General features: G+C 38.0%; 2 protein-coding genes and 4 pseudogenes across 2 annotated transcripts; 3 read left to right on the top strand and 3 right to left on the bottom strand.

Annotated features, from left to right (window-relative positions):
• Positions 1 to 87770: 87770 nt before the first annotated feature.
• Positions 87771 to 89012, bottom strand: LOC123817521 (annotated as a pseudogene).
• An 83492-nt stretch (positions 89013 to 172504) lies between these two features.
• LOC123819677 lies at positions 172505 to 173290 on the bottom strand (annotated as a pseudogene).
• A 53827-nt stretch (positions 173291 to 227117) lies between these two features.
• On the top strand, positions 227118 to 228083 carry LOC123819668 (annotated as a pseudogene).
• An 83623-nt stretch (positions 228084 to 311706) lies between these two features.
• DDX10 (DEAD-box helicase 10) lies at positions 311707 to 574069 on the bottom strand. Its single transcript, XM_045840101.1, has 18 exons — positions 573797 to 574069; positions 565609 to 565669; positions 564041 to 564171; positions 562880 to 563038; positions 561351 to 561471; positions 560389 to 560578; positions 549276 to 549402; positions 544940 to 545102; positions 541296 to 541380; positions 521339 to 521440; positions 520072 to 520159; positions 516964 to 517052; positions 511998 to 512478; positions 409915 to 410034; positions 406571 to 406732; positions 396025 to 396081; positions 335003 to 335145; positions 311707 to 312348 (listed from the first exon to the last, which is right to left on the bottom strand). Exons 1-18 carry the CDS (start codon positions 573980 to 573982, stop codon positions 312171 to 312173), a joined length of 2643 nt encoding a protein of 880 aa, XP_045696057.1. The 5' UTR covers positions 573983 to 574069; the 3' UTR covers positions 311707 to 312170.
• On the top strand, positions 533476 to 534011 carry LOC123817369 (annotated as a pseudogene).
• On the top strand, positions 565196 to 565456 carry LOC123817363 (cytochrome c oxidase subunit 7B, mitochondrial-like). Its single transcript, XM_045837033.1, has one exon. The coding sequence runs from the start codon at positions 565205 to 565207 to the stop codon at positions 565454 to 565456; it is 252 nt and encodes an 83-aa protein (XP_045692989.1). The 5' UTR covers positions 565196 to 565204.
• Positions 574070 to 576716: the final 2647 nt, after the last annotated feature.

Below are 576716 nucleotides of genomic sequence, written 5' to 3'. Positions count from 1 at the left end.
ATTATCCCCCTCCCCCTGATAACTCTCCATGTGATCTCTATTTCTGTGAATCTGTTCCTGCTCTAGTTGCTCGCTTAATTTGTTTCTGCTTTTGTTTTTGTTTTTTAGGTTCAGTTGTTGATAGTCATGAGTTTGTTGTCATTTTACTGTTTGCATTTTTTATCTTCTTTTTCTTACAGAAGTCCATTTAACATTTCATATAATAAGGGCTTGGTGATGATAAACTCCTTTAACATTACCTTATCTGGGAAGCACTTTATGTGCCCTTCTACTGTAAATGATAGCTTTGCTGGGTAGAGTACTCTTGGATATAGGTCCTTGCCTTTTATGACTTTGAATACTTCTTTCCAGTCCCTTCTTGACCATAAGATTTCTTTTGAGAAATCAGCTGATAGTTTTATGGGCACTCCTTTGCAGGTAACTGTCTCCTTTTCTCTTGCTGCTTTTAAGATTCTCTCCTTATCTTTAATCTTGAATAATGTAGTTATGATGTGCCTTGGGTGCTGCTTCCTTGGGACTCTCTGAGCTTCCTGGACTTCCTGGAAGTCTATTTCCTTTGCTAGATTGGGGAAGTTTTACTTAATTATGTTTTCAAATAAGTTTTCAATTTCCTGCTCTTTCTCTTTTCCTTCTGGCACCACTATGATTTGGATGTTGGAATGTCTAAAGTTGTACTGGAGGTTTCTAAGCCTCTCCTCGTTTTTTAAAATTCTTGTTAATTCATTCTGTTCTGATTGAATGTTTATTTCTTCCTTCTGTTCCAAACTGTTGATTTGAGTCCCAGTTTCCCTCCCATCACTGCTGGTTCCCTGTACATTTTCCTTTATTTCAGCTTTCACAGCCTTCATTTTTCTCTATTTTGTAACCATATTCAACCAATTCTGTGAGCTTCCTGATTACCAGTGTTTTGAATTGTGCATCTGATATGTTGGCTATCTCTTCATCACTTAGTTGAATTTTTTCTGGAGGTTTACTCTGTTCTTTCACTTGGGCCACATTGTTTTGTCTTGGTGTACCTGTTATACTGCAAGGGGCAGAGACTTAGGCATTCACCAGGGTAGAGCAACCCATGTTGCTGTGTTGTGGGGCAATATGGGTTGCTGTATGTGGGAGAGAGGTCTGAGAGAAAACAATGCCAGTTGTTCGGCTGTTGGCTGGCTTCCAGTAACTTTTCCTGCTACCCAGAAGCAAATTGGGCCCTTCTGGTACTGATTCCTGGGCGGGTGAGTTTGTGTACAATCTAGGATCAGGTGGGTCTCTCCACTAAAATCTCCCATGAGGCTGGGAGTTTCTCCCACCACCACAACCCTCACAGATTTTTACAGTCAGAGGTTTTGAGGCTTTATTTTCCTGCACTGGAACCCTGGGTTGTGCAGTGTGTCTTGCTTCCCACCTCCTCCCAATTTATCTGTGCACAAATGTGGGACTGCCCACTTCACCAGCCCTGGCCTCATCTTGTCCTCTAGTCACCTTGCTGTGAGTCCTCCCAGGCCAAGCAGCCAGTCTCTGCCCCTCCCACTGGTGTGGATGAATGTTTCTTCTTTAACTCCTTGGTTGTTGGACTTCATACAATTTGATTTTCTAGAAGTTCTGGTTATTTTTTGTTTTTAAATGTGTTATTGTCCTTCTTTTGGTTCTTTGAGGAAGCAAAATATATCTACCTATGCCTCCATCTTGCCTGGGAAGAATAGGATATTTTTAAATTGAGAAAATCTTTAACAGGTGAGGCTATTGTACAATACACATCAAATACACAGTTTTTAGAACACAAGCAGGTTTAACATTACAGAAAATTGTTTTGCATTGCATTATATAGAAGAAGCTTTAAGTTATAACAATTTTTAACCCAGTAAATTTCAGATTAATGGAATTTATATGAAAGTAAAAAATAAAACACAAAGATTAATGTGACAGATATTAGCCACCATTACATTCATAGTAATAAAACACCAGAAAAACAGATCTGGCTCTCAACAATATAGATACACAAGTAGTTTGAAATATTATGCAGCCTTCAAAACTGATTTTTAAAAGAAAGTTTAGTGACATTAAAAATTCTAAGAAAAGTATAAAAATTATATGTATAATCTAACCACATCTGGATAAAATAATGCTTGTGGGAGAAGAAAATTATAAAATGTTAACAATGATTAACTCTGAATGAAATATCATGGGTGATTATTTTATTCTTTTACTATATACTGTAAGGTTTTTTTCTAGTTTGTATAATAAGCCAGTATTTCTTTCATGATATTTCATACTTTTTACAGAGATACTGTGTTTTATCATGCAATTATACACCATTACTCAGGTAACTTACTCAGAAATTTCTCCCTATGACAGCACATAGGATGCCAGGTAGAGCCTCCCGAAGGAGCCCCTGCAGAAGTCTACAACAACAAGAGGCTGGTGATGTCTTGAGAGGACCAGTTGTTCCCTCTCTCTGGACTGCCTACTGGCAAATTCTACTGCACATTTGAACACTCCCTGACCTTTTGCACACCTGCCTGAGAAGGATTAGGTGCCCCTCTTCCTGCAACCCCATCATGCAATGCATAACCTGTTCATTCATGCCACATTCTCACCAATAACTAGACACTCTCATAAAAGTGTTTTCTCTTCCCTTAAATATTAACCCATTGTAGAAGCTCAGGAAATATTTTCTGAATGTTTGAGAACTTGAAGAAAGCAACAGGGTTTAAAACAAATCTGCTCTTCAAGCTATGTTTTTGTAAATTCATTTATTAATTTAATAAACCAGTATTAATACTTTATTGTGAAGTGGTTTAAAGATTAATAGAGTCTAACCTTTGTCCTAGAGGGGCTGATAGTCTGTGAGAATTCAGATTTGTAAAACATTAATTATGTCAGGCATGTGTAAGATTCTCCTAATCTGTGAAATGCTCTCTTTTGGGGTTGCAAATATCTTTTTCTACAAATGATCCCAGGAAATATATTTGAAAAAAACACATGAATTAGTCTAAAACCACCTTCTTTTTCCAGACAGAATGTTTAAGGGCACAGACATGAAAACAAAAAGTAGCACCTTTTTTTTTTTTAGTTCCTCTTGGTTAGTCAAGAAATACTTTGAAGATAAAAGGGATCTAAATGCAGTGAATTTTTGCAATGTGTTTGGATTTTCTGGGAAAAGAAAACCTATAATTTGATCTATTCACTGAAAAGTACCATTTTTGTCACTATCCTTAAAGTAGCATTTTTCCCTAGGAAGGAGAGAATACATTGCAGCAATTCATGTCAATGGAGCCAGGGAGAGGGGGGCCTTATAACAATAATAAAAGTACTTTAATTACCAAGCCTTATCCTCTATACAATCCCACAAGAAAAGCAGGTGGACAATATTAGAGCATTATCCCCCCTGCAGATGTGAAACCAAAGGGTTAAGTGGTTTGCCCAAGGCTCTGAGTGAGTGAGAAGAAGAAAGAGGGTGGAGAAGGTCTGTGACTCCAAACCCAGCCTTTTCTCAACTTTGAGGTGCTGCTGCTCTTTGAAGTTGCTGCTATAGTGATGTAATGACAAGTACATACAGCAACAAAAAAAAAAAAAAACAAAACATTATGAGCACAAACCCTTAACAGCCACAATACAACCTCAGTAAAGTGGCATCATCAGATTCAAAATTCCTAAATACTCAGAAGCCTATGAGAAAAATAAAGCATGATGAAAGGAAAAGAAAGGGTGGTGGTAATTACTAGGAGTTGGGAGTTCATTGAGATCCTCACAAGGTTTGCTCCAGCCACACTGACAGCATAGACAAGGATAACTATTTCTCCATCCAGCCTCCCTCAGAGACTCTGCTTTGTCTCATCATGCTTGACAGGTCGTCATCACCCTGATCAATGAGGTCAGCGATAGACACTTTAAGTGAATATTTGTAGACTTCAACATGCTCTGCACATTCTTTCAAAGTTTACACACTCTCAAGCTGTAGGTGTTTGGATGGCTCTTTGCAGCAAGAGGAGAGGGGTATCCAAAGTATCTGCTGTACTGGCAGACTTTCCTCATAAAGCCATCCTTAGGAGAATCTCCTCTGCCTCACATCCTAAACCCTGTGGGTCTATTTCTTCACGGAAGGGCTGAATGACTGTCCTGGGTTGACTACAAGGATAACCTGTGGAAGGGAATGGGGTAGATGCACTGTGTCTGCTAATGACTTGTACCCATGTCTTCACAGATTTGCACTGTGAAAGATGGATAAACATTTCTCTAAGAAATCTTAGCCATTATTGGCCATTACTAATTTTTAGCTAATTACTACTGGCAGGTTTGACTATCATAGAGAACTTTCATTTATATTTCTCTCTCTCTCTCTCTCTCTCTCTCTCTCTCTCTCTCTCTCTCTCTCTCTCTCTCTCTCTCTCTTCCCCCCTCCCTCCCTCCCTCTTACACACACATACAACAGATACATACCCACACACCTCCATCATTGATAGTCACAAATCTTTGGGCACAAATGACAGTAAAGTTCTGTACAAAAGTCCATCCTAGGAGAACCCTTTGAATGAATGAGACATGTAACAGGAATTTAGACTCATAAAGTACTAAAGCATCAACATTTATAACCATCTGGCAACTCTCCTGAGAGCTCTGGGGCCAAGGATTCATTCATTCTTTGGTCCTATTCACCCTGAGAATCTGCCATAGGTCAGGCACTATGCCAGGTGCTGAAAAGACAGATGAAAGATGATGTCTGATCTGAAAAAGATCTCAGTCTGGGAGTAGAGATGTGAGGATATCATAGAAGTTAGCCAATGGTCACAAAGCTAAGAGCTTTGAAAATAATATCATAAATGTATGCATTTACTAAGTTACTATTATGTTCCAAACTGTATTAAGTTCTCTGTATATACTATCTTACTGAACCTTTAGGAAATTACTTACTTGTTTTATAGAAGACATTGAGGCACAGAGAGGTTAAGTAATTTGCCCATAGTTACACAGTCTGTTCCTAATGGAGCCTAGTTTTGAATCTGAGTAATGTGGCTCTGTAGCCTGAGCTTCTTACCTCTTAGCTACAATATAGAACTACAAGCTGAGAAGGATGCACCTGTACAAGCACACACAGATTAGAAGGTCAAAGAAAGTTTCCCAGAGCAGTGTGAAAGATATGGAATTAGTCAGAACAGGAAGAAAAGGAATTTCAGGAAGAAAGAAGCATGGGCAAAGACCCAGAGATATGAGCCAGTGGGGAGCTTCCAGTGTGAAGCTACTATCTGAACCATTTTCAAATTTAAGAGGATCCACACCCAAAAGCATACTCTTGTCCTTGAAAATTTAAGTAGGTAGAAACAAAAACAAAATTTAGGATCAAGCAGCTGAAAAATTCATTAGAACTTTCAGTCAAGCAACAGAGTCAAAATAAGAGGTTCTATCAATAGAGGCTTCAGAATCAAATCTAAGAAGTCCTTTTGTATGTGTAATCCTCCATTATGTCTCTTTGTATGAATCACTACTGGGGATGAATTTACTGCTTCATCCAGAACAGCATCCACTGGTTACCTTCAATTACAAGAGCTTTACCCTCCAAAACAAAGCAAACATGCATAGTGACATAATAGATATATGCATGTGTAAATATAAAATATAAAATATAAAATGAACACTGAGCAGAAAAAGGCTTTTTAAACCCTAAATTAAGCCACAAAGTATCCCAAGTGCCAGAGAGATAAGTCAAGAACAATCTGCTTGTAAGCTCCTGGATGAGCACAGTCCAAGTACAGATAAAAGGCCATGAAAAGACTGCTCAGCCCAGGACTGAGAAAGCCGCCTGGCTGCATTCCTTTCAATATCCACCTGAAATCATGTCTGACTGTGCTCATTTTCATCCCAATCCCTTTTATGGTTACACTTTGGAGATAAATTGTATGTAGTACAAAAATGACCTTAATCATATTAATATTAACCAGAGAGCTGGGCAGGCTAGTGTTAGCCTAAGGGCCTAAAGTATGAAAGGAAGTCTTAAAATCCCCATACATTTTGTCAAAAAGAGCACTAAAGGAGTGAACTGATAACCAAACCAAGTTCCTCACAGTGTTCCAAGAGGTTCACTTATACTTTTAAATAATAGTATTTATAGTAAATAGGGGGATCCTCCCATTTAATTTTCCTAAAAACCTTCTGCTATAAAACAACAAAAATGTTAAATGAATCATTAAAAACATATTGTAAATATATTCTGTTTCTGGTAATAGATTAGTGACATCAATGATTCTGCTGAAAACAAGGCAATATTGAACAGATGGATAGATAGATATATTCCTAAATCACCTTAAAAGTGTTAAAGATTGCCAGACCCTGTTGGGAGAAAATTGGGACCCTGAGATGAAAAATGAATACCTACAAATCACTAAGGGACTTAACTAGACAAAGGTGACAGAAGTCAAGGGCAGGCCCAAATAGAGGTGAGGAATCTTATAAGAGCTTCTTCTGTTTTAAGTTGGGCCCCAGATGGTTATAAATTCTGGGTAATTGTGAACCAGAATTAAACCCATAGCACCTTCTTCCAAATCCTATCCCAGAGAACTGTAGGGAAGGTTGCATTGGAGCCAATCAGAGCTCAGAAAGAAAGAAGAAAGAAAGAAAGAGAGAAGAGAAGAAGAAAGGAAAAGAAGGAATGAAGGAGGCAGTGGAAGAGAGGAAAAGGAAAGAGAATGGAAGAAAGGAAAGAGGCAAAAGAAAAACAAAGAATGAAAGGAAGAAAACTGAGGGAAAAAAACACATCTGACAAATTGCACACAACTTGATAAAAATTTTAAATAAAATATCAGCAAACCAAAGACCCCAAAATATGATAATGATATGCCATAATCAATTTAGATTTAAAATAAAAATTTTGATTTAATGTTAGCTTCACATTAGAAAATTAATTAACACAAATCACCATATTAACATATAAAAGGAGATAAATCCTTTTAAATAAAAAACATCCTGGTTGTAAGTATTACATCTTTTAGCCTCCAAAATATTTATTTTAAATCCAGAGAAAAGCTCTAATGCTATAACATGTAAAATGATATCTCCATCATTACCTGTTCTAAAAAGTATATCCTACCAAATGTTTTCATTTGGAATTTGGAACTATATGGTCACTAGACTGATAAAGTCCTAAAATAACAAAATCAAAAACAGAATAACCCTAAGATACACCCAAATTTCAAAAACAAAATTAAAGAAATACATTTAAACATTTTCCAGATATACTCAAACCATTAAGGGGAAAAAGAATCCTCATTCAGAAATAATGCAATTTCACCTCTGAGGCCTATTTTAGATACATTCCCTTGGGATGAGTTGCCACATAATTATCAGTCCTATAAATTAAAAAGAAAATTCTGGACAAGCATCATCCCCAGAGCTCCAGACTCCACAGAGCTTGGAAGGAAACATTGGCACACGTGACAAGGAATGTTTTCCTTCTCCAACAGCTCTGTCTGACCTCAGACATAATTAAATTTGTTCAACTCTTATTTTTATGACTTTATCTACATTGGTAATAAGACACAACCTCAAATGCTGTTTCTGTGACCCACAGGACATGAGGAGCAGTAAGTACACTGATGAGGCATTATTTTCTTTATCTCACATACTGAACAGTGTTTTTGAGAGCAAAGACTACAAAAAGCTATGTATCCCCAATGGCATCATTGTGAACAGCTCCTTTGCTACCGCAAAGGATTCTTGCAGAGAATCTTATAGAACCAGGATGACCCACCAGGGAAAGTTCCTTTCCTAATCAACCATAAAAAGTGAATACCATCAAAGCCTACACTCAGACCATAATGGTGATGAGGGGGAGCTGTGTGACTAGCCATGAAACATGAGAAATAGTGGTGACTGGGAGTGGTTTTTAATGGCCACTCACAATCTAGCTACATCCACTAACTTACCTCATTTATTCAGACTACTGCAAGAGGTGTGAAAAAGGAAGTCATCTATTATCCCTACTCTTCTCATTTTAATTTTTATCCTTCTTTGAGGTCCTGGTTGTTCCAAGAAAATCTTTTTCCTGGCTGTCAGATAAAATGTTCTGAGTTTTCATCAGCATAAAAAGCCTCTTAAAAATGTCAGGACTTTCTATCAATTTATAAATGAGGATAAATTGACTTTTGTTAAATTTTGAGTACTATATGCTAAACAGGGCACTTCACATGTTTGATTGAACTTCCCAATAACCAATGGATGGATCAAAATTATACACAACTCTTCATATATGCAGAAAAAAAATAAATGCTGCTCTTTGTGTAATTTAAATATTCTCCCCTTGCTCTTAAGCACCCAGTTCCAGTGATGGCAGAAATTGTAGGGCAGGGGAGCTTTATCTTGACAAGTCAATGTTTTGAGTAATTACTCAGTTGTTCTTCCTTTTGCTCCATTGTCAAGTGTCCTCCAACTTCTCCTCCTCAAGATGGTAGAAAGTTTCAGAGAAACGTCTGTCCATTCTACTGGCCTTCAGAGAAGCACCTGTTCTTCCTGCAGTTGGTGGTGTCTGACATAGGCCTCTGTTATGTACACGGGTGAGAGGGCAAGGTGAGAGGGGACTGCAGGTGCAGTGTTAGGGATCTCCAAGCATTGGAACCAACAGAGGCTTATCTGGAAGGCTCTGAGGAGGAATTGTAGCATTTCTAAGCTAAATGGGAGGTTGATAGGGAATCATAAGTGAAGGTTTTCAAGAGTGGGAAAATAGTTTAGCAATAAAGGCAAGGGAGAAAATTCCAGGTTAGGAGCAGGTTAGGAGCAGAGCAACATTAACAGTGGCCTAAACATGCGAGAGGAGCATATGCAAGAGACATGAAATACTCTGCCTGCCTGAAGCACAGGGCTGGGACCCATGGCATGAGGACAATGAGAAACACAGGTTAAGAGGTGGCTTTGATTTGAACCATATCTTAAAGTCCATATTGAGTTAAGCCAAAGATTTAGCATCAATGAAAGATGGTGAGAAGGTAAAGGGTATAGTTCAAGTGAAATATAAGGTAAATGGGTATAAATGTGATCAAGTACTGTGTCCTAACAATTATTCTCATCAACACAAAGAGACAGCTCAGGACCTTCACAGGCTGGAGGTAAACTAAAGGCTGGAGAGAAAAAGTTTGCTGGTAGTACACAGGCATTGTCAAAAGAGGATCATGAATGGGATGAGTGTGCCTTCCTGGAGTAATTGAGGAAACCCACTCTGACTGGAGAAACCCTGAGGAAGTCAAGTTCAGACCATGGTACCACATTTTCTTTTGTGGAATTTAGTTCAATTTGGTAGAGGACTGAGAGCTGGAACTTTTTCCTTAACAGGCAGTGAGGGAGGAAACATGAATACTATGTTGGAAATAAGCTTTGGTGCTACTTATCAGAAACAAATGGAAAAAATCATGCCTTTCCTCTGATGGGCCTGGAAAACATTAAGTGCTTGCTCTCTCTGGAAGAATGAGTATAGGCAACTTCCGAGGTTTCTGCTTTTAAGAAGAGAAAGTCAGGCTAAGTTTGAAACTATAAGAGGAAACTTGATGACAGGTGCCTCTTACATTGAGAAAAGGAACTTGCCTGGACTTAGGTGTATATAACTTATAACTAGTACTTTTACCTTAACTATAGCTATTATTGACAGAAGTGTGTCTCTGTGATTATCTTATTTAGAGATATACATAGATTCAAAGTTTGGTAAGCTTATCTTGTATTTGGAAGGAATTCAATTTTGTAGGAGAAAAAAAGAATTCTGATCAAGAGTTTGGTCTCTGTAGTTTAGATTTTAGTGCTAGCTCTCCATTTAGCTCCTGTGTAGGTCACTGAAACTACCGAAACTTTAACTTCTGTCACCTAGAAAGTAAAATCATTTGCATATAGTACTTGATTAACTGTAATGAAAATGAATTCTCCTGTTTATTATGTCTGCCAATTTTCTGTCATAGTTGTTTTCATATGTTCTTTGTCATTTTCAGCTTAAATCATCACTAGCAAGTTCTTTCTTGTGGGAATTCCATGCAATCTAAGATGTGGAAGAGACCCCATGAGCCAGTTTTGCATTTCTCTTTCCACTAAACCAGTTTTTCTCAGAAAATCATTATAAGGATTAAATAAGTTAATATTTTTAAAGAACTTAGAACACTGTATACATGGTTGTTCTTAATAACATAAATACTCAACAAATGAGTATTTGTTGAAAAAATATTTTGTTTGTTCAACTTCCTCAACTCCAGAGAAACTTGAGTTTCCATTTCCTCACAAATAACATTTTCTACTTATTACCTAAGGTACCCGTTGTGTTCCTGGGCCAATGGACAGAATTGTTCAAGGTGCTGATTAAGTCTGTCCCAGCTTGGAGCACAGGCAGGGGACTCACTTCTAGGTACACAAGATCCCTGGCCTTGACATCCACCCATCCTTTCCCTAATTTATAAACTTGTAGTCCCCTAGACTTGTATCAAGTTTTAATAGCTCTGTGCACTTTCAGATTTAACCTGCTCTCATGCTCTGGCTTTATTTCCTCTTAATTTATATAAAGTTTCTCAGAATTTCTCTTTTTTGCTTTTGAGCTGGACTTTCTAACTTAATTAAATTGTAACAACTCCATGAGTTAGAAACGTGCTCTCCACATTTGCCACATCAGTTCACTCTACCATGTTGATAGGCTGGACCAGTGGTAAGAATCATCAATACCCATGGTAAAAATACAGTAGCATGCACTGCACAATATAAACAGCTCATCAGCTAGGAAATGCCCCAAACTCTTTGATGAGCAATAGTTTTCAATGCCTACATTCAAACTGTTGTCTTAACATTCATCAGCATTAAGTCATTTCATATAAGATATCTAATCGGGTTTGTATAAATTATCTGAAACCCAAATTTATTCACTTTTGTAACATATTTCCATGGTTATTTTAAAATTTGGGATATAACTGTATATTCCTGGGGATGAAATTACATTTCTTTGGAGGCATTTGCTGGATATCTAAAATTATCTTCATTTAGTTTTTAAAATTAGACTATTGTATTCCTCATTAAGACCAAAATGGAGACAACTGTACTTGAACAACAATAAAAAAGTAAAAAAAAAGACTTCATTCTGTTATAAATGAAGACCTAATATGCATGTTACAAATAATGTGTGCAAGAGCTAATTCGCCCAACCTATTTTTATCTTTTTGAAGTAACCAGAGATCATATTTTAAATTGGTTTAATAATTCTAATAAGCATAGTATTAATTTTTGAAGTTTTAAATAAACATTAGCAAGTGGAATTTTTATTTAATTATTTCACATACTATAGAAAATTGAATTAACTCTAACTAAAATGAGAGTCACCCCAAACTTTGCCCAAATCTGTCGTACTACTGCAACAGGAAGAGAATATTAAGGAAACAAAAGACCTGGTATTTTACTCCTACTCCTGGAAAGAATCCTGTGAATAGCAATACTCTAAAACTCATGACCAGAGAATGTTAGGTAATATGTCCCTTTCTAGTAAGAGATCAACAGCATGAATTTAATGAGTATCAAATACTAGTAGCAAAAAGACCTGTTCAGCCTCAATAGCTAAAAAATGGTCATTTAACTATGGTATAATCATATGATAAAAGACAACATCCCATGAAATATAATTACAGACTATTCAACACCATGGAAATATATGGAAAATATTTTTTTAAGATTTTTGTTTTGATGCCAGTGGTTCTTTTTTTTAAAGATTTTATTTTTATTTATTTTTAGAGAGGGAGGGGAGGGAGATAGAGAGAGAGAGAGAGAGAGAGAGAGAAACATCAATGTGCGGTTGCTGGGGGTCATGGCCTGCAACCCAGGCATGTGCCCTGACTGGGAATTGAACCTGCAACACTGGAAAATATTTTAGAAAATAAAATCTAGTGGAGTATGACCCTATTTTTCATAAAATGAAATTTACTTATAAATAAATAATCTTGAAATAGGGCTGGATTCTGGCGTTGTACAGCATAAAGTTTATAAAATAAGAGGAAATACTATTTTAGGAAAAGAATACAAAATGATGATTACAAAATTACCTGGTATTTGTCAAGGCCTGAAAAGGGACCTGTGGAAGTTTAATTAGCTCCATGTAAATCTGTCTCTATGTAAAATATACCTTTGTAACAGGTATACACCTAAGTCAATGATTTTCAACCTTTTCCATCTCTTGGCACACATAAACTAATTACTAAAACTCTGTGTCACACCAAAAATACATTTTTGCCAATCTGACCAAAAAAACAGGTATAATTTTGATTCATTCACACTGGGCGGCTATTGTTTTGTTGGCTATTAAAAGTATCATTTTAAATTTAACATTCTAAGGGAAAAGAGGTCAGTGCCCCTAGCCAAATATTCAGGATCCCATGTTTGAAAAATTCTTGTGGAACACCATTTGAAAATTGCTGATTTAGGTAATAGGAATAGCAATGACCTTTTTAATGTTTTCTCTGTCTACCATTTTTTAAACTTTTTACAACAAAGGAAATAATTACTCATTTTATAGGAAAAGATACTCCTTTCAAAAGTTTTGATAAAGTCATCTTCAAAGGACGATTTATACAGCCTGAGCAAAAAGAATATAGATTTCAAATCTCAGATGGGGTCCACATAAGCCAAATGCTCGTGTATACTTACAGCAACATCTGGAGAGATGTGTTGTTTCAATATTTTTATAAGACATAAAACAGTAAAGAATGACTTAATCTACACTCTGTGATAAGAGCTATAGGGATTTTACTTTCCAGTAACTAGTAAATATGAAAATAACAGATAAAATTATTTTTTATATAAAATGGTCAGTTATCCTTTATTTCACATTTTCATCACTCCCTTCATAAATTAACAAAGTCCTATTAGCTCTATCTTTGTTTTTATAGAGACCAAATTTTTCCTCCCTTTTCCACCACTCTAATCCAGACCAGGACCACTCTGTTAGCCTGTCATTAAGGCTCTGCTTCCACTGGGCCCCACACTCCACCTCCATCCAGTACCTACATGACAGTCAGAGACATCTACCAGAATAATAAACCAGAGCATCTTGCTTTTGCTTTAAAAACCTTTCAGTGGTTCCCCAATGTACTAGGAATTAAGTGCAAACTTGGTCTATGTGGCCTCCACGGCTCTGCATGTGTGGTCTCCTGCCTTCCTCATCATCCTCACTTACAGTTCTCCCATTGCTCACATATTCCAACCACACACATTTCCTTCCTGCTCCTTTAGCAACAAATTTCTTGCTCAACTGCCTTTTGCACTTACTATCTCCATCTGGGAACTTTAACACCAGTTTTTCAATTGCCTGACCACTCCTTATGCTGCAGGTTTCTACTTATTTATCATTGATTTTTTTCACACTTTTTATTGTTTATCATTAATTCTTAAAGGTCTTCCCCAAATATCCTGCTAAAGCTGCAATTTCACCCCTCCCCAAACCTTACTTTCTAAAGCTGCTCCCAAAATATTAATAGGAGTTCTCTCTCAGGGGCAGAATTACAGCTTCTTTCTTTTCTACTCTATACACTTTTTATTTGATAAATTTTCTAAGATTAACCAGTATTTCTTTTATAAGAAGAATAGGTAATTTTTAAAATATCTCAAGAATTGATTTCCTCACCACATACAAATTCTTGGGTCTACCAAAAATAATTCACTCAAGGGTCCAGAACTTATGGACCTTCCATGCTGCTAGCAAGTGCCAATCCATTCAAGGCCCTGTTCAAATGTCACTCCACTGTGGAGCCTTCCCTAAACCACTCAGGAAAAGATATATGCTGTCCCTCTATATTCCCATGGAATAAGTACTTCTATAGATTTCATCATGCTGTATTATAATTATTAGTTTATATGCATTTCCTCCAGCAGTCAAAACTCTATGTTATCATTGTAAGTTGTCTCCTTTTCTGATTCCCAAAGGCCTCCTGTACCTTTAGTAAATGTGATCTCTCATCTGAGAGGTAGCTATCATGACCTCACTCCATGTGAAACATGTCTAGTTACTTATATAGGCCATGATTGATTGGTTTCCAAATTCTTCAAAATTCTTGTCCTTCTCCATTTAACATGCCCCAGTGTTTCTCTAGCTCTTTAAATATAAATAGTTAAGCCTAAGGAGAGGAGAATTACCACCTTCTTCATCCTAGAGTCTGTTACTATCAAAACATTCATAATCTAAGATCAAGATCGCTTTATAATTTTAATAGCCACATCATTTTTCCCTACTAATCAACTGTCAATGAAGACTCTAAGTTTTACTAACCTCCATGCTTCCCATCCTATAACTGTACAGCTGATTTTAAGACCTTTGTATATAAAGCACATTTTTCTTTAATTTCATCCTGTTAGATTTGGTCCGTTTTTCTTGCCTATAAAGCCTTCTTGAATACTAAGGCACTGGCTCCTCTCCAAGCTTCATGTGATCCACAGGTGTAATAAACATACTTTCTATGTACTCCCCCTATTTTTTTAGTAAAATGGGGCCAAAGAGAATCAGCATAAAACATCAATTGCTAGTTTCAACTAAGGTTGGTTGTGTGCACATATTGAAAATATGATGCCATTATGTGTTAAGTAACATAAAGGGGCATCAAAGCAACCAGAAGGAGGAGGAAAAGAACACACTAAGTTGGGGAAGTGGAGAAAAGGAACACAAGCAGGATGGGAAGTGAAAGAGATTAGGAAGTATAGAAGTTATAATATTTGAATGAGTATTGATGCATGGAAAGTATTACAATAGTCAGAGCTGTACAAATAAGATAGTTCAGGCATGAGAAGTGCATACAGAAAGTTCTGTAAAAACAAATCACATAATATATTCATTCATTTAAAATTCACCTACTGTGCTGTGTGCCAAGTTCTATATTAGGTAAGAAAATACAATGATAATTGAAAACAGACACAGTGACTGCCCCTGGAACTTACAGTCTAGTGAGTAAGACAGGTAAACCAACACTCAAATTAAAAATTGCTTATTTGATATAGAAATATTTTTTGATATAAGCAAATTTTTCAGATACAAAAACACCTTGAATAATTTGGGGTAGTATCAGGGAATAAGTTTGGAAGATGTAATAAATAAAAAATGGTTGGTTGTGAATATTTGACTAACAAGCAATGGAGAGCTATTGTACATTCTTGAATAAAGAGGTGGTCTAATCAGAGATATGCTTTAAGACAAATAATTTGGCAGCAACTTGCATAATAGGCTGGAAAAAGAAGAGGCTAATGGTTGGGAAGTTTGGTTGTTAAAATGGGGAAAATGTTGAATGAGAGATAGTGAGGGTCTACATAATGATGGCCATATTAACTGGGAATGGAATGTAAGAATTACTGTAGAATTAAAATCAATAATGTATGAATAGTAGTTTGGGGAGGTGAAAGAAGAGAAATTAATCACAAATGATAGCAAGGTATAAGCCCAATTGACTGAGAAAATGGGGGTAGTTCCTTTAGCAACACTAACGATGCCGGAGGACTGACCTGGTTTTTGAGGAAAGGTGCACACAAGGTATCTAGGAGGCCATGGTCAGGAGGAAGCTGGAGAGGAGATAAGTGAAGGCTGAAGGCTGCAGAGGGATGGGAGTTGAAGCTTTCAGAATGGGTCCTGGCAATAAGTGAGAAATCACAGAGAAAAAAAAGTGGATAACTTCCTGACCTAGGACTTGGACAGAGCCCTCTAGAAAGAAACCAGGTTAAATGTGGCAGCAAAGGAGATTGAAGGAAAATCTCTAGAGAGGAACAATCTACCAAGGAAGGAAAGCACACTCAACAATGGGTTCTTGTGTTCATTACTCTTTTCTCTTTATATTTATGAGGTATCTCTCATTATAACACAGCTTTATATGGCATCTGGTCTCCATTATCTTGGCAGCAGAAATGACCACCGTCCTGTAGTCATTCAACAATGGATTCATGTTCAGCATCCCAGTCAGTGTGCACAGGCACTATGGGTTTGATCTAGAGTGTGCTAGAAATTATTTATGCCACACTGTATTAAATATTGCTTCTACAAAATCATAGGCAGTATGCCATTACTTTTCTTTGGTTTTGTATTTTTACTGAGACCCAGTTTCAGCCTGAAATACAGGCTCCTACTCATTCAAAGGAATATCTAATTTAGTAATGCTGGGGCACTGTATGTATGGTTTGTGTCTTAGTATTTTGAGATGTAAGTGAAAAATAACAGAGCCCAGTCCATCATGTGTTTGCTCCACTAGATCAAGAAAAAATAAAAAGAACTGTAATGTTCACCACACCAAAGAACATGTTTCTTTGTATAACTTGAGTCACATGAATTACAAATGGAGATAAATAATCTGACATACACACATCTTCCTCTTCTATCTTCTTACGTACACACACACACACACACACACATACACAAACATGCAAGTGTTAATTGAAAGAGATCATAAGGGGTTGCAGTGTCAGCAAAGAGCCTCACTGAGAAACCCACAGACCAGCAAACATTTCTGAAGCAGCAGAGTTACCCTAGATTTGGTTTCCATGGCAATAAATACTGAATAGAAATCTGCTACTACCTTTCCTGAAAACAAGGGTCAGAATCAGTAAAATACTTCATCTAATATTAAAAAAATAGTTATCAAAAGCAATCACAATAACTCCCATCACTGTCAAGAGTAACTATTTTTATGAAATTGTGGCTTTTTACACTGATTAAAAACAGAATAGGGGAATTCATAATGTCACCAAATAGTATAGTGATTTTGTGCTGGACCCCAATACATCTACATAAATAACAAACAAATGATTTAGAATTTCTCTCAAGCCAGTGCGCCTGAATTTGGACACCTCAGAGAATAGTTAGCCAGCACAGTGCTTAACCAGAAGGGGCTGCAACGATGAGATCACTATGGATGTGGTCTTCAGAATGTCAACATTTCCCTGTAAAACATGACCCCAAAGGCTGCATGGCTTTTATCTAGAAAGGCTTTAAACAGGAAGCACCTCTGATTTCTTATTAAACTGTTATAAGGAGCAAACTACGAAAACATCAAGCACTCATAGCTGGCAGACATGTTACCCAATAACCTATTAACATAAGCCAACTATAACTTCTTATACTTTTCTCTTAAGGGTATAGTGAAGAAGAGTATATACTATGAACACAGTTCTAGAACATCTCAGAAATTCACCCACCCTACTCTACAAAAGTAATTTATTCTAACATCACCACATGTTGCAAAGTAAGCCTGCAGTTCTCAGAGGCTGGAGCCAGGGAGAGTGGTGGTAATTATTTATTATTAACTGTATTATTCTTTCAGCCTTTAATGATTCACTGCACACTTGGTCTGTGTCAGGCATGCTTCTGGACAGACAGTATACAAACATGGAAAAGATATCACTTTTCTCTCAAGGACTGCAGAGTCTAATAGGGAGGCAACCTATAAATCATGAGTATAGTTTAAGATAAGTACCACAAATGGGGATATTAATCTTTACTGGCTTAATTTGCATTAGGATAAAGTCAGAACTTAATCACATGGCCTTCAAGACTCTCTAATAGAACCTTGAAATCATGGCTTTCTGCCAACTCCTGAGTCTAATCTCCCCTAAATCTCCCAAATATATAAGTTCCAACCATTGCTGTTCTCTCTTCTTTTCTGGAAAACCCCTTCTTTCTCCTTCAATTTTCAATGATAGCCTTGCTGGATAAAGAAACCTTGGTTGTAGGTCCTTACTTTTCATCACCTTGAATATTTCATGCCAATTCCTTCTGGCCAGAAATGTTTCTGTTGAGAAATCAGAGGACAATCTAATTGAAGCTCCCTTGTAGGTAACTAACTGTTTTTTTCTTGTGGTTTTTAAGATTCTCTCCTCATCTTTAAGTGTTGCCATTTTAATTATAATGTGTATTAGTGTGGGTCTCTTTGGGTCCAACTTGTTTGGGACTCTCTGCTTTCTGGACTTGTGTGTCTTTTTCTTTCACCAGGTTAGGGATGTTATCAGTCATTACTTCTTTAAATAGTAGAAGTAATGACTGGGTTTCTTTTTTTAATTATTTATTTATTTTTAGAGGGACAATGCAGGGAGATAGATGGAGAGAGATAGAGAGAGAGAAACATCAATGTGCAGTTGTTGGGGGTTATGGCCTGCAACCCAGGCATGTACCCTGGCTGGGAATCGAACCTGCGACACTTTGGTTCACAGCCTGTGCTCAATCCACTGAGCTATGCCAGCCAGGGCTCAAATAGTTTCTTGATCCCTTGCTCACTCTCTTCTCTTTCTGGTATTCTCATGATATGAATGTTGATGTGCTTCATATTGTCCCAAAGGTTTCTTAAACTTTCCTTATTTTTTTAAAATTCCTTTTTCTTTTTTGCTGCTCTGATTTGGTGGGGGTTTTTCTACCTTGTCTTCCAAATCACTGATTCAATGCTCTGCTCCATCTAACCTACTATTTATTCCTTCCAGTGTATTATTTATTTCAGATATTGCATTCTTTAATCTTTTTTAAGGTTTCTATGTCTTTTTTCATGTTGTGGAGCATCCTTATAATCATTACTCTAACCTATCTGATAAATTGCTTGCTTCCATTATTTAGTTCTTCTTCTGGAGAATTCTCTTGCTCTTTTATTTGGTGCCTGTTTCTTTGTCTTCCCATTTTGCCTGCTTCTTTGTGTTCATTTCTAAGTTTTAGGTAGACCTGCAAAGACTCTGGTGCAAACCTATGTCTTGTGCTGCCTGTGACTATCCCTGGACAACATGTTTGGAATTATCAGTAATCCACAGCTTGTGGCTCCCTCTGTTGGGTCTGTGTGTTCAGAAAAAAACAGGCTGTGCACCAAGGCTGGTTTTACTAGCACCAGGCCCAGGGTGGGTCAGCTAAAGTCTTAGGTCTTCCAGAGATCAACCCTCACCTGCAGGCTTTCTTTTAAGCTTAAACACTGAAATTGCCTCCAGGTTTACTCCTCTGCAGCCTGGCTTAAGCTCCAGAGGGCAGAATGAGATGAATTTCTACAGGTGGGGCTATTACTTCCCCTCAGGTTGATGCCACTTGTAGGGGAGTGCTCCAACTGAAAAAGATGTCTCCTGTAGTATGCAGAATTACTCAGCACATGGATCCTGGCATCTGACCCTTCAGCTCTCTCCCCAGAGCCACCAACCCCAAACTCTCCTCTTGAAACTCTGTCCACTCTGTCCTCCCTCTGCTGTAGCCCAGGGTACATGGCTGCAAATGAAATTTTGTGTTTTGGCCCTTTAAGAGGCTCTCTGCATCTCTAGCAACCTCTCTCTGGTGGACAGAAATCCTGCTTCTTTTCACAGATGGATATTATTTGCGTTCCTTCCCCAGTTCTGGAGCTGTAGGCTGGGGAGCCCAGCTTGGGGTTTAGACCCTATATTTCTCAGAGGGAACCCCCCACCCACTTAAATAGTCCTCCAGAACTTCATCTGCCACCCATGGGAGCCCAGCCAGCCCTCTTGTACCTCCACATTTCCTCCCAGATTTGTTGTGGTGATGTGGTTTCTTCCATATGTCTTTAGTTATAAGGCTTGTCTCCAGTTAGTGTTCAGTTGATTATTTATGATGATTTTTCTACAATTTAATTGTAATTCCAGTTTGGTCCAGGGAGATGGTTAATGTAGCTTCCATCTACTCTACTGCCATGTTGGATCTCTGCTGTTCTCTCTTGCTTTCAGTTTCTTACCTTTGCTTAAAATGTCTTTTCTCTGTCCTTTCATCTGACTGCTCCTACTGGTCTTTCAGATCAAAACTTAAGCACCACTTCTCAGAATTGTTAGGTTCTCCTGCCCTATGTTCTCATAGTTCCATATTCTTCCTCTGTCATAATTTTTCATATTTGTCTATCCCTCAGTGAGGGGTGTGATTAATTCCTATAAAGTTGCCTCATATCACCAGTCATGAGCACAGGAAATAGCACATAATAAATCTCAAATATTTATTGAATGAATGAAATTGCTGGAGGATAGGTGAGCACTAAAGAGCTAATTAGCATAGCATGGCCTGATATTCAGCATGGAGAAAATGTTATTGTTCATACCAAGTTTATTGTGATGTAGCATGGTAACTAAATAGATTACAGATTAATATGAAGGACTTTAGAGAATGCAGAAATTTCTATAGAGTTAGTTTTGTATTTGGTTAATCCATTTTCCACCCAGCAAAACACTGCCTGAATTTTCTGATGGCTTAGTAAGACCTACATTAAAAACATACAAATCAGACTTCAGACATTTTAATTCAGGGTAATGCTCATAGTGGGCTGAAGTTTCCATGCTTTCTCTAATTATAAAGGTTTACTAAGTGTGTTCTGAGGTATAGTAGACAGAACATTCAACTCAGAATCAGAAGAGCAGGTTCTTTCACCAACTTTGCTACTAACTAGCTCTCATTAACTACTCTGGGTCCCAACTCTTTTCCTGTAAGATGAGCAGGTCTGACTGAGTGACCTGCATAGTTACACCCAGCCCAGTCCTTTGTGGAGTTATCAAAAAACACACCCAGTTTTACACAAATGATTAATAGGTCAATTATTTTAGCAAATCAAGTCTTTAAGAGCCTTTAACACAATTAATGTGTTCTGAAGAGTTATTGTTACAATACTACTGTAATAAAATAAAATTTTCATTATATAAATATTTTCTGATACTCACTAGATCAGGTTGGGGAGTTTTGCTGAATTTTAGAACTTGAGTAGAGCCAGGCACCCTATAGAAGTGGGGGATGAGGCAAAGGAGTCATGCCCACAAACATACTTCATCTCACCTCTGCATATTCAGCAGACAAGAAGAAATGGGTATGACAGGATCAGTTCGAGCAACAACATTAAGGGTTAAGGCTTCTCTTATTTACTTCCTAAAAATAAATATGTTCACCACCATAAAACTTGATAGTAAGATCATCAATAACTTTTAAAATCATTTAGTCTATCCAAGAAATGAATTTTAATAAAAACAAAGATAATCTTAACCAAAACAAATAATAAAAATATCAACTACCTCATCTCAAAAATAAACACCTGTTAACACCTGCTAAAAGGTAATAATGGAAAAAAAACTGCCTCAAATTCTGAATGAAACGAATAAATCAACTGGTCATTTGGGTAACTGAGATCATCAAGTGTTCACTGATGAGGTGGCTGACCTTTTGTCTTTATTTTTTTCCTCTGTCACCAGTATAGGGACACACAATTTCACCACTTTCACCTCCTAATCTAATTACCCTAGAATGTTTATCTCCAATCAACCTATAAATTGAAAAGTGTATTGATTACAGTGCCCTTGTAATACAGTTTGATATCAGGCATTGTGATCCCTCCTACTTTGTAATTCTTTCTCAAAATTGCTGTGGCTATTCAGGGTCATTTATGGTTTTATATAAATTTTGAAGTGTTTATTCTATATCTGTGAAATATGTCATCGGTAGTTTAATAAGGATTGTGCTGAATCTATAAATTGCTTTGGGTAATATAGGCATTTTGATGATGTTAATTCTTCCAATCCATAAACATGGTACCTGTTTCCATTAGTTTGTGTCTTCCTTAATTTCTTTTTTCAGTGTTGTGTAGTTTTCTGAGTACATGTCTTTTACCTCCGTGGTTAGGTTTATTCCTAGGTACTTTATTTTTCTTGTCACTATATCAAATGAATTTTTTTTTCTGATTTCTGTTTCTGATATTTCATTGTTGGTATACAAAAATGCCTTTGATTTCTGAAAATTGACTTTGTATCCTGCTGTTTTGACAAATTCACTTTTTAGGCTGAGTAGTTTTTTGGTGGAGCCTATAGGATTTTCTAGGTACACTATTCATGTCATCTGCAAACAATGTCAGTTTTGCTTCCTCCTTTCCAATTTGGATGCCTTTTACTTATTTATTCCTTTTTTTGACTGATTTTTGTGGTTAGGACTTCCAGTACTATGTTGACTAGGAGTGGTGAAGGCAGACATCCTTGTCTTGTTACTGATTTTAGTGGGAAAGCTTTTAGTTTTTGCCCATTGAGTATGATGTTGGCTGTAGGTCTCAAATATGACCTTTATTATGTTGAAGGAATGCTCCCTCTATTCCCACTTTGTTGAGTGTTTTTATCATAAATGGGTGCTGTACCTTATTAAATGCTCTTTCCCCATCTATTGATATGATCATGTAGTTTTTGTCTTTCCTTCTGTTTATGTGATTTATTATGTTTGATTTGCGAATGCTGTACCATCCTTGCATCTCTGGGATAAATCTCACTTGATTATGGTGTATGATCTTTTTAACATATTGCTTGATGTGGTTTGCCAATATTTTGTTGAGGATTTTAGCGTCTATGTTCATCAGCGATATTGGCCTGTAGTTTTCTTTCTTTGCTGTGTTTTTATCTGATTTTGAGATTAGGGTAATTCTGGCTTTATAAAAAGAGTTTGAGAGTCTCCCATCTTCTTTGATTCCAAGTCTCTATGATCGATTAAGATTTGATAAAGGGGCAGCAACATAAAATGGACTAAAAATAGTCTCTTCAACAAATGGTGTCGGGAGATTATTTTATGATACATGCAAAAAAATGAAACTCGATTGCCAACTCACACCATACATGAAAATAAATTCCAGGTGGATAAAAACTTAAATATAAACCATGACACAATAAAAGTCCTAGAGGAGAACATAGGCAAGAAAGTCTCAGATATCCCATGCAGAAATATCTTCACCAATATATTCCCTAGAGCAAGGAACATAAAACAAAGAATAAATGAATGGGATCTCATCAAAATAAGAAGTTTCTGCATGGCTAAAGAAAACAGCATTAAAATGAAAAGAGAACCAACTACATGGGAAAACATATTTGCCAAGGATTTGATCTTCAAAATATATAAAGAACTCACATGACTCTACTCCAGGAAGACAAACAACCCAACTAAAAAATGGGCAAAAGATTTGAACATACACTTATCCAAGGAGGACATACAAAGGGCCCAGAGACATATAAAATGTGCCCAGCATCACTAGTGACCAGAGAGATGCAAATTAAAACCACAATGAGATACTACTTCACACTAGTAAGAATAGCCATCATAAACAAATCAACAAAAAACAAGTGTTGAAGAGGATGTGGAGAAAAGGCAAACCTAGTACACGCTTGGTGGGAATGCAGACTGGTGCAGCCACTGTGGAAGACAGTACAGAATTTCCTCAGAAAACTAAAAATGGAACTGCCTTAAGACTGACAATTCCACTGCTGGGATTATGCCCTAAGAACACTGAAACACCAACTCAGAAGAACATATGTACCCCAATGTTCATAGCAGCACAATTTACAATAGCCAAGTACTGGAAGCAACCTAAGTGCCCATCATTAAATGAATGGATCAAAAAACTATGGTACATTTACATGATGGAATACTATACAACAGAAAGAAGGAAGGAGCTCCTACCCAAGCCACAGCATGGATGGAGCTGGAGAGCATTATGCTAAGGGAAATAAGCCAGGCGGTGAAAGACAGATACTGTATGATCTCACCTATAAGTGAAACCTAATCAACAAAACAAACAAGTGAGCAAAATATAACCAGAGACAGTGAAATTAAGAATAAACTGACAGTAACCAGAGGGGAGGTGGGAGGGGAAAAAGGGTGGAAATGGGGGAGGGGTTTTCAGGAACATGTATAAAGGACACATGGACAAAAACAAAGGGGGGTAGGATTGAGAGTGGGAGGTGGGGATGGCTGGGGTGGGGGGGTGGAGAGGAAATGGAGACAATTGTACTTGAACAACAATAAAAAATGTAAAAATAAATAAATTAAAAAATAGAAAAATATAAAATAGGAACACTTTTCTAAAAACAAATTTCTTTCTTTTCTTCCTTCCTTCATTTTTTCATTCATAAAATCAGCATTATGAGGCATCTTTTATGTAACTAAATAAGGTTCAAAGGGAGATCTTATTTTTTGGGTAGAAAAGATAGATCCTAATCTTAAAGTACAATCTATTGAAGAGATAAATCAAATATTAAAGAAAACTAGAAATTGCTTCTAAGGATAAGCAAGAATAAGAGAATTCAGCATAATATGTACATCAATGTTTTGAAAAATAAAACCATCTCTGAGTCAGAGTTAGTCATGGAGGTTGCCCTGCAAAAGATGACATTTGAACTAGATCTTAAATAGGTTAGATTTGTTACACCAAAAAGTACTGATGTGCTTGAAAAAAGGGGGAGAAATGTTTGGTTATCACAAGGATATACAAAGATACTGCAGTCAGCTTGAAGGGACTTCCGCTGCACAAACCTGGAACAATTTCAGCCTAAAAAGTTAAGTTCAGTAATAAATTATAAACAATTAAAAATAATAAGAATTGATGAGTCTATACAGATAATTAGATACTTATTAACTTATCTAATAAATAACAGAAATTATTTATGTATTAGATAATAATTGCTTACAGTATAATGGTAAGAAATTCTGGTGCTGGTGATGGAAATTATCACTTTCCAGTCATTGTGGTTAAGATTGGATCAAGCAAGTCTTACCAATGGATACTAATTTAAGGGGAAACTTCATAAGAAACAGTATATTTACATGTCTCTCTGTGCAAAATGCTTACTAGTTACAAAGGGAAGAAATGAACAGTAATGTACAGTGGAGAAATCAGGCAATGCTTGGCTGGGTGATCAAAATTAACATGACCAATGAAGAACAGATGGACATTATGAGCCTCCAGGTGTGATATCCTGAGGACACAACATCACCTGGGCAGTATTCTAGCCAAGAAAACATGATCTTAATCTATCCATGATTAAAAGAAACATCAGACAAACACAATGTAAGGAATATTCTTTTTAAAGATGGGGGAAAGACTATATATATTGATGTCATAAAAGACAAAGAAAAGCTATGGAAATATTTCAGATTAAAAGAAGCCTCTAAATAAATATGACCACTAAATGTAATCTCTGACCGTAGATTGGATCCTTTGCTGGAGGGGGAAATTCCTATAAAAGACATTATCAGATCAATGGACAAAACTGGAATAGTAATGATAAATTAAAATATTGCATCAATGCAAATATACACATATACACATATATACATATATAAATATATGAATATATACACAGTAATAAATGAGGGACACACAGGCAGGATAGAGGGGACCTTCTGTAATCTGGTAATGCTCTATTTCTTGCTGGTGGTTACAAGTACACACATATATATGTATGTATGTATATGTATGTATATGTATGTAGTATACATATATAGGATACATTTTCCCCATATCTCATCATTTTAAAAGCTTAAAGTGAAATGAGAATATATGCACACATACATACACAAAATGACAATGACTTATCTATACAAGTTCCAATGAGATTTATCTATGTTGTTAGCGCTAGAGGATAGAAAAGAAAAGCAGGTGGGCTTCTGTTGGGAATTCTAAATAAAGGAAAGTTGAAAACTTTCCCCTTCTCTCTATGGAATTCATCTTTGGACACTACAGTGTCTGCTACTGACCTAATTAGCCCCACACAACTGGCAGCAATAGCAGAAAGACTCAGGAATATCAGGTTGATATTTTCTACATCACCTCCCTGTGAGCATCATCATCCCCCCTTATCTTACTATAGAAAATTGCAGTTAAAAGAAAACTTTAATGCACACTGAATTTTAATCTTGAACTTCTCAACAAAACTATTATATGGATTAGCCAGTATTGTCCCTTCTGCAAATATGTAGGAATGGGCCAGAAAGGCTAAGTGTTTCATTAAGGCTCACAGGTTAATAAATAAGTGAGCCAGGACTGAAACACAGATAATCTGATTCTAAATTCAGTTCTCACTTCACTTCATTATATTCCTTAATCCCTGTCAAAATAGGAGACAGAATTAGAAACAAGTTTTATCCAACAATTTTTAAGAATGCTAAAATTTATTTTAACATAATTATCTACACCCTGGCCAGTGTGGCTCAGTTGATTGGAGCACCATGCCATGCACCAAAAGGTTGGGGGTACGATTCCTAGTCAGGTACATACCTAGGTTGCAGATTCAATCTCTGATCAGAGCACATATGGGAGGCAACCAATCGCTGTTTCTCTCACATATCAATGTTCTCTCTTTCTCTCCCCCTCTCTCCCTCCTTCCTTCCCTCCCCCCTCTCTAAAACCAATGAATATATTTTAAAAACTATAAAAATAATAATGATTATTTTCTACTTTCTACTGTATACATTTCTAAGGGCCAGAAAATATATTAAGCATTTTAGTTCTATTATATCTTTTTTTTTTCAACAATTCCATAGGGCAGAAATTGTCCTCACTTTACAGGCCAGGACTCTGCAGCTTATGGGGGCACAGAAACTGTCTCAAGGTCACACATTTAACACATGGAAAGTAGTAGGCTCCACTTCACCAGACTTCCTAAATAGAACAATACCTTGACCTATGTTCTAGAATCATGTTGGAACATGAAACTATTACTATATTCTGAAGAATTTGTTTTCTCACATTCAAGTCTCAAATATCTAAAGGACTGTCAAGGAAAAGAGAAACCACGTTGAATGTGTATGTTCCAGAGGACAGAAATGTGACTAGCATGAAGATGTTCCAGTCAGACTATGCTTCAACATAAGGAATAATCTTCTAATAATCACATGTTTAAAAAATAAGAAGAAAATGTTCTACGTTTTGTTTAGAATGTTGATTACACAGGCACACACACTTATTAAAACTCATCAAATGGTGACTTCAGATCTGTGTATTTCAGTATATAAAACAAACAAGCAAGCAAAATACAACCAGAAATATTGAAATAAAAAACAAACTGAAAAGGGGCTAAAGGATAATAGGGGATAATAGGGAAAGGGCCACCAAGGAACATGTGTAAAGGACCTGTGGGCAAAGTCAAAAGGGGTAGGTTTGAAGGTGGGAGGTGGGGATGGGTGGAGTGGGGGTGTGTGTTGGGGTGAAAATGGAGACAACTGTACCTAAACAATAATAAAAAAATTAACATAAATGTTTTTAAATAAAGAGGCTGCTGCATGAGCTAATGAGCTTCCATCAGAGGCTTAATGATAACCTGCTAGAGGTAAAGAGGCTTCCTGAATTCAGGAAGGGAGGTAATACTAGACTATATCTTGAATTCTTGAATTCTTCCAAACTGAAGACTTTATAGTATTTTCATTGGCATATATAAAGGAGAATTTAAGATCATTTTCAGATCTGAAATGTGTAGTTATTTTAATTGGTTACATTTTTAAACTCATATTGTGTCCTCAAATATGTATGAGTTTCTAGGTAAGTCACCTTGTGAACATGTTTCAAATAGGAAGAGAAGAGTCAGTGATGAGCTTAGAATGTCACTTGCCAAGCTAGCATGTCACCTCACTAGTGTGGACTTCCCAAATGAATTTCATTGGTCAATAACTTAATCCCTAATCTTAAAGAACCAGAAATCTAATAATTTTGCCTGTATGCATAAGGATATCAGACCCATTGGATCTTCCAGGTAGGGTATTGTTCTTATAGCATGCCACAAACAGTAATAAACTATAATCAAAGTGTTGATTCATAATCATGTAGTCAAAATAAAGGACGCTATATGACTTAAAATTTTAATGACATCTTTGGACAGCTTGACCTTCAATCAATCAGGTTATGATTCCTAAGAGCAATCTCGACTTTAATAAAGAATTACATATATTTGTCTTGATTCATTATGGATCAATATGCTGAAAAGCATTGCCTTTTCCTGAAAAGTACTGTGGTCCTTATGCTGTTCTACAAAAGAACACAAGTGAAAATGTTACCTATAAAATAGTCAATTGAAACTTTGCATGGTCTAGGAAATTGTGAAACTGTAGATATAATACAGACCTTCTTCTAGGGGTATTTGAAATCTGATAATGAAAACTGAATGGATAACATGTAAATCAGCAGTCACAGTTATGAGATTATATCCTACTTGTAATAGAAAAATGGAAATGAGGGTAGTGTACTACTTTTGAATTCTATCTATTCTTCTTTTAGAGGGATATATATTCACATTTAGTTTGTTCCTTTCATTTCCCTGGTTTGTTCATTCTCATCAGGAGTGTTTGAATATCCATTAATTGTTGTCTATGGCAGATACTCTATCCCATGATATGTTTGCTTATGAATAATGCCTAAGTATAACATGGATGCAGGGGATAAATGTTCTTGAAGATGAGAGAGTTCTTCATTTTCACACATCAAAAATAGAGAGGGAATAAAAAAATATTTATTGAGTCCATAATTTATGTCAGGCTCCATTTTAGACAGTTTAATCTCATTCAATCCCTATGTAATACAACATTTTGAATAATTACCCCCACTTCATAGAGGCAGGAATTGAGCTGACAAAGATTACCTTCCTAGTGATTGCATAACTAATTGTTGGCAGGGATGGAATTTGAGCCCAATCTGTCTTATTGGAATGTCTGATAAATATATCTGCATACTGGTCTTTCCTGCCATCCTAACATTCTTACCATCTTAAAACAGTAAAATTTTTTGTTACAAGGGAAAAATCCATTACTCCTTCAACTCCCTTAAAGCTTTATCTGGCACACTAAAGAGTTATACAGACCCAAAAGTGACCAGAATCATCCTCCACAACAATTCACCCCCAGCCACCCAAACCTCTGGATAATGAGATGACAAAACTCTAAAATATAATCACACAATATTGAACAAAATTCTAAAATTAGACAAGATTGGGCAAAATTCTGTGAACATCCTAGCTGTGCCAGAAAACTTTACAAAACAAAGGAAGAAACAGATCTGAAGAGCAATATGCTGCCTTTTGGAGAAGCTGCCTGCCATGGTCCCTCTCCAAAGAGCTTTCTAAGCAAGGATGCCAACCTTGCAGGGGCCAAATCAAAGGGGGGGGGGTCAGTTTAAGAAATAATACATCTCATAGGCCTCCCAGTGTCTGGGAGCAAATCATGCAAGAAATGCATCTGTTCATCCTAGATATTACCAAACACCTGCCCAAAACTACTGTTCTAGGCCCTAAGCCCAAGATAAATGAGAGACATTCCCTCAAGCAAACATGCAGTAAGTTTTCATTCACTCTTACTGTAGTCAAGAACACTGGATCTAGCACACTGCCTGTTAAATGATACAGAAGTGAATGAAATAAACACAAATGCCTGCTCTCATGAAGCTGACATTCTAGAGGGGCAGAACAGATGAATAAATAAAGAAGCAAAATGTATATTTATTATATGGAAATTAGGGATTTTACATATCACTTTCAGCAAATGACAGAACTACTAGATATAAAATCATTTCACCCAAGTATTCAAATTTCTTGGAATATAGTTGTTCATAGTAATTTCTTACAATCCTTTGTATTTCTGTGGTATTAGTTGTAACTTCTCCTCTTTCATTTCTGATTTTATTGATTTGGGTCCTCTCTCTTTTTTTCTTGATGAGTCTGGTTAAAGGCTTGTCAATTTTATTTATCTTTTCAAAGAACCAGCTCCTGGATTTATTGATCCTTAGAATTGTTCTTTTAGTCTCTATGTCATTTAATTCTACTCTGATCTTGATGATTCCTTCCTTCTGCTCACTCTGGGCTTTCTTTGTTGTTGTTCCTCCAGTTCTTGCATGGTTAGGTTGTTTATTTGAAATGTTTCTATCTTTTTTAGGTGGGCCTGTACTGCTATAAACTTCCCTCTTAGGACTGCCTTCATTGTGCCCCATAGGTTTTGGATTGTTGGGTGTTCATTTTCATTTGCTTCCAGAAATGTTTTTATTCCTTCCTTGATCTCATTTTTACCCTATTCATTGTTTAATAGCATGCTTTTCAGTCTCTATGAGTTTGAATGCTCTATAACCAAAGAACCCTGATACACCAGTTCAAAAGGACCTATGTACCCCAATGTTCATAGGAGCACAATGTACAATAGCCAAGTGCTAGAAACAACCTAAGTGCTCATTAGTAAATGAGTGGACCAAAAACTCTGGTACATTTACACGATGGAATACTATGCAGCAGAAAGAAAGAAGGAGCTCCTACCCTTTACAACAGCATTGATGGAACTGGAGAACATTATGCTAAGTGAAATAAGCCAGGCAGTGAAAGAAAAATACTGTATGATCTTACCTATAAGTGGAACCTAATCAACAAAACAAATAAGCAAGCAAAATACAACCAGAGACATTGAAATAAAGAACAAACTGAGTAACCAGAAGGGAGGGGGAATGGGATTATGGGGGAAAAGTGGGAAGGGCTGTCAAGGAATATTTTTAAAAAACACATGGGGGAAGGAAAATGGCGTTGGTGTAGGAAGGAGCAGATTTGGCTTCCCTCTGCACATGGGAGAGAATCCTGGCTGATCTATGGAGTGGAGGAGCAAGTAACCAACACACCTCAGTATATGTGAAAATAGGGGACCAAGGATTGTGGCAGAACCAAAAAACCAGTGAGTGAGAGGAGTGCTGAAACATTAGGTAGAGTCCCAGGGGCCAGCTTGTGGTCAGGGGCTGCAGCCCCAGGCCCAGCGCCTGTTGCCAGGTTTGCCACAGAGTCCTTGGGAGAGAGCTGGGACAACTGTTCCCTCCCCAGCCAAACAGGGTCTGAGTGGCACTAAGAGGAACCCAGTTGCTAGCAAACACACAAGGGCTGTGAGCACCCTCAGAGTCTGTGGAAACTGGCGGGGTTGGGTCGCACAATGGGCCCTGACCCCCATGGTCACCAGTCTGGCTGGAGAGTTTGGCTACAGGAGAAGCCAGGCTTCGGTGTGTAGTGGCAGGCTTGAATAGGAGGAATTTCTCAAGAGGAAGGAGTGAAAAGACAGACACTGTTTGGGGAATTCTCCTACAGCAATTGCTGGCCTCTCTGCCACCCAGCCGGGCAGCGATCCCGAGTTTGCACAGAGGGCTGTGCTGTGTGGAGGACCCTGCACACCTCCATAGTGCTGGGAGGGGTGAGGCGGTTGGCCAAGGGTGTGCACACACTCACTAGCACATGAGATTGCATCGCCACACCCCAGTCCACAACAGTAACCCTGCAGAAAGACCTGATTCCCACACCCAGGGCACAGGGCCCAGGAGCCACAATAGCTCCCCAGACAGTGCACACTGCTGACCCAGTGCAGATTCCAAAGGAAGAAAAGCCATACCAATCACCCCTCAGCCTGCCACAGCCAGGAAGACCAGAAAAACCAGTTTGACCACTTTGAAACCAAAAGACTTTTTAAATTTTATTCTATTTTTTTAACAATTCTTAATTTCTTAATTTTTATTATTTTTATTCTCTTAATTTCTTTTTCCTCTCTTTCCTACTTTTGTTTTTTATTCCTTCTTCCTTTCTTTCCTCCAATTTTATCTCTTCTTCCTTCCTTCATCGGACTTTTTTATTTTTATTTTTTAAATATCTACAAGTGAGACAAAAACCTGGATCTGTGAAAAGATCAGAGTTGAACCCAAAGAAGGGAAATCACAATAGCTGTGACAGTGAGAAATATTTCACTCTGCTATTAGAGAACCTGCAAGTTATTGCATATTTGTATTATTATTATTTTTCTATTATTCTTACATTTTTAATAGTATTTCTGTATTCCTCTTTTTCTTGTATAGTAGGCTTTGCTAGACTTGTATATTGTATCACCTGACAGGTTTCCACTGATATCTCTTTTATAGTGTATTGCTAATGTACTGTCCTTCACCTCACCTGTGTTCCATTAGCATACTACTCAAGGTTTTATACTCCCTATTCTTGTTATCTAGATCTCATATATTCTGTCATATGATTGTTGCTCTAATATTATTGTAAATAATTGCTGTTCCATGCAATTGTAAATACTTCACAACACCCCTCCCAAATCTCAGCCCACTTCAAAATTTCCTGAACTCTATTACTGTAGTGGTTAACTCTATTCTCTCACACACTACATCTATTTACTATCCTTTACTCTCACCTTACCTCAGAATCTGACCTTCCACAACCTCACTGCTTTCTAGATCCAACTCAAAATCCTTTATTCCACAAGAGTTTTGTCTTCTTTCCATCCTTTCCAAAATTCATCCAGCTGGGTGGAAAATCATGGTTAATACTATACATAGCCAAAGGATCTCCTATCTCTTCTCTTCTGGCTGTTACTATAAATATCATAGAATACTCTCTTGCTGTCTTAAAACATTTTGCCTTCCCCTTTCAATGGATCACAAAAAAGTGTAGGTTGAAGTGGTGAATACCAGGATACCCACTAGAAGAGGAAACCCAACAACAAAGGAACCACTAACAGATAACAACAGAAGAAGGTGAAGGAGGGAGTGGTAACCACACAAACCTCATTCTAGGACCTATCTGGAAATACAACTAAACAGTAGAGACAGTACCCAGTACAAACAACTGAACAAGAGCAAGAGAGAATCTTCAAAACCTTATACATATGGAAGAACCAGCTTCAACACAACCTGCCCTCACCAGCACAACAAAATACAAGAGGTGGTGGACACAGTGACCCTCACTTAACCAGCTAGTGGGAAGGAACCAAAAAAGAAAGACCCAACAACAATCAAAACCCAAAGACAAACACAGAGCCAACTTAAATGACAGACCAAGACCAGGGACCTCAGGAGATCAAGGAAACTGCACCACTGAAACTCACTGGTATTCTACCAGAGAAGTGCACACCACAAACCCAGGGAGCCAGAAAAGATCAATTTAAGAAGCTGAGGCTAACAAGAAGAGTCTCACAAACAATGGGAAGACAAATAAACAATCCCCAAATAAAAGGAAAGGAGGAAGCCTCAGAAAGAATGCTAAATGAAATAGAGGCAATTCAACTATCAGATATTGAGTTCAAAGTAATGATCATCAGGAACCTCAATGAGCTACCAGAAACTACAGGGAAGATACAATGAACTCACTGAAAACTACATCAACATAAAAAAGAAAATACAAACTATCAACAAGGGTCAAGAGGAAATGAAGAATACAATTTCTGAACTGAAGAACAGTAGAAGGAATCAAAAGCAGGATCTATAAAGCCGAAAATCGGATCAGTGAGCTGTAAGACAAGGTAGAAAAAAACACCCAGAAAGAGCAAGAAAAAAGAAAAGAGGCTCAGAAAGAATGAAGAGGGATTAAAAGAAATGCAAGACAATATGACATGTAATAATATCCATATAATAGGGATACCAGAAGGAGAAGAAGAAAAGCAAGGGCTAGAATAATTTGAGAAAGTAATGATGGAAAACTTCCCTAATTTGATGAGAGAAAAAGTCACACAAATCCAGGAAGCACAGAGTTCCAATCAAGAGGAACCCAAAGAGTGTCACTTCAAGACATATCATAATTAAAATGGCAAAATTTCAAGACAAAGAGAGAATCTTAAAAGCAGCAAGGGAGAAACAGGAAGTAACATACAAGGGAGCCCCAATAAGGTTAGCAGCTGACTTCTCAATGAAAACACTCCAAGCCAGAAGAGATTGGAAAGAAATATTCCAAGTAATGAGAACCAGAGGTCTGCAACCAAGGCTACTTTACCCAGCAAAGCTCTCAATCAAGAGAGAAGGCCAAATAAGAAGCTTCCCAGATTTAAAAAAAAAAAGTCTGAAAGAATATACCTCCACCAAACCAATTCTGCAAGAGATGCTAAAGGGCCTTCTTTAAGAAAAAGAAGCAAAGAGAAAGAGAGAGAGAGAGAGAGAGAGAGAGAGAGAGAGAGAGAGAGAGAGAGAGAGAGAGAGAGAGTATGGTACAATATTCGCAAATCAGTAAATGTAATACATCACATAAACAAAAGCAAAGACAAAAATCACATGATCATATCAATGGATGTGGAAAAAGCATTTGATAAGGTACAACACCAATTTATGATAAAAACACTCAGCAAAGTGGGAATAGAGGGAGCATTCCTCAACATAATAAAGGCCATATATGAGAGACCTACAGCCAACATAATACTCAATGGGCAAAAACTAAAATCGCTTCCACTAAGATCAGAAACAAGACAAGGTTGTCCACTTTCACCACTTTTATTCAATATAGTATTGGAAGTTTTAGCCACAGTGATCAGACAAAAAAAGGAAATAAAAGGCATCCAAATAGGAAAGGAGGAAACAAAACTGTCATTGTTTGCAGATGACATGAATAGTGTATGTAGAAAATCCTATAGACTCTATCAAAAAACTGCTTGACCTAATAAACGAATTTGGCAAAACTGTGGGATACAAAGTCAATATCCAGAAATCAAAGGCATTTTTGTATACCAACAATGAAACAACAAAAGCAGAAATCAAGAAAAAAATTCCATTTGATATAGCAAAAAGAAAAAGAAAATACCTAGGAATAAATCTAACCAAGGCAGTAAAACTCCCTGTATACAGAAAACTATACAACACTGAAGAAAGAAATTAAGGAAAACACAAACAAATGGAAACATATACTATGTTCATGGATTGAAGAATTAACATCATGAAAATGTCCATACTACCCAAAGCAATTTATACATTCAATGCAATACCTATTAAAGTACCAATGGCATATTTCACAGACATAGAACAAACACTTCAAAAATTTATATGGAACCATAAATGACCCCAAATAGCTGCTGCAATTTTGAGAAAGAAAAGAAAAGTAGGAGGGATCACAATACCTGATACCAAACTGCATTACAAGGCCACTGTAATCAAAACAGCCTGGTACTGGCATAAAAACAGACATATGGACCAATGGAACAGAACAGAGAGCCAGAAATAAGCCCAAGTCTCTACAGACAATTAATATTTGACAAAGGTGGCAGCAACATAAAATGGAGTAAAAACAATCTCTCCAACAAATGGTGTTGGGAGAACTGGAAGATACATGCAAAAAAAAATGAAACTCCAGCACCAACTTACATCATACACAAAAATAAATTCAAGGTGGATAAAAGACTTAAATATAAACTATGACACCTTTAAAGTCCTAGAGGTGAACATAGGCAGGAAAACCTCAGGTATTACACACAACAACATTTTTACTGATATGTCCCCCAGAGCAAGGGACATAATGGAAAGAATAAACAAATGGGGCTTCATCAAAATAAACGCTTCTGCACAGCTAAAGAAAACAGTATTAAAATAAAAAAAGAACCAACAGTATGGGAAAACATATTTCCCAATGATACCTCAGACAAGGGTTTAATCTGCAAAATACATAAAGAACTTGTATGTTTCCACTTTAAGAAGACAAGCAACCCAATTAAAAAGTGGGCAAAGGACTTGAACAGACACTTCTCCAAGGAGGACATACAGAGGATACAGAAACACATGAAAAGATGCTCAATATCACTAGCTATCAGAGAGACGCAAATTAAAACCACAATGAGATACCACTTTACACCAGTCAGAATGGTCATCATAAACAAAGCAACCAACAACAAGTGTTGGAGAGGTTGTGGTGAAAAGGGGACCCTAGTGCACTGTTGGTGGGACTGCAGACTGGTATAACCACTATGGAAAGCAGTATGGAATTTTCTCAGAACACTAAAAATGGATCTGCCTTTTGACCCGGCAATTCCACTGCTAGGATTATATCCCAAGAATCCTGAAACACCAATCCAAAAGAACCTATGCACCCAATGTTCATAGCAGCACAATTTACAATAGCCAAGTATTGGAAGCAACCTGGATGCCCATCAGTAAATGAATGGATCAAAAACCATGGTACATTTACACAATGGAATTCTATGCAGCAGAAAGAAAGAAAGAAGGAGCTCCTACCCTTTGCCATAGCATGGATGGAACTGGAAAGCATTATGCTAAGTGAAATAAGCCAGGCAGTGAAAGACAAATACTGTATGATCTTACCTATAAGTGGAACCTAATCAACAAAACAAATAAGCAAGCAAATTATAACCAAAGACTCAGAAATAGAGAACAGGGTGACAGTGACCAGAGGGGAGAAGGTAGGGAATTTCAGGGGAACAGAGGAAGGGTTTACAGGAACAAGTATAAAAGACACATGGAAAATAACAAGGCAGGGGTGGAAATAGGGGAGGAAGGAGGGGAGGGTTAGGTGGGTGCGTTGGGTTGGGAGTAAAAGATAGAAAATTGTACTGCAACAACAATTAAAATAAAAAATATTTAAAAAAGAACACATGGACAAAGACAATTTGGGGGAGGATTGAATGTGGGAGGTGAGGATGGGTAGGACCAGGGAGAGTAATGGGGGAGAAATGGGGACAACTGTAATTGAACAACAATAAAAAAATTTTTTTAAAGAAAATCATCAATGACATGGATCTGAACAAAATGAACCAGTAGGCTCTAATGACAAATAGAGAACACTTTACTTAACAATACATATTTTTACCAAACACTTATGCAACATTCACCAAGATAGACCATGTCCTCATCCATAAAATAAACATCAACAAATTTAAAAATATTTAAAAATATTGAATTTATATAAGGTTCTCTGATCATAGAATTAACATAAAAATCAATAGTAGAAACACATCAGGAAAATCTCTGAATGCTTGGAAATTAACCCATTTCTAAATAATCCCCAGGTGAAGTAAGAAATCTCAGAGAAAAAAATTTTAAAGTACACATAAAACTGAATAAAAATAAAAACAAAGCATATTGAAATATATGAGATGCAGCTAAAACAGTGCTGAAAGGGAAATTTGTTACACTAAATGCTTACATTAGAAAAGGAAAAAGGTTTCAAATCAATATAAATTCCTACTTCAAGAAACCAGGAAAAGAAGAGCAAAGTAAACCCAAGCCAAACAGAACAAATGAAAGAATAAAGATAAAAACAAATATTAATGAAATCAAAATCAGGAAAAAGTATAGAATATCAATTATGCAAAGTAAAGCAGATACAAATCACCAATCATACCTATCTGAATGGCTAAAATAAAAAAAATAGTAGCAATATCAAATATTGACAAAACTCGGAAAAATTAGATCACTCACACATCACTGATGAAAGTGAAAAATGTTACAGCTTCTCTGGCAAATATAATAGTTTGGTAATTTCTCATAAAACTAACCGTTCAATTACCATGCAACCCAGCTGTTGTGTTCTTGGGCATTTATCACAAAGAAAATTATATTGACATAAAAACTTGTACACAAATGTTCATAGTAGCTTTGTTGTAAGAGTACCAAACTGGAAACAAGTTTTGTATTTTTCAATCAGTGAATGGGTGAACAATCTGTGGTATGTCTTACCATAAAATATTACTCAACAATAAAAAGGAAAGAACTATTGACATACACAGCAATCTCCATAAGTCTCTAGGGAATTGGGATGAGTGAAAAAAGCCAATTACACACTGTATGATTCCACTTATACAAAATTTTGGAAATCACAAATTTTTCAAAATGATACCAGATTACTGGTTACTGGTTATTAGTGGTTGAGGGTATGGGACAGAAGGGGGAGAGGTATCACTATAAGAGGGTACACAAAGGATCTCTGTGGGGACAGAAGCAGTTTGTATCTCAGCTATAGTGCCAGCTCAAGAATCGACACATGCAATGAAATTGTGGAACTAAAAGATACTCACATATACCACAAGTGAATATGTGTAAAACCAGTAAAATCTGAAAAAGATTTGTGGATTATATCAATGTCAATATCCTGATTGTGGTATTGTACTATAATTTATCACTAGGGGATGTTATCATTGGAGGAAAATGGAGTAAATGTACTTGAAATCTTCCTGTATTACTTCTGACAACTGCATGTAAATCTCTAATTATCTTAAATTTTTTTAAGTTTTTTTAAGCAATGTACCCACAAAAATTTAATTGGAGAAATGACATTAAAAATGAAAAAGGAAGTTTGCTTTAATGCTGCTGTCTAGTATAAAATCAGCTTTAGACATCTTTAGCCATGTAGTTTGGCATAAATATCTTGAGCGCACATTCTTTTTCTGGAGTATGCCTCACTTCCCTGCACATTAGCCTAAGAATGCTGGAAGTTTCAAAGAAAATAAAACAGTAGACATATGGTGTTATAAAAAAAATTCATAGACCTAAATATGAGAAACCTGGCAAGAAAAAAAAATGTCACCAAACAAAATCAGAATTGTTTTAGTGAAATTCAAGATTTATTTTGCCTAGCACACATGAAGGATAACCTAAGAATTATGTAAATGTGCTATGGAAAGTAAACATTTAGTGTGAAGAATCCTCAAAAAAAGCTACACTTGGCAAAAATAATAATAATACATTAAGAAATGCTGGCCTAGTAGGTAATTAGTAATTCTCTAAATTCAAGACCTTTGAAGAATTTTAAAAATGTATAAAATTATAAATGAAATTACAAGTATACTAATAAATTCATGTAATTTCAAAATAGGTAAAGCACATACAGTTACGTTAAAAATAAACACTAAAAGAAAACATTCTACATATTTTTTAACATGAGATTTTTTTTTTAAAGACTTGTTGCCATCTAAGTGTCATGAACTTGAGAATTTTTACATTGGTATAATTTTAGCACTATAAGTTGTTTTTAATATTTCAGTTACCACATTTTGGGTTAATTCTATGCAAATGTGAATTTTTAAAGATAAGAAGATCAGAAATAGAAAGTGAGAAGCAATTTATTCTCCCCTTATCCTTGTATAGATGCTTTTGAACCTAGTGATAAGCAAATAGATAAAAACATCTCAAATTGTTTAATCTTTTAGTCAAGTCCAGGGAGTCTTCACAGGCAAATTTTCCTGTACCTTAAAAACTTGCTTCACTAAAATTTATAAATACTAAATTATCATTCAGGCAGGTGTCCTAAATTACCTTAGACAAATATCTTTCTGAAATGTCAATTACTGTTATACCGAGTGGTTAGACTTATGATTCATAATTATTTTTTAATTTTTATTTATTGACTTTAGAGACAGAGAGAAAGATTGGAAAGAGGGCGATAAACATCCATTTGTTGTTCTGCTCATTGATGCATTTATTGGTTGATTCTTTTTTTTGTTTGTTTTTGTTTTATTTATTATTGTTGTTCAAGTACAGTTGTCTCCATTTGCCCACCACCAATTTCCCCTGCCCCACCCACCCCCACCTCCCACCCTCAATCCTACCCACCTTTGGCTTTGTCCATGGGTCCTTTATACATGTTCCTTTGCAACCCTTCACCTATAAGTGGAACCTAACCAACAAAACAAACAAGCAAGCAGAATATAACCAGAGACACTGAAATAAAGAACAAACTAATAGTAACCAGAGGGGTGGGGGGAGGGTGATAATGAAGGAAAGAAGGGGAAGGGTCATTGGTTGATTCTTGTATGTACCTTGAACAAGGGTCAAACCCTCAACCTTGGCATATTGAGTCAATGCTCTAACCAACTGAACTACCCAGCCAGAGCTGACTTATAACTATTCATTTCCTGTAGGAACAATAGCAGCCTGTAGTATAAAGTGTGAAAAGATACTAACAGAAAAGATAAGGCATTTTATAATGGCAACTCTGGCACCTGTTTCTAAATTCTAAACAAACTATAAATAAACTATCCATTAGAAATCATGCTTATTCAATTCTGCTTGGGAGTAAATAACAAAAATTTGTGAACAGAGGCATCACATTCATTAAAGTAAGATATTACAATAACTTGAAAAAATGTTTTTCAATAAAAAACAAACCAAATCTATACATTCTAATTTTAATTTTGCCTAAAGGGCAAGAGAAAAGACAAAAAAACTCATATAAATTGATCATTTATGGTGGAAAGTCCCAATATCAACTAGAGATGTCATCAGGCATTTTCCCCTAGCTTTTAGATAAGCAACCATCTAATTGATGAATACTGATCAAATTTAAATGTTTTCAGTCTGATAGATCAGAATGTGGACAAAACCTGCTGTCTCCTGTACACCTGCCCAAGCAGATGGTACCACTGTCCATCTACACTGAGAGCCTGGCACACACCCTCAACCCCTTCTTTCTTGTATGCTTCACATCTAACCAGTAACAAAGGTTTAATGATCTACTACATTAATGGTCTCTCCTCTCAACCCCACCCTCCTGTCCAGCACCCGTCTAATCCATTCTCTGGATCTCTCTCAGAGTGATTTGATTAACACCACACACTTTAGGTGAAAATATGACTTTATTGTTACACTTGACACACTAGCCCAGACTCATATCATCTGGTCCTTGCCCACCTCACTAGCTTCATGTCTCAACACACTACCCCATCACCACTCACAAAGTGTATTGGGTTGGGCAAAAAGTTCATTTATTTTTTTTATACAATGGCTCTAGTAGTGCTTAGTTGTCTTTAACTTCATTTGAAAAAATGTATCAGGTTGTATTGTGACAGCTGTTATATCAGCATGCATTTAAAAAAAACAGCAAAATTGGTGGATTTTTGTGCAGCCATTTTAATATTGAAGATGGAAGAAAACATGCAACATTTTCAGTGTATTATGCTTTATTATTTCAAGAAATGTTAAAACACAACTGAAATGCAAACAAAGATTTGTGCAGTGTATGGAGAAGGTGCTGTGACTAATTGAATGCGTCAAAAGTGTTTTGCAAAGTTTCTTGGGACTGTTGACATTTTGTCCAAATAAGTCTTTGCTGTGGGGCTGTCTTATGCATTGGCCTCTACCCACTAGAAGCCAATGGCAGGAGATAGCCAATATACTCAAAATATCCCAAGCAATAAAGTTATTGGTGTAAATGAAAAATGTGTCTTTTGTTTTCCAGAAAACCTAAACAGACATTTTGGCCAACCCAATGCATTCTGATCACACCAATCTACATGCTCTCTCCCAAATGTTGCATACAGTTTACACTCCTGGGTTTTAATCATGCTATTTTTTTCTGCCTGCATTTTCCTTCTCTTCACATCATGTCCCTTCAATTTCAATGCAAGCTTCAAGAGAGCAGGAGGATGCTCTTTCTAGACTGACTACCTTATCCCAAGTTTCCAGAATAGTGCCTGGTTCACAGTGTGTGGGGAGGTTTTAAAAGCCAACCCCAATATTGGTACGTATCAGTTCCATTCATATTCTTCTGTCTAGAACTCAGCCAGCCTTATCATCACATCTAACTTTAAGGCAGGCTAGGATATGTAGTAAAGGGTGTACTCAAGAAGAAATAATAGACTTGGATGCAGTCAGCAGTCTCTGGCATACCAGATAATTGTCCTATAAATATACTGTCAGTAGAGAAAAATCCAAATGTGCAAAAGTCAAAGAAGAAAAGCAACTTATTCTTGAAATGAAACCTACTAGAAGCTGAATGTAAGCCAACCAGGAGATAAATGCAAAAATAAATTAATAAAGAACCTTAAATTTTAGAATCATTAGGTATCTAGATGTTTCAGGAATGATTGTATCAATCTTTTATATGTGTAATTATAGTACTCTTTAAATTATTTCATAACATTGTTCTTAAGGAGTTAATACAATATTGATACCAAAAGATAGCACACACAAAAATCCATAGACTGATGTTACTTATGAAACAATCAATGCAATAGTATTAAATAAAATATCAATAAATGAATACACAAGACATTGAAAGAACTAATTACCATATCAAAGCAGCATTAACTCAAAGAATGTAAGAATGTTCAATATTAGAAATCTCTTGATATAAATCACCATAATAAGTCAAAAAGAAAAATTACATTATTATCTATATAGACAAAGAGGTATTTCATATAATCCCAAATTCATTCTTCATACCTAAATACTTTCTGCTCTGCTAATCCCTACATGTGATAAATCATAAAAATTATGTGGTTATATAACTCAAATTTAGGAAAATCTATTGAAAATTTATAACAATAGCATAGTTCAGCTAACTTAATATAAAATTAATATATAAAAATTAATGCTCATTCTATGTACAAAAAAACAAGAAAAGATCCTATTTGTATAGCAGCTAAAAGAATTAAAGATCTAATAAACTTAACAACAAATGTGCAAGATTATATTATATGAAGTTGTTATATTCTGTAAGGTACCAAATAGATGTGAATAAATTAAAGATCATGACTTGTTCTTATCCAGGAAGACTCAATATCAAAACAAAATTAATTCACTAGAGATTAATTATAGACCTCATGATTTTTTTAAATCAGATGTTTTAAAATAACTAAACAAAAGGGTTACTATAGTGCAACTGAAAAAGTAAACACGTAGGGAAAAAAGGAAGTATTGAGTGAGAATAGTTGTACCTAACAGTAAAGCTTATTATCAAGTTACAGTAATTAGAAGAACATGATATTAAGGCATAAATAAGCAAACAGATAATAAACAGGATAGTGAGTCCAGAAGCAGACACAAATACACACTAAATTTAGTACAGCCATATCTTGTGGTATAACCATTCAAATGGCAGTTCAATTTACAAAGATTTCATTTAGTACACCTGCTTTGGCTTATAAAACTTTATTTATGTTTAAGAAAATCAAGATTACCTCTGAGCAAGAGTGCTGAGAAATTTGGAGCCAACAGGAAGACTCTTCGAACAGTTGGAATATTGTATTGGGTTTTTCTCTAAAATATTCTAATACAGAGTGGTGATAAGCTCTTCATTTACATTGACTTCATTAAGTAACTAAAAATTCAGTTATTTAAATATTAAAAATCATATAAATGCTTTATGAGGATTATTTTAAGATTGCAACAGTATCTAACAGCTATAAAATAGATGAATGAGTACAGATATATAGCCATATTACAGAGAAATTAATTAATGAAACTTGCCTTTATTATGTCATTATAATAGCTAAATATTAATTATTGAAGTTGTATAGATTTCAATGGGGTATGAAATTGTTTTAAGATAAACTGTTTTTCTTTTGAGACACAAAATTTTGCCATTGAAATAATAGTAAGAGGATCTACTTAGAATAAATTACCATCCTAATACAAGGACTAAGCTCTGCCATAATAAAGGAAGTCATGGAGGGAGAGGGTATGGCTTATTTAAAAATTAAACAATTAAACTGAGCCACCATCTAGAAAATGATAAACATCCTATCATTATCTCATTCCTTATCAATCAAAATTAATTCCAGATCAGTTAATAATTTAAATGTAAAAATATAATTTCAAGCCCTGGCTGGCATAGCTCAGAGGATTGAGCGCGGGCTGGGAACCAAAGTGTCCCAGGTTTGATTCCCAGCCAGGGTACATTCCTGGGTTGCAGGCCAGGACCCCCAGTAACCACACATTGATGTCTCTCTCTCTCTCTCTTTCTCTCTCTCTCTATCTCTATCTCTATCTCCCTCCCTCCCTTCCCTCTTTATAAATAAATAAATAAATAAATAAATAAATAAATAATCTTAAAAAAATATATAATTTCAAATTCTCTAGGACATGTGAGAGAAATTTTCATTATAATCTGAAAACATATGGCATGTCTATTTTCTTCATAGTTGTTATCCCAGAAACCCTGCCTCTTAAGAAATATTTGTTGAATTAGAATGAATTGAATTGAATACCAGATCTTAAAAAAGTAAGAGTTACATTTTATAAGTGTTTATGGAAGGTACAAATAGGGAGGGAGGTAATGGAGAAAAGAAGGGGAAGAGTTGTCAAGGAACATGTATAAAAGACCCATGGACAAAGCCAAAAGGTAGTAGGATTGAGGGTGGGAGTTGGGGGTGGGTGGTTGGGAGAAAGTGGTGGCGGGAAAATGGAGACAACTATAGTTGAACAACAATAAAAAAGGAAAAATAATAAAATAAATAAATCAAAAAAAGAAAAGAACCTCCTGCCTTCTGAAACTTTTCCCAAAGGGTCTTTGTGAAAACATGGCAGTACATCTAGTAGTAACTGCTGAAATAAATGTGGGGAAGAGACACACTCAGAGTGTCATCTGAGAGAAGTCATGGGTTTCCTGACAGTGGAATAAGCCCTCAGCAAAAATCCATAGGATAATGCCTGTCAGCTCCTTCAACAGGGAGCTGCTGGACTCAGCACATCTGTCATTCTCAGCACCTGCCCAGGTGAGTAATAGCCAATGTACTTCCCATTCTAGCTCCCCAGCAGGCCTCCAAAAGTGTTTGGTGATTCCATCTGCCAGTAGGTGTAGAGTGTGTCACACAGGCAGGCTTGCCCATGACTCTGCAAAGGAGAGCAGGAAAGTGTTTAAAGGATGACCTGGAATGAAGCTTCAAGTGGTGTGGCAAAGCTGTGCACTGCTGAGAAACAGCACCAGCAGTCAGACCATCTCAGCAGGAAGATATTAGGGTTGGGGCAGCTGGTTTTGAGCAAGGGAATCTGTCCAATTGAGGCCAAGGCAGCTTTAATGACAGTGATTGGCTTTGTCCCAGAGACACTATACCCAATAAGCAAAGATGAGCTTTGAGTGGTTTCAAGGGAGAAGGATCACAGGTCCCAAACTGATCTTTTCCAATCCTTCCTGGGCAAGTGATTTTCATCAATCAGTGCTAACAACCTGAAAATGAAAAACTGTGCAGAGTGTCAGTGGCAGATTTCAGACTCACAGCAAAGGTCTTACACTTGTTTCAAAACTCAAATGTTCTCTAAGAGGAAGCTCTGCAGGAAATTTTCCCATAGCACCAGCAGTGCTTGCTCAATGTTCACCTTTTCTACTATTGGCACAATAGGCATCATATTCTTGCAGGAATTAGCCTGCAAAAATTTTATAAGAACCCACTATGAGCTCCACATAGTACTAGTTCCTGATAAGAACTTGAAGATTTTAAAGGCACATACCTCAGTCTTCTGTGAGTTTAGAAAACTTCATCATAAAAGTAAATTTAAGTCACATTAAATTTTTGTGGGAAAATTAAATATTGAAATGTGTAATGATCATAATTCTAGTGAACAGAAGCACAGAGAAAGGAGAAATACAAATAGGTAAGTAGGATGTGATCTGGGCCTTAGAGGGAAGAAGGGAGAGAGAGGTTGGCAGAGGGGAAAGAAAGAACATAGTAAATGGGAGGAACAGAATGAGTGGGGACTCAAAAGTGGAGGAGAGCTGGTATGAAATGAAGGTCATACCATCTGGTGGGAATTCATGAAGCTGTGTCTAGAGGGCAGATATTTGGTGCTAAGATCTTGTCTTAGGTTTTCTTTAAGTTTTCAGTTCATTGCACCAAGCTAGCTCCAAACTATCCAATATTATTTGAAATAGTTTTTTTTTTTAAATAACAAACTCAATCATTATTTTTGAATCAAATTTTAGAGCTGTCAGGGATTATAGTACTTACCCAGGCCATCACTTTATTTCACAGATTCTGGAAGGTTGTCCTACAAGGTCATAGCTAGTTAGTAAGAGCTACCAGGTCTCCAGAGAACCCATTTGTGGACCTTTCCCTCTAACACATATTTCCTCTTCACATTTTAACCCTGTGGTATCACGATTTCACTGAAAATTGTGCTCCTTAAGAGCAGGGACATCCATCTACTTTAGCACAGAATAATTATGCAGCACAAACTCTATGCAAGGCATTTGGGCTAATATAATAAATTATATAAAAATGGGGGGGGAGTAACAACCATGTTCTTGCTTGCATCTATAGCAGTGAATCCCAATGGGTAGTTTTGTTGAATAGCATATATATTAAGTGATTTCTGGGCAGAATGTGGGAATCTAAAGAAAGACAGAAGAGGAAGCAAAAACACATACATTTTTTTGATCCACTCATTTACCAATGAACACTTAGGTTGCTTCCAGCATTTGGCTACTGTAAATTGTGCTGCTGTGAACACTGGGGTGCATAGGTTCTTTTGAACTGGTGTTTCAGGATTCTTAGTGTATAGTTCCAGCATTGGAATTGCTGAGTCAAAAGGCAGTTCCATTTTTAGTTTTCTGAGGAAATTCCATACTGTTTTCCACAGTGGATGCACCAGCCTGCATTCCCACCAAGAGTGTACTAGGGTTTTCTTTTCTTCACAACCTCATCAGCACTTGTTGTTTGTTGATTTTGGTGTGAGGTGATATCTCATTGTGGTTTTAATTTGCATCTCCCTGATGGCTAATGATGCTGAGCATCCTTTCATATGTCTGTGGGCCCTTTTTAAGTCCTTCTTGGAGAAGTGTCTATTCAGGTACTTTGCCCATTTTTAATTGAATTGTTTGTCTTCCTAGAGTACAGTTGTGTGAGTTCTTTATATATTTTGGAGATCAAACCCTTGTCTGAGGTATCATTTGCAAATATAGTTTCCCATATGGTTGGTTCTCTATTCATTTGTTGATGTTTTCCTTAGCCATGCAGAAGCTTTTTATTTTGATGAAGTCCCATTTGTTTATTCTTTCCTTTATATGCCTTGCTCTAGGGGACATGTCAGTGAAAATATTGTGATGCGGATATCTGAGATTTTTCCTGTTTATGTTCTCCTCTAGGACTTTTATAGTGTCATGACTTATATTTAAGTTTTTTATCCATCTTGAGTTTATTTTTGTGTATGGTATAAGTTGGTGGTAAATGAGTGGATCAAAATACTACAGTACATTTACACAGTGGAACACTATGCAGCAGAATGAAAGAAGGAGCTCCTACCTTTTGTGACAGCTTGGAGATCTGGAGAGCATTGTGCTAAGTGAAATAAACCAGGCAGTGAAAGACAAATACCATATGATCTCACCTATAAGTGGAACCTATTCAACAAAACAAATGAGCAAGCAAAATATAACCAGAGACATTGAAATTAAGGACAAACAGACAGTTACCAGAGGAGAAGTGGGAGAAAGTAATGGGGGGAAAGGGGAAAGAGTTTCCAAGGAACATGTATAAAGGACACATGGTTCTCCATGCCAAAGGGGGTAGGATCAAGGGTGGGAGGTTGGGATGGCTGGGGTGAGGGGAAGTAGGAGGGAGAAAATGGAGACAACTGTACTTGAACCACAATAAAAAAAAAATTAAAAATAATAAAATAAAATTTAAAAACCACATACAGTTTATTGCAATATTGTATGTTAAGTGAAATGACATCAGTGAACTGTGAGTTCTGAGAAGCACTTAGAAGGGGTAATTGATCCAGCTTAGTTTTGGGGAAAGGGATGGCCAGATGTTAGGGAGTTGTCAAGAAAGAGTTATTATCTGAATTTGGTCCTAAAAAATAAATAGAATTTACCCAATTGAAGAAAGGGGAATGAAGGAAATACCAAGAGCAAAGGCACTGAAAAGCAAGACAACATGTGTTCAGAGAGCTAAAGCAGGTCAGTGTTGGTGAAAAGTGTTGCTAGATCCCAGCAGTAGTAAAAGAAGAAACTGTTGAAAAAGCCACAGGCCAGACTATCAGGGTCTTTGCATATCAGGTCACAGAACTCAATTTTATTACAAAGGCTATAGGGACCCTGAGAAAATGTAAAGTAGAACAGTGAAGTGATTAGATAGATCATGTGGGTAACTGGGAGACAAGACTGGAAGCAAAGAGTCTAGTTAGTATCATACCAGAAGAGAGATGATAATAGAATAATGGAAGGATTTGAAAAAAAAAGAGGGACCAATTTAAAGAGTACTTTGGGGGTAAGTTTTATGGGATTTGGTATGTGAATAACTGGAGATGACTGAAAGAGAAAGATAATCAAGGACGATTTTGGGTTTTTAATTTGTGTAACTGACGCCACCAAGATAGAGAATTTTAGAAAAGGAAGACAAGTTCATTTTGAAGTATACTGAGTTTGAGATATCTGCTTGAGGATGCCTAGTCCTCAGATAAACAAATTTGAGAGGAGAAATTGAGAGGAGAGAACTGGGCAAAAGATACAGCTTTAGATGTCAGCAGCCTATGAGTAGTAGTTAAAGTTATGAATGTAGATGAGTGAAGACAATCTAGAATGAGAAGACAGCTGGGCTTGGAGTAGAAAATAGCAATATTCTGTCATAGGGAAAGGAGGAGGAACTAGTGAGGAAATGGACAAGGGATGGTCAGAGAGAATTTGCAGGGGCACACAGAAGAATACAGGAAGGCATTATCTACAGTTTCAATATAACAGTGGGGTCAAGTAAAATAACTAAAGAGGTTTCCATTGGTTTTGCAAGTAGGAACTTATTGGTGACTATAACAAGATCTATTTCAAAACAAGTGGTGGAAATGAGAGGCAGTCTGTAGTTATGAGTTATAGTAATTAGGAGGAGAGAAAATAAAGGCTATGAATCATCAATTTTGGGGTAAAAGGAGAATTGGATGGTATTATGAAGAAAATAGTGTCAAAGAAGAATTTATTTTTTTAAAGATTTTATTTATTTATTTTTTTAGAGAGGGGAAGGGAGGGAGAAAGAGAGGGAGAGAAACATCAATGTGTGATTGCCTCTCACATGCCCCCTACTGGGGATCTGGCCCACAACCCAGGCATGTACCCTGACTAGGAATCAAACTAGTGAGCATTTAGTTCATAGGCTAGCACTCAGTCCACTGAGTCACACCAGCCAGGGATAATGTTCATAGTTTTGATCTTCTTGTTTTCCTTGTATAATTCCCTTTAACATTTCATATAATAATGACTTGGTGATGATGAACTCCTTTAGCTTTACCTTGTCTGGGAAGAACTTTATCTGCTCTTCTATTCTGAAATACAGCTTTGCTGAATAGAGTAATCTAGGTTGTACATGCTAGCTTTTCATCACTTTGAATTCTTGCCTGCAAGGTTTCTTTGAGAAATCAGCTAACAGTCTTATGGGAACTCCTTTGTAGGAAACTCTCTGCTTTTCTCTTGCTACTTTTAAGATTCTCTATCTTTAACCTTTGACATTTTAATTATGATCTGTAATCTCAGTGTGGTCCTCTTTATGTCCATCTTCTTTGGGAGAATTTCTTTTTTTAAGATGATCATGTTTCTGGAATAATGAGGAATCAGGAATGACAGAAGCTAAAAATAATGGAGGGGGGGGAACAACTAATAGAATTAGTTCCCAGAAGTAGTAAGAGGACAGAGAACCAAAGCTACAGGTAGAGTTGTCAAGACTGCCCTTAGATTATACTTAGAACATATTTTCTGAGTTTAAAAAAAGATGACAAGGATAGATCTGGATACAGATATATTTGCACATGAGGCAAGTAGGCAGGGAGTTTACAGATGAAATACTTAATGATTTTTTAAACTTTATTATTGAAAGAAGAAGCTCATCTAATAAGGGGCAGGGAGGACAATATGATATGGTGACACTATAGTTTCTGAGAGACCTTATAATATCTGCTGCTATAAACCAAACAGATGAGAAAGGAAGAGCAAAAGAAAAGTAAAATAAATTTGCAAAGTATTGTTTGGGAATTAACTTAGATATGTGTATGTGTGTTTTGAAATTGGAAAATTGAGTAGTAAAGGTCAAGTATATTTAAAACTATAAAAATAACATTAATATAATACTAATGTCTAAAATGGAAGCATAGAGTAGAGACAGTGGAGGAAATAAGAAATGGTTTCTAGTTAACCTCAGTACTGGTCATAGTAGAAAATCAATGTGTTATATCTTTCAAAGAAGAGGTGACTAAAATTATTCAACAGAGATAGATATGTGTCTATCTTAACAAAAATTAAAAAATTTCAAATAACAAAAGAAACACAAATAGAAGGCACAAAAATCACATGAGTTTAAAGTAAAAACAACATGAAACAACACCCAATGTACCTATCCTGTCAATAAATACAAGTGGGCTTAACTCATCTAATAAAAAGAAATTATTGTCGTATTGATGTCTTTTATATCCAGATAGATTGAGTGAATATAGAAGATCTTGAACCCTGTTTTCCAATAATAGAGATGACACCTTCTTTAAGAGAATACATGGAACATTTATGAAAATTGAAAAAATACTAAGCCACAAATAAAGTTGTAGTAAATTTTTTAAAAATATAGTGATTTAATTTTAAAAAACACTAAAAAAATGCAGAGTATATTCCAACCAAAAGGCAATAAAACTAAAAATGAATAAGATCTTTTAATCAACAAAACACATAAGCAAGCAAAATACAACCAGAGACATTGAAATAAAGAACAAACTAACAGTAACCAGAGAGAAAGGGGGAAGGGGATAATAGGAGATAATAGGGACAAAGCCTCCAAGGAACACATATGAAGGACACATGGACAAAACCAAAAGGAGTAGGTTCCAGGGTGGGAGATGGGGCTGGGTGGTAAAGGTGGGTGTGGTGGGGTGAAAATGGAGACAACTGTATTTGAACAAGAATAATTTTTTTTTAATTTAAAAAAAAGACCTTTTAAAAGTCCTTCCACTTGCAATGGCATAGATAGACCTGGAGTTTTCTTTTCTTTTCTTTTCTTTTTTTTTTTTTTTAGGTTTACAGTTTTTAGTACATGGAACAGTGTTAATTCTTTTTTAAGTATATATTATTGATTATTACAGTTGTCCCAGTTTTTTTCTCCCCTTCATTTCCCTCTTTCCTGCAACCCCCACCCTCCAGCATTCCCCCAGTCTTAGTTCATGTCCATAGGTTGTACATATAAATTTTTTGGCTTCTCCATTTCCTACACTATTCTTAACCTCCCCCATCTATTTTGTGTCTACCATTTATGTTTCTTATTCCCTGTACCTTTTTCCCCAATTCTCCCAATCTCCCACCCCTTCTCCACTGATAACCCTCAATGTGATCTCCATTTCTGTGGTTCTGTTCCTGTTCTAGTTGTGTGCTTAGTTTTTTAGGTTCAGTAGTTGATAGCTGTGAGTTTGTTGTCATTTTACTCTCCATAGTTTTTGATCTTCTATTTCTTAGATAAGTCCCTTTAATATTTCATATAATTAGGGCTTGGTGATGATGAACTCCTTTAACTTTACCTTATCTGGGAAGCACTTTATGGGCCCTTCCATTTTAAATGATAGCTTTGCTGGATAGAGTAATCTTGACCTGGAGATTATTGTGCTAAGTGAAATAAGCCAGTAAGAGAAAGACAAATACCATGTGATCTCACTCATCTGTTGAATCTAATAAACAAACTAACAAACAAAATAAAAACACAGGCATGGATATATGAAACAGACCTCAGTGGGCAAAGGGGGACTGGAAGAGATTAGCCAAAGAACATGAATGTGTGTGTGTGTGTGTATATATATATATATATATATATATATATATATATATATGTGTGTGTGTGTGTGTGTATATATATATATATATATGTATATATATGTGTGTGTGTGTGTGTGTGTGTGTGTATATATATATATATACACACACACATACAACAATATGGGGAAGGTCAAAGAAGAGGGTAGGGGATGAGGGGAGGAAGGCAAAGAGAGGAGGGAATGGAGGACATCTATAATAGTGTCAAAAATAAGTAAGTAAGTAAATAAATAAATAAATAAAGTCCTTCTACTTGGAAATGTAAACAAATACACAGAAAGACCTCACTAAAATACTGTTTCAAGGAGAAAATATAAAACATAATTGCAGAATTTCCAGAAGGCAACAATAAGTAAACTGCAATATATTATATCTACAAAATACAGGTAAAGTAAGTAAATGCTCAAATAAAAATTCATAACTTTATCAATTTACCAATAAAAATGAAAAAATGGGTTAAACACTCAACTTCAAAAGTGAAGAAGAGAGCAACAAAAAATATCAAACAAAAGCAAAATAAAAGATTACTAAAGCTAGAAGCAGAAATAAATTAGAGAAAAAATAGCATTAATTAAGAAATAATCTTATACCATGAAAATCATGACTAAAATGAGCAAATCTATAGTTAATTTTTTTAGTAATGAGTAGGAAGCACATATATACAAAGAAACATAAAAAAGAAAAAATAACCCCCAAATAAGTGATTTTTAAAGAAATCTATGTAATTATAATGGCAACATTCTTTGCAAATAAAGGGGTTGGCAAAAGTAGGTATATAGTTGGGAGTTCATGAAACACAGAATTTATTCTTTATTAATTGTTGTATCATATATTCACACAACTGTAAACCTACTTTGTCCACCCTTGTATTTGAAAACCTAGATGAAATGGATAACTTTGGTCAAAATAAAAAGTTGAAGTAGAAAGTCTAACAGACCAATTATCATTTACAAGTAATAGAGAGTTTTCAAAATGCTACTCTTCAAACTATCACAGAAACTAGATGGTTTTACAGTGGAATAATACCAAATAATAAAAACCAGACAGTCTAGTTGCTATTTAAATTGCTCTAGCTCATAGAAAAAGAATAAATATTATTCCATTTTTCTGTTAAATATTAAATATTCATAGACATAAAAGCCATATAAAGATGATACAAAAAAATAGCTCTAGCCCTGGCTGGCAGAGCTCAGTGGATTGAGCTTGGGCTGCGAACCAAAGTGTCGCAGGTTCAATTCCCAGCCAGGGTACATGCCTGGGTTGCAGGCCATAACCCCCAGCAACCGCACACTGATGTTTCTCTCTCTCTCTCTCTCTCTCTCTCTCTCTCTCTCTCTCATCTCCCTCCCTTCCCTTTCTAAAAATAAATAAATAAAATCTTTTTTAAAAAAAGCTCTATATTACTTTTACAAAAATTAATGTAAAAGTTATAAGTAAAATGCCAGGAATAGAATATTATCTCATACTGAAATAAAATATTTCATGATCAGAGAGAGTTTATTCTGGTAATTCAAGATGACTCCATGTGAAAAAATCCATCCATTAACATAATTAAGCATAGCAGTAGGTCAAGGGAGAAATTATATTACCATTTCTAACAATGCCATAGCATTTGAAAAAATTTAACATTTATTTTTTATCAGACATACAAACTCACACATACACATTCATTCACTAAAATACAAATCAATTAAAGACACATCTTCATAGGGAAACACTTAAGGTATTCCCATTAATGTAAGAAATAATGCAAAGTTGCCCACCATATCCATTACTATTTAACACAATACAAGAAGAATTAGTCAATGAAATTAGATAAAGCAATTGAGAAGGAACACTAGATCTATATTTAGATAATAAGTGTTTGTATTGAGAAAACTCAAGACAATTGAAAATAACTACTACAAAAATCATAGCATGTGGTAAATTAACAGGATATAAAATTAGTATGTGGAAACCAATAGCTTACATATAGTTTACAAATACTAACATGCTATATCAAGGAATAGAAGGTTCCAGCTTAAAAACATAAATTACAGCCCTGGCTGGCATAGCTCAGTGGATTGAGTGCGGGCTGGGAACCAAAGTGTCCCAGGTTTGATTCCCAGCCAGGGTACATTCCTGGGTTGCAGGCCATAACCCCCAGCAACCACACATTGATGTTTCTCTCTCTCTATCTCCCTCCCTTCCCTCTCTAAAAAAATAAATATAAATAAATAAATAAATAAATAAAATCTTAAAAAACATAAATTACCTACACATATTGGTAGTGAAAAATATCCAAAATCTATATAATGAACAATTTTAAACACTACTGAAAGATAAAAAAATGTTCACTTAAAAAAATAGATATTCTGGACTTCTGGCCAAGATGGAGGTGTAGGTATATACACTGTGCCTCCTCGCACAACCAAAAGGAGGACAACAAATTTAAAAACAAAAAACAACCAGACCTGACAGAGAATTGAACTATATGGAAGTCCAACAACCAAGGAGTTAAAGAAGAAACATCCATCCAGACCAGTAAGAGGGGCAGACACTGGCAGCCAGGGGGAGAGAACTTGTGGCAAAGCAGAGGTAGAAGACTTGGCAGACAAGGTGGTGACTGGTGGACCCAGTGAAGTGGTGAAATGTGGAGCCAGGCAGGCAAGGCAGCAGTTGGCAGACCAAGCAGTCCCACATTCATGTGCAGATAAACTGGGAGGAACAACTGGGAAGCGAGACAGACCACACAACCCAGGGCCCCTTTATTTGCAGGGAAATGAAGCCTCAAACTTCTGACTGAAAACACCTGTTGGGATGGTGGTGGTGGAAGAAACTCCCAGACTCACAGGAGAGTTTTTTGGACACACCCACAGGGTCCTAGAATGTACACAAACCCACCCACCCGTGAATCAGCACCAAAAGGGCTCAATTTCCTTGTGGGTAGTGGGGGAAGTGACTGAAATGGCAGAGAACAGAGCAAGTATCATGGTTACCTCTCGGACCCCTCCCCCACACACAGCATCACAACACAGCAACGTGGGTCGTCCCGCCCTGGTGAACACCTAAGGCTCCGCCCCTTATATGTAGCAGGCATGCAGAGACAAAAAAAAAAAAAGGCACAAATCAAAGAACAGATCAAAGCTCCAGAAAAAATACAACTAAATAACAAAGAAACCTATCAGGTGCACAGTTCAAAACACTAGTAATCAGGATGCTCGCAGGATCAATTCAATTTGATCACAAATTAGATGAAAAAATGAAGGTGATGCTAAGTGAAATAAAGGAAAATGTACAGGGAACCAATAGTGATGGGAAGGAAACTGGGACTCCAATCAATGGTGTGGACCAGAAAGAAGAAAGAAACATTCAACCAGAACAGAATAAGAAACAAGAATTCAAAAATATAAGGAGGGGCTTAGTTCCTAACATCTTTAAACATTCCAACATCTGAATCATAGGGGTGCCAGAAGGGGAAGAGGAAGACCAAGAAATTGAAACCTTATTTGAACACATAATGAAGGAAAACTTCCCCAACTGGCAAAGGAAACAGCCTTTCAGGAAGTCCAGGAAGCTCAGAGAATCCCAAAGAAGTTGGGCCCAAGGAGGAACACACCAAGACACATCGTTATTACATTACCCAAGATTAAAATTAAGAAGAGAATCCTAGAAGCAGCAAGAGAAAAGGAGATAGTTACCTACAAAGGACTTCCCATTAGACTATCAGTTGACTTCTCAAAAGAGACCTTACAGGGAAGAAGGGGCTGGAAAGAAGTATTCCAAGTCATGAAAGGCAAGGACCTACATCCCAGATTGCTCTACCCAGCAAAGCTTTCATTTAGAATGGAAGGGCAGATAAAGTGCTTCCCAGCTAAGGTCAAATTAAAGGAGTTTATCATCACCAAGCCTTTATTATATGAAATGTTACATAGATTTATCTATGAAAAAGAAGATAAAAATATGAACAGTAAAATGATAGCAAACTCACAGTTATTAGTGACCACACCTAAAACAAAAACAAAAGTAAACTAAGCAAACAACTAGGACAGGAACAGAACCACAAAAATGGAGATCACATGGAGGGTTATCAACAGGGGAATGGAATGGGGAGAGGGGGGAAAAGGTACAGAGAATAAGTATCATAGATGGTATGTAGAAACTAGACAGGGGTGGGGTGGGGTAAGAATGGTGTAGAAAATGTAGAAGCCAAAGAACTTATATGTATGACCCATGGACATGAACTAAAGGGGGGGAATTTGGGTGGGAAGGGGTGTGCAAGGTAGAGGGGAATAAAAGGGGGGTAATGAGACAACTGTAATAGCATAATCAATAAAATATATTTTAAAATTTTTTTAATTAATCAATTTAAAAAATTGATATTCTGTTCTTTTTTATTTTTACTTAATCTTTATTGTAGTTTGTCCATTACCATTTAGTCCTCTTATAGCCCCATCTCCCCAACAATCACCACACTGTTGTCCAAATCTATGAGTCCTTTTTCCTTTTTGCTCAATCCCTCAACTCCTTCAACACTACCTGTCATCCTGCTCTCCATCTGTGAGTTTGTCCCCATTTTCCTTGTTAGTTCAGTTCATTCATTAGATCCTACATATGAGTGAAACTGTATGTCATTTGTCTTTCTCTAAGTGGCTTATTTCATTTAGTATTCCCTAGGTTCATCCCAACTGTCACAAAGAGTAAAACTTTCTTCTTTTTTACACCTGAGTAGTATTCCATTGTGAAAATGTCACCTACCTGTTTTATCCACTTATCTACTGATGGCCACATGGGCTGCTTCCATAACTTGGAGATTGTACATAACTCAAAAATGAACATGGGGGTGTTTATATTCTTTTGAATTAGTGTTTTGGGCTACTTCAGAAATATTGCCAGTAGTGGGACTGTTGGGTAAAACTGCAGATCCATTTTTAATTATTTGAGGTATCTCCATACTGCTTTTCAAAGTGGTTGCACCAATCTGCATTTCCACCAACAGTGCAAAAGTGTTCCCCTTTCTCCACATCATCACCAGCACTTAATTTATTGATGATACCCATTTTTTAAATTACATTTTATTGATTATGCTATTAGTTTTCCCAATTTTCCCCCTTTATTCCCCTTCCACCCTGTACTGCCCAACCCTCCATCATACCCCTCTTAGTTCATGTCCATGGGTTGTATATATAAGTTTTTTGAGTTCTCTATTTCTTATACCATTTTTGACCTCTCCCCATCTATTTAATGCCTACCAATTATGCTTCTTTTTCTTCCCTGTACATTTCCCCACATTCCTCCCTTCCCCCTTCCCACTGAAAACCCTCTATGTGATCTCCATTTCTGTGATTCTGTTCCTATTCTAGTTGTTTGCTTAGTTTTGGTTTTTATTGTTTTTCTTTCTTTTATTTTTTAGGTTCATTTGTTGATAGTTGTGAGTTTGTTGTCATTTTACTGTTCATATTTTTTATCTTCCTTTTCTTGGATAAGTTCCTTTAACATTTAATATAATAAGGGCTGAGTGATGATGAACTTTTTTAACTTTACCTTATCAGGGAAACATTTTATCGGCCCTTCTCTTATAAAAAATAGCTTTGCTGGGTAGAGTAATCTTGGATGTAGGTCCTTGCCTTTTATGACTTCAAATACTTCTTTCCAGCCTCTTCTTGCCTTCAAGATTTCTTTGGAGAAATCAGCTGAGAGTCTTATGGGAACTCCTTTGTAGGTAACTGTCTCCCTTCTCTCTTGCTTCTTTTAAGATTCTCTCTTTATATTTAATCTTGGGTAACTTAATGATGATATGCCTTGGTGTATTCCTCTTTGGGTCCAAATTCTTTGGGACTCTCTGGGCTTCTTGGACTTCCTGGAAGTCTATTTCCTTTGCCAGATTGGGGAAGTTTTCCTTCATTATTTGTTCAAATAAGGTTTCAATTTCTTGGTCTTCCTCTTCTCCGTCTGGCACCCCTATAATTAAGATATTGGAACATTTCAGGTTGTCCCAGAGATTCCTTAGCCCCTCTTCATTTTTTTGGATTCTTGGTTCTTCATTTTGTTCTGGTTGGATATTTATTTCTTCCTTTTGTTCCAAATTATTGCTTTGAGTCTTGGTTTCTTTCCTGTCACTGTTGGTTCCCTTCATATTTTGCTTTATTTCATTTTGAGTATCTTTCATTTGTTCTTTCATTTTTCAACCAAGCTCAATTTGTTCTGTGAGCACTTTGATTACCAGGGCTTTAAATTCTCCATCAGATAAGTTGACCATATCCCCTTTGCTTAGTGCTCTTTCTCAAAGGTTTTGCACTGTTTTTTCATTTTGGTCCTATTTCTTTGCTCAGGGCCCCTGATAAGTTGTAAGAGGGTGGGGCCTTAGATATTCATCCAGGTGGGGCAAACCTCCTTGCAGCACTGCAGCACTGCCTGTGGGGAGGGGCCAGAGAGGGAACAATGAAGCTCCCGTGCTCTTCTCTAGTGCACCTTTCAGTGAACTCTTGTCTGAGACTCAGAGTTTCTCCCACCGGGGCAACTGCCATAGTCCACAGCCACCTCCGAGTCTCAGTTTCCCCTTAAATCAGCCTTTCCCACAACCTGCCACCACACCACAGCCAGCTCCGCCCCCACAGTCTGCCACCTCACCACCGTTTCTCTCCATTCACAGCCCTTACTGGTCTGGTTGCTCTGTTTGACCATTTCTTTAATTCCATGGTTGTTGGAGTTGCATGCAGTTTGATTTTCTGGCACTTCTGGTTGTTTATTGATTTTAGATTGGTTGTTTTTCTCCTTGTGGTTTTTCAAGGAAGCCAAGGGTTTCTACCTATGCCTCCATCTTGGCTGGAACTCCTGATGATACCCATTCTGACAGGTGTGAGATGATATCTCTTGTGGTTTTAATTTTCATTTCTCTGATGATTAGTGACATTGAGCACCTTTTCATATGTCTATTGGCCATCTGTAGGACCTCTTTGGAGATGTGTCTATTCAGGTCCTGTGCCCATTTTATAATTTGATTTTTTATTTTTTGGTGTTGAGTTTTGTAAGTTCTTTATAAATTTTGGATATTAACCCCCTATCAGATGTATTGGTGAATATGTTTTCCCATTCTGTGGGTTGATAAATTCAACTATCTTTTTATTTTGTTCATAATTTCCTTTGCTGTGCAGATTTTTTTTTCCTCCATATAGTCCCATTTGTTTACTTTTTCTTTTGTTTCCCTTATGTGGGGAGATATATCTGATAAAATATTGCTACAAGCAATGTCTAATATTTTGCTGCCTGTGTTATCTTCTACAATTTTTATGGTCTTGGATCTAACACTTAAGTCTTTGAACCATTTTAAATATATTTTCTGTGTGCTGTAAAAGGTGGTCTAGTTTCATTTTCCTGGATGTATCTGTCCAATTTTCCCAACTACATTTATTTAATAAACTATCTTTAGCCCATTGTAAGTGCTTTCTTCCTCAGTCAATTATTAATTGATTATAAAGGTGTTACATTGATCTGTGTGTGAGTTTTTGTGCAAATACCATGCTGTTTTGATTACTATGGCCTTATAGTATATTTTCATATTAGGTTGTATGATTCCTCCAACTTCATTCTTCTTTTTCAGGATTGCTGTTGCTTTGCAGAGCCTTTTGTCGTTCCATATAAGTTTTTGAAACATTTATTCTACTTCTGTGAAATACATCATTGGAACCTTACTAGGAATTGTGATGAATCTACAGATGGCTTTGGGTAGTATGGACATTTTAATGATGTTAATTCTTCCTATCCATGAATACAGTATGTGCTTCCACTTATTTGTATCTTCCTCTCTTTCTTCCTTTAGTGTCTTATAATTTTCCAAGTATAAGTCTTTTACATCCTTGGTTAAGTTTATTCCATTATTTTATTTTTTTTCAAGCAATTGGGATTGGGATTGTTTTCTTAAATTCCCTTTCTGTTAGTTTGTTATTGGCATATAAAAATGAAACTGATTTCTTATTATTAATTTTGTATCCTGCTACTTTGCTGAATTGATTTATCAGTTCTAATAGTTTATTGCTGGGATCTTTGGGGTTCTCTATGTACAGTACCATGTCTTCTGCAAATAATGACAGTTTCATTTCTTCCTGCTCAATTTGGATGCCCTTTATTTCCTCTTCTTGTCTGATTGCTGTGGCTAGGATTTTTCAGTACAATGTTGAATAAGAGAGGCAAAAGCAGACATCCCTGTCTTGTTCCTGATCTTAAGGGGAAAACTTGTAGCTTTTGCTCACTGAGTATGATGCTGGCAACGGGTTTACAATATATGGCCTTTATTACGTTTATGTATGTTCCCTCTAATCCCACTTTGCTGGAAGTTTTTACCATTAATAGGTACTGCATTTTATCAAATGCTTTTTATGCATCTATTGATATAATCATGTGGTTTTTATCCTTCATTTTGTATATGTGGGAAGTCAAGTTATGTATTGGTTTGTGAATATTATAGCAATCTTGTATTCCTGGAATATATCACACTTGATCATAGTGTAGGATCTTTTTGATGCATTGCTGTATTCAGTTTGCTAATATTTTGTTGAGGATTTCAGCATCTATGTTCCTCAGGGATATTGGCCTATAATTTTCTTTCTTTGTAGTATCTTTGTTTGCTTTGAGAATTATTATAATGCTGGCCTCACAAAATGAGTTTGGGAAGCTTCCCTCCTCTTCAATTTTATGAAATAGTTTGAGAAGGAAAGATGTTAGTTCTTGGAATGTTCAGTAAAATTCAACTGTGAAGTCATCCAGTTCAGAGCTTTTTTGGTTGGGAGTTTTTTGATTACTGCTTCAATTTTATTAAGTGTAATCTGTCTACTAAGGTGCTCTGATTATTCCTAATTAAGTTTTGGAAGGCTGTATGTTTCTAGGAATTTATCCATTTCATCTAGTTTATCCAGTTTGTGGGCACATAGTTGTTCATAATATTTTCTTACAATCCTTTGCATTTCTTTGGCATCAGTTGTTATTTCTCCCCTTTCATTTACAATTTTATTTATTTAGGCCCTTTCACTTTTTTCTTGATGAGTCTGGTTAAAGATATGTCAATCTTATTTATCTTTTCAAAGAACAGTTCTTGGATTCATTGATCTATTGTATTATTATTTAGACTCTATTTTATTTATTTCTGCTCTGATCTTTATTTTTTCCTTTCTTCTATGCACTTTGGGCTTTCTTTTTTCTTTTTCATTTTCCTTTAAGTGTGAAGTTAGATTGTTTATTTGAGCTTTTTCTTGTTTCTGAGATAGACCTGTAATGCTATGAATTTCCTTCTTAGGATTGCTTCCCCAGCATCCCACAGATTGTGGATTGTTGTGTCATCATTTTCATTTGTTTCAAGTTATCTTTTGATTTCTTCCTTGATCTCATTGTTGATCCATTCATTGTTTCATCACATGTTATTTAGTTTCCATGTCTTTGTGTATTTTGCAGTGTTCTTCTTTTGATTGACTTATAGTTTTACAGCATTGTGGTCAGAGAAGATGTTTGATATGATTTTAATCTTCTTAAATTTATTGAGACTTGTTTGGTGTCCTAACCTGTGGTCTATCCTAGAAAACATCTCATCTGCACTTGAAAAGTATGTATATTCTGCTATTTTGTGAAATGCTCTGAGAATATCAATTAAATCCATTTGACCTAGTGTTATCATTTAAGGCCACTGTCTCCTTATTGATTTTCAGTCTGGAAGCTCTATCCATTGTAGTCAATGGAGTGTTAAAATCCCCGACTATGACTGTATTTTTGTTGACCTCTTCTTTTATGTTCATCAAGATTTCCTTCGCATATTTAGGTGCTCTTATATTGAGCTCATTAATGTTTACTAGGGTTATATCCTCTTGTTGGACTATTCCCTTTATCACTATGCAGTGTTCTTCTTTGTCCCTTACTATATAACCCTGGTTTTAAAGTCTATTTTGTCAGATGTAAGTACCGCTACCCCAGCTTTTTCTCCTTTCCATTTGCATGAAATATATTTTTCCAACCCTTTAGTTTCAGTCTGAGTGTATCTTTTGATCTGAGATGCGTCTCTTGGAGGAAGCATGTATGTGAATCTTTTTTTTCTTATTTTTTCAGTTACCCTCTGTGTTTTAGTTGGAGCATTTAAGTCATTTCCATTTAAGGTACTTTTGGATTGATACATAGTGCAATTTTATTGATAAACTCTTTTCTTCTGTCTTTTTTTCTTCTTTCTCTTCTTAAAGCAAGCTCTAATATTTGTTGAAATACTAATTTGGTGGTAACAAACGCCCTTAGCTTTTTCTTGTCTGGGAAGCTTAGTATTTCTCCTTTGATTTTAAATGTTAGCTTTTCTGGGTAAAGTAGCCTTGATTGAAGGTCCTTGCTTTTCATCACCCTGAATATTTCACACCACTCCCTACTGGCCTGAAATGTTTCTGTAGAGAATTCAGATGCTAGTCTAATTGGTGCACCCTTGTAGGTAACTACCTGCTTTTCTCTTGCAGCTTTTAGTATTCTCTCCTTGTCTTTAAACCTTGTCTCGTAATTAGGTCTTTTAACTATAAATTAGGTCTTTAAACCTAATTATGACGTGTCTCATTGTAGGCTTCTTTGGGTCCAATTTGTTTGGGACTCTCTGAACTTCCTGAGCTTGTATCTTTTTCCTTCACTAGATTAAGAAAGTTTTCAATCATTTCTTCAAATAGATTCTCAATTCCTTGCACGCTCTCTTCTCCTGGTATTCCCATGATATGAATATTGTTATGCTTCATGTTGTCCAAAATATTTATTAAGTTCTCTCCATTTTTTATATTCTGGTTTTGCTGCTCTGCTTGGGTATTTTTGGCAACCTTGTCTTCCAGATCACTGATTTGATTCTCTGCTTCATCTAACCTACTGTTTTTCTTTCCATTGTATTATCTATTTTAGATATTGAATTCTTTATTTCTGATTGGTCCTTTTTTATGGTTTCTATGTCTTTTTTCATGCTGTTGAGTATCCTTATAATCATTACTCTAACCTTTCTATCTGATAAATTGCTTGCCTTTATTTATGTAGTTCTTCTGAAGAATTCACTTGCTGTTTCATTTGGGGCATAGTTATCTGTTTTCCCATTTTGGCTGCTTCTTCATATTTTCCCCTTTAGTTGTTAAACTAATCAATGATATATTCTTAACCTGTAATCAGCTTACACACCACAGGGAAGGGCATAGGAATTCCTGTGGGCAGGGCTTTGCTTCCCCTCAAGCTGATGATACATGGAGGGGAGTGCTCTGCCTGAGAAATATGGCTTCTGTAGTATGCGGAATGACTCAGCACAGGCATCCTGGCAGCTGTCCTGTCAGTTCTCTACCCAGGTCCACTATCACCAGACTCTCCTCTTGCAGCTCTGGTCCACTCTGCTCTTCCTCTGCTAAAGTCCAGAGTAAGTGCCTCAAATAAAACATTGTGTGTTGGCCCTCTAATAGGCTCTCTGAGTCTCCAGCCATCTCTCCCTGGTGGACAGAAATCCTGCTGCTTTTCATATCTGGATGTTATCTAGGTTTCTTTTCGGCCCTGGTGCCGTAGGCTAGGGAGCCCAACTTGGGATTTAGACCCTATACTTCTCAGGGGAACCCCCTGGCCACCCGGCCACTGAAATATCTCTCTGGAACTGAGGTGCTGCCTGTGGGAGCCCAGTCAGCTCTCTCACGCCTCCTGTGCACTCCCTACCAGTTTCATTGTGGTGAAATGGTTTCTTCTGTCTGTCCTTGGTTATAAGGCTTCTCTAAAGCTGATGTTCAATTGGTTATTCAGGATGATTTCTCTATAATTTAATTGTAATTCCAGATTGGTCCTGGGAGGTTAGTGTAGTTTCAGCTTATTCCTCTGCTCAACATTCTCTGCTTTTATATGAAGACTCAATATCAACAGAGTGGTCAAGGTTTCACAAAGAAGCAAACAGACAAATACAAAATGTAGGATATTCCTAAGGATGATTGCTTTCTTCTCTTCAGTAAGTTAATGTAATGAGTTGAAAAGAAAGGGAAGAAAAAAGAAAGGGAGAAAGAATGAGGGGCAGGAAAGGAGCAGAGTGAGAAGGGGACTGATATAGATCAAAGGAAATTTATGACACTACTCAACCATTTATGTAGGTCCTAAATCAAACACCACCTCTAAAAATAATTTCAATAATTGGGGTAGTTGCTAAAACCAAAGAATTGCTTTTTCATTTTTTTAGTTGTGATAATAGCATTGTGATTGTTTAAAAAAATGTCCATAATTTTTAGAGTTGCATTCTTAAGTACATAATCATAAAATGACAAATTTGAAATTTGCTTTAAAATAATTCACAAAAGAAAAAGCCAAAAATAATGGAGATAAAGCAAATGCAGGAAAATATTTTAAATTATTGAATAGAAAATAAATTTGTAGAATTTTATCATTACTTTTCACTTTTATGTCATTTTAAAATATTTATAATACAATATTTTAATTACCAAAACCAGGTAGACACAATAAAGAAAGAAAATTATAGGCCAATATACCTGATGAATGTAGATGCTAAAATTCTCAACAAAATATTAGCAAACAAGATCCAGCAATACAGTAAAAATCATACACCAGGATCAAGTGGGATTTATCCCAGGGATGCAAATTTGGCACAATATTCACAAATCAATAAATACAATACATCTAAACAAAATGAAAAACAAAAATCACATGACTATATCAACAGATGTGGAAAAAGCATTTGATCAAATCCAGCACCAATTTATGATAAAAACACTCAGCAAAGTGGGAACAAAGGAAGCATACTTCAACATATTAAAGGCCATATACAAGAAACCTACTGCCAACATCATAGTCAATGGGAAAAAACAAAAAGTTTTTCCCTTAAGATCAGGAATAAGACAAGGGTATCTGCTTTCACTACTCTTAATCACCATTGTACCAGAAGTCTTAGTCACAGTGATCTGACAAGAAGAAAAAGAAATAAAAGATATTTAAAGTGGAAAAAAGAAAGTAAAACTGTCATTATTTGCATACAAAATGATATTGTACACAGAAAACTCTACAGGATCCACCCCAAAACTATTTGACCTAATAAATGAATTCTGCAAAGTAGCAGGTTACAAAGCCAATATTCAGAAATCAATGGCATTTTCATATACCAGAAAGAATGAAACACCAGAAAGACATTTTTTTAAAGATTCCATTTAGTGTTACAATGGTAGGGGAGGGGAGGGGAGGGGAAGGGAGGGGAGAAAACAGAGAACATAGGAATAAATTTAACCAATGAGGTAAAAGACCTTTACTCAGAAAATTATAGGACACTGAAGAAAGAAATTGAAGAAGACACAAGTAAGTATAATCAAATACCATGTTCATGTATTGGAAGAATTACAATAATTTTAATGTACATACTACCCAAAGCAATCTATAAATTCAACACAATTCCTATTAAAAGACCAATGGCATATTTCACAGATCTAAAACAAGTATTTCAAAAATTTACATGGAACCAAAAAAGACCCTGAATAGCCTCAGTAATCTTGTGGCTAGAACAAGATTACTTGTTCTAGAAAAAGAACAAAGTTGGAGGGATCACAATACTTAATATCAAAGTATAGTATAAGGCCACTATAATAAAAACAGTCTGGTACTAACATAAGAACAGACACATAGATCAATGGAACAGAATAGAGAGCCCAGAAATAAACTCATGTCTTTATGGTCCATTAATATTTCACAAAGGAGGCAACAGCATACATTATAATAATGATAACCTTTTCAATAAATGGTGTTGGGAGAACTGGACTGGTACATGCAAAAACAATGAAAGTAGACCTCCATCTTACACCATATACCAGAATAACTCAAAATGGATAAAAGACTTAAAAAATAAGTCATGATATCATAAAAATCCTAGAGCAAAACATATGCATTAAAATTTCAAATTATTACATAGCAATATTGTTGCTGATATATCTCCTAGAGCAAGGCAAATAAAGGAAAAAAATAAATAAATGGGACTACATCAAATTAAAAAAACTTCTACAAAGCTGAAGAAACCATCACCAAAATTAAAAGAGAATTCACTGTATGGGACAATATATTTGCTAATGATACATTGGGCAAGGGTTTAATACCAAAATATATAAAAAAACTTATAGAACCCAATACCAGGAAGACAAACAATCCAATAAAAAAAAAAATAGGCAAAGGAACTGAACAGATACTTTTCCAAGGAGGATGTATAGATGGCCAAGGACATATGAAAACATGCTCAACATCACTAGCTATCAGAGAAATGCAAATTAAAACCACAATGAGATATCACCTCATACCTGCCAAAATGGCAATCATTAATAAATCAATAAACAACAAGTGCTGGCAAGAATGTGGAGAAAAGGGAACCCTAGTGCACTCTTGGTGGGAATGTAGACTGGTGCAGCCATTGTAGAAAACAGTATGGAATTTCCTCAAAAAATTGAAATGGAACTGTCTTTTGACCCAGCAATTCCACTGTTGGGAATATATTATAAGAATTCTGAAATACCAACTCAAAAGAATGCATGTACCCCTATATTCATTGCAGTGCTATTCACAATAGCCAAGATTTAGAAACAGCGTAAGTGACCACCATTAGATGAGTGGATCAAAAAACTGTGGTACATTTACACAACGGATTATGATGCAGCAGTAAAAAAGAAGGAATTCTTACCTTTTGTGACAGCATGGATGGAACTGGATATTATACTAAATGAAATAAGCCAGTCAGTGAAAGGCAAATACCATACAATCTCACTTATAAGTGGAATCTAATGAACAAAATAAACTAATGAGCAAAATAGAACCAGAATCATGGAAACATGGAACAGACTGACAGCTATAAGAGGGGAGTGGGGAGATGGGGACTGGTTGAAAGAAGGTGAAGGGATTAGTCAAAGAACATATATAAATGACCCATGGATGTGGATGATGGTATGGGGCTTGAATGATAGTCAGTGAGTGGGCAGAGTGGAGGGGCACATAAGGGAAAATTTGGGACAATTGTAATAGCCTAAACAATAAAATATTTAAATTTTTAAAAAACAATTATTTTAAAAACTAAGGGAGGTGATGATTTGGAGGAGTTAACAAGAAAAATAGGAGTGGAGTTGACCAAGAACAAACACAAAGTTTGAAGATAACACAGAGTTTACCTCAGGGTGAAGGTCCTGACTTGGGTGGGGCCAGTCTTCATTAATATGGGAATAGAAAAGATAGGGGTCAAGAATAAGGTTTTTGCCTTGAGTGTGAGAAAATGAGGGAAATCAGGCCCTGGCCAGGCTCAGGCCTTAACCAGTTGGTTAAAACATTGTCCTGAAATGCCAAGGTTACAGGTTCTATCTCTAGTCAGGGTACATACAAGAATCAATCAATGACTGCATTAATAAGTGTAACAACAAATCGATGTTATCTCTCTCTCTTCCCCTTCCTCTCTCTCTTTCTCTTGTTCCTTTCCTTTCTCTCTAAAATCAATAAATAACAAAGAGAGAAAGAGGGAGGGAGAAAGGGAAAAAGAGGAAGGAAGGAAGGAAGGAAGGAAGGAAGGAAGGAAGGAAGGAAGGGAGGGAGGGAGGGAGGGAGGGAGGAAGGAAGGAAGGGAGAGAGGGAGGGAGGGAGGGACGGAGGGAGCGAGGCCAATCAGAGCATAACACACCTTCCCAAAATCAAACAATGCAATCACATGGAGATCAAGCCAAACTCCAAGGACACCTAGAAAAGGCTAAGGCGTATCAGTAACAAAGAAATGTTGAATAGGAAGTGAAGCCAGTATGGGAGGCAGCATAAGGAGCAACTGGGGCACAGGTAGCCAAAAGTAGAATAAACCTGCCTTCCAACCTTGCAACTTTCTCTGCACTGATCCTATTCTTAGCCCTTCCTTCTTCACAGAAGCCACCATTATCTGTTTCCTGTTCTGGTCTCTGAGAACAATAGGCGAGTATCCAGCACGGTATGTAATTAATAATGACACTGGCTGACATTTATTCTAGTAGTTGCCTCATGGCAAGGTAAGACTGACCTCACAGAGATTATCTCCTTGAATCCTCATAGCAAACGGAAGAGTCTCAGTGACTTGAGGTCAGAACAAGGAAACTAGGATTTCAGCTGGGATGACCTGACTCCAGGGTCCAACCCCCTAAACAGGAAGCAGTCCTATAATTACAGTTTGTTAGCTTCAACCTCTCTGATTTTCTCTCCTTCAAGAAAGCATTTCAGCATACAAACAAGTTGTGTTTAGGGATTACACTGAATCCACCCTTATTTACATGAAAAATAATTCACAAATTTTAGTTATTATAATTTCAATTATAATAACTAATTATAATTTCAATTATTATTATTAATAAATTACCCGTAACAAATCCCACAACTGATTGTGCTACACATGCATAATAATACTGTGGTTGAGAACTGTACCACCAATATGTTTACTCTCCAAACCACTTCTTAAAATTTTTTCCACATTTAATTAAAGCCCTTAAGTTTTCTCATTTATTCCATTCATGAATGCCAGAGATCACAGAAAATTATAATCTCCTTGAGGGAAATAATTTTTCTTAAAACTTGTCTTAAAAATTTTTTAATTAAAAAACTCCTTAAAAGGATTTTTAAATCTTTAAAACATGGAGAACATCTAGACACAAAGGAATCACTTAAACATTTTCTGAGAGAATCAAATTACTACTGAAGTAAAAATAATAAGAACAGGTAATATCAGGGTGGGGCTTTCCTGCTTATATACCCTTCCCTCAAGTCATCAGGTTTCTTTAGAAAGTACACAGAAAAGAATCAGGGACCCAGTCCAAGAGAGGTATATTGGCTATGACTGAGCTGGGTTTTTTGTCCTGTCTCCTGAAAGAGGACATGACTAGAGAAGTTTTCTAAAATCATGATTATATAATTAGAAGAACCTAATGACATAGCTGGATCTATATGCTTTTAGCTCTGCACCCCAGTGCATTCCAGCAGAGCCTCACAAGACTGTGCCTGCCTAAATAAGACCTTACCATAAGTCACAGACCTAACTCTATTAACATGTAAATGAAATTGATTCTGCACACAATCATGTAAGCTTACCTGGCAATGTAACTCAATGCTTTAAAAAAAGAGGGGTGGGATAACTGATGCAAATTTCTCAGTAAGGATTTCTGAGATAGATAAAAGTAAAGTAATTTATCTACCAAGCTGATCAAAATTTAAAAGCTTAGAGCAGAGCAAACACTTGGCATTAAGCATGATATGATTTAAAATATTCTGCAAGCTTAAAAGAAGAAAATTCCTCCTTATTCTAGAAGTTGCATATACTATGCAATACATATAGTTGAAATACTATACTATTTTCATAAACAAAGGCTCATGCTCTTATCTTTAACATCTAAGGAGGTGCAACTTCTTCCTTTGCGTATTTCCAGGAGGGATATTAAAGACATGAGATCTAGAGCCAGAGAGACCTGCTTGGGAGCACTCAGTAAATGTTAGCTACCATTCTCACTGTGGTGGGAGAAAACACTTTCAGTCCCCTTCCCTGACCCTTTTCCTCCAGAGTTGAAGGAGCAACAGGGCCATGTCTTCCTAATGGGTAGGAATCCCTCTGTGTCCTGTGACCACTCTTCCCTGGCACACACCTGGCTGGGTGAATACACTGCCCCAAGAGTTGACCCTGTCATCTCTCTGATGCTTTTGTACTGCCCTCTGGCATACAGCCGGATGTTGAATTACATCTCAGGCTTGTTCCTAGATCAACTAGCTAGCTCTCCCACGTCCTCCATATTGCTAATAAGTTTCAGATCCCAAGACTTAGAAGAAAGTCAGCACTAATTATGCTTTCAGTTCAGGGCCCAAGGAGGAGAAATGGATATCAGATAGCATTTGGACATTGCTGATTCAGTCATATCATTAATAACACCAGAATTCTACTATAACCCAAATTGTTGTTATTATATATATATAGTTGTTTTCATTGCTATTATAATTGATTCTGAAGCAAATAAGATCAGCTGTGTGGTTTGTCCTAGAAGTCACCTGCTTCAGTCCTATCTTTACATATCTCACCTACTGGTTAATATTTCTATTATTTTAGGTATCCTTTATTATGAGGCAATATAGGAGCCACTCCTGTATACCCCTCTTTTATCTCAATTAATTAGTCTTTAACATATATCCTGAAAATAATTATCTCCATGTTATATAAGAGAAAATGAACACATTAAGTAATGTCTAAAATGACACAGTTCATGAGTAGAATACCCAGATCTGAAATCCAGATCTGTTTTGATACTTCATGCTAATGTCAGTACTTTACCATTCCCACCTCCAACCCCTTGAGAACTTCAGTTGCTTGAGTTTGATAGGAATGGGATCAAAGTCAATCACTACATATGTTCACAGTTCCCTTATCTGTTGATTCAGTTCCCTTTTCCAAACTACTACAGTGCATATCATCCTCTACCCCTAACCCATTAAAAAGCTTTCTCAACATATGTCAGATGTCTTTGCTTCAAAATCAGGACTTCTGAATTTTCAGAGCAGGCCCCAATTAGGGAAAATCACCCAACTGTTCCCTCTTGTCACTCTGTGTTTACCACCAAAGCTCACAGACACAAGTTTCAGCTGTAGGAGGAATATAGCTCTCTCATCACTGAGATCCTAGACAGACTGGATACGAGGTAGAAGAGTTTAAATCTCAGGCCTCCTTTTTTTATGTCAGAAGAGAGGGGGAAATTATCCAGATATTTTCACGTGATATTGAGAAAGGCCCCTTTACCTTTGGCAATTTCTCTGACAGTCAGAAAGAACATCTACTCTTTGTAGTATAAGCAATACCTCCAGGCCTTTTAGTCATTTTGAGATAGCCAGAAGTGAAAATACAAGGTTGCAAATAAGCAAAAGGAAGAATGGTATACTTAGGGAGCAAGATAAATGATAAGACACTATATGTCGTGAAACATAGTTCAGTCTGAAAGGATCAAAGATAAGCCTTTGCTTCAAAAATAATGCTGTGCCAGGAATTTCACTCCATTTTGTTAGAATATTTTACTAACAATTCCCTTCCAACTACCTTTATGAACAGTCATCTTCCGATCTCAGATCTCTGTTGAATACAAATTTTAGTAGGAAATCCCAAAGATTATTCAAGTTTTTTATCAGTTAACAGGGATTATTTTAACCAGAGTGATTCTATTATACTGTTTGTTGTGATTTTCTTAAAAAGAAAAGCAGAATCTCCAGAAAGCTGTCAGATAGCACACACATTTCAGTCTTCTCTGAAATCAATTGAGCAAGGGTTTCTATGTACTTTCCTGAGAATTGAATAATCACCAAAGCAAAAAAGACTCAAAATTGTCAGGTGAATTCAGTGAACATGCCAGAAACTTGACCCCAGACAATACCAGGCTGCATGCAGTCACTCTGAAGACAGAGAAAAGATGTTTGAAAAAGCATATTCAACTTGATGATGAGACACTGTCCCCCTGACCAGAAGGCCATTTGCCTCCTTTTTCATGAGGCTAACTCTTCATCATCCACTGAGACTGAAGTGAGGCCTCATTTCCAAGCCTGTGTAGGATGCAACTCTTCTGTCTCCCCAAAGAACACTGAATTTATCTTCACCACAGTACCATGGATACTGTAATCACTTGTCTGTATCCTCTGTCTCTCCTATTAGGATATGAGGGGAGGGGAAAACTGTGGCTTTTTTCTCTCTATCAAAAGTACTCAGCTCAAGCTCTTGGGCATAGGTTGGATAAATGTTTCTTGAATGAATGGATCCATAAATGGAATGGATGGGATGATATAACAACAAATAAATGAGCAAGTGAATGGAGGACTAGCACAGCCTCAGATGCAGGTTTGGAATTCTGCTCTAGTCCAGATCAGCTCCATGGCAGGGATCCTTTCTGTAGCAGGAACAGTAGACCAAGGTGATAACTTCCACTGACTAGTTTCACTATGTAAGCACATAAATTTCACCCTTCCTCCAAAAATACCAATATATCAGCCCAAGTCTTGCAAACCCTTGTGTAACCTCTTCCTCTTCCCTCATTGAGATGTTTCTAGACATAGGCTGTACATCTAAGACACCAGATCTGACCAAAGAATCCCACTTCCCTCTGGACAGAACTCATCAGATATCACAAGTTTCCAAACTTTACCCAGCAGGACCCAAAAGACCATACTGTCCATAAAACCTTCAACTTCAGAAACAAGGAGATAGAGGGCAAGAGGAATAAGGAATAGAAATATCTCCACCAAAAACCTAGGGGCACTCCTTATGCCCCCAGGGCAGAAAGAACCACTGGACTGATGCCAAAAGTGGTAACAAGTGTGTTTCAGGACAAATTGCAATCCCTTGGCTTTGGAACTCAAACCCAAAATCTCATTTGAAACTATTGCATTACACTCTGTGCTATTTGTCTACTGCACTGAAAACTCTCACACTTTTCATTTCTTCTAAAGTTCCTTATCTATGTTTTTGTCCATGCCATATAGACTGGCCTGGCCTGCAGGGGAGATATTGGGAGAAGGGAGAACAAAATGAAGATCACCACCCCCATTGATTGAGAGCATTTGTAGGGCACAAGTCTCTCTTGAAAGATGTAAAGATACTGTTTTTTGAAACCCAAAGATCAGCAATAAACAATTTAAACCTACAACATAAATCCTGCAACCAATAAGCCAACTATCAAATCGCTCACCTACAGCTGGCCCAAAAAAGAAAGGATACATTAGAAGAAGGAGCACAGAATGAGTCTCACTAATCATCCAGAAGACAAGGGGATTTTATATCTATACTGTCTGCCCTTGCCAATATGCTAGGAGATCCTAAAATTCCTTCATAATAATCTGAGTCTTTGTGTATCATCCATATATCCCATTAAACATCTAAATATATAATAAAAACAAGAGAGTCTTTTCAACCTGACCAAATAAAGTTAAGAGTACTGGGTTGACCTATATCCACCAAAAGAGACTGCATTCAGTTAAATTTTGTTAACCCTACAACTTACATTTTAAGTTCCTCTGAGAAGTTCTTAGGGGTACAATTTGGAAGTAAAAGAAAGCAAGATTCATAACTGCATCATTCCACTTTGAAGTTATTACATTTTAGTGGAAGTTGTATGTGTGTGTATGTTTAACTGCAGTACTTAAGGCAAATCCATATATAGCATAGTAATATTCTCAAATCACACAGCAGAGATTTCAGAAAATGTCCCTTATGCTCAAATAGAGTCATCACCATACTCTACTGCAATGTAACAATACACAGTACACTCATGTACATGATATTAAAACAAAGTGGGTCATTGCAATCACTCACCCAATGCTCAGATGAAAAGACCATTATCATGAAGGAGCTGGGGAAGAAACAGATTGATTTCCCAGGATCAAGTCCATGAGCAGAATATATGTTGAACAGAGAGTGAAACTGTCCAGTACTTGCAGGACTGGCTAATATACACTGAAGAGGTTTTCTCTCCTATCTCCAATCTGAAAGGTGAAAAGCATAGTAATCGACATTATAGGCCCTCATTATGCACTGTGCCCAGAAACGCTCTAGTTGCCTGCTTTCTGCTTTGATTTCAGGAATGTGAGCACTGCCTCTGCTCCACTGATTGTCCACAAACTGGTTAGCTTCATTGAGTGATGGATAATTTCAAAGGAGAACTCAGTTTCATAACATAAACATAAGAATTTCTTCTTCTTTCCAAAAAAATAAAGAACAGCTTACATCAATAATAGTATTTTAGATCTGACACCAAAAGCAACAAAAGCAAAAATAAGCAAGTGGGATTGCATCAAACTAAAAAGCTTGTGCACAGCAAGGGAAACAACCAAGAGAGTGAAAAGGCAATATATGGAATGGGAGAGAATATTTTCAAACTGTATATCCAATAAGAGATTAATATCTAAAATATATACAATAAAGAACTCATAGAATTTAATAGCAACAACAACAACAACAAATAACAACAATAACAACAACAACAAAACCTAAAAGCCTAATTTTAAAATGGGCAAAGGACCCAAACAGACATTTGTCAAAAGAAGACATGCTAATGGCTAACGGGTATAAGAAAAGGTATTCTCCTTTTCTAATCATCATGGAAATGTAAATCAAAACCACAATGAGATACCACCTCATACTTGTGAGAATGTTTTCATCAGAAAGACAAGATAACAAGCATTGATGAGGATATGAAGAAAAGGGAACTTTTGTATAATGTTGGGTTATAATTTGGTGCAGGCATCATGGAAAACAGTATAGCATTCCTCAAAAAATTAAAAATAGAACTACCTTATGATCCAGAAATCCCACCTCTGGGTCTTTATTAAAAAAGAAATAAAATCAGGACCTGAAAAAGATATCTTTACTTCCATGTTCATTTTATAATTATTCATAGTAGCCAAGATACAAAAACAACCTGTGTCCATCTATGGATGAATAAAGAAAATGTGATTTTATGTGGGTGTATGTAAACTTGAAATTTGCTAAGAGGGTAGATCTTAACTCTTCTATTCACAAAAAATAAATTTGGTAACTCTGTGAGGTAAGGTGTGTGTGTTAATTATCTTGATTGTGGTGATTATTTCACAATGAATATGTACATCAAATCATCAAGTTGTACACCTTAAATATACACAAGTTTAATTATTAATTATACCTTAATAAAGCTGAAAAAACAGCTCATACATTATGCCTTTCTTGTTTACTTTCATTTTAGTTTTCTGAAGATATTTTCTATGAATAAGTAAAGGATAGTAGAACAAGTTTGGGTGATACAGTAAGAATGAGATAAGTTGGTAAGAACTATAAAATTGGGGTTCGAATACAACCTGTACAACCATATGATTTTTAAACAATTCATATTTTTATTCATTAAGTCTTCCTTATCAATGATTCCAGTTAATAGAGATGCAAATCATCCCATTCTCCCAAACAGATGTGTTCCTGGTCAAAACAGATTGAAAGATGGAAGATGTACAGTGTTAAGCAACATCAGCAGGAGTTGAACAGAACCTTAAAACATCCTAATCATAACTTAATCTCCACATATTATACTTGGTCTCACTCAGGCCTAAAAATCTCTCATTAACTGAAACACATATGAGACTGAGTTGTATGCCCAAATGACAGTTTGTCAATTTACAATTTGAAATACTAACCAAATACAGACCAGAACATTCATGTTAGCTGTAACTGCTTAGGAGTTACCTTACCATATGCCCTATGTACTGACAAGAACTCTGCTTCTTAGGATGAGGGACTTAGTCCTCACCACCTGCTTCTTTTTCCTTTCCCTCTTCCTGTAGGGTTATCATTAAAGTATCACTGTAAGGGTATTCAAAGCTACCTGAAAGCACATAACAGTGCCAAATACTTGTTGCAAGAGCACTTTGTGAATCAGAAGGGGTGCAATTGGTTACCTAACTCCCCAAATGTAGTATTTTTTTAGAAGAAAACAAAGGATGATGAGAAATGTTTCTTACTCTTACCACAGAATCACAATATGTTAATGTAGAAGAGAGAATGGAAGAATCTTGGCCAACTTCCTTATTCATTCATTTAAAAAAAATTATTGAGCACCTATTTAAGCTAAGCATGAGTTTAGACACTTTGTATATAGTAGTTAGTCACACTGACAAGGATCCCTATCCTCATAAGCTTACATTCTGTCAGGGAAAGTTATAAAATTAACATAATAAATAAGTGAACCACAGAGAACACTCAAATATGTTTTTTAAAAAAGAAAATGTAGAACCAAGTAAAGGGGAGTAGCAAGTGTATGTGGTAGAGGGTAGGAACAATTTTGGAGAGAGTAGTCAGGGAAGACTTTATTAAGAAAATATTATTTGAGCTAAAGCTTAAAGGAGATGAATAAATTAACCTGGTGGACATCTGTGGGAAGAACATTTCAAGCAGGACGAACAAACAGTGCCAAGACCCTAAAACAGGTATGAGTCCAGAATGTTCAGGGAACAGCAATGAGACCAGTATAGCTAGAGAGAATAGAAGACGAGTTCGGAGAAATAATGAAGAATTAGATCAAGCAGAGAGGCCCTATAGGCTATTATGGAGACCTTTTACTATGGGCAAAATGGGATTTTAAGCTGAGAAGTACAATGACCCACATTTCTCCCACTTTAATAGAATCACTCTGTCTTCTCTACTAAGAATAGATAGTGGAAGTGAGGTGCAAGTCTCAAAACTATTGCAGGAATTCAGAGGAAAAGGAGACTGAGACCAGAGTGGTAATAGGGAAAAGGAAAGAAATAATGGAATTCTGAATCCATACTGAGGATAGATCCAATAAAACTTGCTAATGGATTGGATGTGAGATGTGAGAATCAAGGGAGATTTCAAGATTTATAGCCAGAGGAACTGTGAAAATGGATCCAATCTCAATCTCTCTTCCTTAGGAGCTCCACCAGACCTCAAATATGTGAGGCAATTGAAAAAACTATGCTGTTACTTGGGAATTGAAAATTTGGAGACTTGGGGGACCAGGAGGTATAACAAAAAGTCAGGATATATAGTTCCTAAGCTCTCATATATATTCATTTCTGAATCATTAATTACAGGTTTTTCTAGGAATGGTCATCTTCTGTCCAACAATAACATAATGGTGAATTTTCTGCCTCAGAAGTCTCTGGCCCTTGTTTTGGAAAGAGTGACACTTCAGAGTTAGATGAAGCTCCCTACAGTCTTGGTGACATTTGCACTTTATGTAAACAATGATCTGATATATGAAGTCATTGATTGTACTGTCTCCTCAGCCCTAGCAAAGGTCTTACTGACTGACTATTCCAATTGATTTGGAGTTCTTTTGCTTCTCTTGAAGCCCATGAGAAATCCAGGGAACTAGAAAGCTATTCATGTGATCATTCAGCCTGAGACCTGCACTAGTGTTTTCTTTCCTAGCAATGAGTTTGTGAGGCACTTGTGAACTAACTACTTCCTTATAGCCACAATTTCTGTCAGTGGCCATGGTTCAGCCAAGGAGTGCCACATTTAAACAAAGCCATAAGCAGTGGCCCAATACTCAAAGCAGAGTTGCTCTGATTGAAGTTTAGGTCTGAATTCCATCCCCTAGTCCTCCCTCCTCCACCATCACCATTTCCTGCTCTCTAGTTCCACTGAATGGGCACTGAGTGGGCACTGACAAAAATTTGGGGTTCTGGGGAACACACTTTGAAAACTAATGGAACATGGCTTTCTACAAGAACAATGACACATGTAAGTAGAGAGTGTTCATTCCTTACCAGCTGACTGGACTTAAGAAACATAACCTGCCCTGTCCTACATTTTTCCATATTTCTGAGTAACTGTTAAATACACTCAAGCTCTCCACCACAGCAATTCTAGCACTGTCTGCCAGAACACATAAAGACACTCCAGGGAAAAGCCATGTAAACTGTCAACATTCATTTCTATTTCCTCCCAGAGCATACCTCTCTGGAGGCATGTTTCAGCCAAAGTTCAAAGGTTTTTGTTAAGGCTGAAAAAGAACTCTCTAAGAAAACCTTTTGGTTTCTGACCTTATTCTTTTTGTAGGAAGCTGATGAAATTTCCTCACCATATTACCCACAATAAAAATGTATTTCTCTGATTGCTTGCCAAAGTTTGGGACTATAGGAGTGATACTTTATAGCCAAGAAATCTAGCCCCAGCTGGAATAGTCTAATCTTTTTCCCTAGAAAGTGTGTCTTTTTGGATATTTGGTGCCCAAACAGAGCTGGAGATCCCTACCTGGCACCGCATTTCCTGGTAACTCTCTTACAGAGTAGTTAACCTCATCAAACCTAGAAAGGCTTTTGTTGTATTCTCCACACTTCTGAATTATGTGTGTGATGGATAGAAGAGAGTATCTCTTTACATCTGGGCCTGAATTGTGCCACCTGAGCCTTGAACTGGCTTTTCCCATGCTTAGAGACTCACCGAGACTCTCATAAAAAAAAATAGTTTGTTCAGGTTCTGATTCTAACTTTTCTTGTTATAGAGGTTCAGAATGAATCCAAATTATCTGCCCCATTCACTGTCTTAATCTTTTCTTGGGCCACCCTTGTACCTTCACAGAATGTCCTTCCTTTTTCTCTTGACTGCGAAGGTGGGAGAGATTCTCATGAATGTCATTTTACAAAAATAGGACCAGTGGAAGGTGGGTTTGGGCTACCAGGACCTCCAGCCCAATCTATGCTTAGTTTAAGTTCAGCCAAGAGACATCCCAGTAGCTACATAAAATAAGGAAGCTGACCTCCACTTATCACTAAGGAGGCTTACCCAAAACTTTTGTCACTGAGATCATTAGTAACAAAGCTTGTATTTGAACTGATGTCCATTAATTCTCTAAAGGGCATCAACTCTCTGATTAAAGGTGACAGAGATTTTTCAAAGGTCAAAATATTTTATTATTTAAAAAATGTAAGTAAAATCCATGACTGGTGATGTATTTATCACAAGAGGGAGAAAAAAAAAAACCAAAAACCTGTTCTAGAGAGATTCTTTTTCAGCCTGCTAGAGATTAACTTTCGTCCTTTATTATGAATTAGTTAAATGATCTATCCCTACACCTAAAGTGCATTAGCCATAAAAGTAGGAGGGGAGTGGGCTCTCTGAGGGGATACTCCCCAAATCCTAAACCACACAGGCAAAGGAATGGATGCATTCCATGTATCTGTACAACAAAAAGGAAAACAATGGGAAATAGCACATTGACAAAGCTTTTGCAACAGTTTCTCAAATGTTAAAAACTATCCTAGTGTCATTTTCTGACCACAAGCTGCCCTGGCTATGACTTTTACTTAAGGGGTCCTCAAGAAAGGACTTGGTTATTACTGTCTGTATTTCAGAGCTAAGTTATCTTGCAGTGCACACAAGTTAGCAAGGCTATTTTCCACCAAATTGTTAACAATCACTTCCCACAGCAATTGTTCCGCTAATTCCCCTGTCTGCATAGACAATGGGTTCCAGCTTCAATTTTTATGCATAAATATGGCAGTTACTGTTACAAAAGAGCAGCCCTTGTGCTGGAAGTCAGGAAGGCACTGACGTAAAGGGTATTGTGCTGGTCAAATTCAGGGAAGAAAAGTGACAGCTTCAAGAGCAGAATAAAGAGTGGAGAATCTGAATGGGTACAACAACAATAATAATAATAAGATAGTGCCATATTATTGACATTGTCAGTGACTCCACTCACTCTAATCCCTTAGGGCCTTTTCTCTGTCCAAAAGCACCAGCCACTCTCCTCCCACCTTTTTTTGTTTCTAGAAAGTTCAGCCTTTCAACCCTTCATTATCTAAAACTTAAATAATAGACTTATATATGTACAGAACCCAAAAGAGCATCTATCAGGATATAGTACCAGTCAGTGTTCTGTTCACCACTCTATCCCCTGCACCTAGTAGACGCTTAACAAAAATCTATGGGAAGGATCAGTGAACCACACCTCCCTTTTGGTCTGCCCTGTGTAAAGGAATGGGTACTGCCTTCTTGGACTCTGCTTTGTCAGTTTCTAACCTTTTCTCTATCTCACTAAAGCCATTTGAATTTGATACTTGTTCTTCAGAGTGGCAAACACATTAACCATTCCCATAGTCACTTTAATATTCTACATGAACTTCAGATCCAGCTTACATTCTGCCTCATTCATGAAGCCTTAACTGAGCACACAAGCTCAAAGTGACCTTTCTCCTCTAATCTCATTTTATGCACACCACTCATTTGTCACATATTTGGTTTCATTTTGTTGTGTAGATTTTCAGACATGGTTGTCAATTATATTATAAATACACTGCAGAAAGAAGCTGAATTTATATTTCCCTTGCCTGCTAATGAATGCACAAGCTGTAGCAGGAAGTCAGTAACTATGTGTTGATGTGAATCAATGAGAGTGCTTCTATTTCAGTATTTCTGTTAGAGTTTTTAACTGCTAAATGGGTCTGACTGTTCTTCTGTTCAACCTAACAGTTGTATGATCTAGCTAAAATGATATTTGTGAAAATCTCTCTGGTCAGTATATCAACAAAACCCAGGGTTTAAGAGAAATCAGGTTCCAGACCAAAAAAAAAAAAAAAAGACACACACACACAAATATCAGAGACACAGTTTGTATTTCTACCCAACCATCTGACCTACCTGGTATTAGGCACTGATTTACAGAGCAAGGAGTGGTCTCTCACTGTTTATGTATTGCCTGGAGAATTTATGGGTCTTCAATCAAAGGCTCCTAAAGGAAATCACCATCTGCCAATAAAAATAACACAAAATTGCTCATTGTTCTTGGTATAAGCATGGGAGACTAAAAAAAAAAAAAGACAGACCTGATTCTTGTCCCCTTCAGAGGCCACCAAAACAGGCATACTGATGGGAGCACTCCTTACAAGGATGCACAAATAACCAAATCTCAACCAAAACCTATCTCGTGACTCAAACACAGGGACACAGAGTCAGGAAGTAAATGGGAATAGTGCTGATAAGAAATGTGGGTTCTCAGTGCAACTATCCCTACACAACTGAGGGATATTAAACAGGTCACTTAGAAGAGTTGGCCTCAGATTCTTAACTTTCAAAATGTAAGAATTTGTGCTAGATAATCATTAAGATCCCTCAAAGCTCTGAAGTTTAAACAGAGGAAGGCTCTTTGCCAAACGTCACTCTAGGGCTACCCTTAACAAAATAATGTAATGATGACAGTTCCCAAAGTGGAGGTAGATGGACATGGGTTCAACTTCTGGCTCTACCACTCACTAACTTTGGGAAAATCATTACCTCAATGAGCCTCACTTTACTAAAATGTAGAATGCAACCAATGATTTTTTATAGGGATATTATAAGGATTAAAAAAATAATAAGATCCCTAGCACATACTTAGCATTCAATAAGCATAAGCTTTATTGAGCTTATTTTCCTTGCTTATTTATCCTGTAATGCTTAATACATAAAATAGACTATCAGTATCCTTTGACAGTAGACATACAAAAATCTGTTAGACTCAGAGGAGATCTGAATTATTCTCAGACTCCTGGACATCAGAGGACCCTTCAGTCACAGCACCAATAATCCACCATGATGGTAGCTTGTGGCATAAGTACTGGGACAATTTGTCACTACATTTGGCCCTCCTTATATTTCTTCTGAAATATTCAACATCCACCAAGATGAAGACATGACTTACCTTTTATCAGTTTTTCATGTGATATGAACCAAGGGCCAAGAGAAAGTTCCCAGTTAGAATATCTCCCCAACTGTCTTCATAATGTTTGAAATTTCACTATTGAAGACTTGCTTCTTGCTTCTCAAAAAATGTCCCTGCCATATTTTTTCTTTTAAACTCCATATTTTTTAGACAATAAGAAGTAAGATGTTAGGTATTGAGTAGACAGGGGCATTATAGGAATAAGAAGGTAATCAGAGCCCTGGCTGGCATAGCTCAGTGGATTGAGCACGGGCTGGGAACCAAAGTGTCCCAGGTTCGATTCTCAGCCAGGGTACATTCCTGGGTTGCAGGCCATAACCCCCAGCAACCGCACATTGATGTTTCTCTCTCTCTCTCTATCTCCCTCCTTTCCCTCTCTAAAAATAAATAAATAAAATATTTTTAAAAAGATATAATACATGTTTAAAAAAAAAGAAGGTAATCAGGAGAAACTAATAAACTCTAATGATAAACTTTTATTAACTTCACAGTTCTGACAATGCTATACCTGGATGGAGGTGTTGTATGTAGAAAGCATATCCCATGGGTGATATCCGTGGGAGGCGATGTGTTGCCAAAGGACCTTCCATGCACAATACTCTCCAATTTCCACCTGACTGGTTCCCAATGTCCAGGCTACATAGCTGTGGGCACCTGTACCTCCAAGTGCCTACCTGGCCTGCAGCTTCACAGAACTCGCATGGTTTTTTGTATGCCTGGTCTGGGCTCTGTGCTATGTTGACACAATGTATCCAACATCATTTACCTGGCCTCTCCAAATAAAGTGAGAGATGTCCAGGATGGCAGAGACTGGAGGCTGATGGCCCAGCAGAGAAGGCTAGGTACTCATCACAGGATTCTGAATGCCACCACTCATTAGCAAAGGCCAAGAGTTTCTCCACTGAAAGAGCATAGTTTACAACTCTAATCATTTATACATGGGCTCACTTTCCTTGAATAATTATAGATTATTATCCAGCTAATTACAGTACATGGTATTAAAAGACCTAGGATTCATTACTCCAATCTAGGAAATTACTTTTGCACGTGTTTAGAAAAGAAAAAGTGCTAAAAAAGAAGCTCAATTCTTGCCAGGGTGGTAGGCTGCAGTGGAGTCAAGCTCTCTTTTCAGCAAGAGACTGGCTTATATTGCTCATCCCCTACAGATGTTCTGATGCATGGATTTCAGACCGAGTCCCAAGTGACTTTTCTCATCAAGTAAGATTGCCAGATTTAGCAAATAAAACATAGGATGTCCAGTTAAATTTGAATTTTAGAGAAATGATAAATCATTTAGTGCAAGTATGTCCCAAATGTTGCATGGGGACATACTGATACTAAAAAATTATTCATTGTTTATGTGTCCTATATTTTATCTGACAACTCTAACCCCAGGGAGATTTAAAATAGCAAGTAATTCTGAGGAGAGACAGTAAAAGTGTAGGTTCAATGAATAGTATTCCAAAGTCAAAAACTGAGGAACCAAGTTTCATACAAAAATATGAATCTTTGATAGGAAAATGTTTCCTATGAGGAAAATGGCCATGGGAATTCTCAAATATGAGAATGTCAAAATGTCAAAATGACATTCAACTTGTAAAAATGGTGAGCTGTTCCATCCCTATGAGGATCTGATCTTTGTGGAGCGTCCATAAGTGTCTCCAGCTATCAAGAACCTTTTCAATAAATGTGAGACAAGAGGGAGAGGCAAAGGGAATATGGACAGCACTCTCCTGACATGGCCTACCCAACACATCCATCCCACCAGTTGACACACAATTCTCTTCAGGATGACACCCTGACTTACTTAAATAAATTAACCATTTCCAACTCCTTCACTGTCTTGGTTGAAACATAAATGTACATGCTGATGCTGATATAGATATACTGAGAGGGGTTAAGAAATAGAGAGGGGTAGAAAGGGCACTTTCTAATAATAAAGATAAAAGTATCAGTGCCTTATTTTTTACTACAATCACTTAAAACCACAAGTATAAAAAATAATGCTAACACATTTGAAGAGAAATATAGCATAAATACAGGCAAAACTGTATGACACTATCCATAAGCAGCAAAAAATTTCAAACAACACCAGTGTGAGCTATATGTAATCCAGCTAGTTCAAAGATCCCTTGATTCAACAAATTCTCATGGAGTGCCTACTAATGTACTAGACACTGTGCCAGGCACTCATATGTCAAATGTCTTCTTAAAGATATCTGTAAGCTCAAGGTTCAAGATAGGGGCATGCCAAATTCTTAGTCCCCTCTATCTCAGTTTTGCAGAATTCATTCAGTTTAGAGATTAGGTCACCTGTTAGCCTTGTCCCTTTTCCACCCTGAGTTTCAGCACAGACATAAAATGTCGCCGTTTTCCATTATTCTGTCTCTTTCTCTCTCACTCTCGCTCTACCTCCCACTCTCTCCCACTTCCCTCCTACCTACATACACATGCAATCCTAAAGAGAGACAGAGCTTTTATGTGTAGTGGAACTTTTTTTTTTATTGTTGTTCAAGTACACTTGTCTCCATTTGCACCCACCACAGCCCCCTGCCCCACCCATCCTTACCTCCCACCCTCAAACCTACCCTCTTTGGCTTTGTCCACATGTCCTTTATACATGTTCCTTGATGGGCCTTCCCCCATTTTCCCCCATTTGTAGCAGAACTTACTGAAGGTTTGTGAGAGTAACATAAAGGGCGTTTACCCCACCAAAACTCACAAACTGAAAATTGAATGTTACATATCCCTGTTCTGAACCACCAGGGCCTGCTATCACATTGCTCCTACCTTCTTGGCCTCCTCACTTCAACAATGTTCTCTTCATATCTAACAATAGGCTTTTTAAACCTTTTGTTACCTCCTACTAAACCATCACAACAGTGCCTTACTTTTGTTTAAGCACCTTATCAAAATATTTCCCTAACCAAACAGCCTTCTCTTTCAGAGAAATTCTGTTAGCAACCATTAAGATAATAATTTGTTTCAACTAGTTATATGTAATCATCAGAAATCTCTATTTTTCTCTGTTATTCTGGATGTATGAGTTGTCAGAATTCTATGACTTTCTAATAAAAGAAAATTTAAATGAAACCAACACTTTTTTTAGCAAGAAAAAAGGGTATATTTTATTTAGTTAAAGAAAATCTGAGAATCTTGATACTAAGTGTTGCTAATATATGTAATAGCTTAGAATAGTTTTATTTCATACTCTGACCAATAATAGATTAGCTACTTTATAGGGAGAAAATGCCAGTATAGGTAGCTAAAGTCTGGAGAGAATTACTATAAGCTAGATTTTTTTTAAGATTTTATTTATTTATTTCTATAGAGAGGGGAAGGGAGGGAGAAAGAGAGGGAGAGAAACAACAATATGTGGTTGCCTCTCAAGTGCCCCGCACTGGGGACCTGGCCTGCAACCTAGGCATGTGCCCTGACTGGGAATCGAACTGGCGACTCTTTGGTCCACAGTCCTGCGCTCAATCCACTGAACCACACCAGCCAGGGTATATAAGCTAGAATTTTTTAAGTATATTTTATTGATTATGTTATTACAGTTGTCCCATTTTTTCTTCCCTTTATTCTCCTCCACCCTATACCTCCTCACCATCATTCGCCCACTTTAATTCATGTTCATGGGTCATACATATAAGTTCTTTGACTTCTCCATTTCCCATACTATTTTTAATCTCACCCTATTTTGTACCTACCATTTGTGATCTTTATTCCCTGTAACTTTACCCCCATTATCTCCCCTCCCACTGATAACCCTCCATGTGCTATTTCTGTGAAGCTGTTCCTGTTCTAGCTGTTTGCCTAGTTCATTTTGTTTTTTAGGTTCAGTTGTTGATAATTGTGAGTTTGTTGTCATTTTACTGCTTCTATTTCTGATCTTCTTTTTCTTAGATAAATCCCTTTGACATTTCATATAATAAGGGCTTGGTGATGACGAACTCCTTTAACTTGACCTTATCTGGGAAGCACTTTATCTGCCCTTCCATTCTAAATGATAGCTTTGCTGGATAAAGTAATCTCCAATGCCTAACCCTACTGATTCCTCAGGTACCACATGAAGTTTAATCATGCTACCATTGCTACCAGTGCAGGTAAACCACACTTTTCTTGAAGTCAATTTTCCAGATCTATTCTGTATCCCATAGACTATATGTCTGGTTCACAATAGACACTCAATAAGTGTCTGACGAATTTAATTTAATGTAATACAACTTACATATGCGCCCTGAAGAGTGCAGAACAGATACGACAATCAGCCAACACTCAAGAAAAGCAGCTAGTTTATTAACAATTATTTGCCACCAGCTGTACTTAGTAGATTACTTTTCATGTTGTTTCTTATTTTTATCATTAAAATATAAAGTATAGAAGCAAAGTTGGGTAGGACATGTCTATACTCTAAGATTTCACATTTAAAGATGTGTCACTTAGACTGTCTCAAAAGGAAATAGAAAATAGAGGAGATCAAGCCAGTATTGGTTAGTTTTTTTTAATTGTCCATGCCTTATCAATGTATCAAAATTATTTCTATCTAATCATAATTGTCCTGGAATTTTTCCATCTTTCTTTATGGTTCTTTCTTGCCTTCATAGTATTAATTTGGCCTCTGAAACAATTTTTTTAAATGATGTTCTCATCAGAAGATTGTTTTACTAGTCTATACTGATGCTAAGAAATGGTCCTCCTAGAACCTTGCTATGGTCTGAAAATTTGTGTCCTCCAAAATTTGTTGAGATCCTAATCCCCAATGTGATGGTATTGGGAGGTGGGGCCTTTGGGAGGTGAGTAGGTCACAACCATAGAAGCCTCATAAATGGGATTACTACCTTTGTAAAAGAGAACCCAGAGAGCTCCCTTCCCCCTTCCCCCATGTGGGAAGGCAGAAGATGACCATCTATATGAACTAGGACAAGGTCCCTCTCTAGACACCGAATCCACTGGTGCCCTTATTTTGGACTCCCCAGCATCCAGAACTGCAAGAAATAATTTTCTGCTGTTTATGAACCACCTAGTCTATGGTACTTTTGTATAGCAGCCAAAAGACTATGACAAACCTTTAACTCCAACCAAGTCTCTAACCTATTAATTATTGTGAATCCACTTGACTTTATGCCAACCACTCCCACCCTCAGAGGTGGTCATTCCCCTCCCTTTGATCCCCAAATCTTTATGTATACTTTCATCCTAGCAGAATGAAATTATATTGTAACTGCTCATACTTAGTTTCTCTCACTGGGTTATAACCTTTCTGGGGGTAAACACAAAATCTTATTCATCTTTTAGCTCTAGCACCTGACACAATGCTTGAGAAAGGTGGTTTTAATTGACAAGTGCTTACTGATTAAGTCCCTTTCTTTCCCAGAAACTTTTGCAGAGATGTGAACTGTGGGATTACATTAGAAAGAATTAAATAAAACTTTTTAATCTCTGTTTAATGTCCATTGCATAAAAAAAACAACTTCTAGTACTCTGTAAATCTATTCAATTCTTACTTTCAAGTTAAAATTCATGATACTCAGTTCAGCATATGAATTGCTCAGTTTATGAGAATAAAGTAATTTTTTAACTTTTAGAATTTATCATGGTAAAATAAATGATTCAATGATAAGTATTCACCTAATCTATTCTTGGTCTGAGTTCTAAAATGAACAGTTCTCTCTAATAGATGAGTAGAGTTAGAGACATGAAAACAAAAAGGCTGACAGGGATCGGTCCCTGATCTACCCATTCATCATCATTATGGCAAAGCTAAACAGCCAAACGAGGAGCTCTTAATAAAGAATCTCATTAGGAACCCACCCTCTTCCAGAACCCAAAATATTTTGGAGGGGGATGAAATTCTTCATTGGGTGGGATGTTTTCCAGCATGTAGGATGCTATCACTTTTGGCACTGAACAGTAAATACACCCCTAGTCTCCATGACAAACAAAAATATGCCTCAGCATTTCCAAACACTAGTTGATGACAGCACTACCCCAGTAGAGAACTACTAGTAAGGTGTCATCAAATTCTACATAATCAACTGGCTACTGAGCAGAGTGGGAGCAGCACTGACCACCAGTACTGGGAGAGGGCAGGGGCAGCAACTCAGGGTTGAAAGAACTGCAACCCCATACTTCCACTGGAGAGAGGAGTTAACACCAAACCTACATAAATTCTTTTTTTCTTTTTTTAAGTATATTTTATTGATTATGCTATTACACTTTTTCCAACTTCCCCCTTTATCCCCCTCTTTCCTGCACCCCCCCAACCCTCCAGCATTCCTCCTTTTAGTTCATGCCCATGGGTTGCACATATAAGTTCTTTGATTTCTCTGTTTCCTATACTATTCTTAACCTCCCCACCTATTTTGTACCTACCAATTATACTTCTTATTCCCTGTACCTTCCCCCAAATTCTTCCCCTCCCCCTCCCCACTGAAAACCCTCCATGTGATGTCCATTTCTCTTCTCCTGTTCCTGTTCTAGTTGTTTGCTTAGTTTTTGTTTTGTTGTTTTTTTTTTCATAGATTCAGTTGTTGATAGTTGTGAGTTTGTTGTCATTTTACTGTTCACAGTTTTTTATCTTATTCTATTTCTTGGATAAATCCCTTTAACATCTTATATAATAAAGGCTTGGTGATGATGAACTCCTTTAACTTTATCTGGGAAGCACTTTATCTGCCTTTCCATTCTAAATGATAGCTTTGCTGGATAGAATAATCTTGGATATAGGTCCTTGCCTTTCAGGACTTTGAGTCAGCTTTCCAGCCACTTCTTAGTTCAAGTGAAGTTTATTTAGTACTGAAATTTTCTTTTGAGAAATCAGCTAGTAGCCTTATTCGAAATACTTTGTAGGTAACTCTCTCCTTTCCTCTTGCTGCTTTCAAGATTCTCTCCTTATCTTTGATCTTAAGTAATGTAATTATGATATGCCTTGGTGTGTTCCTCCTTGGGTCCAACTTCTTTGGGACTCTCTGAGCTTCCCGAACTTCTTGGAAGTCTATTTCCTTTGTCAGATTGGGAAACATCTCCTTCATTATTTTCAAATAAGTTTTCTATTTCTTGCTCTTCCTCTTCTTCTGGCACCCTTATTATTTTAATGTTGGAACATTAAAAGTTGTCCTGGAGGTTCCTAAGCCTCTCCTAATTTTTTTAAAATTCTTATTTCTTCATTCTGTTCTGGTTAAATGTTTCTTTCTTCCTTCTGCTCCATACTGTTGATATGAGTCCCAGTTTCCTTCCCATCACTCTTGGTTCCCTGTACATTTGGCTTTATTTCACTTTGGGTAGTCTTCATTTGTTCCTTCATTTTGTGACTGAGCTCAATCAGTTCTGTGAGCATCCTGATTACCAGTGTTTTGAACTGTGCATCTGATAGGTAGGCTATCTCTTCATCACTTAGTTGTATTTTTTCTGGAGCTTTAATCTGTTCTTTCATTTGGGCCATTTTTTTCTCTTTTGAACCTATGTAAATTCTTAAGCTTATTTTACATAATTTGTTTTTTATCAGGTCTCAGTGAAATATAATCATCATAAATGATATTTCATCACTGAAAAAGGCACAGTGAGGTTCATTTAGTTCAAGTATTGGAAATAAGATATTATAGCACATCGTTTCCTTTGAAATGTTCAACTTTGCTCTTGTAGTCATCACAGTTTTGACAAGAAGTTCATGGCTACATTTATGCATTTGACAGCCACCTTCCCTGGAGGACACCACTTTCTTCAGTATTAACAGCTTATAGGTTCTCTTTCTCCATATTTCTGATGACCTGTATTGAAATTCTCATGGCATATGGGGAACTTTGAATATGCGTTCAGCCCCATCCAAACTTCTTTCTTAAAACTACTACCATGAAAAACTTCAGTAACAAGTCCTTGGGCACATGTTTCTCCTGCTAACTTCTTTCCAAAATAAGCACCTCTGTTGCCTTGGCCAGGCCCATTATCTTCAGAAAAGTGTAAGAGGCACATCCTCCTGGACTTCAGCCTGGGTGACTAAAAGGAATATGGAATGTTGCCCTGTTGGAGGCATACACAGCATCTAATAGCCCAAGGACGGTGACAGAGAGCCCCACAGCTGGACCATTTACCACTGCAATCAGAAGCTTAGGAAAAATCTATTAAAACTGCCTAAAAAATCCCTCAGCAAAGTAGCACTTGTTTAGTTTTCTCCTCTACTCTACCAGGAGGAACATCAGTGAAGTTAGATCATTCCCACTCCAGTAATAATCACCATTTCCTGTTATAACAGTTATGGTTGAGTCATCCTTTCTTGCAGCTTTAGGTGCAAGCATGATTTCTTGCTACATCTGAGTGTTGATCACATTCTTTTTGGTGGGCCAATTTCCTTGGGCAGACTACCAACAGCATTCCATGCATCCCATTTGACCTTATTAATCAAGCCAAACACACCTGGGCATATTACAAGGACCTTCAGTGGACCCTGGAAAGCACTCAGACACCAGCGCTGACCAGAACCCAAAATATTTTATAGTAAGAGGAAGACTTACGCCAGGGCTATCAGGTAGAGGGGGACAGGAGAGTAGGACAATCTGCACTGTTTAAATACACCAATATTATCTCAAGCCATTTCTTAGTGGAGGAGAAAAATATTTAAGAATCTGGGAATAAATCCAGCAAAAGGTAGATATTAATTTAGCAGTTGGATTTGAAGATGGTTGGGAGAGAAATTTCTTTAAAGAGATACCCATATTCAAGGAAAAATTATAGTAGAAGATGAGTGAGAATTCTCAAAGTCATCAAGAGACCATTAAGAACTTAGTCTACTTTCAACATGATACATCCCTACCACTTCTTTGCCCATTTGAATCCTACCCACTCACCCAGGTCTAATCTTGCTTCCTCCATCTGATCCCCCACAAAATTCATCGGGTGTAATACAAAGAACAATAGTTTTAGATTCAGACAGTCCTGGGTTATTATCCCAGCTCTCCCACTCCACTTTAAAGTTATACTTTCTGAATCTGTGCATGTCACCCTGTATTTTTACACACCCCAATACAGTGCCAAGTATTCTTTTTATCAAATTTAGTGTTTGAACTTGATGCTCTTAGGACGCTCATCTACCTGTAAGTAAGGCTGACAAGTTTGTGTCTTTGAGTCCCCTACCTAAGTCTTAGTTTCCTCACCTGTTAATGGGAATAAGTATATCAAAGTTGTTTTGCTTATGTTTAAATGGGATAGCACATAAAAAATGCATAGCATATAGTAACTGCTTGGGAAAAACATACTAATTTGAAAAAATTATTTTTAGATTTCTTTTTTAAAAGATTTTATTTATTTATTTTTAGAGAGGGGAAGGGAGGGAGAAAGAGAGGGAGAGAAACCTCAATGTGTGGTTACCTCTCAAGTGGCCCCTACTGGGGACTTGGCCCGCAACCCAGGCATGTGCCCTGACTGGGAATCAAACCAGCAACCCTTTGGTTTGCAGGCTGGTGCTCATTCCACTGAACCACACCAGCCAGGGTGATTTCTAGATTTCTTGATTAGAAAACTGTGTTTCTCCTAGGAAGGATCTGTGAAACTTTCTATCTTGGTGATTTTGCTCTTTCTCAGATCCAAAGTTCCTCACAGATTTCATAGTCAAAATATTCTCTGGAAATTCTTTATCTGCTTGCCTCTGAGATTCCCCCATAGAATACAATGTGGGAGTAAAATTATTAACACAAAACAACTCTAGCTTATGCTCAAGAATTAAATTCTTCCATAAAGAATAAAAAAAAAGCATTTACATTGTTAAAGATATTAAACTGCTCTTTTTCTAAGTGGCTACCCAATAGCTGGAGGAACCTACCCTCTGCTTTGACTAAAGAGTGAGACAACAATATGAAAAACAGTGAAACTGCTTCATTACTAGTGTCTGAAGTTCATACATACCTGAGACCTTTGTGTTTCCTCCAGGTCATCCACCCAATGGTACCCATGTCAACCTTGTTTCCACTTCAATCATCAAACAGCAATTTTGTAAGTGTAGAGTTATTTCCAAAGGAACAAACTTAATTGCACGGTTCCTAATTTTTCTTAACACTTTACTTTGAAATGGGTTTAGGCTAATATATGAGTTGAAAATATAGTAGAGAATTTCAATATGTCCTTCACCCTGCTTCCCCTAATGTGGTAATCTCACATAACCACAGTACAATTATCAAAACTAAAAATTAACACTGGTATAATATTATAAACTGAACCATAGGCTTTGTTTAGATTTTTCACTAATTCCCCTTTTCTATCCTAGGATCCAATTCAGGATCTCATGATACATTTAGTTGTTATATCTCCTTAGTCTTCTTCAATTGGTGACTGTTCTTCAGTCTTTCATGACCTTGACATCTTGAAGAGTACTGTAACTGGTCAGGTATTTTGTAGAATGTCTCTGAATTTAGGTTTGTCTGATGGCCTCTCATGATAAAACTGTGTTTATCAATATTTGAGAATTGCATCATAGAGGGAATGGGTCTTTTTCATCCTAAAATAGAGTACATGATGCCCATATGGGTTTTTACTGGTGATATTAACTTTGATCATTTTGTTAAAATGGAGCATGCCCAGATTTCCTACTTGTGTAGAAAATGTATTCGTAATTAGTAAATATTTTCCATTTGTACTGAGTAAATATTATGCAAAAATATCTTTTTTTCTACTGATTTTAGTATTCATAAGTGGATTATCTCCAGCAATTATTAATATGGTATAAGTAGTAATTTTTATGTCCCTCATTCTTTCTACATCTATTAATTGGGGTTCACTTGTAAGTAAGAATGTCCCTTTATTTTTCACTCAATTATTTATATCAGTATATACTTATGAATATTTATTCTATTCTTTCAGCTTTAGTTCAACATTATTGTTACTTATTTTGCTGCCCAAATTGTTCCAGTTGTGACCATTACTAGTTCTATTAGACCAGCTCTTGTGTTCCTTTTAACATTTCCTCTTTTTTTTTTCTTTTTTTTTTCAGCATTTAATTTCTGGCACCACAAGATACTTCAGGCTCAATCACTTCTCTAAAAACACAGGCCACAATTTTTTCCTAATTTATTCAAATTAGTGGGTGAGCTGAATATTCTTACATTAACGGTCCTTGAAGAATGATCGCATTAGAGAAACCACTTACCCCTTCCAAACCTAATTGTTCCTTCCAGCTCAATCACATAGCAGTTTGTATCTACTTCTATCAGAATACATCTCAAATTGTATCAAAAAAGTTCATCTACCTTCACCTAGATTCCTCAAGGGCTGGGACTTTCATTATTTTATTCAAAAGATACTTCTGGGGAATTTGATATCCAGTAGAGATACAATGGTAAAAAAGATAGGCCCAGTCTCTGTTCACAACTCCCTGATACAACAACACCTGAAATATTGGTATACAATTTGAGTAAATGTTGAAAGAACTGTCAGCAAAGATGAGTACAGTGAGATGACTACTTACCCATATTTTAGCAAAAATGAAATCACTCCAGTGTATGGCTCAGATCCTTATTAACCACATTCAGAAAATAATATATTATCATCCATGAAAAACTACTATCTCCATCCCTTTTTCTATTACCATCTCTTAAGGATTTATTATCCATTGAGAAAATTGTTTGCTTAGTAAATAAGTGCTAAGTACAAAAAGACTATAATTCAAGGACTCCCTAAAGATGGCATTATTTTATGAGCTCTATTTAATGTTTCCTTGAGCCACCCTGACTTTCATTATTCAAGGAAACTAGAAAATGTCATGAGGAAGGTCAGTAATGTGCTATATCTATTCATGTTTCTGTATAATCTCTATGCTAGGTACAGACAAACTCAGTTTTTATACATTACAAACAGGACAGATTCAAAATTAAATAAGTAATGGTGAAGACTAACTTCCCCTCAACAGTACAACAAAACTTGTCTACTTCAGAAGAAAAATTTGGCACAGAAGTTACACAAAAAGCAAACAAGCAATTTTATGGATTTTTTCTGACAACCAAGTTACATAGATCACATCAGAGCAAACTACACCTTGTGGAAAGCAATATGCAAACTTTAAATATCACAGACTTCCAAACCCCTAATATTTTAGTCTTTATCACAAGACGGAATCTGACTTATAATGTCACCTTTCAATACTTCCAGGGTTCCTATATTTTAAAATCAGTCTTAAATTACATGTAGTTCTCCTAAGTCTAGTAGGGAAGAATAATATGCTAATTTATTAAATAAAATCCTAATTATACCTCAGTTCTCATGGATAAGTAAGTTTGTAAGGAACATGCTGCACCATCACCACAAAGTGATTATTTTGTTCTCCAGAAATAACATGTGTCAATTTTTATGAGGTTTCTCTACCTGTGATACAGATTTGCTTAAGGTAAAACTTCACACGGACAAATAAGCTATTCTCCAAGATAATGTAGAAGGTATTCAAAAAGTGTAGACCTAAGGTCAAAGGTACCAAAAATCTCCTTATGCACATGTTGAAAATCCATAATTCTAGGCTCTATTTCATATCTCAATGAATTCATATTTTATAAAAGGTGATTTCTTAGCATAAAAAATTTGACAACCACTGGAATATAAGCAAAGGTGAAAATCTAAGGACTTTCACCTTTATCTAAAATTTGTGTGAGGGTAGAGAGGAAAATAAATGATGTTTGTTGACAAATGGTTCAAAAAACTGAAGAACTTATTACTCATTTGTAAATGTAATAACAGCTTCTTCTGTGCATGATGGAATAACCAGATTCAGACTTATTCTTCTCCCATAAACAACTATAAACAGGACAAAATATATAGGACAATTGTCACACATTAGACAATGAGAAGAGCAGGATCACAGGCCTTGAGAGAAGGAAAACTCAGGTAAAACCCATATTCACCTTGGATTTCTTGCTGGGGCCACTTAGAAACAGAATCAGGTAGAGACGAAGTACTTAGCAGCTGTCTCACTGAATTAAGGAAGGAGACATCAGAGTGTTTCTGCTGAGGTGATTAGGTTTTGTGGACAAGGTACTAAAATTTAGAAGCTGTGCAAAGTAGGGGCCTCAGAACATTATGTAGAGGTCACCCTCAAGCCCTCAGCTAAACACTAGGCTGTATGTATGCAGAATGAAATTCCATAATGCTTAGCAGAGAGAGGCTCTTGGAAGTGTGAAGACTTAATGGAGACACCAAAGGTTTAAAAATGCCTGGATACACTGACTGAGCCCACACAGTGAAACTTGAGTACCTCAAACATTTATTTGGGCCCAAGAAAAGCCTTTCCTTGGATATAAAGACCAAACGCAAGAATAAGGGTACAGCCTAGGACTAAGGACAAAACAAAGATTAAACCCACCCTAAAGACAAAACCTAAAACCAAGCCTAACAGAATCAAGTTCTTCCAACAATTTGTCTGACAAAACAAAACTCAATATCCTTTTAAAAAAGATGATATAATCCAGAACCTTTTCAATAGATTATGTATGATGAACAGCATATAATTAAAAATACTACACATATAAAGTGACCCAGAACCAAGAGAAGTAGAAGTCAAAAGAAAATGACCCCAAGATAACAAAGATACTAGAATTAACAGACAAGAAGTATAAAACAGCCATGAAAAATATATGCAAGAATTTAAAGAAAGAGGCAAATAAGTTACAGATGGGGAATTTTAACAAAAAAATGTAGAAACTATTTTTCCACTTTTAGAAATAGAAAACAATATCTAACCAGCAAATGTAAAATAAACATTATTTTCACACATACATAGAATATTAACCATAATAAACTATATTGTATACTGTAAAGTGTCTCAGTAAATTTCAAAAGATTGTAATCTTACAGGATATACTCTCTTGTAGAGTGTACATTCACAACACAAATAAATTAGAAATCAATAACAAAAATATCAAATATTTATAAATTAAGCAACATATTTGTAAATAACACTTAAGTCAAAGAAGTAATCACAAGGAAAATTTTAAAATATTGTGAACCAAATGAATATCAAAATACAATATAACAAAATTTGCAGGATGCACCTAAATAATATTTATCAGGAGGAATATGTATGTAGGCTGAAATTCTTGTAGTAGTAAAAGAGAGAGCTTTAAAATTGATGACTTAAATTTAAACATTAAGTAAGTAGTTGGAATAATAAAGAGTAGAAATCAATGAAATGTGGGGGAGTTTTGCCTACAGAGACCCCATCTGCCACGGATGAGAATAAGTCTACCAAGACACAATCTGGGGAGGAAAGGTGGCCAATCTCTCAAAGGAGAAGTACCAGAAGCTTTTTCCTCAATGGACTTTTATTGGGTTCAGTTTACACAGGAATACAGGGTGTATACATAAAGCTCATCAATCATTGTCAGGCAATAATGACCAAACAATAGATAACATACAAATAATTATAAGGGCTTATTCTGAGTCAGGGTCAGTTAGCTGAAGGACTATAAAACCTTGGGAAACAAACTCATTTCCTGCTCAGACCCTTATCAGAAAGTTGAGGGCATTCTTAGCAAAGCAGGTTTCACAGGAGTTTACATATTCTTTCTTAGGCCTGATCACTCCAGGGAACCACTCATTCCTGCCCAGGGCTACACCACCCTTTGTCATTGTTTCAAGCTTAGGTGGAGCAAGGGAAGTAAGGCAGCCAAGAGATTAGGAGACTTCTTGCAGAATGAGGACTCAGGCTATGTCAAAGCTGAGGGTTGAGGGCCCATCACCTCCTTTCTCTATAGGCCCCCAAGTCCTTCCCTGAGAGCCTCCTCATGACCATGCCTCTCTTAGGTCGTCCCTCCCTTGAGGAATCTTAACCATCATTGGCTAACCAGTCAGGCTAAGGGCCAAGCAGGGTAAGGTAAAGGGGGCAGAGGCAGCACCCTTGCCAGGGAGGTAAGCTTTGTCTCCTTAGTGGCTTATGGTCCCAAGGTCTCTCACTTAGTCTTAGCCATGGGCGTTACAGCTTCTGAAACCAGGCAGGTGGTTCCCAACAATGAAATACATAAAAGGAAAACTGTAGAGAAAAATGTCAAAGCCAAAAATTCCTTTTTAAAAAGATTAATAAAATTGAAAATCTCCAGCAAGACTAATCAAGAGAAAAAAAAAAGGAAAGCACAAGTCATCAATTTGAGAATGAAAGAGAAACAGGAGCTGAAGATGCTCTGATCTGGGCCAGCAAGCTGTGGCCCCTGGGCCACGTCAGGCTCTACCTGTTTCTATACAGTTTGCAAGTTATGAATGGTTTTTACATTTTTAAATGGTTGTGTACCAGGGTGCAGCCAAGAGGGGGGGCCCAAATAGGAATTTGGAATGGGGTTCAGAACTCAAGGTGTTCAGGAAATATTAGGATGTCCTCACCACTTCCCCCATAGGTGCAGGTTGGGAAAACAGACAAATGGAGCAAGGGCATTGAGGGCTGTTTTGCATAGCAACAGCTTTGCAGCTAACCTCTGGCATGGTCATTTAACATATCTATAACCTTTAACTGGTTTCATAGATATGTTGAATAGCTATGGCCATGCTCTGAGCCAGGGAAATGGAAATAACTTCCCGCCCCCCAAGACATAACTGGGGTCCAGGTCCCCTGAATTACAATGCCTGCGTGAGAGCTTGGAGAAGATTGGCTCCATGACATGGTGCCACACCTGCCCAGACTCACTATGGCAGCCCAGTAAAGCTGGAAGGATATGAGAGTGCTGGCACGTGTAGCCAATTGTGGGAGGAGTCGGAAATGGGGCTGCAGAGGAAGATTGGGGTGGGGATTTAAACCCAGATGTGGCAGCCATGAGGAAGAGAACCACACACTTTTGGCAGAGAGAGGACGGCAGCCATGTGAGGGAGAGAACCACTCAGTCTTTAGCAGAGTGGGGACTCATGTGGCCATTGTACAGAGAGGACCACGCAGCTGTGGCAGTGCAGAGAATCATGTGGCTGTGGCAATAGAAAGAGCCACACGGCTGTGGCCATGTGAGAGAGCCACTTGGTCTTTAGCAGAGTGGGGACTCCCGCAGCCCTGTGAGAGAGAAGCACCATGCAGCTTTAGCAGAGAACCACCACTTGGTTTTAGCTGGAGATCCCGGAGACACAGCTGATGGTGCTGGGAACTGAGGGAGGCCTACCAACTGAGCACGGATTACTTGGAAGAACTTGGGCTGCCTGAGCCACGGACTTCTATTTTCCTGAGATACGGTACCCAAGACTGGGCAAAGGGGAGAAGGAAGGACTGTGTGTGTTTGTGGGTGTTTCAAGGGACTTTGGGATTTTGATGAGGACATTGGGTCACTACTTTAAGTCTGTATAGCATTAAATAAATATTTCCTTTCTTTTTCATGAATCTCTTACATTGAAAGATGTCCTTCCTATAAGGCGGTGGACATAAGGAACCTGGAGGGTTCCTTTCAATAATTGTATATTGGTATATCGACCTTGGCCTCCTTTGTGTGGGTATGTTCTGTAACAGTTGGAAAAATCAAAAATAAATAGTATTTCACGGTCCATAGAAATTATATGAAATTTAAATTTTAGTGCCCACAAATAGTTTTGAGCCATGGCCATTTATTGGTACATTTTCTATGGCTGCTTGCACATACAAGGGCAGATAAGAGTTCTTGTAACAGAGACTACATGGCTCTGAAAGTCTAAAACCATTTACCCTCCCACATATTTTATTTCTTCTTGCATCAGTTTTGGTGAGCTGTGTTTTTTAGGGATGTGTTTATTTCACCTAAATTGTTGAATTTATTGGCATAAAGTTTCCAGTAATATTTTGTTCTTATTCTTTTAATGTTTATAGTAGGGCTTGAAAACTTTTTCTGTAATGGGCCAGATAGCATATCTTTTATGCTTTCGGAGCCATGTAGTCCCTGTTACAAGAACTCAGCTCTGCAAGAGGGAAAAATGGAGACAACTGTACTTGAACAACAATAAAAAAAAAGAAAGAAAAAAGAAATTTGAGGCATAAAAGGAAGTAAATACATGTATTTGGTCTTTCATATCTATTCATTCTCTGGCTTTGATGTTCAAATGTAAAATATCAAGACCAGAAGTAAAGGATTTCTTGCTAAAAAAAAAGGTTAATTAGCATGTTTTTATTTCTCATAAAGTAAAAGTACATAAATTAAAAATGAAAAAAGAAATAAAATATGTGAATATCCATTAGACATTGAATTTGTGATTAAAACTTTCCACCAAAAGACTCCAAGTTAACTGGTTTCGTATACTAAACTTAATTTCAGATAGATTGCAGACCTAAATGTGGATGGTAAAATAAATAATAAAGATAACATAAGAGGATAATTGGGGTTAGAAAAGAGTTTTTAACCAGGATATTAAAAGTACCAATCATAAGAAATTATGCTAATAAACTGGGCTATATTCAAATTATGAAATTCTGTTCATATGAAGATTCCTTTAAGAGAATAAAAATGCAAGCCACAGATGGGAGAAAATATTTACAACACATATCACTGGCAAGATATTCACATCTAAAATGCAAAAAGAACTCATACAAATCAATAATAAAAAGGCAACACGAATTTTTTAAATGAGCAAAAGAATGGAACCATCACTTCACAAAACAGGAAAAGCCAGTAAGCATAGTAAAATTGCTTACCATTATTATTTATCAGGGAAATGCAAATTATTTTCTTCATTTTGCTTTAGTTTAAAGTATATTTTATTAATTATGCTATTACAGTTGTCCTATTTTTTTCTTTCCTCTGCCCTGCATTCCCTTCCCACCAGTGTTCCCCCACCTTAGTCCATGTCCCTAAATTCTTTGACTTCTCCATTTCCCATACTATTCTTAACCTCCCCCTGTCTATTTTCTACCTACCATTTATGCTTCTTATTCCCTGCACCTTTTCCCCCATTCTTCCACCTTCCCCTCTCTGCTGATAAGCCTGCATGTGATCTCCATTTCTATGATTCTGTTCCTGTTCTAGTTGTTTGCTTAGTTTTTGTTTTTGCTGGTTTGTTTTTTTTTTAGGTTCACTTGTTGATAGTTGTGAGTTTTTGTCATTTTAATGTTCATAGTTTTGATCTTAGTCTATTTCTTAGATAAGTCCCTTTAACATTTTATATAATGAGGGGTTGGTGATAATGAATTCCTTAATTTGACCTTAGCTGGGAAGCACTTTATCTGCCCTTCCATTCTAAATGATAGCTTTGCTGGATAGAGTAATCTTGGATGTAGGTCCTTGCCTTTCAGGACTTCAAATATTTCTTTCCAGCCCCTTCTTCCCTGTAAGATTTCTTATGAGAAATCAACTGTTAGTCTTATGGGAAATACTTTGTAATTCTCTCCTTTTCTCTTGCTGCTTTTAAGATTCTCTCCTTGTCTTTCATCTTGGCGAATGTAATTATGATGTGCCTTGGTGTGTGCTTCCTTGGATCAAACTTCTTTGGAAGCCTCTGAGCTTCCTGGACTTCCTGGAAGTCTATTTCCTTTGCCAAATTGGGGAAATTCTCCTTCATTATGTTTTCAAATAAGTTTTCAATTTGTTGCTATTCCTCTTCTTCCCCTGGCACCCTTATGATTTGAATGTTGGAACATTAGAAGTTGTCCTGGAGGTTCCTAAGCCTCTCCTCATTTTTTTGAATTCTTGTGTCTTCATTCTGTTCTAGTCAAATGTTTATTTCTTCCTTCTGCTTCCAATCATTGATTTGAGTCCCAGTTTCCTTCCCTTCACTGTTGGTTCCCTGTATATTTTTCTTTATTTTATTTTGCATACTTTTCACTTTTCCCTCTAGTTTGTGAGCATTTCTGTGAGCATCCTGATTACCAGTGTTTTGAACTCTGCATCTGATAGATTGGTTATCTGTTGCTTATTTCTTTTTCTGGAATTTTGATCTGTTCTTTCATTAGGGCCGTATTTCTTTGTCTCAGCACACCTGTTATGTGCTAAGGGGCAGAGCCTTAGGTATTCTCCAGAGTGGGGCAACCCAGTCACTGTACTGTGGCACTATATGTGAGGGATGGGTCAGAGAGGGAACAATGCCACTTGCTGGGCTGTCCGCCAGCTTTCAGTCACTTCTCCTTGCTACCCACAAGCAAATTGGGCCCTTCTGGTGCTGATTTCTGGGTGGGTGGGTTTGCGTATGTTCTAGAACCCCATGGACCTCTCAACAACCTCTTATGTGAGACTGAGAGTTTCTCCCATTGCTGCACCCCCATAGGATTTTTCAGCCAGAGGTTTTAAGGTTTTCTTTGACCACACTTGAACCCTGGGTTGTGCAGTCTATCTCACTCCCATTTTCCCTCCCAGTTTATTCACACACAAGTATGGGACCACCAGCTGCTGACTCACCCACTTGGTCCTCCAGTGGCAGCCTTGCCACAAGTTCTCTTCACCCTGCCTGCTCATCTCTGCCCCTCCTGCCAGTATGGATGAAAGTTTCTTCTCAAACTCCTTGGTTGTCAGACTTCCATACAGTTTGATTTTATGGCAGTTTTGATTGTGTTTTTTGTTGTTGTTGTTTTTACATATGTTGTTGTCTTTCTTTTGGCTGTGAGAGGAATCAAAGTGTATCTCACTACATCTTCAACCTGGCCAGAAGACGGAAATGAAAATTATAACCACAATAATAAACACCTGTTGTTTGCTGTTGTCTTTCTGGGAATAACAAGTATTCCTTATAATCAAATTTCCTTTATAAAACTATCTCTTCTCCATTCTCACCTATGTAGTTTAGGTGGGACTCAATTCAACCTTAACTCATGGGATAGAACTTGACTGACCCCAGACAATAACATACCTCATTTCCCCCCACCATGTTTAATATGAACATGAAACTGAATCAGAGCCAGAGAAACACGACACTGCAACTTGAAGCTGCAACTTCATAAAGGAACCTTTTTTCTTCAACTAGAACAGAAAGTGAAAATCTGAGATTTTGACTCTAGTCAAAAGAGGAGAGTCTAGAGCATCAAGGGAGAAGAGGGCTGATGTTGAAGGTGGCTAGGATGGGAGGGAGAAACAAATTCTCCTTGGTGCCACTAATAAGAAGGTGGATTGAATCTCACCTGAAGTTACATCTACCCATAATCTTTTCAAATAGTGTCAGCCAACAAATTTCCTTTACGACATAAGCCATTTTGAGTTGAATTTTCCATGACTGCAACATATAATCCTAATTGACTATTGTTATCATATTTTAGTACTTGCTAATACACCAGAGAATATCCTCAGTGTTTTACATGCATGATATCTCAACTTCAAAATTTTGAAATAGATATTATTACTTCCATTTTACAGATAAGTAAATCAAGATACAGAAATGCTGAGTGGTCAGAAAAGTGACACACAAACATACAGCTGGCTCTCCCTCCATAAACCCTCTGATTTAGGAAAACCCTGCCAAGCACTGAGCAGAAACTGCATCAGCATTTGAGTTACTTAAGCATGGGCTTGGAGAGCTAAGACTCACATAATTTCCTCCAACATAATGGTTAGGAGGAATCTACTAGCTTTTTATTATTATTTCAAAGGATAAAGTAATATCTTTAAAAAAATGAAATAAGGAGGGGGAAAAAAGCATTTGACATATTCTGAGGGAGTTCATTTTTTTCTGTCCTTTTAAACTCTTTAAGATAAAGTTAAAATTGCCCAGGGTACGAAGTCAACTAAAGTTGTTGTCCTGCTTTAGTATTTCAAGGACAGGCATGATCAACTCTGTGATCCACTTAATGTAAAGGACACAGACAGCAGAGATATAAATCACAGGTTTCTACTGGCTGCCTAACTGCAGTATAGGGAGGAAGAAGACCCCAGTGGGTGCACCATGTCCCAGCTTTGCCTCACTTCATTTGTTTACTTTTATCTGCAGTTTCTTCCAACCCTCCTCTTGGCCTTGCCCCTCTAAAACCCCCAAGTTACTTCCCAAGTGCTGATGTTCTGATAGCAGCAGGACAAACTATGCAAAAGCTGGTTCTATTATGAAGCAGAAAAAAAAAAAAGGTTGGTCAACTATCCTCTCTGATTCTGACAATAGCAAAGGAGATAGGATCTGATTGATTAATTAAAATAGGAAGCCTGGCAGCTTTTCAAAACAGATTGACATCATTGGAATTTTTAAAAAATATTTAATTATTTTTTACACATGGTAAAAATACTTTTACTGTAGAAAAATTTGAAAATATAAACAAAAAATAAGTAAAAACTGTAGACTCTTTTAATATCACTATTCAGAGATGAGTACTGTTATCGCCAAACATTTTCATATATGTATGATTTTCCTTACTTTTTAAAAACAATAACCAAAAAAAAAAACAATGGGAAAAATACAGTTTTGTAAGCTCCTTGTATTACTTGGTACCTTTCATATCAATGAATAGTCTTTACAATATGATAATAATGGCTAGGTGGTCTGTTATATAAGTACTATAATAATCCATTTAACTAACCCTGTTCTAATATTCAGATCATTTCCAAACTTTAAACCTGCCATGTTGAATATTTTATAGTATAATACCTTTACCCATGCCATATTATTCCCATTGGATAAATGTGTAGAAGTTAAATTTCTGTGTCAAAAATAAATCTTTCTAAGGGATACAGCATGTATTATTATTTATTTTCCTAAAAATTATATGAATTCACATTTACAGACTCAATCTTAAAGTCTTACCTCATAGTTCACCTAGTCACTTGATGCCTAAATATCTCTGGATATTTACATCAAGGGTCTTGTTCAATTGCCTTAATTCTTAATAAAGAGGAATTACTGTCTATAAACCTTTTCTTACTTAATTAATAAGCTTGATGATTAGAACCCACACACCAGGGACTTTATATTTCTTCTCCAGAAAATGGAAACCCACATTCATTGAATATATACATATTAGACACAATAGATTCTCAATAAATATTTTTTGGTGTTTGTTTTTTATTTATTTTTATTGTATCTTTTTCTGTTACCATTTATCCCCCTATACACACCCCTTTACTGGAAATGACATACATGATATTCCTTCTGGAAATGATATACAAGGGGAGACCTACATCTAAGTGGATGAATCAAATTCTCTCCTGGGAATTTGAAATTTATATGGGAGAAATCTAGGTCTCAGACTTGCACTGCATTAATTTCAGGGCTCCAGAGACATCCATCACATCCTGCCCTCCTACTGCTTGAGATCTCCAGAGTTGTCCTAATTTTTCAACTTCCTTCAGTCTCATGAAATACACCAGGAATCTTCTTCCAATCTCTCTCTCTCTCTCTCTCCCTCTCTCCCTCTCTCCCTCTCTCCCTCTCTCCCTCTCTCCCTCTCTCCCTCTCTCCCTCTCCCTCTCCCTCTCCCTCTCCCTCTCTCTCCCTCTCTCCCTCTCCCTCTCTCTCCCTCCCTCTCTCCCTCTCTCCCTCTCTCCCTCTCTCCCTCTCTCTCTCTCTCCCTCCCTCTCTCCCTCTCTCCCTCTCTCCCTCTCTCCCTCTCTCCCTCTCTCCCTCTCTCCCTCTCTCCCTCTCTCCCTCTCTCCCTCTCTCCCTCTCTCCCTCTCTCCCTCTCTCCCTCTCTCCCTCTCTCCCTCTCTCCCTCTCTCTCTCTCTCTCTCTCTCTCTCTCTCTCTCTCTCTCTCTCTCTCTCGGCTTAAGCAAGCCAGCATCTGTGTTTACTGCTTGTAGCCAACAAACCTGACATATTACCCAGAATCTGGACTTCTATATCATCACCAATGTATCTGTAGGTGATGGCAAGTCCTCAGGAAGAGAAAATTGACTCTACACAAAATATTTAGACCCCTGATATGCAGACTTGCTTCAGAAATAGGACCAGTTGCTGGTGGCAGACTGCTGATAGCAAGCTTACAGATGTCCTGTTACCAGAAATTCCATGAAAACGTGGGCATACAGTTACATAAATTTCAGACCTCTCAGAGGACTGTGCTTTCATTGTTCTTTCCCCATATGTCACAAAAGAACATTCTGTGTAGTTCTGGATATGTGGCAAGCTACAACAGTGGCTAAGGGAATTTTCCTACCAAAAAGCCTGGAAAAATGTTAAAATGTTTCTTTGAAACACCTGGAAAAAAGTTAAAATGTTTCTTTGAAACACTGCAGGTAGAGCTCCTACTTTCTGGAAGCTGATTATGAGAACTAGATATCCTTGAATAAACCTGAAAAAAGTGGAAAGCCTTGGGCTATTACTTTTTTATTAATGTTTTGTGATTTTTTAAAAATAGCTTCAGGTTTATGGAGAATGCAGTTGAAACCATTGGAAAGTGAAGATGGAAATCACATTTTTTTAAAATTTGCCTCATCTAACAGATCCATCTTATGCAACTTTAGCCTTCAAGTCATTTCTTGAATATATCCTTCCTTATCAGCATCCCCCAAGTCTGGAAATTAAGGCTTCAGCTTCTGCTCTCTAGCTTCTTCCCTTTCCAATCCACCACTCACAATTATGCCAAATCATCTTTCAAAAATGCTAATTTTACAAGCCTCTCCCTCTGGCCCTTAGAAAGCACTCAATAAACATGGCTTCTGTTTCTCCTCTCTATGAAGGCTGAGATCTTATAACCCTAATCAGCCCCATCTCTTCCTGACACACCAAGGTTTTTTGTAATCTGATGCCATCCTCCATGTCCAACCATCTGTCTTCCATGAAAGAATTCTGTGCCCCAATGAGGCACCCACCCCTCTGTGCCCCCCATTTATGCCTCTCTTTCTTTGTTTATGCTCCCTATTCATTTCTGCTTCCCCTCCACCCACTGTCCTGTCCTGCAAATCCTTTCAAATTCAGCTCAAGTTCATCAATCTCCAGCCTTCTTAATCACAACAATTTCACCATTTTCAGGAGTTTTCAGTGGGTACAAGTTTCCCAGGCCCCAAGCTTATACCTCTAGGAATGTAATTCTTTTTATTTTTCCATAATTAAATGTTATTTCTAGCTCAAGCCACTGTTTCAACTAGAGGTAGTAATTTAACCAGTCACATTTGGTTTTTCTTGCTCACATCAGAATTTTCTCAGACATTTCCAGATCTTCAGCTTTCTCTGTCTCTCAGGATTGCATCTAAATTTCAGGAAGGCTTACATAATGCTGAAGTTGAGGTATGAGTGAGGACAATCTGATCACCTTGGCATTGTCCACTTGTTCTTCCAGCACCTGCTACTGTATGCTCCCCCACTGACCCATGATCAGTCTTTCCCTACTTACTTCTACTGTGGGGTGTGAGTTCCCATGTGGTCCCTAGTTCTACAGACAAACCCAGCATCTTGTCTTTCTCTCTACAAAGCCTGCTCAGGCCTGCTGGTTTATACTCACAGCATCACCAAGATGGTAGAAAATCAAAGGAAGTTATCTCAGGTTTCTTTGTCTAGACATACCTCACAGCCATTTCTTGACAAATGCCCTCTTGCCCTGGAGGCAAGGGAACTCTGATAAGCTGAATGGCTTCCCAAGACTCCAAATGGGGAAGCAGGACCCAGATCCCCTCTGCTCTCAGACCCTGCAATTTGTATGGTGATTCTATCATCCTCACCCAGACAGAGGACAGACCAAGTACAAGGTACATTTCCCCTTACAGGTGCCCACAGCAGCTTCTCACTCTACTGCTCTTCTCCTTAATTTTCTTCTTCTCCCAGGGAGAATTTATCCCCTCTCATTTGGATAAACTGTCTTTGACAAAGTCTCAGTCTTCTAATTCAAAACTCTATGTCTGAGTCCTTCAGGGTTTTGACTTTTTAGATGGAAAAAACTTTTGTGTTTTGTCTTCTGGCTCTACCATGAGTTTTAGGTCTGCTACAGAACACAAAATCTGAATATTGACTCATCCCTTTCCTGAAGCTCTAAGCTCAGCCTGCCTTAGATAATATCCAAAATAAATAGAAGGGTTATGGTGTAGAGGGAAATATCAAAAACAAAAACATGAAATAAATTAAAGATTTCAGGGTAGAAAAGAAATGTCTGAAGCAAAATGAACATTGGTTGATATTAATTATCACCCCTACCACATTATTCAGGAACCCCCTTTTCACATTTTCACTTCTGTCCTTCTTTACCTGGCTAATTTCTATAAACCCTTTAGTTATCTGCCTAAATATCACTTCCTTTGAAAAGCTTTCTCCTGTTCCACCTACCCCCATTCTAATCCCAAAATCAGGTGAAGTGTTCATCCTATGTGTCCACAGGCAGAATTCAAGATGTCCCCCAGTAACCTTCTCCCACATATAATTCCCTCCCTGTGACTATGACAGGATGTTACTACTGTGACTGTGTTACACTGCATGGCAAGAGAGATATTGCCAATGTCACTAAAGTTAGTAATCAGTTGACTGTGACTTAACTAGAAGAGAGATATCCATGTGGGACTGAGCTAACCACGGGAGTCCTTTAAAGGCAGAGTTTCTTCTGGTTGGTTACAGAAAAGGAAGTAAGAAATTTGAATCATGAAGGAATTTTGATGTGCCATTGCTGGCTTGAAGACAGAAAGAATCTTAGAAAAGCTTCTAGAAGATGAAAGAGAACTACAGTTGACAACCAGCAAGAAAATAGAGACCTCAGTCCTACACCCTTAAGGAAATAAATTCTGCCAATAACAGTGATCTTGAACAAGAACCTCGAGCCCCAGATGAGATGCAACCTGATGCTTTGACTTCAGGTCAACAAGACCATGAGAAAAGAATACAGAAATGCCATGCCTATACTTTTGACATACAAAAATTATGAGATAATGAAGTGCTGCTTTAAACCACTAAATTGTGATCATTTATTACACAGTAATATAAAACCAATACCATACCATATGTAAACCCATAGCAGCATGTGATTAACTGTGTTACCAAACCATATCATGATTGCCTTTAACTTTCTGTTTCCCCCAGTAGGACGGTGTGTCTCACAAGAGCACACTGTATCTGGTTCACATTTACATTAAAGTAATATTATTTGATTTAAATTAATTATGTGAATTAAGTGAGTAATTATATGTAATACAGAATAGTGCCTAGTACATATGTTTTAGCTATTATTATTATTGCTGCCTAAGAGTACCTCAAACAGTGGATAACACATTGTATAAGATCAATAAATGTTGGTTGAGTGACTGAATGACTGGATTTACCTCAAGTGGGCTCTCACTGCATTTATAGTCAATACCACAAGACATCATTAATGTGTACTGGTTTTAAAAGGAAAATTTAAGCAGAAGGAAGAGGTTGCTATTCCAAGCAAAAGAAACATGAAATATGAAATATGAAATATGAAATAAGGGTGATAAAGTCCAAGGCAGGAACAAAATATAGTCAGTAGATCAATTTTGCTAGAAAGGTAGGTTCTCATAAAGAAGAAATGAAAGATTGAGTTGGGAAGACATTGGTCATTATCATGGGAGACACTGAATGGCACATTCTGCACTCCAGATGTTTGAGTTTGTGCTATCATGAGGTTGGAGACAGCAAAATCAGAAGAGAAGGGCCTGTTGAAAGAGGCATTATTACAGAAGAAACACTTGTCCAATCCTACCAAGAAGTGGTAAACTACTTGCTATTAGCTCTAAAAACATTTATTGAATACCTCTTCTAAACCAGCCTTCAAGAGCTCACCATTTAGTGAGAGAGACTGACTCTGCTCTGTCTGAAATAACTATGAAACCTCCAAAACGAGAGTAAAGTCAATAGAATGCCCCCTCTAGAGATGACATTTTTCTAACTTTTAGACTTTTGAACTAAATTGAAATAAAATATACCTGATGTAGAATTTCCAAGAAACCATATCTTTTCAATAGGGGGAATTTCATATTTAACACATAACACATTTAGATAGCTGATGGCTGATGATGATGCTGCATGAGCACAAGATCCTGGGAACGCCCAAATGCCACTGTCTGCTCACTTGGGCTGGAATCCCCTCTATAGAGCAGAATCCACCCAGACATCAGCTGACTTCTCCCAGAAATATGAGCTCTCCAAATTGAGGTAAGGATTCTTGGAACACAGCAAAGCTATCTTTTGTTCAGCCAGTCAAGAATATATAAGAAGACACACTGACACTCTCTCCCACGTCCACTTTGGAACCTGAGACAAAAGCACATTTTCTGACATGTGTTCTGAGTTCCTGACTCCATTTGGGACCTCAGCCCCTGCCGCACTGAAACAATCTCAATGAGTATTTCATTTGGAAATTATGCTAGTGCTATCTCCTTCCCATCCTCAACTCCTGCCCAAAATGCCAGCCAGGCATCATTTATCCATTCACACCTGCATTCCCTGTGCTTTATTTCCTCCAGTTGCAACCCAATACTCCAATCCTCCTACAAGCTCCCTCCTCTGAATTCTTACTTCCAAATCACACAATATTCTCAACCTCTTCACAGAACACTCCCTTCTCCATCAAGCTTTGACTGAAGCCTGGCTTGTCCACAAAATGCTGCTGCTTCTTTAGTCGACCACACCTCAAGTTTCTCACACAGTCACTCCTTGGACCTTTTTTTTCTATTTCACTCCTGAACATTTGTCACTTCTGTTCCTAAACTTTTACTTTATTAAGACATCCAGGCAATGGGACCTCCACTTTTTCCCAAACTGTCAGCCTCACATCCTTCCATTACCTAGATGATGTGATCCATCATTTGAACCACTTTCGGGCTAATACATGTGATAGTCACCCTTTTTCCTCCCTCCATATCCATCTAGTAATACCTGAACCTGGTTCAACCCACAGTTGGCTTCTTCTGCTAAAAAAAAAAAAAAGGAGGATTATTCTAACCATGGAAAGTGCTTAGGCTGCTTGGCAAAATGTTTTTACTTCCATACTCAGCTCTCTCTTCCAATTCCCATAAAAGCTATGTTAGAGTGTATACTTACATCTTTCTACTGGTCTCTGTGTCAGTTAGCCTTTGAATTCAATATGAGTAGAAACTGATTTTTAGTTCTTTATGCTCAGAGTCTCTCATAGCCTAGTTCATAGTTACCACTTAAAACATTTTGACTGATGATTTAGGACATTTCTAAAGCCTTTTCAGCTCTGATACTCAGTAACTATGAAGCCCTGTAGGTAGGCACTTCCTTTGCCCAGATTTGAAACTCCTTCTCCCAGTCTTGAACTCTACATTTAGAATAGGCCCTGCTTAAAGCAGCGATGGTGCTACAAATGCTCAGAAATTTCAGGGACAATCCTGCCAGAGGAGGTTGTGCTCACAGAGTGGTGAGAAGATCAAATGAGACATGCTTGAGAATAGAGGCATACTCCTTACAGAGAGTGTGCTACTTCCCACCATGGTAAATGCCCCACAAATTCCAAGAATATCACAACCAAAGTGTTTGCAGCTGATGTTTCCCATATTTGCTTCTGTTTGGTAAAAGCATTAAAATTTTAACCAATCAGGCTGGAAGTATTTATTAAATTATTTGTTGAGAAATAAGCCATATAAAGTTTTAAATTTTGTTTATAGAGAAAAATGTAAAGCCTGTAGACCTAATATTTCCAATTCCATTCACTGCAATGTAGGGTAGCATTGTGAAACAAACAAAAAAGACACAACTTAGAGTCGAAAGACTTGGATTTCGATCTTTTCTGCTGAAAAACAAGAGGATTATTCCTAGAACTCTGGACAACCCACTTAAACTTTTTGAAGTTTAATTTCCCTTCTGTCCGGGAATGATATTCAAATACTTACTGGCCAGGATGGTAGGGGCACTGACCAGTTAGAATCAACACTGGCTGTCATGCTGGAGCAAGGTCCTGGCAGCTCCCTGGTGTGCTAAGTGCTGACCAGTTAGTTATTAAATGATGGGAAGGACTCAGGGGAAACAGACCAGGGAAAGGGGATGGGCATGCTTCAGGAGCTCCAGACACTATTTATCAAAGATTTGGAAACATTTTAATGTTTAACAAAAAGTATACTGACTTTGGTATACACTTGCTGAATATCAGCCCTGCTTTGATCCTTCCTACGATAAGCCTGTCTCAGATGGAAATGGGAACTCTGAGGACTCCTTTCAAGTTACCTTGAGAATTGAATGATGTAATATATATGAAAGAAAACATCTATTCCTGCTTGAAACACAGTAGGTGTTTTATAAATGATAACTGATGAATGAATGAATGAATGAATAGATGAGAAGAGAAGAGAAAAGAAAATATCTGTTCTACTTTTCTCACAAAGATTGTTTTGGTAGTTGGTAGGTTTAATAACCAGCTATCATATGAGATTTGCCTTGGGTGGCCTCAAGACAAGTATATCTCTGCACCAGAATCTTAAAAGGTCTTAACTGGGTTCAGTCATATACTTAGTCCAGGTCATTTTTATAACACATTACTTTCTCAAGACTGCATTCTTTAAAATGGCTCCCACTGCAGGAACAGTGGGTAGAAAGTACCTTTCCAGTACAGGGGTGGGATTTAGGAGTCACCAGTGGCCCAATTATACATGCTCTCCTTTTCTGCAATGTGCCCTGAGCAGTCCACAAAGGGTTTTACTAGCATGGAGGTGGCTTGTTTGGCAGCTATCTGGCTGCATTGCAGGCAGATACCACAGCAACAATACAGGCACATGAAACCCAATTTAAAAATGAGTGAAGGACTTGAACAGACACTCCTCCAAGGAGGACATACGAAAGGCCGAGAGACATACAAAAAGATGATTAGCATCACTAGACATCAGAAAGGTGCAAATTAAAACCGCAATGAGATACCACCTCACACTGGTCAGAATGGACAACATAAACAAACCAACAGACAAGTGTTGGAGAGGATGTGGAGAAAAGGGAACCATAGTACACTGTTGGTGGGAAAGCAGACTGGTACAGCCACTGTGGAAAACAGTATGGAATTTCCTCAGAAAACTAAAAATGGAACTGCCTTTTGGTCTGGCAATTCCACTGCTGGGATTATATATACCCTAAAAGCCCTGAAACACCAATCCAAAAGAACCTAAGACCCCAATGTTCGTAGCAACACAATTTACAATAGCCAAGTGCTGGAAGCAACCTAAGCACCCATCAGTAAATGAGTGGATCAAAAAACTATGGTACATTTATATGATGGAATACTACACAACAGAAAGAATGAAGGAGCTCCTACCCTTTGCAACAACATGGATGGAACTGGAGAGCATTATGCTAAGTGAAATAAGCCAGGTGGTGAAAGACAAATACCATATGATCTCACCTATAAGTGGAACCTAATCAATAAAACAAACAAGCAAGCAAAATATAATCAGAGATATTGAAATTAAGAACAGACTAATAGTAACCAGAGAGGAGGTGGAGGGTAGTGGGGGGAAAGGGAGGGAAAGGTTTTCAGGAACATTTATAAAGGACACATGGAGAAAACCAAAAGGGAGTGGGATCAGGGGTGGGAGGTGGGGATGACTGGAGTTGGGGGAGTGGTGAGGGGGAATAGAGACAACTGTACTTGAACAATTTTTTTAAAAGATATAATCCAAGTGGATATATTATAAATAAAAATTAAATGTTTAAAATTAAAAAATAACAATGTAGGCACATGCAAGAAAAAACACAGATTAAGATGAGAATATCCAAAATAAGTGATAATTTTTTCTACCAAGAGCCCTACCATCCAAACCACTCATTTGTTAAGTCCCTAGACTAGAGAGTCAGATCACTGAGGGATTTCACTTGTGTCCTCATTTAATTTAGTAAGGATGGTACATCAGTAGGCTCATCACAGCATTCTGTTTGAATAACAGCACAGATACCCCCTTGTGAGTCAGTAATTGTGTTCCCAGCCATCCATTCTGAAGGATGGCTTTTCTCATTAGAGACATTTCAGTGTTCAGTGAAGACAGGATTTACTGGCTATTGTTTATGGCTTGTTGGCTCACAAAGGTTTTAGGAAAAGTGAAATATTAGATGTGAAAACTTTTTAAATGTCAATCCCACAAGTCTGTGGACCCTGTGTATTATTTGCTGTCTCCTGGAAATACAGTGCTTCCTAGGAGCTGTCCACATTTATTCATTGAGACTGTCACCACATGAACACTAAACCTCAAACTTTAGAAAAATCAGACAAAGCCTCTAAGCCAGGTATCTAAGCCTCTGAGTGCCTTCAGATCCACCCATATAATATTGCTTAATGAGCAGTGTTTGAGAGCCATTTGTTAGAAGCCTGCTCAATCTGTGTCTTCTCGCAGCCTCTGTACCCAGTAACAAGATTGATGACTTTCTCAAGAGCAAGTAAGCAGTATCTGCCTGCCAAGAGGACAACTGAGTGAGTGATCTTGGAAATCAGTGTGTCTGCCACCAGAGTGCCACCCTCTAGGGAGCAAGCTTACTGTGCATATAAACATCTCTTACCCTATCTTTCAGGCCAGTTAAGGTAATATAATATTACCATATTCAGGAGTTGATGAGACCTGGCATCAAGAAGGACCTATAGCCATTTGATAGAGGGGTAAGCTGAGACCTAGAGAGGCATCATTTGCCTGAGGCCATATTGCTATTAAGTGGTAGATGAGTTTGACCTCAGAGAACTCATACTTTTTCCAGAATTCCCAAACTGTCTCACACTACACATCTCAGCGAACAGATGCAGTAAATAGGCAATTAAACAGAACAGAAACTATCTGTTCCTCGGGTCAGTGATCCATAAAAATAAAACCTATGTGTGCAAGTAAATAGTAACATTGATAAAAAGTAAGACTCTAGCAACAAGTGGGGCTGAGGTTCAGCACAGCAAGGAACTCAGCAACCTATTTAGAGACAAAAACTGGCCCCTGTGTTACAAAGAACTTCAGAGGAGTAGCGCCTTGGAGCAATGGTCCTGATATATGTGCGTGAGTTGAATGATGAAAACTCCCAGGACCCACTGTCAATCTCTGTTTCATAGTAGGCAGATCTGTAGCTTCCTTTGGGAAGTTGACTCTTCAGTTGGCAGATGGTCATAATGAAGCAGCTACACCCAGATCCCCTCCTTAAAGCATTTAATGCAACCTTTGCTTGGGGAGAATGGTAATGCATGAAATACTTTAGGGCCTTTACCCTTGTTCTTTTTGTCTGGAACACTGTTCCCCTAGATATTTTCATGGTTTTCTTATTATTCGATTGTCTCCTAGCAGCAGTGATATGAAATGATCCTACTTAAAAGAACCCTATCACATTCTGCCCCCTTACTTTGCTTTATCTTTTTGTATAACATCCATATCATATAACATTATTTTATATATGGGTGTGTATATTTATGTCCTTCTACTGTTGTATAAGCTATATGCAAGCAGAGACTTTTGGTTTTATTCATGGCTGTGTCACCTGTGCCTGGAACGGTGCCTGACAAGTCTTCAATAAATACTTGTTGAATAAGTAAAAGCAAAGCTGGCAGCACCTGCATCTGTGACTACACTCATAAGAAAGTAAAGATGTCATACAGACCAAAGGAGAGCAAATGCCTAAAAACAGAAACCACAAAATTGTACTTTGATTAATGTGACTGTGTATGAAGGAAATTTTTGCTCTGTTTAGTGTCACCATGTAAAAATACTTGAGGAGCTAACCACCTTTTACCCTTCCACCCACTTTTCAGTGGGCAGAATGTCAACATCATATTATAAGAAAAGCTTGCAGGCAGGATGAGAGAGCCTATTGTGGTCATCTTGGAGAATACAATCTGCTACAACAGTTTCTTCTCACAGCAGTTTCTAAGGGTTAGAGAGCTGAAGAAACACCAATTTTGAAACAAATGAGCAGCTGTTACAGTGTGGCAGGAGAACCACTGGAGAAAAATGACAAATTCCTGTGAATTCCAGCATCTGCCACAAACTCACAACTCTGCAATCCTGCCCTGCACTCAGGTCTCAACCTCATGCTGTTTCCCACTTCAAAGGTCTCTGCTGCCTCTTCTCTATCAAATGCAGTTGGAAAAGCTTCCCTGGTGTCACCTTGCCCACATTTAAGCCCCACAGGATGTTTTCAGAGTTTTGTTACGACACTGAGCTCTTCGTATCTTCACTCATTCATTCATCACACAATTTATACAGTTTTAGGCACTATTCTAGGCACCAGGTACCTAGGTTTATCGTAAAGCTAACGAAGTTGGGCTTTACAGCCCCTCACATGTATCCCTCCTAAAATTCTGGGAGGGGTTGTAACAACTTATGGTCATATGTTGCGGCCAGATTTGTACCAGTAAGATACTTTAACCTTACTCAGTGAAAATCACTCTCTCTCTCTCTCCACTCTCACCTCCTCTCAGAAGACATTGGAGTCACAGTAGGCATTCAAGAAGCCAAAGTGGGATATGTTTAGTTAGGTATAGGGGGGTATTTTTATGTGATTCATGATCATTTCTTTACACAGTTAAGCTACTGTTAGCCTTCCTGAAGTAGGAATGGCTTCCAGGAGTACTCTTGTCAGGTACTGTGCCAACTCCCCAGTCACTGTGACAGAGTGGTGTGGAGCCAGATGTGGTCCAACAACATGCACATATCCTGCAGTGCCCAGCACCAGAAGAATGCATGTGGAAGCAATACATGGTTTAAACATACTAACTGGAAACTAGTCTGTACAAAATCAAATGTGGATATTGTAACCAGGTAATTTGGTCTTCATCAACCCCAAGTCAAAACAAAAACCTCCTCCTATCCAAAATATATCCAATAATGCAACACTTGAAGTTAGAAATGCATTAGACATTTATTTTCTTTTAAAAAAAGGAATTACACAAAAAGGAATTATCAGAATGCCTTTGCTTACAGGGCACAAACCTGTAAGTATACAACACATGGCAAGTATGCCTACAGCTACTTAGACAATATCAAAATAACAAACTCTGAACCTGAAAGAAACTTTTCTAAACCTACAATAATAAAAAACAAATTTGATCAACTAGGAATAATAAAGTACAATTCTACCACCTTAAATAGAATAAATTATAAAATAATTGTAATAAAAGGGATGGGCAAAGAGTAGGTAGTCAAAAATTATATGAAGAATAAGTATGGCAGCAGTGACAGGCATTTAATTAATGAAAATTTCATGTTATTTTTTTCTGGAATTTATGATGTTTATGTTGTCAGCTTTTATAAATGTGCATTTTTGTGATTCTTTTCTTATTCCAAATAAATATTCATTTAGAACTAATTTTATGTTAATAATTTTGAATGGAAAGCCCCCAAATTGTATAAACTTTAGGCACCACAAAACTTAGATCAATCTGTAATATGGCTAATTTATATACTTATTTTATCCAAGTATCTTATATAATAATAAAGTTTGACAATCAGTATATAATTTATAATTATATTTAGCATATGTTTTATATCCTATTCAACTTTTAAAAAATATTTTATTTATTTATTTTTAGAGAGAAAGGAAACATCAATGTGCAGTTGCCTCTCATGCGCCCATACTGGTGACCCAGCCGGCAACACAGGCGTGTGCTCTAACAGAGAATCAAACCAGTGACCCTTTGGTTCATAGGCTGGCACTCAATCCACTGAGCTATATCAGCCAGGGTCTTATTAAACTTTTAGCTCTATGTTTTATTTGTCCAACAAAATTTGAAGTTTCTTTAACTAAGACTTTATATACTATGTCTTTTAACTATTGATATTTAGAAGAGCCCTGTGAAGTAGGTATATTGGCTGAAAAACTGATGCTGAAAATTGCTGATAAATAATCATATATTCATCATTCTTCTCTATGTCAAGACAATAACTAGAAAGGAATACAAAAGGCCAGATCATGTAGAGGCTAAGGGCATGGGTTCTGGAGTCACACTGCCTGGTTGGATCCCTTCTCTGAGAAGTGTTAGTTTCTGTAAACTGGTAAAGTTCTCTTTCTCTCTTTAACAGGGATAATAATAATACCTAAGTTACAGAGTTGTTGTGACAGACTTATATAATGACAAACATGATAATGAGTCAAAGTATGTTAGCTATTATCTCTACTATGGGCATGAAGATGTATTCACAAGTGTGCCTGTCTCACTTTCCTTTGCTGCCATCAAGATCTGTTGTTCTCTTAGGACCCCACTGGAACACTGGAGTAATCTTGGGGATCAGTCTTTTTAAAATTCTACCTTTTTAAAGAGACTGTGAGTGTGCAATAATCTCTAGGCAAATCCTGGGGAACCCAATGTCTGTCAGACTGCCTCTTTCGGCCCACTTGAGCACAGACTTGCTTTTGCAGTTCTGGTTTGTCTGTCCCTGTCATTAGTTCAGTTTCTCCTGCCTTCTGTCAATTCCTCTATAATTCAATAAATACAACATCACTGTACATCCATCAGGTTCTGGGTACTGAAGAAAAGTACCTAGAAAAATTAGAAAAGGCACAGTTCCTGCTCTTAAGTAACTCAGACTAGCTGGGAAGGCAGACATGTACATAATACCAGAGGAATGTGATAAGACATATATGGGGGCATGAAATTGCTTTGGGAACAGGGAGGAAGTAGCCAAAAAGTCATCATTATAGCCTACCTTAATTTTTAAGACCTAAAGATCACAATTTTATAGTCATGTTTAGACACAGTAACAAACCAATGAAATATGCAAAATCAAAATATGCTAAAAATTCCAAATCCTAATTATAGCAAGTCAGTGGTATAAGGCTGTTTGAAGGTTCCATACAGGTCCTTGTCCAGGGGCTGGGCTGTGCACATGCAGGACAAGACTCCACAAAGCCTGGCAGAGAATGGTAGTTAGAGATGCTAGAGTTACACAGTATTGGGAGACCACTGGTGCTCTGGCTGAGTCAGAATAAAGAGACTCATCCATACCAGACATGCACTGAAATGCATGAAAAGTCTATGAGAAAGGACCATACCTTAGAGTAAGATTTAATTTAAACCTGCACTAGCCAATACAGTAGCTCTAAACACATACAGCAATTTAAATTTAAATTTTAACTAATTAAATTATATAAAATTTAAAATTCATTTGTATTCATCTCATTAGCCACATTTGAAATACTTGATAACTAAGTGTTACTAGTGGCTGGACTACAGATACAGAACATTTTCATCATCATGGAAAGGCTGAACTCTAAGAAAGCTAAAAACCAAGCCTAAAGAGATCAAAGAGAGACATCAAAAAAATTATCTATCCCAACATTTTTTAAAGGAAGGTAACATAATCCAGGCTCCTTACAATGTATCAATACATAATATATAATAAATAATTCTAGATATACAAAGAAGAAGGAAAATGTGGAACAGAACCAGGGAAAAAATGTGAGTGGAAACAGACCCTGAGATAATACAGATGTCAGAATTTTCAGACAATGGCTTTGAAATAAATATTATAATAAGTATCATTAAGGACAAATAGAAATGTGATCTTAATCAGAAAGTAGAGATTCTTAGCAGAAAAATAGAAACTATAAAAAAGAATGAAAAGAAAGTCTATATTCTAAATTACAGTATCTGAAGGCAAATGTTCACTCAATGGGCTAAATAACAGGCTGGAAAGGACAAGAGAATGGCTCATATACTTAAATACAGATCCCTAGAAATTAACCCAACATAAAGAACACAGTGGGGAAGAAAACTAATCATAACAAAAGTGAGTATTCACACTTCCTGTCTTTTCCTAAAATTTCATCAGTAATTAGTCTTTGCTAAACTTGTCAAATTTTCAATGTGTAAACCAGACAGGATCTGCCAAGTTTCTTTTTATATATCCAAATGCTCCACCATATTACTGCCAACTCATAATGACTAGGAAGCTGACTTGCTGAACAAAGTAAACCTCAGCCAATTTAACCACTCTTAATTTTACATTATCAATCTACACCACACTCAAAAATAATGTCAGATTCTCATCATATGTGGAACCCTTCTAAAGATTATCAAGGTACTATTGGTTCCATTTATGGGGTTATTCTGCATTTTAAAACAAGATAGGAGCTGATACATTTTCAAAAAGCTGAACTTCTTGACGTGTTTCAAGGAAAGTTGGTGGGTAGAAGTTTCAGGAAAAAATGTTCCTTTATTCAACAAGCATTCATTGAATATGTACCCTATGCTAGAAATTATACTGGGGATGTAGAGATGAAATAGACATAATCTTGAATTATTATGAGTAAAGTCCTTAATTTATACAACCACTAGGAATGAACAATACTCAGCTCCTATTCATCTTCCATGGTTGAGTAGTAAGGAAAGTTACATAAAGTACCACTAATGAAAAGAGTAATACAAATTTCATTAGGAAGAAAACTCTAGATTGAGAGGGAGCCTTGTAGTTAATTACATGTAAAACAGGGTTTGACCTACAACACAAGCATACCTAAGTTTTAAAGTGGTTTTAGATTACTTTTTGAACCTGATTGGAGATGGAATAAAAGAGCAGTGATTGGTTTTAATACAAGGACTAAGAGATTATAAAGCAGTCAACTCAGCTGGTACTTAAGTGATTCAAATAATCCAGTGTTTTATCACTTATGTTTGCAGATGTTAATTTCTGATTTTCTCTAGATTAATGGGACATAAAAGGAGAGTCTTATTGTCAATAATCCAGTTACATATTAATATAATATCATAATAAAAATAAGTTTATATAACACAATTGATAAAATAATATTGATAGGCCACACACATGAATAGTTTTTAATTACTTTATTAAAGCCTATTGTAGTCCATTGTATCTCAGTGTTGGAAAATACTTTATTTTACTTCGACTCTAGACTAATTTTCCTAGAAAACCTAGATACATAACATTTTAATGCCTCCATTAATGAAGTAAAAACTCATCACACTATATAAACATCTCATCATCAGAATTCACTCCACATTTGTCCACCTGATAGGTCCTCTGGACCTTTCATTAAAAGTCATGCACATGATCCCTGGCCCACCATTTCTAACCCAGCCACTGTCATCAGAACTTGCAACTCGAACTGAATAATCCAAACATTTAACTTGAAGCCTAGCCTCTCTGCAGCATTTTGGCTGGCAGTCTCTCCTTTTACATCCTGATTAGTCCCTGATTAAGAGAGAAGCCAGAAAGGTAGGTGTCCAGTGTAATCAGCCTACAAGGGACATTAAAGCATCAGAGAATATACTGGAATTGTGGTGTCAATTTCCACACATGACTACATCACAAGAGCAATGTGGTCCAGCTCACATAGAGGAAGGCAGTATCCTCATGTGAAAATTTCAAAATGTGCTCTTACAGGTGCCGATCTCTCTGTGTTGACTATTTTTGCAAGGTACAAGTGCACATTTCATGATGCAGCTACAGTAATCTGAAGCTGGCAGTCCCATTAACATTGTGTAAGGCCCTTTGCTACAAATTAGTGACTTGCTACTGTCTATATTATAAACCTCATAGTATCACACTGAAGAATTTGGTTCAGGAAATTTCAAACAAAAAAATGAAGATAAAGTAGGAACAACCAACAAGTTTCCTACATATAAGATTAAAAAAGTAACTTCCAAGATATGTTGAATACTACTTAGCAAGTATTTCTACTTAAACTACTTCTGTCCTTAGTGAGTCTGAGTGACTAATGCTATCCAGCCACAAGTGCCATAAAGACCTACAAATGAATGATAAACCAAATAAGTTAAAGCATTAGGTTCATTTGATATAATGCATGTAATTTTGGACATAAAGGTAGAGGCATAAAAATTTTATTCATACAATATAAGCTTTCCCCCTTCTTTATATGTGTTGAACAAATATTTTTAAAATATTGATTTAGAGAGTGGCCAAATTATTAGCCTGCCTGTGGCATCCACATGTATCAGTCCACCCTGGGTCCTGGCTTATTCTGTTCCTCTCTTAAAGTGAGAAAAAATTGAAAGAAAAATACAGAAGTCATATTCACAAAGGTAAAAAGTATCAACTTTTGTTTTTAACTGATAAACCTGTTTGGAGAACATAACTAAATCCTCAACCAAATGGCTTTTCTCACATCTAAGCCTTGATTTAATCCTATGCATCCATACACCAGCAGAAATGGAACAACACAGGCCTCACCAAAAACCAAAAGGCATTTGACACTAAGTTTACCTCTAGCCAGATGAGAGTAGACACTTCTTTCAAAGGAGAAAAAGAGAAGACAAATGTATGCCCAAACTTTTGGGGCAGAATTTGGTTTTATTACCTTGGGGAGCAATGAATGAGATCAGACAGTAGCCAGGATTATTACACTTCAAAATTACCCCAGCTGGAAACAGAAAAAGGGGACATATTCTTTTTCAACCTAACACTCATTGGGGTCTCTTCCTTCTTTCTTCCTTCCTTCTTCCTGCCTCCCTTTCATTTCTTGACCTTAAGCAAGTGATCTCAACTTTAGCCCCATTGCAAATACTGAGAGAACTTTAAAAATACTGATTCCTGGGTCTCATCCTCCAAAGATTCTGATTTAGTAAGTCTGAGAAGTGGCATGGGTTTGGGATTTTTTAAGCTCACCAGGATACTCTAATGAGCAGCCTTAGTTGAGAACTTCTGCATTCATTCCACATCCAAACAGATGAGAGGGGAGAAGGTCAGAAGTATGTCCCATCTCCCTGAGGTCAGCCTCCCAAAGCCAAACAGTGCTTCTTTGTGGGTTTTTCTGTGATTGCTGAGGGGCGGTTTAGCACTTTGCTCTCCAAGAGTTCTGAAATACATTGCTGCAGTTCATTAATCCAATTAACTCCAAAGCTGAAAAATGTATTCTCTATTCCATTTCCCATCCCAAACTTTCCCAGCTATGATACCTAATACAGCTCATCAGAGGTTCTACAATACTATTAAATAACAATATACAAATACTGTGCTCCATGAATACCAGCAATAACTGTTCCCAAGTCTGAGGATAAATCACCTCCAGCTATGAATTTTCCAGGCAGAAAATAATGTTCAAAAACTAATCTTTTTGCAAGTTAAAGTCCAAAATCAAATTCTCTTATCTTTTTAAATTCACAGTTCAAGGAATTTTAAATCTATATGATTATTATATTATAATCCCTCTGACTTTTTCATTTTGCTTAATCTGAAGTTGGGAGATTCATGATAGTTAGGAGGACTGTGGATTTTCAGTAGTTATTGCCTTGGTTTCCAGCCACAGTATGAGTGTAACTCTCTCAGACCCTCCCAAGTTTAATTATATGTCAAGTCTTGCATATGTCTCACTTTTAAAGAACTAAAAGAGTTAGTAGAACATATAACATTTTCATAGCACTAGTCCCATACTGACAAAATATAGACTTTAAAGCAGCTAATGCCTGCATTTCTATATCCCTAGATCTGAGTATTTAGTGTTACCACAGCATAGACTCAGTGCTATAAAGGGGAAACAGCAGATGACATAGATCTCTGGGTTCAGCTTGCAAGGACACCAGACAGTCTCTGCCATAGTTGGGAGGTCCTCATTTGTGCCCTTCAACTCAGAGGGGAGAGGATTAGGCTCCTAGTGGGAGGTTAATTTTGATACCACATATTTACTCTTCCTGGGAGAAAATCCAACCCTGCACTGAATATCTCTGGAAGAATGACATTCAAGACATTCTTGCAAGGAATAATTCTATTACTGCAAAGTTTAGAGATTTGCAGTGATGACAGCATCAGTCAACAGATCTCCTTTGTGGTATCTTTCTTTGCTTATCTGCATACCTAAAAACTTCTAAAATTTTCAGTTTTCCTTTGAGCACTATGTTTGAGGATTTGGGGGCAGGTAAAATCTGCAAGGGAGGTATACAAGAAAGCTATTACCAGCCCAAGGTGAAGGGATAAGGTGAAAGAGCTATAGAGAGGGAAATGCAGCCACTGCCAAGCTGCAGCTTGTCAGGGAGGGAGCCAATAAGTAAATACCTCAGCCTCTCTCCAGTTCTGTCCTCCGATCCCTGCTGGACCTGCCATTTGCCACACTTAACTAGATCTAGAGGGTAAAGCAGCCTGAGAGAGATCCACCTCCAGAAGCACAAAGCAGATCCTGGAAGGATGGACAACAGATCTAGAGGAGTAAGTGGAAGAAATCTAGTACACTTTTATGTCCTATTTCCATCTGTTGTTCCCCCATTCCTTTCAGGAAAGTTTATTTGAGTTTCTAATGGTTCACACTGCTTCTTAAGGATATCCTTTTCTGTTCTAACACAGGTAGTATCAAACCGTTCCTAGAATCTGCCTATCTTCTGTTCTTTCACTTTCCCTTCTGGGGCAGATGTATGAGTTTGGAAAATACTCCTTCAGATTTAGGCTTTCACTTTCTCTTATAACAAAAAAATATGAAATCAAATTAATATGGGTCTACCACAATTCTCACCGTTCAAACCTTCCCACCTTCAGAACTTCATCTAGTTTCATAGTCCCACTCATCAAGGACATATTATCCCACCAGGTCATCCCAGGCCTAAACTTCATCTATTATTATCTGCCTGCTCCCATTTATTATTCCCATTTTTTCCTGTGCTTACTCTTAGTGTACTAATTCCATATATTTCTTGGGCACATTACCTCAAGGCACAAGTGATGTCTGTGTCATATTGGAACTTTTCAAATTATTTCTCTTTCTAGTAATCTTCTGTCAACTTTTCCATAACCCTTGGTATAGCTGTTCCAATGTACAAGGATGGGTATTCATTTCTCTCACTATGGAGTATCTATTTGTAGCTCTAAAAGAGTGTTTTCCAATCATGCTCTGGATTCTAGCATCTTCTAAGGAGTCATTTCATTTTTTTCCCTAAAATATTGTTTCTCTTGCCTTTATTGGATATAAGTCACTATCTGACTTAGTAACATACAAAATATTTCCCTCTTTTTTAAGTCCTGTTTAAGAGCTATTACAACTAAGCATATCTCATTTTGCCTTCAATATCTGCCTCTCCTAGTTTTCAAATCTTAATTTTAATTTTTTATCATCTAATTTGGCAACACATCTCCTGAAGAAATCCCTTATCACAACTTAACCATACTTTCTTCCATTCTTTTATTTTAGTTTTCCCTTGTTTCTGTTCTGATAGTAAAACTGAAATATATTTCTCCAACTGTTCTTATTCCTCCTTGATTTCCTGAGTTAGTATGATTTCTAGCAGAAGCTCTAGGGGCCTCATGCCACATTGCCTATGGCACTAACTCCATTTCATTTCAGCACAGTTGTGGTGTGTTCTGGCATGACAGTTCTGGCATGTTCCCCATATGTTCTCTCAAGCACTTGCCAATGTTTCTGTGCTTCAGGACTCTCTCCAAAATCTCAGAAAGCTGTTCAGTTCTTGTGCAAGAATAATCTAGAAGAGTGAGGAACTGCTCTCAGTCCATGGAGAACAGGAGCTGGTGGATCAATAGCTCAGTTTCCCATGCTACAGAGAGACAATCTTAGTATATGCTACCTAATTCCCAGAGAGCACAATTGCCCATAATGGAAACCAGCTCCATAACACATCCTGTATTACTTTCTCTCCTCTTTCTCACTTCCTCCAGTCCTACCTGGATAGAAACACCTACTCACCTGTGTATGAGAGGGGATTCCCCCCAAAAGCCAGAATTATCTTCTGGAGGGTGGGCCCTTTATAGTACAGGCTTCCTCCAATAGGTGAGTGTTCTAGGAACCCATCTGTATCAGTGTACCAGCTGGTGTTGTTGTGAGAGGCTGTGTTTAGCTTCAGTGAGTTTTTTTTGAAGACTATTTCAAATACACTTGCCCATTTCATAATGGGTGATTTCTAAGCACACCTGCTCATACCACGCTGAGTATTCAGCAGTTTTTGACCAAAAACAGCATGACTCCCATGCCCCAACTGTCCCTATTCACCCAATCTCATCCTGAGGGACTTTTAATGTTTCTCTGGATGAAAAAGTCCTCAAAGGGAAATGTTTTCCCAATGTGGAAGAGGTGAAACAAAAAAAAATGTCAGAGTTTTGGAGGTGGTGGTGAGGTGGGTGGAAGCAGAGTCCACTGCTCCCAGCATATGGGTGAAATACCTAGCCTATCTTCTTGAAGATCAGAGCAAACAGCCAATAGTATTCCAGAATATATGAAGATTAGAGACCAAAAATTATAGAGGACACTGAAAAATCAGACAGCAAGGAGAATGCTTAAGGGCAATAAGGTCCCTGGGACCAGCACGAGAACCAGGGTGGCTACAGCCCCAGGCGCAGCACCCGCTGGGTACCCCACAGGGATCTTGGGAGAGAGCAGGCTGGGCTGTGTGGGAGGCCAGGTGCTTGTTTGGAGTGGGGGGTGGGGGTGGCTTGAATAGGAGGAGTTTTTCAAAAACAAAAAGAGAAAAAAGAGGCACTTCATGGCTGTTTGGGGAATTCTCCACAGCAGCCACCCACCTCCTGTGCCCCTACCCCTGCAGTCCCAGGTTGGTGCACACCCAATCTGGGGCTGAGGGAGGCCAGCCTACAGCCATGCAGGAAGAACCAGGGACAGTGCGCACCTGGTCCAGCCCAGCGATCCTCACCCCCCCTCCCCCGCCAGCTCACTCCAGAAGCACCTGGACAGTACTCACCCGGTCCAAGGTCTGCAGCTACCTGTCCATGCTCACCCCAGAGACACTACCTGGTGGTGGAGGACAGAGCACCTCCCACCTGGCCCCTGAGCCCAGAGCCCTGCAGAGCCAATTGGCTGTCTAGGAAGAAGGTGGAAAACCCCCACAGAGGGGAGCTGCAGTCCCCGGAGAAACTCGACTCAGACATGGACTGAACTACCCTGAAGGGGCACTGAGAGCCCCTAGACCTAGGACAGCAAAGAAGGTGGTGTGTGAGTTTCCCTGAATTGGTGCACCTCAAGGCCAGTGCAACTGGTGGACTGAAGGCCTAGGCTGGGTGCAGAAGGGCACTGAGGAGCTGGCTGGAGGCTGGACAACAGTGAAGAATGTAGCTCGGGAAGGGAGAAAAGCAAAACCAATCCCTCTTCAGCCTGATGTAGCCAAGAAGACAAGCAGCAAAATTGGCCTGACTGGTTTAAAGCCAACCTAAGGCTTTTTAATTTTTTTAATTACTTCTTCCTTTCTGTCCTTCTTTCTTTTTTTTTCAATTCCTTCTTCCTTCCTTTCCTTTTTTATCCCTTCTTTCTTCCTCCTTTTTTTATTTTAATTTTTTAATTAAAATTCCTTCTTCTTTTCCTTCCACATTTTTTCATTCCTTTTTCCTTCTTTCTTTCCTTCCTTCCCTTTTTTATTCTTCCTTCCTTCCTTCCTTCCTTTTTTTTTCCTTCTTTTCTCACAGGTGAGACAATAATACCTGGAGTGGAGAAAAGACCAGAGTTAGACCCAAACAGAGGTCATCCCAACAACAGATACAGCAAGACAAATTTCACTTTGCTACTCCAGAGAACTTGCAACATGGGAGCAGTGAACACCAGGATACCTGCTGGAAGACGAAACCCACCAACAAAGGAACCCAACAGATAACAATGGAAGAAGGTGACGGAGGGAGTAGAAGCCACACTAACCTCAAACCAGGACCAATCTGGAAATATAACTAAAAAGTGAAGAAATTACCCACAACAAACAACTGAACAACAATGAGAAAGAAGCCTCAAAACCTTGTACACACAAAAGAATCAGCTTCAACACAACCTGTCCACACCTGCACAACAGAATACAAGATGTTGTGGATGGAGTGATCCTCAGTTAACTAGCTGGAGAGAAGGACTGACCAAAGAAAGATCCAAAAACAATCAAAACCCCAAAACATACAGAGAACCAACATAAATGACAGCCCAAGACCAGCAAGCCCAGGAGATTAAGGATACTGCACTACTAAATCTCACAGGTATTCTGCCATAGAAAATCACACCAGGGAATCATAATAGATCAGTGAAATCCAGGGAGTCATAATAGATCAATTTAAGAGGCAGAGGCTAACAAGAAGAGTCTCACAAACAATGGGAAGACAAAGAAACAATCCCCAAATAAAAAGAAAGGAGGAAGCCTCAGAAAGAATGCTAAATGAAATAGAGACAACTTAACTATCAGATATTGAGTTCAAAGCAATGGTTATCAGGAAGCTCAATGAACTCACAGAGAATTACCAGAAACTACAGGGAAACTATAACCAACTCACTGCAAACTATATCAACATAAAAAAGGAAATAGAAACTATCAACAAGGAACAAGAGGAAATGAAGAATATAATTTCTGAACTGAAGAACACAATAGAAGGAATCAAAAGCAGAATAGATGAAGCAGAAGATCAGATCAGTGAGTTGGAGGACAAGGTAGAAAAAAACACCCATAAAGAGCAAGAAAAGGAAAAGAGGCTCAGAAAGAATGAAAAAGGGTTAAGGCAAATGCAGGACAACATGAAACATAATAATATCTGTATAATAGGGATACCACAAACAAAAGAAAAAGTGCAAGGGATAGAAAACCTATTTGAAAAAGTAATGATGGAAAACTTCCCTAATTTGATGAGAGAAAAAGTCACACAAATCCAGGAAACACAGAGAGTTCCAATCAAGAGGAACCCAAAGAGGACCACCTCAAGACACATCATAATTAAAATGGCAAAATTTCAAGACACAGAGAGAATCTTAAAGGCAGGAAGGGAGAAACAGGAAATAACATACAAGAGAGCCCCAATAAGGCTAGCAACTGACTTCTCAATGGAAACACTCCAAGCCAGAAGAGAATGGCAAGAAATATTCCAACTAATGAGAACGAGAGGTCTGCAACCAAGGCTACTTTACCCAGCAAGGCTCTCAATCAAGGTGGAATGTCAAATAAGAAGCTTCCCAGACAAAAGAAGTCTAAAAGAATACACTTCCATCAAACCAGCTCTACAAGAGATGCCAAAGGGACTGATTTAAGGAAAGGAAGGAAAAGAGAGAGAGAGGAACACAAGTACAAAAAAATGGCAATGAATAAGTACCTTTCAATAAAAACCTTAAACATAAATGGGTTAAATGCTCCAATCAAAAGACATAGAATAGCTGAATGGATAAGAAAGCATGACCCACACATATGCTACCTATAAGAGACTCACCTCAGGATAAAAGACCTACACAGGCTGAAAGTGAAAGGCTGGAAACAAACTTTCCAAGCAAATGGATAGGAAAAAAAAACTTGGGGTAGCAACACTCATATCAGACAAAATAGACTTCAAAAAAAGGGCCATAAAGAGAGACCCAGAGGGTCACTTCATGATACTCAAGGGAAGAATCCACCAAGAAGACATAAACATTGTAAATATATATGCACCCAACATAGGAGCACCCAAATCCATAAAGATCAGGAACAAGACAAGTTTCTCCACTTTCACCACTTCTATTCCACATACATTGAAAGATTTAGCCACAGTGATCAGATAAGAAAAGGAAATAAAAAGCATCCAAATCAGAAAGGAGGAAACAAAACTGTCATTGTTTGTAGATCACATAATAGTGTACATAGAAAATCGTATAGACTCCGCCAAAAAACTGCTGGACATAATAAATGAATTTAGCAAAACAGCAGGATACAAAGTCAATATCCAGAAATCAAAGGTATTTTGTCTACCAGCAATGAAATATCAGAAGCAGAAATCAAGAAAAAATCCCATTTGATATAGCAACAAGAAAAATAACATACCTAGGAATAAACCTAACCAAGGAGGTAAAAGACATGTACTCAGAAAACTACAAACACTGAAGAAAGAAATTAAGGAAAACGCAAATGGAAACACATACTGTGTTCATGGATCAGAAGAATTAACATCATCAAAATGTCCATACTACCCAAAGCTATTTATACATTCAATGCAATACCTATTAAAGAACCAATGGCATATTTCACAGATATAGAACAAACACTTCAAAAATTTATATGAAACCATAAACAACCCTGAATAGCTGCTGAAATTTTGAGAAAGAAGAGCAAAGTAGGAGGGATCACAATACCTGATACCAAACTGTATTACAAAGCCATTGTTTAAAGCCACTCAGAAGAGCCTGGTACTGGCATAAAAACAGGCAGGTCAATGGAACAGAACAGAGAGAGCCCAGAAATAAAACCCAAGTCTCTATGGTCAATTAATATTTGTCAAAGGGGGCAGCAACATAAAATTGGAGTAAAAATATCCTCTTCAATAAATGGTGTTGGGAGAGCTGGACAGCTACATGCAAAAAAAAAGAAACTCGAGCACCAACTTACACCATACACAAAAGTAAATTCAAGGTGGGTAAAAAATTTAAATATAAGTTGTGACACTATTAAGGTCCTAGAGGAGAACATTGGCAGGAAAACCTCAGATATTTCATGCAGAAACATTTTGACTGGTATGTCCCCTAGAGCAAGGAACATAAAGGAAAGAATAAACAAATGGGATCTCATCAAAGTAAAAAGCTTCTGCAAGGTTAAAGAAAACAGTATTAAAATCAAAAGAGAACCAAACATATGGGAAAACATATTTGTCGATGATACCTCAGACAATGTTTTAACCTCCAAAATATATAAAGAACTCATACAATTCCACTCTAAGAAGACAAGCAACCCAATTAAAAAATGGGCAGCCCTGGCTGGTGTAGCTCAGTGGACTGAGCATGGGCCTGTGAACCAGAGGGTCATGGTTTGATTCCCAGTCGGGCACATGCCTGGGTTGCAGGCTGGGTCCCCAGCAGGGGGAGCGGGAGAGGCAACCACACATTGATGTTTCTCTCCCTCTCTCCTTCCCTTCCCCTCTAAAAATAAATAAATAAAATCTTTAAAAAACATGGGCAAAGGACTTGAACAGACACTTCTCCAAGGAGGACACACAGAGGATCCAGAGACACATGAGAAGATGCTCAATATCGCTAGCTATCAGAGAGATGCAAATTAAAACCACAATGAGATACCATTTCACACTGGTCAGAATGGCCATCACAAACAAAGCAACAAACAACAGTGTAAGAGAGGATGTAGAGAAAAGGGAACCCTAGTCCACTGTTGGTGGGATTGCAGACTGGTACAACCACTATGGAAAACAGTAGGAAATTTTCTCAGAAAACTAAAAATGAATCTGTCTTTTGACCCAGCAATTTCACTGCTGGAACTATATCCTAAGAACTCCAAAACTCTAATCTGAAAGAACCTGTGCACCCAATGTTCTTAGTAGCACACAATTTACAATAGCCAAGTGTTGGAAGCAACCTAGGTGCCCATCATTAAATGAGTGGGTCAAAAAACTATGGTATACTTACATGTTGAAATTCAATGCAGCAGAAAGAAAGAAGGAGCTCTTACCCTTTGTGACAGTGTGGATGGAACTGGAGAGCATTATGCTAAGCAAAATAAGCCAGGCAGTGAAATGCAAATGCCATATGATTTTACCATTAACAGGAACCTAAACAACAAAACAAAGAAACAAGCAAAATATAACCAAAGACACTGAAATAGAGAATAGGCTGACAGTGACCAGAAGGGAAAGGGGAGGAAATTTCAGGGGAATAGGGTGAATGAATTGCTGGAACAAGCATCAAGCACACCTGGACAATAACAGGGATGGGGGGGACAGACATGGGAGGGAGGTGAGGAAGACTGGTGGGATGGGCTGGGATGGGGGTAAAAGGCAGAAAACTGTATTTGAACAATTAAAATAAAAATAATTAAAAATGTTACAATTTTAAAATTTAAAAAATGGCAGAAGTACTAAAAGGCATCAAAATCAATGAGTTCAAAAACTGTTTTGAGCAGTGGGAAAAGTCTCAATAGGTGTATTGCATCAGATTAAGAGTACTCTGAAGGTAATTGAAATTTAAACATGTAAGAATAAATACACAATTTTTTATAAATAAATTCCAATTTTCTTGTGTCCTCCCCTCATAAAAACCTCCTCTTGCCTGCAGACAGAGGTGCTACAATCTGAAGTAACCCACTAATATCATTTTCCCACATAGCTCACTTTATTAAACTCAGGGTCACATGGCAAAATGCAGGTTACTGCTGGATGCCAAGGTGAAAAACCCACATGGCTCCACTGATTAACACTAATGACTAGAGCAGCCAGATCAAGATGTACCAATTAATTTGATCCCCAAATTCTATACCTTATCTCTTTCACAAAGTCTCAGGATCACTGTTGTGGTTTGGAGATCAATAAATTGTCTTCTATTTTTTCTGTCAAATTCAGAACTGATTCAGGGATATGCAAAGGGATCAAGCAGATAGAGATTAAAATGCTATCTTCATTACTAATAAGTCTGTTGACAGAATATAGTTTAAGTGCAAATGAGTTTCCTAATGTTTTATCCTTGAATTAAAAATTTAGCCATCATTCAAAGCAGAGTCACTTGCAAAGTGACCATAAGCTCATCTGTGACCATGTGGCAAAGGGAAGACCAGATTCCAGTCAATAAGCTACTTTCCCTCCTCTCAAAGGAGCAGGTGAGAGGTAGAAAGAGCCCAGGAGTGATACTGCATGTAATCTGTCCACATGGAGACAGGAAGAGTGTTCTCTCCTAGAAGCTACATTTCTTGCATATAGATAAACATGGCTACCACTACCGGCTCCGCACCACTACCCTGAAGTTCCTACAAGAAAGAGACCCACCAGAAGGAGAGCCTTGCTGACCCAGTTCATCTCTGACTGACCATTGACTTCTGCAGAAAGCCTCATCATAGAATATGTAAAATGCTGCTTGTCAGATTATGGATTACCACCTTTGGCTCAGACATCCACCCCTGAGCCAGTGAGCTGTGGCAGAAAGAAAAAAGAACAAAGAAATGATGCAGACACCAGCCCACAGTGTCCGCATTATTATGGATTGTTGGTAACTGCCCTGCCTGGTTTCAGAAGCTGTAAGCTCTGCCAAGGCTAAGGCTGAGGAAGCAACCTTGGACTGTAAGCCACTAAGGAAACAAAAGCTTATCTCCCTGGCAGGAGCACCGCTTCTGCTTCTTTACTTCATCCATAACTGGCCCCAATGCTTGGTAGGTTAGCCAATGATGGGTAAGATTCCCCAAGGGTGGGGACAATCTAAGACAGCACGATCACATGGGAGGCTCCCAAGGAAGGACTTTGGGGAGTACAGCAAAAGGGGGTGAGGGACCCTCACCCCTTGGCTTTGAGACAAAGCCTGAGTTCTCATTCTGTCTGAGAGAAGTCTCCTAATCTCTTGGCTGCCTTACTTGCCTTGTTCCACCTAAGCCTGACACAATGACAGAGGGTGTTGCGGTCCTGTGCTGGAAAGGGCGGGTTCCCCAGGGAATCAAGCCTAAGAAAGAATATGTAAAATCCTGTGAAACCTGCTTTGTTTAGAATGCTCTCAATTAAATGATAAGGGTCCAAGCAAGAAGTAAGTTTGTTCCTCAAAGTTTTACAGCTCTTTAGCTATCTGACCCTGACTCAAAATAGACCCTTCAGAGTTCTTTGTTATCTATTGTTTGATCCTTACTACCTCATAATGATTAATGAGCTTTACCTGTATTCTTGTGCAAATGAACCCAATAAAAGGCCATTGAGGAAAAGGCTCTTGGACCTTCTCCTTTGAGAGATTGACCACCTTTCCTCCCCAAGCAGATTGTGTCTTGGTAGACTTGCTCTCATCAGTGGCAGCCAGGGGGGCCCTGCAGTAGAGCACCCCCACAATGGATGAAATAAGACATTCACATGGACTACCGAGTCCGGTGGAGTAAAAGGGACAGCATGGCTTTTCTCTCAAGGGGAGCAAAACCCGCTGCCTCCACCATGACAGGCCTTTATTGGGTTTCTCTGCCCATTACATGATGGTCCTCATTTACTATGCCCAGGTTCACTTTAGGTGGTTACCTTTTACAGAAAACAAAAGAGCCAATGCTGCTAATCACATCACAGAAGAGGGACATTTGCAAATGAAAAGGCAAAAGTGGTTTAATCAATTACACTCATCCTTGGAAGGTTTAGCATGGATTTTAGGAAGTTACTTTGCAGTAAATGTCCTCAATTCAGGGTGAGGGAGTTTTTAGCAAAAAGCAAGACTCAAAGCAGCCTAGGCTTATTGCAGGCCTGATTCACCACGGGAGAACCTATCCATGGGTGTGGGTCCTGTGCATCTCTGAGTGGGAGCTGGGCCCATGCCATGCAGAACAGTTTCCTACAACAAAGGGCTGAAGTTTGTGGTAGCTAGGATGGGTACCTAGGGCAAGGTCTGTGGAAGGGGACCCAACAGGCCTGCAGAGATTTCTAAGAGGCCTAACTTCTATGGGAGGCATGACCCTACCTATACTCCTTTGCTCCTGACGCCACTCCCAGCCAGCTCCCTCTGTGCCACATCAAGTGTCAGCCCCTCCATGGCACCTCCCACCAGGGCCTTTGATCATTGGTGCACTCCTCAGGTGAGGCCTTTTTCTAACACTCCTGATGCTTCAGGGGTCCATTCTTCTACTGCCTCTGGGCTATCACCACAGTGTCAGGCTGGATCCCAATTCTTCACCAAATGCCATGACAACCAGTCATCTTACCTCTGGCCCCTGACAAACCATATTCTACCCCATCCTATTCAGAATTTGTCAGAGAACCCACAAATATTTCAGATTTCTAGCATGAGATCTGTTTTCATTCAAATTTACATATTAGCCTACACATTTGGTCACAAATTATTTTGGGCATCAATTTCATGGCAGCAAAATTTTTCAAGGGCAAGTATTAAAAACTGGCCTTTCTAAACTGGGAAACTAGTGTCCTGGCTCCCAGGAGAACCAGTAAGACAGGGAACTCAAAAGGTACCCAGGTTGCTTAATAGTCAGGTCAAAATCACATTTACACAACAATTCATCTCATCACAGAGGGCTGATTGCCCAAGTTAATTTATACCAAAATTGTCCAGTCATAGTCAGGTAATACACCTGGAAGAGTGGGCTATGGTGGGGCGGGGCGGTGGGGGGGACGGCCAGCTAATCAAAAGAGCTTGTCTCTCAGGGCAATATACAGATGAAGTATTATAGAATTATGCACCTAAAACCTATATAAATTTATTAACCAACATCATCCCAATAAATAACATTAAAAAAAAGAAACAGCTTGTCTCTAACTGTTGAAAAACAGTCAGGTCAGTCAATATGAAACCTGAATACAAGAGCAGCTTAATGATCACAACATCACCGCTTCCACCTTTTTCCTCCAGTTCATGGCACACTTTGAAACTGTCATGTAGACATTGCCCTTGTGTTCCCAGAACAAGAAGAAAGGCATTGTCTCATTATAGGAAACCAGGCCAGGAAGAGAAAACAGGAAGTTAAGCATTTCCAACATCTGCCCCTCCCCACAGCTTCAGGAGTGCTCCATAAGCAAAGACTTCGGAAGCAGTAACTACATCAGTGTCATGGGCACAGCGATACTCACAGGGACAGACAAAGCTCTGGGCATGAGACTAGTCATATTAGAGCTTCCATGAGGGCAGGGGAATAGGGAAAATGGCTGTTTTGTTACTCAGTGATGACAACTTTGGGTCACCTTGAGCCAACAGCAGCTTGATAACAGGTCTGCTAGACTTCAGAGCCAGACACTTGGATTAGACTGAAGCCAAGCTTGCAGCCTACCCAGGGCAGGCTCAGAGTGTGGGTCCTCAAAGTGTGGTTCTCTCAGAAGCAGTGGCATCACCACCTGAGATTCTCAGGCAGCACTCAGGCCTAGTGACTCAGAATCCACATCTTTTTTTTTTAAGATTTTATTTATTTTTAGAGATGGGAAGGGAGGGAGAAAGAGAAACATCAATGTGTGGTTGCCTCTCGAGTAGCCCCCACTGGGGACCTGGCCCATAACCCAAGTATGTGCCCTGACTAGGAATCGAAACTGCAACCCTTTGGTACACAGCCCACACTCAATCTACTGAGCTATGCCAGCCAGGCAGAATCCACATCTGAACACAATTCCTTGGTGGCATGTCTCACAGTGAAGTTTGAGAACACTCCTATGCTTTTTAGGCTAAGGCTGAGAAACATTGGGTGAAGGAAGATGAAGGACAAAGGAAAAGGCAGCAAGAAAAACAGAGATAGAAGAGCCAGACATAAATTCACATTGCTTCTGAGAAGGGCTATGAGAATATAAAACTTGCTTTCCATCAGATGCTATATCTCAGAAATCTCCATTTTTGATCAGTGTGTTCCTAAGTCTTTGTGTGAATTTCATAAGCTAGGATTTTTAGGCAGTGATCAAAATATTATACCACATTCCTGGAAGCCAAATAGGAGCAAGTAAAAACATGATGACTCTTGAGAAATCGATAAGCAGAACAAACCAGGAACAGATTTCCAACCTAGGGAGCCTGCTCAGGCCACCCTCATTTTGCCACCTCAGACTGCTCTAACACTGCCCCCTCGCTGACCCTAAGTGGGTCTCAGCCCTGATTCCTTCACATATGAGCTGAGGATACATAGATCACCACCCTCCAGAAAAACAATCAGTGAATCATAATCAGGAACGTACTCTCCACTTGGCCCCTCACAACTGAGATTAAATATAAAGATATTTCTATCCTTAGTGAGACAACCATTTGAAGACATTCTCAATCATTCACTTTAAGTTTTAAGGGAGGTGAACAATATTAAAGGAGGTGAACAGCTTGTTTCTTTGATCTCGTCAATCCAAAGCAACTCCTGATATCTTCAAGTGAACATCAACCATGGAAGCCTTGGCTAACCACCAACCTAGAAAGTGTCACAGCAGTCACTAAGCCTGTGCAGTCTTAGGTACAACCTGGTTTTCAGAGGCAAGTGAGAAGCTGATGAAGAGGGCAGGATTCAGTGTCAAGTCTGTGAAGAAGCTAGTGAGGGTCACACAGAGGAAAGGTAGGTAATTCATATTCACAGTCCTCAGTAATGTGCCCATCCCAGTCATGTCATAGGTGAATGGTAATCATGTCCCAGAGTAAAGAAGGGCCACCTGCACATGTAAACAGCAAAAAGTGTCTGTCCTGCTGGCAGAGACAGATGGAAGAACATGGATCTTTGGAAGTCAGATTTATGCATGATTCTTATTTTATTCTTTGTGGGTTTAAAAAATTTTTTCATAAGAAATATGTTATTTTTGTAATCAGATTTAAAATTAGGACTACTTTAAATGCACGGGGATTTGATCCAGAGAAGCTGGAAGTAAGCCTATTCCCCATCACCTCTTAGCTTTGTAACTTTGGAGAAATCATTAAATCTTTCTAAGCTCCAGTTTCCTCAATTTACAATTACTGTCCTAATAACTATTGCCTTACCAACTATCTGGAGGTTTTGGAAGACTCAAATAAGATAATGAATATTTATAAAAATTAACTAAAAGTTACTAAGAACAAAAAAAAAGACATGACTTTGAATAACCTGCTCATGTTCTGGAAGCCACTTACAAGGCTTGGTCTCAGTTGACTATAGAAAGAAAGAAGAGTGGGAAACCTCAGCAGTGGAAAGAACAAGGTTTTAGAGGCCAAACAGATCAGAACATAATCCCCAGCTCTGGCCCATACCATCAGTATGACTTTGGGCAAACTACTGTACCTCTCTGAGCCTCAGTATCTTCATCTATAAAATAGGAACACTATCTGTGTAGGTTAGTGGTGAGAATTAGAATAAATGCATATTATTTGACTAGCCCTTTGGAGGTAGCTATTATTATTCCCTCTTGCTCATAGGACAAGGAAGTGGGACTCTAGCCATATTATTCTTATATTGAAAGAGTATATAACCAAAATTTTCCCTAAATCTTCTTGAGTCAACTAAATTTTTCCATCAAGCACAGATTGGTTAAGGAAAAAGCAGAGCCTGCCTATCATTTCTGCCAGAACAGTTAGCTGTGAAAGCAATAGCCAAGTGCAGTAGCAAGTGGAGAGCTATGTCATGAGATCCTCCTTTCTTGGCACCAAGGACCTAAGAATGGGATGAAACCAAAAGAATACAAGTTGTTCACAGGAATCAGTTGTGTTTAACTGCTTACATACTACAGGTGATACAAAAAGACATAAAATGGTAGCCATAGTGATTACAGGGACAAATTAGCACCACAGAGAAACTAGAGTTACAGACATCAAAATTAGTTTCACCACACTGACAAAGGCTACAAAAAGAGGCAGAACACAGTCCAATGGAGAGGACAGTGATAGAACCTGATCTCAGTGGTAGAGGCATCTGGAACTGATTCAAGAAAGCAAGCTGAGGCACCCAAGTGAAATAGGGTATGTGGTGAAATAGCTACAATGTATAAAAGCTACAGAAACTGTCAAGAAGAAGGAAGACCACCCCCCACCAGATTTATGGCTTAAAACTGGCAGGGACCAGCTAAATACAACATGGCAACTACTTTCACCCCACAGTAACCCCTTGCCTCATTATAAACTCATTGTAATATGTTAACATACTAAACAACACGCCCTGCACTGCCATGATTGGAAATAGTAAGCCCATATAAGGTCACAAAGTGGCCTATAGAGCTCCTCTAAGAAATCTCCACCCCTTTCCTGGGGAGATTTTTCCTGGATATTCCTTCTGCTCACTGAATACCCTATCCCCCCAGCTTTACTAAAAGAATCTCAGTAAAGGAAGAAAATTGTGCTAAAGGGAAAGCTACTCTCTCTGTGTCTCACTGCTTGACTAATAAGCTCACTTGTACTTTAAACTCTATGCTGGCTTGGATTTGAATTCTTTCTTGCACAAAGACAAGAACCCACAGTGGGTCATGGATACCTCATGTGCCCAGACCTCCAGAAAACCTACATCACAAGGAACCAGCGATGCCATGAAGCTCTCTTTCTCAGCACACAGTTTCTAGAAACTGAGTCACTAGGGTCAGGAAGAAACTACAAGAAGCCACATGCCACTCTGGGTTGGGTAGGCTGGAGAGTCTCAGGCTGTCCTGGAAAGAATATGGGGATCAGTACGCTTTTTGTGATGCAACTGGAACACAGGGTGGTGGGGAGAGCCAAGAAATCTCATGCTCCTTATAATGAAGCCCTACCCTCTGAACTGTTTAAGTTGAACCTGAATCACACTCCAGAGACAAAGAGCTGACTGTTAAATTTCCTAAAGGATGGAAACAATCAATCCTCCTTTGAAAACCTTTCCTCCCACCCTCTCCCCATAAGAAGTTCCTTCTATAATTTGAATTACATATATAAAAGTACATTTCAGCTGCAAAGTGTCATGCAAATACAAGGTGGTTTTATTGCTATGATTATGGCTAATGGGGTTCCAGACACCCCATCCCAGTGTACAAAGGACAAAGCATTCTTAGAGGCACAAAATATTTGGATGTCCATCCTAATGAATAAAGTGTCATTTACCACCCTGGCTTTTTTCTGATCTTCAGAGACTTCATAATCTTTTCTGGCATTTCCATAAAGCCAAGAAGCTGTACTCTTTTTAAGCTAATTGCCTGGAAAAAGCATCCTACCTCTCTTATATGCAGAATATAAGTGTCTTCCTGTCTAGCCATGGCAGAGACCTAAATGTGAGTCACTGAAGGCAAGATAAAGATAAATCCATCTCCATCATCCTTTCCACTCTGATTATCCAGGCTGCAGCCTCTCTGCTCAAGCTTCCTGCATTTATTTAAGTTGAGTCCCTCATTTCTGTGCACAGATTACATTCATGCACAACAATCTGATTGCAGGTTCCCTCAAATCCTCCCTACAGCCTCCTTCTGACTGTGCAAATGAGTTGAATTTTCATCAAAATGGCATGGGTAGCATTTTTCTCTGTTCTTTGAAAAGTCACAATGATAAAAAGACTCTAAACATACAGGGTGCTTGTTCATTGGACCACCCATTTGTTCACTCTCTCACCAAATATATAGTGAGTCCTACTATGCCTAAGGCAGCTGGAAATAAAAATATGGAGAAGACACAAACCCAGCCTGAATTTCTTGCTGACCTGGACAGAGGGTATGACCATATTTTTTCTCAGGATATGTGTTTGATCTTTTAACTGGTTGTATATTCCATAAGATTCAATGTCCAGAGGAGAGTGGTGAACCTAAAATCAATGGGTAGACTAAAAATGGTCAAGGTGATTTAAATAGTCTGCTAAACCCTGGTCCATGTAATGAAATCCACATGAAGTCAGAGCAAACAGGTTCAGATAACCAGTTAATACACACCTGTGAATGGATAACACAAAAGGAACAAATATGAGGATCACTATTCATGAGTGGATCTTGAGACTAAGGCAACAGGACTGACAAGGAAGCCTTGCTCATAGCTACCCTCTGCCTAAGAGAGCCTACCTCCCCATCTCAAATGCACCTTACTCATTCCTACTGACACTATGAAACAAGTCTCGGCATCACTTTCACCAGGAAGCTCAATTCTTATTGTATCTCTTCCAGATGGAGTTTGGTGCCCTTTCTTGCAATACCTGTTTTTTTTTATATCACTGCATTCCAAATATTGGTATATAATTATCTATCTGCATGTCTCTCTTCTCCACCACACTGTGAGCTACTTCAGGGCATGGATTTTTTTTTATTACTTAACATAGTGCTTGTTACATTTAGCACTCACATATCTGTGGGAAGGAAGAGAAGAAAGGAAAGAAGGAAGAGAGTGAAGCTGAAAGAAGATAGGGAGAGAGAGAGGAAGGATTAAAGAGGACTAGAACATTCTTCAGAAGCCTAGGTGCTTGCCCCTTAACAAGAATGCCTTCACTGACTTACGCTTCACTTCACTTGGACAGAGACTTTGCAAAGGAAAGCAAATATCCCTCTCTCTTTTAGATCAAGGGCAGAAACTCAGCAATGTCAGTTAAGTTTTTTCAGTGTCTCTCAGCTAGAAAGACAAGCCTTCCACAGTTTGCAGGCTCTCCTTGTCTTTGTGCTTTAGAGGGATTTGGCTATGGGGCTCTTAATGGATCAAGCCAAATCACACAATTTCATCCTGTCAAAATGCACAAAAAATCTTTCTTGGGTAATTTATCATGGAAATACACATGGCAGGGAAGGGGACAGGGAATTAGAAAGAGCAGAGAGAGCCACTCTGGGCCTGCAGTGCTTGGCTGGCAGGATGCCTGCGGCAGGCAGCTGTAGCAGCTGGACAGGCTCCCCTGACACTGGAATGGATAGGCTCCTGCTTCTGAGAAGGCCACCTCCTGAAAATAAATAATGATTGTCAGGGCAGCCCTGTTCCAAGAAGTGTGTTAGCACAGAACAGCTAAAGCACTAAATCCCAGCCAATAAGTATGGTAAGGTAAAGGGGGCCAGATTAATTTGCAGCTGCTGGCAACTCCTGATAGATCAGCTAAAATATGGAGTAGCTTAGATTTCCTCCCAAAAAGTCAATAGCAGCACCATCACTAATTTAAAGCCAGGACATCCACAGCTAACTAGTGACTACTAGAGAGAGATGTGAGTAGAACATAAATAACCATAAACTTGAGGCTATCTCCTGTATCTTCAACATACCTGCAAATATTGTGACTTCTCTCTCTTGCACTCCTTCCTAGACACAGGGACTTATCTCAGGATAACACTTATTCTGTGTAAATGACTTCATTTTGTGTTTATGGGGGTATATGTGCCAGTACGGCATGCTGGCACCTCTTGTTAAAAGCAGCATTAACAAATGTGGGCTCAAATAGAAAGCTGTTGCTATTTGTCAGTATTCTTTCAAACTAGAGGTGCCAGATTGCACTACAGTGCCCCTGAGGGCAGAGACTCCCATCACTCCTCACTGAGAGCCTGATCTTTGCTGGACAGGATGCTAGGACCCAGAAATACCACAATGTAATGCAAAAGGCACCCTGCCTCCAGGCCCTTAGAATCTAGCAGAGGAGATAGACCAGAGTCAGAGATGAAAATTAGCTAAAAGAAAGGCCATTGCATGAAAGTATGGTGCTTTGAAGGAGGCAAGCCCAGAGCGCCCTGGGATGGAGAGGAGAATTGGGCAGGGCCCTGCCTGAGAATGGCCTGTAGGAAGGCATGGTGCCTTAGCTCACAGTCACCCAAAAGGCCTCTCCACCAAAATTCAGCTTGTACCCATTATTTTTATGGATTTGGCAGCATTTGAAATCATGCAACTTTTTTTCTTTTTTTGCTTTTCTATTTCTTATTTGTTCACAATAATATCTTTTCCAATATGTGGAATTCTGTGTAAAACAAACATGGGCAGTGTGAAAATCCACTGGAAATGAAGAGAGGGACACTAGATGCAAGGAGAAGTGAGAAAGGGTAGCTTTCAATTGACAAGAATATAGTGTTCTTTTTTAAAAGGATTTATTTTTGTAATAATGATAGTAAAAAGACAAAGAAAGTAAATCTGGCTATAACCAAAGCCCTGCGGGGTTTGAGGTCAGCCTTCTGGATTTTAGACCAAACAAACAAATAAATAATACAAAGAATTATCAAAAATCGTTAAAAGTCTGCCATTTGTGAAAGTATGGATGAACCTTGAGAACATCATGCTAATCAAAGTAAGCCAGACAGAGAGACAAATACCCACCATGCAATCTTACCTATATGTGGAATCTAGAACTGATAGGCAAAGAGAACAGACTGGTGGCTGCTAGAGGTGGCCAGTGGGTGAGTGGGTGAATGAGTAAAGGTGATAAAAAGGTACAAACTTACAGCTATAAAGTAAATAAGTCATGGGATGTAATGTATAGCATAGTGACTATGGTTAATAATACTGAATTTTATATTTGAAAATTGCTGAGAATGTAGACCTTAAGAGTTCTCATCACAAGGAGAAAGATTTTGTAGCTCTCTATGGTGATGGATACAAACTAAATTTACTGTGGTGACCATTTCACAATACATAAATACATCAAATCACTATGTTGTACACCTAAAACAAATATAATATGCCAATTATATCTAAAAAAAGTAGAAACTTTCCAGAATTTAGAAAGGGTCAAGATCTCTTTTATCTCACTGTTTAATATGTATACTACCATCTTTTGCTAATAAATAACCATAATTTTTTTTAATTCATTAAAATGCAGAAAGCACTTTTTCTGGTGAGCAACATTGTCTTAGTTTCTCATGGCAGCTGAAACAAAGCCCCACAAACTGGGCGACATACAACAGCAGACACTTGTTCTGTCATGGTTCTGGGCACCAGACATCCAAAATCAGGTGTCAGCGAATTGGTTCCTATTTTGGAGGTTCTTAAGAAGAATCTCCTCCTGTCTCCCAGCATCTGGTAGTTGCTGGCAATCCTTGGTGGTCCGTAGCTTATGCATAGATGCATCACCCCAATCTCTGTCTCTGTCTTCACATGGCTTTCTCCCCTGTGTGTCTGTGTCTCTGCATCCAAACTTCCCTCTTCTTGTAAGAACACCAGTCATTGAATTAAGGTCTACCCCAATCCAGTATGATCTCACCTTATCTGATTTTATCTTTAAAGTCTGTATTTATAAGTAAGGTCATATTCACAGATTCTGGGAGTTCAACATAATTTTTAGGGGAACATAATTCAATCCACAACAAATACTAATTTTGCTCAGTTTTCAACCATTAACTATTTACCAAAGAGCAGTTATTAATCTCCCAAAACTCAATCCAAGCACACATTGCTGGCTCCCTCTTTTATCTTATTTTTTCCTCAATATTGCCTGCATGATTCCCAAAACCATGGGGGATTATTCACTTGGCAATAAACAGAGGAAAACGTTCTTTTCTGAACTTTTAGCTGAAGAGATGTGTGAACTATTCACTGTTCCCCACTCTAAAATGGATATGGATGTGTGGTGTATCCAAGTGTGTTATGCTTGAACATAATATATCTCAAATGGCTCTATTGTGGTTTCTCTATTTACACTCTCATTTTTCTCTTTTCTATAGAGAATTGACATTCTAGAACACCACACATTTTGAACAAAATGTCCTTTTCTTATTCAGTACCATATCATATTTTGGTAGATAAAAGGTGAATGAAATGCTACAAGTAATATATAATTTGCTCTTAACAAATGGCAGAGGAGTAGTGGAGTAATGATGTTTTCAGGAAGGAAAGACTAATTACAATGGGAACAAAAATAGCAAAAACCCAATTTTAATTTTCATAACAGAAAATGTCACTAACACATCTGGGTGATTTTGCTTTTTCTTAATAGTAGCTTGAAATAATAACAGTTGGGGAAAATATTACATTTGTAATAAAGTCCCAAAGTTTGATTTATAGTGAGTCATCTTCCATTTGGCAGCAGCTTAGAAGAAAGCAGTAGTAGTGAGAAGCCTGGCAGATTTTGCCTTTGAAGTTAAGATATTAAACAAAAATGAACACGAACCTACCTATAGATAGAAGTGTGGTGCTCATAGTTGAATGTTTGAGAGACAACCTTGTAAAATGTTTCTCATTAAAACTGATTTTATTAGAGCCCTGACCAGTGTGGCTCAATTGATTGGATATCATCCTGCAAACCAAAAGGTCACTGGTTTGATTCCCAGTCAGGGCACAGGCCTGGGTTGTGGATTCAGTCCCCAGTCATAGCATTTACAAGAGTCAATCAATCAACATTTCTCTCTCACATCAATGTTTCTCTGCCTCTCTTTCTCCTTCCTTTCCCCTCTCTCTAGAATCAATAAAAGGAAAAAAATCAATAAAATAATGATTTTATTAGAGCAATGTAGAAAATGGTACCATATTTCAAAAGTTGTATAAGAGATCTATTTTAATCTCCCTTCCTTTCTGGAGCTAGATAAATCTATATATAGCTGTTCCTGGTATATGCTCCACTCATTATCTCTATATATAGATCTGTAGATAGAATATTCACTGTGAACATAGGTCACATTGAATTCACAAGAGGATTGCATCTTAAAGCCTTGAAACTATAAAACTCCTTAAATAGAGTTGGCCCTGGGAAGTGAGGAGTCAGAAGTATTTATATATCTACATATCCATACCTATATCTCTATCTATCTATATACACATAGCCAAATAACAAATATTTACTGAATATCTATTACACGTAGACACTTTTGTCCATTGTGAGTTTAGCAAAAGCAACAAAAAGAAAAAGTCCCTATCCTCTAAGATCTTATAATAAAGGAAAAGACCTAACAACAATTCTACTTTTGGCATTGTAGCTAACTACACTACATTTACATAAGAAAAAAATACTTCTGATATAATACAAGTAGCTCCTGCAAAAGTCACAAAAGCCAACTTTGAAACATACTGTTGATCTCTTAAAAAGAGAATCCTATAGAGGGGAAAACAAAAAAAGGAACGTGGGGTTGAAATCAGAGCATGGCCTGTAAGCAGAAGACAGAGACGACTGAGAGGAAAGTGCCAAAACCAGGAGCTTTGAGTTTTGAAACTAGTGAAAAGGAAATGGGAAGTTAGTCCTCCCCACAGGCTCCAAAGCTGAAAATCTGTGGGCTCTCAAGTTATTTCTGAGAGAATTCAAAGAATCCATGGACTTTAATGGAAAAAAATTACATCACTGTTGTCATATATCTGTAATTAAAATGTCCTTTAACTACAAAATTTAAGCAGCAAATCACATTAATGTGAATAATAACTATGTTTTTGCCAGTAGAAATCATAGCTATTTCATATCCCATTAAAGTATTGCAGATAACTTGAACTGATGTTTATGTTCATTATGACTGTTTTGCAATTATGATAGTTCCTAGACAAATCACTAGATCTTATTTATTATTTAATGCAAAAAGAAGAACATAAATTAATACATCACACATTTGTTTTTTACTATTTTCATACCTGTTGTCTCTGCCTGCACTGGGTGCTATAACAAATATACCATATACTGGGTGGCTGAAAAATAATAGAAATTTATGTCTCACACTTCTTGAGGCTGGAAAGTCCAAGCTCAAGATGCCAATAGATCTAGTGTCTAGTGAGTACCTATTTCCTGGTTCATAGAGGGGCATCTTCTCACTGTGTCTTCACACAGCAGAAAAACGCAAGGGAGATCTCTGAGGTCTCTTTATTAAAGGCACTAATGCTCTTCATGAGGGTGACACTCTTGTGATCTAATATGCCTAAATCACCAAAGCCCTCACCTCCAAATATAATCACATTGGGGGTAAGTTTTCTACAAATAAGATGGGGAGCAGGGATGCAGACAAAAACACTCAGCCTATAGCAGCTATACTTCAATATAATTGTAATCCTTTGTAATCCTATGGGTTTTAGGCAATCAAAAATACTCCAAAAAGGGTTCACAGGCTTCACTGCATTCCAAAAGGAATCCAGACTTCTGCATTAGTGAAAGAGTGAGCTAGAAAAATGTCTTCCAGGAAACTGAGCCTATAAGGAAATCTATCTTCCTTTGTTATGGCCCTGGTAGTAAAAATTAAGATAATACTAACACTGATGATAACTATCCCTTAAAATTCTACAATCCACAGTCATAGGTCAGCTCAGTTGTGGGTACAGTCAGAAAAACCCCTAATCCAAAGAGTAAATCCAAGTGTGTCCTTGATGGTAGTACTTTCAGGAATATGGCAGAAACAAATGTTATTTCATCTGGTGAAGACATTTAAAACTAGGCCCCTAAGATTTCTCACATACCATGTTTTTAAAATAATGAACTCAAAAAAATTGTTAAGCAAATTAGGAAATAAGATACCATAGGCAAGAGTCAGAAGACACTAAAGTAACACTTAAAAAACTTTCAGCCCATATATCTGTAATTATATATCTGCCAAGGACTGCAGATATTCAGAATTATCTTATTTAGAATATAAAATACTCTATATGTTTAACAAAAAGTTTTAAAATGAAATAAAAAATAAACAAAAAATAAGAGACTACCAAAATGACTAAGTTGTAAATAGAACCCAGAATATATTAGAAATAAAAAATATAAGTATTAAATTTTAAATTTCACAACTAGGAATTTAGATACAGGTTAAACTGTAGCCTAAAATTAGACTTTGAATTTAATTAGACACAGATGAAAAGATAATTAACATATTAGAAAGTAAAATTAAATAATTTATCCTTAATTAAGGACAAATGATGGGGAAATTTAAAAAACAAATTAAAATACAGAGGATAAACTAAGAGAGCCTAACATAGGTCTCACTGATGTTTTTGAAATGAGCTGATGCAGGGAACAGAGGAGATTTAATATCCAAAGAGAAAATGGCTGAGAAATTTTCAGAATTTGTGAAATATACCAATTTTCAGATTCAGGAACCCCAGTGAATTGCAAATTAAAATAACAAAGAGAGAAATATCAAAATGAAAATACTGAATAAGAAAAAAAAGAAGATCTTAAAAACAACCACAGAAAAACACACAGATAATTTTAAAGTGAATGAGAATTAGGCCAATGTCAAACTTCTTCACAGTGAAAGTCAGAATATAACATAATGATCAAATTCTTGAGTGAAAATAACAGTAATTCTAAAATTATATGCAGGAAGAAGTAAAATGGTCTTTATTTGCAGTTGACATGAGACTGGACAGAGAGAACCCAAAAGATTCCACGAAGACACTACTAGAACTGATATATAAATTCAGCAAAGTAGCATGATACAAAATTAATAACCAGAAGTCAGTTTTTATATGCCAATAACTAACTAACAGAAAGGAAAACTAAGAAAACAATCCCATTCACAATTGCTTCAAAAGAATAAAATAACTAGGAATAAATCTAACCAAGGATGTAAAAGACCTGTACTTGGAAAATTATAAGACACTGGTGAAAGAAATTGAAGGAGATACAAATAAGTGGAAGTACACACTGTTTTCATGGAAATGTCCACACTACCCAAAGCAATCTATAGATTCAACACAATTCCTATCAAGATTCCAATGACATATTTCACAAAACTAGAACAAATATTTCAAAAATGTAGACTTCCAGTCAAGAGAAAGGGGAAGGTGAACATGGCTCTCCTCTTTACACAATCACAGCAAAAATTACAAATATGCTACACTACAAAACAACTATCACACAGAATTGTCAGAAAATTGAGTCATATGGAAGTCCAACAACAAAGAAATTAAAGAAGTCACATTCATCCACACAGGTAGGAGGCTCAGAGATGCAGAGATATGGAAGGGGCAGTCTTATACCCAAATGTGGTACATAAAAATTGGGAAGGATATGTCAGAAACAAGGGATCCCAACCCCATTCCAGACCACCCAGCCTAGGGTTCCAGTGCCAGGAAGGTAATTTTCCATAAATTTTGTCTGTAAGAACAAGTAGAGGTTGGAGCAGCAGAAGAAACTGTGGGGCTCTTAGGCTACTCTTCACAAAAGATTTAGGACTTATGCAGAGTCATTCCCTCTGGGCTTCAACACTGGGGCAGTAGCTGGAAGAGCACTAATGGCATACAAGGAGAAACTGAAGTGTCTGGCACCTGGGTAAATGCCCAGGGGCCACTTCCTGTACAAAACTCCAGAGACCAGAAAGCAGCATTGTCCCCTCTCTGAGCCCTCCCTCACACAGAGCCACAAAGCAGCAGGAGACTCCACCAACCTGGTTCACAAGGGTTGCCCCAACCTGGTGATTACCTAAGGCTCTGCCCCATCCAACTTACAGGTGTACTTTTCTACAACAGACACACTACTAAGACAGAGAATCAAAGCAGCTCTACCTAATACATAGAAACAAACACAGGGAAGCTGCCAAAATGAGGAGACAAAGAAATATGGCCCAAATGAAAGAACAGAACAAAACTCCAGAAAAAGAACTAAATAAAATGGAGCTAAGCAAGCTATCATATGCACAATTCAAACCACTGGTTATTAGGATGCTCAAGGAACTCACTGGGTACTTCAACAACATAAAAAAGACCCAAGCAGAAATGAAGGTTACACTAAGTGAAATGAAGGAAAATTACAGGGAACCAACAGTAGAGTGGATGAAGAGAATCAAATCAATGATTGGAAGATAAGGAAGAAAAAAACATTCATTCAGAACAGAAAGAAGAAAAAAGATTTCAAAACCACAAGGTTAGGATAAGGAGCCTCTGGAACAACTTCAAATGTATCAATATTTGAATAATAGGGGTGGCAGAAGGAAAAGAGAAAGAGTAAGAAATTGAAAACTTACTTGAAAAAAATAGTGAAAGAAAACTTCCCTAATTTGGTCAAGGAAATAGACAGACAAGACCAGGAACAGAGAATCCCAAACAAGACAGACACAAAGAGGACCACACCAAGACACATTATAATTAAAATGCCAACAGTTAAAGATAAAGAGAGAATCTTAAAAGCAGCAAGAGAAAAGCAGAGTTATCTACAAAGGAGTTCCCATAAGACTGTCAGCTGATTTCTAAAAAGAAACTTTACCAAGCTAGAAGGGACTGGCAAAAATTCAAAGTGAAGAAAAGCAAGGACCTACATCCTAGATTAGTCTATCTAGCAAAGCTATCATTTAGAATTGAAGGGCAGATAAAGTGCTTCCCAGATAAGTTAAAACTAAAGGAGTTCATTGCCACCAAGCCATTATTAAAGGGAAATGTTAAAGGGACTTGTTTAAGGAAAAAAAAAAGATAAAAATGATGAACATTAAGAAGGCAGTAAGTTCACAACTATCAACAGAATGGAATCTAAAAAAACTAAGCAAACAAGCAGAACAGAAACAGAGTCATAGATATGGAGATCATTTGGAGGGTCATCAGTTGGGAGGGAGAAGGAACAGAATGGGAAAAAGGAACAGGGACTAAGAAGTACAAATTGGAAGGTACAGAATAGACAGGGGAATGTTAAAAACAGTATAGGAAATGGAGTTGCCAAAGAACTTATATACATGACCCATGGACATCAACTAAGGTAGGGGATTGCTGGAGGCAATGGGGGACCAGGAGAAGAGGGGCAAAGAAGGAAATACTGGGACAACTGTAACAGCATAATCAATAAAGCATATGCTTTAAAAATGTATGTGGAACCACAAAAGGCCCCACATAACAACAGCAAACCTAACAAAAAGAACAAAGGTGGAGGAATCATACTACCTAATATCAAACTTTACTATAAGACCACAGTAACCAAAACAAGATGGTACTGGTATAAAAGCAGACAAACAGATCAATGGAACAAAACAGAGAGTCCAAAAATAACCCCACAAATTTATAGTCAATTAATATTCAACAGAGAAAGCAAGCACACATACAACAGGCTAGAGATAGTTTATTTAATAAATGGGGTTGGGAAATTGGACAGATACATGTAGAATAATTTAACTAGACCAGCTTCTTACACTGCATATGGGAATAAATTCAAAATGGATTAAAGACTTAAATGCCAGACACAAAACATTAAAATCATAGAGGAAAACATAGGCAGCAAAATCTTAGACGTTGTTTGTAGCAATATTTTATTGGATATATCTCCCCAGGAAAGAAAACAAAAGAAAAAATAAACAAATGAAAGTACATGAAACCAAAAACTTTTGCATAGCAAAGGAACACATCAACAAAATAAAAAGACAACCCACAGAATAGGAGTATATATTTGCTGATATATCTGATAATGAATTAATATCCAAAATTTATAAAGAACTTACAAAACTCAACACCCCAAAAAACAAACAAACCAACTAAAAAATGGGCAAAGGACCTGAATAGACACTTCTCCAAAGAGGGCATACAGATAGCCAGTAGAGATAAGAAAAGATGCTCAGTGTCATTAATCATCAAGAAATGCAAATTAAAACCACAATGAGATATCACCTCACACTTGTCAGAATGGCTGTTATTAATAAATCAAGAAACAGTAAGTGCTGGCAAGGATGATAAATAAAGAATCCTAGTGCACTGTTTGTGGGAGTGCAGTCTGGTGCAGCCACTGGGGAAAACAGTATGGCATTTCATCAGAAAGTTAAAAATAGAACTGCCTTTTGAGCCAGTGACTCCACTGCTGAGACTATACCCAAAGAATCCCAAAACAACAATTCAAAAGAATTTATGCACCCTGATGTTCATAGCAGTGCTATTTCTAATAGCCAGGAGTTGGAAACAGCCTTAAGTGCCTGTCAGTAGATAGGCATATAAAAAAACTATGGTACGTCTCTACACAATGGAATACTATGCAGCAGAAAGAAAGAAGGAGCTCCTACCTTTTGCAACAGCATGGGTGGAACTGGAGACTATTACGCTAAGTTAAATACAACAGTTGGTGAAAGTCAAATACCACATGATCTCACTTATTAAGAGGAATCTAATGAACAAAATAAACTAATGAGCAAAATAGAACCAGGAACATAGAATCATGGAACAGACTGACAAATGTAAGAATGGAGGTGGGAGGTGGGAACTGATTGAAAGCAGGTGAAGGGATTAGTCAAAGAACATATATGAAGGACCCATGGACATGGACAATGGTGAGGGGACAGATTATGGAAGTGGGCAGTAGGCTGGGTGAAGGGGGGGAAAGTGGGACAACTGTACTAGCATAAAAAATAAAATATTTAAAAAGAAAAAAACAATTTTTAAAAAGAACATAAAACCCAATTGAAAATGGACAAAAGTTTATCCAGTCCTGTTATAGAAGAAGAAACTGATCATAGATATATGAAAAAGTTGTCAATCTTGTCAGTAATCAGGGAAATACAAGTTTTAACTCACATCACCAGAAATGAAAAATTAAACATTGACAGTACCAATTTTTGGTGAGGATATAGGACAATGGGAACCCTTCCACATTAGTAAGCAGGACTATAACTGAATCCAATTTTTTTACAAAGTAATTTAACACTACCTTTGAGTCTGGAAAAACCCTATGAACTGCAATTCCATTTTTACACATACAGATGATCCTTGAACTACAAGTGAATTTAGGGATGTCCTGCACAGCTGAAAAGCCATGTATAACTTTTAATTCTTTAGCTAGCCCTTCACATCTGCAGATACAACCAACCTTGCATGAAAACAAAGTTTTCTACCCATGATTGGGGAACTGTGTGGGGAATGTGAAAATATTGTTTTCAATCAACAGTTTGTTGAATCAGAGGCTGAAAAACCCATAGATACCAATGGTCTACTGTATTTATTGAAAAAAAGTCCAGATATTAGTGGATATGAACAGTTTAAATTGTGTTGTTCAAGAGTCAACTATATGTCCTACACATACTTGCACATATGTACTAGAAGACAGCAGTAATAGGAGGAAAGAGCAACCAAATGAAAACAACTCAAATGTACATCACCAAGGAAATTAAAAAATATGGCAAATTAATACCAAATATTCTACAGCAGTGAAGTAAATGAACTACAGCTACACACATTAATGTGGATGAATGTCAAAAGCAAAACAGTGAGAGAAGGTGAGTCACAGGAAAACACATACAGTGTGATACCATCTATGTAAATAGAAAGATGTAATTAATAATAAATACAAGTGATACAAAGTGTCATGGATGTTCTGAGGAAGAACTGCCTATGGAAATAAGAGAAGGCACCACAGGGAAATATCATCTGAACCAGACTTCGAGCAACAGAAACAATTTCTAGAAAGAACAAAGAGGATCAAATATATGTAAATGCAGTCCAGGCTGAGAAACAGTATGAACAATGGTTTAGAGTTTTCCTCTCTTCTTCAGAAAACAACGTAACTGAAAAATAAAGTATGTCATGGGAAATCATAACAGTAGAGATTAAGGCTAGAACAGAGAGAATCTGGGGCTAGGGAGCCAAGAGGCTCTTTCTGCTATATTCAGAGGGATCCCTATTCTTTTCTTACACCTTGCACAACAGTGCCCTGTCATGTGAGCCACACCCTCTGCTCCTCTTCCCCAACACCACACCTATTCCTATCGCTTGAAAGTAACAGCAGATGATGCCACATTATGATGAACAGCACCACTTCCAATGAGAATGAAATAACACCAATAACATGGATAGAAAAAGCTTGCATTGGCTCAAAGCATTCAGCAAACCCCTGAAACTGTGAATCCACCAAGAGAAGGTTCCTGTGTATACCTGGGAGTATGTCCCTTTCACACACATTCCTAATTTGGAATACAGCCCAATAGACAAAAACACTGTGCTTTCCATCTGTATTCCTCCCACACATTTATTGGCACTTAAAGCCAACACAAGACAGGTCATCATGGAGCCCTGCTGCCATCTCATTAGAGTGTTGCTGCTCCATCCCAGTGGTAGCTTTCAAAGGTAGTAACCAAGTGTTGTAAGACATGGTCCAGAAGTGATTAGCTACTTATTTTTATTTTACAGAACAGCCATTCAGTGTTCACTCAAGCACTAAAGTTTTTAAAACTAAATGGGAACTGTATTGAGTAATATACTCTTAATTGTGTTGAAAATAATTTGTTGTTCAAAGTGTTTAAGATGTACACAAAAAAATCATTGACAGAATAATCAATTTATACTTCTTTAAAGCAATTTTTTCTCTTATCATTTCCCTTCAAATTAATATTAATACATTTAAAAATAAGAACATAGAAAATATATTTTGTGTACTGTAACTTGAAAGAAGAGCTCTACTTATTTCCAGGAACCTAGGTGGGGGTGTTTATTTTTCCTTGCTGTCTCTTTTTTTGCCTATAAGATTTTACAGCAAGTTGAACTCATCTGAGTGTGAATATTGAGGCTACTCTTCATCAGAAAGATGACATTACTGACATATGATAAAAAGAAGTGATGGTGGATTTTAACTGCCCTAACCATATGCTTTGCTTGAAAACATTACCCCTTATTACCAAAGGTACACGTGGCTGAGTCCTACCTCAAACAAGCCCCCAGTTGACCCAGGGCCCAGAAATGGAGTAAAGAACTGAGAATATAGCCAATAAGTGGGACTTAGAGGGTCAGATATTACCAACATATTATAGTCACAGCATAGGTAGAGCTGGTTGAAAGCCATAGCCAGAGGCCTAGCTCAGAGCTCAGAAAATAGATCCAGCCAGTCAGGATGCCAAACTGAAGATGGGAGAACAAGAAGCAAAACTGATGCACAAATCACAGAACATTTTTGTTATCAGTCCAGAGATTCACCAAGCACACTTTTATTTTATGGCGTGAGAGCTTGGAATTCTTGACCTTAAGCATCCTACCTCCCCTTTTTTAAAGAGATGGTCCCAAAGCTGAAATTTATCAGAAAAAAAACAAGACTAACAATTTTAAAAAGTTAGCTGAGAAACAGTAAAATAAGCAAATGGAAGAGAACATCTCAATGCAATGCAAGCCTTTGGATTCATTAGCATAGTGCTCTAAACACTTTAACTAGCCTTCTGGAGAACTCAATTCATCAACAATAATTAGGGTTATTCAAAAAAATTAAGTTATAAAGTGAGATCATGAAGGCTATTTTGATTATAAGTGATAGAAACTCAAGCAGAAATAGTTAAGGCAAAGAAAGTACACTGAGGTGCACCACAGAACGTAAGTCAGGCATATTTAGACCTGCATAAGAACTCAAAGCAGGAATACGTGCATCACCAGGATTCCTCCCCTTCTCTGGTCTCTGCTTCTCTCAGTGCCCCTGGCCACATTCTCTCCTCTCAGTGCAGACCACCAGTTCCAGAGTTGTAGGTCTGAAAGTGGCAGCCCTCAGAGACCGACTTACTGCTTTCTCTGATCCCAGTGAGGCAGGAACTTTGCAGCCCATATCCAGGCAGATTCCCAAATATAAGCCAGTTAATTGTGATCAAGATAGCAGGCTACTTTGGCCCCAGGTAGATCAGGTGTCCAACCTTGCACTAGTCAATGGTTGGTGAAGAAATGAAGTCATGAAAAAAATATGGCCATTTGGGCAGAAACAGCAAAAATAAAGTTGAAGGCTGACTTTTCCAGGAGCAGCAGATGCTGATCATATAAACAGTAAGTATCCACCAAACACATATGTGTTACACATATTACACTTATTGGGTTAATAGCACAATATTTCATTAGGGCCAGAATAGAAACTCAGCTGTCCCTGACTATAAGCATTGTGTCCTTTACACAATCTTCTTTAAGAATCATTGCAACTTCTTCTCCCAGATCAAGATGAAGCTTCTATATTCCTGAGATTCTAAGTCTTTTCCCGGAATCCTCAGGCAGGTGAGGGTAGCAGCTCAGGCCACACACACTAAGGTTACCCTGGTTGACAGGCAGGGTAACTGAGAAAAAGAACCAGCTTTCCTGACAGATTTAGTTCACCTTCCAATCCCTGTGTACTAGTTTTGTAACTGTGGGTTCATTACGAAACTACTCTGAGCCACAGTTCCCTCACCTGCAAAATGTGGGAAATAACACATGCCTTGAAAGGTTGTATAAAGGTTAGATATAATGAACATATGGAGCACTATGCCTAATACATGATAACTATTGAATTATTAACATGAATGGCTCCCACAGGACCTCTAAGAGCTGAAGCACACTTGGCCCTGAGACTTTCTTCAGGCCATGTTCCATTTCATACTAACCTATTTCCTTGTGAAAAGTTCCCTTTCTTATCCTGTATATCCAGAAGACATGGTTTATATACATTCCAATTAGATTGTACTATAAAGAAAGAGGATGGGGTAGGGAAGGGCAGTTTTCATTTTGGTTTTCCCCATAGGTTTTCTTACTTTTTCTGAAATGATGCCACAAAATACCCCAAATCCAAAGATGTCTTTAAAATCTGAGCTAAGACACACAACATAGCAGAAACACAATAATACCCTGAAATGTGTAAATGTATATGTATATATATAATTTTATGTACAGAAATAGATATCTATTACATATATCATAGTTTTATATTGATAATATTAATTTTATAATTGGAATTTTATTTCATTTTTTAAAATTTACCCAGCTATTTTTTAATGAAATATTCAGGAAAACAATAGCTAGCACCACCTCCAAATCAAAGTTGCCCACTAGGATTTCAGAATATTAATCCCTTTATTTTAAAAATTAGGAAACTGAAGTTCAGAGAGGTGAAGTGACTTGTCTTAGGTCACCCAGTTCAAATATCAGGGGCAATGTGAAGAAGCCTTTATTTCCAGCCAAGTGCCTCTCCCACCTACTCCCTGGCAAATATATCTAGAGGGAGGAAGGCAAGACCCTCAGAAGGCCCCAGAGGAGAACTGAAAGAGAGCTGCACAGAGACAGGAGCAAGGAAAATGCCACAGGCAGATCCCATATCTCTCAAATATATTCTCTGGTAAAGGGGAGGAAAGCAGGCTCAAACCCCACACTCTCTTCTAGCCAGACTTAAGTGACTTGAGAATTATCTATTATTTTGTAATGTCTGAAGCTCTATTAGCATAGATAATCAAAAAATAGCTTTTATTAAAGTCCCTCAAATAGTAATAGTAATAGAAGAAATAATTCAGCCAGAACATGATAAAAAATGATTCCTGCCCTGGCTGTGTGGCTCAGTGGATTGAATGCCAGCCTGTAAACCCAAAGGTCACTAGTTTAATTCCTAGTCAGGACACATGCCTGGGTTGCCCAACTGGGCCAGGTCCCCAATTGGGGGCATGTGAGAGGCAACCAGTCCATGCATCTCTTGCACATCGTGTTTCTCTCCCCCTCTTTCCCTCTCCCTTCTCTTCTCTCTAAAAATAAATAAATAAAATCTTTTTAAAAATGATTCATACACTCCTGTCTCAATCCCCTATTTATATTCACTTCATCTAGAAAAATCCAAATGCTTGTGACATCCCTATACACCCCACTCCTTGCTTCCATGCTTTTGCTCCTACTTACCCTGCTGGCTAGAATTTCCTTCTGCACTTTCCTTGGCTCACTCATCCTTTAAGATATGTAGCTCAGGCACCACCTCTTTCAGGAAGCTTCTCCTCATTCATCTTTGTGTCCTAGCCCATTGTAGGCCTCAGTGAAGGTGTGCTGACTGCTTAATGTGGAATGGGAGCAGTGTTTTGTTATAACTCAATACCATAGATCCCCTTTCTCCTAACCTAAACTACTGCAACCCTCCCAACATCTTCTCCTCATGGCATATAAATCAGGCCATGTCTGTCATAGGCCATTGAAGCTGGGAAAATGACTGCTAGAAAATGTAGGCTTCCTTTCCTAACAGAAGAGAAAGGAAGTAGAAAATAGGAAAACGTAGTGGTGGAGAAGACAGGATGATGTGGGCAAAGAAATGACATAGCAGTGCTTGAGGAAAGAAGCAGCCTGGATAACATGAACACATATCTTATCCAAAACCACTTCTTCTTCTCTTGTCATTTTCAGCAACCTGCTCCTTGGCCTAGGATTCCTAAGTTTGCAGTCATTCTCAGCAAAGAAAAACAAAAACAAAAACTAGAGGGCTTATGAAGTAAATGTGGCCCATGGAAGCTTCCATACCCAAGATCATTACCCCTTTAAATGACCACTACCCCAAGTTATACCTGGGACTCAAATGTCCTTACAGCAGGACTAGAGGACCAGGTGGAGGCCCTACAAAGCCTGGGCTATGCCCTAAGATAGGACTCAAGAAGGCATTAGATAATTTTGAGAAGAGATAGCAGGACAAACAAGTCTGGCCTGCCCAGGTTGGGTGTCCCAGAGCACAGTTCTATACCTCAGCAACTGAAAAAGCCTGCATGACATACCCAGCACCAAGCCTAGCACAGATAACCAGCTCCAGGACAAAATACAGGCCAAATCTAAAATTCAAATTTTTCTGATTCTGGTTGTCATCTGTACAGCTAACATCAAATTTATTCACTTACAAACTTTGGTTGGCATCCAAGTTACCAGCCTGAGACTCTGGAGCTCACTACATCTATGGTGTGTGGTCTGCTATAGCCAACAATTAGCTCCAGAATGTAATGCAAGCTGCCATTTCCATTCTGGTCATGGTTACCATGGGGATCACCTTATGCTTCCTTGTAGGAACCAACTATAATCCTTTTGCTAGTGGCCCACAGCCTTGACTCTTGGAAGACTAGAAGCATTAGACAATCAGAGCCCTTGTATGTGAAATGTCTCTCCTTCCCTAGGACCTTAAGTATTGGTGAAAAGGGCAAAGGACACAGGAGTGTGCACCCATTCCATTAGAAAAGATGTTTCTGCTACTCCTTTCCTTTGCTGGTATAGATGCTTTATAATTAAAAAAGAAAAAAGCTCCTGAGTTCTACACTTGACTCACCCATCAACCCTCTCTGTGAGCTCAGACAAATCACTAAAACTCTTTGAGCCTGATTCCTTGTCTATAAATTGAAGACTTTGACAAAAAAGTTTTTCAAAGTTCCACCAGCTGATATTTTGATAATTTGGTCTGCTCTCATCTTACAAAAGAACTTCTCCCCTTCATGGACCTGAACCTGTAGGCAAGTGAAAAGATAGGGGGAAAATATAGCAAGACTGAAAGTGAAACATCGTTCAGGTCACAAAGCCAGAGGTTAGAGTAGCCAAGAAGCCAAAAGTCAAGATGAAGTTTGGCGTCTGAAGTTAGGCAAGCAGTCAGTCATCAGGAAGCCCAGTGGCCCAAAGAGTAGATCCAGATATTCAGTGAGAGGCTCCTGTGGCTAAAGTACAAGGGCATCAAGGAAATCTAAAGGAAGAACTCATATCTGAGTGACATATCTGAGTGACTAGAATATATCTATTCCGAGTCAGAAAATCATGCATCAGAAGACAATGAGAGGTTGGAAAGTTGTGAGACATCAAGAGAAAATCAAATCCCAACAATTTCTCCTTCAAAACACTTAATGTCATGTATGTCAGGCCATGCATGCAACAAGACACTGTGAAAGCTCTGGAAAATATCGAATGGACAACGTTGGTTCTTTTTCCCAATATGGGTTCCCAGAATCTACATGGACAGTGAAAGAAAAAAAAAATCCTAGAACAGTCAGTACAAAACCTATGGAAGCAAATATATGGAGGTCTGTATCTGAGATGCAGGCATCCTGAGGTTCATTTTGGAGTACATGTTCTGATGCCTTTTTAAGGGCCCTGGGCTATACTTCTGCAGTTGTGTCCTCTCATTTCTCTGTATTGCCTACTTAATATGGAGCTCTATTTTCTCAGAGTTTGGAGCTTGGAGATGAGAGCTTATTCATTATTTCAACAAATATTTACTAAGTACCTACCATAAGCCAAATACCATGCTAGTGTAACAGGGTGTAGGTGGGAGGCCCAAGGGCCTCCCAAAGGGGGATTTTTAACAGGGTTCACAACTTAGAGTGTCCAGGAGTACAGGATATCCCCGCTACACATGCAAGTCTGGCTGGGGGATGGGATACACGGAACATGGCCATTGAGTTATTTTGCATATCAATCACAGCAGGATAGCTTCAACCTATATGCAAAAATTGCTATTTTGCATATCAATAGCAGGCTAGTTAGGGAGATGGATGTGACTTTGACCCCTGATATAGCTGGATGCAGGTCCTCTGGTTACTGGGTCTGTGGAAGAGCTTGGAGATGGTTCATTCCATACCACAGGACCACAGCTGCCCAGACTAACTATGGCAGCCAAGAAAGGCAGAAAATTCAGGAGTGCTGACAGGGGTAGCTGATTGTGGGAGGAGTCAGAAATGGGGTTACAGAGGAGGTTCCAGGCTGAGATTTAAACTAAAGGCAGGCTGCCACAAGGGACAGAGATAATCAGGAGATAGTGTGAGACCATGCAGGAAGAAAAGGAATGAAGGGATTCTCACTAGTGGGCCATGAGGAGGTACCATGTGGTTTTGGATTAAGAACTGGAGATTGCGGCAACACAACTGATGGTGCCAGGGACTATGGGAGACCTTCCTAGCCAAGCATGGATTATTGGGAGGAACCGGGAGTCTAGCTGAGGTACAGACTTCTATTTCTTTTCCTGAGGTACAGTCCCCTTGATTGGTCTTGTTTAGCAAGGGGAGGCAGTACTGTGTGTGTTTGTGGGTGTTTTAAAGAGACTTTGGGATTTTAACGGCAACATTCTGCATCATTCTAAACCTGTATAACTTTTAAATAAATAGATCCTTTCTTTTTTTACCAAACTCTGGCACTGGGAGCCACAATTCCTAACACTTGGGAGTGGGCAAGACAAACCTGTCCAGAAAGACCCCGAGGGAAGGGGCTTATTTCAGAACAGTATCTGGGCTCTCCCCTCACCACGAGTTCCTTTTGGTAACCCTAGGAACTTAATATGAAGGCACATTGGCTGCTACTTAGAAATACAGATATTTCGTGTTTAATTCTCTGATCCCATTTGCATTCCTTGCTACTATACAACAAAGGGAACTTTATATAGATTCCTAAAAAACATATCCCCAAATCTTGGTTCCTCCAAATACAGTTGGAAAAGAATTGGGTCCTTATCCATGCTCTGCCACTAACCTGCTTTAGGCTAAGCTGAAGTCACAAAAATATTCACACTCTCAGCTTCTGCTTCTGCCATATGGACTTAGTCTTTTACCCTCTGCCTCTTTCACAAGATGCTGGAGGAGTCAATGAACTAATACCTGTAAACTAATCACTTTGAAATATGGTCTCATTGTTGACAAGCCAACACTCAGCAAAGATGGGGGTTTCAAGGGAATCAGGGCTTCTGACTCAGTCTGGCTTCCTTAGCCATTCCTGTGTCAATCAGCTGTCACTACTCCTTCTCCTCAAACCATGCACATTTTAAAAGCCTGCACAAACTCATCAGAATTCACATACCCAAGCTTCAAACAGACAGGACAATCTGAAATTGGAAATCAGGAAGATGGCAGATGGTGCTGCTCTCTGTGAGAAATTGAAGAAAGAGCCTCACTTCTCCCAAAGATGCCTGATGTTTGTGAGTGATTTCTAGCACTAGAAAGCCCTTTCACTAGAAAGCCCTCCTGCCCATGAACACATTTTGAAGACAGAAATCAATCTTACAATATAACAGAAGAGCAAATTTGTTGGGGAAAATGAAGAGGAGAAACCCTGCTTAGTTCTAGAATCCTTTCTACTAAATAAATGGATTCCAGAGAAGTAAAAGTGCATTCATATTTTTTCCCTCAGTCTTGCCATTTACTAAGTAACTGTAAAAGGTGTGATTGACAAGAGAGATTGCCTAGTTTCCCTACTAGCCTTTCCATCCAAATAATTTAGGCCAAATGCCATCAGAGAGAGACAACCTCCTCTGTCACTTCACCCCAGGGACATCTCACTCCATTCTCGGCATTTTGTACCAGGCCAGTGTTTGCCTACATGTATAAGACAAATAACAAAGACCCTCAAAGAACCAGTCACACAATACACTGCAATATATTGGGCATTACTACACAGACATAAGCCGCCACAATTCCTTTGGGGCATTTGTAACCTTTAAAATAAGCCAGCTACACATAGAGGTTTAATTTAATCCCCAGACCAAGATGACTTCTACTTCTTATGTCCTCAGACACTCAGGAATAGGATCGTCACAAGCATACTGAAGCCTACAGCTGAAAATCATCATAGGACACATTGTTCTGAGAATCCAACCAGTTTCAGATAGAGGTAAGTTTTCAAATAAGACAGAAATGAGGAAGGGGCACTAGATAAAGCTAACAAAGTGAGGGAAAGAAACAAAAGGTGTTGGGGGTAGGAGGCTAGATAGATACTTCCATGAAGAAAAGTACAAAGTTCAGGTCTACCTTGGCATGCTTACACACTAAAAGTCCCTTTAACTCTTCTTTTGCTCATATGTACATAGCCTCTTACAGTGTTCCATAACCGAGAGAGTTTCAGAAGAGTTGCAAAAGCCAGAGAGCTCTTGGCTGGGGAATGACAGAGGCATATGTGCATGAGCAAAGAAGAAAACACACTGGGCACCTGCAGGACTACATCCTTGAGGTGGAGCCTTGTCATATGCTCCATGTACCAAGAAGGAAAGGTGCTACAGATTTTGGGATTTCCTCAAAATGCTGACATGAAAAGAGGAAGGAGCTGAGACTGGAAGTGAAGAAGAAACATGTTGAAGAAATGTGTGATGACTTCAGGACAACCAGAAATATTGTAGAGCCATGAGAGAACACCCTGGCACATCAAACTCAGAACTCATGAAGAGGGCCAAAGCCTGACTTAAATAACTTAAATCTAGGACAACAAATATTCCATCAAACTCCATCTTGGCCCCTTTAAATTTTATATTCCAATCAATTTTCCAGCTTCTAAGAGTCAAAAACAAGTTGAGATAACCCAGCCTGTCTTCATTGTGGTGACCTGCATCCTATGGATTCTCAATGCATATTAAAGAAATGGAATGCATGGCTACAAAATTCTAAATCAGAAACTGGACATAGAACTTTTTATATGTAAATAAAGACAAACCACAATTTTAGTCATAACCACCTTTTCCAAGTGCCTCTGCTAGTAATATAAATATAAACTCCAGTTGTCAATCAAATGTGTTACCTACAAGCCTACAAGTCCAGAGGTCTTTTCAGTAGGGCATTATGAAAAGTTGCTGGAAAAAAATTTGAGATCCATCTCTGATGTTAGTGAGCTTTGCATTTTGAAGCTATTCCTTCCAAAGTCAGCAAATATTTTTTAACCAATCCAAAAGTAAAGAGTAAATCTGGGTAGAATCAATATGGCTGAGTGAGAAAATAACATACTCCCCAAGTGATAGTTAGGGCAGACATTTGACTCAGTCAGGACCGTGGTAAAGGTTGTCCCATGGGAGAGACTAAGCAGGAAAAATGCAGAGGCAGACAGACCGAAGTTAGAATTTCTGCATAGTGTTAATAGTAAAAGACAATAACTCCTAACCCCAGTCCAAAGCCTATCAACTCATAGGCTGAAGTGCTGTAATTTGAGATAAAATTGTCTGGGAAAAAGAACATGTCTTTGGACCTTGTTCCAAACCCCAACTCCATCTGGCTAAGCTGCTTCATTCATTGAGTTAGTTCCCTTCTTTTGCTGTCAGTGTTAATGGCCCTATCTGAAAGGCAACCATGACAGGTCAATGAGGTAAATCTGTGCAAGTCTCTTACCTCAATGTTTACCACATGTTGGTTCTCTCACTTCTGAAACCAGTGTTCAGAACTGTATATATGGAAGGCAGTTAAAGCTGTTGATCTTTAGAGGAAAGAGTACGAGGCTAAGAATTAGCTACCTGGTTCTCACACCATCTAGCTCTGTGACTTTGGATAAGTCACCTCACTTCCTGATACATCAGCTTTATCACATGAAAACTGTACTATATAACCTCTAATAACACGGGAATTATGATTCAAAAATGGGAATAGACAGAAGTGCTAGGGAAAAAGTATCATATCTAGGCTTACTGGGAGACATCAGCCTTGGGGCCCCCCGGAATTACTAAATTGGGTTGTAATTGCTATCTCAGGATCTAAAGATTTTGAATCAAACAGAACTACCCTGTATTTTACTCAAAGGTAGTTGGGGTGGAGGTAGGAAAGTGAGAGAGCAGGAAAAAAAAAATCATCCTCCTGTGAAATCATGACTGCAAGTATCAGATGAAAGTGCCTCCTACCCTACCAAAACAGACTTGAAACTACTCAGCCACATTGATCCTAGCTGGCTAATCCAGGTCAGACTCTATAATAGAGCTCATAAATGTTCCCCACATGCAATAGATAGGCAGGGTAGAAACATCAGAGAAGGCAAATAAAAGGAGGCACTGGCTTTGGAAGTGTGCTGGCCTCTTACCAACTTTCAACACACACAAACACATACACACACACATGCACTTCTATGCACCTCATGTTTGGGCAGGTGTCCCTAGCCCTGTTTCTGGTATTATGTGTGACTCTTCTCCATCAGCCAGCCTACACTGTGTCTAAGGCAGCAGCATATCATTGAGGGTCTATGAGAGTTTCATGAGAAACTCAGGTGGGGTGAGAATCTGGCTTGGCTGAAGGAGTCACAGCAAGTTCTTCAAACTTCTTGGGCTTAAAGAATAAACAACTTTATAAGACACCCATTTAACAGCATACCATAAAACTTCAGAAAGAAGTAACTTTCCCTTACACCTTGTACTGCTCACACATAAATGTACACAACAACTATCCATTAACCAAGAAAAATATCACACTGGGACTATTTCAGAATAGCATCTGTGAATAATAAAGTATCTTCTAAAATACTTTATAAACATACAGTTCTCACTAGTCATCCTTAATGACCCTCTGCCTCTCTGAAATACCTTCAGGCCCACAGCCTCTCAGGAGCTTGTAGGTAGACATTACCAAGTTTGGCTCAATGTCTCCCAAGACCCAGGCCATTTTACACTGTACAGACATGAATGTCTTCACTTTCACCACCATCTGTACCCACTCTACCCCTACCGCTTCTGCCTGACTAACTCTGACTCATCCCTAGATCTCAATATAAATGTCCTCTTCCCCAAGAAGCCCTTAATCAACCCCCAAGGTTGGCTTAGGTACCCTTTCTATGTGCATCTTCACGTATCTTAATATTAGCTGGCCCTATTGCAATTGTATGTCAACTTGTCTATCATCTCCACAAAATTCTGTGTTCCTTGCAGACAGAGACTATATCTCTAGCACTTAACACAGTATTGGCATGTAGATGTGCTCAAATATTTGTTCAATGAATGAATGAATCTGAACCATATTAATAGTTGTAATAAAAAAAATTAATCAGGTCTACTGGGGACAAATCAATATACCTGGTAAAATGAATGTGAAAGTTCCTCAGTGTGAAAACTGGGTAATCTCCCTAGAATTCACAATGAATTAACTATGTGGCTGAGCCAGAGATTGATGCTGCTAAATAGGCAATGCCAGAGGGCAGAGGAAAGATTAACAAGGCTAAACCAGCTGTTCCTTATAAGAAAAGAGGCCAAGAAGTAGCCACTTACAGAGCACCTGTGTGCATCCCCTTTAAACCAAGTAAAAGCTTACAAGGTAAGTATTATCACAAGATAAGAAAACCAATGCTCAGAGAAGCAAATAATGGGTCCAGTAAATATTCACATTGATACTGGCAATTGGACCTGCTGACTCCAGAGTCCACACTTCTTTGCTTTCATTGCTTCTCAAATATGATGAATTTGGATGTTTATTTTTAGGTTAGCAAAATGAAGGCTAGGAAGCTGGGCATCTTGCTACCTAGCATCCCAGCAAGCTAAGTGGTAGCACTGAATCAATAAGCAAATGAACAGGCATTTAGACCCTTATCTGTACACAGCAAAGGGCTCATGTCACCAAAGATCTTCTTGTCTTTGAAAATAGTTTCAAATCACAGAAGAGAAGGAAAAGCAGAGAAATGTCATGAAAAGCTCCTCTAGATTGATGAATACTAAAACAAAATTATATTAAAACATCAGTGTGCACCCAACCACTCATGGAAAATGTATCCCCCAAAAACTGTCATTATCAACAGGGACATTAGTCACAACCACAGGGCTCCACCCAACTATCAGCATATGGTCTCCTGCCTCCAAAAACAAAGGTACTGAGAGTCAAGAGAAAACCTTAGAGGAAATGAAGTGTATTTAATTCACAGTCAAATGAAAATGGTATGGACCCAATACCAAATAATATTCTTGACCTGATGGTGATCACCACTCTAAATTTAGTCAACTGGTGAATTTTTTTAAGGAGCGCCTAATTCAATCTTTTGCAATCCATAGATTCACCTCCTAACACACAGCTTGCTTCCCTCCTGAAGCTGGAACATACTGTCCTTGGGCTTTGTCATCTGTGGAAGAAGTAATGCCAACAAAAGCTCAGCTGTTATCACCTAGCTCTGCTTGTCCAAGTGGTGCCTGGGTGAGGTTCTTTAAATATAATGCCAAAAGGCCTTCCTTCTCCTGATAATCCAGCCCACTTCTCCCACCCTCCCCAGAAATCGCCTTTTAAAATGAGAAAACATTGGAGAGAATTTGCATTTGAATTAACATAACCAAGGTCTGCAGATTCTAATATTGCTTGCCTCATTCAATCCTTATGACAATAATTGTATGGACTGAGAGGCAGCATGGAAGAAAGCTTGAAGCCTTGGAATCAGACCTGGATTGAAAGCCTCAATCTTTCACCCAGGCAAGCTTCAGTTGCCTCATATGAAAAATAGGGATCATGATATCTAACTTTGTTCAATAAATAGAAACTAACATTATTTTGGGTGTTATAAATTTCAGAAATTTTTAGAACTGAAGACCTGAATGGTTAAGTGCATGACTCTAAAACCAGACAGAGTTCCAAGGACTTTGGTGGAGAGAGTTGGGAGAATTGGTGAATAAGGGTGGTATTCACTTGGTATGAAGACACCAAGTGAAATGAATGCCAGATCTATGGGAATCAGAGTCAGGAGCTCACAAAAGCCAACAAGAACAAAAAAATGGAGAAAGGATGAGGGGATGCAGGGCCTTCCAACTGACCAATAACCCATCAAATTTTAGTTTGTCTTATAGTCATTCCTGATAACTGATTTCACTTTGGTAGATGATAGTTATTCAGCAAAGTTCTATACCATATCATGAGCAAGAGAATAGCCTTAGTACACTCGGAGTTGCAGTAAGTTCCTCCCAGACTTTGGCAGAGGACTTGAAAATATTCTAAGACCAAAACTAATAAAACTCAACACATGAGGGGTGTGACAGTCATGCAGAGAAGTGGCCCACCATGGGAAGAAGTTGCTAAGTATGTTCTCCTAGAAAGAAAGGAGCAAACAGGAGGAGGAAGAGAAATCTCACACATACATACATACATACATACATACACACAAATGCACATACAAATTTCCAAATCAAAAGGGTCCATTGAGTGTCCAGCAAAATGAAAGAAAAGTGACCCATACTTAGGAGGCACATTTTTATGACATTTCAGAGCACTGGAATTGAAGAGAAATATCCATAATGCTCCCAAAGGCAAAATTGAACAGTGCTTTCAAAATTCTGAGGAAAAATTACTTCCAATCAAGAATTCTAAATGTATCCAAACCAAAATCAAAATGTAGGATAAGTCTTCCGGCCAAGATGGAGGCATAGGTAGATACACTGTGCCTCCTCGCACAACCAAAATAAGGACAACAACAATTTAGAAACAAAAAACAACCAGGACTGACAGGAAATTGAACTGTATGGAAGTCCAACAACCAAGGAGTTAAAAAAGAAGCATTCATCCAGACTGGTAGGAGGGGTGGAATCCAGCAGCCAGGTGGAGAGGACTCTCGGCAAGGCAGTGGCTGGTGGACCCTGAGCATGCAAGGCCGTAGCTGGTAGACCAAGTGAGGCAGCAGAATGTGGAGGCACACAGTGCACAAGGTGGCTGGCAGAATGGGTGGTCCCACATTCACTCTCAGATAAACCAGGCAAAACTGGGGAGCAAGACATACCACACAAACCAGGGTCCCAGCGCAGGGAAATAAACCCTCAAAACACCAATTGAAAACACCTGTGGGGGTTGAGGCGCCAATGGGAGAAACTCCCAGCCTCACAGGAAAGTTCATTGGAGAGACCCACAGAGTCCTAGAACATACACAAACCCACCCACAAGAGAATCAGAACCAGATGGGCCCAGTTTGCTTGAGGGAAGCGGGGGAAGTGACTGAAATCCAGTAGAGAGTGGAGCAAGTAGCATTGCTCCCTCTCAGATCCCTTCCCCACATACAGAGTCACAACCCAGCAACTGGGCTACCCCACCCAGGTGAACACCTAAGGCTTCACCCCTAAATGTAACAGGTGCACTGAGACAAAAAAAAATGGCCCAAATGAAAGAACAGATCAAAGCTCCAGAAAAAATACAACTAAGCAACAAAGAGATAGCCAACCTATCAGATGCACAGTTCAAAACACTGGTAATCAGGATGCCCACAGAAATGGTTGAATTTGGTCACAAATTACATGAAAAAATGAAAGCTATGCTAAGTGAAATAAAGGAAAATGTACAGGGAACCAGTATTGATGGGAAGGAAACTGGAACTCATATAAATGGAGTGGATATTAAAGAAGAAAGAAATATCCAATCAGAAAAGAATGAAGAAATACGAATTCAAAAAATGAGGAGAGGCTTAGGAACCCCCAGGACATCTTTAAATGTTCCAGCATCTGAATTATAGGGGTACCAGAAGAAGAGGAAGAGCAACAAGTGGAAAAGTTATTTGAACAAATAATAAAGGAGAACTTCCCCAATCTGGCAAAGGAAATAGACTTCCAGAAAGTACAGGAAGCCCAGAGAATCCCAAATAAGTTGGACTCAAGGAAGCACACACCAAGCACATCATAATTACATTACCCAAGATTAAAGAGGAAAGAATCTTAAAAGCAGCAAGAGAAAAGGAGAGAGTTACCTACAAAAGAGTTCCCATCAGACTGTCAGCTGATTTCTCGAAAGACACCTTGCAGGCAAGAAAGGGCTGGAAAGAAGTATTCCAAGTCATGACAGGCAAGGACCCACATCCAAGATTGCTCTATCCAGCAAAGCTTTCATTTAGAATGGAAGGGCAGATAAAGTGCTTCTCAGGTAAGGTCAAGTTGAAGAAGTTGATCATCACCAAGCCCTTATTTTATGAAACATTAAAAAGACTTAACTAAGAAAAAGAAGATAAAAAACATGTATAGTAAAAGGACAGCAAACTCACAATTATTAACAACCACACCTAAAACAAAAACAAACTAAGCAAACAACTAGAACAGGAACAGAACCACAGAAATGGAGATCACATGGAGGGTTAGCAACAGGGGAGTGGAAGGAGTTCGGGGGGGCAGGTACAGAGAATAAGTAGCATAGATGGTAGGTAGAAAATAGACAGGTGGAGGGTAAGAATAGTATGGGAAATGTAGAAGCTAAAGAACCTCTAAGTATGACACATGGACATGAATGTGGGTGAGAGGGGGTTGCAGGGTAGAGGGGAGTGAAGGGGGAAAATGGGGCAACTGTAATAACATAATCAATAAAATATATTTTTAAAAAATGTAGGATAAAGTAGACATTTTCAGGGAAGGATGGCGTAATATTGGGAGGTAAGAAGTAGGTCCCAGTTTAAACATTTAGATTTTATTCTCATAATTAGAAAGTAACTAGAAAATTCTGACCAAAGGAGTGGCATGATCTGTGTTCAATCTTGTAGTCTATTTTATCTGATATTAGCTCTTATAGTCTATTTATCTAATATCCTATCAGTCTGTACTCTTATGGCTGCTGTTTACAGCATATCTTTTTTCCATTCTTTTGCCTTCAACCTATTTGTATCTTTGAATATAAATTGTTCCCTGTAGACAACACATAGTGGGAGCAAGTTTGTTTTTTTCTTTTAATCCACTTGACAACCCCCTCTTTTGATTGGATTGTTTACTACAGTAACATTTAATATTATTGATATGGTTAAAAAGTCAATTACCATTCTGCTTTAGTTTTCTATATGTCTCATAGCTGTGTTGTTCACATATTCCTCCTTTTCTACCCCCTGTGACTTAAGTGGATATTTCCTAGTATGCCACTTAAATGCCTTCAGTGATTTTTTAACTACTTTTTAAATTCATTTCTTAGTGGTCACTCTGCAGAAAACAATGTACATCTTAACCTATTAGAATCTACTTCAGATTTATATACTTTTAGTTCCAGTAAGACTTTAAAACGTATCCATATATTGTTCCATTCCCTCTCCCTCTTATGTGCTATTGTTGTTATACATATGAATGCCTAGATATGTTACAAAACCAAAAATACATTGTTGCAATTACTCCTTTTTATAATATTGTCTTTTATGTAAGCTAAGAGAAATGAGAGAATAAATATACAGTATTTTTAACTATGTTAATTTTCTTATTTACCCATTGTGGTTATCTTTATCTCTTCCTATGGATTTAAGTAGCATCTGGTATCACTTCCTCAGGTCAATATAGTTTCATTCCCACTCTCTCTCTTATGGTATTATTATCAAGTATGTTACATTTCTATACATTATATGTCCAATAATACAATTTAATAGCTATTGTTTATTTTAAATTATAAAAAATATGTAATGATACCATCTTTTACCATTACCTAGAATTATTTTTATCACTCTATGTTTTTTATGTAGGTTGAAATTACTGTCTGTTGTCATTTCCTTTTGTTACAGAAAAGACGAATCAAATGGCTTCAGGGTTTGCAAAGTGGAGTTTTACTCATGCATGCAGACCCAGAGGAGAACGTCTCCAAATTTTGGGCTCCGAGCTCAGGCAGGGGCTTGCTTATATTCTTGTTACAAAGGCAGAAGGAGGAGGGGGAAGGAGTGCAGCTGCTGAAAACGGGCATACAGAAGCAGAAAGCAGGGGTTAGCGTATGACCTTGAGATAACTGCTTATCTGGGATGGGCTGCTGTCTGAGAATGGCTGCTGTTCAGCTATGTACTGTCACACTTTCAACCTAAAGAATTTCCTTTAGTGTTCTTTATAGCCTTCCAAAATTTTCTCCATTTTTTATTTATTTGAGACTCTTTATTTTACTTTTATTTCAATTTCATTTATGAAAAGAAATTTATTGAATATAGGATTCTCAGTTGATAGTTTTGTGGGGGGGAGTTTTATTTGGAACTTTGAATATGTTGTCACACTGCCTTCTGATCTCCATTTCTTTTGATGTGAAATAAGCTATTAAACTTGTTGTGATGAGTCATTTTTCTCATACTACATTCCAGATATTTCTCTTTAACTTTGGATTTCGACATTTTGAGAATGATGTTTTTGAGTGTGGATCTATTTGTGTTTACTGTTCAGCTGCTTAGATGTGTATATTACTGTTTTTCACTAAATATGGAAAGTTTTCAGTCACAATTTCTTTCTTTTTTTTTGAGATACAAGCATCTTCAACTTTATTATTCTGGTGAATTGACTTTTGTAGTAGTTACAGTTTACAATATCTTAGCAATGTGTAAAAATGCTTGTTTTCATGCATCGTTGCCAGCAACTAGCATTATCAATTTTTTAAACATTTTTTAATCTTAAACGAGACAAATACCATATGATCTCACCTTTAACAGGAACCTAATCAACAAAAAAAAGAAACAAGAAAAATATAACCAAAGACACTGAAATAGAGAACAGACTGACAGAGTTCAGAGGGGAGAGGAGAGGGAATTTCAGGGGAATTTCAGGGGAAAAGGGGAAGGGTTTACAGGAACAAGTATAAAGGACACATGGATAAAAAACTAGGGGTGGGTGGAAATGGGAGGGAGGAGGGGAGGGCTGGGTGGGTGGGTTGGGATGGGAGTAAAAGATAGAAAATTGTACTGAAACAATTAAAATTTTTAAAAAAGAAAGAAATAGAAAAATTAAAAATTAAAAAAAAGAAATGGCTCTGCCCCATTTCTGAGGAAGGATGATACTTTATAATATTTAGATACACTGGTTTGGGGCTAGAGCAGTCACAATTTCTTTATATTTTTTCTACACCTTTCTCTCTTCTTTTTCTGGTTCTACCATTACCTGTACATTGGCACATGAAATGGTATTTCACATTTACCTGAGATCCTCCTCATTTTTCTTTATTCTTCTTACTTTTTTGTTCTTCAGACTGTATAATCTCTGTTCATCAGTTTTCATGTTCTCTGATTTTTTCTTGCCTAATCAAATGTACTCTTGAGTTCCTTTAGTAAATATTTCCTTTCAGTTATTATGCTTTTCTTTTATATATTTTATTGACTGTGCTATTACAGTTGTTCATTTTTCTCCTCTCCTTTATTCCCCTCCACCTTGTAGCCCCCCCCACCAGTATTCCCCCACCTTAGTTCATTTCTATGGGTCATACATGTAAGTTCTTTCATTTCTCCATTTCCTATACTATTCTTAACCTCCTCCTGTCTATTTTGTACCTAATATTTATGTTCCTTATTCCCTGTACTTTTTCCCTGATCCTCTCCTCTCGACCTCCCACTCCCTGCTGATAACCCTCCATGCAATCTCCATTTCTGTGATTCTGTTCCTGTTCTAGTTTGTTTGTTTGTTTGTTTGTTTGTTTGTTTGTTTGTTTTAGGTTCATTTGTTGATTGTTGTGAGTTTGTTGTCATTTTAATGTTCATAGTTTTATTATCTTCTTTTTCTTACATAAGTCACTTTAACATTTCATATAATAAGGGCTTGGTGATGATGAACTCCTTTAACTTGACCTTATCTGGGAAGCACTTTATCTGCCTTCCCATTCTAAATGATAGCTTTGCTGGATAGAGCAATCTTGGATGTAGGTCCTTGCCTTTCTTGACTTCAAATACTTCTTTCCAGCCCTTTATTGCCTGCAAGGTTTCTTTTGAGAAATTAGCTGAGTCTCATGGGAACTCCTTTGTAGGTAACTGTCTCCCTTTCTCTTTCTGCTTTTAAGATTCTCTAACTTTCATCTTGGATAATGTAATTATGATGTGCCTTGGTGTATGCTTCCTTAGGTCCAACTTCTTTGGCACTCTCTGAGCTTCCTGGAAGTCTATTTCTTTTGCAGATTAGGGAAGTTCTCCTTCATTATGTTTTCAAATAAGTTTTCAATTTCTTACTCTTCCTCTTCTCCTTCTGGCACCACTATGATTTGGATGTTGGAATGTTTAAGGCTGTCCCAGAGGTTCCTAAGCCTCTCCTCATTTTTTAAATTCTTGTTTCTTCATTCTTTTCTGAATGGATGTGTCTTTCTTTCTTCTGCTCCAAACCATTGATTTGAGTCCCAGTTTCCTTCCCATCACTGTTGGTTCCCTGCATATTTTTCTTTATTTCACTGTGCATAACCTTCATGTTTTTCTCTATTTTGATACCATACTCAACCATTACTGTGAGCACTCTGATTACCACCAATGTTTTGAACTCTGCATCTGATAGGTTGGCTATCTTCATTGCTTAGTCCTATTTTTGGAGCTTTCATCTGTTCTTTCATTTTGGACATATTTTTTGTCTCTGTGTCTATTACATAGTAAGGAACAGAGTCTTAGGTATTTTCCAGAGAAAGGCAATGCATGATGCTGTGTTGTGGTGCTGTATGTGGAGGAGAGGTCCAAGAGGAAACAGTGCCGCTGGTTCAGCTCTTGGCTGGCTTTCAATCACTTCCCCCACTTCCCACAAGCAAATTTGGCCTTTCTGGTGCTGATGCCCAGGTAGGTGGGTTTGTGTACATTGTAGGACCCTATGGGTCTCTCCAACTAACTCTCCTGGGAGTTTCTCCTGCTGCCACAACCCCCGTAGGTTTTTCCAGTCAGAGGTTTTGAGGCTTTATTTCCTCACATTGGATCCCTAGGTTACACAGTCTGTTTTGCTCCCCAGTTATCCCTTCCAGTTTATCCACATGCAAATGTGGAACCACCCAGTCCACCAGCTACTGCCTCACCCAACTCCATCCTCCAGCCACCACCTTGCTTTGAGTCCTCTCTGCCCTGGCTGCCCATCTCCACCCCTCCTCCCAGTCTGGATGAATGTTTCTTTAACTCCTTAGTTGCTGAACTTCCATACAGTTCAAGTTTCTGGGAGTTCTGGTTATTTTTTGTTTTTAAATTTGTTGTTGTCCTTTTGATTATGCAAGGAGGCAAAGTGTATCTACCTAAACCTACATCTTAGCTGGAAGTCTCCTTTCAGTTATTACACTTTTCAACTCCAGAATTTACATTCATTTTTTATATTTCTCTCTGTTTTTATTATCTGTATTTGATGAGTCACTGTTATACCTTCCTCTCAATTTTTGGTTTCCTTTAGTTCTTTGAACATATTTATAATAGCTGCCTTGCAGTTTCAGTTAGCTAAATCTATCATCTGGGGCTCTTCAAAGATATTTTCTATCATGTGCTCTTTTGTCCTATGTATGTATAACACTTTCCTGTTTCTTTACATGCTTCATACATTTTTTTTTGTTTAAATCTGTATGTTTTAGATAATATGACAACCCAATATTGATCCCTTCCTCTTTGGGAAGTGTTTGGGAACCTGTTTGTTTTATTATGTGTTTATTTTTTTAGTGACTTGATGGGCCTAATTCTTGAATCCTATTTCCTCCACAGTGCATGGTTTGCTTCCATTTTTCTCCCTTGCTTGCTATTTTCTATCTTCCTGGCTTCTAGGGGTCACCTTTGGATCTGTATGAACCACTTTTTGGTCAACATTTGTGCAGAAGCTCCCGCAGCAATTTAGATATACACTCTTACCATTATACTTGTATGCTTAGAGACTGCTTTCATAGTTCAGGGAGTTTACTGTTTTGTTCCATATTTAGACTTGGGCTAATAGCCCAATTTTCCTTACCATTCACCATATACAGGCTTGGGTATACATACAGTCTTACAGACTACCAGGGAAGAGTGGAATTTTATTCTGAAGCTTGGCTTTCTAAGAATCACCCCTGGTTCAGAGTAGCTTGTTCATCCAGTGTTTAGACAAAGATTGTGCTTACTTCCCTTGAGCCAGAAGGCTTCCATATTTTACTAAAGGATTTGTATGTGGCTTAGGTCATGCTTTCAAGTCTACCCAACACTCTGATTTGATAGTTTCTGAGTAGTTGCAAGTACATATACCCAGCCTTCTGGATCCCCAGGGACTCAGGAGGGCTCTCCTTGGGTCTCCTTTCCTATTTCTTTCCTATTAGTATCATGAAACTACCAGGTATATATTGTTTTCAACAAAACCCTAATCATAAACTTCTCCATATTCTGCTACAAATAAATTCAGCTCCCTCAAGTAAGGTTGTGGAGTTATTGTATTTTTAATCTTTTAATTGTTTATGCTATTACAGTTGTCTCAGTTTTCCCCCTTTTCCCCCTGCCACCAGCCTCCCCCTTCCCACAGTTAATCCCTGCACCATTGTCATATCCATGAGTCATGCATATATGTTCTTTGTCTAATCCTTCCACCTTCTTTCAACCAGTCCCACCCTCACCCTCCCCTCTTACAGCTGTCAATTTGTTCCTTGCTTCTGTGCCTCTGATTCTATTTTGCTCGTTCATTTATTTTGTTCCTTAGATTCCAGTGACAAATGAGATCATATGGTATTTATCTTTCACCACCTTATTTCACTTAGCATAATAGTCTCTGGTTCCATCCATACTGTCTCAAAAGGTAGGAATTCCTTCTTTTTACTACTGCATAGTATTCCATTGCATAAATGTACCACAGCTTTTTTATGCATTCATCTACTGATGGACACTTAGGCTGTTTCCAAATCTTGGCTTTTGTAATAGTGCTGCTATGAACATAGGAATGCATATATGTATATTTTAATTGGTGTTTCAAGATCCTTTGGATATATTGTAGGTCTTTAAAGCCTAAATCTTCACCTGAGAAACACCTCTGTACTCACTTCACAGGAACTGGGTGCAGTGACAGCCCTTGCCATACAAATGGAAGAAAACAGAGTGCCAATTCTCTCAGCTGTACCTGCCTGGAAAAGTGCTTTTTTGGCACAGACCGAGAGGGGTGGAGGTATATAAGAGACACTGGCCTGCCCCTACTAGAATGAAACACTAGTTCTAGATGCTGGCAGGAGAGAAAGCCCCCTTCTTCTTGGCTATACTGCTCAAAGTAGAGTCACCATATTAGAGCTCTGTCACATGGAGCTTGGGGAGGGAGAGATGGGGGTAAGCTCCTGTTCAAGTGCCACAGACTCATTTTTCTTACTGAGATTTGCTAAATTTTCTTGAATAAATGTTTCTCCATTAGATGTATGTTCTGTGGACAATTTCCAGAGGCTTTAAATCACTTTTATATGAGTGATTTTCATCAGCTAAATGATTATTTTGCTGGGGAAAGGGTCCACCAAACTCCTCATACCAACATTCCAGAGGTCCCAACTATGACTCATATTTTTTTTTTGTAAAACTGGGCCATTTTAATGTTCTTTACAATAAAATAAATAGTTCTCTTGATGGTTGCAGACATGTAAGCCATTGTAATATTGTAGTATGCAGAAACATCACAGTCAGGTTCTCCTGATTGGTGTATAGTCTTCAATAATTACCAGAAGTTACTTGTATGAAACTGCTGTCAAACCAGTAAGACTGCATTTATACATGCATCATTTTCAGAATTATTGGTAACCTGGTCATATTTTCCCCAAATAACCTTGCCTCCTTGTGTTACAAGGCCCAACTTGCTCATGTTCACCTCAGTAACAGTATCATTTCATTGGTAATAACGTGAAATTGTATAAAGTGGGGATGAGGGATTCTCCTTTACACCAAGTATCAGTAGGAAAAAGGTGGCATTCAGTTCAGGATGTGTTATGTGGGCCTTCTTGAAACATAAGCACATTGGCCTAATGAATCTTTCATATTTAGGTGGTTTTTGAGTAAATCCATCTCCAACAAAGCGGATTTTAGTAACCATCCTCGTCCATGTTTTTTTCCTTTTCTTCCCTGTTTGAATAACTTTTAATACCTCTGTTTCTCCCTAGGTACAAACTTTGGGCAGAGGGACTTCCCAATTTCCCACTTTCTCTTTTTGCTTTTGTTTAATCATATTAGAAAGTACTTTAGCTCTGATCTGTCCCTCTCTGTCCAGTAGATATGCAGGTGCTGCTCTTTGTGTAGTCTTTTCATCATTCTTTTGTTTGGTGTTTCTCTTTTCATGCATCTTGATAGTCTTTTTCAGTTGTATTTTCTCAGCATGGTGCTATTTATGGTAGAGCTTAGCCTTCAGACCAATCATCTTTTTTGCCTTCTTTGAACATTCATGAGCCTCTCAAACTTCCTCCTTTCTCTTTTTTTCATGGTAATCCAAATGATATCCATAGAACTTGCAGTGTAACTCAATATACTCATTTTGTGGCATGGTTACAGCAGCTAGCAGAGGGTATAGTCCCCCACATGCAAAGAAGCTTTCAACTTTTGGGTCTCAAAGACCCACAAACCAACTCCATGCACCCTGTGACAGGAAAGAGCTCTGACTCATATTTTAAGTGATTCTTTTCCCTGCTGTGTGGAGAATAGGAACAGAGTAGAAGCAGCAAACTCTATATTAAAAATATCCATCATCATTATTTATATATGCAACATCTTTAATACAGCCTGATGCACAGCAGTGCTCATAAATGTTAGCTTCCTTTCTCAGGAACTTGGTCCTTTGCAAGGATGACTGTCCCCCAGTGAGGAGACTCCATATGCTCAGGATGCCCCCCAAAACTGTTCTTGCTTGTTAACTTCCCATTCTCAACTAAGGTTGTCCAACCCCATGATACCCAGTTCACCAGCCTTCCTCAAAGTAGCCTTCTCTTCCTGTTAAGAGACCCCTAAACTTCCTGTCCACATCTAAACCCACAGTCTCACCTTCCTTCCAACCCCACAATGTTCTGTCTTTGCTTTAGATTTCTCAGGCTTAATACTTAATGTTTACATAAGCACTCATCAGTTCCACCTTAGGTTTTCCTGCCTTCCTGGTTGCACCCTCTTCCTGTATTTATTGCCTGTCCCTGTAAGTGTCATCTCACTTGCCCAGACCATCTGATCCACACTCCCAGATACAATCCAGTACCTCTGGCCCATTATTGGCTTTACTCATATCTTTCAGTTGATCCTAATCTCTGGCTGTTTTTCCAGGACACCTGACCTTGTTCTATGCCCTGTTGTTTATTTATACTTGCTGCTGACACACACACCCGAGTTTCATCCATTATTTATGCCTCTTCTGCTTCCTTACTCAATTCTGGTTCAGGGATTTCTTCATGGGCCTTCAGTATCAAGCCTCTCCCCACACCAACTCTAAATGTCTCACTTAGTTCCAACTACCAGTTTCTAGCACTCACCCCAAATCACTGCTAACCTATTATCAAGTGCTTTTTATCTGGTCTTTTTGTACTGCTTATCCTACACCCAGTCTCTGTCATAGTTGTTTGACCTGCTGCCAACATTCCAAAGACAAAAATTTACCTCTATATCTATTTGTACCAGTATTGACTGACTTGTACTTTATGCATTGTTCTAGCATTAAGAATAGCACAGAACAACCCAAAACAAAGAGATCTTTAATAGAGCTCAGTGGTTTTAAAATAAACCAAAGTATCTGAAAAAGTGTGAATCAAACTACAATAAAAGAAATTATTATTTAAAGAGTACAAGATCCATGAGGGCAAGGATTTTACTTTATTTATCACTGTATCCCCAGCATCTAGAATAGTCCTTGACAATATAATAAGCTCTCAATAAATATTTGTAGAATGAATGAGTGAATGAAAAGGAAGTTTAGAGTTTAGCTGACTGCAACATTAAAAGCAAAACATTTTTGCATTTTTACACCAACTAGTCAAGGCTCTTCGATATATTAATTATATCCTTAAGGTGTCATAGATTATTTCTAAGACATCATCTCTGTGATCTTAACACCTTTTGAGATGCATTCATTTATTCTTTCTCCAGCATCTACCTCCAACTTAAAGGGTTTTTTTTCCTTCAAATTCTACCCAGATTTTTGATATCTTAAAATTTTGTTCAGCAGACTAGATAAAGCTACTCCAACTCTGGACATAAGTTCCTTACTTAAAATATCCTGTCTTTGTCTGCCTATTGAACTTAAAGGCAAGATGGGAGGGGTGTTATGGGGGCTATGTTCCTTTGTAAATGGTGTTTTAGGTAACAGGAACACCTGCATCAAGTTCTATCTGTTCTTCCTGCTGTGGGCAGGAATCTACTTGGCAATTCTCTGAATTTATAATGATTTTAACCATTTTCCACCCAAGTGGGGGCTTAGTTAAGAAGTGCAGGAAGCTTGGTAAAATAGCAGAAATGATCATTCCCTGTGTAAAAAGTGTTAAAGAGAAAAGTAGCTAATTTCACTTATTTTTAATTTCTGACCATTAGTGTAAGTAACTTTGATTTTTTTCTCAGAAAATTAACAAAAATTGACTGATGTTAGCTTGGCCTGGTGGGAAACAAAAGTGCATCTCTTTAATAGGTCATATCATCATAATTTAAATTAATACTCTACCATGGGTTATAATATGACCATTTTTATCCCATATGATCTTTTCAGGAATTTTTAAAAGACTGAGATTTAGGACTTAGGAATTACTGAGGAAAAGAGCTGCTAAGTTTCATTAATTTTGTATCATACTTTTGGATATATGACATTCTTTAATTTTATTTTAACCAGGAAAGGCACAAAGTTTACAGATGCTACCATCACTCACTAGACATGCTTGGTCCTCAGATCCTCACAGAGCTTTTGAAAAACTATTTTTTACAAAAGTATCTAAATGAAGAGGATAACAATAATAATAAGCAATTTCCATCTACAATACTTTTTACCTCTGTGCCATACCCAAATAGCTAAGACATCACGGTAATATAAATCACTCCATGCACAAGCACATGGGAGGGGGTTAACCTAGCAACACCTCTCATCCACCATGTCCCCATATCCTCCCTTAATCTGTTTTTAACTGGCATCCATATTTGTAGCTATGATTAGATATAATTCTGTGTTTGTCTCCCTTAACATGCTGGCTATGAATTGAAAGGTACTGATACCAATGTTGGCCCACCTATGTGGCTTAAAGTGAAGAACTGAATAGATCAAGAGTTGCAAAATAAATGAATAGATAAAAAGACCTAGGAAGTCACCTAATATCTTCTTCCTGAGATTTGAATCTACTATATAATTAACCCCACATCAAGGGGACTTGTGTACAAAACACTTCCAATCAAGCACATCTACTTCATAAGGTGCATAAATTAATTTAATGACCAATTAAAAATAACAGATCAAAGTGGCTTCCCAAAGGCCACAATTAAAAAGCATATTACTAAAGAACAGATCCTTTAACAGAACTTAAGCAGTAGTCCTCCCTTATCCTTGGGGAATACCTTCTAAGACCCCCAGTAGATACCTGAAACCTGAAGTGGTATCAAACCTTCATGTATTATGTTCTTTTCTATACATGCATATTATAAAGTTTAGTTTATAAATTAGGCACTCTAAGTGACTAACAACATAATCTAGTAATAAAATAGAACAGTTATAACAATATACTGTAATAAAAGTTATGTGAATGTGATCTCTTTCCCTTTGGTAACCAGTCTTATAACTGAGATGGCTACTAAGTGACTTATGGGCGGGTAGCAGATACAGTGTGGATACTCTGGACAAAGAGATGATTCACATCTGAGGCAGGACCATGTTGGATAGCATGTAATATCATCATGCTACTCAGAATATGCAGTTTAAAACATATAAAATATTTATTTCATGATTGTTCCATTTAATATTTTTGCATCATGAGTAATTGACACCACAGAAAGTGAAACCATAGGTAAGGGGAGACTACTGTACCAGGATGACCCAAGCTAGGAAGGTCTGAGTCTTTACTGAAGCCTAGTAGCCTTAACTACCCTGATTAGGGAAATGAGTCTGGTTTAGGCCCAATCCCCAGTCAGGAAGTAGAAATAAAGAAGAAATCCCAGAAGTGCAGGAGTTTTACATCTGTGGGGGAAAGGTGCTGAAACCAGTACATAAATACATGTTCAGGCAGATTGCTCCTGACTGGCAGGAAACAAGATGGTGTCTAAGTGAAGAGGACACTAAGTGAGGATGGTGTCTAAGTGAAGCAGGATAAGAAGGGAAGAAATCAAGCCAGATGGTGGAGATCTATGCCAATCACTCTATAGCTCAAGAATTAATACCTGAGATGAAAGGAATTTCATGCTGAATCACACTCCCAGCTAATTGTATTGAGATGCTTAAGGAACATACCCTTTGAAAACTCTTCTCCTCGGTTTGTATTGCTTTTCTTTGCTTCACTTTGTTTTTCTTTTATCTTTTCCAGTTACTCAGACTCATCAGTCTCCTGAATATCCCTCAATATTCTATGCCAGCTTTCCACTAGAATAAATTGCAACTCCCTAAATCTAATAACTGAGATAAAGAGCAGGCAGGCTTAAATGAAGTATTCTATAATGCCCACCCAACTCTATCTCATTTAATTCAGAAGACAGCTAAGGAAACTTTGTGCAGTCTTTGATTTCGTAGGCAGGAACTATCAATGATACAAGTTGAACCAACTAACTCCAGATGTCAATCAAATGCTCCTTCAATGTCTTCATGGCAATGCAGCCTCAAGAATCATAAGAAATGGGAAAGAGAGGATTCTTGACAGAGAAAATTTCCCTTGAATATCAATATCAAGTAACCCAGTAGTTTCCAACATGTTCCAACCACTTGCACAAAAGAGTTTTGCTTACAGCTTTCATTTATAAAAGTGATAAAGGCATAGATGTTCTGGTTGAAGTGGCCCTCAGGAATCCACCATTTCACAGTTCATCTCCCCCTCATCACCTTCTCTCCTGTTCCTTCTTTTGAAGCTGCTTCTGAGGCATAACTGTAGAACCCCAGGGCTATATATAAAATGATTCAAAAATACTGGCTAGTGTTTAAACATAAAACCCTCAGAATCAAGAAATCCTACTTCCAAATCCCAAATTTCCCATTTATCAACAATGTCAATTTAAGCAAATTAACCAAAGCTTCTATATATGAATTCTTCAACTATAAAATGCCAATAATAGCAACCTCAAAGGCTGTTTTGGAAGTTACATAAGTTTATGCATGTAAAATACTTAGCATTGTCTATCTGTAATAAGAATTTAATAAATGTCAGCTATTACTATTATTAAAATGACATATTTTATAAGAATACAATATAGAGTCTTTTAATAGTGGAGGCAAGAATTTATAACTCTTGATTTTCAATTCTTCCAGAATATTGTTTCCCTAATTGTGTTTAGCAGAATATTATCCCCATGCAATATTTCATGAATAAAAGGTTTATGGTCAAATCTATTAGGAAAATGCTGTGTCTTATAAAGCCTCCTAGAGACTCACAATGCATAACTAAGGCCAGGTTTCTGGAACAGAAGTCACATGATGAAATTTCACCTCAGAAAAATCACTCTTGCTGGACTGTGGAGAATGGAAGAGGCAAAATCATGGCAGGTACTCTAGTTAGGAAGCCAATGCAATAATCCAGGGAGATTATGGCAGCCTGAACTAGGGTAGAATAAAGAAAGATGATCAGATCCAAGAGAAAATGGGGGAGAGGGGAAGGGAGATAAAAGTGCCAGTGATGAAACCCAGGTATTTAGCTTAGATAATGAGATCAAAGATGGTATCATTAATGGAAATGGAATACAGAGCAGGACCGGTCTAGGGAAAGAAGAGTTTCATTTTTCATTAGTGAGTTTAGGATGCAAATTTTCCAGACATTTTTCCATTGCAAGTGACAGAAACCCACTCAAACTAACTAGAGTAAAAAGGGAATGTATTAATTCATGTAATGGGGAAAAAGAAGGGTGACTTGGTTTTGGACCTTTGAGCAATGACACTTGTCCACCCTGTGGCTGGTGTCACTGTCTCTTAGCTTGGCAAGGGAGAGCCCTGTACCAACCTAGTTAAGCAGGAACCTTTCTGATTATAAAGAATCTTCTGAGGTAGGACTGTGACTCCCATTGCCTTGACTTTGCAATGCTTGCTCAAAGCCACTTCACCTTTTAATAGACCCACTACTATGGACAAGCCCCCTAGCTGGATTCTCAGCTAAGTCTGGGATCTATCTATGCCACATGGGACTTATGCAATGCTTAGGGAAAAAATTCAAAGCATCTCATCTTAACCATAGAGCAACACCAAATTCTCTTCCTGTTTGGTGGCATCCTCAGTTGGTATAGGCCAAACTAAGAGATGGCCACCACACTCAGTTGCAAATAGGAGCATGAGTGAGAGAACCCTGTGCCTTTGGTATCATTCTCACATCTCTAAAACTCATCCCATTTCTGGGCTGAAGCTTAAATAAGAGAACAATAGAAACATACATCTCTCATGCCTCTTTCCTCCATCCTGTCAAATGCCCTGAGTTGAAAAGGATGAAATCTTCTCTCCATCAGTGCTTCTCAAATCTTAGGTGTGCACCAGATATGCCCAGAGGGCTTGTTAAAAAAAAATAATTGCTGAGCCCTATGTACAGTAAATCTGAGCTGGGATCAGGGAATTTGCATTTCTAACAAGTTTCCAAATGATGCTGGTATTGCTGATCTGGGGACTGTACTTTGTGAACCAGTATAACTATAACCAGTATGAACTATAAGTCATTCTTCCCCTCCAAACTTGTGGCTAAATATCATTGCAAACAAAGGGATTGTTTTCTACACATTGAAAGAACTCTGTGATCTGAATCCTCTCCTGAATAAGGGTGCTTTCTCTGCATAACAGGAGATCTCCATGATGACTCTTACAGGCTTAGCCCTTGATTTGTTAAATAGCACCAAGATTAATTTAGTAAATCCTTTGTCATTCTAAAATGCTTGGTTTTCAAGCCTATTGTCTTACTGAATTCTATTTTGCATGCCAGAAACTGAATATTATTCTATAGCTTCTCTTTTCATTCCATCTATAACATTTCTATCATACCTATAGGCAGATGGATATCCTTACCTGAGGAGAAAATCATGAACTCAGAGAGGCAAAACATAGTTTGAAAAAATATACCCCAATAAATGTATGATTTTTCCATACATTGGAAAAATCCATGGAATTTTAGGGGAAGAATTTCTCTCCAAACAAATGCATTTTCTCCCTTCAATTATAGTTACATAGTCATGATGCCTTCTCTTTTGATCTGACATAGAAAACTCAATATTTAACTTTAAGTTTCTTTTTAGTTGTTTGTTTTCGCTAATATTTTCTAAGTATTGTAACTTTTCTCTTTAACCTACCTCATTAGTCCTATTCATTCCTGGATTTTTAAATTTTTGTCCATTTAGAAAATTTTTAGGAAAAAAAATATAGGGTTCCTGTGTCCTTTGTTAAAGGCTCACCAGCATAAACACCACAAAAATTCTTTTTGAAAAGCCATCCTTTCCCAGCTGTTCTGAAGGGTGAAAATGGAAGGGATCTGTGTCCAAGCTCAGCTTCCAAGAGCGGGGCCCTAACCCAGAGTTAGGTGGTATCAAGGATAATTAAAGGAGAGACCCTGACCTCAAGTGGGAGAATGCAAAAACAAAAAAGGATGTTTGGGGACTAATTGGGCAACTAATTCACCTGTGGGGGATAGGGAAGGAGAGAGCTGAGAGGGCAATCATAATTGGGATAGTTCAAGGGCTTCCTACAAAAGGCCCTCTGATCCCAAAATGCTCAATAGCATGGAAAATTTTTCCTTCAGGCTATTATTTTCTCTCTACATATATTCTTACCAATGCCAACAGTCCTGGTAGGTATGCCACATCTAAAACAAGAACATCTGATAAGACAAAGGGGTAGAGAAGAGTGTGTAGCTCATGGTTGTTACCCAGAATGGGAGAACCCTGGTTTGGGTCTCCTTGAAAGCCAGAAGACAATATGAGCCTACATGAGAGGAGGCAAAGCTGGAGCTAAAACTCCAAACAAACCAGAGACAGCTTAGTCAGTAGTGAACATCAAGCACTTCTAAAACTGCAGCATCTCAGTGACAATCAGGACCAGAGTCCCAGCACTGGGGTTTCAATCACATCTTAGGATGGCGACCTTTGAATTGTGCAGTGCACAGCCTGGATGCTATGCCATGTATGGGAGTCCAAGTCCTGTGGAGACAGACGAAAATAAATTGCCACAAGGATAAGACATAGAGTGCTCCAAGACCTCAGTTTCTCTCACTCTACCCTCAGCAAAGCCCACCTAGGAAAATGGTGAATCTCAAGACTTGTCAAGTTTGACAAAAGCAAGCATGTTCTTCAAAGGCCTTAATTTATGAGGTTAACTGCCAAAACTGCACATGGCCTTCAGGCCAAACAAGGAGAAAAACATCCAGCATTCAATTATGACTGTTGATTTTAAAGTGAATCAGAAGAAAAACCAAAGACTAATAGGAAAAATAAAAAAGTTTTTTCACCAAATCCTAGAAAGGTCTATAGGAGGAATGGACCTCCATCAGAGGTAGCTGTGCCCTCTCCTAAATTATACCTGAGAAAGCCACTTGCCAAAGAGTCCACAATTTCTGCCTGTTTTCCAGGAGGCCACTGAGCTCCCACCTAGCAACTGGTCACCCCATTGCATTTGCCATTTGTCTATTTCCTGCCCACAGAAGACCAGCTGTGATCTATTTGTTAAAAAACAATGTCAGCAAAATTGTCATTAAAAGTCTATGTAAAACAACTGTGTCAGCAGGTGAATTTTCCCATCTGTGTTGCAAACTAGCATTAATTAGCCAGGTGAACATGGACAAGTCACTTTCCTCTGGGCCTCAGGTTCTTCACCTGAAGATTGGAGGACTAGACTTGGTACTACCTAATATTCCTTTTAGCTCTAATGCTACATTCTGCATCTGACTCCACAGTTCTTTCAGCAACTTTCCTAGGATAAACTCTACAAAGCCTCTCATTGTTCTTATTTGACTAAAGCAAGACCCTATAGTGTTTCCTAAGAAGCTCTGCAAAAGAGAGGGGGGTGGGGGGAGGAATACAGGTACAAAGAGGAAACAATGAACTTGAATAAGTACCTACCAATAATAACCTTAAATATAAATTAATTAAATGTTCCAATCAAAAGACATAGTGTAGCTAAATGGATAAGAAAACATGACATGCATATATGCTGTTTACAAAAGACCCACCTCAGAATAAAAGATCTACACAGGCTGAAAGTGAAGGGATGGAAAAAAATATTCCAGGCAAATAAACATAAAAAAAGCTGGGGTACCAACACTTATATCAGACAAAATAAATTTCAAAACAAAGGCCATAAAAAGAGACAAAGAAGCACACTATATAATACATAAGGGACTAATCCATCAAGAAAATATAACCCTTGTAAATATATATATACCCAACATAGGAGCACCTAAATATATAAGGAAAATCTTGGAGGACTTCAAGAAAAGATATCATTGGCAACACACTCATCATAGGGAATTTTAACACCTCACTGTCAACAATGGATAGATCTTCTAAACAAAGAATCAAAAAGCATGTTGTGGCATTGAATGACCCTTTGATCAAAAGGACTTAATTGATATTTACAAAACCTTTCACCCAAGCAAGCAAAATATACACTATTTTCAAATGCACTTGGAACATTTTCAAAGATAGACCACGTGATAGGATACAAAACAAGCCTCAACTAATTCAAGAAAATTGAAATCATATCAAGCATCTTCCAGGATCACAATGGCTAGAAACTAGAAACCAGCCTCAAGGAAAGAACTAAAAAACATGCAAATACATGAATACCAAATAACATGCTATGAAATGATAAATGGGTTAACAATGACATTAAGGAAGAAATCAAAAAGTTTCTGGAAACAAATGAAAATGAGCACACAATAGCCCCAAACCTATGGGACACAGCAAAGGCAGTCCTGAAAGGGAAGTTCATGGCAATACAAGCTTACCTAAAAATGATAAAAACATTTCAAATAAAGAACCTAACCCTACATCTACAAGAACTAGAGAAACAAAAACAAACAAAGCCCAGAGCAATTAGAAGGAAGGAAATAATAAAGATCAGAGCACAATTAAATGACACAGACATAAAAAAAAAATTGGAAGTATCAATGAATCCCAGGAACTGGTTCTTTGAAAAGATAAACAAAATTGAGAAGCCTTAACCAAACTCATCAAGAAAAAAAAGAGAGGACTCAAATAATTAAAAACATCAGAAATGAAAGAGAAATTACAACTGATATCACAGAAGTACAAAGGACTGTAAGAAATTACTATGAAAAACTACATGTCAAAAATTGGACAACCTGGGCAAAATGAACAAATTTCTAGAAATATACAGTCTTCCAAAACTGAATCAAAAAGAAGCAGAAAGCTTGAATACACAGACAACAACTAGTGATATTGAAGCAGTAATAAAAAAACTCCTGGCATACAAAAGCCCTGGACTGGACAGCTTCACAAAAGAATTATACTAAACATTTAAATAAGAACTAACTCCTATCCTTCTCAAACTATTTCAGAAAATACAGGAAGAGGGATGACTCCCAAACTCTTTTTACAAGGCCAGTTTCAACCTAATTCTAAGACCAGGTAAAGATACAACAAAGAAAGGAAACTATAAGCAAATATCTCTGATGAACATAGATGATAAAACCCTCAATAAATATTGGCATTCTGTATCCAGAAATACATTAAAAAGATTATATACCATGATCAAGTGGGATTCACCCCAAGGATGCAAATATGGCATGATACTTGCAAATCGATATACATAATACACCATATAAATAAAATGAAAGACAAAACTCACATGATCATAACTATAGATGCCAAAAAAAAAGCATTTTATAAAGTCCAGCACCTATTTATGATAAAAACACTCAGCAAAGTGGGACTAATGGGAGCATACCTCTACATAATAAAAGTAATATATGAGAAACCTACAACTAACATCATACTCAATGGGCAAAAAATGCAAGTTTTCCCCTAACATCAGGAACCAGACAAGAGTGTCTGCTTTCATCACTTCTATTCAATATAATATTGGAAGTTCCAGCCACAGTGATCAGATAAGAAAAAGAAATAAAAGGCATCCAAATTGGAAAGGAGAAAGTAAAACTGTTATTGTTTGCAAGAGATGTGATAGTATACATAGAAAACCCTATAGATTCCACCAAAAAAAAAATACTCGACTTAAGTGAATTTGACAAAATAGCAGGAAACAAACTCAACATTCAGAAATCAAAGGCATTTTTGTGAATCAACATTGAAATATCAGAAACAAAAACTAGGAAAATAATCCCATTTACTCTAGCAATAAGAAAAATAAGTTACCTAAGAATAAACTTAACCAAGGAGGCAAAAGACCTGTACTCAGAGAATTACAGAACACTAAAGAAAGAAACTGAGGAAGATACACATAAATGGAAGTATAACCGTGTTCATAGATTGGAAGAATTAACATCACTAATATATCCATACTACCTAAAACAATCTATAGATTCAATGCAATCCCTATTAAAACACCAATGGCATTTTTCACAGATCAAGAACAAATATTTCAGAAATGTATATGGAACCAAGAAAGACCCCAAATAGCCTTAGCAGTCTTGAGAAAGAAGAACAAAGAAGGATCAAAATGCCTGATATCAAATTATATAACAAGGCCACTGTAATTAAAACAGTATGGTACTGGAACAAGCACAGACACATAGATCAATGGAACAGATAGAGAGCCCTGAAATAAACCCATGTCTCTGTGGTCAATTAATATTTGACAAAGGGGGTGGGAGTATAAGATGGAGTAAAAAGAGCCTCTTCAATAATGATTGTGGAAGATCTAGAGAGGTACATGCAAAAAAGAAAGAAAGAAAGTAGACCACCACCTTATACCATACACCAGAATAAACTCAAGATGGGTAAAAGACAAATATGTCATGACAACATTAAAGTCCTAGAGAAGAACATAGGCAGGAAATTTTCAGATATCCTACACAGCAATATTTTCACTGATATATCTCCTAGGGCAAAAAATAAAAAATAAAGGAAAAAATAAACGAGTGGGACTACATCAAAGAAACAAGCTTCTGCACATCTAAAGGAAACATCATCTACATGAAAAGGGATCCAACCATATGGGAATACATTTGTGCCAATGATATCAGACAGGGTTTGATCTCCAAATTTTATAAAGAACTCATATGACTAAACACTAGAAAGACAAACAATTAATTCAATTAAAAAATGGGCAAAGGACCTGAACAGTTACTTCTCCAAGGAGGACACACAGAGAGCCCACAGACATATGAAAGGATGCTCAATATCACCAGCCGTCAGAGAGATGCAAGTTAAAATCACAATGAGATACCACCTCACATCAATCAGAATGACCATAATTAACAAATCAACAAACAAGTGCTAGTGAGGATGTAGAGATAAGAGAACCCTAGTGCACTGTTGGTGGGAATGCAGATTGGTACAGCCCCTGGGGAAACAGTATGGAATTTCCTCAGAAAACTAAAATGGAACTGCCTTTTGAACCAGTGATCCCACTGCTGGGATTATATCCTAAGAATCCTGAAACACCAAGTCAAAAGAACCTATATACCTCTATGCTCCTAGCAGAGTTATTTATAATAGCCAAGTGCTAGAAACTGCCTAAGTGCCCACCAGTAAGTGAGTGGATCAAAAATCTGTAGTACATTTACACAGTGGAATTCTACACAACAGAAAGAAAGCAGGAAGTCCTATCTTCCATGACAGCATGGATGGAACTAGAGAGTATTATGCTAAGTGAAATAAGCCAAGTTGTAAAAGACAAATACCATATGATCTCACCTGTAAAAGGAACCTAATGAACAAAAACAAATTAATGAGCACAATAGAGCCAGAGGCATGGAAACATGGAACAGTCTGACAGCAACCAGAGTGGAGCTGGGAGGGGGATAAGCATGGAAGGAAGGGGAAGGGTCTAGTCAAAGAGCATGTATGAATGACCCATGGACAATAATGTAGGGACTGACTGTGGGAGTAGGGGGCGGATGGGTTGGAGGAGGGCAAAGGGTGAGAAATTGGGAAAACTATAATAGACAACAATAAAATATTTTTTTTAAAAAAAGAAGCAGCAGCTCTGCAGAGACAAGTAAAATGCAAAGAAATCCAGGTACCTGCTTTTTACATCATTTCCTTTAGCATTTCTTCATAAAGACCACCTTCTGTGTCCTTTGCTAAGCCTCAGGCACCAAACTGCATGCAAAAAGGTAATTCTATTGTCTATTAATCTGTGAGAATCTTTAGGCTGAAGCAATTTGTTCTTCCCTTTGCCTTGTCCAGTGAGACCTCTCTGTGATATTCTCCAAAAACAGGCAAGCAAAGAAGATGCTGCTTCTCGCTTCACCACAACTTACCCTGGCATTGTGGTAATAATACCACCACCACCCATGTGTTCAAACAGGAGTTAAAAGGCTCAAGGACACTTCACTAGGACTTCCACCTGGGATCAAGGCCAACCACAGCTTGCCAAGAGGAAAATAGACAAAACCACAGCAGGAGAAATTGTACTTTCAGGTTCTGAGAAGAAATGAGAAACAAGGTGGATAAGACTTAAATATAAGTTGTGACACCATAAAAGTCCTAGAGGAGAACATAGGTAGGAAAATTTCAGATATTCCAAGCAGCAATATTTTCACTGATACATCTACTAGAGCAGGGGACATAAAGGAAAAAAAATAAACAAATGGGACTTCATCAAAATAAAAACCTTCTGCACAGCTAAAGGAAACAGTAGTAAAATGAAAAGAGAACTAACAATATGGGAAAATATATTTGCAAATGATACCTTGGACAAGGGTTTGTTCTCCAAAATATATAAAGAACTCACATGACTCCACTCCAGGAAGACAAACAACCCAATTAAAAAGTGGGCAAAGTACCTGAACAGGCACTTCTCCAAGGAGGACATACAGAGGGCTCAGAGACATATAAAAGGATGCTCAGGATCACCAGATGTCAGAGAGATGCAAATTAAAACCACAGTGGCATACCATTTCTCACCAGTCAGAATGACCATCATTAACAAATCAACAAACAATAAGTTCTGGAGAGGTTGTAGAGAAAAGGGAACCCTAGTGCACTGTTGGTAGAAATGAAGGCTGGTGCAGCCTCTATGAAAAACAGTATGGAATTTCCTCAGAAAACTAAAAATGGAACTGCCTTTTGACCCAGCAATACCACTACTGGAATTATACCCTAAAAATCCTGAAACATAGAGCTGACTTCTGGCCAAGATGGAGGTGTAGGTCGACATATTGTGCCTCCTCACAAAACCAAAAGAACAACAACAAATTTAAAAACAAAAAAACAACCAGAACTGCCAGAAAATCAAACTATATGAAAGTCCAACAACCAAGGAGATAAACAAGAAACATTCACCCAGACCAGCACATAGGGTGGAGACGTGCAGCCAGGGTGCAGAGGACTTGTGGTGAGGCAGTGGCTGGAGGAGCAGGTGGTCCACCTTTGCATGCAAATAAACCAAGAGGAACAACTAGGGGGCGAGACAGACTGCATAACCCAGGGTCCCAGTGTGGAAAAATAAAGCCTCAAAACCTCTGACTGAAAAAACCTGTGAGGTTTGTGGTGTCAGGAGAAACTCCCAGCCACACAGGAACTTGTTGGAGAGACCCATAGGTTCCTAGAATGTACACAGACCCACCCACCCAGGAATGGTGTCCCCAGGCACAGCTGAAAGCCAGCAGAGAGCAGATCAACTGGCACTGTTCCCTCTCTAACCCCTCTGACAGTGACACAACACAGCGACTTGGGTTGCCCTGCCCTGGTGAACACCTAAGGTCCTGCCTCTCACTACATAACAGGCACACAGAGACAAAAACAAAAATAAAAATAAAATGACCCAAATGAAAGAACAGATCAAAGCTCCAGACAAAATACAACTAAGTGACGAAGAGACAGCCAACCATCAGATGCACAGTTCAAAACACTGGTAATCAGGAAGCTCACAGAATTGGTTGAGTATGGTCACAAAATAGAGGAAAAAATGAAGGCTATGAAAAGTGAAATAAAGGAAAATGTACAAGGAACCAACAGTGACCTGAAGGCAACCAAGACTCAAATCAATGGTTTGGAGCAGAAGGAAGAAAGAAACATTCAACCAGAACTGAATGAAGAAACAAGAATTCAAAAAAATGAGGAGAAGCTGAGGAACCTCCAGGACGACTTTAAACATTCCAACATCTGAATCATAGGAGTGCCAAAAGGAGAAAAGGAAGAGCAAGAAATTGAAAATATATTAGAAAAAATAATGGAGAACTTCCCCAATCTGGCAAAGGAAATAGACTTCCAGAAAGTCCAGGAAGCCCAGAGAATCTCAAAGAAGTTGGACTCAAGGAAGCACATACCAAGCACATCATAATTACATTACCCAAGATTAAAGAGGAGAGAATCTTAAAAGCAGCAAGACAAAAGGAGAGACTTACAAAGGAGTGTCCATAAGACTGTCAGCTGATTTCTCAAAAGAGACCTTGCCAAAAGAGGCAAGAAGGGGCTGGAAAGATGTATGCAAAGTCATGATATGCAAGGACCTAAATCCAAGAGTACTCTACCCAGCAAAGCTACCATTTAGAATGGAAAGGCAGATAAAGTGCTTCCCAGATAAGGTCAAGTTAAAGGAGTTTATCCTCACCAAGCCATTACTATATGAAATGTTAAAGGGACCTATCTAGGAAAAAAAAAAAGATAAAAAATATGAACAGTAAAATGGCAACAAACTCACAACTATTAACTGAACCTAAAAAAAAAAAACACACAAAAAAACAAAAATGAACTAAGCACACAACTAGAACAAGAACAGAATCACAGAAATGGAGGTCACATGGAGAGTTATCAGTGGGAGAGTAGGAAGAGGATAGAGGGAGAAAAGGTATAGGGAATAAATAGTATAAATGGTAGGTAGAAAATAGAGGGAGGTTAAGAATAGCATAGGAAATATAGAAGCCAAAGAACTTATATATATGTACTACCCCTGGACATGAACTAAAGGGGGGAGTGCAGGTGGGAGGGGGTGTGCAGGGCAGAGGGGAATAAAGCAGGAAAGATGGAACAACTGTAATAGCATAATCAATAAAATGTATTTTTTAAAAAATCTTGAAACACCTATTCAAAAGAATATGTACCCCAATGTTCATAACAGCACAATTTACAATAGCCAAGTGCTGGAGGCAACCTAAGTGCACATCAGTAAATGAGTGGGTCAAAAACTATGGTAGATTTACACAATGGAATACTACACAACAGAAAGAAGGAGCTACTACCCTTCACAACGGCATGGAAGGAACTGGAGAGCATTATGCTAAGTGAAATAAGCCAGGTGGTGAAAGACAAATACTATATGATCACACCTTTAAGTGGAACCTAATCAACAAAACAAAGAAACAATCAAAATACAACCAGAGGGGACTTCCAGCAAGATGGAGGCATAGGTGGACACACCGTACCTCCACGCACAACCAAGATTGGAACAACAATTTAGAGGCAGAATAACACCCAGAACTGACAGAAAATTTATCTGAATAGAAGTCGGACAGCCAAGAAGTTGAAATAGACCCGTTTATCCAGAACGGTAGGAGAGGCGGAGACAAGTAGCTGGGCGCAGGTCAGGCGCGGGTGGCGGCTCAGAGAACAGGGAGAATTGGGCGCATAAGGCAACCAGGAGCACGTAAGGCATCTGGGGTGTGCAAGATCGCAGCGGGTGGACCCTGGGTATGCAAGCGGCAGCTGGCAGACCCAATGAGGTGGCAATTGTGGAGCAGGGGAGAGAGCACAACCAAGGATCCCAGGAAAGGGACAGAGATCCCACGGAGAACAGAGCTACCGCCATTGTTCCCTCTCGACCCCGCCCTCATGTACAACGTCACAATCTAACGACTGGGATGCCCTGCCCTGGTGAACACCTAAGGCTCCACCCCTCACCATAAGAGGAGTGACCAGACCAGAGAGAGAGAGAGATGGCTCAAACAGAAGAACAAATCAGTGCCCCAGAACTCATCCTTTTGAGCAACCAAGAGATAGCTAACCTATCAGATGCACAGTTCAAAACATTGGTGATCAGGAAGCTCACAGAATTGGTTGATTTTGGGTGCAAATTAGATGAACAAATGCAGTTTACCATAAAAGAGATGAAGGAAAATGCACAGGGAACCAATATGATGGGAAGGAAACTGGGACTCAAAACAATAGAGTGGACCAGAAGGAAGAAAAAAACAACCAAACAGGAAAGAATGAAGAAATAAGAATTCAAAGAAATGAGGAGAAGCTTAGGAACCTCCAGGACACCTTCAAACATTCCAACATCCGAATTATAGAGGGACCAGAAGGAGAAGAGGTAGAGCAACAGATTGAAAATGTATTTGAACAAGTAATAAAGGAGAACTTCCCCATTCTGGCAAAGGAAATAGACTTCCAGGAAGTCCAGGAAGCTCAGAGAGTCCCAAAGAAGTTGGACCCAAGAAGAAACACACAAAGGCACATCATAATTACATTAGCCAAGGTAAAAATGAAGGAGAGAATCCTAGAAGCAGCAAGAGATAAGGGGACAGTAACCTACAAAGGAGTTCCCATCAGACTGTCAGCTGATTTCTCCAAAGAGACCTTACAGGCAAGAAGGGGCTGGAAAGAAGTATTCCAAGTCAGGAAAGACAAGGACCTATATCCCAGATTACTCTATCCAGCAAAGCTATCATTTAGAATGGAAGGGCAGATAAAGTGCTTCTCAGATAAGGTCAAGTTAAAGGAGTTCATCATCACCAAGCCCTTATTTTATGAAATGTTAAAGGGACTTATCTAAGAAAAGAAGATTAAAAAAAAACATGTATAGTAAAAAGGACAGCAAACTCACAATTATTAACAACCACACCTAAAGCAAAACCAAAAGAAACTAAGCAAACAACTAGAACAGGAACAGACCCACAGAAATGGAGATCACATGGAGGGTTAGCAACAGGAGGGTGGGAGGAGGAGAGACAGGGGAAAAGGTACAGAGAATAAGTAGCATAGACTGTAATTAGGAAATGGACGGGGGGGGGGGTTAAGAATAGTATGACAAATGTAGAAGCTGAATAAGTATGACACATGGACATGAACTAAAGGGGGGAATGGGGGGTAGAGGATGTACAGGGTGGAGGTGAGTGAAGGGGGGAAATGGGACAACTGTAATAGCATAATCAATGAAATATATTTTAAAAAGTACAACCAGAGACATTGAAGAACAAACTGACAGTAACCAGAGGGGAGGGACAAGAGGAATAATGGGGAAAATTAGGGGAAGAGCCATCAAAGGACATGTATAAAGGACACATGGACAAAGCCGAAGATTCGAGGGTGGGAGATGAGGATGGGTGGGACAGGGGAGAAGTGTTGGGGGAGAAAATGGATACAACGACAATAACGACAATAAAAAAAGTATTAAAAAAAGAAATGAGAAACAATGGAAAGCTTTCAGGTGTTTCATGCCCTACATTTTACATCTTCCATTCAGTCTGGGATGAATGGAAGCTATTCCACCAAGGTGTCTGTTCTTTCATCTTCCTTCCTGGCCTCTTGTTTTTCTGGAAGTTTCTAAGGATGCTCATGGAATCCCACCCTACCCCTGCTTTGTCTGTGACAGTGCCACCCCAAACTATTAAACTCACTGTCTCATACAAAGTAATAATAAAGGTACCAATATTATATAATAATACTTATCAATCAGTTCTTATGTTCCAGACATGTGTCTGGTATACTCTCGAGTTATTATTGGAGGACATGATCACTAGTTAACTGGAGAGCTGAACTGGGGCAATTGGAAGTTCTTCATTCCTCCCCTGTCTCATTGGAATGTAAGTTCACTTCCTGCAGCTGGAGCCATTTCAAGGATGCACACTTGAGACAGCTGCTGTCAATCCCACCTGGATTGTATGCATGACTGAACCCAATTAAGGTCTCTGTGTAAACTTTAAAGGTTTTGTAGTGCCCATGCAGAGATCTAGTCATCTTGCAGCTGCTGAAGACAAGCCTCCTATGTAAGTTCCGGTGGTTGTTAAACATACCACCTACTAATCTGGAGTGGCCTGACTCTTATTTCGGTCTCTCTCCACCCTCTGTGTAAGGGGCCAATTTCAGATTTCACCTGGGAAGCTCCCAAGTTGTCAACCAACAATTATCTTCACAGTAGCCTATGAGGTCAAACTGCTCCTAATCTCACTTTATCAAAGATGAAAGTGAAAGGACAGTCAATTTGCCTGATGTCACACAGTAGTGGGCAGAATTGGGATTAGAACCAACACAGTTTGAGGACAGAACCTGAACTCGCTACTCCTCTATCACATTGGGTAAGCCGACCTTTCTCATGTTCCAGCTTCCACAGCTGGGACTCCCACACCGTAATTGGGGTCTCCTAACTGCAGGCTTCCAAGAATCAAGAACAAATCCTCCTCTCAGACAAAAGGTGGTAAAGGGATCTACCTACATACATAGGACCAAGAAATCCTTCCCTGTGGTTCCAACCATGAGAGCATAACCCAGATACAGAGCTAAATTTCTCACTTGTCCCCTGGATCTGAGTCACTGTGTAGATGATCTACTAATTACACAGCCCTTCACTCATTCATTGCATAAATATTTTTGATTACTACCTATCAGTCATAAAAAAGAGAGAATGCAGCCAATTAACAATGTTATTATGCCCATACTACAGATGGGAAAACAGAAATTGAGAGGTGAAAGCACTTGTTTGCTGTCCTCAATCTAGTAATAGCAGAATCAGTATTTGATTCTGGGCCATCCTTTTTTCTGAGATTTGTGTCCTGCCAATATACTCCTCCCTTTGACTCCTTCATCATTTTCCAAACAGCAACCAATTCTCTAATTTTTTGATGGGGTATCCTACAATTCAATATAATTCTTTCACTAAGTATCAGAGTTGACACCCCCCAGATTAAGGACTTGGTCCCACAAAGACCAACTATAAATGGGGTCCTCAGGATACCTGCATGTTTTTCCCAGACAATCATAAATTCAGGAGTTCCCATGTCTCATCCTCAGGTTTGATAATTCACTAAAATGACTCTGGAACTCAGGAAAGCTCTACACATATGATTTCAGTTTTATTATAAAAGATACAACTCAGGAACAGCCAAATGGAAGAGTCATGTAGGGCAGGGTATGGGGAGTGGGGGAGTGCAGAACTTCCATTAATTTCTGTGGGCAAACCACTATTCCAATACGTCAAGAGGATCACAAACTTGGAAGCTCCCCCAACCTTGTTCAAAAGTTTTTAATTGAGACAAGAATTACATAGGCAAGATTGATTTGTCATTGGTCATTGGTGATTGAACTCAATCCTCAGCCCTCCTCCACTCCCCAGAAATTGAAGAGTGGAATGAAAGTTCCAACTCCCATGGCAGTGTGTAGCCAGTCCTTCCCTTACAACTATCGGAGGGGCTACCTTGAGTCATCTCATTAGCATAAGCTCAGTATGGTAGAAAAGTTATCCTTATTAATAACAAAAGACACTCCCATCACTCAGGAAATTCCAAGGATTTCTGAAGCTCTGTGCCAGGAACTGGGGCCAAGAAAATGTGTGTGTGTGTGTGTGTGTGTGTGTGTGTGTGTGTGTGTGTGTGTGTATTTTGTTTTAATTATACCTGGGCCCCCCAGGAATCAGAGCCAAGGACTGAAACTATGCTACCTGCCATAGTTTGACTTCCCTTAAAGGAGTCACCTGCCTTGATTCCTATGAATGCTTCCTGGCTCCCCATCACTGAAGTTCTGTCCACTGGACCAGCTGTGCCATCCCTTCCATCCCAAGCCTGCCTCACTCCAGGGATCTGGTCTCCTTTCCAGAACTCTCCCCACTCTAAGTCTGCAAGACTTAACTGTAAGAATTAACTGTGTCATGTTCCACCAGATACCTATGTAACCCAGACATGCCCAAAGTACAGTTGACTTTGACAGTCATGGCAGACCACAGGCTCTGGCGCTGAAGAAGTGGAGAAAGAGTTGGGTTATATGAATCATAGCAAGGGAAAAAAATCTACAGAGTATTAGATTTAGAGAATATTAGTCTCCAATATTATTAGAACACTTCTCTGGCTACACTAGCTAGGCCTGTATCAGTGTTTCCATTATAAATCCTATTTCCGAGAGTTTATGACTTGCTGTAAAAATTCAATCAAGGCTGAAAAGCAGCATAGTAAGCTTGCAGTCCAGGAAGAGCTTTGATTCAAAAAAGGATAAAAAGTTAAGATGAAACAAACAAATAGAAAAGATAAAAAGGAAACAGGTTGTTTAAAAAGAAAACTAGTTTTCACAGGTTATTAATTCCCATGTGCAGAGAGGCCTCTGAGGACACAGAAGCCCAGTGCATGTCACTCCATGATGTGTTTCCCAATTGGAAAAGCTGTAGTAGCAGCATGTGTTAACCCTGCTCCACAGGGTCCTCAGGGGAGCAATGTCCCCCACCAAGGACTGCATTTAGAAAAACTCGCAGGGACACATAACAAATCTTTGCTGGTTAAGTAAAATGTAGGGAGGGCACAGGAGATGCTCAGTAAGCTTATACTCTCTGATAAGGTAAAGGCAAATTATGATCCAATTACTCATTTCCTTAAAATGAAGCAACTATGTCTCTTTTCCTTTAGAGCATATTTTGAGGAAGACACCTAAGACTTCTGTACATATGTAACTATTTATCCAATTATAATTTCATTATAAAATGGCCTGAGGAATGAATGTCTGGCACTTTTGCTAGCAGTATTACCACTAATCCACATTCCCAAAGAAAAAAAAAGCTTGTGTTAATTCAGAAATACCATCTCTCAAATGATGGAAGTGCATGCTTGGAATGTACAACAGTTTACCCAATTCCACCCTGCCAAGTTTAAAGATGGGTCTTTGCCCAGTTTTCAATAAAGAAATTTTGGGGCAGTTCAGCAGAACAAGGAAACAACAACCAGTTTTGAGGTCCAAACTTTTTACAGAGGAAGAATCCAAGGATGGCCATCTAGTTGGAGAGAACTTGTCTTGGGCTGTGATTTCACAAGTGATCATACTATGTTGCTTATGCCATTGGATGATTTGGGGGTGCTTTAAGAGAGAAATAATGGAAATTATTGGGGGACACTACTGCCTGTCTAATGTTTGCTTGCTGCTGCAAAAGTAGGACCCTGCATTCTGAGAGGTAATCTATCTGAAGCTCATAGTTTGATTGTAAAGTAGAAGGGTTGAGTAAAAGCAACAGGAATGGGATTTGTTTTATTAAGCTTCATTGTGTTATTAAGACAGCATGCAAGTTGTTTTTTATACATTATTTCTTATAAGCCTTATAAAAACTCTATGATATTGATATGCATTATTCATGCCCCTTTAAAAGATGAGAAGAGTAAGACTAACTTGCCCAAGGTTAAACCACAAGCAAAGTGGCAGAGGCAAGATTAATTCTACACCTTTCTGATTTCATAGATCTTGTCTCTCCACATAAACTCCTAACAATACTTCAATGAATAAATTACAGGACGGAAATTAATTTGAGATGGTCTGAAAGTTTTAGAAATGATGTAATCTAGGGTAGGACTTGGGAGAGGCCTGGCAATCATTTGTACAAATGAAGGCAGACGGTAATGATGCTAATTCCTTAAATCTAGAAAAGTAAGTTTAAGTTCAGAAAGTAAAAAGATTCTAGGATTAAAAAATAAAAAGCATCTAACATCTTTCTATTTATGTATGAATAGTCTTACTGTGAACTCTGAAAGATGAGAGCTTGCCACCTTTAAAGGCAGCAGTCTTTCAAGTCTTACATTCAAGCCTTTAATCCATTTTGATTTTATCTTTCTATGTGGTATAAGAAGGTGGTCTAATTTCTTTCCTTATTTTTTTTTGGCATGTATCTATCCAATTTTCCCAACACCATTTATTGAATAAACTGTCTTCATATGTACTTGCCTCCTTTGTCAAATATTAATTGACTGTAAAGACATGGGTTTATTTCTGGCCTCTCTGTTATGTTCCATTGATCTATGTGTCTGTTTTATGCCAGTACCATGCTGTTTTGATTACTATGGCCTTAGAGTATAGTTTGATACTGGGTATCATGAGTCCTCCAACTTTGTTCCTCAACAAAAAACAGAACTCTGTTCTTCTTTCTCAAGAACAAAGAACAAATTGTTGTTGCTATTTTGGGTCTTTTGTGGTTCCATATAAATATTTGGAATATTTGTTCTAGTTCTGTGAAATACACTATTAGTATGCTAAATGAAATAAGCCAGGCAGAGAAAGACAGATACCATGTGATTTCATTTATATGTAGAATCTAATGAATAAAACAAACAAAATTGAAACAGACTCATAGATACAGAACACAGACTGACAGCTGTCAGATGGGTCCAAAAGGTAAAGGGACTAAGCAAAAAGAAAAAAAAAATCATAGACACAGACAACGGTATGGTGATTACCAGAGAGAAAGGAGGGTGAGGGAGGTAGAAGAGGAGAAAGGTAGGATAAAATGATGACAGAAAAAAACTTGACTTTGGATAGTGAACACTATACAGATGACATATTATAGAACTGTACACTTGAAACCTATATGATTTTATTTACCAGTGTCACCCCAATAAATTCAGTAAATTAAAAAAAAGTAAACTATTATTTCAATTCTAAATAAATAAATGAAAGCAGTAGTGTTGGTGATCAAGCTATTGCCTCTTAGCTCCCAACCCACCTGCTATAATTTGCCTTGTGATGCTGAAGCTGGGACCCCACAAACAGTATTTCCGTTTTTCCAGCCAGTACCCTATTAGGCTCTGACAACAGAGGATGCCAGAGGGAAGTTGGAAGGCTGCAGGAGTGATTCTGTGCCCTTTTATGCTTTCTGTACCTACAGCAATACTATAGTAGGTTCCAGTTTCAAATGTTATTCAAAATTCCAGAACCAGCATCACTGCATCTCTTCAGAGATACCAGCACCAGGCAGCTGTCTGGGGCATCTTCTCCTTGATTCCAGATTTTAATAACCCAACCTCTTGCCTCTGTTCTTTCAGCTGTAGAGATAGTAGTTTCTATCTGAAGGTACTCAACTTACGTTGCCTCAGTGTTCCCTTTTGCCTTTAACTTTTTAAGCACCTGTTTAACAAATTCCTTTTATTAAATTCTCTATTCAAATAACTGGTATGGCTCATTATCCTGAATGGGCCCTGACTGATACTGAATCCTAAGAGAAGCTTCTTTAATCTCTTTTTGAAGTTCAATTCCCCTTGCTGCAAGAAAATTCTTTTTTATACGATGTCATATTAAAAATTAACCTAAATAATTTATATATACTTGATATATTTCATATTTATTATGCATCAAATCATTATGTTGAACATCTAAAACTAATATTATACAATATTATATGTCAATTATATCTCAATTTTTTTAAATTACCTATTGTGTCTCCAGCACTTACTTATTATGTGACTTTGAGCATAGTAACTTAACTTTTCTAAGGCTCAGTTTTGTTATGTCTACTACTGGGAATCAGTAAATATGCAGTAGGATTATTTTGAGGACTAAATGAAATAATCTATGTGCAAGCACAATAGCTGGTTCATACAGATACTTGTGATAAAATTAGAGCAAAAACCTCCCCAATTCCATAGTAATCCTAGTCCAATCCTATTTTTTTAAATAATCTTTCAACTCAAGGTGAACACGTGCTTACACACATCAAAGTAATTCATCTTTCTAGCCACAGAAAATCCAGGATGGACATGTGTTTCATGTCAGGCCAATCAGAATGGCTAAATGGTCACCATGACTATTCTAGGGTTATGGGAAAGTTATGACATTTCTTGCTTTGATATCTAAACCATAAAGCCAAAGAATCCCAAGACTCCAGGAGCCATCTTTCCCACCACTTGGGTGACCAACTCAACTTTCTTGGTTTTAAGTCTGAAAGTCCTGAATCTCAGGATAACCCTAACACCCAGGCAAATTGAGTTGATTGGTTACCCTACCATGGTGAAAACCTGAAGGAGGATGTATCCCCTACAAGAGAAAGGATGCATTTCTCCAAAGTAAGTACACAAATCGCTAACAAGCATATGAAAATGTATTCAACACCATTAGCCATCAGGGAAATGCAAATCAAAACCACAGTGAGGTGCCACTTCACACCCACTAGGATAACTATCATTTTTCTAAAGGGTGGGGGAAATGACAAGTGTTGGTGAGGGTGTAAAGGAAATTGGACCTTCATATATTACTAGTGAAAATGTAAAATGGTTTAGCCACTGTGGAAATTAGTTTGGTGGTTTCTCAAAAAGCTAAAATAGAGTTGCCATATTATCCTGCAATTTCATTCCAAGGTATGTCCCCAAAAGAATTAAAAACAGGTATTCAAACAAGTACATGTACATACATGCTCATACATGCTGCTGTTGTGAATTACATGATAGAATTCTGAATAACATTGTTCTCAATTAATGGTAATTTATTTTTAACCCATAATTTACTAAAATTTAACCTAGTTTCTTGTCTGGCTTTAGTAAAAGTAAAGAACAGCTTATTACTGGCTTATCTAGAAAGATAACATGTAGTAGAAAACTCTCATGAACTCCAGCTGTCTCTTTTTCAGGCTGAATAGTCCCAGTTGTTTCAACCTTTTCAAGCATTGCTTAGAAAGTCTTTTTTGACTGGTATCTAAATCAGAACAGCCATTATATTTTAGAAAATTACTTGACAGAAATGAAAGATGGATAGGAAATACAGAACTCCCTATTCTCATCAACAAAAGAAAGGGCCTATGGGTCTCACCAAAGAAATTCTGCCATCTCATCCATTGGAGAGTGAATGCTGAACAAATATTCTGAAAATTAATCCTCTTGTACTTCAGACTTTCCCACTCCTCCCTCATAATCACCTTCATGGTTTTTACATATTATTATGAAAAGGCTAATCACATTTTAATGTTATAGGCTGGGATTTAATTGTTAGTTTACAACTGAGTGGCCCTAAGTGGAGGGAACTAATTGCCTCTATAAAAATTTGAGGTAATTCTGTCAGGTGTTCATCTGGATCTCAAAATACCCCTACAGCCAATGAGTTCATCAGTTTGCTAATTTCCTATGAGAGATTAGATTTTATTAACTTTCCTAGCCCTCAATGGCTAGCTATATCACACAAAGACAGGCACACAAAGAAATTTAAGCTTGAGATAGCTTAAAACACACCATGTGGGTAGAATTCTCAGATGTGGTGATTTGGAGGAAACCTGACAAAATGTTGATAATGGTGAATAGTAACAGGAGCCATCACAAGATACACAGAAAGAGCCTCTAGGCAAGTCTTCTAACCTCTGGTTTCAAGTGCTTCTTCTGTAAAAGGAAGTGCTTGGCATAGACATCAGGTGCATCTATGGTTTTTTTCCAGCATCAAAATTTTGTGTTCTACATAGAAGAATGAGGTGGGTTATCAAATGAGTTCACCTATTATTAAGAAACATGGTAGCGAGGGACTTCCGGCAAGATGGAGGAATAGGTGGATGCACCGTACCTCCTCGCACAACCAAGATTAGAACAACAGTAATTTACAGATAGAATAACACTCAGAACTGATAGAGGATTTATCTGAATGGAAGTCGGACAGCCAAGAAGTTGAAGTGGACCCATATATCCAGACTGGTAGGAGAAGACGAGCTGGGCAGGCACGGGGCTGGTGCGGGTCGGCGGCGCACGGAGGTCAGGGAAAATTTGGCATGAAATCGGCGCAACAGCCATCTGGGGCCCAAGAATGCAGCAGTGATCCCTGAATATGCAAGCTGTGGCTGGCAGACCCAGTGAGGCAGCGATCGTGGACGAGGGCAGAGCTTGCAGCCCAGGATCCCAGAGAAGGGTCTGAGCCCAGGAGAACGGAACTACCGCCATTGTTCCCTCCCGTCCCCACTCCCGCCCCCGCCCCCACATATAACGTCACAATCTAGTGACTGGGGTGCCCAGCCCCGGTGAACACCTAAGGCTCCGCCCCCCACCGTAACAAGAGCGTCCATACCGGAAAAAAAAAAAAAGGAGAGACAGGGAAAGACATGTTTCCAACAGAACAGATTAGTCCCCCAGGACTCATCCTTTTGAGCGACCAAGAAATAGCCAGTCTATCAGATGCGCAGTTCAAAACACTGGTGATCAGAAAGCTCACAGAATTAGTTGATTTGGGGCGCAATTTAGATGAAAGGATGCAGGTTACCATGAAAGAGATGCAGGAAGATACACGGAGGAGAGCCAATAGTGAAAGGAAGGAATCTGAGTCTCAAAACAATACAGTGGACCAGAAGGAAGATAGAATCAACCAAGCAGGAAAGCATGATGAAATAAGAATTCAAAAAATCGAGGAAAAGCTTAAGAGCATCCAGGACACCTTTAAACATTCCAACATCCAAATTATAGGGGTAACAGAATGGGAAGGGAAAAAACAACAAATTGAGCACGTATTTGAACAAATAATAAAGGAGAACTTCCCCATTCTAGCAAAGGGAACAGTCTTCCAAGAAATCCAAGAAGCTCAGAGAGCCCCAAAGAAGTTGGACCCAAGAAGAAACACACAAAGGCACATCATAATTACATTAACCAAGGTAAAAATGAAGGAGAGAATCCTAGAAGCAGCAAGAGATAAGGGGACAGTGACCTACAAAGGAGTTCCCATCAGACTGTCAGCTGATTTCTCCAAAGAGACCTTACAGGCAAGAAGGGGCTGGAAAGAAGTATTCCAAGTCAGGAAAGACAAGGACCTATATCCCAGATTACTCTATCCAGCAAAGCTATCATTTAGAATGGAAGGGCAGATAAAGTGCTTCTCAGATAAGGTCAAGTTAAAGGAGTTCATCATCACCAAGCCCTTATTTTATGAAATGTTAAAGGGACTTATCTAAGAAAAGAAGATTAAAAAAAACATGTATAGTAAAAGGACAGCAAACTCACAATTATTAACAACCACACCTAAAGCAAAACCAAAAGAAACTAAGCAAACAACTAGAACAGGAACAGACCCACAGAAATGGAGATCACATGGAGGGTTAGCAACAGGAGGGTGGGAGGAGGAGAGACGGGGAAAAGGTACAGAGAATAAGTAGCATAGACTGTAATTAGGAAATGGACGGGGGCGGGGGTAAGAATAGTATGACAAATGTAGAAGCTGAATAAGTATGACACATGGACATGAACTAAAGGGGGGAATGGGGGGTAGAGGATGTACAGGGTGGAGGTGAGTGAAGGGGGGAAATGGGACAACTGTAATAGCATAATCAATGAAATATATTTTAAAAAATTAAAAAAAAGAAACATGGTAGCAATCATTATTCCCATTTTATAGTTGTGTAAATCTGAGCAGCAGTTCAAGGTATGAGAGTCCAAAATAAAAACATCTTTCACCACTGAAGTACTTTTCTGGCCATGTGTTTATTCAGATAGACCATGGTTGCCAGGGCTACTTTGGTTGAAGAGCATTTCAGAACACCATAGTTAACAGTCATCAACTGCTAGAATAATAAAACCAATACCATATACCAAATGCCTGTAGAGATCAAAATTAATAAGTGCTAACAAGATCCAAATTATGTGTAATAAGGAGAACCACATATTTTTAAGATACATTTCTTGGGCTAGAGTTTAACTACTTCCCAAGCTGGAGGATTTGATATAAATCCAACTCATTTCACAAACACCCTGTGGAAATGCCAGGAGAATACAGAGGGAAAAGGAGTGCATTTTGTACTTATTAGACTGTGACATGGTGAAGCTAAACATGGTTCAGTATAAAGGTGACATTAGCTGGGGTGTCAATCAATAATGGATGCTAAGACACTGGAAATTTCATGAGATGAAATAATATAGTTTATAAAGGCTTTTTGTCAGGGTATTTGTCTATGTAGTTGGAAGAAATATTTTTTAAATCACTTGGGGTTGAATGAGTCCCCGACCCACCACCCCAGAAACATGTTCAGGTAATATGAGATGGCACATTCACGAGTTGCCTTGATTGGGTCATGCAGAGAGTTCCCTTTTCTAAGTTGGGTACATAAGTTTGGGGCTAATATAAATTGCTTAGAGCTATAACCTGCATCTTTCCCCATGACATAGGTCCTTGGCCTCTGATAAAAAATGTTTAAGAAGATCAGATTGATAGAACATCAAATTATAAGCATATTTTGGGGCACTCCCATGTTTTAGCCCAGCCCTTACCCACCACTCATACACTACTCTTGGGTCTGGGAGAAGCAGAGTGTAAGGGAAGGAATTGCACAAAATTCTACTCCAGGCAGCCAAGGAGATTTCTTCCTCCTTCCATTCTGTTAGCCATGAGACTTCTCGAACAGTGGAAAGAGAACTAGCCTGCAAAGCACAGTGAGAATGTGGTAAAAGCTTGGAGTTCTTTGGGTTACATTTTTTCTATTTTGCTTTGAGTGACTTATGATGCATAGTTCATACAGTTAACAACCTCATTCATTGACATTTAAGGTTACTTATAAAAACATAAGTAATTTACTGAGTTTAAAATATTAAACATCAAGCTGCTAAAAAATAGAATGAATGTGAGAAGTCTATCATCAGTGGGGAGCTCTGGCATCTCCTCTATGTGCACCATGGTGCTAGACTGTGGGGTCCACAATGAGCAAACACCAACACTCCCTTCCCCTCCCTGTGAAATACTTCCAGTGTTTGATTTCAACAATGACCCTTTCATAGCTTTCATTTCTCCTCCAATCTGTCTTTTTCTCTACACATAGTGCTTTTTTAGAATACACCAGAAACTCCCCGGGCCAAAGAGATTCAATTGTTCAACAAACATTTACTGTACATCACTCTGCCATGGCTACTGCAGCAGGTGCTGGAGATACAAAAGTGTATCAGATGAAGTGCTTGCCCAGAAGAACTGAAAGCTAGGAGCAACCTCAGACAACTCAGCTGTAAGTGTTGGATGGAGGAAACCACACAGACCCAGAGAGAGGAGGTAAAAACTGCATAATCTGATTCCATTCAATGATGATGATGACAAACTATTTGGTGCTCAATCCTCTGCATTCACTATTTCCTTTCATCCTCTCAGCAACCTTGTGAAGTATTAATAACCCCATTTTATGAGTAAAGATATGCAGAAATGTTTATCTTTTTGTTAACAGCAGCTGGTCAGAGAATCCTTGCATGAGGAGAAAGCTACCTTTGTTGAAAAGCTGTTGACACATTCATGTCTAGAAGTATCAGCCTTCCAGGCAGGGTACTGGATTGGGCACTATATTTCCTTAAGGAGCAAAGAGCTATTTTACATATAAATACAGGAAACAGTGGATGCCAAAAATAATTGGGAAGAATGAAGTCAAAACAGCAGAGCTTTGTACAGGGTAAGTGTCAATGGAAAAGCAGAATCTCTGGCTAATTGTGTAGGACAGAGGGAAGATGAAAGAGGAGAGAAATGCTGTCTGTGTGATTTGTGAGGGGCACTCTCTCCGTGACCCCACAGATATTTAGTAAACCCACTTGAATTTCTTGTGGAAACCAATCAAGAAACTGAATTTTACCTCAAAGCTGAAAAAGTGCTGGGTACAATGCATACAACTGATGAGAGGACGAATGAGCAGGTGTCTGTTTTTAGGATAAAAATGGGAAAACTGGGTTGTAAATATATTAAGCTAAAAGCCCAGGCTCCTCTCCTTTGAGATACAAAAATGTTGAGAGATAAGAGAACTGTCTTGGTTTCTTAGGGAGATAAGGACAAGATCTCTAGTCACCTGCTAAAAAGGCCACACTTGCCAGAGGCTATGTCCCAACTCCCAAAATGAAATATTCCAGAGTCAGAAAGCTAAGATCATCGAAGCAGGTAATATGAGTAAAGGGCTGTTAGGAAGGAAGTATTTCTGGGTCCTTGTAACAAGAAAAATAAAAAGAAAGACGATTAATGATCCTGCCACAATGAGTCTGTGAAGCAGAAATGCTGAAGTAAATCACTGTAGAAAAATGGAAAAGCCAAGATGAAAAACAGTGGAAACTTAAAGGTGCCATGGGCCAAGACCCTGAAGGGGGATGCAAGCTGGAATTCAGGATGGGAAACCAGGGGTTACTTACCTGTGGGAAAGAGCTATAAGAACCTATTCTACATAAGTATCTTGAATAATATCTTTTGTAAAATCTGCAGAAGTGAGTTTTACTTCCAGGAAGTAATGTGACTTTTGTAGCTATTATAAAAAAGAACTGAGAGGGATTGAGAGGTTGAACAGGAAACCCAGTTCTCTCTCCATGGCCTCTATGGTTTTTCTGCTGAGAATTGAGGTTAGAGAAATTCACAGTTATCGTGAAATGAAGTTCTCCTGTCTCTGTCACCCTGAGGCATAGAGGAAAGAAATGGGACAAATATGGCATGTAGTTCTTCGCCCACATTTCTGCTGGACACCTCCACCATCTATCTCTCTTAGAGCTAACCTTGTCTTGGGTGTGCAAAACACTCTTGTTTTTATTCCTCACTAATCGTCAGGGCTGCATTGGGATAATTTTTTTCCTGTGCAAATGTAGATGCCTTCCCAGGTTTTTATAGCTTAAATCCTATGATCTCTTTGAATATGACCTTTCCATTTCAGAAAGATTTTATTAATTTGCAACTCCGCAATTATCTCCAGGTCATACATTGCAATTAAGAGCATCCACTGTGCAATATCGGAACAGCTCTTTTGGTGTTCCCAAAACCTCAATACTGAAATGGAGTTCATTTGACTAGACTGAAACAAAGGCTCCTGCAGCCACAATGTCGACAAATACTGAGTAACAGCCTTAGTTCACCAGAGATCCAAAATCAAAAGTGTGATTTTTTTCAAAGCAGTAACTGACAGTCATAAAATAGTCTAATTACTTTATACTGTAAAATAAAGGGAGTCCACTAGTCAATCTGAAGGGAGGGGGGAAAACACGGAGATTATAAATAATGCATTATGTAGATTTGTTTTAGAATATGAATAGCTGAAATTGTTAATTTGACATGTACTCAAAACCAAAGTTTTTGCCATTGAATGAAGTAATTATCATTCATTAATCTTTGCAAGGATTAAGAAAATGTGCTTAAAATCAGGCTCCCAAGTATCTGCAGCCATGATTAGGATAGATTTGTCATTCCAAATAAGCAGATAATCTTCCTATTTAATGATCCTCTCTCCTTAGAGATCAAAATAATGCATCATCACAGGAACTTCAAGAAAATGATGCTCCAAACACCATTTGTTACTTCTAGGTTTATTCAATGTGATTAAACCTAAAGGAGCAGGGGAAGCACTTCTTCATCCTCCTCTCTCCCCATGCATTTCTTACCCATGAATTTATTTCAAGATGGGGTTTTATCCTCAAGAAGATTTTGTTTTGGTGGGATAAGGACATGAAAAAAAAACAAATTACATTACAGAGCAAAAAAGGGGTGAGCACAGGGAAGGACTATCAGACCATGTGAGAGCTATGTGAGACTCTGTTCTGCTGTATCTCAGTTTTCTTACATATCAAAACATAAATAACTGTTCAACTTTGCCAGCCTTTATGCCATCAAATGAAGCAAAGTATTGGATTCATAAGATATCATTATGGAAATTTTCAGTTTTGTTCTTTCCCAGATTTGATAACCTTTATTGATCTTTGTAGTTCTTACCCTTGTTTATGAAAACAATGACTTAGAGCTACATTACAATTAGAGATAAAGTTAATTTAAATCCAGATTTCTTAATAGTTCTTCAGTAATTGCTCACTGTTTAACTTGAAAGATCACTTTGTGTAAGAAAAAAATGAAGCAAAAACCCACTGGCAGCAGACTAATATCACATATGTATGAAAGGTTTCCACTTTTTTCTACATATCGAGTGTGGGATATGAGCACTCTTAGCCAGGAGGATGGGAGACCAGACAGCAAAGGTGTCCTAGCTGTTGCTGGCAACTTCCCACAGGGTCCTGAGTGCCATGGAGTACAGTGACATGAGAGAGCCAGCAGGGGTAGAAGAATGAATACTGACTTGTTTGCTCATTTGCCATATAGAGATAATGGTGTCTGGAGAGGCTTAGAAAAATTAATAATAGCTAACATTTACTGAGCTCTTATTAAGTCACACAGTATTCTAAGTGCTTTACATATATTTTCTTATTTATTTTTATACTTATTCCTCACAACAACCTTATGAAGTATGTTCTACTATTAAATTCATTTTGCAGAGGAGGAAATTAAGGCATCTGGATTAGAAAAAATCTGATAACTAGCATGGTCATTGTTTGAAGCATCCTCTCCCTATCCCCCCCAAAATGGTGGAGTGGGGGGAAAAGAAGAGAATTATTTATAAAGGAATTATTTCCACTGATTTTCTCCTAAAAATGTGAAAAAGGAGAAAACATAAAGGAGAATAATGCCTGAGCAAATACAATAGAAACTTCCCTCACCAAATGTTCTAAGCATCTAGTACATCAGAGTGTATAACCCAGTGAAGATGGCAAAGAATGAGCAACCAGCATATTATCAGACTTGTCAGGAGAATGGAAGCACAGACCCAGGAGAAATGTTCCTGCCACTCACAACTGACTCATGGAAAAAAGGAAACATGTGGAGCTCTTGGTGCCAATTACGTATTGCTGAAAACTAAAAACTAACAATGGCATTCACTCAAAAATGCAAAAGAACCATGAGTCAGTTCTACAAGTATAACAAGCCCTGGCTAAAAAAATTTTTTAACTTTCTAATTTGAAAAAATTATCATTTAAATTAAACCTGGGTACTGTTTATTGCTCTGTGACTCACTCAAACTGTACTTTAGTCAAATTTTATTGTACTTCTTTTCCCTCTCAATAAACTAAGAATCTTGATTCCATCATTTGGAGCTTGACACACAGATAAGGGCTTCATAAGGAAGGGAAATAATTAGTAATTGTATAATCAGAAGAGGGATAACTCTTTCCTGAGCCTCTATTTTAGAAAGAAAAACCCAAGATTTCAACAAAGCCATCAAACTAATGGTCTAATCTATTTTTTGTGTAATAAAACAGCTGTGAAGAATTTCCCACTGGGACTACTGAGGGCTATCAATTACTGCTTTCATGGGCAGCAAGCTAATCCCTCCAACTCCTGTTCAAAATTAATAGTTTGTGTGTCCGTGGTAGCCCTGTCCTCCCAAGAGAAGCCAAGCCATGTACTCTACTACATGTAGCTACACAGTGTCCTCTCATCAAACTTATATTTCAGAGGAAATAGAGGCCAATGAGCCTCACTTTTCCAAAAGAGAGCAGTTCTTTCAATCAGCAAACATTCACTGAGCACATACCTTGGGCCAGCTCCTCTAAATCCAAAGGCCATCTTTTTCTCTAGGAATTTACAGAGCACTGAGACAGCATGGAAATGAAATGTGATTACTACAATAGAGGTAGATACATGGAGTCACAGGGAATAGAGAGAGAAAGAGGGTAATACCAACCAAGTTGTGACAGTTGGAAACAGGGAGAGGGACTTTTCCACTAATGTTAGTGATATTTGAACAGTTATAAAGGATAAAAAGGAGTTTTCTTATATTTGTAGTCTCTGCTTATCCATAAAACCTCTGAGATAGGAATCAGGTTTTGTTCAGAGCTATATTTCTAGCAACTAGCATTTTGTCTTAGACATGTACTAAATGTGTGAAAAAAAGAAGAAAGGAGAGGAGAGGAGACGAGAGGAGAGGAGAGGAGAGGGAAGGGAAGGAGGAAGGAAGGAAGTCTATTTCACAGGCATGGAGGAGTACACCAGACATCCTTTGACTCACCCACCTCTGTTCTGTGGAATCTGCCCATCTGGCCCATAGGCATTGTATTAACAGTATATTACATTTCTACTACCTGAACCTGGGCCCTAGGCATAAGTAATTGGTCCAGGAATGGGTCATTGGCACAATTGGACCAATCAGAATACCTTCCTTGGACTTCAGATTGGGATCCAGAAAGAAAGAGAGCATTAGCCTCTCTGAGTACATGAGTCTATAGCTTATAAAACCTGGGAGTTGGGTCAGGGAAGAGGCCATGTCTTCCACTCTGTGAACAGAGAGCAGAAAAGCCAATCAACAAAGAGCAAAGAATAAACAGAGATGAGCACCAAGGAGAAATGCAAGATGGGAAATACTACCTGAATTTCTATGGCGTCCCAGTTCCCGAGGCCCAGTTATGTTACCACCTTTTGTTCTTTGAGTTTCCCATTTGCTGTTTTAGTAAATTTTCTCTTTTTTATTTAAGCCAGCTTTTCTTGGCTTCTGATATTTAAAATCCAAAGCATTTTATCCAATGTCACTAAGAGTTGGTTTGGGACAATTCCAGACAGAGGGTTAGCATGAACAAAAGCTCTGAGGTCCAAAAGGCTTGTCTGCTTGAAGAACAGGGAGAAGGAATATGGTTCTCCATTAGCTTAGACAAAGGCACAGGGTCTTGAGATATTAGGGAAAAAAATAAGAAAAAAGGAACCACTTACAATGGAAATAGACTTATTTCCTACATTCCCAAATGTAGGAATTTCTAGAGGAATTGTCCATGCTTAGGAATCATGGCCAAAAAACCTAAGAGAAGGGTTTAAGTTCCCTCTGGCAAAGTGGTATAAATAAAAACCTTCCAGGGTCCTGTACTACATAGACTTTGGGGACTAATAAAGTAAAAGTAGAAAAAGTTGAAAGGCCAATCATCACAGAAAGAGTGGATATCAAACTGAAGAGAGACTGATACACCAAACTAGGACAGCTTTTGTTCATTTACAATGAGATGCAGCGATTACAGGCCCAGAAACACACAAAGTTTGTCTGTGCAGGACATTCTGTGTTATCTGACCATAGGATCACAATGTCCATATGCACATTCATGGGAATTTACATATATGCACCCTCCATTCTCCACATAAATATTAATTTTCCAGCATGTTCTTCTGAGTCTCCTTAATCAAGCTGGAAGTCACTAAAGTAGCTCCTGATATATTTTCAGCCTTTCGTCTGCTTCTTGGGCATCATGTACCAAGATACAGGAAAACAAATGTCCCAATGTCCCTCTACCCATTCACACTATGGAAGTATACTGACCCTCCTTGGAGAAACACCAGCTCACTAAACAGATATGTAGGGTAGAGTTTATTAGCATTACAAATAGCACCACAATCTCTGCAAAGGATTGGACTTCAAGGTTCTTTTAACTTGCCTGCTTCTCCAGTGCAATTAAAACATGATGTGATTTTTAGTGTCACAGGTTCAATTCTCAGTCAGGGCACATGCCTGGGTTGCAGGCCATGACCCCCAGCAACCGCACATTGATGTTTCTCTCTCTCTCTTTCTCCCTCCCTTCCCTCTCTAAAAATAAATAAATAAAATCTTTAAAAAAAAAACCATGATGTGATTTTCCCAAACAGCACTTAGACACACACTCCTAGGAATATAGTTATGGCATTTGATGAGTTTGACCAATATTGAACTTAAGATCTTTGGCAAAAGTAATTCCAAATAACAGTACTGGGAGTTATTTCAAGAAAGTAGAAGTTGCTCTTTGCAGCATCCATACAGGAAAAGATGTGAATCAGATAAATCTCTTGGCTTTAATAATTCACTGTGTGGTGTTATCTATGCCCATGTGACCAAAGACCTGGACATTGAGCACACATTCAATGATATCCCGGGCACATAAATAAAGCATCTTCTGCTCTTAGTCCAGGAAGCAGTTATTGATCTTGGCTGTGATCTTTTCCTACCTGACTTTCTGAAGATTTATAAAATAGCTCACCTTAGGGAAATTAGAGACTCAACTAGTTTTCTTTTGTCCTTTGACCAATAAAAAAAATCACTAACACCTTGCAAAAGCTGAATTCTGGCATAAGAAACACCAGCATTTGCTGTGATGACCAGATAACTGACCTGGTATCTTAGCCTGCAAGGCCACTTTGGTCCATAAAGAATCAGGCTCCAAATTATAGCTTTGGGATCTTAATCAGCTAAATAATAAGCCATGTGATCTCTGTGGACCAGATGGGAAGCAGAGATGCACTGGTACAAAAATTCTCCCTCTCAGGCAGGTGGGGGAAGGTGGAAGAGGGTAAAGGGGGGATGAATGGTGATGAAAGGAGACTTGACTTGGGTGATGAACACACAATACAATATACAGATGATGTATTGTGGAATTCTACATGTGAAACCTATTAAATTTTATTAACCAACTTCACTGCAATATATTCAATAAATAAATCTCCCTTTTTACACACTCACTTGCCCATTTTGGATACCCAACTGAGAATATAGATTTGAGTCTGAGCTCCTATTGGCTATGTGACCTCAGAAAAGTGCTGTTGTTTCTCAGGACCTCACTATCTCCATTGGTCAGGTGCCAATGATTGACTTTACTTAAAAATAGACCTAAGACCTTAACAAACACCTCACCAAAGAAGTTATGCACATGGCAATTATGCATATGAAAAGATGCCTCATGCCTGGGCTGGTGAGGGTCAGTGGGTTAAGCACAGTCCTACAAACTGAAAGGTCACTGATTAGATTCCCAGTCAGGGCACAGGCCTGGGTTGCCAGCCAAATAGCCAGTGATGGTGTGTGGGAGGCCACTGACAGATGTTTCTCTTATACATTGATGTTTCCCTCTCTCTCTTTCTCCCTCCCTTCCCCTCTCTCTAAATAAATAAATAAAATCTTAAAAAAAAAAGATGCTTCATATCATATGTCACTACGGAGATGCAAATTAAATCAACAATAAGATACCATTACACAGCTCTTAGAATGGCCAAAATCCAAAACATGGATAACATGAAATGCTGATGAGAATATGGAGAAACAGGAGCTTTCATTCACTGCCGGTGAAAATGCAAAATGGTGCAGCCACTTTGGAAGACAGTTTGGCAGTTTCTTACAAAATCAAACACACTCTTTTCATATGGCCCAGCAATTATACTCTTTGATGTTTACTGAAAGGAGGTGAAAACACATGTCCACACAAAAATCTGCATACAAATGTTTGTTAGAATCTTTATTCCCAACTGTCAAAATCTGGGGAAAACCAAGATATCCTATAGTAAGCAAATATATACATAAACTGTGGTAAATCCAGATAATGTAATATTATTGAGCACTAAGAAGACAAAGCTATCAATCTGTGAAAGACAAAAGAAGCTTTCAATGAATGTTGCTAGGTGAAAGTAGCCAACCTGAAAAGACTACATGCTGTACAATCCCAACTACATAACGTTCTGGAAAAGGCAAAACTATGGAGACAGTAAAAAGATCAATGCTTGTCAGGGATTGGGGAGGGCAGGAAAGGGATGAATAGGTAGAGCACAGAGGACTCTTAGGGCAGGGAAAATATTCTGTATGAATCCATAATGATGGATACATGTCATTATACATTTGTCCAAAATCAAAAAAAATGTACAACACTAAGAGTGAACTATAATGTAAACTATGGACTTTGGGTAATTATGACATGTTAAGGTAGGTTCATCAATTGTAACAAATGCATCGCTCTGTTGAATGATGCATGTAGGAGACCATTCTGTGTGGCATGGGCCCAGCTCCCACTTGGAGATGCACAGGATAGGTTCTGCCAAGGGGAATCAGGCCTGCAGTGTACCTAGGCCGCTTTGAGACTTGCTTTTGCTAAAGCTTCCTCACTCTGAATTGAGACAACAAGTGCTTACTGTAACTTCCTAAAATTCATGCTAAACCTTCCAAGGATGAGTATAACCGGTTCAACTACTTTTGATAGGGGACTCAAAACTTGGAAAATTTTAGCTTAAGGTAAATAGCCATACATCTAGCAAGTAACGTGTATGTTAAGCTTTTTGTTTCAGAAACTACAGATAAGGCCCATCTGGCACCTGAGAAAAAAAGTGGCTGACCTTCTGGGGTGCCACCTGGAGACATCCCTACCAGGTGACTACCCCTCCCCTTGGAATTTCAAGGCTTTTGCTGAACCCTTTGTCCTCCCCCATCCCCCTTATAAAAGATCTGGCCAGGAAAGAGAAGGCAAGATGGTTTGTTAGGGTATGAACCTGCCATCTTCTCAGATCGCTGGCCATCAGAATAAGCGCCTATAAAAGATTCAATCACTGTCATTGCTTATTGGATTTGGTAGTGACAGGCAGCACAAACGCCAGGTATCTTTTCGGTGTCTTTTCCCCGTTACACTTTTCCCTTTTCATTTGCAAATATCCCTCTTCTGTGATGTGCTGAGCGGCATCTGCTCCTTTGTTTTCTGCAAAAGGTAACCACCTAAAGCAAACCTGTGCATCGTAAATGAGGACCTTCCTGTAATGTGCCCAGAAAAGAAATAAAGGACTGTCATGGAGGAGGCTGCAGCTTTTGCTCCCCTTGTGAGAAAAAGCCATGCTCATCATTTTCCTCCACAGGACTCAATAGTCCATGTGAATGTCTCGTGTCTCACCCACAATGTGGTGGACCCCACAAGCCGGGGTCCGAATCAGATGCAGATAATGGGGGAAAGGACATACATGTGTGGGTTGGGAGGTATATGGGAAATCTCACTACCTTTCCTTTAATTTTTCTGTGAACCTAAGATTGCTCTAAAAAAATGTTATTTACAAAAAACACACAGACAAAGGAGAAAAATACCCATTCCCTAATGAGATGGCAAGAGTGAACCCCACAGAAAGCCTTACCATGAGCTGCCTCCCAGCCTCACCTGGGTGTGCATTGCACAGCAGTCACACACCTCTGAAGGATCTATCGAGACATGAGGATCAGTCCAAAGCTTTACAGTTAAAACTAGCATCCAGAAGCCCCTTCCTGGCCAACATTGCCCCATCAGATCCCTTGCTCAGTGCGGTTTTACAGTAAATCCCTGTGCCCTGCTGCCCATTACAATCTTCCAAAGCATAACGTTGCTGCTGCTGGACTCTCAGCCATGGAAAATCCACACTTTGGTGCTGAAGGGGCCAGCAGAGGTGCCTGGGGAAGGTCAGCCAAGGAAGCTTCACCCTTATTAGAACTGCAGTCCCAAAGGGACACTGTCCTGAAAGCTTGGCACAACTTCTACACAGGAGGCCAGTGCTGCAGCCCACCCAGACCTGCTGCTTTCTAAGTGTCCCTTCTGCCCAGAGAGTCCCAGCTGAGGTCTTCTGCCTACTGTGATTGCAGCGGTGGGGAAATGACTGAGTTAGCATAAACCTCCCTCCAGCAGTCACCCACCCCCCACTGTAAATGTCTTTATCTTCAGACTTAACATATTATAATGTTTTCCATGTAATGACTTATTTCTCTCTCCCACTACAGTGTAAACTCCTGGAACATAGGAGTCTTTTAATATTCACTTTTATATTTCTAAGCACTAGCTCTGACCCACAAAAAACTCAGTGTTTATTTATTTAACCATTAAAGTGACAAATTCTAAACTGCATTACCAGCATTTTTAGAGCACTTCAGTATAAGGAAAGTTCAACAAACTGTCCCTAAGACACTTTCAGGAATGTACTAGCTTGTCACTAGCCTCTCTTCATTCACCCAGCCAGTGGCCTATTGTAGACAGTGTCAAAAAGCCAGAAAGTGGGCAAAGAAGGCCTCAGAAAAGCCATCCCTTCAACCACATTCTTGTCAATATTATAAGCTCCACTGGAAAAATACAACTTCTACTTTCTCATACCTATACCTCTGAGCTCTGAAGGCTATCAGAAACCAAGGCCACAACCAGTCATGGCTTCCAGCCCCAATCAGGCCCAAAAAGCCAGCCAGCTTGAATATTTCCCTGCTAAGAAGGCTCTTCTCTGGAACTGCTCTTCCGAGACCCCCACCCCACCACCACCAGTCTTCTGGAACCCTCAGGACTACTAAGAACTTTCTCAACTTACTAACCCTCCTTTCTATATCCATACCTTCCATTTCCTCCTTCCCTCCAGTTACAACCAGTTAGAAATACCACTTCTTCTGAAAATAATCACTGCACTAAGTCCTGGCCCCTCACTCAGGAGCTCAGTATCTCCATTATCTGTAACATTCTTGAAACTTCAGGTTCTCATATTCTAATGGGTTTATCCCAGTGGCCTATAATCTCATCAAGTCTCTTTCTTCATTAAAAAAATAATAACACAGTCAAACCAACAAAAAATCCCCTTCACCTTATTATTTACCCAAATACGTTGAAAACCTGTCCACACAAAAACCTACATGTGGATGTTAATGGCTGCTTTATTCATAATTGCCAAAACTTGGAAGCAACCAAATGTCCTTCAGTAGGTTGGTGGATTAATACACTATGAGACATCTAGACAATGAAATATTATTCAGTGCTAAAATGAAATGAGCTATCAATTCATGAAAAGACAGGAAGGAACTTTGAATGCATATTACTAAGAAGAAAAAGAAGCCAGTCTTAAAAGGGTATATACTGTATGATTCCAACTATATAACATTATGAAGAAGGCAAAGCTATGGAAACAGTGAAAACATCGGTGATTTCCAGGGGCTAGGGGAGAGGAAGAGATGAATAGGCAGAGCATAGTGGATTTTTAGGACAATTAAACCACTCTGTATGATACTACCATACTGGATGCTTGTCATCATGCATTTATCCAAACTCATAGAGTATAGATTCATCAAATAACAAATACATCAGTCAGGTGGGGGATGTTGATGATGGAGGAGGGGCTTATGGGGTAGCAGGGGGGTATATGGGAAATCTCTGTACCTTCCCCTCGATTCTACTATGAACCTAAAATTGCTTTAAAAAATAAAGCCTAATTGAAACTATTTTTAAAACCTTCATTGAACCCTCAATTTCAATTACCAGATAAGCCAGCATTAAAATAATTACAGATTTTGACTGGTTATTTTATGAAAGAATAAAAAACAAGAGGAGCTGAGGTAACAGAGAGAGAATACGCTCATCATGTAGACTCCTGATAGCCTGGGTCCTTGGGCAATAATCCTTTGTCGTAAATGAATTGTTAATAAAATGATGTAGATATTAGGCTTCAGTGAATTCATTAGTCTGAGCTAATATCTTAAGTCTGATTCCCTTTGTCCCTACCAAAAGTGATTTTCTGGCCTTCCAAAGTGGAAGGTCAAATTCTGAAAAAAAAATGGTTATACAATGTAGATTTAGTAATTATTTCCTTAACCTGTTTCTACTGACTAAGTTAACAGAACCAGTGTGCACCAGTCCTTCCATATAACATACAGGTGCTGGCCACAGCATACTGAAATATGCGTGACTGAAGCTAGTAGCACAGTTTCATTAACAGAACCTCCCAGCTGAACTACATGACTATGTTTTGCATAAAACATAAGCAACTGCCTACCTATTATAATCATGCATTTCAGTTAAACACTATTTATATACTTCTTTATAAGCATATATATACTACGAGTACACTTTTATACTATAAACTGATTAAATATGAATATAAAAACAAAAAAATTAGTTCCTTAAAATGAAGTCAAATGTTTTAGAAAGACTTCATAAAGCTGAGCCATTAAAAATCACTGGTGAATTGGACATGAATGAGAAATTTTTTTAAGGTTGGAGGGAGATTATAGAAATCTAGAAGTGTTCTACACACAGACTGCCTCCAAGTGTTAAATTCTTTTTTCATTCATTTACTATAGCAACAAGAAAAATAAAGTACCTACAAATAAATTTAACCAATGAGGTGAAAGACCTGTATGCAGAAAACTGCAGAGCACTAAAGAAAGAAATTGAGGAAGATACAAATAAATGGAAGCATATACCCTTTTCATGGATTGGAAGAATTAACATCATTAACATGTCCATATGAACAAAAGCAATCTATAGATTCAACACCATTCCTATTAAAATATCAATGGTATATTTCACAGATCTAAAACAAATATTTCAAAAATTCAAGACCCTGAATAGCCACAGCAATCTTGAGAAAGAAGAACAAAGTTGGAGGGAGTCAAAATACATGATATCAAATTATACTGCAAGGCCACTATAATCAAAATAGTCTGATACTGGCAGAAGAACAGACACATAGATCAATGGAACAGAATAGAGAGCCCAGAAATAAACCCATGTCTCTATGGTCAATTAATATTTGACAAAAGGGGCCAAGTATACAATAGAGTAAAAACACTCTCTTTAATAAATGGTGTTGGGAGAACTGGAATAGTACTTGCAAAAAAAAAAAAATCAAAAAACTAGAACATCAACTTACACTATACACTAGAATAAACTCAAAATGGATAAAAAACTTAGTAAGTCATGATGCAATAAAAATCCTAGCAGAAAACATAGGCAGTACAATTTCAGATATTCCAAAGAGCAATGTTTTTGCCAGTAAATCTCCTTAAGCAAGGGAAATAAAAGAAAAAAAACTAATAAATGGGGCTGCATCAACTTAAAAAGCTTCTGCACAGCTAAAGATACCATCATCAAAATGAAAAGGGAACCCACTGTATGGGAGAGCATACTTGCCAATGACACATCAGACAAGGGTTTAATCTCCTAAATATAAAAAGAGCTTACGTAAATCAACACCAGGAAAACAAAATCCAACTAAAAAGGGGCAAATGACCTGACAGACACTTCTCCAAAGAGGACATACAGATGGCACACAGATATGTGAAAGGTTGCTCAGCATCATGAGCCATCAGAGCTCATGATGGGATTAATTTAATGGGATTAATTAATTTGATGGGATTAATTAAATCCCAGAAAATTAAAACCACAATGAGATATCACCTCATAACAGTCAGAATCGCTGTCAATAAATCAACAAACAACAAGTCCTGGCAAAGATGTGGAAAAAAGGGAACCCTAGTGAATTGTTGGTAGGAATGCAGACTGATGCAACCACTGTGGAAAACAGTATGGAATTTCCTCAAAAAATTAAAAATGAAACTACCTCATAATCCAATGATTTTACTGCTGAAATGATACTGTAAGAATCCTGAAACACCAATTCAAAAGAACCTATGTATCTCTGTGTTCATAGCAGCACCATTTACAATAGCCAAATGTTGGAAAAAGCCTAAGTGCCCATCAGTAAATGAGTGGATCAAAATACTGTGGTGCATTTACACAATGGAATTCTATGCAGCAGAAAGAAAGGAGTTCCTACCTTTTGTGACAGCTTGGATGAAACTGGAGACTATTATGCTGAGTGAAATAAGCCAGTCTGAAAGATAAACAGCATATGATCTCACTTATAACTGGAATCAAATGAACAAAATAAACTAACAGGCAAAATAGAACTAGAGACATGTAAACATAGAACAGACTGACAGCTATAAGAGGAGAGGATGGAGGGGGGAAATGAGGGAAGGAAGGGGAAGGGACTGGTCAAAGAACATGTATGAATGACCTATGAAAATGGGTTGGGGATTGACTGAGGGAGGGAGGGTGATTGGAGGGAGGCAAAGAGGAAAAAAATGGGACAACTGTAATAGAATAAACAGTAAAAACTGTTTTTAAAAAACAGAAATTGAAATTCAAAGTCATAGAGGATGCACCATGGGTGTGGTTAAGCAAGAAAGATAGAGTTTAACTCCAGAATGAAGAACTCATACTCAAAGGCTGTGGTTTTGTGCCAATATATCAGCAAATTCACATTTATACATTTCTAGGGAACTTATGAATCATATTGTATACCTCCTCAATTTAATCACTTTTTCAGTCAACCAGTCAACTGCTGCTCCTGAATGTGTAGGATCTGTACCTGTAAGGTTTGTACCTGTAGTGTGGTGCTGGATCCTACCCAGCAGCAGCTGACCTCCCCCTCAGATAAGACCACCAGCTCCACCAAATTCCTATAGCTAGGTCAAGAGGGCTTTTCTAATTACATATAAACCTTCAATTAGGCCACAGCAGTTAGGCTACATCAATTATGATGTGAAATAGATATCCATAAATAACTACTGGAAGAATAAATGATTACTGGCTTCATGAATAATAACAATAAGAATCTGGAGGTTCTTCCAAAGTCTATCTCATCAGTAGCCCAAACTAGTTCATGTAAATGTTACTGTTTTCTTTGTAAAAAATAAATCCACTAGAGAAGAAAAGAGGTGGAAATTATCCCTGCTCTGGAGATACAATGACTTGTCTCTCATCTAACATAAGTTATCAATTCTAAGATGCTTGTCAATTCTTTCTTCTTGTCTGCTCTGAAAGGCATGGCAGGCACTGCTTATTGCTCACTCTGCTTTGGTTTTCCCAGATCCTGCTAAGCAATTCATTCAACTAACACTCATTAGGTGCTGACAGTGTGCCAGAACTGCACCGGGTGTTGACAATATAGCAGGAAACAAGACAGGCAGCCCATCTCTCAAAACCTCCTGGTCATGAAGACATAAAAACATAAGATTCTGAAACAACAAATCCCTGGGCAAAGCCAAGACTAGGGTGAGAAAGGTAAGGAACTGAGGGTACAAAATCAGAGGAGGTGTCACTCTCAGGTTCTCATGGATCACCTCAAGAGTGATGCCTCCTTTAATTTCCAACCCAAAGCACCTCACTTGCCTCGTCTGTCGTTTGGTTCCTCTCCCTGTTGGTAGTCCCTTGTTCTCCTCCTATGTTTTGTTTTCTATCACCAAGCTTCCAGAATCTGTTCCTTCAATTTATTCATAGCCCTCTCTATAAATCTCTGAGCCCTTTTTTCCACTATTGTGGTTGGTATATTTTGGCAAAGTTAGGACCTGAGAATAGATCTTAAAGGTTTGTTTAACAATAAAATTAGCAACCTTACCACTCTTTAGTAAGAAATAAATCACTGTATATTAAGCTTTCAACTAAGAAATTAGCAAGCAAACCTGAGAGTAATGAATAACTGTGTTTTACTCTGAGGTGTCTACAGGTTTCAGCAAATAAATAGGCCTATACTTCTTTGAATTTAAACATTAGGATAAACCTCTTGCTGGAAAAAATTCTACTGGGAGACAGGATGAAGCAGCAGCAGAGTTCAGTGGTAAAGCGTGAGTTTGAGTTTAAGTTCAAGTTCTGGCAGTTACTAGTTGGATTAAAAAATGAGTAAAATATAATCCCTGCCATCAAGAGACTGACATCTAATAGGGACAATAAATAGATGATTATCACACAGGGAGCAAACCCAGTGATGGAGGCATTCGCAGTCTTAGGGGCAGGAAGGATGGGGCCTGAGGGGAGAGAAGGTGAAGACAAACAGGGGAGGGCCACCTGACAGAATTTTAAAGTAAGAATAGAAGTCAGCCAGGGGAGAAGATGGGGGAAAGGCAATCAAGGCAAGGGGGACCTCAGAACTGTGTTAAATTTTCCAGATCGAAAGACTAAAATGTTGCTTCAGTTAGTGGGAATTTAATATAAAGAGTACACAGAGAAGTAAGAGACATGAAACCATATCTATAATAAGAGTCAGACCTCACTGGGAACATTTAAGAATCAACACAAATCTTAGTGCTCATTTAGTTGTCCTGTGTTCTCTCAGAAGCATATCCATTGCCTCTTACTCTGGTGATTAAGTGTCTCTGCCTCTCCCTGTCTCTCTCTCTCTCTCCCTGTCTCTCTCTCTCTCTCCTGCCACTGAGCTTGTCTACCACCTTCCTCTTGACTTCTTCCCATGCTAGTGTCTGCTGATTTTCTGTTCTTTGCATTCAAACTTACCAAGAGGGGGTCTCCAATGGCCACCTATCAATATACAGTAACAAGCAGCCCTCCTGAGCAGAGTGTTGTGCTAGGTCACCTTCAGGCTGCTTGTCAGTGCTGTCTGTGTGCCAGACGCCTGTTCCTGGTTAAGTTACCTGCATGCAGAGTGGTGGGGTCACATAGATAAAGCACACTACACATAAACCTACACATAAATGGCTTTGTTCAGAAGCTTCTGCTCAGTGCTCAAGCAAAGACACTGAGGTAGAAAAGTGGTTCTACTTAGAACTGCAGACTGTTTGCCTGCATTGGCAAGTAGGGCTGGAAGAGAGAGTGTCGAGGGATGAGACTGGCCCAGGTCCTGGGGCAAGGGAAGGTGTGTTAATCTACAACCTCAGATATGCAAGAATATCTCATTTCTGCATGGAGTTTTTAAGTCAATTTAAATCCAATCCTGAGGCTCCCTTCAAAATGGTAACAGAGCCCTGACTGGTGTAACTCAGTGGATTGAGCCCTGGCTGCAAACCAAAAGGTCGCCAGTTCAATTCCTACTCATGGCACATGCCTGGGTTGCAGGCCAGGTCCCCAGAGGCGGCCACATAAAAGGCAACCACAAATTGATCTTTCTCTCCTTCTTTTTCTCCCTCCCTTCCCCTCTCTCTAAAAAATGAATAAATAAAATGGTTTTTTTAAAAAATGGTGACAAAAAATTGATCTCAGTTGAGGGGTTTGTTTGGTGGGTTGTGCAAACATCCCAGGGTCTTCTGCAAAACTGATACATAAGGAGGCTCCTCCTGGACTCTGGTCATTGGTGCATACACCTAGTGCTTGCCACAGCAAATATCCACCCTCTATTTGCTGAAGGCAGGCCCTGATGACTCCTCACCTAGTGGGTCACCGAGTCTGAAAAGAAGCCCAGCTCCCAAGTACGTACCTTCTGCTCTTTTGTATCCAGGCTAGCTTACAACATGGATGCTCTCCTCCCAGATCTCCAGCTCAGACCACCACATATCCCTGCACCTCCATCAACAACACATGGTTACAGAATGGAATGGTGGGGGTGGGGGTTATAAAACTCATCTGTCCCATTAGAGAATTCATTTATGAAACAGCCTGGCTAAATGTAATGAATCACAAATGACACATCTAACAGGGGTGGGGGTGAGAGCTGGGTATTCAGACAGAAATGTAAGTAATGGAAGGGCAAGGGATGTTACTTTCCTGAGAAAGGCTGTGTGCTGTGGCTGAAAGGAGAATCCATCACTGACAGAGATGAGATGGGGACAAGCAGAGAGTGATTGACCCAAGGGAGATGTGAGGAGATCAATGAGGCAGGAGTGTGTCTTTCAGGGATGATTTACCAGAAAAGAAGACAGTGATATTTCAATGGGAGCTATAGAGCAAATAAAAAATCAGCTCTCTGGCTGGAACAGATGCAGAAAAACTGCATATATGAAATGTTTTCCCCTAAAAGAAGAGAGAATCCTTGAAAAGAAAGGATAGAGAAAAGCCTAGTAAAACAGGTCAACAATGAGTCATCATTATCAGAGCACTATCCCTCCTTCACCACAGAGGCCCCATTGTGGGAAGAGCATCAAAGACCTGGGAACACCGTCACCTTCTGTGTGGCCTCCTGAAACCACCTGACACTCTCTGAGCCTCAGTGTCTTGGCTATAAAATGAGAATAATAATACCTGCTTCACAGGGTAGCTGTAATTATGATGGTCCTCTGCAAGTTCTAAAAACCAAGGCCACTATCTACTGTATCATTCCAGCTATATAACATTCTGAAAAATGCAAAATTATAGATAGTAAAAAGATCAGTGGCTGTCAGGAGTTGGGGGAAGGGAGGGGTGAACACAGAGGATTATAACAGCAGTGAAACTATGCTGTAAGATACTGTAGTAATAGATACATGTCATTATACATGTGTGCAAACCCATGGAATATACAACACCAAGACTGAGTTCTCACATAAACTATGGACTTGGAGTAGAAAAGATGGGCCAGTGGAGGTTTACTGATTGTAACAAATGTACCACTCTGGTGAGGGACATGGATAATGAGGGAGGTTGTACATGAGTGAGGGCAGCAAGTGTATGGGAAATCTCTGTGTTTTCCCCTCAATTTTGTTGTGAACATAAAATTACTCTAAAAATAATGTTTATTTACAAGTAAATCTATTCCTAAAAAAAAAAAGAAGAAGAAGAAGAAGCCAAAGTTAGAGTCACCAAACTCATTAGTGTGTTAGCCTGAGATGCTCTATGTCTGACACAGACCCATAGCTGTCCCCTATTGCTCCCATTTTTGCATGCCTCTTCTTATGGCTTCCTCAAGGTCACACAGTTTTGTGGTTGGTCCAAGTGGAAGGTGCAACCCAAGTCAGCCCCAGGCCCCTTCTCCTTCCACAGTGTTGTATTTGCAGCTGTCTCACAGAAGGCTTCCATGCACACCAGCCTAGTGCCCACCCTGTGCCTCCCTTCCCAGTGTCTCTAAGAGCTGCCAGAAGATGCTGGTCCTTCTTTTGGCAATGTCTCCCTATCCTTCCTCCCAACCCTTGCCACTGACAACCACCACAGAGACCATACATCTCTTCCCTGAATCCTCTGCCTGTGCTCACATATGTGTCCAGATGGGCCAGTTTCCAATGACAGCCCATGGTTTCTGCCCTCACTCATCAGCACCATCATTTTGTTATAAAATTCCCTTGGGGAAAAACAATAGCACATGTCATATCACTATTGAACCTATACGCCAGGCATTTTCATATATTTTCTCATAGAATTCTCATTATAGACTTTTGACTTAAGTTATAAGTCAAAACCCAGTATTCCCATTTTTCAAATTAGAAAATTAAGGCCTAGGAGTCTGAATTCCCAGGTAGTATTATTTACAGAAGTCAGAATTCAAAACAGATCAGTCTCACTTCAGTCCATGTTCCACTCTACTCTCAAAGTTCTCATCATTGAAATGCTCTTCTTCTGACTCTACTTCCCTCCCATTCCTGTTTGGTGCAAGGACTTCTGTGGGGGAGCTCTGCCCACAGGACCCCTGCCCCTTTGCCCGCACAGATGAGAATAAGTCTACCAAGACATAATCTGGTGCCTGAACAAGGACTTGAACCCTGGACCCTCAGTTTTGGAAACCACCCTGCCTTGTTTCAGAAGCTGTGGCTTCTGAACCCTCCGTGGCTAAGGCTGAGTGGGCGACCTTCAGACCAAATGCCACTAAGGAGACAAAGCTTATCTCCCTGGCAAGGGTGCTGCCTCTGCCCCCTTTACTTTACCCTGCTTGGCCCTGAGCCTGACTGGTTAGCCAATGATGGGTAAGGTTCCTCAAGGGAGGGACGACCTAAGGCAGGCATGGTCATGAGGGGACCCTCAGGGAAGGATTTGGGGGCTATGGAGAAAGGGGGTGATGGACCCTCATCCCTCGGCTTTCACAAAGCCTGAGTCCTCATTCTGTCTTCGAGAAGTCTCCTAATCTCTTGTCTGCCTTACTTCCCCTGCCTGACTTAAGCCTAAAACAATGCCATTGGTGAGTGCAGCCCTGTGCTGGAAAGGGCGGGCAATCAAGCCTAAGAAAGAATATGTAAAATCCTGTGAAACCTGCTTTGTTTAGAATGCTCTCAATTAAATGATAAGGGTCCAAGCAGGAAGTGATCTTGTTCCCCAAAGTTTTATGGTCCTTTAGCTATCTGACCCTGACTAAAAACAGGCCCTCAGAGTTCTTTGTATGTTATCTATTGTTTGATCCTTACTGCCTAACAATGATTAATGAGCTTTACCTGTATTCTTGTGCAAATGAACCCAATAAAACCCCATTGAAGAAAAGGCTCTTGGCCCTTCTCCTTTGAGAGATGGGCCATCTTTCCTCCCCCAGCAGATCATGTCTTGGTAGACTTACTCTCATCTGTGGCAGCCAGGGGGGCCCTGTGGGCAGAGCCCCCTCAACAGACTTCTCCTCATGCCCAGACATAGATGATGGGCACCCCAGTATCCCATTCTTTCTCCATGTTGGCTCAACTTAGACTTCCCTCCCTCAACAGATGATGTCAAGGCTGTCAGCCTGTACATTTCCTCTGGACTTCCTCGTAGCCTACCATCCTCTGTGATGTCTTCTGTTCTCATCCTCAAAGTTTCCAACACCCCTGTTGAAAATCTTAATTCCTTAGCCTCTAAGTGTCTTTAGAAAGCTAGTGACCTCCACCTCTGCTCAACCACAGGAACCTCCAGGGACGTAAGAATTACATAGATATATTATATCCTTCCTAACAGCTGCAAAGCATCACATCTTGTCTATAAACCTACTGTCCCCTTTTCTGATCCTTAACTTTCACTCTCTAGCCTCTTGTAATCTCCATTTCCTTACTTATATTAGCTTCCCAGTCCATCAGGCCCTTCCAGGGTTTATCCACCCATACCCCATAGGTAGTCACTTCAACCATGTACTCACTTCCATTCTAGGATCCCATTTGCCATCTACCTGCAGCCCTTCCACAGCTAGGCAACCCCCTCTTTCCCAAGACTTTCTCAAGAATATACTAGCAGGCTGAAAAGTAGGGATAGATTAATATAATGACCCTCAACCCTTTTCCAGGTAAAATCAAACATATGCTACCAGTTCCAGCAGGGTTCTTATTTCTGCTGAGAATACTTTTCACTCAGTTCTCAGCTCTCTTCCTTACTTTTCATAACAGCCGCTCCCCCTTTTCCTTTAGCCTCATTTCCAAATGTGCCACCTCAGTTTCTATAGACAATTTTACTTCTACTGGGAAGATTATAACAACTTAATGTGACTTAATTCCCTCAGTTATCCCATTCTCTCCTTAAAATATCTTCCGAACTTCCTTTACTTTCTTATTTGAGAAGTGTCCTGCTTCTTTGCCAAGACTAACACTTCCTCCTACTCTTGATCCCATTCACTCTTATCTCCTCCAGCACCTTATTTTGTCTCCAGTCCAATCTCCCCCTCCATTCCTCCCTCCACTGCGTAGCTCCTTGCACTATATCCACACACATTATAGTCTCCCTATGCTAAATCAGCACTTCTGGAAGGACTGATGTGTACTCAGTAGTTATTAAGTACCACTATGAAACAGGTACTATGTTTGATGCTGGAGAGACAAAGAGAAATGGTAACTTCCATTCTTAAGGAGTTCAGATTTCCAGGATGAAAAACAGACAGATGAAGATAAATTCTAGGCAGTAACTACAGGAATAAATACAGGTTTATGTAGGATAACAGATAAAAGACAGGGATATTCCTAGAAGGGGTGACACCTGAACTTGGTCTGTGTCAGTTAATATGTTCTACAAAACAGAGAGAGACTCATAGAGTGAGAGCAGATGACAGCTAGTGGGGTGGGGGAGGTTGCGCTAAAAGGAAAAATGACTCGAGGACATAGACAACAGTGTGGTGATTGCTGGGGAAGGGGAGTATAACGGGACTAAATGATAATGGGAAAATAAAATAAAGATTGAATTTTAAAAAAAGAAATATGTTCTATACAAACAAAGAAAACTGATCAATAATTTCACCAGATACAACTTACCTCTCAAGTTCAATCAGAAACCCAGGAGAGGTAAGTGAGGGTTGGCATGGCAACTCCCCCATGTCATCAAAGACCCAGGCTCTTTTCCACCTTTCTGCCTCATCACCTTCACATGTTATCTTTCACTTCCATAGTCTTACCTCAGAGTTTCAAGGTGGCTACAGTGTTTCCAGGTCTCCTTTACATTTTCTAGAAAGCAGAAACAGACAAGAGTGAATAAACAAAAGATTCCCTGGACAAACTCGGCCTGTTTATTTGGGAATGGGTGCCCTCTGCAGTGACTTCTGCCAAAAACATTTTGTTCAGAAGAGTATGCCATGGCCACCACTAGCTGCAAGGAAGATGAGGAAGTTGAGTGGTTTAGTAGGACAGAAAAGACAAGAGTTTGGCAAAGAGTCAGGAAGTAGAGAAGGGAGAACAATAAATGCAGAAGGAGTCACTTATATGAGGTACGACATACAGGAGTGCATGGTTGTTTGGGAATTGTCAAGTGGAGCTAGAGGAATCAGAAGGGGCTATGGGAGGTGTGGCGGGAAAGGCAGGCAGATCTGGGATATGCAATACCTCAACACCTCAATGCCATGCAATGGCTTAGGACTTGGTCTTGAAGACCCCTGTAATAGTAATAATTAGATTTATATTTTAGAAAGATCACTCTTTATGCAGAGTGGGGAATGAATTTTAGGAGTGCAAGATTGGAGAAAGAAACCTTCAAATTGGCTGTTTCAAAAATGATGATAAAGAATAACAATACTCATATGCTAAGGGGATGGAAAGATGTGAACAGAATCTGGGGGTATTACAGGACCCAATTCCTCCGAAAGGACTGTTTTCACCACCCTATCCTAAAGAGCAGCTGTATTAGACTGTAAGCAATTCCTCCCTCTCAGTCGCACTTGCCTCACAGGGTTACAAGACTGGGAACCACATTTTCCAGACTAACATTGCAATTACAGTTCCAAGGTTATATCCTAACCCAGTTCAACAATTCATTCCCAGATATAGCAACCATTCTCCTGGATGGTCTCATGGTTTCAAATCATCTTTTAATCCAACCCTCACACCACCTTCACTGTAAAGATCACTTCATAACGGACACTTCACAGTAAATACTGCTCACCAACTCAACATGCAAAAATAGCTCATCTGATCTACACAACAATGGAAAAAGCTACTTGCAAAGTAGACAATTCTGACCATTATTGTTGATACCACTTTGTATTTATTCTGTTGCCTCTCATTACTTACTGTATTTGCATTTGTATATAACTGATTTTCTCTATTAAACTGTCATTTCTTTGATGGAAATGTTGCAGATGGAATTCTTTATCTTCTTCTATTGAGTCATGCCATGTCTCAGTTCCTTAGCAGGATAGAAAAATAAAAGGCAAGAGATAGCCCTGGCCTATGTGGTCCAGTTTCTTGGAGTGTCATCCCATAATTTAATGGCCACTGTCTCAATTTCTGGTCAGGCCATGTGCCCAGGGTTGCAGGCTTGATACCTGGTTATAGCACATGCAGAAGGCAGCCAATTGGTGTTTCTTGCATCAATGTTTCTCTCTATCTCTCTCTTTCTCTCTCCCTTCCCCTCTCTTTTGAATAAGAATAAAATAAACTTTGGAAAAAAAAAGGCAAGTGATAAATCAAGATATTGCTTGATATCTGGCCAGTGTGGCTCAGCTGGTTGGACAAAGTTTCTGTAGCTGAAGGGTTGCTTTGGATTCCCAGTCAGGACACATGGCCAGGCTGCAGGTCCAGTGCTTGCAAGCATGTATGGTAGGCAACCAAATGATATTTCTCTCACATAGATGTTGCTCTCTCTCCCTTCCTCTCTCTCTAAAAGCAAAGAAAAAATATCCTTGGGTAAGGATAAAGAAAAATATTTGTAGAATATATGACAAGTAGTTCTTATGTACATTTTCTATAGAGTTCTCATAAATCCAAAATAAGGACCGAGGCAGCCCACCCAGGAGGAGAGCATGCTGTTGGCCCCCGTGGCCCTTCTGGAGCAATCACCTCTACCTGTGGCCTTGCCATGGTGATCTATGGACAGTTATGTACTGCCAATACATATCTCTCCATCACATGCTGACCCTGGCAAAGTTGCCAGAAGTATTTTCAACAAAATATTTGGTTTTGGGTTCGTGAAACTGGATGTGAAAATAAAGTCATGAAGTGGCACTGAATTCTCAACATCTGGTTCCTGTAATACAGAGACTGGCAAAGTTACTGAGACCTTGGAGACTAGGTATTAAATGTCACGGAGAAATGGAACATAGACAACACTCTGGGAACTGAAGTCGCAATTGAAACACAGATTTGTCAAGATTTGAAAATGACATTTGATACCACCTTTTCATCAAACATAGGGAAGAAAAGTGGTAAAATCAAGTTTTCTTACAAGAGAGAATGTATAAACCTTGGTTGCAATGTTGACTTTTATTTGCTGGACCTGCCATCCATGGTTCAGCTGCCTTTGGTCACAAGGGCTGGCTTGCTGGATACCAGATGACCTCTGACTGGGCCAAATCAAAGCTGACAAGGAATGACTTTGCTGGGGGCTACAGGACTGGGGACTTCCAGCTACACACTAATGTCAATGATGGGACAGAACTTGGAGTCTCAATTCATCAAAAAGTATGTGGAGATCTTGACACTTCAGTGAACTTTGCTTGGACACCAGGTACCAACTGCACTCACTTTGGCACTGCAGCTAAATATCAGTTGGATCCGACTGCTTCCATTCTGCAAAAGTCAACAACTCTGGTTTAATTGGAGTGGGCTACACTCAGACTCAGGACTGGTGTGAAGCTTACGTTGTCTGCTCTGGTAGATGGGAAGAGCATTAATGCTGGAGGCCACAACTTGCCCTGGAGTTGGAGGCTTAAGCCAGATGAAAGAAACCTCTGGGGATGGATATCAGAAGATTTGGCCTTACTATATTTCCACTGTGACCAACAGGCTTTTTTCTCTCCAAGACGATGATCCAAACAAAGGATAAGCTAAACAAGAGCTGTGATTTAACTTTTTAGACAGTTACTTGTTAGCTAGTTTCGGTTGACTTGGTTATCTGTCCAGTCACCAGTGCTGCCAGCCTGCAGTCCCTACACATTATTTAAATGCATTTCACTGTTAAATGTGCTACCAACCAAAAATGAAATAGACTTTCATGAAAACTGTGCAATTGTGTGCACGTTTGTTTTTATGTTCCCTTTAACATTGAATATTGCCATTGAATGAAAGGGGTCAGTGGATTTAAGGTGAGTTTAAAAATTTTTTTGTTAAATAACAATCATTAGAATTGCTTTTAGTATCTTGAAACATGACAAACTATAAATAAAACAAGTATACATAATTAATGACTGCAAGTACTTGCAAAATTAAAATTTTGCTGTGTGGGATCAAACTCCCAAGTTATTTAGTTAATAACTAATTTTTTTCCAGTGACCATTTTGCTCTTTACCAAAATCTGTGCCACAAACTCTTCTGTGTTCCTACAATAACTTCATGAGCTTTTAGGCTACCATAAAATAAGAGGGTATATGCCTTTAAAAAAACACAAAATAAATAAAACACCCCAATAGAAATATGGTTATTGAACATGAATGCACATTTTGCAAAAGAAATAAAAGTGACTAATATACATAAAACTATTAATCAAATAAATGAAAATTAAATTAAACAACTTTTTAAATATATGAACTGAGCAAAGATGAAACAAATTAACAATAGCTAATATTTATTATTTGCTATGATCCTGAGTCTCTTCTAAGTACTTTACATGAACTCATTCATTTAATTTTCACAGCAGGCCTGGAGGAAGTTACTGTTCGTATACCCTACCTTTTACAGACAAGGGAGTAAGGCGTAGAGAGGTTAACTTACCCAGGGTCATACAATTAGATAATGCTAAAGACAGATTTTTAATTCAGACACTTGGTTTACAAAACTGTGCTCTTGACTATTTCATCTTCATGTCTTCTGCAGAAGACTAAACATTTATTAAATGTTTTCTATTTTTCAAGTACAGAGCTAAGTGTGTCCATTGATTATCTTATCTGACCCTTATAATAGCCCTAGAAAAGATTCATTTTTCTTTTTTCCATTTTACAGTCTAAAAAAACTAGTCCCACCAAACTGAAACTAAGAGGAACTAAGAAACTTAGCTAACTTAACAACTAGTAAATTATAGAAATAGGTCTTTTTGCACAAAAGCCTATACCCAGTATTGGCAAGAGTTTGGGAAAACAGGCACTCCTGTACACTGGTGGAAAGTTAAATGCAATTACCATTGTGGAATGCAATTTAGCAATGTCATTGGCTTTTGTGGTTTACCACTGGCTGACATAGTTTTTCAAACATATTATTTCCTGTGAAATCAGTATGAACAAAGATTCTTCTAAAAAGATGTTTAATGACCACTATTTATTATTTGCACTGGAGCAATAGCTAATGGTTTATCTTCAAACAGAAACACAATGCAGTCATTAAAAATGATGTTATAGTAAAACACTTTTATGACATAAAATATGTTAATGAGGACTTCCGGCCAAGATGAGGCATAGGCAGATACACTGTGCCTCCTTGCACAACTAAGATAGAGAAAACAACAATTTAGAAATAGAATAACAACCAAAACTGACAGAAAATTGATCTGAATGGAAGTCGGACAACCAAGAAAATACACTCATTCATCCAGACTAATAGGAGGGGCAGAGTGGGGCAGCCACCCGTGGGTAGCGGTGCAGAGAGCAGAGAGCATTGGGACTGAGTGAGTGAGGCATGCAAAACAACAGTGGGTGGACCCTGAACAGGCAAGCAGCAGCTAGCAGACCCCAGCCAAGGGGTGGCAACCGGCAAACCCAGCCAGGTGGCCATTGTGAAGCAAGGCACTGTGTGCAACCCAGGATCACAATGTTGGGAAATAGAGCCTTGGGGCACTGATTGAGGACACCTGTGGGGATTGAGGAGCAGGGAGGGACTCCCAGCCTCTCAGGAGAAGTCCTTGGAGGGTTCCACAGCGTGCACAAGCCCACCCACACTGGAATTGGGATCAGAGAGGCCCAGTTTGCTTAGGGGAAGCAGCAGAAGGGACTGAGGTCCCACAGAGAGCAGAGCAAGCACCATTGTTCCCTCTTGGACCCAGCCCCCACATACAATGTCACAACCCAGTGACTGGGTGCCCCAACCTGGTGAACACCTAAGGCTCTGCCCCTCATACATAATAGGCACAACCAGACCAAAGGAAAAAAACAAAACAAAACAACAACAACAACAACAACAAAAACAATGCCTCGAATAGCATTGAAAGCCCCAGGATCAGTTTCTTTAAGCGACTGAGAGATAGCCAACCTATCAGATGCACAGTTCAAAGCACTGGTAATCAGGATGCTCACAGAATTGGGTGATGCTGGTTGCAAATTAGATGGAAAAATGAAGGCTACAATAAGTGAAATGAAGAAAAATGCACAGGGAACCAATAGTGATGGAATGAAAGCTGGGTCTCACATCAATGGAGTGGACCAGAAGGAAGAAAAAAAACAAACATAAAAGAATGAAGAAATAAGAATTCAAAAAAATGAGGAGAGGCTTAGGAACTTCCAGGACATCTTCAAACGTTCCAGCATCCGAATTATAGAGGTACCAGAAGGAGAAGATGAAGAGCAACCAATAGAAAACTTATTTGAACAAATAATAAAGAAGAACTTCCCCATTCTGGCAAAGGAAATAGACTTCCAGGAAGTCTAGGAAGCTCAGAAAGTCCCAAAGAAGTTGGACCCAAGAAGAAACACACCAAGGCACATCATAATTGCATTAGCCAAGGTAAAAATGAAGGAGAGAATCCTAGAAGCAGCAAGAGACGAGAAGACAGTAACTTACAAAGGAGTTCCCATAAGACTGTCAGCTGATTTCTCAAAAGAAATCTTGCAGGCAAGAAGGGGCTGGAAAGAAGTATTCCAAGTCATGACAGACAAGGACCTACATCCCAGATTGCTCTATCCAGCAAAGCTTTCAGTTAGCATGGAAGGGCAGTTAAAGTGCTTCTCAGATAAGGTCAAGTTAAAGGAGTTCATCATCACCAAGCCCTTATTTTATGAAATGTTAAAGGAATTTATCTAAGAAAAAGAAGACAAAGAAACGTGTATAGTAAAATGACAGCAAACTCACAATCATTAACAACCACACCTAAAACAAAAACAAAAAGAAACTTAGCAAACAAGTAGAACAGGAACAGAACAACAGAAATCGAGATCACAAGGAGGGTTAGCAACAGGGGAGTGGGAGGAGGAGAGAGGGGAAAAGGTACAGAGAATAAGTAGCATAGATGGTAGGTAGAAAATAGACAGGGAGAGGGTAAGAATAGTATGGGAAATGTAGAAGCTAAAGAACTTATGACATATGGACATGAACTAAAGGGGGGGAATGTGGGTTGGAGAGGGTGTGCAGGGTGGAGGGGAATGGAGGAGGGAAATGGGACAACTGTAATAGCATAATCAATAAAATATATTAAAAATATTAATGATATGTTGCATAGAGAGAAAAGATAGATCACCAAAAAAGTACCATGTGATCTTATTTTTAAGAAAGCATATAATATAAATACAGTCAACTAGTTACACAGCTAGATAGAGGTAGTCAGCTGGATAATTTGCTAAATTAGCTAGATACTTAGATACATAGAATTTCTAGACAGATAGCTATGGCTAGATTTTTTAAATTAAGGAAATGTTTAAAATGGCTGCCTTCATATGGTAGAATTTCAGGTGATTTTTTTCTTCTTATGCTTTTCTGTATATTTCCAGTTTTCTGTTTTTCCACTTGCAATAGGGGAAAATGCCACATTTTGTTTGTGGATCTACAGAATAAACTAAAGAATGTGTCTCAGGCTCTTATAAAAGTAATATTTCTACCTAAAGTTCACAGAAAAGGCAGGGATTATGGTAAGCCAAGAATAATAACTACTATTCCCCACTGGCCATTCACAAAAAATGAGTCCTTCCTCACAAATCCAGTATGAAAATTTTCTAGACTCTGGATCCCTTCACACTGGGGGAATGTAGACAATTTTCTCTTGCCCTCAAGAATTGAGTTTTCATTTGATGTTGTTCTCCATGGACCACCCCACACACCCACTCCAGTCCTAAGGTACCTTCTTGTCTAATGAACCAGGTGCCTTGGTTAGAACACTATTTGCTCATTACAGAAACCAGATGGAGAAGCATATGTAAAAAGTGAGTTTATTGAAAAGAGAAAAGGTGTCTCTCACAAGTACAAGACTGAGAAAGGCCATAGGCAGCTTCTACTCAGGCACTTGCTTCATTCCTGTGTCCCCACAGATTGGCTCTCTCTGTTTCTCTACCCCACAGCAGAAGGCAGCCCCAAACTCACAGCCTTAGGGCCAATCCCACAGGCTAGTTGAAGAAAAACCAGTTGGCTTAATTAGGCTCAGGCATCCACTCTTGTTGTTACAGTGAGGGCTGGCATGTGAGTTCCAGGGTACACTTGTGGAATCACCTTGTGCCCCCTTGGATGGAGGTATGGTTCGCAGAACTGGGGTGCTGCCAAGAGCAAAGTAGACCCTTCCAAGGAGTGTCCTCTGCCAGTCCCCTCTGCCGCTCCTTTGGCCCCAGGGCCGCTTGTCTGCAGTTAGGATCCCACGTGTGAGCGCCCAGTAGCTTTTATTTCAAGTCATTGAGTCTTGTCTGCCAAGTCAGGATGAGGACGGGGACTAGCCTTCCTTCTCTCTTTTTTTATATCTTCTTCAGCAGAGCATATCAGAGGTTTTGAATACCTATTTTCTGATTGCCTGAGAGAAAAGTCAGCCTTTAACACAAGCTAATTACATGACGTAAACTAGCTTTCAAGTGCCAAAGCCAAAGAAACAGTTCTGCTCCAGAATCAGAATCACAAGTCAGGGTGGGTTTTAAACTCTTGTGTGGTTTAAAAAGATAATATAAGTGGAACTCAAAATACTCTGTGCATTTATGTACATGCATACACCCAAGCACATGGGAATTTTCCCCTCATTGGCCAAAGGGAAAAGATGAAAGACTAGAAATCACCTCCACTGTAACAGCTCACAGTTTTCCATGCTGAAAGCCTATCAGAAAGATATATTGGTCTGTGAAATAAAGCAATGATGTTTGCATAAGAATGCAAACAGAATAAAATTTAGATTCCATCTCCTCAGACCTACCTGATACCAAGCTCAGACATAGTAAAAGAACACCATTTGGGATCTTGTTTTTAATTGGATTTTCTAATCTTCCCGATATTTTAATGAGCTTGGAGGGAAATCATCAGTGTTTAAGATACAGACTCTATCAAGATGATCCCAGAACTGTCTTCTCTTTGGGTTGTTCTGCATTGGGGAGTTAAGGTCAGGAGTTATTTAGTGTGAATTTGGATCACCTAAGGGAATTTCCCAGCCATCAGTAGGTACCTGTCCAAGACTTTTGTTTCGGTTTCCAAGGAACCATATATTATGAAAGAAAAGCCGAAGGCTTTCAGCAAAACAACCCCTTCAGAGCACTCCCTGCAGTTTATTATGTTGCACTTGAGGATGATTTGACAAGGATCTACAAATCCAATAGCAAGCAGCCAGAGGTCAGTGGCTGCACACTGGAAGGGCAGAGAGCTTTGCTCACCACCAGCCACCCAGCACATCCCCACAGGAATCCCTGACCATCTGCCCAGACCCGATGTCCAGGGACACCCAGCTCCTCAGCAGTACTGTCTTGGAAAACAAAGGTGGGCACAACACTCTGACCATCTGTATTAGTTTGTTAGGGCTGCCATAAAAAGTACCACAGCCTGTGTGGCTTAAAAAACAAAATTTTATTTTTGCACAACACTGGAGGCTAGAAGTCCAAGACCAAGGTGCTGGCAGGGTTGGTTCCCTCTGAGGTTTCTCTTGTCTTATAGATGGCTGTCCTTTCCCTCACACGGTATTCCCTCAGTATGTGTGAGTCCAAATCTGCTCTTCTGATAAGGACACTGTCACATTGGATTACGACCTACCCTAACGACCTCATTTTCATTTAATCAGCTCTTCAAAGGCCCTAACTCCAAATGCAGTCACATTCTGAGGAACCAAGGTTTAGGGCTTCAACCCATGGATTTAAGGGGGCACAATTCAGCCCATAACACCATCCACAGAACAAGCTGGGAGTGTGCATATTTCTGTCAAACCTCTCTGACCCTGTTGGAGGGTCAGACTAGCGCTGTTCTTACATGTGCAAACTCTAAACAGAAAGCCTGGATCCCACCACTGCATACCCAGACACAAGCTATGAGACCTTATTTAGTTACTTGTCCTCTCTGAGCCACAGTTCCTTGGATGCAAAATAAAGATGATTATAATAGTCCTATGACATAGGGTTGCCATGACAAATGGATTCACACAGGTACAAAGTTTAGAACAGCATCTGGCACAAAGAAAATTCTTAGTAAATATTAGTGATTATTATTATTAATTGAACCACTAGGAACCCTAGCTGATTACTGACCCAGCCTGGGTGGGGATCCATTGGATCTACCCAAAACAACATTGAAGGTGCCTCCAAGGGACACTAATTGAGGGTACTCTTCAACCTATAGTGAGTCTGACCACAGCCCATCAGCCACAAATTAGGGAACAAATATCCATTCACCTACAGAAGCCTAGGCCAGTTTCCTCTTTTACTTAGGCCCTTGAGTATTTAAGGCATCTGTTTGCATGTATTAAGTGAGTTTGCATCTACTTCTATATCCCTTTGTACAGGTTGAATTAGAAGGCAATGAATTTTTCCCTTTGTTTTTCTTGTTCTCACTGAAGATTATAAAGAAAGGCTTAAGCTAATCCTTGGGAGATAAAAGTGTTCAAGTGACTCTTCTCCAAGCCCATTTAGTTTTGCGTATTATTAATTGGTTTGCTCATCAAAGCAGACCCTAGTTCTGCTGTGAATTCATGACAAGGAGGAATATATAAAGACAAGCCACATTTTGCTCTGACATGCTGGGTGTTCATCAGTTGAGGGTGCTGGGTTTCCAGCTTTACAGGAACTGCACCATCACAGAAGTAAAGTGCCCTCTTAGAATCAACAAACATTTTCCTTAAACTACTATCACATATCTCTGCTCAGAGGAGAAAATGAAGAAAATGTACAATGAACAAGCAAGCCCTTTAAGGGAGCTGAGTGTAGATGTGATAAATGATGGAAGAATTGTAACCACACTTCTTGAGACCACAGAGGAGGCTATATTTGTGACCGGTGGTGGAGGAAGGCTCCACTGAGGTGGGATTTGAAGAATGGGTAGACAGGTAGCAAAATGCAGATGAAGACCTTCATAGCAGAGTAAATCGGGTAAGCAAAAGGGATAGGGCCATTAAAATGCTTGAGGTAACAAAATAATATCATTAGGGACAGTGCAGGGAGTGGTGAGGGAAGAGACTGGGACCCACAAAAACCACCTCAGTGGAATTGCTTCACCTATGGAGAGGGGTCTTACTGCACATGCACATGGAGACCACGCTCATCTACCTTTCTCATTTAACACCAGCTCCCATCCTCATTTCCATTGCAGGCTTTGCCTGCACACTGGCTATTGAAAGTCTTCCTAGAATATTTCCATCACTACAAAAATTTCTATTAGACAGTTCCATCTTAGAGAATATTATATTATTCAGGATAGCTGGTGGGTTTGGGGCAGGTTTGAAACAAAGCAAAGGGGAGTTAGAAATCAGAAGCATCTGATAATTTATTTAATGTACAATTCATTATTTTTGCCTTTGCCAACAAAACACCTGACCATTCTGAGGACCTGATTTAGACCATGTTATTGACATCTTCAGTCTCAAATATTTCTTCAAGGTTTTGCATAGCCCTTGGTAAACAGACAATTATTTAGAACCTAGCCATCTCTGTGTTGTTGATGCATTTTTGTGCCCTTTGGGTATGTGCACAAACCCATATATATGTTCTATCTCACAAGATTTTAAATTCCTTAAGGGCAACAATTTCTTTTAACTTTTTGTGTCCCTATTGACAAGTCCAGTGCTTTGCACATAGGATATGCTCAAAAAACATATGCTGGTTAATAATGTCATACAAGGTTCTCTATACTCAGTCCTATGAGTATAGAGTCTCTATGACTTAGTCCTGTTTTCCTTTTCAGACTCATCACTCCCACGCCCAGACTTGCTCTTTACAGTTTACTTCTACTGCACTACACACAGTTCCCCCAAATGCTCCAGATTTTATGTGCTCCCAGGTCTTTGCCACACTGATTTCCCCTGAACCAGCTTAAATAATGCCCTGTTTTTCACCTTGTCTGACCTCCAGGCTGACTGGCAGCACTCCCCCAGGAGCTTCCTCAAGGTGCCATTCTGTACCACTCATCACTCTGTGTGCTGCATCCTCCACTAGATTATGAGCTCTGTGAGGGCTGGAACTATAGCTTGTTCCCGGTTCTGCCCCAAACTGAGTATATGTCTAGCCCATGGAAATCAAGCAAGTATTTATGAAATGAATGAGTGGATGGATTAATGAGCTATAGAAACAACTGCTTATGAGGCAAGTTCAACTGAAGATTTGTAGAAATAATGTCAATCCTTATTATGGCATTTCTGCCTCCCTATTATCTGAAATAGCAACAACAATTCCAAAACTCAAGAGACCACTTACCTCGGAGGCAAGAGACTAGGCTTGGGATGGAGAAAGGGCCCATTAATGAAACTACAGTTGACCCATGAACAGCAAGGGTTTAGAGCTGCTGGAAGCCATGTATATAAGTATAAGCAAATTTTTTTCAATAAATCCAGTGGGCCCTTCCTTTCATGGGTCTTGCATCCACAGGTTCAATAGGTTCAACATGCTGCAAATCAAAAATAGCATTTTTGAGTTCCCAACCACAGTTTCCCAGCCCAAAACAGTGTTTTCAACCTGTGGTTGGTTATATCTGCAGATTCAAAAGGCTGAACTTAAACGCAGATTTTCAACTTGGTGGGTACCACTAATAACTGTTCTTGTTTAAGAATCAACTGCATATTTTTAATATTTTAATCTTTAATATTTTAATATTTGGGTTGTGACTTCACAGTGTTTACTTTGTTAATGTTTTATAACATGTGTTATATATTTTCTGTATTAAATATTGTAGAATATAGAATAATTAATTTTTTCAGTTTTATTGGTCTTTAGTGACAAGTTAATTTCAACTATTTTATTTTTTACTTTTTACAAAATTTTACTTCTTTTGCTGCCTTTCCTAAATATTTCAACAACCATTTTTTTTCTTTCAGATAGGGAACAATGGGTGTTAGCTTGAAGTGCAATGGTAACATGCTCAATCCTTTTCCCACTTACGAGAAAATGGATGTCACTCTCTACATCAGACCCTCCAGATACCTTTAAAAGATTGTTTTCCAGTCCAAATGGCCAGGATGACCCTGAAGACAGCCAGTGCAACATCTATGCATAAAAGCACTGCTCCTAATAGCTCAACACTGTTGCAGGGTGATGCTTTCTTCCAATGAAGCCATGAAAGGTAAACAGGCAAACTAAAGAATATGCTTGCTATTCTCCCCAATTTAGGACATCTATGTGGCATCTACTATTTGGTGCCAGCATTGTGGTAGGCACTGAGGATACAGTGAAAACTAAGATAAAAAAAGACACAGCTGCTGATCTCCAGGAACTCACCTTTTCATGTTGACAAGTAAACAGAAGTGCACAATATCAAAGCAACACAGGTAGGGAGGGAGGTGAATGGTGAACTAGAAAAAACTTCTACAGGTGGGAAAAAAAGACATTTCAGGGAAAAGAGACAGCATGTACAAAGATGTACATATCATTGTGGTAGTACTAAATGGCATATTAAATAGATGCATTTAATTGCTAAACTGCCTTTAAATCCCATTAAAATGAGAAAATTGTATAGCATGGGAATGAGAGAAGTACCTTCAGCATGCTGGGAATTTTGAGAATTTCATCAGTGTATCCACCCACCCTTAATGGTGGGACTTCAGCAGCTAGAACTGCAGATGCACAGGTTATATTAAAAATTATTTAAAATTTACTCTGCAAGACAATAAATAATTATATTTTATTTTGATTAATGTTAAAAATCATTGTACATCTGAGCATTCTGCAAACTAAAGGAAAAAAACTGGCTCAGAACCAGTAAAGAATAAAAGCAAACTAACCCAGGGTTGGGAATTTTTTAAATAAAGGGATAAGAAAAATCCAGGTCATCAGACATTCTCTGGAATTAAATTATCAGCTTCCTCTGTGAAAAGAGGTGGCTCTGCAAGACCTTGGCTGTAGCCTTTCTTGCCCAAAGCTTCTTCCATAGATATACACATTCTTCTTTTCCAAGAATCTTTTCAAAGAACTGGAGAGCTCTTTCTGTCAGATCTTCATGTATAATCACATGGTACTACTTCAACAACCCAGTCAGAATAAGGCTTTTTTAATTATTCACCTGGCTGGGGCAGATAGGGGCAAGTGTCAAGATCTGATAGTCTTGAATTCCCAGTCTTTCTAGCAGAAGACAGCAAACTGCACATACTTGATTCTCCTTTCAAATGGCTGATTCTTTTCTGGTTTCTTTGGGCTCTCCCATTTCATTCTGGGTAGCAAGCCCTGCTAGCAGGGATGGTAATTAGGTGTGATTTAAGTGCTGCATAATTTGTACAATGCTATAAAATGCCAATGCAAAATCAAGGGAGTCTGGTCAAGAGGAAAATTTATTTTGGAAGAGAAGAGGAGAGGGGGAGCAGGTGGCACTAGGCCATCTGCTTCAGAAGAGATAATTAGGATTCCGATTTTGCTGAGAACATTTTTAGAAAAAGCATTTGCAAGGGTTGCTGAAAAGTAGCATCAATTCTGAGAAGGAACTAGGAAGTGAGAGTAAAGGCTGAACAGGCCGAGCTCTCCAGATTAAAGCAGTGTCCAGTCAACCTTGAAAATGAAATCTTTCCAAATAGACACAGCCAGAAGGCAATCCTGTGAGTTAAAAAGTAGCTATCAAAGTGGACAGGATAACCCCACCTCTGATAATGTTGTCTTTTTTATCCACAGTATTATCCAATGCCTTTCATCCCCAGAAGCAGAACAACATCAGAAGATTTATGGACCAAGATGTTTTGAAAATGAAATTTTCTTCCTTCTTATTCTCTGGCCTCTAATTATGCGGCCATTTCTTCATGCCTCTACCCCTGTCAAGGCAAAGGGTTTAGGCATACAACTTCTCAGCTGTAAATCTCCAGGGAGAGAGAGACAAACTCTTGAAGGTCTCAGGAAAGAAGAAAGGGGTAAAGGGAGAAAAAAATAAGGAAAAAAGGGAAGGAAGAATAAAAGGACAGGAGACAGCAGAGGAGAGAACAGAAAAAAAACTGCAAAGAAGAACATGTTGTTGGGCTCTAAGTTTTAGATGGTATTGATTTTATGAACAAGCGTCATGAATTTAGGTCGATAAAGATAGCGATGTTTTCTATAAAATTGCCAAGTCAAAGGTATTTGTGCTATGTGCTTTTAAAAAAATATTGCATCTTACAGTTTAATGCTTCAGTTTTGGTAGTTTCTAGAATGTGAACTAAATTAGTCAATGTATTACAGTATCTGCCAGCATCTATTAAAATCACTGTAATTACCTTCATCTGTCTATTAAGGGACAATTTCTACTTCATGTCATTATTCTCACGCTGAAATAGCACAACACAAATTGGAAATTATATGTAGACAAATTAAAGCTCCCTACCAGAATGTGTTTCTCATGTGACAATTTCAGTGCTATAATCCAAGTTTGGTTAGAAGAGTTTAAACATCACTTATAACCTGGCCTGAAATGAAGTGGAAAATAATGGGTGATATTGACCAGAAAGAAAGCTCATGTATTCAGACTTCATTAATGTAAACTTTGCCATGTTTACCTTTGCTCTTTGTCCATAAAAACATAGTTTCCTAGCAAATTGTTGTTATAAATTCAATTGTGCCAAGAAAAAGCTTCCTAATGCTATTTTTAAGTCTTGAGGGTTTTAAAAGCCAGAACTTAAAAATGTTTTACATGCTACTGTAGATTATACCTGGTCACAAGTTTGCAAGAGTCCTGCTTCCCCTTTTTTGAAACTGAAAATAAGGTTAGATCTATTTCCATACATCTGAAAAAACACACCCCATTAAAAGATAATATTTTTCCTCCTTCCCTTACTTGAAAATACTCTTATTAAAAGGGTACAGAAAATGGGTTAATTGAAAAAAATATATAGTAGTATCTTTATGTACATAATAATATATAGTCTACTTTTTTACATATGAAGACAGAATGTTGCCAAATCTCAATACTTCTAATGTCCTTTAGTATCTCCTTTTGGAAAGGGGATAAATGTGAAAGCCCTCCTTTGTCCCTAGCTTGGAATTTTTGATGCATTGGTTGGCTTGAAATCTACTTCTATCTAATGTTTGATCCATTGATCTCTAGATAGTTGCTGAAATGTTCTTCTAAATCTGTTTGAACCTGAAGTAGAAATGCCTCTCATCTCTTCCCAGTGCCACCTTATCCCACTCCTCTCCTAAAGAGTCTCCTAAGTCTCCCTGTCTCCTTTTCACACAAAAGCAGTCCATGTATGTACTCCTCCAGAGAACTAGAGTGAAAAATGGAGTGAATCCTCTTAACTCACCCTGATTTTTTTCCAACTGTAAATAATTCCAAGTCAGAGTCACAAAATCTTATCTTCATAAAGAATAGCATCCAATTCAAAACTTTCACTTTGTAGCTGAGGAAAATTAGTTCTAGGGAGATGAAGTACTGTAATTGCCTAAGGTCACATATCTCTTCTTGATAGTATAGTGAAGAAATGCAGAAATTCACTAAACAAAATGATAGTTATTAGTCTACTACTTCTTGTTGTATTTGAAAATAATAAAATGACATTAATTTATTTTTCTTCTTTAGGCTTCACATTAACTTATATGAATTTTCTCCATAATTAACCTGTGAACCCAAAAACCTTTATTGTATGAATGTTAAGAAAGGAATTCTCAGTTTATTTCCCCACATTTTGGCCTTGGCCCATTGTACAAAAAAAAAAAGATTTTTTTGTTCATACTCTGGCCTTCTCTCCACTTACTTTTTAGCCCTCTTCTCAAGAGAAGGAATTGTCTCTCTAATTGGTCAGAACCTAATGTTCATTACACCACATTTTGCCAGATGGTGTGTTACTCTGCCATGAACAGGAACAATACTACTTATTTATATTTTTACCTCCTGCACCATGAGCAGTAGGTTCAGCTTACTGTCTTTTGAACTCCCTACTGCTCGTCAGTTTGCTACCTGTGAAAATGCCCATCTGTCTCCTCTCCTTCCCCACTGAGCAGTTTGACTTGGGTTTCTGACCTGGCCCTGAGCCAAACCCACTTTGGGCCACAAAATGGCAACAAATATGTCCTTTGTTAATGCTTAACTCCTTTTCTTCTGCCATAAACTGGTGTGCTTTGGATTAGCTTATCCTTGATTCACAATTCAAAGATCCCCTTTTGGTTGGGTGGGGTGGGGGTGGGATGAAAATAAGCAGATATTCAGAGGAAAGGAACCAGAAGGTGGCATTTCAGCTTAAGTTTAAGGCGCATGGCCTTCCCAACCCAGTTCTACTAGAGAAGTCCCGCCCAGGGTTCAGGTGGGGAACAGTGGCTGGTAATTATATCTTTAACAAGCTATATTACTACTACTAATGCTGGTAATGTGTTTCCCATGTGGTTGGCCCTTGTCTTTTGTGTGTATAGATTCCCTAGGAGAAATCCCAAAGGAAAGAAAAGTGAATGAAAGGGTCCATTGACTAATTCCTATTCCAAATCCACAGAGCAACTACCTAACTCTATATCATCATAGAAGAAAAAGAAAATCCAGGTCAGTCCTGGTTGGGCGGCTTCGTTTGTTGGAGCATCATTCTGTACACCAAAGACTGAAAGTTTAATCCCCAGTCAGGGTGCATTCCTAGGTTGTGAGTTCAGTCCACAGTCTGGGCACTTAGAGAAAGCAACCAATCAATGGTTCTCTGTCACGTCAATGTCTCTTTCTTTCTCCCTCCCTCTCTCCCTACCCCACCTCTCTCTCTCTCTAAAATCAATAAACATATCCTCAGGTGAAGGATTTTTTTTTAATCCAGGTTATCTTGATGACCAGCAAAAAACCTAATTGATGAACAGCAAAAAACCTAACCCAGCTGCTAAAAGAAAGCTATCTACAAGATACCCCCACCTCAAGATCTCTGCTCAGTGTTTCCTAGAGCCATTAAGAAAGCATGGAAACAAATACCTGTGTTCCCATTTGGTGCATTTTTGGTCCTTTCCTCCAACAGAAATATTCATGTGGCTTGGGCTCATTGATTATTTTGTCAGAAAGAAAGTACCTGATCATGTTTATTTCAGGCAAGACTGACCCCAGAGGGAAAGAGAAGAATCATTCTACTTGCAGTGAGACTACATTGAGAAGTTTGTCTGGATGATACCTAAGGTACTACCAACAACAATTCTAGTTCAATCTGTGACTGATTCAATTGGAATTTACATACAGAAGCAATGACATTTTTATAGACAAAGAAACATAAACAGAGTGATGTATGTAAAGTCCTTGGAAGGTTGCACCAATGAAGCATGGCCACAGTAGCTCCTGACTACACTGAAAAACATAGTCTTCAAGGTAAGGAATAGGATTGGTTAATGTGCTCTTAAGTGTAGTACAGCAAAGTGTAAAGAGTACCAGACAATAAGGAAACTGATGTGCTAGTCTTGAATACCCTTTAACTAGCTGTGAGACCTGGGCCCAGCACAATCTCTCTGAACATTTAATATGCACTCATCTATAAAATAAAGGAGTTAATGAAATGCAGTTCTCACATTTTCCCACAACCACATCAAAATTACAATTATACTACATAATAACTAGCATTCAGAACCACCTAAAATCTAGCTAAATGGAAGTCCTACAACTAAGGATATAAAGGAGCCACACTGAAACAGGTAAGGGGTGGGGGGGGCAGAGACATGGAATAGGGCTGGTCCCACACCCATGTGTGGCAGATAATAATAAGAAAGGATATCTTGGCTGTGGAGGTGTCCCCCTGAGGAGCAAGGAGTCCCAGCCCCACACCAGTCTCCCCAACCCAGAATTCCAGTGCCAGGTAGAGAAGTCCTCATAAAGTCAAGCTGTAAAAACTAGTGGGGATTGTGGCTGAGTGAGATGAAAAGCTTCTAGAGTCCCTCTTAAATGGGCTTTTCCTCTTAAAGGGCCCATGCACAGACATAATGGGACCCACTCCCTCTGAACTCCTGTGCTGGGGCAGCAGCTTCAAAGACACCAGGGACATGTAGGGAGGAACTGAGTTGTCTAGCATCATGGTGAATGCTGGAGGGGTAGCTTTCTGCCAGACAAATGTGCTGGCAGAGACCATTGTTCCTTTTCTGAGATCCTCCCTCAATAAGGCAGGCAGATAAGTGCCATATCTGAGTCTCCACCAATCTGGCTCACACTATTCACCTGCCCTGGTAATTCTCTGAGAACCCACCCCACTGAACATGTAAACCCACCCAAGCTGTTTTCAGTAACTTTTCCATATAAACAGCCTGCCTTGCATCGTGCCCCAGACTTTCCTAAAGTCTTTCAAACTAGCAGCATCTGGACTCAGTGTGCCCTCTACCTTTTATTAAGTGGCCCCAGGCCTGGCACTAGCAGCAGTTAGCATTAGGTCACAGCCTGGCCTCACCTGGGCACCTCTAAGCCCAGCACTAGTGGAAGCCATTGGCAGATCACTTTGTAGCTCATGCCAAATGGCCTTGAGCAGAACACAGGTGGCAACTCACCTTGGACTATACCTCCCAGGAGGGCCCAGAACCAATGCAACCAGTGAACAGCTTCAAACCACGTCAAGGCCACACCCAACCACCTCTGCATGCAAAAAATTCAAGGGGTGGACTCAGTGGGCACTACAGCTGAAGTATAAGTCCTGCTCTGTGGGATGGACCCATGCACAGCAGATCCTCCACAGTGCTAGTGGTTGAAGCCAGTCCTTGAATCCAATTAGCCTGGGAGTAAATCCCTCCCACTGATACCAACAGACTCAACTATAACAGGAAGATGTACACAGTCCACATGAGAGGGGAGGCAGGAAGGCGGAATGCACCTGAAGTAACCAGCTCCGGTGATCAGGGAGTCTATGTCAATGGACCCTAGAGAACATTGACTACATTAGACCACACTACCAAGTCCAGGAGATGTAGCAGCTCTACCTAATACATAGAAACAAATACAGGGAGGCTGCCAAAATGAGGGGACAAAGAAACATGTCACAAATGAAAGAAGAGAACAAAAGAAAAAAATTAACAAAATAGATACAAGCAATCTATTAAATGCAGAGTTCAAAATGCTGCTTATAAGGATGCTCGATAAACTTGGTGAGAACTTCAACAGCATAAAAAAGGCTGTGAAAACCATAAAAAAGAACCAGTCAGAAAGGAACAATACACTAACTGAAATAAAGAATAATTTTAAAGGAAACAACAGTAGAGTAGATGAAGCCAAGAATCAAATCAGTGATTCAGATTATAAGAAAGCAAAAATACACAATCAGAAAAGCAAAATGAATCCAAAACAATGAGGGTAATGTAAGGAGCCTCTGGGACAACTTTAAGCATACCAACATTTGCATCATGGAGGTGCTAGAAGAAGAAGAGAGAAAGCAAGAAATTAAAAACTTATTTGAAAAAAATAATGACAGAAAATTCCCTAACTTGGTGAAGGAATTAGACATACAAGCCCAGGAAGCAAAGAAAATCCCAAACAAGATAGACCCAAAGAGACCCACACCAAAACACATAACTAAAATGCCAAAGGTTAAAGACGAAAAGAGAATCTTACAAGCAGCAAGAGAAAATTAGTTAATTACCTAGAGGGGAACCCCCATATGACTGTCAACTAATTTCTTAACAGAAACTTGGTGGGTCAGAAGAGATTTGCAAGAAATATTCAAAGTGAGGAAAAGCAAAGATCCACAACCAAGATTACTCTAACCAGCAAAGCTATCATTTAGAAAGGAAGAGCTTCACAGACAAGAAAAAGCTAAAGGACTTCATCACCACCAAACCAGTATTACATGAAATGTTAAAGGGTCTTCTTGAAGAAGAAGGGGGAGGAGGTGGAGGAGAAGAAGGAGAACAGGAAGAAGAGCAACAACAACAACAGCAACAACAAAAATATGAACAATAAAATGGCAATAAAAACGTATCTATCAACAATTGGATCTAAAAAACAAAATGGACTTCTGGCCAAGATGGAGGTGTAGGTAGATACACTTTGCCTCCTGCACAACCAAAAAAGGGACAACAACAAATTTAAAAACAAAAAAATAACCAGAACTGCCAGAAAATTGAACTGTATGGAAGTCTGACAACCAAGGAGTTACAGAAGAAACATTCATTCAGACTGGTAGGAGGGGTGGAGAGGGGAGACCAGGGCAGAGAGACCACATGGCAAGGTGGCAGCTGGACCAGGCAGCCCCACATTTGCATGCTGATAAACAGGAAGGAACAGCTGGGGAGCAAGACAGACCACACAATCCAGTGCAGGGAAATAAAGCCTCAAAACCTCTGACTATAAAAACCTGTGGGGGGTGTGGCAGTGGAAGAAACTCCCAGCCTCACAGGAGAGTTAGTTGAAGAGACCCACAGCATTCTAGAATGTAAACAAAACCACCCATCCAGGAATCAGCACCAGAAGGGCACAATTTGCTTGTGGGTAGCAGGAGAAATGACTGAAAGCCGAGCCCAGCAAGCAGCATTGTTCTCTCTCTGACCCCTCCCCTACATACAGCACTACAATGCAGGATTACCTCACCTTGATGGATACTTGAGGCTCCTCCCCTTACAACATAATAGGCCCTCCCAGACAAAGAAACACAAAGAAATAGGTGATCCCTCACCTATCACATGAGTTACATTCCAGAGACCCCCACAATAGGTGAAAATCTGCAAAGTAGTAGTGTTATATTTATTTTATTATTTATATATATATTTAAGGCTTTATAAACCCTTCCCACACTCCTATAAACCTTTCCCACTCTCTTATTAATCTTTTCCCACACTCTTGTAAACACTTCATATTCTCTTAAACACTTTCTACATTCTTAAACCCATGTAATTTTAACAACATATAAAATTCTATATGGGTACTCACCAGTGAAGTATACTACAACTTGAATGATGAAGATCATGAATTATGTAGCTGTGTAGTACTGATGGCAATGAAGGTGATGATGATGAGATGAATGTACTGCACAGCCAAGAAGAGCATTACAGCTCTTCTGAAGGCACCACTTCATCAGGTGCTTCATCAGGTGGTGCAGTATCTTCACCCTGGGCCATAATTTCTATTTCCACTAAAGGCCTAGGCATAACTTATCTCTTCGTCCAAGTGATGAACATAGTTATGGGGAGTTGCTGGTGCTGCTTTTTCTTCTGAGTGAGAAGGTTTTCATAAACTGACATGCCACTCTCAATTGTATTTACAAAGTGCAATGAATGAAGCATCTGGGAGTCCCATTCTTCAGCTACTCGCTGAAGTTCTTTGTCTATTCTGACCATGGTTGCAAGACGATCAGGTGTTAGGCCAGCCTCCTCTGCTTCTCCAACACGTAGTTCATCTTGTTCCTCATCCTCTTCTTTACTTGCTGACTTCATAATCTCCGTCAGGTCTTCGTCCATCAACGGTTGTGAGTGGACATTGATCAGGTCATTCACATCATCAGGAGTCATATCATTGAAGCCATCTCCTTCCAGTAGTTTTGCCAGCTTCATGGCCTTAGCTACCACAGAGGCAGCTTCTCCATGAAGAGAAATGCTCTTGAGTCCAAAGCATCTCTGAAATTTGTCAAACCAGCCCTTGCTGGCACTGAGTGGGGTTGGTCTGGTGGGAGAAGCACTTGACAGTCCTGCTTCTGTGTTGTCATCCTCATATTCATCCTCATCACCATCATGAACGTCTGCGCTTTCCACAAAACTATCATAAAGTTTCTTGGCCTTTGTCTGGGTGGTCTTAGTATCCAGTGAGATATTCTTCTTCCTGCAGTTGTTTATCCATGGGGCCAATGCAGACTCCATCCTCACAATCGCCTTATTGCAGGAAGTGACCACCTTTTTTGCAGTCTTGTTAAAAGTTATTGTTGCTGTAGACCTAATATTCTTCTTGTCTTTCTTTATGTAGCAAACAGTAGATTTGTTGATCCTGTAATGGTGGCCTACAGCCGCATAGCTTTTGTCTTCCTTTAACATGTCGATAAGTTCCACCGTTTCTTTGATGGTAAGCATATTCCTCTGGCTCTTAGGTTCACTGCCAGAAGCCTTAGAAGGCACAGAACATTTGGGTGACATCATAGGGCTTGAAATAAATTCAAACTTTTATGAAAATTTCACAAAAACACAACACTGCAGAGCAACACTACACACAGCGATCAGACGTCAATGTGAAGTAGACAAAGAGAGATGCTGAATGTAAAGGCACAGTGCCGGAGAACAAACAGATCAATGCTATAGTCACTGAGCCAATCAGCACCCAGGATACAGAACACAGTGTTGTGGATGGTCGCCTTCCATTCCATCAGTCAATAGTGTGCCAGCAATCTCACATTGGCAAACTTATGCAAGCAGTAGTGGCGTACTGCATTTCCATTGTGTACAGTATGGTATTCATCCACTGATGAAATACATACTGTATTTTCTTGAGATTTAATATTCTTTTAATATGTTTGAATTAACATTTTTATGTTGTTTTAAATTTTAGGCAAAACTAATTAAAATCATAAATATTATATAAATACCTATATACTGCAAAATCCCATGATATAGTGAAAACTCTGCAATACAGAATTAGATATATATATTTTTAAAAACCCGCAATACAGTGAAGCCACAATAAGTGAACTGCAACATAGCAAGGGATGACTGTATGGCCCAAATGAAAGAACAGATCAAAGCTCCAAAAATGGAACTAAGCAATGAAGAGATAGCCAACCTCTCAGATGCAGAGTTCAAAACACTGGTAATCAGGATGCTCACAAAAATGATTGAGTATGGTTTCAAAATAGAGGAAGAAATGAAGGCTATGAAAAGTGAAATAAAGAAAAATATACAGGGGAACCAACAGTGAAGGAAAGGAAACTGGGACTCAAATCAACTTTTTCAAACAAAAGGAAGAAATAAACATTCAACCAGAACAGAATGAAGAAATGAGGATTCAAATAAATGAAGAGAGGCTTAGGAACCTCTGGGACAACTTGAAATGTTCCAACATCTGAATCACAGGGATACCAGAAAGAGAATAGGAAGAGCAAGAATCTGAAAACTTATTTGAACACACAATGAAGGAGAATTTCCCTAATCTGGCAAAGGAAATAGATTTTCAGGAAGTCCAGGAAGCTCAGAGAGTCCCAAAGAAGTTGGACCCAAGGAAGCACACACCAAGGCACATCAAAATTACATTACCCAAGATGAAAGATAAGGAGAGAATCTTAAAAGCAGCAAGAGAAAAGGGGAGAGTTACTACAAAGGAGTTCCCATAAGACTCTCAGTTGATTTCTCCAAAGAAACCTTGCAGACAAGAAGGGGCTGGGAGGAAGTATTCAAAGTCATGAAAGGCAAAGACCTACAACCTAGATTACTTTATCCAGCAAAGCTATCACTTAGAATGGAAGAGAAGATAAAGTGCTTCCCAGATAAGGTAAAGCTAAAGGAGTTCATCATCACCAAACCCTTATTACATGAAATGTTAAAGGGACTTATCTAAGAAAAAGAAGACCAAAATTATGAAGAGTAAAATGACAACAAACTCACAACTATCAACAACTGATCTAAAAACAAAAACTAAGCAAACAACTAGAACAGGAACAGAATCACAGAAATGGAGATCACATGGAGGGTTATCAGCAAGGAGGGGGAGGGGGAAGAATAGGAGAAAAGGTACAGGGAATAAGTAGCATAAATGGTTGGTAGAAAATAGATAGGGGGAGATTAAGAATAGTATAGGAATTGGAGAAGCCAAAAAACTTACATGTATGACCCATGGACCTGAACTAAGGGTGGAGGTATTCTGGTGGGAGGAGGGTTACAGGATGGAGGGGAATAAAGGGGAGAAAAAAAATGGGACAACTGTAATAGCATAATTAATAAAATATATTTTAAAATATAAAAATATAAAATAAAATAAACAAGCAGAACAGAAACAGACTCATAGATACAGAGAACATTTTGACATTTGCCAGATGGGAGGGGGGTTAGGGGCTGGGTGAAAAAGATGAAGAGATTAAAAGTACAAATTGGTGGTTACAGAATGGTCAGGGGGAAGTAAAGCACATTATAGGGAATATAGTCAATGATATTGTAATAATTATGTATGGTGTCAAATGGGTGTGAGATTTATTGGGATAATCACTTAATAAGTTATATAATGTTGAGTCACTGGAGTGTATATATGAAACTAATATAATATTATCTATTAACTGTAACTGAAAACTAAAACAATTATTTAAATTAAAAAATGTTTAATTCTAGCCCTGGCTGGCATAGCTCAGTGGATTGAGAGCGGGCTGCGAACCAAAGTATCGCACGTTCGATTCCCAGCCAGGGCACATGCCAGGGTTGCAGGCCATGGCCCCCAGCAACCATACATTCATGTTTCGCTCTCTCTCTCTTTCTCCCTTCCTTCCCTCTCTAAAAATAAATAAATATTTTTTTAAAAAAATGTTTAATTCTAAAAATATAAAATAAATTTTTAATACTAAAAATAAAATAAAGGAGATGAGTAACATTGTTACTGGGTTCCCTCCAGCTCTAGGACTTCATGTTGTTAATGAAATGCCCTCTCATTAGAGATGAGAAATTAGTGCCTATTTTTTTAACCATGAGATGTAGGGGGGAGCAAAAATAGGTTTACAGTTGTTCATATGAAAAATAAAATAATTAATAAATAATAACATAAGAATGAACTCTGTGTTTTGCATACTCACAACTATATGAATGACTTACCCTGCATATACACCTAAAAGTGATTTACTCCAAATTTTTGAAAGAACCAAACTCAACAAAAATATTGTCAGAAGACATTGAAATTCAATCTATTAAAACAATTGCTTCCCAGATTCCAAATTCAAAATAGATTGTTTCAGTCCATTATGAGTGATTTTGATATCTTACATTAATAATAATTTACCACTTTTCTTGAAAAATCCTGGTGACATATTCTGTTCTGTTAGAGCAATTATCATTCTATCAGTGGCAACATGAGCAACCACTTGGAGCCATAATTAACGAAAAGATCCATTTTCATTTTCAAAACTACCAAAGACAGACACCTAGGGGTTAAAAAGAAGCTATAAAAAAATAGAGCTGTTGATTGTTTTTTTAAATTCCAATTTCACTTTCAAGTGAAGAATGTGCCCAGAAGCAAGATTCAACACAGAAACCTATAGTAAATGTCCTTAATTACTTCTTTCCCAGGATCCTTCAAACATTAGCAGTCTGGAGGCTTCATCCATAAAACTGGCCAGAAATTGTTCTATATCATTATTTAATCATTTACTTGAAAAGTAGTCAGACATTACACCATGATGTGACTGCCCTAATTAATTATTCAACAGAGTGAAGCTCTGACCTCTGAAATCCTCTAGGACCAATGGGATTTCAGAGGCAAAATTAAACTAAAATTTTTTTCCCTTGAGATCTAAATGTCATAGTTTTCTCTGCTTCCCTGGTTTTATACACTGAGATGAATTCCTATCATCTTTTAAATTCTGGGACAGTCAAACATAAAACCATCTGCCTTATTGCCTCCACTGTTACAAATATATTTGCCAGACTATGTGTTCCAATTTGTAGCCTAAAGAACTGTATATTCTAAGGGCTGGACCTACCATAATTTGTCCTCTATGTTCTCATGAGCCCTGTCTGGCTCTCTTCTTTTACACAGGCTACTAAAATGGCCTGCATTTCTTCAAATAAAATGTGTAATGCCCAACACCCCAATTTGGTTTTAGACCAAAAATTCCTTCAAATACTAATCAATAACACTTAAAAACTGTGAGAATTTATTTTGTCCCCAGGAGTCAGTCTAAGATGTCTATTTGTGATAGAGAATAAATGCCTCCTAAAAAGTTAAATAAATGTCCTATCTAGCAATGCCAAACATTGCAATGTGGGGAGAGAAAAAGGCAGCCAAATAGGTGGAAACTGAGCCCACCTGCTTGTGTCCCTAGCACAGATTCTCAGCTGATCTTCTGACAAGTGACCTGAACATTCAACAGAATTTGAGCTGATGTGAATTTTTGAAGCCAAAGAGGACAGAGGATGCTTTGCACCATCCGCACCTATACAACAGCATACAAGATGTGGTGAATGGTGTAACTCAGCCAGCCAAAGGGAAGAACCCAACAAAAAACAATCCAACTAAAACCAAAGTCCAGTTACAACCAGAGAGCCCACATAAACAGCATAAAGGGCATCCCAAGAGCATCCAGTTTAGGAGATCAAGGAGACTGCACAACTGAGTTCCACTGGTATCCTACCATAGAAGGCCACCCCATGAAGATGGGAGTCAAAGCAGAACAATCTAATATGCAGAAACAAATAAAAACAGTCACCTAAAATGTGGATAAAAAGAATCAACCCCAACTGAAAGGAAAAAAGGAATCCAGAGAAAGAATGCTAAATAAAAGTGAGGCAAGCAGTCTATCAGACATTGAGTTTAGTGGTTAAGGAATTCAGTGAGAACTACAAAGAATTTTATGTGAGCTACAAGAAACTTAGTGGGAACTACATCAGCATGAAAAAGGGCATCGTAAGTATGAATAAGAACCAGGAGAAAATGAAGAATAAAATATCTGAAATGAAGAATACACTAGAAGGAATTAAAAGCAGGCTAGATGAAGCAGAGGATAGTATCAGAATTGGAAGACAAGGAAGAAAAAAACCAGTTATTTAGAGCAACAAAAGAAAAAAAAACCTCAAGAATAATAAAAATAGTTTAAGGGAGCTGCAGGACAACATGACATGCAACAATATTCACATCAAAGGGATACCAGAAAGAGAAGAAAAGAAGAGAGGGGTAGAAACCCTGTGTGGAAAAGTAATGACAGAAAACTTCCCTAACTTAGTGAGGGAAAAAGCCACACAAGTCCTGGAAAAACAGAGGGCTCCTATCAAGATGAACCCAAAGAGGCCCACTCCAGATACATCATAAGTAAAAGGGCAAAAAAAGAAAAGAGAAAATCTTAAAGGCAGCATGGAGAAAGAGGTAGTAATATACAAGGGAGCTCCGATAAGGCTACCAGATGACTTCTCAACAGGAAAACTACAAACCAGAATGGAATGGAATGAAATATTCCAAGTAATGAAAATCAAAGAATGCAACCAAGATTACCCAGCAAGGCTCTCACTTAAAATGGAAAGTGACATAAGGAGCTTCCCAGACCAAAAAAAAAAAAAAAAGGTAAAAGAGTACATCTCTATCAATCCAGTATTGCAAGAGATGCTAAAGGAACTGCTTTAAGGAGAGAGAGGGACACAAGTACAAAAGGAAAAAATGACCTTGAATAAATACCTATCAATAATAACCTTAAATTTAAATGGATTAAATGCTCCAATCAAAAGACATAGGGTAGCTGAATGGGTAAGAAAACATGACCTGCATATATGCTGTCTACAAGAGACACACCTCAGAACAAAAGAGCTACACAAGATGAAAGTAAAAGGATGAGAAAAAAATATTGCAAGCAAATGGGCATGAAAAAAAAGGCTGGGGTAGCAAAATTTATATCAGACAAAATAGACTTCAAAACAAAGGCCATAACAAGAGACAAAGAAGGCTACTACATAATACTGAAAGGAATAGTCCAACAAGAGGATATAACACTAGTGAACATATACCCACCTAATATAGGAGTACCTAAGTATATAAGGAAAGATGTGGAGGACTTCAAGAAAGATATCAAAAGCAACACATTCATTGTAGGGATTTTAACACCCTACTGTCAGCAATGGATAGGACTTACAAACAAAAAATCAACAAGGATATTGTGGCATTGAATGACACTCTAGGTCAAATGGACTTAATGATATTTAAAGAGCATTTCACCCCAAAGAAGCAAAATATACCTTCTTTTCAAGTGCACATGGATAATTTTCAAAGATAGACAACATGGTAGGACACAAAACAAGCCTCAATTAATTCAAGAAAACTGAAATCACATCAAGCATCTTCTCAAATCACAATGACTTGAAACTAGAAACCAACCTCAAGAAAAAAAATTCAAAACCATTCAAATACATGGAGGTTGAATAATATGTTATTAAAAAATGAATAGGTTAACAATGAGATCAAGGAAGAAATCAAAAAGTATCTGGAAACAAATGAAAATGAGCACACAACAGCCCCTAACCTATGGGACACAGCAAAGGCAGTAAGGAGAGGGAAGTTCATAGTTATACAGGCCTACCTAAAAAAGATAGAAAAATCTCAAATAAACAACTTAACCCTAGATATACAAGAACTAGAGAAAAAACAACCAACAAAGCCAAGAGTGACTAGAAGGAAGGAAATAATCAATATCAGATCAAATTAAATGATATAGAATTGTTTTTAAAAAAAAAAAAAACATTCAAATGATCAATGAATCCAGGAGTGGTTCTCTGAAAATATAACCAAAATTGACAAACTTTTAACCAAACTCATCAAGAAAAAGAGAGAGAAGCCCCAAATAAATAATTCAGAAAAGAAAGAGAAGTTTCAACTGATATCACAGAAATACAAAAGATTGCAAGAAATTACTATGAAAAACTATATGCCAAGAAATTGGACAATCTGGGTGAAATGTACAAATTTCTAGAATCATGCAATCTTTCAAAATTGAGTCAAGAAGAAACAGAAAGTCAGAATAGCACAACAACTTGTGAAATTGAAGCAATAATCAAAAATTCCTGGCATACAATAGGCCTGGATGGTATGGCTTACCAAACATTGAAAGAACTAACTCTTACCCTTCTCAGACTATTCCAAAAACCTCAAGAAGAGAGAAGACTCCCAAACTCTTTTTAGGAGGCCAATATTATCCTAACTCCAAAACCAGGTAAAGATACAACAAAGAAAGAAAACTACAAGCGAATATCTCTAATGAACATAGATGCCAAAACCCTCAAAAAATATTGGCAATCTGTGTCCAGCAATACATTAAAAAGATCATATACCATGATCAAGTGGCATTCATCCAAGGGATGCAAGGATGGTGCAATACTCAAAAATCTTTAAATGTAATACACCACATAAGCAAAATAAAGGACAAAGATCACACAATCATATCAATATATGCTAACAAAGTATTTGATAAAATCCAGCATTCATTTTTTATAAAAAACACTCTGCAAAGTGGAAAGAGAGGGAGCATACTTAACATAATATAGGCCATATATTAAAAACCTACTAACATCATACTCAATGGGCTAAAACTAAAAGCTTTCACCTTAAGATCAGGGGCAACACAAGGGTGTCTGCTTTCACCAATCTTATTCAACATTGTACTGGAAGTTCTAGCCACAATGATCAGACAGGAAAAAGAATAAAAAGGCACCCAAATTGGAAAGGAGGAAGTAAAACTGTCATTATTTGCAGACATAATAGTGTACATAGAAAACCTTATTTGTTCCACCAAAAACCTACTTGATCTATAAAGTCAATTTGACAAAATAGTGGGATACAAAGTTAATATTCAGAAATCTATGGCATTTTTGTACACCAACAATGAACTATTAAAAAGGGAAAATAGGAAAAAGTCCCATTTATTACTGCAACAAGAAAACTAAAGTACTTAGGAATAAACCTAACCTAGGAAGTAAAAGACCTGTATCAGAAAAATATAGAACACTGAAGAAAGAAATTGATGAAGACACAAATAAATGGGAGTATATACCATGTTCAAAAATTGGAAAAATTGGTGTCATTAAAATGTCCATACTACCCAAAGAAATCTATAGACTCAACACAATTTCTATTAAAAAACCAATGGCATATTTCACAGACCTAGAACAAATATTTCAAAAAATGTATATGGAACCAAGAAAGACCTCAAACAGCCTCAGCAATCTTGAGAAAGATGTACAAAGTTGGAAGGATCACAACATCTGATATCAAACTATACTACAAGGCCACTGTAATCAAAACAGTCTGGTACTGGCATAAGAACGAACACATAGACCATTGGAACAGAATTGAGAGCCCAGAAATAAACCCATGTCTCTATGGTCAATTAATATTTGACAAAAGGGGCATGAGCATACAATATAGTAAAAATAGTGTCTTTAATAAATGATGTTGGGAGAACTGGACTGGTACACGCCAAAAGAGGGAGGGGGGAGGGATGGAGGGAGAGAAGAGAGAGAGAGAAAGAAGAATAAAGAGAGAGAAGAAGAAGAAGGAAGAAGGAGAAGGAGGGAAGAAGAAGGAGGAGGAGAAGGAGGAGAGAAAGAAGAGAGAGAGAGAGAGGAGAAGAAGAGAGAGAGAGAGAGAGAGAGAGAGAGAGAGAGGAGGAAACTAGACCACCAACTTACACTATACACCAGAATAAAGTCAAAATGGATAAAAGACTTAAATATGTCATGATACCATAAAAGTCCTAGAAAAACATAGGCAGTAAAATTTCAGATATCCCATGTGACAATATTTTTGTTGACATATCTCCTAGGGCAAGGGAAGTAAAGGAAAAAACAAACAAATGGAACTACAAATTAAAACACTTCTACATGGCTAAAGAAACCAGCATCAGAATGAAAAGGCCTCTCACTGTATGGGAGAACATATTTGCCAATGATACACTGGACAAGGGTTTGATCTTCAAAATATATAAAGAACTCATATGATTCACTGTAAAGATGACAAACAATCCAATAAAAAATGGGAGAAGGACCTGAATAGACACTTCTCCAAGGAGGACATACAGAGAGCCCATGGACATTTGAACAAATGCTCAACATCACTAGCCATCAGAGAGATGAAAATTAATGTTACAATGAGATATCACCTCACAGCAGTCAGAACAACTATCATTAATAAATCAGCAAACAAGTGCATGCAAGTATATGGAGAAAGGGAAACCCTATTTCACTGTTGGTGGGAATGGAAACTGGTGCAGCCACTGTGGAAAACAGTATGGAATTTCTTCAAAAAATTAAAAATGGAACTGCCTTTTGACCAGTGATTCTACTCCTGGAAAAATACCCTAAGAACCCTGAAATACCAATTCAAAAGAACTTATGCACCCCTATATTCCTAGCAGTACTATTTACAATAGCCAAGTGTTGGAAATAACCTAAGTGCCCATCAGTAGATGAGTGGATCAACAAACTGTAGTACATTTACACAATGGAATACTACACAGCAGAAAGAAAGAAGAAACTCCTATCTTTCACGACAGCATGGATGGAACTGGAGTGCAATAAGCCAGGTGATGAAAGACAAATACCATATGATCTCACTTACAAGAGGAATCTAATGAGCAAAATAAACTAACAAACAAAATAGAACCAGAATCATGGAAGGAATAGCCTGACAGCAACCAGAGGGAAAGGACAGGAGGATAATGATAGAAAGAAGGGGAAGGGACTGGTCAAAGAACATGTATGAATGACCCATGGACATGGGCAATGGTGTGATGATTGACTATGGGAGAAGGGGCTGGGCTGGGCAGAGTAGGACAAAGGGAAAAATTGGGACAACTGTAGAAGAATAAAAATATAAAAAATTTATGAAAATAAAAAACAAAGATTGCAGTGTGAGGAGAGAAGGAGAAGACTGGAACATGAAGATGCAAGATGAAAAAGGGAAAAAGAAACTAGTGATGAAGTTTATCTTAGAAGAGATTTTTGTTATTGAATTTATTGGGTGACATTGGTTAACAAAAATGTATAGGCTTCAACTATACAATTCTATAATACATTATCTATATATTGTACTGTGTGTTCACCCAAAGTCAAGTTTTGACACCATTTAGTCCCGCTTTACCCTCTTCCACTTGCCCCTACATCCCTTCCTTCTGGTAGTCACTATACTGTTGTCTGTGTCTATGAGGTTTTTATTTTTTTTCTTAATCCATTCACTTTTTTACCCAGCCCTCCAATCACCCTCCCCTCTGACAGCTGTTAATCTATTCTCTGTATCAATGAGTCTGTTTCTATTTTGTTTTGTTCATTAGATTTCACATATAAGTAAAATCATATAGTACTTATCTTTCCCTGACTGGCTTTTTTCACTTAGCATAATGTTCTTTAGGTCCATCCATACTGTTGCAAAGGGTAAATTTTTCTATTTACAGCCGTGTAGTATTCCACGGTGTAAATGTACCATAGTTGTTTTATCCACTCATCTACTAATGGGCACAGGCTGCTTTCAAATCTTGGCAATTATAAATAATGCTGCAATGAACATAAATTCATTTTCAATGTTTCTTTGGATAAATTCCCAGAAGTGGAATTGCTGGGTCATAAGGCAGTTCCATTTTTAATTTCTTGAGGTAACTCCATACTGTTTTCCACAGTGGCTACACCAACCTGCATTCCCAAAAAGAGTGCAAGAGGATTCTTCATTCTCCACATCCTCTCCAGCACTTACTGTTTGTTGATTTATTGATGATAACCATTCTGACAATGTTGAAGTGATATCTCATTATGGTTTTAATTTGCATTTCTCTGAGGATTAGTGACTTTGAGCATGTTTTCATATGACTATTTTATGTCCTCTTTTGAGAACTGTCTCCATATGCTTTGCCCATTTCTAATTGGATTATTTGTTTGTTTGTTTTTAGTGTTGAGTTGTACAAGTTTTCATAAATTTTGGATATCAACCCTTTATCATATGTATCATTGGTGAATATGTTCTCCCATTCAGTGGGTTGTCTTTTCATTTTGTGCAAAAACTTTTTTAAGTATATTTTATTGATTATGCTATTACAATTTCCCCAATTTTTCCCTTTTATCTCCCCTCCACCCTGCACCCCCAACCCTCTAGCATTCCCCACCCCTTAGTTCATATCCATGAGTTGTACATATAAGTTTTTTGAGTTCTGTGTTTCCTATACCATTTTTTACTTCTCCCTGTCTATTTTATGCCTACCGATTACACTTCTTCACTGTACCTTCCCCCTTTCCTCCCTTCCCCCTCCCCACTGAAATCCTTCCATGTGATGTACATTTCTCTGATTCTGTTCCTATTTTAGTTGTTTTTGTTTTCACTGTTTTTTTATTTCTTTTTTTAAGGTTCATTTGTTGATAGTTGTGAGTTTGTTGTCATTTTACTCTTCATAGTTTTTATCTTCTTTTTCTTAGATAAGTCCCTTTAACATTTCATATAATAAGGGCTTGGTGATGATGAACTCCTTTAACTTGACCTTATCTGGGAAGCACTTTATCTGCCCTTCCATTCTAAATGATAGCTTTGCTGGATAGAGTAATCTTGGATGTAGGTCCTTGCCTTCCATGGCTTCCAATACTTCTTTCCAGCCCCTTCTTGCCTGCAAGATTTCTTTTGAGAAATCAGCTGATAGTCTTATGGGCACCCCTTTGTGGGTAACTCTCTCCTTTCCTGTTGCTGCTTTTAAGATTCTCTCTTTATCTTTAATCTTGGGTAACTTAATGATGATGTGTCTTGGTGTGTTCCTCTTTGGCTCCAACTTCTTTGGGACTCTCTGAGCTTCCTGGACTTCCCAAAAGTCTATTTCCTTTGCCAGATTGGGGAAGACTTCCTTCATTATTTGTTGAAATAAGTTTTCAATTTCTTGCTGTTGTTATTCTCCTTCTGGCACCCCTATGATTCAGATATTGGAATGTTTCAAGTTGCCCCAGAGGTTCCTAAGTCTCTCTTCATTTTGGGGGGTTATCATTTCTTCGTTCTGATCCAGTTGGATGTTTATCTCTTCATTTTGTTCCAAAATCATTGCTTTGACTCCTGGTTTCCTTCCTGTCACTGTTGGTTCCCTGAATATTTTGCTTTATTTCACTTTGGATATCTTTCATTTCTTTCATTTTTTGACCAAGCTCAATCAGTTCTTGAGCATTTTGATTACCAGGGCTTTAAATCTGCATAAGATAGGTAGGCTATCTCCTCATTGCTTAGCTCTCTTTCTGAAGTTTTGCTCTGTTCTTTCATTTGGGCCCTATCTCTTTGTCTTGGGACACCTATTAAGTTGTAAGGGGGCGGGGCCTTAGGTATTCACCAGGGCAGGGCAACCCTCTTTACTGCCTGTGGTGTTGCCTGTGTGGGAGGGGCCAGAGAGAGAACAGTGCAGCTTGCCTGCCCATTTCTAGCCCACTTTCCAACAAACTCTCAAGTGAGACTGGGAGTTTCTCCCACCATGGTAACTGTCTGCCATAGTCCACAGCCAGCTCTGAATCTCAGTTTCCCATTCAGTGAGCCCTGCCCACTCAGTCCACAGCCTCACCCCAGTCAGCCCCACCCAGCCCCAGCGGCAGGTCCACCACCTCACCACGGGTTCTCTGTCTGCCAGCTTACCAGTCTGGTTGACTGTTTATTTAATTCCTGGGTTGTTGGAGTTCCATGTAGTTTGATTTTCTGGCACTTCTGGTTGTTTATTGATTTTATATTGGTTGTTATCCTCCTTTTGGTTGTGAGAGGAAGCAAAGGGTTTCTAACTATGCCTCCATTTTGGCCAGAACTCCATTTTGTGCAAAAATGTTTTATTTTGAGGTAGTTTCATTTTTTTTTTGCTTCCTTTGCCCAAGGAGATATATCAAAACATATTGCAATGCAAGATGTCTGAGATTTTACTACCTATATTTTCATCTAGGATTTTTTATGGTTTCTTACAAAGTCTTTAATGCATATTAAGTTTATTCTTGTATGTGGTGTAAGAAGGTGGTTTAGTTTCACTTTTTTTTTTTGTACATGTAGGACAGAAGAGATTTAAGAAACCCTTTTATGTTTCATGATAGGAACAAGATCTCCATGGGGGAGAAAATCAACCACAGTTTACACTAAGGTACTTGGCAAAAGCAAAGCAGGAAATTTACCTTGAGGAAACACAGTGTTCTCTTGAGGCAGACGGGGTGTGAGTGATGCCCATTCAGACATCTTCCTGCCACTACCTCTTCATCAGAGGCCAAAGAGGCAATTCAGCCATTGCAACATGCTCACCCCATACTATACAGACAGCCTTTTGTGCTATAGAAGGCTGGAGCCATTCACTAACAATGTAGCAGAAGCCACTTGAGCTCTGCTTCAGACTTCTCTTTTTCCCAGCAACCTCCACTACACCAGCCCACCCCGCAAGTGCTCAGGATGGGCAGCAGGTAGTTGTTGGAAGGGCCAATGTACACCCTCTTCTGACTAACCAAGGCAACAATTCACACTGAGTGCAGCAATGTGCAACAGGCATAACAGAGACAAAGAGATGTATTTTCTTTCTATAAATAAACATAGAATTGGAGGTGGGGAGGGAGATAACGGTGGAAAGAAGGAAAGGGATCAAAGAACATGTATGAATGACCCATGAACATGGACATCGATGTAGGGATTGACTATAGGAGGGGGGTAGCCTCGGTTGAGGAAGGCAAAGGGGGAAAAATTGGAAAAACTGTAATAGAATAACAATAATTTTTAAAAGACATAGAGAGAGAGAAAAAAAGAAAGAAAAATAAATCTGTTCTGGGATTCCAAAGTCATAAAGGTGCAATAGACACGCCACATTCCTTTTTATTCACCAAGAAAAGGTTAGCATTGTGTAAGAGTTGTATGGTGCTTAAACAGAAGACATCTTCAAGGCACTTTTAAATGTAAGTTACACTCTCTGCACATGCCCATCATAACTGAGTGCTCTCTAAATGTAAGTTAATGTTAACACTGGAACAATTCAGGGATGAGTATTGTAGTCTGAGGTGTGGAAGAAGAGGAACTTTCTAGGCCTTTTTAGTTTTCATAAACATTCACAAAGGTTTTCAGACCTACTCTATCAGTACCTCGATTGCTTTAAAATTTAATACAGAGTCCTCTAGTGTGCCAGTCTGACCTATTGACATCCGGAATATCCAACTTGTATTTAGCTTCAAAGCTGACCCCAGCCCTGGCCAGTGTGGCTCAGTTGGTTGAAGCATCACACCCCACACTGAAAGGTTTTGGGTTCAATTCCCAGTTGGGGCACATAACTGGATTAAAAAAATTTGACCCCAAAATAGTGTATGATTTTGGTGAAGCCCAAATTGTCAAATGGATTCTCTTATATAATGAACAGAACCACCGGTGATGGAACTGGTCAAGTGGGTGCCATGGAGATGCAATACTGACCAGCATCAACTCTGTCATGTCAATTATGCTAGATCTGCAAAGCCTCTAGCTGCCCCATCTGCCAGGATTTTTCTTCCTTTTTTCATATTTACTTTTTAGCTTATACAATAAGAAACATTTATAATTAAATACATAAGTGTATCATATCTACCATGTTGGTTATTTTGTTTTGTTTTGCAACCTTGCTTCCTTTCTCCCTCATGGCTCCACCCCTGTCACAACCTCTTTCCCCAAACAGTAATCTCCTGGTAACAGCCTAATACGTGTCCTTCTTTACTCTTCCCTATGCTCTTCTAATTATGTATAAACACATATGATACAGAGACACTGCATACTGTAAGACTATTTTCTTTAATTTCCAAGACAAACACTCCTTGTTAGAATACTGACAGAACTTTCTAAAATTTTATATTAATTTTAAATAAATTACCTTTTTGTATTAAAATATTCTTAGTCTTTCCAAATGTACAGAGATTATTGTGTCTCCCTCAATAAAGTTTTATAGTTTTATTCATATAGGTTCTACATTTTCTTAATATACTGATACTTAATTATAAATATATCATAGTATTTAAAGCTATGAAATGAATTTTTTAATTTCCATTTCTGACTGCTTATAAAATTATCTTTTTAACTTGAGTATTTTTTTAACACCTAAGAGTAGAGATTGAGATTTGAAAGGTTAAAAAGCATATCTCATTAGTAAAAAGAAATCATTTTAGTATTAGTTTTTTGTTTTTGTAACATATTTTATTCACTAAAAACAATACAATGTTGTATAATGAGAATGGAGGTATTCCTTTTAGTTCCTGATTTAGTGTTTTACCACATGGGGTTATGTTTGCTGGTAGGTTGTGGTGAGTGGTCTTTATTATATTTAAATTGTTTACTTCTATTTCTATTACTTAGTTTTCACTTGTAAAAATTTTACACAATACATTTTTAAAATCTACTACCTAACAATATGATTTTCTGTTTTAACTTGCTGATGTAATGAGTTATATTAATAGATATTCTTGTTTCTAGCTATTCTTGCCATCCCTAAAATGAATCTTACTAGGTAACAGTGTAGTATATTAAAACTTCATTAGATTCTACTTGCTACTTATTTTATTTTATTTTTTGCATCAATATTCATAACTTAGATTGGTTTATAATTATAGTTTTCTAATTATACCTCCTTTATTAGAGCATTAAAATTAGGTTGGCCCCATTAAGTGAGTTCAACTCTTTTTTGTATTTTTCTATGGCCAATATGACTTTAAATAACACTGCAAGGATCTTTCTTTAAATATTGGGTTAACCTGAATCATGAGCCCATTTAGTCATGGAGCCTGATTTCACAGGAATTCTCTCACCAAGTCTTTCTTTCTTCTCTGTTCTTTACACTGCTGGCCCCAGGGCTGGAGAACACTTCACCTCTCAGGACCTACAAAAAGAGAGAGCAGGGTTCTTTGTGCTTAATACTGTTTCCACTTTGTCTTCTTCTGGCTTAGTTCATTCTTTCTTTGTTTTGAGTTCCTTTTGAGTTTTTTGCTGAGATCAGGCAATGTGAGTGAAATATTCCAGAGTATTACAGAGCTTCAAATCACCTTTTTTCCCTTGCCTTGACAGGTAAATGATATCTTGGCTGGGAATAGGGTTCTTGTGCTGTACATTTTGTTCCAACCTGCTGTAGCTTCCAGATGAGAAGTCTGATGCCAGTCTTACTGATGGTATTGCCTTGTAAGTAACTTGATTGTCTCGTTTAAAACTTACAAGATTTTATTCTTAGCATTCAGGAATTTTTACCAGAATATGTGGGGTCTCACTTTCCTCATTAATCTGACTGAGAACTCAGTTCATCCCTTCAATAGAGTGAGGTCTTTCCAGAAAATTTTCTTCTATATGTTTAATTATTACTTCATCTTTAGCTGTTCCTTTTTCCCTTCTGTAAATTCCATTTCTTACAGGTTAGATCTCCTGCTTTTATCTTCTCACTCTTCACCACCTCCCCACCCCGCCCCCACCTATGACCTTCATCTTCTTGTGATTTTGCTCTTTGTGCTTTGGTCATCCAAGCCACTGATGTGGGCCTCAGTAGTGACTGTTAACACTTTCAGTTACATCTGATGAATTGATTAATGATGAATTTTTCCCTTTAGAAGTTCTTTTTGTATTGCACTTATATCTCTTTAGGTTTTCTTGTTACATTTCTGCCTATTTCCTCCAGCAGCTCTGTTTTGCTAAGATTGTGTTCTTCTGGTTCTGACTCATCTCTCTCTCTAGCTATAACAGGGTGCAGCCAAGAGGGAGGCCCCAAACAGTGATTTGGAATGGGATCCAGAACTCAGGGTGTCCAGGAAATATTAGGATGTCCTCATTCCCCGTTCTCCACAGGTGTGGTTGGGGGAAGAGACAAATGGAGCAGGGCCATTGAAAGCTGTTTTGCATAGCAACAGCTTTGCAGCTAACCTCTGGTGTGGTCATTTAACATATCTATAACCTTTAACTGGTTACATAGATATGTTAAATAGCTGTGGCCATGCTCTGAGCCAGGGGAATGGAAGTAACTTCTCCCCCGAGATATAACTGGGGGGCAGGTTCCTCGAGTTACAGCGCCTGCATGGGAGCTTGGAGAAGACTGGCTCCATGACATGGGGCCATGCCTGCCCAGACTCACTATGGCAGCCCAGTGAAGCTGGAAGGATATGGGAGTGCTGGCACATGTGGTCAATGGTGGGAGGAATCGGAAATGGGGCTGCAGAGAAAAATTGGCGTGGGGATTTAAAACCAGACTTGGCAGCCATTGGAGGGAGAAGCATGCAGTTTTGGCAGAGTGGGGACCCCCGAGGTCCTGGGAGAGAGAACCACCATGCGGCTTTGGCAGAGTGGCGATCCCCCTCCTCGTAGCCATTGGAGGGAGAACCACTTGGTCTTTGCCAGAGCAGGGACTCCCACGGCCATTGTGCCAAGAGGACCACACGGCTGGGGCAATGAAGGGGAGTCACTTGGCTTTGTGAGAGTGGGGACCTCCACAGCTTTAGAAGAGGGAACCACCACCCGGCTTTAGCAGAGATCCCGGCAACACAGTTAATGATGCCGGGAACCAAGGGAGGCCTACCAGCCAACACGGATTACTGGGAAGAACCAGGGGCTGCCTGAGTCATGAACTTCTATTTCTTTTCCTGAGATACAGTACCCCAGACTGGGCAAAGGGAGGAAGGAAGGACTGTGTATGTTTGTGGGTGTTTTAAGGGACTTTGAGATTTTGGTGAAGACATTAGGTCACTACTTCAAGTTTGTATAGCATTAAATAAACATTTTCTTTCCTTTTCATGAATCTATGGCATTGAGAGACGTCTTTCCTCTGGCGGCAGGCATAACAGACCTGGGGGGTTCCTTTCGGGTAATAGTATATTGCCCTTGGCCCCCCTTGCCCCCCTTGTGCTTGGTAACATAGCTGCAGGGATCTCCCACCTGCATGCTCTCTGTCTCTATTTGTTCAGAGGGGTCAGGCCTGGTTGGTGGTGGACAAGAAATGGTCTCTTTCTCCAAGGCTGACAGTACAGCCTTGTCCCACTGAGGCTGTAGGAGCAAAGTGCCCAACACCTACCCCATCAGCAGCAGAAGAGAAAGGCCCACCCCTTTGGCTCCTTACTGGCCTCTTAAGCACCAAGGGGAATGAGAAGTACCCACAGGATGGTGTCATCCTTCATCTTTGTGGTTGGTACAGAGGTTTCAGCGGGCCAGGCCCTTTGCAGAACCGAACACTTTCCCATCTCCATTGAACGCCAATGGTTGCCCCAGAACTCTTGCCAAACCTGTGTCTAGTTCTGATGTTAACTTCCTGCCAGAGTTCTCCCCTTCTACACAGACTACAGCCCCACCTGAACCCAGCACTTTTGACTCCAGTGGCCATTTAGACCCAGGGAAGCAGATAAATTGAAACAGGGAATGCAATGAAATTAACCTACTCATGGGTTAATAAAACGCAAAATCCTAAAAAAAAATTCATCATATGTCTCTCTTTCTCCCCTCAGCCTAAGTCCAAATCACATGAGTGCCTGCTACACAGGCCTGCTGGAAAAAAAAAATAAATAAAAAGAGCAATCTAATTTCAGAGATACTTTAGAGGATATTTTCCTTCATTTCTGCAAGGCCTGCCCTGATTCTGTGGAGGCCCACAGCATGTGGGTCAATTCTTCTGTTCGCCACTGTGCTCATTAAGTACAGGAAACTGGGCCAAGAGGTAGATCCGAAGGAGGGGAGATGCTTCCCCTTCCCTCCCTTCCAGCTCCCTCTGGTCTTCATTTAATTTAGCTGTATTGTCAAGAAAACTAAATATTACAAAGCAATAATCATTGTACAAGCACTAAGTTAGTAAATGAAGAAAAATATCAATGGCTCGGTGATATTGGAAAGGCTGAGAATTTGTGGCAAAACTCCCCTCCTAGGAGCCTAATGACCATTCAGCATCTCTGCTCCCTTTTTACCCACAATTGAAGTATATTTGTGCAGCCTGAAGATGGTCCCGAATCTCAGCCTACTTCACTTCAAATCCAGCACATGAGAAAATCACAGGCTCCAAAGGTCTTGGGAAGCATTATCAGTGGTCGGGCTGCAAGAAACAAGTGTGAATGGGCCAATGGCAGGCCCATGTCCATCTGGATTCGGAGAGAGGCTGTGATGGGAGGAGAAAGTTCTGGACTAGGAAGCTGCCCAGGTGTCCTCACCTGAAGGTAGAGGCCAAACTGTCTACCTCCCAGGGCTCTCCAATAAGGAAAGGCAGGCCATGCGAAAGCAAGGTTATGGTTACCATCATAATCCCAAAGGCTTTTATGGCTTCCCTTTTTAGGCCCCTGCTTCTGCTCTCTTCAAGCCTGGAAAGTTTCAGAAAACACATTTCTTCACACTGCCATCTATTTTTATAATCCCCATTAGCAACAAGAGGCATCAGAGTGATTAAGCCAGCATTACTATTAACAGTCTCTCAGTGACTTATGACAGCACAAACAGAAGCAGTACTGTATGGGTGGAGTTAACTGGCTACATTAACTGCAATAGAAGATACTATTTCTAAGTAATAAATGTAAATCAATTCCAACTCTTCAAAAAAGACTAGAATAAAAGATCTTAAATAGTTCAAATATTTAAGAAAACACTGTTTTTTTTGTGTTGGTAGTCTTCTCTGTTTTTGTTTGTTTGTTTGTTTTCCCAAAGGGTGCCTTCTCTCTAGTTCTTTTGGCAGAGAAATAACAAGATTTGTCTTCACTAAGAGTGCTCAGCATTTATGGGATGTGTCAGCTTTGACTTATTGCCCTCCCACGAATAACAATAGAATAAGTCTTATCTCCAAAAGGCAAAAAGTAGCTGAGAAATTCAGGAAGCAACACTAATCTCATAAGCTGGCAAGTGGGGGTAATGGTATAGAGATAGGCTTCCTTCCACTTGGGTCCTAACTGTATTCCTCACTTGAACTAGTTACTCAAATAATTTCTTCAACCTCTTTCGTTTCATTTTCCTTGACCTTAGAATATGAGGATGTTCTGTGACTCATACAGTGAGGACTACGCTAAGTTAAATCCAATAATTCTTAATAAGTCCCTATCCCAGTGTCTGGCAATAGCAAGTAGTCAGTAACTTAAATGTTAGTTTTTGTTAATAAAACATTGCTTACTTCTATCCTAAAGTGCCTATCTTTTCTTCAAAGAAAATATAATGCCGATGTAACCAAAGCTGGGTTATAAATCTGGAAAATGTGAGTCAGGTGGTTGACTACCACACCTCAATGTTCATCAGAATTCTCTGATGAACTTAAAATGCAGCTGCTTCCCCCCCATGAGTCTGAGCCTCCTGGAGGACAGGGCTATGGTAAGAAGCTGTAGCTTTGAGAGCATCTCAAGTAATCTCAGTGAGCAGTTGTATATGGAAACTACTTGCTTAAACAATCAGAGCACAAGAAAAATTAGTTAGTCCTGAGATGCTCAAATACAAAAACAAAATCTCAGAACAAAAGCTAAAATAAATTCATCTCAAATTCATTTCAAATTGTGTCTCTAAGTTCCCTTTTTAAGATCTATTTTAGAGAATGTCATGTATAAATGTGATAAAATAAATATAAACATGTAAGGAAACAATATTCACATAAGGAAAACACCCATGGAATTTAGCAAAGTTACACATTGCTAAAAATGAGCTTCAGAAAACACAGATACATTGTGTGATGGAGAAATGAACCAAACCATCCTTTAGTTTTTACATTATAATTAGTTAAAATTTAGTAAACTGTCCTGAGGGCTATTATAAACTGTCTCCCAATGATATGGGTCAGAAAAGCCTCCATGAAGTTGTATAACACCTCAAGAGAGGGTGGTGTATATGCTTCCTTCAAGCTTCCTTCATTACTGTCCCTTACGGCTGGTCCCTCCCTGCACATGCTGCCTACCCACTAACTAGCCCAAGGCAAAAACCTGAGAACACCCTTGACGTCTCCTTTCCCCTCACCTATCTCACCCAAACAGTGACCAACATACCTTGTCTATTCCACCCTTTAGCCATTTTTCTATTCTCTCCCTCCACATACTTACTGCTGGCCTAAGAGACCCCTTCATTTTCCTATCCCAAGTAGACCACTGCCCTTGTCTAACAGAGCTCTTCTCAGGGCCAGGGTTCTGAAAGGAAAGACATGGGAGCTTACGGGTCCTGAGGGTAGATAAGGCATAGATGAGATCAATGGGTACAAAGGCCTTTGGGACTGGTTTGAGGTCTCTCATAGAGATCTATAAAGAGCGTGCTGAATGGAAAAGCCAAAGAACTTATATGTACGACCCATGGACATGAACTAAGATGAGGGAATGCTGGTGGGCGGGGGAATTCAGGGTGGAGGGGAATAAAGGGGAGAGAAAAAGGGGACAACTGTAATAGCACACCCAATAAAATATACTTTTTTAAAAAGACCATGCTGGTCTGGAGGGCCTTGTACCTTTTTGTTAAGCAAGTCTTTAGAAGAGAGGGCCACCATCCCTAGGGTCAAGGGCTCTAGCTGGAGGCCCGCAAAATTGTTACTCCCAGAATAGAGAAAATGTACTATAGGTTACTGTAATATAACAGACAAGATCGGGGTCAGAGCAGGCATGGGTTTAAACCCCATCAGTACTGTATCATCTTAGATAAATAATTTAATCTCTTTGAACCTCAGTTACTCCATTTAAAAATGGGAAGACAAATTCCCATTCCATAGGGCCCCTCCAAGAATTAGAAATATTTAAAAGTGACTCTCATGTAAAAATCTCTCAAATTCTAGTGAGCATTCATGAATAACTGGTTATATAGAGTATGTTTGTCAGTTACTAAAAAGAAACTGAAAATATAAATTCAAGAGAGAACTATGTTTTAGGGTTACTAATCTTCAGTTTTAATTATCAAATTTAAAAAAATTCCCATAGCTTACAAGTCTCAGATTCTGTAGGTTTTTCTTTGACACACAAACACAATGCCATTTTGATGGTAGTAGGGCATGGGAGGAGGAGTGAAAATAGAGCAGATGGGTGGGGAAACACACTTTTAAAATAAATGATGTTTAAAGCCTTATTACAGCCAAACAAACCACCATCAGTGGCCATGGCCAAAGGAAGCAAGAGTACACATTCAAACACAAGATGCCATCATGCTCACCTACATGCTCTACCTAGAATTAGGACATCAATCTTACAGCATGTGAGAAAAGTATGATCTTAAATAAACTTTGGTAAAGAAAGCTAGCATCTATAACGATAATCCACAAATCTCAAAGACACAATGCAGCGCTGGTTTATTTCTTCCTTACATCATAATTTCATGAGACGGGCTGTGCAGTCACGTAGGAACCCAAACTCCTTCCCTCTTGTGATTATGTCCTCCTTGAACTCCTCAAATTCTTCTCCAGTCCACTGGTGAACAGGGAGAGAGGAGATTATAAGTGGTAAGTGTTTAGGGACCATATTACCCACATTCCATTGGCTTGAACTCAGTTATGTGCCCTACCCCCACCAACCCACCTACCTGCCTAATAGCAATGGAGACTGGGAACTACAGTCCAGCCACTGACTGGGCAAGAAATGAACTCAAATATGGGTGAGCCTTATTAGCCTCTGGGATTTTCCTGAAGTCAATATCACAGAGAGAGAATTTATTCACTGTGCATTTTTCCCAAAAACTTGCAAACCTATTTGTTTTTTAAGATCTTCTCATTACTGACTTCAGGAGCACTGGCTAATCGAGTGTTAGTATTGATGCAAGTAGGTTCTGGCCTTTCAGAAACTGTTCTGGGTCCACCCTTCCTGTCAGAAGTCACCCGAGCTGCAAGGACAATCAGGTCAGGACATCGTCTGAATTAGCAAGCAAAACAGATTTCCAGGACAGCATGGTTTCCAGGTTGGGTTTGAGCCTAGTAGGAGTCTGAGAAGAAAAGGAGCAGAATTCTGTCCAAAGTCCCTCAGGGATAGCTACTGAGAGGCCTCCCCAGCTCCTCACTAGAGAGCACCAGAGGCCCTCTGCTCAATGCAACATCTCCTCAGCATGGCTGGCCAGGTGACCTGCTTCTCAGGTCTGTGCTGAAACAGCAGTCTCTTCTCCTCAGCTAATAACTATGGTGAGGTGATAAGGAAGGCCAAGGGAGACAAAAGTTGTAGAGTAGAATTCCTCGTGTAATAGATAGTATTAATAATAACTGATTATTAAAATCTGGTTTTGTTCTCAGATCTGGTGAAAAGCAGCTTTAAATGTAATTCTCATGATAACTTTCTGAGGTAGGTTCTACTATTATTCCCATTTTACACAGAAAGGAACAGAGTCTTGGTGTGGTTCAGTCATTTGAACAGGCATCCCATATAATAGGGACAGAGCTAGAATTCAGTCAGGTCTATCTGTCCCCAAACCCAAGAGCAGAGCCACTACAATATGCCTTCTGCAAACCTCTGATGAGGCTTCTGGTTCTTTTCCTGCATTGAGCAGCAGGAAGAACTGGTCCTAAGGAGGCTACTCTCTTTAAGTCAAAAGCCTTCACTCCACTTTTCCTCAGGAGGTCATCATGGTGAGTGCGGGTGTCGCGGAGATGGGCACTGTCCAGTGATGTTGCACTTGCCACCACAATCACTCGTCCACCACACCCTTGCAACCTTCTCCTTGCTAATTCACAAATGAGCCTTCCTCCTCACATTTTGGTGATCCTTGCTCCCTGATTTCCAAACATCTAAGGAGCAGAGTAAGACCTAGTAACTGTTTCAACAATACCCAGCCATCCTGCCCCATCCTACCCCCATCCGTAGATGCCCTACAGATCATCAGCTGCTTGAGAGAGGAGAGGGGAAGAGGCATGGAACCTTACTTGTCCATGGGATGGACCTTGCTAACTCCATGTGATGCTTTACATAAACATCCCCTGATTTCTAAGTCATGAGGAGAAGTGGCACATGGCCAGCCAGGTCTTCGCAAGTCCTGCAGCAGGCCATTCAGCCCCAGGCTGTATAGATTATTGCTGAGACAACCAGAGGGTAAACAGGCACCAGTGATGTGCCTGTGGAGAAGGGGGTTAGGGACACAAGCCCCCATGAGCATGCATCTGGCCCAGGTTGCAGGTGCAGAAGCCTGACAAGTGCTTTGAGGTCAAAACAAAACTATTATTTTTCTGTTTTATTTGACTCCCAGTGGCAGGTCACAGTGTCCCTACCCACAGAGTCTAAGCCAATTGGGTAAGTGCTTCGGCATGACCTTATTAGGATCCCAAATGAATACACTCTATACACTTAGAACCTAATGTGGTGTTCAGTGCAGACAGATGCTTAGAAATTACTTTTAAATTAGGATTTTACACATGACCTCTCTGCTCTCTCTGCAAGTCCATGTTGAAATAAAGAAGATGATGATAATAGTAATATGCAGCAACCTTGTTATAGCACTATTTGTTCAACTGAGGCTCCATACTAGGTCCTGTCCAAAAGGATTTGGTCAATAAATAACTAAAAGATGCATTATAAGGTGGTTTCACCAAAAGACAATTGAGATACAATTTTTTTAAAAAAATTAAATGCCTTGCTCTACCTCCATTCCTCAGAAGTTGGGGGTGGGGCAGCAGGGTGGGGAGAGGAGGAAGCAGATGATGCTTTGTGAACATCTCCATGGTTTAACTGTACGTGGAAGAGGGACAAGAGAGAGAATCCTATTTCTCCAACTCACTTAAGCAACCTACTGTAGCTACCCCAAGTCTCCAAAACATCCAGCAGTGACAGAGGTGTTAGACTAGACACAAATCTCCACATCCCTTTATTCTTTAGGTATAAATTAATTGCTTTAATGTACCAGGCATTCTGCTGTGCAAGAGCAATACAACAGTGGAAAAGACCAACATAGACTTGTCCTCACAAGTCCCAGACTAGGGAGGGAGGCAGACAAGCAGGAACATCTCACTCACCATGTCAGATACAGCTTGGCCTCATCTCATATCCTCTAAGCCCAGCTTTTTCCCTGGCAGTTTCCCACAGCTGTACCATGACAGCTGCTTGACGTATCTCTCACTTTCTGTCCTGGAGATAGTCTGCGGCTGCTGTGTGTGATGTCAACAGGGTCCACGGGACACTAGCACAGGTATAATCTGGAAGAACAGAAGAGTTTACACCCCGTGAACACTGAGGAAAAAGAGACACCTACTAAATAAGGTTCCTGGTGGCTAACTGGGCTAAAACTTTAAAAAATAGAGCCTAGCAGCCACGTCTGTACAGGGGCTTCTCACACAAACTGCACTTCACAGAGAAGGTGGTGCTGCACTGCCTGCTTCTGCACTGACCTGCCTGCCTGCACTGTGTTTCTGCCATCTGAGCCAGCCCTTATAAAGAAGTTTTTGGAATTTTATTTCTACCATTAGGACTGAGGCTTTCCCCATCTAATCAGAGCTGCACAGCTCCACCCAATCAGAGCAGCTGTATCCTGACCAATCAGGACAGTGCCTTTTGGACCAATCAAACTTCAAGGACTTGGAGTCCTCATTTGCATGAGGATGGGCCAATCAGGAACCAGGAGCTGGGACTTCTATCCATATAAGACAGCTCCTCTCTGGCTCAGAGAGTGCAGTTTCCCTTTTTAGTAAAAAAACTGCTCAATCTTGCCAGAGCAGAGTGGAGCAGACTGAGCACAGTGCAAAGCAGACCAGCAGGGAACAGAGCTGTCTAGCCAGAGAGGGGCCTGGTGCTAGAACTGTTTTCACAGCCATGCTGTATCACAGTTGAACTGTTCCTCACTGAGTATAATTTCCTTCTTCAACATACCCCAAATTGGGGATTTCTATTGGCATGGAATTGGCACCAATGACCATCGGTTGAAAACTCCATGGAGCTTTGACAATGGCAGTTAGGAGTCAATGCTTCCCTCTTTGGCCCATTGGGCAGACAATTAAGTCTTGTTATAAATAAGTCCTACTAAGACATAATATGGGTTAAATTGTGTCCTCCAAAAAGGTGGTAAAGTCCTAACTTCTAGTACCTGTGAATGTGACTTTATTTCAAAACAGCCTTTGCAGATCATTGTGTTAAGATCAAATCATTGGAGTGAGCCCTAATCCAATACAATATGACTGGTGTCCTCATAAAATGAGAAGATTTGGCCCCAGAGGCAGACACACACACACACACACACACACACAGAACACGATGTGAACATAAAATCAGGGACTGGGTGATGCTTTTACAAGCGGAAGGACATTAAAGATGGCCAGTAATGCACTGAAAGCTGGGAGAGAGGCCTAGAATCAATTCTTGCTCACAGCCGTCAGAAAGAACCAACCCTGGCGACACCTTGATCTCAGACTGCAGCCTTCAGAAATGTGAGACAATACATTTGTTATTTAAGCCACCCATTTACGGTGTTTTGTGTACCCGTTCTAGGAAACGTGCATTTACCTCCAAATGTCCCACTGAGATGGCACCTCATTTCCCCCAGTGGGACCAGCTCAATAGACTTCTCTGGCATCACACTCACCCCAATCCCTATTTCAGTTTTTTCTGCAACGTTCTCATAGTCCCTTGGATCCCAAAATTATGTCCCCAAATAAAGCCCCCACACCAAGCCCTAGTCTCGGCCTCTGCTTTCCAACAGAAAAACCCAGGCTAAGATTCCCACCCTTGTGGAGTAAGCCACCAGTCTAGGCTCCTGAATGACTACGTGGAAGGGAGGGACTTTGGACTGTTACGTGAGTTGATGTGGGGCATTTATTTGTTAGTTACAGCAATTTAGCCTACCTTAAGCCTAAGAGCCTGACACTGTTTTAGGCACAGACATATCCCCTCCAGCACAGATATGTCATCAAGCCTGTGGCTGTGTAGTCAGGACAAATGACAGTATGCTGGGGCTAAATTCCCCCAGTAGCTCTCTACAGTGCTTGCTTCCAAGTGTTCCCAGTGCATTCTTCACTGCTGCACCTGGGTGGAATACAGGGGTAGAGTTGTTAAGGCTTACTTTTTTGCTTCCTGGAAAATCCAACTGCCCTGTATCTCACTTCCTTACCCAACTCCCCCACCCCCTCTCTCTCATCATCCATTCTTCCCAGAACAGGGGCTATTGGGTGGGTTAGGTATATTTGCATAACTGCTCCAGCTACTTCCCTGAGTTATTCCAGTATGTGCCAGCATAACTAAGAGAGTTATTCCAGAAAAAAATAAAAGAAAATCTTATATATGCTAAATAGTTGTTATTGCATGCTACTTATGTTACTGTACCCTTTATATTTATACTTTGACTCCTGGACTCAACTGTAAACTCCTTGATGTCACCAAAAATGCCTCATTATGATGTGGCTCCAGTAGTCATAGCTGGGGAAACCTTTCTTGCTTTGTACTGAGTAGGGATTGAATAAATATTTAAGAATTTATTCTTCTCACATTCATGTCTAATATTCCCTAATCCTCTTTTTTTCCTAAGTATAATCTTAAGTATGGCAATCAAAGAACCAAAATTCAGCAGTTTTCTAAGATCATTTTTTTACACATAAGTACTGTTTTTAATCCTACCTTTTGAGAAGATCATGGGAGTGGGAGAGCTATGGAAGCCCTTCCACCTGGCCTGGCCTCCGACTGCGGGTGCAAGCGGGGTGCTGCTCACACCTCCCCAGCTCACCCTGCACCCGTTACCCATCTGGAAGGGAGGCGGAAAAAACAAAGATAATCTCTTTCTACAAAGCTTCCAACTGCAGAAGGGCTCTGGTAACAATCCTATTTTTAGCATGGAATAATCACCTCAGGTGCTGGGGTGGAGAGGAGGAGGGTGGGGCTGGAATAGACCAAAAGTTCTACTCACACTCATGCTGCTTCTCTGCTGTGGGCACCCTCCCAAATGTGCTTGCAGCTGGTTGTGCTAAAAAATCATAAAATCTGTAAGAGAAGCTAGCAGCACAGAATATTAAACTCTACAAACAATTTAACTCTGTGGGCAATTATTTGTTCAGGATTGGAATGTGCCTGCAAATATTTAGTCAAGGTTTGAGTGGCATCAGTACGAAGGGCTGGGAGAGAGGTTAAGGTAAGCCAGCCTTACATTTCACTTCTGGGGCAGGGTGAGTACTGCTTGTACTGTTTGGAGATGAGCCTCCAGGGGAAATGGGTCTGCCCTAGTTTCCAGCATCCTAGAAAGCACCAAGTTTCCCCAGTGACACTGGGTAAGCAAATTAGCCAGAGAAAGGGGTGATTCAGTGTTTGGTAACTGTGCATAGGAAACTGGACCAGAGTCTAAGTCATTGTAACTCAACAGTAATAAACCAATCATAGTTATAACCTATGAGTGCTTCATATTTGCTGGGCCTTCCCCATGTGCCTGTGAGATGCTTACTCCCACGTGAGCTGCACAGGAACAACACTGATCAGGGGCTGTTTCTTTTGGAGGTATTTCCCAGTTGACCTCACACGTGTCTCAATTCTCATCACTTTTGGGAAATACCGTATATCCTTTTGACAATAAAAAATAAATTGTTATCCCCAAAGCAATTAAAAATATATGAATTAGGGTTTTAACACACTGTCCGATGAATGCCCTCAGGTGCAGCAAAACTGATCCGATGGCATGATGTGAGCACCTGACCTATTTACTTCCCTAACAAAGGAATCAATATGCCAATTTTCAAAATGGCACTAATCATTAGGTGAAACTTACTGGTTCTGCAGAAATCTTTATACCTTTAGTAGTAGGGTTCTCACTCTCAAAACTGCCCCTGTGAGACTTCAGTCTCCATGGATTAGACATTTCCACACCAGACCCACCTGTGGTGCCACAGAGGACTTAGACTAGAAAGCAATCCCCATCTCAAGAGGCCTTTATTCTTCCAGGAATCCAGTGACCCCACACAGTGCTGTGAAAGCTCTGGGAAGCTGGAAGCAGAATGAGCATTCACTATCAAGCCTGGGTGACAGACCTAGGTAGGCCTAGGAGGAATGGAAAATCACCAGGTGGGAAAACTGTACTGTGGGAAACTGTAGCCTGGGAAAATGCCTGCCTGGGAAACTGCCTGCCGACCCTACCCAGGACAAACAGATGCCAGGCTAAGATTGGGGTCTGGGGTCAGCCTATCCGGCATAACAGGATGCAGCTTTAACTTGAGCCTGATGAGATGTATCAAAAACAATGGTCAGCAGAATGGCACCCAGGAACCAGCTCTAGCCAATCACACTGACACCCAAACCAGTTACCCTTCGCAGGTTTTTGAGCTTAAAAACCCTGCCCTTACAGTTGGTTCTCTTTTAATTTTCATACTGTTTTCTTTAGCTCTGCAGAAGCTTTTAATTTTGATGAGGTCCCATTTGTTTATTCTTTCCTTTATGTCCCTTGCTCTAGGGGACACGTCATTAAAAAAGTCTCTTCATGAAATATCTGAGATTTTCCTACCTACGTTCTCCTCTAGGACTTTAATGGTGTCATGTTTTATATTTAAGTCTTTTATCCACCTTGAATTTATTTTTGTATATGGTGTAAGTTGGTGCTCAAGTTTCATTTTTTTGCACGTGGCTGTCCAGTTCTGCCAATGACACCTCAGACAAGGGTCTAATCTCCAAAATATATAGAGAACTTACACGACTGCACTCTAAGAAGACAAGGAATCCAATTAAAAAGTGGGCAAAGGACTTGAACAGACACTTCTCCAAGGAGGACATACAGAATATCCAAAGACACATGAAACGATGTTCAATATCGCTAGCTATCAGAGAGATGCAAATTAAAACCACAATGAGATACCACTTCACACCAGACAGAATGGCCATCATAAACAAAGCAACAAACAACAAGTGTTGGAGAGGTTGTGGAGAAAAGGGGACCCTAGTGCACTGTTGGTGGGACTGCAGACTGGTACAACCACTATGGAAAGCAATATGGAACTTCCTCAGAAAACTAAAAATGGATCTGCCTTTTGACCCTGCAATTCCACTGCTGGGACTCTATCCTAAGAATACTAAAACACCAATTCAAAAGAACCTATGCATCCCAATGTTCATAGCAGCACAATTTACAATAGCTAGATGCTGGAAGCAACCAAGATGCCCATCAGTAAATGAATGGGATCAAAAAACTATGGTACATTTACACAATGGAATTCTATGCAGCAGAAAGAAAGAAGGAGCTCCTACCCTTTGCAACAGCGTGGATGGAGCTGGAAAACATTATGCTTAGAGAAACAAGCCAGGCAGTGAAAGACAAATACCATATGATCTCACCTTTAACAGGAACCTAAATAACAAAACAAAGAAACAAGCAAAATGTAACCAAAGACACTGAAATAGAGGACAGGCTGATGGTGACCGGAGGGGAGAGAAGAGGGAATTTAAGGGGACAGTGGGAAGGGTTCACAGGAACAAACTTAAAGGACACATGGTCATAGACTAAGGGGAGGGTGGTAATGGGAGGGAAGTGGGGAGGGTGGGAGGGGGGGACTTGATTGGGAGTAAAAAGGAGAAAACTGTATATGACCAATAAAAAAAAAAAAAGATAGTAAAAAAAAAAAAAACCCTGCCCTAGGAGCAACTAAGCAAGTTTTAACCTCCCTTGGTTGGCTCCACTTTCTCCACTTTCAAAGTCCCAACCTCCCTTGGTTGGCTGCACTTTCCCTCTTATTCCCTGCTAATAAACCCTTCTCCTTAGCTCACTGTGTCCATCTGGTTTCTTGAGCAACTCTGGCCTAACACACTGGGATCAGAGAGAAGCCACATGGCTTCTCTCCCCCACCTACACCTTGCCCAACACTCTGGTCCCCTGTGGTCTTTCAGACCAAAGGCCATAACTCCCTCTGGGTTGGATAGGTGGCTGACTGACAGGTATGTCTTGGAGGCAGGTGGCAGGCAAGGACAGAGAAGAGCACACCTACCAGGGAGCCAGAGGCCCGGCTAGGCCAGGCAGAAATACCATTGCACCAGAGCCCCTCCATGAGCACACTTGTTTAAATGAAAAATAAATAGGTGAATTGAGGTCTCAGCCCTTCCTTACAAAAAAACAAAAAAACAAAAAAACAAAAAACACACCAACCATCCAACCTAACAACCAAAAAACCAAAAACTCCACCAGGTCACACAGTGCTGAATCAGCCCTAGGAAAATGGCTTGGGAAGAAAATGCTAAGAGGATTTTCAGAGACTGTTATCAATTGGGAATTAACATTCCTCAAGTCAGGAGGCACCTACTCCAGACCTGACAGCAGCTGATTCCAGGGATGTCAGCAGACTTTTGGCTTCTGCTCCTGTTATAAAAGGCAATTCAAGGAAACTCTGTGCCATGCAGTGTGGGAACTCTAGTCTCCTTCAGATGTCTGTCCAGAGATCACTTTTCCCCAAAGGGCCAAGTGTACCAACAGAGAAGCACCCTGGGGCCATCCTGACATGTGTTTGTCATGGATACCTTACAGGACGAGGCCTTGGGGTTCCAGGACAGGAAATCAGGTCTTCCCTCTCCTGCGCTCAGGCCAGAGTATAAGCAGGAGGTGACTTAACTGGACCTCTCTTAAGAGGGAACAGGATACAGAGTTATTGGGGCAAATTCAAGTACAAAATCAGCAAGCCCTAAAACGGGGTGTCAGGGATTGCTACAGAGGGGCAGGGCACACACAGGTCTGAAAGGATTACAGTCTGTAACTGGCAGGTAATTACCTGGCCTTCTCCTGAAAGTTTAAAAACACACCTCCCCTCTCTGTCCCCACCCTCTGCCAAAGCCTCCCCTCAGATACTTACTGGCTGTGTACACTGGTGCATATTCAATTAACGATAGCTCTTTGGTGACAAAAGTGTGTGCACATGTATATGTCCACACACTGATTATAAATCTTATGGATCTAAAAGGTGCATAACATATAAGTGACAACTAATAACATACGATCTCACCTATAAGTGGAACCTAATCAACAAAACAAACAAGCAAGCAAAATATAACCAGAGACAATGAAATTAAGAACAAACTGACAGTAACCAAAGGGATAAAAAGGAGAACAGGGAGAAGGGTTGTCAAGGAACATGTATAAAGGACACACGGACAAAGCCAAAGAGGGGTAGGATTGAGAGTGGGAGTTGGGGATGGCTGGGTGGTGGAAGAATGGTGGCAGGAAAATGGAGACAACTGTACTTGAACAATAATAAAAAAATAAAAATTAATAATAATAATAACATAGTAGTGACAACTAATAATAACATTTACAATGACCTTTACTGTAAATGCCATATAACTAAGTGCTTCCTGTGGATTTTTGCCAAAGTCCTCTAACTGATGGAGTTACTATTTGAGGATCATGGCCCCACAGGGAGGGCATTCAGACAAAGGAGCAGACAGGAAGAAACCTCAGGAATCGATTGGCCCAGTATCATTTTGAATGCAAACTGGTATTCCAAAGTGGCTCCTCCCTCAGTAGCACTGTTCCTGCACACATCTGTGTGTAACACACACACACACACACACAAATGTGTACATACATATCTGCCACTTGGAACAGCTTCACTTTTCTATTCTTAAAGCAGCAAATTCCCCAGCCATGATGTTAAACATGACCCGGCATTTTCACTCCTAGGTCCATCCTCGAAAGAAATTAAAACATATGTCCACACCAACACTTGTAGATGAATGAATGTTCATAGCAACATTATTCATAACAGCTGAAAAGTGGCCACAACTCAAATTTCCAACAAATGACTAGTGGATAAACCAAATGTGGCATATTTGTACCATGGAATCTTGTTAGGTAATGAAACCAAATGGAGTACAGACACATGCCACAATGCAGATCAACCTTGAAGACAATGTGCTAAGTAAAAGAAGTCACACACGAAAGGTCACATATTGTATGATTCCATTTATATAAAGTGTGCAGAACAGGCAAAGTTATAGAGACAGAAAGTAGATTGATTAGTGGTTCCCTAGGGCTGGGAAAGTTAGAGTATGCGGTTTCTTTTTGGGAAAATGAAAAAATTCAAAAACAGATTGTGATAATGGTTACACAACTCTGTAAACATGCTAAAAATCACTGAATTATAACTTTAAAGTGATGAATTGTATGATACCTGTACTATATGTCAATAAAGCTTTTTTTTTTTTAATTCTGAGCCATGACCAAGTTGTGTATAATTTTTGTTCTATGAATGTACTCACAACACCACTAATGGTCTGGAGAGGAGCTTTAAAAAATGTCTTGGCCTCATTTTGAATTCCCCCAACTACCACGTGAGGTTGGTGCAGCAGAGAAGATTATGCTTATTTACAGAAAACTGGGTCCAATCTGTTAGGGGGCTTGCTTAGGGTCACACACCCAGCTTGGCAAGAGAAGGTGGGATGGGAAAGTCTGCTTCCTGGTGCTTCAAGTTCTCTCCTCATGCTGACACAGCTCAACTGAGTGCAAACTGAGGAGAAGCGGATGTCCCACAGCAAGGCCAAGAGTGGGGCCCCAACTGAAAGGCCCCCATGTGGAGGTGATGACTGGCAGGGTTGAGGTGCTGCCTCATAGGATGAGGCCTGAGCTGTAGGTGAGATCAGGCTCCACAAGTCCAATGTTAGGGACGCCTTGTCTGCCTATGTATCCACTCAGTAAGCACACACTGGACATCTGTGAAGAGCAGGGCTCAGCTGGCCCTGAGGACTCAGTGAAGAAAGACTCCCTGTCATCGTGGAGTTTTCATGGCAGGAATGCACAGGTGTTAGGTATGAACAAGTAGGTATAATTGTGGAAAGGGCTCCATGGGAGAAATTAAAAAAAAATGCCGATAGAGTATATCATGGGACCTGGTCTGCCGTGGATTACAGACAAGTTGAGAAAGGAAAATCTAATCTTTTGCCAGTTTCTAGCTTACAAGTTCAAGTATGTCTTTGCCTTGCAAAGTCAAATCAGAGAATCCATTTCTGGTTTTCTCATTTGGGATGATATTTACTCTTCTACCCCCACGTTTTCACAGAAGAAGAAACTTCTGCACACACTTCCACCATCTCAAGAAGTCATGCAGAGAGAGGTTTATCTGATTATTGAATGTGGTGAGGAAGCTGCCACTGCTGGGCCTGTGTCCTAGGGGCAGGTCTGTGCACTATAGAGGGTCATGGGTCATTGCTCAGCTGGCCCCTGGATCATGCACCCTGGGCTCTCCTTGGGCTTTCAGCCTTCTTTGTCAGTGCAATCAGAAAGTGCCTGCCTGTGCTGCCAAGCCCAATGTCTGCTCTCAGTGTCTCAGCATCTCCATCTAGGAATGGGTGAATATTCCAATGAGCTATTGCTGAGTAACAAACTATTCCAAAATGTATTGGCTTAAAACAACAGCTGTTGTGTATCACAATTTTGCAGACCAGGAATTTGGGCAATTCTGCTCTACCTGGCCCAGGCGGGAGTTAACTTCATTGTATTTGGTTGGTGCATCGGCTGGCTTGGGGGTTCCCAGACAGCTTCACTCATATGCCTGGCACCAAAGCAGGGAGGCTGGAAGGCTGGGCTCAACTAATACTCCTTTTCCATGGAGTCTCAGGGCCTTGCTACTCTCTCCGGAAGAGCAGTTGGCCATCTCACATGGCACTCAGGGTTCTAAGAGTGAGGCCACACAAGAGTGCCTCAGAAACTGGCAGAGTGTCACTTCTGCCCATATTCTATTGATCAAAGATTCTAACCAAATTTATGAATAGGGGCAATAGATCCTACTTGCAATGAGAGGAGTGTCAAAGGATTTGCAGCTGTGTTTATCTACCACAATGGGGAGATCAAATTTAAGGTGGGGGGAAAGGCAAAAATTCCTGTTTTTGACCTCAAGCCTACACAGTCTACTGGGGAGCCCTTACTTTGAGAAATAAAGGCAACATGTGGACCCCACTTGGCTTGATTCTTTGTGTTTATATTCTATGAGCCAGAACCCTGAAGAGTCAAATGGATGATTGCCTCCCTAGACCTAGAAGAGCCTGGAATTAGAAGCCAAAAGTCCTAGGCAACCAGGGCAGGTTAAGAGGGTGAGGAGCCCAGAGAACACTTTTATGTCTTCTCAACTCTTTTCTGCTGCCCACTTGAAACTCAGCATTGGTGTGCTCAGCAGTTGCCTTCCTGCGACCTGTGGGATAAGCCAGGCCTGGGAAAGAGAGGCTCCAGATGATGCTTTTGGAGCTCTTCCCAGACTCTTATGTTTGAAACAGGCCTTGTGGGATCAAGGAGGTGTGAACTCTGGGATACAGCAGCTGCAGCCCCTGCTGCATTGCTTGGCAACTTGCACCACCTTTTCTGAAGCAAACAACCTGGCAATAGGCCTGGTGTGAAGGCCCTTGGGACACCACACCGTCTAAATCACAGATGGCTCTCAGACAAATGAGCCCTGCAGTGGTGAATGCAAACTTGAATCTGAGGTGCACACAGGTATTTAATCAGGCTGAGGCTTGGTTTATCTGTGCTTGAATCCCCCTCCCCCAAATAGCCCTCATCACCAAGGTCATGTGCATAGCAGCATAGAAGTAGAGCACTGAGTATGCAGGGCACAGAGGTGTGGCATGCGCAGTTAGAGCAGGGGTATAAGCAGTGGAGGGCTAGGGCATCTGGTTCCCCATCTCAAACCCAAGGGAATGATGCCTTCAGTGACAACAATGGTAATGGCAACCACTGCTCTAAATGCTAACGTGTAGTAACTCAATTTATCATTCAAACAACCCTATACAATAGGGACTAGTATTAACCACATATCACAGGTGAGTAAATCTAAGGCACATGGCAATTGAGTAACTTGCCTAAGGTTGCCCAGTGAGTAAGAAGTGGAGAGGGAACTTGAAATCCAGAGTCTGGGACTTCTCTTCAGCCTAGTTAACCTCAACACATGGCTGAGGACTCTGGCCATAAAATCAGGTAAGTGGAGAGGACCTTGGCTTCTGGTTTCTTAGCTTCCTTGGTATATGGGTTTCTCAGGGCTGCCATAAAAATTACCACAAATTGGGTGGCTTAAGATAATAGAAATGTATTCTCTCACAGATCTGGAGGCTGAAAGTCCTAAATCAAGGTATTGGCAGGCAGGAACTTCCCTCTGAAGCTCGTAGGGAAGAAGCTTTCCTTGCCTCTTTCTGTTTCTGGTGGTTATCAGCAATCCTCTGCATTCTTTGGCTTATAGATGCCTCACTCCAGTCTTTGCCACTACCTTCATAGGGTCTTCTTCCCATGTTTCTATGTGCTCTGTTCATGTGTCTTGTGTTAATTTTCCTCTTATTATAAGGATTCCAGTCATATTGCATTTATGGCCCAGGGGACTGCAGAATGGTCTCATCTTAACTAAATACATCTGTAAGACTTCATTCCCAAATAAGGTCACACTCTGTGGTTAGCATATTTATGGGAACACAAAGCAGTATATCTGGAGACAAAAACAGGATTATATCATTGCAAAAAGGCCAGGAAAATCTACATTTGGACACATCAGCTAAACCTATCAGGTTAAAACAGATGCATTTGTTCAACCAGGTTAGCTCTACGGTCACTAAACTCTTCTAGAACTGAACTCACTGGTGTTTCCATCTCGGCAACAGCTCTAACATTTCATTGATTGACTCATGAATTTTGCTTGTTAAGGAGACTCCACATGCCCTGATGACGGGGCAGTATCTCGTTTTCTGCCTCTCACAACAGCTTGCACATGAGAACAGACTTTCTGAAGCAGTCTGAATGGGTCATTTCCAACTGATAGTCTTTCCCAAACAGCCTTCATCCCATCTCCGGAGTAGCATGGCATTCAGTCTCCTTGACAATGTGGAACAGCCCTGTGCTTACAAGCATGGGCTCTGGAGGTCAGATAGTCTTCTTGTCTCAAAACCTTGGCTCTGCCACTGACAAGCTGAGGTGATGTGGGTAACCCACTTAAGCAGTCAGTGTGTGGCACAAAAGAGGGGTCTGCTAAATGTAGACTGTTAATATCATTATTATCACTGCTTTCCAGCCCGGGTTGCTAATGCGTACTGCACTCTACTTTCTCACTATTGCCCAAACACTCTGGGATTTTTCAAGCTCATGTTATTCCCATTTGTCTATCCTCTTTCCTCTTTTTGACAGGAAAATTCCAATTTTTCTTCAAAGCCCAGCTCAAATTCACCCTCTTGGTGGTGACACCTTCTGTCACCTGGCTTTGGCAAATTATTGTCTTCTCCTCTGTGTTCCTATAGGCCTTGAGCTTTCAATCCCCTGTCTCCCTAGGACCTGCTCCTCCCATCTCTGAAAGTTTCCAGCACTGTACCTGGCACATTGGCAAGTTGCCAAAAACTATTTGTTAAGTGGACATACAAAATACTGAATGGTAAACAGTTTTTTTCATTCTTTTTTCTCTCTCAACCCCACATAGACTCACCATTGTCCTTCAGTCCACCTGCCTGCCCACAACCCCTCCTGCTGATTTATAAATAGGAAAGGACAGCTGCATACAAACACATCCCAGAGGCCAGGAATGCCCTGAAGACAAGGTCAGACACATTTATTTTTTGCATCTTCTAAAATATCTGATTCATACTTATTTCATCTTCTTTAATATCTGAACTCAGGTTTCTCCCTCAAGGTCAGTGAATGCTTTGCTCACCCTTTAACATTCTTCATGGAATGGATACCTTTCTCCTTAGGCTGATGGCCTTTCCCCAAGGTAACTCACCCTGGTTCTGAATTGCTTCATTAGAAACGACTACACCATGACCAAAGGATCCAAATGCTTTATTGATTCACCCCATTTAACATGAAGTCTAACAAGACAGACTGGTCTGAACATTGTCCTTGGGGTTCACTTTGTTGGGTAAGGAAGCTATTATTACATAAGTAGTTACATGTTTTATAGGAGGGTTGAGTGTGCATAGGGGTACAAGAATGATTATGAGTGTGTTAACTGATCTGGGGAGACAGGAAAGTCCCTGTGAGAAAGTGAGATTCACCCAAAGTACTTGAAGGAAGAGAAGGAGCTGTCAAGAAGAGTGAGAAGAAGAGTGCTCTAGGCAGAGAGAACAACAGGTGCAAAGGCCCTGGGGTGGGAGAGAAAGGTTCTTTATACTCAGAAGTTGATACAAGCAGTGTGGCTGGAAAACAGCAAGGAGCAAAGGCCACATTGTGAATTAAGACAAAAGTTTTAGCCTTATGTTAAGAATACTGGAAAGCAGTGTTTTAGAAGGACTCTGGCTGTGGAGTGGGTAATGGATTGGGGGTGGCAGGAACAAAGCTGAAATGAAGATCCTTCCATGTGCTTCGTTATTTCCTTGGCGTAAATGGCTGAAAGCGCAACTGTTGGGTAAAAGAAACACACACTTCAGAGATTTTGCTATATATTGCCAACTTGTCCTCTAGAAATAGCAAATGAATTTAAGGGAGGTTGGTTTTCTAATTACTGCTATACTATATGGTACTGAGTACATGAAATAATCCCCAGCCCCACACACCCCTCACCATGGTTTAAGCTATAACACATCCTTGGGCAGGTGCTAGCATCCCATTCCGGGTGCCCAGGCAGCAATCCCACTAATGCAGCTGGTCATCCTGGTATAAAAATTGGGAAAGCAGGAAAAAACCCTAAGTCCTGTTATATCTTAAAGGCAGCTTCTCAAGAATCTCTAAACAGGACTAATTTCCATTTTCTGAGAACTCAGTAACCCTCTCCAACACAGAGAACAAAAATCAAACCAAAATACAAATTCCTGAGGGGGTCTCTTCAGATCTCTGCAGAGAAATAACTACACAGCAGAAGCAAGATCTGAAACTACTTCAACAGCTTAACCACCCACCACACACGCATTTTCCTCCCACGAAGCAGTGAAACAATTGCCTCTCCAAATGCACAGAGGAGGCCCCCCTGTGACAGTGTTCCTTGGCTCCCCCCCCCCCCCCGCACAAAGTTGCTCATGTAGTTACAAAGTTGAATAAAAAACACTCTATAATGAATGTTAATGGGTCTCCTCACTTAAGACACAATAGTGAAGATTTTGTGTTTGCATTTGATCTTTGCAATCATTCTGAAGCCCAGAGATCACAGTTTTGAATATTAAGTTTACTGTTGGAGATTTTTTAAATTAAATGTTTCAAGAAAAAAGATTTTTAAAAAATTGTTTCAAAAAAAATGTTACTCTTGGAACTGGCTCATCCTTCTTTTCCTAACCTGCTTTTAATGGTAGGCCCATAGATTCTTTTTACTTCCTCTATGGAAGCCGTTCTTCAGGTCTGTGGTGGCCGTTGTTTGGGGGCTGCTCAGAAGGGCCACAATACTCCAACAGCATGGAATATGCTCCCCCACTGGCTCATTTCCTAGGCCCCCTGAGCCTCTGTCTTGTGTACCCACGGGTATACCACAAATACAAGCACTGCAGCGAATCTCGAATGAGAGAGTCATTTCCAGCAGATCTTTGGAGCTGCCTCCATAATGTTGAAAAGCATTCACTTCATTCAGCTGAGGGAATACATGAGAAGAGACGAGCTTGTTGGTAAGACCCAGACATTGCCACAGGCCTCGGAGGCACACAGACATTATCCTGGGGACAGCAACTTAAATATTTTTAGATTCGAAGAAAAAACTGAAAGGGAAAATTTGATTCTTACAGTGTAGGACTTCAGACAAGATTCGATCTTGTAGGAGAAAGGCACCCAGTTGTCATGTGTCTCCTCCTGGGCTGAGTGTTTGGGTAGCTCCTCACAGCCCCAGCCCAATGTGGCCTGCTGTGGCTGCTCCACTCCACATCACAGACTTCTGGCTTCGGCCACCACTCCCAGTTCCACTGCCACAGTCTGTGGCTCCTAATTTAAATTCCCCTGAAAGACACTGTGGTGACCCAGGTCATTGATTTTCTCTCTCACATCAACCACGTCAGGGTTTTGCTGGCCTGAGGCCAGACCTCGCCCTTGGTCTGGTCAGCTGGGGTCAATAAGTAGAAGGGAGCAGAGGTCCCTGCATGGCCAAACCTTTCACATAACATGGAAGTGGACGCGTCTCTCATTAGAGGGCTCTGTGAGGATGGTGCTTGTGGTGCCAGGAAGCCCTCCACATATGGATTAATCTTCTAAAAGGGAAGAGAGGAAAGGAAATTTGAATAACCCAGACAGCCATGCTGAAGCCTGAACCATCCCACACAGGTTCTGGTTGTCAGGTGTAGGAGGCAGAAAAAGAGAAGGTGGAGAAGGAAAAGGGTTTTAAGGAAACAAGAGCCTCCCCCAGTAAGAAACTCCAATCTCAAGTCTTTGAAAACTTCAAGCGTTCAGACTATTTCCACAGTGAATTACCTATTCATATAAAAAGCCAGACAGCAAGAGCAGGCTCCCTACTGGGAATCTCCAGACACAAAGGGGTCCCTCCTCTCACCTGTCTCCTGTGCTGCCTTCCAGAACATCTGGAGGTGTGTGCCTGGGAGGAGGGTGATCAGACATGACTCACCTGGAGAGCTGGTTGGTGAGGTGCGTGGGCAGCTGACGTCAGGGCTTTCACCGCCCCAGGACACCCCACAGGAGTGCCTGCTCTTGGGGAGGCAGCCTGAAACCCAGTCCTCCTCTCCCTCTTCCCTTTGGTACATTCTTTGCCAGAGGGTCAGCCGCCCTCCCTCCCCATGGCTGGGCTGAGGCAGCCTGCACTTGCACTTACCTTACTTACCAGGACTTCTGAAAGAATGAACTGGCTGCAAAGCTTAAGGAATCAGTCAGAAATTGTGCCTCAAAGTCCTGGCTGAGAAGCCAGATTGTCAGCTCCAGGCCTCAGCACATCGTTAATGAGGCCAAGCTGTGGCAAACAGCTCTCAGGTGGAAGGCCCATGGCCAGGTGGCTGTCTGGTACTGTGGACACCCCAGTCCATCCTCCCACCAAGTAGCGCAAACTGAGTTATGGTCTCTGTCATTGGCAAGGAGAGCACTGTGCGCACAGGGCCAGCAGCACTGCCCATCCAGCATTAATCCTTGGGAGGTAAACCAAGACCCAGACCTAGCCCTGGGAGTCCCACAGCTCAGTGCCCTGTGTGGGCCCTCCCGCTCCCAGTGCAGGAAGGCAGTCGGCTGCTCGGCCGGTCATGCCAACATTCAGCTGAGGCACTGCAGCACGGTTGTGAAGACGCCCGGCTTTGGAACTTGATAGGCCATGTTCAAATTTTGGCTCTGTGTGATGTGGAAGGCAGTCACTTAACCTCTTCGCCAATTTCCTTATCTGTAGAATGGGAAAAACAGTCCACTCCTCTCAGGTTTGCTGCCTGGATTAAAGGAGATAATGGATGCAAGTGGCTTGGCATAGTGCACAGCACACAGGCTGAGTAAGTAGCACTTATTTATCATTCATCCATTCCAACATGTGACCCTGTCTTAGGCACTTACTATGTAGCACTGGTCTATGTGCTAGGATATAAATAATCACAAACAATTACTTACACTGCAGCACATGTAAGCACTTGGTGCTCTGCAAATACACAGAGAGGACTTCTAACTCAGGTTGGGGGAGGAAATCAAGGAAAGCTTCAGAAAGGAGGTGGCAGCAGTGAGCCAGGAAAAGAAGGGGTGAGGACTGGTGGGGGAAAAGGGCACATTCTAGGCAGAGGGAGCAGCATATTTAAACCCCAGGGCAACAAGAGTCTGCTGTGCAGAGGATCCACATGGCCACGAGCCCTGGCAGCTGCCTAACACCATCGAAGCCAGCTCGTTGCTCCGTGAAGCTGGAAGCCACTGATGTATCTGTGCATATGCTTTCTGATACAAACACACATGTAATGCTATTAGAGTCAAAGCTTCTAAGCTGGTGCCCTGCAGACAGTGAACATCTGTGGCTTAAAGGAATCCAGTGCTGGTGATGGGGATGAGCTTTCAAACGTAATAACATTTTTACTTATTGGTGGATGGGTTTCTGCTATGAACTGGGGCCATCAGAGCCAGGCTAATTTACACACAGCAGAGACACACAAGTTTGCTTTTATTCAGAGCATTAGATAATAAATAGATGAGGATGAACATTCCAATGGATAAAGGCAGTTTGACTGAAGGAGAAACATTTTTAAAAAGCCCTTGTGAATTCCCAGGCTCAACGGGTTGCAGGGTGACACACGGAGCTGGAGCCCTGAGCCCATCACTCACAGGGACTGACACTGATGGGCAGACTGAAACAATGACTCATCTTTGCAGTGGCAGGGTCACACCTAGAGAATGAGACACTTTTTAATTTAATACACCATCTGTGAAAATGCAAGGGTTTCAGTTTAGTATCTTTGGCCTCTCCATATAAATACTTCCACATTAAGGTCCAGCACGTCTCTGATTAAAATCTAAATTGCATTCAGGACATTCACATCCAAAGAATGCCATTCTGTTCAACAAAGGCTGAGACGACTGAATTGTAAGTTGATATTTGAAAGCCCCTTAACTCTTCCTTCCCTAATGTACCATTTTCCGTTCTCACCCGGGTGCCAGTAACTTTGCTATGAATATAACTAGCCTCATTTGTCCTCCTGGCAGATATAACAACTGACACTTCATAAAAAATAGTCAGAAATCTTCAACTGATTCATTCCAGCTGCAGTATAACAATAGCTTAGAAACACACTGGCTTTTGAGAGCAACTTTTATGTCAAAGAACAGGGGAGATGCACTGCATAGCCACTTAAATCTGCATGTAGAGTGCACCCAGCACCTCCTACCCCGATGCACCTCAAAATCACTGGGAAAACATTAAAGGGCACCAAGGAGATGGGGCAACCAAAATTACCCCAACTTATAATGGATGAAATTTGAATAATGTTTGTGGATTAGTGAATAGTATTGTATCAATATTAATATCCTGGTTTTTCTCTGGCCAACTGGTTGGTTCAGTTGGTCAGAGCATTGTCCCGTACACCGGAAGTTGGAGATTTGATTCCTGGTAAGGACACATACCTAGGTTGCAGGTTCCATCTCTGGTCAGGGCGCATATGGGAGGTAACCAATCGATGTTTCTCTCTCACATCTTTGTTTCTCTCTCTCTAAAATCAATAAATATCTTTAAAAGATATATGTGTGTGTGTGTGTGTGTATCCTGGCTTTGACAATTACATGGTGATTATATAAGATGTTAACATTTGGGAAAGCTGGGGAAGGACATACAGTACTATTTTGTACTATTTTGCAGCTTTTTTGTAAGTCTGAAATCATTTCAAAAGGAAAAGTTAAAAAAATTAAGAAAAAAAAGTAATTGGAAAAACTAAATCTCCCAAGATATCTTTTAAAAATACCAATGCCTGTGTCCTACCTCAGAGAGAATAAATCAAATCTCTGGGTATAGAGCCTGAATATCAATAATTTTTAACAGCTCCGTCCCCAGATGATTTTAATATGCAGGACTGAGAACCACTGTGTGAGCGAGGTTTGGGGCAGGTGACCTGAAACTGACTCCCCAGTTTCTCACATCTGGCTGTGTGACCAGGCAGCTCACTCACTCTCGCTGGGCCTCAGTGGCCTTATCTCTAAATTGAAGACACTCGGCTGTACTGGGGGATGTCGATAGTGGGAAGGTAAAGTGCAGAGAGAAAAGCTTTACAAAATTTCGAGAAATATGGACACAAGGTACTGATGGGTCATTCCTTCTGAAGAGAAGCTCAGCCACTGAAGAGCCCAGGTGACCTTCGGAACACAATGACACGTTGGTAAAGTAGTGAGGGGCAGCCTGGTGGCCAGAGTGAGCCATTCCATTGCAACGGGGCTTCCATTCCTTCCTCCGTCTCGGCCCGACCTATCCCCGGATCTCTAATGACAGGAATATCAGCCCAAGGGCCACACACCATCACACCTCACTGCCTGGTTTCTTCCTTTTCTCGGTTCTTCCTTTGCCCTATGATAAATGGTGCTCTCTACTTATTTTTTAAAAACTGTCTTCTATTAGCTCTTGTCCCTCCTTGTCTGTGAGAGAGGTCCTCAAACTGTAGTGTGCACTGGAATCAACTGCAGGGCTTGTGAAAACACTACTTACACTAACTATAAGGTGGAAATAATGCAAATGAGCATCAGCTCATGAATACATAAACAAAATGTGGTTCTGACCCGTGCTATACAACATGGGTGACCTTGAAAATGTGATGCTAAGTGAAGGAAGCCTGACAGAAAAGACTACACATTATGTGCTTTCATTTATATGAAGAGGCAAACCTATGAGACAGGGAGTAGATTAGTAGAAGTGTACGGTTGAGTGTGGGGTGTGTAGGAGGTGGTAGCTAAAAGGAATAAGGTTACTTTTTGAATAAAAATAGTTTAAAATTGATTGGGTGATGGTGGCAAAAATCTGTGAACATACTAAAAACTATTGACTTGTATACTTTAAATGGGTGAATTGTATGGTATGTAAATTAATAAAATTGTTACATTTTAAAAGTATATATACTTCTCAAAAAAAATACCCCATGTTTTGTTAGGCCCCAACTCCCGAGTTGCAGATTCAGTGGGTCTCAGGCAGAGCTAAGAATCTGCATTTCTGACAAGTTCCCAGGAGATGCTGATGCTGCTGGTCCCAGGGATCTCACTTTGAGAACCTCTGATGTACAATATTCTTCTTAGTCTGATTGCCTGATAAAACCCAGAAGGCTCTGTTCAGGTCCTCTGGGTATCTGCAGATATGCATTTCTTTTCTGGTTTTCATTCTTTTTTTTTTATACTGGGCTGGTCAAAAAGCATGAAGAAGTGAAGTCTTCTGACAGGCTAAGGCATTCACAGGCTCATTTATCTGTTACACAGACTGCAGACATGCAGTGCAGGATGCACCCTGAATATTTTGCCTTTAAATAAAAAGTCCCTCCTGTCCGCTGCCTGGCTTGCTCCACGGCTGCTTCCCCGCATCCAGAGCTGCAGCCGGAGAAGCACCTGCTGCCAGGACCAGGCAGAGGCTCATTGCTTCAGCTCTGGGGCAAGTCTGAGATGTGCTATAACTTTGTCACCTTTAAGAAGCAGGTGTGTGGCATTTTCAGGAGATAGCATGGTCCTCAAGTGAGTTATTGGTATTTAATTTCAGGGGAATTTCAGGGGAAAAGGGGAAGGGTTTACAGGAACAAGTATAAAGGACACATGGGCAAAAAACTAGGGAGGGGAGGTGAAAACGGGAGGAAGGTGGGGAGGGCTGGGTGGGTGGGCTGGGATGGGGGTAAAATATAGAAAATTGTACTTGAACAACAATTAAAATAAAATTTAAAAAATCAGCAGAAGAACTCAATTTTATAGATTGCAAACAAAATAAAAGCTATTTCTCTTTATGTATTTTATTCTTTTAGAATAAAATAAGAACATGCTGCTGTAATAAAATTGCCTTTAATCACTTACTAAGCCTAACCTTGGTTCAAGCAGTGAATGAATACCTATAAACAAAATAAATGAAAAAGCTAGTATTTTTATAACAACAAACAGTATAATTTATAGCTTATCAATTGCATATTGTTGTCCAGCAAAACTAAAAACTCAATGAAGAGTTATCTTCACACATAGTATTCAATAGCAAATGGTGGAGGCTATTTTTGTTAAGATTGTTGGATTTACTAACCGTAATTATGACATATAGTCCAAAGAATGCAGCAAACCATATCATGTTAATTAATTATTCTTCTCTTTTGAAAATTTGTTGTGCTGACTGATTAAACAATAATTCAAATACAGTGTCCCAGGAAGAAACCACTTGGGCTCCCTCTCTGAATGGAGTCTGGCCTGGCAGCTCCAAGCACTGCCAGTATCCGCCCCAGGCACCCTGACCCCCCCAGGCGCCCTGACTCCATCCCCTCTCCCAGGGGCCTCACGCTCTGCTCACAGCTTCAGTAACAGCGGCCAAAGACAGCCTAGGGCTGAGGGGTGTACTTTGCCAGGGCCTTTTGAACACAGTGTCCCAGCGAAGTGCTAGATATTATTCATGTGAGAATGAGCTTTTTTGTTTTTGTTAACAATATCCTTTCAGAAACTTCTAACTACTTTGTAACTGTATTACTTAACCTGGTGATGAAAGCAGTTATTAAGAGCCTAGTTTTCAAAATAAAAAAAAAAGCAAAAACAAAAGTGCACACCTGAACACAGGCCTGATGTTGGCAAGGGACTTTCTCAGGGAGTTGATAAGACTATCAGGGTACGTCATGTGACTGGTTCAAACAGGAAAAATATCCCACAGTCCTTCCCAAATGTGACCAGCCCACACCATGGACCATTATTTGGAGTTAACATGCTTCAACTGAGAGTGTCTCATAGGTATCTCGTATCAAAACCCTTAATACTTTTATATGTGTCTATTGTACAAAATACTTTTGTACTGTGACACGCACAGCCATTATCCCACAATTACTTCACTTCTACAAACTTAGTTTACAGGAAATAATAACAGACGTGGGCAAAGATTTAATTGTAAGGATGTTTATTATAACTGTGTTCAAAAGCAAAAGTTTAGAAACTACTTAAATATCCAATTATAAAAGATTAAATATGTTGCACCTGTTGTCATTTTTGAAATAAGCTTTTCATTTCAAACAGTTGAACTGACAGAGTCATTGTTAAGGTAGTGCAGAGTGTTTCCATACGCCCTGCATGCAGTTACCCTATTACTGATAGCTCCATTATTACAGTACATTTCTCACACCGAATGAACCAATACTAGTAAACTAACTACACCCCATGCTCTATTCAAATTTCCTTATTTTTCACCTCTTGTTCAATTTCTCTTCTAGGATCCCATCTAGGACACCACATTATATTTCGTCTTGATGGCTCCTTAAGCTTCCCTTGGCTGTGACTATTTCTCAGACTCTCTTTTATCCTGTGACCTTGACAGTTCTGAGAAGTGCTGGTCAGGTATGTTGTAGAATACCTCTCAACTTGGGTTCACCTGTTTTTCACATTAATAGACTGTGGTGACACCTTTGGGGGAGGAAGATCATGGAGGTTAAGCGTTATTTGCATTTGTGAATATTAAGAGGATACACCATGACTACCACTGGCGATATTGACCTTGATCACCTGGCTGAGGTAGTGTTCCTCAGGCTTTTTCACAGTAAAATCACTTTCCCCCTCTCTTTCAGACTGTCCTCTTTGAAAAAAGTCACTCAGCACTGAAGGAACAGGGAGTTATGTTCCACCTCCTTGAGGGCAGAGTGTCTACATGAATTATTTTGGATTCTTCTGCACATGAAGTTTGTCTCTTCTCCCACATTTATTTATTCATTCAATCAGTTATTTATATCAACATGGACTAATGGAGCCCTGACAGGTATGGCTCAGTTGGTTGGGCATCATTCTGCAAAACAAAAGGCCACCTATTTGATTCCTGGTCAGGGCACGTGCCCAGGTTGTGGGTTAGGTCCCCAGTCAGGGCATGTACAAGAGGCAACTGATCAATATTTCTTTCTCACATCAATGTTTCTCTTTTTCCCTTCCTTGCCTTCTCTAAAAATAATAAAATATTAAAAAAAAATGGACTAACTGATACTTATTATATATACTAGGTTATAATTCAATACAACTTTATTTTCTTGCTCAGATGTTCAGCTTTGACTACTGTGGACTCTTTCAATTGGCTCCTGTATCCCTTTGGCATACCCCTCACATTGTGGGGTTTTCTTCTCTTTTCTTTATTTCTTTTTTTTCTGAGTATTTTCTTACTTCCTGGCACAACAAGATATTTACACATTTTTTTGCCCCAGTCCTAGAATCAGCCATTTCTCCCAGGAGCCCTGGCTCCTCGTAGAAGCCAAGACATGGGTGCTAAGTGCATTCATTGCTGCCAGGGTGTTCGATGAAATTTTAATGCATCATTAAAAATTGTTGTAAAAGGATATTTAATGTCTTTTAAATATCAAGAGAAAAATGTGATTTATGAAAACAGTATGGGCCCACAGATTCTTTCATACATATGGAAGAAAATACACTAAAATATTAACAATAATCATCTCTGAACATTCAGTGCTAGGTAATTTTTACTTTTTCATTTTGCACAACTATTGTTTTAACGTTTCTACAACAAACATTTATTCACTGATAACATGGGGATGATGAGCCTGTGAAGTTCCCATGCACAAGAGACAGAGCGTCGTGGGGCACTTGCTGACAGAGCCGTAGTAGAGTCTGAAGTCAGAAGATTCCGTCTGGCCTTGCCCTGCGGCACCGGTGTCATCCTTACCAGGGCCCCCACACGGAGCTTTATGGCTGTGATCGAGTGCAGGCCTGGAGCAGAATGTTCACACCGAATGAGTAAAACTGAGTTAAGACCTTTGACAGCACTTAGCACCAAAAAAATTGTGGGGTGCAATGTTCCTACCTCAAATAAATGAAAAATAATAATAGTACCAAATTGTAAAAAGCAAAATTTATGTGTTTGTTTAAATTAAAATGTCCAGATTTTTAAAAATTGCAAAATGCTAAAGTCCATCGAACCCAAATCATTCACATGAAAAATAAAAACTTGCCATTGATTGGCAGCACAAATGTGAAGTGATCCATCACTGGCTGGGCACAGGGCTCCCCTCAGTGCTGCCACTTGTGCTCCTCTGGCTCCTACAAACATCAAAGACCAAAGGCAATGAGCAGCACTGCGCCTGCAGAGAAACATTCTGAACTTATATAGTCAGTCCCGCGAGGCTACACTGTTCTTTGAAAGAGCTGGAAATAATCCAGTTTTCTGTAGAATTAAGATAGAAGGTCTTTAAAGTGCTTCCCCAGGATCCATGCCCACAGACATCTTCTTGATGCAGAATGATACAACAGTGACATTAAAAGTCACATGAGAGCCCTGGCAGGTATGGCCTAGTGGATTGAACATTGACCTTTGAACCAAAAGGTCATCAGTTCAATTCCCAGTCTGGGCACAAGCCTGGGTTGCAGGCCAGGTCCCCATTAGGAGTGCACAAGAGGCAACCACACATTGATGTTTCTCTCTTTCTCCCTCCCTTCTCCTCTGTCTAAAAATAAATAAATAAAATCTTTTTAAAAAGTCACACTGGATATTCCATTGTTCCTATTAGTTACACCAAATCAACTAACATATGCCTACACTGAAGAGGAAGCAAGTTCTCTAATTAATGGCTCACTTTTTGATAATTTATAGAATTAGCTCTCTTGGAAGAGTTTATGTAATAGTTAGTATAATTTATGTATCTGTTGTTTATTTATAGTACATCTATTTAGCCATAGAAGAATGTTTATGGGTATCTCTATTATTAATAGCCTCAACCTGGAAAAAATTCAAATGTCCATCCACAAGAAAATGGATAAACAAATTGAGGTGTAATTATGCTTTTTTAAAGTTTTCTATTGCTACATGACAAATTATGACAAAACTTAAAGACTTACAAAATAATATTATTTCTCACAACTTTGTGGGTTTGATGTGTTCACCTGGGTGGTTCTTCAGTTCCATGTATTGCTGACCAGGATTACTCAGCTGGCTACGTTCCACTGGGGGCTGGCAGGGTCTGGGCCATCCTAGATGGCTTCCTTCCCATGTTAGAGCCTCAGCTGGGATGGCTGGGATGGCTGACAGTGGCTGAGCTTCTTTCTCCATGTGGTCTCTCATGACTCAGTTCCCTAGCTAGATCTCAAGAATAGTCTTTGGTTTTATTAGTGATACTTTTTTCTTGAGTACTTACTATGTCCCATATGTAATGTCTCATTAAATACTCTAAAGAGCTGCTGGAGGTGAGCATGAATATTATACTTTACAGTGGATTAATATCAGGCTCAGCAGGGACAAATGTTATGTTCACATTCACCAGCTAAGTAGCAGAGACCAATTAACCAGTAGTAGGAGGGAGAGCTATTTATAGACGAGGTCAGAAATAGGAAAAAATATGGAGTCTTAGAAACCATGGAAAAGACAATAGATTTTATTTTAAGCAAACAAATCACACGATCTGGTTTGTGATTTGAAAGGATTACTTTAGCTGCTGTGTGAGGGAAAGGATAAAAGTAAGGAGACAAGTTAAGAGGTTATTCCAATATCCCTGCCAGTAATGTCTTGGACTAGAGTGGACATTGCAGTGCAGAGGGCAGTAAGAGCTTGCCTTTTGGATACTTTTCAAAAGAAAAGTTGGTTTTATTTACTAATGAATTGGATGTGGGATGTGAGATTTGGGAGAGGCAGGTCAAGAATGTCTCCATGGGGTTTGGCCTGAGAAACCAGAACAACACATATGGTATTTACTGAGCTAGAAAAAAAAAAAGAGTAAGGTTTGGAAGAAACTGAGTTCACCTTGGGATATACTAAGTTTGAGATGCTTATTAGACATCTAGGTAGGATGTTGAGTGCAACTGGATATGAGTCTGGAATAAAGAGAAGTTGGAATACAGACATAAGTTTTGAGAGACATCAGTGTATAGATGGTATTTTATGCCCCGAGACTGGATGAAATCAATTGGGGAATGAGTACAGATAGAAAAATCCAAGAGTTGAGCCCTGAAGGTCTCATGCTTAGAAGTCAAGAACATGAGGAGCACCTGGAAAAGGAAGCTAAAACTTAGTAGTCCACAAGGAGACCAAGAGAAGGAGAGAAAAGGTTCCCTGAGTGCTAAGCAAAAAAGTGATTCAAGAAGGTGGGAAAGTCAAATTCATCTGAAAGGTTGATTAAGATGAGCCCCAAGAATTATCTTGGGTACAACATGGAGGTTAGTGTGACTTGACAACAGCTGTTTTGGTAAAGTAACAACAAAAGCTTAATTAGAATGGTTTTAAAAAGAATGAGAGAGCTGCCAACACCCACCTACCCACTGCAACCTGGTGGTGTAATACTCAGATGTGCTGAAATTACTGTTTGCATTGGAGAACACATCCAAAGCAGGTTCTGCAAAGAAGAGCACTGAAAGGCTTTCGCCACTCCAGTGAAGAAGATGATCAGTTACACTGGAAAAGAACAGATAAATGGTGCTAGCTATGAGCCTTGCTTCAGGGAGCAGCCCATCGCAATGATTAAAAGAGTGGCCTGAAGACACAAGAAAGCACTTCCAAGAGAAGAGCTATGCGTGAGACAGTGCTCAAAAACTCTGCCAAGGTGGGCAGTCAGTCTGTCAGGCTAAGGCACGAGTGCATTGGCTGAATGTCATAAGAGATTTTGGTGATCTTGTGTTTTTAAAAAACCTGAAAAGGCCATTCAGTGGGAAAAGAACAGTCTTCTTAACAAATGATGCTGGATTAATACGGATATTTACATGCAAAAAAAGGAAGTTCAACCCACAACTTGCATCAAATACAATGACTAATTCAAATGGAGCATAATCTGAAGGAAAAACCTAAAACTACAAAACTTTGATGAAACATAGGGGAACATCTTTGTGACCTTGCAATAGGCAAAGATTTCTTAGACATCAATAAAAAAATCAGTAAAAGAAAATATAAATTAAACATCATCAAAATTAAAGCTTTACTCTTCAAAGACAACCAGGAGACAAGAGAAGAAAGACACAATCCAGAGATCAGGAGAAAATATTTGTAAATCATGTATCTGATAAAGGACTTGCATGCAGAACATCAGAAGAATTGATACATTTCAATAAGAAAACCAGCAACCAAAATTTTTTTTAATTTTAGTCATTGTTGAAGTATAGTTTTCTCCCTTTTACTCCCATTCCAGCCTGCCCATCCATCCCTCCCCACTTTCCTCCCATTACCACTCTCCCCCTAGTTTTTGTCCATGTGTCCTTTAAATTTGTTCCTGTAAACCCTTCCCCCATTCTCCCCTGAAATTCCCTCTTCTCTCCCCTCTGGACACTGTCGGCCTGTCCTCTATTTCAGTGTCTTTGGTTATATTTTGCTTGTTTCTTTGTTTTGTTGTTTAGGTTCCTGTTAAAGGTGAGATCATATGGTATTTGTCTTTCACTGCCTGGCTTATTTCGCTGAGCATAATGCTTTCCAGCTCCATCCATGCTGTTGCAAAGGATAGGAGCTCCTTCTTTCTTTCTGCTGCATAGAATTCCATTGTGTAAATGTACCATAGTTTTTTGATCCATTCATTTACTGATGGGCATCTAGGTTGCTTCCAGCACTTAGCTATTGTAAATTGTGCTGCTGTGAACATTGGGGTGCAAATGTTCTTTTGTACTGGCGTTTCAGGGTTCTTAGGATATAGTCCCAGCCGTGGAATTGCTGGGTCAAAAGGCAGATCCATTTTTAGTTTTCTGAGGATGTTCCATACTGTTTTCCATAGTGGTTGTACCAGTCTGCAGTCCCACCAAAAGTGCACTAGGGTCCCCTTTTCTCCACAACCTCTCCAACACTTGTCGTTTGTTGCTTTGTTTATGCTGGCCATTCTGACTGGTGTGAAGTGGTATCTCATTGTGGTTCTAATTTGCATTTCTCTGATAGCTAGCAATATTGAACATCATTTCATGTGTTTTTGGATCCTCTGTATGTTCTCCTTGGAGAACTGTCTGTTCAAGTCCTTTGCCCATTTTTCAATCGGGTTGCTTGTCTTCTTAGAGTGGAGTCGTGTAAGTTCTTTATATATTTTGGAGATTAAACCCTTGTCTGAGGTATCATTGACAAATATGTCTTTCCCATACACTTGGTTCTCTTTTCATTTTACTGATGTTTTCTTTAGCTGTGCAGAAGCTTTTTATTTTGATGAGGTCCCATTTGTTTATTCTTTCCTTTATGTCCCTTGCTCTAGGAGACATGTCAGTAAAAATGTTTCTGTGTGAAATATCTGAGATTTTCCTGTCTATGTTTTCCTCTAGGACTTTAATGGTATCATGGTTTATATTTAAGTCTTTCATCCACCTCGAATTTATTTTTGTATAAGGTGTAAGTTGGTGCTCGAGTTTCATTTTTTTGCACGTAGCTGTCCAGTTCTCCCAACACCATTTGTTGAAGAGGCTATTTTTACTCCATTTTATGTTGCTGCCTCCTTTGTCAAATATTAATTGACCATAGAGACTTGGGTTTATTTCTGGGCTTTCTATTCTGTTCCATTGGTCCATGTGCCTGTTTTTATGCCAGTACCAGGATGTTTTTATTACAGTGGCCTTGTAGTATAGTTTCGTTTCAGGTATTGTGATCCCTCCTATTTTACTCTTCTTTCTCAAAATTGCAGCAGCTATTTGGGGTCATTTATGGTCCCATATAAATTTTTGAAATGTTTGTTCTATGTCTGTGAAATAAGCCATTGGTACTTTAATAGGTATTACATTGAATGTGTAAATTGCTTTGGGTAGTATGGACATTTTGATGATATTAATTCTTCCAATCCATGAACACGGTATATGTTTCCATTTGTTTGTGTCTTCCTTGATTTCTTTCCTCAGTGTTATGGAGTTTTCTGAATACAGGTCTTTTACCTCTTTGGTTAGGTTTATTCCTAGATATTTTATTTTTCTTTTTGCTATATCAAATGGGATTTCTTTCCTGATTTCTGCTTCTGCTGTTTCATTGTTGATATACAGAAATGCCTTTGATTTCTGGATATTGACTTTGTATCCTGCTGTTTTGCCAAATTCATTTATTAGGTCAATCAACTTTTCACCTGAGTCTATAGGATTTTCTATGTACATTATCATGTCATCTGCAAACAGTGACAGTTTTGTTTCCTCCTTTCCGATTTGGATGCCTTTTATTTCCTTTTCTTGTCTGATCACTGTGGCTAAAACTTTCAGTACTATATTGAATAGAAGTGGTGAAAGTGGACAGCCTTGTCTTGTTCCTGATCTTTGTGGAAAATATTTTAACTTTTGCCCATTGAGTATGATGTTGGCTGTAGGTCTCTCATATATGGCCTTTATTATGTTGAGGAATGTTCCATCTATTCCCATTTTGTAGAGTGTTTTTATCATAAATGGGTGCTGTACCGTATCAAGTGCTTTTTCCACATCTATTGATGTGATCATGTGATTTTTGTCTTTGCTTTTGTTTATGTGGTGTATTACATTTACTGATTTGCAAATATGGAACCATCCTTGCATCCCTGGGATGAATCCCATTTGGTCATAGTGTATGATCTTTTTAATGTATTGTTGGATGTGGTTTGCCAATGTTTTGTTGAGGATTTTAGCGTCTATGTTCATCAGTGATATTGGCCTAAAGTTTTCTTTCTTTGTTGTGTCTTTATCTGGTTTTGGAATTAGGATGATGTTGGCCTCATAAAAAGAGTTGGGAGTCTTCCATCATTTTGGATTTTTTGGAATAGTCTGTGAAGAATAGGGTTTAGCTCTTCCTTAAATGCTTTGTAGAATTCTCCTGTGAAACCATCTGGTCCAGGGCTTTTGTGTGTTGGGAGTGTTTTGATTACTGCTTCAATTTCTTTTTGCTGTTATTGGTCTGTTCAGGCTTTCTGCTTCTTTTTCATTGAGTTTTGGAAGATTACATTTTTCTAGAAATTTGTCCATTTCACCTGGGTTTTCAAATTTGTTGCCACACAGTTCTTCGTAGTAATTTCTTACAATCCTTTGTATTTCTGTGGTATCTGTTGTAATCTCTCCTCTTTCATTTCTGATTGTATTTATTTGGGTCTTCTCTCTTTTTTTTCTTGATGAGTCTGCTTAAAGGCTTGTCGATTTTGTTTATCTTTTCAAAGAACCAGCTCCTGGATTCATTGATCCTTAGAATTGTGCTTTTAGTCTCTATGTCATTTAATTCTGCTCTGATCTTGGTTATTTCCTTCCTTCCACTTGCTCTGGGCTGTCTTTGTTGTTGTTCCTCGAGTTTTTGTAGACATAGTGTTAGGCTGTTTGTTTGAAATATTTCTCTTTTTTAGGTATGCCTGTATCACTATGAACTTCCCTCTCAGGACTGCCTTCACTGTGTCCCATAAGTTTTGGTTTGTTGTGAGTTTGTTTTCCTTTGTTTCCAGAAACGTTTTGATTTCGTCCCTAATTTCATTCTTGACCCATTCATTGTTTAATAGCATGCTATTTAATCTCCATGATTTTGAATGTTTTGGGTTTTTTCCTTGGGGTTGGTTTCTAGTTTCAGTCCCTTGTGATCCGAGAAAATGCTTGGTATGATTTCAATTTTCTTGAATTTGTTGACGCTTGCTTTGTGTCATATCATGTGGTCTATCTCTGAAAATATTCCGTGTACATTTGAAAAGAATGTGTATTTAGCTTCTTTGGGATGGAGGGCTCTGTATATATCAGTTAAGTCCATTTCATCTAGGGTATTGTTCAATGTCACAATATCTTTGTTGATATTTTGTTTGGAAGATCTGTCCATTTTTGACAGTGGGGTGTTAAAATCCCCCACTATAATTGTGTTGCTGTCAATATCTTTCTTGAAGTCCTCTAAGATTTTCTTTATGTATTTGGGTGCTCCTATGTTAGGTGCATATATATTTACAATATTTATGTCTTCTTGGTGGATTCTTCCCTTGAGTATTATGAAGTGACCTTCTGGGTCTCTCTTTATGGACCTTTTTTGGAAGTCTATTTTGTCTGATAGGAGTATTGCTACCCCCACTTTTTTTTCCCTGTCCATTTGCTTGGAAAATTTGTTTCCAGCCCTTCACTTTCAGCCTGTGTAGGTCTTTTATCCTGAGGTGGGTCTCTTGTAGGCAGCATATGTGTAGGCCATGTTTTCTTATCCATTCAGCTATTCTCTGTCTTTTGATTGGAGCATTTAATCCATTTATGTTTAAAGTTATTATTGATAGGTACTTATTCATTGCCTTTTATGTATGTGTGTTCCTCTCTCTCTCTCTTTTCCTTCCTTTCCTTAAAGCAGCCCCTCTAGCATCTCTTGCAGAGCTGGTTTGGTGCAGTGTATTCTTTCAGACTTCTTCTGTCTGAGAGGCTTCTTATTTGGCCTTCTATCTTGACTGAGAGCCTTGCTGGGTAATGTGGCCTTGATTGCAGACCTCTGGTTCTCATTACTTGGAATATTTTTTGCGATTCTCTTCTGGTTTGGAGCTTTTCCATTGAGAAGTCAGCTGTTAGCCTAACTGGGGCTCCCTTGTATGTTACTTCCTGTTTCTCCCTTGCTGCCTTTAATATTCTCCCTCTGTCTTGAAAATTTGCCATTTCAATTATGATGTGTCTTGAGGTGGGCCTCTTTGGGTTCCTCTTGATTGGGACTCTCTGTGTTTCCTGGATTTGTGTGACTTTTTCTCCCATCAAATTAAGGGAGTTTTCCATCATTACTTTTTCAAATAGGTTTTTTATCCCTTGCTCTTCTTCTTCTTCTCCTTCTAGTATCCCTATTATACCGATATTATCATGTTTTGTCTTGTCTTGCATTTCTCCTAATCCCTCTTCATTCTTTCTGAGCCTCTTTTCCTTTTCTTGCTCTCTCTGGGTGTTCTTTTCTATTTTGTGCTCTAATTCGCTGATCTGGTCTTCTGCTTCATCAATCCTGCTTTTCACTCCTTCTACTGTGTTCTTCAGTTCAGAAATTGTATTTTTCATTTCTTCTTTCCTTTTGTTGATAGTTTCTATTTCGTTTTTCATGTTGGTATAGTTTGCAGTGAGATCGTTGTAGCTTTCCTGTAGTTTCTGGTAGCTCATTGTGAGCTCATTGAGCTTCCTGATAATCATTATTTTGAACTCAATATCTGATAGTTGAGTTGCCTCTATTTCATTTAGCATTCTTTCTGAAGCTTCCTCCTTTCCCTTCATTTGGGGATTGTTTATTTGTCTTCTCATTGTTCATGAGACTCTTCTTGTTAGCTTCTGTTTCTTAAATTGATCTGTTCTGGTTCCCTGTGTTTATGGTGTGAACTTCTGTGGAAGAATACCTGTGAGATTCAGTGGTGCAGTCTCCTTCGTGTATCCTGGCGTTCACAGCTTCCCCCTACTCTTTTTTTGTGATCAGTTGGAGGAGTAAGGAAAAGTGGTTTAAGACAGCAAGACAGTATTCTATGATATTTACAGTAGCAGGCAGTAGAAAAGAGATGGGAGATCCTTTGGCTATGTATAGTGTTAATCGTGATCTTCCACCCCACTAGCCATGTTTTAGAAAGGACGGAAAGAAGATAAGACTCTCTTATTGGGGAGGAAAGGATTGTTAGTTGGATCTAGAAAGCTGTGAGGCTGTGGAAGGTCAGATTCTGAGGTAGGGTGGGAATAAAGATTAGTAAATAGGAGTAGTGTGTAAAAGAATAGAGACAACCCCCACAATAATAGAATTCAGGAAATTGCAAAGTGGGCTGAGACCTGGAAGGAGTGTTGTGTAGTATTTACAATTGTATGAACTAGGTCTTATTTACAGTAATATTAAAGCAACAGTCATGTGGCAGAATCTGTGGGATCTAGATGACAAGAATAAGGAGTATAGAACCTTGAGTGGTGTACTAATGGAACACAAATGAAGGACAGTAAATTATCAACACACTGTGAATGAGATAACAGGGGGAACCTATCAAACAACAGTATAACCAGCCAAGCAAAGAAGATTATACAGAAAGAAAAAGAATACCAAAATACTATTAAAATAAAAAATGTCAGAAAAGTGAGAAAAAGATAATACAAATTTGCAATAACTTGCAGGCCCCCCCCAAAAAGAACAAAAAAGCAGAAGATGGAATGCAGGAGATACAAATTTGGAGTGGAAGGAATAACACTAGGATGAAAGGAAGAGAAACATAAGGAATTGAGAGATATAAAAATAATAAGAATTAAAAACTAAAGTTACTTAAAAAACAAGATAAAATCAAACAATCAAACTACCACAACCGCCAAAAAAAAAAAAAAAAACCCTCTTGTTGATTTCTAACTGGCCAAACCAGTTTTTCTGGTTTTGCTGGCTTCAGCAGGCTGAGGGGTGATTGGAATGCTTTTCACTCTTCCCAGTCAGAACTCAGTCAGTCTCTTGAGTACTGTCCCTAGGGCTAGCAGCACGCTCTCACCAGAGCCGACCTGATGTCTTCCCAAAAGACTCTGGGTGTGGGTATGGGAGCTCCCAAACACGCCCTCTGGGGCTCACTGCCTCGGTCTCCCGGGCCCCACAGAGCGCCCACATCTTTTCCGGGTTCATGGTGTGAGCTCTGGGGATCATGAAGGGGTGTGCCCTTCCCCCAATTTCCCCCCTGTGGGCTCCAAGAACCCACAAAGCGACCTGCATCTTTTCCGGGTTCACAGTGTGAGAGTTGGGAATCCCGAAGGGGTGTGCGCTTCCCCGAGTTCACCACCGCAGGCTCCAAAAACCTGCGAACACCCATGCCCTTTCCTTGCTCAGGTCTGTGGGGTCTGGGTCTTCCACAGAACCACACTCTCACCGGGTTGGGGGTGTGGGCTCACTGCCAGGCCTCCCTTGGTCGCACAGCCTGGGGGTGCTCAGCCTTCCCAGGGCTATGAGTGGGTGCTCGAAGCCCCTGTGTGGTTTTCTCTCAGTCTCACTCCCCTCTCTGTGCCTTCAAACAACAAGGCCTCCTGGGTGCTGCTCAATCCTTGTTGTCCGGGGAGGGAGCAGTGACTCCATTCTCCTGGGTGCCCTGAGGCAGACCCAGAAGCACCGAGCCTGGAGGCTGCAACCTCCCTGGTCCCTGCGCTGATCCTTGGGCCCTTACTATCCTGAAGCAGTCTCCTTATTGTCTGGTTTTTCAATGTCCCCTATAATTTTTGATGTCCTGTTTTCATACATGTTGCAATATCGTTGGCTCCTTGCTCTGTTCCTCCACAGATCCACGAGTTTCTCTCCGGTGCATAGGGGAAGGGGATTATGCTCCCTCCAGCAATGCCACCATCTTCCCGCCCCTCCCAAGTTTTAAAAAATGTGCAAAATATTCAATATTCATAATTGAAGTGCAGACACTTCATTGATGAAGCTATATGGATGGCAAATAAGCACATGAAAAGATACTCAATATCTTCAGCCATTAGGAGAATGCAAATTAAAATCATAATGAGATACCACCACACACCCATTAAAACAGCAAAAATTTAAAAGACTGAAAAAAAAATGTTGTCATAGACAACAGATTGGTTGTTATCTAAGGCAGTAGTAGGTTAAGAGGATCAAAAGGTACAAGCTTCCAGTTATACAGTAAGTAAGTTTGGGGATGTGATATACCACATGGTGACTTTAGTTAATACTGTATTGCATAGCTCAAAGTTGCTGAGAGACTAGATCTTAAAAGTTCTCAACACAAGCCCTGGCTGGCATAGCTCAGTGGATTGAGCTTGGGCTGTGAACCAAAGCATTGCAGGTTCGATTCCCAGTCAGAGCACATGCTTGGGTTGCAGGCCACGGCCCCCAGCACCCACACATTGATGTTTCTCTCTCTCTTTCTCCCTCCCTTCCCTCTGCATAAAAAAAAAAAAGTTCTCAACACAAGAAAAAAATTTTTTGTAACTATGTATGGTGACAAATGTTAATAAGACTTATTGTGGTCATCATTTCACAATATACACAAATATTGAATCATTTGTTGTACACCTGAAACTAATACATGCCAATTATACCTCAAAAACAAATAAAAATAAAAAGACTGATCATGTCAAGTGTTAGTTGAGTATGTGGAGAAGCTGAATTCTCACACATTACTGGTAGAAACGTAACCTGGTACAGCCACAGAAGAAGACCATTTGGCAGTTTCTTAAAAAGTTTAATACACAACTGCCATATGAGTCAACTGTTCCCACTCCCAAGTATTTACCCAAGAGAAATGAAAGCATATGACCATACAAAGACTTGTACAGGAAGGTGCATAGCAGTTTTATTTGTGATTGTTAAAAACGGGAAGTCTTTCTTACCTGTTGGTTAATGGTAAATGGATAAACAAACTGTGGTATGATCCACTCAATGGTTATTACTCAGCAATGAAAAGGAATGAACTATTGATACGTGCTGCAACATGGATGACTCTCAAGATAACAATGCTGAGTGCAAGCAGCCAGGTAAAAATGAATACACACTGTATGATCCCATTTATATGAAGTTCCAGGAAATGTGAACAATCTATAGTGACAGAAAACAGATTGGTGATTGGCTGGGACATGGGGAAGGGCTGGAAGGAAGGCAGGGATTACAAAGCTACATGAGAAAACTTCTAGGGGTGATGGATATGTTCAGTATTGATTGTAGTGATGGTATCATGGATACATTTAGCAGACTGTCAGCATTTAGCAGATTGTAACTTTAAACATGTATAGTTTACTCAATATCAATTATACTTCAATAAAGTATTTAAGAAAAGTACTGGGAAGAAAGGGAAATACTAAGAGGGAAGAAAGTATAGACAACCCTTTTACAGAGTTATACTGTAAAGGGAAAAAACAAACTGGGGGGACAAGGTTTTGTTTTAAGATGGGAGACATTACAGCATGCTTGTTCACTAACAGGAACACCTTAATCTGAAGAGAAATCTGCTCGCACTGCAAAGAGAGGGAACAACTGCGGGAGTGATACCCGAGTGGGTATCAGCATCCATTCTCTAAGGTGACTCCCTGTGGTCACCTCCCAGAGGAGATGGGACCCAGTGCGGGCCGTTCCTCTGCAGCGGAGGAGGAAGACAGTGCGAGGGGACAGAGGCAGCTATGTGGGTGGGCACAGGAGTTTGGGGAAGGTCTCTTTCAATTATTTCTATTTTCTCAGTAAATTCAAAAGTAAGGTCCTCTGCCAAGAACGAAGAAGGGGAAGAGGTTTTGGAGATTTGAGATGAGAGGAAAACGTGTGAAACAGTTCTTTTGGAGACCGGGTCCTTCATCCGTATCCTGCCACTACGTGCTGCTGGCCCTCATTGAAAGAGCCTCTGCTCCCCACTTCCCCTCCCTGCTCCTCCCTCCCCTACTCCCCAGAACATGTCTCCCTACCTGATAGTGCTTAGTGTGCTGGCATGCTGCTTGTCCTTCCTTGCTGTGTATCTGGTTCTTAGAACAGTGCCTAGCACACAGCAGACCTGAAACAAAGTCTGAGAGCCTCTCCTCTTCACCCACAAAAAGATTCCATCTATTCATGCCCTACGTTTCTATCCCAATGTCTTCTCTTGGCCCCTTACACTTCTCTACCTTGTTCTGTGTCCTGGGAGACTGTATAAATTACATCTCCGGACAGTTTGCTTTCTGGCTGTGGTTGGGGCCAATGGGGACCACTGGCAGGAGTCTAGAGCAGCAGGAATGAGGTAACAGCATCTATTCTCTAAGGTGACTCCCTGTGGTCACCTCAGGCTGACTGCAGGTCAATTGAAGGTCAAAAATTGCTAGTCCCTCCTTTGCTATCTACCCTCACCCTCTCAGTGTGAGGAGTGGTTACATGTCTGCAGCTAGCCTCAGGTAAGACCTTTGTGGTTTCCTTACCTTGTCCTGGCCTGTGAAAACAATCTTTGTATTAAATCCTCTTAAAATGATCCTAATTTGTGTGTATCATCTGTTTCCAGCTGGTACTCTGACATAATTCCTATCTGTAAATAATGATTTTAATAACTCTCTGAATTCCATTAGTGCCTTGTTATTGAAATGTGGCCAGGGGCCAGTAGCATGCTATCACCTGAAAGCTTGTAAGAAAATGCAGAATCCCAGGACCCATCTCAAACCAAATGATTCAAGTTGAAGGCTTGGTTGGAGTACATTGTTAGAGTATTGAGTTTTACTGAAGCTCTTTTGGGTGCAAAAAACCAAAGGACTCACTCGACTAGCTCAGGCAACGGGGTCTTAATCCTCAGGTGGTGAAGGAGACCAACTTGCACAGAGAATCTAAAAATAGAACTGAGGGGGAGCCTCATGGAGACAGGGCCTACAGGGCGAGTATGGGTCTGCGACCTCAACAAGGGTATCTGCAAGTCTTTGTGGCTCTGCCCCGTATTCATTACCCTATGTGTTTGTTTCACGTTCCGTGACCAATTGGATCTCTCACCATTTACTTTTATCTTTATGCTCACTGTTCACTGAGAGCTCTGCCTAACTCTGAATCTGAACTCACTTTTTTGCCTATTGTGTGCTCCCTGGTCTATCTCAAAACCTTATTTTGCTGACTACCTAAATTTCAGTTTTTGAGAGTAAGAACATAATTTGCCCAATTTGTCCCTGTTCGGGCACAGCTTTTTGCACCAGCCTCTCTCCAAGGCTAATGGCTAGCCTTTAGGTTAGCTGCCAATTCTTGATTCAGCAGGCACTGGTTAATATGGTATAAAACATGTCTGCCCTGGGCCATCAGATTAGCAGGGGCTATGGGAGAAAATCATGCTATGATTACACATCTAGTTAAAATGGTCTAAAAGATGTGAAATAAGGTTTTCAAATCTTGGCTGTAGTTTCTTTCCCCTTTACCTCTGCTGCCACCTCCCATCCTCCTTACACTTCCCGGGAACATCTGCTTCCTCTGGCAGACTCCAAGAGTCATGGAGATGACTCGCTATGTTCAGGGTATTCCAAATGTTGTGTAACAAAATTAATTACATTTAATTAAACATACCCATTTTTTATAGCTCCAAACAAATCGAAAATGCCATGTTAAGCTTGTGAGATGGCAGTCCTCCAGAGGGTTCTGTTGCTGGGTGTATCTGCTCTCGGGGACACAGGCAATTTTAGAGATCACCTTACACAAGTGGATCTGATGGATGGCCTCAGATACTATCAGGCAAGAATTCATCTCTGGGTCACAGAGCAAGCAACTACTTACGTCCTCCCTCCTTCCTGCATCCCAGCAACAGCTTTCTTACTCAGACAACAGTCTTCTTCTTTTTGCCTCTTCATACGACACTAAAATGATGAAATTCCTTTTCTCTCTTCCTCACTGTATGTTAGCAGGAGAGAGAACTGTTTACTTCTTGAAGAGACAGGGCCTGGCATATGGGAGCTGCTAAATTTACTAGCATTTATTGGATAAAAGAATGCTCTTGATCACTGATTATGTGTCTCTCTCACCTTGTGTACTAATCAGGTTTTTCTGTGATAATTCCCCAAGTCTCAGTGGATTTCTTGCTCCACAGGTTTGAGAGGTGACTGTGGTGGCTGCAGGTGTTCCACATGCCTTTTAACCTGTGCCTGGACTGAAGCACTGTTACTGAACAGTGGGATTTGGCCACCTATTGCGGAACACAGGCATAAAACAGAGATTGGTGGGGAAGGAAAAAGATCTTTATTAAAATGTTGCCCAATTTGGGGGAGTGGGGACCTGCTGGCTCTGGGCTCCTCTTTTCTGCAAAACACAGAAAGATTCCAGCTGCACCCAGGACCAGAGACAATGTCCAGAAATCTGTTCCATTCTTATGTCTTCCTGGGGCCCCCGAGGCTGTTATGTGAACGACTCCCCGGCTTCAGGCTCCCTCCCTGGAGTGCACACTTGTGGAGCCAGTGCTGGCATTGCCCTGCTGCAGCTTCTTCCCTCTCCTGGGGCCTGGGGCCACTGTCAGACCACTGCAGCCAGTTGTGCAGGAAGGATCTGTCCTGTACCCGAGACTGTTCACACTCCCCAGCTAGCAGGCGTTTCATACTGTGCATCTGATCTTAGAGCGAGAAGGAGCATAGTTAGGGACCCATGTGGCATGCAGCCTTGGTGTCTGCAGGCCACCAACGGGCATGCCCAGGGCACAGGACTTGACCCCTGCCAGCCAGCTCCTGACCAGGTGAGTGAGGGGGCACAGAAGGTCCCCCCTCATGCCCTCCATTTAAATCCTCAACCCCAAAATTCCATGAAGTGAAAGCACCCAACTTCCTAGCCAATCCAGGCTAGTGTCCATCCTGATCATCAGTCTGTGCAGGGTCTCTGTCCCTCCCCTGCCACCATGATCCCTGAGGGGGTAGGAGGGTTTTTAGAAACCCAGGTGCAGCATCTCTGCAGGGTGGGGCATCATCAGCAGGTTTGTCTACCAATTGCTTACCCTTTACCTGGGGGTCTCCCACTGGCAGACTGCAGTTTCAGTCCTACCACCTCCAGCACTTCCCGACCCCTCCCTTCTCTGGGGACTGAGCAGGCCCTTGTACCACAGAGGGTAGGGGGGCTCCCTGCCCACTCTCCAGCAAAGTCATTAGATCTCCCTGTAACAGCAGTGGCCTCTCTTTGGTCCATGCTGGTCTCATGATGGAAAACAAAATTGGAAGAGAACTGATGGAAACATCAATGCATCTTAATCCTCTGCTTATACAAGGACACATTCCAAGGGCTAAAGTTACACAGCCAAATCCAATACCACTGATGAGTAAAAAGTATGCTTCCCAAAGGGAGGGACGGGGCTGGAGTGAGTATTTGGTAAACAACAATATAATTTACCATTTATTGTTAGCTGAGCTTTCTCACAACATTATTCTGATATTTTCATTTGTTTTCAAAGTCAGCAACCTAAAATCCCCTACAATGTATATAATAAGGTGAAGATCCATTCAGTTTCAGGAATAATACAACTGAAAGTAGTTTATGCAAAAAGGAAATTTACACTCCAGCTCTGGTGGCCACATGTGAATGCCACAGCACCACCCCCAAGCCCCAGGCCGTCTTACACAACTGGAGGCAACGGTGCCAGAACTGCCCAGGCCCTAGGGCTGTGGCTGTACAAAGTGAACAAGCAACAGAGCCACATTCTCCTTTCCTTTTGGAAGCAAAACAAAGGAAAAATGTAAAAACAAAAATTAAGTTTTTAATTAAGAAAAAAACGTTCTCACCCATGACATAACTGGGAAGTACAATGCCATCAGGGTTTCTCTCCAGCCCTTCACTCTCCTCATCTCCATGCGTTGGCCTTATGCTCCCCCAACTCTCAGAGGGGTCTGCCGTTTGCTGGAGAAGTGGCCGGGCAGGCACTTGCAGGCACTTGCAAGAGGCCTACAAGCTACCATGTGCTAAGAGATCAGGTTTTAGGTCACAGAGTTTTTTAGATCCAGGACTTCTATAGATTTTGTAAATGACAGTGAGCAAATCTGCCAAGTGAAAGTTATATCTTTGAGAAGGCTAATTTAAGAATATGGAAAATTGACTATTTCAGGAATTGGCCAAGCATTTCAATCTTAAGAACCTTCCCTTGAGAGGGCTTTAATATCAATGAACACAATGAAAACAGTAATTTTATAGAAAATGTTTATTATTAATCATCTCAATTCAAAAATATTCTTTCTTAGGGCTGGTCCATCATATTCTCTCTTTAAAGACATTAAATAAACAAAATTGTGAGCAATTTCACTTAATAGCACACATATACTTATGTAACATAAGCAAGAAATTCCTAGCAATGAAACATGGTCTCTAGAACTTACTATTAAAACAAAGAAAGCACTTCTAATGTCAAGATGTAGGAACCCAAGGATAAAAATTTAAAACAGCACAGCTGAAAAATGGGAACAAGAAATTTTATAATCCACCCTCACTCTGAGTTTGCACTGGGATGGCACAAGCACATCCTGTGAAAGAAGACTACAGATATTTTGGGACTCACGTTATCTAAGTTCCCCAAAGCCTACTGCTTTTTCAACTTTTTGTCCACATAACCGTGACCAGAGGTTTTAAGGAGATGACAGCAGCAGGAAGTATTTAGCTTTGACTTCTGAGCAGATGTAGCACCAGCTCTTCATCCTCTGCTAAAGACAGGCCCGTATCCAACGGCTCTATGATTTCCCACTTGGCCTTCTTTTTGTTACTATTTGTGAGTCCTGTGTCTTCCACTTCACTGTTGTTCCTTTTCCTCATTCCCTGCTTCTTCTTGGTATCACTGGTGAGAACAAATCCAATGATTTACTTTATAAATAAATAATTAAATTCATTATTATAAAATCAAACACTTAAAATGGGACAAAAATGCCAATAACAGATAGTTGGTAAAGTGACATTATTCAAAAGAGAAAGAAAATGTAACAACTTCAGGATATCTGTGTCACAAATAAGTACCTTCCCATTAATGGATGCAAAGCAGGGGCCCATACATCCTGGGCACTGTGCAGGGGACTTTGTATACACTGTCCCATCTGATTCTCACAATAATTCTAGAAAACTACAGATGTATTATTCACAATTTGAGGACACTGAGAGATCCACAGTTTGGCTCTAAATGAACTCCAATCTGTGCTGTGCTGCCTCATCAACTTATCTCAATTTAAAGCTAGGTTATCCTGCCCTGGATGGTGTGGCTCAGTGGAGTAAGTGGTAGCCTGTGAACCAAAGGGTCACTGGCTCAATTCCCAGGCAGGGCACATGCCTGGGTTGCAGGCCAGTTCCAGAGTGAGGACCACGTGAGAGGCAACCCACACATTGATGTTTCTCTCCCTCTTTCTCCCTTGTTTCCCCTCTTTATAAAAATAAAAATAAATACAATCTTTAAAGAAAAAGAAAAGTTAAAGTATCCTTTAGGTAGCAGTCTGTGGGCTAACAGATATCAGGTGCTAATTCTATTATCTGTTGGATTAAGTTATGATATGTAGATCATGAGTATAACAGAACCTGAAATGTTAACATACAAATTAATTAAGACATCAAATATATTTTCTCATTTAAAATCTGTATCTGAGGCTCACACATAGTCCTAAGAAAGCATAAACATTACTGTCATATTGTGAACACACCTGAGGCATAGAGCATAAAAAGAATGCTAAGTTCTGAAGACAGAAGCAATCACTTGATACATTAAACATTTAAAAAGCAAAACATCTCAAAGCATTTCAAGGCACCATCATCATGTTCAAAGATGACCCAATTATTGGATATAGAATTAAAACAAAATAAAAACCCCACCTATCAGCAATGGCAGTAGCAACCACTTATTAAAAGCTTGCTAAGGGTTTGGCACTGTGCTACATATTTTACACAGATTACATTTATCCTCATGAAAATCCTTGGTGTGAGAAGCAGTGGCCTCATTCTACAATGAGGTTAGAGAGGTTAAATGATCGGACCCATGTTATACACATGGGATTTACACCCATATCTCAGTGACTCTAAATTCATCCCAAAGCCAGGCAACTGAAAGCAATCTGAGTTGACTTGCTTTAGTCAACATTTGCAGGACAGCAGTAGGAAGAACTGGCTGTGGAAAGAGCATTGGTCTGACACTGACACAGTCCATGGCCAATCAACTAACACTTCTAACCCTCAATTTCCTTATCTGAAAGATGGGGATTATATAATTTACTTAGTAGTACTGCTGTAAGAATTAAATAAAATTATGCAACTGCAAGAACATAGTAGTGCTCATGACATGTTAACTGCCAATGAACTACTCCCTTTTCAAATAAATGCTTACATTGATGTTATATAATAAACAAAAAAAAATCACAGAAATTACATTATAACCCAAGCATATGATGTATTCAAAAAGAGAACAAAGTGCTTAAGTTTCAGTGGACTCCATTACTCCTTAGAAGATAGCTTGGATATCAAAGTGAATGAGCCTAAAAAGCATATGAAGCAAAACTGTTAATAACTTCCCTATTTACCTCCCAGAAATGCCCAATGCTCCGACTCAGCAGCCTTTCTCCTTACTAATGGAAGAACAAACTAGACAACATTACGAGGTTATCTGCAAATAACTGCATATTTAAGTAATGCCTGGAAAGACGACCATGAAAGAGTTCCCATATGATCGGAATTCAGTCAGCAAGGAAAGGGTCCTAAATCAAAGAAGTTGTGAATCTTTTAAAAAAATATTATATTGTTATTCTACTACAGTTGTCCCATTTTTTCCCCTTTGCACTCATCTGCCCACCCCAACCCAACCCCCACTCCCACAGACAATCCCTACCCTGTTATCCATGTCCATAGGTCATTCATACATGTTCCTTGACTAATCCCTTCCCCTTCTTTCCACTCATCCCCCACCCCCATCAGTTCACTGTTTGTTCCTTGTTTACATATCCCTGGTTCATTTTGCTCATTTTTTTTATTCATTAGGTTCCTCTTACAGGTGAGATCATATGGTATTTGCCTTTCACCACCTGGCTTATTTCACTTAGCATAATATTCTCCAGTTGCATCCATACTGTTTTGAAGGGCAGAAGCTCCTTTCTTTCTGTAGCGTATAATTCCATCGTGTAAACATACAACAGTTTTTTGATCCATTCATTTACTAATGGGCACTTAGGTTGCTTCCAGCACTTGCCTATTATAAATTGTGCTGCTATGAACATTAGGGTACATAGGTTCTTTTGAATTGGTGTTTCAGGATGCTTAGGGTATAATCCCAGCAGAGAAATCTCTGGGTCAAAAGGCAGTTAGTTCCATTTTTAGTTTTTTAAGGAAATTCTATACTGTTTTCCACCACTGTGGATTCCCACCAACAGTGCTCTAGGGTTCCCTTTTCTCCACATCCTCGCCAGCACTTGTTGTTTGTTGATTTGTTGACGATGGCCATTCTGACCAGTGTGAGGTGACATCTCATAGTGGTTTTAGTCTGAATCTCTCTGATGACTAATGATGTTGAACATTTTTTAATATGTCTATGGGCCAACTGTGTGTCCTCCTGGAGAATTGTCTATTCGGATCCGTTGCCCATTTTTTAATTTGACTGTTTATCTTCCTGGTGTTGAGTCATATGAGTTCTTTATATATATTGGAGATGAAACCCTTGTGCGAGGTATCACTGATGAATATGTTTTCCGATACAGTTTCTCTTTTCATTTTCATGAAGGTTTCTTTAGTTGTGCAGAAGCTTTTTAATTTGATGTAATCCCATTTATTTCTTTTTTTCTTTTATTTCCCTTGCCCTAGGAGATATATGGGCAAAAATGTTGCCACATGAGATATCTGAAATTTTCCTGCCAATGTTTTCCTCTAGTACTTTTATGGTGTCACAACTTATTTTAAGTCTTGTATCCATCTTATTTTTTTAAAAGATTTTATTTATTTTTAGACAGACAGGAATGGAGGGAGAAATAGAGGGACAGAAACATCAATGTGTGGTTGCCTTTTGTGTGCCCCCCACAGGAGACCTGGCCCACCACTCAGGAAAGTGCCCTGACTGGGAATTGAACCAGTGACCAATTGAACCAGTGACGCTTTGGTTCACAGGCCCACGATCAATCCATTAACTCACACCAGCCAGGGCCTTTTATCCAACTTCAGTTTATTCTGGTGTGTGGTATAAATCGGTTGTCTAGTTTCAACTTTTTGCATGTCCCTATCCAGTTCTCCCAGAACCATTTATTGAAGAGGCTATTTTTACTCCATTTTATGCTTCTGCTCCCTTTGTCAAATATTAATTGACCACCCAGACTTGGGTTTATTTCTGGGCTCTCTAATCTGTTCCATTGGTCCATGTGTCTGTTCTTATGCCAGTACCAGGCTGTTTTGATTACAGTGGAGCCTTGTAGTATACTTGACACCAAGTATTATGATCCCTCCTACTTTGTTCTTTTTTTCTCAAGATTGCTGAGGCTATTTGGGGTGGTTTTTGGTTCCACATACATGTTTGAAATATTTGTTCTATATCTGTGAAATATGCCATTGGTACTTTAATAGGGATTGTGTTGAATCTATAGATTGCTTTGGGTACTATGGACATTTTAATGATGTTAATTCTTCTAATCTATGAACACAGCATATGTTGGGGACTGCCCTGCCTGGTATCAGAAGCTGTAACCCCCTCCAAGGCTAAGGCTGAGGGAGTGGCCTTGGACCTTAAGCCAGCAAGGAGACAATAGCTTATCTCCCTGGCAGGAGCGCTGCTTCTGCTGCTTCATTCATAACTGAACCCTAATGCTTGGTCGGTTAGCCAATGACAGGTAAGATTCCCCAAAGGGGGAATGACCTAAGGCAGGCACGATCACGTGGGAGGCCCCCAAGAAAGGACTTTGGGGGCTATAGCAAAAGGGGGTGATGGACCCTGGCTCCTCAGCTGTGATAGAGCCTGAGTCCTCCTCATCTGGGAGAAAATCTCCTTATCCCTTGGCTGCCTTACTTCCCTTGCTCCACCTAAGCCTGAAACAATGACAGGGTGGTGCAGCCCTGTGCTGAAAAGGGCGGGTTCCCTGGGTGATCAGGCCTAAGAAAGAATATGTAATCCTATGAAACCTGCTTTGTTTAGAATGCTCTCAGTTGAATGATAAGGGTCCAAGGAAGAAGTAAGTTTGTTCTTTAAAGTTTTACAGCTCTTTGATCCTGACTCAAAATAGGCCCTCAGACTTCCTTGCTATCTATTGTTTGATCCTTACTTCCCGGCAATGTTTAATGAGCTTTACCTGAATTCCTATACAAACAAAACCAATAAAAAGTTTCTCCAGAGGGGGAACAGGGCCCTCTCTCCACCAGAGAGTGGCCATTCCATTCCTACTTCCCCACAGAAACTGCTTGTCTCTGTGTATGTCTTTCTCTCGTTTTGACGAGCCATCCGCAGCGTTCCGCACTCACTGTAGGCCGGTGATCGCGTCAAGTATATGCTTCTATTTACTTGTAACTTCCTTAAATTCCTTCTTCAGTGTTCTGTATTTTTCCAAGTCGCACCCAACTGTGTGTTGGGTAATGAACATACAATTCTTGGTCCCAACTGTGAGGCTTGCAATGTTCCATGAACTTGCTCCTGTCCCTCTTGACTGTGGGAAAACACTGTCTTAGACAATCACCCACAGACAAGGGAACCTTGTGGAAGTCCTGGTTTCCAGTGAAGTTCTAGTACACAACTGGAGCAAAAAATACGAGTTTGGATTCATAGGAGAGAGTAAGAGGAGCAGTTTGAATTTACTCACATCACCCCTCCCCCAAGGTGGCACTAATGATCAGGGGCAAGACAAGATACTCCCACATTCAGCACAGTACTAGATGTCCCAGTCAGAGAATTATGCAACAAAAAGAAATAAAAGGCATTCACATCAGAAAGGAGGAGGTAAAACTGTCATTGTTTGCTGATAATATGATCTTATATATAGTACATTCTGAAGACTCCACCAAAATCTGTTAGAACTAATACATAAATTCAGGAAAATTGCAAGAGTTAAATTAATAGTGTTTCTAATAGTGAAATATCTAAAAAAGAAATTAAGTATCCCATTCACAAAGCATTAAAAACAATACAATCCTCAAGAATTAATTTAACCAAGGAGCTGAAAGATCTGTATCTGAAAACTATTAATGCTTTGATGAAAGAAACTGAAGAAGACAATAAATAAGTAAGAAGATATCCTGTGTTCATGGATCAGAAGAATTAATATTGTTAAAATGACCATACTACCCAAAGTCATCTATAGATTCCACTGGCATTTGCAAAGAGATATTTTTTTAAAATCCTAAAATTTATATGGAGCCACAAAAGACCCTAAATAACCAAAGTGATCCTGAGAAAGAAGAACAAAGCTGAAGGTATCACACATCCAGATTTTAGACTACATTATAGTTATATTAACAAAAACAATATGATGCTGGTATAAAAAACAGACAAATAGACCAAAAGAACAGAACTGAGAGCAAAGAAAGAAATTCTGGCATATGAGTCAAATATACATTTGACAAGAGAGCCAAGAACATTCAGTGGGGAAAAAGACAGTCTCTTCAATGACTGGCTCAGCATTAAGAGAGCACAGCACATTGGTTGATAAGACTCAACTTGGGACTTCCAGTCAAGAAGGCAGCAGGGCACACATGGCTCACCTCTTCACACAACCACCTCAAAATTACAACTGACATACAGAACAACTATCACTCAGAACCATCAGAAATCAAGTTGAGTGAAGTCTGACAACTAAAAAATAGAGTTGAATAGAAGTCTGACAACTATAGAATTAAAGAAACTACATCCATCCAGACTGGTAAGAGAGTGCAGATGCAGAATGGACTGGTCCCACACCCATATGTGGTGGATAAAAATTTGGGAAGGAGGTCTCAGGAGCAAGGAGTCCCAGGCCCACACCAGGTCCCCCAGCCTAGGATTCCTGTGCTAAGAAAGTAAGTCCCTACAACTTCTGGCTGCAAAAACCAGTGGGAATTGTGTCACAGGAAGAAACTTCTGGAGCCCCAGGTAGTTCCTCTTAAAGAACCCACACACGGACTCACCAACTCAGACTCACTCCCTCTGAGTTCCATATCCAGGGTAGCAGCTCGAAAGGTAACCAGTGGTACAGCAGGAGAAACTGAAGTGTCTGACACCAGGGTGAGCAGAGGCCATTGTCCCTTTGTTAAACCCTCCTCCACAGAGCCAGTAGGTTTGGTGACATATCTGAGACTCCATCAACCTGGCTAACACTGTTTGACCCACCTTGGAGATCCCCAGAGACTCTGCCCCACCAAACTCAAGGGCCCACCCAAGCTTCTTTTCATTATGAATGGCTGGTCTTAGCTTATGCTTCACAACTTTCTAAAACCTATCAAACAAGCAGCAGCTGGCTTCATTGAGCCCCAAGATCAGCACTAGCAGCAGCCAGATTAGAATCACAGCTTGGCTTCGCCTAGGAATCTCCAAGCCCAGCACAAGTAGCAGCCATCTCAGATTGCTTTACAGCTTAGGCAGAGTGCCCCGGGCAAAACACAGGTGGGGGCTGATCTTGGCCTGCACCACCTGGGTAACCCCAGGACCACAACACCCAGTGAACAGCTACAGACCACATAGGAGCACCACCACCCTGCCCCTGCACAGCTGATTCTCCACAGAGGAGGTAGGTGGACAGTGGTCACAGCCAATCTTTGCAACTGACTGGCCTGGGTAAATCCCTGTCATTGATCTGCCAACAGCAACTAATGCTCAACTACAAGAGGAGAGTGTACTCAGCCCACACGAAGGGCACACCTTGAGTATCCAGATTGGGTGATAGGGGAGGCTGTGCCACTGGACCCTACAGTACACCTACTACATTAGGCCACACTACCAAGACACACAGTCAAAGTAGCTCTACCAAATACATAGAAACAAACACAGAGAGGTTGCCAAAATGAGGAAACAAAGAAACATGGCCCAAATGAAAGAACAGACCAAAACTTCAGAAAAGGGGCTCAACAAAGTGTAGATAAGCAATCTATCAGATGCAGAGTTCAAAACACTGAATATAAGGATACTCAAGGAACTCAGTCTGGACCTTAACAGCATAAAAAAGATCCAGTCAGAAATGAAGGATACACTAATTGAAATAAAGAACAATTTACATGGAAACAACAGTAAAGTAGATGAAGCTGAGAATCAAATCAATGATTTGGAACATAAGGAAGAAAAAAAAACATATAGAACAACAAGACAAAAAAAGAATAAAAAAATGAGGATAGTGTAAAGCAGCCCCTGAGACAACTTCAAGAGTTCCAACATTCGCAGCACAGGGGTGCCAGAAATAGAAAACTCAAGAAATTGGAAATCTATCCGAAAAAACTGTAAAAGACAATTTCTCTAATTTGGTGAAAAAAATACAACATGCAAGTCCAGGAAGCAGAGAGAGTCCTAAACAAGATGGAAGCAAGGAGGCCCACTCTAAGACATGCCATAATTAAAATGTCAAACATTAAAGATAAAGAGAGAAGCTTTTCAAAGAAGACTTTATCTATTTATTTTTAGAGAGAGGAGAAGGGACAGAAAGAGAGTGATAGAAACATCAATGTGTGGTTGTCTTTAGTGCACTTCCTACTGGGGACCTGACCCACAACCCAGGCATGTGCCCTGACTGGGAATTGAACCAGCGACCTGTTGAGTCCTAGGCCAGCACTCAATCCACTGAGTCACACCAGCCAGGGCTACATAGAGAATCTTAAAAACAGTAAGAGAAAAGTAGTTAGTTATGAGATGGTTGCCAGATGGGAGGTGGTTGTGGGAGAATGGATGAAGAGTTGAGGAGATTAAGAAGTACAAATAGGTAGTTACAGAATAGCCATGTGGATATAAAGTCTAGCATAGGAAATGGAGTAGTGCAAGAACTTAAAAACATGACCCACGGACAAACAATGGTGAGGGGACTGCCTAAGGGAGTGAGGGGTGCTGGGTAGAGGGGAGCAAATGGGGAAAAAGCATGACAACTGTAATAGCATAATCAATAAAGCATAATTTAAAAAAACAAAAAAACTCAACTTAAAAAGCAAAAGCATGGCTCAGAGACCCAAAGCCCCACTACCACTGTAAAAACAAAACCACCAAAAGCAAAATGATTCAGAGCTACTAATCTTCTAATAATCCAAATAACAAAGAGATTTAATTAATGACATCCTGTGTCATTTAAAGACCTAATCATATAACAAAACGCAAAGAAAAAGATCATAATGTAATATGTAATCTAAACCAACAGAAAATTCTACCTCCAAGACTTTGAAATTTTAGTAGAAACGAGTGTATAAAAGCATCACCATAGCCAAAGTAAACACTTGAGCCAATCCATTCATTTCCATTAAGAAAAAAAGAACATAACATTTGAATGTGATTTCAATTTTAAACTCTTAATATATTAAGAATTGAGTTTTAAGTAAAATACTTGTAACTTTCTTACTTTCTAAAATCTCTGAACCCAAGCCTCAAAATTCTCTCAGAAATTAAACTGATTTTTCAGTAAGTTTGATTTTCTGGTTTCAACATTTTATTTTTTCAGGTACCTGTAGTTTCCTAGTTACCCAGAATAAGAATGTAGTCTGTTACATTTATGAGAAGCCAAAAAAGGAGTAACACCTGGAGTTAAGGCACTAGGGTCAGCCTTTCTCCTGGCCTCCTCCTAGACACTCAGTCCTCACAGGTGGCTCTCACTCATGAGATCAGAGACACTTGTGTGTTCCCACTATGCCCCCCTGTAAGCATGGTATTTCCTCCCTCCCTCTGGGTTCTCCCTGCTTCACTCCATATTATAGTGATTTCTTTTCTCTCAATTCCTACAGATCTGTTTATTAGTCATTTTGCACCTAGCATTGCTACTTCCTAAAACTAGTGATTTTCCCCCCACCTGTATGCATCTTTACTCCTAATTAGAATGTAAATTCCTGGGTGAGAATGTATATTACTGGGAAAGAATGTACAACCATCTTTCAAAAGCCACTCAAGTATGCGTGCCCAGCAATTTCTCTTCTGGGAATGTAACCCCAAGAAATAAATACGGATGTGCATAAAGATTTAGATACTGGATATTCAAGGCAAAGCTGTTTGTAATTTCAGAAAGTTGGAAACTGAAATATCCAATCATAAGGGATTAATTTGTTGAATAAGTTATAAAATTTCAAATGAAATATGATGCAGTTATTGAAAACAATGTTGTAGGAATTTCTTTACTGACACTGAAAACAGTAATAAAACCAATATAGAATTAGAGTCTTTGTTTAAATAAGGCTGCATGTATATTTGCATAGAAAAAAAGATTTGGAAGGTTTTTTTGAAATGTTCTTCTGTTGGTATATGTATCTTCTGGGTTTTCTGTAATATGCTTGTACTGCTCTGTGCGATAAAAAATAAATACATTTGAAGGAAAAAGTAGTTCTGGGCAGCTAGGTATATGTCAATTATTCCTCATAATTCCACAAGCTTTAGAAAAATAGAGAGTAGGCGTTCTACATAAGTATCAACTTGGATCCACAGAAGTATGGGGAAAGGTAATACTTCTTAGGTCAGGACAGATGGGTCATGGGTTATTTTCAGTATTTCAAAACACTTACAAAGATGTGCCACAGGCCAAATTCTGGTATTTCTTTTCTTTTGGCCAGAATTATATTAACTGAGCTTTGTAATATGTGACACGTCAATCATTTGAATGAATTGGAAATTGTGTCTTGTTTAATAAAACAAATGTAAAAAATTAAGTATTAACTTTCTTTTTTTTTTAAGATTTTTAAAATTTATTTATTTTTAGAGAGGGAAGGGAGGGGGAGAGAGAGCTAGAGAGAGAAACATCAATGTGCGGTTGCTGGGGGTCATGGCCTGCAACCCAGGCATGTACCCTGACTGGGAATTAAACCTGCGACACTTTGGTTCACAGCCTGCACTCAATCCACTGAGCTACGCCAGCCAGGGCTAGTATTAACTTTCTTGAAGGACAAAAATCTATCAAAATATGGGATTCATTAGGGTTGAAACCAAAAATTCTGTGATGAAGAAGTCTTTTTTCTAGACTTGAGAACTGTGCTCCACAGACTACATGGAGAAATTTGTGTAAGTTTTGGATAGTTTTATTTTTCAGTTTTACATAGGTTTCTAAGAAGTTATTCAATACTGGTTTCCATGCCCTCTATCCACCAAGAAAAAAAAAGTTAAAAACTAGTCGTCTTAAATTAAGGTCCTTGTTGAAACATTCCTCCCATTCCCCGGAACCCTACACATGCTGAAAGGAAGATTATTCATAAAGATCACCTTGGCTCTTGTAATTCTTCATTAACATTCCAGTGATTGCTTCTACCATGATATATTATAATTTTTAAGGACTCTCATGATCCAGTATAGTCCTGCTTCTATAACCTATTCTGCACTATACACACTCTGTTCTTTTGGACTACTTGGTAGTGCCTAAACATGCTTTAGATTCTCAACTTCTTTTGTCAACATTTGGAATTCCTTTTCTATTTTACGACTACCTAAAACCTCCTTAACCCTCAAAACCTAGTTCAAATGTTACCTCATCCTCAAAGGTTCCATCTTACATACTTCCACCACTTTACACACTATTTGTGACCCTCCCATGGCACTCATCCTGAATGATACTTCAGAACAGATCCTTTCCTTGTGCCTACTAAAGCCTTAGCTTTTTGAAATCTGGGGCTGTTTGTCACTTTCATCTATACAGATAACCTGAATAAAGTCATTCCATAAATGTCTACTCATCTGAATGGTAGCAATCGCAACCTTTGTTGGGGTTGTTCTAAGCCCTAAGAACTACTGCCACTGCAACAAAGAAGGCAATGTTTCAACAGACTATGCTTCCAATTTGATTTCCAACACAGTCACAGAGAACATTACCCAGAGCACTCAGTGTGGCCTGTGTGAGTGCACAGACTTCTGCCTGCTAACCAATCCTGACTTTAACAGCATAAGTTCCTAAATTTTGGTTTTGCATATGTTTTTCAAAATTATGTAAATAATTATATTATGGCTAAATTAAGTACTCATTTTTTCCAAACAAATGACTTGTACTGAATTAATACCTAACCAGTGGAGAGTTACAATTTTACCATTACTATAGCTTCCATATGAGATGTAATGAAAAGTCATCTAAATTTTAAGTAACTAAATGATGGCTACTACCCCTTTGGTTGTATCTTCTTAGTTTCCCCTTCTGTCCATTACTTAAATGTCCATGTTTCTAGGTTGCATCCTTGGCCTTCTACTAATCTCATCTTACATATTCATTCTGAGTATTCACATACTCAGAATTTCAAGCATCTTCCATAATGCTAATGACTTTTAAAACAGGCATCTTTAGCCTAGAGTTCTTTTCCTCACCACCAGATTAGCATATTCAACCAGCTCTTATATTTATATAATTTACAAAAGCTCTGGTATATGTAGGTTCTCAGCAACAATAATCATTGGTGCTTTCATTAAAATTGAATGTATTATTATTAGTCTTATCTCAGATAAGGAATCTTAGCTCTGGCAAGTTGGGAAGAAAGTTCCTCAAATGTCAGTCCCATTTATAAGTAAAGACTGCTAAATTGGAATTTCACATTTGGTGGAATAGGATTTCACTGCATATATACTGAATATTTAAAAACAAACTATTTGATTGTCAGGGTTTACTGTATTTTAAAAATTAAAACCAGCTTTCTTTAAACTATAAAAAATTCTTACAGAATGGCTAAAATCTAAAACATTGACAACACCCAATACTAGCAAGCATGTGGAACAAAAGGAACTCTCATTCATTGCTGGTGGGATGCAACATGGTATAGCCACTTTGGAAAACATTTTGGAAATTTGTTACACATTCTTTTCATGAAATTCAGCAATCACAATCCTTGGTATTTACCAAAATAAGCTGAAAACTTATATCCACACAAAAACCTGCACATGTTTATGGCAGCTTTGTTCATAATTGCCAGAACTTAGAATCAATTAAGATGTCTTTCAACAGATGAATGGATAAACGAACTGTAGCACATTCATACAATGAAATATTATTCAGTGATAAAAGAAATGAGCTTTTAGGTCATAAAATGTAACAGGATGCAGAGTTGAGAGTTCCTGGAAAATAGGAGAACATAACCCCTACCTACAATCCTTGATTGGGGGTATGAGGAAGTGGATGATACAACATTTGAGATACACTGTTTAACAATGGCAAATCAATAGCCATGCCCTCCAGAAGGGACAAGGGTTGCCGTTCAGGGAGAATTGTGTAATGACTGTGAGGACACTCAGGAACTGATGACATAGCTGGGATTATAGCACTTGCGTAAGAGACGGGGTGGATGCCTACCCCAGATGTCCATGTGTTGCTGGGAACTGCTGCCCTGACTAAAGATGGCAGCCAAAAGAAGGTAAAAGAGACAGAGAGACTGGCAAAAATGGAAGACATTAACACACCATAGGAGTGGTCCGATATGAGGTCATGCAGGAAGTTCTGGGCTGAGAATTTAAATGAGAATGGGCTGAAAGAGAAGGAGGTCCCCCAAGAGGTCTGGAGTATAACAAAGGACATCTGCCAGGAGAGCAGAGTGAGAGAGCCACACAGTCTGGAGAGAGGAGGCCTGAAAGTTAGAGGTTCAGAGTTACCAGAGCTGGCTATGCGGTGGGGACCTGCCCAACCTCCCAGATTTCAGCCTGCCTGGAGAAGACAGCAGCAGAGCTGATGGAGCTGCATGGAGACTGGGAATGCTCATCTTCTTCACATTTCTGCTTTTCTGAAAGATGGTACCTTAGACTGGCATATTCTGAAACTGACCTGGTTTTCCAAAGAGAGGCAGAACTATGTGTTTTGGGGTGTTTTAAAGGGAGCAGGACTTAAGGGCAGAAATCTGCCATTATTCTAAATCTGTACAACCTTTAAACAAACAACCCCTTTCCTTTTTCACCAAACTCTTGCATTGGGAGTCACACTTCTTGGTGGCAGGCAATCAAACCCCATAGCTGTTCCAGAACAGCATTGGTAGGGTTCTGTAACAAAAAGTATGAGAAACGTTGAAAGCATATTGCTAAGTGAAAGAAGCCAACTGAAAAGGATACATATTATATAATCCCAACCATTTCACATTCTAGAAGAGCAAAACTATGAATACAGTAGGGAGACCAGTGGTTACCAGGTGCTGGGTGGCAGGGAGAGGCAAAGGTGGGGAGAAAAAATGGGGAGGAACAAATAGGTAGATCACAGATTTGTTTAGGGCACTGAAACTATTCTGTATGATACTGTATTGACAGATATATATTATACATTTGTCAAAACTTTTAAAATGTACAATACAAAGAATGGACCCTAATATAAACTATAGACTTTGAATGATAACTATATGTCAGTGTAGGTAGCAAAATGCTGAAAATAAGAAAGATGGGCGGGGGCAAAGGGTAGATGCAAACTCTATTTTTCATTCAATTTTTACTGTAAAAACTAAAATTGCTATTAAAGTCTATTAACAAAAAATTTACATAGTTTAAAAGAGTTGATTTACTATCAACAAAGTATAACAAATTATTAAACACGTTAGAGGTTTTTCCTCTTACCCCAAAGAATGCCATGCTACTTTAATTCATAACCTGAATTATGTTTCCAGCCTTCAACTGGAATACTCAGACTATTTCAACTTCACTCACCTTTTCTTATAAACTTCATAACATATGCCTCTCCAATGAGTTGCCACTTGTAGACTAGAATAGTAGCTATTTCTTACCCTCATCTCCTTCCATGAAGCCAACTAGCATCACCCTTGGATAAACACATGGTTGAAGAATGATGGGATGAAAAAGAGCCAAGCCCTGCCTGGTATAGCTCAGTGGATTGAGTGCTGGCCTGCGAACTAAAGGGTCACCAGTTCAATTCCCAGTCAGGGCATATGCCTGGGTTGCAGGCCAGGTCCCCAGTGCGTGTGAGAGGCAACCACACATTGATGTTTCTCTCCTTCTCTTTCTCCCTCCCTTCCCCCTCTCTAAAAATAAATAAATAAATAAAATCTTTAAAAAAAATTTTTAAAAAGTAAAAGAATGGAGAAAGCACCTCTGGCAGGAATACACATAATTGTATAGTCATGATTATACTGTTGGTGTAGATATTTAAATTTTTTTTCTTTTCTAATTTTATTTTAATCATTGTTCAAGTACAGTTTTCTGTCCTTTACTCCCATCCCAGCCCACCCACCCCTCCTTCCCCACCTCCCTCCCATTTCTACGCCCCCTAGTTTTTGTCCATGTGTAAATTTTAATAAATATCAAAGGGATTCACAGTTAGAGCATTAGGATAAATTATTCCTTCTTTACTTAAAAAGAAACCTTTCAATAATTTTTCAGGTCTCACCTCAGAGAGATTTTTCTTGAATGCCTCATATGAAGTGAATGCTCCCAATTCCTCCCATTATCCCACACTTAGCATTTTCATGGCCCTTATCACCATCTCTTTTCTGTTTCTATTTAGCCCATCTCCCTCCCCAGAGTGTAAGCTCTAAGAGGGCTGGGATCTAGTCTCTCTTGTTTACTGCTCTATGCCAGGCACATAGTAAACCTTTCAGTTTACTGAATGCCTGAATAACAGGACTGTGCTGTTGAAGGAGAACTGACAAGTAAAGGCATCTCCCACATGATAATTTGGTGATATTGACTCTACCCATATGTTGAGTAGAACATATTACATGACATTATTTTTATTGTATCATCCATCCTTTTTGAGTGTATAAGTGTATAAGGTATTTTTGTAGGCTATTTTGAATAGAAGCCTGACCATGTTGTATATCTGGGGCTTAATGAATGGTTTTGATGAGGTAAAAAAAGGAAAGTAGATTTCTTAAAGGACATTCAATTCTATTCTTGTAAATGTATATACTCATTTAAAAACTCCTAACACTGCTTTGCTTTAGTAATTAAAATGATTACCATAGATCAGCAACCGTATTAGTATTATACTCTTTTTTTTACCATTATTAAATCTTTATGATAACCTTGCAATAAGAATTTCATCTTCATTTGACTGATGATTAAAACTGTGGGTCAAGAGATTAAGTAACTTGTTCATGGTTCACAACTATAAAAGAAAGATTATTTTCTTAGAAAACATTCAGGTCTTAAGATTCAGCTCTGTTTATCTGACCCCAAAAGCCAAAGTCTTCCCACGGGGCCAAGTAGCCTGCCTTTGTTCTAAAACAGATGTAATTTCCCAAAACTTCTGCTTCTACTCATATTGAAAAGCTTATGATAACATGGCTTATAGATCAGTATTTCCAAACTACATGCAGTGGTGCATGTGGGCAAGGCATTCAGTCTGTTGCTCATAAAAGCTCATGTAACTCATATCTTACACCTGCTATAGCAACTATTTTTGTATACACAGATGCACCTGAGGTCATTCTGCCAGGAGCAGACACAGTTTAAATTCCTATGTATAGATACAGGAAGGCAAAGAAGAGACACTAATTCACTGATATATCATATTTTTCCATATAGAGAAAACCACTAGGTCTTACTCCACTTGATTTTTAAAAATTTCTCTCTGGTCCCTAGGAAGCTTTACCCAATAGACTTACAGACATGAAAAGAGATGGGACAAATGATACATTACACCAAAAAAAGCGTAATCATTAGTACCTGCTGTGAATAGGAATATGGCTCACTGATAAACAACATAGTTTAAATAAATAATGTGTGAGTTAACTCCAACAAAGAGATCAGAACAGCTCCGTAACCTGGAAATCACATTCTCTGGGTTGCAAGAATTCTGCACTTAGAACTATTACTTCAAGCCTCAAGGATGTTCTAAGTGCTGTCAGATGATTGTGGTCAAGGCACCACGAAAGAAAAGGGCCTGCTGGGAAAACCTACCAACTTCTTTCCTGGTGTATGCAGAGCTTTACAGAAACACAGTAAAGGAGAGTGAGCACTAAACTTCCAAGGACACTGGGACAAGCAGTTCCAATAATTAACTTCTAAAATGGCAGTGGAAATCACTGGGGATTCTGTAAGCCTGATACCACAAAAGAGACTGTGCAGCCAGGAGTGTCATGACGCCTTGTGTCAGAGCGCTTAACTTCTGCAGCAGCTGCGTTTATTCCTGTATGATTAGAGGTCTGCGAGTCTATGTTGTGTCACACCACAAACACAGGAGCAAGATCCTGTACAACCCTGTTCAGAAATCTAACAGATGCCAGGACAAGGGGGTACAGTCCCTTTACTGTAGTGTCTGTGCAGCTTTTCAACCTTTCCTTTTCCCTCCTTTTCTTGGAAGGCAAAGAAAAGGTAGCAGATGAAGCTGCAGAATGATCTAGCTGCAATCTAGTTGAGGACTGAAGTGGAGAACAGTGAATGTTCACTCACATGGAAACCCCTGGGTGTCCTTTTACAACATGCTGCCAAATTGTGTGTGAAAGCTACCAAGAGCATAGTACCTGAATGTCCAGTTTACGCCCCAGTTGTATAAAATTCTCCCTCTTGCAGTCATATCAATAAATGCAGCTTAGACTTCTTCCTAGAGAATTTTTAGCTAATAATAAATGAGCTGAAACCATTAAAACATTTTCAGAAATCTTTATACCTATCCTTAAGTATTGGTATTCTGGTATTCAATGTTGTGCCAAAGACTTTTCCCTCATCCCAAATTTTAATTTACAAGGCTATGGCAACAGTCCTAATGAAGATTAATTACTGCAGCACATTTCATAAAATATGCCCAGATTCCTTCTGATGGTGAAAGCTACTGCATACAGAAACGGAACTGAAAATGCATCAACATCCTTTACCATCTCCTTTCTAGCAGCTCAGTACTAAAAAACAATTTATTCAAAGAAAAGATTTATTGGCTCAGAGTTCATTACAAACGTAACTGCAAGAGCAGAAGATGTCCTATTAGATCAGAATTTTAATAATCAGAGAACACTGGGGTGGTAAGAATGAAACAGAAGTCAGAGAACTGTAATTACACTACTGATACATGTACATGTTTCTTTCTATAAAATTCACACATGTCATTTGGAATTAACAAGTTTTGGTCCCTAATCTTTCTGGTGATTTTGGGGATGTTCATAAACACAATTGAGAATTAGATGAAAATTCATGACTCTTGGCCAGATAATTGCACAGGAGCATCTATGCTGCAGGCACACCCATGACACCACTTTGGGAACAATTTCAAGATATTTGAGACCCCCCTGAAGCTCATCCAGACTCAAGGTCAAGAATCCCTGCTCTGCACCATGTAGAAATCATACATAATTATTTCACTTCTCCCAAATTAAAAAAAAACCACATGTAAACAATCCATACAAGTTGGAATGTATTACATATTTTTCTTGTTACTAATCTGTAAGTAAAACGTTTTGTCCTCCCAGCAGCACATCAGTTTTTCTCAACTACTTTCACTGATTATTTTTCAGCATGTAAGATCATCACCCACCCAAGCATGTCCTCAATATTCCAGTTTTCTGGAAAAACTAAGTTTTACACTTTAGTCTTACTGTTTATTAGTCCTTCAGATGATTTTAAAAGAGATAACCCAATCTTCAACAAAGCTGTCCATTAAATTACTTCTAATGGCAAAACCTAAACCAAACAGTACCCAAAACATAAACTTGGATATAAACTAAAATTCTAAAAGGAGTGGATAAGGAAATTATGGTGTAACCAATGGTGGAATGTTACATGGTCATTTGGTATGAATACATTCTATACAAAGGACAGTGAAATGAAAAAAGGGTGGTCCTATGAGAGTGTCTTCCTCAACAGTCCTTTCAGTAAAAACAAAGTTGCCATGCACCAGAATCAGGACAGCTGCCGAGAGAACCCCACTAGGTTGTTCACCACCCCTGCTAGATGGTTCACTTTGGCTTCATGGCATCCAAGCCATTCATCTATCTTTTTAGAGATCCTAGCACTTCTGAAACATAACAAACTAATAACTGTCAACAAGTGACAGTCATTCAGTGGTCACTTAATGACAGAGGGATACAAAGCAGGGGCAAAAACTGAGATTACAAGTAATGCCAAGCTGAGAGCTTCTGAAACCCCAATTTCTTAAAATACAATTTCTCCTTCCTGACCTCACCCCAGGAAATAACACCTTCCTTCCTTGATGGGTAGCAACCTTTCTCCTAAAAGTCTGAAGACATAAAAAAATACTGTCTTTCCCTACTCCCACCCAATCTTCCACAATCTTCCTTGGAAGTTTCTCCATTCATACTATATGTCACACAGGATATTGTTTTGTTTTATTTTCAGGGCAATAGCAAAAGGGAGAAACACAAAAAGAACAATTTCAAGAGTCAAGTAAATTAACTTCTTCAGTACCCACAATTCATGTTAAGTTCTGATAAAAGTTCTATGAAATTTGACAGTTCATGGAAATTTGTATTTCACAAATAAGAAGAGTGATGAAGATTTTTCTCTTAAAAGTTGCTAAGACTTTTGGAATCAGGGATAAATTTCCTGAAGTTAAAAAGGGTAAAAGGAAAGGAAGCAGGCACACAATAAGGTCAATATATCACTAAGCTGAGCCAACTTCTTTCAACATTAGCCACCCAAAGCTAGGTTCAGGAGAGCAGGGATTCAAGTAAGTGGAAACTATAGCCAACTATAAGGGTTTTGCCTTTAATAATTACTTAGACTTTGAATGAGAAAAATCCCTTTAAAAGCCATTCTCTATATTTGGCACCAATAATTCCCTAAAATTAATATAAAATATATAACATCAAATACGCAGCCCCCAAATAGTTAAAAATGAAATGAAAATGATTTTTATTAATTTCTTTCCCCAGAAATTTATTCATCTTTGACTTATACACATTTCTTTTCCAGTTGAAAAGCCTTTTGTATATTAAAATGTTGACTGCAAAGTCTTGGAAAAGTAGTTATTGGGCAAAAATTTACATTAACATTAGGAGAAACCACAGAGATTAAGGTGGTTCATCTCCTTCATGGTACAGGTACCTTTTAAAAATAGGCAAGTTGACTCAAAACCAGAAAACTCATGGAACAGATTTTTAAAAACAAAACAAAACCCCCAGGCAAATAAAAAAAGAAAAGACAAAAATCCTTGATTAGTCTTTTGATTCAGAGCTGTGTCAGACAGACTAGGCAAAAAGAACAGCTAAATATATTAGATGTAAAATGTTTACTCTGAACAGGAAAAGGTATCAATCCATACAGAATTTATCATGACTAAATTATGCCACTAGTCTCAGTCCAAATTACAGATGTAATTAATTGTTCTTATGCCACCTACCAAACACCCCACAATAAAACAATTCTTTATGAAGCAACCTTAGCCAGAGACCACAGTCTATGAAAAGATTGATGTAAGTCAATAAGCATCTAACCACCTTTTTCTTTTTTTGTTAGAAAAAGGTTAAGATTATAAATATTAAAAACTCAATTTGACTGGATAATGAATATCTGAAACATCCAGCTGCTTCTTTTTCATCAAATTCAATACTCTGCAAATTTTTACATCATTAGCAATTCACATGAAGATGGCTATAAACCAAACATGATGAATGCTACTAGATATACAAAAATTAATCTTACATTACATGCTCAGAACCAAATCTCTCAGCTTGTGAGGCACAGCTAAAAGGAACAATTTTATTGAAAGAAGACTTTAACTGGAATATGTTTAAAGACACTCTTGTCTCACTTCAAAGGCCACACTCTTCAGAAGGGTAACTTATACCTTCTCCCTGCTCAGTAAGACTTAAACCTACTTCAGGCTTAGCTTTGATGCCACCTCCCTTTAGGAAGCTCTACCTGATTCATCAAGCCCAGGCTATGCCCACCACTTATGTGCCCTCCCTACTGCCTCCCTCATGGCAAAAATCATAGTGCTTGCCCATCACATTGTTTTGTAATTTTGTGCTTAGCTATCTATGTCCACCACTGAAATAAAACTGTGAAAGCAGGAAAGGTTATTTTTCTTGCTTAATTTTGATCCTCCATATCTGTACTCACTATACCTGGCACATGACAGCTATTAAAAACAAATTCCTAACTGAAAGAATGGATGGAGGAAATATTACAAGCTAAGGACTAACAGATCAAGTGGGTATTTTTAACTCTTAAGTAGAATGTGATTTAAATAATATTAAAGATTCTTACTACAATTCTTGGCACCACATATAAAAACTTGTCTAAGTGTTTTTATTGTGAAATCCATATAACAACATTATACAGAGTATTTGGAAGACAGAGAGATGAAAAGTCAGTCATTCGTGAGCAAAAAGACCATTGCAATATTTGAGGCTTTTTTTCCCTCAGAAGGTATAAAATCTCTATGAAAACTCAGTGGAGACAAGAATACATAATTCTGTGTAGTTCCTAGCAGACCACAGAATTCTATGGTGTCACAAAGTCCACTGCAACAAAGAGCTAGGTTTCCTAACAAATTATTTTGTCTTTGTTTTAATAACAACAACAAATCCTAACATCTTGTATTACTTCTATCTATGCTAATTTCAAAACAGGACCCAGAAGTGAAAGGCACAGAGTAAAACACATCCTGGACGAATTTATAACATGAAAGAAAACAGGGAAAGAAACAAGAGAGCATCAAAGCAAACGCTTACTTTCTATACTTGTTCTGCAAAACAGCACACACACAAAGTTTAGAGCCTCCCACTGAGTTAGAGCATCTGCTGCTGACTAACCAGCTGACACCCCTCTGTACTACAGGTAGATTACCTGCTCCCTATATTCACAGCTTTATAAATGAGAATAAATAGAGCTATAATGGCAACATTCTTAAAGCTCCTTCAAAGGAATTCAAAGTCACATTACTTTCATTGTCCCTGGGACCATATTATAAGCAAGAGGTCTCTTTTTGTCATCTTAACTGTAGAGGACTTGAATCTTGCACATCAGAATCCTTTTGAATCTCAGAGTTAGAGATGACCATTCTGATAACCTACAGAGGATGGAGGATGTTTTAAATCTACTGTGGCTGTGCACTGAACTGAGGGGAGAGGTACAAACTCTTTAAAACCCTATCAGACCTCCCTGAGAAATTATTGACCCCAGACCTAGTCATTCTCCATTAAGTCTGGCTTTCTTCTGTATATTTTCTACTGACTAAGTGTGTTTCCATGTAGAAAGACAGAAGTGTTACCCATATTGAATATTTATGGATGTCAACTAATGTGAAAGAAAAACAAATATTCAGAGAAAACTTCTAAATAAACTAGCTCATGCTGTTACTTTGGTAATACCCTTTTTCTAATTGGTGTATCTAGTCTCTTAAGAGTAAATTCATTTCTGAAAATGCAAAGTTAATACCCAGAGAATAACCTACTGGATGAGACAGGACGACGACCAAAAGGCTGGATCACTAACTGTTCCTATCATTATTGAGTGGAGGCTAGAAACAAGGCAGCAAATACCTGTGAACATACCAGGAGGACCTCTAAAGGCAACATCGTAAAATCTTAGCATCCAGTCATTCTTGAGAGGCAAAGAATAAAGATGTAGTCAGCCCTGGCTGGCATAGCTCAGTGGATTGAGTTCGGGCTACGAACCGAATGGTCGCTGGTTCAATTCCCAGTCAGGGCACATGGCTGGGTTGTGGTCCAGGTCCCCAGTGGGGACCATGCTGCCATGTGAGAGGCAATCACACATTGATGTCTCCCTCTCTCTCCCCCTCCCTTCCCCTCTAAATAAATAAATAAATAAATAAATGAATGAATCTTAAAAAAAAAAAAAGATATAGCCAAACTGAAACAATACAGAAAAACTGTACTGGTGTTATTATTATAATTAGCAGTAACAGCAGCAATTACTACTGTCAAAATTCTAGTTTGTATGAATTTACTTATGAATGCTTTCACTTTCCTAAAACAAGTTTGGATTTAGTTTACATATATCTTTATTCACTGCCATTGAGGAGATTTTAAGAAAGAAGGGAAAAGAAATTAAGAGTATAAACAGAAATTTCACATGTAGACTACAAATGAACACATTTTAAACTGAAAGAATTTTTCAAGGGCCATTTATGTATGAGCTTTCCCTTATTTTATGCATTTATTACTTAACTTTATATCATAAAATGTGAAAGTATAATGCCCCCTTTCTAAAATTCAGAGACAATTCTTAACAACATTCTCAATAGAGTCCTTTGACAGTGAATCAAAATAAAATCCTGCCCCTGTTTGCATTAAATATACCCCAGTGCATCAAATACTTAACCATAAAGGATTCACAAAAAAAGAGATAGGAAGAAAAAAAGAAGAAAGAAAGAAAAAGAAAATATAACTTTTATACTTGTATCTGTTAACAGGGATTACTGAAACAATGAGAGGGCCCTTAACATGATGAAAAAAGCATGAGACATTTGTCTCTACAACATCTTTAGAATTAAAAGGAGATTCATATACTAACTGCCACCAATGGTAAAACATACCTAATTTTATTTTCCACATCTTCACTATCTGATTCTTCAGAGCTTCTGTGCTTATCTGGATCTGGAAGTGTGCTCGGATCAAACCCATCATCATCATCATCATCATTACTCCAATCCAGAAAGGCCTCTTCTTCATCTTTGGCCTAAGAAAACACAAGGGATATTGTGGGTTAAGAAACAACTGATGAACAATCAGGTCTTACTTCTAGACAAAAATAAATGCTCCTCTAATTGAGATCCTCAAATTGGAAGCTTTCTATTCTGGTGAAAGCATATATATGACTTTAAGAACCGTAATCATTTGCAAAGAGAAAGAAGCTGGTCATTTCAAAAATAAAAAATAAAAAATAAAATAAATAAAATAAAATAAATAAAATAAAATATAAAATAAAATAAAATAAAATAATAGAATAAAATAAAATAAAATATAAAATAAAATAAAATAAAGTAAAATAAAATAAAATAAAATAAAATAAAATAAGGCCCTGAAGGTAAAATCACTATTGTCTCTCAAATGTGCTATGGGGGAAAATTGTGAGTTTTATTACTTCCATATAACTCAACTATCAAAGAATAACGTATAAAATAAACTGGTTCAGTGCTCCTGTCCACACACATGTAAATTTCAAAATATAAAAGGCCAGAAGAAAGAGTACAGACACCCTTTTTGCCTGATGACCGATCACTTTATAGCCACCATAATCTATTTTAAAATAACAATCAGATATGTACAAACTCATTAACAGTACAGGGTCTTTGAAATTCAACTATAAGTATAAAGTCACTAAGAACAATGGGAAAAGGAAAGAAATAGCAGGATAAGAAAAACACTAACACATGGAGGAACCTGGGAACTATCTACTTTCATACAAGTAGGTAGGAAGATGGGCTTCTTTTGCTCCGGTTTTATGGTAGTTTATTTTTGCCAAAGAACAAAGGAATACAATGTTAAAATAAACTAATTACAAATTTATGGAATAAACATCCCTTACCACAAATTTATTTTTGGCACACTGGTTTTGTCATCTAGTTGATAAGAAACACAAATAAGCATTTCCACATGCATTCAAAAGATTATGACTAAAAAAATCTGGATGAGTTTCTCTCAGCTGCCATTTTTGAAATTCTTTTTCACACCGTATGAGACAAAACCAACTTCAATGATTCTTTGTTTTCAAATGCTCTTTCCCAGAAACTAAAAACTCAAAAGAGCATAGCAACTGACTATGCAGGCCTCTACAGAAGTCATCCACACTTTTTGAACAGCTCTCCTTTGATAACCTCTAAACATAACAAAAGAAAAAAGATGCGAAGAAAATAAGGATTAGTCACCACTGCTTAAGTCTTGTATTGCTTTTCTGGTAAAGCTCCTTCCTAAAAATAAAAGGTCTGGAAACAAACACCAGAGGCAGGAAAAGGCTGCCTTCAGAAGCAGTAGCAGCAAACTTGACAGCACACTCCATGGTCTTCTTGAAAATAATCAAGGATATCAACAAAAATTGAATGTCATCAAATTCTCACAAACACTAATCTGATTACAAGATATTTATAATTTTCCAGTCAGATGCTCTGAAAGGAATTTACTGTCTGAAGGTGGAGACATAGCAGACTCAAAAATGATTCTTAAGATTTTTGGTCTCAGGTAACCTTTACACTTAACAAGTATAAAGGACTTGACAGAGCTTCTGGACTCATTTTCATGAGGGACAGCACCAATGCTCTGATATACCTATTGCCTCCCAACTGATTCCAACACCTCATTGTGTCAGGGCACCATCGCTGGGAACTCACAGCTATAAAAGGAAACCATTTAAGTGTTTTAGCAGGACAGTAATTAATTTGTGACTTAGAGATGCTGAGTCCCTGGCAGCAATGGGAAGGCTGATTAAGGAAATAAGATTTGAAGGTAAGGCATCAGTTTAAGAACACAAAAATCCAGGTGAGACAGGGGATTCAATGAAGAATGTGGGAGTGGAGATGGAGGTAGGGGCAGGTTCAAGAGATGTTAAGGAAGAAGAACCAACTAGACTATGTGGAGTACATGTGAACATAATATATTCCAGAGAATCAATATGGACAGAAGGATAATTGTACATATTAAATATGGTCTAAGAAAGCATCTTAGTAAATACTGTGAAGATGCCTTACAAAAATACCATTATTCAACAAGGAGCTATTATATGTGCCAGACACACTACTAGGTTCTGGAGATGCAGCAGTAAACAAGACAATGTTCCTGCCCTGCTGATATCAACTGTTCTAGGAGAGCTCCCCATATAAGCACTAAAATGAAAGCCACGTGGATTCTGCTATTACTGAGGAATAGCCAAATAAGAGTGAACTGACTCCATGGCCCTGCTAAATGCCTAACACCTGATAGAACCTTCTTCAACTTCTGGATCCCCTAATATGTAGCTGATTATGGAGCCTCCCTATCAGTATGCTCTTTCTCTTCAGGTATTTCCAAGTTGGAGGCTGCAACCACTTCTCTCTGAGGAGTCAGTCTCCCATCTCTCTCTATCTGCCCAGCTTGAAACAAGAACCAAGAGCCCCTCCTGTCACACTGACACACCTCTATTGAGGTCCTGAGAAATAAAAGAAAAAGTAGGCCACATACCAAAAGAAAAGTAGGCTGGAAAGAGATCAGGGTCAACTCTATGAACTGGTTGTTTCTGAAATACAGTTTCAGGATTTCTGAGGAAAATATCTCACCTAAAATAGAAATGAACTTTCCTAAAACAATTATTTGGAAGATTCAATTATAAGCAGGGTAGATGAAAATAAATACCTGAAAAAGAAATGTAACCTAGCTAGTTTTTACTTTGTTTTCAGTTTTGACAATGGGAAGAAAACAGATGATAAGTAGCATTCTATAACAAATTTACAAAGTACTCTGACATACCTAATCTGACTTGATTTTCAAACCCTATGAAATAGGAAGAAAAAGAACTATTGTTACCATTTTCGAAACTGAGAAGCTGTGATTTAGATGATTAAATAACCAAGATCATAACTTAACCTGGATATATGCTACATCTTCTCCTATATCAGAATCAATAATATTTATAAATATCATAAAACATTTTCACTCCCTGGTCTCCCAAGCTTCTATTCTCTCTCATGTGAACATTGCACCAGCTTCCTCATGAGGCTCCCTGTAACCACTCTTTACCTCCTTCTGATCACTCCAATTCTCTATTGTAATTAGAATGGTGATTTTGTATTTTTAAAATAAGTTTCGATTCTAATTGTGTCTATCACCTGCTTCCAACCTTTTAAGCCACATTCTCTTTCAGGTGCTGGAACAAGTCAAGCCCCTTGCCACCTCGGAGTCTTCACACCTGCTGTTTCTCTACTGGAATCCTCCTCTGCTTCCTCTTGCTTAGTCTGTAGTGTTTTCTTGAGACCAAACACGTGGTATGTTTTTGACATTAATTCTCCAGCAACGAATGAGTATCTAACGATTTGATTCGATTCGATTCGATTCGATTTGATTTGATTCGATTCAATTCAATTCACACAACAGTTAACATATAACCCATGGGTATAAAGGCTCAGTTCCAAAAGAATACTCATACTTCAGATACCACCTGTAAATAGGACCTCCACACTACCTGCATTTCTGCCTGGCTGACTACAAATTCAGAGATTCTCATGCCCCCTCCTCAGATTTGATAATTCTTGGGAATGACTCACAGAACTCATGAAAGTGCTATAGTTATGACTACCAGTTTAATTATTAAAGGATGCAACTCAGGAACAACCCAACACAAGAGATGAATAGGAGAAGGTATGGAGTGGGGATAGGTACAGGGCCTCCATGGCCTCTCCATGTGAGCCACCTTCCCAGGCCATCAAGGCATTCCCCAACACAGAAGTCCTTGGAATTTTATTGCTCAAGAGCTCTTGTAACTCAATTTTCAACTTCCTCCCAAGAGGTATGGTGGTAGGACTAAATATTTCCATCCTCTAATGTGTTTAGTCTTTCTGGTGACCATCTCCCATTCTGATGCTATCTAGAGACCCCAGCCTGAGTCAGTCACTTCTTTGGCATAAACACAAGTGTGCTGGACAGGCTCTTTAAGAGTAATATACTCCTATCACTTAGGAAATTCCAAGGGTTTTAGGAGTACAGTGTCAGGAACCATAGACAAAGAGCAAATGTATTTTTTATTATACCATACCCAGTCTACTTCAGTTCACTAGGTCATAATATATGCTGTATTTTCTTTACTTCTTTTTCTTTCTGAGACATTCACAACCATAGCAAAAGCAAAACAAAACTGAAATCCTATGTTAAAATTGAGACAGTAAAAAATGTCTTGATAAGAAATGTTAACACACTTGAGGCCTTATTGAAAGAAAAAGTTATATAGCCCTGGCTGGCGTAGCTCAGTGGATTGAGCACAGGCTGAGAACCAAAGCATTATAGGTTCAATTCCCAGTCAGGGCACATGCCTGGGTTGCAGGCCACAGCCCCCAGCAACCGCACATTGATGTTGCTCTCTTCCTCTCTTCCCCTCTCCCTCTCCCTCTCCATCTCTCTCTCCCCCCTCCCTTCCTTCTTTAAAAATAAATAAAATCTTTAAGAAATCTTAAAAAAAAAGAAAAAAATACATATAACTCTATATCATTTCTGAGAAATGATAGAGGAGGGTTGATATGGAGGTGAAAGAGAGTATTTTCTTGTACTGTACAGAAAGTAAGAGATGATCACTTATACCACAGTATATTTTATTAGGCCAAGGACCTTAACATTTATAAAATAAAAGGAAAGGAGACAATTCCAGTCACTGTAGTAGAGAGCAGAGGTGGAAGCCATATTCCATGCAATGGATGAAGGAGTGAATGGCTGTGCTTGCTGGTCAGTCGGTGATTATTATGAAAAGATCCATTCAAAGTCTGAATATAGAGAATATCTTTATTACCTTCCTGTATACTACATAGATTTCATAAAAATAAATAATCTTATGAATTTTATTTAGATTTTAGTAATTTAATTCCATTTAGAATTTTAAAACAGAAGTCTTCCCATACTGTATGAATTAAGAAGCAGGAAATCAACTTTGACACCGAAAAATTTCATGAGGAGGAAACATTTCAAAATGCATGATCAATTCTTTCTGACCCTGACAAACAATGTAAAGACTGTGAAGAAAGCATTGAGAATACTTAATAGCTTTCAAATTTAAAGTAAAAGTTCAATTACTTTCAACAGCCAACCATGTTCAATAGTTAGAGTTAGACTGACTTTTAAGATTTACCTAAGCTATAAATCCCAGGTACAAAGGTACATAGAGAAAAAATTACTGAAAGTTATTTTCTGAATTATAAGCACAAAAAGGTTCATGATATTATTAAATGTGCCTGTTTAAAAGTGAACATCTATCTTCTAAAGCAAATGTGCAGAACAGTAAACATAGGAAAGCAGCTGACACTGCTGAGAAATCACTGCTCCTGCTAATAATATTGTAATACTAACTGAAATATCTTAGATTATTTTCAGTTTATTTGTTTTCTAGAAACTTATTCCATAATGGTGATGTTGGACCTAATGGTGATTTATATACTTAGTTGTTTGGTATCTGGCCAGAGTGTATTTTGTGTACTTCTAATACATACTGGCTGAATTGCCACTGAAAACCTTAACTTTGATCAAGGGTCCAGGACTCTTCAACTGTGGGGATTCTATTCAGAAATATCTGTGTCCTTCCTAACACTCAGCATTTATAAAAATAGGCATAGTGAATGAGAAGAAGGCAACACATTTTAGCTCTGGCCGCCCAACCATAAAAGAATCTGAGAAGACAGTAGTAATGTAGGATATTGGGAATGCTAAAAGCAATATCCAGGGGAAAAGTAGGAGAGTTTAGACAAAGGACATCTGTTTATAGAATTTCCTCTTAAATCTAATATAGTTTAACTGAATTTCAGTCAGTGCCTTCTTTATTTTTTCCAGGCATCCCAAAACAATACGAATATTTGATTGAAGGACTATGAAGAGGCAATATAAATAACACATGAAGTGAATACAGTTAAGCATGGCACACAAAAGGGCTGGAAAAAATAAAGGCACATGAATATTCAAAGACTCAAACAGCAAGTGCCAAATTTGGAAGGATCTTCAGAATTTGGAATGTTTATCCAATGACTGTTGACTGCACAATTGCTGTGTGCTGAGCACTGCTATAGAAGAATGTAATAACAGCATGGCAGAGGAGACTATGACTCAGCATTTTAACATTAACAAGACTTTTAGCAAAATAGAATTTCTTCTACAACTGCCTTGCACAAAATTCATTATTCTTCCTAAATTGATTATTCATTTGTTTATTTGATACATGAATATTGCACAGATCCCAACAGAATACTGAGAATGCTACAATATCATAACACCCTTTTAACAACACTGCATTCCATTGTTGGTCGTCTTTCTCTTCTTTCCAGAGGAAAGTTACACTAAATATTAAATAAAATACAAATTACAAGCCCACTCTGCCACTCTTCTCACAATAATGAAAATTTTAATAAGTGACAAGGCCCTGAATTAATCATTCCACCAGTGGCTAGCTGTGTGAATTTACTAGACAATTTACTAACTCAGGGAGCCTCTGTTTCCCTTATCTGTATAAAATTTAAACACTGCCATCTACCAGTCAGTGCTGTTGTGAGCACTAAATGAGAAAAGCATGTGAAGAAGTCTACACTAATTTTTATCATCATTAACAGAAATGGGCAAACTGGGAAAAGACATTCTAGCAGTTTGGTGGCCTTATCCTTCTTAAGTACACTCCTGCCTTCTCCAAACCAAATTCTCACTTGGGCAGAAATGTGCAATAGATTTAAATCTCCTTTGTGCATTCATATTAGGTGAACATAAAACATAACAAAATAGAATATAACTGAAATTATAACAATACTTAACATTAAACAGGTGAAAGTATCAATGTAAAAATGGACCAGAGTACTTGTGGAGGGTGGCTCAAGCATAAATAAAAGGACTACTTCGTGAACAAACTACTAAATAGTCTGATGGAGTATTACTCAACAATAACAACATGATGAAAGAATCACAAACACACCTTACTAATTAAAAAAGAACACCCCCCCAAAGGCTCCATATTCAATTGTCCTATTTATATAAAATATGGAAAAAGGAAACCTATATGGGGCAGAAAAGAGATCAGTGATTGTCATGAGCTAAGGTTGGGAGGAGACAGCAAGACATAAATATTTGAAATGATCCAAATGTGGTAGAGAAGTAAGTGGAAGCTACACTAACCTCTTCCTAAGAGCAATCTGGATTTACAACTAAACTGTAGAGAAATCATCCTGAATAACTCCACCAGCTGGAGAGAAGCCTCATAACCACGAACAGAAGGAAGAAAACACTTCACCACAATGTGACTGGTAGGGAGTATGGAGGAGACGCAAGAGGGCTGGCTGTACTCCCAAGGGCAGCAGCTAAAGTTCTGGGGGGATATTTCAGCGCCGGGAAGACCCCCCTGAGAACTGCAAGGTCTAAACACCAAGCTGGGCTACCTAGCCTACAACACCAAACCTGGAAAGGAACCCAAATAACATCCAGCTGTGAAAAACACAGGGCTTCTGTCTGCCAGGGAGACAAAGAGAGAGATGCAGAGAGCCTCTTAATTGGTCAATGCACAAAATTTCATTTGCAGCCATTTACCTTGGGCTCCAGCAGAGGAGGGGCAGAGTGGAGTAGAGATGCTTGAGGAGAGCCTGGGGCTGGTGATTCTGAGGATAAAACTGAAGGAACAGATACCAAGATCCCTGTGCTGAGTCATTCCCCATACAGCAGGAGCCATCTCTCTCAGAGCACTCCTCCCCAAAAGACATCAGCCTGAGGGGAAACAATAGCCCTGCCCAAAGGAATTACTCTGCCCTACCTTGTGGAGCTTCAGCCAGGCCGCTGACTACAGCTGATAAGTTTAATAACTAAGGTGGAAAATACAAAGCAGCAGCCAAAATGGGAAGACTAAGAAACACACCCCAAATGAAAGAACAAGAGAATTCTCCAGAAGAAGATCTAGATGAAATCGAGGCAAGCAATTTATCAGATAGAGAATTTAGAGTAATGATCATAAGGATACTCGATAGCATGAAAAAAAACATGAAAACCATAAAAAGGACTAGTCAGAAATAAAAAAAATGCAACACTGAAGGAAGAAAGAAATTAAGGCAGGCACAAACAAATGGAAACATATACCGTGGATCAGAAGAATTAACATCATCAAAATGTCCATACTACCCAAAGCAATTTATAGATCCAACACAATACCTATTAAAGTATCAATGGCACATTTCACAGATACAGAACAAATATTTCAACATGTATGTGGAACCAAAAACCATCCCAAATAGCCTCAGCCATCTTGAGAAAGAAGAACAAAGTAGGAAGGATCACGATACCTGATATCAAGTATACTACAATGCCACTGTAATCAAAACAGCCCGGTACTGGCATAAAAACAGACACATGGGCCAATGGAACAGAATAGAAAGCCTAGAAAAAAACCCAAGTCTGCATGGTCAATTAATATTTGACAAAGGGGAAAGAAGCATAAACTGGAGTAAAAATAGCCTGTTCAACAAATGGTGTTGGGAGAGCTAGACAGCTACATGCAAAAAAAATGAGACTTGACCATCAACTTACACCATACATAAAAATAAATTCAAGGTGGATAAAAGACTTAAATATAAATTGTGACACCATAAAAGTCTCAGAGGAGAACATAGGCAGAAAAATCTCAGATATTCTATGCAGCAATCTTTTCACTGATATGTCCCCTAGAGCAAGGGACATAAAAGAAAAGAATAAACAAATAGGATCTCATCAAAATAAAAAGCTTTTGAACAGCAAAAGAAAACGGCATTAAAATGAAAAGAGAACCAATATATGGAAAAACATATTTGCCAATGATACTTTAGACAAGGGTTTGATTTCCAAAATATATAACAAATATATAACAAACTCACATGAGTCTACTCTGAGAAGACAAACAACCCAGTTAAAAAATGGGCAAGGGACTTTAACAGACACGTCCCCAAGGAAGACATACAGAGGGCCCAGAGACATATGAAAAGATGCTCAGCATCACTAGCCATCAGAGAGATGAAAATTAAAACCACAATGAGATACCACTTCACACCAGTCAGAATGGCCATCATAAACAAAGCAACAAATAAGCGTTGGAGAGGTTGTGGAGAAAAGAAAACCTTAGGGCACTGTTGGTGGGATTGCAGACTGGTGCAACCACTATGGAAAACAGTAGGGAATCTTCTCAGAAAACTAAAAATGGAACTGCCTTTTGATCCAGCAATTCCACTGCAAGGATTATATCCTAGGAACCCTGAAACACCAATCCAAAAGAACCTATGCACCCCAATGTTCATAGCAGCACAATTTACAACAGCCAAGTGCTGGAAGCAACCTAGGTGCCCATCAGTAAATAAATGGATCAAAAAACGATCATACATTTACACAATGGAATTCTACTCAGCAGAAAAAAAGAAGAAGCTCCTACACTTTGTGACAGCATGGATGGAACTGGACAGCATTATGCTAAGTGAAATAGGCCAGGTGGTGAAAGACAAATACCATATGATCTCACCTTTAACAGGAACCTAATCAACAAAATAAACAAGCAAGCAAAATATAACCAAAGAAACTGAAATAGAGAACAGGCTGACAGTGACCAGAGGGGAGAAGGGTGAGGATAATGGGGTAAAAGGGTGAAGGGTTTACAAGAATAAGTATAAAGGACACATGGACAATAGAAAAGGGGGAATGGAAACAGGGGAGGGAGATGGAGACTGTTGGGGTGGTGGGGAGTGGTGGGGGAAAAAGGCAGAAAACTGTACTTGAACGACAATAAAAAAAGTAAAAAATAAAAATAAAAAATGCAATATCTGAGATAAATAATACACTGGAAGCAATAAGCAGTAGTTTATGTGAAGCAGAGGACAGAAAAACACCCAGGCAGAACAACAAAAAGAAAATGAATTAAAAAAAATGAGAATAGCTTAAAAAACATTTTGGACAACATGAAATGTAACAACATCCACATCATGGGAACACTAGAAGGAAAAAAAGCAAGGGATCGAGAACCTCTTTGAAGAAATAATGACTGAAAACTTCCCTAGTGTGGTAATGGTAAAAGTCTCACAAGTCCAGGAAGCTCAGTCTTAACCATGTTGGACCCAAAGAGGCCTACACTGAGACTCATAATAATTAAAATGACAAAGCTTAAAGACAAGGAGAGAAATCTAAAAGCTGGAAGAGAAAAGCAGGTAAATACCTACAAGGAAGCACCAATTAGACTGGCATCTGAGTGCTCAACAGAAACATTTCAGGCCAGAAGGGAGTGGTGTGATATATTCAAGGTGATGGAAAGCAAGGGCCTACAACCAAGGCTACTTTACCCAGCAAGGCTATCATTTCAAATCAAATAAAAAATAAGAAGGCTCCCAAACAAGAAAAAGCTAAAGGAGTTTGTTAACACCAAACCAGTACTGCAACAAATGTTAAAGGGCCTACTTGATGATGATGATGATGATGATGATGAAGAAGAAGAAGAAGAAGAAGAAGAAGAAGAAGAAGAAGAAGAAGAAGGAGGAGGAGGAGGAGGAAAAGGAGGAAGAAGAGGAGGAGGAAGATGAGGAGGAGGGAAGGAGGAGGGAAAGAAAAGAAAGGAGGAGGAAGAAGAAGAAGAGGAAGAGAAGGAGGAGAGGAAAACAGATTAACAATAAGATGGCACTAAATATGTATCTATCAATAATCACCTTAAATGTAAATGGCTTAAATGCTTCAACCAAAAGACACAGGGTAGCTGAATGGATAAGAAAACTAGACCCATACATATGCTACTTCCAAGAGACTCATCTCAAATAAAAAAATACACACAGATTAAAAGTAAAGGAATGAGCCCTGGCTGGCGTAGCTCAGTGGATTGAGCATGGGCTGTGAACCAAAGTGTCGCAAGTTCAATTCCCAGTCAGGGTACATGCCTGGGTTGCAGGCCATGACCCCCAGCAACCGCACATTGATGTTTCTCTCTCTCTCTATCTCCCTCCCTTCCCTCTCTAAAAATAAATAAATCAAATCTTAAAAAAAAGAAAAGATTTATTTATTAAAAAAATGTAAAGGAATGGAAAGAGATATTTCATGTAAAACAAAAAGAAAAATAAAAGTTGGGCTGGCGGTACTTATATCTGACAAAACAGATTTTAAAACCAACTATAGTGAAAGACAAAGAAGGACAGTACTTAATGATAAAGGGAACAATCCAACAAGAGGATATAACCCTAGTAAACATACATGCACCCAACACAGGAGCACCTAAACATGTAAAGCAAATCTTGATAGACATAAGGGAGAGATCAACAGAAATAGTCATAGTTGGAGATTTTAACACCCCACTGACTTCAGTAGATAGATCTTCCAGACTGAAAATCAACAGAGACAACAGCCTGAAATGACATACTAGGTCAAATGGATTTAATTGTTATGTTTGGAGCAGTTCACGTCAAAGCAGAATATAAATACTTTTCAAGTTCATGTGGAACGTTTTCTAGGATAGACCACATATTGGGACACAAAACAACTCTCCCCCTGGCTGGCGTAGCTCAGTGGATTGAGCGTGGGCTGCGAACCAAAGTGTCGCAGGTTCGATTCCCAGTCAGGGTACATGCCTGGGTTGCAGGCCATGAACCCCAGTAACCGCACATTAATGTTTCTCTTTCTTTCTCCCTCCCTTCCCTCTCTAAAAAATAAGTAAATAAAATCTTAAAAAAAAAACAACTCTCAATAAATTTAAGACTGAAATCATAGTAAGCATCTTCTCTGACCACAAGGCTATCAAATTAGAAATCAATCACAGTAAGAATACTGAAAAGCATGCAAAGACATGGAAGTTAAAAAACATGTTAGTAAACAATGAACGGGTCAACAATAAGATCAAGGAAAAAATCAGAAGACAGTTTGAAAGAAATGAAAATATCACACAACAATCCACAATCTATGGGACACTGGGACAGCAATCCTAATGGAGAAATTCATAACGTCATAAAACTATCTCAAAAAACAAGAAAAAGCTCAAATAAACAATCTAACTTCACACTTAAAGGAACCTGAAAAAGAACAACAAACAAAGCCCAAAGCCCAATCTAATTTCACACTTAAAGGAACTTGAAAAAGAACAACAAACAAAGCCCAAAGTGAGTAGAAGGACAAAGGATTATAAGAAAATACTATGAACAATTTCATGAGCAGCCTGGTACTGGCATAAAAACAGATACATAGATCAATGGAACAGAATAGACAGCCAAGAAATATACCTATACCATTACAGTCAATTAATATTTGACAGAGGAAGCAAGTACATACAAGGGACTAAGGATTGTTTATTCAATAAATGGTACTGGGAAAATTAGACAGATATGTGCAGAAAAATTAAACTAGACCACCTTCTTACACCACACACAAGAATAAATTTAAAATGGATCAAAGAGTTAAATGTTAGACTCAAAACCATAAAAATCCTAGAAGAAAATATAGACAGCAAAATCTCGGACACTGCTTGTACCCATTTTTTTATTGGATATATCTTCCCAGGTAAGGGAAACAAGAGAAAAAATAAATAAATGAGACTATATCAAACCAAAAAGTTTTTGCACAGCAAAGGAAATCATAAACAAGTGGGAGGTGAGAGTGTGTGGGGCAGGGGAAAGTAGTGGCAGGAAAATGGAGACAACTGTACTTGAACAACAATTTAAAAAAAAAAGAGACAGAAAACATCCACAAAATAAAAAGACAACCCACAGAATGGGAGAACATATTAGCCAATACATCTGATAAGGCGTTAATATCCAAAAGTTATAAAGTACTTACAAAACTCAACACCCAAAAAACAAACAGTCCAATGAAAAAATGGGCAAAGGACCGAATAGAGACTTCTCCAAAGAGGATATACAGATGGCCAATAGGGATAAGAAAAGATCATCAGTATCACTAATCATCAGAGAAATACAAATTAAAACCACAATGAGATACCATCTCACACCTGTCAGATTGGCCTTCATCAATAAATCAACAAACAAGCACTGGCTAGGATGTGGAGAAAGGGGAACTCTTTTGCACTGTTCGTGGGAACGCAGACTGGTGCAACCAGTGTGGAAAGCAGTAAGGATATATCTCAAAATATTAAAAATGGATTTGTCTTTTGACCCAGTGATCCCATTTCTGGGAATATATCCAAAGGAACCTAACTCTAATTCAAAAGACCACATGTACCCCTATGTTCGCCACCACATTATTTACAATCACCAAGATACAGAAGCAACCCAAGTGTCCATCAGTAGATGAGTGGATAAAACAACCTTGAGACAGTTACATAATGGAATTCTACTTGGCCGTAAAAAAAAAAAGGAAACATTTATCCTTGGGACAGTATGGATGGACCCGGAGAACATTATGCTAAGTGAAATAAGCCAGTCAGAGAAAAATAAATACTATATGATTTCACTCATATTTGGGATCAAACAAATTGAACTACCATATTCTGCTGTGTATAATGCACACTTTCCTGCCCAAATCTTTGAGGGAAAAATAAAGATGAGCATTAGACACACGTAGTACATGAAATACCTTGTATCTGTTCTTGTGTTTTGTAATTACTTATTACATAAAATTTCTTGTAGCATATATTCAAAAATAAATCCTAAAATTCTTTTATAATATAAAATACAAGTATCTAAATATAAATGAATAAAAATTTGAATTAAAAAGTTAAAACACCCTGGCTGGTGTAGCTCAGTGGATTGAGCGCGGGCTGGGAACCAAAGTGTCCCAGGTTCGATTCCCAGCCAGGGTACATTCCTGGGTTGCAGGCCATAACCCCCAGCAACCATACATTGATGTCTCTCTGTCTCTCTGTCTCTCTGTCTCTGTCTCTCTCTCTCGATCTCCCCCCTCTCCCTTCCCTCCCTAAAATAAATAAATAAATAAAATCTTTAAAAAAAAAAGTTAAAACAAAAGATATTTTTACTGAAAGTTTCAGCCAAAAAAGTTAGTACGTATTATACACAGGAGCACATTATGCATGGCAAAATACGGTAACAAGCAAAACCAAGACAGACTCATATGAAGAGCAGATGACATCTAGCAGGGGGTGGGGGGAGGAATGGTCAGGGGGTGGAGGGATTGAGCAAAGAGGATAAAGGATTCATGTACATGGTAATTGCTGGGGGCAGTGAGGGAAAAGGGGACCAAGTGGTAATGGAAAAAATTAGAGTAAAGATTAAATTTTAAAAAAAGAAATAAATATTTGAGTTGGTGGAACCTTTAATGGTGGCACCAACCACTAATGGTGGCAGATACAAAACTATGTATTTGTCAAATCGACAGAAATGAATATCACAGATAATGAATTTTACTATATGTAAGTTCATAAATAAAGGACCCCCTCCAAGAATTTTTTTAAAGTCCTCACCTGAGGATATGTTTATCAATTTTAGAGAGAGAAGCGGGGGGACAGAGAGCGAGAGAGAGCAAGCAAGCATGTGACAGAAACTTTGATCAGTTGCTTCCCATAAGTGCCCCAACTGGATATTGAACCCCCAACCTGGGTATGTGCCCTGACTGGGACTTGAACCCACAACCTTTTAGTGCTTAGTACAGTACTCCAACCAACTGAGCCACCCAGCCAAGGCTCCAATAATATTTTAATGACATTTAAAAAATGTTCACTATGCTACATAATTAATCCTACAGGGCCATACCTCACACTTCATTTATAAAAATGTGAAGTATTGTGTTTCACCTACAAGTTATTTATAATTATTTCATTCAACTACATCACTCTTTGGCACTGGGTCAGGTTTGGCTGGAATGACTGCTATGAGGGTATAATGGCTTATATACTCGTGAAGCTTTTCAGTGTTCCAGCTAACATGTGATTCACTTAGGCACTGGTGACTTCACCCTGTGACTCTCAATTGCAGCAAGTAATGCCTTTTTAATCCACAATACATGGACTAACTCTGTTCAACTATCTGTCAGCCACTGCTATAGTAATGTATATATTACAGTTGAAAGGGAAAGTGAATTATGTATAACTATCATAACTATCATTAAGTGGGCAGCATACCCCTGAAGAGTTCATGTACATGGAGAGAGAACTGCTATCTTAGAAATACAATTCTCAAAGCATTTATGGTCCACAGTTTGCTACTGAGCCAAGATTGGTTACAAACTCATCATAAAACCACAAGATTTTTTGTTGTTATTTAAGGAGAATAATGAATAATTCCCTGGACTTTTCATTTTTTTTACATAGCAATAAAAGTGACTTACTATGAACCTGTCACCTAAATTATTAGGTATTACTAAAATCAGGCACTCAAAATTTAAAGGTCATTTTAATAACACCCTCTTGTCTTACGCTGTCTATAATTTTAAATTGTTATTTTTCTTCAATTATGAAACTTCATTACTTTAGTTTTATTATCAGTTGAATTTGTTCATTAATTATTCAGAAATGACATGTTTGAATATTTGAGGCACATCACTTTTTAAATAATTACACTAAATTACAAGCTTGGGGTTTTCTCAATTTTCTTATACTACAGTGTCATACTACTGATGATATTCCATGTGTAAGAATCTGCACTTTTAAAAATAACTTGCCATGTACCATCAAGACATGGTATTTTTAACTTTATATGGCATACAAATCATGTGTAAGCTCATGTTCTTCACTTATGAGATATTTCATATACTGTCACCTTAATATCTTTTTCTGTACTTTGCATTCTGTATCCTTACTGTAATATAATGTTGTTATACAGATTATTATAACAAAGAAAACTCCACAAAAACAAAGACATACTGTTGGAACTTCTTGTTATTTTGATCCACTCCAATTCTTTGTTATCACAGGTGATTACAAGTAAGGCAGTGGTTAAGATTAGAACAAAACAGTTTGGAACCATTGCTTCTCCTGATCAAAACTGCAAGTTACATTAAAAATTAGCAAAGGATTTCAAAGAGACATTTGGACACTTATGTTCATTGTAGCATTATTTGTAATAGACAAGAGGTGGGACCAAACCTACATATCCTCAGAGGGATGAATGCATAAACAAAGTGTAGTATATACATACAATAGAATATTATTCAACCTTTAAAAGGAAGGAAATTCAGACACATGTATGGATGAATCTTGAGGACATTACGCTAATTGAAAATAAGCCAGTCATAAAAAAACAAATACTGTATGATTCCAGTCATGTGAAGTATCTAAAGCAGCCAACCTCTTAGAAACTAAAATGGTAATTGCCAAGGGGCTGGAGGCAGAGGGAAAGAGTTGCTCAATGGGTATAGCATATCAGTTTTACAAAATAAAAAAGTTCTATAGATCAGTTGCGTAATGGTGTGTGTACGGTTAACACTACTATAGTGTACACCTAAAGTGTTTACAATGGTAAATTTTGTGTTGTGTATTTTATCACAATTAAAAAAGAGGATTAGCTCTTTCTTCACAGATTACAAGTAAACATAAGCAAATACACACAGGCTAGCCAACGGAGTTTAAGCAAATTTCCTAAGAGCATGGAACAAGTTAGTGGCAGATCTTTAGTTTTTCAGTCTTCCAGTCAAGACCACACAATGCCACTCTCAGGTGAGGATTACATATGCACAAATTATTTGAAGCAAGAGACAGGCAGTGAATAAAATTATCTTTCCTGTCCAAGAGAAAGGCCAGTAAGACAAGATATCAAGAGGAATTTCTAATATTAAACTGATGGGCTCTTCTGAGTTATAGAGCTGGTGTGATTTAGAAATAGAATTCAGCGACAATTCTGATAAAGACCAGCTATGATGCTGTTTTAGAAATAAACGAGACTCTGTTTTCTACCTCAGTATGAATCAGAGAACTCTGAAACGTGTATGGGTTAGCATTTTAGGAAAAAGGAGACTGGTGGCTAGACAGATACCAATGCATGCATTTATCATTACACATAAGAGCAAACCAACTCCTTTCCAAACGGGGCCTAGCAAGAGAAAAATGAAAACATGCTTTGTCAGGAAGAAAAAAATGTAAAAATGTAAATGAATACTGCTCCATAAATCACTAGTTCTAAAAACCATCAAGAGGCTGTGGATATCTTTAATTTTGTGTTCATTGTTAAATTTGCTCATTTGTTTTGCTTTTTAAAAGTACAGGTGTGGCCATTATCAATACTCTTTAAAACACATAAACAACTAGCAACAACTGCTCTTTAACAGTTCCTCTTAGTAGCTATTTTCTTATGTATATGATCCAACATTAATAATATAATCACAACAAAATGGATCTTCTGTTAAAGTCCTTTTCAATTAACGTGCCTCTTAAATTTTTGACTCACTTCCTCTGAACATGAAATTTGGATGCATGGTATATACAAATGCTGAAATAGTGGCATCATGTACATTTAGTGTCTGAGTTATCTATTCTATTACAACAGGACTTAGATCTTTTCTCAGCTATTACCTCTATATTAATCAGAATGACTAGATATTTGGCTAAAATTCTAATCTCTTATTTTTTGTGATAATTATTACATCCTAGATTTTTAACAATATTATTAAAAATAGTGAATTCTTAGTACCTACTTATTAAAAATAATATTTAGATTTTGGGGGAAAATCACTTAACAAGAGACTAAAGAAAAGTTTTCTGACTTTACTGAGTTTATATTCAAAGGTGAGCATATAAGACTTAAATATAATATAATGGGACTAATAAATAGAAAGTCATGGCTTGTACACCAAGCAAAAAACCTCCAATGATGGTACTCAATACTCTTAAAAGTTTTTTCTAAAGAGTACTCCATTGGCTGACAAAAACTCTTTAAACCTTTGAAAATAGAGGTAATTTTACTGTTCAAGCATTTGTAAGACCGTTACAGGGTGCAGCCAAGAGGGGGGACCCCAAATAGGGATTTGGAATGGGGTCCAGAACTCAAGGTGTTGGGGGGGGGATTAGGATGTCCTCACCCCCACCCCCCACAAGTGTGGGTTGGGGGAAGGGACAAATGGAGCAGGGCCATTGAGAGCTGTTTTGCATAGCAACAGCTTTGCAGCTAACCTCTGGTGTGGTCATTTAGCATGTCTATAACCTTTAACAGGTTACATAGATATGTTAAATTGCTCTGGCCATGCCCTGAGCCAGGGGAATGGAAGTAACTTCTCCACCAAAACATAACTGGGGGCAGGTCCCCGGAGTTACAGCGCCTGCATGGGAGCTTGGAGAAGACTGGCTCCATGACATGGGGCCATGCCTGTCCAGACTCACTATGGCAGCCCAGTAAAGCTGGAAGGATAAGAGAGTGCTGGCAAGTGTGGCCAATTGTGGGAGGAGTCGGAAATGGGGTTGCAGAGGAAGACTGGCTTGGGGATTTAAACCCAGACATGGCAACTATTGGGGAGAGGACCATGCAGCTGGGGCAGTGGACAGAGGACCACACAGCTTTGCCAGAAAGGGGACTCCCGCAGCTCTGTGAAAGAGAATCACCATGCAACTTTAGCAGAGGATCACCACTTGGCTTTGGCAGAGTGGTGACCCTCCTCTCCTCGCAGCCATTGCAGAGAGAGAACCATGTGGCTGTGGCAATAGAAAGGAGAGAGCCACACACTTTCCACTTCTGGCAGAGGGAGAACCATGCGGCTTTGCCAGAGTGGATATTCCCATGGCCATTGTGGAGAGAGGACCACGCAGCTGGGACAGTGGAGAGAGAACCATGTGGCTTTGCCAGAATGGGGACTCCTGGGGCCCTTGTGCAGAGAGGAACACTCAGCTGTGGCCATTGAAAGGAGAACCACTCAGCTTTGCCAGAGTGGGGACCCCTGCGACTTTAGAAGGGGGAACCACCACCCAGCTTTAGCAGAGATCCCAGCAATACAGCAGATAGTGCCGGGGACCAAGGGAGGCCTCCCAGCTGAGACAGATTACTGGGAAGAACCAAGGGGCTGCCGGAGCCATGGACTTCTATTTCTTTTCCTGAGATATGGTAACCCAGACTGGGCAAAGGGGAGAAGGAAGGACTGTGTGTGTTTGTGAGTGTTTTAAGGGACTTTGGGATTTTGATGAAGACATTAGGTCACTACAAGTCTGTATAGCATTAAATAAACATTTCCTTTCCTTTTCATGAATCTCTGGCATTGAGAGACATCTTTCCTATAAGGTGGCAGACATAACGAACCTGGGAGGTTCCTTTCGGTAATAGTATATTGCCCTTGCCCCCCCTTTTGTTCTGTAACAAGACTGTTCCCAGTATGCACTCTTTTCAATTACCCTGGTCAAAGCTTGCTTCTATTAATCAGAGTAGATTCTCTAAACCTCACTAAACTTAAATTACAAATTACCTAAAATTCCATGTTTTTCTTATTTTGAAATTGCCCCAAATAGTCATGATCTCAAATAGGCCACAACATAAAGGCCAACTACAAATCCAACTTTCTAAAGTTTCTACATGGGTTGAAAAACTTCCACCAAAAAAAAAAAGAAAGTAAAATAAAGTAAAATAAAAGTAAAGAGAAGGATAGAAGCAATTACTCAATAGTCTTTATAGCAGTAACTGAAGACCTTTTGTTCTTCAAAATGAAAATAAAGCCTAAATTGCCCCTGAGTTCCCTTGAGTTTTACAATAATTATTTACTTGAAAAGTCACATAGTTGTTCTTGATTGGAAGTTTTACATTTTTAAAGACAAAATATTTTATAAAAGACTATACCTAAATGAGAAAATACCACTTTCTAAGAAGTGGTACATTTTGAATGATTAACTTTGTTATTTCACCCCATGACGATAGCAGCAAAATTAAGTTTATATTTACAAAATTTAATAAATCATCTTTAAGGTGAGCTATGATATTTTCTTAAATCTGCTACATTATTTGTTTTAGCCTTCTATTTTCAAGTTTAGTTAACATGAATTACAAATTAAAATTAGAAAAATCATGAGCTGTACCACATAATAAGCAACAGCTGATTATGAAAAATGATCGACCACTATACTTTTAAATTGTATAAATACATCTAAAATTCTCCCTAAGAATCTCCATCTTAAATGAAATGGGTTATAGAAAGGATGAAAATCTCAGTTACCATCAGTTTCCTACATTTTACCATCTTCACCTTATAATTTTCACTCTTCCTGCAATCTAGAACACTCGGCACTGACCCAGCACCACCTCTGCTGAAACACGACATGTGCAGTCAAAGAGTATCATCCTCCTGCTCTCACTTACAAGCTTTCCTTTTTCTTTATTTTTACCAAGAAATCAATGAACTAGTTCATGATTTTAATATTCAAGTTAGATTCATAAAATTCCCTTGTGCACGAAAAACCTTCAAATGCTAAACCTGTCTATCTCTTTTCAGTTTGCCACACAGTCATTTATAACTGGGTTTGAATAAAGGTACAATTAAGGCAACCAAGATAAAAGCAAAGAAAATGTTTTATTTACAAAGGAGAAACATTTTGAGAAGATGGCACCTGGAAATTATAGCTAACTCACCCACTGCATACATTTACATGAAATTTCTTATCTTCTATTACTTTCTCTATTTGGGAAAAAAATAGCTAAGCTAGCATATCAATCTCTTTAATACTCTATTTGGCAACCAATGTTTCCCTAGTAAGGGATAGACAAAAAGCAATTTCTGTATATCATTCAGGTGTTGGGCTAAGATTAAATTATCTGTCCATATATAATTATTTAAAGATAAAGAGCTGAAACTACAATCCCTAGTGACCGACCATATATTTGAAAGACTATTTTGTGCAATTTTTCAAAAGACAAAGGTAGACAATTAAGCTAACAGGAAAATAAACATTTTGATGAATTTTCTAAAGGTTTAGGCAATAAGTAGAAAGATCAATATAATTATTTAAAACTAAAATTTAAATATAAAAATAATAATGCCTAGAACATAAATACTTGTTTAATGCACAAATGTACAAATGAATGAAAATGTGTTAGAATTTCATATTTTAGAGGTAAGGAAATAGGATTAGTGACTTTAACTATAGTTAGTGATAGGGCTAAAATCTAAATTTTTCAGTTTAAAAACAAATTAACACAAAACATAATTACTCACCTTCATCCATAATAGAAACCACTATGTCAATGATGTTAACAATAATCTTTATATATCAATATAAATCCTAAACAATCACAATACCCAGAAGCTACCCATAAATATAAATTTATAAACTGTCACATGCACATCATCTTTTCCTTCCTTTCTTCAGCAAGTATTTATTGATAACTCAGTGTAAGTATTGATAACATAGTATAAGTATTGATAAACCTTGTAAATGTAAGTATCACAAAACACCTACTAATAGGATTACTTTATTAGTGCAGGCATACACGCACACACACAAGAAATCTAAGAGAACTGCTGACTTCACAGATAAGATTCAAAACAGTTTTGGGGATGAGTTATGATGTATAGGGCAACAGGAAATGTAGAGAGGCAAAAAGAAGGGGTTTTCAGCACAATGAAGGATAGGAAAGTGGGAGCCCATGCTAGAGGAGTACACAAGTGCTAGTTTGGGAAGGCCCTTGAAGGTATGTTAAAGAAATTTGGAATAAATTCTAGAACCCAAAGGTATGTAAAAACAAGGACTTCTTTTATCATAAAAAAGAAATTGTGCCAATCCCTCCATCCTCATTTCCCCTCAAATGAAATTGTACTTTTGTCATCTTTAAGACCACATGTAGTAACAAAAATTACTATAAATTTAGAGAGCCTTTTTAGATGTATATTTTTACTAATTCTAATAGCAACAACATATTCTCAAGTTAGTTTAGGCATACCTAGGAGACTCTGCAGGTTCAGTTCCAGATGACCAAAATGAAGCTGCTATGCAATAAAACAGTTGTAATCTTTTCACCAGTGGAGGTCTGACTTTCAGTGTGTAAAAGAACACAGTGTGTGTGCAGTCCAGTAGAGTGAAACACAATCAAATGAGGTAATGCCTGTAGTATGTATGTATGAGAATTCTTCAGTTCAGTCTTTTTAGTTGAGGTGTGTTTTTTAAAAATGGTCGTTGCACAAGCATTACTAAAGGATGATGATATGAATGAACAAGGGCACCAACAGATGAGGTTAAAGATATAAAAATTTCTTCAATGTCAAAGATATGGAACCACATCTGTTCTGAGTACTACAGAAAGTACAAGACAGTGTAGCATCTTCCCAGATATGGGTGCAGGCCTGCCAGGTCTGCCAAAGGTCTGTCTCGAGACATACAGAAGTACCGATAGCCCTTAAACAGATTGTGGATAACGCCAGGTGTGCGAAACTCATCTTTGCTAATTTCACATGAGTTTTCGTATTGTCCTGGTACCTCTTCACCTCTTTGCCCCATGCCCTCTCCAAAAAGTGTTCTGGAGATTTTTGTTGCTCACCAAATTCAAGCAACTAGTAGCACAATCCCGAGTGTAAATTACTAGAACATTTTGTGAGTGAAAATTCAATATAGCTAAAAATGTTTTAGCAAAACAAAGATTTAATCTCCAAAATATATAAAGAACTCACAGGACTCCACTCTAAGAAGACAAGCAACCCAATTAAAAAATGGACTTGAATAGACACTTCTCCAAGGAGGACATACGGAGGGTCCAGAGACACATGAAAAGATGCCCAGTATTGCGAGCTATCAAAGAGATGCAAATTAAAACCACAATGAGATACCACTTCACACCAGTCAGAATAGCCATCATAAACAAAGCAACAAACAACAAGTGCTGGAGAGGTTGTGGAGAAAAGGGAACCCTAGTGCACTGTTGGTGAGACTGCAGACTGGTACAACCACTGTGGAAAACAGGGAATTTTCTCAGAAAACTAAAATTGGATCTGCCTTTTGATCCAGCAATTCCATGGCTAGGATTATATCCTAAGAACCCTGAAACACCAATCCAAAAGAACCTATGCACCCCAATGTTCATAGCAGCACAATTTACAGTAGCCAAGTATTGGAAGCAACCTAGGTGCCCATCAGTAAATGAATGGATCAAAAAACGATCATACATTTACACAATGGAATTCTACTCAGTAGAAAGAAAGAAGGAGCTCCTACCCTTTGTGACAGCACGGATGGAACTGGAAAGCATTATGCTAAGCAAAATAAACCAAGTGGTGAAAGACAAATACCATATGATCTCACCTTTAACAGGAACCTAAACAACAAAACAAACAAACAGCAAAATATAATCAAAGACACTGAAAAAGAGAACAGGCTGACAGTGACCAGAAGGGAGAGGGGAGGGAATTTCAGGAAAAAAGGGGAAGGGTTTACAGGAACAAATATAAAGGACACATGGACAAAAACAAGGGCCGGGGTGGAAACAGGAGGGAGGTGGGGAGGGCTGAGAGGGGAGTAAAAGGCAGAAAACTGTACTTGAACAACAATTAAAAAAAAAAAAAAAAGAAGGAAAACAGGAGAGTGTTTCCGGGAGAAAGGAGTAGAAAATAGTGTCAACTGTTGTTGAGAGGTCAAGTAAGGCAAGGACTGAGGGGTGTGCACTAATCAGCAATGTGAATTATTTGTAATCAGGACAAGAGTAACAGCTTGAGTTCAGGGGCAGTCCATTTTGTTCACTACTGTATCTTTAGCATCTTGCACAATGCCTGCACCCTCAGTAACAAAAATTTATTCAATGAATAAACAAAATGAATCTGAAAAAAAAATGTTTTAGCAGATGGGTTTTGGGGCTATCCAAGGTTCATTCCAGAACCACAGCATGAATATAAAGTCAGGAGTAATGACATTATGAGGGGGACTGGTTCACAATTGCACTTTAAGGCAAAAAAGTGCAGAACTGTAACACTTTTCTATGGTCTACTTTCTCTTGAGAGAGTGGTTAAGCTACCCACATAGCTGTATATCTGAAAAGGTCCACATTGGAAGGCCCCAATTATATTAAAGCCATGCTTTTTGCCTATACACGCATTGACTGGAAAGACAGACTTAACTACCTGCCAGTCAATCCTGACTTCATTGGCTATGTTATAATGTCAGCTCTGCAGGCTCCAATGAAGGATACAGGAGAGGAAAACACAATCTCCTAAAGGCCTGGAGGAATGATGGTGACACAGGCTCCACTACAGGATGTTGATGCAAACAAAGGAAGCCACCAACAGTCAAGTTTAGATATACATAAATCTCTTTGAATACTTAAAATCTACTTGGGAAAGCTTGCCCAAAACATAATTCCTACCACTACAAAAGCTGGGTCACAAAAGGTGACACTACTGTGCAGTGACTACAGATGCTGTGAAAGTCAAAGGAGGAGTTCCAAGAGGGCAGGACACACAAGGAGGGCTTCCTGGGAAGTGAGAAATATATGAGATGAACTTTGAATAACAGGTGGCATATGGAAACATGGTAAGTAAACAAACGTGTGTGCACACACACACCGAAATGCTGCCGAACATGCATAGTGGGGAAAAGTTTATGCTAGAGGAGATGTGTGTTGGAGCGGATAGAACAGGTAATATCTAGCAGTTCAGAGCTAAACCTTAATCTCAGTTATAGCAAGTATAATCTGTACATCGAAGTTTTCTTTTCTAGTCTCAATCTTTTGCTCTTTAATTCTGTATTTCCATGGTTCTTCCCTCATTTCTAAATATATTATTGCATTATTTTATGGCTAGTGTTCTCATGGGATCCCCCAATCCTCTGTGGAATGATACTTGGTCTGATAAACAAGTACACACATTTGTGGAGGGATCCTAGGGTGATGCAGATTATGGAGGACCCAGAGTATTGAAAAAAAAAAAGGAGTTTAATGAATGAGGAGGCCTACACAGGTTCTTAGGCAGGGAAGTGACATTAAAAAATATTTGAAAAATTCATTCTGGCAGTAAGCACCATGCTGAAGTGGTGGTTTAATTTTTTAAAAAAAGCAGAAGTCTGTTAGGGTGCTGCAGCACTATAGGTACCAGGTGACCATCAGAAGACACTGAGAACAAAGCAGCAGCTCTAGAACAGCTGAGGACATTTGCCCCATAATGTACATATTGCCTGTAGATCCTACACAGGCTCCACTTGTCATTCCCAACAAGCTCCTACTAGGCAGAAAACAAGTCTCTCTCAGCTGCAATTCATCATAGTAGTATGGACTGATAGTTCCTAACCTGATGGCCTATTTATAGGCTATTATCTTCTAAGCACAGAATGTGAGTACCATATAAGTATTATTCTTTCCTCTTTCTTATAGTAAATTGATTATTTATATCAAATTATATTTAGCCTTGTAAAAGAATTATGAACTACTACTAAGAGTAGTGAAATTCTCAAAGGATTCTAAGGCAGCCATGTACCTACATGTTATTAAGTACCTACGAACTATTTGTCTATTCTGTAATATCTAATCCTATGTCAAGTGTCATAGATTCTTATCTTTTTGGAAATCTGTGCTACAGAAGAAATAAAATTGCTATTCATTAACCTATTTAATTATTAAATAGGTTATTTATTAATAATTAAAACATTTATTAAAGACTTGCTATGTTATGCATTAAATATTCCTTATAATGCCTCAAAGTGTCAGAACAATCACTTATATTTCTGATGTGGTTACTCAAACCAAACTTCTAAGAAACAACATTCTTCTTTCTTGGGCTTTTCTTTCTTTTCATTTTGGCACTGCTGAAATTGTGAGTTGCTCTTCAACTCTGGTTTACTTGTTTCACAGCAACTATAAAAGTATATAGTAAATTACTACTGCTATAACTAAATAACCTGTTGAAGATTTCTTTATGTTTCACTATAATTCAGGTTAGTCTAATATGAGATACAGAATTCAGCATCTTTTGTATGGTTAAGTGGGCTCTGGCTCAAGTTTTATAACCTGTAAGTACTTTAAGGTCATAAAAGCCAAAAACCTCCATTAATCAAACACAACTATGATCTTCAATTAAGTAAAACTTGGAGAACAATGAACTTTTAGTGAAAAAAGCACTTTATGGTATGGATCATACAGATTCAGCTCTATTCCCTGTCATTCTGACATCTACAAATTATGTAACATTATAGAAGCCGATGAAGATAACTTGGAAACACTCTAGGATACTACATTATTAAGAAAAAGTATTACCTATAAGAATTTTGATATTTGTATAACCAAAATAGTGTACAAAGCACATTTTTTACTATGTTGACTCTTAATTCTCAAATCTACTTCATGGGCCTTTTATATATATATATACCAAAAAACAAAGAGAGAGAGAGAGATAAATCTTAAATATGTTGGCCCACAGCCACAATGTTGGTAAATGGTAGGGTGTGTACTGGAATTGGGTCTTCTAACTGTAAACTCTATGTTTGTATTACTAAGTCACAAAATCTTATGTTGCAGAAAACTAGATTTTTAACCACAGAGATGAAGAAGAAAATCTGGCTAGGGTTCAAAGTAAAAATTTTGGGGTTGGATATGGTAAACTTGTCAGATATATCAACATCTACATCTCATTTCTAGTATATTACAAGTACAGCATGTCCAACTTCCCTGGTAAAATGCTTTGGTTTAAGCAAATTTCACCAAATTGGTAAACAGGGACTTTGCAGCATAAACCCTGGTCAAGGGTAAAGTTACAGCTATACAGTCTCCTAGAAATCTGTGTGTGCAGACTGCAGTTCTGTGGAGAGTATACAGAAATAGTGAAGACATGGTAAAATTAATAACTGTATTTGACTACAGAAAATGACATATGACCTTTACAACCAGAATATGGTATATTTTACTTATTTAGATCATCACTGGATTTTTTTATTAAAAAAAAGATTTCACTTTTTTGGACTTTGGGTCAAGATGGAGTCATAGGTAAAAACACAGCTCACCTCCTCATACAACCACAGCAAAAATTACAACTAGACTACAAAACAACTATCACCCAGAACTGTCAAAAAACTGAGCTGTATGGAAGTCGAATGACCAAGAAATTAAAGAATTCCCATTCATCCAGACAGGTAGGAGAGGCAGAGACACAGAGATGCAGAATGGGAAGTCCTACGCTCACATATGATGGATAAAAATCGGGAGGAATAATTTGGGAGAAAGGAATCCCTGCTCCACACCAGACCACCCAGCCCAGGATAAGTCCCCATAACTTCAGGCAGTAAAAACCAGTGGGGGTTGGGGCAGTGGAAGAAACTGCGGGATTTTCAGGAGTCTCTTCTTAAGGGACCCCCAAGAGACTTAGAACTTACACAGACTTACTTCGTCTGGGCTTCAGCACCAGGGCAGCAGCTTAAAGGGCACATGTGGCATATGGGGAGAAACTGAAGTGACTGACATCTGGGCAAATGCCAGGGGCCAGGAAGCGGCATTGTCCCCTTTCTGAGTCCTCCCCCACACAGAGCCAAAGAGCAGAGACTCCATCAACACAGTTCACACAGGTTGCCCCACCGAGGTGATTACTTAAGGCTCTGCCACATCCAACTTACTGGTGCACTTTTCTACAACAGGCCATGTTACTAAGACAGGGAGTCAAAGCAGCTCTACCTAATACATAGAAACAAACACAGGACATCTGCCAAAATGAGAAGACAAACAAATATGGGCCAAATGAAAGCAAAGAACAAAACTTCAGAAGAAGAATTAAACAAAATGGAGAAAAACAATCTAACAAATGCAGAGTTCAAAACACTGGTATTAGGATACTCAAGGAACTCATTGTGTACTTCAACAGCATAAAAAAGATCCAGGCAGAAATGAAAGTTGCACAAAGTGAAATAAAGAAAAATTTACATGAAATTAACATTGGAGTGGATGACGCAGACAATCAAATTAATGATGTGGAATGTAAAGAAGGAAAAAAAACAAGCAATCGAACAACAAAAACAAAAAAGAATGAAAAAAACAAACAAACAAGGAAAGGCTAAGGAGCCTCCGGGACAACTTCAAATACACCAATGTTTGAATCACAGGGGCTGGAAAGAGAACAGAAAGAGCAAAGAACTGAAAACTTACTTGAAAAAATAATGAAAGAAAACTTCCCTACTGTGGTGAAGGAAATAGACATATTAAGTCCAAGAAACACAGGGAGTCCCAAACAAGTTGGACCTGAAGAGGACCACACCATGACACATCATAATTAAAATGACAAAGGTTAAAAATAAAAAGAGAACCCTAAAAGCAGCAAGAGGAAAGCAGATAGTTACCTGTAAAAGAGTTGCAGTAAGAATATCAGCTGATTTCTCAAAAGAAACTTTGCAGGTTATAAGGGACAGGCAAGAAGTACTCAAAGTGGTTAAAAGCAAAGATCTACAATCAAAATTACCCTACAAAGCTATCATTTAGAATTGAAGGGCAGATAAAGTGCTTCCTGGGCAAGGTAAAGCTAAAGGAGTTCATTATCACCAAGCCATTATGATATGAATTGTTAAAGGGACTTATTTAAAAAAAAGTAGTTCAAAACTATGAACATTAAAATGACAATAAATATATGACTGCCATCAATTGAATCTAAAAAACAAACGAAGCAAACAAGTAGAACACGAACAGAATCATAGGTATGGAGATGACTTGGAGCAGGAGTCCCTAACCATCAGCCATGGCCTGTTAGGAATTGGGCCACACAGCAGGAGGTAAGCAGTGGGACAGCGAGCAAAGCTTCTCTTGCATTACCACTTGAGTTCCACATCCTGTCTCCCTCCACATTCAGGACCGTGGAAAAATTGTCTTCCATGAAACTCGTCCCTGGTGCTAAAAAGGCCAGGGACCACTGATCTGGAGGGTTATCAACTTAGAGGGGGAAGGGGAAAAATGGAGGAAAAGGTTCAGGGATTAAGAAGTACAAATTGGTAGGCAGAGAATGGATGTGGATGTTAAGAACAGTATAAGAAGTGGAGTAGCGAGGACTTCCAGCAAGATGGAGGCATAGGTGGACGAACTGTACCTCCACGCACAACCAAGATTAGAACAACAACAATTCAGAGGCAGAATAAAACCCAGAACTGAACAGAGAATTGATCTGAATGGAAGTCGGACAGCCAAGAAGTTGAAGTAGACCCGTTCATCCAGACCAGTAGGAGGGGCGGAGAGGAGCAGCCGGGCGTGGGACATGGCACTCGGAGAACAGGGAGAACTGGGCACATCAGGTAACCGGGAGCACGTAAGGCATCTGGGGGGCGCAAGATTGCAGCGGGTGGACCCTGAGTTCACAAGCGGCAGCTGGCGGACCCAGTGAGGTGGCGACTATGGACCAGGTCAGAGCATGCAACCCAGGATCCCAGGGAAGGGACTGAGTTCCCAGGAGAACAGAGCTACCGCCATTATTCCTCCCTGCCCCCCCTGCCCCCACATACAACGTCACAATCTAGCGACTGGGGTGCCCAGCCCCGGTGAACACCTAAGGCTCCACCCCTCATCGTAACAGGAGCGACCAGACCAAGAAAAAAAAAAACAGAAAAGAGAGAGAGAGAGAGAGAGACATGTTTCAAACAGAAAAACAGATCAATGCCCCAGGGTTCATCCTTTTGAGTGACTAAGAGATAGCCAATCTCTTGGCTATCTCAGTTCAAAACACTGGTGATCAGGAAGCTCACAGAATTGGTTGATTTTGGGCGCAAATTAGATGAAAAAAATGCAGGTTACCATAAAAGAGATGAAGGAAGATGCACGGAGAACCAATAGTGATGGGAAGGAAACTGGGACTCAAAACAATAGAGTGGACCAGAAGGAAGAAAAAAACAACCAAAAAGGAAAGAATGAAGAAATAAGAATTCAAAAAAAACGAGGAGAAGCTTAGGAACCTCCAAGACATCTTTAAACATTCCAACATCCGAATTATAGGGGTACCAGAAAGAGAAGAGGAAGAGCAACAAGTGGAAAACTTATTTGAACAAATAATAAAGGAGAACTTCCCCATTCTGGCAAAGGGAACAGTCTTCCAAGAAATCCAAGAAGCTCAGAGAGCCCTAAAGAAGTTGGACCCAAGAAGAAACACACCAAGGCACATCATAATTACATTAACCAAGGTAAAAATGAAGGAGAGAATCCTAGAAGCAGCAAGAGATAAGGGACAGTCACCTACAAAGGAGTTCCCATCAGACTGTCAGCTGATTTCTCAAAAGAGACCTTACAGGCAAGAAGGGGCTGGAAAGAAGTATTCCAAGTCAGGAAAGGCAAGGACCTACATCCAGGATTGCTCTATCCAGCAAAGCTTTCATTTAGAATGGAAGGGCAGGTAAAGTGCTTCTCAGATAAGGTCAAGTTAAAGGAGTTCATCATCACCAAGTCCTTATTTTATGAAATGTTAAAGGGACTTATCTAAGAAAAAAAGATTAAAAAAAAAACATGTATAGTAAAAGGACAGCAAACTCACAATTATTAACAACCACACCTAAAGCAAAACCAAAAGAAACTAAGCAAACAACTAGAACAGGACCAGAACCACAGAAATGAAGATCACATGGAGGGTTAGCAACAGGGGAGTGGGAGGAGGAGAGAGGGGGAAAAGGTACAGAGAATAAGTAGCATAGATTGTAGGTTGAAAATAGATAGGGGGAGGGTAAGAATAGTATTGGAAATGTAGAATCTAAAGAACTTGTAAGTATGACACATGGACATGACTAAAGGGGGGGATATGGGTGGGAGAGGGTATACAGGGTGGAGGGGAGTGAAGGGGGGGAAATGGGACAACTGTAATAGCATAATCAATAAAATATATTTTAAAAAATAGAGTAGCTAAAGAACTTACATGCACAACCCATGGACATGAACTAAGGGGGCATTGCCAGAGGGAATTGGGGGTGCTGAGTGGAGGGGGGCAATGGGCAAAAATTGAGACAACTCTAATAGCATAGTCAATAAAATATATTTTTAAAAAAGGAGTCCATTGGCTTCTTTGACCAACATAACTACAATCCTAAAAGGACAGAGGCATATATATTGAATACATGTAAATATTTTAAGATAATTGAAGCCAAGCATGATGTTTGCAGATATCAATAAAATCCCATTATCCTATACTTCTGGCCAAGATGGAGGCATAGGTAGACACACTGTGCCTCCTTGCACAACCAAGATAGGGACAACAACAATTTAGAAACAGAATAACAACCAGAACTGACAGAAAATCGAACTGTATGTAAGTTGGACAACCAAGTAAAATAGACCCGTTCATCCAGACCAGTAAGAGGGGCGAAGTTGGGCAGCTGGGTGCAGGTCACAGCGCAGAGAGCAGTGTGTTGGGACCGGGCATGTAAGGCATCCGGGGCATGCAAGACCACAGCAGGTAGACCCTGAGCATGCAAGCAGCAGCTGGCAGACTCAGCCGAGGGGTGGCAACCAGCACACCCAGCGAGGCGGGAACTGTGAAGCAAGGCACTGCACGCAAGGCAGGATCCCAGCGCTGGGAAATAGAGCCTCAGGACACCATTGAAAACACCTGTGGGGGTTGATGTGCAGGGAGAGACTCCCAGCCTCACAGGAGGGGTCCTTGGAAAGTTCCACAGGGTACACAAGCCCACCCACACAGGAATCGGCACCAGAAGGGTTAGAGTTTGCTCAGTGGTGCCAACTGAGTGGCACCACTTTTTGCTCCACTGGGAGTTTGCTCAAGCGCCACTGTTCCCTCTTCAGCCTCACCCTCACATACAATGTCACAACTTTTAAGCGACCAAGAGACAGCCAACCTATCAGATGCACAGTTCAAAGCACTGGTGATCAGGAAGCTCACAGATTTGATTGATTTAGTTCGCAAATTAGATGAACAAATGCAGGCTACAATAAGAGAAATAAAGGAAAATTCACAGAGAACCAATAGTGATGGGAAGGAAACTGGGACTCAAAACAATAGAGTGGACCAGAAGGAAGAAAGAAACAACCAAACACAAAAGAATGGAGAAATGAGAATTCAAAAAAATGAGGAGAAGCTTAGGAACCTTCAGGACATCTTGAAATGTTCCAACATCTGAATTATAAGGGGTACCAGAAGGGGAAGAGGAAAAGCAACAAGTGGAAAACTTTAGAACTTATAAGTATGACACATGGACATGAACTAAAGGGGGGAATATGGGTGGGAGAAGGTGTGCAGGGTAGAGGGGAATGAAGGGGGGTAATGGGACAACTGTAATAACATAACCAATAAAATATACTTTAAAAATCCCATTATCCTGATGGTATTATCACCCCATACTTGAATTTCATTTGGCATTTTATACAGATGATTTTTACAGTTCAACGTCTGTAACATAAATGATCTGGTATCTTTATTTTCATTCTAATCATTATTCCTCTGCTGAGAAGATATGTTTATGAAGTGACTGACAGGGCTATTAAAATCCATGACTCATCTTAAAAATAAGGCTCATAAGCACTAAAAACAGTATCTCAGAAAATGCAATATACATTTCCTCTGATTGAAAAATTTAGTAACTAAAAAGGAAGAAAAACCTTTAATGTTTCTAACCAATATCATTAGCAAACTATCATTTTCAGGTAATTTCAGATATGAGTTCATTCTCTGCATCAAGAGAATTCCCTAGTGATCTGCTCAGACCCTTACAAACTTCCTGCACCAGTTTTTCTTGGGGGAAGGGGGACAAAAACAACAAAACCAGAACAAAACAAAAATAAGAATATTTTTTTTCCAAGCATCTCATTTTTTCAAATATCTTTAAGATTTTAAGAAATTCTTTGACATTTTTCTGTTTGGAAAATAAGTACTGAATTCTAAAGGTCAATTAGTTCTTTTGGTGATTGACAGCATTCACTTTTGTATTGGGTAAAGCAATACAGTATATGATACCTATGTTGACTATGTATAATATGACAGTAAAGTATTCCTACATTGAGAAGCTTAAAATCACAGAAAATAAATTAGCTTTTCATTTTGCTATGAATATAAAAATTTGCTAATATGTAGATTTTCCAAAACTGTAACACTTGTAAATAACTACTTAGTTATTCTATTTCTCATGCTTCTAGGCAATATATTATTTTTCAAGTTATATATTCAATGAAAGAAGAAAGGAAAATGGTGATTAAGGGTAGCCAACAAAACAAAAAAAGGAAATGTTGCATTAAACTAAAACAGTGATAGCAAAGTGGATAGCCTTCAAATGTCCAGGAGAGGTTGTACATTTTCATCCACTGAGATAGTTTTATGTGGCTAATGGGATGTTTGCTAGTAAACTACAAAAACAAGAACAAATATTCAAAGAAAGATCATCTTAATAACTTGGTGGTTAAACAACTGAAAATGTGCCCTGGCTGGCGTAGCTCAGTGGATTGAGCTCGGGCTGCGAACCAAAGTGTCGCAGGTTCTATTCCCAGCCAGGGTACATGCCTGAGTTGCAGGCCATGACCCCCAGCAACCGCACATTGATGTCTGTCTGTCTGTCTGTCTCTCTCTCTCTCTCTCTCTCCCCCTCTCTCTCCCCCCTCCCTCCCCTCTCTAAAAATAAAAAATAAATAAAATCTTAAAAAAAAACACACAACTGAAAATGTTTGTTTGATTCGTCCTGAAGAAACATATCTCTTAACTACTATCTTGTGGTTGGATTTGTTTCATCACAAATAGCTAAAAGCTACTTTGTTTTTGGTGTCTGATATCCTGATATCATTGATATTTTTAGACATCAAAGGATGCAAAGCAATGCTATAAGGAGCATTCAAATGAGAATGGATTTTCCTTGGCAAAATTTAGCCATCCTTTTAGAAGAACCCAGATTTTCAGAAGGTAGATGGAGCCTTTTCACCAAAAACCTGGCAATAAAGAATAAATTTGTTTTTAAGAATTTTTGTATAATTTTTCAGGGGGTGCATCACTAGAACAGGAAGAAGAAAGATAAAGAGGAGAGTGTCAGGGAGACACAGGGAGAAAGGATATGAAGGAAGGGGGAAGGAGCAAGAAGAGGGAAGGGAGGAAGAAGAGGGAAGGGAGAGAAAAGAGAGGAGGAAGAGTAGGGAAAAAAAGAGAAGAAATGGGAAGGGAAAAAAAGGGAAGGGAGAGCGGGACAGATAAGAAAGGAAAAACTATATGTGGATCTGGGGAAAGAGCATTCTCAGTAGAGAGACCATCAAGTGAAAAGTCCCAGAGGTAGCAATGAGCTTGGTGCTTGCAAGGAGCTATAATTTTCGCCCAATAAGATGAGTAAACAATGCCATAAACTACGATGCGGAAGACTTGGAGAGGTGCAGATTTAGCAGAGATGGGGACAGGGATTTGTAAAACAACTGTTAGTTTAGCTTGCATTTTCAACTCCAAATGCGTTGCGCCTTTCCAGTTTCTCATCTAACTGCAATGAGTGGTATGGGTTAAATTATTGCAAGGTACAGTACGTTTCTAAATTGTTAGGGAGAAAGAATCCTGTCATTGAGTCTGTTTTGAAAATGACTCATCAACCATGCAGGAGAGAATAGACAGAATACCTTAGGAATTGCCCATAAATGAAGATGAATTGACAAGATACCCATTATATAACATCCACTTGTGCTTTCCCAAGAATAGAGATTATTTAAATTCTTAGTATTCCCTTTGGCTCGTTGATCTTAAAAGCATTATCAATTTCCTTGCTTGGCATGATAAATTTGAAATGCCTAACAGCCCCCCAAGTGAAAATATTAAGCAGGCAGTTAAATATATGAAGCAAGAGCTCAGGAGAGAGATGAAGGCTAAAGATATAAATTAAGGATTCATCAACATTGGAACGATATATAAAGTGCTGAGAATAGATGAGATCACCTGGGTATGAGTGAAGACAGAGAAGACAAAAGGGCCAAGGATTGAGTCCTGAAGCATTACAACAATTAGAAGCCTAGAAGTAGAAGAGCAGTCAGTAAAAGAGATGGAGAGGTTTCCAGGGAGATTTCTCAAAACTTAATGTTCTGAAAGGTTCCAAGTAGAAAAGAATGAACAATTAGGTCAAGTCCAGTAAAATGATGACTGGGAACTGGCCACTTGATTAAATGCTGATGATTGTGCAAAGAAAGATTTCAGTAAAGTAGAAGTAGAACATCTGAGGCAAATAGCCTGAAGAGATGAGGTATGAGGGAGTAGTAACAGAAATGGAGAAAAAATTCGGTGGAGTTTTGCTATAACAAATTGATAAACGTCACAAAACTAAGGGAGAATGCAGAAGCTAGGAAGGAATTTTCTGCCTTTATTCTAAAAGATACAACCTATTTGCATGCTAATAAGAATGATCTTGTAAAGAAGAAGAAACTGAGTTACAGAAGAGACAGGGAAAACTCAAGAGCAAAGTTCCTAAATAGAAGGGTGGGATCCAGAGCCCAAGTAGAGAACACTGGCCTTGGATGGAAACTGAGACAATTTATTCATGGTAACAGATGAGAAAGTAGATTTGGCTGGTGGATTTCGGTGGTGAACTAAACTTTCTGGAACCCACTTCCTGGCTGGTCCAGTTTTCAGCAGGTAATATACCTTCCATGATTGCCTGATCATCAGTTACTGAAAGAATCTCACAGATTACTATGGAGAAAACAGTAATACAAGAGATTATTTTTGTATGTTATAATATTCCTTTTTGCATCTGTGTCTTTCTGTCTGTTCTCTAGTTAAGAATGCAAGCATCTCTAGTTGAGAATGCAAGCACAAACTATTTTAAAGTTATTTACAAACAAGAGGGTCACAAAGAGACACAGGGTGCGGGTTGTAGAAAATTAACACAGAAATACTTAGCAACTGATATGAGCAGCATCTTGAAATTTGAAATGTTATTTAAGATGGATACTCCTGAATTAGAAATTCACAAGATCATGGACTGTTTAAGTTGGAAGGCAGTGTAACTGAAGTGGTCAAATCATGAGTTTCAGAGGCAGGCGGTAAGCGTGGGTGTGTGCTGGTTGAATACCATCCCCACAACTCATTATGAGGATAACCATTCAATCTGTTAGACCTCAGTCTCTTCATCTTTAAATGGGGTAGGGTGATAGCAGAATTGCCTCATCAGGTGCACATGTGTGCAAGTACTCAAGAAATATTACCAAATTTGATTGTTACCAAAAATAATGTAGTTCAGCCTCCTTCTGGTTCAGAGGTAGTCAAAGAATTGAGGGGTGGGGATCTTCCCTAAGGTCACAGTAACACAGCTCTCCACTACAGAGTTGGAATATGTACTTCTTCAGTGCTTGCTCTTCTACACAACACTTGTTAAAATAAAGCAAGCCTCAGTATTGAAGGTGCGATCTGTACATATTACTACAGAGGTGAAAAACTGCAAAATTATTCATACCATGTTACCTCCAAGTCTATATATGTCCTGAAAGTAAAGAAGAAAACAGAATGCGTGATATCAGAAATTTCATTCCATTACAGACTGGTCTGAAGGCAAAAAAAAACCCCATTATTTTTCCATGAATTTTATAATTACTAGTACAAAGAAAAATACCTGAAATATGGTCAGTGCCCTTAGGTAAAAGGGTATCTTCAATTTTCTTTGGTATTCCAACCAAACATAATTAGCAAGCTAATTATGCTGAGCTAAAACTCAAGTTTTAATGAACTAGTACAAGTGTCCTTGAACAGAGTGTATGTCAGGAAAACACACACACACAATATATCCACTCATGGTTTTCAAAGTTGGTGTTTAAAGATTTTAATGATAATCACTTTAAACGGTAAATGAAACACAGAATTTTAAATGTGAAAGCAACATTTTAAAATTAAATGAAGAAATGTTAAAGGCTTAGAGATTTTTAAATGATTTGTTAAAGTTCATGTCACTGGCCAGAAAAAACAAGCATCATGGTACCCTAATTCCAGCCTACTGCTCCAAATTCTTTTTTACTAGAATACATTTGTACAATATTAACTAAACAAATTTCCTGTAATTTCCTAAAGTACTAAGAGAACTGGAAACCAAGGCTAACAAAGACACAAAAAAAATCTGACCGCCCATCCATCAATGTAAAGCCACAAATTTTACACTTCAACTACATAGTAGCTTTAGGGAGTGTTTCAAATTATCTTATTACTTACATAATTGAGGATTAACTGCTTGCTTGCATCACATTTATAATGAGGTTTTAAAATGTTTCTTCACATGTGGAATCAAACACAGTCTAGTCAAACAGATTGCTAAGCTCCTTGTTTTACCCTGACTGCGCTGGACTAGGGGCCTGCTCTTTTCTAACCACTACCTCCATTTCTGAGTCTGACGAGGAATTAGAACATGAATGGAACACCAAGAGATCATAATGGTTGAGAATTATCTTTTAAAATTAGCACAAAAAATTTGGAACCATTTATGCCTGTCCCCCGATTTTCAAAAACAGGAGGGAACTGATTTGGGGCAAACATTTCTTCACAAAGCACATATAAAAAAGTCAGAAAATGACTTCAGAGAACTCTTGAGTAATCTGGACTATTTCATTTGGTTTAGCGAGGGCAAGATGCTTTTGGTTTTCTTTTCACCCCACAATTCATAATTACGCCAGGGTTAGGCAACCCTCAAGATGTTCAGTTCTCCACCAAGAAGGAAACAAAGTTAATAAAAACAAATATTTTAGACATAACAATTTCGACAACTTGTTAGTGACTCTCCTAATGGTTTTTTCTTGAAGGATATTCTACCACAGGATAAAATGATACTTGGTAATTCTACATAAATTTTATATATCTAAATACATTTCTTATTAGTACAAAAGGACTTCTTTATCATACTGAACTGAAATGGTTAACACTATTCAAATGGTAACCTTGTTGTGAGACAGAGACAAAGATAGAGAAGAGAAATGTTGTCAATAACCTAAATGAGAAAGCTGAAAGCGTTTTGTTTGGGAGCTGCCTTAGACCACATTTTCTTATAACCTAAATAAAACTGGAGAAAATATAACCTGACATATTGCTAAATAACAACTAATATAGTAAGGGCTAAAAGATAAATAGAGAAGTTCTGGAATTAGACAAACCCAACTTCAAGTCCCAACTCTCATAGTTGCATAGTTGCTGTTAAATGATTTAATGTACCTGAAGCTATTTCCTCCTCTGTCAAACGGGGATGTTACCCAGGATGCCACACATTTGAGATGGTATACAAGAGAAGTCCCCAGCCTCCCATGCACAGACCAGTAACCAGTATAGGTTTGTTAGGAAACAGGTGGCACAGCAGGAGGTGAGCCTGAATGAAATTCCCTTCAATCATCCTGAAACTATCCCCCACACTCTGGTCTGTGGAAAAATTGTCTTCCATGAAACCAGTCCCTGGTGCCAAAAAGGTTGGGGGCTGCTGGTATATAGGGAGCCCCTGGCCCATACAGTACACACATTTTACTTCCTGTTCTCCTCCCCCTTCCTCACCGTGTGTGTGTGTGTGTGTGTGTGTGTGTGTGTGTGTGTGTGTGTGTGTGTAAAGCAAGATCTTTACAGACCAGACAGATCTTCGGAAATAAAGTTTGGGGTCTGACATGTTGAGAAAAATAAGCAGCCTTCAGATTAGGGTAGGGATGCACAAAGTAAAATGAGAATATTCCATAAGAAATGTAGCCAGATTTCTAAACAGGCAGTTTAATTATATCTAATAAACAGAAGGAAAATATGAAGATTGTTAAACAACAGACTAACACCACAAGAACTGCGCTCTGTAGGATTAATTTTATAGAACTGTGCAGAAGGGTGAAGGGGCAGCACGGGGCTACCTCAAGTTGCACAATTCCAAAAGGCATCACTTGCATCATGTTGTATGTGAATTATACCCCCTGGTAAATAATTCTAAGAGTTTGAAACCAAATAGGAAATTTTTGTAGCAGTTTTATGCAACAGAAATGTCAAGCTGACATGGATATAAATGGGAAAGATGACTGAAAAGGAAATGTCCAATATACTTAAGAAAGAAAGATGGTGGTTTTGACTAATTCCTTAAGAGTAAAACTAGTGGAATGTTCTCTATACCTGAAAGTAACCCATGAAATCCTTGTTATTTCTAACAGGCAATTGTTAAAAAAATTATTTGTTGGTGATTCTAACATGTTTATAATTAATGGTTAAGATAGAGACAGTTTTTAAACTATCATCAAAAATGACCCTGCCTAAAAACAGATATAAAAAAGCTGTGACAAAAAGCTAATTATTTATAGTTCTGCTCTCTAAGAGCAAAAACAACCTTTCCATCAAGCACAGGTTTTATTGACAATATAAATTATGATTCTGTAACACCCACAATATCTTAAAATATCACACACACAACCTTTAAAGGTCTCTTAAAAACGCATCTGTTTAACCCTTTCCCAGAAAAGATGGTGCCCAACCTGCCTCTTTCCCTTGAAATTTCCAGACTTCGCAGCTCTCATGGTAAGCCATTTCAAGGTGTCTAACCTAATTCCTTCTGACAACAGTTTAGGCTGACATACTTTTGTCCTATAATAAAAGAAAATGAAGTTATCATGTCATCTGGAAAACATGCTTTTATATTAATATCTGATTGTTTTTAAATATTCTCAAGGTATTTTCTGCTCTAGGCTAGACACTATTAATTCCTTTAACTTTGTTTTATAAGTTATATCTTCTCAGAGGAAAAAAAATCAAGTTTTATAAGGTATATTTCCCCATTATTAGGTTTGCCATTACAATCACACTGTGCTTACTCATCTATTTCATATCTTAGGTTTTCACATCACCAAATCAATCTATTAAAAAAACAAACAAACACTTTCCACAAAGTCAATCTTCCTATGGAAAACAGTAATGAAACCTAACAGCCTTTCTATCTTGTAGGAGAAGGGAAAAACTACCACAAAGCTACCAGTTTGACTATTCACAGAGCTTTCTATAGGATAAAAATACTGAATCCTTTTTGATGCTACACCACATGCATTTGTGCTCACAATTCATGTGGTACATCAAAAAAGTGAGAGTTTAAAGAGTACTTCAAAAATGATTAAGGGGAAATTTTGGACACGATAAAAATGGCTTAGTTCACAAAAAGCAAAAAGGTGCCTAAGAATCTATCTATAAATATAGTGGCAGTGATAAAAATAAAGTTTTTTTTAAGGTCAAAGAAGAAAGCAATGTAAAAATGTTTTAAGCTACATAAGGAAAACAAGGTCAACATTAGAAAAGACTCCTAAATAGCATGGTAGAAGAAAGATCTTTCCAGATATATAGTGAGAAGTACTACTTAGGAACAGCTTTGATTAAGTGTTTAAAGAATTAGGGAATTCTACATCTGTCTGAAGAGTGGGCCAGATGACCAGTGTTATCTTTATAAAATATAAGTGAGATTACGTCACTTTCCAATTTAACACTCTACAGGGTTCACTATTAACTATAGGTCAACCCTGAAATGTGATATTACTTCCTTTCCCCCAAATGCCTGTATTTTCTTTGTTCAAGCAAAGCCTATGATGATATTTTCACTTGAATATTTATCTGCTACCATATTTATTAGATTATACTTTGATAAATTTTTTTATATATTGAGCTTCCACATCAAAGAGTGTTAACATATCCAATACTTAATGCAATGCTGTTATGGACTACATTTCCCCCTCCCAAATTCATACTGTAAAGCCCTAACTGACAGTATTTAGAGACAGGGTCTTTAATGAGGTAATTAAGGTTAAATGAGGTCATAAGGGCAGAGCCTTAATAGAATCGGACCAGTGTCCTCACATGAGGAAACACATACCAGATACCTCTCTTCTAGCACACGTTTGCATGGAGGTATGGCCCTGTGAAGACACAGTGAGGAGGGCAGGTGTCCAAACCTAAAAGAAAGACTTCACTAGAAACCAATCCTAACAGCACCTTGATCTGGGATTTCTAGCTTCTAGAACTGAGAAAACAAATTTGTTCTTTAAACCACTCAGTCTGGGATTTTGTTATGGCAGCCTAAACTGACTACTGCAAATGCTAAGAAAGTATTATGTCAAGTGGAGTGTTTTTCAAAACTAGCTTTAAAAGGTTCACAAATTAGTAAATTTTTTTTCCATTATTATCACCTACCTTTTGAACAACATCTTAAAATTGGAAAAGTATGTGATTATACCCATAAAAGCCTGGTTGTGATATGTGTTAGCAGCAACAAAACATTTGATATGATATGGACACCTTGAAAAAAGGGACATTCTGAGAAGGGTAATTTGAGGAAGTCATGTCAAAATGACCCCATTATAAGGCAAAAATCCATTTTTTTTCAAATTAATAGGTACTATGTACAGAGATAGCAATGACTCAATCTATTCCTGCCTGTTGCCTATCCAGAGATGGCAAGAGTGGTCAGGGTAGGTGCATGGTTACCTATTTTACTGCCATTAATGCAATTAAACAAACAAACATAAAAACAGGTGAAAGTAATGGATTTTTGTTTGTCTTTTTTTGTACTTTAGCATGTATCTGTATCAAAACACCCAAGCAAATATAACAAAACCATGCGTTACTAAACTCTTCTGAAGCCTATTGTTATTCTTACTCCATGATCTTTCACTGATAGAAGTAATACAGAAGAGTTACTATTTTGGGATGATTATACAGTGACCCCTGAACAACTGACCCCTCCCCCAAAAGTCAAAATCCCCCATATAACTTTTTAAAAAGATTTTATTTATTTATTTATTTGTTTTCAGAGAGTGGGAAAGGGGCAGAAAAAGAGAGGGAGAGAAGCATCCATGTGTGGTTTTCTCTCATGCACCCCCTACTGGGGACCTGGCCTGCAACCCAGGCATGTGCCCTGACTGGGAATCAAACCCGTGACCCTTTGGTTCACAAGCCGGCACTTAATCCACTGAGCCACACCAGCCAGGTCCCCCACATAACTTTTGACTTCCCAAAAACTTAACTACTAATGGCCTACTTACCAGTAACATAACAGCTAATTAACATGTATTCTGTATTATATATTGTATTCTTACAATAAAGTAACTAAAGAAAATAAAATGTTAAGAAAATAAGGAAGAAAAAATGTTTACGGAAATAAATCTACATGTAAGTGGACTTGTGCAATTCAAACCTGGGTATTTGTCTACAAAAGTTCTTCCTGGAATAAACCCAAGAAGTCCTCAAGATAAAGAATCTCATTAGTGCAATATTTCAAATAAAGGCTTTCATCAGAAACAAATGAAACAAAACATTATAGGAAGCTCTGTCATAAGACTTGATGGGCTACTATGGGGAAAAAAGGAGACTAATTTTCATGTAATCATAATTTCATTCCAAAAGCAAAACTAAAATGTCATACCAGGGGGGAAAGGTAAGAAAAGAGAACCAGTGTGGAGATCACACAGGTGCTTCAGTTAAAGAATAGTAGCTGGCCAGAAATGAGGGTTAAAAAAGCTACAAACACTTTCTGTACCAACAGTGTGATATACATCTATAACCACAAAAGCATTTTATATGAAGTTTTTGACATGCAATCTACAGTTCACGCAGACAACTCATCCTTTAGAAGAGGATGTTTCAATGCATCTCAGCTTAGTTGGCTTTTCTTCCAGAAAAGGGGAGGATAAGCAAACAAAAATTTCTGTCCAATCCCTTTTCTTCTTCACTTTAAAATGTTTTCACATTTGGAGATGAAAAAGTCATTACACTGTCTCTAACAAAAAAAAAAAAAATTCCTGTCCTGTATACAAATCCAATGGTCTAATTTTGAATAACAGGGAGGTTCAAAGACAGTCAAATTTGGTAATTTGTCCTGGATACTATTTTCAAATAATAAGTAAAATTTTAAAAGCCATCCTTTAAGTATTTTCCCTTCTTCTGAAATAAAGGAACAAAGGAAAGGAAGGAAGAAAAAGAAAGAAGGAGGTAAGAAGTTAAAAAAAAAGGTACAAATTGAAGCAAAGGATAAACATTACTTAGCATCATCCAGTTGTGCCTTAATAAGCTTCCTGGATGTGAAGTTAATTTTCCTTGCACTAGATTATCTCACTTCAAATGATGAGACAAACTGCTAAATTTGTAAAGCTACAACAAATGACAAATCAAATGGGGAATCTGTTTTTCTACTTTCCAGTTATCAAGCCAAAACTCTCCAGGCCAGGGAGCTATACACATATCTTCTACAGGATTCCCATGGGAAAGTTTACGTTTACCTAGGTCCACAAAGTTCTATTATCAAGCATACACTTTTTATATACCAAATGTGGACAATATAAATTTACATTCAGAAGGCACCTCCCCCTTCCTACAGTAAACCATGAATAACCACGTCCTTTCAGTCATTAGTAACACAATTAGTGTCTAACACAAGTTTACTTTATACAAACATTTGAGAAACTCAATAACATTCTTTGTAGCAGCAATAATATAACAATAGGCTTCAAAATGTGATTGAGATCTGGATATGACAAAACATTTGTAAAATCTCATCAGGTCACTAAAGTGAGATTTCACCTGTCCTGTCTATACCCAAAAGAATTACATAAATATAAGAACTATAAATACATATAACCTACTAGACTTTTCCCCCCAGAACAACTATATCATAAAAAAGACAAATGGTGCTGATGACTTTCAAAGAATCATGAAAATAAAGCAACCACATAGATTATTTATATTCAAGTTTGCACCATGCTTTAATATGAGAACATTCTTTTGGAAAGTTAAATACAGTACATAAAAATAAAGGTGCAATACTACACAGTCATAAAAAAAGAAGGAAATCTTACCATTTGCAACAGCATGGATGAACCTAGAAAACACTGAATCTAATGAACAAACTGAACTAACAAGCAAAACACAGACTCATAGATAGAGAGCAGGCTGACAGAAGTCTGGGGTGGGGGCATTTAGGGGACAAGAACTGAGCAAAAAAGAAAATGAAAGAAAACTCATGGACAAGGACAACAGTATGGTGATTGCTGGAGAGAGAGATAGAGGAGGGTATAGTGGAGACAAATGGTGATGGAAGGAAACTTGACTTGGGGTGGTGGACACACAATACAGTGTACAGATGATGTATTCTAGAAATGTACACCTGAAACCTATATAATTTTATTAATTAATGTCATCCCAATAAAATCAATAGAAAAGAAAAAAATAGTCACAAGGCAACAAGGACTTCATCTACTTAGGTTTTCCACAATGGGGGCTAGATATTCTCCAGTTTTATGTGGGGGGGGGGGGGCAATCTTGGAAATGTATCAAAATTTTGAATGTTTCAGAGTATTTTGATGGTTTATGAAAACAACGTGACAAGTATTGATCTTTTATTCTCTATGCTTATGATTCTCGTCAAAGAACCTAAAACCTTTTTTGGAGAGTTTGGAAAGTTTTTGGAGGTCAATTTAGACTAACCACTGTTGAACCAAGATTCCTCTACAACAAAGTGAACTTTTGACTTTATTTGGATACAACCAGTGGTGGTATCACTGTAATTGAAATCTCTAAAAATTTACTACAAAATCTGCCACATTTTAATATCCATAAAATAATCTTCAATATGACTTTCCAAAGTAATAAAAAAGGATGCATTTTTTCTCTTCTGAAGAAGAAGTGGGTATGAAAGGGAACTAATTTGTGGAGAAGCTCTACCGCCAAGCATTAACAGGTATATCACAAACATTACCTTACTTATTTTCCTCAATACCCCTAGGATTTAGGTGTCAGTAGCCTCATTTGATGCCAAAACCTGCACTTTCAAACCATGACTCAAAAGTCTAATTTTAAAAACACACATATTAAATAAAAGTTTAGCTGTTGGCCTACAGCTTTTCCTTTAAAACAATTAAAATATTGTAGATTAGTAATGAGGTCTTCATAGAAACTTTCTGTCCTTTCTTGGATTAGAGTTATTCTTTGAAATAAGCAACAACTATTTGCTGTAAAACTTCTTCCTGGCTCAACAACAACTTTCTGTTGATTGTTTAACTTTAGTTGTGGTAACTTTACATGCTCTACCTCACTTAATCCCCCAAACAGTGCTGTGAAATGGGTACTACTGTTACTTCATTTTAGAAATGGGGAAATCACTCTAAGGATTTCAATAACTTTACCAAGAATTCAAACCCAGACACTCTTGGTTGCAGAGCCAGCCCTCTTTGCTCTACTGCTAATGATAAAGGAACTGAGAAGAACTGCAATATTTCTTTAATTTAAGCCCATCACTTTGGCACTGACATTAAAAGAAAAGTACAACTGAAATTAACTGTTGAACTATCAGGGAAGACTGGATTTGTTAGGACGTTAGGATGATGTGAGCTATTAAACAGAGGAAACTATCTTCAAGTACCTTCAATCACCTCAAAGTACCTATTCATTTTTTGTTTTTAAGATTTTATTTATTTTCAGAAAGAGGGAAAGGGAGGGAGAGGAAGAGAAATATCGATGTAATGCGCCAGAGAAAAAGAGATCAGTTGCCTCTCACACGCACCCAACCGGGGATCTGGCTGGCAACCCAGGCATGTGCCCAGAACAGAAATTGAACACGACCCTGCTGTTCACACATGCGGATGCTAAATCCACTGAGCCACACCAGCCAGTGCTCAAAGTATCTATTCTTAAAGCAACTACCACTCTAATAGCTCTCTTCTAGACAACATGTTGTTTGCCTCCTCTGACTATTCTCAACATAGAATCAACAGAATTATGAGATTCTGAATATTCTGACAGGCCTCAGAAGCTGCCTCATTCAAACTCACATGGAGGGCCTAGGAGTCCACTGTTTCATTGAGAAGGGTGTCTGAAAAGTGGAGGGCACAGCACTTTCCCCTCATGAGAGAGCTCATTCCATTCCTCAGCAGTTCTCACTGTCCTGAGTTCTTCCACAAGACAACTTTTATTCTTCACCACACAGTATTTTTTAATTTGTTCTTTTTCATAAGCTTGTCATCCTGGCATTATCACTAATTTTGCTATACTTCCTGTAGCTGGAAAACACTGGAATTTATTCTGCTGCTGTGAAAACACAATACTATCACCAAAGCAATAGCCTCTCCGTAACCTTGCAGATTAAATAGAATGTGCCCTCTTCCATGAGGTCAGGCAGGGCCACCTACAGTAAGTAACTACAACATGTAACAAATAGATCCCTTGGAATTATCTGAATGATACAGTTCAAGCATTGTTTGATCCAGTCTAAGTCCAATACGAAGAAGAATAAAGGACTAATAAAGTAACTTATTTGAGTCTGATGCTACATAATCTGTTTTGACAAAACTATAATGACCTCTAAACTTTCTTATGAGGCAGCTTTGTGTCATGGACAATACATTAAAGGGATGCTCTGGGTCAAACAAAATGCACAGGCAGTGTAGACGGCATAGGACTTTAACTCTGAGCTCTTCTTCTCAGCCAATAAACCAAGAAGTTTTATGAAAGGAATTTAAGATTCTTAAAAAGGGAAAAAGAGAAGCAGATCCAGACCCTAAGAGAGTTTGTGCTGAAAAGGTATTCCTAGGTAAACAAAAAATTTCTTGGTTGGAACACCCAGGAAAATGTTATAAAAGCAAAGGCAACCACAGACTAGGAGAAGAAAACAGCCTTACAGTGATTTACTCCTCTATAAATGGGGTTGTTTGGTCAATCTTGAGGATTAAAAAAAGAAAAAAAGTATCTGCCTAAACTATCAGACATGACTTTGGAGATCTAAAGCTGACAATGAAAAGGAGGAAGGGAAAGAGACTGTAAATCTTTTCCCACGGAGATTGACACAACACACTCATCCTGATAAACTGTCAGGCTATTCAGGAACAGAGTGTCAAATTTTCCTCAAATTTGACCTTCAGACAATTAAGACATCATTATGTAGCTACTAAGAAGAACAATACACCACAGCTCAATTTTCAAACTGAAAAAAATACCATAACATTGTATTAAATACCATAATAATTATGCTACCACAAGATGACAATGCCAAATCTCATGACTACCCTCCAATGATTCATGAGACAGTTATAAAGAATAATGTGAACCCTTAGGATGATTTAACTATGAATTACACCCAGAATGCTTACGTTACATTTACTCAGAGAATTCATTCCACCTCTTCTTTTGGGCAGTGGCTCCTGGTCTCTAATCACATCACAGCTCATATTTAATGAGGGCAATTCTTAGTTTTCAGAAACTTTTAAAATAATGGGGCACTAAGGATGGGAGAGTAAAAGATCGAATGGGAAGGAGAATAACAGAAAACATGACTAAGAAAGAGAAATGGGTGAGTTGGGGAGTACAAAGGAGAAATTGGCATCCTCACTGTTGAGATAAACAACACAATATTTGAAACACCGCTGAAGTGAAATATTATCAAGTATTTCCACAAATTCATACACAAACATTCACACACACACACCCTGCCAGAGACCACTGAGTACTACAAAGAAGTTCTTCTCAAAGAAACAGAATGGTAGTAATGCCAGAAAGAAGAGAATTCAGTTGAGAAGCTAGCACAGTGAATCAAATGGATTTGTATTCCTGCTGTCAAAACAAGTTGTTCTGTAAACCAGAGCTTACCAAAACTGGAGGGAATATTATCTCAAACCATCCCTGGTTTTGTGCAACTCAAATACTTTTAATAGGCTACACCCCCAGCCCTCTACCCACTATGCTGACTTACAGAAGTGCTAATTTTAAGAAAATAATGTTTTCTTAAGTATCTTATGCTTGTATAAGCATCAATTTACTTGTCTCTGAAAGAGCTGAACATAGTGCAGAAAATGCTTGTTTTATAGACACTAAAATAGAATACAATAATCTTAAAGGATATTTAATGCAAATAACCACCTAGTGGCAAATCAATTACATAAAATTGACTTTGATTATAATTAGTCATCAATCTCTTTTATGTATTTGTGATCTATCTCGTTGATATAACATTATACCAGTGTTTGGTATTCAGAGGAACATTTGACAAGGTGAGTTTTTAAGAACACACTGTACAGACAAAGAATCAAGATAACTGCAAAATCGTTAACTCACTGGATAAATTCAGAATTTTGCAATGGGTGTTATATTAGTAAGTCACTTTATTAGTGCAATCGTTTGTTAACTTAAAATTTCTCAGCACTTCACTGAAACTCCTGTATACATAAACAAGACAGAGACATTCATCTATCAAAAGAGTTCAATCTTCAAAAAAAAAAAGTCTTGGGACTGGTAAGGAGGATGAATGGAGTTTGGATGTGGGCAAGTAGATGGATATAAGGGAAGGGATGCTGAAATTTATTATAAATTCTAGAACAGCAGAGGGAAAAGATTCCCCCCTTTCCATGACCAGTGCTAGGGTGATCAGTACAGTATGCTGGACAGAGGAGAGGGAGAGATGAAACAAAATGTGGCATTACACCACATCTCATATTTTCTACCAGAAAAAGCTTGTTTCAAGATTCCCAAGCCTCTAGTAGAGTTCAGGTTTTTTCCCACAGGTTAGGATAAATGCATGTTTGAGTTAGAATGAGGGTGACCATATGACCAGGGTTTGCCAAGAATAGTCTTAGGATTGTCCGAGACCAGCTGCCCAGGTGTAATTATTCATTCCACCTATTTTTACTCCCTAAAGTATTACCTATGTGTATAGTGCCTATGTGTATGGGCACTCTAAGTAATAATGGAAATCAACCACAGTATATAACATCTTTTCTATGAAAAAAACATGCTCCAGCTCATGACTGAACATGGAGACATAAAATGTACAATTAGAAACTGCTTATACTTAATAATTCCTACTTGGGCCCAGAAACAGTGCTGTGCGCTCCCCTCAAACTTTGCTTTGTTTTATATTTCCTCCTCTGAAATGACCCAGAATACCCCAAAGTTATTGTATTTCCCAATAAATAGCATTCTCTAATTGTGATGTGTCATTATCTTGGAAGTGTCACAGTGAAAATAAGTAAATGAATTAAAAAGTTACTGCTTCATTCACTTACACATTAAGTACTTAGTGCTGGGTACTAGATATACCTGTCATGGAGTTCTCATTCTGGTGGGGGTAAGACATACAACAATGCACTAATATATATTTATATACCATCTGGTAGAGGTAAGTACTATGGAGAAAAATACATCAGGGTAATATAGTGCAGGGTAGGAGGAGAAGGGAGTAAGGAAGCAAATCACATAGCTGTCTGGGTTGTGAAGGGCAAAGTACAGAATCAGTTTAGTGCACTGATGTTAAGTGAGTTAATGGCAGAATGAGTCAGATCAGAGACAGGGAGCTAGATCACATATGTAGGACTTTATAGTTTTAATTACAAGATAGAGAAGGCCTTTGAGGGTTGGGTACTGAGCATAGGAGAGATATAATGTCAATTATATTTAAGGGCAAATTCTTCCCTACTATATTAAGAATAAACTGAAGTGGGAGGTGGGGATGAGCAGGAAGGATAAGAGAAGATAGACAGTTGACCAATTAGAAAGCTATTACAATCAGTAATCCATGCTAGAGATGATGGTTACCTGGATCAAAATGATAGTAGTGGGGGTGTTAAAAATGGTTGCATTCCAAATTTATTAAGAAAGGTTTTTGATTTTAAAGTAATTTTAGATTTACAGAAAATTTGGTAAGATAATAGAGTTCCCATATCACCCTCACCCAGGTTTCCCCAATTATTAACATCTTATGGTATATTTGTCCCAACTAAGAGCCTACATTGGGATATTACTATTAACTGAACTCTAAACTTAATTTGGACTTTACCAATTTTTCTGGATCATTTTTAAGGCAAAGTTAAACTGGATGTACTGATGAACTGTGATGGAGTATAAGAGTAACAAGTCAAAGGCCTCTCTACAGTCTCACCTGAGCAGCTGAAAGGATGCAGTTGTCATTTCCTGGGATGAGGAAGACCATGTTTGAAAACCAAGTTGAATTTGGATATGTTAGTGAAACTCCTATTAAAAATCCAAATGGAAATGTCCCACAGGAAGTTAGTTTTATGAGCACAGGTTTCAAGGAAAACTACATATTAGTTTGAGAAAGAGTTTAAAAAGCAGAATTTCAAGAACTTGACATTCAATTGCATATGATGAGTATGGAAGAAACTAAAATGACTCCCTGGTTTCTAGGTAAGAAAAATCAGGAAAATTATGTTAGAAAAGTTTTTCAGTTTTAGCTTTCTCTTAACTAATAGCCACACTTATCTCTAATGAAACTACAAATCCTAACCGTCAAAATTTCAGTAATAACCTTAAAAAAAATAACACATTTTGCAGAAAGGATTATTTTTAAAACACAGGACATATATCAAACATATCAAACTTTACTTGGTAAAAGAAAGAGAAATTCTTTTGGCAATATTATAAGAGATCAAAAAACCCCACAAAATTGACATTGTAAAGTTTACCTGTATACAAACAAATATATTTAAGCATCCTTTCTTCACTCTTGTATTTCAGACTAATGCTGATGATCTGCAGTCATTCTTTCAATGACTTTCAGAAGAGTAATTTTTAAAACAGATGTTAGTGAAAGCTCATCAATGAAAATACACAATAACCTATAACAAAAAGGAATAGACATCTGTAATAATGTCTAAATAATTCACACTTGACAAAAGCCCTGCTGACATGTCTTATTCCAAATGATATGTCTGAAGTTTAAATATTAGTATTTTAAGATTTGAACATTAAACAATGGAAAATGCTTTCTCAATTCAGTTCCTTTCAAAGAGAAAATGAGTGATGAAAACTATCATAGGCCATGACAGAGCATAATAGCAATTTTATACCCTGGCCTTGCGGGTAAATGGGCTGGAATTTTACAACATAACCAAAAAACTATCTTTAAACAAAAGGAAGGAAGGAAGGGAGTGAGTGAGTTTAGGGTGCATGCCTATGGTTTTCAATTTAAAAGTTACATTTTCAAGCAACTATTTGGGTTTTCCTTTAATTCAGCATCTGACCCCTCCCTTCCATTTCCATCACAATCCTCACCTCTAGTCAGATTTTTGAAAAGGCCACTTAGCTAAACTCTTCCTCCTACACGCTAATCTAGCAGTCACAAGATTGAGCTTAATTCCTAATTGTGGCTTTAAACTTGACATCTGGGCTATACCTCTTTAAACTTCAGTTTCTTAACCTGTGTGAAGGCAGTAAGTATCTCCTCTTATCTACCTCTCAAGGTTACTACGGGAAATGAGTTAAATAATGTATGTGAAACTTATTTATAAGTAACTGTTAGGGTATTATCATCATATTCTGGCACGAAGACATAATCATGTTAAGACCGTAACACAAATTCTTCAAGGATTTTTTGTTGCCCATTAGATGAGAACAAGTTCCTTGGCATGGCACTGGAGAACAGCTGTAATATAACCATAATATATACCCCTCAGGCTTTACTTCCTCATAAAATAATCCACTTTCAAGTGACACTAGACTAGTGTTTATTGATTGTATATCTTAACTCATTGGTGAATTAAGAAGTCACTGAGTGAGCTATGATGATCATTTTAAAAAAGGAAATAGAAAATTCTAAGTATATGAAACACAGGAAGGATAAGTATTGTTTTGTGAAATTTCTTTCTATGTTGTATATACATATTACTGGGAAGGAATGTAAAAACGTGTTTCTTACTCTAGGATCCATGCAAAAAAGTGTGGCAAACCATGGCAAACCCTATAGTGAACTACTCACTCTTTTACAACCACACCCTCATGACGTTCAATCTTCTGGCTGTACTGATCATGTTCCTTGCACCCGACTACCCTTCTACCTAAACTTTCTGGGTCACCCTTCCTTACCTGAAAAGTGGTGGTAACACAAATAGCCACCTCACATGCTGCTATGACCAGCATATCAAAGTGCTTTGTTATTAGGTATATTAGGTTAAAAGAGATGGGGCACCAAGAGATTTTCTCTGCCCTTCCTTCTTTCCCAACTGCAAACCCATGACAAGGCAAAAAAGTAATGCCAGTTGACTTGAGCACTAGAGGCAAAAGAAAAATGAACCCAAGTGGATACCAAGCTATAATAGCTATAAAATCAGGAGTTTCCTATTACCTTGGGTCCTACACTACTATTCATATCAAAGAGGCCTTTAAGTCAAACCATATATGGGGCACTCCCTGAAGACAGACTACAACTTAATATTCCCTTGCTGTTTGAGGACAACAATTAACAACTATCAATACTGTAACAAAACAGTGCCCCTTGGGTCTATTGAGAATCCTGAGGGCTTTCTGTCCCTGTACTACTGTGTTTTTCAACCATGAGGTTTATTTTATTAATATTTTTCTATAAATTTTCCTTGCTGTGAGTTAGTGCATTTCACTGATGATAGGGAACTGGCCTTTAACAAGCTGCCTATTCTTTTTTTTTTTTTCAATTTTTAAAATTTATTTTTTTAGCCCTGGCTGGTGTAGCTCAGTGGATTGAGCGAGGGCTGCGAACCAAAGTGTCGCAGGTTCGATTCCCAGCCAGGGTACATGCCTGGGTTGCAGGCTATAACCTCCAGCAACCGCACATTGATGTTTCTCTCTCTCTCTCTCTATCTCCCTCCCTTCCCTCTCTAAAAATAAGTAAAATCTTTTAAAAAATTATTTTTTAAAATTATTTTATTGTTGATCAATTACAGTTGTCTGTTTTCCCCACCCCTCCCAACAAGCTGCCTATTCTAATTTGCTATTTATCTTCTGTAACTTCATAACCCACAAAATCATGTTTGTAAGGACTGTGACTAAAATGTAAATCAATGTGTAATGAGTGTAGACCTTACTAGAGGCAGGACACATGTGCTCAGTGCCGGAGTGTTGTGAGCTACATGTTGACTGGTCAGAGGTTTTTTGTGTACTTCCTGGTTCTTAACTATGGCAGTCAATTTTCAAATAAATGAAGTATTGTATCAAAGATAACATTAAATTTTAATTTTTAAATCAATAATTTGCATAATTTTATACTGAGATCTCCCATAATGAAGAATCAAATGAAATTTTGGCCTTTCTTCCAAGTTCCGCCTTTCTACTCAGACTACTCAATACATGTCGATACAACAAAACTAAAATATGAGCTGTGTACATAAACACACATCCCTACTTCTCTGCTCACAACTCTTCATGGCTTTCTACCATCCACTAATAAAGCACATTCTACTTACTAAAATATTCAAGGCCTTCTATTTCTAGCCTCAACTTGTATCGATCCACTTTGATAATCTCCACCTTCCAGAAAAAAATTGCTGGTAATAACCTGTGACTTCATGCTCCCTAACTTCTGTTTGATGTCAACTTTACACATTCAACCTCACTTACCATCAATATAATATTACTATGGACCATTACAATTAAATACTTTCAGGAACACTTATCGTGATTTATGCTTTAGGGCCCGCCTCAAATGGCCTCCTTTCCTAGAATGCTCTCTTTTTGAATCCTAAAAGCCAAAAGTAACCTCTTCAACTTCCGAAATGACTGGACCTTGTTATCACTCATGGGTTATCACAATGTATGGTAACAGTTTAATATTGACTACTAAAAAAAAGCCCTCTGTCCTAGATCTCTGTACTCCATAAAGTAGTCAGCATATGATAGGTGCCAAGTGTGGGAAACCTCAGGGCCATCTTATCCTCTGTCTCCAGTCTTTTGAGTTATATTTCTTCAATATCTTGAATAAAATATCTTTTCTCTACTATTCTCATTCTCACTGTCCTACCCCATGGCATCATTATAACATATAAAGTACTGAAACGGTCTCTTAATTCATTTCCCTAGTTGTCCTAGCCAACCACACAATGTAAACAAAATTAATCTTGGTAAGATTATAATGACAGCCATTACCAAACCACGTTTGTTTTCAGTTCTTATCCCTTTTCATCCTCTGTGGCGTTGAGCACTCTTGATCAGGTCCTCTTTTAAATTCTCTCTTCATACTTCCTAGACCAATATACCCATTTTCCTTCCTCTCCTCCTATCTTTCTGATAGTATCTACTCAACTGTCATGCTTTTAGCTTAATACCCCTTAAGTGTTGCTGTTACCCAGCATTTGTGACTGGCTTGTTGGCTCGCCTGGCTCTCTGTCTCTCTCTTCCATTCTCTGCAGTCAAATTATCTAGAATGAAATCCTGAACCCCTACAGACAAGGAAGTATGCAACCCTTCTATGATAAAACTGCTTCATCTATTAAGTGGGAATTATATTATTATTCAAGGACTAATGTTTATACACTAAAATACATTTTTTTAAAAAAACACGGAAAGCACTTAATAGTATCTGAAACTTGGATAGTACCGTATGACTGCTTCAGCCACCCCCACCCCCGCCACGCCCTTCCTTTGGCTTCAACCATTATATATACTGACAATTCACAAACTTCTCTAACACAGTATTCATTCATTACACTGTACTACTTACAATTTTTTCCATTAGATTTACAGGTACCCAACAGCAGGTTAATTCTATCTTGGTATTACGAGGAAAAACACATAGATCATTCTACCACTTATGCTGCACCCCTCCTCAAAATCTTCACTGCATTCCCCACACTCTCCTGAATCAGCCCCAATCTTTATGTAGGCATTCAAGATCCTCTATAACCCACTAACTTTCTCCGGCTTTAGCTACTGTCATTCTTCTTATATCCCAGTAAAAACTGATGGTCTCCTTCAACTGTATGCTTTCCAAAAGCCCCACGAATGCCAATCAAACCCTTTACTGAAATTGATAATCTCTTGGTATCCTTCTATCACTGGTAAAGATACTACAAAGAATAGAAGGTTAGAAAGGATGTAAAAATGCTAAAAATATTGTATCAGCTCTTGAATAAAATAGGAAACCGGAATTATAGAGCTGAAAGGGCTCATACAGAACATCTAGTCCAGGACACATTAAGGCAGTTGAGAAATTTGCTCACAGTACACTGTGATTTACTGGCTGCATAGAAACCAGGCCCCCAGGCTATTAGATTCTCGAGGTCAGCACTGTTGCAACTCACAAACCAGTGTGGTCATTCATAGGGCTCTCATTCGCCCAACACTGAGTCGCACAAACATAGGACTTACATGTATACATGTCACGGAGAAGCAAATCCTGGTGGTCCTTATCATTTACTTAAAAGCGTATGGGCAACATACTCTCATCTTATCCCATTCACATTTGTTTAAAGGTTGTTTTTAAGTTTCAAAACCAGAACAAAAGGAGATCTTTCTCTAATGCCAACCTGCATGCACTCAGGCACACTGAGGGAGAACTAGAGCTAGTCATGCCAGTTACAAACTATTTCTAGAGACTGAGCTTGCATTTATTCATATATTCTTGGTAGACATTCTGCCACAGTAACATAAGCCAAACCAAAAATGGAAAGAGCTCAGAACGTTAGGGCTATAAGCAAGTATCAAAGTGCACGTATACATTTAGACCACTGACTTTTAAAAGGGTGTTGAAAGTACTTAATTATATACACATATATTGCATGAATGCATATAAATAAGCCTCCCTCCCCAGATATACTAAGGAGGGTGAGGATGGAGGGAGGTAGATATGTGCATTTTAAGCCATCTTCCAGTAATTCATTATAAAGGGAATGAGGGGGAGGAGTGAAGGAAAGAAGGAAACCATTACATTAATCTTCAAGCAAACCAAACCAACACTAGAATCACAATAAAAGTTAAACCTACTTGGGTTTTCACTGCTTAGATATTAAAGAGTAAAAAGCACATCATCTAAAAGACTCAGCGTTGTTTATTTAAAAAGTACAAGGACAGCATAATGGGTCCTATCTTAGTACTAAAACAAGGTAAGATTGGAGCAGACTGCTTAGAGAAACTGAATGACTCATTTAGAGCACCATTAAGTAAGTGATTGTATCAGGGCAGCAAATGGTGCCCCTGGAAGAGTTCAGTCCCTTCAAATGGGATGGGAAAGCAATTTACTTTTAGGGAGAGCCTTTGCTCTCCTGGAACTGGGACTATAAACAAACTTGTGTTTCTATTATCTTGTTTGTAATTTTACTGAAAGCTGTTTGGTTTAAAATAAACTGATCCTATAGAGCCCTTGTAATTCTAACTGTATTAAGAACAAAGAAATAAACTGGTATTTCAATATTATGAAATGCTAAAAAAAAAGAAAAGAGAAAAAAGCCAGGGGAGTTAAAAGTGTTATGTGAAACACACAAAATGAAGAGAAACTTCTTCCCAAAATGAAAAAAAGAATCTTAATTTGGTGTTAGTCAATAAAACATGCCAATAAGGAATACATGCAAAGGCTTAAGATCCAGAAAAGTTAGAAAGGACTGTTACCAACATTTATCAATGTCTATTTTTAGCTTTACAATGAGAGAGAATCCTTTAACAGAAAAGCCAATAGTAAGATGTGAAGGAAAAAATAGTAGTTATCCACAATGTTGAGAAAGGCCAAGGACCTATACTGGGAGTTGCATTGAGTACAATTTCTACTTTTTTGTTACATATCTTAGCTCAGATCAAGATTATGGAGGGCAACAATATAAACATGATTAAAAATTACTATGTCATATATACCCTTCGAAGTTCAGAAACAGAAATGACATACCCAGGGTCACCCAGCAATGTAGACCCAGTCTGCTTCTAGTCTCAGGTCAGAGTTCTTCCCGTACTCAATGTATTTCCTATTAGTAGTTTTCTGTGAATAGTTGTTAGCTCATGTACCATAGATCAGGTGTGCTTTATAAGGGGGAAAAAAAGAGGTGAAATGTTATATACAGAAACAGCAGAGGGCAAGAACAGTAACAGGGAATGAGGATTCAGTTAGGCCCAGTACACAAACCAGTTGTGCCACCAGAAGCCAGGGACAAAGGATAAGTCATTTACTTGCTTTTAGCATTCATTGATTTGGATACTCTTAAAATATTAAGCATGTGTGTATGTATTTAAGTACAAACATCATTTCAAATAAAATCTTCCCTGGAAGCTCAATACACATAATGGGGCAAAAAAAACCCTTCTCTGATTAATAACAAAATTGAAGCATAGAGTCCTGCCCAAATAACCCTCTTGTCTCCTAGGAGGGTGAAGGGAGGGTGAAGCGGGGGTGCCCCCAATACTTCTGAAGAACCCCTAAGCCACTCAAAGTACTATTTAAAGCTACAGGAGTAGATCAGTAGAGGCCCCACAGATCTTAAATTTCATGTACCCAGGAAAAATTTAAAAACTGATTTGAAAGGATTGAGTTTTTACTCTGTCAAGCAATGACTATTTTAGAAATCATTATTTTGTAAATAAAAGGATATTCCAGAGTCAAAAAAAAATAGAAGTTTCTATCAAAATTAATAAATTTAGCTTTGCTGTATGAAATTACTGGTGGCCAGAGAAAAGGACATTTTAGACTGGTACATTAGTAAACTACCCCAGATCATCTCTCTCAGGCCCATTCATGCCCTAAAATTATATAATTTCTATTTCTTTGGATCTCCTATCCTGAAAGAATCGAGACCACCTTATGTGGTCCTAAAATTACTGTTTGTTAATAAATAAAGTGCCCCAGGGTCACCAAAATAAAAATGCAATAAAAACCAGGCCAAAAGAAATCAAGTTAAAACGTACAACCATTAAACTTCAACCTTAAAATGTATGGTATAATGTTAATTATTTTAATATCATATGCCCACACCTAAAAAATAAGAATCATAAGCAACATGTGGAATATATTCAAAGCAGTACTTAATTTTCTAGTGTTTAAGTGTTTTGCTCCTTCACCTTCAGTGTTCAGTTTTATCAATCTCATACATTTTAAAAATAAATTCTACTTTCTTTTCAAAAGTAGCATAGCACTGAGACATTTCTGGGGATCTATTTCCTCAAGTTTCAGCACTGTTGTTTCTTCTTTATGTTTCTGCAAAATCCTTCCAGCCACCACGGGCTGGTATAAACACTATGACCATCAAAGTAACATGAGGAAATCTAGCTGGATAATGAGGTGAAGCTGTATTTACAGGATTATGCAACCTTCCTAAACTCAAAAAGCATTGTGGTCTACTGATCACTGCTAAAAATATTTTTTCAGATCTTAGTTTAAAATTTCTAAGTTATAAGTATATACAATACCCTGTCAAGCAAAATAAAAGTCCATTGTGCATTTCACATATTTCTCTACTACTGTCTTGATATCGAAAAACCTCTATCTCCCAAATCACTAAATATTGGGTATCCAGAAAACCTTAAAAGTTTCAATTTCATGTTTCTCTCATACTCCTCACATTGCATGTAACATATTCTAGGCAGATCCTAGATCTATCTTTTAACAAAAAGTTATAATCAATTCCTAAGAGGTCCACTCCAACTTTATTTTACTGTCCTCGGGCTTTAAAGCAATTTTCTTAGGACTATTTTCTATGCCAGGGAAGAGATAACCACCAACCATCATTCAGAATATTGAAAAAACTCATATTAATATTATCTCTTTTCTTGAAAATAAAGATAATTCCTTTAACTTTTATTCAAACACTTTTTTCCAATTAAAAAAAAAATATTCTGTGTCCTCTATGTTCTTCATAAGTGTATTTGCTGACAGAAGCACAAATGGGGCAAAAAGACAGCTATTGCGAGTCCCTTTCTCATACTTTCAGTTCCTACGAACTGATTTCTTAAAATAGCTATAAATAGGTAAAACTACACTTCTTGGTATAGAAGTCTACACATATCACTTTGTTTCCACCACTAAAGCACCACTTGGAAATCTTACAGTTTCAGTGACTGAAGGATATAGTAGAATGAAGCTGACAAAGGGCCTCAGAAGGCACAACCTCAACCCTGGCTGGTGTGGCTCAGTGGACTGAGTGCTGGCCTGCGAACCAAAGGGTTGCCAGTCAAGGCACATGCCTGGGTTGAGGGCCAGGTTCCCTGTAGGGGGTACATGACCAGCAACCACATATTGATGTTTGTCTCCCTCTCTCTCTCCCTCCCTTCCTCTCTTTCTAAAAATAAACAAAATCTTAAAAAAAAAAAAAGGTACAGCCCCAAAACACACAACGATTATGTTGAAATATATTAAAGAGGACAAAATTTACTCTAAAACTATCACATCCATCATTTAAAGCACATACACACAGACAACAGGAAACGTGATCATTCATATTCTATATTCCTTCTTGGACATCACAGAACTTTGGATCATTGCCGCTTTACAGAATCCTTCCAAATAATATTTTCTGTGTCTGTTTCCAAAGGGGCACCTGAAAAGCCATGAGGGCCTCCATCCCTGTCACTTTCATTCAAAAAATGCTCGATACATAAAGATTGATTTTGAGCTAATTCTGTCAGCTCTGTCAGTTAGCCTGAATCTGTCACAGCTACAGTCCTTGGTGTCTCCAGGAGCGTTACAGTCCTTCTACAACCCATCCACTCGTCCTGCTGCTAAAATCACTCTTACGAGAGCACTGCCACCTCTGAACACACAGACCAGGCTGTGAAATGGAGGCAACTCGACTATTCAGAGTGATACTAAAACACAGCCTTTGGCCACTGAAAGCTCCTGGCTGAGCAGCAAAGCCACGTCAACTACAGAGTCTCTTCTATTTGTTCCCAGTATAATTGCTGGTGGTTACACAGAAAGGAGATGTCTTCTTGACAACAAATTCCTCCTCTTTTCTTAAATGTCAAAAAACAAACACCGATGACAAATATGGGAGGGAGTGAAGGGTAAAGGGATGGGCTTGGCTGGAGGAGTTCACTTTGGAGATCTGTCCGGATGGAAAACATGAGCTCTGCTGGCCTTTACTGCCTTTTGTCTGTGTATTTCCCAGCTGGCACAGTATCAAAACCAAAAACATACACAAATTTATGAGGAAAAAAGAGGCACAAGAGGCAAGCTCAAGGGTGAGAGCAATTTCTTACAGTTTAAACACCATGAAAGATAAAGCATACAGTATCAACAACTATAAAAAATAAATAAACTGTATTTAGTAATACACAAATATGCATGAACACACACAAAGGAAAGACAGTAACAGGGCTTTCTTTTGGCTTCAGATCATAACTTTCACTTTGTAATTTTATATGCAGAAATGAGAGCTTCTTAGTGAAATAAATAGGAATTTTTTATATGAACATGCAATATTCATTTGTAAATATCAAATGCTTTCATTAGATTTAAGATTTTCTTCTTAGATTTAAATTTTCCCACTTCAGCCCTAAAATCTAATTTCCACGCCATGACAGTTCCCACCTGCAGTTTAAAAGCATATGCAGAATCCACCATCTGATTTAACAGTCAGGCTACAAACAATGTAGCTTCATTTCAGGCACCTTTGAAGGCAGAGTGATATTTTATGCTGAATATAAGCAGTCTTTTCATCTTGTACTGTGGAGTAACTGTTTCCCACTTCAGAACTATAACATGAGTTATCATCTCTGAATTGCTCTCTAAGTGCTATGGCCGGCAAGGAAAAAATTGACAAAGAACATTATGGGATTACTCAAGAGAGCTGGATCTTTGCTAACTGCCAAGAAGAAATTGTGGATAGTCGGGCACAGCACAAAGCTATACAGCATAAAAAATGACATACATTACTTGGCCCTGGTTTTAGAAAATCATTTCTCTTAAATGTCCTTAGAATGCAGAAACTGAAACGTTCTTGGTGTCAAACACACCAGATAAAAATTACTGCCGCACATGAATGGTGCTGACTATTGTACATATATATTTCAGCAAAGCTGAACATTTATATTTACTGAAAATTACTTTTTGCAGAATATGTGGTGAAAATGAGAGACACAGAGAGCTTTCCCCCAGATTCTAGGAGTTGAATTGAAGCAACCAATATTTCCAGTTATGTTACCAGGTTGGTTTCACACAGACGACCTACCAAGTCTAAAGATGATATCGCTTAAAACCCTATCAGGCCTGGCCCACAGAGTTAACCATCTCCTGTGTTTAATATGTGCAATATATAGTGAAAAAGGTTGTGGAGTAGTAGGACAAAGGCCAATAAACAAATTATCTTAGGCATTTTTCATCCTGCATCACAGAGAAAACAAATTAATATGAGAAAGTAAATGACAGACACACACAGACTTAAAATCCAATTCAAATGCCGTGATGTATAAATAAATATGAAAGGCAGATGCAAAAGAAAAGTATTTAAATTCCAGTCAGTGTTACAAACACTTTCTTATTAAAATATAAACCTTTCCTTACCTTTGCATGTTTCTTACTGGCTTCTCTCCTGGCTTCCCTTTCTTTCAATCTTTTCTCCTACAAGAAAAGGGAGAAAATCAGCAACATGCAAACTTCCGTCTATTAGATATAAACCAGACTACACATTTATAACAGATTTTTCTTAAGCCAACTGAGATATGACATTTATTTTTCATTCATCACTGAATAAGTATTTATGAGATTCACACACATATTCATAATCATTAACTATATGTCAAACAGATCTGGAATTAAACTCATTTCTATAAGCTTACTATAAGCTGTGCAATTCTAAGCAACTTATTTATATTCTCTGACTCTCATTTTCTCATATAAACATAAAGATACTAGGAATACATATTTCATAAAATTGGTATAGGAATTATATAAAATAACAAAGATTTAGTACAATTAGGGATATATGACTGGTACACAATCTATGCGGACTACTAGAATAAAAGGAAGGAAAAAATGCAAGCTTTACTATTTCCCTTTTCCTTTGTCTAAAAACAGAATTTATAAGGATATGAAACTTTCATCTTTGGGGTCTTAGAAAAGTGGCAATATTTTCTCAAACAATAAAAGACCATTCTTATAAAGCATAATTATTTTATCAATTACTTTATAAGTTCCTCATTTGTTTTCTAATGACAGAATAGCCAGAAAATGCAACACTAACATTTTTTAAAGAAAAAATATGTATAATATTAAAATCCAAAACAAAGTGATCCACCTAAAGTTGAAAAGAATTTTGTTTTAAATGACACCCTCTTTTCCTCTTCAAGAATAAGGTGTTAACATAATAAAAAGTTATTCTCAATCCAAAGTTCATAACTAACAATTTATATATTTTTTTAAATTTTCTTTTCATGCAGTAATATGAAACTGCAACAATGATCACTATTACATAAAACACCCACTAACATGAGAATTAACAAGTTTTCTAAATCTGGGTGCTCTATTATTACCATTATACTTTATATTGTATATACATGGCTTTCTCCAGATTCAAAACCCAATTCTAATACACTGTGAACAGACCTCAGGTTGCTCTGTTGCTTACAGCATTGAAAAGGACGTGTAATTGCTATTAACCGCCCTTATCTGGGTTTATAGACTCCTTTATGACAAAGTGAGAACATAAATGTTGAAAGTCTCAAAGAGGAAGGGAATTCACTGAGCTCAGAGATTCCTTTCTACAGCTTCAGACTGCACAGTAAAAAGCTAAATTATAAGTGAAACTAATAAAAATTCAAATTCAAATTGTAACCATGAATGTGCCACACCCCTAATGCGTAATATTAAATTATGACTTTCTGTGATTATTATTTTTTCTCTACTCTAGTTTTGGAGAAAATGGGTGATACTTTGACTTCCAAATAAAAGATACAACTAAAAGGGTAGGTAAAACTTAAACAACATGCAATTAATTATACAGAACATTCTGAAGATACTTGAAAGTCGCAAGACCAAATTTAAAGGAAAAAGGAAGATGAAGAAACAAAAACTCAGGACTTGACTTGTTCGCTCAAAGAGTTTAGTAAGTGACAGAGACTAATCCTAAACTTGGGTCTCTATATGCCAAATCTAGTGCTTTTCCCAATATTTTCTAATAAAAATTAAAATGTCAGGGTTTAAAGACTTTAACAGATGTGACTTCAATAACAAAAGAAAATAAGACATCGTATTATTTTAACAAACAGCCAAATAATGCAATAGTTATTATCACACTTTAACCCTGAACTAGTTCTGTAAAGATTTTTTAAGAGTTTTTCTGCCACTAAAGTAAAATAATCTCAATGTTTCCTCAATTTGTGGGAGGGAAAAAAGGTAATGGATGGCAGTTTCTAAAAAACATCAAATACCTAAAAAGTAATGAAACTGTATTTGCATTTTACATATTCTTTAAATCTATTAACAAAACTTTAAAGTATTATTCTTCCCATTTTATAGATAAAAAATTGAAGAGCAAAGGATTAAGTACCGTATTTTTCAGACTATAAGACGCACCCCCCAAATTTGGGGGTATGGGGGTGCGTCTTATAGTCTGAATGATGTAGCTTGCCTGGCTCACTGTGGGGGAGCAGCGTGGAACGGGGTCACCAGTTATTAAACATTTCACCACATTTTTTTGCTTCAAAATTTTTTTTCCTATTTTCCTCCTCTAAAACCTAGGTGCGACTTATGGTCTGGTGCGTCTTACAGTCCTAAAAATACGGTAACTTGTCTGTCATCACAAAGCCAGTAAGTGATGAACCTGAGACTGAAACTGGGTCTCCGGAGTGCATGTCCTCACCTCCCTCATCTCTAGCATACTTCTATACCCCTCACTCCTCCATTAGAAAGTTTAGCTTTGTAGATGGATAGTGATTTCATCTTATCAATACATTTCAGATAAATGCTGCATTTCCTTTTATTATTACTAATGATCTGGTACCATAATGGTCTTTTCATCCTGATAGCATTTTTTTTCTGCTAGCATTTTGTGGACATTCTTTAATTAATTTTTGCCCATCTTAACAGATAATTAACTACATTTAACACTCACAAAGAGTTTTGTTATAATTATCCAGTAGCTGTCCTCCTCCCAGAACATTAGAATATTTGAAAATGGTACTTCAATGTTCCAAAGAATAACCTCGATATGTTCACATCAGAAAAACCATTTCTATTTCTATACAAGTAAACATAACCTTTATTCTGAGATTTTTTCGTCTAGTCAATTTAATCACAGCACAAAAGAATTATATTGACAATTTCCCACTACTACTGAACTCCAATATTAATTACAGTACTATAGTCAGTGAAGGATATTTTAAATTTCAGATTTCAACTGGCTATCAGAATTCACATAGGCATGCAAGTGGGATAATTCTTTCAAGATTTCTGCTGTAAGTCTCAGATGGATAAGAGATATCCAAAACCTTTACAATATGAAGTGAACATGACTTGGACATGAAACTAAAGAACAATAAAAAGAATAAACTTTCAATACTGGATGAAACAAAATTAGAAAACTTTTCATTATTATCTTAAAAAGCCATGTTAACAGTTTATCTGAAAAGGCAAGAGTATAAATTAGTCTTTAAACAGAGAACAGAAAGTAGAATTATGGTAATCTGTATTTTGGAAAATTGATACAGGGAAGGAAGTATGATTATTTTCCTTTATTAAAGCAGGAAAAATTATTTTAAAAAGTAAGTATATAGATTATAGATGTTCTAAATAATAAGATAACGATAAAAGGTTGTGGTACAATGACTTGAGGGGAAAATATAATTGAATTTTATTAGATTCAGTAACTGCGGTTCCCCTTCACATACCTTAATTTTATGTGGTCCAAATGCTTTAAACCCTTTATTTTCCTATTTCATTTTTCAGGATTAGTACCAAAAGCTATTTATTTTATGCCACACACAAAAAAGGTAATATTTTGTCTTTAGTTCTGCCATGCTACAAATGATAAATATAAGAAGAACATGAAATTCAATAATAAAATCAAATTCACATAGGACAGAAGAACAGGAAAATCACATTTCAAGGTACAAAATACTCTATTTGTTTACGTTATTATACTTCTTTTGGCTTCTCGCACACACACTATAGTACTTTGCTTCCGGGAAAAAAGTGCCAGTGCCATGAAATATGAATTTCATCAGCAGTCAGGACTACGCATTTAAACAATTTTCATTCTATGGCAATCTTGGAAATGTGTAGATTTGGAAATACAACTCATAATTCAGGAGATGGTAGAAGCACAGCCTATTTGTATGAGTCTCAGGCAACTGTGTCAATGTGGTAAGGAAATTTGGTTCCTGGCTGTCACACAGGGAAGGGAGGGGACGTCAATCCTTATAGCAGTATTTCAGAAACCTTTTTCAAAAGAAAATTGGTCAACAAAGTGTAAAAGAAGGATTACAAAGACTTTTGGCCATGAAGATATCCTCTCCCCTCCAAGAACAAAATCCTCATAAACCTGAAACCTTCCCACAAACTTGGAACACAGGGTTAATTTGCTATTATTCCTGGGGCCCCAACCTCTGGGCTGCAGACTAGTACCAGTCCAGGACTGTTAGAAACCAGGCCACACAGCAGGAAGAGAGCCTTTATGTAATGCACTTGAATCATCCAGAAACCATCCTCCCCCCACCACCACACCACCCCATGCCAAAAAGGTTGGGGACTACCGATATTCAACAGAGTTCCATTTAAACAACATAAAAAATTGGCCTTCAATATATAAATGTGCAACAACTACAACAAGGATATGAAGATAAAGAGAAAAATTTACATGGAAACACTGATTCACTAATGAATTCTTTCAAATACTTGCTGAGCTACAATGCACCAGGCCCCATGGTAGGCTCTGGGTATATCGAAATGCGCAAAATAAACCCAGTCTTTGTAGTCTATGACCTAACCTTGTCAGACCCTTTAACTCCATTAGTACCAAACTCTACCCCTGCTTTTTAAACACAGTCTCCAGCTACTGACCATCAACTTAACAACCACCACACCTCTCAAACACCATGAGCTATTTTAAAAAAATCCACAAAACAAAGAACTGAAGAAAAACAGATATAATAAACAGCTCAAAGATGATGCAGTTGGTAAGATCTCTACAATTTTGAGTATTTGTCTTACTTTGGAAACTGGCGTGAAGAAGGGCTCAAGTACTAAGATGTTCAACACAGTGTCACCAGATGCTACAAGCTGATAAGAACAAGAACAGCCCTGGCTGGCATAGCTCAGTGGATTGAGTGCAGATGGCGAACCAAAGTGCCGCAGGCTCAATTCCCAGTCAGGCCACATACCTGGGTTGCAGGCCACGGCCCCCAGCAACCGCACATTAATGTTTCTCTCTCTCTTTCTCCCTCCCTTCCCTCTCTAAAAATAAATAAATAAAATCTTAAAAAAAAAAAAAAGAATAAGAACAGAAACCTCCCAAGTAGACATCTTCAAATCATAGGCAAAGGTTCTATAGTAACAGGCTAGCTCCTTTTTTATAATAAACCTGGTTGTGATGGATAGTAAATAGGAAGAACTGAAAATGGAAGGGAGATAGGGTTGTACAGGAAAAGGATGTCTTTCCCTCCCCTGTATATAAGCTTTATTCATAAAGTCCATTTTAGAATTAAGCATTAGATGCTTAGTCCCCTGACCTCACAATGACATTTCTGATCAGTGAAATTTCCTAAAACCATATGAGCCAGACCAGTCTCTGACAATGCCCTAGACTCTTAAAGGGCCACAACTACTTAAAAATGGATTTTGGTACTAGTAACTATACAGCTATGCAATGAAGATTCAGGGAAAGGCAACCTTAGTATGGGGTACTAAACTGTAAATTTTTACCAATTTTTTTATCCCTTGCTCTGGAAACATGAACAATTTCCATCATTTGTTATTTCTTCTTCAAAACCTTCCATTCTTGTTACCATCCTCCACCTTTTTATTCATTGTTTCAGAGTTACCCTGTTGTAAGAGAATGCCTGGTGGTTTGAATTAGGTAGGAACACCTCTGAATAGTTAAAATCAAAGTCTATACAGTAACAAAAGCCTTGGTAATGAGTCCCAAAGCTGCTATGAGTAAGCTGTAGGGCCTTATACAAATTACTTGACCCTTCTAAGTTTTAATTTTATCATCTGTAAAGTGACGTAGCTCATTTATTTCAGAAGTTAATTTTTAGCATTTAATATAATATATGTCAAGCGTTTAGTACAGAGCCCAACTCACTGCTACTACTTGTTACTGTTCATGTTCTGTTCTTACTATTTCTAAGATGCCTGATTACTGCTTCCCTCCTTCTTGGCTACGGTATAAATTTATGTTTAAGATGCCTGAATTACATGCCAACTAATTCTATGTCAACAACAAAACAGATTTTCTAGTAAGTCCCTTTAACTCTTAGCTAACTTACTAATGTTCATGTTAGTAATAAGTGGATCCCAGAGCAATGCTGTGCCATCTCTGCAAGCACTCCAGAGTTTTATATCTTGAGCCATGACTGTTACCTAAAAACACAATCCAAAATGGATAGAGCACTCAAAGCAAATTTCAAAGGAATAAAAGGGAACTTCCTAATGAATTGCTTCTCTCAACTTCGAGATGTCATAGCAGATATTACCTCCCTAAATACAAGTAATCTTTCAGAACTAAGAATGATGACACACCACAGAGCAGACTTTTGCTCCATTAAATTAAAATCCTTTTAGTAACGTGCTCCATGATCCATCTTCCACAATTTTGATTGAATTATAAAAAATTGTTTCCATGAAAAAGTAGTATTTTTGCCTTTACAATTTACCAATGACTTTATATGTAAAAATTATAGCTTGTGCTGTATTTCTACTTCTGATGAATGGTTTTGAGAGACTCAGTAGAGAAAACAGTAATAGGCCTAGTTAAGTACAGTTACTTATGAATTGCCAGGAGAAACTAAAGACCAGAATGGTCTCAAAAGAAAATGATGTTTAAAGGCTATATTGAAGCCTCATGAAGAGAAATGAAGCTGCCAACTAAGTAACCTAAAGCAGTTATACAAGGGCCCTAAAGTCTTCCGGGTGTGTAACTCTGAGTTCCAACAAGCAGGCAAGTAAAATTCTATTCCCAGTGATGCTGTAAATTTTTTATTTGCTATAAACCAGTTAAAATTTTTACTGCTCACTTTTTAAATCTTTAGGAGAAAGATATTTACTGGAGTCACAGTACGAATTACAGAGCTTTCAGAATTTGGCAGATGAAAATATGAGTCAAGGACAGATGTAATAGCATGGAGGAAAAAGAGGTGGGAAAAAAAGAATAGCTAAGTCCTACACTACAAAGACTGAGTACTCAGTCTAAGGTGAAAAGCTGTTAATTTTAAACACAAGAGCAAAATAACTATCTCCAAATGGAATTACTATGACTAAATTCACTTATATATTAAATATCTTAACCTTTTAGAACAAAAAAGATAATCATGAAATATTCTGGATATGCTGAAAGAATACTCTTAAGTTTATGAAAACTTCTAGAACTGATACATTGTAAAAAATAAAGTATATGTCAAACACAGAATTATAGATTTTTACAGAGTTTTCTTTTCATATATAAAATTCTTTCAGGCATATTCCTCATTCATACTTTTGTGTCAACAGTTTATTTACCTTTTTCTATCTTATGAAGTAAAGCTTATCCTTAGACCCTGAAGTTAGTATTACAAGTATTCTTTAGGGACATACAATTCTTCTTCATATGGTTTCATAGAAATAACAAAATCAAAGTGGAAGCTTCAAGGGAAACATAATTATAGTTGCCCTGGGTAAAACCTTATGCTAGAATAACTAAGAATTGTCATTATAGGAAGTAATATACTCAATTAGGAAGAAAAAGAAAAATATAATTTCAAAACCAATAATGTATCCAGTTAGAACAATTAAGATAAAATAATCTGTGTAGGATAATAATATATTTAGTTTTGAAGGAAAAGTTTAGTAACTTTTGGAAAATAAGTGAACAAGAAAGAAGCCTTATCACCAAGCAAGGAACCCAATTTGTCAGCTAAGGAAAATCATAAATTAAAATTCCATTTTTCAAACATTTAATTCCCATGACTTACCAACAAACACAAAACCAGATAATCTCTCTGATCACCTGCAATTAACCCCAAGTCCCACTCCCTTGTTTTTCAAAATAGGGAAATATAGTCCAAACTGGTGACTAGTCATCCCAGGTTGAACTAGGTAATAATGCCAAACTCAGGATTCAAATGCAAGTACTCCACCATACTCTTCCCATCAAACATTACACCAAATGTTGAAACTTGCCATTTAACACAGGAATCCAGTCCATGGCTGCTTGGTGCATCACTGATTTGAGCACCTGTATTGTGTCTTAGGTATTCTACTGTAATAAATATACTAATTTCAAAGTGCTCACAAATATGAAAGTTTCCCTAGTTCAATACACAGATACTTATATATGGGTAATAATAACTTTACTAATAAAAATACCAATAAACTAATCATATTTGTGTCAAGAAGCATTTACATCGAAACTGAAGAGAAGACTATTTTTAGTTACTTCCTTGTGCTTTTTTTCCAACCTCTAATATAGAAGATATGCCATAGGTCACAATGTGCAGAGTATTCTTATTTTATATAAAATAACAACCTTCCGTTTGTTTTTAAAAAGATCTAATGTCTTCTAATTACAGAGGTACTGACTCGAAACCACCAGTATATAAAGTTCTTATAATTTTTCTCACAGCTACGTCTACCCAAAACTGCTCTGTTCAACTTTGCTGTGAGAAAATCACAGTGGTAGTTTAAAAATCATATGCTACATTTTAACAATGGTCCAAAAAAAAAGAAAATGAATTCTTTGAAAGCTCAAAAATAAGTGGAAATACAAACGTGAAGAACAATATATATATACACAGTATAGTACCTTTCATGTAACAAAGAGAAAATAACAATAGGTATTTCTCTTTACTCCTGTTTACATAAAGTGGGAGGTACATTAATAATTAATAAAAATAGTTACCTATGGGGTGGAGGTATAAATAAGAATAAGGTACAGGTAGAAGCAAGACTTTTTTGTGATCTTGATTTTGAAACAATATTAATATACTATTCATTCCAAAAATTTATTGTTAAAAAGAGGTTTCAAAAACCTTTTGTTCAGTGACAGAAAATCCATAGTTAAGTATAATTTAATTGTAATTTTCCCGAGGACAGAGAAACACATGTACTTTAAGTATTCTATCTTCGCAGTCTAGCACAGAAATGTGTAATAAATGTATGATTAGTCAATTTGAAACTAAGTTTCCAACAGATTCAGAAATAATATTCCACCACCTGGATACAATAGAAACTTTTACACATTGAGGGGAAAGGGGTGAAAGGGAAGACAAGAGGGGAAAAATATTAAATTCTTCACATTTCTTCTACTGCTGGGTACAATTTAAAAATAAAGAATAAAATGTTCTTATGCTCAATCTTCCCCTGTATACATACTTGAAGCATACTGTGAGCTGACACAAGAAAAGCTACTGACACTCTTAATATTATTTAAATTTTTAGTTCCTTTTAAAGTACTATACTAAAAGCAGCAATGCAGGCAATGTTTAGTTTTCTCAATAACATAAATACTCAACAATGGCAACCAGTGTATTTCAGGTTCATTAATTTTCCCTATTTCTGCAAATGTTTTCTCACAATTCATTTCTAACCCTGAAGCTACCTTCAATACCTACTTTTTTCTTATTCATCAAATGTTACTGTGAAGCTGCATCAAATCTTAAAGTGAGAATTGCTGCTCTTAAAAAAAAATTTATGAGGCCATTAAATAGTTACAAGGTCAAAAGGAGTCAAAAACTCCAAGAATCCTTCTCAAGATACAATTAATAATGTCTTCAGTGAAAAGTTTAAAAGTTTCTTAATACAGAACTTAATATTATAGCAGTGATTCTTGGGTTTGATGTTGTAGAGGCCTGAAATAATTCATTGTGTCACGGGTATGCTGCAGAAACTTCTTTAAAAATGTAATATGTTTTATTTCATTAATTGACTTATTTTATCTAGCAAAATATCTACTTTTATGGAAATTAAGTAGTGTGAAAAGATAGCAATATCATAAGAGAAAACTTCCAAGTTTAAGGCCAATGGGGCATATGCATATTATATAGAAGCACTCTCTCTTACAAGGTTTCCTTTTCCTTTTAATGCTAAGTTTGATTTTGTATCCACTATCAACTAATTGTGCTATAGAGGAAATAAAGGCAACTATTAAGGTGAAGCTTAACACAACACTAATGTCACTCAAATGGGTGGCTGGTAAAACAAACTGTGGTACATGCCTAACATGGAATACTACTCAGCAAAAGAAAGAATGAAGTACTGATACACACAACAACTTGGATGAATTGACACACAGAATTACGCTGAGTGAAAAAACTCAATCCCAAAAGGCTACATACTACAATGTTTCACTTCTGTAACATTCCTGAAGTGACAAACTGTAAAAATGGAGCACATGGGATCTCTCTGTATTATTGCTAATAACTACATGTGCAACTACAATTATCTCAAAATTAAAATTTTAATGTTTCTTAAAGATGTGAGTAAGAAAAAGGAGAGATGGGGAGAGACAGAAAGAAACATCAATTTTTGTTCCATTTATTTATGCATTCATTGGTTGATTCTTGTATGTGTCTAACTGGGGATCAAACCCCCAACACCTTGGTGTATTGGGCCAACATTCTAACCAACTGAACATCCCAGCCAGGGTCCAAAATTAAAACTTTAATAAAAAAAAAACCACACTAATATTATTTGGGTCACAGCAATCAAAAGCAGATTTAGGTGACATTCTCAGAAACCAGTCAATATACAATCCTTCGACCAATGGAAAGAAAAAGGAATCGATAAAATGACAAAATAGCTACAGAAAAAGAAGTGCTAGAGAAAATAAAATAATAATATGATTATTAATGAATATCTAGGTATGCATAGGAAAACATTAAATTTCACTCAGCATTAATTCATGATGGGAAAAGCTTACCCGATGCTTTGCCTTTATTTTCTTTCTATACTCTTCTTTGTCAAATTTGTCCTCTTCTTGAAGCCTTTCCTTTGCTTTATCTAAGTTGATACCACCAGTGTCATCCTCTTCTTCAGTAACCTTCAAGACAGATTTCTGCATTTGTGGCCACTGCTGAACCAACTGCAGACAGGGAAAAGATTCAGTATGGGATAGAAGGCAGAAAACATCAACATAAAACCATTTCCCTTTGTATAATGACTTTGAAATGGTGCATATACATTTTCTGTCTTACTAGCTATATTTCTTAAACTTTCTGACAAACTTCATAATTAAAGTAAGCAAGCCACAGAAAAGACTATTCCAGTAAAAGTAATGTTACCATAACCCAATGAAAACAAGATTAAAGGAAAATTTCATAAACTAATTTGGAGGAGAAGGCAGTTGCTTCAGCATCATTTCAAACAGTGTTCTTAAGATACTCTATCCCACCAACCTGATTCCCGATGGTGTACACAGAGCCACAGGCAGGCTGACCAGAGTGCTCCCTCCCCGTCAGCTGCCATGGCACCTGAGTACCTCCAATGTTTCTCTCACTGCACTCTCCTGGTTTTCTGACTAGAATTGATTTCCTTGAAGGCAGTCATATGTCTTGTTCATGTATTCTCAGAGCCCAATCCAGTATCTGGCACACTTTTGGTGCTCAAAATTGATCAATGGACCACATATCAACTGGTGTAACAAATAAAAACTGATATAACTAAGCATAAAGAAGAAAATCAGCTTGGGTTTCACAGGCCTGCTCAAATCTACATGATCGTACACATATGGTATATGAACATGTATGAGGTAACACAGAAGTCAGGGCACTGATCTGGGAGTTGTGTTAATATTAAGACCTGGCTTAATATCCTGACTTTTTCACCAGCTTACTGCATTATCCTAAATAAAGCTTTGGGCATCTGTGTCTTTCTTTGAAAAACACGGTTTGTTTGACTCAACGATCTTCCAGGCCTAACACTGTAAAGCTAGACAATTCAGACAAAAAAACAATTTTCTTATTTTTACCTAATAAGTGGTTACCAGAAGTATTTAAGTAGCTGCCACTGTTTTTGAAAAAGGGCTAATTAACTGGCAGGCAAATGGAAGTTGTAGGCACACGCATCACACGTATTAATGCCTCCTCTCCCTCTTGTCGCCACCAGTCATTCTTCAAGATGAGATTCCCACAGTCTCAACTTTTGGCAACAAATGAGGTTCACTGATGTCCAGCATAAGCAGCCATAGTGGCAGTCACTGACACTGAATGAAGCAGCAGCAGGAAGGACCAGCTGTGGCAAGGAGAATGCCATCCATTGCTCTGACCCTTCACTTCTTTCTCTACCACAGTGAAAAAAAGCCCATCCCTCTGTGGACTGAACAAATAGTAGCACTTCTTTTGGAGATTTTGATCACAATTTTCAATGTGGCTCACACCACATGGAGCTCTTATCAGAGTTTTTAAGTTTAACTATAAAAGTTTACATGGAAACACTTTATAGTTAAGGATTTACATTCACCTTGGAGCTAACCAGTATATAATCTGTACAGTTAAACTTAATATCACAGTAAGGAACCTCATTATGCTAACAGCACTAACCTTGTTTTACAGTAAGCATCTGATGTAATACATCTATATTCTAGTTTAGCCTTTCTCAGGTGCTGACCTCTTTTCAGGAATTTTATAAAGATGTGTTGCTTATCAACTATATAGGCTTCCTCTACAACTACCAACAACTTTGAATTGCACCTTATTTTGTTAGTTTTCATATGGTTTATTCACCATTTCACTCCATATTGCTAGTGCAAATCTGGGCTTCTGAAGCAAAGCCTCCTTTTCCAAAGAAATACCCAAATCTTTTTAACTTCAAAATTAAAAGAAAATATATGTCACTGGATATAGACTGCTCAGACAATACTTACATTACTGTCTGTATATATATGATGTGATAGAGTACAGCGGGTATAAAAAGCTCTTTTACTTTACTGGAGTATCAGACAATGCTTCATTCATTCAATAACCTTTTTTGAGGGTTTATAAGTTAGATACTATTCTAAGTGCTGAGGACAGAGTAGTGAGCAAAGTCAACAAATACCATCTCTCCATTTCTTCCACAATGGAAGAAAGGGACAACCACCAAATAAATATAGAATAAATCACGCAGTAAGTGCTATGGGGGAAAGAAAGGGCAAGGAACAAGAGATATGGTAAGTAAGTGTGGAGGGCTGTGTGATGTGTCAGGATGAACAGGAAAGCCTGTAGGGTGGTGAGAGTGAAACCAAAAAATGATATTCATGAGACCCTACAAAGGCCTATTAACCTTTAGCCATTACTCCTTAGGTAGTCACTGGACTTTCTAGATGTCCTTCATCTTTGAAAACAGAGATGATGTTAATATATAATGGAGTGACTTTTCAGGAACAATCTGAGAGTGGTAACCCTTCCCTACTCTGTGAGTATATACTTATACTAAGACCAGGTAATGATGAAAGCAGGGCTTTCCAACCCCCAGGATGGCTGTGAATGCTGCCCAACACAAAACTGTAAATTTACTTAAAACATGATGAGATATTTCTGTGATTATGTGTCACAATGTATTTAATGTGTGGCCCAAGACAACTCTTCTTCTTCCAGTGTTACGCAGAGACACCAAAGGCTGCACACCCCTGGATGAGTGGAAAATCAGGCATCTATGAGTCTGAGATTATTTGAAAGCAGAGAATTGCTTCCCATAGCAAGCCACCAAGTAAGAAACATGCCAATACAGCATCTAAAACTGAGGAATTGCAAAGCAGAGGCTTTTTGGAGCCCAGCAAACAAAACTGTGGCAAGTAGTTGTGTTACTCCTTGTACATGTCCCCATAGAACACATTGATAGATACCACGACAAGAAAATCTAATCTATAAAAGCAGAATTTAGGAAGTTCAAAACCAACTCTGTTGTTATCACCAAGATATATCTCAGTTTATTGTCAAGAAAACATTCTTGCCTACAGGTGTACAGTTGACGGACTGCCTGCAGTAACAATGAAAAAAACTCCCTAGCACATTTTAGAGAAACGTTTTTTTTTCTCATTAGTGAACGGTAACTCAGCAGGACAGTCAAAATCTTTATAATACTTGGAACATACATTAAGTTCTCACTTAACATCCTTAATAGGTTCGGGGGAATTAAGTAAACTAACCTATTATGAAACCAATTGTATCAAAGGCTAATTGATAGAAACAAACGCTAAGTTCCTACGCCACCTCATCAACATCATAATGAAAGGACATTATTTGAGGATCAACTCTACCTCAGAAATAAAGCATTTAAGACTCTTACCTCTCCTTCATCAGTAAATGTTATTTTCTTATTCACTTTAAAATTTCTCTTCATTACTTTTTTTGCTTCTGCGACCTTGGTCACTTTTTTCTTGACTCTGGATTTAGAAGATTCTTTCTTCTGTGTGAGAATAAAAAAAGAGATGATTAAGTAAATGGCTGCTTTATATTAATAATTGAAGTCTGGCAATATACTTTTCAAAATCAAGTGTATTTACTACTTATTGGCTAATGAGAAGCACCAAAAATACTGTCCAGAAATAAAATTATTAGACTTAATAACTAATGACTCCTCCCATGCTAAAGGGGTTTAAGTGTAAATAAGATGAATGTTTGACATAACCTTTAAATTTTATTCTATTACTAAAAGTATGCTATCCTGATAATGCTGAAGCACCAGAAACCATACAATAATGTGATAAATGGACAAGTAAGATAAATAAAGCTATCTTCCAGCTAAAAAAACAGCACATTTTATAAAAAGATCTAATTTCCAAGTGCAAACAAACTTTTAGAAGAGAAATGTTTACTTGGAAAGCAAAATGATTGCAATATGTTGCCACTCAACATTTTTCCTGCCATTACAGTAATTTTCTATATGAATGCTGGAAAACACCCTATGATAACTAAGCTCGACCAAAGGTGAGAGGGCATAAGAGTATTTAAACAGGGATGCACTGATCAGCAAACACTTCACTAATGTCCTAAAACCACTAGAGCAAGGCATTAAAAATATAAAGCCACTGCTTATCTATGCTAAGTGAATGCTGAGTGAACTATCTAAGATATGAAGTTTCAGGTCACACCATAGCTCACTTTGATGACTGACAAGAAATAACACCTTTGAGAAGAATGTGGATTATTTTCTTTAAATTAAAACCAGTAGTACTGGTGGTGGTAATTAGTAAACTGATCCATGGCAGCCTCCATTAGACGAGTAGAAAGAATAAGCAGGAGTTAAGAAAGTGGTATAGTTAAGAAAATGGAATTGAATTCAAGGTCTACCACTTAGGAACAAGTTACTTAACCTCTGGGCTTTAGATAAATTGAGGATAATGATAGTACCTATCACACAGGATTGTTGGGAGAGTTTACTAATAAATGTAAAACACAAAATACAAGTGTTTGGAAAATCTCAAATATCACTATTATATATTGATCTCATGCTAAAGAAATTATACCAGCTGCAGAGATGCTTAATTTGCAAAACCCCAGACTTCGAGCTTCCTAGGTGATTTTTTTTTTAAACTCTGTACCATAGAGAACCACTTAAGGCAAAGTATGAAAAGAGGACTGATCTAGGACACAGAATTATCAGAAGCTTTGAGATGAACATCAATACCACTGTTACATTATGGTAATAATTATGCACCAAAAATGCCCAATTAATTTAACAAATTAAATATTATTAATAATGAATATAAAATGCTTAAAATATAACACCATGAAATTAAAAATAACAAATTTACTAAAATTGGTTTCTGATAAGTTATTGATACATTATATTTCTAGACAATGATAATAGTTATTATGAAAATTAGCTAGCACATCTACAAAAATATTATGACAAGTACAAGAAAATTTTGATACTGATGGTTCTGTCTTGTTATGTGGGTATTACTAGGACTACATTTATATTTCTGGTTCTTAGTACAGGTAAACTATAGTATCAGACAACTTAAGAACCTGCTAGGATTTTAAATCTATAAAATGCTTATGAAAAGATTAATCTCCTCTGAAGTTGCTAACTTTTACTACAACAGGAAGGTATCAATGTACTACAATTTCTATACCTATATTTGACAGGATTTCTACAGAGATTAAGTTTGTTTTAGATTTCTTCTTGCTACGGAATACCCTGTCTTCTCCACCTGCCAGGGTCTGTGACTGCATGAATGTTAACATCTGATAGCTTATGGCCTTAAACTGGTGTACCCCTTCCACACAATCCCCTTCCCGCCACTGTGCTCTAAGATACACTACTACTACTCTCCTTCAGGAAATATTACCTCATTTCCTGACCTGGCTTCTAACAGGAAATGAGTACATAGTGTGATGGTAAAACTCCTAAATTAAAAGGAACTAGGGTGGCTGAAAGCTTGTCAACTGAAATAAGTTGCTACCAGTATGACACCTTACGAACACAACGAAGGCATTTTAATAAGACCTCTCACTTCCTTCCTCCCAATCATTAGTCCTACAACTTTCTCCCCACAAACTCTTGTTAAAAGATCACCACCTATGTGACCACCAGGATTGGTGGCAATGTTACTATGACTCCTACTGGATCTGGGTCTTGGCTTTATGGTTAGGTCAATTCTTAAGAATCCTGAGTTGGCTGATATTCTGTTATTAGACCTCATAGAAAGCCAGTGAAACAGTGCACTGAGAGACTCACTATGATGTAAAAATAACAATTACACAGGAGTAAGTTATAATCACTGAAACAAAAAATAGTGGCAAACAACAGGAGCAAACTTTCTGAGGGGGACAGTAATGCTGTGTATCTTGATAGGAGCTGAGTTACATGGATCTACACATTTGCCAAAACTCATCAAATGTTATACTAAGATTACTATATTTCATTGTTTGTAAATTTGTACCTCCAGAGAGTCCTGTAAGCAAATATATACTGAACTTTAGTTAATGCCAGGCAAGCTGAATTATCAATATATGGGAGAAAATACAGTGATGTTGGTAACTTACCCTGAAATGCACTAAATAAAAAGGGATGATGAACGAATAGCAGAATTGCATGTAAAGGTAATATAATAAAAGGTTAATTGTAGAATACGAGTGGTGGGTATTTTGATACCCAAAAGTACAGTTTTTTCAACATTTCTGTATGTTTAAAATTGTTTGTAATAAAATAAAAGCTCAGTCACAGGAACAAGAGAAAAAGTCACAAAGCAAAGATACCAAATAATATTATGACTTAAGAACAAGAAAACTGTCAGAGCAGAATCCAGATTAGTCAGAAAAAACAACCCTGAAGAGTAGTAGGAGGTTGGAGTTATGGAGGTCTACTGGAAGAGCTTTAGGGAAATCCATGAAACCACTGAAATTATGTAACAAAACTTGGGGGTATTTGCATCTGTGCACTTTCATGATTTGTCATGGTTTCTAAATTGGATCTCTTATTTTGTTTAGAGAATCTCTTCCTCTAAAAAAAAAAAGATTAAATTTTTCTTTTTGTTTAAGGGAAGCCACTGAAAGAAGGAACAGAAATGGCAACATGGATGAAAAGGTACATTGTTACATTTTCCTAACAGGCACCAGCTTTGCTCTGATACTCTAAAACTATTCTTCACTCAAATACGCAAAGTGTCTTCAACACACAAGACACATCATAGTACATACCAGGGCCCCAGTAGTGAAAAAGACAGGTAGACTCCCAACACTTATTGAGCCTAATTCTATTAGTGAAAAAATAAAATATAAACCAGTGGAAAATATTATTTAACCACAAATGTAGTAAATCTCAAAAACTACACAGGAGGATGAATGAATCAATATAACAGGTGCTTGCTCTAGCTAAGGAGAGGAAGTTGAGAAAAAGTTCCTTTTCAGGGAAAAATGTTTGAACTGAGTAGCTAAACACTACTAAACACAACTAAACACTACTTTACTGGCACACCAGCGATGAAAACTGCCTTCTGTATGTCCACTAATGGCATATTTCACATGTGGCTTACCAGAGAGTCTTAGCTCAATATCATTCTTTTGAATATTAATGTTAGCAGATAATACACACTCATTTATTTTATAAAGGATATTCAGTTAAGCTGCCATTCACGTCCTCTTCAGCCACCTCAGTTTACTTTCTGAGAAGTAAGCACTATTACTAGACTAGCTTTTTCTGTAGCCTTCCAGAGACATCCTACCCATATTCAAGTTATGTACAAAGGACACCAAGAACTCATAAAAGAGCTATCCCTCAATGAACAGCCTTGCATATAAACCTTCATATGTGTGCATTTATATATCTAATAAAAAGTCCTAAACATAAAGCACTCAAAGAGTTATGTGCACTTAAATTTCAAAAAATATTTTCTTTTTTTTTTAAGATTTTATTTATTTATTTTTAGGGAGGGAGAGGGAGAGAGAAAGAGAGAGAAACATCAATGTGCGGTTGCTGGGGGTTATGGCCTGCAACCCAGGAATGTAGCCTGGCTGGGAATCGAACCTGGGACACTTTGGTTCCCAGCCCGTGCTCAATCCACTGAGCTACGCCAGCCAGGGCTTCAAAAAATATTTTCAAATAATCCTCCAGAGAAGTTATACAAATTTATTCTCGCCAAAATCTGAGAGGAACTAGTTCTCCACATCTATTTGAATATAATCTATATTATTAGGCTCTATGTTTGCTGGTCAACTAGGTGAAAAAATATCATCCTAGGGAAAAGCGCCTTTGTATTTTTACAAAGACACTTTTTCTTGTACATTGTATATATTCTTTACCAGTATTTATTTTATGATCCCTGGCATTTTTTTCACATTTTCTTTATTAATTTGTGGGATCTCTTTATTTGTTAAAGATGTGTTAGTATTTTCTCCCACATCATCATTTTAGATTTTGCTGTATGGCGTAATATTTTGTTTTGTTTTGTTTTGTTTGTTTTTTTGCCAAGCATATATTTTTAACTGCTATGTAATACACCTTTTAAGTAATGAAATTTTCTAGATTTATGACATACCTTGAAATATTTTTCTAACTAAAAGACTTTTTAAAAATAAATTTAACTCCTTAAAATGAGTATTTCACTTCAAAGTCTCAACACTGGCTCTTGGACAAGGGAAAAAGTGCTCACTAATAATTTTACATTTCTATTCATGAAGTCACAAAAAAATATAAAATAAACCATTGTTAGGGAAGAGTTGTATTTTGACTGTAAGACTTTATATTATTGCTACAAAAATGAAATTTGCAGCAACCAGAAAGTATTCTGAAAGATATTCTGACAAGATGTAAAACATCAAATGCAATTTCCATTTCTATTTGCACTTCTTGCATAACATGTATGCTACACTTTAAAATAAAATACTAAATAGAAAATATCATAAAATACAAAATCGATAAAACAGCAAATCATTCTCAAGGTCCTGTGATAGCTGTAGACAGTTGCCACAAATAACTTGGAAATAAAGAACAACAATTGCAAAAACAATAATGGTTCCTATCAGAAGGATCATGTTGGTTTATATTGGCTACAAAAAGATTTAAAATACAATCAATTAAGAAAATCTACCTTACTATAAGTATTACTACTAGATATCTTGGGGGAGGGGTGGTTATCATATTGCAAAAGAAAAAGGAAAAAAAAGCTAAGGAGTTGAAAGTTAAAATTAAAGGGATACTCTAAAAAAAAACCAGATTTTTGTTTCCTGAAAGTAGCTCCCATATACATCATGAATAAGTTTATAATAGTAACTATAGGTAAAACTGAAGGAAACCATCAAAATAAATATCTACCCTGGTGGTAAGTTTAGAGATTACCTATTATACTCTAAATCCTTATGTTAAAGATAAATACATTTCTTAGCATTTATAAACACTGTTGCCTAAAAGTCCAAATGTACTTAACTTTAGATATTTCCATTGCCTAAATAATCAAACACTACTAGACCTTATTTGATTTCTTTAAAAAAAAAGGCAAAGTCTCCTGCTATCTAAGCATATTTTTCTTTCATCCTAAATGTACTGAACTATAATATTGTACACTTTCTAATTTTACAGTATAAACTAAGGATGCACTACTTGACATTTTATTTTAAAACCATCTACAAAATCTTTGCTTAAGAAAAAACCTTCTGCCCTGGCTCGTGCGTTTCAGTGGACTGCGTACGGGCCTGCAAACCAAAAAGGTCACTGGTTCGATTTCCAGTTAGGGCACACGCCTGGGTTGCATGTCTCCAGTGGGGGACACTCGAGAGACAATCAGACATTGATGTTTCTCTCTCCCTCCCTTCCCCTCTCTAAAAATAAATAAAATCTTAAAAAAAAAAAAAGAACCTTCTGATGAATAGTAGTATTGAGCACCTTTCATGTACATATTGGTCATTTGTATGTCTTCTTTGAGGGAAAAAAATGTCTCTTCAGGTTAAGATTTTATGTGTCTATTTTTAGAGAGAGAGGAAGGGAGGGAGAAAGAAACATAGATGTGAGAGAAACATTAATCAGTTGCCTCAAACCCACAACCGAGGCATGTGCCTTGACAGGGAATAGAACTGGCAACCTTTCACTTTGACATACAACCAACCAACTGAGCCACGCTGGTCAGGGTCTATGCCCACTTTTTAATCAGATTAGTTATCTCTTTGCTTTTGAGTTATATCAGCTCCCTATTATGTCAGATATTAATCCCTTATCAGATATATCATTGAAAAAGATTTTCTCCCATTCCATGGGTTGCTTTGTGTTTTAGTTTAATGTAGTCACTTTGTTTATTGTAGCTTCTGTTGCCTGTGTTTTTGGTGTCATATCCAAAAGATCGTTGCCAAGACCGATATTGAGGAGCTTGTCCCCCTATGTTTTCTGCTAGGAGTTTTAATTAACAGAGAAATGAAATCAAAACTACAATGAGATGTCACTTCATACCTGTTAAGACAGCTATTATCAAAATGGCAAGAGGTAAATGTTAGCGTGGATTCAGAGAAAAAAAGAACCCTTGTACACTATTGTGGGAATGCAAATTGGTTCAGCCACATTGGAAAAGAGTATGGAGGCTTCTCGAAAAATTAAAAACAGAAACTACCATATGATCCAGCAACAATCCAGCAACTGATATCTCTTGGGGTACTTCTATCTGTGGTACTTCCAGTATCTGGAAGGGCTATCTGCACTCCCATGTTCACTGTAGCACTAATCAAAACAGCCAAGATATGGAAATACCTGAGTATCAAAGAACGGAGAGAGGAAAATGTGGTGCATATAAAAAATGGAATATTATTCAGCCATAAGAAAGAAGAAAATCCTGACATGTGCAAAAACATGGATGAACTTGGAAGGCATTATGTTAAATGAAATCTATCAGAAAGAAAAAACACAGATTGTATACTATCTTTTAAAAATAAAAAATAAAAAATAAAGGTCCTTTTCATAGAAATAAAACAGTGGCTGCCAAGGGCTGGGAAGAAGAAGAAATAAAAAGATGTACGTCAAAGGGTACAAACGTTCAATTATAAGATGAGTAAGTTGTGAAAATGTAATGTATGGCATGGTGAATACAGTCAATAATACAGTATTATACACATGAAATTTGCTGAGAGTAGATCTTAAGCATTCTTACCACAAAGGGAAAAAAAGACTCGACTATGAGGAGACAGATGTGTTGATTATCTTGATCTTGGCATGGTAATCATTTCCCACTGTATATGTATACAAAAACATCACATTGTATACTTTAAATATATATAATTACATGCCAATTATTCCTCAATAAAGCTGGGGGAAAAAAGAAACATCACCGCAAAGTAGAAAAAGTTTGTTTGTAAACTCTCTGCAAAAACTATAGTCACAATATAAAGAGCCACCTAAAAGGGTAGAGAATTTTAGTTTTGCAAAATGAGAAGAGGTCTGGTACTGCCTGCACAACAATGTGAATATACTTAACACTACTAAACTCAAAATGCTCAAGTGGTAAATTCTGTTGTGTGTATTTTACCACAATTTATAAAAGTTATGAGCCACCTAGAATATAACTGGACCTCAGTTTAAAATGTTACTACAGAAACAAAGTTTGTCTCTTCAAAATTCCTACACAAATGTAAACTTAAAACAAAGTAAGGATCCTAACATTACAAACAAAGCAGCTGGAGCATGGGGAGCAGGTGGGCAGTACAAGGGAAGGGCAAAACAGACCCCTGAATACAGATAAACTAAAGTGGTATGATGTAAAAGTGCTGATCAGCTATAAATTATAGAAATAATCTTACAATGATCTAATAAATCCCACAGGGTTTCTTTAAATATCCACATTTACCAACTGTCTAAAGTTTAAGAAAAGGCAAGCTATAATAAATTTTGGTAATATGCATAAATTTGGTCATACTCATAAAATCCAGAATAAAAAAATGCAAGAGAATGATGAAAGCCAGTGAAGCTCCTGCCCACATCTCAGTTACCATTATCTATGGAGTTCACTGATATTACTAACCTTTAAAATACACTTTGCCTTCACTCTTGTTCCCATTATAGTAAGCCCTAGTAATCACCTGTAATCTTGTTTTGTTTTTCCTAATGAACTGTAATCTCCATGAGGGTTAAGAGCATTTGTATTACATTTGTATCCCCAGGGCATCACAGAAAGGCTGGCATATAAGAAGCATTCAATAAGTATTTCTTGAAAGAAGAATTAGTGAATAAATTCTCACTTGACTAAAATGAAGTGAAGTGACATTACTTCATTTGCTGTTCATGACAACTGTGAGTTAAATCTTGTCCCCGATCATTTAAATAACTAAAGCTTACAAAAATCCAGCAATTTGTCAAAGGTTGCACAATTTTAACTATAGTCCATTGGACTTTGTTGTTCACATACTACAATACTTAATTCATGATTCTTTTAAAAATCATCTTGTAAGTACATTAATGGGAATACAGACAACTGAATATTATTTATTTCTTTCCCCACCCCCACCAAAAACTGCATAGATATGCAATGACCTCAGCTTTGTCCAGAGAATCGTAAGGCACCACCAATCTACCCAATGTCTTCTGATTGCTAGATTCCTCTGTCAGGATTCCTGTTGCCTGAATCCACAGGCGTAGCTTGGAATACCTTCCAGAAGCTGTTTTTTAATTTAATAAACTCTTCCTGACAGTTTGTACCTGCTACCTTAACTACTGAACGCTTTCAGAAAAATAACTTTCAGATCTCCAATACAGTTTTTATTTCCCTCAATTCCTTCTCTCATTTTTCAGATGACTTCCCTTACCAAATTCTCATTCAAATGCCTATTTTTCCAACATATTTGTCTTCTTTTCATAATTAACATAAAATTTCCCTTTATGTTAAAAATTTCCCTTTAAAAAGCCTATCTATAGCATTTCAGTCTAACTCTTAAAACTTTAATTGCTCCCAAATGGTCTAGATAAGATTTCAATGTCTTCTCCGCCCAAGCTGTATTTTATACTTTGCTTATTTCCTTACTTTTCACCTCATTCCCGATTTTTCATGGCCATGTCTTTGTCTTTAGTTACCTTAAATGGTTCCTGTTACCTTCTAAAGCATTGGGACACATAAAGGATAATTTCATATTCCTCATTTACTACCTTAGGAAATTTTCTTTAATTCACTGAAAATGTCTAGGTTGTTTACTGTTCTGTTTGGCTAGCCAGAAAATATGCATTATTTGCTCCACCACCATGCCCCTCAAAAAAAAGTAAAGTAAAAGCCAGATATTTCCTGTTTTTTAACAAAATGATGGAACCAACCATATTTTACCTTAGAAGTCTAATTTTTAATCTGTCATTTTAAATAAATATTTCTATATTAGGAAGCAGACAGCTGGAAGCAATTTAGAGAAATGCAGCTTGATACATACTTCTTTGCCTCTCCAGACTTCAAAAAATTACAATATGGATTTATTTATAACTTGTGTCCAAATTGGCTACCAAATTTATTTGACATCCATTTCTGTTGTCTCTTATGACTTTTAGAATTCTTCTAGCCCTGGTCGGTGTGGCTCAGCTGGTCAGAGAGTTGTCCTGTGAACAGAAGGTTGTGGGTTCGATTCCCACTCAGGGCCCATACCTAGGTTGCAGGTTCTGTCCCTGGTTAGGGCGTGTATGAGAAGCAACTGATCAATGTTTCTCACATCGATGCTTCTCTCCCCTTCCCATTCCATCTCTCTAAAAATCAATAAGCATGTTCTCAGGTGAGGATAGATTAAAAAAAAAAAGAATTCTTCTATAACTTAGAAATATTACAAGCTACATATTAAACAAAACAATAGTATAAAAAGGAAAACTAACTGTGTCACATGGCCATTGAGCTATTAGGGTTAAGGGAGATTGACTATATAAGTGAGGCAATATGGTTGTAATAAACAAAGTTACAAGACCTGGGCAGTATTTCTGAAACTACAGTAAGCAATATGACACTCAGGTATGTTCTTAAGGGAGCATCTGAGCTATCTACACCCCTACCTGCCTTCCAAGTGATACCAGAGACTCAGCAGTAACGTATCAGTAGTTAATTTAATCAGAATGCATCTAACCAAAATGAGAGATCATCAAAGTAACATTCAACAATATGTGATTATAGGTTAAACTGAAATTTCCATAGCTGGCTCCAACACCTAAAAGAATAACAAATTACTTATTTGGCACTCTGGTTAGTGTGATCTAAAGCAGAGTTTCTGAAAATTCACTTATCATGAGTGTCTAATAAGGAAATCCAACATAATACTAGTTATTCAGTCAACCAATTTAAAAAATTATATGCAAACACACAAATAAATGAACATGGGTATGTACTCTAAATTATAAAAGTAGCATCTCTATATGATTTAAAGCCTTCACAGGGAATTATAATCCTAGAACTAAGAAATACACTAAACTCAACCTAGACTTGGTACCTGGTTAGTTAAGGCATTTTTGACAATCTATTTTAAGACATTTAAGAGATATTTATGCCAATCTCACAAACCCCTCAAGACAGGGTAATCACTGCTACTGGTTATCCAAGGTTCCAGCATCTGACATTCTAACTTTGTGACATTACTGTACCACAAGATATGCATGAGGTTTATCTTAACTGAAAGAGAAATGACAAGCATCACTACCATGTCCGGTCCAAACAATGTTCACAACTATGTGTAGTCAAGTTTCCAAGCTCACTTTCTACTGTATGAGAAAGTGTTAGCACAGCAGAAAGTATTGAATGAAAGGTCACTGGCCAGCCTATATGTACCACATTTCAACAAAATGTGCTGGGATGATGTTTAATCATTTAAAAGTGGATACTCTTAAAAAATACACCATTTATAAAATAGTGGTTTGCAAAACCATATAAGGTGATTAAAATATTGCATTATTAAGTACAGAATGTAGAAGGGTAAAAAAGCCCTGCAAGATCACCTACAGGACTAACATTTCACGCACATGCACATGCAGAGGTTAAGAGAATTTCAAGATCATAGCAAAGTTAGAAATAGAACTCTAAATCCTCCCCAAAAAACCTGACTATACTGTCCTTCACACCACATAAAGCAACAGTATCTTAGTCAGAAACACCTCAGAGACTACACTTTCCTTTGAGAACTACAATTTTTCTGAGCAACACTAAGAGGCTCCATAAAATGGAAATCAAGAGCTGGTCAATAGCAAATATTTTTAAAATGAAAAGAATCGCTCAAAGAATTCTTTTTTTTTTTTAATTTATTGATTTTGGGAAGAAGGGAGGGGGGGATATCAGTTTGTTGTTCACTTATTTATACATTCATTTGTTGATTCTTGCATGGGCCCTGACCAGGGATTGAACCTTGGCATATTGGACGATGCTCTAAGCAACTAAACTACCCTCCAGGGCCTTCAAAAACTTCTTTTAAAAGTGTCCCTTATTCATAGAAGGATCATATGGCTATGACTAAATCTTACCTCTAATTTTATTTCTCAAAAGCATAACATACAGAAAAATGTATTCTGTCCTTCAATGCCCTACTACTTTGTCTTTTTTTAAAATTCCGTGAGCATGCAGTGATTAATGCAATTTACATCTGCCCTCCTTAGCACTTAGTCATTTAAAAAAATTGACAACCATTAGAAGCTGTTGACAGATTCCTGCTCATTTATTTTTCTTCTACCTTAGAATGAGCCCCTGCTATTTCATTAGTAAGTCTGTGCCACCAAAATGTAATGCTTCAAATTACAACTTTTAAAAACTACTATAAACCACAATTCCCAAAGAATAAAAAGAAATTTTTGCCAGGCTTCAAACTCCGTAAGCTATGTAGCCATGAAACCTTTTTTTTTAAATCACTCTCTTTAACTGTCCCATTGACAGACTAGAAAATGCAGAAGTTATCAATATACTAGACATTCTCCCTCAAAAGGCAAATTTAAGTTGATTAAAACTCAACACTGGCTATCTTTTGAGACCTTTTCTACCTTTTCACCCTCAGCAATTTAAGTGATATCTCTTGTGGTACTTCTATACTCTACTTCTATTTTTAAGAAAGTCTTCTCCTTTGTCTTACCCTTTCATTCCTAGAGTAAGCACCTAAACTGTTGCCTGAACAAATCAATAATTACTTGTGAAGCTGAGCTGAGCCTAGGCAAATCAAGACCAATTTTCATTGGGAATATTCACTTAAAGACTCTGAACTTGCTTAAGGGTCATTGAAAGACATTAACTCGCTGAAATAGCATACAAATAAACAAACATAGGATATTTCACATTTAATTTGACACTTATTTGTTAAGAAAATAGATTCACTGACCCTGGGCAACAAAGTGTGATGCAGGAAGTAGAACTGTCTGAAATGCTGTCAGGAATCAGTGAGCTGAATGAAATCACTCCTCCACCCCTTTCTCCCAGCAGGAGAGGCTGTTATCACACTCAACTTCAGACAGGACCATGGTGTCTTCTCTTAGCAGACACAGTTTCCCATGGGCCCCACGTTTCCACATTCAGACAGATGAATTTCTCACATGACTACACTATACTGTCTGGTTCCCAACTAGGTTATATGACTACTCACTGATAAGATTGAACCTACAGCTTGTTCTATAACAAGGCAGAATAATATGGGACAGGATACTTTCCCTGGAATGAAAATCTATGTTCTATATATTGAGCAAACTGTCAAAATCTGGCATCCCTCTGTGTAGAAAAATAAGGAGACTGGAACTCATGACTCAAGTCTTACTGATCCTTTTATGGGGCTTCGCCCCATAAAATACCCACCTTTTCCCAATAAAGCTTTTTCACTAACCCATGATGTCACAATAGTGTTAAACTTGTACTAAACTCCAATGCATGACAAGTTACAATCCGGATGGATTCACCTGGCAAATAAAAGGTCATTAAATGTTTCTTTGAGTTTACAGAACAGTAATTAGGGATGCCATCTGCCAGACACCATGCTAGATGTTTAATATTTGATTTACTCCTCACAATCTCCCTTTTGAGGTACTTGCCTGAGCCTTATGGTAATGAAAACTGACAATAAAACAAGTTAAACAATTATGCAGTTAAAAGGGACAGAGACAGAGTCTAAACACAGGCTCATCAAACTTCAAAATCTATACTCTCAAATTTAAAAGTGTGTGCTCTTCTTGGGACTCCACAATGTCATTGATTAAAACACACTCTCTCTCTCTCTCTGTATCTCTTTCTCTCTCTCTCTATCTCTCTCTCTCTCTCTCTCTCTCTCTCTCTCTCTCTCTCTCTCTCTCCCTCTTTCTCTCCCCCCCTCTCTCTCTCAAAAAGCTGTTTGTAGGAAGGTTCCGTCTACTCCTCAAATGCTGGAGCCTGTACGCTCCCTCAGATATAGACATATAGTTTCTACCTGAACAAATCCTTTGAAAGAATTCACTAAATAAAGAAAACACATACAGCATGACGACACCTATTGTTATCTTTCCTGTATATTTTTTAAAGAATAAATTAGATCAACAGAAAACAATGAGGAAAATTATCCTTTAAAATTCATGCAGTTTCCAAACCAAATAAGCAATTCACATTGGTCAAAATCTCAATCTAAATGTATTTTTTTAAGGTTCCAAGGCTTACCCTTGAGAGGTCTATGTTGGTACTGAAAACAAAGATTGTATTTTCTTATGTCACTCTAGGAAATAGTAATTACAGATAGAGGTGAAATAAAATCAGGAGATTGGAGAGGTAATAAGAGTTCTGTGACAAGCTGCAGGGAAAACTACAGGGCAAAAACGACAGGATGTACAGAACAGAACAGACAGGGGAAAGGATAGCCGTGTTATTACTGCAGTAATAACAGGAGACAATTTGAAAACAAAATCACAAGAAAGGAACTAGGTATTCAGTAAAAACACTATGAAAACGAATTCCTCTCACCATTAGTGACGCGTTGCAAAAACATTGCACCATACTGTTAAATCATTTTACCTGCAACAGGCACCCAACCAATTAACACTAAATCAGAAAACAAAACAATTAAACTCAAAACAGGAAACTAAGAATTTCTTAACCAGATACTGACAGGATACATAATAATTATCTTCTGTCTCCCAAATATTCTCTTCCTTAACACCAAAAAAGTGCCTGAGATATAAGACTAAAACTAATAAATTCAAAAGAAAAGAATATATTCAAACATAAAATGAAACTTTAGAACTCAGTGGGGTCATTTCCACATGTTATCCCTGACAAACATTATTTACATCATATTCTAGGCTGTTTAAAAAAACTTGAATTATAAAGCATATAATAATTTAAAGGATTTGGATGAATTAATAAATGAAAGCAGTAAATAACTTAATGATAATCTAATAAAAGATTTACCTCAAACTAATTTTAAACACACTCAGTTCCAATCTAATCAACTACACAGGTTGAACTGATGGGAATTCTCTCTATTAAAATGCACTTATTTCTCCATTTTGTATGTTAAGATTTCTGGAGTTATGATATTATGAAATTCACTAATAATTTGCCTCATTAATTCTGAACCCAAGATGCTGGATGTCAAAACTTCCTAATAAAAACTACAAACGATCACAGAGTAACCTGATAAAATAATACTAAAGGCACAGTATTTGGCTAATTTTCCACTTGCTTTGGAATATGATACTATTTTAAGAATAACGAGTAAGCTATATTTCACTGTTCTTTCAGAAGAAAGATGTACCTTGAAAATCGTGTTAAAGTAAAGCTCTACATTACTCAGAGAAGCATGCAGGCATTCAGGGTGGGAGATGCAGAGAGACGGAAGAAATACAGGTGAGTATGAATGTCTTATCAGTCAGTTTGTAGAGAATCATTCTCCCTGAACTTTATCCTGGCATCATCTCTATTTACTTTAAAAATAGGTATTAACCACTGCCATATAAAATTTATTGTTTTATGTCTTATGGGACAGTTGTTGACTTGCAAGAAAATGCTGTGCTTCTTTGGAATAGAATGTTTTCTCCTTATGGAAAAGGTGTTCCTTTCATTTTGGCAGTTAAGAACTGCTAAATTCCTGCTCCATATTTAAGAACCAAAACCTTGCATAACCTACATATTAAATTCCTCACCAGTCATTTCTAGTTTATCTGTATTTTGCACGCCTGATATTTTCCATTATATCACATTTAGAAGTATTTTTAAGCTACTTCAAATTCCTTGTGGGATTAGAAGGGATCAAGTATAATTAAAACAAATAATGGAAGTTCAGTCATTTATTTCACAAACACTGGATAGCTACTATACTTCTAATCCTATCCTAGGAAATGAGGATATTGTGAAGCTTGCATTCTAGTAGAAACACACACACACACACACACACACACACACACAACACAGACAATACTGTATGTGAAGGAGCTTTAAGTGTTCAAAACAAATAAAGGCATGGTAAGGGGCTAAGCATTGACTGATTAGAATTAAGAAAACTTAGATAGTGAGAAAAGGCCTACCTGAAGAAGGTCCACTAAAGCTGAGGTCTAAATAATATGAAAAAGGCAATCATCAATTATCTGCACGAAACTTCCAGTTAAACAATAAGCACCAAAAGCCCAAAAGTGGAAATGAGTTTGTTGTTTTCAAGAAAAGAATTTCAGAATGACTAGACAAGAGTGAACAATGTGGTGGGTGAAAGGAGAGGAAGTCAGAGACACAGGAAGATTTCACATTATGGAAGGCCTTGTGGGATACAACAAGGAACTTGATTTTACTCCAGATATGACAAAAATGAATACCAGTTTTGAGAAACGTATCATGATTTCATTTACTTTCTTGCCCCGCTATAAGATTACTAGCATGTGTAAAGTAAGGGGGGGAAAAAAACCAAACTAAAACGTTCACCTATTAGTCTACATGCAAGATGATAGTTTGAATCAGAGTAGCAAGCGAAGAACATGGTAGAGTCCGGATATATTCTGAAGGAACAGTGACAAGACTTGACAGAAGAAGAGGGATGAATGGTGATGGGAGACTTGCCTTGAGTAGATGGGGAACACAATACAATGTGCAGATGATGTATTATAGAACTGTACACTTGAAACCTACCTAATTTTACTAAATAGTATTGTTGCGGAAAATAACTCACATGCAGGAGAGATGGCGGAGCACAATCCTTTATTACATGTGCAGGCTCAGAGGAGAACCTCCAAATTCTGAGCCCCGAACTTTATTCCCCCAGGGTTTAAATAGCCCCAGGCTTCCTACCTACCTGGTGAAGCGAGGTTACAGAAGCTAAATGGGGAAGTTAAGCCTAGCTACTTTATATGGGAAACAAAGGAACAAAGTGCAGGAGGATTTTGCAGAAGCTACAGAGCACAGAAGGTTATCATAGGGCTTACAGAGCACATAAGTTTATCATGGGGGTTAGTGTACAACCTTGAGATAACTGCTTATCTGGGAATGGCTGCAGTCTGGGAATGGCTGCAGTCTGGGAATGGCTGCTGGTCAGCTCCTACCTAAGAATAGCTACTGCTCAGCTATGTCCTGTCACAGTATCACCCTAATAAATGCAATAAAAATTTAAAGATTAAAAAAAAGAAGAGTAGAAGTGGGAGGTAGAAGAGAATTCAGTATTAACTCCTAGGGTTTTGGACTGAGTGACTGAATAATTGGTGTTAACTACTCACGGGACATAAAATAGTTAATTAAAGGAATTTAAGGTTAGCAAAAGGGGTTTAGGACATTTATTTGGACTCACTGGCAAATCCAATGTTTCTTTTTACCTAGGAAACATATGTAGACGGAGACTAGTTTAAGAACAGCTTCAGGATCTTCCCTCATTTAAAGATGGAGAAAGAAGGAGGAACCAGCACAGAAAATCAAGAGGGAACAACCATGTAAGGTAGGAGCAAGCCTGGAAAGCATGGTGTGCCAGGAGCCAAGTGGAGACATCCCAAAAAGGAACACTGAACCAAAAAAGAAAATGTTGCTGAGATTTTAACTAAGATGAGTCCTGATGATTGGCTCTTGAATTTGCCAAAATAGGGACTGCTGCCCACCCAAGCAAGAGAATTTGCAGTAGAGGTGTAGGGACACAAATCTTACTAGAACAGGTGTAAGAGGACATATGAAGTTAGCTAGTAAAAACACTAAATACAGGTTACTCTTTCAAGGCATTCTCTTCCTCATCCCCTGCCTCTCAAATGGCAAGGGTCTGGAATTCAACTTTAGTGTCAGTGGAACTAGTGTTCAGATACATAATGGGTGACTTTTTTATTACATTAGACTGAAATACCTAGTCACCAAATTTTACATTTCCCCCAAAAGGATTATAAATAAAGATGTCTCGTTATAACATTGTGTTTATCGGGGCAAAATCCAAAGGAAACAAAAACCATTATAAGGATCACACAAGTAAAATGTGTTATATATCCATGTATACAATGGGACAAAATATAGCTATTAAATTATGATATACATATGTACTAATATGGAAACTTTTCTCAATATTGATTTTTTTAAAAAGTTATAAATCAGGCCAGTGTGGCTCAGTTGGTTGGAGTGTCATCCCATAAACGAAAAGGTCACAGGTTTGATTCCCAGTCAAGGCACATGCCTAGGTTGTGGATTCAGTCCTCAGTCAGGATGTGTACAAGAGGTAACTGATCAATATTTCTGTCTCACATCCATGTTTTCTCTGTCTCTAAAATTAATAAGCATGTCCTAAGGTGAGGATTTTGAAAAAGGTTATAAAGCAGAACACAGTACCATAGCTGTCTGTAACCTTAAATGTATTGGGGGAGGAGGAATGCATATACACTGGGAAAAAAAAAACCCAGAGGTACACAAACCAAAAGGGTAACAGTGGTTCTATCAAAGTACATGACAGGATTATGGCTGATTTTTTGTTTCCTTTGTTATAAATTTCCTTATTTTTCAAATTTTCAGCAGAATAGCTGAGTAGCAAAAATTACTAGTCATAATGTCTATTTGCTTAGAAAATGCTAAAATAATAAAGAACAAAACTACTTATCCTTCTAGGTGAGCTGTAATGTCATTTAAGGTTTTTCCTGATTCCCCTTTTCCTCTTCATTCCTACAGGCTGGTTGGGGTGCTCTCCTCTATACTCCCAGAGACCATATTATAGTAATCAGTTTGTCTAAAACCAGTGGCACTAAACTCAATAAGTAGTGATAAATGAAACCAACTAATCAGTAAACATTTGCTGGCTTCACTTATTCATATAGCAAACTTATTGCTAAACTGCAAATTTCTTCCTAAATATTAACTTGTAATTTACTACCAAAAAAATCATTTTTCTTTTCAATTGGTATTTAAATCTAATTCAAAAATTTGAGAGATTTTTGTATTCTAGAAAAGTTCTATTTTATGAATCAGAAAATGTGATACTATATTAGTATTTTTACAAAGCCATTTTATACTTTGATTGAGTTGAATATCACATGGTAATTTAAGATGCATGCATAAAAAGTACAGACCATGATGTGATGACTTGTCACCACCCTAAACTACTGGAGAAGGGAGCTAAGAGTGAATTACCTATACTGGGGCTTATTAAGTTATAAGGATATAAAGTAACAGTCACATTTGACTTAGGTTCTAAAAACCAGCATTTCATAAATTTCATTAGTAAAAACTGAACACATGATATGTTTACCAATAGGGACCAATATTCAAAGGAAAGAAAAACTTACTTTCTAGATTAGCCCTCAAATAAAATTACAGTGTTTATATAAAAATAAAATTAAAAATTAGACAAAGCCATGTTTCATCTACAATACAAAGACAAAGCCACCATTACTTATTCTATGTCTATCCTCCTAAGTAGCTTGGAGAAATATATCCTTTCTGGTGCGTGTATTATTCTATACTTTCTGATGAAGCTTTCAGAGAGAGAGAATTCATGCCAAGTGTCTGTCTAGAAGAAGATAATAAAGTAGATTTTTATTAAATTTGTGTGAAATGATCTAAAGAACACAGATAATTGAGGAACAGATCCCTAATTAACAAAGGAACTTCAAAAATAGAAATATATTAAGAAGTTATTTTAAAGACATTAAATTCTAAAATTCTAAAGACACTAGAATTTAATTAATTAGCCAAGCATGCTGTTGTTTCATTTTAAACTTAGTCTCTAAGCAAATAAAATTAAATTTTAGAATTTTAAAGTGAAATGTAACAACTTACTTCTTTTGATCTCATCTTTATGCTGTGAAAATGAACATCAGTTCCCTACTACTTGATTTGAGTTCATAAGAAAAGGGAACAAATTAACTGAGCCCAAAGAAATGTAATTATTTAAAAAGTCATTTGATTAATGGTCCCAATTGTACAAGCATGAAAGCAATTAAGCCCATTTTATAGGACATCTAGATCTTCTAAACATACTAAGAAAGCTTTTGGGTCATTATTAAATAGTATTCATTCATTTTTAAAATCTAGTTTATCAAAAAATAATGGTAAGCTTCCACCCTACTTACCCTGTCTACTATGTTAACCTACCTCCCAGAATCAAGATAAGGGAAACAAACTTATCTAATGCTTAGTCACAGAACTTCCTAATGTCAAACTGAAAGATTTTGCCTCTAAAAATCTAGTAGGGTAGGCAGACGATGAAAAGAAAACAATATAAATGTTTTGTTATTTATGAAGTTGATATTTGATAGCTAGTTTGTTTTCCTTTAATTAAAGTGTCATATTTTTTAAAATCATCAAAATAAAAAATAATTTCCAGATACAATGAAGAAAATCCTGGGCTAAAAAGAAGTTGTCTACTTAAGGAAGGTTTATAATATTTTATTGTTACTAAGCATAGATGGAGGTAAGAGTCTCTAGAAGACCTATACAAAGACTTTATACAATTGCCTTATTATGTGACAGAGGCTAGACCCAGCCAGCCAGCATTTGCATGAATTTGTTAAAAGAGTGTAAATTTGCTACAGTTAAGTCTCACAAATTAACAAAAGATGAAAATTAACTCAAAAGACTCGCATCATTAATAAGTCAGTATAATACAGAGATGACGCACACAAGTTTTAGAACTACTTACTGCTATGTTCAAATCCTAGCTTTGTCATTGACTGGCTCAAGATATTTTCACCTCCAGTCTTTAATTTCCTCATCTGTACCATACCAAAGATAAATATATTTTCAATAGGATTATTTTAAGGATTAACTAGAAAACATAAGTGAAGTGCTTTTCAAACTGCCTAGCACAATAAATGATTCCTATCTTGTCACCACCACCAAGGCAGTGAACAAGCCAGAATAAGCCAGAATTCGAGTAGTGGAGACCAGCAGAGAAAGGGACTGGGCTCCAGAAGCCTTATCTTTACTCATCTAATCTACAACCCCAAAAGTCATCAACCAGTTTTGATTACAGATGCGTCCTGCGTACTCTACTCCTACTATCTGCTTTCTACCATCCTACTGAAAGAGGAATCTAGCATGGACGATCTGACCACTGACCTGTTACTTATTCTGCTTCACTGTGGTGTCCTGCTACCTCTCTTCCTTGAACTACGACAGACTTGGCCCCCATTGTCAGTGTTAGTTCCCTGAGCAGAAAATCACCTACCAAAAGTCTGGCCCAAAATAAAACAGTTACAAGCTTAGAAAATAAACCACTGCTAATATTCATGAGTAATATTCGAGAAAATAATTTGTGTCTAATGTTTACTTAGAAACATTGACAAACATATAATTTTTGTTTTTTATAAACCCTGGCTTAGCCAGTACATGTAACCAAAATATGATTATATGTATAAAAACACAAGCAAAAACTTGTTCAACCTTTCTACCCACTATTTAATCTAGGCATAAAAGAAAATCATAAATCACTATTCATTCACTGCCAATAGAAAATGTGGTTTTGGAGATTTCTAGTTCTGGCAACATGGTGAAACCTTTCACAAACATCTATAATTTGATAAAATAGAAGAACTTTTTAATAACTAACACATTGCTAATTTAGCAAGACTCTCCACAGTCAGAAAAGGATATTGGGTAGTCCTGAAGTGTGTTATCAAGCCAGGAACATACCATAAATGCTATGGGACTGAGTATTACGTTCACACCTGGGTAGAAGAGATACAGAGAATTGGAACAATCAACTTTCTACAAAACTCTTGGAGAGCTGTACCCTTCATGAAAAACAGACCAGAAAAAATATGCTGCATGGCCCAAAAAGACAGCAAAGAAGGTCAGTTCAACACAGGCTTTGAGTTCTAGGTAGAAGAAAGAGGGTAAGGGGAAGAAGATGAGTAAAAAATCCCAGAACAAAATTAAAAACCAAATTTATACCAGCAGAAATTTCAAAGTTAAGACATAAACATAAAAATTATGTAAGTTCAGAATTTGGGAAAATTGTGAAAAAAAAATAATGGATGTACAGATCTATGAAATATTTAAACAATATACAGAAATATATACATATCAATGAAGTGAAACAGAAAATTAAAAAATAGACCCAAATATAAAGGTGTTCATATATAATGGGTTGACCAAAAAGTCCATTTAGTTTTTTCTGTACAATAAGATACATTTTTCATTTTTACCAATAACTTTATTGATTTGGATATTGTGAGTATGTCTGCTATCACCCATGTGGCATAATGTTGATTATTCTCAACGATACACCATGGAGCACTGCCCAGTGAGAAATCTCCAGCATACTTTGCAAACCACTTTTGACACATTCAATCAGTCACAGAACCTTATCCATACACTGTATAAATCTTTTTTTACATTTCAATTGCATTTTTACCTTTCTTCAAATAATAAACCATACTATGCCAAAAATGTTGCCTATTTTCTTCCATCTTCAATCTTAAAATGGCTACACAAAAAGTCAACAATTTTGATTTTTTTTTAAAAATGCATGCTGATATGACAGCTGTCACACACTAACAAAATTGTTTTGAATGAAGTTAAAGACAACTAAGTGCTGCTAGAGCCATCTTAAGGAAAAAACCAGACAAACTTTTTGACCAATCCAATAGAATGAAAGTGGCCCATTAAATCAGAGCAAAAGATAGACTTCAATAAACAGGGTTGGAACAACTGGATAGCTGTCTAGAAAAAATAAAGGTTTTTTTTTTCCACACTTCATGCCTTACAAAAGAATAAATTCCAAGAGGATCAAAACATATATACAAGATTAGACCATAAAAGCATTAGAATGAAGCATAAAGGTATTAGAAAAAGAATTAGAAAAGGTTCTTTTATAACCTTAGAGGAGAGAAGGTTCTTTTCAACTTTGACATGAAACTAAGAATTTCACAAAATACCAACGTGGTAAATTCAACTACATAAAAAATTTTAAAGCATGATCCAAAATCAGTAAAAGAAAAGACAATCCAGAAAATAAAAAGCAAACTACTTGCAATTCATCAGATCAAACTCAAAGGTCCAACTTTCCCAATATAAAAAGCTGGTACAAAGAATAAAGAAAAAACCCAATAGGGCAAAAGATATTGACAGTCCCCAGGAACAGGCAACACAAATGGCTCATTCATAATATGGGAAATGTAAATGAAAACTTCACAATGATACCATTTCTCACCTAAGTACTAACTGGAAAAGATCAAACAGAGTAAATGATTGCTTATGTCATTATATGACTGTTTTTTATTATTATAATTTCAGAAATCTTCATTTTATGTTCATTCACACAGGCTACAATCCATTTAGTCAATAGTTACTGAAGAACATATACAAGTAAATAAAGGGCGGTAATACCTAAGAATCACAAAAATGAAACTCAGTGTTGACTATTATAACACAGATGTACTAATAAATCAATGCAATAATGAACTGTCATGTCCATTTCATCCAAAATCTATGAAATACTAACATTCTACTCTAAGTACAGCTTTTTCAGAGATATGCTATAAAAATGAAAATTCAGAAAGTTTACTGTTAAAAGAAAAATATCAATTGAAAACAAAGGTGGCAAATTAAGTGGCTACATATAACAAACCCAGCAAGACTTGATTCTATGTGGCAAAAGTAATAAGCTTATTTCAAAAGCAGAGTATCAATGTATTAATAATTTGCTTAACAAACCCTGAAAGATACCTGCATTTTTTTAAATGTCTTATTTATGAACTATGTTGTCCATTCCATAACAGTATCCAGTGCTTTAGGCAAAGCCTCTTGCAACAGGGAAATCAATGAGCAGGTTGGTAGCAGACCATTAATGCAAAATGATCAGTAATTTTCTTAGGAATACATGCTTACATCTAATTAGTACCAGTATTAAAAAAATTAGGATAAATGAACATTAACAAAAAAGATGAAGATCTTCTACATGCCATATATAAAAGCAAAACCAGCTCAAAATGGTACTATCCTGTTTCTAACAAGACACTGAGTTACATTTCAGAGACAACAAACCAAAACTGCAAGTCATGCAGCCCAAGATTTCACAGGAGAGACTCTGACCTCCAATTTACACCTAGAACCAAAATCTCCCCTGGCCCCATGGAACCAAAAGACTGGTATATGACCACAACCTGAACACCAGATCCTTTCCAGAAAAAAAGGTTCTGCTGGCCAGGAAGATCTGGTGAAGGCCCTTACCATACATATCTTACCATAAATGACCAAGTTCCAAAAATCTCCAATCAAAACCTGCCCCACCAGCACTTCTGCATACCAGCCTACTCCCCACAGCCCACAGGTGGCAAACACAAGGCCCATGAGCAGAATCTGACCCTCCATCTTATTTTATCCAGCCCAGCACCAAGCTCTCGCTTAACTGTTAAGGAGTAGTTATGTTTATACAGTCCTAAAATTACATTCGGCCCTTTGAAGGCAACCATGGAGCTGATGTGGCCCCTGGTGAAAATGAGTTTGACACCCCTGCCCTAGCCCTTTAAATTTAGCCCAACCCTAGATCAGGGAGAGAGATTTGAGCCTTGCTTCCTGTTTCCTTGCCAGTCAAACCTTCCAATAAGGTTTTTTTTTTTCCTTTTCTCAAAAGCCAGGAGCCCTATGCATGTCAGGTAGTGTAGCATATGTAGAATTAGAAGAATACAATTACAGCACAGCAAATATGTAACAAAAAATGTCAGTCCTATTAATTACTCAGTTCTGTCTTCGTCATATTTATAGTTAATTTTCCTTCTCTGTATTTCCCTTTTAGAACTAGCCCTTGCTCTATTTGTGCTAGCAAACTAAAATTCAGTAGGATCATTTGTCATTCCTAATGCATAAAGGCAATGGGAAGCTAGTAGGTGGTTAATGATAAAATGTAACTGGGGTACTAAATAGAGCCAGACTAGTCCTCTGAGGATTCTTTTCTCTGCACTGAAAGAGGATACACACCTTTGAAAGGGTCAGAACAGTTTGCCAGCCCACTAGACCCAGTTTGCCAGCTCATGACCCAGTCAGGCCAGTTTTCCAACCTGCAGGACTGCCCATGATTCAGTTATTCCAACTCCATTGATAGCCCAAGGCTTACAGGAAGCTCTCTCCCACCTCGCACAATAGACATCTGACATGAGCCATAATGGCCAGTGGTCAGACTGAGCTTTCTGTGCCTGGGAACAGCCTGGCCCTTTACCTAACCTGTTATCCCGACTCCCGTCCAGAAACTCTGAGGAAATTGCCCAGAAGAACAAGAGCCTAACTCCTCCCCTATCCCCTCACAAACCCCTCAATTTTCCTTTTAAAAACCCCATTCCTGCTTCCCTGGGGGCTGCAGACGGTCCAGGCTCTGTTCACCCTAAGTGCAGCATCAAATAAAAGCACTTCTATCAGATCATCCAGTTCCTCTTGCCTCTATTTCTCAAACATTTCTAACACCCTGCCTGCTTCCTTTTTAACAAATATTTCTAAGGTAATATCAATATGCCCAATGCATTTTCTGCTTTGAGGGAAAAAAAACAGTCCACAAACAATTACATTACAAAAATAACATTTAAATTTAACTATGTGCCATAGGCCAGATCATGGTAGAAGATGGTGAATAATTTTTTGAGTTTGTTTCCTTTTTAAAAAATAATCCTCACGGATGGGATAAGATCAGAGAAAGTTCAGAAAGGAGGTAGCATGAAGGCTGCTTTTTAAGAATAAAACTGAATACAATGGGAGTAAACGGGAGAAAACTGTATTTGAACAATGCTTAAAATAAAAAAAAAACAACAACAAAAAAACCTGAATACAGTTCAGTGCTGACTGGATGGAGAGTCTAAGCACCAGACAATCCGAATGTCATATAGTTCCCCATACACACCACACTCTCCCATGTCTCTACTTGTGTCAAAGCACTTCTGTGGTAAAAGATATATCTGGTTAAAGTCCCTTCTACCCCATATTTTGTTTTGTTCCTGTTCTTCTTAGAATTTTTTTGGATGTATAAACAGAGTTATCTTTAAAAGACTATGGTCTATTACACAAATTTAACTTTTTAAAAATCTACAAGTATCAAGTTTTTCTTCTTTCACTATTAAATTTGTATGTATATTTCCCAATAACAAAAGTATATTTAAAATGTAAAATTAAAAAAAATTTTAATCCTCACCCAAGGATATGTTTTTATTGATTTTAGAGAAACAGGAAGGAAGAGACAGAGAGAAACATCGACTGGCTGCCTCCCACACACACCCTGACCAGGAATTGAACCCACAAACTTTTGGTGACATTGCTCCAACCAAGCAACCAGGCCAGGGTAAAATGTGAATTCAATCAGAAGTCCTTAAATTTAAATCAGTTCTTATTGGCATAAACAAACTGAGGATACAGAGGGAAGATACTTGGAAATTTGATGTCTTTGGTTTTAATCTGTATCCAAAAGTAAAGTCACTGCTCTAAGTCATTAATTCATGATATTAACTCAACAATGTAAAACAAAGCTTAGTATTACATAGGGGAAAGATAAGAAAATATACACACACACACACCTCTTATATATTAATGGAAATAAGCTCATTACCTATTTAAATAACTGAATGAATTAAAGTAAAAAAAACTAATGGTACTGTGAAACACAGTAATATAATACTGCTATTCTCTAAGAAAATATAAACCTAAAAGCAATTATCTTCTATATATAACCAAACTATTCTTTTACTGAGACTTTTATTCAAGCCAAAAAGAAACTTATCTTTGATGTCTGTATGGCTTGCTACTTAAAAGCAGTTACAGGCATTCCTCACTTTATTGCATTCATCTTATTGTACCTCAGAGTTGTTATAATTTTTTTTCTTTTTTCTTTTACAAATTGAAGGCAAGACTCTTCACCAGCAAAAAGATTACAACTCACTTTACTGTGATACTCGCTTAATTGTGGTAGTCTGCACTTATGCCTGTATATTAATCATTTGATGACAATTCTGAAATCTTAATGAATATAAGGTGGAGGGAAAAACAATTCTGGCCTCCCCTGTGGAAATTCAACATATATGGATATGGGCACAGAGACTGCAGTCTCAGGAAAGCGACCTCATCCTTAGCTTGCATAGAGTCCTGCCAAAGTGGAGATCATGCTTCAACAAACTGCCAGTCACAGTAATGGTCCAGCTTCATCACTGTCTAATCTAGTCCTGGCATGAGCATAACATGTAGGCAATAAAGGTACCATTTTTTAACCACTCAAAGTTTACTTATCACCCGTTTCTTTACATCTTGTCTGTGGCACAAAGACCCCAAGATGACCATCAATGATCCCACCTCCCGGGATGACCGGGAGGTGGCTCCCAGTATGCATGCCTCTGTAGTAATCCCCTCTCTTTCAGTATAAATAGGACCTGTGACTTTCTTCCAACCAATTGGATGTGTAAAAGATAATGAGATATCATTCCCATTGTTGGGTCACATTATGTAAGATTCCATCTTACTAACAGAGTAGAGCTACAGACAGACTTTGCAGGCTTACTGATATAAGCAGACATACTAGAGAAGCCCAACTGTCAAGGAACAAGATAATGGTGGTCCCTAGCCAACAACCAGCAAAAAGTGTGGCCCTAAGTCACACAGCTGCCAAAGAAATTCTGCCAACTTGAATGAGCTTGAACGGGGATTATTCTTCATTCAAGTCCCTAGATGAGAATGCAGACTGGTCAACACCTTGATTGCTGCACCCTTGTGAGACCCTTAGCAGAGGACCCAGCTAAGCTGTGCCCAGGCTCCTGAGCCACAGAAAACATGAGATAATAAATGTGTATTGATTTAAGCTGCTGTGTTTGTGGAAATTTATTATGCAGCAATAGAAAACTAATGCACTGCCTTAGAATGGCTCTCTAGTTCGATTTTATTTTTATTTCTTTGATGTACTTGGACTAACACAATATACGACACCCTCAATAAATGCTTACTGAATTAACTGTGAGAATCTGATCTTTCTAGCCTACTTAAACTTCAATCCTATAATAACAAAGAGAAAAAAAACTGACAAATAAGAGAAGCTGGAAATTGTCTTAGAGAGAGAGCCATTAGCAGTCCCTTACTCTATAAGGGGATGAGAAGCAATAGAACCTGCAAATTATTTTATGTAATTAAATTTTATTTTATGTGATTATTTTATGTAATTCCTCACAGGTTAGCAAAAGGAAACGACAGCCCATGGGCAATAAACAAAGATATCTCCAACATATGAGCATTTGCTTTCTCAGTTTGTTATCTAGAAATTATAAAACAAAAGAATATTAAAAATCACAATATTGTGATGAAATAATTCAAATACACAAAGCAAAAAATACAAAAGAATGAAAACATAAAACCACATATTAAGTATATTTCACATGACCTCAAGAGAGAATTCTGATTTACAGAATACATTACTCAAACAACTAACAAGGAGAACAGCAATGATAAAGAAAAACAAAACCCCTGAAGGTTCTAAAATACTGCTCCTAGGTAATATTATTCATTCAGGTGAAAATGACCCTGAGTAACAAAGGTAGCAAAAGCTTACAATATTAAACCAAGTTTGATATATTCAAAGAATGCTGCTAGCAAAAAATCATTTGTCTGAAAAGTAAAAAAAAAAAAAAAAAAAGAAAGAAAGAAAAAGGAAAAAACAGAGGAAACTGAAATAAGCAACCAAAAGACAGTAAAAGTTGCCCAACTCATAGATATAGAGAACAGACTTATGGTTACCAGAAAGGAGGGGCGTTTAGGGGACTGGGTGAAAAAGGTGAAGGAATTAACAAGCACAAATTTGTAGTTACAAAATAGTCAGTGGTGGGGTAAAGTACAGCATAGGGAATATGGTCAATAATTTTGTAATAACGATGTATAAGGTGGATACTGGAAATATCGAGGGAACACTTGGTAAAGTATATGGTTGTCTAACATAGTAATGCTGTACACCTGAAACTAATACAAAATAATACTGAATGTAAACTATAGTTGAAAAATATAATTTAAATTTAAAAAAAAAGAAACATTAAAAAAAGAAAAAGTTGCTGGAGACAACATGTGTTTCTAATGTAAAGTCTATAGTAGAAATTAGAATCTGATGGCCTTTTCTGGGAACTGTTTTTTCCCTTTTTTCCTATGTTGGATTTATTTTTTTAAATGGCAGGTGCAGACATTAATGTCATAGCATGCTTCTGCTGACAGTACTTAGGTATTGTATCTATATCCAAGCCTGAGTGATTGATATGTTCAATTTCAACTCTGGAAAGACAAATTCATGAGACAAGTATCATTCAAAAGTTCCCTTTGTTAAGGGAGCAGGTGAGGGGCCTTTTACTCAAGTGTGCCTATTTAAAAAGTACATGTGTCTCCATGCAATGTAAGCAACTAACTTTAGGAATCTTTTTTTGTTTGTTTTTTTCAATTACAGTTGGCTTTCAGCATTATTTTATATTAGTTTCAGGTGTACAGCACTGTGGTTAGATAATCACATACATTTATTTCATAAAGTTATAACCTGGTATTTCAAGTATACATGGTTATTACAATACTGACTATAGTCCCTATGCTGCACTTTACATGGGATGTTTCAATTATCTCTTCAAAAAATCTAGAGAGTAAAGTTTCAAAAAATTACAAAAAAAATAATACTTATTCTAAGTATGACTAAACCAGACTGACAGAATGATATAGCCCTAGAAGGGAAACAATATGCTGCTATTTCGTAACCATAACTTTTGTGAAACAAATCAGATGCTTCTCCTGTCTTATTCATAAACAAGAGGGCCAATAAATATTTTGAAAATCAGTTTAAAAAAAAGAAACAGCATACTAGCATTTTTTGAGTTACAGTATTACTGGCTTAAGTACATTTTAAGTCACATAAAGACACTATTAAACTAACTGTTCAAGACTTACTAACACATTAAGTTTTCTGAATAGAGCGACGATGCATTCCACTTGATTCACATGCAATAGGTCACACTGTACTCAAAACACGCTAATTCTCATTCTCTCTCTCTGTGTACACACACACACACACACACACACACACAACATATATTTGGTTTCAACTACAAATCAACCTACTAAAACAGTGCCATGTTGAGAATCTCTATATTTTTCTTTTTCAAACTTCCCATAGCTCCCTTTTAATTAATAGGTTTCTCTGAATAATAAGATCTACAAGATCACCATTCTGTTAATGGTGGTAATAAAATATTGATAATTGATTAACATTCATATTGGTTAATGGCACAAGCTTGGAGCAAAAGTACCTAGATCTGAATTCTAACTTTGCTAGTTACTAGTTTTTATTTAGCAGTGTCTAGCAAAACAAACAAAGGAAAAAAATTACTTGAATTTTTATGAGGAAATTGGGAAGGGGCTACTTCTTTTAGAAGCTAGGTACACTATATAGGGGTGAGAAATGCACGTAGAATGTATTCATGCAGAAGAAAATGGGAACTGATTTAATAATACTGAGCAATCAAACACAGAAACTTACACCACTTCACATTTGTACCATACAGGCTATCAATATTTCCCTTTTTGCTTTTACTTGATTTGAACAGCACAGTGAGGCTATAAGAAGAAACTTGCCTGTGGTCAGAAAACAGAACATAGTTTCAGGACTCACTGGTTTCTGACATCTAGTTCAGCAGTTCTCTCAACACGCACCAAGTTACTTCCAATCCTGGAATCCTTTAACATTTTACACGTTCAGACACTTTGAAAACATGATTCTAAAACCATTCAATACATACACGTATCTCAAGCTTTAAGGAGAGGGGAAAGACATGCCAGAAGAATAAAAGCCTACTGATGATTCTATAGCAGTTTACAAAATAATAAATCTGTCCTTTCTCTTTATAGTTGAGGCAGATAAGGAGAACTAAAGATAAAAAATTTTTTTAATTATAATATTGTTAGAGAACTACAATCTAGTTTAATATTTCCTTAAATTTGAAATAATCACACCCTGGCAGTCTAAGTACATATTCTGACATTCCAAAACATGTAATCTAACAGCTACAGGATCTTTTCTATGAAGATACACTATAATTACTCTGCAAAGTCTTGGGAAAAGGTATTTAAGAGATATATACATCTTTATATTTTATACATATGAAAGTACACTGGTACTTCAGCACTGTCTATGGTTCTACCACCTCAAAGAATTAACTCTTTCTGAACATAAGCATATGTGTTAGAAGCATAAGCATCTAACAAAATGACATCAAATAATAACCAATATCCATTTTCATTTCTACATACTGAACAAATAGGGATGCAAAAAAAATTCCTTTCTCACCTAGATGAGAAATCAGCTTGTAGAGCAACACTCAAAGGATAATTATGACATATAGTAAAAATTATCAATGGAGAAAATGGGATAGATAACAAACTATAAATACTATAAAACACTTTTATTCAAAATGGTTCATCCATATTTTCCTCAATAAGATTAGGCAAAAGCATCATCACATTTCCATTAGTTTCTATTAATCAACAAAAATTTAATTTTTTAAATCTGATACTAGAGGTTCTAAAACTGTATCAATGGGATCCCATTAGGAGCATTTTGCTCTATTTAGGTACAAAGAACAAGAAAATGCTTGAAGCATGATAGATAACCAACAGGAGAACAGGTATATTGTAATACTGATATTAAGGCAATGATTTTAAGGAAGAAAGCACATGCAAAAAAAAAGTTAGAAAAGAGAATAAAACAATGTGGACTACTGAAGAAAATGAAGCTAAACTACTTTTAAAAAGTCAGTATATAATACCAGTATTTCTACATATTATTCTACTAATATTTATTGAACAGCAACTCCATATAAGGAAAGGTAACAGAATCCTGGGTGTGGGGATGTATAAGACAGACATTGTATCTGTTCTCTAGAAGCCCAGCCTAAAGGAGATGTTGATTATGCAAACAAATAATTATGTGACAAATGCTCTGGAGGAGTGTGAAATCTGTTCAAGGGCAACAGAAGGAAACAGACTAGACTTTACTCAATGGGGGTCTCAAAAGAAAATTAATCTCTAATGCCCTAAAGCATCCATTGAAAGTAATGAGTAATATTACTAGAACAGTAATATTACATCTAGAACAGTAATATTCATTTACCGTCTTTGGGAAAAGTAACAAACAGTCACTCCAAACAGTCTGAGGTTTGGATAAGGAACCCTAGCAGACAGAAGTCACAAACACTGAGATTTCCTCAGATACCAGTGAAACAAGAAAAAGGCATCCCAGGCAGGGAGAATCATATTTGCTTGGACGAGGACAGAGTACCACACATTTGGAGAATTCTAAGGCATTTGGTGGAGATGAAGGCAGGGATATAAGGGGATAGGGTGAGAATTAGAGTCTGGCAAGAGAGAGGACAAAAATTTAGTTTTGCATTAGACTACAAAGCACTTAATCTGGTATGCCTAGGACTTTAGAACTCACATAAGAAAGGAAAGCGGCACAATCTGGAGGTGTAAAGTGATCTGACTGATCCCAAAGAGCTTCTTAGGATGGCTCTGGTTCACAGAGGCCAAGAACTTACCCTTTCAGGAGAGTATCATGTTTACCATAAAGTAAATAGAAGAAAAGCATTCTGTCCAAACTGAAGCCTGAACTTCTTTATATTGAAAATATTTTTACTATAAAATAAGAAAAGTACACTTTGTCACCCATATTCCTATCAATGATTTAAAAACCTCCAAGTAAGTATTTTTCAAATCATCTGGTTTATCTTGAGTCCCAACAGACTTTACAATTTAAATAGTTCTTCAGTGAAAAAACATATATATTATAAAGACTGCAAAGAAAAGGATGTTCCTAAGAGAGTGGGTACAGTTATTGAATCAGTATGCTAATTAATTGGAAACAAATCAGGTCTGAGGTGGAATTTAACTTAAAACAAAAACATTATAATCCAGGTACTACTACTATTTAGAGGCAACTCGGTAAATGAGAAATAAATGTTGGGGAGGTAAAATTTCTCCTCCACCATTTCAGGGTCTCCAGCTGAGCCTAAGAATTAAACTAATAAAACAAATTAACTTAGTAATTTTCTACTTAGTAATTTTTTTATGTACATGGGAGTCTTTACACACATTTACTTAGTAATTTTTTATGTACATGGGAGTTTTCACAGGGAAAATAAAGAATATTGTATTTAGTAATTTTACTTAGTAATTTTTTATGTATATGGGAGTCTTCACAGAGAAAATAAAGGTTAAAGTAGTTAGCGCCAAAAACTTATATATTAAATTGGACAAAGAATACTACTCCCCCCCTTATCCATGGGGGTATGTTTCAAGTTCCCCAGTGGATGCTGGAAATCACAGATAGCACTGAAACCTAAATATACTATGTTGTTTCCTACATATACATACCTATGATAAAGTTTAACTTATAAATTAGTCACTGTAAGAGATTAACAATAACTAATAATAAACTAGAATTATAACAATATACTGTAAAAGGTTATATAAATGACTTTGGGGACATTACTGATATAAAATAAGGGTTACCTGCACTGTGATACTATAACAGTTGATCTGACAACCAAAACAACTACTCAGTGATTAACAGGCAGGCAGCTCTTACAAGGTGGATAATACACTGGACAAAGGGATGATTCATGTCCAAGGTGAGATGGAGCAGGACAGAGTGAAATTTCATCATGCTACTTAGAAAGGCATGCAAAATTTAAAACTTATGAACTGTTTATCTCCAAAATTTTCCATTTAATATTTTCAGACCACAACTGACTGTGGATAACTGAAACCATGGAAAGCTATAGTAAATTGTGAAAACAAGGAAAGACAACGGGTTTGGCTAGAGTAGTTAAATTGTGGAATAGTTAGTTTAACAAGGTGTGTTTGTACAGATTTTTCTCAGCCTGTACTTCCCCTCTCTAGTGATAGCAATGACTTACTTTCTCTTGCTCTAGATAGGGTACCTTTCATATAGAAGTTTTATCTCTTGCTTTCCGGAAGAAAAAGGAACAAGCAGACTAGCTAGCTGCCTTGCATCTGTTGTTTTTTATGTGCCTTTAATTCAAAAATAATCCTTATACCAAAATGGCATATTTTGGGTGGCATATTCTGCTACCCCACAAAAGCAAAGCAAAGCAAAGTTGAAACTCCAGAAGCCTCAGAATCTGGGGTATTTTTCCCCACCCTACCTAATAATTATAGTAATTCTCATTCCAATTTTTTAGCATACTCAATCCTCTTCCCAGAAAAAAACCTATTCTTAAAACAAGAACTGATATCCTTAAAAAAAGAAATTCTGATATGCTACAAAAGAGATGAATCTTGAAGACATTATGCTAAGTGAAATAAGCCAGTCTCCAAAAGACAGAGAGTGTATACCATATTTGTTGAACTATAAGATTCACTCCCCCGCCAAATTTGGGAGGGAATGGGGATGCATCTTATAGTCCGAATGTAGCATGCTTGGCTTGAGGGGTGGGGGGGGTGCACCAGTGGAGCAGGGTCACAGGAGGCAGGAGCAGGGCCACTACTGCAGGAAGCCCGCAGCAGCAGGAGTGGGGTGATGCTGCCGGCCCTGGGCTGGAAGGAGGGGGTGTCCTGGAGGTGCGAGGCTGGGAGGAGGGGGTATCCCGGCAGTGCAAGGCAGGGGAGGCAGGAGCAGAGTCCCCGCTGCAGCATACTATAGTGCTAGGGAGGAGGGTACAGGCAGTGCAGCACGTTAGAAGAAAGCTTGTGGCGCCCGTACATGCCTCCATCACTGGTGTGCCCCCCATTAACATTAACATAGGCAAATTCCACTGCAGGGTCACCTGTCAATGTGGCCCTGCAGCTGTTGCAAAACTACAACTCCCATCATGCTTGGACAGGTTGGGATGATGGGAGCTGTAATATGGCAACAGCAGCAGAGTCACACAGGTTGTGCAACATTGCTGTCCCCATACAAGAGTATTGCACAACCTGTGGTCCTCCACCAGCAGATCTCCCCCATAACAGTGTCAGTAGCAGATCTCCCCCATAACAGTGCGTCATCCACTGATGTTCTCGGCTGCAGTGCCCCCATAACCATGAAGGACACAGTGCTGATAGTTCTGTCATTACTGTATTTTGTTGTAGAAAGATATGATAGCCTCCTGCTGAATCTACCATAATTGTGGAAAGATGTCAAAGCAGAAAAGGATTTCATATAAAATCCCTTTTAAACTGGAGGTAGTGAAGAATGCCAAAGAACATGGGAACAGACCAGTGGAGAGACACTTTGGACCACCTCCAACCAAAAAAATGGTATGGGAATGGAGGAAACAGGAGCATCAACTGCAAAAAAACAGACAGAACTAAAGAATGTTTTTGTGGGCATGCTGCAAAATGGCCACAGTTAGAAGTGGATATGAAAGAGTGGATCACACGTCACAGGAACAATGGCTTTAAGTATCTACAAAAATGGTCATATATGAAGCCAAACGTCTTGCTGCAGAGAAAGGCCTTGAGGACTTCACTGGATCACCATCATGGTGCCACAGATTTATGAAGAGATGTGGCCTTGCTATGTGCACCAAAAAGTTATTTCACAGAAAATACTGCCTACAGAATATGAATCCAATATTGTGTCTGTTCACAAATTTGTACTGGATGGAAGAAAGAAAAATGGATTTGAAATAAGCCAGACTGGGAATATGGATGAAGTCCCATTAACCTTTGATATTCCATCAAAAGAGACTGTTGAGGTGAAAGGTGTCAAAACCATAACCGTGAAAACCTCAGGGCATGATAAAACCCATTACATGGGTTGTGTTGTCCTGCTGTGCAGATGGCACCAAACTGCCACCAAGGCTGATTTTCAAAAGAAACAACATGCCAAAAGAGGCACTCCCAAGAGAAGTTCATGTTCATGACAAAGGATGGATGGATGAAAATGGCATGAAGATATGGATAGAAAAAGTGTGGTCCAAACATCCTGGAGGGCTTCTGAAAAAGCCTGCCCTATTACTGCTTGACCAGTTTAGGGCACATATCACTGAAGCCACAAAAAAGATATTTAAAGAAGAGAAAACCCATCTAGCCGTAATTCCTGGGGGGCTTACCAGCCAGTTGCAACCTTTGGGTGTTTCCATCAACATGCCATTTAAAGTTTTCATGAGAGAAGAATGGAACAAATGGATGGCTGCTGGAAATCATGATCTGACACCAACTGGATGAATGAAGAGGCCCACTATTACCCAAGTTTGTGAGTGGGTGAAAAGCTCATGGCAGTCAGTTAAGGATGAAACCGTTGTGAGGTCCTTCAAAAAATGTGGCATCAGCAATGCTTTAGATGGCTCTGAAGATGACATCCTCTATGAACAGAGTGAAGACAGTGATACTAGTGATTCTGAGGAATTGAGCTTCATAAATGTGGAGAGTAGTGATGAGGAGTTCTTGGAGTTCCCTGATGATTAAAGGAGTTTCTGTACTTAAAGCTTAAAGTCAGTAATGATGGTTGTTAATGCTGCTGTTGAGTTCTCTTTACATTTACATGGGTGAAATATTATGTTATTTATGTTATTAAATATTTTACCACATTTTTTGCTTCAAAATTTTTTTTCACTATTTTCCTCCTCTAAAACCTAGGTGCATCTTATGGTCCAAAAAATACAGTGATTCTACTTATCTGAGGTATCTGGAGTAGCCAAATTCACAGTAACAAAACAGAATGGTGGTTGCCAATGGCTGGATGGAAGGAAAAATGGGTAGTTATTGTTCAATGAGTATAGTTTCAACTTTGCAAGATGAAAAAAGGGAGATTGGTTACACAGCAATGTGAATATACTTGACCATAATGAAAATGATTAAGATGGGATTTTCTGCGTTATGTATGTTTTACCATAATAAATAATAAAAATTTTGAAAAGATCATTCATTAAGACTGAAATGGTGAATAAATGAGAATGAACCCATGTCCTAAGACAGTGAAACCAGAAGAACCTTTACTGAAGAGTAAGAAGAGTTAAAGGGTTTTGTATTCAGTAAGCACTGAAAGCTGGGGGGCACAACAGCAATATACAGTTGACCAACACAGGTCTGAAGTGCACACATCCACTTACATGCATTTTTTTCAGTAAATACTGTGTAAGTATTTTCTCTTCCTTTTAATTTTCTTAATAACATTCTTTTTCTTATTTTAAGAACACAGTGGACAATACATATGCAAAATATGTGTTAAGTGACTATGTTATCAGTAAAACTTCCCATCAACAGTAGGCTATTAGTAGTGAAATTTTTGGGAAATCAAGAATTACATGCGTATTTTTGACTGTGAAGGGAGCTGGTGCCCCTACCTAACTGCTGCACTGTTCAAGGGTCAACTGTAACTGAAATGTTTTTAGCTAAGATTAATATGACACCAATAATTCAACTGTAATGTAAACGTTTTTTGGCAAGATTAATATCATGGAAGCGAGAGCAGGAAATAGGGAGTCAAGTGAAACAGTTTGTAAATATTGAAAGAAGTAAGAATTCAAGGGATCAGTTCAATGACGAAGTTGTTCAAGTTTCTAGCATGGGTAAGAGGAAGCCTGCAGCCTGAGTCCTGCTCCCTGGAGATAATTAGAGAGTGGCTGAGCAAGCAAATAAAGGGGCTGTAAACTGCATAAGAAGCAGAATGAGGTCCTTTCAGCCTCTAGGCCATTTATCAGAAATCAGAGAATTACTTATTTATTTATACCTTTCCTCATCTTAAAAGATCGGGCCATTTATCAGGAATCAAAGAACTGTTTTATTTATTTATACTTTCCTCATCTAAAAAGATGTGAAAAGGTCAGCAAATAACTACTCTTCTGTTACAGGCTGTTGGCCAAGCACAATAGGAGTATTTACACCCCCGGAATTTGAGCGGCTGTGATAATGACATGGCTCTCCTTACAAATTACATAATAGATGCAATTCTGAAAGATTTCAGAAATAAAATTGTGCTAAGTCTAATCACATGTTAAATGTACTAGGTAAGCCCATATTTACCAGATAGAGCTCTATCTCTTAAATCTTTTTGTCACAGAAAATCATTTATATACTTTGTTGTATCCTACCGCAGATTTCTTTGCATTCATCTCCACTGCAGCATGGGAGAAAGGCTTGGTGTGAAGTTAAAAGAAAGCCCTAAATCAGATAAAGTTACTAAAAGAACATTCTCCTTTTTTATATGCCAGAAGAAAATGAGGCCAGGATCATCGAAAGCGTATTAAGAATATGAACAATAAAACTGAAACATTGATGACACATTATAGAGACAAACATTTTCATAAAAAAGGCTAAGTTTGACATTCTAGATCATGAGAATTCTATGCCTTTTTGTTTTAACTTACTATAGAGTTCTATATGATACACTTAACAGAATAATAAATCAACTTATGCCAACTTACAAGATCTATGATTAGTGAGTCCAATTTAATTCAAGACTCTGTGAAAACAGCAAAGAAGAATAACAAGTGTTGTCCCAAGAGTATACTTTCCACTGGAAGGAGAAGGCGTGAAACGCAAGTATACATTCAGTAAGAACACAAAGAAAAAAAGAAAAAGAACACAAGGGAGCTTTACTATAAAGGTCATGAGGAACAAGTATAGTTTTCCAATCACAAAACAAAAAGCATGCAAACCCAGACATGGATCTCTGAAAGGTCAATACAATTTAAAAGGCTTTTTCTCCCCCCAGGAAAAATGAGATTCTTAGTATCAGGAATGAAAGAACCCATCAAAATAAACCCAACAAAGATCATTCCAAGGCACAAATGGCTTCACTGGTGAATTGTACCAAACATTTAAGAAATAATAGCACTATACCAACTTGTACAAAACTCTAAATGAACATTCTCCAAATTATTTTGTGAGTCAAGCATTACCCTGATACCCAAACCACAGAAAGACATTACAAAAAAAACATTAGCGACCAACAGGTCTCATAAACACAGAAGTGAAAATCCTTAACCGAATATATCCAACTAGAACCAACTATTATATAAAAAGAGTCATAGTCAGAATGTCTATTCCAAGGAATACAAAGCCAGATTAATAATCAAAAATCAATACTGTTTACCATATTAACAGACTAACCACCAGCCCCCAAAACCAAATGTTTGTCTTAAAGAAACCAGAAAAGGCATTTGATGAAATTCAATACCCATTCAAAATTTTAGAAACTGGGAACAGAAGGAAAATGATCTCCTTCAATTGATAGATAAAGAACGACTACAAAAATCCTAGAAGCAATATCCCACTTAATGCTGTAATCCTGAAAGCTTGACTCTAAGATCAGAAAAAAAGGCTGTCACCACTTTTAGTCAACACTGTTCTAAAGTTCTCAGCCAGTGCAGTAAGGCAAGAAAAAGAAATCAAAGGCGTACAGATTGGTAAGAATGAAGAAAAACTATCCTTATTCAATAACTGCATGATTTTCAATGTGAAAATTTTTAAGAAATCTACTAAAAAGCTACTAAAAGCAATAAATGAGTTAGCAAGGTCACAAGGTCAATATCATATTTTTCTTTTTTTAAAACATTTTATTTATTTTGTTAGAGAGGGAGAGGAAGTGAGAAAGATGGAGTGAAACATCCATGTGTGGTTACCTCTCATGCACCCCATACCGGGGCCCTGGTCTGCAACCCAGGCATGTGCCCTGACTGGGAATCGAACCAGTGACCCTTTGGTTCACAGGCTGGCACTCAACCCACTGAGCCACACCAGCCAGGGCATATTTTTATTTCTATACAAAAGTAATACGCAACTGGATATAAAAAAATTTAATTCCAATTATAACAGAACCAAAAGAAATAGGGATGTGGGTTAATTCCAGCATGTTTGGAATTAACCTGAGCTATTTTGCTGAAGTAAAGATGTAACTGCATGGCACTCACCCTGTCAAGATATGAAATGCACTGCTTGATAATATTGCTTTGTATTGATGGTTCTGAGGTAAGTTTTAGGGCAGTTTGTATCAAACTGTAAGCAACGTTTATTAATAAGTGAGATCTGATGATTTGTATATGGTCACAGGGACACACCCCAGAGGGCTCTACCGTAGGGATGGTTACATGAGAGACTATGCCAACATGACTAACAGGGTACATATAAGGGTTATCAGCCTAGACTCCAGTTAGGGCTCCATGGTTCTGTGCACACCTAAGTGGCAACTGATCTGAGAAAAAGTGTGTCCACATGACCAAGAGAAAGGACAGACAACATATCTAGTCCCTCTAGACCCCTTGCTATGAGGGAGCCTCTGGCTGCAATACCTATTTATAATGTTCTAATGCTATTGTTATATGGATACATAATCCCTTCCCTGCAACAAATATGTAAGTCTCATCATCTGGAGGCTTTGAGTCTTCCTCAGTAATTGAACCCTATCTAGCCTGCCACCATTAATGCAAAGAATAAAATGTGTCCGAGACTTGTCCATTGAAAACTACTAAACACTGCATAAAAGAAAACTAAATAAATGGATACACAGGATCATAAAAAATACTATTCTCAAGATGTTATTGTCAGCAAATAGATCAATAGATTCAATACAATCTTCATCAAAATTCTAGTAATCTTTTCCATAGTAATTAAAATATTATAAAATGTATATGGAAATACAAAGAGCCTGGAATAATTAGAACTTTGAAAAATGAACAAATGCTGGAGGACTAATATGGATTTGAAGATTGACTATAAAGCTATGGTAATCAAGAGAGTAATACTGCCACAAGGAGAGACAATCAAGGGAGAACAGAAAATACACTCCAGAAATAAACCCATATAAATATGGTCAACTGATTTTCAAAAAAGTTGCCAAGATAATTCAATGAGGAGAAGATTGTCTTTTCAGCAAATATTGCTGAAACAATTTGATATCCATATGCAAACAAATGAACTTTAAACCTTCCCCACACATTCCCTGTACAAAAAAATAACTCAAAATGGGGAATCTGCCTAATGTAAAAACTAAACATACAAAACTTCCAGAAGAAAACGTAGGAGAAAATCTTCGTGACATTGTTTTGGGCAAAGTTTTTTTTTTTTTTTAAAGATAAAACACCAAAGAAATGAACCACAAAATAGGACACTGATAAACTGTACTTCCATTAAGAGAAATCTGTGCTTCATTACCATCAAGAAAGTGAAAAGACAGCCCCCAAAATGGGAGAAAATATTTAACACCATGCATTAGATAGAAAACATATCCCCAATACATGAAGAATCTTAAAACTGAGTGCTATACAGATAAACAACCCATTTTTTAATGGCAGAAGATATGAATAAACATTTCCTCGAGAAGACATACAAATGGCAAATAAACACATGAAGGATGTCAACACCATTAATCACTAGAGACACACAAGTTAAACCAGCAATGAAATGACTTTTAAAGTAGGAAAATGGCTAAAAAAAATTTTTTAAGATGGAAATAACAAGAACTGTCAAAACCAGAGAGCAAAGTCTCATACATTGCTGGGTAAGCCACTTTGGAAAACATTATGACAGTTTTAAAAATTAAGCATACACTATCACATAACCTAGCAATTTCTCCCTACTATTAAATACTTTAGTAAACAAGATAAATGGAAAACAATGTTCACAAAAAGACCAGTACTTGAACATTCATAACAGGTTTATTTATAACAAAAAAGTAGTACAGAAACAAATGTTCTGTTAAAGGGAAAACTCTAGTAATAGAGAGCAAATCAGCAGTTGGTTATCAGGGGCTAAGGATAGTGACGGGACTGAATGCAAACATATACAAGAAAACTTTTAGAAATATGGAAAATGTTCTATTTTGTATGTCAGTGTGAAAAAAACTGCAAGCAAATATTTGTCAAAATTCACTGAATTATATACTGAACACTACTAAACTTTATTTTATATACCTTATATTTCATTAAAGCTGATTTTAAAAAGAAAAAAACATAGTCTCTTTAAATATAAATAATCTTGTTTTTTTCATGACTTTCCAATTTAGGCAGGACTTGGCCGATATGACTTATCTATGCTCCATGCAGATCAGCTGGGGCAGCCTGATTAGGGGCTGAAGGATCCATTTTTAAGCTTACTCACATGACAGCAAGGTGGTGCTGATTGTCTTGGTTAGCTAGGGCTGCAGGAAAGGTTTTGGTGGGCTTCCTGTCAAAGCATGGTGGCTTTGGTTCCACAAGAAGCCCTATCACTTCATCCTGGCCAGGTATTTCAGTTGGTTAGAGTATCATCCTTAAACGCCAAGGTTGTGGGTTCAATCCCCATTCAAGGGCACATACAAGAATCAATCAATAAATTCATCAATAAGTGGAACAACAAATGAGCGTCCATCTCTTTCTCTCTCTCCCCACACCCCGCCCCCTGCTTCTAATATCAGTAAATATTAGAGATATTTACTGATCTCTAAAACCAGTAAATTAAAATTTTTTAAAAAGGAAGTCATATCACTTTTCATGACCTGGTCTAGGAAGTCACATTAGTGACCTTCACCACAGTCACAAGCACGCCAGATTCTGGTGGAGGGACCATACAATCCACCTCTTCATGGGAGGAGTATCAAAGTCACATTATGAAGCACAGTGTGCAAGATGGGAGATCTTTTTCTGACTGTTTTCCAAAAGATAATCTAGCACATTGGATTTTTGTTCAGTAGGTAAGTGAGAGTCATCAGGGCAATGCAAAAACAATATAATCCCATGTATATTTTAGTATGATAACTCCAGCAACACTATTAGGAATAAACTAAAAAGATATGTGTAGGCAGAGGGATGGAGAAGAAGAACCTACTAAGGTGGTTATTTCAGGAGTCAACACACAAGAGGCCTTCAAGTGGTACATCTGTGAGTAGGAATGTTGAGGAAACAGGCTTGCTAGAGACCCTGTACGAATAAAAGTGAAATGTCTTGGCAACTAATGCACGTGGGTAAACCTGGACCATCTGGTAAATGAGATGCCATTAAGAAAGACAAAGTTTAGGAGGGACAGTACTAAATTCTCTTTAGTACATGCTGGCGAAGGCAGAATATATTCGAAAATAGCAAGGAAGACAGCCATAACAAAGAGCACATTTTATATAACCCATTAAGAAACTCAATTCTGATTAATCAAGAGATGGCTACATCCTGAGATAAGGAAACATAGATGATTATATTTACCTAAAAGATTAATATTTATCTGCACACAGAAGGACTAAAAAGTATGCTTTAATATCCCTGCTTCCTTCCTAGCCCAAATGTTCTCTTACTAGGTTAATAAAACTACCTATCTGGAGCTTTGTTTCTAAGGCAAGGGGTAGGAAAAATTTATATAGCTCTTTTTTAAGTGATAATAGTGATCATGCATGAATTTAAAACATAGTGTTCCTTTTAAACTTTTTAAATCATCTGTAGCAGGGCAGACACCATGGGTGGGTTAATCTCCCTTTTTCCTTGCAAACAGAACTGCTTTTTTCAACTATTGAATAATGGCCACGTGCTTCAAGGGACCTGGGTTTAGAATTCACAGGATGAATCATAATTGGTTTAACTCAGTGTTCCCAATCATAAGGAACTCTACAATAGAATCAACTGGGCATTTTTAGAAGACCAATGCCTGGACATCCCCTCTCTCCCCATTTTCATTTAATTATTGGGGGATATGTCTAAGGACAAATGTCAACTCAATAGGAACTAAGGCTGTCAGCAGAAAAGAGGACAGAACCTTGATTTTGACATTACTGAACCTACTCTAGAACTGTCTTTCATCCAATATCTCATCATGTAAAATGACAAATTTTCCTCATTTTTTAAGCCACCTCTGATCGTTTTCTGTTACTAGCAGTGAGAAGTATCCTACGTGCTAAACCTGGCAATACAACTTTCAGGGTAAAAGTTTCATTTTATAAACAGGAAGCAGAACTTCAGTCATGCTGCTGACAAAGGACAAGACAATTTTATCTGGGCCAGCAAAGAATGATGTCGTTTTGCTGTACATGAGAAGATCTTCCCCCACAGATTATACGAATATTTGAATAAATAGGTATGTGTCTGCTCAATCACCTCTCCAGATGACTAAAGGTTCTTTGAAACTGAATGCTGCAGTAGTGTAGAAGACAGTATCATGTTGCACATAATCTTTTACAAGTGATTTAATGGCTCAAGGGTAAGGTTTGAAAGATTATGCCCATACAAAAGAAGATTTGTGCTGGCTAGTGGACTAGGTTCAAGGCATCTGCCATCAAAGATTACAACAGGCGTGTCAGTGGAGGTGTTATGTTCTCCAAAAAGGCTGTAGACACCGCCATCTGCAAGGACACCATCCTAGCTAAGCTTTCTATCATCCCAGTGAGGTAAGGCTACTGGGAGAACAAGATCAGCAAGTCCCACATCAACCCTTGCAAGGTTACTGGGTGCTTCAGCTCTGCGCTGGTGCACTTCATCCCTGCCTCCAGGGGCACTGGCATCATCCAGGCTGCCATGCTCAAGAAGTTGTTGCCAAATGCCAGTATCAATGAGGGCTATACTTCAGCCAGAGGCTGCAATACCACCCTGGGCAACATTGTCAAGGCCACCTTTGATACCATCTCCAAGACCTGTTAACTATCTCACCCTCAAGTTCTGGAGAGAGACGGTGTTCAACAAGTCTTGCTATCAAAAATTCATGGACCAGATGTAAGGGCAATCTGGCTGCAACATCTGTCACCCCGTTGATCACCTAGGTTGATTCTGCTGATCAGGCTGGTTAGGCGGGTGTCCCCTTTCTCCCTCACCGATCCATGTGTGTCCCTTCCGAAGCTGCATGCTCAGTCGAAGAGGATGACCTTCCCAACTAGAGGAGAGGACTGGTCTTCAGTGAAGGGTATACAAGTAGCTGCGCTCCCCTGCTAGAACCTCCAAACAAGCTATCAAAAATTCACAGACCATCTCATGAAGACCCACATCAGGGTCTTCATGCTGAAGGCCCAGGCTCCAATTGTGGCCACCATGTATTTTTATACAAGAAAAATAAAGTGAATTATAAAATAAATAAAGGATTCTGCCTGTTATCACAGTCAGGAAGTGCCAGGGAGTCTCCCCCATTGGCCAAGATGGCCCACGGGCAGGTTCTTACACCAAGCACACCAAAAGCTAGAAAGATAACTGGATATGGGAAAAAGCCCTCCTCTCCCTATCCCCATAAGAACTTCAGCAGAAGGGGGATGGTCTTTGACACAGAAGTCCACAAATCTCCCAAGTTGTAGCACTTGAACAAACCTCTTTCCTTTTGCACCGTACCTGTCTCACATGTTTGGCTTTCGTTGCAGCAAGCAGCCAAACCTGTGTTTTGGTTACATCCCCAAATTCTATTCTAAGTCAATAATTTAGACCTTCTTCACTTTGGTTTCAAAGCATATGGACACTTGCCCTGGCCAGGTGGCTCAGCTGGTTGGAGCATCATTCCATACAGGGTTCAAAAGTCTGCTAGTTCAATCCTCAGTCCAGGCACAAAAGGGAGGTAACTACTTGATTATTTCTCTCTCCCTCCCTTCTTCTCTCTCTCTCCCCTCCCTCATTCCCCTCTCTCTCTCTAAAATCAACAAAGTATATCCCCTCTGGTGAAGATTAAAAAAAAATGTGAACAGCTTGTTACTTCCAAGCTCACCTCTCCCCATATCTTGGTTTTGATTCCTCCCACCCCTCATGAACCTGCTGCTCTTCATTGTCCCTACTCTCTTCACTGAGGTTCAGAGGCTCCTTCCCTTAGGCCTTTATACCATGTTCACATCTCCCCACATAAAACTCTGCATCATATATTCCCTTTCCTGTCAGCCACAGCCTCTACTCTCACACTCTGCCTTTTACAGCCCACCTTCGTGAACTGTGGCCACTTACCTCTTCACTCATCTATCAATCCGCTTCAATATGGCTTCCACCTCCACTACTTAATTAAAATTGCTCTGGAAAAGGTCACTAATTATTGCCTCTTTACTAAAATTAATGACCCTTTTAGGTCTTTTTACTTTTCTCTTGATTATTTTTAAGCTTCCATTAGTACCAAGTTGCTTGTTAGGCACTAGATGCCCAAAGATGACAAAAACAGTCCCTATGTTACCAAGCTCGCAGTCTAACAGAAGAAATGGTCACACAGACAGTTCTAATACTACAGACAATTACAAAAGTCTATACATAACAGAGGAAAATCATTGGGAATGGGAGCTGGGAGTTTTTAAAGAAGTGATGAATAATCTCACTTTTTCAGGTTCAACAGAAATTTCTAATGTTATAGACACTGAAAAAGAATATTCCAGGCAGAGCACATATATGTAAAGAATAAAGAAATGACCTAAACTCAGGCCACAGCAGTGAGCAGGGAGGAGGGGATAGATCTACGAGAAATTAACTAGCCTGTCAGGCAGAATTTGGTATCAATAGGTGTTCTTCCTTTCTTAATATATAATCACACCTCGGTATCTGTGGGGGATTGGTTTCCAGGATCCCCATGAACACCATAGTGAACAGACACTCAAGTTCCTTGTATAAAATGGCATAGTACTTGCAAATAACCTACACACATTCTCCCATATACTCTAAATCACCTCTAGATTACTTATATTGATAATACCTAATACAGTGTAAATGGTATGTAAATAGTTGTGATACTCTAGTGTTTAGGGAAAAATGACAAGGAAAAAATCTATATCGCAACTATCATAGGCCTAATTACATAGTCCCTACACATTTAGAACAATGTAAATTAATTTTTTAACTTTTGACCCACAGTCAGTTGAATCCATGGATGCAGAACCCTTGGTTATGGAGAAACAGCCATACTTTCCTCTCTGGTTTTCCTCTTATCTCTCTGTTTTGTTGGGTTCTTTTTCTATTCCCAAGAGTCTGCCCCCATCTCCTCCTGCTCTAAATGCTCTCAGGAAGATTTGATTCAAGCCTATGACTGGCTAGGAGACTGCAAACCAGGTCACTGTAAAGAAAAGTTTTCATTTGTAACTTTAATGATGGCACTGTTGAGCAAAAGAATACTCAGTTCTCTCCAAAGGATTTTCCAAATCAATTGCTTTCACAAAAATAATGTACAGCCCTGACTGGTGTGGCTCAGTGGGTTGGGCACCATCCCACAAACAGAAGGGTTCCTGGTTCAATTCTCCATCAGGGCATATGTCTTGATTGCAGGCCAGGTCCCCAGCTGGGGGTATGCAAGAGGCAACCCATCAATATTTCTCTCTCACATCAGTGTGTCTCTGCCTCTCTTTCTCCCTCCCTTCCCTTTCTCTAAAAATAAATAAATAAAACCTTTTAAAAATAATGTATAAACTAACATATAAAAAACAGCAGTTATGAGGATACAGTGCATGAATAGTGGCCTAAGACACAGTACCAACAGATAAATAAAATGTACTAAACATAAGCAAGCAGAAAGTGATCCTGGAAAAATGAAACTGCAAAATCTAAAGTGGTTCAGAAAAAGACTAACTAAAATGTAATTGCAGATGAGAAAAACCAATTATATAAATTTTAAGCATATCCAGAAGGTGTCCAAAAATGATTGCAGGATGAACTGATGAAAGACAAATTCTAGGTTTCTTCCTTCCCTAAAGAATGTGGGGTCCTATATCCAAATTCAAATCTGAATACGTTCTACAGAATTGCCTGTAAGAATCACAATTCCTAAGCAGAAATCTAAGGGAAAAAGATGGTTTCTAAGGTAACCAAGGCCCATAGTCATATCATATTTACTCTGATATATCAAAGTCATCATCTGAGCTTGTCAGAAAATATTTGGAAGGGCTGATATGTCATGTTTGTGCCTTAAGGCTGCAAGTCATTAAGCAAATAAACTCCACATTCTACATTAGCTAAATTTGCCAGCGGCCTTCTTAGGAGAAAATGTACCTTTTTAGAGGTCAAAGAGAAGTGAGAATAATCTCTTCTGATGGGAGGTGCTCTAAACTCCCATAGGGTAAGAGAAACAATGCTTATAAAATTAGAGAGGTAGCTTTTTAAAACTTTTAAAGAGGAACAAAAAATAGATCAATTCAGCTGTCCTATTCATATTCTCTTGCTCATTTTATTTCTGGGGGGGTGGGGGGGGGAGCCTGCAAATTGTTCACCCAAGAAAGTAAACAATGCCGGGAGATGACTTTTTGACCTGCAACATTAACTACAGTTTTAGAACCTCTGGTAACTGCCAATTAGATTCTTTGCTCCCCCATTTAAAGGAAAGCCATTTCAACTACAACCCAATAAAAACATTTTGGAAAACAAAACAAAACCCTCTTCTTTTACCCCTTGGGGTTAAGAAGAAAGAACAGAAAGGTCAATAGGAATGGAGCTAATCCCTTTTTTCAGCTCAATATTGTAAATAACATTTGGTATGTATCAAAAACAATATTATAAAATTAAAGTTTTTTCATTCAATCCAACTCCACTAAAGGAGCCTCTTTGTAAGTGGATCAACTGTCACCACAATTTAAATTGCATTTAAAATTATTTTCTTTCCTCTTGAGAATTTCATTTAATAGGCTTATGTAAATTAAGTACCTACACTTACTGCCCCATCTAAATAAAGAGAGCAAGTTGTCAGTAACAAAAACATTTCCCAGTCCACATTAATAAATTCCTTGAGTTGAATACAAAGAATATATTATTTCAATGTAATAAAACAGCATCCCTGAGGACACAGAGACAAGCCTAGTATATTTATGGAAGACCTGATAACCTAGAAAATTACAAATCCAATTAACACTTAATAAAGACCTCCAGTACAAAGCTTTTTAGAACTCCTAATTATTCAAATGGCAGCTATACTGGAAACAAACCAGATGATACAGTTTGCTGGCATACACAAATGGACTATACCTAAAGGGAAACACAAAGAGGGATGAGGGGGGAAAGAGTCCAGAAACCACTACTCTAAGCCATCTCACAAGGATTTATTTCCTTTTGATGCACTAACTCAGGAGAATAGGGCAATTATATCTTTCAGAGTCTTGACTCAGGATCAAATATGCACATGGTAGTATTGAAAAGTCTGTTCTTTCAACTTTAACTTCAGGTACCCTGTCCTGTGCTCTTTTATTTGTAGTTGTCCCTTTTTGTTTTACTAGTTATATAGAAGACTTATTAAAAGAAGCAGTCCACATTATAAACTGGCATTTTACTTTTGGAAAGCAAGACAGCAAAACACATCAATAGCATTGGTCACAATATTCATCTCCTCATCTACTATTAAATCTCCACTCTTTTTGAAGTGCTTTCTATAAACCATATAATTTAAACCTCAAGCAACCATGAAGGATAGATTTTCTTACCTTTCCACATAAGATGAAAATGAGACTCAAATAGGTTAACTTGCCACAGTCTCATAGCTAGTAAACAGATTATCACAATGCGAACTCACATTATATCTCACTCTAAAGGCTCTGGGTGGCATGACTATTCATGCGGAAAATCAAAGAATCTACCAAAAAAAAAACTTAATAGAACTAACAAGTAAATTTACCAATGTTGCAGGATACAAAAATCAAAATATAAACATCAATTGTATTCTACATTGTACTAGCAACAATTTAAAAATAGTTTTCTTCAAGTTATCTAATGTCATCAAAAAATCATAAAATGCTTTAAAAGAAATTTTTATCAGGTGAAGCAAAGAGAATTTTTAGGGCAGTAAGAATAATCTGTATGATACTGTAATAATGGATACATGTCATTATACATTTGTCCAAACCCACAGAATGTATACCAAGAATGTATATACCTTAATGTAAAGTATAGACATTGGGCAATTATGTTGTGTTAATGTAAGTTCATTAATTTTATTTAACGAATGAATCATTCTAGAGGTGTGAGGGGTCAGAGAGTATATGGGAAATCTCTGTACCTTCCTCTCAAAAATCTGCTGTGAACCTAAAATTCTTCTTAAAAAAGTCTTAAAAACAAGGCATGCAATACTTATAAGAAACACAAAACTCTTTTAAGACTTTTAAAACTGTACTTGAACAATGATTAAAATAAAAAAATAAAATAAAGAATGAGAAAAAAAGCCCATTCCAATAGAATATAAAACTTAAAACTATAAAGTTTATGGATGATAACAAAAGAGTATCATAGTGATACCATGGTATAAACAAAGCCTTCTTGGTGCAAAAAATCACTGACAAAAAGATGATAAACTAGACTACAAAGTTAAATTTTTCTAGACTTCAAAATATACCATTAAGAAAAATTAAAGAAAAACCACAGACCAAAAGAAAAATATATGAAATAGCTATTTCTGAAAATGGATTTAACCACATTCTATGAACCCCACAATCCATTTTTCACCCAATGGGCATAATATTTGAACAGTAGCTTATGCAAAAGAGATGTTTCCATACCTTGGCTATTGTGAATAATGCCACAATGCCAAAATGCAGACATCTTTTTGAAATAGTGATTTCATTTTCTTTGATATATACCCAGAAATAGGATCATTGGATCATATGGTAGTCCCATTTTTCATTTTTTTAGAAAGCATCATACTGTTTTTCATATTTGCACTCCCAACAATACGTCACAAAGGTTCCCTTTTGCCCACATCCTTGCTAGCATTCTCATCTCTTGTCTTTATTCTAGCCATTCTAACAGGTGTAAGGTAATATCTCATTGTGGTTTTGATTTGCATTTCCTGGATGATTAGTGATGTCAACCACCTTTTCATGTACCTGCTGGCCATTTGCATATTCTTCTTTGTCTTTTCAGGTCCCCTGCCCATTTTTAAATCACATTGTTTCTTTCTTTGTTTGGCCTGCTGTTCAGGAGTATATGTCCCTTGAATATTTTGGATGTTAACCCCTTATCAGTTATATGCTTTGCAAATATTTCTCCCATGATGTATGTTCCCTTCCCCACCCCATGCACAAGCTTTTTAGTTTAATGTAGTCCCACCTGTGTATTTTTGCTTTTGTTGCTTATGCTGTCATATCCAAAAAGTCACTGCCAAGGACAATGTCAAGGAGCTTTTGAGATCTTTTGGTTTTTTTTTCATTTATTTTTTTTCCTTTTTCTTGAGAGAGAGAGAGAAACACTATTATGTTGTTCCACTGATTTATGCATTCACTGGTTGCTTCCCATATGTGCTCTGACCTGGGATCAAACCCACAACCTTGGCACATTGGGAAGACACTCTAACCAACACACCTATCCAGTCAGGGCTTTTCAGGTTTGATTTTTAAATCTTTAATCCATTCAAATTAATTTTTGTGGGTGATATAAGTTAGGTGTCCAGTTTCATTCTTTTACATGAGGATATCCAGTTTTCCCAACACCATTTATTGAGGAGGCAATCCTTTCCCCCAGAGTATTTTTGACTCCCTTGTCAAATATTAGTTGACCATATATGCAGGAGGTTATTTCCTGGCTTTTGAATCTGTTCCATTGATCCATCCATGTAGTTGTTTCTATGTCAGCATCATAATGTTTTGATTATTATAGCTTTGAACCAAGAAATACACAAATATGCAATGGACTGTTATTGAGCAATAAAAAGGAAAATCTTGACATTTGCAACAACATGGATGAAACCTGAGGGTTATTATGCTAAGTGGGAAGTCAGACAGAAAACAAAAACTATGGTCTTACTTTTATGTAGAACCTAAAAAAGTTGAACTCATAGAAACAGTAGACTGGTGGCTGCCAGAGACAGGGACAGGACAGGGCTACAAACTTCCACTTTTAAGATGATGAAGTCCTGGGGATCTGGTAAAGAATAGTGACTACAGTTGATAGTACTGTATTACGTATTTGAAAGTAGCTGAGAGGGTAAATCCTAAATGTTCTCACCACAAAAAGAAATTATAGTTTGCTATGTGTGATGCACACATTTTTGCCCAAATTTTTGAAGAAAAAATAAGGATGTGCATTATATATGGGTAGTATAATTCCATAGCTATATAATTGTGTTTAATTCTTTTATTTATGCTTATGAGTTGAAAGTGTAACTCTAGAAAGCAACAATGATATCCATATGCAAAATAATACCCTGGAATATGATTATCAGTTTTATTGAACTTAGACAACCTTGCAATAAAAGCAGTTTTGGCCAACAATTCAAGAGCCACGTATTATTATCCACAGAGTAAGGCAGATGATGCCAATGTTATCCTGTTGATAATATAGGTGATGCCAACATTATTATCATAGGGTAAGCAGCATGAAATTTCTCTTTACACACTTTAGGAAGGAGAAATTACTGGGAAATCCCTCCGCAAATGTTGTAACAGTTTTTATACACTGCAAGCTTTAGGCTAAAAGTTACTAAATATGCTAAAAAGCACAGCGACAGAGCTGCTAGGTGAATGAAACAGTGGTTGGGTTACAGGAGGGCAGGGTAGAGGCAGAAAGGCAGGAAAAAGGCATAGGAAACTTGTTTAAAATCTATGCCTATATTGTATGTAAATTATACCTCCAAAAATGTATAATAACTTTATGATATTTTACTAAAACTCCCTAAGTGTGCAGAATTATGTACGTTGACAAAGTGGCAGAAACAAAAATATAGCATATAAGTAATTGTGAAATCACGTTAATTTCTTTGTGGTCACAGTTATATATACATAAATTTTAAATAGTATCTAGGCAGAAAGTCAAAAAAAAAAAAAAAAGAGTTGCCCAGTAACTCGGGACAGCTGGTTAACAACAAACCAAAATCTTAGGGATTGCTTTGAGGTATCGACTTAAGTGGATAGATGACAGTTTTCACAACTCAGCTCAGATACGAAAGCTTAGCATAAATTCCTCCTTTTTCTCTTTTCAGTTCACTGCCACCAATTCCTGAATTAAACAGGTGATATATGTCAATCATTTATTTGTTGATACATACACTCAATTGTCAAATGAACCATGTGCTTCCTTGTGAAGATCAAAGTTTACAAATGCACTCATAGGCCAGTGTAATCTGACACATTTAAAAATTGATATGCACAGCAAAACCAATTTCAGATTATTAAAAATTTTCATTTCCATTTCATTCCCCATGACAGCTTACCCTCATATTCACAATGTTTCCTTCCTTAATAAGCTAAAGACAGCTTTCACATTTATTACACTTCTTTCAGAATTGAATGTGTGTGGCAATGCCAACCATTTAAATGAGCCTATGTTTAATTTGGAATAGGTTTTGAAACATTTCTAAAAAAAAAATCATAATTAATAAAACCAAGAACTGGTTCTTTTAAAAGATAAAGAAGATTGACAAACTTTGTCCAGACTCATCAAGAAAAAATTAGAGAGGACCCAACTAAAAAAAATCAGAAATGAAAGAGAAGTCACAACTGACACCAAAGAAATACAAAGAGTCACACATCCAGCCAAGATGGAGACATAGGTTCAATATGCTTTACCTTCTTGCAGATAAAAAATAAAAGATAACAACCAATCTAAAAACAACAACAACAACAACAACAGCCCTGGCTGGGGTAGCTCAGTGGATTGAGTACAGGCTGCAAACCAAAGGGTCACCAGTTCAACTCCCAGTCAGGGCACATGCCTGGGTTGCAGGCCAGGTCCCCTGTGGGGGCCTTGTGAAAGACAACCACACACTGATATTTCTCTCCCTCTCTTTCTCCCTCCCTTCCCCTCTCAAAAAATAAATAAAATCTTTTTTAAAAAACTGCCAGAAAATCAAACTGTACTGAAGTCCAACAACCAAGGAGTTAAAGAAGAAACATTCATCCCAGACTGGTAGACTGGTGGTAGGAAGGTGAAGATGGGCAGCTGGGGCAGAGAAGATGCCCAGTGAGGCAGCAGCTAGTAGCTGGGTGGTCCTACATTTGAGTGCAGATAAAAACCAGGAAGAACTGGGGAACAAGCAATTCAGCCCAGGGCAGATGGCACAACCCAGGGTTCCAGCACTTGGAAATAAAATCTCATAACCTCTGTCTCTAAAAACCCATGGAGCTTGCAACAGTGGGTCGCAACTGCTAGAAACTGCTAGTCTCTCAGGAGAGTGCATCCGAGGGGTAAACAGGGCCTAGAACATATACAAGCCTACCCACCTAGGAATCAGCATCAGGGAAGCACCTGAAAGGACGCCATTCACTTGCAGGAAGTAAGGGAAGTGACTGAAAGCCGGCCAAGTGCTGAGCAAGTGGCATTGTTCCCTCTCTGACCCCCTCTCCACAGACAGCGCCACAACACAGCAATCTGGCAAATACCTAAGGCTAAGCCCCTTACAATGAAGCAGGTGCGTTGACAAAAAGAAATATGGCCCAAATGAAAGAACAGACCAAAGCTCCAGAAAAAGAACTAAGCAACAAGGAGAAAGCCAACCTATCAAATGCACAGTTCAAAACACTGGTGATAAGGATACTCAGAGAAATCATTGAGTATAGCCCCAAAACAAAGGAAGAAGTGAAGGCTATACAAAATGAAGTAAAGAGAAATATAAAGGGAACAAACAGTGAGGGAAATGACACCAGAACTCAAATCAACAATTTGGAACAAAAAGAATAAATAAATATTTGACTGGAACAAAATGAAGAAACAAGAATTCAGAAAAATGAGGAGTGGCTAAGGAATTTCTGGGACAACTTTAAACACACAACATCCTAATCATAGGGGTGCCAGAAGGAAAAGAGAAAGAGCAAGAAATTGAAAACTTATTTCAAAAAATAATGAAAGAAAACTTCCCAAATCTGGCAAAGAAAATACACATTACAAGTCCAGAAAGCACAGAAGAGTCCCAAAGAGGAACACACCAAGTGGACCCAAAGAGGAACACACCAAGACACATCATAATTAAAATGACAAAGGTTAAAGATAAAGAGAGAATCTTAAAAGCAGCAAGAGAAAGGCAGAGAGTTACCTACAAAGGAGTTCCCATAAGACTGTCAGCTGATTTCTCAAAAGGAACCTTGCAGGCAAGAAGGGGCTGGAAAGAAGTATTCAAAGTCATGAAAGGCCAGGACCTACATCCAAGATCACTCTATCCAGCAAAGCTATCATTTAGAATGGAAGGGCAGACAAAATACTTTTCGACAAGTTAAAGCTAAAGGAGTTCATCATCACTAAGCTATTATTACATGAAATATTAAACAGACTTACTAAGAAAAAGATGATGATCAAAACTATGAACAATGATGACAAACCCACAACTATCAACAACCAAATCTAAAAAACAAAGCAAGCAACTAGAACAGGAACAGAACGATAGACATGGACATCATTCAGAGAGTTTCAGCTGGGAGAGGGAAGGGAGGGAGGGAGAGGGGGAAAAAGTACAGGAATTAAGAAGCATAAGTGGTAGGTACAAAATAGACAAGGGGATTTTAAGAATAGTTTAGGAAATGGAGAAGCCAAAGAACTTATATGTGCAACCCATGGACATGAACTAAGGGAGAGGGTAATGATGGAGGAAAGGGGGGTACCAGATGAAGGGGTACAAAGTGAGAAAAATTGGGAAAACTATAGTAGCATAATCAATAAAATATACTTTAAAAAAAGAATGCAGGTAGATCTCATTAAAAGACAGGATATCAATAATAAGTGCTGCTATCTTGATAGTTAAAATCTCATAAAGAACAGCCAATTACCTTAATGGGGAAGAAGAGAAACATAAGGTTGAACTGAGTTTCTGTCACAAGTAATTTGTACAACTACAGGTTATGTTCCTGGTGGTGAGCTTCTTACTTTAAGGAAAACATATGACAAATTTGCCAATGATAAAATTCAATCTTTCAAGAGAGAAACTAGATTTTTAGAAAACTTGTATCTACTGTGCATTGGAAATTTCTCAATATTTAAGGAATTCTCTAATGAGAACAGTGGCAAAAGTAACAAAGGTGGAGTTTGTTTTGATATTATAAAATAAAGTGGGTAACCTAATGTTAGAAAGATCTATGTAACTCAGAGAACAAGTATTTTCCAAATAAAGCATAAGACTTGCTTAACAATACAAAAAATTTTTTTAGTAATCCATAGGTAAAAGGTCTTTTCAGAGTGCAGGGTAAGTCAATGAATTTTATTGTCACTGATGTCATTTCACATTCTACATTCTAATCTTTAAGAAATTATCAGTATTTAAAATCTGGAATAGTATCAATTATTAGAGAGAGCTATTACAACAGTCCTCCTTCCCAGTATGAATCTCAGAAGCCAGATTTGCTTCATACATTTACTTCAAAGAACCATGCTGCAAGCAGATTATACTCATAAGCAGGTATGAGAATTCAGCTGTCTTCAATTCTATTCAGCCATTTGTTAAAGAGATTTGCAATAATACAACAGTGTCACTTTCTCACTAATTTTTTTTAAATTTTGGAAAATAGATTTTTAACATAAAAAACTTTTATGTTAAAATTTATGAATCTGCTAATATTTTAATTTATTATAAAAATTTCCCAGTGGCAATTTCTTTTTTCTTTTTTTAAATAAATTTTACTGATTTTTAAAAAAGATTTAATTTCTTTTTTAGAGAGAGAGGTAGGGAGGGAGAAAGACAGAGAGAAATACCCATGTGCAAGAGAAACATCTATCAGTTGCCTATTGCAGGCCCCCAACTGGGGACCTGGCCCACAACCCAGGCATGTGCCCTGACTAGGAACCGAACCTGCAATCTTTCAGTTCACAGGCTAGCGCTCAACCCACTGAACCACACCAGCCAGTGGTAATTTCTAATACAGTAAATATCAATAGATTTAAAAAACACACACACAGACACAAAAGCTCTTCAGAGCTCTCAAATAATTCCTAGAAGTATGAAGAGTTCTTTCTTATCATAACCACAAAGTTTGAGAATTAAAGTATAAACCATTCCTACTTTTCAAAACCACCTCATTTCTTTTCCTGTCCACCTGTCAATATCTTTCTAGGACAAAGAATCTATATTCAGAATCTTCAAATCTTATTCCATAGAATTTCAGGTACAACCCAACTGAATTACCAATTTAATTCCCAATGATTAAATGAAAGTCTCCAGGTCTCAATAATATGAAACTAAAGGTATATACACAAACACGTACACTGGTTGGTATGAGAACTCACAGCCCAAGAAATTAAGCTAAATCAAACCAGGGACACCTCCAGTACAAAACAGGTATGAAGGAACATATTCACAAGCTAGAGACACAGAATTTCCACAGGGGAAGGCAGACAGATGGTAACTTCAGAATCCAAAATCATAAAATACACAAGGCAACAACCCATTATAAAAAAGAGTAGCCATACACAACACACAGTGTTTTATGTTCCCAAGACATTTAGATAATAGAATTAGGTAGCAGAAACTCAAATAATGAAGTTAAAATTTATTAAACATGTTAGAAAAAAATTTTAATGAGAATGAGTAAGAGTATTTTTAAGGGAAGATAAAAAAAGAATCAAGTATAACTTACTGGAATGAAAAATAGGCACTGAAATTTAAACCTCAGTTGTTGGCTAGATAGTAAATTAGACACAGATGAAGAGAGTAGAGGTTGACTGGAAGATAAATCTGAGGAACTAAACAGAAGGCATCCAGAGAAAGAGGGATGGAAATATGAAAGGGAGATTACAAGACATAAAGAACAAATTGAAACGAAAACATAAAGTATGCATCCTAATCAGTAAACCCAGAAGGAAAATCAGAAATAAAAGACCTCATACTAAAGAATTAGACTAACACCAACAACAGCAAAAGATGGAAGATCATGGGATAATATCTTTAGATTAACAAAAGTAACCATCATATCCAATCAAAATTAACATTTAAGTGAAACATTTTAAAACAAAAACAAAGTATTTACTATTAACATACCCTCACTGAAAGAACTACTAAAAGTGCTATTTTGAGAAGAAAACAATAAAAAAGAAGAGAATGAGTCACAAGAAAGACTTGAACACCTGAGTAAACGTGCAAGTGTATTCTTAAATCATAAGCATTGTTCCTCAAGGAGAAGGGTAACAACTAAGGAGGCATAAAATATATGAAAATAAAATACTGAGGACAATAACATTTGAGTTGGAAAAGCATATAGAATTAAAGTGTCCCAAAGGGTCTCCATTACACAAAAGGAGGGCCGAGGAAATGGTTAACTTTAGACTTAGTTAAATCAAGTATACTTTTACAATATCAAGGGTAACCAAAAAGTTTGAATGTTTAAGATAACCAGAAACACATAAACTAAATATAGTGCAGTGTGCTAAACACCAACAAATAAGTGTGGATACTGACATAAACCCCTCTGTGTTTCACAAACTCCCACTCTTCTCACATTATATTTAACAAGTGTCCAACTGACACATGATGCAATGTGAGTGCTAGATCAATTCATGTATTGGAAAAGTTTGGAGTTTTTCCTCTCCAAATAAATAAACAAATGTAATATCCTCTTCTGGCATTTCAATGTATCATCCTGCCCTTCCCTTTGCAAATATAAAGATACATGCCCAGGATTATATAGTAGAGACAGGTGCTCCAGATAAAATACTCCTCGACAAAATGAACCATGAATTAACTAGGCCAAGAAGGGGCTACGAATGTTCCAAAGACATATAACAGCATGAGCAAAGGCCAAAGGGATAAAACAGTGTGGTCTGCACAGAAAAACTAAAAACACTTTGAAATGTGAAGTTCTGAACTATTTGGGCATCAAGCTCATCTCTGTGGCATTCACTCCTAAAAAGCTAGAGGAGACATCCTAGCCCCATTGTAGGAGATAGCACCGCTAGTCATCCAGTCTAATCTGTCCCACCTTCCTCTCTTCACAGTAACCCATGTCCCACAGTCACCGCCTGTGATCAAGTCTCAGCCGCCTAAATTGGAACATAGGGTTTTACAGTTTGGCCCCAACATGAAATCTGAGTTCTACTTTATTGGATGGAATGAATTTATATTGCACAGATGCACTGTTACACTGCCATTTCTGATCATGTATTTCAATATAAAACAAGTAATTACAATACTGACTTCCAATGAGTAGTAAGATAAAACATTTACTGCCTACTGAAACCATATATACATGCCAAAGACTACTGATGATATTATATGATGAAGTCCATATCATATAGTGCCTAAATTGCTTTCTCTTTCACCAAAAGTCAAAACAGCTAGCACCCCAAAAGTGGAAGTAAGATTCCCTTGCTTCAATTTAATGGACATCAGGTAATTAGCACCCACTACTTAATAAAGAGTTCTCAAAGTAATAAAAGTTTTCCATATAAGTTTGTATATGGTACAAAATCAATTGTATAGCTTCTAATCAATAAACAACTCAAGTACTAATGTTTGCACACCAGTCTGGACAGTTAATTACTCTCTACCAATATTCCACAACTATATTCAATTGGTCTATCATTTATTCATCAGTCCTTCAAATACTCAGTGAATGTTAACTAAGCACCAGTGAATGGTGCTGGGCATCTTGTGAAGAAACAGATGTTCCTGCCCTCACTGGCGTAGCTCAGTGGATTGAGCCCGGGCTGCAAACCAAAGGGTCGCCAGTTCGATTCCCAGTCAGGGCACGTGCCTGGGTTGCAGGCCAGAGCCCCAGTATGGGGCACATGAGAGGCGATCACACATTGATATTTCTCTCCCTCTCTCTCTTTCTCTTCCCCCTCTCTAAAAATGAATAAATAAAATCTTAAAAAATAAATGTTCCTGCCCAATATGACACAGCACTTTCCCAGCTTATTAGAGAAGCACAATTTTCATTAAATTAAAATTCCTTTCATATTGCTTTGTTTAAAATTCTGAGTAATACTAGTAAGACCCACATCCAAAGTTACTGTAACAAGTTTGCTACAAATCTAAATAATTGGGATTAGAAAACATACATGTCACTCTGGCTGGGTGACTTAGTTGGTTGGAGCACTGTCCCATACACCAAAAGGTTAGGGGCTCAATCCCCAGTGAGGGCACATATACCTAGGTTGTAGGTTTGATTCCTGGTCAGGGCACTATGGGAAGCAAGCAATCTATCTCTCTTTCCACCCCTAATTCCTCCCTTCCTTTCTCTTTCAAATCAATAAACATATCCTTGGTGAGGATTTGAAAAAACAAACACAGTATGTCCATGAAAAGTTCAGCCATTGTTAATATAATGACAGTGGTTTGTGCAACACTGATGTAACCCAGCAGCTTAGGAGAATGAACTGGAATGCGCACGTGTGAACAATGACGATTTCACTGTATTAGTCCTTGGGAGCAGTTGACACCGTTGAGTGAGCACATGTGCTATATAGCCATTACATTCCAAATGACTGAGCAAGTAGACCAACAAATCTCCATCAAATTCAGCGTTAGACTTGAACATCCCCCAAGGAAACTATTCAGATGATTAAGAAGGCTGCAGCTATGGACAAATGGTGACTAGCAGCTCCATCACAATAGACCTGCTCATACATCACATCTCATGCAGAGCTTTTTCGTAAAATATCAGGTCACCCAGGTGACTCAGCCCCCTACAGCCTTGCGACTTTTGGCTTTTCCCAAAAACTATAATCACCTTTGAAAGGGAACAATTTCAGACTGTTGATGAGATTCAGGAAAGTAGGACAGGGCAGCTGATGGCAACTGGGAGAACTCTGTGAGGTCCCAAAGTTGCCTACTTTGAAGGGGACTGAGGCAGAGGAATCACTGTCCTATGTACAATGTTTCTTGATTCTTCTTCAATAAACGTCTCTATTTTTTGTATTACAGGGCTGGATGCCTTCAGGACAGATCTCGTACATTCCTTATATAGTAGGTACTCAATAAACGTTCTCTAATAGCAACTGTGGTCACTTAAAAAAGTTTAAAAAAGTAATTAGCATGTAGTGGTTTTCAAGCAAAAGTGTCCAAAGTCACATGTGTTAGAGAGCTACTTTTATCTAGATAGATTATATAATTGAATGATTTTTAAAAACCCACACTACTTTTGTTTCTCTTTTCACTGTTATCATAAATATAAATTATAGATAAAATATTACAAAGGAAGAATCAGGAATATGTAATATTTGGTATATGGTACAAAATAATTCTATAGCTACATATTATTTTACTTCTCTCTGAGGAAAACTGCTGGAATCTGTGAGGTTACAAAGGAAAACAAAACAGTTCTATCCTCATAAATTTATAATCTAGTGGAAGAGAAAGCAGGTACAAAAATAGCAGAAAATACAGTAAGAACTACAATTATTGAGGCACATGGATTATTATATTGGGGAAAACACCCAATTCAAAATCATTTTTAAAAATAATATAGCATCAATTATATTTAAATGAGGCTTTGCTGAAGTTAGGATTAGAAGTACAACTGTGGCTCACACTGATGATTTGATTTTGTAGACACCTATGATTCAATATTCCAACATATTAATGAGAATCTTTGTAAATTTCCTGAAGACATGATCAAAATCAGCTACAATGTAAGGTTCAGTATAGCACCTCTTAATCCAACCTTCCACTTCTTTCAATATCTTCTCACTGCACGTAATGTGCAAAGTACACAGAGGGCAACTGAGTAACTGAATAGCAGAGCTGACTTAATAGAAAATCTCATCTATTTAGACACACATCAGAAATCATTTTGTGATGCTCACATGAACAATGAAGTGCATGAACAAATGACAAATACAGTTAGTAATATATTTTGCAATGCATAAGTAAACTGACATGTATTAAATACAGAATAACACTTGGATTTAATATGAGGTTGTCAAATTTCTCAAACTGCAGTCAAAATATTTTGTTTTCTTTTGGCAGCTGAAGTGAAACTACAGCTACAAATACTTTTCTGGGCCAAATTTAAAGGCAGAGTACCTAATTTACTAATTTAGCACCTCGTCATCTAGTCCTAAGTACCATTGCTAAATGAGTTGTAACTTTCTAAAACCACAGTATGTAAAACTTAATGTTAATATTTTTTCTTATTCATATTCAAATACTAGGATTAAGATTGTATAGGTTAAAGAATTCAATGAAGAGACTGTATGAAGATGTAGCCTAAAACTCGTGAAGCTGCCTACTTTTTAAATGCAACACCACTACAGCTGTGTTGGCTCTCCAATCAATTTTTAGCAAATAGTAGATTGTTATATTCCTTGCCTCAGAGTCAAGTTACAAGTCCACTTTGGGGAACTGGCAGAGTATTTTAAGTGTCGATTTAACTGTCTCTTTCAGGTCTCTGAAGAAATCTTGCCTTCTATAGTATATTTTTATTTAATTTAAAGGTCATTTAAAACCTTGCATGAAGTTAGTATCTTAGTTAAAACAAATAATAAAAAAATATAATTTGAGCCCTGGCTGGTATGGCTCAGTGGATTGAGTGCCAGCCTGTGAACCAAAAGGTCATGGTTCTATTCCTGGTCAGGGCACATGCCTGGGTTGTGGGCTAGGTCCCCAGCTGGGGGCGTGCAAGAGGCAACCAATAGATGTTTCTCTCACACATCAGTGTTTTTCTTCCTTTCTTTCTCCCTCCTTTCCCCTCTCTCTAAATAAATAAAATCTTTAAAAAATAAATAATAAAATTTGAAATTGTAATTCATGTAGATTTATTTCCATTTGCATGTCTTGCCTAATATAAGAAATACTTTTTATTCCAAAACTAATAGAGTGAATATAAAGTTTTTATTTTATGTTGTAATTTACACTAGAATCACCATAGATATGACACTTCCAAAGTCATTTTATCCAAGTACTTATTCATTATTTATTATCACAGTGTTCAAAGTCATTATCAAATTTTTAAAAAACAAAGTCAAGGAAAGTGATGTTAAGAATTGCATTCCATGCCCCATCTTATTCCATCTCAAATAAGGCTTTCTTGTATTTATAGTTATCAAGATAACTTCTATTTTCTTAAGCTTTGTTTTGCCCTTTGGATGCCCTCCTATTTATAACATTTATTTGCAAACACAGTGAAATTGAGTTGTGTTGTGATGAATTTTAATTTTTAAAAGCGACTTCCAGATGTCTCTTCTCTTTTCCCTCCTGCACCAAAATTAATTAACAACCCCTCTAATGCATCTCTCTTATTCTTCACCTTGTGTTCTACTTTGCCAAACCTAAAATTCCCTGGAAGTTACAATATTCCTTTGATGTGATGTTTGATTATTCCATAAAACTGAAAGAGGTAAACTTTATTTGTTTTTGCTAAGAGTAATCTAAACATGAGACTGGGGTTATAAACATGTGCTAAAATACAAAGATTTTTAATTCAAAACCTACCAAAGGTTTTATAAGTTTTGCCTTCAAAACAACATTGGTCTATCACCACAATTCTCACAATTATCAGTTCATTTTTTCACTTGCCCAATAAAATACTGAAAGTTCCATATTTTGAATGGTTAATGTTTGTCAATTTGTATATTCTGCAAATTCAAAAACTGTTGGAACACAGCATATTCTCTCTTTAAATATCAAAGATTCTTAATACAAAATTGTAAACCTGTTTAATGCAGTATTGCTAGGTAAGAAAAATGTTTATTGGGACTAGTAACACTTTGCTTTTTCCTATACATACATTTTGAGCAGAATGAAGTATTTTCTTTGCCATTTATGTATTTCCCCCATTAAAGTAGAACCTACTATCCAATGAATCAAAACTCAATTTAAAAATTCAATTTTAAAAGTCCACTGTTCTTTCACCAAATGACTTTGTTTCTATCAAAGCACAACTATAAAACATTTCAGAAATACAAAGCTTTCAAGCCCATTTCAAAAGGAAATCCAATAAATTCAATACCGGAAAGAGCATGGTACTCAAGCACACATTAATTCCTTAACACATGTGCATTCTTAAGTGTTAACCATTCTCCTCATCTCTATCCATAGATATCTTACCTGGCAATTTGATCACTTAGAATTATTTGTTATTAACACATTGTTTCTAGTAATAGAATGCTTTGCAATACTTTTTAAAAATGTTTTGCATTACTATGACTTCTTCTTAAACCGAAAGGACAGAGACTAAGCAAAAAATAAGCCCAAGTGAAGATGACACAAGTGAGGAAGGCCTATGAAATTATTTATCAGTGCCAGACACCTCCACCAAAGGAGCTATCAACTTTTTGATACTACTGCTGCTGTAAGCAGAACAACAACAGCAACACACCCTTCTCTGAATGTTAACTGAGCACCTACTCTGACAGTCAAAGTGATTTATACCAAGAAAAGCCAGCTCCAGCTCTGCATGGAGGCATGCACTATGGTGGAAGTCTATTTGAGAACCAATGAAAACAGACAAGGAGCAGTAAGAGAGAAGAGGATCCATATACACCACAATTGCTTTGTAACTAGAATTTATTTCTTTGAAGCATGATACAAAAACTCAAAAGATACTCTAACAGAAATCAAATTATTCTATAAACAAGGAAGGAAAGTCAGGAGAGCCTATTTTCAACATGGTTCCAAAAAGAGGGGGCGGGGAAGGAACATTCACTCTTGGCCAAACAGACAGTGTTCTCCAGGCAGCTGTAATATAAAAATATTCAATGTATGAAATGAGGGGGGAAATGTACGTAATTTTTCTTTACATGCTCACCTCCACAAAAAAAAGGACAGAAAAACTGACCACTGATCTACACAATATTTTATTTTCCACTAGCTTTTAATGAGGATTATTTATTTACCTCCAACAAGATCTGCCTCACACATCCAATGAGACCAATATAAAGGTAGTTTGAGAATCTATGCCCCACATTCCCCTTACTCCAGAAGAAAACCTCTAGTTTGACTATTAGGTTATGTACTGTTTTCAAGAACTCCTACTTAAGTTTTTAATCTTGGTCTCCCAGTTTTCAAGCCTGGATTCCCAATCTACACTGAGTGTGCCCAATTCCCACAATGAAAGTGATACAAGCAACAGAAACCAGCATATTTATTATTCCATAATCCCTGGCTTGTGGGCTTGCTTATTTGTTTTCACAAGCACAATATAAATAAACCCACACTGCTTGCCTGACAGTACAACCCTCCTAAGTGGGAAAATAGCTCAAAGAGGAATAACTACTCATTCTGTTGAGTTTTTACCTAAATAGGTAGGGACTACTCATATAGTTCCACCTTACTAGTAGACATCTATTTTATATATTTGAGCATTTTATTCCAGTGAGCCAAACAGAGCAATTAGGAATAAGAAGACCCCCAACTATCAAAAGTTTAGAGCAAGGACAGGAGCTAAGAGATCATCTAGTCCAACCCTTTCCTTTCTTCTATGACATAAAAACAGAAATTAAGAGTCCAGTTTAGAAACTTAAATAGCAATTTGATCAAGGTCAATGACAATATATGGACTGACACTGGTTTGCAGACCATATTTTGAGTAATACTGCTTTGGAACAAAACAGGCGCTTCTTTGGGAATTCCCAGTTCCTTTATCTTGCTACCAAAGGTACTCTAAAATGTCCATCAAAAGCAGAACACATTATACATCTAAAGAATCCCCTCTATTTGTCAAGCTAGCTAGCAATCCTAGTCAGAAAATGAAATGAGGTAGATTTAAAGTGAATAATCCCGACTGGCTTCTAGTGTTCATTCCATTTTCTTCTCTATGTTACTCATCTCTTTTAAAAGTTCCACAGGTTTTATCACAGATCAAGGCTAGGTTGCCCATTTTCACTGCCAAAATCTGCCTCAACTTAAAAAAAAATCTATTCACTACATGCCATTCTTCTAATTTCTAGCACTTCTTTATAAATCTCCAAGTATTATTCAGTGACTCTATGAACACACCTACAATTCCCTATAAATGCCAAGTATATAACTCAATGCTGTCAAAATTAACTTCATTTTTTTAGATGGAAAGGTGTAAAGAGAGGCTATGGTAAGGGGAAGGAGGGGCAAATGAAAAGAAATCCAGCCCTGGCTTATGTGGCTCAGTGGATCGAGTACCAGCCTGCCAACCAAAGAGTCCCAGGTTGGATCCCCTCCTAGACAGGGTGCACGCCTGTGCTGCAAACCAAGGGGAGCACAAGAGGCAACCACACATTGATGTTTCTCTCCCTCTCTTTGTCCCTTCCTTTACTCTCTCTAAACATACATAAATAAAATCTTATTAAAAAAAGAAAAAGAAATCCATGTATAGCTCATACCTGGAAAATAGCAAGTACTAGAATGATGCATCAATCCAAATGCTTAACTATTTAACTTAGTTCAGTTGAAATTGAGAAGTTACTATGTGAAAGTACAGAAATCGCTAAGAATTAATAGCAATTAACTGTTATTTTGACATATTTGAGCATTTTAATAGCAAGGTTATCAATACTTGTTGTCCATTTTAATATTTTCTTGCAAGTGTTAACAGAGAATTAAATGACTCAAGACTTGACACAGTTAAAGGCAAAATGTCCCTTGCATTAAATATTTAAGTTACTGAGATTGATTTTTATTGTGTACTGGGTACAAACTTTGTTATTACTATAGCACTTAAGTTACAGAAGAAGTCAACAGAGAAATGTTTTTAAATGCACAAAATGTCCCTTTTTGCAACTTTGGCCTAATGTACCTAATACTTAAAATAAGGTCAACTTGTTTTTTCTGTAAAAGAACTTTTATTATTTAAGTTTTATTAACCCACCATAAAATGATATCACAAACTTGAATAAGTTTGGAACAAGGAGTTAAGGAAAGGTTACCTCTGATTTATACCTGGTAGGCTCTAATGTTAAAAATATTCTCAACAAAGAGATTTGGTAAATGAATCAGACTTAGTAAATAAACCTTTACCCACATATACTATTGGTACAGCCAGAAACACTGCTGGTTATGACCTGCTCATAATTCTTCATTTAAATATATGCAGGCCTTCTTTTCTTAATAATTTAAGAAAATTATGAACAGCAGTTTCCATCCAAAAGAAGGATTACTGTTCTAATCCAATTACCAGAATTGAACCTGAGAAGTATAAGTGAATAATAAACATCAATCATATTCATTCTTAATGAGAGCAATAATTCAAACATTGATTTTTTCATTTTTATATTATTACAGAAAATATTACATATATTTGTTTAATGATTTATTACACATTATACCTTAATTTCCATTCCAATACGTCTCTCATGGTAGTAATATGTTGTGGTCCCATATAATTTATACTCAAACTTTCTGCAATATACAACTTTCCACACTACCACGTAAGTTTTATTTCTTACTACAAGATACTTCCTCTATCTGATGTCCTTTCTGATTCTGTCCCCAAATGGAAGACGCCAAAAGATACGCAAGTTGGAAGAGAAACAACAACACTACAACTGTTGGAATGTCTTAAAATGAGAAAAGACCTAGATTTATACTTGGCCCTTTCTCTAAAATACTCATCTCCCTTACAAAGTAGTCCATACATGTTTTCTGAGATCTCTAACAAAGAACTTGTAACTGTAACTGTAACTTGTAACTTCATCTCTTGATCACTATGAAAAACATGGTAATAGGAAAACAGCAATCTTACCAAGCCAGAAGTAACAGACAGCATTCTAAATTGAGGAAGTTTTATACTAAAGGGGATTGGATACCCAAAAGGTCTTTAAAAGTTAACACTGACAGCCACCATTTAGAAAGAAAGTCCAGAATCAAAGAGGACTATGAGCATGACTTCAATCCCACTACAGTTACTGCCATAGCCAAAAAAAGAAACAGTCTCAGAGACCACAAAATAAAAAGAGAGAGAGGTGCTACCTCTCACCTGTTGTTCCCCCAAAGGAAAGAAGAAAAGCACAAGTACAAAACAAAATTATTTTCATAACAGAATCAAAATGGAAGTCAAGCTTCCTGTACATTTTTCTGCTTTGAATATTCAACAAAGTTAAAAAATGATCCACTGACTCACTCTTGAAGGATGCTCCTACTGTTGCCACATTCAGGAAAGAGTAAACAAAAAACCAACCAGGTCTTTGGATGTCTTATCCCATTCCAAAATAAAAGCTATCTGAGGTGATGAGAGTTTGAAATTTTTCATTTTATGCCTTTTAATTTGTACCATTTTTTTCTACAGGCCCTAGTAAAGAAAGCACTACATAGGAATTAGGTTTTGTCACACAGTTAAAATTCCAACAGCATATGCTTATATGACTGAATTACTTAATCTTCTACTCCCCAATTTTTTTACATCATTTCAAAGAAGATTTAAGTGAATAGCCCTGCCAGTCATAGAGAGAAAATAATCATCAATATAATCCATGAGAAAGAATACATGGCAAAAGCCAAAATCAAACTTACAACTCCTTTTTGAGAACAGCATAACAGGAGGTTCTTTTCATTACTTAATTCTAGACTTGCTTCAACAATTCATTTATCTGTGAGTTTACACTATATAAACAGGATATGGTAACCATCTTTCCTATTACAGGCCCCAAACCAATTCTTTTAAATCAAAAATGCAATGTTCTACTTCACTAAAAATATGTCCTAAATCAAATCCCAGTATGATCTCATTGTTGTCCAAATAAAAACATATTCAACCTGGCTGGTGCAGCTCAGTGGATAAAGCAACGACCTGCAAACCAAATGGTCACAGGTTCAATTCCCAGTCAGGGCACATGCCTGGGTGGCAGGCCAGGTGCCCAGTAGGGGGAGAGTGAGAGGCAACCACACACTGATATCTCTCTCCCTGTCTTTCTCCCTCCCTTCCCATTTCTCTAAAAATAAGTAAATAAATGATTTTTGTAAAAAACATTCATAGCCCTGGCTGGCGTAGCTCAGTGGACTGAGTGCAGGCTGCAAACCAAAGTGTTGCAGGTTTGATTCCCAGTCAGGGTACATACCTGGGTTGCAGGCCATAACCCCCAGCAACCGCACATTGATGTTTCTCTCTCTCTCTCTTTCTCCCTCCCTTCCCTCTCTAGAAGTGAATGAATAAAATCTTAAAAAAAAAAAAAACATTCATATAACTTCATTTACATGTACATTTAAAAAACAATATGAAAGAAGATATTGTCAAGCTGATAAAGCTCCTAAGCTGCCCAAATAAATTTGTTACCAGTAATTCAAAAAGGTAATTTAAGAATATTCTAATATGAACTAATATAAAAGCATGTAGGAACATGAATAAGTTTGGGTTTTTAATACATCACATGTAGTGATTATTTTTAACTATATAAAAATATAAAAAAGTAGGAATATTTTGACATTCCAAAGTTTCTCCCTTAGTCTTCACCCACAACCACCCCCACCCCCGTTCACACATCAAACCAAACAATCTAATGAGCAATGCCAACTTTCTGTAAAGATACATTTCATGAAGACAAAGAAAATATCCCAGTCAAAATTCAGTCTTATATACAAAACAATTCTTCAAGTTTAAACAAAACTTTACTTAATGCCTAGGAAAACCAACATACTTACATACCACACAGAACACAAAAAGGAAAAAGTGAAAGTTCCAAATTCAAACAAAAAAAAGAACAACCAGTTAGAAACCTAAGAATTAGCAAACATACCCTCCACTCACACATATAGTTTATCTTTAACTCTTACAGTTTTATTTTTTGCATGAATCAGGACAGGCAATTTTTTAAAATGTATCAAAACTGTTGCCTTCATAGATGAATACAGCAACACAGTGAAGTGGAAGCAGGCTAAGAAAAACACCCTCCACACAAAAAATATCTCCCTTTTGGCATAGTGTGGGCACTCGCAAATTTCCTCATTATCTGGTAATTTTGTAATAACACTAAATATTCCAGATAAAATATGACATCTAGGACAGGCAGCATCTTAAAAATCTTACTGTCTCATCATAATCTGAGCTATTGGATTAAAGAAATTTATTGAAAATCTAGGTCATGAGCTATTACCTATGAAGAAAAAAGATGCAGGATGATGAGAAATAAACAAGTTCTGCCTGATTTAGTATTTGTTAAATTTGGAGTCTTCAAAGTAGCCCTGGGACAAAGGTAGTCAAGAGATCTCTGTGAAGTGTAAATTCACTATAGGAACTTAAAATGTAGCATTTTCAGTTTAGTAACAATCTAAAAACCTTAGTTTACATTTTGAGTTAACCAGATGACCATCCTACAACCATATTTAACAAGTGAGCTCAGTGGACTACTGACAAACATACTGGCAGTGAGCAGAACTGCTGGAACTACATGAGCAAAGGGAGGAAAGTTCAGAGAGAGTAAGAACACTGACTCCACATGGCCCACTGCAGTGCCAGAGAGGCAAAGTAAAAAAAAAGTGTCATCCACCTCATAAAATGAATGCTATCTATTTGAAGTTTATTGGTTTTTAGCTTTTTATTCTTTTCTTTTGGTTTTATGAGAGATCTAAGTATAAGGAAATTAGACAGTTTTATATGAAATTATTTGATTATAATAAGAAAGCAATAAGATAGCATCTAAAAGATAAGCCTGTTATTATTGCATTATCGATTATTAATTACTTTTATTAACCTTACTAATACCAACCTCTGATAGTGCAGAACTCAACATGGCTCAGGGAAGATCTAAAATGGTCCTATGGATTGTACTTTAATAGCATTACTAGATCTGGCACGCTTGTTAGAATGGACAAAAAAGAACTATATAGCAAACAGTATTTCCTGTTTTCCTTTTGACTACCATAATGGCATCTCAAAGACAAAATTAAGACTTAATTAGAACTGAGTAAGACTTTATAGTCAGCCCCTGTGGAAAGCAAAGAAATGCCCCTCCCTATACATCCATATGCTAATCCCTCCATCCTATGAACATATGTTCATAGGCAAAGGGAAATTAAGGTCAGTAACCTTCAAGTAGGAGAGTATCCTGGATTATCCAGGTGCATCCAATATAATCCCAGGTGCTTCCACTTTTTAAAAGTAGAAGAAGAAAGTCGATGAAGTCAGAGTGATGTGATGTAAGAAGAACTGGACCTACTGTTGCTGGTTTAGAGACAGAGAAGGTCGGGAGCCAAGAAATGTGTAAGCAGCCTCAAGATACCCAAAAAGTTCAAGGAAATGGACTTGCCCCTGGAGCCTCCAGAAAGGAACATGGACATGGTGACACCTTGCATTTAGTCTAGTGAAACTCATATAGGACTTCTGAACTACAGAATTATAAGATAGCAAGTCTGTGCTGCTTTAAGCCACTATGTTTGCGGTAACTTGTTGCAGCAGCCACAGAAAACTAGTACAATCCCTCTATTATCCCATCCTCCTGATACTATATATCCCTGTCCTCACATTTTATAAAATCCAAAAGTTTCATTTTTAAGTTTGTTTCACTATTTAATATGTATTTCCTGCAAGCAAATTTAAAGCCTTTATAGATTGAGGTGGTATAAACATTTTTAAGGAAATGATACAACACTGTCAAACATCCTGAATACCCAATGCACAAGAACCTGCAAGTAGATGTTATGAATACAAAAAGTGTGTTACAGACTCACCTCTCACTCACTACTATGAATCAGGGTTCCTGTCACATGGCAGCTATTTGCTCTCTGGAGTCATTTGATAAAACTGAGCAAGAGGTATGACTGGTTAGAAGGCTTAGGAACAGTGAAGATTTGATGGTGCCACTATGAATAAGAGGAGGCAGAAAGAGCTGGGCCCAGCTGAGGTCGCTGTGGCACTCAGGTGTGGGGAAATTGAACAGTCAGATGAATCCTCATGTGAAGTTTGTCAGGTAGATAAGGTAGAAGGACAACAATGCAATGTATAAATGGCATTAAAGGTATTGACAGGAACAAAACAAAGAAAAAGGCTGAAGAAATGGATCACAAATTAGACAGTAGATAGGAAGGAAATAAATGCAGCAGAGGCTGACAGACCATAAAAAAATGAACTGACTGAGGTACTGGAGATTATGGGACATCCAGAAAAAGAGGGGGATAATAATAAAGGCTGAAAGGTTAAAAAATTAGGGTCAGAGAGTATAATGGTTTGTTTCCAACACAGAAACTGACAGGTTGTTTCAGAAGGAAATAAATAGTCAAAAGAGTTTGGTCAAATCTAGGTATAAAAGTCACCAGATAATAAAAAGAAGATATGATCTCATCTAAAAGTGGAACCTAATCAACAAAACATACAAGAGAGCAAAATAGAACCAGAGACATGGATATAAAGAACAAACTGACAGTGACCAGAGGGGCGGTTGCAGGGGATAATGGGGAAAAAAGTGGAAGGGTCAAGAAACATGTATAAAGGACCCACGGACAAAGACAACGGTGGGGGAGTGGGGACTGAATGTGGGAGGTGAGGAGTGGGTAGGGCAGGGTCAAGAGTAATGGAGGTGGAAATGGAGACAACTGAAAAAAAGAAAGAAAATCTAAAAATAAATAAATTAAATAAATAAATAAAGAGAAACTTGAAGATAGAGGATTCAAGGAAGATAACTGCCCTTTTTCAGGACTCTCTTTGAGGGGCCACTCTAGCCATAGAACTGCTGACTATTTAGATGTAGGAGCTTTGGTAAGAATGCAATTTATCATGATAAGTAAAATGAGTGATGTGTGCGTACTTCTGCTTCCAAATCCCACAAAGTCTTCAAACCTATAAAAATATGGCTACCAGCAAATATTTTTAACTGGATAATTACATAAAATTATAATTAACAGGTGTACCTTATGTTACACAGACAGGTACATAGGAGGTGGCAAATGAATTTTAGAAATCAAATTATTTTGATATGCAAAATTAATCATAAAAAGGAGAACAAACATGACTTCTACAGAGACAGGAAAAAATGAAAAAAATAGAGATGAAGGTGAACTCAGCCAGGCTGATGTTTTGGCTTAGAAAATTCTTTGCAGGGTGAGATGGGAGAGTTCTGGGACTGGGTTGCTAAAATTATGCCCAAGTTCACCTACTGAAGCCACAGACCACCCGCTCCAAAAGGTCATCCAGCTTCCCAAGAGAGCAGCTTCCTCTGCATTCTTACCCTCATCTGCTGCTACTATTTTAGCTAAAATAGATTCTCTATTTAACTAAAATTTTTAACATAGACCCAGATTAAAATCAAAAGCTCCAAATTTGCTGTATTTATTTCTCACACCCTTCCTAGCTCAGGATGCTTGAAAAATTATGAGAGAGATGATTCTACTTAACAAATGACTTTACAACTTGTTCTCCTATTAAAACCAAAAGAATCTAAAAGCGCGATATGAATACATAAATGTTGACTGTAATTTACTAAAACGTAAGACCTGCATTTTTCTCACTATAGCACTAGTCAAAAAAAAAGCCTAATGGCCATCATAAGCCATCAAGAAAACACAACTGGAGCACTGGCCAGTGTGGCTCAGTGGATTGAATGCCAGCCTTCAAACCAAAGGAACCCAGGTTGGATTCCTGGCCAGGGCACATGCCTAAGGTGCAGGCCAGGTCTCCACCAGGGGGTGTGTGAGAGGAAAAAACACATTGATGTTTCTCTCTGTCTCTCGCTCCCTTCCTCGCTCTAAAAATAAATAAAATCTAAAGAAAAGAAAACACAACTAGATACTCTGTACTACTGTATTCGTTTTAGGCAGGCCACAATGAAGGACTTCCAAAAGCAGCCAACCTGAGGTCAGCCCAAAATTATTCACAGCTTTAACAGCTGAACTATACGGGAACAAAGTTACTAGTTCAGTTCTATGTAAACAAAGATACAAAAGTAAAGTCCACAGTATCTTAAATCAAAAAACAAGTCCCATAACATGCAGCCACCTAACTTACTTACTTACTTTACTTACTACGCTGAGCTAAATAAAGAGCTCAGCGTAGTAAGTAAATTAACTTGAGTAAAAATATAGGGTCAATTTCAATTTATCTCTGATTTATCCAGTGACCTTATTCTCAAAACAACTGTAAATTTGAACTTCATTATACTTGCAATCTGATTAAAGCAGATGAAGACTGCAATTTGATCTCAGCAAGTCTTGGCATCTAGGTGCATGAGGTTTCACGGCAATAGAAAATTTTCTATATAAAAATCACCCAGTCCAATAAACAACATTGTACTGAATTTCATTAAATCAATGAAATCGATGTAAGAAAAAGTAAACATGGAATCACATTCAATAAAGTTTACTGCAAACTAAACTTCCTGTGGTTTGAACAAACACCTTTAAAAAAGAAAACTGTAGCAGCACTGACAAAATCAATGTAGCCAGAGGCTAAGTATAGGGAAGGTGCAAACGTAAGACATAATGCATGCTTTGGCATAGTTATGTGGCAGACACTTAAGAAAGGCATGAGCAGAAGAAGGATGTCAGGACCAGTACAGAATGTCATCAGGGAGGAAAGCCCCGGGTGCCTAGCAACAGGCAAAACTGGAAAAACAAAGACTTTGCCCCAGGGTAACCTTTTCTCCCCCAGCATAACAGCTGGTTGGTTTAGACCCCCAGACCTTTCATATCGCTGGGTCATGCAGTTTGGACCCTCCCCTGATATGTCACTGGTCACGTGATAAATGCCCTTAGAGGAGGAACAAGAGGGGGACCAGAGAACACGACTCCCTTGTACAACCAGTCCCTTAAGCATTAAGTCCTCAGTACAAAGAGGTTCTGATCAGCATCAAATCTTCTTGGGAGCAAAGTCTTGGGGTCTGTTGACTACAGAGACAGAGTTCTGGCCAAGCTAGCCATAGCATCTAGGCCTCAGTTGTGTTTCAGCTCTACACCGAGAAAAGCAGCAAAATCAGATGAAGCTATGCCATGGCTGACATCAGGACCAGCTGCATATAGCTAATGACTCCCTGCCCTGGCGACCAATCAGTGGAGACCACAACTCTGAAAGGACACACAGGGAAAGCTGATTAACATTCTACTGAGATCCTCCTGAGATGTCCAGATAAAAGGGCTCAAAATTGAGAACCCCGAACGGCTCTCTCTATGGAGCACTGTCCCCCCAGACACATTTTCCTTGCCCCTCTTGCCTAAGCTCCAAGGGCCCTTTTGCCTCTGTAACTTTTTTCCTGAGCCCACATCCAGTAGGAAAAGCTGGCTCACTTTTCCTACTTCTGTGACTTTCTAAACTTTTGCTGCGATTTGAATTCACTGGCTCTGAATTCTTCTCTTAGCAGAACTCAAGAACCAAGGTAGCTGAATCAAGGTCCAAGCACCAATAACTGGTACCATTTTACTGCCAACAGTTCCTTTTACCTTTTCCTGTACTTCAGTTTTCAAAGAAAAAAAATGTGTATGTAAAACAGCTAATATTTGTTTATTGAGCACTTATAATACACTAAACACACCTCTTGCTTAATTCTCAGAACAAGCTTTTGAGCTAATACTATTATTAGCCCTACCGTTAAGAAAGGAAACTAAAGGGAAGAGACACAATATTCCCCAAGTCACAAAATTAATTGACCACCAGAAGAGGTAAGATCTGAACTCACATTTTTTTTTTCCCGGCTGGCATAGCTCAGTGGATTGAGCTCGGGCTGCGAACCAAAGTGTCGCAGGTTCAATTCCCAGCCAGGGTACATGCCTGGGTTGCAGGCCATAACCGCCAGCAACCACACACTGATGTTTCTCTCTCTCTCTCTCTATCTCCCTCCCTTCCCTCTCTAAAAATAAATAAATAAAATCTTAAAAAAAAAAAAAAGATTTGAACTCACAAAGTTTTACTCCAGAACCAATTTTGTTAACCACTACACTGTATCATCTCAATAAAGGTAATCTTCCCCATGTAAACATCTACAAAACCATCTAGCCGGGGAAAGAAAAAAAAAGCTATTCATAAAATATCTGCAATTTCCTCAGTCAGGGATAGGCTAAGCTTTTGCTGTAAAGGGCCAGATAATAAATATTTTAGGCTTTATGGTCCACATGGTCTCTGTCACAACTACTCAATTCCACTAAGAAAGCAACCATAAATCAACAAATGAGCATAGCAATGTTCCAATAAAACTTTATTTAAAAAGTAAAATTTTGTTTGCAAATACTGGTAACAGGTAGGCCTGATTTGTCTCAGTGACCATAGTTTGTCAACCCCAGACTACCTCATAAGCAGAAAGTCTCAGTATACCATAAAACTCATGACTACCTACATAAATCAATTACAGAACAATCTGCATACAAGCCTTCTCAAGAGCAATCAGTTTTACTTGCAGAAAGATTTTTATTTTAATTACAACATATTGTTTTAGTGTTAACAGCAGCTTTTCTCTTTTAAGCCTCTCATGGACACCTTCCTGCCAAAAACAGGTTTTACAAAGACACAGCAGTCCACACCAGTGCTGCTGTGCAGCCTACATTAAATCCTGGCCCACATTTATTCCCTCTCAACAGCACCTATTCTTTTAGGGTGGTGGTCATGGTATGCAGCCCACAAAATCAGATTTCCTAGAGCAGTGAAGGCAGGAAGCATAAAGGAACACACGTGATTTAATGTATGCAAATTAAAGATGTAAATATACCAATTTGAAGTATCACACATATGTGGAATGTAAAACAAAAAAGTAAAAAATGAACTAACAACAACAAAAAACCAAACTTATAGATACAGACAACCGAATGGCAATTACTAGAGGTGAAAGGAAGTAGGGGACAGTCTAATTGAAAATTCAACTTTTCTGATCCTAGACTTCCTACTTCTTATATGTCAGGGGTGTCAAACTCATTTTCACCCGTGGCCACATCAGCCTCACAGTTGCCTTCAAAGGGCTGAATATAATTTTAGGACTATATAAACGTAACTACCCCTTAACAGTTAAGCAAGAGCTTGGTGCTGCCACCAGGTAGAAACAGGTACTGGGCCGGATAAAACAAGATGGAGGGCTGGATTCTGCCCACGGGCCTTGTGTTTGCCACCTGTGTTATGTCATCCTTCTGGCTGCTCACCAAGTGAGGCACAGGGAGCAGAAAGGTGAACATTTGCTCTCAGTTCTTACAAGTCTCCCAGGCTAACTGATAACATGAACAAGAAAATAGTGTCTTCTCTGATCCTTCTATTGCTAGCTTTATGCTTATTCTATCTCTCACCTGTAGCTAATGTGCAACTGATCTTAAATTACTCCCCTTCCTCTTGTATTCCTAATGCTACCACTCTAATTTGACTCCTACCACCTATTATCTATTTGGTTTCCAAATGTTTTCAATCACACCTTTTAGTAGAAACAGTTTAAATATGTACCCAACATACATTTTTGTTGAGAAAATTTGTGCATAAATATATGTGGTATATATATCAAATCAAATATACAAAAAATATGAAAGATTGGATAAGCAAATACAAGTTCTAATATTTTCTTCCTATAACCCTGATGATTCATCAAGCACATTCCATCTGGAAACTAGATTATTGACATAGGTTCCAAACATGGCATTACCAAAATCACCCTTGTAAAATGAAAGCTATACTCACACATATTAAGGTATGAGATACTATGAACTCCAGCTGGTGTAGCTCAGTGGATTCAGCAAGGGCCTGTGAGCTAAAGGATTGCTGGTTTGATTCCCAGTGGGGGCACATGCCTGGGTTGTGGGCCAGGTCCCCAGTAGGCAGCACATGAGAGGCAGCCACATATTGATGTTACTCTCCTTCTCTTTCAGTCCCTTCTCCTATCTCTAAAAATAAGTAAATTAAATCTTAAAAAAAAAAACTATGAAAACAGCAATGAGAGTTTGATTCATTCAGTTTGGACAACCCACCAGGGAAAGCATACAGAGAAAGTCATATCAAGGCTGGGCCTCTAAAGCCATATTACGTACAGGGAACAATAAATAATTCAGTGATATAATATAATCCAGCAAAAAGAGCAGCATCAAATCTGACCCCAAAATAGTCACTATAGTCCATTGCTTCACTACAATATAAATCAGCATCAAAACTACCTTTGTGACTTCCGCTCAATATGGAGGCATAGGTGGACACACTGTGCTTCCTCACACAACTAAGATAGGGACAACAACAATTTAGAAACATAATAACAACTAGAACTGACAGAAAATTGATCTGAATGCAAGTCAGACAACCAAGAAGTTAAAATAGACCCATTCATCCAGACCAATAGGAGGGGCGGAGTCAGGGAGCAAGGCACGGGTTGCGGCGCAGAGAGCACTGGGACCCAGTGTGTAAGGCATTGGGGCATGTAAGGCATCCGGGGCACACAAGACCACAGAGTGTGGACCTTGAGCGTGCAAGCGGCAGCTGGCAGACCTCAGCCGAGGGTGGCAAATGGCAGACCCAGTGAGGCGGCGATTGTGAAGCAAAGGCACTGTGCGCAACTCAGGATCCCAGCTCTGGGAAACAGAGCCTCAGGACACCGACTGAAAACACCTGTGGGAGCTGAGGCACAGGAAGAAACACCCAGCCTCACAGGACAGGTCCTTGGAAAGTCCCACGTGGTACACAAGCCCACCCACATGGGAACTGGCACCAAAGGGGCCCAGTTTGCTCAGGGGAAGTGGTGGAAGGGACTGAGGTCCGACGGAGAGCGGAGCAAGTACCATTGTTCCCTCTCGACCCCGCCCCCACATACAAAGTCACACCCCAGTGACTGGGGTGCCCAGCCCTGGTGAAGACCTAAGGCTTAGCCCCTCATCTTTAACAGGCGCAACCAGACCAAAAAAAAAGAGAGAGAGAGAGATGGCTCAAACACAAGACTAAATGAAAGCCCCAGAACCAATCCTTTTAAATGACTAAGAGATAGCCAACCTATCAGATGAACAGTTCAAAGCGCAGGTGATCAGGAAGCTCACAGAATTGGTTGATTTTGGTCACAAATTAGATGAAAAAATGAAGGCTACAATAAGTAAAATGAAGAAAAATATACAGGGAGCCAATAGTGATGGAAAGAAAGCTGGGTCTCACATCAATGGAGTGGACCAGAAGGAAGAAAGCAACAATCACAGAGAAAAGACTGAAGAAACAAGAATTCAAAAACATGAGGAGAGGCTTAGGAACCTCCAGGACAACTTGAAACGTTCCAACATCCAAATTATAGGGGTACCAGAAGGAGAAGAGGAAGAGCAACAAGTGGAAAACTTATTTGAACAAATAATAAAGAAGAACTTCCCCATTCTGGCAAAGGAAATAGACTTCCAGAAAGTCTAGGAAGCTCAGAGAGTCCCAAAGAAGTTGGACCCAAGAAGAAACACACCAAGGCACATCATAATTACATTAGCCAAGGTAAAAATGAAGGAGAGAATCCTAGAAGCAGCAAGAGATAAGGAGACAGTAACCTACAAAGGAGTTCCCATAAGACTGTCAGCTGACTTCTCCAAAGAGAACTTACAGGCAAGAAGAAGCTGGAAAGAAGTATTCCAAGTCATGAAAGGCAAGGACCTACATCCCAGATTGCTCTATCCAGCAAAGCTTTCATTTAGAATGGAAGGGCAGATAAAATGCTTCTCAGATAAGGTCAAGTTAAAGGAGTTCATCATCACCAAGCCCTTATTATATGAAATGTTAAAGGGACTTATCTAAGAAAAGAAGATAAAGAAAAAACATGTATAGTAAAAGGACAGCAAACTCACAATCATGAACAACCACACCTAAAACAAAACCAAAAGAAACTAAGCAAACAACTAGAACAGGAACAGACCCACAGAAATGGAGATCACCTGGAGGGCTAGCAACAGGGGAGTGGGAGGAGGAGAGAGGGGGAAAAGGTACAGAGAGTAAGTAGCATAGATGGTAGGTAGAAAATAGACAGGGGAGGGCAAGAATAGTATGAGAAATGTAGAAGCTGAAGAATTTATAAGTATGACACATGGACATGAACTAAAGGGGGGGAAGTGGGTGAGAGAGGGTGTACAGGGTAAAGGGGAGTGAAGGGGGAAAATGGGACAACTGTAATAGCATAATCAATAAAATATATTTTAAAAAAGAAAAAACACTGTTAAAAACAAATTCTTCAATGGGTAAGAATAATTGTCAATGATGAACTAAAAAGATAAACTGGGAAATTAATGTAATAGGTTGAATCTTTTAAAGGAAAAAGGCATCCAATAGTAAATGTAATATGTAAATATGTTACTTTATACATACACACATACACACACCACTCTGTATTCAGCATTTTACATTCCTAAGGTATCTGAAAAAAAGCCAAAGATATTTTAATTCCTTAAGCCTCTTAATACTCCTATAAAGCAAGTACTGTGTGGCTCAGAATACTAAATTAAAAATTAAGCTCACTCATTTGATAACCCATGAATATGAAACTTTACTAAAAATTGGCAAATTAATTCTAGGTAAATACCTCTGCTTTTTTTCATTACTCACATTACATCACATATTCATTACTTCTAATTTTTCTTTATGCTTTTCAATTTTTAAATGACAATGCACCATACGAACTATACATCTTAAATGATTTCTCTAACTTATAGTAGAACAAAATAGGTTCTAAACCAGGTAGTTACAGGAATCAGTGCATAGGGAATCCTTTCCATTCATAATATATAAAAAAGGTAACCAGTGAAAATGTGACAGACAGGGAATGGCTAGCCACTTATCAAAATATTTTTCATTGCTTCATAAATCCTTGTCAGGGCAATATGTACATAATACAATGCTGCCACTCCTTTTTGTAAAGTTTACCCATTTTGGAGGGGTAACTCGATTTTGTAGATTTGTTTGTATGTTTGTGAACAACCTATATTTTAAGTTTCTCTTATTTTTTAAGTCTAAAAAAGTAAGCATATAAAAAATTTAAAACAGTGGTTCTATTTAAATAGTCTTTATCCAACAACGGGTAAGAATTTAAGTAATTATGTAGGTTTTGTGCCTTATGATTAAGACATAAATTTTTAATGAGCACAACAAGTCCTGCTGTTAGTCCATCTGTAGAAAACAATTAAACATATTTGTTTTGTACAAATTAAAGTTCTCCCTTCTGAAACAAAGACTACCAATAATCACTGGTAATTAAATAAGAAACACACATCTAGATTATGATAAGAATATTTTCCAGCATTATAGCTTGACTACCAGAATTCAACTCAGCAAAAATTTACTTAGCACCTACTACGTGTCAGGCCCCAAGGGAGAAAAATGAAACTTTTGTGACATTTTTTAACTGCTTAGTCGTAACTCAAAATCTAGCATTAAAAGATAATACTGAATATCCTGGGGAATGCAAAAATTAAGACACTATTATTCACAATAGCAAAAATGTTAGTCTACATTTATAGTTTAGTTCTGGAAAACCCTGTAATTTTCTACCAATTCTGTTTTAAAAGTACACATAATATGAATACGACAAATACAAAACCATTTCAAGTAAGTATCACAAGTTTTCTTCACTGTGATCATTCCACAAGTCATCCAATCTGGCTAGTAGACCAGAACAACAAAACTGTTTCCAGTAAGTCATAATATTCATCAGCTACCTATTCAGAACAAACATTCATAAGTACATCAAGATGGAACCACAATAGTGATGCAAAACTTGCATCACTAGTTATTATATAAAACACCACTGGATGTTCATACTATCAGCTAGTGACAGCTGTGAATTTAGTCAAAGATCTACTTAAATTGCTTGGTGAGCCACCTCAATCCAATTTGTCCCACAGGAGAGAAAGTAAAGACAACAATAGAAATATGTGGCAGTAACCCAAAACACTGACATGGTAAAGGCATATTGGAACACCACTACTAGTTTTCTCTTATCTTGTGTTAAGTACATGTCAAAAGTAAGAAGTCAGTCAACTCTGTAGTTTTAATCTCAGATTAAACTTGAAGACCCTGAACAAAAGTATTTCTAAGACCTCCACATAAAAACTAGTCACTACAAGAGTAGAAAAGTGGCTGCCAGGAATTGGGAGGTGAGGAAAATAGGGAGAAGTTGGTAAAAGTGTCCAAACTTTCAGTTATAAGATGAATAAGGTCTGAGGATCTATCATATAACATGGTGACTACAGTTGACTCTAGTTGATAATGCTGTACTATATAACTAAAATTTCCTAAGAGAGTAGAACTTAAATGTTCATATACACACACAAAATATAAATGTGAGATGATGGATGTGTTAATTCGATGGGAGGAATCCCTTCACTATATCAATACATATGTATGCAATACATATGTATGATGCAGAGCCAGGTTCAAAAAATGTGTTGGGCTCAAAAAATGTGTGTGTTCACCAGTGTCTTAATCTCTTTAAGCCTTGTGTTGTTGTTTTAAGATGTAGAGGTCTCCCTAACTACATTTTAAAGTCCCATAAAAAACAAGACCTTTTGTTTCGCCCTCCTCCTCTTCTGCAAAGGGCCCTTTTAGCAGTTTGATAATGCTTATAGTCCCCTTCTCAGACTAGTGTTTTGGATGCATAAAATAAAATACATAGGATTACTCGGTACATAGTTCATGGAACCACCCCCCCATCAATTTTTATCATCTATTCACTGAAGATTAAGAGATATGTTATAGAGGGAATTAAATCAGAATAACTTTTCTATTTCTTAAAGTCTTTGATTCTGTGGTAGAAAAAGGGCCACATGTGAATCCTGACAAGCTCAGGTGGGCCTGTGAGGCAGCCTTACAAACTCAGAGACCTAAAGTAACCACCCAGGATGGTCTGAAATTAAAACTTTCTAACTAAAAGTAGTTTGTGGTGGGTAATCATGTCCTAGGCTTGTATTTTTCCCTAATGAAGGTCAGTCTTTACCTCAACTGAGCCTGTCTGCCATCTTTGTGCATTTACACAACATAGTTTTGGAATGTCAAATTTCCTTTTTCTAGACTCCTCAAAGCACAAGCACCACACCAGAGGGAGACCTCAAATCCCCTCATCAGTATTGTTATCATGTTCATTGTTGACTGTGACTATCCTGCACCCACCTGTGTAAAAGTAAGTGTCTATCATTTTATCCAATCCCAGAGGTTTTCCCACTTTGCTGTCTCTCACCTCCCTAATCCATCGACAACGGATTTCATGTAACCCACTTACACCTCCTCTTTTGATTGTAATGTATAAAATAAGGTGCCAAACTTCCATTCTCCAGAACATTTCTCTTCCCAGGGAGATTTTGCTTCCCAGCAATTGTCACCAGTTTGGCTCAAATAAATTCACAAAAATTCTCTACAGGTTTGAATGTTTCTTATGCTGACAATTGTAAATTATAGAAAGTCTCCCATGGTGATGAAATATCTTAACTAATGTAAAAATCCATTACCTCACAGTAATCAATTTACTGTGATTCTTCAGCTATCTTATACCAACCCCACCCCAACACGTTTTAATTTTTATGTTAAAATATATGGCCTGTGACAGGGCCCATGGCAAAACAGGAGAGAGTAAAAATGGCAGCAAGTACTAGAAATCCCTGCACAACATATGGAAATTGGTTACAGCACCATCGTGTGAGTGCAAACACACCTCATTTTATTGTGCTTCACTTTATTGCATTTCATAGATGTTGTGTTTTAACAAATTGAAGGCAAGACCCCCTACCAGCAAAAAAATTCAACTCACTTCATTGTGGTGGTCTGGAACCAAACTCACAATATCTTTGAGATATGCCCATAGTTCAATATCCTGTAACTTGTTACTGTAGTAAAATCAGTAGAAAACTTAAGACTCAGGTCTCCCATTTTCTATTTGGCAAGTAAACCTTAAGAAAATTTAAGCCAACTATCTAACCAACTTTCAGTCTCAGTTACACTTGCTTAGTCAGTACTAAAAGGACAAACCAAGCTGGTGGTCATACTATTAACATCATTCACTGCTAAGTACACTAAAACAAAAGATTTCTTTGAAGTTAGCTTTTCTGATGATTTCCCAAAAAAGAAAACAATGACATTCTCTAACAGCCAATTTCTGAAGTGGAATCTTTCATAACAGAATCTTAATATGGCTTCTCATTTCTATCAACTAAAACATTCAAAGCAACAGCTGTACTTCATGCAAATTGTGTGATTTTATTTTAGCTTTGACCATACAGATGAGATTTTACTTCTTTAAAGAAATCACAAGCTCAATATAAAAATTATCTTTCCAGAGTACTTAAAGGATTGCCCATATTACCAGCTAATAAATTCAATGTATAATTTCAGTAAAATACAGTTCTTAAATACTTGTTTTACCAAATTTTCTTACCAACATGACAAAAACCTTTGTAACAATAAAGTGCAAATGACTATTTTAATAATCTGTTTGCAAGTAAGAGTAATTCTACTTAAAACTCTGTACTCTAAATGATCATTAAACACTTAGTTTTATGTGATTTCTGTCATGTTAACTCAATTTTATTAACAAAATTTTACATATTAAATGTGATTCAGTCACAGTTTATGTCTTACACACTCTACATATTCTGACATTTACCAAAAAAATTACAGCAGTGGCACCTCCAACAAGCATATGGAAAGAAGCATTTAAAGGAAGTGTTTAACGAGAAAATTATATAGTTTCTCTCTTTCAAGCATAACAAAAGAGAATCAGTTGATATTTAAGCATCAAGAGGACTTTTAATTTTGACCTGACAAAATATGCAACCTGAACATAATTATGCCATTAACTCTTCTCTCTCTGTTTCTTATAGTCACCATAATCAGCTCAGTCTAGCCTTCAGAAATGGGAAATAAGCAGCGATCATATTGAAACTCTTCCATACCAGACTAAAGCGGGCATCCATATTCAACCACTGAACTCTGGCTCCTTGAGCCAAACTCATCATTCTTTTCAATACAGAGGTCCAGACTACTACTACCAACTGATCAGTTAGCACTTAATAGGAAGCTTATCTGTTATCCTGAATTCATATTTTGATCAGACTGATCTACCAAAACTGCTGTTATATATAATCATATTAAGCAAAAATATTTAAGTGACCCTTATTTACGCCAACAAGTTCAAATTCATATACTGGACCTCTTAATCTAGCCAAAATTAGTTATGACTAAATCATAACCAAATCATAATCATAACCAAAAATAAATGATAATCTAAATCATAACCAAATTTAGTTATGACTCCCTTGCATATACTTTTGCAATTCCACTCAGTCCCTTTTCATATGACATACATTATCTATCTGCAAGACTTTGTTTTTCCTATTCCCTTGCTAAAAAGTCCTTACAATCACAATTCTTGGCTAAATTTCTTTCTTCAAGGTTTAATTCAAGTCCTACCCTCACAGGTACTTGTCCTACCTCCCTCCAAAATATTTCTATAACAACCTAAGGTAACAGGTATTATTACTCATTGTCTAATGCTTATGCTCTCTGAACTCAACCAAACTACAAACATGAGTATAAGCACCTCATTGATCATCAAGACAATGCAAATCAAATCCACAATGAGATACCACTTCACACACTTTAGGATGATGATAATCAAACAGACAGATAATGGGTGCTGGTAAAGATGTAAAAAAAGTGGAATCCTCATACACTGCCAGTAGACTTGCAAAATGGTACAACCACTCTGGAAAACAGACTTGCAATGCTTCAAAAAGTTAGAGTTACCACATGAGCTAGTAATTATACTCCTAGGTATATATCCAACAGAAATAAATACTTATGTTCATACATAAGTTTGTACAAATGTTCACAGTAGCATCATTTATAATTACCAAAAGATGGAAACAACTCAAAAATCCCTTAACTGATGAATAAACAAAATGTGGCATATCCATACAATAGAAGATTATTTGGCCATAAGAAGGAATGGAGTACTGATACACAGAACAACATGAAGAAGCCAATCACAAAAGATAACATATGATTCCATTATGTGAAATATCTAAAATAAGCAAAACTATATAGATAAATTAATAATAGTTATTCATGGCTAAGGTAAAATTGGGGATTTAGGAGAAACACAGCTAAACATTTAGGGGTTTCCTTTTGCAGGTGACGACACATTCTATACTTGTGGTACTTTGTTGGGAACCGCCCTGCCTGGTTTCAGGAAGCTATAACCCCCCCATGGCTAAGGCTGAGTGAGAGACCTCCGGACCAGGAGACACTAAGGAGACAAGCTTATCTCCCTGACAGGAACACCACTTCTGCTCCTTGTCTGGCCCCCATTGCTTGGTCAGTTAGCCAATGACAGGTAAGATTCCTCAAGGGAAGATGGACCTAAGATAGGCACGATCACATGGGAAGGCCCGCAGGGAAGGACTTGGGGGGGCTGTGGAAAATGGGGGTGATCAACCCTTACCCCTCAGCTTTGACAAAGCCTGAGTCCTCATGCTGCCTGCGAGAAGTTTCAAACCTCTCCACTGCTTTGTCTCCTCTGCCCAACTCAAGCCTGTAACAATGACAAGGAGCGGTACAGCCTGCACTAGAAATGGCGGGATTCCCAGGGTAATTAGGCCTGAGGCAAGATATGTAAAGTCCTGTGAAGCCTGCTTTGCTGAGGATGCTCTTAAATTATGAAGGCCTAGGCAGGAAATGTATTTAGCCCTTTAAGTTCTCTAGTTTTTCAGGTGATGAGACCCCAACTCAGTATGAGCCCTTTTTAGCCCTTTGAACATTATCTATTTGTTTGATCCTCACTGCCAGACAATGGTTAATAAGCTGTATCTGTATTCCTACTCAAAACTACCTAACAAAAGCCTGCTCAGGCAATGGCACGGGGCACTCTCCTTTGATAGAGTGGCCAGGACGCTCCAAGGCACTCTCCCCTTGAGAGGGTAGTCATGCTGTCCCTTTTCCTCCACAGGACTCGGTAGTCCATATGAATTTATCTCTTGTCTCATCCATGACTCCATGGACACTGCAGGCCAGTGTCTGAGTCAGTACTGGTTGGACAGTTCTGCAAATGTACTAAAACTACTGAACTGTATACTTAAAATGGGTAAGTTGTGGCCAGGGAGAATCCTCAGTGAGGCTTGCAGCATAGCTGGACCAAGGCCTGGATGCAGTCCGACCTCACCAGACCCTACCCAATCACAACCCGCAGGATCAAGCCTGCATCATGGCCAGCCCAAACACCAGGAAAGTTCTTAAGGAAGTCAGGGTGCAGGATGAAAAAAGGTCTGTTTTGCTTGTGGCATGTTCAGCCCTCAGTGGGTGAGTGTGACCCCGGACGATATCTGGATCTTCCTGGGATGCTCAGGGCTCAGAGTGCACCTCAGCTTCATGCACTGTCACTGTGCACAAATGGGAGGGCACTGACTTGAGAACATGAAAGCTGATGGGAATGCTAAGTTCGGACAGTTCCTGGAGTCTCAAGAGGACTATGACCCCTGCTGGTCCCTGTAGAACAAGTTCAACACCAAAACAGCTTCCCCCTTCAGGAACAAGGTGGCCACTCTGACCAAAGGCAGAGGATGATCTTTGGCATCATCACCTGCCAAGAACTGGACCCCGCAGCAGCCTAAAATGCTGCCATCCACTGCCCACAGAGCTTCTGCCCAGTGGTAGAGCTCAACTACCTCCTCGGACAAGCCCTTTGAGGACTGACTGGCTGAATGAAGATCTCAGCTCCTATCAGAGTAAAGCATGAGTTACCTACAGGGGAGCTGCCCTAAGACTGTCAGCGGATTTCTCAACGGAAACTGTGCGTGCCAGAAAGGAGTGGCAAAAAATAGTTAAAATGATGAAAAGCAAGGACCTATAACCAAAATTACTCCACCTATCAAAGTTATAATTTAGAATCAAAAGACACAAAAAGAGCTTTCCAGACGAGAAAAAGCTAAAGGAGTTCATCACAACTAAACCAGTATTACATAAAAATGTTACAAGGTCTTCTTTAAGAAGAAGGGGAAAAAAGATAAAAAATATGAACAATAAAATGGCAATAAGTATGTATCTACCAACAATTGACTCTACAAATCAAAACAAGCAGAACCGAAACAGACTCATAGATACAGAGAACATTTTGACAGTTGCCATACGGAAGGAAGGGGTTGGGGGAATGGGTAAAAAAAGTGAAGGGATTAAAAAATACAAATTGAATCCTGACCTATTCCCAGGCCAATGAATTGGCATGTTAAGGTGAAAGAAAGTGGGCTTCAAATCCTACTTCTACCATGACACAGACATTTAACTGCCTGAGCCTTGGGCTGCCCATTTGGAAGTGTGGAAACCTGGGACTACTAATCTAGATCTCCTATTTCTGACTGAGTGCACTTTTCCCTAAATAACAATATTTCCCCTTCAACAGGTATTGAATAGTTGTGCAAACTGAACAAAAAGAGAATGCATAAAATCACTTCGCCTACACCCCCCTCAAAAGTACAAATGGATTGTTATAGAACAGTTATGAGGATGTAAATACAGCATTGGGAATAGAGTCAATAATATTCTAATAAGTATGTGTAGTCTCAGATGGGTACAAGATTTATCAGGATGATCGCTTAAACTATATAATCTAACCACTTGGATGTACACCTGAAACTAATATAATATTGTATGTCAACTTCAATTGAAAAATAAAAAATGATTTTAAAATAATTAATATGTTGTATGGTATGTAAAATAAGTATCAATAAAGCTGTTATCCAAAAAGAGGGGATGGGAAGGGACACATGCTAAAAGTCTTCTCCTAAGAAAGAAAGAAATTGAATTGATGTACTAATTTTCAATATATCTAACTCTTTATCAGGCCTCCAAGGTCTGAAAGAGTTCAATATCTGAATAATTCCTCTTGCTGATAAATATAACTATTAATGATAATTATAGTATATATTAATTAAGATTCAAAAAATTGTGAAAGGGAGGATTTCATGTTCAGGAATCATATTTTAAGACAGATCAGCACCAACTTTACTTGAAACTATGATCAGATTTTCATTTAAACTGCAATAAGTGGACACTGTAGTGAACTTAGATAATACAAAGACATAGAAGTAGAAATTATCCTTCACTTGCTTCATTATTCCTCATCATTTTCTGCAGAGCTTTTCTACTCTTCCAAAACTGATTCCCCAAACTACTATCCCCACTTCTGCTCATAAGCTTTCCTATTTCTCCACTTATCAAACCCAACGGAATACTAATCAAGTCTCACCTATTCTACAAAGAGCTCCTGGATTCTGGCCCAAAGTTCTAGCACAAATTCAAAACATTTTATTATTACAGATAAATAATATACACTATCTTTTTTATATTTCTATCTTGTTATCTCACTTAATGTTTCCCTATGAATATCCTTTCTCTGCAACTATTTAACCTCACTGAGGGCTTACAAGTCTAATTGTTTCATATTTGGCACAGTAACATATCTGTATGGAGTAAACAAAAGAAAACACTAGATTAACTACAGGGAGGAAAATATGGCAGAGGATATTTAAAATAAATCGATATGATCCCAAATGTTCAGGCTAACCTGTTCCACTTAAAGGCTCAATATTTTTATTCTCTCCCCAATGATTTTTAGGTCTTGGCACTATGAATTATTTCAGTGAAAATAGGAATAAATGAGTCCCTCAAGTTGATGGGGGTGTTTTTATAGAGATCTCAACAGAGTAAGAAAGAAGTTGGTGTTCTAAGTAGTCCAGAAGGACGTTTCGAGCTAAGAAAACCAGACACATAAAGAGCTTCATTAAGTAATCACTTCTTGCCCTGACTGGTAGGGCCCAGTGGGTTGAGCATCATCTTGCAAACTGAAAGGTCACTGAAAAGGTTTGGTTTCTGTTCAGGACACAAGCCTGGAGTGCAGGCCAGGCCCCTGATTAGGGGTGTCCAGGAGGCAACCAAGTGACATTTCTCTCGCACATCGATGTTTTTCTCTTTCCTTTTTTCCCTTTCCTTCCCACTTTCTAAAAATAAATAAATGAAAGTTTAAAAAATTATAATCACTTCTTAGCATCTGATAAGGCTTTATATCTCATACAATGCATGCAACTCAACACACAGACGCTACTGAAAAATGACCCCAAACTGTGATGAAACTACTATTTCCTTCAATTTCTGGTTGGAGGAATTCCTAGAAAACTATATAAAGCCATTCAAATTAATGATATTAAGGAAAACATAAGTATAAATGAGCTGTAGGTCTGATATAGAAAAAGTTTGTGAATCATTTTTCTCCTTATACTACTAAATACATTTTAGTGCAAACACATTAACCCAACACAAATGTGAACACACAAACTTTCCAAAACAGTTCTCTCATTTCTGGTTTAAAGTGATTAAGTTATTTCAATTATCATGCTTATACATGTCTGAAAATTATGAAATAATGCAAGTACTACATAGTAGTTTTTAGATTGTTTCTCCAAGCTTCTTAAATGTAGGGACTACAGAGCTCAAGAGGCACTGCACAGGAAGGAGCATTTGTGCTGGCACCAAGAAAGAGGAAGCCAATTTCCATTTGCCCCTGCCCCTGCCTGAGCCAAGGTTAACTCTTCAGCTGAACACACAGCTGTAGGCAAGAGTTTTACAAAGTCTTCTGGCAACAGTGATTTATATACACATACTGTGTCATAACTCTGTTCATAACTATATATACATTTGGACATGAAACAAACCATTGATGACAAAGAATTAGGGTCAAATTGAGCTTTATAAGTGAACTCACAATAAAATAGTTTTTCTAAAAAATTTCTCAATCAACTTTAAAACGTTACTCAAAATTTCAAATCAATTTTTATTTTTCTACAGAACACAGAGGACCATATCAAGAAAACAAACCTTGAAAGATCAAAGCAATCAATATGAAAAGAAAAGGATGATGCACAGGTCAATTCAGGTTTAGGAACAATTTCACACAAGATGTTCACTCTGTATCTAACCCAGCTTTTCAAATCCCATACAAGAGTCCTATCTAAGATTAACCCATTCAGTCAACAAATATTTTCTGGTCCCTTATGTTCTATGTACAATTTTCAATCAAATGGCCAAGTCTCAAAGTAGGATAAGGAATCTGAATAAACAGATGAAAGATCAACCAGATTTGAAGTAAAGACTTTCTGTTCTTATTTATTCATTCACTCATCTCATTCAACAAACAGTTACCAAGAACCCTGACAGATATAAGGACACAAAAATGAATAATATGCATTCCCTGTCTCCATAAAGGTATATAGTATAGTAGGGGAAACAAAATATATGACAGTACAGTGTGCTCAGTGCCATGATGGCAGTAAGCACAGGTTGTTCATGAAGCACACTTTGGAGCACCTGACTTGGTCCCAACGAACAAAACTACCCAACAGTGCAGGGCCTTATCAAACAAAAGCAATAGTTTTCACATGGAAGAACCTGTGTCTCTGGAATTCATGTTGGCATTTAAACTAAAATAGTTTTTCTACCTTCTAGATCTTGGAAAAGCTGACCAAAACAAAGATAGATGGGAAGTCTGCTGCTGCTACCTACCATGGGAGATAATTATACATCAGTCTCATGTTTCTGTGCAACTTCTATCAATTACTCTTTCAGATGATAGAGACAGTTTCTCCCTTGGGGGCAGATAACAGATTTGCTCCTGACAAGGTTAATAAAGATAATTTCTACCTCTGAGTGAAGGTTGGGCAGATTTTCTAGCAGATCTCTCATAAAACTGGGGGTTTCTTAGCTCTGACACAAACCTACCCTGTGGATGGCACCAGCCTGGGCACACCTTCTTCACATGGCCCCTGAGGAGTTTGAGAGGCAGGGGACCAGTGCTAACTTGAAGCTCATGCAACCTGCTGTGCCATGAATTGACTAACAACATCTATCAGAACATGGCAAGCTAACTTATTAATCTGCACATAGGGTAGAACCTCAGGTTCTTCATAGTTCTTAAAGCCAATAATTTGTTTTTCTCTCTTCAGTAAATGAAGAAGAAAAGCCAAATGAATCTGCAATTTCCACCACAGAACAGGGCTAGTTAATGGAAGGGGGTTAGAAACAGAAGGAGTCACCCAGTACACCATATCTAATCCTGTAACTATAAACCTGGTTGGCTAGGCTGGTGTTAGTAGACAGGCTGAAAACTAGATAGGCAGGCTCAAGGACACTGATAGAATATTGTTGGAAATAAAATACCTCCTTCCTCCTTTTTGTGAGGACGAGAATTAGAAATAGAGTATTATCTCTGCAAACACCCATTTAAAAAAACCAATAAAATGCTTACATTATTAAATATAATGGCTCAATAGCTATTAAAACACATATTACTAGTGTGTTTGAAATTGAGTCAATCTAAAAACTCTTAATAGAAAATAGTGGAGTTCTGGCCAAGATGGAGGTGTAGGTAGAAACCCTTCACTTCCTCCCACAACCAAAAGGAGGATAACAACCAATCTAAAATCAATAAACAACCAGAAAATCAAACTACATGGAACTCTGATAACCAAAGAATTAAACAGTCAACCAAACCAACCAGACCTGGTAGGAAGGAAACAAGGCAGAGGGGGCAGACAGGTGGACAGAGAAGCTACGGCAAGGCAGCGGACTGCCAGGGTGGAGCTGGCTAAAACAGAAACTGAGACTCTGAGCTGACTATGGACTACAGCAGGGGTTGCCATAGTGGGAGAAACTCCCAGTCTCACACAAGAATTCGTCTGAAAGCAGGACTAGAGCCCAGCAAGTGAGCTGCATTGTTCCCTCTCTGGTCCTTCCCCCACAGACAGTGCCACAATGCAGCAAATAGGGTTGTCCTGCCCTAGTGAATACCTAAGACCATGCCCCCTTACAACATAACAGGTGCGCCAAGACAAAGCAATATGGCCCAGATGAAAGAACAGACCAGAACTCCAGAAAGAGAACTAAGCGATAAGGACATAGCCAACCTATATGATGAAGAGTTCAAAGCCCTGGTAATCAAACTGCTCACAGAAGTGATTGAGCTTGGTCACAAAATGGAAGAATGAATGAAGGCTACCTGAAGTGAAATAAATCAAAATATTCAGGGAACCAACAGTGACAGGAAAGAAACCAGGACTCAAAGCAATGATTTGGAACAAACAGAAGAAATAAACATCCAACCAGAACAGAATGAAGAAACAAGAATTCAAAAAATGAAGGGAGGCTTAGGAGCCTCTGAGAAAACTTTGAACATTCCAATATCCAAATCATAGAGGTAGCAGAAGGAAAAGAACAAGAGCAAGAAGTTGAAAACTTAATTTGAATGAATAATAAAGGAGAACTTCCCCAATCTGGAAAAGGAAATAGACTTCCAAGAAGTCCAGGAAGCCTGGAGAGTCCCAAAGAAATTGGGCCCAAAGAGGAACACACCAAGGCACGTCATCATTAAGTTACCCAAGATTAAAGATAAAGAGAGAATCTTAAATCAGCAAGAGGAAAGGAGAGAGTTACCTACAAAGGAGTGCCCATTAGACTATCAGCTGATTTCTTGAAAGAAACCTTACAGGCAAGAAGGGACTGGAAAGAAGTATTTGAAGTCATGAAAAGCAAGGATCTACATCCAAGGTTACTCTCTACAGCAAAGCTATCATTTAGAATGGAAGGGCAGATGAAGCACTTCCCAGATAAAGTCAAGTTAAAGGAGTTCATCATCACCAAGCCCTTATTATATGGAATGTTGAAGAGGCTTATCTAAGAAATTCAAGAAGATCAAAAACTTTGAACAGTAAAATGACAACAAGCTCACAACTATCAACAAAAGAACCTAAAAAAAGAAAAACAATGAAAACAAAAACTAAGCAAATAACTAAAACAGGAACAGAATCAGAGAAATGGACATCACATGGAGGGTTTTCAGTGGAGGAAGAATGGGGAGCAAAGGTACAGGTACAGGGAATAAGAAGCATAATTAGTAGGCATAAAATAGATGGGGAGAGGTCAAAAATGGTATAGGAAACAGAGAATTCAAAGAACTTATATGTCCAACCCATGGACATGGACTAAGGAGTGGGGAATACTGGAGGGTTTGGGGAGGAGAAAAGGGGGGATAAAGGAGGAAAAATTGGGAAAACTGTAATAGCATAATCAATAAAATGTACTTTAAAAAAAAGAAAGAAAAAAATAAGATTCATTAAAAGCCAGCTTTTCAAGCACTTTCCTTTTTAAAAAGTTCAGTCTCAGAAGATTTAGGTAAAGAATAAAGATAGAGCACATAATAGAATTTTACCTACTCTTTGATTTCGTAAAGTTCTGCTTTACAGAAATGTCATCAGGTAAGAAAAACAGTCCAGAGAGATCAAAATATGCAAGAAACACAAAACAATGCTGAACCAAACCACAGGAGAGAGCCTTTAGCAGGTTCTTACTAAGTTTCTGCAATATTAAACCATTTCCTCCATCAACTTTTTGAAATTAGTGTACCTTCCAAAATTGGGTTTGACGGCAAAGAAGAAAATTCCTCTATTGTTATCTCCTTTGACAAAAACCAGAAAATAGAAACTGCATGCCAATGGAAGAATTATTCTAATCATGAGCACTCAAAAAAGATGTAATAGGAAATATGCCTTTTTAATTTAGAAAAACTCAGGAATTATTATTTGGAGGCAGTCTCTAAGTGATTGCCACTGAATCACTTATTCCACCAAAATAAGGCATGGGACAGGAACAGGCCAACAAGATGGAAAATTGCATCAAGACAGGTTATCCCTGAAATTCTGAGCCACATTCTTTATGTGCTCTCATAAAAATTACAACATGTGATCTCTATCTCATGTATGCCTAATGGTTAAGATTTTCTTCATGTATTCCTGGGACATTCACAGTGCCCAACATACTAAGACGCTTCTTTCTAGAGTTTAAGATCAATGCATAGTAAGAAATCACCACTGTGTTGGCTATATTAGAATTGTAACTAAATATCACTGTTTTCTACATTTATTATGCCATATAAAAACTAGCAGATTCTCTGCCCAACAGTGTATCAGGACCGTCTGTCACCTCTATTCTAACAGCCAGCAGGCAAGCTAAAAGAAAGAAAAAAGAAAAAGGAAAACAAACCAAAAACAGCAACAGCCCTTTGGATGGAAAAAAAATGTCCAGAGATTGATGGTCCGCTACCAACTTAATAGAGACAAACATTTTGTCCTGTGGGAAAACATTCCTGGCTTGAAAAATATGTAAAAATTTAGAAATTCAGTTTATTAAAACTTTACTACAGATATTTCTAATCATGATTTGCTTAGGAGGAGGTACATTATGTTACCTGCTCTTAAGGAGATTCATCTTACTACACATTTCTTTGTATAGTCAATGTGCTCACCAAACACCTATTTACCAGTTTTTCTCTTAATCTTTCTTCCCCCCTTCCTTCCTCTTTTGAGAGTTAAATACATAATTTACATAAGGAACCCAATAACAAAAGAGTTCAAAGAACCCACACATCCCAACTGAGATCCCATTCATCAAATACAACCCAAAAGTTATAGAAGGATTAAAGAGAAACTACACAATTTTATAAATGACAAACAACATTCCATTCATTAAACATCATTCATTAAAAACATATACATATTCAAACAGTGCACAACACTGTACTCTTACAGCCACATAAACAGAAAAAGATAGGAAAAATATATATAGGAGGAGGCTTTATGATTAAAAGGTAAAAAGAGAAAAACAATCCAACCTACAGAAAGAGAAGGCAACAAAAAAGGTAGAGAGAGAAAAGAGCCCAAAAACAAAGAGGGGTTCATTTCACTTTGTAATTTTTCTTTAATATGAGGTGTATCCAGATAAGGTCCAGCCATTGTTAATATAACAAGAACAGTTTTCAAGACATCAGTGTAAACTGGCAGCCAAGGAGAGGGGGACTAGAATGCTCATGCATGAACAATAACAACTTCACTGTACTAGTCAGTGGGGGCAGTAGACGCCATTGTGTGAGCATGTGCTCTACGTGGCTGTCACATTCAAAATGACTGAGTAGAGAAACGACTCTGCATCAAATTTTGTATTAAACTTAAACATTCCTCCACAGAAACTATTCAGATGATTCAGAAGGTCGAAGGTGTGGGGACTGGTGGTTGGTGACTTCATCACGACAATGTGCCCACTCATGCATCACATCTTATGCAGAGTTTTTTGGCAAAACATCAAATCACCCAGGTGACTCAGTCCCTCTACAGCCCAGATTTGGTGCCCAGCAACTTCCTGGCTTTTCCCAAAACTAAAATCACATTTGAAAGGGAAGAGTTTCAGATCATCGGTGAGATTCAAGAAAATATGATGGGGCAGCTGATGATGATTGGGAGACCTGTGTGTGGTCCCAAGGTGCTACTTTGAAGGAGACTGAGGCATCAATGTCCTATGTACAATGTTTCTTGTATTTTGCAGCTTCTTCAATATTTTTATATTACATGGCTGGATACCTTTTGGATAGACCTCACATGTTTTACATCACATTAACCCTTCAGCAAACACAGCCTGAGAAGCACTGCCCTAACAACTTACAATTTAATCCATCATGAAATTGTTATGTTAATCTTATAAGTATATGGTTTATACTTAGATTTTAGTTTTACTGAAAAAAAAAAATAGGCCTTTCCTAAGATGCAGGCATCCTTGTTCCCACTGAACTTTTACTGAAGTGCCAATTAACTTACAAGCACAGACTCACAGGAGGGTTGAATTCTCTCTCCATTCCCCTTACCTGGCCTAACTCTCACGACTCAACCAACCCACAAATCACACACACGCTCAGGGCACCAGCAAAGCAGGAGTACTTTAAGAAACATGTTTTGGAAATAATATATTTCAACAAAAGCAGTAAGGTAGCCATCACAGGGCGGGGCGGGGCGGGGGGATAACAGGACTAAATAATATTGTATTCTTTTTGTTTCAAATTACATATGAGTGGCTGGAGGGAACACCATCTTTTCAGTGCTTAAAACTTCTAAAGGTCTTAATCCAGCCATGATAATAGAAGAGTGCCTGACAACTCTGTTTGAAACGTAACATTTCACCCTCTGAATTCTGCCTTCCCTGCTTCATTTTTCTCACAGCGCATTTCCATCTTTTCCAACTAGAATTTAAGCTCCATGAGAACAAGATATAGTGACAATGTTCTCAATGCCTGGCACTTAACAAGCATTCATTAATTATTTGCTGAATGAGTGAATTTTTCTAAAAACCTCATGAAACCTTCATTTAATAAGTCTCCAATTCACTTAAAATGTAAACTTTCAAGGTAATGAACAAAGCTTTTTATCAAAGCAAACATGATTTATCTCTGCCTGTCACCACAGATGGGTTACATGAAGCAGAGGATCGAATCAGTGACTTGGAAGACAAGGTAGAAAAAACACCCCAGCAGAGAAACAGAAACAAAAAACATTATTGACAAATGAAGAGAGCTTAAGAAACATTTTGGACAACATGAAGTGTAACAACATCTACATCATGGGAATACCAGAAGGAGAAGAGAAAAAGAAAGGGATCGAGAAACTATTCAAAGAAATACTGAATGAAATCTTCCCTAATCTGGTAAAAAAAAAAAAAACACGTACAAATCTGGGAAGCTCAGAGAGTCCTAAACAAGTTGGGCCAAAGAGGCATACACCAAGACACATCATAATTAAATTGACCAGGCTTAAAGAAAAGGAGAGAATCCTTAGAGCTGCAAGAGGAAAGCAGGTAGTTACCTACAAGGGAGTACCAATTAGACTGGCATCTGATTACTCAACAGGAACATTTCAGGCCAGAGGGGCATGAAATAGTCAAGATGATGAAAAGGATCTATGAACAAGGCTACTTTACCCAGTGATGCTATCATTTAAAATTGAAGGAGAAATAAGGGGTTTCCCAAACAAGAAAAAGTTAAAGGAATTTGTTAACACCAAACCGATACTGCAAGAAATGTTAAAGGGCTTGCTTTAAAAAAAAAAAAAAAGAAGAAAGAAAAAAAAACTAGAAATACTCAAACAATAAAATGGCACTAAATCTGTATCTCTCAATAATCACCTTAAATGTGAATGGCTTAAATACTCCACCCAAAAGATACAGGGTAGCTAAATGAATAAGTAAACAAGACCCATATATATGCTGCCTCCAAGAGACCCATCTCAGATTGAAGGACACAGACAGACTAAAACTAAATGGATGGAAAAAGATATTTCATGCAAATGGTAAGGAGAAAAAAAGCTGATGCAACAGTACTTATGTCTGACAAAACAGACATAACCATAGTAAATATTTATGCACCCAACATAGAAGCACCTAAACTCGTAAAGCAAATCTTGATGAACATAAAGAGAGAGTGACAGAAATATAGTCATAGTTGGGGATTTTAACATCCCCATTGACTACAATGGATAGATCTTACAGACAGAAAATCAACAAGGAGACAGCAGCCTTAAAGAACACAGCAGCCTTAAAGAACACACTAGATCAAATGGATTTAACTGATATTTTCAGAGCATTTCACACCAAAGCAGCAGAATATACATACTTTTCAAATGCATGTGGAACATTTTCTAGCATAGACCACATGTTAGGACACAAAACAAGTCACAATAAATTTAAGAAGACTGAAATTATATCAAGCATCTTCTCTGACCACAATGCCATGAAATTAGAAATCAATCACAAGAAGAACAATGAAAAACACTCAAAGACATGGAAACTAAATAACATGTTAAGAAATAATGAATGGGTCAACAATGAGATCAAGGAAGAAATCAAAAGATACCTTGAAACAAATGAAAATGAGGACACAACAATCCACAATCCTACTGGGACACTGGGAAATAAATAATACACTGGACACTGGAAAAGCAATCCTAAGAGGGAAATTCATAGCATTACAGGCCTATCTCAAATAACAAGGAAAACCTCAAAGAAACAATCCAACTTCACACTTAAAGGAACGTGAAAAAGAACAAGAAAGCCCAAAGTAAGTAAAAGAAAGGAAATAATAAAGATCAGAGCAGAAATAAATGAAATAAGAGTCTAAAAAAAAAACAATACAAAAGATCAATGAATCCAAGTGCTAGTTCTTTGAAAACATAAACAAGACTGACAAACCTTTAACCAGGCTCATCAAAAAAGAGAGAGAGAGAGGACCCAAATAAATAAAATCACAAATGTAAGAAGAAAAATAACAACTGACACCAAAGAAATACAAAGAATTGTAACAAAATATTATAAACAATTATACACTAACAAACTACACAACCTGGACAAAATGGATAAATTCTTAGAAACAGACACTTCCAAAACGAAATCAGGAAGAATCAGAGAATCTGAATAGGCAGATTACAATTAGTGAAATTGAGGAAGTAATAAAAAAAAAAAACTATCAACTAACAAAAGTCCTGGACGAATGGTTCACAGGTGAATTTTATCAAACATTATGAGAACACCTCTCTTTCTTGAACTATTTCATAAAATTAAGGGGAGGAAAGGCTCCCACACTCACTTTCCAAGGCCAACATCCTAATTCCAAAACCAGATAAAGACACTGTAAAGAAAGTAAATTAAAGGCCAGTATCTCTGATGAATATAGATGCTAAAATCCTCAACAAAATACTAGCAAACCAATTACAGAAATGCATCAAAAATATATTATGATCACGTAAGATTTATTCCGGGAATGCAAGGATGGTACAACATCTGCAAATCAATAAATGAGACTCACCACAGAAACAAAATAAAGGATAAAAGCCACATGATCTTATCAACAGATGGAGGAAAAGCATTTGATAAAATCTAGTACCCATTTATGATAAAAACTCTCAGCAAAATGGGATTAGAGGGAACATACTCAAACATAAGAAAAAGTCATGTACTACAAAACCCACTGCCAGCATCATACTCAAGGTGCAAAAAAACACAAGTGTTCCCCTTCAGATCGGGGACAAGGCAGGGATGTCCGCTTTCATCTCTCTTATTCAACATAGTACTAGAAGTCCTAGCCATAGCAATCAGACAAAAAGAAGAAATAAAAGGCATCCAATTAGAAAGGAAGAAGTAAAACTGTCATTATTTGAAGATGACATGATAGTGTACATGAGAACCCTAAAGACTCCATCAGGAAACTACTAGAACTGAAGAATTCAGTAAAGTAGCAGGATACAAAACAAATACCCAGCAATCAATTGCACTTTTATATGTCAACAATGATCTATCAGAAAGGGAAATTAAGAAAATGTTCTCATTCACAATTGCTTCAAAAAGAATAAAATAACTAGGAATAATTTTAGCTAAATATGTATTGAATAAAAGACCCGTACTCAGAAAATTGCAACACACCGAAGAAACTGAAGAAATACAAATAAGTGGAAGAATATACCATGTTCATGAATAGGAAGAATTAACATCATTAAAATGTCCATATTACCCAAAGCAATCTGTAGATTCACCATAATTTCTATCAAGATACCAATGATGTATTTCACAGAACTAAAACAAATATTTCATAATTTTATATGGAACCACAAAAGGCCCCCCAAACAACAATGATCTTGAGAAAGAACAAAGCTGAAGGCATCATACTACCTAGTATCAAACTATACTATACGCCCATAGTAATTGAAACAGCATGGTTCTGGCATAAAAACAGACACACAGATCAATGGAACAGAATAAAGAACCCAGAAAAAGAACACACACCTTTATAGTCAATTAATATTTGGCAGAGGAAACAAGCACATACAATAGGCTAAACATAGTTTATTCAATAAATGGTGTTGGCAAAATTGGACAGAAACAGGCAGAAAGATGAACCTAAAGCACATTCTTACTCCACACACAAGAATAAATGACATTAAAATCTTGGATTTGCTCATACCAATATTTTTTTGTGATATATGTCCTTGGGCAAGGGAAACAAAAGAAAAAATAAAACAAATGGGAGTACATCAAGCTGAAAAGGTTTTATATGGCAAAGGAAATCATCAACAAAGAAAAAGACAACCCACTGAACTGGAGAACATATTTGCCAATACATCTAATACATCTTACTTACTGCATCAAAAGGTTCCTCACATTTGACACATATGCCATAATACTTCCAATTTATTATATTTTTAGAAAGCATGCATGCCCTGGACAGGTCACTCAGTTGGTAAGAGCACCATCCAGATGCGCCAAGGTTGTGAGTTTGAGCACATACAAGAATCAACCAACAAATGCATTGATAAACAGAACAACAAAGTGATGTCTCTCTCTTTCTCCCCACCCCTTCCTCTCTCTCTAAAATCAATTTTTTAAAAAGAGTATGCAGGCATTTTAATACCTGCAAACATATTCTTATTTAAGATTTTTACATCATTACTATTAGATACTTTCACTTACTATCTAAATTGTAAAGATTGGCCTTCACAGGGATATCGTTCAGTCAAAAAATTGAGATGTTTAAGCTCATGTTTATAGAAACTTCCACAGTACCTTTTGACTCATTGTAAGTCAATCAGATACATCTGACATAGTTTCAAAATACAGGTTTCCAAGAATAATTCTATATATAAATTCTATAATTCACAGCACACAAAATTATCAAAGTAAAAGAATAAGAAATTTAGTAATTGACTCATTCATTCATAAACCATTTACGAATCTGCAACAGGAGCTAGACATTGTACCAGGTCCTGAAAACACACTGGTCCTTAAGACATTAATTTCAAGTATTTTAGAATCCAGTAGGGAAGGGAGGCAAACGAACAATTCTGTGTGATGAGGGCCACAAAACAAGTTAAAAACCAGGGACAGTATACTAATGTTTAAGGGCATCTTGGAAATCAACAGGGAAGAGACCAATATCATAAGTGATAAACATACACAGAAATGATATGAGGGGGTACTAAAAAAATGGAATTATCTTCTGGAGGGTGGGCCCTTTGTAATACAGGCCTTCCCCACTAGGTGAGTGTGCTGGGTACCCATCTGTATCAGTGTACCAGCTGGCATTGTGAGAGGCTATGTTCAGTTTCAGTGAAGATTTTTGAAGACTCTTTCAATGTCCTTTGCCCATTTCATGATGGGTGATGTAGGTTACCTGCCCACATCACACTGAGTGTTTAGCAGTTCTTGACCAACCACAGCATGACCCCCATACCCCATCCTCCCTATTCACCCAATCTTACCCAGAGAGACTTTTTTTTGTTTGTTTCCCTGGATGAAAAAAGTCCTCAAAGGGAAACATTTTGCTGATGTGGAAGAAATAAAACAAAAAACAGCAGAAACACTAAAAGGTATCAAAATCAACTAGTTCAAAAACTGTTTTGATCAGTGGAAATAATCTCGATAGGTGTATTACATTAAATGGAGAGTACTTGAAGGTGACTGAAGTTGAAACACGTAAGAATACACAAACAATTTTTTATATATAAATCCTGGGTTTTTTGGGTTCCCCCTTGTAAGTGGCCTTTTAAAAAGGGGTGTTTGTTTTCCATTTAAGACACTAGACTGATGCCCAAATGCAAATGTCTCATTAAAAGTCAAATTCACGCCCTGACCAGTGTGGGTCACTTGGTTGGAGTGTCATCCTGCAAACCAAAGGGCTGAAGGTTTGATCCCCAGTCAGGGCACATACCTAGGTTGCAGGCTCGGTCCCCCATCAAGGCCATGTACAAGATGCAACTGATGTTTCTCTCCCTCATTCTCTCCCTCCCTTTCCCTCTATAAGCATGTCCTCAAGTGAAGATTTCTTAAAGAGTAAAATTCATGTTTACAGAGATTAAACTGTTGTAAGGAACATCTGTAATTATTTAAAAGAGAAGTAGTATAATAAGAATCACAATGAAGTAATCCTCACACTCATAAAAACCATGAAACTCAATCATACTCCTTGATGTTATAATCATGATTCTAGATACTTTAACAACGTGCATGAGAATACCAGTAAATGAGAGGATTAAAAGTTCTTAGGAGTTCCCAAATTTTAAAAAAATGAGAATTCCTAGGCACCTATCTCCAAATATAGAGAAAAAGGGAGAGTACAATGCAAAGAAAGTCATTTTACAAATTTCTCCTAGTTCTTGCTTTCCCATAGTTGCCCAAAAGCAACAAAGCAACATAAAAAGAAATGGGGACTAATAGAAGACCCTCCACTGGGAGTATACTTACCTGTAAAGCTTTATTCTCTTTAAGGTCCAACCCAAACACATTGTGCCGCTTCACCGTAAAGAAATCAGCATCAAGTCCATCCTCCTCTTCCTCCTCCTCACCATCTCTGGTCAAGAACTGCAAAAAAGCTTCCTTGTTCTTTGGTGATTCATCAGTGCTAGGGACAGAATCGGGATGATACCCTTTAGCTTTTCTCAGTTTCTCTTCTATTTCTTCTTCATCTTCTTTCTCTTCTTCTTCCTCAGCACTAATGCCATTAGCCAGTCCAAACTCTGTCCCTTCTGTTCTTTTCCCACCTTTCTGAAGGATGGACATTTTCTCATTGAAGTAGGCTCTAAATTCTTCCACTTCATCACTGGTGAGGGAGGGAGCCCTTGGCTCACTTCCTTTATTATCTTGGCTCACTACCAATTCTTTGGCAGGTGGTTTCTGCATTTTCTGAAGAAATCTTACCCGTGGTGCCACAGCAAGACCAAGAGACCTTAAATATGGGCAAGTAAAAACAGTTATCTCAATAACTGATGGCATGTTTATGGTTATTATGAAACAGTTTCTCAAGAGCTGAGATCTATTTTTACAGCATTTTTCCAAAGAAAATGTTCCTCTGAGATACAAAATCTTGACAGGTTAAATGATCCAACAGGTAAGCCAGAAAATACTGACTACCTATCATGAAACATTAAAGACACCCCCTTTTTCATTAAGAGGTTAACTTGTCATAAAGAGCATGAGATCAGAAAGAAAATAAAATTCAAGTACTAGATCTATTTCCAGTTTAACCCTTTCAGCCTCAGCTTCTTCAAACATGGGACAACAATACCTACCAGATCTACCTTACAATTATTGTGGAGCTCTGATACACTAACCATATGAAAACACTTTATAAAATATAAATAGTAAAGCTGGAAAATACATGACCATGAAAGCACAAAACAGTTCTCTGCAAAGAAAAAACTCCAATATAATCGTCCTCCTTTCTTAGAAACCTAATATGACATAATCACTCTATCAAAAAGATTCTTAAACCAGAGACCACAAAAAAAAAATTTTCTCCCTATAATATCAAGATTCAGTTCATGATCACCTTCCCACTGATAGATTAAAAATCAACTCTTAAAGCAAAGTCTGCTGTAAAAAACACCTAACATTACAACATGAATCCACTGCCTTTTTCCTGTAAGACATGATTCACAGAAAGTGAGAGGTATAATGTGTAATAGATTCATAAATAGGACTGTTAAGGTTTAAATCTTGGCTCTGTCACTTACTAACCATGTGATCAAAGGACATTACTTTGTCTATACTTCAGTTCCCTGATTTGCAACATGGTGTGATAAGAGTACCTACACCATAGGGTTATTGTAAGAATAAAATGTCCACAGATACAATACACTTAAAATAGTGCCTCACATATACACTGCCACTACTGAGAGCTTGTCATTATCACTGTTATAGGGGCTATGGATTAGGATCACGAGCTCATATTAAATCATTTCTCTCAGTGTATTACAGTTACATTTATATGTCTCTCTCAGCTCCTAAAACTTGGAGTTCCCTTCAGGTAGAAATATATACCATACCTCTTTGATTTAACAGCTAGCACAATAAACTGTACATGATAAGCATTCAAAACATGTTTCTTTAGTAAAACAGTTTTATTTTAAAATATTTTATTGATTATGCTATTACAGTTTTCCCAATTTTTCCTCCTTTATTCCCCCTCTTCTCCTCCCCAAAACCTCCAGCATTCCCCACCCCTTAGTCCATGTCCATGGGTTGTACATATAAGTTCTTTGAGGTCTGTTTCCTATACCGTTCTTAACCTCTCCCCATCTATTTTATGCCTACCAATTATGCTTCTTATTCCCTGTACTTTTCCTCCCCTCCTCTTCCCCACTGATAACCCTCCATGTGATGTCCATTTCTCTGATTCTGATTCTGCTCCTGTTCTTAGTTTTTGTTTTCATTGTTTTTCATTCTTTTTTTTTTTTAGGTTCAGTTGTTGATCGTTGTGAGCTTGTTGTCATTTTACTATTCATAGGTTTTGATCATCTTCTATTTCTTAGATAAGTCCCTTCGACATTTCATATAATAAGGGCTTGGTGATGATGAACTCCTTTAACTTGACCTTATCTGGGAAGCACTTCATCTGCCCTTTCAAGCTTCGCTGGATAGAGCAATCTTGGATGTAGGTCCCTGCCTTTCATGATTCCAAATACTTCTTCCCAGACCCTTCTTGCCTGTAAGGTTTCTTTCAAGAAATCAGCTGATAGTCTAATGGGCACTCCTTTGTAGGTAACTCTCTCCTTTCCTCTTGCTGATTTAAGATTCTCTCTTTATCTTTAATCTTGGGTAACTTAATGATGATGTGCCTTGGTGTGTTCCCCTTCAGGTCCAATTTCTTTGGGACTCTCCAGGCTTCCTGGACTTCCTGGAAGTCTGTTTCCTTTGCCAGATTGGGGAAGTTTTCCTTCATTATTCATTCAAATTAAGTTTTCAACTTCTTGCTCTTGTTCTTCTCCTTCTGGCACCCCTATGATTTGGATATTGTTATATTTAAAACTGTCCCAAAGGCTCCTAAGCCTCTCCTCAATTTTTTGAATTCTTGTTTCTTCATTCTGTCCTGGTTGAATGTTTATTTCTTCCTTCTGTTCCAAATCACTGATATGGGTCCTGGTTTCCTTCCCTTCACTGTTGGTTCCCTGAATATGTTGCTTTATTTCACTCCGGGTAGCCTTCATTCATTCTTCCATTTTGTGACCAAGCTCAATCAGTTCTGTGAGCATCTTGATTACCAGGGTTTTGAATTCTTCATCAGATAGGTTGGCTATCTATCTTCTCATCGTTTAGCTTTTTCTGGAGTTCTGATCTGTTCTTTCATCTGGGCCATATTTCTTTGTCTTGGTGCACCTGTTATGTTGTAATGGGGCAGGGCAACCCTATCTGCTGCATTGTGGCACTGTCTGTGGGGGAGAGGTCAGAAAGGTAACAATGCACCTTGCTTACTTGGCTCTAGCCCCACTTTCCAAAGAAATCTCATGTGAGATTGGGAGTTTCTTCCGCCATAGCAACCCCCACCCTAGTTTGCAGCTAGCTTTGGGTCTTAGTTTCCCATTCAGCCAGCCCTGCCTCACTCGGGCAGTCCGCCGTCTCACCACGGGTCCTTTCAGCCAGACCTGCCCTCACAGTCAGCAGCCTCACTGGGGGACCTCTCAGCCAGCCCTGCTTGCTAGGTCTACCTCTTTGCTGCAGGTCTCCTCCGCCCACCTGGCTGCCCATCTCCTTCCTACCAGTCTGGCTAAATGTTGCCTTAATTCCTTCATTGTCGGAGTTCGGTGCAGTTTGATTTTCTGGCACTTCTAGTTGTTTTTTGTTTTTAGATTGGTTGTTATCCTCCTTTTGGTTGTGATAGGAAGCAAAAGGTTTCTACCTGCATCTCCATCTTGGCCAGAACTCTCTGCATGCGCAAACCCACCCTAGCAGGTGGCTCTGCAGAGTAGTAAAATAATTTTACATTTTTATTATAGCCTGCATACATAGCACTGCTTTAAGTATCAAAGTCTTCTAAAAAAATTATAGATCAAGAAAATTATAGCTCTATGAGTAAACATCCACAAAAATTAACTAAAAACAACAAATTAAACTGTACCAATAATTTAGGCTCCCAAGTTAACTTTCTGCCTTCCCTAAGCATCATCAATAAAAAGCACAGGTCTTCAACTGAAAACAGATAAGATTAATTGGCATCTGTGGCAATAAAATGTCCCCTACATAGGGTCTCACTGTGTTAAGATCTGTATCTCTCCTGCTTGCTAATCTCTGAGCTAAGTCATTTAGAAAACCAGGACAGAACTTATGGAGCAAAAAAAAAAAAAAAATAGCTAATAACCTAAACCATGATTTGTACTCAGAAACAGTAAAATTAGTAACTTGTACATAAACAGATAAATAAAAACGTATTATCTATATTATGTTGTTTCCATCCATTTACCCAGAAAGTCAGTGGCCTTACTTCTGTTATCTAGCAATTTAAATGGTTCTAAAATGTTATAACTGACAAATCACCTGTTATATTATACTTGCAATCTAACATGAAGACTAGAAAGCAGCATCTCACCCAGATACAAGTTTTTACTAGACTCAATTTAAAGGTAAAGACACTCAAATTCCTGGAGAGCAGGCCAACTATACAGACTTTGCCTTGAAAGTACATACAGTATTTCATTCCAGCCTGAGAAATTTCATGCTGAAATTCAAAGTATGATTAACCTCAAGGGTGCTTCCATTGGATTTTGTCAATGCTTTTTCCACAGGCAGATCCCCATTGGAAAATGGACACTCCTTTATTGCTGAAAAAGTTAGGAAAATAATCCTGCAAATACTAAGCCAAAACAAGACCAAAAGTCCCATTTTCACATAACAGTAACCTAAGTTACTAAACAGGGACATTTCCCATGGTAATAGTTACCTATAAGAAACTACAGTTACCTATGAGTACCTGTAAACACCAAGACACAAATAAGCAGTATAAAACACCAAGACACAAATAAACAGTATAAAATACAAATTTAAAATAAGAGAAGTGACGAAGAGATTTTTATCCAAAGCATGAAAAGAACTATCTGTTGTAATGCAGGCCAGCGTTTCAGAGAATAAAGAGTACTGCAGACATTTAAAGATTTCAAAGAATGCTTATCAATTGCTCTCCATCTCCTTTAAGACTGAACTATAGAAAGTTGCCAGGGTAACTTTCAGGACTTTATACTTAAAAGAAACTTCTTCCTGATAAGAACTGAATGCTCAATTACTTTTCCAGTTTACAGAATCTTTTTCTCTGCAGAACTTTAAAAGATTCTCTCAAGCCTTAAGCAGAGTAGTTTAACTAAAACTCTCAGAGAACCAGATTTCAAGGAAATTCCCTCTAACTTTGAGGATTCACAATTAGAACTATAACATGAATACTTACAAGGCATATTCAGGTATAGGTAACTTGTTCACATCAAATATTTCTTTATCCTTCATTAGATATACTGAACGTATATAGGAGACAAAACACTGTAAAACAGGTTTAAATATATGACAAAATAGTAGTCAGAAATAAAAAATGAATTAAAGCAAGATAAAATTAACCAAAGGCATAAATCTAACAGTAGTGAAAAACCTCAAAATAGTTGAGTATATCCCCTCATTCCACAAAAAAACCCTACTGTTTAAAAACTGTAATATTTAAAAGACTTTAAATTTGATTTCATCAAGCCAACTCAACATAGAATATCACCTTCTTGGAAAACTACTCTAGAAGTTATTGTCATTCAGTTGCAACATGATATAATGGGGAAAAACAGAGGCTTTGGAATAATATGGATGATAATTTGAGCTCCATATTTTACTTGCTGAGAAAGTTTCTTATTTCTCTGTCAGTTCCCTCATCTATCAAACAGACATAATAGCACTTTCTCTTATGAGAATTAAGTAAGAAAATGCATGTACAATACCAGGGCTTATCTTCCAGAACACAGAAAGTATCAATAAGTGCTCATTATTAGTAATAATTATTACTGTAGTAGTCAAACAGCAAGTTTTCCAGCAAAATGCAATTTTATATCTAATTAAATTCAATATCTAATTAAATTCAATTTAATAAAATCAAGACAGGAACAAATTTACTTTTAAAGTTTATTCCTTTTCTATTATAACTTCAAGTAATTCATCATTATAATTTCAAGTAATCTGTCCTCATACAATATATTCTTGTTTGTTTGTTTTTTAACTATCTTTATGCCAAGAACTATACAAACCAAAAATTAAACATGGCCAGTTTGTAAAACAAGTAGGTAACAAAGATTATAAAACACTCTAAGTAGACATTTTTGTTTTTAGATAGTAAAGTTAATTTTTATAAAGTATATTTAATTCTCATTGTACATTTCTAAACTTCACATTTTCTCTAACTTTATACTAATCCTTCCTTCAAACCATTTACATGAATCTTCATACCATCCTCCCTGTCTACACAGGCATGATCATGAATGGCTCCAGTTCAAGTATAATTTTTCCCCTAAAACACCACAGGAGTGTCCAACCCATTGCCTATAGGCCACATGTGGCCCAGGATGGCTATGAATGTGACCCAAGACAAACTTATAAATTTTCTTAAAACACTGAGATTTTTTTGTTTTCATTAGCGTTTGTGTATTTAATGTGTGGCCCAAGACACTTCTTCTTCCAGTGTGGCCCAGAGACACCAAAAGGTTGGACACCCCTGGAAGAAATCACCCAAGTTCACTTTTGTCCTACCCAGATTAAAACCGAAAGCTAGAAAATCACTTCTATGAAACTAGAAAGCTTGCTGCTGCTGCTGCTGGGAGTACAATTAGCCATCCTGCTAAGCCATGCGTGAAACCCAATAAATCACATCATTTATTTCAATATGCTATTCTATAATCTTTGCTCTGGCAGGCCTGTTTTGTGTTTTGCACAAACCAGTGAAACAATATCCTTCCAGTGTTTCACATTTCCCAATTCGTAACTGAATCACCTCCTAGGTATGTGGTAAGTCACAACATATCAGAATTTATATATATTATTTTAAAATGTGCATACTATCTCCAAAGCTTTTAAAAGAAAGATTTAACTCCTAACTTAAAGTGTGTCCACTAGACAAAACATGTCTATTCCCATATAAATGTCCAAAAGCTCTAAAAAAAATGTGTTTAAAGGGCTTTTCATTAGATTTCAGGTCAAATGAGGTTATAGAAGTCCATCTTTGAATAGTTCTTTATTTGGTTTTCTTCTATTGTGGGGTTAATTTTTCCTGAGGTTATCATGAAGTTCTCAAGAAAGGCAGGCCTAAATTGGAATCTGAAGTCTGCCACTTAATAACCATGTGGCCCTGGACAATTTTTAATTTTCTGAAAATACTATACACTCATCTATAAAATCGAATCAGTATCACCTACCTCACAGGTTTTTGGGAAGATTAAAACAATTCACAAACTGTCACATGAAAGTCATGTCATGGCTAAATACCTGGCACATAATAAGCATTCAAATTTTAGCTTTCATCATGTTATTGGAAGCACAGTGATGATAATTTGATAAAATATAACATAATTTTTTTAAGCATAAGAAAGATCTGTTCTTTAAATAAAACTTCCTTGCTGAAAATATCCCAGTTTCTAAACTATAACATAAAAGCTTGACTATGACTGGTTTTTGGCTTCAGCTCTTCTTTATTAGGATGCCCTTTCTATATCGCCTCTATTCTTTTTCTCCCACTGTATCCGGTAAAAGAGAATCAAATCTCTCAATCCCTGCTCTCTCCCTCACTGCTGATATATCATGGCAAGTGCAGATGTACACATGGTATGCAGATCTCATGATTATGATATAAGTAAAAGAGTGGTGAAAATGAAGAACTTTATAACAAGGACTCAAATATTTGTCAATTCAAAGACTGGACAGCTATACTCATAATGCAAATTAATTTCACATCTTCTTTTTCAAAAGAATCTACTGCTGGGTACTCTTAGAACTAAAAAAATAAGTTTAACTAAAAGTAACACTTCTTTCTACATTTGCCAATCAAGAGAATTTCAAAGTTCTAAAGACAATTTAGCAAAAGTGTTATGCTTTCTAGAATTTTAACTTAATATAAGCAGAGATGTTAATCTTACAGTCAGGAAAGTTCAGTCAGGAGTTATAAACTTCATAGAAGAAGTCAAATGTTCATAACTTTTCAAGTATACTAGAAATCAGGTCACTATGCACTTAAAAATCATCTTTAAGTGGACTTTCTATGAACAAGTAATAGATATTTTCCCAGGTTACTATAGAAAATATATATATATTTCTTTTATATTATATATATGTTTTTAAAATTTTAAAAACCTGTATATATAAAATATAGAATTCTTTTAAAAGTTAAAAATAAGCTAATCTTACTTGAAAATTATACTACTTGAATATCTGAGGCATAACCATGCAACCAAAAGTATAAGAAAATGATTAAATTTAACTTTATTATACATAAGTTGCATTCCAATGAAGGTATCTAATTCAAAACATGACTTACCCTTTGAGCTCTTTCTTTTAAATCTTGATCTTGAGCTAAAAACGACTCCAGTTTTTTCTGGACATCTATAAGTTTTTCTGGATTTATTCTTTGTAACAAAAAGATAAAAGTTAAAGTAAGACATTTCAATTTTGGAAATTGAAATCAGTACACAAAATTTTCCTGTTTTCCTTAGTACTTTTATACCTATAGCATTATTTCTCATCTATGAGCCAAATTAAACTGAAATTACACTAGACAGAAATTTAACTATCTTGCATATTATTAATAATACAGGAAAAAGAAATGAAAGATCAAAGATCTGTAAACACCCAAGCTGAGTGAGTGAAAGATACTAAGGTTAATAAATAGCATAATTAGCACTGGTAACTTAAGTCTGTAAAGTTATAAAGTAGCCTTTTGTGGGAGATGAATCATCAATGAAATGGAATAAATGAAATCTAATGTCATTTGTATATTTCCATTTTCAGTCAAATATCATAAAACCAACTTCACATAAACAAGTGGCCAAGGGATATTAGTATCATTTTCCTTTTCTGAATATTAGGCATAATATAAAAGAATCATTACTTAACTCTACCCAGTTAGGCTACAGAAATAAATGAAATTCTTACAAGGGTATGGGTATCACAAAAGAAACCCACTTGTTTTCCTGATTTTAGACTGAACCCCTTTGTTCATACAAGGCTGAAGTCATGACAGGCACTGGTAGATTAGGTGGTTTTAGTTAGGTTTTTTTGTAAATTATAGTAAATTTCAAAATATTCAAAGGTAGACAACTTTCACTCAGGCAATTACCACCTCACAGCCAATGTTGTTTCATATAAAGTCTTCCCACACCTACCCCTAATTAATTAAACAACCTTCCCAATTATTTTCCCCCAAATAAATGCCAGGGTATTTCACAGACCCCAAAACAAGTGAGCCTCTGTTCAGTTCTGCTAACACTCAATCTAAATATCTTCAATGACAGGGGAATACAATCCTCTGAAATGAACAAATAACCCTGAAAATTTTCATCCAGGAGGTTTAGTTCTTTCAACCATCAATGTCTCTTAAAGCCAACAAGTTCGATTCTTTATCTTATTTTCTCTACCAACAGTCTTCTGAAAAAGAAGATTGTTGTTTGTTAAAAAACAAACAAAAAAGTTACAAACCAAACAGAACATATTAGAGGGAGGAGGGAATCAGGCATACATAATTAAGCATAATAATTTCATGCCTTTATTATCTGAACAATAACATCATGACACAAAGTAGTTCCTACTTGATTTCCTTCACAGGCACTTTCTTCTGGAGAAGCTGCTGTACCATCCCTTTTTCTTCTGAGGGAAGCAAAATTAATAAAGCTTCACCATCCTCTTTATACCTAAATAAAAAAGCAAACAAAATCTCTTCCACATCAATACAATCTACATTTTATATTTTAACAGTTTGATGATAGGCAACATGTAAGCAAGTTCACCTAATTTAGTAAACAGTAGAAATACCATTTCATTTAACTCCTATGGCAACAGAAAACTGGGACTCTAAATATCTTTTCAAAATTGTCATCACTACTCATAATACCTATTGACTTTGTGGCTATACCATAATAGAAGGCTAGGACCCTAAGAAACAAATCAAACAGAATTTTTTTTCATGTTTAATTTTTATTCTGAACTGCAAAGCTCTTCTGAATTAAAGTAGATGACATACAATATTATATTAGTTTCATGTGTAGAACATAGTGAAAGGGATCACCACAAAAAGTCCACTACCCATCTGTCACCATACAAAGTTATTGTGATATTGATATTATTAATATTCCCTACGTTGTACTTTACATCTCCATGACTTATTTATAAGTTTGTACCTCTTAGTCCCCTTAACCTTTTTGCCCATGTCCCCACCGCCCAACTCTTGGAAATTATCAGCTTTTCTGTATCTATGGGTCAGTTTGTTTTGTTTGTTCATTTTAGTTTTTTAGATTCCACACCTAAGTAAAGTGAAAGAGTATTTGTCTTTCTCTGACTTAACTGCACTTAGCATAATACCCTCTAGGTCAATCCATGTTGACACAAATAGCAAGATCTATTTCTTTTTCAAGGTTAAGTAATAGTCCAGTGTGTTATGTGCACACACATCCACTTCTTTAACCATTGATCTAGTGATGAACACCTAAGTTGCTTCAATAACTTGGCTATTGTAAATAATGCTGCAGTTAACATAGAAGTACATATATATTTTTGAATTGTTCCACTTCTGAGGGCTTATCTGAAGAAAATTGCTGGGTCCTTCTTTGTCTCTTGTTATATAGCCTTTGTTTTAAAGTCTTTTTGTCTGACTAAGGATTGCTATCCTAGCTTCTCTTTTTTTTTTTAATTTCCATTTTCAGGAAATATCTTTTCCATTCCTTTATTCTCAGTCTCCGTGTATCTTTCAATCTGGAGTCTCAAATAGGCAGTATATGTAGTGGTCTCATTTTTTTTAAACCATTTAGTCATCCTGTTTTTGCAATGGAGCACTTAGTCAACTTCATTTGAAGTAATTATTGATAGGTATGTGTTTATTGCCATTTTAATTGTTTTCATACTAGATTTATAAGTGGTTGGTCCACTATCTTTACTATATGTTTACCTTTACCAGTGACATATTTTTTCATATATTTTCTTATTTCTAGTTTTGGCCTTTTCTTATCCCCTTAAACAATTCCCTTTAACATTTCTTGTAATGCTGGTTTTGTGGTGATGAACTCCTTTAACTGTTGCTTGTCTGAGAAAATTTTGCTCTCTCCTTCAATTCTGAATGATAACCTTGCTGGATAGAGTATTTTTGGTTGTAGGTTTTTTCTTTCATCATGTTGAATATATCATTCAGCATGCAAAGTTTCTATTGAAAAGTCAGCTGACAGTCTTATGGGAATACCCTTGTATGTAACTAGCTGTTTTTCTCTTTCTGCTTTTAAGATCCTCTTTTTAACTTTTAACAACTTGATTATAATGTATCTTGGTGTGGGTCTCTTTGGGTTCATCTTGTGTTGGGACTCTCTGTGATTCCTGGACTTGATGTGTTTCCTTTGCCAAGTTAGGAAAGTTTTCAGCCATTATTTCTTCAAATAGGTTTTCTGTCCCTTTCTCTCTCTTCTCCTTCTGGGGCCCCTATGATTCTAATGTTAGCACACTTGGTACTGTCCCAAAGGTCCCTTACGCTATCTTCCTTCTTTTTAATTCTTTTTTTCTTTTTGATCTTCCAGTTGGGTGACTTCCACTATCCTGTTTTCCTGATTGCTGATCCATTTTTCTGTGTCATCTGATTTGCTATTGCTTCCCTCCAGTGAATTTTTCATTTCAACTGTCACATTCTTCAGTTCTGTTATGTCCTTTCTTAGAACTTTTATGTCTTTGTTCAAGTTGCTGAAGTTCTGACTTGAGTTTTTTCATTTGTCTGGAGAGTTGAATGAGCATCTTTATGACTGTCACTTTGAACTCTTCATCTAGTAGACAGCTTACCTCAGTTTCATTTAGTTCTTTCCCTGGGGTTTTGTCCTGTTTTTTTTTGTTTGGAACATATTCTTTTCTATCCTCATTCTGTCTGTTTGTTTCAATGTATTTATATTAAGTGGGTAAGCTAAATCTCTTGATCTTGAAAAAGTGGCTTTATTTTCCTGTGGAGCCCTTATTTAGAAGATGTCCCCCTTGTCACCAGAGCCAAGTGCTCTAGAGGGTGAACTAGTGTAGCCTCCTGTTGTGGCTGAGCCACAACTTCTATGGACACACTAGCAAGCAAGGCTGGTATCTGGCCTGCTGACTGTGAGGCCTGGTCACAACTGTTGCAGGCTCACTGGTGTGCAGAACAAGGCTTCCATGTGGCTGGCTGCAAAGTCCACCCCCGCTGCTGCAGACACACTGCTGTGTACCGGTGCTGAGTGATATTGCCCACTATATGCGGCAGGGCAGGAAGTGTTTTGGAGGGGTGCTACTCTGGGCAGTCCTCAGGGAAATGCCAGGGTGGGGCACAGTGTTAGCAAGGTTAATGGAAAGTGTCAGATGTGGCACCTGCCAGTGTCAGACCAGCCAGGTTAAAGAAAGGGGGAAAAATGGTGCCCATCAACACCTGTGACACAAACAAGTTCCAAAAGATCCCTGTCCCTCTAGCACAAACCCTAAAATTAGTCAATGTATCACCTTCACATATGGCCTAGCCGCTATTCAAACTGCTCCCTCTGTGCCAGAACTTGGAAAGAGCACAACCTGGGTTTCCTACAGCCTCACTGGTTTTCCTGGTTCAGGTCAACCAGGCTAGGGCTCAGACCCTTTGCTCTTTGGGGGCAACAACCTCTACGGTTGTGATAATCCTCCCACTTGTGAGTCACTGTATGAGGAGTAGGGTAGGTCCTGACTAGGCTTAGTCTCTACCCCTCCTACCCCTTTCAATGTGGCTTTTACTTTATATTTGTAGTTGTAGAAAATCTGTTCTGCTAGTCTTCAGGTGGTTCTCAGAAAGAGTTGTTCTATATGTAGTTGCAGTTTTGGTGTCAATGAGAGGAGGTGAGCTCAGGATCTTCCTGCTCCGCCAGCTTGAACTTGAATCCAGGAGCCTTGCTCCTAAATGCCTATTTAGCTTGTCCATGAAAACTCATTTCTTGTGGCTGGTGCACTGCCCCCATAAGAAATGTGCCTCCAGACAGGCTCACCTGAGTCACTGCCCCTAAACAGAATTTCTTAAATAGCTCTCTACCTATAGCAAGGAGACAATTTCTCATTCAAGCCACTAGAACAGCAATTTTCACCTAGTGGGCTATGGTGCACCAGTGTGCCACAAAAATTTTTAAAACATGCAGCACCTGACTATTCAGACAGGGGCACTGACCTCTTTTCCCTTAGACTCACAAATAAAAAGAAAAAAATGATAACAACCAACACAATAGCAGATGTCCAATGTGAATGAATCAAAATTGTGCCCATATTTTTGTCAGATTGGCAAAAAATATATTTGTGTGTGCTCCAGAATTTTAGCAACTAGTTTATGTATGAGATGTGATGAAAAAGAGTTGAAAATCGCCGCACTGGAGTGCTGTAATAAAGTTAGTCATTTAATAAACATGAAACCTAATACATTAATGAAACCTAGTCAGTTTTCTAGGAACTTGACTAATAAGAAATGTATCTCTACCCAAGTAAAAAAGCTTGCCTCTAATCCATGTACTTCTTTTCCCTTACCTAATAATATCTTATTTCATGCTGTACATTAGAAATTTCTAAATAAGCAAGCCACAAGGCACCCACAGTTACTTAAGCTTCTTGTGCTATGTGAATACAGATTTCCCTCATACCTTAGTGTCAGCTATTACATCAAGCAGTAAGACACAAAGGAACTGGGTATTTGTAGAAAATTTTTTAAAGATTTTATTTATTTATTTTTAGAGAGGGAAGGGAGGGAGAAAGAGAGAGAGAGAGGAACATCAATGTGTGGTTGCTGGGGGCTGTGGCCTGCAACCCAGGTATGTGGCCTGACTGGGAATCGAACCTGCGACACTTTGGTTCACAGCCCACGCTCAATCCACTGAGCTATGCCAGCCAGGGCAGAAATTTTTTTAAAGACACAAAAAGTAATTTCAAAGTACTTTCTTCAGGGTTCATTAATAAAATAAGAGGGGCAAGTTTTTATAGTTAACCAAATAAACTATTTACTGAGAAACTGTGCCAGGGATAAACCAAAGAACAGGAAGAAAAAGAAGATGAATATCCTTGTCTTCAGTGATCTAACAATACAGTTGACTAGAAAAGACACGCACACACAAAAGCAAGAGATTTAAGAAAAAGCCCCAAAATAGTAAATGAGTGTCAAAGGACAACTACAGGCAATAAATGTCATGAGCTCAGAAGTGAAGAGACTACTAGGGTTTAACCAGAGAAAAAAGAAACATAGCAGATGGAATTTGAGGTAAGTCTTGAAAATGGAAAAGGAAAAAGCTAAGGTATCCCAAAGGGGGAGAATGGCATGAACAAAGAAGCAGAAACCAGAAAATACAAGGCAAACTGAGAACTAACAATAGGAGAAACTGAAGCCAGTATATACAAGTAAACAGCAGGAAAGATCACTATAAAAGTATCCTAGAGTCTGGTTTGGGAGAATCCTTGGAAGCCTCTGTAGAGAGAGAATGAATACCACCGTATGTAAGCAGAATTTTATCACTGAACACTGGAGGGAAAAACTTGCTGACTTATTCTTCTGCACTATAAAGATGGAAGGGGAATTTTTACCCCATGTGTTGACTTTGTTCCACTTCTACAGATGAGGTAAAACACCCGTGTAATACCTTGACAGAAGTTAAAAGTGTGTGTGTCTCTTTATTTGTACACAGAGACATAGAAAAGTAAGAAATAAGTCAAAACTGTTAAAAGTTTTAAGTTAATTCACAAATTTTTAAAAAAATTTAGGGGCCACTATATTCCAAGCACTGAAATAGAGTAATAAAGCAGACATACTTCTGGCTGTCACAGAGCTTACATTCTACAACAGACAGACATCAAAACAAGTAACAGTAAAATGGTGTATTACAGTAGACATACAGAAAGCTATGAGAATATATAAGGGAGAGTTCTGCTGAATGTAGGCTAGGAGTCAAGAAAACTACTCAAAGGAAATGACCTCTATCTAAGAGCTGAGACCTAAAGAACAACTAGAATTTATCAAATATTATAGAGTCAATTTTCTAAAGGGCAAAGGCAGCAGTTGAGAAAGTCAAGTTTTGTCTTCTTTATGCTTATTTGCTTTTTCTAGATTTTCTAAATGCATGTGTACTGAAGAATAAGACTGAACATATACAGGGTGGGGCAAAGTAGGTTTGCACTTACACTTGTAAGTGCACGAAACACAGTTTATTCTTCTATTATTATTTATTATGATATTACTTTTCCACATAAACAACTGTAAACCTACTTTTGTCCTATCCTGTATTTACTCCTTTTACTAAGTAGACTTCATAACTGAAAGTCTAGTAGCAAATGCCTTCCTCATTGTATTTCAATACAGACTAGTATGACTAAATGTTTCATCTTCATTTCCTATGAAGAAATATGAATTTAAGGCATCCCCCTACGCACTGTCGGGCTAAACTAACTGTGAAGGCAGAGATCATTAATATATGAAGTAGTGAGGCAACAGCCTGAACAGACAAGATATCTAAGAGATATCACAATTTCTGAGGCTCCAAGATTTCACCAGGAACCAGTTCAGCATCAAAGAGGACAGAGATCAGGTAATACAGACCACTATGCAGTACATTTACTAAAATGCACTCAAGGCACCTAGAATTGAGGTGAAATCAGTAAGAACACTTATTTTGTGTGGCCCAAAGAACAATCAGGAAGGAGGGAGATCAGTGGGTTAAAGATAAGCAACACTTTTAACACCTTACATCCAAATTCAGAGATGGAGAGAAAATAAATAGTCCCCCACTCTACATAGGACCAGAACTGTGGCAAAAGAGTGAAGAGAAAGCCCTGGGATATTAAAGAGGCATCCACTCAAGGTCTCTGATCTTCAGACTGACTCATAAGCTGGAATAATAAGTCTAATAGTCTATATCTATCTTATCTACCCATTTATGCTCCCAGGAAGAATCTGGGAGAATGAGTCATGATTTAAGTCACAAGAGGGCCATATCCAAACCTTTTAAAACTATAGCTAACAGAACACACGTGCACACACACAGAGGCTATATGAGGTTAAAACAGACCACAATACTGAAATTTAGAAAAGATTCCCAAAGGAAAATGGGGAAAAAATGTCCAAATGAACTACACAAGGCAAGTATCTAATAAAAAGTCCACTAGCCATTTTATTTATTTTATATCACACACAGCTTTTCCCAGAAACAATGAAGCACAAATTATCTCCAACACACCAACACCAGGTAAGCTTCTATTTCAAAAATAAACGCCCTTTTGAAAAAGAAGGCATAAGCACATTTCACTTTTTTTTAATGCTTACAAGAACTGTTTATTTACCCATGAGCTAGCTTTTAGATTTCAAAAGCAATATCCAAAGCCCAAGGCTTAGTATATGTAGAAAGAGAAATAAATGTACTTTATATGACCTACATTTTAAAACTCCATATATTTAGAGAAATTATTTTAAGAAACATTCTAGGCACCATATAAAAAAGCCCAGAATCTGAAACAACAAAAATCACATCCTCACCATCAGTATTAATACCTTGTTACATTTACATAGCATTTTAGAATTTATACAGAGCTTCATTTTATATTAATTTGCCAAACTTAAAAGCATCCAAACAATGGAGAAAACAAATAAAAAATAAAGTTCCGGAAAGTTCAAGAAGAGGGAGTGAGATGTTAAAGGGGAATTAATCACTACGTGTCAGAGACTTTTAATTTCCAATTCATTGCTTTATTTCAACTATACCAGGATTCCCTCCAGAAAGAAGGACCCTCAACAGAATGATCACAATCGTCTGTTATCAGGAAACCTGCCTCTACATCCTAGAGCTCACTAGTATTTTTAGCTAAAATAGGAGACCCAGTCCTTTGGCTTTTGGAGCCCAATAGTAATTCTTACATCTGAAATAACCTCCAAACAAAGTATGACCAGAGAAATGAGAAAAAGCCTTGCCATTCTGGCAACAGTTTGCCATCTACCCAAGGACTACTAATCCTCAACTACTTCAATTCAGATTCCGCAAAACAAACTCCATTCTAGCTGAATCTTTAAGTGCCCTTTAACTTTGCTCATTCATACCTCTATTGCTGTAGCATGATCTGGCAGTGTTCACAACTGCCAAGCCACCCTCAGTTCTCCAAGCTTGATTCTCCAGGTTACAAATTATAAAAGAGTATATTGAAAATAATTCCATTTTTCTAATATTTTTTTAAATGCACAAACATATTGCACATGAAAAAAATTCTAGGTGGTGGGATTTGGGTATTTGTTTTGCCATTTTCTAAAGTGTGCATAGTGAATAAGCATTACTTTTATAATTAAAAGTTATTTAAAAAAATAAGTAAAAAACTTCATATGCTTTTAATAATCTACATCGTTTTTATCCTTCCTACTTCATTAACACATCCTAGTACTACCAAATTAGTGTATTTCCTTATTCTGACCATTATCTTTGAAGACATGTACAAATTAGCCTTCCATACCTAACATATATACCATTTATACCTAAAATCTCATCATTAAATATCTGATGCATACACAAATGTAAACGAACCACAAGGAGTTGCATTACTACAGTGAATTTTAGCCAGTATGTCACAAGAATTTTTAAAACATACTTGACTATTTAACCAGAGGCACTGACCTCTTTTCCCTTAGATTGTCAAATAAAAAAATGACAACAGCCAACACAACAATAGCCATCCAGTGTGAATGAATCAAAATTATACCTATTTTCTTATCAGATCAGAAAAAAAAACATTTTTTTCTGTGTGTCACAGAATTTTAGTAATTAATTTATGTGTGGCATGAGGTGAAAAAGGTTGAAAATAGCTGCATTAGTAGATAAAATACCGGATTTAGGATTAAAAGAACTAATTTCAAATCCTAGTTATACTATTTATAACCTTAGATAATGAGTTATTTTATCACTATATATTGTTGAGAACTGCCCTGCCTGGTTTCAGGAGCTGTAACCCCCCCATGGCTAAGGCTCAGTGAGTGACCTTCGGACCATAAGCCACTAAGGAGACAGAGCTTATCTCCCTGGCAGGGGCACCACCTCTGCTCCTTTCACTTCACCTTGCCTGGCCGCCAATGCTTGATCAGTTAGCCAATGACGGGTAAGATTCCTCAAGGGAGGAACAACCTAAGGCAGACACATTCATGGGGGGCCCCCAGGGAAGGACTTAGGGGCTACAGAAAAGGGGTGATGGACCCTCCTCCCTTGGCTTTGACATAGCCTGAGTCCTCATTTTGTCTTCAAGAAGTCTCCTAATCTCTTGGCTGCCTTACTTCCCCTGCCTGGCTTAAACCTGAAACAATGCCTTAAACCTGAAACAATGCTGGTGGTGGGTGCAGCCCTGTGCTGGAAAGGGCGGGTTCCCTATGGTGATCAGGCCTAAGAAAGAGTATGTAAAAGCCTGTGAAACCTGCTTTGTTTAGAATGCTCTCAATTAAATGATAGGGGTCCAAGGAGAAAGTGAGTTTGTTCCCCAAAGTTTTATGGCCCTTTAGCTATCTGACCCTGACTCAAAATAGGCCCTCAGAGTTCTTTGTATGTTATCTATTGTTTGATCATTACTGCCTGATGATTAATCAGCTTTGCATATACACCCTGTATTCCTATGCAAATTGAATCCAATAAAAGCCTCTCAAGGCAAGGGTCAGCGTTCTCCCCTTGAGAGAGAAGTCTTGACTTCCAGCCAAGATGGAGGCATAGGTGGATGCACCGTACCTCCATGCAACAACCAAGATTGGAACAATAACAATTTAGAGGCAGAATAACACCCAGAACTGACAGAAAATTTATCGGAATGGAAGTCGGACAGCCAAGAAGTTGAAATAGATCCGTTCATCCAGACCAGTAGGAAGGGCGGAGACAAGCAGCCAGGCGCAGTGGGCACGGGTGATGCGTGGAGAACAGGGAGAATTGGGCACATAAGGCAAACAGGAGCGTGTAAGGCATCTGGGGCGCACAAGATCGCAGCGGGTGGACCCTGAGTACACAAGCGGCAGCTGGCAGACCCAGTGAGGTGGTAAGTGTGGAGCAGGGCAGAGTGCGCAACCCAGGATTCCAGAGAAGGGACTGAGGTCCCACAAAGAACACAGCTACTACCATTGTTCTCCCCCGACCCCGCCCTCACATACAATGTCACAATCTAGCAACTGGGGTGCCCAGCCCTGGTGAACACCTAAGGCTCCACCCCTCACTGTAACAAGAGTGACCAGACCCAAAAAAAAAAAGAGAGAGAGAGAGAGAGAGAGAGAGAGATGGCCGAAACAGAAGAATAAATCAGTGCCCCAGAACTTATCCTTTTGAGCGACCAAGAAATAGCTAACCTATCAGATGCACAGTTCAAAACACTGGTGATCAGGAAGCTCACAGAATTGGTTAATTTTGGTCACAAATTAGATGAAAAAATACAGGTTACCATAAAAGAAATGAGGGAAAATGAACAGGAAACTAATAGTGATGGGAAGGAAACTGGGACTCAAAACAATAGAGTGGACCAGAAGGAAGAAAAAAACAACCAAACAGGAAAGAATGGAGAAATAAGCATTCAAAGAAACGAGGAGAAGCTTAGGAACCTCCAGGACATCTTGAAACGTTCCAACATCCGAATTATAGGGGTACCAGAAGGGGAAGGGGAAGAGAAACAAGTGGAAACTTATTTGAACAAATAATAAAGGAGAACTTCCCTATTCTGGCAAAGGAAATAGACTTCCAGGAAGTCCAGGAAGCTCAGAGAGTCCCAAAGAAATTGGACCCAAGAAGAAACACACCAAGGCACATCATAATTACATTAGCCAAGGTAAAAATGAAGGAGAGAATCCTAGAAGCAGCAAGAGAAAGGCAGAGAGTTACCTACAAAGGAGTTCCCATCAGACTGTCAGCTGACTTCTCAAAAGAGACCTTACAGGCAAGAAGGGGCTGGAAAGAAGTATTCCAAGTCATGAAAGACAAGGACGTATATCCCAGATTACTCTTTCTAGCAAAGCTTTCATTTAGAATGGAAGGGCAGATAAAGTGCTTCTCAGATAAGGTTAAATGAGTTAACGGAGTTAACTCCTTTAAAGGAGTTCATCATCACCAGGAGTTCATCAAGTTAAAGGAGTTCATCATCACCAAGCCCTTATTATATGAAATGTTAAAGGGACTTATCTAAGAAAAGAAGATTAAAAAAAAACATGGATAGTAAAAGGACAGCAAACTCACAATTATTAACAACCACACCTAAAGCAAAACCAAAAGAAACTAAGCAAACAACTAGAACAGGGAACAGACCCACAGAAATGGAGATCACCTGGAGGGTTAGCAACAGGGGAGTGGGAGGAGGAGAGAGGGGGAAAAGGTACAGAGAGTAAGTAGCATAGATTGTAGGTAGGACAGGGGGAGGGTAAGAATAGTATGAGAAATGTAGAAGCTGAAGAACTTATAATTATGACACATGGACATGAACTAAAGGGGGGGAAGTGGGTGAGAGAGGGTGTACAGGGTAAAGGGGAGTGAAGGGGGGAAATGGGACAACTGTAATAGCATAATCAATAAAATACATTTAAAAAAAAAAAGTCGTCTCACCATCCCTTTTCCTCCACAGGACTAGGAAGTCCATGTGAATTTATTTCATCTCATCCATAACACCACGGACACTGCAGGCTGGTATCCACATCAACATACCGCATTTTTATTTATAAGTTATACAATTTAAATTATATAATCTAAGTCCTTAAGGATCTAAAATTCTATTCCTGCAACTACTAATACACTAGTCACCGTTCACAGTACAAGTCTGATCAAGAGGAAGAAAAATGGAGACAACTGTTTGTCACATTCTGTATTCCACGGCTCTTCTTTTCTCCCCTCCCTGTTCCTCCTATTGTCCCTGTGTCTCAGCTTTACCCATGGCAAACAGCCCCAAGAGTTCCTGCCACTGTGGGAGAACAGTGCAGTCAGCCATGTAGACAAACATTCAGAGGAATCAGAGCCCAGCTGTTCTGTTCTTCTGGAACATGGTACAAAGGAACACTTATTCCAGGAAAAAAGTGTATCTCTGACTCACAGAATATCTAAAGACTCTACACTAGGTTTAAGAAAGAAAAAGACAAGAAAATACAACTGCAGCCAAAGATCTTGGAAACATACACAAGTATACTGCAATAGGCTCAACAGTTTGACGAATGAAGTTTATCATCAAATAATTGGAATGAAACCAAACTGGCTAGCATACATTATATGGAAAGCTTCTAGAAAACTGATTAAGAACAGGGATTTATGGTGTTCCCAGGGCAAAAGTGGAAATCATTAAAGAAGACTGACTTTCCCCAGAAAAAAATTTTTGAGATTTAAGTTTTTAATAGATTTCAAACAAAAAGAAACCCATTTTAAAGTAGTACTGATACCAACAAAAATTACACTTTCAGGATACTGAGTTAACTACAATTAACCCCATTTTACAGGAGGAGAAACTGAGACTTAAAGAGATTAATAACTTTTCCAAGGTTACCTAGCCATAAGATGACAAGAGCCAAACCCAAGTTTCTGGACTTTTGACAGCTGTCTGATCAACTATGGGGTATGTCTCTCTTAGGTCCAAATAAAGAAGAAAAAAATGCATATATTCTAATGCATGATCATGAATGACAGCAAATTAAAGTGACCTACCTTACTTCTCCAAGTGCCTGACTTTCATGCAATCTAAAATCCCTGCATGGGAGGAGCAGGCACTTAGGGTCCAGATGGAGGAGTATGCGTGACAGCCCTGCCTCTGGCAAACTGTGAATGACTGTGGTGGGCACCATAGGTGGTATTGTCTTTCAAGCAATAAAAAGTTTTCGCTATTCTCCAGTGGGAGTAAATCACAGACTACGAGGGACACTGACAGCTATAAAACCTGGGCTCTGCAGTTGGAAGGCAGCTCTGCAGTCTGGGGACGTGTTTTCCATGATCAACTGCAGTATGGCTTGAGTCAGAGGGAAGGAGGACCTCTGGAACTCTATCACGAGTGGAGCCTTAACAGGAACCATCCTGACAAGAAATGGACTAGTGGCCATAGCTGGGTCAGCCACAAAGGGTGGCATTCTTCTAGCTTTAATTGAAGGAGCGAGAAGATTTATTCTAGCTTTATTCTAGATTTAATTGAAGGTTTGCCTCTGTACAATTTCCCAATGGTCTTCAGTTTGCTGAAGGCCTCTCCCACTTGCCTTCAGTCCAGTTACCATTGTCACCTTTTGGAGACTATCAGCAGTATCAGAAGACTACTCTAACAGAGTGAGCTAGAGTTCAAGAAAGGCTCTCAAAACATTAAGCTGTAGACTGTTTTTAAAACTAGAGTTGAGACAACTATGGCCAAATAGGCTACAAAGAGACATTTGACACTTTTTTCTAAAGGAACATTGGGGGTGGGGTTTAAAAGATAATCCATTTATTTATTCACTCATGGACTGCATTTGTGATCACAGTAAATGACTAATACGTTTAAAAGAAAATATGTTAAGTGCTAAGGAGATGAAGGACCACAGGGCAAACAACAGTAAGACTGGCCATCATCTCCTTGGAGACTTCTGTATGGTTTTGTGTTCTGCTACTCAAACAATAAAGATTTCTAGACTCCTGGAACTTGCTCCTTTTAAAATAATAATAATAATAATAATAATAATAATAATAATAATACAAAGTAACAAACAACAAGTGTTGGAGAGGTTGCAGAGAAAAAGGGACCCTAGTACACTGTTGGTGGGATTGCAGACTGGTGCAGCCACTGTGGAAAACAGTATGGAATTTCCTCGGAAAACTAAAAATGGAACTGCCTTTTGACCCAGCAATTCCACTGCTGGGATTATACCCTAAGAATCCTGAAACACCAGTTAAAAAGTACCCCAATGTTCATAGGAGCACAATTTACAATAGCCAAGTGTTGGAAGCAATCTAGGTGCCCATCAGTAAATGAATGGATCAAAAACCGATGGTACATTTACACAAAGGAACTCTATGCAGCAGAAAGAAAGAAGGAGCTCCTACCCTTTGCAACAGCATGGATGGAACTGGAAAGCATTATGCTGAGTGAAATAAGCCAGGCAGTGAAAGACAAATACCATATGATCTCACCTTTAACAGGAACCTAATCAACAAATCAAAGAAACAAGCAAATCATAAAGACACTGAAATAGAGAACAGGCTGACAGTGTTCAGAGAGAATAGGGGAGGGAATTTCAAGGGAATTTTAGGGGAATTTCAAGGGTAAAGGGGAAGGGTTACAGGAACAAGTATAAAGGACACACGGACAAAAACTAGGGGCGGGTGGAAATGGGAGGGAGGTGGGGAGGGCTGGGTGGGTGGGCTGGGATGGGAGTAAAAGATAGAAAATTGTACTTGAACAACAATTAAAATAAAATTTAAAAAATTAAAATTAAAAATAATAATAATAATAATAATAATAATATATTTTTTAAATACCATATGCTTTGGGCATGCTGGCAAGAACATGAGTTATAGAGTCAGAAAGACCGAAGTATAATCCCAGCCTTGGTACTTCCTGAATCAGCTTGGACATATTAAAGGTTAAATGAGTTTGTTTATTTATTCACTCAGATATTTATTGAGTGTTAAGAAGTAGCTAAGCTACAATTCAAGCATTCCCTGTGTGGGTACAGGAGAAGTGACAAGTCTTCCTCGCTTAAAAAAATAAAAAGCAATAGTCAAATCTCTTCATGAGCATACTAGTGACAGGCCTCCTTGGGGACAAACACTGAAAATTTGCTAGTGCGAGGGTCCTCACTTTGAGATATTGTTAACAGGATGCACCAGGTTTACTTACAGTCTATGGATTCAGGAGGTAGGTCACCACGGTCAGCCTCATAATTGAGTCTACCAAGGGCCCATCTGTGTGAGTGATAAGCCACACATACCACTCACAGACTTTGAGGTTAGTCTGGGCCAGAGCACACCTGGAAGTGCAAGAATATAAACCAGTGCGACTGTGTTGAAAGTCCCAGACCTTTCCTGCCTCACATATACCTTGTGATTACCTTTTTCCTTGAAATTATTAAAGTTTGATATGAGGTGTATTAGGCAGTTTCTAAAATGACTACCAATAATTCAGGCCTTCTTGTATTCACACTCTTGTAGTCATCCCCTACACAATGAATTGTGCTAATTTGTGTATCCACTAGGATACTGCAGATAAGATGGAGTGTGACTTCCGAGTCTAGGTCATAAAAGACATTGCATCTTCCATCTTACTCTCATTTCCCCTCTCATTTGCTCTCTCTGATGAGGCCAGCTGCCATGCTGTGACAAGCCCTAAAAAGAGGACAACCACACAGAAAGGAACTGAAAGGCACCTCTGAGCAACAGTCAGTGAGGAAAGCAATGCTAGCAACAAGCACGTGTGTGAGCTTGGAAAAGGGTCCACATCCAGTTGAATCACGAAGTGCTGTGTGACACCCTGACTATAGTGTGCGCACACACACACACACAAAATATACACTAAACTAAGTTTTAATAGATTAAGAATATATCACTGGCCAGTAGCCAGAGACCCAGATGACCCACCAAAACTGTAATATACAGTTCTTCAAGCCACTAAATTGTGGGATAATGTATAAAATTGAAATAGTTAATTAATATACTGGATAAGATCTCTAATTCATGCATCTTATTTGAAAAACTAATTGTGTTATCTCAAATGTCTACTCTGAGCCAGACCCAGTTCTAAGCACTCAAGGTACCTCAATTAAGTAAATAACCTTCCTTGCCTTTATGAAGCTTACCTTCTAGGAAAGAGAATGAAAAGCAAACAATAAATATAAACAAATGCCCTAATATATTTAAAGGTGTTAAGCGCTATGAAAAAATATATACAGCAAAGTAAGGAGGAGTGGTTGGGGCAAGGTAAGAAAGACAACCATATGGATACTTTAAAAAAGGCATTCCAGAAGAAACAAGTAAAATGAAGGCTCTAACACAAAAAACATGCCTGGTGTGTAAGAGAAACAGTAAGACCAGTGTGGAGTAGAGCAAACAAACAGAGAATAATAGGAAACAGGGTTGTGTGGTTGGCCGGGCAGGGGGGCAGTGGTGGATGCACAGTATAAGCAAGAAGGTCTTCATCTTTCACTCTGAGTGAGATGGGAAGCCACCAGAGGAGTAACATGATTTTACTTGTGTTTTCAAAGGATCACTCTACCTGCTCTGTTGAGGGCAGCAGGAAGTGCCCTGGAAATAACACACTCCTAAGAAATATCAGCCCTTTTACCCACCTCAACAGCTAGACTGGTCATATTCTATTCCAGCTCCTCAATGCTTCTTGATGCAAAATAAAGAACTCATTTTCCCTTTTTTTAAGCTTTAAATTCTACATACTAACAAACAAAGGCAGAAGCACCAGTCTCTATACAAGAGAAATGGACTTCAGATAGACTCTTCATAAGTCTACGCTAAAGGAATGAAAAAAGTAAGAATGTTCACTAGCAAAGATTGTTCCTACCTTAAATCTAAGATACACATAGTAAGCTTCAGTAAATTAATACTCATGGAAATTGTTTTTTCACTTTTATTATTTTAATTTACAAACCAATTAAAGACATTTAAATTTTTGTCCTCATTACCTATTCTATAAAGTACCAGTATTTTCCACAAAATAGGCATCATAAACTCTTCACAAGTTATCACATTAGAAATGTAAACCACTTTCCATCTGCATATTTGCTGTTGTTGATCCAAACTGCTGTGCGTGTGCAAAGAAAAGAACTGTCCTCTGCTGTCCCCTAGCGGAATCACTTAAATCACTCTAAAACACAATCAGATCCACAAAATGCAGCCAAGGTAAATAAGGTGCAGCTGGAATATCCCTGGACTTTACCACTACTCTGGAAAACAAAACAATTATATAGATTCCCATCTTTCATATATCAACTCCCAATACAAACAGTTACATGAAGATCTACCTTCTACCCACAGGACCCCCACCCCACAACACTCCCCAAATGAAAGCATTTGAAAAATTAGGAGTATCTGATGTGTACCTACTTTCTATTCAAAAATTGTTATTTTCAAACTGGGCATTTTTATAAAAAGTGGAAGAGCTTGATTTTGTGAGTACCAAAAATTGCAAGCCCTGAAGAAAATCATTTTTAAGTGGTAAAAGTATCACAGAATACAGCTTTATAAAACCAGATTTGGATCCCTTGCCTTATTTGTCTCTAAAGATCACTACATTTAAAAAGATATATATATATATGGATGATTATGGAAAATAGAGGGAAAATTTTCTCAATTGTTAAATATCATAAGAACATTAGACAGGTGAATAAATTAAAATAGAGTAAGTAGTTCAAGGCAACAAGTAAATGAATCACCCTTTATTTTCCACTTAGCTAAAACACAGAAAAAAAAAAAACTATTTCCTCAAACCTTACCTATTTTGCCACAAAGCACTGAATTCATTTCTCTATATTCATATATCATAGTTCAATTCCAAAAGCAAACACTATCTGGCAACCTGGTTTTAATTACAGCATATGGAAAGGATTTTGATTAGTTTCAAATTTTAATTTAGCCTTTATTCAATTCAATTATCCAGGCTCATGGCCCACAAAACTTTCTAATTACCTCTAAACCCATTAATGGCAACTTTTAAAACTGCAATTTAGTCATTTCTTACTAAATTGCCAAAGAAAAAAATACACATTACATATCCTAAACCATTCCATTCACTATACATCTGAAAATGTCAATTCCAAGTATTTTTAATTGGTTATGAAGGCTCAAACAAGCTTGTAATTTAAAAGTTACTGGCCACATAAGAAATTGCATTACAAGAGTTTTTCAAATGAGTATTCTCTCTCTTAAAACACAATCTTGATGCTGTTCTGCCTCCTCATCTCCAGTCATGAAAACCAATTTCATGTTCACCATGGCATGTTCAACTACATAACCTTTTTAAAAAATGTTTTACCCTTACCCCAGGACATTTGTTGATTGCTTTTAAAGAGAGGAAGGAAGGCAGAGAGACAAACATCAATGTGAGAGAAAAGTATAGATCAGGATCGGAGATCAAGGATCAACCCTGCAACCTAGGTATTTCCCCTGACCAGGAATCAAACCTGCAACCTTTCAGTTATGGGACAACACTCCAACCAACTGAGCCATACCAGCCAGGGCTCAACTACATTTTTAACAATATCTCCAAGAAACAAAAACCCTGAAATATTTGCCCTTCATGGACATTTTACTGAAACACTAAGATGTTCAATACTCTTCATATAGGAATAATAATTTTAAATACTGCTAAAAGTATTCTATAAAGGAATCAGTTTTCCTGTCCATGTCAGCACCAATGGCACATCTAAACACCTGTATGCCCCTAGTCCAATATGCTAGTGAGAGACTAGATACAACTTTACCTACCTAGAGGCCCATGGGCCCACAATATGGACATGGGTAACTGTACAAATTCACACATATTACACATTTGTTGAGGAGAATTAAACAATGAGAAAACATTCATTCCAACAACCACAACTAAAAACTTCTGAATATTAAAAAAACAAACTTCTGAATATCTCACTATGAAAGATAATCTGAACATGTATCCAAGATATCAAAGACCACTGAGACACCATGCGCCTTCTTATAAAATGGAAAACAAGGCTACTATTCTACCTAGGTCTCATTTACTTAGATAATTAAAATCAAAATGTCATCATTCTAAAGGCAAGTTTATCTGAATGCAGAAAGACATCATACACAGAAGCCAGTTCTGACCCTGTTGCTTATTCAAATTATATAATTGCAATAAAAAAACTTACTTTTTAACCCTCTAGTACATATATCCTATTTTTAAAAGCTTTATCCTTGACTATTGTGCTATTCTCTCTTCTCATGTTGGTCTAAAGAAAAGTATTTATGTGAGTACACTTTGATTATAGCCCATGTTTAACAGCCCATGGGCTAACAGTGAATCAATTCAAAAATGTTTAAATATTCAAACATTTTATGATAACTAGAAAACAAAGAGAAAGAAAGAGCTCTACCTTCTTAGGCTCTAGAAGGATATGAAAAACCTTCACTTAAGCTGAAACAAACAAGAAGAGAATTCACCAGACACAAACAAAAAGGAAAAAATTTCTTTAAAGCCATCCGAGAACTGCAGACACAAAGATTTAAAAGAACTAAACACCAAAGGGACTTCATAGATAAATAAGGGATAGAGGGCATTTGGGCCACCTGCCAAAAGAGATGCAGGCAAATGGAAGAGCAAACCTGATGGAGAATGAGTCTCTAGTTGGATAGGGATTCAAATCTGGGGTCTAAAAATCCTGCCATCCTGGGAAATCATTAAACAAAAGTTGGTGGTTTAAAAATCTGAAGTAACTATTGTTCCAGTTAGTGTGTCTTCCATCATTAACATCAGTGTTTCACTGACATCCCTATTATAAGTAGTCATCCAGTTTTGATGAGAAAGAAAGTAGTATCAAAATGGAAAACCAAAGTAATAGTCCATCTATGGCTAATCATAATTCATCGTAACCCTATTGTGGTTATTATTTAGGCTGTTTTCAATTCTTTTAACCACTGCAAATATCAGAAAAAGGAACATCTTCACTGAAACTTTTTCTATCTCTTTATTTTCTTAAGATCAATTTCTGGATGTGGAGTTACTTAGTCAAAAGGAAGACTTCTAAGACTTTTGATAAGAATTATAAAATGCTATCCACCAGAAAGATGCTATCCACCAGAAAGATGCTAACCATTTACAATTCTACCAGCAGTATACATCTTCCAACTTCATTGCAACCTCAATAAAAATGACATTTGTTATTCTTTTCATTCACTCAGATGCCTTTCTATGCCACTTACTCCCAAATGATTGAGACTTTGCTATACTCTTTTCCAGATAGTTTCCCCACAGCCTACTGGCATATATAGGGTGCTTTTATAGAGTAGAATGTGGGGACATATAAAGAAAAGAAAGTATTTCACAGTAGCCTCCAGCAATGTCTCTAATTTCCACACTAGAAAAAAAAGAAAAGAAAAAGAAAAAAGGAAGAGAGGAACCTGCAATTCAAAACCACCTTCCCTCTTAGAGCCCACATCACAAAAGGTAAGACTACAGATCTACAGTAGAAAAGTCAGACTGACTGGATTCAAACCCTGGCTCTGTGGATCTTCAAACAACTTTTTAACCTCTCAAAGACTCAGTTTCTGTATCTGAAAATAGGTATTGAATATAACATCCTATACTTCACTGATGGGTCATGAGTATTCAGTGAGATGATGTTCAGTAAGCAATTCTTGTAAAAAGCCTAGTAAGTAAGGAAAGTTAGAACAAAAAAAAACTAAAATAAGACTTTCATGGTTTTTTCTCAGCAGTAACCATCAAATCTCAGCCTGAATGACTTACGACAGCTGACCAGCTACTCTCAAACTACACCACAAAAATGTCGAACCAGTACTCTCTTACCTGAATTCCTCCATTCTTTGTCTGGAGTTCTAGAAACATATTTTTTGTTATTCATATAGCACCACAAGCAAAGAAATGGGCAAGCATACCTACCTGGCAGTTCTACCTGCTCGATGAATATATGTGTTGGCATCTTCTGGACAATCAAACTGAAGAACCCAATTCACAGCTGGGAAATCTGTAAAGAAGGAATGTCAAGTTAGCAAATCAGTTTCAAGATCTGCCCTGCTGCACTATTTTTATTTTACAATATTGCTTGCCAGGACTTTCTGTCACATCGAACTGATAGGTAACATCTGTGAACTCTATTAAAAATAAAGTTAATTGCATGAACCAAGAGATAATAAACAATTCTTTGAAAAAGTGAGCCAAAATTAATAAGTGTTTGAATATGAAGATTATTTCTTATCTGACATGGCAGTGGCAGACAGCCTTGTGTTAGACAAATAATGAAATATCCTGACATTAAATAACCTAAAAGAACCACTTCTCATGGGCTCCTGCTGAACTTATATAAAACTGGTTTCTAAATTTAAATAAAGGTTTGCTCTTCTTGCTGTTCCAATCTCCATTCAAATTAAGCCCCTCTCCCAATTTCCTAGCAAACCTGCTGTGAGGTTTTCAGATCACTTTCCATCTTAGAAAAAGGACTGAGCTCTTTAAAAAAAAAAAGATGGGAGTGGCAAGACAGTTAGAAAGGTGAAAAAAGGAGAGCTTTAGATAATTTCTAAACTTGACAAATTAAGAAATGGCAGGATAAGATTACTGAGAAATATAAAAAACTAAATACCAAAAGAAGAAATAGCAGATTTAAGTAGCTGCTTTTGAAGAGTGAGGAGGAATAAAGGACTGCTTTGTCTCATAACTCATTTTTACCTATATGCATATGTTGCTTATTAAAAAAATAAAATAATTGAGAAAAATTTAAGAATAAAATAAAGTTTAAAAAAGATGCTGGTATATTCTAAAGAAACGCAAACATTTACATAAGAATAAGGCTTCAGAATACCCAGTGCACATTTTTGGATTAAAAAGACAAACTCGAATATCCTTTATTCCAGGGATGAATATATAAATTCATGCCATGCCCTGGCCAGGTGGCTCAGTAAATTGAAGTATAATCCCATACACCAAAGGTTGTGGGTTTGAACCCCAGTCAAGGTGTGTATGGGAAGCAACCGATCATTGTTTCTTTCTTTCCTTCCTTCCTTCCTTTTCTTCTTTCCCTCCTTCCTTCTTTCCTTTCCCTCCTTCCTTTCTTTCTCTCTCTCTAAATCTCTCCCACTCCTGCCTAAAAAATCAACAAATATATCCTCAGGTGAGGATTTTAAAATGAATAAATTCATGCTATCACACACTCTACAAAATACATTGTATCTTTACACATCAACCTGGAAAGACTTCAAAAGCAAGTCATAGACTAACGCATAATATCATTTATGTAAACTTCTTTAACATCCAAGAAATTACTATATATTGCTTATGAATATAATCATATAAGCTTTTAAAAATAAACTAGAACAAATGTTCTTGACATTTTTTGTGCCATAGTTGAAGCCTATAAACCCTTTTAATTTTTTTTAATATTATTTATTTATTTTTAGAGCAAGGGGATGAGAGGGAGAAAAAAAAAAAGGAGAGAAACATCAATATAAGGGAGAAACATCAATTGGATGCCTCTTGGCACACATCCCAACTGGGGACCAAACCTGCAACCCAAGTACGCACCCTAACCAGGAATCAAATCAGGAGCCTTTCACTTTGTAGAACAACGCCCAACCAACTGAGCCACATGGGTCAGAGCTGACCCTTTTTTAAATGAAGTACCATATTTTCAGACTATCAGATGAACCCCCCCCAAATTTGGGAGGACTAATGGTTGTTAATGAAGCTGTTAAGTTCTGTTTACATTTACATTGGTGAAATATTATGTTATTTATATTAAGTATTTTACCATATTTTTTACTTCAAAAGTTTTTTCCCTATTTTCCTCCTCTAAAACCTACGCGTGTCTTATGGTCTGAAAAATACGGTAAAACATACAGGACAATAGGAAAATTATAATGAAATATAACATTTGTATTAAAGTGTTGATAATTATATACATGCTTGTTTATTAACACATTAAATAACCTAGTTGTGGGTCTGATAATCACCACAGTATCAAAATAGTACGGGGTAAACAATATTCCAAAACATCTGCAAAAGCTATAATATAAAATTATTTCAACCTACAATTCTATTCCCATCCCAACCATCATTCAAGAATGAGACACAAATAGGCAATAACTCAAAAACTTTACCTGCCATGCAACCTTTCTTAAGAAGTTATTAGAGAATGAAATTTTTTAAAAAAGAATAATTCAAGAAAGATCTGGAAACAGAAGTCCCGGGATGACAAACGTGCATCAGGCTTATGGAGCAACCAGTCTAGATTAGAGCTGGAGACAGAAGACTCCCAGAAGAGGTAGTCTCAAGAGAAAAAGAACCAGACTGTTGCCCTGGCTGGTGTGGCTCAGTGAATTGAGCACAGACTGAGAACAGGGTGTCGCTGGTTCAATTCCCAGTCAGGGCACATGCCTAGATTGCAGGCCAGGTCCCCAGTGGGGGCCACATGAGAGGCAACCACACATTGATGTTTCTCTCCCTGTCTTTCTCCCTCCTTTCCCCTATCTCTAAAAATAAATAAATGAAATCTTAAAAAAAAAAGAACCAAACTCTTTTTGAACTGTTAAGACAACTAGGCAGGTGACATCTGCTACAACATTTGAGAACCACTGGAATTGGAAAACAAAACTAAGCAAATTTTAATTATTAATTCAAAGAAAAAATACTAAAGAAAGTACAAAAAAAGGAGATAATCACAGAACACTACTTCACTTAGCATATAATTACACAGTCAAAACAATGTAAATGCAAAATGTTGATTCTACCAAGTCATGATCTAACATAGCCTAGAGAGCTTTAAAAACATGCATACTTATCTGCTACCTCCAGTTACATGGGAATAAACTGACATGATGTCATGAAATATTCTTTAAAATACTCCAAGAGGAGTAAGTAGAGAGGAGGAAAAGAGGAATCATGAAAAAGATAGCTACTCCAACTGGGTAGAATATGACAGTACATTAGACTTCTTCTCTGTGTGTGTTTAAAATTTGCCATAATAATTAACACAGTAAAATAAACTGATTGAAGAATTCAAATTACCACCTATTTATTCTAATCTCCACTTTTCCTATAATTACTTCCAATCAACCCACACAAAGCCACCAGTTGTATAATATCACAGTGGTTTTTTGAAAGTTTAAACACATTCACTATGATTTTAAAATAAAAACTAGAATGCTTGGTGAGAAGGTGGACTTCGTCAATTTTTGTTAAGTAAGCTGTAGTGAGCTGTAATTTTTGTTAAGCTGTATTTATCAAGTTTCCAGTTTCAAAGACACATTTTTTTCATATCTTTAAACTTTTGATCCTTCTTTTTGTCAGCTCCTCATGATTCTATGATATAGTTATTACCATGAAACAATAAAAGCACAAACATGAAAATATTACATAAAGCATCACTGACGTATCCTTAACGTTAAGTCATCTCAGTTACCAATTCACTTGTTCTTCTCTCATAAGAAAGCCCAATTATTTGAGTCAAACTATTTGAATTCCCCAAATCTACCCATTTATGAACAAGTTATATTTTCCATGATCACAGAATATTTTCTCCTAAGTTTTCTTACCCAGTCCCCTGGCTGCAATATCAGTAGCAAAGAGTACTGCAGCTCTCTTGCGAACAAATTCATTATAGACTTCCATTCTTCTCATCTGCTGCTGTCGACCATGCAGGGCAAGGATAGAAATTCCAGGACGTAGCCGGCAGAACACTCGATACAGATATTGAACCTAGGTAGTAACAGGAAAATTAGTTCAATACATCTGGATAAAAGCAGCAAAGTAAGCTTACAAGACAAGTGGGAAAAATGTATTAAGGAGCACAAGTTTCACTAATTAAAGATATACAGAACAGAGAAAAGGATACATTTTTCTGTTTCTGTAGTAGAGTTATGGTGTTAAAGCGTTTTTGCTCACATTACTTCCTAAGACAATTCTGAAAAGAAATATGCCCCCTTACATTTTTAAGTTTTATCTGACATTTTTCCAAAGTTAACTGGTTGCAAAGAATGTAATTTTTGTTGTATTATTGATATTTTAAAATAAATACTTAAAATTTCTTATAAATGTACCCAACAGATTCTAAATGGCAGGGGAATTTGATACCCACTGCCGATTATTTTTAAGATATGTCAAAATAACGAAGAGACTATGGATTGTGTGAGAGGGCCCCTCAATTTTGATACAAGCCTAACAACTACTCTAAAAAAAAAAAAAAAACTAAGACTTTTTAAAAAAAGTTTAAGGTACAATGTGAAGAAACTCCCCTTTAACGGAAAGAAGTTTTACATTAATTCTTTTCTTCCTTGAACTCTTATGTCCCGATCCCACAGAATTTTATCTTTATAGTTGTATGCTTTATAGTCTTTTGAATGCTTTATCAAAATTCATTATTTTCTACAATACAACAAAATTATGTATATCAGTTTTAACATTTCAAAATTTTCTGTGGCCATAGCTGCATTAAAATTTTTCTTCTTGAATTAAATTATTACTACAATTATTATTAGTACAGAACTGAGCAAAACAAGAAATGCTAGAATTTGATTTTTTTAATCTATTACATAAAAATAATTTTATTTTTGTAAGATCTGGAAGTTATACAAATGTGGATGCTATATCATCTCAATTTATGGAACTAAATGGAACTGACTGTTATAGTTTTATTATCTGTCTTTAGGTTATATATTCATAAATAATTACTACTGATTGATAGACTGAGGCAGAGTACAGCATCATTGTATTCCCATTTTCTCTTTCTAATGTAGGTATTAAGAAAATCTCTGCACAAAAATATAGTAAATGAACTTTAAGGTTCATAATATTTCAAATCAGAAAGGAGATGTAATTTGGAGTGGTAAATACACAATACAATATACAGATGACATATTATAGAACTGTACACCCAAAACCTGTATAACTTTATTACCCAGTATCACTCCAATAAATTCAAAAAAAAAGTAAAAAAAAAAATTTAATCCTAACAGACAACATTATTTATAATAATCCGCCCTGGCTGGTGTGGCTCAGTGGATTGAGTGTTGGTCTGAGAGCCAAAGGGTCATGGCTCAATTCCCAGTCAGGGCACATGCCTGGGCCTGGTCCCCACTGTGAGACAACCACACATTGAGGTTTCTCTCCCTTTTTCCTTCCCTTCCCCTCTCTCTAAAAATAAATAAATAAAATCCCCTCAAAAATATTTGTAATAATCTGTCAACTAATAACTCCATTACGTCTCCGTTCAAATTTTGTTGAAAGTAAAGAAAGTAAAACCACCTGAATTACAAAATGACTTGTCACCTTGTTATTAGTCACTCACTGTTTGAGTAGCTAGCTACCCTGGGGCCAGAAAGGTTCTCCGACCATGAGACAATGAACTAATAAGATTAAGGATAGATGAACACATGCCTTTCTTTTGTAAACTTTTAAAAAGAACTATCATGAAAAGGAGATAAGAAATGAGAACCTACAGACCACAGATGCCACCTCAGGCAAGCCAATCTCAGAAAAGTAGATAGGAAAATTGAGGAAGTACAAATTTGAATCCACATAAACTTTCTACAATCTGCAGCTCTCAAATCAAGATTGACCTTGAATTCCTGCTCTTGAAAAATTGGCTGAGGTAAAAGATGTCTGTAGAATAAAGCCTAAGTAAGGAGTTTAAATTTTAGTTCAAAATTGTATCAAAAAAGTCATAGGAAGGTTTGCAGCAGGTAGTGATGTACTCAGCTTCCACTTTCCAAAGATCACTCTTGCTCTAATGTGGAAAAACTGTAAGAAAGAAAGTAAAGGAATGGAGGGACCAACCAGAAGGAAGAGAAAGTTAAGCAGGGTTCAGAGTAAAGTGCAACATGAGGGGTTGTGAAAAGTGGTAGAGCCAATGTGAGTTACCAACAGTCTAAATATGGATAAAGATGGAAAAGAATTAAAAATTCAATCATTTACCAAGATGAGGAGGAACTGACCTTAGGGAAAGAAAATCTGAAATTGTTTTTCCTATGTTAAAATTTGAGATGACCTCTAGACCTTCAACTGGAAATACCTAGTAATCAAGTAGGTACACAAGTCTGGGGCTCAAGAAAGTGGTGAGGGTTTCAGTTGTGGATTTGGCAGCTGCCAGAATATGGATAGTGTTTAAAGCCATGGACCTGAAGAGGTTATTTAGAAAGAGTCTAGATGGAAAAAGGGCAAAGTACAGAGATTTTAGGTAGTTCCAACTGCATGGTCAGGCAAAGGAGAACCAGCAAGGAGGGTTAACAGAGCAGTCAGAGGCAAGGGAAAAACATGCCAGTTGTGGTCTCAGAGGTCTGAAGAAGTGTTTCAAGAAGGAGAGAATGGCCAACTGTTTAATATCTTTCTGAGAGGTCCAATAAGATAAGGACTAATGACTGACCACTAACTTTGGTAAGCTGTATCTCTTAATAAGGGCTGACTCTAGAGGGCTGAGGAGAGAAAAGGAAATGGGGCAGTGATGTTGCTAGTACAGAAAAATCATTAAGAGTTTGCTGTGAAGAGGAGCAGAAAAAAGAGGCAGCAACTGGAAAGAAATATGAAAATTATTTTTTATTCTTAATATGGGCAATATTCAATAATAAGGAGACAAGAAAACACAGGACACTGGATATCTGCAGTAATGAAGGCCTTGTGCAGGAGAGAGGATCTGGAGTCCATGCATAGGAACTGGTCGTAGCTACTTCATCCACTGTGACAAAATGGAACGTAGAGTATTATGGAGTAGAAACTATAAACTCAAACTTATTTCCTTATATATAGATACCCAAAACAACCTTTCTTTAGGAGATGTAAAATTCTAAAAATCTAAAATAGGTCCTTAAACAAAAATCTAAAGTTGTTCCTTACATGGTAAAATGAGACCACTACTTAGCTTCCTCATAAGGTGGAGGGAAACACAGCCTCGTATTTATCACGCTAAGCTATTCCAAAAGTTATAAATCTAGAATCAACCTACTACATGCCAACAACTATGTCACCAGGGAATGTAAAAAAGTGACAAAAATCAATCATTGTCCCTTCTATGTAAGGGAAGGAGCCTAGTTTTCTTATACATCACTGAATCCCTTATTTGTAGCCCAAGGCTAGTGTTGAAGAAATGCTTATTAACTAAATAAAGTTATAAACACTACAAAAGGATAGGAGAAAAAGTTGATTTTAACAAGGAGAATGGGAGTGTCAAAAAAGGACTTCCAGCCCTGGATGGTGGGGCTCAGTGGACTGAGTGCCAGCCTACAAACCATTCCGGGTCAGGGACCATGGTGGGCTGTGGGCCAGGTCCCCAGCTGGGGGCGTGTAAGAGGCAACCAACAGATGTTTCTCTCACTTGTCGATGTTTCTCTCCCTCCTTTCCCCTCTCTCTGAAAAGAAATCAAATCTTTAAAAAAGAAAAAAAAAAGGACTTCCAGATATACCATTTGAGCCTAGCCTTAAAGGACGTTAAATACTCTCCCAGAACTAGGATGATGGGATACAAGGAGGGCATTCCAACGATCACCATGAACAAAGATAAGGAAGTATGAAAATAAATGGCATATTCAGTTCAGTATTCATGGAAGGTAGGTAAGTCTCAGATTATAAAGACCTCCAATTAGTCTAGTCATTCCACTGTTTATTCTACCAGTATTTGAAGGCTATTACATTCTAAGTATTTTATTAGGTACTAACAATACAGAAGTAAAATGACGGTTTCTTCCTTATGGGGCTTATAGTTTCATCCACGAATTCCTTTAAAACAAAGACACAGGATTCTCTTATCTATAGACCCCTCACCATGTCAGCATTGTACTTACTAGAATAGAAAAGAAACTGCTATTTGTCTAACTGAAATTTGATATATTAAAAGGACAAGCCAACATGAATAATGTGATAAGAAATATAAACACTCAGTACCTCTTTACAACTGGAGAAAAATACAATACTTTTCTTCTTCAGGTGGCTTCTCAAAAAGGAATACAGTACATTTATTTTTTGCTGAAGCTCACAAACTATGTAGTTCTGTTCCAAAGTGGCAGGGGTACTTATGGAAATAAAAGCAGGAAAAACATTAAAAATATGCCATGTTGGTAACTTTAAAATCCAGACCAGAAGCAGAACACAAATGTTAACAGTTGCATGCCTCTCAAATACCTGCCTACCCTTCTCTGTCTCTCTCTCTCTCCCCACCCCCACCTCCAAAAGAGAACTTAACTATTTCATCTATTGTCCTTTAGGAAATAAATTCAACCTATCACTAAAATACATTCAAAATCCCTTAAAGATTATCAGTCAAAAATACACACACACAGTGCCTGCCTCTGCAAAGGTAGGGTCAAGGATCAACTGAAGGGACATGAGGGAACTTGCTAGGCTAATGGTAATCTTCCATATCTTAACAGGAGAGTGGGTTACATAGTCATACATATATATTTATCAAAACTCAGCAAATGTACTCTTAATTTGTTATTTCACTCTAGTTGAAAATTACATCAAGACAGAAAATCTCTGAACATAGTGAATACTAGAGTAAGTGATATGTGCACTGAAATACCCAGGGTAAGTGTGCAGGTGGCTTCAATTTACCGTGAAATACATCAAAAATGAGATAAGTAGATGTACAGTTTAGACAGATTGGGTAAATGGATAGTAAACAAATGCTACTACCATTAGGTGGCACATAAGGTAGTAGGTTAAGTGTAAGGTGTTTACTGTAAAATTCTTTCAATTGTGCCAAATGTTTGCAATTTCTCACAATAAAATGTTGAAAAGATATACATACATTTACTCTTTGAACTAATAAGCCTACTTTTTTGGATTCTGTTCCAAAAAAAATACTGATAAACATATAAAAAGATATGGCATTACTTATAAAGCAAGAAAATGAAAATCAACCCACATGTCCATCACTAGGGAACTTGCAGAATAAACTACTATATATGTACACAATTAAGTATCACGCAGGTGTAAAAAAGGAATGAAGAATCTATCTATATACTGCTGAAAAGTGACTTCTACGATATATGGTTAAGAGCAGAATTGTACATAGTATTTGGTACCATTATCTGGGCTGGGATATATAAAATATAAACACACCTTCATGCACACAAGCATCCTTGTGTGTCTGCTTATACTTTAAAAGAGGATGACAAACCAAAAACTAAAACTAGATTATTCATAGGGGAACATACAGAACCAAATTAATTAAATTGAATTTAAAAAACAAATAAGCCTACAGATGTTATCAAGTTGGTAGCTTAATGACAAAAGAATTTCAAAGGAATTTGGATTATTACATTTTTATTACAATATTTAAGGCAAAAAAGAAATACAAAGGAATCTTTAAATGTTCTTAAATAATCACGTTGTTAGCAACATTACTGGTATTATCCTGACATTTTAGATATACTGATAAATGGAACAAATAAGTAAAAGACATTAGGAATGAAGATGTTCGGTGTAAGAAAATACATATATATATGACAAGAGACTAAAAAAACTGAGTTTATTTATTTAAAAATGTGTATTTATTTACTCTTACATGTTTAAACTTCAGTCACCTTCAAAGTATTCTTCATTTGATGCAACACACCTATGGAGACATTCTCTCCACTGCTCAAAACAGTTTTCAAAGTCACCAATTTTGATACTTTTTAGTGCTTATACCGTTTTTTGTTTCAAACCTCTTCCACATTGGCAAAACATTTCCCTTTGATGACTGTTTTCATCCAGGGAAACAAAAAACATCACTGGTGGAAAGATCACATGACGAGGGAGGGTGGGGCACAAGGATCGTGACATTTTTGGTCAAAAACTGCCAAACAATCAGTGTAGTGTGGGAAGGTGTGCTCATAAATCACCCATCACAAAATGGTCAAATATGTGCAAAAGGCCTTTAAAAAAAATTTACTGAAGCTGATTGCAGCCTCTCACAATGCCAGGTGGTACACTGATACAGGTGGGTCCCTGTAACACTTACCTAGCAGGGGAAGCCCGTAGTACAAGGGCCCTGCCTTCCTCCAGAAGGTAATTCCAGTTTTGGGGAGGGTTCTCCTCATAAAAATCAAAGAGGCTGAGTAAAAGGCTGTAATCTTAAATTTGATTTGTAAAGAGAAAAAAATGTTTTCTCTTTTAAAAAAAAACTGTCCACTGAAATCCCTGAACACAATGACCATCTCCCTAGGACCTAGACTATGGTCTCTAAACACAATATTCTGCCAAAGGAATTTCATATGGAATGCAAACATAAGATGAACTTAGAACACCAAAAAGCATGGAAGCCAAAACTACCAGGATGTGTCAAAAGAATTCAGGTAGTAACTTAAAGAAATTCCCATTAACCAAGTTTGAGATGGTGTAAGAAAACTTGAATATTAAAAATACAGTAATTATTTCTATTGAAGGACAGAAAATAAAGTATATTTAAATGTATGAGTTAATATCAGTAAATAATTAGTTTATCGTAAATATCATTAAGTCTACAAGTTCGTTTTAATTTTTTAAAAAACTGCCCACCTTTGGAAAAGTTAGGGGAGCAACTCTTTAGTCTAAATTCTGTTAAGAGAATGAAGCATATACTCAGGTATTCAAACCTTCTTGTAAGAAATGAACCTCAGATAATCAAGTACTTGGCATGAGAAAAATTTTTGATATAAAAGTACTCCAGTCAGGAAATAACAGAAGCCACAATTTTGCAAATCCTAATGAAATAATCAATTAGGACTGCTAAAATTATAAGGTTACAAAGCTATCATTCCTTTCATAGAGGGGCTGTTTGTATCAGATTAACCCTTTGGCCTAGAGCAGGGGTGTCAAACTCATTTTCACCAGGGGCCACATCAGCCTCACAGTTGCGTTCAAAGGGCCAAATGTAATTTTAGGACTGTATAAATGTAACAACTACTCCTTAACAGTTAAGGGAGAGCTTGGCGCTGCCACCTAAGAAACAAGGTGCCAGCTAGATAAAACAAGGTAGAGGGCTGGATTCTGCCATGGGCCTTGTGTTTGTTACCTGTGGTCTAGACCATTAACTATGAAAGCTGGATTAAATATAAAACTAAAGGCAGTTCCATTTTTAGTTTTTTGAGGAAATTCCATACTGTTTTCCACAGTGGCTGCACCAGTCTGCATTCCCACCAAAAGTGCACTAGGGTTCCCTTTTCTCTACAACCTCACCAGCATTTGTTGTTTGTTGATTTATTTATGATGGCTATTCTGATCAGTGTGAGTTGGCATCGCATTGTGGTTTTAATTTGCATCTCTGATGGGTAGTAACTTTGAGCATCTTTTCACTTGTCCATGGACCCTCTGTATGTCCTCCTTGGAGAAGTGTCTATTTAGGTCCTTCTCCTATTTTTTAATTGGATTATCTTCCTGGTATTTGAGTTAAATGAGTTCTTTACATATTTTGGAAATCAAACCCTTGTCCGATCACTGGGAACTATTTCTCCCATTCGGTTGGTTCCCTTTTCATTTTGACGATGATTTCTTTAGCTGTGCAGAAGCTTTTTAATTTGATGTAGTCCCATTGGTTTATTTTTCTACTTTATTTCTGTTGGTCTAGGAGATATATCTGCAAAAATACTGCTACATGGGATATCTGAAATATTCTTGCCTATGTTTCCTCTAGGACTTTAAAGGTATAATGACTTATATTAGGTCTTTTATCCATTTTGAGTTTATTCTGGTATATAGTGTAAGCTGGTGGTCTAGTTTCATTTTTTGCATATGCCAGTCCAGTTCTACCAATACTATTTATTGAAGAGGCTATTTTTATTCCACTGCATGCTCATGCCCTCGTTGTTGACCCAGCAATTCCACTGCTGGGAATATACCCTAAGAATCCTGAAACACCAATTCAAAAGAACTTATGCACCCCAATGTTCACAGCAGTACTATTTACAATAGCCAAGTGCTATATAGCTAAGTGCCCATAGCTATATAGCCAATAGTTAAGTGCCCATCGGTAAAGGAGTGGATCAAAAAACTGTGATAAATTTACATAATGGAATACTATGCAGCAGAAAGAAAGAAGCTCCTACCTTTTGGAACAGCATGGATGGAACTGGAGAATATTATGCTAAGTGAAAGACACCAGTTGGTGAAAGACAAATACCATACGATCTCACCTATAAAAGGAACTTAATGAACAAAAATAAACTGACAAGCAAAATAGAACTAGAGGCACAGAAACATGGAACAGACTGGCAGCAACCAAAGAAGGGGGAAGATAATAGTGGAAAGAAGGGGAAGGGACTAGTCAAGGAACATGTATGAATGATCCATGGACATGGACAACAGTGTGGGAACTGACTGTGGGAGCAGGGCACACTGGGAAGTGGAGGGCAAATGGAGAAAAATGAAGTAACTGTAATGAAATAAAAACAAAAAAAATTAAAATATCCTAAGTAATAAATAAATAAATACATACATTTTTTTTAAAGAAACTGTAGGCATTGGATAGTAACCAGGACAGCTAGGAGGTGCTGAAGAGAAAATGCAAATACCCTGGTACAAGCCCCATATCAATCTCTACTTCTCCCTAAAGCATATGTTGATTTTCAAGACAGATGAGACATGAAGTAGCAGCCTTTGGCCTAAGTATGTCAGTCCAAGATCCTAGAGACGGAACCATGAAAAACTGAATCTGAAATTTTTCATACAATTTTCCGGAACCATGAAAAACTGAATCTGAAATTTTTCATACAATTTTCCCAAAAGTATGTCAACTCCTAAACTCAGCACATACAAGACAAAATGGGTGAAAACATGCAAAAATAACAGGAAAGCTCAGAACTAAACAGAGATCCTGACTGTCTCACAGGGTCATGAAGTTCAGAGCCTGCCAAGGTGAAGGGCTCTGGTAAAATCCCGTCTTTTAGTTGAGACCCCGAGAAGGGCTAGGCCTCTGAGTCAGGGCTATACTACAGGACTAAAGGTAAAACAGAAACACAATATCCCCAGTCTAAAAGTCAGGCTAGCCCAGATCAAAGTTCTTACCACATGTCTTGCCCAAAGACATCATTCTTGATTTTGCTCAGAACTGAAGATAAGAAAATCTTAAAAACCACATACTACCTTCAAAGGAACAAGAGAACTGTCAGCTGCCTTTAACAAAATTAAAAAATAAAAATGAAGTTGGAGTACAACAGAAAGATATCCTTCAATTGAATATAGAAAAACCTACCAAGATATTCTTCAAAAATAAAAATAATTTTCAGAAAAGTCAAAACAGAATTTTCACTGGTAAACCTTAACTATAAAGAAATTCTCTGAGCACAATACAAGAAATAAAAAACACCAGAAAAGAATAAGTATTTGGATAAGTCTAAAAAAACAGTGATGTTTCAAACAGTAATAATAATGGCTTATGGAGCTTAAAATGAGTGAAATTAAAATACTTCACCATAAAGGCACCATGAAAATAAGTCAAGAGACTTAAATAATAGACTAAGTTAAATGTAAGTAAATTCAGTCCTCCAGTAAGCAAAGTCAATCCTCCAGATTAAATAAAAATAGAACCATATGCTCTTACAAAGACAAATTAAAATAAGGGCATATGCAATGTAGAAAGGAAAAAGAAAAGATTTACCAAGCAAATACTAAGCAAAAGAAAGTTGCTACAGGCAGACTAATATCAAACTAGACTTAAAGGCACAAAGTATTAGTAAAGGTAAAAAGGAACACTTCATAATGATTTGTGATTCAAATTAACAGGAAATGAAACATTAAATTTGTATGTACCCAACAATATAAGCTCAAAACATCCATCTCAAATTTAAAATGTTTCGTAATTCACCACAGAATCAAACGTATATTCACTGTAAAACACAGTAAATCAACTGCAGTCCAAAGACAACTATTTTCTTTAAAAAGATATAGAAAAGCCATTTTGTCACATACGTACAGAATACACATATAAAGAAAAGACAATGGTATACTTTCTTAGTATATTCTGATGATATACAACTTCAGAAAGATCTAAAGTTTAACTTATTTTTATGATCTTTTACAATTTAAGAGTAAATATTCTATAAAGCCTTAAAATATTCCTGACTATATTCCTGACTATAATTTCTCCTGGTATATTAACCAAATTGCTAAGCTGCTAAAGTGGAAAATTCAATAATGACATTAGATAAAAATTCATAACAGCATCTGCTTTTTATAGAGCTTCTGGAAATTTTGAGATTACAAAGAACTATAGTCATTATCATATAACCTGCGGTTTTATAAATTGGGTCATTTAAAGATCTGCACTCTAAAATGTTTTCTGAAAGCCAAACTTTTTACAAATGATGTAACAGCACTTTGAAAATCATTTATGAAATAATCTTTCCATTTAGTTTTTTCAGAAACTACAGATAATAACCACCTATTACCTACAGAAATTGAGAACAGGGATAATATGTAGAATTAACTTGATATAAATTACAAAAGATTTCAGAGGCCATTTAATGATTGATAAATTAGTGTCTGGTAAAGACACTAATGTGTTTTGAAAATGGGCAGAAAGCAAATAGCAACAAGAGCAAAGAAGAAAATCAAAAGACCTACAGTCTAGATTTTAAAATTAATTGTACCAAGAATTTCAACAGTTATCTCAATACAACTTTACAGAAACCAATGTCTACTCAATAATAAGCCAAGTAGACAACTATACCTCAAGTATCTCTTGCTATTTCATTCCAGAGTTCTTCATAACCAGAGCTACCAGTACTCAGATTCCCCTAAGTTTGTCCATTAGGATCACCTGGAAATGAAAATCTTTGCCTCTTAAGCTTTTTCTAACCCTAGACTGCTGTAAGCTAGGTCAAGGTCATGGTAGGACTGAATGTCCATTTTCCCTCTATTTAAAGACTTTCCAAGAGGATAACCCAATTCATGTTCTTAATCAATTCCTTTTCAGACTACCATTTCATAGCAATAAATGAAAAGTCAAGATAGAGATAATGGTAGAGACAATGTGGGCTTCAATGTCAAGAATATGTCTGTCAGAGATGTTCATCGTGGCAATGTGACAGGTGAGCAAAAGTGACCCACCAATGAAGCAGCTGGCTTCACAGCTCAGGTGATTATCCTCAACCATCCAGGCCAAATCAGTGCTGGATATGTACCTGTGCTGGGCTGTCATGCAGCTCATATTGCTTGCAGATTTGCTGAGCTGAAAAAGATTGATCATTGCTCTGGGAAAAAGCTGGAAGATGGCCCAAAGTTTTTGAAATCTGATGAGGGCTGCCATGGTCCATGTGGTTCCTGGAAGGCCCATGTGTGTTGAGAGCTTCTCTGACTATCCTCCTCTAGGCCACTTTGCTGTTCGTGACATGAGACAGACAGTTGCTGTTGCTGTCATCAAAGCAGTGGACAAGAAGGCAGCTGGAGCTGGCAGTCACCAAGTCTGCCCAGAAAGCTCAGATGGCTGAGTATTAGGCCCAATACCTGCCACCCCAGCCTTAATCAATGGTAGAAGAAAAGTCTCAGAACTGTTTGTCTCAATTGGCCACTTAAGTATAATAGTAAAGGACTGGTTACTGATTACAGTGCATTGTAAAACAATCAGAAGGAAAGGAGAATGTTTTATGGGCCTTTTGATTTTTTGTGTATGTGGCAGTTTTTAAGTATTAATTTTTAAAATCAGTACTTTTCAGTATTTTTATTGATTATGTTATTACAATTTTCCCACTTCTTCCCCCTTAATCCCCCCTCCGCCCTGCCCCCCAATCCTCCAACATTCCCCCACCTTTGTTCATGTCCATGATTGTACATGTAAGTCCTTTGAATACCGTTTCCTATACCATTTTTTTCTCTCTCCCCATCTATTTTATGCCTATTAATTATGCTTCTTCTTCCCTGTACCTTTCTCCTCCATTCCTCCCTTCCCCTTCCCCACTGAAATCCCTCCATCTGATGTCCATTTCTCTGATTCTGTTCCTGTTCTAGTTGTTTGCTTAGTTTTTGTTTTCATTGTTTTTCTTTTCTTTTAGGTTCATGTGTTGACAGTTGTGTTTGTTGTCATTTTACTGTTCATAGTTTTGATCTTCTTCTATTTCTTAGATAAGTCCCTTTAGCCTTTCATAGAATAATGGCTTGGTGATGATGAACTCCTTTAGCTTTACTTGCCTGGGAAGCACTTTATCTGCCCTTCCATTCTAAATGATAGCTTTGCTAGATAATCTTGGATGTAGGTCCTTGCCTTTCATGACTTCAAATACTTCTTTCCAGCCCCTTCTTTCCTGCAAGGTTTCTTTTGAGAAATCAAATGATAGTCTTATGGGCACTACTTTGTAGGTAACTCTCTCCTTTCCTCTTGCTACTTTTAAGCTTCCCTATCTTTAATCTTGGGTAACTTAATGATGATGTGCCTTGGTGTGTTCCTCTTTGGGTGCAATGTCTTTAGGACTGTCTGCACTTTCTGGACTTCTTAGAACTCTACTTCCTTTGCCAGATTGGGGAAGTTTTCCTTCACTATTTGTTCAAATAAGTTTTCAATTTCTTGCTCTGGTTCTTCTCTTTCTGGCACCCCTACTTTGGATATTGGAATATTTCAAGTTGTCCCTGAGGTTTGTAAATCTCTCTTCACTTTTTTGAATTCTTGTTTCTTCATTCTGTTCTGGCTGAATGTTTATTTTTTCCTTTTGTTCCAAATCGTTATTTTGAGCCCTGGTTTCCTTCCTGTCACTGTGGATTCCCTGAATATTTTGCTTTATTTCATTTTGGGTATCTTTCATTTGTTTTTTTTCATTTTTTTGACCAAGCTCAATCGGATCTGTGAGCATTCTGATTACCAGGGCTTTAAACTCTCCATCAGATAGGTTAGCTATGCCCTCATTGCTTAGTTTTCTTTTTTGAAGTTTTGCTCTGCTCTTTTATTTGGGCCGTATTTCCTTGTCTTGACATACCTGATAAGTTGTAATGGTGTGGGGGGGCCTTAGTTTTTCACCTAGACAGGGCAACCCTCCTTGCTGCGCTGCAGCACTGCCTATAGGGGAGGGCCCAGAGAGGGAACAATGCAGCTCCCCTGGTTGTCTCTAATGCACTTTCCAACAGACTCTCATGTGAGATTGGCAGTTTCTCCCAAGGCGGCAACCCCCATTGTAGTCCACAGTGGGCTCCGAGGCTCAGCTTCATCTTCAGCCAGTCGTGCCCTCCCTGTACACAGCCTCGCCTCGATTTTTCTGAGCTGGCCCAGCCCACATGGCCTGCTGCCTTACGAGTCTGGTTGTTCTGGCTGTTTTTTCTTCAGTTCCTTGGTTGTCAGAGCTCCATGCAGTTTGATTTTCTGGTGCTCTGGTTGTTTATTGATTTTATTGGTTGTTATCCTCCTTTTGGTTGTGCGAAGAAATGAAGGGTTGCTACCTATGCCTCCATCTTGGCCAGAACTCCAGATATCAAAATCAACCAATAATGGAATCAACCATTCCATTAATGCAATGGAATGCAAGTTGAATCAATGCAATCAACTTTTTAATGGAAACAACTTGACTGAAATCTGTCATAGAATTTTGAGACCCATTAAAACAAAGTTTAACGAAAAACCTGTGTGTTCTTTCGGTCAACAGTGCAACTTTCTTTCATAATACTTAGGTTAAAAAACTTAAAAGTGCCCTGGCTGGTGTAGCTCAGTGGATTGAGCGCGGGCTGGGAACCCGTGTACCAGGTTCGATTCCCAGCCAGGGTACATGCCTGAGTTGCAGGCCATAACCCCCAGCAACCACACATTGATGTTTCTCTCTCTCTCTCTCTCTCTCTCTCTCTCTCTCTCTCTCTCTCTCTCTCTCTCTATCTCCCTCCCTTCCCTCTCTAAAAAATAAATAAAATCTTAAAAAAAAAAAAACCTTAAAAGTAACCCATAACCTACTTCTGGTTTTATATCTGCTGATGATTCAGAATTGGATAATTCTGTTAGAGTTTTTATTTTTTTCTGCATGGGAACTTTTCTTTTTCACTTTATCCTAAGGGGAAGAATCTGTTTACATAGTAAAAGCTACAGGAAGGACTCTGGTGCAACACTAAATAGGTTAGGACAGATAAAGTAACTGTTTATGTGTAAGCCAGTTTAAAAAGGCCAAATTCTCCTATATTAAAGTCCACATGTTTCATATAAAAATTTTGTAGTTAACATCAATATTGAGTAAATTTGTTATGTCAAATTCTGGTTTCCATTTTTCCTGAAATGTGAATTCACGTTTACAAATGATGAGATAGTTTAAAGAACTTAAAATGAGGCTTAAGTAGTATTGAGCACTGTCTTGCTACAAGTTAATTGTATCTAGATTCTAGGAAAAATAAATAATACTGGAAGTTGGGGGGAAAAAAAGCATATTCCCCAAACCAATTTACACATATCATTCACACACTTGCTCTCCCTTTTATACTTTTAACTGTCACATAAACACACATACCTTACTCTCCAGTTTTTAGTGAAACCACGATGAAACAATATTTGCTGGAACATTTTAAACAAGCAAAGAAAGGTACTTGGCTAAATATTAATGCTTTTTTTTAAAAAATGTGTTCTATAGCACATTAGTCCTACATAATATAGCTATAAAAAATGACTCCAGACCTAAATAATTTTGGTAAATGCAGGAGTCTATATTCATCTCCCACTGCCTTGGAGAGTCACAATGTCTATGAAAATATTAAAGGTTCTGAGAAGTCTTGAAGAATACTGCTTGACTTTAAATCAATATTTGCTATTTTGCTATAGAGGAATGCATTCCCCCATACATTCCCATTATATGAGGGATTATTGGTGAATAAATACCTGTTAACATCTTATGAAAAAATGTTTGCTCCCCAGACTACATTTTGGAAAATCTGCATTAGTATATTCTCACATTTAAAAATGCAGAGAGAATTTAAATTAAGTTTTACTAATATATTTACTATGCTTTGCATATCTAATAACACATAAAATGGTATTTTCTTTCCTAGAAAAGTGGTATTAATTTGAAATGTCAAATTCTTAAACTAAAAAGAAAGAACATTGGTTCTGATTGCATCAAATATGGTTTAAAATAGTGCATACCTGTATTTTGCTTTTTCATGAACCCAGACATATTCAGGGTTTTTCAAACTCAGGCGTGCAAGGTCCTTTACAGATTTGGTTTGTGTTGCTGAGAAAAGCAAAGTCTGACGTTTCTTGGGAAGATTTTCAATAATAGCATTCATTGTATCAGCAAAGCCCATATCCAAGATTCTATCTGCTTCATCAAGAACTAAAAAGGAAAGTTGAATTACATTTAAAATAGAAATTAGGCTAAATGCAGTGTGGTATCTTGGACTGAATCCTAGAATAGAAAAAGAACATTAATGGAAAAACTGGTAAAATCCAACTAAAATCTGCAATTTATATTATGTACATCTCTGAGTTTTGACAAAGGCTCCACAGTTACATAAAGATGTTACACTAGAGGAAATTGGGGGAAGGGTATAGAGGGACTCTATATGATCACTGCAACTTTTCCACAAATAACTTTTCTAGAATGATTCCAAAATAAAAGCTGATTTAAAGAAAACACATTAGGAGCCCTGGCTGGGTAGCTCAGCTGGTTAGAGCATCGACCTGATGTGCCAAGGTTGTACATTCGATGCCTAGTCAGGGCACACACAAAAAGCAATCAATGGAGAAGTGGAAAAACAACTCAATGTCTCTCTCTCCCCCTCCCCTTTCTCTCTCTGAGATCAATAAATGTTTTTTTTTAAGAATGCACATTAGGTAATATCAGTGGTACCTTAAAAGATAAAAAAGAATCTTAGTATCACATACTGAAGTATCTTATTTCATATATGAGTCTTCCAACCAATTTTGATTTTTTTAAAAAATCTAGCTGTCCTCTCTGGGTTTAAAACCCATATACCAAAAAATTGTTTCAAGTTATTTCTCAAGTTGTGTTTCATCAAAATATTTATTGAATAAAACATTTCTATCATTACAATTTATGAGGGCTCTCTCTTGAGTTTTTTTTATTAGAAATTCATTAGACTCACCTAACATTTGGAGATTAGTAGCATGAAAACATATCGTTTCATCCATGTGTTGAAGAAGCCGACCCGGTGTGCAAACCAGTATATTTATGTTATTGATCCTCTCAGCTTCATGTTTCAGATCCTGAAAACAGTTGTTTCTTTTGATTACACAGACACATCACTGAGCAGCACCTGTGTAGCAAAACTATAAAAGCCATCTGCATATGGCATTTTATCATAGCAATGTACAGTACTCTAGAACTGTATGTAATGTCTATTTTTACAGCACATCCAAACTTCTGGGCCAAATAAAAGTTCTTAGTAAAAACCTAAAAAGCTCAGAGTTCCTCTAGATTCTTAATCATATGCAGGATTTTGAGGCCATGAAAAATATGAATGTTCCAAGTCTTCATTTCCTCTTCGAACTGCAACAACCAACTTAAAAACCAGAATAATTCCCAGGACTCAGCAGCAATGAACAGACTTTCTGACACCACTCACTGTACTTCATCGACTGGGAGACTCTAGCAGAGACAAACATTCCAGGTATAATAGAAGGTAGAGCAGAAGTTGAACCACTGGTTTTACCATGACCTAAAATAAAAATTCCTCAAAACTATATATTCCTGCCCTGGCTGGTATGGCTCAGTGGATTGAGGACCAGCCTGTAAACCAAAGGGTCATGGGTTGGATTCCCAATTTAGGGCACATGCCTGGGTTACAGGCTAGGTCTCCAGTTGGGGCATGCAAAACAACCACACATTGATGTTTCTCTCCCTCTTTTTCTCCCTCCCTTCCCCTCTCTCTAAAAATAAATAAAATAAAACCTTTTTAAAATATTTTTTTCTCCCTTTCTTCTGCTTCTGACTCAACTATGTTTTGAATTATTCAACTTCTCAGATACCGTTCCCATGTATACTGTACTCCTGTGTATAATTTGCACCCACATTTTGGCCCTAACTTTCAGGGAAATATCTTTCATTTTATTTTTTTAATTCATTTTTTATTTATTTACCAATAAACCAATTATCGTATTTCAGGGTATTATTTTACATACAGATATCATTAGTGCTTTCTAGAATTATACTTTCAACGCATAAGCATAAATAAAAGAATTATAAACATTTATGTAGATATAAAATAGTATTATTCATGTATGATGCATATCCTTATTTTTCCCTCAAAAATTTGGGCAAAACAGTGAGCATTATACACCGTAAAATACAGTACCTTATTAAAAGGAATTAGTCTGCATACTGAAATGGTAACTTCCCCCATGTACATTAACAAACAGATGTACAGGATGGTTAAAGTAAATGAGTCTCAAAGCTTGATCAATTCAGATACCCTGACTAAATGGACTTTCTGGACCTACAAAACTGACAACCAGCCTCTCAATGACAATGACTACATCTGGATGTTACTACCCCCTATCTAGAGGGCAAGCCTATCTATTAAGATGAATCTCCCACTCTTTCCAGTCAACTACCACAGTACTCCAACATAAGGTATAGAATAAAAGAAATAAGGACAAAGACAAAAGGACAAACCTTCCCACCAATGATGAGACCAGCAGAAAAGTCATGATTCTTTCCTACTTTTCTGAGAACCTCAAAGGTCTGATATGCTAGCTCTCTTGTAGGTGATATAATCAGAACTCCCAGCCCATCTGTTGAGGTCCACTGCAGACGATATAAGGCTTCCAACACCTGAAAAACAAATTCATGTTCAGCAAGTCCTTAGAGAAGACAGCTTTTTGATTCCTGAATCAACCTTGCCACTTCAAATCAAAGGCACCTTCCAAAGAGAAGGCATACCACACACAAGTATTATCCAATCAGAAAGAAGAAATTGCTTACTTTGTTTTTCCTTCCATCCACCAGAAGCATCCTCCACCAAGTCATAAAAGGAAGAGAAAAGAAACTCCACCCATGCCATGAAGACACCAGCAATCAGTGAAAAGTATGTGCAGCCCTCACACCATTTCAGAAAAATATGTGTCATCATTTTCTGAGTAGAAACCACATTAAAATAAACTCACATCTTTGCAGCTACTGTGGTTATACAGTGACAATTTTCCAGTTGTAGAGTGACATCATTATAAAAATTAGGATTTAAAAGAAAACCAGTTTGGCAATACTAGAAACAAAAACTTAAATGTGATTCTTTCTGAGCCAATTATTTTGTAGGAACTAAATTATGAAACTAACTGAATAACTGAAATATAAATAAATTCCTAAGAGGCTCTATTGTTTTAGTGCTCCAAAGGACAGATATCGATGTCCCAGAAAATTCTCAAGGAGTGACCCAATATTCTCAACGTAAGCATATTTCAATTTTATCCTAAACAAATGGTAAATATAAATGTAATTGATAGGTTTGTGAGGAGCACAGAAATAGTATCCCTCACCAGTCTTACAGCAGAGCAGAACCACTTTAACTGCCACCCTGGAACAGCCCACATCTACAGAATATAATTGCTTTGTCAAAGCACAATAATTCATTTAATAAGTTATTGACTGTTCACATGTACAAGGTGCTATGTTAGGACCTGGGTGAAGAAGAACATACCTGTCTGATAAACCTTGCATTCTAGCCAGGGAAATTGAAAATGAAATAACTCTTGACATAATTAAGTATTTCTATCTAGGCACCAAATGTCTTAAAATCACACAGTAGAGAATCTGACCCCATATGAATAAGCTACTCACTGGAACAAGGAAAGCCAAAGTCTTGCCAGATCCAGTTTTGGCAGCTCCAAGAACATCTTTACCTTGCAAAGCCAACCCAATGGTCTGCTTCTGTATCTCTGTTACCAAACGGTACTGGGCTTCTTGCAAACCTGAAAATGTAAAGAGAAGGAGAATGACAATTTAGAAAAATTCCTGTAGAATTATGGGCTGAACTGTGCACCACCCCCTTATATGTTGAGGCCTTTACTCCCCATGCCTCAGTACTTTAGAATGTGATTGTATTCAATGACAGTGCCTTTAAAGAGGCAATTGAGACCCTGGATAGGTAGATCAATTGGTTAGAGAATGTCATCCTAATATGCCAAGGTTGCAAATTCAATCCCTGATCAGGGCATACACAAGAATCAACCAATGAATGCATAAATAAGTGGAACAACAAATCAATGTTGCTCTGCCCACTCCTTCCTCTCTCTTTAAAAAAAATAAAATAAAATAAATAATACTAATAATTAAAGAAAAGGTGACTGAGTCAAAAATAGATCATTTGGATGGACCCTAATCCACTCTGACTGGTGTCCTTATAAGAAAAAATTTGGACAAAGAGAAACTAGGGATATGACTGCACAAAAGGCCAACCCCATGCAGAGGCAGCAAGAGGGCAGCCATGTGTAAGCCAGGAAGAGGGCTTCTGTAAGCCGCTCTGACTCTCTGAAGAAAACAATCCTGTCAGGATCCTGATCTTTGGACTTCCAGCCTACAAAACTGAGAGAAAAAAATATCTTTGTTTAAACCACCCAGTCTGTGGTATTTTGTTCCAGTGGCACTAGCAAACCAATAAAAAAGGTGTCACATTTTTGTTTGTTCTCTAGCTTATTTTAACATCATTAGGTTTCATTTTAATTATACAGAGGGCCTAGCATCTTGTTTTTTTTACTACTGTTCTTTAACTAGTCCAGAAAGGATGATAATAACAAAGTGGTAAAACTTAAATGAATTAATATTGTTTCTTACAGGCTTTTGTGTTATTAGAAATTACTTGCCATAATAAGATTTTTCAGGTTGAACTTTCTCTAAACCTTTTGCCATTTATAAAAAGTATTGAGGTTCTTTTTGAGGGTACTAGATACCAAGTTCCAGTAAACCAGCAGCTGCAGTTGCTGCAGTTCTGTCTTCAGCTTCACAATGTTTCCACTGGCCAATAATCTGCTAAGTCATCTCCCAGTTCAAAGCATTCAGCAAATAACGGCAAGGCAGATCCACCAGAAACAGACACCTGACTTCCATGACAAATATGGTAATGCTGTCTTAGCTGGTAGAGCCACTTTCTGTGTTGCACATACAGCAACACAGATTGGAATAGAATGGAACCTGTCCCCCGTTGGCAGAGTCACCCCAAAGGAATGGAAAGATGAGAAATCATCCCAGCTGGTATAACTATCTCAAAACCAATTCATAATTGATACCAAGTGAAGGCACTGTGTACCCATTAAAATATGGCATGATCAAAGAAATAAAGCACATTAAAAACCTTCTCCAAAAACCAGCATCAAAAAATCCAATATGTCCCAAGATCACAGTTTACCTACCTTTCAATGTTTTCTTAGATAAGGGGAAATCTGAAAATCTTGTAATTTCATTTACATTTATCTGAAAAGAAAATGGGGACTATGTCAGATAAGACAAAATAACATACTACATAACTCATTTGTTTCATAACAACTTTTTTTTTTGGCCTAGCTCACTGTTGATACTACAGGATTAAATTCAATCATCAACTCTAACTGAAAACCATTATTCTTTTTGAAAGGAAACATGCCTTGAGGAAGTTGTTATCCAAAATATAAGTTTGTAAAAATTTCAAATAACCAAAAAAAAAAGCCTTCGTTCACTCAATACATATATAATACCTTGAACATCCTGCACCTCTAAAATGTTAACACAGTAAACAGTCATCACCACATCAATTTTAGGAAGAAAATCTACTTTCAGCCCATCCTTCAAGGAGTGTCAGTTCAAAAAATAAGAGGTAAAATGACTATAAACCACAGACCATGGTGAGAATAGTTCTATTTACACACTTTGGAGAATAGATTTAAGTTAGTTGGAAAAATCTATGGTGCTAGCACAAACCTTTCAAAGTTTAACCATAAGTCAGTGGCATGCGAAATCCAACCTGACAACTACGCATTTGGGAATATGTTGAAGGAGGGGTATTATTTAATAATAACCAGGGAAATGTCTCTGTCACGCTCTGAAGCCACAGTAAGTAACCCTGTGTCCTTCAACTTCACATTATCTAAGTGCATTATTGATGTTCCTTATTGGCATCAACCCAATTTTCTGAATTTCATTTTGTCTCTTCAGGAGAATTATTTTACCACAGATGCTGAAAGCAAAACTACTGTTCAAATCTGGGAACCGGCTGCCAAATTATTCATGATTCACAAAAGGGGAAGGCTGCATTCGTAAGGTTCATTTATTTAAATTATACTCCAGGCAGTAAGGGATGACAGCTTGTATTTCATTTTATACTCTACACATCTTCTTTCCCAAGATTTTTACTATAGCCCACACAGCATTACTCTCTGGCCCCCAATGCTGAAATCACAAACATTAAAACATTACCTAAACCCCTACAAATCATTCCAGATAAAATTGGAGAGAAGACAGAATCAATGTACTAGCATTAGAAGAAAATTATCTCATTTAGAAAATAATCTTCCAAAGGACACTAAAATTAGGTGCAATACATATGGTCCACCCTGGCACATGTGCTATTAACAGCTAAAAAGCTGTTTTCAGAGAATGGAAAGCTTACAGAAGCTGGACAGGCAACACACTCTTGAATCCCTCTCAGAGATACAGGCAAAGGGACTATTCAAATGAAACACTGCACACCTTTCTAAAGTCCATTAACCTTGAGGGAGAGTCTGGAAGAATACTGTTCCAGCACTCTCTCAGCCATGACAATGTAAATCTATAAACTACAGCCTTACAAAGAAGTCACCAAAAAAACCAAAGGACATTTTTACTTTGCTAATGCTCTAGAACAAGGGTCAGCAGAGTATGGCCCAAGGGTCCAATCCAATTTGGTGCCTATTTCTGTAAATGGTTTTACTGGAGCACAGCTACAACCATTCATTTATGTATTGTCTATGTAGTTGTGACAGAGAGGGTATGGACCACACCTAGTTCAGGCATACCTCAAAGATACTTCAGGTTCAGTTCTAGAATACTACAACAGAGTGGGCATCGCAATAAAGGGAAGAAGTCTTTTTGCTCACGGAGGATCTTGCCTTCAGTTTGTAAAAAAGGAACACCTGTGAAGCGCAATAAACCAAGATATGTCTGTATTGACTGGCCCTTTACAGAAAAGGTTTGCTGACTCGGTTCTAGAAGACTCTCAATTATATTTCCAAGAATACTTAGAAACCACAACAGAAGACAGCTTTGGTTCCTACAAACAAAATAACACTCTCTTTCCCATTCCCTTCATTCCTTGCTTTTCTTAGAAAAATCACTCTTGTCTTTCCAACCTTCACATTCCCCCAAAAATCTGTAGCATTCTTCTGAAGTCAAAGAATGGATGTTTCAGTGGTGGTACCTGTTAAAGACTACGAACATTGGTGAGTAAGTCAGAGGAGAAAGAGTGAAGAATACGGTGAATTATCACTTAACCACTCTCTTATTACAGGTACATCTCATTTTATTGTGCTTCACTCTACTGAGCTTCACAGATGTTGCATTTTTAACAAATTGAAGGCAAGGCCGTCCACCAGCAACAAGATTACAGCTTGCTTTATAGTGATGGCTGGAATGAACCTGCAGTGTCAGAGACACAGAGACACTGAGGTATGCCTATATACTTCTTACAACTCTCTTCTTTCTCACAAAAATGAATAAATGCTTTTACATCCAAAAGCAGGAGAAAAAAGCATAAAAACCTAGAATGTTCCACCTATTGCAATCAGTGAAGAAAAGCAATCTTCTTCAAATTATACCAAAATTCTGATTAAGAAAATACAAACCTGGATTACAAAGCACAGTGTCTATATAGCACAGCTGATTATGATATAAATTTAAACCAATCTCAGATACAGAGAGTTTAAGTCATTCAGCAACAGTGAAGAGTTGCTCAACATCTCTCAGAGCTTTAGTCCCCACCTCTCCATTAGTCACTCCAGAACACACCCTTTCTGTGGTGGCCTTAGAAACTCATCACCCACTGTGAGGCGGACAGGAGACTGACAAAACCAGCAATCACTGCCTAGGTCCACACTGAAAACACCATGCTCCCTGGGCCTGCTCCCAATGACTGAACACAGCAGCACTAGGGCTACAGGCCCATTCCAGGGACAGGAAATTCCTCTAATGGGCAACTTTGGCTCGTACCACATGAAGCTTTCTTCGAACTGTTCTGCAACCTGAGACACTCTCTCCCTGTTCCTCCTTCCATCCTCTCTCCTTTCCTTTCCTATTTCTGTTCCCTTTCCTTCATGTTCAGAAATCCAACCCCCCCCCCCAATAACTCTCCAACTCACTTCATCCCATCTTGGCATCTGCCTGTCAGAGGACCCTAGACCTAGACTCTGCCAAGAATCTCCTACCTAGTCTCTTGGCCTCCAGACCATTTATAGCTTGGATATGTTCTCTAAATGCCCCTCCCCCACCCCTGAAACACTTCACTACTTCCAGATACAGCCTCCGACCACAGCCTCTATAAATTTCCCATTGTTGCTATACCAAATTACCATAAACAGTTGGCTTAAACCAACATAAATTTATTAACCTACAATTACGGAAGACAGAAGTCCAAAATGAGTCTCACTCAGCTAAAATCAAGGTGTTTTCAGGGCTACATTCTTTCTAGTGACTCTAGTAGACAATCCATTTCCTTGCTTTTTCCATTTTCTAGAGGCTGCCCACTTGCCTTGCTTATGGCCCCTTTCCATCTTCAAAGCCAGAAAGCAATGAACGGGCAAGTCTCTCTCCTTTCACAGCACTCTGACACTGACTCTTCTGCCTCCCTCCTTCACATTTAAGGATCCTTAGGTGATTGATTACATTAGGCCTACCTAGATAACCCAGATCAATCACCCTATTTTAAGGTCAACTGATTAGCAATGTTAATTACCCCATAACATGTAACTTATTCATGGGTTCTGGTGACATCTTAGGAGGCCATTATTCTATCTACAACAGCCTCCTAAACCAATCACAGTCCACCTCCAACCCTCTTCTCCAACCTCATCTGAAGCCAATCCAGGAACACAAACCACACTCCAAAGAATAGTTCTCCTTTCATAAGACATCATGTATTTTCACATCTTTTTGTATTTCCTCATGTTGCTCCCTCCTACTTGAATGTCCTTGCCAATATTTTTTACTGGAGAATACATCATTCAAGAACTAGTTCCACTCATGACTACCACAAACCAATGAATGGACAGTTTGCACACTACACAAAGGGCTCTGGTAAGGCTGAGGTATGGGGCTGAAATCCAACCCACATTCAGCTCCATCAGCCAGGCTTGAGGCTACAACCACCAGGACAGGTGCCCAGAAGAAACACATTTTTCTAATTCATCTGGCCAAAAGAGGGCGCTGTACAGAATAACACAACCTTCCCCCGCCCCCCAATTATACCACCCTCTCATACCACAGCACTGTACATTATTTATTACAACACTTGTCAAAATGTAGCTATCCCACCTACCTTGCTAGGGACACAGACAAGTTTTATTTCATCTACATGTTCCTAGACCTCAACAAGTACCTGTCAAACTGCTTCAAAATGTTTCTAAATCAAATTGCTCAGTGAAGATATTGAGCACCACCTGTGTATTACAGTGCTGTAATAAGTCTTATACCAAAAAAAAAGTCTTATACATAAATGCTGGGAGCCATACAGTGAAGGTCTGCCCTTAGTTACCTAGAGAATAACGAATCTTCTTTGATGTACTCTAGTATTGCTAGCCCTGGATTACAGTCTGCATTTTTTCCTCAACAAGGTCTTAAGAAAATATTTCTAAGATTTGAAAAACTAAAACAGAACAATATCTAAGGGAAAAAAATCATCTTTCAACTTAGTGAAAAGACTGAAAAGATGTAAACATTTGTACACTGCAACACAATAAGAATAGTGCTTTGGAGGTCTGGCATCAGATTTAAAGTACCTAGGTTAGAGCTTTTCATTAACTTTTCCACTTGCTGTTTAACCTTGCACAAATTATTGAACTTCATTGGGCCTAGAAGTTTCTCCACCTGTACAATGGAAACAATCTCATAAGGTTGTTTGTTTTGAAGATCTGGTAAGTCAACATATTAAAAAAGCTTAGTAAATTTAGTAATTTAAAACAAGACACAAAAAGAAGGGACCAATGTTATCAACTAGAATAAACCCATCTGGAAAAGGTCACTATGCACCAAACAACATCTAAACACCAACCTAGCACCTACTCAAAGACAGGCACTGTATGACCAGTCTCTGGGGAAAAGACAGATGAATGCATGAATGGTCTCTGACTTTCAGAGGCTCATGGTCTAGTGGGAGAGCTAACAAAGAAGCCAATCATCACAGCCTGGTGATGCATACTATAATAAAGGTATATACAAAATGCTACAGAACCAGAACAGACCTAATTCTACCTGCAGAGGGCAGGAAGAGAAGTTTAAATCTTGATGGGCAAGTAGGTGTCCCCAGCGTGGAGGAAGGGGGTCCTCACTACAGTGAGAACATCAAGTACTAGGAAAAGACATGTCAAGGAACACAGCAATTCACAAAACTTCAAGCTGTTCTTTCAGGTATGCCTATCACAGACTGTTTGCTTTACATACATTATCTCATTTAAGACTTACAGCACCTTTGGTGGTTAATAATCTCTGCTGAATGAAGAAATTGAGGCTCGGGAACATTACAAAATGTTGCTAAGTCAATACTCAAACTGAGATTTAAACCAGGTCTGCCTGACCACAAATAACTTACTCTTTCAGTGGACTAGAGTATGCTGACATTAATTTGTTTGACCATTTTCCTGAAAGCAATTGTGAGCCAAGGAAAAGTTTTGATCAGGAGTTAAGTGACCTGATATTCATCTTGGAAAAAATCATTCTGGCAGCAATATGGAGGGCAGCAATTAGAGAGAGATAAGGCCTAAAGGCCAAATCGCATCAGCCACCTGTTTTAGTAATTGAAGTTTTGCTGGAACACAACTAGTGTACACCCATTTGTTTAGTATTTACATGGCAGCTTTTGTGTTACAGTGTCAGAGTTGAGAAGGTCCACCCTCCTGACCTGAAAAGCTGACATCATTTACTATCTGGTCCTTTACAGAAAGTTTGCTGGCCCTTATTATAAGCAATAGCTACTGCAATAACCAGGCAAGAAACGATGGGAACTGAACTAGTGCACAGCAGTGGGGATGGAGAAGCATTTGAAAAATTTAAGAAGCAGAACAGATCACCAGTGTGACTGATGGGATATGAGTGGTGAAAGGGAAGTCTCTAGGATTACTCCTAGGTCTCTAGCTTAGCAGTGTGCTTAGATGGTAGGCTAGGATGTGCAAGGCTAAATAACAGTCCCCAAATACATCCATATCCTAACCCCTAGAACCGTGAATTCCACCTTATATGGCAAAAGTGACTTTGCTCATGTGATTAATGATCTTGAGATTTAAAGACTGTCCTCAATTATCTGGTTGGTCCCAGAAGTGTGCTCATTAAAAAACGGCAAAAGTACATTTGACACAGAACAGGAGAAGGCAATGTGTCCAAGGAGGCAGAGATTGGAGTGATGTAGCCACAAGCCAAGGAATGCAGACAGCCCCTAGAAGCTAGAAGAACCAAGAAACTGTCCCTTAGAGCCTACAGAGCAAGTGTACCCCTGCTCACACTCAGTGAAACTCAGTGAAATCTCAGCCCAGTGAAACTGGTTTCAGACTTGTCTTCCAGAACAGTGACAGAAGAAATTTCTGTTGTTTTAAGCCACTGAGTTTGTGGTAAATTGTTACAGTGGCAATAAGGAACTAATATACAGAACTTTGAATTTAGAAAGAAAAGATAATGAACTCAGTTTTGGACTTTTGGCAGCTAAAATATCCTATGATGCAGGTAAATACATCCAAGAAAGCCAGAATAAAAGGATACAAACCCTGAAGAGATCTGGGAAGAACACAAAAAGAAGGAGCTATTGGTCCAAATGAATAAACCTTGGGATTATACCAGAGAACAGAGTGGGAAGAAGGAAAAGCTGACGCTATACTGTACCTCCTAACAATTCCAGTTTTTGATGAAGAGTCAAAAATACAGGATCTGGCACAAATAGCACCCCTTTTTTACTACCAAATCATAAGCATATAATTCTGAGGTCATGACAACATCACACTGAAGCACACCATATGACATTTTAGGTGAAATGTTCAAATTAAAACTGTAAATTATTATTAACCTACCAACCACATTCAAGCAGGAGTTACTTCTACAGGACACTGTACAATCTCATAATTTACTTTACAGTGGATTCTTGAAGTGCTATGTATATAGCAGCAGTAGTAATAATGAAGCAGCTAATACATGCAATAGTTATGTGTCAAGCATTGTGCAGAATGCTTTGCATGCGCTCCTACTAACTCCGCACAATTTAAAAGGTAAATATTATTATGGCTTTTAAAGACAAAAAGGGGAAAGCCAACACACTAACTTGCCCAAAGTCACTCTGAGCAAAATCTCGGATTAGACTGTTATCATCGTAACTCAAAAGCCAAAACAAACTCTAAGCTCTATCTAACCTTACTGGTGATCAAAGAATTTCAAGAAAAGCTATACCTGCATAACACATCATGACTTTAATTTCAGAAATGTTCCACATGTTAAATCCCTGATTATGCTGCACTAGAAGGGGGTAATCACTGAGAGGCTGTGTGAGGTGGGTAAAGGTCAAGAGACATAGGGAGCACAAGGGAGGAAAATAAAGGTACTGACTGCCCCAAGGAGCCTGAGGGGGAAAGAGAGCAAGAGATCAAAATACTAACTACTGGAAAGATCATCTAAGAATAGCAGCTATAAGGTGGGATGGTACCTTCTAGAAACGGACCAGGAGTCCAGTTTTTCTATGTCAATTCTTGGGTGGGAATATAAAGCAAACAGAGAAAATGAGATAGGCAAAGGAAGGAAGATGGATAAAGTCGAGGCACGCAAGTCTAGCATAAAGGTTAAAAGCGAAGACTCTGGAATCACAAAGACATAGATCTCAGTTCCAATTCCACATCACCTACTAAGCTTAGGAGGACAAGTTTCTTATCCTCTCAGAGCCTCAATGTTTTCATCTGTAAAATAGAAATAAAACCCGTATCTCAGATCAAATTAAATAATGTTAAGCACATGCTAAGTGGCTTAAAATGCAGGTGTCATTATTGCCGTTATTGTCGTTAGTATTATGCACATTACTAGAACTATTACAGCATTAATCTCCCTATCCTTAAGTATGATTGCATTTCTACTATTTTATCAAGAACAGTGTGGTGAGCAGAAGAGCAGCCAGGACTTCCCAGAGGCTTGGGATGTGGTACCGTGCAGACCACCTGTAGGTAACTCCACTCCCTTCACCAGTCCAGTGGACTACAGCTGACTCCCCTGGCCTTGTCCCCACTGACCGGTCCGCCCCCTCCCCTACGCAGCTCAGCACCGCAGCGACACACAGCCTAGCTGCGGGCCATCCCACTCGCCACCCCACGTGCATCGGCCGCTGCACCGCGCCCCTCCCTAGGCCGGCCTCACCTTCCCGTAATTCTGCAGGAGGCGGCTGATAGTTTCGCGCTCAACCTGCCATTCGGGCTTCTTCAGCTGCTTCCTCAACTGCTTCTTTTTACTCTGCTTATGGCTGTGTTTCTTCTTCCAGCGGTTGAAGCTCTTAACTGGATCGAGCCGGGCTCCCGCATCTCGAGAGTCGGCAGCTTTGCCCATCGCGGAGACCGAGGCTGAGGCGGCGGTAGAGGCTGAAGCTGGGGCTGCCCAGACAGCTCCACACGCGAGTTGCTTCCGGCCTGGGTAGAGGACGCGGAACCAGCGTGGGGGAAAAGAACAGGAGCGCACGCGCAAAGCCGGAAGCCCGCCCCCGAGCTTTGAACCCCGGTCACCCGCCAATGAGGGCAAAGAAAATGGGATTTGGGATTGGTGACTTGCACACCTCGGGGCGTAGCGGAGCTGTGCGGAGGAAACGGAGGCGGAGCGATTTGAGGAAGAAGGCGGAGTTGAGTGGTTTCGGGAGCGCTGCGGCTCTTTAAACTGGTGCTTCCGCGCTGCTAACTGTTACTATGGTGACGTCAGAACTCGTTTACACTAAAGGGCTCCTCTGGCCTGCGCCTGGTTTAGCTCGGCGAAGCGTGAGTGCGCGCCCACCGCTCGCACACCGCGCACCGCGATCTGTGAATTATGACTGTAAGACTCGTTTCCCATACTTCAGCGCAGGGAGCCAAAGGGATTTACCCAAAAATGAAGAAACTATTTCGTAACTTCTGATTTTCATCCGCTGCAGGGTACCTCCCTAGGACTAAGGTTTTTTCCCTTTTTTTTTTTTTTTTTTTTGCCCTCTCTGACTGTATACTGCAGGTAACTGGAGCAGACTCGTACTGAATTTGCTTTAAAATGCTATTATGAAGACAAAATGACAACTAAAAATAACGAATTAAAGGAAACATTCTTGGCTAATTTGCTTCCAATGGATGGCTTTTTGGCACATTAACGTACAGGATTTACAGGTTTACAGTGGAAGGAGGTGAGGACAGAGTTGTGGCAAGGAAAACGGGGAGATTAGGTTCAAAATTCACATGGAATTTGGGCCCTCAAATACCCTTTCCATCTCCACATGACTACCCCCAACCACTGCCCACCCTCTACAAAAGAAGGTTTTGCGGGGTAGAGGGCGTGAACTAGATAATTTCGACACTCGGTATCACTAGATGTGGTGTAAAGCTCAATGAGGGGAGGTTATATTAAAGTATATATACATCTACAAAAAATTAAAAACAGAGCTACCATATAATACAGCAATTCTGCTTCTGAATATATACACATAGAATTGAAAGCAGGGTCTGGAAAAGATATTTGTATACCCGTGTTCATAGCAGCATTATTCACAATTGCCAAAAGGTGCAAGCAACCTAAGTGGTCATCCAGAAAAGATGGATAAACAAAATGTTATAGAAACATGCAATGGAATATTATTCTGGCTTAAAAAGAAAAATTCTGACAATGCAACAATGTGAATGAACCTTGAGGACATTATACTAAGTGAAAGAGGCCAGTGCCCGCCCCCCAAAAAAGAAAAAACAACAATAATGTATGATTCTACTTATATGAAATACTTAGGGTAGTTGAAATCATGGTGAAAGTGGAATGGTGGTTACCAGGGGCGAAGGAAGTGGGCCATGGGCAGTTATTGTTTAATGGGTATCAAGTTTCAGTTTTGCAAAATGAAAAGAGTTCTGAAGATTGGTTGCAAAACAATGTGAATATTTAATGCCACTGAACTATATACTTATAAAGGTTTAAATGGTAAATTTTATGTGTATTTTACCAAATTTTTTCATTGTTTTTCATTTTTGTCAGGTATATATACAGAACAATGAGGCTCTGAGGTCTCTCATTTTTCTCCTAAAGCTGAAACAGCCAAGGATATATACAGCTCAGGCTCCCACAAAAAAAACCTGGAAAATTAATCTCCAGGGAAGCTGACTGCCCTAAGACCTGGATATAACCGCATTTAAGCAGCTGTCCAACAGATGGCAGGTCACAACCTCCCCACTGGCACTTCAGTGAAACCTGCCAGTTAATAAGCCCTTCCATGCACTCATTGCTTCTAATCAGGCTTATTCAAATATAAAAGAATAGCCAAAGACCACTGAACACTTCAGGAAATCCTTTAAGTTAGTAGTTAAGAGCTACAATTAATAAACCAATGCAAGGAGAAAAAGAAGTCTTCAAAAAGTATTATTAATATTTTAGAAAGATAAGGCATTGTACCCATGAATAAGAACAGAAACTATTCAGAGGATGAAATAGAACTCTTAACAGCAGTCATTTCGTGTGTCATATAAATAAAATTTAAACAAATTAGAAAATTCAAAGTTTAATTACAATTAAAAACATCACATTCCAAAGTCATTAGGATTTAATAATTTGTAATAAAAATAGTTCACATCTTGACTGCATAAAATGACATCTTTAGGATAGGTTTTATGCTTATTTTCTTCAATACCTTATTTTCTGTAGAAATAACTCCTAGACAGGCTTTCAGTTAGGACATTGATGATGTTAAAAAGTTTTAAACATTTGAATTTTGAGGTTCTACCTTCTCCACTACCAACCAAAATGGGCAAAGCTCCTAAAGGGCTGAAAAGAATTTGGAAATGTGTCTGTTAACTGCTACTAAAACTAAAGGCAAAACTTCAGTTGGGGTAGGGTCTATACTAAAATTTAACAGGGAAAAGCATTAGTTCCTTCTTCACATGTGGATATATATCCCATTTAATACTACCCATTGGTTAGTTTCTACCATAAATCTTTACATAGTTATAGTTGTTCATCATAATTCTTCAAATTACCTATGTCTCTAAAACTGGAAAAGATTATTATGTATCTTTAGTATATTAGAACTTTTTTTAAAAAAGATTTTTTTCTTTGAGCAAGCATTAAAACA

Source organism: Phyllostomus hastatus, unplaced genomic scaffold, assembly GCF_019186645.2.
Source record: "Phyllostomus hastatus isolate PE091 unplaced genomic scaffold, TTU_PhHast_1.1 phas_contig_113, whole genome shotgun sequence".
Taxonomy (NCBI): Eukaryota; Metazoa; Chordata; class Mammalia; order Chiroptera; family Phyllostomidae; genus Phyllostomus; species Phyllostomus hastatus.
This window is presented reverse-complemented; position numbering and strand designations above follow the sequence as displayed.

Excerpts from the sequence above, each read along its gene's own strand:
- LOC123817363 (XM_045837033.1), top strand. The coding sequence starts at position 565,205 with ATGTTTCCACTGGCCAATAATCTGCTAAGTCATCTCCCAGTTCAAAGC.
- DDX10 (XM_045840101.1), bottom strand. The coding sequence starts at position 573,982 with ATGGGCAAAGCTGCCGACTCTCGAGATGCGGGAGCCCGGCTCGATCCA. Across the intron at positions 517,053-520,071 it reads TAAAAGAAAGAGCTCAAAGG|TGTTTTGTCTCCTATATACG; the intron begins GTAAGTCATGTT and ends CCTGTTTTACAG. Across the intron at positions 335,146-396,024 it reads CCAGTAAGAAACATGCAAAG|GCCAAAGATGAAGAAGAGGC; the intron begins GTAAGGAAAGGT and ends GTGTTTTCTTAG.